The 569,588-nt window shown below is 35.2% G+C and overlaps 7 protein-coding genes and 2 long non-coding RNA genes across 16 annotated transcripts; 3 read left to right on the forward strand and 6 right to left on the reverse strand.

Moving 5' to 3' along the window:
• Nucleotides 1-2,787: 2,787 nt before the first annotated feature.
• LOC128990912 (nucleolar transcription factor 1-like) lies at nt 2,788-151,218 on the reverse strand. 6 transcript variants are annotated; one of them, XM_054413563.1, is made up of 19 exons: nt 151,090-151,161; nt 150,216-150,370; nt 143,852-144,049; nt 141,164-141,294; nt 140,170-140,322; nt 138,324-138,425; nt 129,738-129,859; nt 126,690-126,762; nt 123,325-123,480; nt 104,817-104,911; nt 98,788-98,971; nt 85,776-85,910; nt 72,431-72,501; nt 46,031-46,214; nt 40,764-40,901; nt 33,874-33,941; nt 28,045-28,228; nt 24,525-24,641; nt 2,788-3,598 (listed from the first exon to the last, which is right to left on the reverse strand). In XM_054413563.1, exons 3-19 carry the CDS (start codon nt 144,021-144,023, stop codon nt 3,521-3,523), a joined length of 2,163 nt encoding a protein of 720 aa, XP_054269538.1. In that variant the 5' UTR covers nt 144,024-144,049; nt 150,216-150,370; nt 151,090-151,161; the 3' UTR covers nt 2,788-3,520. The 6 variants fall into 6 exon arrangements, with proteins under 6 accessions (XP_054269538.1, XP_054269537.1, XP_054269539.1 ...); XM_054413562.1 differs by lacking the exon at nt 150,216-150,370 and having other exon boundaries at nt 151,090-151,218; XM_054413564.1 differs by lacking the exon at nt 150,216-150,370 and having other exon boundaries at nt 151,086-151,104.
• Nucleotides 151,219-170,295: 19,077 nt separating this feature from the next.
• LOC128988342 (uncharacterized) lies at nt 170,296-179,482 on the forward strand. Of its 2 annotated transcripts, none has more exons than XR_008490361.1 (2): nt 170,296-170,461; nt 178,828-179,482. It is a non-coding gene; the product is annotated as an uncharacterized LOC128988342 (long non-coding RNA). The 2 variants fall into 2 exon arrangements; XR_008490362.1 differs by lacking the exon at nt 170,296-170,461 and adding an exon at nt 177,597-177,764.
• A 194-nt stretch (nt 179,483-179,676) lies between these two features.
• On the reverse strand, nt 179,677-249,941 carry LOC128988341 (EF-hand domain-containing protein D2 homolog). The gene is made up of 4 exons (XM_054409546.1): nt 249,742-249,941; nt 202,973-203,120; nt 198,315-198,449; nt 179,677-180,807 (listed from the first exon to the last, which is right to left on the reverse strand). Exons 1-4 carry the CDS (start codon nt 249,915-249,917, stop codon nt 180,667-180,669), a joined length of 600 nt encoding a protein of 199 aa, XP_054265521.1. The 5' UTR covers nt 249,918-249,941; the 3' UTR covers nt 179,677-180,666.
• A 12,614-nt stretch (nt 249,942-262,555) lies between these two features.
• Nucleotides 262,556-265,367, reverse strand: LOC128988429 (uncharacterized). Its single transcript, XR_008490382.1, has 2 exons — nt 265,272-265,367; nt 262,556-262,772 (listed from the first exon to the last, which is right to left on the reverse strand). It is a non-coding gene; the product is annotated as an uncharacterized LOC128988429 (long non-coding RNA).
• A 13,809-nt stretch (nt 265,368-279,176) lies between these two features.
• LOC128988560 (uncharacterized) lies at nt 279,177-354,584 on the reverse strand. 2 transcript variants are annotated; one of them, XM_054409951.1, is made up of 9 exons: nt 354,552-354,584; nt 344,473-344,702; nt 328,486-328,557; nt 326,328-326,567; nt 325,516-325,636; nt 312,403-312,514; nt 287,825-287,887; nt 285,889-286,764; nt 279,177-279,450 (listed from the first exon to the last, which is right to left on the reverse strand). In XM_054409951.1, the coding sequence occupies exons 1-9, from the start codon at nt 354,568-354,570 to the stop codon at nt 279,306-279,308; spliced, it is 1,878 nt and encodes a 625-aa protein (XP_054265926.1). In that variant the 5' UTR covers nt 354,571-354,584; the 3' UTR covers nt 279,177-279,305. The 2 variants fall into 2 exon arrangements, with proteins under 2 accessions (XP_054265926.1, XP_054265927.1); XM_054409952.1 differs by lacking the exon at nt 287,825-287,887.
• Nucleotides 354,585-370,813: 16,229 nt separating this feature from the next.
• On the forward strand, nt 370,814-389,496 carry LOC128988451 (uncharacterized). Its single transcript, XM_054409744.1, has 3 exons — nt 370,814-370,825; nt 371,784-371,885; nt 389,076-389,496. The coding sequence occupies exons 1-3, from the start codon at nt 370,814-370,816 to the stop codon at nt 389,460-389,462; spliced, it is 501 nt and encodes a 166-aa protein (XP_054265719.1). The 3' UTR covers nt 389,463-389,496.
• A 62,184-nt stretch (nt 389,497-451,680) lies between these two features.
• LOC128990978 (Parkinson disease protein 7 homolog) lies at nt 451,681-458,161 on the reverse strand. The gene is made up of 5 exons (XM_054413667.1): nt 457,872-458,161; nt 453,569-453,730; nt 453,058-453,127; nt 452,575-452,697; nt 451,681-451,903 (listed from the first exon to the last, which is right to left on the reverse strand). Exons 1-5 carry the CDS (start codon nt 458,052-458,054, stop codon nt 451,770-451,772), a joined length of 672 nt encoding a protein of 223 aa, XP_054269642.1. The 5' UTR covers nt 458,055-458,161; the 3' UTR covers nt 451,681-451,769.
• A 1,526-nt stretch (nt 458,162-459,687) lies between these two features.
• Nucleotides 459,688-474,249, forward strand: LOC128990132 (protein dj-1beta-like). Its single transcript, XM_054412395.1, has 5 exons — nt 459,688-460,001; nt 464,521-464,679; nt 466,483-466,552; nt 473,486-473,605; nt 474,074-474,249. Exons 1-5 carry the CDS (start codon nt 459,729-459,731, stop codon nt 474,187-474,189), a joined length of 738 nt encoding a protein of 245 aa, XP_054268370.1. The 5' UTR covers nt 459,688-459,728; the 3' UTR covers nt 474,190-474,249.
• Nucleotides 474,250-475,641: 1,392 nt separating this feature from the next.
• On the reverse strand, nt 475,642-520,114 carry LOC128988452 (sensory neuron membrane protein 2-like). Its single transcript, XM_054409745.1, has 10 exons — nt 520,059-520,114; nt 519,214-519,346; nt 513,666-513,826; nt 508,896-509,037; nt 505,961-506,224; nt 502,466-502,680; nt 499,246-499,424; nt 489,185-489,303; nt 480,649-480,774; nt 475,642-476,868 (listed from the first exon to the last, which is right to left on the reverse strand). The coding sequence occupies exons 1-10, from the start codon at nt 520,112-520,114 to the stop codon at nt 476,614-476,616; spliced, it is 1,650 nt and encodes a 549-aa protein (XP_054265720.1). The 3' UTR covers nt 475,642-476,613.
• Between the last annotated feature and the right edge of the window lie 49,474 nt (nt 520,115-569,588).

A 569,588-nucleotide genomic window follows, 5' to 3' on the forward strand; every position in this document is an offset into this window, starting at 1 on the left:
AGGCGGACATACATACAGAGCCGTCTTTATAAAATGCGAGGCCTGGGGCAATACATAATTGCGAGGCCTTGTTTAACCAAGCTCACCGGGGGGTCTGGGGGGTACGGAGTATCCCGCAGTTGAGGGGGGGGTCTGGGGGTCCCCCCCCCCGGAAAATTTTTGTAAAATTATACTTGTAAAGTCGTCGTTTTAAGCACTTTGACGAAAAAAATTAATATTTTACAATCTGAAAATGGGCGTGAATATTATTGCTAATTACACATATTATTGTTCCAATTCCAAAGTGGATATCATAAATATTGCACACGAAATTCTTTACAATCATTAATAAAAAAAAAAATTAACACTTCTCCTTTACTGTGGATTGTGAATTTAATCAACACTTTGTAAATTAAACAAAGTGGCGGGATGACAATAATTAATAGTAAATGCTTATAGGCTATCTTGTTTATTTATTTTTTTGTCAAGTTAGGTTTATTGTGTTTTCGGCAACTGGTCTGTGAAGGGTGTTTTAAAGTTAAAAAAATATTACATAAATAATTGTCAATGAGATACTTGCAAATTCGTCATTTCTTTTACACTCTGTAAATGGCCGTTAATATCATAGCTAATTGCACATATTATTGTTCCAATTCCAAAGTGAATATCATAAATATTGTCCACGAAGTTCTTTACAATCATTAATAAAAAAATGAACACTTCTCTTCACTGTGGATTGTCGTCCCGTCACTTTGTAAATAGTAAACGTCATAGGCTAACTTGTTTATGCACTTTTTGTCAATATAGGTTTATTGTGTTTTCGTCAGTTGGTCTGTAATGGGGGGTTTAAAAGGTAAAAAAATATTACCTATAATTGTCAATGAGTTTTTAATAATAAATTAAAAGAGGTAGTATCATTACAGTGTAATTGATTCACAGTATTACTTTTTACTTTAATAACAAAGATTGTTATAGGTTTATGTTTATTGCGAAATGCGAGTAGTTTACAGTCAGTCTTATCCACGCTGATTATCCATTCAATCCAGTAAACATTTACATCTGTAAATAAATTGAACTTAATTAATCATGCAATAGAACTTTAATGGCACCAGTAAGAGTAAGCGTATGACTCACTCACATTCACCGGGGTGGCTCGGTGGCTGCCGCGAGGCTCGGGTTCCGTCATCGCCGCCGAGCTGTCAAACGTTGTTTGATATTCTTTTGTGTTTTAGATGTCATTCGTAGGTTTTTAATCGATACAACAATTGATATAGGCTAGTTCATATAAAATAAGACATATTTTAGGCACATGTATCTGTCTGTCCTTTATTTTTTTATTTTCATTCCAAAACATTAACTTATTTCTAGCGATAGTTAGGCCTCGCCGGGCGCGAGGCCTGGAGCGGCCGCTCCACTCGCTCCACCCTAAGGACGGCGCTGCATACATACTCGTAGTTAGTAGTCTGGCAAGAGCTAGGACTATCTTTATCTCTTTCTCACCACTGAGATAACTTCTACTCAGTTCGTGGCACACAGATGCTAACCCTCTAATCAGTTAACCAAAAGTTGCAATCTCATCTGGTGCTTATCCTCAACACTGATAATAATTTCTGTCAAACAATAACACTGGAATACAACAACTGGGTCTAAGAATGTGATTATAGAATTGATCCTTGAATTGATCATTATTGATAGCGAATGATCACTGATCATTCGGATTGTGAATTCCGAATTTGTCTGAAATTTTAGACCCAAACTAAATTTATTGGAAAAATAGGAGTGGTGAAAGGGGAGTTTGGCCCAAAATACTTTTATTTTTAAAAACTTTGATTTTTGAGCTCTAGAACAAAACCCAGCTCGAGTTATCATCCAGGCAACCTTTTTAAGACGCTGCCCTTTGCTTAAAAATCTCACTTGAGCAAAAATACGTCACACGTTAATGGCTGTTTACAGTGTTTTAATGGATTTGTTATCTGTTTTTATACTACATTGGATTAACTGTATTTTTTCATTGCCCCCCCCTCCCTATTAACTCAGGTAATCCAGTATCTACATAATAGTGTAAAGTAATGTAGCCTATGCTACTTGATTGTATTTTAACGAGCTTTATGTCAACAAAGCGTTCTGTGCTAAGTCTCGATGTAGCTTGTGTCTGTGCCACGCGTTATTATCTTTATCTCAGAAGTTGAGCCATTCCGTGCCCTCCCTCTTAGATCTCACATCTTGCTAATCTTGAATAATAACTTCCTAAACAAATCCTAAACTATCCTAAACTCCTATTTTAACTAATTGAATTCAATAATATAACTATTGTCATTAATCAACTGGCGACTTTGTAATATATTTTTGATTGTCGTCACAGGTTGAACAATATTATTACAATTAACTTTAGCCCACCCATTTGAATTTTTCAGCCCCCCTCAAGAATTTGAATGACGCAGTCTGCGTCACAGCCCCCCCTTGTAGGCACCCCTGTATATATATGAATTTGAACAGATGGGATTTTTAGCCTCTGGGTACCTCAAAACAGAAAAGTAAATCAGTCCCGGGTCTAGGTCTTACCATGAGACCTGCGTTAATAGCTTATTCCCTATATGGGAAATTCACTAATAAAAAACAGAAAAATGTATAGATTTGAATTCACTTATTTAAATTCACAGTTTAATTCTATGGCTCTTCATACAACTTTCAGCAGTTAGAATGAAATGTGTATATTAACAAAATAAACTTCAAAGAACTAACCACAAGATGCATGGTCCACTTCAATTGTTTGGTCACATTTCTTAAAGGAAAATAAAACTAAAACACTTACAAATTTATTATTTATTCAAATATTCAAACAATATTGATACAAATTGTTCATGGATAGGCTACCACAGTCGTCACTAATATTTAAACAATCTTGGTCTACGGGGTTCGATCGCCTCAGTTGTCTATGAACAGACCATTCCTTCCAAACTAATCATGCAACAGAGTTTGATAATGTAAAAGTTTTAGCACATTCTGATAAATATTTTAAAAGAGATTTTAGAAGCAATGTTATTTAGGAAACATGCTGACAATGTTCATAAAGGAAACGGAAATATTCAAATAATACAAGGAACCGTTTTTTTTATTAAACTAAAAATAGTGTGAAAAACAGTGATTCAACAGTCCCTGCTAGCCAGAGAAAGCCGAAAACATTCTAAAAACGGCCGGAGGCCGGTGAAGATAGAAAGGAGAGGAGAGTACCAAAACACCTCCACCAAACCCCCACCAAGGGGTTAAATACCCTACGAGCCCGGCCCACCCTTGCCAGTAGAATTTTGTGTGAACACTGTGATTGCTTTCACCCGCCCTGAAGATGGCCGACTATAATGTAGCCGAAACGTTGGTAGTTTCTGTAAATAGATAAATGGCTCAAACCCTCTAGACCTAGATTTTGTAAATATTGGCACAAATTCTTAAAAGTATAGTAAAATTCCTACTCGGTATTGTAAATTACATGAAAATAGTTTACAAAACAGTATAAAACACAATACTTAAGTCTCAAAAAAATAACCTACACTTCGACTTGACTGACGCCACTATCACTCTCATCAGAGGAATCATCCGAGGAATCTGAGGAGCTCTGTGCACCCTGAAATGTCAGCAGTTAGTTTAGGAACATCAGAATCATAATGGTATTTCATCACTAAGGCCTAAAAATGACTTTTCTCAACACAATTTTTGGTTTGCAATCAAGGCATGAATACATTTTGGCTTCTGGGATGGATAAGCTTTTTTTACATAATGCACGATACCTGTATTAAAAGCTTCATAAGCTGCAAGTTATTTCTTCCTGAATATTGGACGATAACTAATATACATTCACTGACTTTTTGAATCCTAGAAAACAAAACAACTACAGTTTTTTATACTGTCCACCGTTCCCAGAATAGTTTCAACTTACTTTAATGATGTCGAGCTTAGGTGGAAGTTGACAGCATTAGTGAGTTTAGTGAGAATTACATACAACATCTATTTTGGTTCTTTTTACAGAGTCAATGGTATTAGCCTATTAGTATATAGGAGAAGAGGACACTATTTTTGTTTTTAGCATTTAATTTAGTTTAATATGGGCATATCCTGTTGAAATACCTAACCTAACCTAACCCAACCCAACCTAACCAAAAACAAACAAAATTACATTGATAACATATTCATGCTACAAAGGATTATTCAGAACTATTTTATTTTGCAAAATTCAGACAAATGTTACGGCGGCTAACGCCCGATTGCGCCGATGGTCGAAGAAATGTACAATGGCCATAATCCCTCGACCACCATTTACTAGCTGACTGCCCCGAAGGTCAAAATCTGCCTCCCCTTGCGCTTCCCCCTTCAAAGATCGGTGGTAGGTTAGTGGCATGGTGGAAGTAAATAAGGTGTGCTACTCAGCCGGACGAGTTTGAGACCGTTCTGCGCATCGCGACGTGACGTCACCTTGGGGGCAAACCGCTTCGCGCGCGTATATAGCTCAGCGTGACACTGCTCTATTAACATCAACATTTTGAACTGTTAGAATTGAGGAAAAATTATGAAACTTGACATGAACATCAATTATAAGTGGACGATGCGTGTCGTGAAAAAATAGTTTGTAATTGTTAAAAACTTAAGCGTGAAATCACTCTTTATACTTGGCCTTTCTTAAAACTAAACATGCAAAAGTTAGTCGGCTACTAAATCACATACTATTTGGTTAGACGGGTTTGACCAGCGGGAAAGTTTTAGATAAAGATCCAAATTTAACTTTCCTTCAAACTATATACCGTTAGAGGCGTTATTTCCTGAGATATGCTAAGTTATATGAGCGCGTGATCGGAGCGCGTGCTGCGAGTCGAGTCAGTTGCCAAGTATTAATCACACATTGCCATCCAACAAATAATGTAGTTTCATGAATATAGTATCATTGGTATTTTTATTCCTGTATTTATATTTTTATGTGAAAAATTGTTGTTCTGTTGACTTCAGTGTGTTTTCCCCCGTTTGAATATGGGTTATTTCGTAATAGTTCACAGAGAATATATAATATTGTCTCCTCGGTGAATAGGGTTAACGTTGCCAAATTGCATTTAAAGTATTGCAAATCGTTGTTGATTAGTTAAAACCAAAGTTTGCAAATAGTGGTTTAAATAATAAATGATCTTTAACGCAAAGGAATGTATTTAACATAGTATATAAAATAAAATGTACTCTGTTAAAAATTAAGTTGGTGATTAAACATTGTATTTATAATCAGGTTAAAATATTAAATTGTTTCACTCTTGCAATACCATGATAATAAAATGTGATATTCCAGTTTAATTCGACAGCTAGGATCCTATTTCACTGGGGTTGTTATCTATGTCGCAACTTTGGTTCGGGTGCGGGGGACGATCACGTGTTGTTTGTTTTGTTTTCGTTTCTGTGTTCACCGCGAGTTGCAGTAGATGTCAGTTTTCCATAGGGCACACATCTTTCTACAAAAATGCCCCATTGTGCAGTATACGGTTGTTGTAATAGTTAGAAAAATAAGAAAACGCAACCAAACGTGCGATATTTTAGTTTTCCTCAACAAATCAACAGGAGGCTAAGACAATGCAATTTTGCTGGTGGCGAAAAAAGAAAACTTATAAAGGTTTAGAAAATCCAGAGGTGATGAAATGTTTAATTTTTTAGATGTTTACTTTCAGGTCGTAAATATTTTAATAAGATTTCAAAATGTAATAAACTATGTTTTTGGTTAAGGAAATGTTATTCATTTCCGATCCTACAAATTTTATGGCAACTGTTATCAAAGAGAGTTAATTCGTATAAAAACGAAGATTTTAATTTTAGCAACGCATTTTAATGTAAAACTTATTATAGCCTATCTGTCACATGTTAAAATTACACATTTAATTTAAAATGTAGAATACAAAGTATATCCTTATAACATGTAGCTACAGTGTTTTGGATAATAAATGCGTGGCCTTATTATCCAATAAACGGTGGCATCGGCTGAGCGCGCGCTCCGTTGCCGCTTGACAGTGTTGGGGAAGCTACTTTTAAAATGTAGCTAGCTACAACTACTGCTACATTTCCAAAAAAGTAGCTTAGCTACAGCTACAGCTACAGTTCCCAAAAAGTAGCTAGCTACAACTACAGCTACAATGAAATGTAGCTACAGCTACAATTTTAGCTACTTTTCCAAAAGACGTTACTTTTTATTCCACGCACATTAGGTAAATGTAAAATTAATTGCAACTACATTTTTATTGAACAAACATTTAAAAAAATGTCAGTATTGTATCTAACATTACTTGGAAAACAAATTATTCCTAGATTGTATTTAATTTGTTGGCATTATAAACCTAACATTACAACAACAGAACCAAATAGTTGGGTGTCCCATCATATTTAGTACTTATTTTTAAATATTGCATTATTTTTAAACATCTTAAAATGTAAATTTCATTAAGTTCAAAGGACATACAACCAAACTATATTTTAAAAGCTCATTTTATTAATCTAATATAGATTCATTTATAGATGTTTTATATCAACAATTAAGACCAATAAAACTGTAAAAAGATTATTTAAAAATACTTTTTTGTGTTACAGAGCCTAGCCTACTGAAATTGGAGTTTATTGCCTTCCTTTACTTTTAATGTTAAAAACGACATTGCTATAACTTTGAAAGTGATAAATTACTTGTTCTACGAATAACACTTTTCAATGTCAAGAAATCGTCCTTTATTGTCATTATGCATAGGGCAAATTGTGCTTCAACCTAGTTGGTAGAGAAAACAGTATTCAGTAACTTATCCTGAAATCGGCTTTTAATTTAAACATGTTTAATTTTGTAAAGTAAAAATAACATGTAGGCCTACTTGGCTATGTAACAAGTTGGCTATAGTAGGCTTGTTCTTGCAAGGACTAAACAGATATATTCATAATAATTGAACTAGGAACTTGTGTTCGTCTTATAGCCTCAGTCCTATACAAGTACAAGAGTTGTTAGCAGGAGCAAACTATGCTATTTTTTCAATGTATGTTTCATGTTATATGGAGGGAGATTTTTTCATTACAATTATCATGTAGTCTAGGCATATCTTAAATCTCATCAGGTAATTTCCTCTTTGTTAATTTAGTAAACCTTTGAAAAATCCTCGTAATCTAATCTAACCAAGGAAGGACTTGAGATGATAAACCACAATCAACAGCTGAAGCAAAGGTTGATAGACCAGCTTTCTAATTATTTCAAGGTGTGTTGGTTTCCATTAAACCCCAAGTTGAAACATTATCGATATAATAAAGAAACTAAATTGATTACTAATTCCCCTGTCCTGTCAATCACTTGCAAGCATTCAATAGCTTCTCTTGTCACCGGTACCCGGTACCGTTTAAACGTCGTCTGCATCTAGCGATTTTATTTTATCTGACAGTAATCATAGAGTAGTAAATTAAGGAAATGAGAGCCAAAAATGTGGATAACACTCATTTAATGGCCTCTATGTCCACACAACGTTGTGTTGTAATAGGGAATGAAACGGCTGCAACCAGCTGTTTGAAGCCAATAAAGTAGGCCTATTTTGTTTTTATCTCATTTTAAAAGAGGTTGTTTCACGTAAGGTTGAGGTTATGATAAAAATCACTATCTCAAACAAGTTAATGTAGCGAGAAAAGTAGCTAAAATTCCGCTACAACTACTTTAAAAATGTAGCTAGCTACAGCTAAAGCTACAAAATCTTAAAAGTAGCGTAGCTACAGCTAACGCTACAAAAAAAGTAGCGCGCTACTGTAGCGTCGCTACTTGTAGCGCGCTACTTCCCAACACTGCCGCTTGATATAATTCTTCGTAGCTAAAAAAGTGATTCTTTTATCAAAATCCAACCGATACTACAGTTAAATTAGAACCTTTACCTAAAACTTTCCCGCAGGTCTCATAAACCTGAACAAATAATACGTGATTTGGTAGCTGACTAACTTTTTTGTGTTAGTATGAACAAGTTTGAAGTTTGATCGGTGGTTGAATGGTTTTTAATTCAAATAAATTAATAAAATTTAAATCATAAGCATCCTATGTTAATAGTCCAAGACTATGCAAAGTTTCAGGAATTTTTATCGGTTCTTACTATTAAAAATTACAATTTTATTAGAGCAGCGTCACTGCTCGATATGGTAGCGCATGTTTGCCCCCAAGGTGACGTCACGATACCCCTCCCCCGCACCACCTGCAGCCGGGCACGATGCGCAGTAGCACACCTTATTTACTTCCACCATGGGTTAGTGGCGCATCTAATGACCCTAGGGCCATAAATGGGGAGGTTAGTTCCGGTTTGGAATCTGGTGGGCCCCTCAAGTAGGTAGGTTAGTTGCGCATCAAGGAACGGCCAGCAAAAAATTATAAAATGCGAAATTAAGAACGACAAGGATGCCTTAAATATTTTGACAAAAACTGGCGTTTCCAAACTAAGAACTCCATGAGGAAAGCAACGCATCTGAAGCTTCCAAAATCGATTGGCAAGGTGAGTGTTAATTGTTTACCTACAAGTATGTGTATTTAACCTTTGAAAACTAGCCGACTATTTGATGATTTGATCAATTTTTAGTACAACAATCAGTATTGCGTAAAACCATGATTTTAATAAGACTATACAGAATACAGAACCCTCGATGATTTGTAAATTTTCATTCAATTAAGTTAATGTATTGATGTCATTCAATTATATATTTACATATTTTAGCGAATTTCACTATAGGGAAGTATCTATTACCGTAGGTGGCACGGTAAGACCATCGAAGTACAGTGTGGCCGAAAAGTCCCTTTACACAATTTGTCATTACGTTTTACACTGTTATAAACGGAACGACGGCCAATACTGACACGTGTGGGGTAAGGGCGCAGTGGTGGGAGAAAGTGAAACCCCTCCCCCGCCTCCGCCCCGCCACGCGGGCTCAGTCCAAGGTCGCCGACACCCCCTCAGTCTCAGTCCAAATCTGAGTCGGACAACATGGCGGACATGAGTGTGTTTAGTGTCGAGGAGCGTTTGGTTGCTTCTGTGTGGGTGCATGAGCGTCCTCACAACTGAAAAAACAATGGAGGAAATCATGAATGACTTTGCAGTACGGTTTGGGAAACCTTCACCGTCCCGGCAAACATTAATAGCGTGGGAAAAGAAGGTGTTTGCAACGGGATCCGTTCTCGACGCGCCAAGAAGTGGACGACCGATTACTCGAGTCGAAACCTGGGCTGCTGTGGAAGCTTCCGTTGCACGTTCGCCAATGAAATCCACCAGAAAACGGCGAAAGGATTTGGATATGAAGTGCTTTCGGCCCCTGTCAGTCAACGAGTTAACAGACAATGACATGGACCTTCGTGTGCAAGCGTGCCAGGTTATGCTTCGACGCTTTCCGAGGCACAGAGACAGGAAAAACCTCATGTTTAGTGACGAATGTGCGATTTACCGCAGTTCTCGCAACCGGAATGTTTATTTCTGGTCGAAAGAAAATCCTCACTTTTATGAGGAAGTTGAAAATAACCCGCCTCATGTGATGCTTTCGGCTGGGATAACTTCCGACCACCTGCTTGGCCCCTATTTTTTCGAGGGCAATGTTAACCAAGACAGCTATCTTCGAATGATAAATGAATGGTTGGTTCCTCAACTAAGAGCACGGGGAATATTGGACACAGTTATTTTACAGCAGGATAACTGCTGTGTGTGTGCTCCGCCACACTTTGCGCTGAGTGTTCGCCGCCGCCTGAATGAACTCCTGCCAGACCGATGGATTGGACGAGGGTCTGCGAACTGTCCTTCCCCAATGCCTCCAAGGAACCCCGACCTGACGACAGCTGACAACGCACTGTGGGGTTTTTTCAAGGAAGAGGTGAGGAAACAGCGGTATGTCACAAATGACGGAGCTAAGAGAAGGAGTAAGGGCGGCGTTTGGACGAGTCACGCCTGAGATGGTGCGACGAATGAGCAAAAGAACATGGCGTCGAATCAAGCTGTGCCGAGACCTTGGAGGTATGCACACCGACGTTTTGGACTAATTTTCTTGTTCACTATTAAGTAATTGTCAATAAATTTGTGATTAGTGTAAAGGGACTTTTCGGCCACCCTGTATACAGTACTTCGATGGGTAAGACCTAGAGCCAGCCCCGATATACATTTATAGTTTGATGTCCTAGAGAGTAGAGGCCAAAATACTATTCGTTCAAATATTAAAAAAACGTATATATATATATATAAATACTAGAAATATATAATCCATAAACACAATAATTTGAATGATTTTTGTCCGATTTGAATTAAATTTGTCTTGAATATTTATGGCAGAATAAACTTTTATGAGTTCACAAACCAGAATGATCAGCAGTATGATCTTTATGGGGCAATGGGTAAGACGAGAATCATTTTTTTTTTACACTAAACGAGGTCACCTTCAGAAATATCAAAATATATTTACAAGACGGGTTTATTATAACTGTTAATAACAGTGTGGGTATTTCCATTAGTTGCATACGCTTTTAGTTGGATCTTTTAAACTCATAAAAAAATATGGCTAGGTTAGGTTAGGTTGGTTACGATTTCGAGCAACAGGTGCACTAGTTTAGTTTTATATTTTTAATTTGTCATAAGATGCTGAGAAAGTTTTAAGTTTTTCCTAAGCCAGTCTTAGTTATTAGCATTTTGTAACATATATGTGTTTGACACTCTCAGCAGCTAGAGTAGTGTGATTTCTTTTTTAGTTTGAAAATTGCGGCTTGACATGACAGGTGGCTGGCTATACATGGTTAAATGGTACATACAGGGCCGTCCGAAGGGGGGGCAACTGGGGCAAGCTGCCCCGGGCGCCACGGCTGAGGGGGCGCCGCGCAACGGCTATTGGTATTAACCCGAAATTTCGGGAAATTTTCGGGAAAAATCCCGATTATCAGGACATGATTACATTTGATTCGGGATTATTTTGGGACGAGATTTGATCCGATCATCGGCGATTTTGCCGCTTCGCGAGTGACGATGACGCCGCTATCGCGAGTGATGTTCACGGTAATTCCACGAACGCAGGAGGCGAAGTCATTTCGACGATCGCACCGTGACCGCAAGTCATTTGGACGATCGCGCCGTGATCGCGGAGTCATACCGACGATCGCATCGTGACTGCGGAGTCATACAGACAATCGCGCCGTGACCGCTAGTCATATCGACGATTCCACCGTGACCGCGAGTCATACCGACGATTCCGCCGTGACCGCGAGTCATACCGACGATAACGCCGTGACCGCTAGTCATTCCGACGATTCCGCCGTGACCGCTAGTCATACCGACGATTCCGCCGTGACCGCGAGTCATTCCGACGATTCCGCCGTGACCGCTAGTCATACCGACGATAACACCGTGATCGCTAGTCATACCGACGATAACACCGTGACCGCTAGTCATTCCAACGATTCCGCCGTGATCGCGAGTCATACCGACGATAACGCCGTGACCGCTAGTCATTCCGACAATTCCGCCGTGACCGCTAGTCATACCGACGATTCCGCTGTGACCGCTAGTCATACCGACGATTCCGCCGTGACCGCTAGTCATACCGACGATCACGCTGTGACCGCGAGACATTTCGACCGCGAGTCACAAGTTTCTATAGGCCTACCTGTAAATTTTTACCCTTTTTTGGTTTTGATAGATCAGTGCCACAAATGGTAAAAATTAATTTTGTTTGTCTTTTTTGGTAACTGCAATACTCAAGACTGTCGTTTATGCACAGGAAAAAATCCCGCCCCGAACTAAAAATTCAATCCTGTCCATCCCGTATTAACATAGTATTAAAATATGCGAATGCGACTATTACTGGCGGGGGGCACCACGACCACATTTGTCCCAGGCGCCGCTAACCCTAGGGACGGCCCTGGGTACATACTGAATTCATAATGATTTTACTGTCTAGGATTGGTGAAAAAAATATCTGCATCAGCTTTGGTATAAAACTAGAGAAATTGCTACACCTGGTACATGCTACTCTTTTAATTCATTCGGAAGTATAATTGTTTATGGATTATTTTGGTTGACTGACTTTCTCGTACGCTTCATTGCTCGTTATAATTTCAAGAGATCTATTGTTCAAACTGTCAATGTGCAACTAACCTACCGGATTATAACCCAGCCTACGGGACCCGGATTAGTGCAGATAGCAAATGCGCAACTAACCTACCCCCCAAAGAACATAACACCCTTTGCCCACTTTCCATTTGAGTTTCCATGCCACTGTCTTGTTTTTCGTCCACCTAAAAGGTACACAAGTAGATATGCTATTGGTGTTCAGCTATCTCATTGAGTATAGTACATGATTAATTTTAAAATATTTATTAGGCTACAAAAATGCAGATTATATTTAAGAAATACTGATCAAATGATCTATTCATATTTACAACGTAGTGTAAGAATATTATATTGAGCCATCTAATAGCGCCTACAATAATAAATAATGTAATATTTTAAGATTTATTAACTTTCAAATTTCATATCAACCTAAGGTCCAACTCTAAAATCAGCCTAATGTTACAAAGTCAATGTTTTTTGTGAGTATTTTTTCATAAAACGCTCACCTAAGTGAACTAAAGTACATTGTTTAAACTTCCTAGACACATGAGACACTTAATCGGTAAATCTCGTTAGTACATATTTTAAAGGCAGTGGCTATTCGCACGTCAGACGTGCGCCGCTACCCGTCTGCTCCAAATGATGTCACATTACGTTCCTAATCTAGTAACTGTAATAGCTGTTTGGGAAGAGGTTACACACAGAGATATCCTAGTATTAGGAATGGTAACGGTAGTAATAGTACCCACAGAGCATAGAATAAATATTTATTCTATGCTCTGTGGTAGTACCTCATGGTGGAAAAAAACCTCATATTAGCCGAAGTGGATGGGATCAACTTCACAAAGAGAAAGGATAAAGAGTTCAACTGAGCCAAAGAGGTTATAAGCAATCAAAAATATAGGTGTACAAATGTAGAAATACACATTAGAAGATTCAATATAGGAATCGTAAAAAACTTAAGCCTAGGCCTGATGTTTGATTGGTAAAGTAGGCTAACATCAGGCCTAGGCTTAAGTTTTTTACGATTCCTATATTGAATCTTCTAATGTGTATTTCTACATTTGTACACCTATATTTTTGATTGCTTATAACCTCTTAGGCTCAGTTAGGCTAGGCCTAATATTGGTAGGCCTAGATAGCCCAGAAGTAGGCTAGGCATTAAGATAAAATATTAATAAATCACCAGGCTGCCATCTGCTAATGCTTAACATTTTACAGTGTAAACTTACAAGTCAAATCTTGCCTACTTAAAATCTTACTTTTGAATTGGCCACTTTCCTTTTTCCTTTTCCTTTTTTGAAAAGCTAGTACTTTTCCTTTTACCACTGTGAATTAGGGGTGTGTGAATATTCAAAAGTTCGAATAGTTGAACGAATAATTTAGTATTCGATCCTGACTTGATCTGAATGAGTATATTCAAACATTCGAATAGTAAACAAACCTAGAAATAATCTCTAATTTCAACCAAATAAAACATGGTATTGTGTTGTTTTATTTCATCCCAACATTTCATGCTTCGTCGGAAACGTCAGCATATTATGACATCTTCCTTAACCCTACACACGAACACAATCATTTTCAAGGACGATAGTTTTGTTGTGTGATTGTTAAAATCACTCCGCTCAGCTGGCTAGCTTACAATGCTCCAATACGATAGGTTTACTGTAACCTACTGGCATGGAAACACAAGACTGTCAACCATTCTTATTTGATTAATTTAACAATAGTCTATATTTAGCAGCAATTAAGTTTGTATTATTTTACCAGATAGATATCTATTTGTTTAAATTTTAAATATATTCTTTTAGCTTAGTTAATATTAGGATCTACTTTTTGTAACGTGACCTTAAAAAAGAGTATGGTACTTATACCGACCTCCTGTTCACTGCAAAAACTCTCTTCCCTAAAGCTATGGTTTTCGTCAACAGCATATTAATACAACGCGATATAACATACAAGGCTCTCTTTGACTTTAATGACCAGCTCGAATTGATGTGTAACAACTTTGATGTTGTCTTCGTTGAAGCAAATGTTTGGGTGAAGAGGTATCATCTTTCCAGGGATGGTAGACATCTAAACAGTAAGGGGAATTATCATTTAGGTAATCTGTTTTCTTCAGTCGTCTCCGCTATCTTGAATCCAACACAAATCTGTGACCCCTTGACCGAAACTGCAAAGAACGACGAAAGCACTTCAATGCATGGGATCTTGTCTGAGTCTCCTGAAATGACTGAAGGACTGCAATCGCATTTTTTAGGATGAATGATATAGGTGGTATTCAATCCAGCCTTCCAACGGTTCATGGTTTCAAAGTTGTTCACCACAACATCCAGGGTCTCTCCAATAAGCTTGATAGTTTTCAAATGTTTCTTGATTCGGAAAACCCGGATATGATTTGTTTGTCCGAGCACCATTTGAGGGATTTCGAGTTTGAGGTTATGGCATTGTATGGGTTTAAAGGAGTCACGGCCTATTGTCGATCATCTTTCCAAAAGGGAGGCGTATGTATCTTTTCAAAACCTTTTTTGAGATGTGAAGTGATGGATGTCTCAAACTTTTGTGTAGAGGGTATGTGTGAGATTGCTGCGGTAAAGTTGGACTTCAATAAAAAAACATTCCAAATCATTGTCGTATACAAGCCACGACCCTTTTCCTCTTCATTGATAGAGCATCAGAATCAGAATCAGAATCAATAATCTTTATTCGGTCTGTATGTACATACATGAATAGAGTCAATACATTCAATACATAGGCTACAAATAGTTTTACAGAAATCTTAACATATATAATCAACAATTAATATCGGTTTTATACAAAAAAATAAAAACCTTAATTCTCAATAGAAACAAATCTATACATTAAGAACAGCAAGTATATGCAAAAATTCAAAATTAAGAGATATACATTACAAACTGATAGATTTAAAACTAATATTCTTGTCAGATTTAAAAGGTGAATAAAAATCAAATAAAAAATTCTTCTATAGAGTAGCAATTCTTTGTTAAAAGATAAGCTTTAACTTTATCCCTGAAACATTTTTTATCCATATGAGTTTTTAAATTCAATGGCAATTTATTTAAAAATTTTGTCCCCATGTAAGTTGCTTTTTTTTCAAAAAAGCTAAGTTTATGTTGGGGGATGTCAATTGTATTTCTATTTCTAGTATAGTAGGAATGTATATCTCTACGGAAGATGTGATTGTGGAGCTGACTTTTTGTGCAAATTATGCACTCCAAAATATATTGGTCATACACTGTTAGTATGTTTAAATTGCAAAACTTATTTTTTACCGAAGCGTCACGCTCTAGATTTAGCATTATTTGCAAAGCTCTTTTTTGAAGTATTAAGATTTTGTCTAAGTTTTGCTTTGTAGTGCCCCCATAAATTGCCAGCCCGTACGATAAATGTGAATGAATATGAGCATAATATATTGTTTTTAAAGTATCAAAATTACATAAAAATGACATCCTATATAAAATATATAGTCCTGTAGAAATTTTACTTGTTACTTTTTGAACATGATCATCCCAACTCAGATTATTATCAATCTCTATCCCTAAAAATGTTGTGACGTTTATTGTGTTTATTTCACTATTGTTAATGGTTATTCTTATGGTAGGTTTTTCTTTGTTCTGTGCCGTCGAAAAAAACATTTTATTAGTTTTATCCGTGTTTAAAAATAAACAATTTCTTGTGAAATAAGATTTGATATTTTTTATCTGTTCCCTACATGATACTTCAAGACCTTGATATGTTTTAGATGTTGATATTAGATTTGAGTCATCAGCATAGAGAATCAAATTGCTTTGCGTGTCATTAGTATTATTTATAATAGAGGGCATTCCCTGAACGTAGCACAGAAACAACAGTGGCTGCTATATTATGCCTCTCGTCCCTTATTTTTAAGGGACGAGATGATGTGTTTTATCTCTTTCTCATCGACTGGGGTGCATTGAAATCTGTATTTCATTTCATTTTGGAAAGCATCTGTGCTGGCCCAGGTGATGACTGAGAACAAGAGTTTAAGGATGTTTTTTGCACTAAATCCTCTATAGCTTCAATAAAAAATGTATTAAAAGTATTTGATATAGTTTTTGGATCCCTTACTACAGAATTTTCATGTTTTACATTAGAAATTATTTTCTTTAGACTGTCTGAATTTTTACCTGTTTCCCTATTGATTATTTCCCAAGTTTTTTTCGATACATTGTCTGAATTTTTTATTTTTTCATCATAATAAGATTTTTTTCCCTTAATAGCTTATTTTTGTAATTTTTATTCTAATTCTTACAGTGATTTAAGAGCTCCATAGTACCTGTAATCTTAGCTTCTTTAGTCAACTCCACAATGTTTTGTTGTTCAGTTATTAAATCTGTACCAATCCAGCCACACTTATTTTTATTTAAATTCCTTTTTACTCTCTTTTTAGGAAATACCAAGTTAAAATAGTATTGAAATATGTTATCAAAAGTGTAAAACTTATCCTCTACCCTAGCCATGTATAAAGGTAACCAGTCCTCATTTTGGAGTTGTCTGAGAAAAATATTCATGTTTTTTTTCTGAAAAATCCCTACTTTCAATGTATTGAAATTTAGTTTGTGAATTATGATCAGTCGGCAGTTTAAGCGTTAGTAATTGACTGTCATGATCTGAAAGATTTGTAATAAACCCTGTTACTTCTGTGAGGGATTGATCTAAATTGGTAAGAACATTATCTATGGCCGTTGCTGATGTAGGCCCTACTCTTGTGGGGAAGTCTACTAAATAACTAAAACTATAATAAGCAAGAATATTTTTGAAATCCTGAACCTCTGGTCTTAGACTTAAAACATCAATATTAAAATCCCCTACAATAATAAAATTTGTCTCATCCTTTAAAGCAACTAGAGATTCTAACATCCTATCCAATCTATTAAGAAACTCCATATTTTGCATCTGAGGCTTTCTGTATATACCTACAAGAACAAACTTAAATTTATTTATTTTACACTTTGCTATACAACATTCAAAAATCTTATCCTCCGTAAGCTCTTTTATCTTTTTTAAATTTAAAGGCCTAGCTTTCAAACCCTTCTCTGAAAATATCACCACACCTCCACCTGAAGTGGTGGTGCGGCAATACTCGGCAGTTAATGAAAATTGATTTAAAGTAAATCTTTCTAGATTACCTTTTGTCATATTATGCTCAGTCAAAACAATAATATTTGGTTTTATCTCCTCCATTACAATTTCCAAAGACTCTTTTCTAGATGAGTGGTGTTGAATATTTTGATGAAATATTTTAATTGATTTAAAAATTTGAATAGATGATAATTTTGTTTTTGAATTTTTGCCAATTTTAAATTTAAGTCAGGTTGACGAGGTGGTTCAGAGAAGAGTTTAAATTACAGTTCTGTGGAGTCAGGTGAGGCTGCGATGGTGAGGGCCGATTTACCAGGGGTGTTTCAGGCTCCAAAGAAATTCCGTCAGGTTGTGAAGCGTTACCATCCTCTTGATCTTTGTTGCATGGTGGAGGCAGTGTAGATTCATCATTTTGTGGTAAATCAGCAGTCCTGGTGCATTCCAAACCTCCAACCTTGCTTGCTGCACTTTTCAGAGCGCTTAAAAATTGTGGGTGTGATAGTCCGTTTCGTAAAACTCGGGAAGATGCTTGGTAGTAAGAAATAATATATATAGTAGCCTCTGTACTGCGCTGAAACTCCAAGAGATTTGCCATGAAGTGCTCTATTTGGATCATATCCCTCACGCATCCCATTGGTGAGCAAACCAAAGTCTTCAGCCCCCTTTTCTTGAAATCATTTGTCAACTGCTTGAAGGCGCTATTGTAGTCTTGAGAGGATGGCTTGGTGTAATATATTGGTTTTGTTACCAGACTATAAACAACAGCTCCATTCCTGATTTTCTGACACGTTAATTTCTCCGAAACATAATCTGAAGCAATGGGTTTACCCCATTTTCTCCTGAATTTTACTGCAACACCAGCTGACATGTGTCGAGGATTAGAGAAATCAGCAGATATGGTATGTGCAAAAGCAGCTGTTATCAAATGCTGCTGTTGTATTAGGCTATGATCTAAATGTAGATGTCTTATTAAATAGTGGGAAGGCATCAACACTTGTTGATTTGCTTTCAACTTTTAACTTAAAGCATGTTGTTAATGAGGTTACCAGGCCCAGTCTAAAAGGCACAGGTAAAGGTACATGTATTGATAATATTGCGACTTCACATAGAAAGGCAAAGATCTTGGGTTGAAATAATGATGGTCTCTGACCACAACGCTGTAGTAATGGAAAGTAGCCTATTTTTGGAAACAGATAGGCCTAAAGCTAGTAATCCCATGAAAATTAAACCCAGCAAGACAGAAGTTAGACCTATTCCTGACTTGAATGTTAGCTATTTCATCTCCTTGCTACGTAAGGTAAACTTGGGATTGCCCAACTCCGCGCAGTGGTCAAATTTAATCCGAGGAAAAGTTTTATGGCCCCCGAAGGGTTCAGCCTAACTCCGCGCGGTGGTCACTTGTAATATTAAGGTTAGGTACCCGTCAATTACAGACCCATCAAAAAGTGTTTGAGACAGGGTAAAAAGTGTGAAATGTTAATAGTTAAGTGTAAAATAAATGCATTTGACAATTTAATCAAAATATGTTCCTTTTACAGGAATTTACAACAGTTTACTTATTCGCCATAAGAATAACATGAGAATTTAAAAATAAGAATTCTTTGGCATTTTTTCTGTAACTATTATGGCGCTTTTACGCTTCGATATAGGTACTGAATTATTTGTTTTTAAGCTTTACAAAGTGGTTTCAAAAGAAATTTCAAACCGTTATACTTTCATAATATAACTATACATAAGCCCCCGTTCACATGGTTCAATCGTGCTGGTTTGTGAACTCGTTCGAATAAACGGTTTACACGTTCACACCAAATTTAATCAAAATCAGATCATTTTGCTCGAGTTATCGTGCTAACAGACTTACATATATCCACATAAAATATATATACCGGTATATATATATATGAATTTGAACGGATGGTGTTTTCGGCCTTTGGGAAATAAAAACGAAAAATTTAATCAGTGAGTCCAGGTCTTACCATGAGACCTACGGTAATAGCCTATTCCCTATACAGGGTGATTGATATAAGTGTGCCAGCCGTTTTATTCGAAAACCATAAGAGATATCAAAAAAAGTTAAAAGGTAAGTGCCTTGGATTTTTTATTTAAAAAATTATAGTCAAGCCAAAAAAAATATTTTAGCCACCATTTTTCCAATATGGCCGCCAACTTTGATTTTTCTTATGGAACACCCTGTATTTCATGATGTATTGTGGTAGAAAATGTAATTTTAAGACGATTTTATTCTTGTAATTATTTTCATAAACCTAACCGTTTCAAAGATAATAATGGTTTAAGTTGTGAAATTTTGAATGGTTTTAGAATAAAACAACTGGCATGCTTGCTTATAAAGGCTTATTAGGCCTTTATCGAAACTCTTTCTTATGCAGAAATTTCAAAACTTAACCATTATTATCTTTGAAACGGTTAGGTTTATGAAAAAAAATTACAAGAGTAAAATCGTCTTAAAATTACATTTTCTACCAGAATACATCATAAAATACAGGGTGTTCCATAAGAAAAATCAAAGTTGGCGGCCATATTGAAAAAATGGTGGCTAAAATAATTTTTTTGACTTGACTACCATTTTTTAAATAAAAAATCCAAGGCACTTACCTTTTAACTTTTTTTGATATCTCTTATAGTTTTCGAATAAAACGGCTGGCACACTTATATCAATCACCCTGTATATGGGAAATTCGCTAAAACGTTGGCCTGGGTCTGGATTCAATGAAAACCCTCTTCATAGACGTAAAATTTGCCAATTTTAATAAGACGTAAAAGAAATATGCTCGTAAACCAATTTCAGCCAATTTTTTCCCCAATTTGAGGTGTATAGCTAACTGTTTTATGAAACAGATATTACAGCCAATTTGTTGAAGCAATCTGTGGTTGTTTACAAGACTAACATTTTTGAATTTGGTACTCAAGTTTATCAGTAAGCTCATAAACCCAGTGCTAATTTGGAACATATAAATTTACAGTCACTCTTTCTCACGGGCTTTTTAAAACTTCTTATATTAGTGGTTTTTAAGCTTCGTCTCCTGTTTTGGGTAGGCATATACCTTTTTACTTTCCCTTTCTTATAAATGATTAAAATATATCATAATTTCAAACTTAGAGCACAAACTCTCATCCGTCAGGGCTGTGAGAGCCAAAATTGACCACTGCGCGGAGTTGGGCATGTGCCGCGAGGGACCCGAAGTGACCACTGCGCGGAGTTGGGCAGTCGGTTTTGACAGATTTCTGACCACCGCGCGGAGTTGGAGTAAGCCCGGTAAACTGGCTTTTTGTATATAATGACATGTCATTGAATGGCAAGGTCCAATGTTTCATGGATACATTCTTAGGTATTGTAAATATAGCTTTTCCTACTGTGTTTGTAAGTAATGTTAAGAATAAAAAACATTTTAAGCCTAGATGGTACAATGATCGTTTGTTAAATCTTAAAGAGCAATGTATATATATGTATAACCAATACATTTCTACTGGTGACGTAACATATCGAACTTCATATCAGAAGTTAAAATCAAAGTATAAATTTGAGACAAACCAGGCAAAGTTAGCCTACAACTGTAACCGAGTTCTGTGTGCAAAGAGTAAACCAAAAGCAATTTGGTCGATAGTTAATGAAAATAGGAACAAAAATGAGTTGCCTTCAGCAAATACATCTTTACTCTCACTCAAACCTGATGTTTTCAATGTTACTTTTATTGAGACTGTAAAATCTACTGTACACAGTGTACCTAAATCTAATAAGGATGTAAAATATTTTCTGGACAAATTACAATTAGATACTGCCCCTAGCTTTAAGATCAAACATGTCACTGTTGAACAGGTGTATCAAACTATTTTCAAACTAAGTAATAGTGTAAGTCTTGATGTTCATTGTCTTAATTCTAAAATATTGAAACTAGCTGCACCTTTTATTGTTGAAGTGCTGACATACTTGATAAATATGTGTATTGATAATTGTGTTTTTCCTCAATGTTTGAAGATCTCAAAGATTGTTCCAGTATACAAAAAGAGAGATATGTCTGATTATAACAATTATCGCCCTGTGTCGATTCTTCCAGTAATTTCCAAGGTGTTTGAATCATTGATAAATAGTCAGATAATTGAATACTTTGAAGGTAATGATCTTTTTTCAAGAAATCAATATGGCTTCAGACAAAACAGGAGCACAGGTACTGCAGTTGTTGACTTTATGAAGCAATGTATATATAGCGTTGACTCAAGGTACAGTGTCATGGGAAATTTTTATGACATGTCTAAGGCCTTTGACACTATCTCTTATAGGATATTATTAGATAAGCTTAAGTTTTATGGGTTTGATCAACATTCTTTAGATTTGGTTAGCTCTTACTTGTCAAATAGATTTCAAGCAGTTTTTTGTAATGGTAGTTACTCTTCCTTTCTGCCTGTAAATACAGGTATTCCACAGGGTTCTATATTAGGCCCTACAATGTTTATAATTTACATTAACGACTTACCAAATATTTTAAATGATAATTGCTTATTTCCTTATATGTATGCAGATGACTTTGCAGTTCAGATAGTTTGTAAAGATTCTATTGAATTAAAAAGACTAGTTTCAAAATGTAATTCTGTTGTGGATGAATGGACAGCTGCTAACATGTTGTGTTTGAATAAAAATAAAACGCAAAGCTTAGAATTTAGTCACAGTGCTAATAGAAATATTGATAGTGTAAAATTTTTAGGTATTCTTCTTCAGTCAAATATGAAATGGAATATGCACATAGATTTTGTCTGCAAGAGGGTTTCAAAAGCCATATTTTTGTTGAGAAAATTAAAATGCATTGTTACTGTAGATGTATTGATATCAGTATATTTTGCTTTTGTACACTGCCATTTGTTGTATGGTATTTTTGTTTGGGGAACTGATACTAATGTAAAAAAATTGTTAAAACTACAAAAAAGAGCAATGAGAGTTATGGCAGGAGCACATCACCGTGAACATTGCAAACCTCTGTTTAAAAAATTTAAAGTTCTTACTGTCACTTCAATGCTTGTTCTTGAAAGTATTATGTATGTTAAGTTAAACTCAAACGTTATTCCTACAAACAAAACTGTTCATAGTCATCACACAAGAAATAATAATAATTTTAGGATAAACCAATGTAATTATCAAAGCACAGTTGTTAGTTCTTTTGAGTTAGGAATAAGACTGTTCAATATGTTACCACCTCGCCTTAAAAGTTTAGAACCTGTATGTCTTAAGAAACAGTTGAAATGTATTTTGTTGCAGCTTAGTGTATATTCTTTGAATGAATTCATTGATAATTGTAAATCTATGGACTGATGCATTGATTTGTAAATAATTTGTTGTAAAGTACCTATTTTTGACGTTGTCATACATTGTAAATGTGTTGCGGCAATAAATGATTTGACTTTGACTTTGACAGCCGAGACATCCATTTTCCATTGATCCATTGCATCAAACATGTCCACCTCTACAATGTTGATCTTGCTGGTAGTATCGGTCTTTATACAATTTACAGCTTTGTCTTTTTGGTCAAAATAGTTTTTGTTAGATGTTGTTAATATGGCAGCAACTTTTTGAACAATATTAGCTTTTCCTCGCCTATTAAAATGTAGTCCATGGTCAGTGAAATAGTGTCTTGGCAACAAGTGCAAAGGCACTTGAAACGTTCAACAGTTGTTTATCAAATTGTCTGGTAAAACTTCAAAAGCCGAATGTCAGAACATTGGTCGTTGGTGATTTCAATGTAGATCTATCTGTTTCAGATGTTAAAGTTGACGGGCTAGTAAATATGATGGCATCTCATGGCCTGAGAAATAGAGTCACGTCATTCACTAGAGAATTCAAACAATCAAAAACTCTCATAGATCATGTGTATTCCGACCTCCCAGATGATAGTTTGAGTTGTTCTGTTTTGGTTACTGCCCTTTCGGATCATCATGCACAAGTAGTGGTTGTGAAGTCACGTAATGGTTTTGATGATCATCCTAAGCACACTATGAAGCGTTCCTTTTCGGAAGATAACATCCGTATTTTCAAATACTTTCTCAGTAAGGAGACCTGGCTTGACGTCTTTGAAGCATGATGCTAAGATGGACAAGTGACAATTTACAAGCCTGTCAACAGAAACTCTCTGATTACAATTTACATGTCAAAAGAAACAAATGCTCATTTTTTCAAGAAAAAATTGAGTATTTAGGACGAGTCGTAGAGTTCAACAAAATTAGTAAATCTCCAACGAAAATTCAAGCAGTCCAACAGAAGCCTCGCTCGTCCAATACTGAAGAGGTCAAATGTCTACTCGGACTTGTGTCGTACTACCCACGTTTCATCCCATCCTCGTCACAGGGTACAGGTCAAACTTTTCATCAATAATAAAAACACATGGCAGTTTGGTCAAGTAAAGAAGAAGCTTGAGAAAAGACACTATCTCGCAGGCAAATCAATCAACAACGCCCAGCACTGGTACAGAGGGCAAAAACTAAAAATGTTACATTCGGACCAACGCAGTCGTTTGATGTTCCCAGGATTCCAAGACGACCAGAAGTACATAGGAATCCAGATCCAGTTGCAGCTCCAGAGCCAAGGCAACCAGAAGAACAATCTCCCGAAAGGGCTCAAGCTGAGAATGTCATACCACATCGTGAGCAGGCTGATAATACCAACGCCAGACCACTGCGTGAGCGTCGCATGCCCTCAAGGTTTAGAGACTACCAGATCTGATTGAAAAAGATTGTTCTTAATTATTGGGGGAGACTGTCATATCCTTTAGCCTATCTTGACTACATATGGTTTAGTTAATTACAAATAAGGTCAAGACAGATGTTTATTGTTTTCAATGTTTACTTTTTACTTTTATAGTTGATCATTACAATTTATATAAAAGAGTTTACTTTTAGTTATTTCAATAAAAATAGATACATTTTATCCAGTGTAAGTACTTATCAGCATTAACAATACCAGGCCACTTGTTTGAGTCACAACAATATAATTTATGGAAGTTTTTATATTTCTTGATGATTTTTTGTTGCTATTTAACCTTTTGACTAACAAAAATTCTGTACGCTTTTATGAATTTTACGCTGTGAACAAACAAAATATTTGAATCACCTGACATAAATTATGTATGAGTATATAAATATTGTTTTTCTCATATACTTTGTCATAAATAAATCACAGTATCATAGGAAATCATCACAGAAATTTTACACCCCTAATCACGTCAGCTTGGAGATATCAAGGTCCTAATGAAGTAGAGATATTCCATATTTGAAGTGAAACTGCCCTAAGACTTAGCAGCTATTAGTAACATTTTATTTTTGCCATTTTACCTCTACGTTGTATTCTTCTTCAGAGGACTCTTCCTCTACACTTTCCTCGTTAAAGGTTTGTCCAGTTTTTGCTTTTTTCCAAGCTGAATATTCTTTCAATTCGTCTTCATTAAGCGACTAAAAAAGATAATTGATTTTATGATCAGGCTTTATTTTAGGACAAAAAGAAGAGCTTTTTAGTAAAAGAAGTAGCCTTAGAACATTTTTTAATTTGAATTTTACTTGAAGTTCAATATTTAACTAAATAAAAACAAAATATTAATCTGAGGGATGATGATAACTGATAAAACTATCACTCACACAAAGCAACACTTGCTTAATGCAAGGTGCTATTTGTGGGATACACCAGATTAGTAGGATACACAAACGTATCAGAATAAAGATAAGGTTATCCAACAAAGTAAAACCACTTGTTATTATGCAAATCACCATAGTATTACATAACAAGGTCGGGAAGTATGTGTTTATGGCACAAAAATGTTACTTACATTGCAAGGAACAGAATTTCATGCGAGTACCGTAAACACCTTCCCGGATTGTTTACTTACATTTTGCCTCACTTAAAAAAGCAAGAAATTAACAGGATAGGTAAAACACAATTCATACAATAACAACATTGATCAACATCAAGTACACTATTTTTAACCGACTTCCCCACTACCAACAAAAGGAGGAGGTTCGCAATTTTTTTTGTGGCGATGTTTTTTTTTCTATATATGTTCACCAATTTCTCTGTGATTCTTTTACCGATCAGTGTAAAATTTATATTATTATTATTATTATTATTATTTATATATATTATGTTTAAGTGTAATATTTCTTTCGGTGAAAAATGCTGAAATCCACAAATATTCAACATTTATTTTGTTTATATTTGTGCAGAGAAGGCAATAAATAATAATAACATCCCTACAGCTGTTAGTTGAGACCATTTAAATGAAGCTACAGACAATTCTTCATGAAACAGTTGCTTCATGTCAAAACTATTTCTTGCCATGGAGCCTAAATAAATTACATTGAAAAAATGCATTTTGTTTTGGTTACTATAAAATATTTATTTGTGTAACTAGTGGTGAAAGTGGCACTTTGCTGCACACGAGAGCAATGTTTACGAATGATCTCGAGTGCAGCAAATGCCTTTTTCACTCGTGTTACACATTATATTTTTCCTACAGTCACTATAAAGCATATAAATAATTAGTCTTTCAAACACTATACAACACGTTTTTAGGTTCAGCTGGCAACACAAATGGTGCCCTAGAGAAAGTAGTACCAGCGGTCCGTATCACTCTGCTATTTTTCCTCGGCAAGAAATGTGCTCTGCGTTTTGAGAATATAGTTCCGTATGTTTTTGTAATTTGAAGTGGTTTCCGCGCCAAAAAAAAATGCTTTAAAGGTATTTTCTTGTTTATTAAGATCGTAGGAATGTTTTAAAAACGTTTAAAAGAAAAGTCCAGAAAGTTCAGACATACCAAAACTATAAACACGAAATGACAGGTTAAATCGTAGTTATAAAGTCAATCAGCTGCTCATATTATTATTATCATCTTTAAGTGTTACCAACCTATTTCCAAGCGTACACGGATTACGTGCAAAATAGAACCACGCTGTTTTGTGTTGTTTCGTGGGAATCCTGATGTGCGGCAAAGTATAAACCGTAAGACAAAGTATAAATATGCAAGTATAAATGCAAAGTATAAATATGCAGCAATTAGCAGCTTTCTGTACTATAAACAGTACAAGGAAGCCAACTTTGTCGGGTGACTGTAGGAAAAAAGTATTTTAACGTTTGACCTGATTTGTGTATACAGTAATTCTGTTTTTAATATTGAATATTCTGACTTGTGGAATGTTTATTAACATTCTCTACCCAGTTACTATATCATATCAATACTATTATGCCTGCTTCGGAAAGTCCTAGAGTAAGATGATTTGCAATTTCGACTAGGCTATATCTTGAGCAAACAAAACCACCTACCCGGCTTACACCACTTTTAGCTGAACCAATCTTTCATATACATATTTTCAGGTGATAACAACCAATTTTCTACTTTTGAGAGATTTTTTAGTGCTGGTTGCTGAGGAATAACTTTCATATTGTTCCAAAAGGCTTGATACGTTACTGTATTTCTTTTTATAATGTAGAAGTACACAGATTGCAGGAAACTATGATGTCTGACATTTCAATGTCTCTAGAAAAGACATTTAGTTTTTCATTAGGCCTAATGTAATGGACAACTCTTTGTTTTTTAAGGAATATCTAAAAATGTTTATTTTTATACCCATTGATTATGTAACCTGAACAGGTGACTAAAGCAGTTTTAAAATAATGATTGTTATGTGGCACTTTTGATTGTTTCAAACAGTTTTGCTTATCAAAAAACCTTAAGTAATTAATATATAACAAATTATACATTCACTAAAAATCATGAAATAATTTATTTTGGTAAAAAAATAAAACCGACTTCAAACACTATAAAAAGAATGAAATAATTTCAATAAAGTAAACTTTTGTATTGGTCAAGCTCTCATATTTCAAGTCGGCGCAGCTCTAACTGCAAATATGATTGAAATAAAATATTGTGTGTGTATTTTGAAAATCAATAAATAGTAGCTGGATAACATAAATATAAAAAAAAAAACATACTGAGCTGTTTTGTTTATATATCAAAGGAAGTATTTTCTTGTATTTTATGTTTACTTCAGAATGAATGCATTATGAAAATAACACACACAAATGTTCTATGAATAGGAAAATAATTTATTTTGATATTATGACAGGGAAAAAGCTGGTTAAATATTAAAACGTTACTTTTCCAAGTTAGAAACATTTAAATGCTTTATAATCTTTTTAAATATACTAGTTAATACCACTATAATGCCGATCTTTGGTTACGGTAATAAAATAACACCCAACGCATAACAATGAAAAAGACATGCAGATTAACACCTTTAGTTATAGAAAGTCACCTGTAATATGGACACCCTCATTTAATTGTGTATCAAAAATCATCATAGAGCCGCACCGACTTAAAATACGTGAGCTTGACCAATACAAAAGTTTACTTTATTGAAATTATTTCATTCTTTTTAGAGCGTTTGAAGTCGGTTGTATTTTTTTACAAAAATAAATTATAACCGAATTGTTATCTGGATTTAAAAGGTATTATTTTAAAATTTTAACTTTACAAATATTTATTTGTTATTTGTGAAAGAAAAATGTGCCCAGCCAAACTACTCAAATATTTTTTGTATCTACCTTTGTTGAGAGCCTACTCTAAAAACTCATATTATTGCATTTTGAAAATGTCAGGAGCTTGTGAGTGATCAATACCGCGGTAAGTATACAGTACTCCAGCTGACTTTACCGGCCCCTTTTTGGAAACAGTATATCTAGTCTGCAAAGTGTACAGAAACAAAGTGTGGAAAAATAAAAAAAGTTACAGACCATGAAATTTATGTTACTCATTCATAGTTAAAAGGTAGGTTTAAAAGTGTAAACAATGATAAAAGTACTCACATTAAGGAATTCTTCAAAATCTGACATGTACTTGTCTTTGAGCTGCTGGTGTCGTTTTTTGTATTTCTCGGTTTCTTTCTGTGAAAGAGTTTTCCATTGTGCAGCTGCCTGCTTGAATGCCGCTTTGTTTGGCAAATTACTGTTTTTATTCAAAAATTCTGTTTTGAACAAATCCCACGCAGTTCTGTTGAGAAAAAAAAATTTACAACTTTGCTGTAGAAAATACACCCTAAATGTAAATCAGGATTGAAATAATTCAAGATACATGTAACAATACAGATATTATTACTTTATACAATATATCCAGAATAACATAAAACAAAAAACAAATATCCAAAAAATCAGACACTATCCATTAACATCCCATCTTTCAGCGCTAAAGTTGTAAGTTAGTCATGGATTCAGAAAAGGCCGCTCTACCACCACCACCCTGATGAGCCTAGTCAACGCCATCTTTGAAGCATTTGAGCAAAATGAGTCTGTGCAGCTTAGCCTCTGCGACCTAAGCAAGGCTTTTGATGTAGTACCTCACGATATTCTCCTGCTAAAACTGGGCAAGTATGGCATTGGCGGTGTTGTTCTCAAGAGCCTCTCAAACTATCTGAGGGACCGTAAGCAAGTTGTGTCTCTGCGAGGAGCCCTTTCCAGCATAGGCCATCTCTCACACGGTGTGCCACAAGGATCTATCCTAGGTCCTCTTCTTTTTACTATAATGATTAACGACCTTCATCTGAGTGGGAGATCATTATTATTTGCAGACGATACAACGCTGCTGACCAGAGGTGTCAATATTCACCAACTGCCAACAGAGGCTGAAGACCTGCTCGAGAGAGCCTAGGATTGGTTTGTTGTAAACCGCTTGAAAATCAATGATGACAAAACCCAGTCCTGGTTTGTACGCGGAAGAGGAGAGTAGAGGAAGATGGCACTGTAAAGCTTCTGGGATTCACATTAGATACCAGATAAGTTGGAGCAAACACATTGCGCGGATATGTGTCAAGTTATCTCGTGTACTCCATCTTCTAAGAAAACTTACGCCAGAAATTCCTAAATCATCTCTTCTATCTGTGTACTACGCCTTATTTCACAGTCATGTGACACGTTTTATTATAGATAGTTAACTATTTATAAGTGGCTCATATATGAGCCAATCTGGTCAGGAGTGACCACAACCCCATTGAAATGTTGTATCTGACCGATGGCTCATATGTGAGCCTTCAGAGGAAAATTAATGGTAAATAAAAAGTATAATTACACGGTAGTTTTAATTTAATTTAACCCTCTGAAAGAAATTCATAAATATTCATACAGGTTCAAACAAAAATATTAACTATAAAATATGACAATATTTTTAAAAGCAATAATTTTATTGAATTAGGCTAAAAGTTTCTTCTTTATTAGGCCCCAATCATAGCCTATAAGTACCAAATAAATCCTAAATAAAAAATAAATATATAATATAAATATAAACAATAAATAAACAACTTGTCAAAATGTAAACAACAAGGCTGCCAACTTTAGGCTTCTTGCAAAATAGCATATAATTTCCCTACCCCCAGACCATGTAACTTATACAAAACCCACTGGTACAGTTAAACCTAGTCTTTGTTCCCATTTTCAGACCTCAACAGTAAGTACTCCGTATATTTTATTTTATTTTATTTTTACTCAGTATATTTTAAATTTACTATTGTTATTATAGCTGCTTTTATTATTCCTTTTTGGTGGAAATTATAGGCTACGATAGTTCCAAGGTAAATTGGTTATAACTCTTCACAAGACTGTTAAGCATTATTGCAAGCTAAATTAGTTGTTTCTTGAGATTAAATTAATTCTTGGTGTAGACTAATTTATGTATACTATCGCATTTTCATTAAATATATTGTTACCGGACGGGCGAAACAGCTCACGTCCATCGTTATCCGATAGTATTGTTACAAGTAGGAGCCCCGCGCAACAATAGCCAGGCGCCGTCCCAAAAGGGTTGTTTGTCAACACGGGGTTCTCCGAAAGACAATAGACCCATGTCAACGGACTACGTCAATAGGGTCTTTGACATCCACCAGAAGCTTGATGATCTGTAAACAGCTTTGTTTGGGCTACTAGGGGTCTCCAGAATGTTCCACGGCAAACTTATATAAGTGACCGTCTTCCGGCACACGGCAGTTGAGTTGAGTTGAGCCTTCCGAGAATCGTCGCACCAAGCGCCCGTCGGTGTTAGTGACCAGTGCTAGTGCTAGTGGTAGTGACAGTGTAGTGACGGTGTAGAGACAGTGTAGTGACACTAGTGACAGTGTTGTAACAGAAGTAGTGATAAATCCTCCTGTAGAGGCTAGCTGTAAGTAGAAACATTGTAAACTAGAATAGGCGTTAGTGTAATAGGAGGGTCAAATATTGTAAAGAGGAAGTGTTTGGCAATGTTGTGTGAGTAGGCTGGTAGTGTTGTTAAACAATAACTTGTTGTGCTGACCTACTGAAGGCTGTTGCTTTAAGTAGGTCAGCACAACAAGTTATTGTTTAACAACACTACCAGTATATCTTGACCCTCCTATTACATTAGCTAGGTTAGATAGGGTTTAGGGGTGTGCGATGCATCGAAATTTTGATTCGATTCGATGCATCGAATCGCGATTCGATTCAGTGGTGGTCAAAAAACGATTCGATTCATGAGGGAGTCAGTATCCATATACGAAAAACGCCTGCAGAAAGTCAATGCAATACCCGCAATACAGGAGCGCGTTGCTGTTGCGTTTCCTTTACAAAGGCGTTCTTATTTAATACATTCTTTGCATTAAATATAGCTTTAACTGTTTTATATTTTTTTTGTTTTGACATTGCAAATGATGAGAGGTTTTGTTTTTTCTCTTGATGTAAGCAGTGTAAGAAATATTTTACTACTGTAAACCTAGCCAAAACAAGATAGGTTACTCCAAAATCATTTTAAAAATAAGTCTGAAAAATTGTTACTTAATACTTAACTAGTAAGATTAATGTTATAGACTGATACATTTGGTATTTTTGTTAGGGGTCTGCGGGTCCCCGAATATTTGTTCAGCAACAGAAAAAAAAGGATAATTTATTTCCAAAGAAACACTCTTATATTATTAATCTATTATTACAGAGGAATTAAAATGTTCAAATGAGAATTAAAGATTAAGTTGGCTCACGACCTTTAAGAATAAAGACGCAACAGAGCAATTGCCGCACCGCCACTAGCCAGAGCCAGTCTAGTCGTCTACTGACAAGAGTGACAAGACAAAAGCCGTGACGCAACACTAACAGTGCAAAGAAAACAAAGTCAAAAGAAAGACTATTTTATCCAGACATACTAGTTTAATCATTTATTGTTTATTCCATACCTAATTAAAAATATATTTTAGTATTTTACATAATAAATTAAATTATAAACAAAAGAAATATATCTGATATAGTGAACAGATCTGTATCTTGGTTAGATGGGTTAAAAAAAAATATATTTCTATGATCCAATACAATACAAAATTAAAAGGATGTTACCGGAAGTGTCCACCAGCCACACTAGCGGCGTATTAAGGACAAATACACCGGGTGGTGTAAGAGGGGAGGTGGGTGGGGAGGTGGGTCCTTGGTGGGGGTTGATGACCTTGAATGCACACATCGTTGCCCGGGGACGGGATGATTGGCACACATTTTTGGGTCTCATGCCCATGGCAGTATTGGCACAATGATTTGAGGGGAATAAGTAGGGTCAACTCGCCTGCTTGGAAAAGGCACCATTGGCACAACCACTCGACCAGGTAGACGCCATCGGACGAGGGAAAACGGGAAGTTTAAACTTCCCCGTCAACTCTCCTACAAAAGTTATTTGCCGGTAATATCGCGTATTTTCAAAGGTTAAGTTGTGTTAGGTTAAGTTAGGTTAAGTTAGGTTAGGTTAGGTTAAGTTGGGTTAGGTTAAGTTAGGTTAGGTTAAGTTAGATTAGGTTAGGTAAGTTAGGTTAGGTTAAGTTAAGTTAGGTTAAGTTAGGTTAGGTTAGTGTACTTTATTTGGATCCATCAGCAAAAATTTGTATTACACAAATGTGCATATAATTTTAATTATTGTTAATCCACTCAATTGACAATTATGAATAGAAAAATTTCGTATTGCTTCGAATCGAGTTTCATTGAATCGAATCGAAAATCTTTTGAATCGAATCGTTGCTTCGAATCGAAATTTGTTTGCTGCTTCGCACACCCCTAATAGGGTTAGTTTGGTGTTAGGAAATTGTAATTATTGTAAATACAGAATATTAGTGTAAATAAAATAGCTATTATAAAATCACCAAGTTTTTGTTGTAAAGAACCTGTTAAGCCCGCAACAGTATTTTAGCTCTACTCCTGTAATTCATATCCATTAAATTCTAGTTACCGTATATAGTTTTAATTAAATTGAAGTATTAGGTGACAGGCGGAACAGGGTAAAAACTAATTGTCTACAAAATTAATTAAGTATTTGACCTTAACCTTCAGTACGCTAGGATAAATTATTGTATTTTATTTACCTAATAAGTCAAGGTTACAAATTATTTGTTTTCAACTACTGACAAATCAATGCTAGTTAATTATTATCTACAACATTCATCAGTTCTGAAATGGCAGCTCAGAGCTCAATAAAATAAAATATCATGATTACATTATACTTTATTGTATTTTGTTTAGAGGTGTGCGGATAATGAAATTCCGGATAATGAAAATCTATATATTTAATAAGCAGTTGTAAGTCTGTTTTCTCAGTCACTACTAGACCGATCCAGGGGTGCCCCACAAACGCGCCACAGGAATTTTTGGGGGGGGGGGACTTATTTTGAGATGTTTTGGGGGGGCTATTTTTTTGCCAGCTGTCATAATGAATGTATAATTTTGTATAAGCAGCCCGAAAAAGTGTTTCTAAGTAGCTCACTATCACCCCCAACAACATTTTGCCGTTCGTAATTAAGATAGCTTCTAAGAATGGTAAAAACGGACCTTGCCAGACAATCCTTAATATGCCAGTGTCGAATTTTACTTGCTACTTATGTTTTGGTGGTTCTTTAACAGTCATAATACAGGGTTAGGCAAGTCTGGAACCCCCAAGTTGACTTTTTAACCCGTTGCAGTGGGAAAACCAAATTCGGCACATATTTACAACATAAAAATTGTCCTTTTCATAAAAGTTACAACTTTACCCCAGCCCCAAATTTTGAAATGTAAACACCTATCATGTGACCCCTCATTTTAAATGGTTTATTAAGAGAAATTGAATGGTGCAAACCAGAGGTCAGTATCGCACCCCTAATCAAAATGGCATCCATTTTAATTAAGATGAGCAAGCAAGATTAAAGTCTGGACACTCCCAGTTAACTTTATATCGTGTGGCAGTGGGAAAATATCAAAAAACAAACCTCTCAATATCTGATCCGAGTTGAAATTCTACCTTCTTCATACCTATACTTTACTTGTAGATAAAATGGATACTTTAATAGTTATTCATGTTATTAACACTGTAAGAGTTATAGGAAAAGGTTTGACACAGTGTTTAAAGTTTAATAGTGTTGAAAGGCAAACAAATGATTTGTTTAAAAATATATAACTTTTATAGAAGGTCAAATGTAACAAAACTTCCTTAGACCTTCTACACGGCCATCCTGTTTCCATATAACTTAAGGTTTGACACAGTATATAACTTTTATAGAAGGTCAAATGTAACAAAACTTCCTGTTTCCATATAACTTCTGCGCAAGTATACCTGTATCTGACAATCTAACTGTTGAAGCCTATAATCTAGATTAAGGTAGGGTCGATAACAACTTAATTAATTATTTTACTTACACCGGAGGCTTTTTTGGCTCATTTTTCCAGAGTTCCTCACCATCATTCTCAGGTTCTGCTGTAGCAGCCTTCAACACAAAACATTTTCAGTAAATAACATCTCTCGGACTACTTCAGATAATACATTTTTGGATTTTAATACAATTTCCTATATTGCCTTTCTATTCCAGACCAGAGTGGAATCTAAATCTAGAGTAACTGAGTAGCCATAGAACTCCTGGAAAATTGTATACATTAATTACATTATTTCATTACACATTAATACTTAGTAGTACCGGTTGCCAAAAGGGTCTGCGGGTCCCCTATATTTTTAGTTAGTTCGGGAGAACTATTGGCCCGAAGGATCAGTTTTACCTTAAACTGATCAGTTTAAGGTAAAAATGATTATCAGGTTAAGTTTGGGTGATTGTAGGAGAACTGGCGAGTCGTCTTATCTAACTCGTAAATTCAGGGGTCGTTAAAGTGTCAAGGCAAGTGGAGAAGACTACCTGGCATAAGCCTATTCTCACCAACAGTACCATACCGGTTATTTCGATTGGAGAAAGGGGTGGTCGAGTAAAGAGGGGGCGGGAGAGGGAGAGAAAGGGTGAGAACAGTGAAAATGAGCTGACAAGGGGAGAACTACACGAGAGAGAGTTGGTTGTGGTTGTATGCACTATGAGTAAATGAAAAGTAGTTTCTAAACAGAACTTCCAAGAAAGTATCTATTGCTTGCTTGGCGTATGACAGTCAATACTAATGCTAACATTTTAGAACCATTTTTTTAGTATAATTTTAAATATAAATATTTTTTAATATAATTTTAATTTTAATATAGTTTTTTTTCTTATATATAATACGTGAAGGCGATTTCTACAAAACACTACTCCTCCGTTAATAATAGACAGATTTTTACAAACGACATGTCAAAATAAAGTATTTTTTGTGTAGACGCCCCCTTTCACCAATTCCTGTAATAAAAATCCTCGGGCTTTGCCCCACAGGCCATCAAAGTTGGAGTTTCTCCCATAAGATTTATGGGGGAATCTAAATATTTAATTGCAAACTTTGTCCCAACAAATTTGAGAGAACATATTCAATTCAATTCAATTCAATTCAAAACTACTTTATTCATTTCCTGTACATAATACATTGAATAGTGTCAACAGTTGCAAGTAGGCCTAATAGTTATTAAATACATTTATAACATAATAAAATAAAAACAAAATTTTACAAACTTTCTAAACAAAAAATACATAAATTGAATTTGTTTTTGACTTCAAAGACTATTCAACTCTTCAAAAGAAAAAATAGCCTTGCTGATGAGAAATCTTTTTAATTTATTTTTAAATATTGTTTTGGAAGTCTCTGATTTAATTTCGATTGGGAGATTATTATAAAATTTTGATCCTGCATACATGGGTTTTTTCTCAAAAAGTTTTAGACTATGGTGGCCAATTGCAAGGTTTTCCCGATTTCTGGTGAAATAATTATGACTATCCCCAACTCGTTCCAAATCATGAAGTCTGTCCTTTACTGATAAAATTGTTTCATAAACGTACATTCCGTAAATTGTCATTATATTTTCAGATTTAAAATGTTCTTTATTGACAGAAGTTTCAAAATCTAAATTGCAGATAATTCTAATAGCTTTCATTTGCTTTTTTAGAATAGAATTCAAATTGTAATCACTAGTTGCACCATAAAGTGAAATCCCAAAAGATATACTTGAGTGGATATATGAAAAATATATAACTTTTAGAGTTTGTTTTTCACATAAGGGTTTCAATCTAGATAAAGCAAATAATCCTGATGTGATTTTGGCAAGTAACTTTTCAACGTGACTGTTCCATTTAAGATTTTTATCAATTACCAATCCCAAGAATTTCATGTTGTCCATACTTAGAATTTCTGTGTTCTCGAGTCTGATGAATGGTTTATTTTGATCCCCTAATTCTCGAGTTTGAAAACTAATGAAATTTGTCTTATCTGGATTAAGAAGCAAATTATTAGAATTAAAAAAATTATTTAAAACTGCTATATCGGAATTTGCCTTAAGTTCAATTTCATCATTTGATTTTGCAGTGATTTTCAAATTAGTATCATCGGCATATAGGCAAAGTTCACTCAAGTCACTGAGTTGGGGAAAGTCTCTAAAGTAACAAATGAATAATAAAGGGCCTAAGATGGACCCCTGAGGCACTCCAAATTTCACATCTCTAATAGAGGATCGGTAATGAATTTTATAGTTTTTGTTGTTTTGGTGAATTAATTCTACAAACTGTTTTCTGTTGGAAAGGTAAGACTTCAGTAACTTTAAAGCATTGTTCTTTATCCCTAATTTGCTTAGCTTTGAAAGCAACACTTATATGTTTTGCATGTTAAAACGTTTCTTCTATCATTGTTTCCCAGAGTTAGTTGAATGTATACTAAATCTTTTGTATAAGGCTTTGTCCAAAGTAAATTGTCATAGCAATAATTATTGCAATGTTTGATTATTCAATTATGAATGTTTGATGTTAACTGTAATGGGGACCCCCCGCCTTAATTAATTGGTATATTTAGGCCTATGATAGGCTTAATAGTAAAGATCTGCCACATTTTTTAGGTAAATTTTTCCTCACCTTCTCAGATTATTCCAACGCAGCCTGATTTTACTTCAAGAAAACTGCAAAAATCAGCAGAGACAAAAGAAACGCAACCTGACTGTTTTTTTTAGACAATCGAGTCAGGATGTAAACTTCAAACTCATCCTGCTGCACCAAAATACACAGGAAGTCTCAAATAAAATAAATAGACTACAGCACCTTTTAGAAGAAACCAGACCTGACATAGTAATTCTGACAGAACACGGACTGAAACCTGACACAATAAGTAGCACCGTCATAGCTACTGGATTCTGCCTCAAGGCTCACTATAGTAGAATAGAACACAGAAAGGGAGGTGTGTGCATTCTTGTAAAAGAAAGCCTTGAGAGCAGCACAGTAGCCATAGATGTTTCCAAGTACTGTAAAGAACTGTTATTTGAAGCAGCTCTTATAAAAATAAAATTCAAGAACTCAAATCTGTTTGTACTGGGAACCTACAGACCGCCAAACGGAGACCTTGAGGAATCATTAAACACCTTTACAGAACTAATTGAGGAAACAAAAATTGAAAATTCCCCTCTTATCATCATGGGAGATATTAACGTTGATTTATGTAACCCAAACAGGAAACACATTATCTTAAATGAACTCTTGCTATGCACAACATCCAGAGACTACAGCTTCCACCTACGAGAATAACAAATCTAACACAAACCTCCATTGACTGGATATGTACAAATATGGACACAAACCAACTCACTCCAGAAATCATCAATGCAGGACTTTTGGATCATACTGCTCAACTCTGTACTGTAAACTTCAACTCACACATCAACTCAAGTTATCCAGCCCAAATTGGACGCTGCCTAAAAAATAAAAACCTGCAAGACCTCAAGTATCTTCTCAGTCAAGAAAACTGGCTTAGTGTTACCTCAATAAACAATGCCGAAGAAGCTTTTAAAACTTTTAGTAACATAGTGAGAGTAGCTATGGATGCAGCCTGCCCCCAAAAGAAGATAAAAACACAAAGAAAATATAAACTAAAATTCTCTATGGACCCAGAAGCAGTGAGACTCAAAGCCGAATTTCTTAAAGCTCTACGAAAGTTTAAGGTGACGGGAAATCCAGATGACAGAAGGGTTTCTATTGAAAATAAAAAGAACTACGATAAGGTTTCTTTTCAAACTGTGCCGTGCGATGTTGTGGAAGGTTGTACTGCATGGTGTTTCTCAGGTTGTGTTGGTGCATTTCGCCACGCCTTGTAGGGTTATTTCTTACTGCAAATAACACAACTTCCTGGATGTATAGTGCTACAAGGGTAAGTACTTTTGAGTGACCTGAATGCTTCCCTGCAGCTGTCGAGTCTGTGGAGTCCTGCAGTTATTCTGACTGCCTTTTTTGTTTTCTGAGAACTCTTTGCATGTTAGTGGCAGAGGTTCCACCCCATGCTACAAGTCCATATCTCATATGCGACTCGAAAAGTGCAAAGTATGCTACTTTTGTTGTCATGTCATCTGTTGCATTTTTTATATGTTTAAGAGCATAGATGGTTGAACTTAATTTTTTACATATATTGTCCACATGAGGGGACGGAAAAAGGTTAACTCTGACCAGTTGATGAAAGCTGAAAATAAATCTAAAGCTATCTGGGAAACAATAAACACAGTGTCGTCCAAAAAGGAAACATCCCTAAATGAAATAACCCTTCAAGTAGATGGCCAACTCATAAGTAATGTGACCCATGTTGCAGAGCATTTGAATACATTTTTTACACAAGTAGGAGAAAAAACAGTAGAGAAACAAAAAAACCTAAAGAACACAGCTCAAACTCCACACGTAACTCAAACAGGTCCACCGTTTTCCTCCTTTCAAAGCACAGACGAGAAGGAAGTCAAAATGATTATAAACAAACTTAAAGCAAAAAACTCGTCTGGAATTGATGAAATCTCGTCAAAAATACCTAAGCATTGCTGCAATGAACTAGCACTACCATTGGCTGATTTGATAAATAAGTCCCTAAAACAAGGCATCTTTCCTTCACTACTTAAAATAACTAAAGTATACCCGAAATTTAAAAAAGGTAGCACATTAGAAGCAAGCGACTACAGACCAATTTCCCTCGTTTCCACCTTCTCCAAAATATATGAAAAAGTTGTTTTAAAAAGACTTTTAGACCACTGCATAAATCACAACCTACTAAACAACCTGCAACATGGATTTACAAAAGGGAAATCCACAACAACAGCAATAATTCAGATGGTTGAGTCCCTGATTGACAGCCTAGATGAAGGAAATCTAACAACAGGAATCTTTCTTGATTTCAGTAAGGCATTTGACTGCCTTGACCACCAGCTAATCCTTAAAAAGCTGGATTCCCTGGGGGTATCAGGGATAGTAAGAGAATGGTTTCAAAGCTACCTTACAGACAGGAGTCAGTTTGTAGAACTAAGGCACAGAGTTAACAGCCTAATAAGAAAAGCAAGATCAAATTTTCAACCAATAAATCGAGGAGTTCCCCAAGGGTCAGTTATGGGTCCGGTACTGTTTATTCTTTTTACCAACGATTTGCCGCAACAAATAGGAGACGCCTGCCTTACTCTTATGTATGCTGATGACACAACCTTAGTGTTTAACACATTCGATGCGGCGGGTCCACCGGTGGACCCCGCGCGTCTCAGCTGAGGAGCGGGGGGTCCACGGGTGGGGGAGCGCGCATTGCATTGTTTGCCGGATCAGTGTGGTTCAGCTATTGTTTGGGGAACGTTGTAATCTTTACCAGCCTGTAGCTTATAATGCGAGCTTTATTCTGGTGTAGGTTGGTACAAAAATTGCCCGTAAAATCCCGTCTGGCAATGCTTTTGTCCCGTTTTCGGGGATTTTCTCAGTTCGAGCCGTATTACAAAGACTCTGGTTATTGATCCAGGCAGTGCTGCTACCTTTGGGTGTTTCAGTGAACTACGTCCACTTTCGGAGTAACGCAGAACAATCACCACTGCTCTTTTGTGATTCGTCTTACTGAGATATTTCAATACCAATAGCGATCGCTGATTCAGTTAGCGCGTCGCGGCTCCGCCCGGGCCTCGCCGCCATTGGCGAGCGCCTGTTTAAAGGTTTTCAGCAGCGAATGTGTTAATGAACCACTAGCTGAAAATCTAGAAGTAAAATCCTATGTGTCACTCAGCATGGCCTACCAATACTGCTATAACAATGATCTCGTAGTAAACACATCTAAAACAACTCAAATAGCTTTTGGCCGTAAATCTCAAGAAGTGCCACGACTCCCAGATGTAGAAGTGGAAGATGAAGCTAAGTTTTTGGGCATCACACTCGACAAGAACTTAACCTGGACCCCTCATGTGGACAATATATGTAAAAAATTAAGTTCAACCATCTATGCTCTTAAACATATAAAAAATGCAACAGATGACATGACAACAAAAGTAGCATACTTTGCACTTTTCGAGTCGCATATGAGATATGGACTTGTAGCATGGGGTGGAACCTCTGCCACTAACATGCAAAGAGTTCTCAGAAAACAAAAATACCCCCGCCGCAGCAAACCTACCGACTAAGCGAATTTCCATTTGTCTGAATTGGATTTTCAGTTAAATATATTTTAATAACATTAGGTTTAACGAGTACCTAGGTTTGCTGCTACAAGGAAACTAATAAAGTGTTTTTGAGTAAAATATTGATAGCTTAGTACAAAATAAATAAATTTGCCAAGTTTGATCAAAATATATCCATAAACAAGCAAACTACAACATTTGACAATATTCTCCATAAGAATAACGTATGGGAATTTTAAATTTACAATTTTTTTTATTTTCTCCGTTACTAATAATCAAACAGAAATACTTTAATATACTAAATTATTTGTTTTTTTAAGCTCTTTAAAAAGGTCTAAAGAGAAATCGGGAAATTTTGTGTTTTGAGGGGGGAAAAGTGAGAAAAACCAATTTTTACCCCATAAAACCCCCCGTAAAGCCCCGTTCCCATGGTCCGATCGTGCTGGTTCGCGAACTCATTCAAGTTTATCCCGCTTTACACCTTTAATCCAAATTTCATCAAAATCGGACATGGTTCAAAAGTTGATGCAAACCAGCTTTGCATCAATGGCTCATTAATCAACCTTTCTATTCCTTAAAAGAATACCATCAACAGGTCTTTGACTAAACAACACCTCAACCACACATTAAAAAAAAAATTGTAAATTGACGCTACTACTATTCTTAATGAATGTGTAAATAAAGATTAATTGTCTATTGTCTATTGTAAAACTGTCTAAAGACTGTTGATAAAATTTTGTTTCTGATATTTTACCTCTCCATTTTCTTCTTCTTCTTCTTCTTCTGATTCGTCTTCAGAAGACTCTTCTTCTACACTTTCTTCATTAAATGTTTGTCCGGTTTTTGCTTTTTTCCAAGCTGAATATTCTTTCAATTCTTCCTCATTCAGCGACTTAAAAAGTGAATTTTTTATGATCAGGAATGATAATTTATAGTACAAAGCTGTGTTTGAATATTAACAAGGAGAAAGACAGTGAAAGGGTATGATATTCAGTTAAAAAGAAGGGCCAGTTGATACCAGGACTACAAACATAGAAGGGCTATCCCACTAGCGCTCAAAAAATGATTCCAGCCCCCCTCCCAGCACGGCCAGGTGTGACGTAGCCGCAGTCTCTGTCCCGTACAACAGCAGTACAGTATCTCATACTGTACCTGTGTTTGTGCTTGCTCTGTCGTGAATTTTGTTCTTATAATCCAGATTTATAGCTATATCAGTTTTTAATGGCGTATTTATTAACAGTTACCTAAATACGATGATATAATTCATTAAAAAAATTGTATACAGAAATCAATAATAGCAATAATGTAAAATAGGCGATATTCTTGAACTAGTGGAGTACAAAAAAAATTTACTAAGAAACTATAATTAAATTGATCTGCTCTTAACATTTTAACAGTAAATTGTAATTTGTAAATAAAATGCAACAACTATGGATTTTTAGCCTGAACATAATAATCTGTTTTGTTTTAACTTGGAGTGATTCAATTTCTATGCTTACACACTCACATCCGATTCTTTTGGTCAAATTAGTAATAATTAAATCACACATACAATTGATACAGAACACAAATAAAATTGTAGTATACAAATTTTTATTTAGACCTACTATTTACAGGATTTTCCACTTTACATTTTTATTTTGGTATTTCCTGTTGTAATAAATTTGCTGTTTTATCTTGAGGTGTCTAATTCTGATAAAGATTACAATCTTAAGGCTTCTTGGCACACATTGAAATTTAAATAGCAACAATTATCAGAGTTTGGTTCTTGCAACTTTCGTATTTTTGGACTTGGTTCACATGTTGAGTTTGATTGTAGATTTGTTTGGGCTTAATTCTGTGCTTAAAGTTTTAGGAGGGCTTGATTTAATTAGTTTTGCATTTTATTTCTATATTGGCTTTTTTTTTACTTGTAGCAGGGCTTGATCAAATCAAGTTTAGAAAGGCATTTGATAGGTTTGATAGAAATTTTTATCGGGCTTGTAATTGGCATATTAATTGATTTACGAGGACTAATTTTATAGGCCAAGAGATTTAAATGTTTCAAGAGCAGATTTTATAACTAATATTTTTTCTTCTCTTTTTTTCTTTCATAAAAAGAAATGATTTTGTTAAATGATTAACGTGATACACTACATCTTTATTTTTTTAGAGTGGTTCCGACAAATTGCGACACTGCAGCCAAAAGTCTTTAAAACTACACGTTATAAATGGAAGAAAACTGCGAGTGTAAAGCAAATGTTACAATGGCAGTGTCTAGCGGCAGCGCCCTATGTTATGTCACAGTGGTGCAGGGGGGAACGGTAGTGGCACGTGGAGTTAGGGGGAGCAGCATCAGGCGACACGCGATCACTTCAAAGGACTGGGCTATCCCTTCTAGTGTAGTCCTGAGTTGATACAAGGAATACTCTTCTTCAGCGCACAGTAAAAGAAATACTGAAATGAAATGGAATATTACTTTATTAACACAAAAACATTTCACAGATCCAGCGTTAGCTTGTGAAACAGGTGATATTGTCAGAGATCTTAAACACTACATAACAAAACTAAAATCCACATAGCTTTAACTAATATATATTTACTTATCATTTAAATAATCAAAAGTCTTATAATAATTTTTCTGTAAAAGGTATTGTTTGAAATCATTTTTAAATCTTGGAATACTGTAAATTTCTTTGAAATTAGTGGGTAGACTGTTGTAGAGCCTTAATCCCATATAATAAGGAGATCTTTCATATAAACATAGGCAATGTCTTGGATATTAAAAATTTTTTGAGCGTGTAGGATACAGATGATACAGATGACTGATTTGTTTATCATTGTACATTTGATAATTAATTTTAAAATTCACCATCATTTTAAATATATGAAGTGAAGGCAAAGTTAATATCTCATATTTAGCAAATAAAGCTCTGCATGAGGTTCTTTTAGGCATAAATGATCAAATCCTTATAAATTTCTTCTGAATTTCGAAAACTGCTTTAGAATAAGAAGTTGCTCCCCATAATTCAATCCTGTATTGCAAGACAGAAAAGAACATTGCATAGTACACTTTGAGTTTAGTTTTTAAATCCATTACATTTCTCAAAACATACATTCGAAAGCATGCCGTATTTAATTTACCAACTAGCATTTTTATGCGTGTTTTCCATGTTAAATTATTATCGATATCTAAGCCCAAAAATTTTGCATTTTCAGTAAAGGATATAATATTATAATCATAAGATAGTTCAACAGTTGAGTTTTGCCTATTCTGAATTGTTTGAAATAACATCATCTGTGTTTTAGAATTATTAAGTTTTAGCCCGTTGGCTGTAAACCAATTAGATAAATTAAGAATAGAAAGACTGATTTCTTGTTTAAGATTTTGCAAATTATTTAATTTAACTATTGCTGTAGTGTCATAAGCATATAAGATAAGGTTAGACGATACATTTTGAGGTAAGTCATTAATAAATATTTAAAATAGCAAGGGTCCTTGACCCTTGCGGAACCCCACATTTAGTGCTAAGCCACTATGAAATAAATTTTTTACCATTTTTTACGATTATTGTTCTTTGATGTCTGGTAACCAAATATGAATGCATCCAAGACAGAGCCATGTCAGAAAATTCATAATATTTAAGTTTACTCATTAATATATTGTAATTTACACAAATAACAACGGATCATGATCCTAATAACAACGGATCATGATCCTAATAACAACGGATCATGATCCTAATAACAACGGATCATGATCCTAATAACAACGGATCATGATCCTAATAACAACAGAATAAGAAGTTGCTACCCATAATTCAATCCCGTATCGCAAGACAGAAAAGAACATTGCATAGTACACTGTGAGTTTAGTTTTTAAATCTATTACATTTAAAAACTGGTTTCCAGTGGAAGGCTTGCAGTGCTTCCTTACCAGTGAAAGACTCCAAATATCTAATGTGACTCTCCATGTTGAGAAAGGAGCCAGTGGCCTCCAAATATCCAGTGTTTATTTTATTTTGTGTTTTCTTCTGTGTTCTGTAGTGAATGAAGTGGGATGCCTACATTTCTTAAGGTAAGCCTGCTTATAATATCCTTTCTCTTCCCTATTTAAGGGTTAATAAGGGTTAAGCCTAGATGCAGAGGGTGTGTACTGTATGTAAGGGAAGATGAAATTAATTATGATATTTTATAACTTGTTAAGTTAAAAACTGTATTATATTTTTTGTTAGTATTTTGTTGTTATTATTCGTTTTTTAGAGGTTAACTGTAAGAAAGGACCATGAGGCCCTAAGTTCACCTCAATAAAGAAGGATTTTCATTTCATTTCAATCTAAGGAATAGTGATAAGGCAATTTTGTTCAGTGAAACACAAATTTGATGTTTGATAGTAACAAGACAAGGGTTTAAAACCTTTTCTCTACAAAAATAATTAAAAAAATGCCAATGCCTGGACAGATAAATAAACACTGAATCCGCTTTTCTATACCAAAAACAAATGTAACCAAAAACTTGATTTAGTGTCTTAGGACACAACCCTGTTTGTTTAATACAGGGTGATGTTGCTGATCAGATTAGTAGGATACACTAATAATCAGATTCAAACTAAAACGTTATTTTATAAAGACAGAACACTTGTTGCTATGCAAATACTACTAGACTAAAACAAAAAAATACATTTTTATTACAATAGATGAAGTGTTATGTTATACAGGGTGGGGCAGAGTGGACTCCCTGATTTGATCGGTTAACTGTATAAAAACCATACAAGATTATTACAAAAGCTTTTTATTTCTGAAATCTAAAAACAATGCCATTTATTTTTCATTAAGTTTTAAAAATGATATCGTCCAGGTGACGACCTTGACGAGCGATGCACATATTCAGCCGTTCAATGAAGTTTTCAAAAACTCTACGCAGCATATCTGGCATTATTCCAGTGAAAACATCAACAATTGCTTCCTTAAGGGCTTCCAAGGTCCTTGGTCGAACTTTGTAAACCTCAGATTTGAGGTAACCCCAAAGAAAATAATCGCATGGGCTTAGATCGGGGGAGCGAGGGGGCCATGAAACATCCCCTCGTAATGAGATCAAGCGGCCGGGAAACCGTTCTTGCAGAAGTTGGCGAGAGCGACGGGCGGTATGAATTCTGGGGAAGAAAAAGTTCTCCAACATCTGACAATAGCGCACAGCGTTCACAGTAATGGTTGCACCTTCCGATTCAAAAACGTAGGGGCCAATTATGCCTATGGAGGACACAGCACACCACACAGTCACTTTTGGAGAATGAAGAGGTTTTTGGTGAAGAGTTCGTAGGTTTTCAGCTGCCCAGTAACAAAAATTTTGTTTATTTACTGTGCCCGAGAGGTGAAAATGTGCCTCATCACTAGACCACAGAATAGTGCAGGGTTGTAAAGAAGCCAGTATTGCATTGCAAGCATCTGTACGTTTAACAAAATCTGCTGGCATCAATTCTTGAACAACCATCATCTTATACGGGTGTAAATTAAGGTCTGAGTGTAAAATTCGCCTCACCGACATTCCAAGAGCAGCAGCAAGTTTCCGCGCAGAGCGCGATGGAGATTGTTCAATAAACGCTCTCGCCGCCATTATATTCTCTGGTGTCCTCACACTCTTTGGTTGTCCGACTGGTTCGCTAGGCAGTGCAGATCCGGTCGCCCGTACACTTGTAATCCATTTCCTTATTACAAGTGTACGGGCGACCGGATATCATCGGGAACACTATCATGACGATTCAAACCAAACAGTCTACGAAATGCACGCTGGGTCGCCACCACACTATCCTTATTTTTAAAGAACGTTTCGACTACAAAACCACGATGCTCGCCAGTCCACGGCATGGTGACTACTAACAATGGCGTCCTTCCCCCAACCACATGAAACCTCTCCCACTCCGCTAACTCGCGCTCACGCTCTTCAGTGACTGATTGAAACTAGGGAGTCCACTCTGCCCTGCCCTGTACATCCATTGTAACAACTTAAGATTCATAAAAGAATAAATAATAGTGAAGTACTCACATTCAAGAATTCTTCAAAATCTGACATGTACTTGTCTTTGAGCTGCTGGTGCCGTTTCTTGTATTTCTCGGTTTCTTTCTGTGAAAGGGTTTTCCACTGCACAGCTGCCTGCTTGAAAGCCGCTTTTTTTGGTAAATGACTGTTTTTCTTTACCAACTCTGTTTTAAACAAATCCCAGGCAGTTCTGGTGAACAAAAATTAATTACAACTTTGTAGTAGAAAATACACCTTAAATGTAAATTGTTTTCAAAATTATTCTGAATACAAGTAACAAGACAAAAACTACTTAGTACAGTGATAAAATGGCAACTCTATTAACACTCTAAGAGGTACAGTAAGATATCTCGAATCTGAAGTGGGTACGATACAAATTTGAGTTATTGAGTTTTTCAACTAAGCGAGGTTTGAGTTATGAAGATGCTATGCCGAAAATTCTAGATAGGCTACAGAGGTGACATTCTGGCAGTGATAATACGTCACGGCCTTTAACTAAACTTTTATGCACAAAACCTTAAAAAATAGAGCTCAAGCTATAGCTTCTGAAGGGCAACTGTGGAAGCAATATAAAACAATTTATCATGCAAACAAATGGTATAGCCAGGCCCGGACTGGGACCATTTGGGGCCTCAAAAATACTCATAATAAAATACTCCCCCAGTAGAGGGCCCCTTCACAGCATGTAGCTGAGGGCCCCAAATGGAGTTTAGGAAAGATGGGGACACGGGACACGGAAAGTTGGGGACACAGAGAAAGTTAGGGACAAATAGGGGTGTGGCCGGGGGGAAGGGAGAGATAAGCTCCTGTTTCAGTTCACAAAGAGCTACAATAAAGGGTTGACTTCAAAATCATAAGTTGAATAAACCTAAAAATTGTAAAAGTCAGTCAAGTACTGATTGATTCATGCCTGATCACCTAGGTTTGCTAGCTTCTTTTTACGCATATTGGATAATTTAAATATATATTACAGAAAATATAAAAGTATTCTATGCAATAATATTACTGAGTATAATGTAATGTCACTTTGGATATGCTGATGTAATAAATTAAGCGTTACAAGTTTAAAACTCGAATATGTTTGTGATTGTATAGACCTAGATAAACTTTATGACATAAATTGTATTTTGTTTGCACATTGCGTCGGATTATGGTGTTGGTTACTTTTGTATTTGGTGTGTTTGGTTAGTTATGTACCGATTGTACTGGTACTTTGAACCGAGAATACATTTTTTCAAAAACCTGTACCGACAACGAATGTGTAAAACTTTTCACTAAATTAATTGTACTGGAAGTGATTACAAAAACACGTCACTTATTGTATATAACTTATAACTTAAAGATACAAGTGAAAGTTTGTAGGAAGAACAGATTTCTAAGCAGATCGGCATTTGTTTTCAGACGAAATATTATCTCGTAACATTATTGGTATTTGGTGTGACGTTTGCAGTAAAGAATTGAATAAAACGTGTCCAGTATCATACAAACCAGTGTTTTGGATAATTTTGTATAAAAATATTTTAATGAGTATAAACTGATGATGAAGAAAATAGGCCTAAATTACCACCACTATAAAGAATTCAGGAAAAAATAGTTTTATCAACGGCTGAATCTTAGAGTTCCTCTTTTGCGATTAACACGTAAAACTAAAACAATATTTAGGTTGGAAATTAGAGGTCAATCACACTCTTGCAACTACACAAAAGTGAACTGACTCGAGTGACCCGACACCCCAATAACTGACCTGTTTGAAAGGAAAATCTAAGAAATTTCAAATTAAGTCCATTCCGAGAAACATGCGAGGGGATTAACTGGACATCACTGTATTCTATTTCCTCATATTTCCTTTACCTTTCCAAGTACTGAATGTTTATGGGTTTTTCCTTAGATTAAACAATAGGTGGAACACTTTGTACCAGATGCCTCCGACAATATTTTACAACAGGCATTTCTTTAATCTTTCTCAGTAAATGGCTAGTCACGAGAGAAATTCGCCTATATTCACGGTCATCTTACTAATATTATAAATGTGAAAGTTTGTGTGTTTGTTTGTGTGTTTGAAGTTCAATCACGCATAAACCACTGGACAGATTGGGCTGAAATTTGGCATGATGATAGCTTACATTCCCGATTAACATATAGGCATATTCTTATCTCAAAAATCTTTTCGGGCTCCGCCCCAGTGGCTCTGTAATTCCCCATGTTAACCTTATGAGTATTCATATTTAAAGGGAATTAAAGAATTTAGTCAGCTGTTTCAAATAAAAAAGTTGGTTCTATGATATGGAAAAGCATTACAAAGTTATAAGATTTACCAACAGGGCGCAGCACTATATTTTTTTGCATGTATGAAAACAGCCGATTTGAACTAAGCAGCAACAAAAAACTGTGATTCGCAATGAGAACTGTCAAAGTAGGATTGTTTACAGTTATGTTTATGTTTTTTTAATTTCATGAATAATTTGTGATATTTTGCGAATTGTTGATAATTTATTGTTTAGGTGAAGTGGTAGAACATTATGGCTATGGTAGATGTGTAATAGGTACTATAGAATATTGTAAATTTAAAAAAGCAAATTTTATCAAACTGTGTCCTCCCTTATTGCAAACGCAAAGCTTGAGTATAACTGCAATAAGCATTTTATACTTATATTCCATCCCCGTACGAAGGACGGGTACTCTGCTAGTATAAAATAAATCGGAGGCTATAATATCCACACGAAGTTGAAGCTATTGTTTTGTAAATATTCAAGTGCATTTTGATTAAATAAATGTATATTGAATAATCATTTACAACTATTATTTGACTTTACTCCGTGATTAATTAAACAACCCTACAAAAACACTTTAATGTTCTAAATCTGTTGTCGCTACACTCTACAAAAGTACATTTAACAAGGTGACAAATTGAAGGGAAGATACAACTAGATGTAAATACAACAACTCGTAGGTATAACTAGACGTAGGTAAAACTTACAATAAGAGAGAACGAGTCGATTTAAAGAGTCGTTCTCAGAGCTTAGTCAGCCTCCGTTTGCCTCCCTCTCGGCTCACAACCCTATTTGTCCCCAAGTTTCTGTGTCCCTAATTTTCCTTGTCCCCATCTTTCCGAACACCGTATTTTTATTAGGCTTTTGTAAACAAGTTTTTTTCTCACTATTTACGATTTTTTTATAAGAAGGAAGAAATTTGGCTAAGTATTTATAAAATATTCGAGTATTTACTTGGCCTATTATTTATTATTAAAATCAACTTTATTATTTACTAGCAGAGTACCCGTCCTTCGTACGGGTTTGACGTATAAGTATAAAATGCTTATTGCAGTTATACTTGGCTTTGCGTTTGCAATGGGAGAGGACACCGTTAAAGAAAATTTGGTTCTTTATCTTTTAATTTACGGTATGCTAATATAGCACATCTACCATAGCCATAATGTTCTACCACTGCACCTAAACAATAAAATACCCCTGCCGCAGCAAACCTGCCGACTAAGCGAATTTCCATTTGCCTGAATTGATTTTCAATTAAGTGTATTTAATTAACATTAGGTTTTATGAGTACCTAGGCTTGCTGCTACAGGGAGAGTAAAAAAGTTGTTTTTTTTTAGTAAAATATTAATAACATAAAATAAAATAAATTATAAATTTACCAAGTTTGATCAAAATACATCCATAAACAAGCAAACTACAACATTTTACAATATTTTCCATAAGAATAGCATGAGAATTTTAAAACAACAAGTTTTTGAATTTTCTCCGTAACCAATAATTGTACAAAAACACTTTGATATACTAAATTATTTGTTTTTTTTAAGCTCTTTAAAAAGGTCTGGAGAGAAATTGAGAAATTTTGTGTTAAGAGAGTCGAAAATTTGAAAAACTAATTTTTACCCATAAAACCCTTTGTAAAACCCCGTTCTCATGGTTCGATCATGCTGGTTCGCGAACTCATTCAAAATTATCCCGCCTTACCACCTTCAAACCAAATTTCATCAAAATCGGACAAAAATTATTCAAGTTATCGTGTTCACATACACACATTTTATATACATATATGTATATATATATATAAGTAGATAGTAGTGTGCCGATGTTAGACCCAAAAAGTACAAATTCAATAATTAATTAAATTTCCTATTTTCTAATACAATTTTGCACAATTTTTGACAAGTTAATCAAGTTTCTATAAAATTCCCAGTTTTTATCCAAAAACACTTTATTCATTTATTCATTCATTTATTCATTTATCGTTTCAACGGCTGACAGCGATACATATGATGATTAAGATTGTGATACAATTTAAAGCGATTAACAAGATGCAAATGTAATACAATTCAGAACAGAAACAAGCTACGAGATAACAATAAAATACAAAAACAACAATAAATAGCAACAATAAATACAAGTTGACAAACAGATGAAATTAACAATAATAATCTACTAATTTAAGAAAATTATTTGATAATAGCATTTGAGTGCAAAAACAGAAACAATAATTAAGCATGAACCAAACCAAGCAAAGCAACAACCCAAACATAACAGAAAATATGTGAACCATACTGCCGTGAAATTAAACAAAACCAGAAAAGGGCAGTAGAAAAATTTGCGTACACAGAGAGGCACAGGCACAAAACACAGAAAGATCTTCACTTCACCACTTCGAAATCACCACACATTTCTTGAAAGTAGCCAGCGACATATTAAAAAGGTCAATATCATCAGGTAGAGCATTTACGAGACGTTGGGCTCTGGGCAGTGGGCTGACGAGATGATAGTTGGTGCTGACATGCTCACAAGAGAAGAGGTCCTTGGAGACTTCTTGGATGGGTACCTCTCTGTAGTTGTAGCCCAACCTCACACCGACCACTCTCAAGAAGTGATTAACAACCATTTGAAGTTCGGTCTTGAGATAGTCTTGGTGAGGTGACCAAACACAACAGCCAAACTCTAGGTGTGGCAATACGAAGGCCAGGAACAGGGTTTTGAGTAGAGTAATGTCTTGGAAATATTTGGAGCTTCGAAGAACAAAACCCAGGGCTTGAAGGGTTTTTCCGCAACTAGAGGTAATGTGACGTTCCCATGACAGGGAGGAGGTTAAGGTCACGCCTAAATCCCTCACTTCATTAACCCTTGCAAGATTAGATTGACCCAGGCTATATACGAACTGAGACTGAGACTTCTTCTTGCTAAACGATATGGCTACACACTTTTTAATATTTAGATCCATGTGGTTTGAGACACACCAGTTCTGGACGGCATCGAGACTACGTTGGAGGAGAAGGCAGTCTTCGTGGCTTCTAATGGTAGGGTACATCTTCAGGTCGTCAAGAAGGCAATGGTTACCAACTTGGGTCACCAGGTCATTTATGAAGATGTTGAAAAGTGGTGGACCAAGGTGTGAGCCCTGGGGAACACCAGATGTGGGGAAAAATTTGTGAGATAAAGAACCAAGAAACTTAACTTGGACCGGGCATTTTGCAAGGTAGGACTTGAACCAAGATAGCATTTTCCCAGTTACACCAGCAGCTTGGAGCTTGGTGAGGAGGGGCGGATGGTTTACCCTGTCGAACACCTTAGCAAAGTCAAGATAAATGGCGTCCACTTGCAAGCGATCTTGAAAGGCATTAAGGATGTCAGCTTGCATTACCAAAAGATTGGTGGTAATTGAGCGTCAGGTAGAAAATCAATGCTGCAGTGGATAGAGATACGGCTTGATGGCAAAATTCAGTCGTTTGAGGATCAACTTTTCAAAGATTTTGGAGAGTGTATTCATTTCATTTCAAACAATCTTTATTCTTTTAGTACATATTTACAGTACATTGAACAGTGTCGAAAAGTGGTTCTTTATTATAACTTAAAACTGTTTTCTGACTTATTTCTACCATTTTTTACCATAAAAATAAGGCTATTTATACTATTTGTGACGGGTAGTCACCAAAAATTATTTTCTAAATCTTGGGATTATATTTCAAAAATAAAAGACCTGGTAAATGGATTTTACAATGCATATACCAGTGTCAGAACATTGGCATTTAGTAGACAGAATTCTTGATGACACGTACCTTGCTCAATCGACCAACCCACAAAAACCGTAGACTTAGCATTGTACTTTGGAGAGACTGAGGTTGGAGTTGACCGAAAGGAAGACACTTGGCCCCAGTAATCTCACGGGGACACTTCGCCGGTCTCCGGGTTTTTGGTAAGGCGATTACTTTATTAATATTTCAACTTTATAATTTTTGTGATTGTCCAGGCTAACTTAACTTTTTAAAGTCAGTGATTGATTGATACTAATCGTAATCAATTTTATAATAATTGATTTCATTTATAATTTGTGTGAATAAATATAGTGACTATTAAATTCCTGTTTGAATATAATAACGTGTCAAAAAGAATCTATCTATATATATCTATCTATCTATATCTATCTATCTATATATATAATAGGCTAAGCCGTTTTTTGTTAATCGAACTCCTCCGTTATTATTTGCCCAATTTTGACGTTAGAGGTCTCAAAATAAAGGTTAAAACGTGTAGTTGTGCCCAACGGTATTGGATTTTTGATAAAGTCGTTGGTAAGGGCGTCAGAGGCCCTTAAAGTCAGTTTTTTCTTTATAAGGATAACATGGGAGATATTTTTAATTTATAAAAACATATGTTTTTAGTTGAAAATAGTCAAAGTCTACTACATAAAAAATTAGTGTTTATTATGACTGTTAATGTATATTAAATGTTATCACGTTTGGTAACCAATGTATATTAAAGTATACTAATAATGGATCATACTACTTTATTTTAAAGCTGGGAATAGTAAAATTTAGTTGAGAAAAAGTTACCATGATTTACAAAACCGTAGGCTACTGTAATACCTATTTAAAATCACAAATCTTTGACATTCATTAATTTGACACGAAACAGCTGATCTACCAGACAATTTATTTATAAATCAAAACAAAACAAATCCTATACTACTAATTCATGTTTGTTGCTATAAAATTTTTTTAAAATTATTTGTTGTGTACCTATCCTAAAAATGGGACCCCAGAAGATTTGGCTGCACATTGTTCAGGTCTTGATACAATAGCCTATCCCTTGCTTTTCCCTTATGGAGGGATCGACTCGACAACTACACACCGGAGGCCCACAGGCTATCTGTTAGGCTTCAGTATTCTGCTGTGGTGGTAAGGTTAAACTTCAATATATAGTTTTATAATTTTTACAAAAATTGAAGGTGAACGTCTCGGTTTCATTCATAGGGAACAGTCAAAACTTCGAGCAGAGCTATATATGAAACTTCATGACGCAATACGTACACGAGCAGGAAATTAAAGAGTTCAAATAGGCTAAAGCTGATAGGAAGCTGATGGATTCCCCATTTTGCCAGCAAAAATGCTTGGAGTTGGATGTGCTGATGATTTCATCCAACCAAACGTCGTTGAAAGTATACAAAATGGTCAAAATGAAAGACAAAGCCATAGCTCCAAAAACAGTGACTGTGATTTGATCAACAAAAAAGTCTTGAAAAAATTGCCAGCTGAGCCCAAGGTGTTCGAAATCATTTATAGTTTGCTTGGAGATAATTTAAACGCCCATCTAGAATGCCCAGCAGAGTTTTTAAACAATATGAAGGTCGGTGGATTGCCAAGACACAGATTGATTTAAAAAACGGGGCAATGGTTTTGATGAGGAATATCAATACACCAAGAAGGGCCTCATTAATGGAACAAGACTCCAAGTGGCCAAAATGGTTAACAATTTAATAGAATGTAAAAGTCCTAACTGGAACAAGTGAGAGGGGACATATTTTGATTCCGAGGATAAAAATGTGCCCGTTGGAAACAAACTTACCATTTAAAATGGAAAGCTGCCAATTTCTGTTAGCTTTATCATTTGCAATGATAATCAATAAAGCACAAGGGCAATCACTTAAAAGAGTAGCACTGCTCTTACCCAGACCAGTTTTCAGTCATGGGCTTTATGTTGCTTTAAGTAGGGCTACATATTTTGATGGTGTACCCATATTCATCGCGGAAAATTCTGACCAGGGTAATTTTCCTGAAGGTGATTGATTTCACAACTAAAAACTTAGTAAGTTATTCAAGGAAGTACTTTTGTAAATAAAATAGGATAGAAAATGGATTCTCTACTTTCCATCTAAGGCTTCATTCATTACTGTATTCAATTCAATTCAATTCAATTCAAAACATCTTTATTCATTGCTAATTCATTCCAGTATCTTTACTTAAAGATACTGGAAATGTGAACAATACTGAACTAAGGTATAAATATTTAAAACTGAAATGTCAATATAAAAACTCTTTAAATGAAGCAAAGCTAGAAAACAATGCTAAATACATAGAAGAAAGTAATAACAGATGTAAAGCCGCATGGGAGGTAATAAAGAATAACTGTGAAATAAAAAACACAGCTGATTTGCAAATTGAGCCAAATACTTTCAATAGGTTTTTTGTTGACAGTGTAGACAAGATCAAACAAATTATTAAAATTCCAGGTATAATCACTTCTTGTAATGATTTTTTGAAAAAATATGAAATTGATAGTTGTAATAAATTTTGTTGGTCAGCCATCACACCTAGTGATATTCTTAGTGCCACTAAAAGGATGAAAAGATCAGCTAGTGTGGATGTGTACAATATGTCAAACAATCTGTTAAAAGTTATTATTGACTGTTTGGCTAACCCCTTGGCAATATGCATAAATAACCTTTTATCAGAAGGGGTTTTTCCTGACTTGCTCAAAGTCTCTCGAGTCTGTCCTATTTACAAAAAAGGTCCTAAAGACCAACCTCAGAGCTACAGACCAGTTTCAATTATACCTGTATTGGGAAAACTAATAGAAATACTTATTTACGATCAAATCAGAAATTATTTAGAAAAAAACAACATCTTGAACAACAACCAATACGGTTTTAGAAAGGGAAAATCCACTATCAATGCATTGGACGATCTAGTCAGGCAAGTTCATCTCTCTTTCGAAAATAAAACTTATGCTCAGGCCACCTTCTGTGACCTCAGTAAAGCTTTTGACTCTGTTGACAGTAATATTCTCATCTCTAAATTACAGTACTATGGATTTGATGGCCCTCCATTATCTTTTTTAAGAAGCTACTTGCAAAATCGCAAACAAGCAGTTTGTATAAAAGGAAGATGGTCAGATGAAGTGTCAGTCGAGTGGGGAGTGCCACAGGGTTCAGTCCTTGGTCCCCTTCTTTTCTTAATCTATATAAATGATCTACCCTCTTCTGTTGATTGTAAAACCATTCTGTACGCAGATGACTCTACCTTTTTATCTACTAGTAAAAACTATAAAGAACTTGAAAAATTGGCTGATGAAACATTAAATAATGCACAAAATTGGTTTCATAGTAATGGACTTTTGCTTAACAAAGAAAAATCACAAAAATTGGTATTTTCCTTAAATTATAATTCAAGAGAGTTTTTTGAGAACAGTGATAAGGGTAGTAAAGTTTTTTCAGCAAAGTTTTTGGGAATATATGTAGATAGTCAGCTAACTTGGGATTCTCATATAGACTATTTAAATACCAGACTTTCTCGTGTAATATTTTTACTAGGTTGTCTGAAAAAATGCATTCCATTAAATTATGTCCGAACAGCATATTTTTCATATTTTCAATCCATTTTCAGGTATGGTCTAATTTTTTGGGGCAATTGTGCTAGGGTAGAGGAAATTCTTGTTTGGCAAAAGAAAGCGGTTAGAGTTATCTCTAATAAAGGCTCAAGAGACCACAGCAAACCACTTTTTAGAAATCTTCAAATCCCTACTATTATTAACGTTTATATTTATGACTTAATAGTTTATATCTTGGAAAATCAACATCTTTTAAAATTTAGAAACCATACTCATGATCATAATACCAGAAATAAGAACCATACCACAATAGAATTCCATCGTTTAAGTAAAACTCTAAATAGTCACATAGTTTTATCACTTAAAGTGTACAACTTTCTTGAATCCATAATTAAATTACACAATATAAAGGATTTCAAAAGTAAATTTTATTGTTGGCTGACCAATAACCCATTTTAAAGTTTGGAAGATTTTTTTAAGAATAAGATTCTTCAGTTGTAATTATTCATTTAGAATATGTATTATAATATGTCTCCCTTTGTTAAGTTAGCTATAAGTATTTTATTAATTAATTACCTGACTATGCTATAATTTTAGCTGTATCTTGACATTGTCGATGATTTGTACAAATTCAAAAGACAATAAAGCATATTTCATTTCATTTCATTAGTATATATTGTATATACAAGAATGGTGTCAAATTCATCGTTACATAAAATATGAACACAAATAAAAGACAAATACAATACACAAGAACAAAAACAACAAAACAATACAGTCCTCTCTCAAGTAGGTATAAAACAAAAGTATACTACAGTGAAAACAAAAAACAAAAATATAGTTCAGTGAAACAGCAATAGGCCTAAAACATTTTAAGTCAATGCTGTTATTGCTTAGCCCAGAAATCTTTGAATTTATACAGAGCATTTTGTGTCAAATGTAATTTTAGAGCGTTTTTAAATCTGTTGTCATCTGTTTCATTTTTTATTTTTATTGGTAATTGATTAAAAAATTGTATTCCAATGTATGATGGTTTTTGTTTAAATATTTCTTTTTTATGCTTATTAATTTGGAAATTATATCGGTTTCTTGTGTTGTAATTATGATTATCGACGTTTCTAGTAAATGTTGAAATATTACGTTTAACATGAAGAACAGTCTTGTAAATATAAAGGCTATAAACTGTCATGATACCCAATCCAATAAAATGTTTTTTACAGTGTGCATCAAAATCCAATTTAAGCATTGATCTTATTGCATCTTTTTGAAGATGTAAAATCTTTTTGAGGTTAAAATTTGATGTTGCTCCATATACTTCAAGACCATACCCAATATGGGTATGGACCATTGAAAAATACATTGATTGCAATGTTTTGATGTCACAAAAAGAGGACAATCTCTTCAGAGCAAAGACTCCTGAACTAACTTTTGAACAGACCTCATTTACATGTTCTGACCAAGACAGTTTTCTATCCAGTAAAATACCAAGGAACTTTGACTTTTCAGCAAGGTCAACAGTATTAAGGCAGTCTGTTAGTTCTGTGTTATTCCTTGAATTACCATTTTTACAAGAGAATTTAATTATTGTTGTTTTATTTTTATTAGTTAAAAGGTTCAAGTTATTTAGTCTTTCGTTAACTTTGTTTGTTGCTAGGGATAATTGATCAAAAACATTACTTCTATTGCTACTAGCTATCGTTAGATTAATATCATCTGCAAAAATACAAAATTTATTATTTAATGTTAGGTTCAAAAGACATTCTGGTAACTTTCCTAAGTACACAAGGAATAGGAATGGTCCCAGGACTGATCCCTGGGGAACGGAATATTTAATTAATCTAGTTTTTGACTTTATTTTAAATAATCTATTGCCATTGAGGTGTTTAGTTTCCACATATTGCCTTCGACCTATTAGGTATGATTTTAATAAAGCTAAATCTTTGCCAATTATACCATTAAAAGTTAGTTTTTCTAGTAAAATAGAATGGGATACACTGTCAAACGCTTTAGTCAGATCTAGAAATGCAGAAACAGTATGGTCACCTTTGTCTAATTTATCCACAATACAGGGTGATTGATATAAGTGTGCCAGCCGTTTTATTCGAAAACTATAAGAGATATCAAAAAAAGTTAAACAGTAAGTGCCTTGGATTTTTTATTTAAAAAATCGTAGTCAAGTCAAAAAAATTATTTTAGCCACCATTTTTCCAATATGGCCGCCAACTTTGATTTTTCTTATGGAACACCCTGTATTTTATGGTGTATTCTGGTAGAAAATGTAATTTTAAGACGATTTTATTCTTGTGATTTTTTTCATAAACCGAACCGTTTCAAAGATAATAATGGTTTAAGTTGTGAAATTTTGAATGGTTTTAGAATAAAACAGCTGGCATGCTTGCTTAGGCCTTTATCGAGACTCTTTCTCATGCAGAAATTTCAAAACTTTAACCATTATTATCTTTGAAACGGTTAGGTTTATGAAAAAAATCACAAGAATAAAATCGTCTTAAAATTACATTTTCTACCAGAATACATCATAACATACAGGGTGTTCCGTTAGAAAAATCAAAGTTGGCGGCCATATTGGAAAAATGGTGGCTAAAATAATTTTTTCGACTTTACTAAAATTTTTAAAATAAAAAATCCAAGGCACTTACCATTTAACTTTTTTTGATATCTCTTATAGTTTCCGAATAAAACGGCTGGCACACTTATATCAATCACCCTGTATGTTCAACAAGAGCTATGACTGCAGTAATAGTTGATTTATTTTGTCTAAAACCATGCTGTTCCGAATCTAATAAGCTATTTTTTTCAAAATAATCAGTTAGTTGCATCAACATACACTTTTCAAAAAACTTTGATAATGATGGTAGGATTGAAATAGGTCTGTAGTTGGCAGGATCCTTCTTGTCACCCTTTTTAAATATTGGAATAATTTTTGATACTTTTAATTCTGTGGGAAATACTCTAGATATCATAGAAGCATTAATAACATGCAGTAGAGGCTTAAGAATTGCTCTTTTTGAAGCCTTAATGAGTTTTGTTGGGATGTCATCATATCCAGATGACCACTTGTTCTTTACTGAATTAATTATTTTATCTAACTGTTCCTCAGATATAGTATGAAACTTAAATCTAGACTTATCAGCAATAACAGCATTGGACTGCTTGGGGCTATCCCCAAAGGAATCTTTATTATTCAAATTTGGAATTATTGTGCTATCAACTAAGTCAGCATAGTAATCATTCATTATGTTGACAACTTCCACAGGGTTAGTAACAGAATTTCCATTATATTTTAAAATAATCTGGGATGGTAAATTAGAAGAATTTCTTCCAAGTTCAGTATTGATTAAATTCCAAGTAGTTTTTGCTACATTTTCAGATAAAGTGATTTTATTGTGAAAGTATTGTTTCTTCTTTTCAATTATGAGTTTTTTTAACCTTCTTTTTTGCTGCTTTATGTTCAATTTAACTGTCATATTTTTATTTGTCCTTTTGTTTTTACAAGCATTTAATAAGTTTTGCCTTTCTTCTTTGATCTCTCTATCTATCCAATTCTTAAATCCGTGTTTTGTACGAACATTAGTCACAGGAAAATTCTTATCAAAGTAAAACCTTAGAATATTGTAAAAAAATGTAAATTTTTTATCAATAGGGGTTTGGTAAAGTTGTGTCCAGTTCTCAAATTCTAAATCTTTTATAAAACCATTAATGTTATTTTTGCTAAAAACCCTTTTTGATTCCAATAATATTTTAGGGTTATTGGATTTTTCTTTACTCATAGTATTTATTGTGAGCAATTGCCCATCATGATCTGAGAGTGCAGTTACTAAACACAGCACTTTAATACAGGGTGAGTTTTAAATGAGTTCCCCCCCTACTTTTTTCTACATTTCTTAAGATATCATCTCCGGACCACATCAGATCATTGTAGAGTAGTAAGTACTTCATTTTGACTGGGTATACATTTTTGGCCGCCATCTTGGATCCGCCACATTGATATATATAATACTATAATAATAATATAATACTATAATAATATAATAATAATAATACTATAATAATAATATTGATATATATATATAATACGCTAAGCCGATTTTTGTGAACAGAACTCCTCCCTCAATTTTGGACCGATTTTGATGATTAAAATGTCAAAAGAATTGCCCTGATCTGTAGTTTTGCAAAGTGTTTTTCGTTTTTTGATATCTTTATTAGTTTGGGCAGGATCTTCCATCAAAGTTGGATTTTCTCCCATAAGATTAACATGGGGGAATCTAAAAATTTAATTGGAAACTTTGTCTCCACTAATTTGAGAGAACGGCTGGGCGTAGAAACTTGGTAGGGGTGTCAAAAGAAAGGTCTTGGTCTGTAGATGGGTTATCAAAAGAAAAACGAAGTAAATTCCCTTAGGGCTCTGCCCCAGAAGCCTTTAAAGATCCCTCTACAGATTTGTTTACATTTTGGCCATGTGGATAATACTTTTTAATGAAACAGCTGTTAATTTGTAAATTGTATTTTAAACAAGACACATTAATTGGAGTTACTGAATTGTCCAAAAGAAGCATTTGCAATGTTATTTTCTGATTTTAAAATTAATTTGTTTCTGTATCATGTTATGTTTTGCAATATATACCATGACGAAATCAGTGGAAAATCCTTTTATCACAGTAACTCTTAAAGTTATTTCTTATTGACCTTATATCTATTTTACGGGTTGGTGACTGCCCTTTTCACCATTTTGTCTTTATTTTTATCATATTGTTCTAGACAGATCATCATAGGTTCATGAGATTATTGTCATACATGTTTTCAATCATTGGAAAAATATTAAATTGTGTAATACAATACAAAATAATAGCCTACAAGTGCAGAAGGGCACGGTGCCTATTTGAGCCGTGTCCATATTTTGTTAAATTAAAAGTAGTTTACAGCAACTGGATAAAACATTTTACAATATTTATGTAGAAATATTTGCATGATAAAGTCATTAAGCTGGAAAACTGCAATATACTGCAGACTTTTCAGAGAGGTTACTTCGATGTATTCATTCCGCTTAGTGAAAACATAAAATAGATATGTACCTATACAAATAAGAACTTGAATTCTTAGAGAGCCTTTGAATGTTATTAGACTAACGAAAAGGGTTGTGCATGTTTACTAGCGCTACTCTGCAACAAAAACCATTTAATTTATCTCCAAAATATATATTTTTAAAGTGCACTGATCAGCAGCAAAAAAATCTATGTAACTTACCCATATTATGTTATTGAAAATAACACAACATTTTGGCTGTAAATATGGCCCAATGAGTAAATAATATTTAAGCAGCTACTGTCATGACAGAAAGGTCATATTCCTTTTAAACTAGATCACATCATCCTTTATAAGATGTGTTGATTAACAATGCATGTAAACGTAACATGTGTATTTAGGTAACAGCAAATTTACAGTATTTTTGCTTTTTGGAAATGTCCCATTGCTATGTCATTTGCATTATTTGTTGTCAATGAAGCCGCATATAAATGAGGAGGCCCCTAACAGTTTAAGAATAAAAGCCAACTTCACTTCAAGTATATTCCACTACACCTCACATTCCGTAGAGAGATTATATTGACAACTTTATGTAATTGATATGGCTGAGACAACTAACTGACATCCCCCATGTCAAGGAATTCCAGCTTTAACAGTAACCCCACAACAAATTTCTCAAAACTGTGAACTGACGCGACGAGACGAAGGAAAAATCAAACTTACACTGTAATGGATATCTCCCTTTGAAGTTAGAACGTGTCTTCCCAACAGATATTTTTTTCAAATAAAATCATAGATTAATCTGCATTACACTGATGAAATCACGGAAGTGTTTAACTACAAAAGATCCACCAATACGATTTTAATACTATTTAAAGTTTAATCCAAACGATGAGATACCAGATAATATACTAATAACTCCGATGACGTACAGTATGGGAGATATTTTATTCATTGAATGATCAACCATATTTGGTAACTATCATTATTGTTTTTACACTTATTAATCTTTAAACAATGCTAAATGCTCAAAATATGTACAATTTCACTCAATTTATCGCAGTTAGATGAATTAGCGTAATCCTTGAAAATAACCGTCGATTTCGACGGGTTTCACCTAGTTATAATTATTAGAGTTTTATATATAAATTTCATTTGCTTAGGCCTACTTAAATAAAAGGAGCCTGTAATTATTTTATCATCAATTTTTATTATTGTCTTTATTATTATCTTTATCATATTGTCCATCCACTTTATTTGAATAATGATTAAACATTCTTTTACCTCTCACTAAAGTATTCTTATTATTTTAAATCGATCCCGGTTACGCCCCCGGTCACAATTACAATCGTGGCATATTACATAGAGATTCTCAACAAAACAAATAACAATCATAAATAAAATAAGAAAGCAGTAAAATATTCTAAACATCCAAAAGCCCTTCAAGTCTCAGAAGGTTTTGAATTAAACTCTGGGTCAAGAAATTCTTGTGTATTATACAATGCTTTAGTCGTTATAAAATCTTTAAGTTTCCTTTTTAATATTCTTGGATTCTTTGGATACACTGATGGGTCTTTGGACCCCACCAAACCAAAATCTGGAGCCGGCTATTTCACAGAACACTCCAACACCTCCTTTTTTGTTCCAACAAATTCATGCTCAAGCACCGAAACCGAGCTTCTAGCCATCAACGCAGCAGCTGCCCACTGCATAAGTTTGGAGAGTGAGAACATATGCATCCTCAGCGATTCAAAAAGCGCACTACAGCTTCTAAAACAATACAAGCCTTCAAACTATTATCATATAACAGAAGAAATATTTTATCTCCTGGATCTAGCTTCAGGCAAAAATATTTGTTTACAATGGATACCGGGTCACTGCGGACTGCATGGAAATGAAGAAGCTGATAAAATAGCAAAAGCAGCCTCCAACATGCATCCAATACCACCGAAGCAACCAACTCTCTCCAGTTGCATAGCCACAGCTCACAGAACTCTGAGACACAGGTGGGTAGAGAGATGGAACGATGAACCTACTGGCCCCCATCTTTATAGCCTCCTCAAAGAACCCAACAACATCGATGTCTTCAAACACCTTCCCAGATCAGTAGCATCGTTTGCCTCAAGAGCAAGAATAGGACATATAATTACACAATCCTATCTCTTCCGATTTAACCTGGCAGATTCACCCCTGTGTCTTGTTTGTCAATTGGAAGAAGAGACTCTAGAACACATCCTCCTGCATTGTCCAAGCAAGTCAGACGGGAGAGATGAGCTAAAGAGAAAACTTCAACCTGACTGTTCCCTCAAAAGAATCCTGACTGAGCCTAACTGTTGGAGATTAGCAAGCTATGTATACGAGAGACACCGTGTGGTCGGCATCACTTGAAGCTGGAAGCACGCACCAAGAAGAAGTAAGTAATATTCTTGGATTCGGCTCTTGTCTTAAGGTTAATGGTAATTTGGAAAAAAACAGTGCTCCAGCATAAGTAGGTTTCTTTTTAAATAGTTCCAAATTATGTATGGGTATTGCAATATTGTTCCTATTTCTAGTATTATATTCATGAGTACTTCCTAATGGTTTTAGAGTATGTTCCCTTTCCTTGAAGTGGACGCATTGTTCAAGATAGCTATAGGTCTGTAGTTGCGGATGTCTAGAGTAGGACCAGATTTGTGAATGGGTAAGATGTAATTCTTCAGGTCATCAGGAAACACACCCGAGTAGTTGTAAATTTGAGTTGTAAATTTTGAACAATATTACCTAATTTTAGCATGATTTATACAAAATACATAATTTGTTTAATAACTACTAACAAATCTTATTTTAAACAGAAAATGTATACACTAAAAGATCTATCAAAAGATCTATCTAAGTCAACTATAAGCATCATTCATTTCACTGTTAAATTAACTAAAATAAATTATTGGTAAACATTTAGTGTTTTTAGTTGGTAGCACTGCAAATAACATAGTGAAGGCCATTACATAGCAGTTCTCTAAGTGATCAACATTTAGTGTTTTTAGTTGGTAGCACTGCAAATAACATAGTGAAGGCCATTACATAGCAGTTCTCTAAGTGATCAACATTTAGTGTTTTTAGTTGGTAGCACTGCAAATAACATAGTGAAGGCCATTACATAGCAGTTCTCTAAGTGATCAACATGTAGTTCCGTGGTGGCACTGCAAATAACATAGTAAAGGCCATTACATAGCAGTTCTCTAAGTGATCAACATGTAGTTCCGTGGTGGCACTGCAAATAACATAGTGAAGGCCATTACATAGCAGTTCTCTAAGTGATCAACATGTAGTTCCGTGGTGGCACTGCAAATAACATAGTGAAGGCCATTACATAGCAGTTCTCTAAGTGATCAACATGTAGTTCCGTGGTGGCACTGCAAATAACATAGTGAAGGCCATTACATAGCAGTTCTCTAAGTGATCAACATGTAGTTCCGTGGTAGCACTGCAAATAACATAGTGAAGGCCATTACATAGCAGTTCTCTAAGTGATCAACATGTAGTTCCGTGGTAGCACTGCAAATAACATAGTGAAGGCCATTACATAGCAGTTCTCTAAGTGATCAACATGTAGTTCCGTGGTGGCACTGCAAATAACATAGTGAAGGCCATTACATAGCAGTTCTCTAAGTGATCAACATGTAGTTCCGTGGTGGTTCTGCAAATAACATAGTGAAGGCCATTACATAGCAGTTCTCTAAGTGATCAACATGTAGTTCCGTGGTGGCACTGCAAATAACATAGTGAAGGCCATTACATAGCAGTTCTCTAAGTGATCAACATGTAGTTCCGTGGTGGCACTGCAAATAACATAGTGAAGGCCATTACATAGCAGTTCTCTAAGTGATCAACATGTAGTTCCGTGGTAGCACTGCAAATAACATAGTGAAGGCCATTACATAGCAGTTCTCTAAGTGATCAACATGTAGTTCCGTGGTAGCACTGCAAATAACATAGTGAAGGCCATTACATAGCAGTTCTCTAAGTGATCAACATGTAGTTCCGTGGTGGCACTGCAAATAACATAGTGAAGGCCATTACATAGCAGTTCTCTAAGTGATCAACATGTAGTTCCGTGGTAGCACTGCAAATAACATAGTGAAGGCCATTACATAGCAGTTCTCTAAGTGATCAACATGTAGTTCCGTGGTGGCACTGCAAATAACATAGTGAAGGCCATTACATAGCAGTTCTCTAAGTGATCAACATGTAGTTCCGTGGTGGCACTGCAAATAACATAGTGAAGGCCATTACATAGCAGTTCTCTAAGTGATCAACATGTAGTTCCGTGGTGGTTCATCTAGAATAACATAGTGAAGGCCATTACATAGCAGTTCTCTAAGTGATCAACATGTAGTTCCGTGGTGGTTCATCTAGAATAACGTAGTGAAGGCCATTACATAGCAGTTCTCTAAGTGATCAACATGTAGTTCCGTGGTGGTTCATCTAGAATTATTTAAATATTCTTTTTCTCTTTAGTCTTCCGTCAAATCAGTGCAGAACTTTCCATAAGACATTTCTACATAATTTCAAGATAGTTAGCAGCCTTCTAGATATTTTTATATAGTTTAACTACCTCAAGTGAAAACCATTATAAGGTTACATCATCCTCCAAGACATTTCTACACACCATACAGTTAACCTACGTGTTGTTTAAATGTCATCATCTACAAGAACTACATAGTTCATCTATTTTGTCCTTATCTACAAGACTCTTTAAGCCTATACAATTCAACTTTTTAAAATATTCTTCAAGATTACATCATCCGTCAAGACTCTCTACGTACTATATAGCTAACTCATTTCAAGTGTTTTTTATTTTAAATTTCTTCATCTACAAGACTAATTATATAGTTCATCCATATCTCAACTGTTTTATTCTAAATTATTTAATCTAGGCCTACAACACTTTCTTGAAGTACGCAGATCAACTACTGTAAGTGTTCATCTAGCTAATTTTATTAGCCTATTGTGACGGGGGCCCCAGTCTTCCCCCGTCATTGGGACAAACATAATGTGATTTACCGGTAGTTGGTACACTGCTCCCGGAACTGGTGGGGAAGTCGACGGAGGTGTCGCTCGAGTCAGTGTGTGGAGAGACCCCGGACCAAGTCGGTGTTGTGGTGCGAGTTCAGGCGGGGTGTAGGACCGCGAGAGGAGGACGTCGGAGACGGGACAAGAGGATGACCAGGCAGGGGCGTTAGGTACAGGACCAGTCGTCTTCGTTTCTTGTATTTTTGTACGCGTAGGGTTCAGGGCAGTAAGTGTGTTGTAGGGACGGTAGGTCAAGGTCTTGCCATCTACAGACTGAGAGGTTAACTTGTTCAATAAATGCTCTACCATCTGGGTAAGTCACTTTTGGATTTTTATTTAGTCTACTTTCCCTTTCCCCCCTGTCACTCGAGGGAATACGTGACACTATTAACAGAAGCACAGCTAAGTAATATAACGTTGATATAGTAGCAGTAGTAGTAGTAGCAGTAGGGTTATTATTGATTAATCATTTAAATATTTTAATTTAACCTGAACAGCTTGTTTAGTAATCCAACACGTTATCTTGGTAGCTTGGATAGCGGAGTACCGGCTATCAGATAATATATTTATCTAGTGTTTGGAACGTATTTAATATTTATTTCTCTGCTACTACTTACTTGAATACTTGTTGTTTTAATCTTTGACCGAAGTATATCGGATAGATTGCGTCGTTATACTAATATTTACAAAATTATTATATACAAAACTTGCTTTACAAATATCATAAAACTTAAAACTTGAAACTTAGGCTGTGGTAAGCGTGTCTAAGTAGCTCAATAATTTAATAGTAGTGCAATTGACATTTAGTTTTGCTTGTTTGGCTTGGTATTTTATTGAGACCAGCTACTAGAGGTGTAGTCACTCTGCCTATAGTATACGTGTAATATTATATGGTATTGTTATTGAGTGAACTGTCTGATAGTTAGCTTAGGCATTAGAGTCGTGTATTGGATTATAGTGGCGGAGTAGACCCGCCTGGCAATAACTCACATTGTGGTTTTTACTGGCAAATCATCGTGTAACTCACTTTGTTTTAGGCACTCTGGGCTTAACTATTGGATAGTTAGGATGAAGCCCGAGTTGCGTAGTCAGCAACGACCCCCTAGGAGAGTGGAGAATCGGCGTAGGCCTGGTGGTGATTATTACACGTTTATTTTGGTGACTTGTTTTTTACTTGTTCACAGTGCCCTTGTATGAGCCAGTCCTATACCGGTTAGACCCGGCTTTTGGCGTAGTGGTTTCCCTCATCGCAGACCCTAGAATTTCACCCAGCCATTGTAGGCTGAGTTATCCTCGGCAAACGTTTGCGACTGCATTTTTTTCAGTGCGAGAAAAGTGTGTCGCAACTTTAAGTATAGAGAACTTTTTAAACTGTTGTTGGACAACTTTAAAACAAAAAAAATCACTACCATGGAAAGTGTCAAGTTTTTTCACTACGTCAGAACTGCGAGAGTCTGATGGAGTTTGCCAATGTTTTGAGGCATAAAGTAAATGATTGTCAATTCAATTCCCCATTGAATTTTTCCAACAAGCACTTGTTAACACTTTTGTAATGGGAATATGTGATACCAATATAAGGTCCAAACTTATAGAAAAGGATTATGAAACGTTCCCAGAAGTCATTAACGTAGCTAATTCTCTTTTCTCAGTAAAAGGTGCTTCATTAAACAGTTTTCCTCAGAAGGAAAATTTTAATGTTATATCTCTAAGACCATGCTTTATATGTGGTGGTAAACATCTTAAAAGGAATTGTAACATTAAAAATCTAATTTGTTACAAATGCGGGAGTAAGAATCACATAAGGAGAATATGTAAAACAGGGCAAGTAAAGAAACAACACCTTAGTAGTGACAGTGTTGAGAATGGTGCGACCATCAATAATAAGTCAAAGGAATACGGTAGTAACGCTGTCGATAATGCTGCAGATAGCTATAGTGGGCGAAACAAGTGGAAAGTTGAAGGTAACAATGGAAGTCTTTAAAAAACACGCCAACCAACTAAAGCATAAAAAAACTTCTTGAAGACAAGGACAGTAGTTCAATCTCAGCAAAATGGAAGGTGAAGTGTTTGTGCTTTTTGTCTGTATCAAATTCACAACATTTATTGCCATCTGTTATAAATAACCAGATTTTTTTGTTATCAGTTAGTTTTTACATGATTTAAGTCAAGTTTCGTTTTACTACATGTTGTACTTTTTAATTGTATAGTGAATATACGTTACTCATTTGGATCATCCTAATGGGACGATGACGAAGTTGGACAACGATAAACGTGAACAGCGATGAAAACAGACAACGATAAATCTGGACACATTCAAATGTGTCCAAGTTTAACATACAGGCAAACGACGAACCCGGACACTCCTATTTCTTAAACAGACTGTACACCAGGCTAAATGAAATTCTCAGTCTCACTCGGTTGTCTTTGTAAGGTTCCAAATGAGATTCCTAAAACAGAAATGCCGTGAATACGCCTTATTGTAACAAGGCTATATACTGTGTTGTGACTCACAGTTCAGCGAAAAACATTGCACATTATAAATTCAGGATTTTAATTGCATGCTTATTAGGTTGGTGTAAAGTTTTGCTCAATATTATAATAATATCTATGTATCGTGTATAGCGGAGTAGGAGAAAAGTTGTCCGCTGGAGTATGTGTGTGTGTGTGTGTGTGTGTGTGTGTGTTCGCACCTAAAACTCAAGAACCGTTGCACTTATAGCGTTCAAATTTTGCACAAATAGCTATGACACCAGTGTAAAGACACCATTAAAATTCTAGACGATTCCACTCAGTAGTAATAATAAAATACTTAAAAAACATTTTTAAATTCGTCCCATAAGAATAACATTAGGAGCTACCTTCTTCTTCTTTTTATTTGTTTACGTTTTGCGACCAACAATTTTGTTGTCTACTTAAGACAGAGAGAACGACTTTTACTCTAAGCTCTTTCATTCAAGGAGTAAACAGTTTGGCGTCTATGAATATATATCATTATAATTTCACAGCTTTCAGAATAATGTTATTTAAGCTAATTAAATTTCACAACTTTTAGAATAATAAATTGAACTTAACAATATTAGTCGGCAGTTATATACCGTTTATTTTCAGTATTAAAATTCACCTTTAAATTAAAAGTAATAGGTATGTATGTATTTAGAACAAAGCAGCTTTTTACATTATTCAATTTAATGTTGGCATTAAATATTAAATATTCAAAGATGTTGGTATATTTTTATACTAAAATGCTATGCGAAGGGGGGGGGGGAAAGGTCCCCGACGTAGAGAGTGGTAAAGGAAGCGGAAAGGTGAGCAGTGAAAAGAAAGGAGTACGGAAACCCTTTATGACTGTTAAATTAACGTATCTGTAATACTTAAATGCTATGGAAAAATAGAGAAACAGGACTACGATGTACGAAGTAGTGAAGGTAATAGTGAAGGAAGTAGTCAATGCGAGCGCTGCGGAGTGTGGGGGGGCCTTTATGACAGTTGGAATAATGTATCTGCAATTCTAAAAATGCTATGGGAAGGGAGAGAAACAGGTCCACGATGTAGGAAGTGGTGAAGGAAGTAGTCAAGGTGAGCAGTCCGGAGTGTGGGAAGCCTTTGTGACAATTAGAATAATGTATCTGCAATTCTAAAAATGCTATGGGAAGGGAGGGAAACAGGTCCACAACACTTAGGAAGTGGTGAAGGAAGTAGTCGAGGCGAGCAGTCCGGAGTGTGGGAACCCTTTGTGGCAGTTAGATTAATGTATCTGCCATAATAAAATGCTATAGGAAGGGAGGGAAGCAGGTCCACGACGTAGGAAGCGGTAAAGAAAGTAGTCAAGGCGAGCAGTCCGGAGTGTAGAAACCCTTTGTGACAGTTAGATAAATATACCTGCAATACTAAAATGATATAGGAAGGGAGGGAAACAGGTCCACGACGTAGGAAGTGGTAATGGAAGTAGTCGAGGCGAGCATTCTGGAGTGTAGAAACCCTTTTCGACAGTTAGATTAGTGTAACTGCAATTCTAAAATGCTATGGGAAGGGAGGGAAACAGGTCCACGACGTAGGAAGTGGTGATGGAAGTAGTCTAGGCGAGCAGTCCGGAGTGTAGAAACCCTTTGTGACAGTTAGATTAATATACCTTCAATACTAAAATGCTATAGGAAGGGAGGGAAACAGGTCCACGAGGTAGGAAGTGGTGAAGGATGTAGTCAAGGTGAGCAGTCCGGAGTGTGGGAACCCTTTGTGAAAGTTAAATTAATCTATTTGAAATTCTAAAATGCTATAGGAAGGGAGGGAAACAGGTCCACGACGTAGGAAGCGGTGAAGGATGTAGTCAAGGTGAACAGTCCGGAGTGTGGGAACCCTTTGTGAAAGTTAAATTAATCTATTCGAAATTCTAAAATGCTATAGGAAGGGAGGGAAACAGGTCTACGACGTAGGAAGAAGTGAAGGAAGTAGTCGAGGCGAGCATTCCGGAGTGTAGAAACCCTTTGTGATAATTAGAATAATGTACAGTATCGAGCATGAGGCGAGCAGTGCGGAGTGAGGGAACCGTTGGTGGCAGTTAGATAAATGCATCTGCAATTCTAAAAATGCTATGGGAAGGGAGGGAAACAGGTCCACGACGTAGGAAGTGGTGAAGGGAGTAGTCGAGGCGAGCAGTCCGGAGTGTGGGAACCCTTTGTGGCAGTTAGATTAATGTATCTGCCATAATAAAATGCTATAGGAAGGGAGGGAAGCAGGTCCACGACGTAGGAAGCGGTAAAGAAAGTAGTCAAGGCGAGCAGTCCGGAGTGTAGAAACCCTTTGTGACAGTTAGATAAATATACCTGCAATACTAAAATGATATAGGAAGGGAGGGAAACAGGTCCACGACGTAGGAAGTGGTAATGGAAGTAGTCGAGGCGAGCATTCTGGAGTGTAGAAACCCTTTTCGACAGTTAGATTAGTGTAACTGCAATTCTAAAATGCTATGGGAAGGGAGGGAAACAGGTCCACGACGTAGGAAGTGGTGATGGAAGTAGTCTAGGCGAGCAGTCCGGAGTGTAGAAACCCTTTGTGACAGTTAGATTAATATACCTTCAATACTAAAATGCTATAGGAAGGGAGGGAAACAGGTCCACGAGGTAGGAAGTGGTGAAGGATGTAGTCAAGGTGAGCAGTCCGGAGTGTGGGAACCCTTTGTGAAAGTTAAATTAATCTATTTGAAATTCTAAAATGCTATAGGAAGGGAGGGAAACAGGTCCACGACGTAGGAAGCGGTGAAGGATGTAGTCAAGGTGAACAGTCCGGAGTGTGGGAACCCTTTGTGAAAGTTAAATTAATCTATTCGAAATTCTAAAATGCTATAGGAAGGGAGGGAAACAGGTCTACGACGTAGGAAGAAGTGAAGGAAGTAGTCGAGGCGAGCATTCCGGAGTGTAGAAACCCTTTGTGATAATTAGAATAATGTACAGTATCGAGCATGAGGCGAGCAGTGCGGAGTGAGGGAACCGTTGGTGGCAGTTAGATAAATGCATCTGCAATTCTAAAAATGCTATGGGAAGGGAGGGAAACAGGTCCACGACGTAGGAAGTGGTGAAGGGAGTAGTCGAGGCGAGGAGTCCGGAGTGTGGGAACCCTTTGTGACAGTTAGATTAATGTATCTGCAATAATAAAATGCTATGAGAAGAGAGGGAAACAGCTCCACGACGTAGGAAGTGGTGAAGGAAGTAGTCAAGGTGAACAGTTCAGAGTGTGGGAACTCTTTGTGACAGTTAGATTAATGTATCTGCAATAATAAAATGCTATGAGAAGAGAGGGAAACAGGAAATACATTACGTATATTACCAATGACTTTGGTTAATTAATGGACGAGAAGTTAGGATTGTTGTTGACTGAGATTTGGTTTTTTTTTAACAGGTTGGCAGCCTCTTTTAACCTTGCATTTGCCCGTCCACATAGACTAAGCGCCCGTGCGTGGATCGTTTACAGCAAAGCAAGGGGTGAGCCGGTACGGTACAAAGGTGAACTGTACTGATAAAATTTAGTGGCAGTGACCAGGATCCGAACCCACGACATTGCTGCCTTGGGCCCGAAGTCCGCGTGACGCTACCGACTGAGCCACCGACTCACCATTATTTGCCCCGACTCATGGGTTGATTTGTCCATACAAATAACATTATTGTGTTCACTAGTGACACCGGTAAGTATGCTAGGTGTGGGTGGACTCTTTCATTATTGCGCTCATGTTCACTCATCCCGTTACACGCAGAATAAGCGTACTACTAGTAGTCAAAATTACAGGTCTATGGAGCCTGCATACACCGTGTCCCAAAAAGAATGAATCAATATACAGCCTAATATACGTGTTACTATGGGCGTAGACAAGTCAATTAAGGCTCATTTTATAAAAAATCATCTTTAAATATTTTTAGTGCCCTTCAATATAGTTATTAGCTGTTCCATAGTGGTTATTGGTAAGTTTGAATTTTCCTAACATGCAATTGCAATATGGAGATGTAGTTGAGAGCACAATGTATTGAATGGTTTATAAAAACAAAATATGTGGAGCGTTTTTTTGGTTTTTTTTTTGTCTGGGGGTTTGTTAAAGATTACGTGTGTCTTTGATTTGTTTATAAGGATAAGAGAAATCAAATTTTCTTTACAATCCCCTCCACATATACAATATGTCAGTAAATGTTGCCAAGATGGATTACAACTTAATTTTACTTACACTGGAGGCTTTTTCGGCTCATTTTTCCAGAGTTCCTCGCCATCTTGTACAGGTCCTTCTGCTGCAGCAGCCTTCAACACAAAACATGTACATTAGTAAATAAAATCTCTTGGACATCTTTTTCAGATAAAAAAGTTTCTTTGTCAACGTTTTGTCGACTGTCTTCTTCTTCTCTACAACAACAACCTTTGTTCCTAATGTGGAATGGCATACCCAGAACATTATTGAGTTTTAAGTATGGATGGACCTAATGGTGTGCAATGCATCGAAATTTTGATTTGATTCAACATTCATCGAAATCCCGATGCATCGGAAAACCCAGACATAGATTACGTCCTGGTGAATATATAAAACTAATTTAGGCCTCTAAAATGAGTATTAGATTGGGATATGTTAATTATCGATGCCACTGATACTTCGATATTGGGATCGGTATCAAGAATCGAATGCCAAAAGTTTATTCCGATACCGACAGGGAAAGATATTTTACTTTAACATTTATTTATATTATAGCTATAAGTTTTGTAATCACAGCTAACAACTTTAGTAGCTAACTTAGAACTAGCTCAAAACAGGTACGGTGCCTTAGTTTAGCTTCAGCTGGTCTCTATGCAGAATATGATATCGCACAACACAATCTAAATTTCAAGATGTCAGACAGACAGTCACACTCAGACAACTGGCGCGCGAATGTCCTGCCAAGAAGAAATTATGCTAAACAATTTCTGTATCAATAAGTTAGACCTTAAGATGTATTTTTTTTTTTTTAATACAAAATAACTAATCTAAACACGTTGCAATGTTCAGTTTCATCCCTGCATTACACATCATTATTAAAATTAGATTTAATTTCAACATCGTCTTAGGGTTAGGCTTGTCTTATATTGCCCCATAAAGGAGATCCATATTTTATCTGTACTATCTACCTAGTTAAAGAGTTAAGTGAAGTTTTAAGTGCTACTATAAACATAGTGTATGGATTAAAAAATATCATACGCACAGTCCATGTTGATTTTTTAATATCTTATCTTATCTTACTAATATTATTAATGTGAAAGTTTTTGTTGTTTGTTTGTTTGTTTGTGTGTATGAAGTTCAATCACGCATAAACCACTGGACGGATTGGGCTGAAATTTGGCATGATGATAGCTCACATTCCCGATTAACATATAGGCATATTCTTATATCAAAAATCCTTTCGGGCTCCGCCCCAGTGGCTCTGGAGTTCCCCATGTTAACCTTATGAGTATTCATATTTAGAGGGAATTAAAGAATTTAGTCAGCTGTTTCAACTAAAAAAGTTGGTTCTATGATATGGAAAAGCATTACAAAGTTATAAGATTTACCAACAGGGTGCAGCACTATATTTTTTTTTTTGCATTTATTTATGAAAACAGCTAATTTGGACCAAGCAGCAACAAAAAACTGTGATTCGCAATGAGAACTGTCAAAGTAGGATTGTTTACAGTTAGCCTATGTTTATGTTTTTCCTTTCATGAATAATTTTTGATATTTTGCGAATTGTTGATAATTTATTTTTCTCTATTGTTTAGGTGAAGTGGTAGAACATTATGGCTATGGTAGATGTGTAATACTATAGAATATTGTAAATTTAAAAAAGCAAATGTTATCAAACTGTGTCCTCCCTTATTGCAAACGCAAAGCTTGAGTATAACTGCAATAAGCATTTTATACTTATATTCCAACCCCGTACGAAGGACGGGTACTCTGCTAGTCTATATATAAAGACAAAAGTACCCATGAACTTTTGAAAAAACTACAAATCACACCCCGATAAACCATATACTTAAAATGTTCGTCATGACGAGAAACCTTGCGTAAAACTATCCATTATGTCATAAATTGCCCTTTAAGGTTGTAATTCCTTTCTAAAGAGAACTTTTCATATACCTAATGTTAAAAATACCTCAGCTGTACTTATTTGTTTGTTATTCTTTCAATGTATTACCTTATTAAAATCAGGTGTGATTATTTGTTTCTTTTACTGTATTTTGTTTATTTCAGGTTAACTTAACCGATTAATAGTTTTATTAATACCTTGAAGTCAAACGGGGTAAAGCCCGTGGGTTACAGCTAGTTTAAATAAATCATATATATTAAAACGTGACAGGGTTTTTTTTACGATTCTGAATTAACCACTTGACGGATTTTTATGATTTTTGTGTAGAAAGAAAGATAATTTTGAGAACTAGGGAATGTCGAAGCCATACTTTTAGTTTAAGGTTTCAGTTTCTTATAAATTAAGTTTTAAATTTTAAAAAGTCTAGCAGCCGACGCTAACATTCTAATTTAGCTTTTGGTATAATACCATTTGCTTAACTTAACAGCTGTAAACATTCAGTTTTTTTGACACAAATTCAGCATTTGGATGAAAATGAAATGACATACGTTGGGTTGACTTATTTATACTATGTGTAATACTATAATCATTGATACGTTCATTTATTCGGTAAAGAGGCTGAGAGATTATTTAAATATACATTGTAAAACCTCCCGCAAAACTATCCATCATTTCATAAATTGTCCTTTAAGGTCGTAATTCCTTTCTAAAGAGAACTTTTCAATTTTCATATACCTAATGTTAAGAGTGGGTCCCAGTAAAACAAAATCCCGAAATGGCCGAAATTGGCACACTAGCGCGCGTGGAGTGGAGCGGACATTTGTTGAACTACGTGCGTGGCAGTCTCCTCGACGTCACAGGCATGTATCGATCGATAAGTGACTCACGGCGCGGGCGCGGTGTTGCCGAACCCTCGCCAGGCGCTAAGCAATGTAAGGCAACGCCGCATTAGCACTGGCGATGAACGAACTGTGTCAGTGGACTCGACTCGACGGCGATTCAACCCTGCTCCTGCTCGGAGTGACAGAGTGCACTTAAGTCACTTCCATCGCTTATTTACTTAGAACACTCGTTTTTGCTCACTGCTCTTCGTTGTTAGTGGGTTTATCTAGGGTGGTTATTTAGCCTGTTACAATTTTATATAATAGAGAATGCTATGGGAAAATAATCAGCTTTGAAACAAAAGTTTTGAAGTGGAACAAGGATCATACAACATTTTCTAAAGCAATAATTGAAATTTCTTATTAAAACCCTATAGTTTATCATGTTTTCGGATAGAACATGCAATTTAAAAACTTTTTTATTCGTGATATTTATTCCATAAACCCACTAGTTTAGGAGATACAGCCTGTGAAAAAATGACTTCCGGTCTACTTTTTGTATCATGCAGCTCCTAAACGAGAAAGTTTAGCGCAAAAATGCGAAGAGTAAAAAAGTGTTGTACGAAAGAAAAATAGTGGAACAATGCTCATGAAAAATAAGCAAAAACAGGGTGAATAATATTTAATTAAATTGATCTGTTATATGTACATGGTGTAACATTATCAATCCTGAGATTACTCAAAAATGAAACAAGTTAAGTAATTACATTAATGAATGGTGAATCGGATCCAACACATGTTAGAAACATTAGTTGAAGATCAAGTTTTCTAAATAACTTACCAACATAAATACTGTTCAACTTTACAATCATGGTGGATGGCATATGCCTAACCAAAACCAACACTTGACAAACATACAATTTGTGAAACACTTACACTAGGCTTGTAGAACATCACAAAATGAAGTTATTTGCAATCTGTTTAATGCATAAGTTACAGATTTTTGTGATAAGTTACCGATGACGTTAATTGTGATAGTTGTGATACTAGATACAGTGATGGAACACTGCTTAACATATAATAACAATGCAAATATTTATTTTTTAGTTATTTGAGCAATTTTTTTTGTAGTTGAACAATTTAAGGGGGGAAGATGAATTAATCTCAATAATTATAATAACATTAGCAATGTTAATTAATTCATCTACATTCAAATACCGGTATCCTCCTCAACTCCCAGAAAATCAATTCAACAACTTGAGGCCTAAACATAATCATAGTATCAAAAGTATTTATTGCAACCATTGCAACTGTCCGCTCCTCTTTAACCGATTGAAAACAAATTATCAACAACCACAGATAGTTCAGTGCTAAGGTAAGGAATTCACAGCCTGGAGGTCCTGGGTTCAAGACCCGCTTACTTACTTACTCCTGTGGCCATTGGAAACCTAGGTGGTTTTTGGCCTCGCCAACCATGTGCCTCCAAGCTCTTCTATCCTCTGCCAGCTCCAAGTCTGCTCCCATTCCTCTCAAGTCCTATACCTCTAGGTATACCTCTGAGTACCATCTTTACCATCTCTCTCTCACTTCTACGGTTAATATGGCCCATCCATCTCAACCTCCTACTCTTAACTATTCCCACAATATCTGGTTCACCATATAATTCTTTTAACTCTATATTTTTCCTTATCCTCCATGCATTTCCTTCTTTTACTGGTCCAAAAATTCTTCTCAAAATTTTGTTTTCAAAAGTAATAAGGCGTTTCTGGGATTTTTTGGTAAAAGACCAAGTTTCTGACCCGTATAGCAATACAGGTTGCACTATAGTTTTATACATTCTTATTTTAGTGGTTTTTGATAGCAGTTTGCCTTTGAATAATTTTATTAAACTCCAGTATGATCTTTCTGCTGCTGAGTCTGCTCTGAATTTCTATTTCTTCTCTATTATTGTTTGTGATCATCACTCCCAAATACTTATACTAGTTTTCTGGAACCTATAGTTTAATACTTCTAAGTGGTCTTCCTCGTCATCTTGCCTACTTATTTTCATGTAGTTGGTTTTGTTTTCATTTATTTGTAAACCCACTTTTCTTGCTTCTTTAATTAGTACTTCTGTTAGCACTGGTCTTGGTCTTATCAGCCCCCGGTTGGTTCCAGGCGGTCTCAGCTATAACGAAGTTGTTAAGTCAAAACCATCGAGTGTTGTGAAAAAGCAGAGCAAATGTGTGGTGTCAAGTGTTGAGGGTGATCCATCAGTGTTAGAGTTAGATTCCTGTTTAGATGATAGTTCTCCTTTAATTTTAAACTGATTCATTCTGACAATGACCTTGTACCTGCTAAATTAAGTAACTTAGATAATTCTTTGCACAAAACAAATTCACTGGCTCAAAATAACGAACTAAAAGGTTTATGTAATCAATCTTTTTATTCAACTAACTGTGATTTAATAATGCATTACAATTGTCAAGGTTTAAATTTAACAAAAATTTCAGCTCTCAATTTATTTTTATCTGCGGCCAATTTGAATATTAAAGCTATATCTTTTAATGAACATTGGTTAGATCATAATTCAGCCTCTCTGTTAAATACAATAAATAATTTTAAATTGGCTAGTTCTTATATAAGAGAAAGTGGCTGTAGGGGCGGATCCTGCATATTAGTGGATAAGAACTGTAAATATGTAACAATAACACAGTTTTCCAATTTAAATGAAGACTTTATTTTTGAATGTTCTGCTATTAAACTTGTGGATTTTAATTCAATTTTAATTTCTATTTATACAGTACCAAATTTCAACATAAGTTAACATTTTTTAGATAGACTTGAAATTCTCTTTTTGATAATACAGAAAAAATTCAAAAAAAATACTGTTTTTGTAACTGGAGATTTTAACATAGACATTTTAACGAATGACACATTCACAAGTAGATTTAAAGAAATTGTCGAATGTAATGGTTTTTGTTTTCAATTTGAGGAGCCAACTAGAATAACAAATACTTCATTTACTTGTTTGGATAATTTTATCACACCCAAAACGTTTAGTTGCCATTACAGGTTAAACACTGAGTTAGGTCTTTCTGATCACAATGCTATATTTATAAACCTCCCTAAGCTAGCCAAGTGTAAAACCATCAAGAATACTTCTAGTTCTTTTAAGAAAAGAATCATCTCTGATAGAAATACAGATGAATTTTGCAAATATCTACAGAGCACTAATAATAATTTTGTATTTAACCCCGCTTTAAACCCCAATGAAAATTACAATAGTTTTTTGAGAAATTTTTTATTATCTTTCAATCATATATTTCCTGTTAAATCACTAAAAAAGAATGCTAAAACTAATAAATCTACTCTGAATTGGGTGACCCAAGGTATAAGAATTTCCAGTAAGAGGAAACGAGAATTGCACTTGGAAGCCAAGTTTAGTAGAAACCAAGAGTTTTTATCCTATGTAAAGCAATACAAAAAAATATTTAATAAAGTTGTAAAAAATTCAAAAATTATCTCAAATAATAACCTAATTAGAAAATCTGAAAACAAGTCTAAGGCAGCTTGGCAAATTGTTAACAATGAACTGGGTTTAAACCGTACTCAGAGATACAAAATTATTTTAAAAGATGATACAAACCAAACCACTGTTGATAATCCTGATGATGTAGCTAAGCTTTTTAACAGTTTTTTCTGTAATACAGTTATTAATCTGAATGTAAAAAAGGCTTCTGTCAATGGTGTTCATTCGTCTGTAAAATCATACTGCAGTGATGGTGGGGTTACATTGTGCAATCTTAGCCCCACTAATAAAGATGAAATAAAAAAGATCATCCTTTCTCTAAAGAACAAAATTTCAGTAGGCTGGGACGAAATCCCAATTAAATTGATCAAATCTGCTGCTGACATTATCTCCGCACCCTTATCTCTTATTATAAATCAGTGTTTAGAGAATGGTATTTTTCCGGATCAACTCAAGTACTCCCAAATTTCTCCCGTTTTTAAGAAAGGTTCAAAATCAGATATTAATAACTACCGTCCAGTATCAATATTAAGTAATTTTTCTAAAATATTTGAAAAAGTAATAAGCTATAGACTAGTTAATTATTTTGAAAGTAATAATTTATTTTACAATAAACAATTTGGTTTCCGAAGAAACTTAAGCACAGTTTCTGCTCTTACTCAGTTTGTTAATGAGATTGCAGAGGCCTTGGACAGGTCTCAGGCCACAGCAGGTGTTTTCTGTGACCTGTCTAAGGCTTTTGATTGTGTGGATCACTCACTCCTGTTGCTAAAACTTATTGATTATGGGATTGGGGGAAGTTGCTTTTCTTTAATACAATCTTACCTTTCTGAAAGAAAACAAAGAACTTTAATTTTAGAAGATAACAACAAACATTATTCACCATGGGAAATTATATCCACAGGTGTTCCCCAAGGCTCAGTATTGGGCCCACTTTTTTTTCTTATTTACATTAATGATCTTCCAAAAGCTATTAATAAAGAACTAATTCTTTTTGCCGATGACACTACTGCTTTGATCAAAAATAATAATACAGCTGAAATGTTTTCTTCTCTGCAAAGTGTGGTAAAGGACATGGAGCAATGGTTTTTAGAAAATGGGTTAGAACTTAATGTTGGAAAAACAAATATTATTAAATTTTCTACTAGACACAAAAATATGGAAAACTGTTCCTTTAATTTAGTTGAAGCTCATAAATTCTTAGGGGTTTACGTAGATGACGCAGTTAAATGGGATTCACATTTGAATTATTTACGTAACAAAATTAGGTCGATATCATCTTTATTCATACATTTAAGGGACTGTGTTTCTATTGAGACACTTAAAGTAGTTTATCATGCTTATGTGGAGTCAGTGTTAAGATATGGCATAATTTTATGGGGTCAAGCTACTGGTATTAAAACTTTATTCAGGTTACAAAAACGTATTATTCGTATTATTACCAACTCTCATCCACGCAGTTCTTGTAAGAAACATTTTCAAAATTTAAGAATTCATACATTAACGGGGTTGTATATTCTAGAATTATTAAACTACATACATTCAGTTAAAAATGAGCTACCAGAAACAATACATTTTAATCACAGGTATGAAACCCGAAATGAAAATATATTTAAACTCCCCAGACATCGTTTGACCCTATATGAAAAATCTCCATTGTACGCTGGGCTGAGATTGTACAATGTGCTTCCGCCATGCTATAAGTCATTAAGCAAAACCAAATTTAAAGATACAATAGATAATTTTCTTATTGACAAGGCTTTTTACTTAATTGAAGATTTTTACAGAACTACAATTTAGAAATTTTTTTTTTTTTAAGTGTTTAATTTTAAGTTAAAAGTTTTAATGTTAAATATTTTATGTATGGATTTAATTTTGACAATGCACCTATTCTAAATGTTATGACATGTATGGAATGTTTTGTGCAAATAAAGTCTATGTCTATGTCTATGTCACTTTGAGATTACAGTAAAACGCCGATTATCCGAACGCCGATTAACCGAATCGCCAATTATCCGAATCGGCTCCAAGCTTAATATTAAAAATTAAAACTAAGTGCAAAAATTTGACCGACTGCCGCGTAGACACAATGACGTCGCCACCCCGCGCGGCGGTGTAGTGAATTGACATCGAGACAGCGTTTAGATGCGCAGAATGTACAGCGCATGCACCTGCAGCCACTCCCCCTACCCAATGACACGCGAACTATCGATTTTTGGCGGATTTTAGGTCAGTTAGCTCCTCCCTCTTCTATTGTGCGGATCGCTGATTTTTTATAGAGTTGTGAGATTGTCAAACTTGTGATCTTCATTACTGTATGGTTACGTGTGTTAAATAACCAAGTAAAATGAGTGCAAAACGAAAACGTGTTGTCCTATCGCTAAAGAACAAAGTGGAAATAATCAACCAACTAAAAAAAGGAGTGGCGGGAAAGGTATTGGCGGAGAGATTTGGTGTCGGGGCGGCTACGATTACTGACATAAAAAATAACAGTGAAAAGATTTTAAGTTTTGTGACTACGTTGGAAAGTGATGATGGATGTTCGTCACGAAAAGTGATGAAAAAGGCTAAAGATGAACAGCTGGAAAATGCAGTTTTTACTTGGTTTTTGCAACAAAGATCTATTGGACAACCGATTTCAGGACCTATTTTGTGTGAAAAGGCGCGAATGTTCAGTGAAAAAATGGTTGTAGCTGATTTTAAGGCAAGCACGGGATGGATACGCAATTTCAAGAATCGGCACGGCATTCGAGAATTGGATATTGCCGGTGAAAAACTTTCTGCTGATAGTGAAGCTGCTAATAAATTTATGGAGACATTTAAAAAAGAAACAGAAATGTACGACCCTGATCTTGTGTATAATGCTGACAAGACTGGTTTGAATTGGAAAGCTTTGCCAAGAAAAACCCTAGCATCTAAAAGAGAACAAAGTGCTCCCGGACACAAAGTCAGTAAAGATCGCGTCACTATAATGGTCTGGGCTAACTCTACTGGTACCCATCGCCTTCTTTTATTATTGATCGGCAAAGCAAAGAAGCCACGGGCTTTTAAGAACGTAGCCAACTTACCAGTGACTTACACCAACCAGAAGAATGCTTGGATGGAGAGCACTATTTTTTTGGAGTGGTACGACAAAACCTTTATTCCTCAAGTGAAAAAATTTAAACAAGAAACAGGAAAAAAGGGAAAGGTTCTACTTATCATGGACAATGCGCCAACGCATCCTTCACTAGATCTTCTCGTGAGAGAAAAGGGGAGATTTAAGTGTCTCTTTTTACCTCCTAACGTGACAAGTCTGCTCCAGCCCATGGATCAGGGTGTGATTGAGTGCACAAAACGTCTTTACAGACAACAGATGCTTCGTAAATTGCTCCTAGCTGAAGAGAACGACGAGGAACAAGTTTTGGATTCGTACAAAAAAATAAACTTAAAAGACTGTTGCTACATGATTGCAGACTCCTGGAACATGGTTAAAAGTGTTTCACTTAAACGGGCGTGGAACAAAATAAACGGTACGTCGACAAAAGAGCAACTCGAGTTTGAAAAGCAAGCTAAAGAACGAGAACTAACTGCTGAAGCTGCTGGCGTTGATGAAGACGAACCGGAATTGCCGTCAGTTGGGGAGTTAGTAAACATGGCTAAGGAGATTGCGGGTTGTTCGGAGTGTGATGTCGATGATATGGAAGAGTGGTTGGAATGTGATAGGAACGATCAAGGATACCAGATAATGACTGATGATGAAATCGCTGTGAGTGTCATGGATGAACAGGACAATGGAGATGAAAGCAATGAGACCGGGGGAGACGAAGATGCAGGAGACGAAAGTGTACCATCACATAGTGAGGCGTTTACGTGCTTTGACAACGCCCTCAAATGGATGGAGCGGCAACCAGAGTGCGTGATTTAGCTGCGCGGAAACGAGCTACAAGGTCACGGCAACTTACGCTGATCGAGATGTACAAGTAAGCGTTGTAAAAGAACTTTTTGTAAAGAACTTTATATTGTACTGTAGTTTTGTTTTTATAAATATCAGCATTTGTTTCTCTACTTGTACTTAAATTCAATTTAACATCTCTATTATGTCTTAGTTATCCACTCAATAAAGTTCATTCGTTGTGTAACACTTTCTTTTTCTTTATTACCATTCTGTGTCTGATTATCCGAATTTTTGATTATCCGAATCGACCCCGGTCCCAATTAATTCGGATAATTGGCGTTTTACTGTATTTTTGTTTTCAGCTACAATGGCTACATCATCTGCGAATGCTAGAAGGTTTATTTTATCAGTAAGTCTTGCCCCTCCTTCACTATTTCTTGTTTTCTTGAGAGCTTCTTCTAGTGCTATATTGAATAATAATGGCGATAGACCATCACCTTGTCTCACTCCGGTATTTATATTAAATGTATCTGTATATTCTTTCCCTATTTTTACTTTCCCTTTGGATTTGTTTATACACATTTTTTCCAACTGAATTTTATTAGGTAATCCATACTTTTTCATCATCTTCCACAGTTTATGTCTGTTTATTGAGTCGTAAGCTTTGCTAAAATCAACAAACATTACATATATATCTTTGTTGTATTCCCAATACTTTGAGGTTATTTGTTTTAGAATAAATATTTAGTCTGTTGTTGATCTCCCTTTCATAAAACCTGCTTGGTGGTCTCCAAGTCTGTTTAAGATAAGTTTAGATAGTATTTTGTATTTTGTATTTATAAGGGACTAGCTGTAACCCGCGGGCTTTGCCCCGTTTAACTTCTTCATTTTCAAGATTATCTCGTTCGCATGGCTCAATCACGTCCTGGTTGAAGTTTGTTCGCTACGCTCACTTGCCTTCAGGTTAGCTCGTTCGCTACGCTAACTCGCCTCCAGGTTGAAGTTCGTTCGCTACGCTCACTCACCTTTTGGTTGCAAATTAGCTGTTGTCATAAATGTAAAAGAAATAATAGTGCTGCACCCTGTTGGTAATCCTTGTAACTTTAATGCTATTGAACATCACAGAACATAACCAACTTGTTTAATTGAAACAGCTGTTAAGATTCAATAATTCCATTTCTCATAAGGTTAACATGGGAAACTCCAGAGCCACTGGGGCGGAGCCCGAAAGGATTTTTGAAATAAAAATATGCCTATATGTTAATCGGGAATGTGAGCTATCACCATGCCAAATTTCAGCCCAATCCGACCAGTATTTTTCACGTTCACTTGTCACAAACATACATCCATACATCTAAACTTTCTCATTCATAATATTAGTAGGATATACCTCTATAATTTTTGCATTCTAGTTTGTCCCCTTTTTTGTGCAGTGGGACTATTACTGCTTCAGTCCACTCTTTTGGCATTTTCTCGCTTTTCCATACTTGTAGAATCAGTTTGTGTAGATGGATGAAAAGTTCTTCGGTTCCATTTTTCATTAATTCTATTGGGATCGCATCTTCACCAGGAGCTTTGCCATTTTTGAATGTTTTTAAAACGTCCTTTATTTCTTGTATTGTGGGCTTCAAGACCCGCTTGGGAAGATAATTTTGATTCTAGTTTTTTCTCAAAATTTGTTTTTATGAACTATTTAATCAAAATGCTCAACTGATATATATGCATTTCACACAAAATCGTTATCATTTCGTGTTTAGGATATGCCCATGGGATGGCTGGTCCTATGTGAAAACAATTTTCAACTTGTTGCAAAGTCAATTTTAAAATTATTGTCAAAACAGTTTTTAAATTGTTGTAAAACTGTTGCAATATGGTTGTAAAACAATTTTTGAAATATTTTAAATTTTGCCGGTTGTCAACTATACTCATATTAATAATATTTAAATAGATTCAATACTAGGGCCTATAATCCTTATATATAATTCTGTAAGACAAAATCTTTACCAGAAAATTTTGGACGTCTGGTAAGTCGCAGAAAAGTGGGAGGGGTCTTAAATTAAAGATCTTGACCCCAGGGACTCGGGAAAAATAGCAGAGTTTCCATAAAGTTACCAGAAAACGTGATATAACGTAAAATGTTATCCATAAGAATAGCATTAGAAGCCATTTTCTGCTAATTTTGTTTACTTCATACAGCTGATCGTGATTTATCATCAAGCCAGTACGCAATGTTAACATTTGGATTATACTTATTTGCCAGTAAGTCCAGCAATGTACTATATAAAACCAGGGATAACGTTACCTATAATAATTAAGACTTTTTAGTTACGTTATATAGAATATGGAAATATATAATTTTACCGTGAAACTTTTCAAACTTGTGTTTAACAAGAAATAACCACATTGAATAAATAATTAACGAGCTACCTTAATAAACCAGTATTTATTCACAACCAATTATATGTTTGCTGCCTTTATAGTGTGGCCTTGCTTCAGCAGAGTTAAATCTATGTAGTGATTCGAATGATTTATTGAAAATAACATCAACAAAGACAAACAACAAACTGTTTTTTACACAAAAGATATGGCATATATACAGGGATATCTATTCTGACACATAGATAATATATTTCTTTGTTTGTTTAAATATTAGAATAATTTGTTTTATATTATTGAGCATTTTGGGGACTTATGTCCCTACACGCCACTAGTACTATATTAATTTGGTCTCTTCCTTATTCTAGATTTAGGGTTTTACAGTAGTGAGACAAAAATCCGAACCAATTGGTAGGTAGTTCACATTACTGATTTGTTCGGATTTTCAAACATAGCCTAGAAATGCCTAATAGACACATAATTAAACCTTCAGTAATAAAAATAACAGTTCTAGGATACAGTGAATGAAATAAAAACAATGAGTTTTGTGCTTAGGTATTTTTGTTACATTACTGTAATTCGTTTCTTGAAAAAATATGTAAACTTTGACTTTATACATTGGAATCGAACAAAACACAGACTGGCTCGGCACATTCACTCATTTCCCTGCCAGGCGCTGACTCTTTGGCCCGTGAAATTGTAAAACATCTGTTGTCTCCGTGCTAATTTCCAATATTTTCAAACCCTCAGGAGCAGTTAAGATTTTTGACGTTTCAGATTTTTGACGTTTGGATTTTCGACTCTCTACTTTATCTGATATCACTGCAAGTACAAGAATTGAAGGGTACACTGTTCAAACTTCATACCATGGGAATGGTTAAACAGCACCATCTACTTACCTTTTTAGCAACTTTCTGTCGCACTTTAGCTATTCTCTTCTTTTTAGGCTGTAGTTTGGCTACCTCTTCAATTCTTTTCGCCTCAGGAAGTGTGTCTAGGTAGTTTGCCATCTCTAACTTGTAATGTTCATGCATCTACAAAACAAACAAACCTTATTGCTTCAGCTAAGACTATAAATCCCTTTTTAGTTTAAGGGTATCATTTGGCTTTATAATCTATAAGTATTAAGTATAAAAGAGGATGTTTGTATATTTGTTTGGCAGTGATAAACTCAGACACCGCTGAACCGATTGCCACAAAACTTGGTACATACGTGTAGAATTTCCTGGAATAGGTTTATACACCATCAATTTCGTGATCCGTCCAATCGGCTCCGCCCCAGTGTCTCTGGAGTTTCCCATGTTAACCTTATGAGAAATGGAATTAATGAATCTTAACAGCTGTTTCAATTAAACAAGTTGGTTCTGTTCTATGATGTTCAATAGCATTAAAGTTACAAGGATTACCAACAGGGTGCAGCACTATTATTTCTTTTACATTTATGACAACAGCTAATTTGAAACCAAAAGGTGAGTGAGCATAGCGAACGAACTTCAACCTGGAGGCGAGTTAGCGTAGCGAACGAGCTAACCTTAAGGCAAGTGAGCGCAGCGAACGAACTCCTACCTAAAGCCGCGGTCACACTAGGCTGTTTAGTAACCGCTTCTAACCAGCCGCTGGTAATATTGCTGAATATTGCCAGCAAGCAGCCTAGTCTGACCCAGAACCAGCGGCCGGTGAATGCCAGCGCGATAGTGTTTACTAGCCACAATCAGAAGTTGAACAGGTTTAACTTTTGAGTGCTGCCTACCCTCCGCTGGCAGTCACGTGATCTCAACGATCACATAAGGCCAATAGATGGAGCATGTTGGCCGCGACGTGAAGCCAGTATTTTTCACTAATCTACAACAAGATGGCGGCTGCCGGCTGTGATGACCCCTACTAGCGAGCGCAAATTAGTTAATATCAATGATATTCGTGACAATACGCCTTTGTGATATAAATATATCTATTACTAACACAATGACCTTCAAAATACGCTTTTAATTTTTTTTCTAGCGTTTACCGTTTCTTAGAAAAAGTTAGTTTACATAATTAACAACAAAAACTTTTTGGGCGTTACAAAAATTCTGAAAACCTACAAATTAATTAATAATATATGTATCTATATTGTATTAAAGTTTGATAAAGTTCTGACGTCTGGTTTACAGCGTATGAAGTTTCAAAGTCACATGATATTTTTTGAAACTCTTAAAACAACACTCTTTTATATTCTGACTATCATATACATTTTTATTATAGAGCAAAAAATATTCATTTTTAGACAAATAGATAGAATAAAACGATGAACAGATGAATGTACACCATGTTTATCTGAGTAGATAAGAGACCCGTCTGTTTATACCGTTTATTCTAATGTTTACTGCGACACGCACACACCCTCGTGGCGAGCGCGAGCTTAAGCCTAATGTCCTTGATCGTCGCCAGTTGATTACGGTCTTACAGTGGTCAATGTTGCTGTGAGTTGTGTTATGGTTAAATATTTTATTTTATCATAGTTTTCAATGTTTTATTCTTAACTCTAGCATGCCTACTTCGTGTGTTGCCTACGGGTGTTTCAACAAAGGGAAAATAGAGGGGATTACTTATCACTCGTGAGTATATTTGACTTTACTATTATATGAAGTTGTATAATATTACATAGAATGGCTGAATGAAAATTGAGGCTGAATTCACGATAAGTATGGTTAAGTTAGATGTCTTACTGACATTTTTTAAAACTTTAATGGTGATTTTTCATTTGCTGCTCTAGTGTGTTCACTGTTTTTAATTTATGGATAGCAGTGTTTTTCTGAAAATAGCATAAAGTTGTCACGATAATGAATATGCAAAATGAACAGAACAATCTTTATCTTTAAACTAAAAAAAGGGCTCTAACATGTATACTTCCATATCTGTTATTGGTGTTCCATTTACAAACTGCTCGAGATTATAATTTAGTAACACCACTTTCAAATCACCCTGTGATTGTTTTAAACGATACCCTGATGTCTGGCACTTTTACTAACCCACACTCTTGTTTACAATAATTCTGTTAATTCTTTGGTAACATAATTGATTGAAGCATTCTCACCATATTAAAGAATCTGCCATTTTAGTAGCGCAACATCACGTTTTTTTTTCTCTTCCAGATTTCCGAAAGATTACGATACTAAACAAAAATGGATAAACGCAATCAAAAGGAAAGATTGGCAGCCGAAATCGCATAGCAGGGTATGCTCTGAACATTTTCGGGAAGAAGACATTGACCGTACTTCACTGTGTTATGTGCGTATTCGAGAAGGGGCAGTACCTGCAATTTTTAAAGCTTTTCCGGAGGAGACGCAGGTAAAAGAACGTCGTCCTTTAAAAAGGAAATATGTGCCTGAAGCAAGTACAAGTACATCTGGTACCAGTTTCTCACCAACCAAGAAATTAAAAAAGCAGCTAGAATTGACCAGGTCAAGACTCTTAGATAGCAAAAAAAAAGTAAAGACATTGCAGCAGAGTAAGAGAAGGTTGATTAAAAGGGTGGCAAATCTGGAAGCCATACTAGAGTCTTTAAAAAGTAAACAAAACTTTTCATCAGATGACTGTTCATTCTTAATGTCGCTTTCTAAAAATTCCGAATGCTTAATTAAAAGAGCTATTGGAAAGACACAAAATCCTCATTTGAAGAAAGTTTATGATGACAGACTTAAATCTTTCGCAATTACATTGCACTTTCTGTCCCCAAAAGCCTACTTGTTTGTTAGAAAAACGTTTAACACGGCTTTACCCCACCCCAAAACTCTAGGACGTTGGTATTCGAGTGTTAACGCCGATCCTGGATTTTCTAAGGAGGTATTCAGAGCGCTAAAAGAGCATGCTAGTAATGCACCCAAACAGCCAGTTTGCTCGTTGATCTTTGACTGTATGGCCATCAGGAAAAAGTTGGAATGGGATGGCAACCGGTTCCATGGTACCGTAAACGTTGGTGACACAGATATTGATGTTGACACAGCCCCAGTTGCTGCAGAAGCACTCGTTTTTCACTTGGTCGCCATTAACTCTTCTTGGAAAGTACCACTTGGGCACTTTTTTGTCGCATCGACAAAAGGCGAACAGCTCAGTGGCTTGGTAAAACAATGCCTTTGCCTTCTACACGAAACAGGAATCAAAGTTGCTTCGTTGACTTGCGATGGAACGGGGTGCAATATAACGATGGCCAACAAATTAGGATGTTCTTTTGAAGCTAATAATTTAATGCATTGCTTCCCCCACCCTAACACGGAAGAATGTGTCTATTTTTTCCCTGATCCTTCCCACATGCTCAAGTTGGTGAGGAATACTCTTGGCGATTATAAAGTTTTGTTTGATAATGAAAATCGGCGTATTGAATGGCAGCATATTCAGAAGCTACATGACCTCCAGCAAAAAGAAGGACTTTGCCTCGGGAACAAGATCACAACAAGTCATGTTATGTATGCCAAACAAAAGATGAAAACAAAATTGGCTGCACAACTTCTAAGTGCATCTGTCGCTGACTCACTGGAATACCTATTTGTAAATAAAGTCGAAGGGTTCGAAAATTGTTCTGGTACGATTGAATTCTTAAGGACGTTCGATATGCTATTTGACATTTTGAATTCTAGAAACATTGCAGCTAAATACAGTAAACAAGCGCTCTACCCAGGGAATTATAAGAAACACTGTAACTTCCTTCTTAAGGCAAAAGAGTACATTTCAAACCTAAAGTATGGAACCACTCAAGCAATAGTTTCGTCACCAAGAAGAACTGGATTTCTCGGCTTTATAACTTGCATAACAAGTACTCTGGCAATGTATAGTGAATATGTCGAGTCTGTTGAAGGTAAAACTCCCTTGCTAAATTATTTGCCACTTTACAAATTGAGTCAAGACCACTTAGAACGTCTTTTTGGGTACCTTGGGTGCTCGTGGCGGCTATAATAATAATCCTTCATCAAGAGAGTTCACAGGATCATTCAAACGAATCCTGCTGCACAGAGAACTACAGGAATCAAATACTGGGAATGCTCTTATTTTAAATAGGACGTACATTCTTCCTCTGACAAAGAAGAGGAATGAAGTAGTAGAGATAAATTGCTCAACTCCTGGATGGAGGTCTCTAGAAGATTGTGATATAAGCAATGAAGATGAAAGCGATGAAGTTTTTCTAACTCTTGTGGGAAACACTTCAAATGTGCATGTCGACATCGTTGAATACATTGGAGGCTTTGTCGTTAGATCATTAAGAAAGGAAATTATTTGCAAGAGTTGTATCGATCTACTGCTGGCAAATGCGACAAACAAACTTAGTTTGATTCATGCCAAAGACAGAGGTGGACTGCTGCAGCCCTCCGAAGGGGTAGTGAAACTTTGTTTGATAGCAGACACTGTTGTTAAATACCACATTCAAAGGGGAGACATTAGCAGTGTAAAAAACCTTGTTGAAGTAATGTTAGTTTCAGTTATGAGAAAGTGTGTTGAGGTGAATTTTTTCCCCGGAGAACATTGTTTTGAACAGGAGCCAGAACAAAATCACATCATTCTTTTGATGAAGGCAATATGTAAGAAATATTTCAAAGTGAGGTTGCATCATTATTCAAAAACACTAAGCGACACCTTACATAAGGCGAAAATAAGACGGCATCTATTGAAAACAGTCACATTTATGGGCCAGTAAAAGAAGTAATCTTGTATGTCAATCTATGTTCCTCTATGTCTTATTGATCTCATGTGATCGTTGGTCTCATTCTATGTAGTTGTATATTATAATTTGTTGTTACGTGCTTAAGTGTTTTAGTCTATTTTGTTTTATTTCCATGATTTTTATTCAGTGTAATTTTATATTCATGCCAGAATATGTCAAACTGTTTGAGAAGGTTATTATTCAATTTTATAAAAGTAACATCAAACTGTTTATTGATTTATTGTTAATTCTCAATATTTTCTATTACAATTTATCTCTTCCGTACCGCGGTTACTAGGTATGTTACTTTCCATTACTTTGTTTCACAAACGTAGTTGTTTTTCTTCTTTGAGCTATTGTAATTCAGATAGTGCCTTAACATAATGTACAATTTTATGACTCATTACCAACCAATTTTGTAGCTGTGATTTTATGATTTCCGTATTAAACCCAGTTCAAAATCAATTTGTTCTTTTCAGTTAGACAATAATCGCCTTACTGAGTGCACATCTTTGCAAGTTCGTTTATTAATTCAGTGGTAAAAAACTGTTAGGTACTAATAAAGAGTATTCGGATCGTTTATTTCAAAGAATACTTTAATGAATTTCTATATCATATAAAATCAAATCTAGCGTATAAGGCATATTTTGAATTCCAGGGCATAATCCTAGTGTTTTGGTTTGAAGTAATCTGATTTCTATAAAATATTATTCATAAGTATGAGTATTTTTACACAAGTGTTTTCAGTGCAAACAGTTATGATATAATTTCCACTAATAGCTATTAATGTTTAATCATTGTACGCACAATGCCAAATGTTATAACCACAGTAGTATCATAATTGTGGATTCTAGTAGGCCTGCCCGAAGCGACACGAAGCGCCGCGGCGGGTATCGAGTATGGTATAACCAAAATTACAACCAAACTATAGCAGCAAAAAATTTAAAAAAATATTATCAAAAAAATTCAAATCTTTAGCTACAAAATCCACCGTTTCATAACTTACCTGACCAAAAAATAAAAATAGTAGCCGACGAACTATTTCATGTCATATCTCAAAACTCTTTTAAAAGTTTAGACTTTATATGAATATTTAAAATAGAAAATACTAACTTTTAAGCTTTTATTTAAAACCAATAGTGTCACAGACTTATTGACTTCACTCATACGAAGTTTCAACCATATAACTCAAGTCTAAGTAGGCTAAATGTCGAGTTATTTTGAAGCGGAACATTGAGTTTTCGTGCCGTTTTTATCGACATCTAGCGCTTCTTTCCTACAACAAGATGGCGGACCTGGCTTCACCTGCTTCAATGTTAGTTAGATAGGCGTGCTCCATCTATTGGTCTTATGTGATCGTTGCGTGATCTCCTCGCTGGCACTAGCCAGCCAATGTGAACCCCTAGTAGCTAACAAGCGGCTGGTTAATTAACACGTATATAGTTTGTTTTGCAGTTTTGGTTTCGTTTACTGTTTTTCCTATTTATTTTTGTGATTAACAGTGAATATAGTTGACAGCAACAAGTGGACAGGTAAAGACATAATTACATTCCTAGATATATTTCGAAATTATCCTTGCCTGTGGGACCCTTCGACTGCAGACTACATCAACAGAAATGCCAAAACTAAGCTTACAAGGAGTTACTGGAAAAACTTGAAGAACAAGGACTTAAAGCAGCATTGAAGAAAAAAAAAAAGTTTACGCGATACGTATCGAAATGAAGTTTATAAAAAATACCAAAGAAGAGTGGTGTCAATAGATGATATGGTGAAAACACATACACAACATAATGTTTTCAAGTCATAAGGAGCAACTGTACTAGCGGCTAGTAGTTGTATAATGTGAACCCTTCAGATCCAGCTGGCTGCTGGTGATATTACCAGCGGCTGGTTAGCAGCTAAACAGCCTAGTGTGACCGCGACTTAAAGGTGAGTGAGCGTAGCGAACAAGCTCCAACCTAAAGGTGAGTGAGCGTAGCGAACGAACTTCAACCAGGACGTGATTGAGCCATGCAAACGAGATCATCTTGAAAATTAAGAAGTTAAACGGGGCAAAGCCCGCGGGTTACAGCTAGTTTAATTTAAAAAGTTAAGAGAGACAAATATTTCACCTGAATGAAACCTCAGGCAGTAAAAAGACACAAAAATATATTTTAGTAATACTGAGAACAATTCCTACTGTTATAGGGACATCATCGTTTTTTTTTTTGTTTTTTTTGTGACCGCCGTAAAATCCTGTTTGCTTCCCGGGGTTATAGAAATATAATCATCATCCTCAACAATTTTAGCAAAATATTGAGCATCTCCCACGTTCACAGAAACATCATCATCGTACACCGCATGTGTGGCATAATAATGGAAAGTAAATAAACGAAACGTCTTATAACACTTAAAACTAGGGATGGACGGGTCCCGAAATTTCGGGAATTTTTCGGGAAAAAAATATTCCCGATTATCGGGACGGGATTACATTTAACTCGGGAATTTTTCGGGACGGGATTTGGTCCGATCGTCGGCTATTTTTCCGCTTCGCGAGTGCCGATAACGCCGTTATTGCGAGCGATAGGTCCGCAAACGCAAGAGACGAAGTCATACCAACGATCGTGCCGTGACCGCGAGTCATGACGACGATCGCGCCGTGACCGCGAGTCATACCGACGAGCGGAGTCATGCTGACGATCGAGCCGTGATCGTGAGTCATACTGACGATCGCGCCGTGACCGCGAGTCATACCGACGATAACCCCGTGACCGCGGAGTCATACCGACGATCGCGCCGTGACCGCGAGTCATACCGACGATCGCGCCGTGTCGTGCAATCAATCAATCAATCAATAAAATCTTTATTCAATATTAGTACTCTGTACATAGAATGGTGTCAATATTAATTAATACTAAGATACATTATAACTAAGATTGGTTAATACTAAGGCTGTTAAAACAAAAGATATAGTTATCGGCATGAAAAGAAAAACAGAACTAAAAACTTTCCTTACACATCATTTTTACATGGGAATTCGGAGAAAGAATATAATGTTAAATCAATAAGATATTTTTTTAGTTGATTTTTGAATTTATTAATATTTTTCTCAGATTTAATGGCTTTTGGTAACATATTATAAAATTTTGACCCCATATACATTGGCTTTTTTTTCATAAAATCCAAGTTTATGTTTGTCAATGCCAATTCTATTCCTGAATCTTGTATTATAATTATGAGTATCTCCAACAAAATGAAGTTGGTCCTGACGGTTTTTCACAGAAATTATAGTTTCATAAATGTACATTGCATATACAGTCATGATACCAATTTTAGAAAAAAAGAGTTTTACTGATTCATTATAATTTAATTTTAATATAATCTGAATTGATTGTTCCTGAATTTTTAGTATTTTGTTCAAATTTTGAATGGAAGTTGCCCCATATAATGAAAGACCAAAGGCGATATTTGAATGAATATAGGCGAAATACACTATTTTCAGAGTCTCTGTTGAACGAATTTTTGAGAGCCTCCTTAGTGCATATACCCCAGAGTTTAATTTAGAAACTAGATTATTGACATGGCTGTTCCAAGACAAGTTGCTGTCTATAGTTAATCCTAAAAATTTAGATTCATACACCTTCTCTAATTCAGTTTCATTTAGAATGATGGTAGGTGACAGCATATTTTTATTATTTTGATAAGTTTTGAATTCAATGAAATTTGTTTTAGCAGAGTTTAGTACTAAACTATTATTTTGGAAAAACTGATTTAAAAGAGCCAGGTTTGAAAATGATGACAACTCAACCTCCTCAATAGAGTGCCTATTTATTTGAAGATTAGCGTCATCAGCATAAAGACATAAGCTATAATTATTATGTAATTTTGGCATGTCTTTTATGTAGCATGTGAATAACAAAGGTCCTAATATGGACCCTTGAGGAACACCTCTTATTACCTGTTTAAGAGTGGATTTGTATTTGAGCAATCTATTGTTATTTAAATTTAAAATTTCTACAAACTGTTGTCGGTTACATAAATATGTACTAAGCCAATTATATTCTTTCCCTTCAATCCCAAACAATTTCAATTTATGTAATAAAGTCCCATGATTAATGCTATCAAAGGCTTTACTCAAGTCCATAAATATGCCTACAACTTTCTTGCCTTTATCAACTGAGTCGATCACAGATTCAATAAACTCTGTTGCTGCAGTTACCACTGACCTTCCTTTACGATAACCATGCTGGCAACAATCAAACAACTTGTTAGTTTCAAGGTACTCAATCAGCTGGTTCGCAACAACTCTTTCAAAAATTTTTGAAAATATAGTGATTAGAGCAATTGGTCTAAAATTATCAACTTCTGATGACTTCCCTTTTTTAAAAATTGGTTTAATTTTTGTTATTTTCAATATTTGTGGAAAAATTCCAGTTATCAATGATGAATTGATCAAAAATGTAATGGGTTTAATCAATACTTCTTTTGCTTTTTTAATTATTGGTCCAGGAACTTCATCATACCCTTCATCATGCCGTGACCGCGAGTCATGACGACGATCGCGCTGTGACCGCAGAGTCATGCTGACGATCGAGCCGTGATCACGAGTCATTCCGACGATCATGCCGTGACCGCGAGTCATGACGACGATCGCGCCGTGACCGCGGAGTCATACCGATGATCGTGCAGTGACCGCGAGTCATACCGACGATCGCGCCGTGATCGCGAGTCGTGACGACGATTGCCCCGTGACCGTGAGTCATACAGACGATCACCCCGTGACCCGCGAGTCACAAGTTACTATAGGTACCTTTAAATTGTTACCCATTTTTTTGTTTTTATAGATCAGTGCCACAAATTGTAAAAATTGATTTTGTATGTCTTTTAGCGAATTTCCCTATAGGGAAGTAGCTATTACCATAGGTGTCATGGTAAGACCTAAGCCTGGGACTGATTTACTTTTTCATTTTGATGTCCCCAGAGGCCAAACACACCATTCGTTCAAATTTTTATATATCAATATATACAGGTTTGCTGCGGCGGGGGTATTTTTGGTAACTGCAATACAGTACTTTCTTTTTATGCACAGAAAAAAATCCCGTCCCGTCCCGTCTCGAAAATCGGGAAGGAAATAAAAATCCCGTCCCGAACTAAAAATTCAATTCCGTCCATCCCTACTTAAAACATATATTTACGCTTATACTGTTACTCACAAGATGGTAATATACAAAATACCCCCGCGGCAGCAAACCTGCAGACTAAGTGAATTTCCATTTGCCTCATTGGATTTACACTAAAATGTCTACTTAAAAATATAACATTTATTTCCTATTTGAATAGAATTAGTTTAACTAGTACTTAGGTTTGCTGCATCAGGGAGGGTAAAACAGTTTTTTTTTTTTTTTTTTTTTTTTTTTTTTTTATGTTAATAGTTAGTAAGAAATAAAAACATTTTCCAACTGTGATCAATGTGTTCATAAACAAGCAAACTACAACAGTTTACTTGTTCTCCATAAGAATAATATGGGAATTTTAAATTTACAATTTTTTTTATTTTCTCCGTAACCATTAGGCGCATAATAACGCTTCAATATACTAAATTATTTGTTTTTTTAAGCTCTACAAAATGGTTTGGAAAGAAATTGCTAAATTTTATGTTTTTTGGGTCAAAAATGGGAAAACCTATTTTTACCCCATAAAACCCCCTGTAAACCCCCGTTCCCATAGTCCGATCATGCTGGTTCGCGAACTCGTTCGAATAAATGTAGGTTTACACGTTTATACCAAATTTAATCAAAATCGGACCATTTTTGCTAGAGTTATCGTGCTAACGGACACATATATATATATGAATTTGAACGGATGGTGTTTTTGCCTCTAGGGACCTCAAAACGAAAAAAAAATCTAACCCGCGTCCATGTCTTACCATGAGTACTACGGTAATAGCTTATTCCCTATTGGGAAATTCGCTAAAAAATGGTAAGTGGTGATCGATTTCGATCGGACACTCTAATCATCATCAGACCCAATAGGCGAACTCCATACAATGGTTGTCTCCACCAACATGTTTATTCAGTCAAGTTGTCTTTGTGTTTTAGTATTAATTTAAACGACTTTGTTCCTTAACAGTCTATCTATGATTCTCATCACTTGACCATATATAAATCTCTATTGTTGCATTCATTCATTGTGAATCACCTAACACAAACATGTTCTCATTTTCTCTTTTGTAAAATAATCCTCATTTATATAAAAACTAGGGATGGACGGGTCCCGAAATTTTGGGAATTTTTCGGGAAAAAAATATTCCCGATTATCGGGACGGGATTACATTTAACTCGGGAATTTTTCGGGACGGGAATTGGTCCGATCGTCGGCGATTTTTCCGCTTCGCGAGTGCCGATAACGCCGTTATTGCGAGCAATAGGTCCGCAAACGCAAGAGACGCAGTCATAGCGACCGCCGTGACCGTGAGTCATACAGACTATCACCCCGTGATCGCGAGTCATACCGACGATCGGGCCGTGACCGTGAGTCATACAGACGATCACCCCGTGACCCGCGAGTCACAAGTTACTATAGGTACCTTTAAATTGTTACCCATTTTTTTGTTTTTATATTAGCGAATTTCCCTATAGGGAAGTAGCTATTACCGTAGGTCTCATGGTAAGACCTAGGCCCGGGACCGATTTACTTTTTCATTTTGATATCCCCAGAGGCCAAAAACACCATTCGTTCAAATTTTTATATATCTATATATAGAGATATATATATATATATATATATATATATATATATATATATATATATATATGTGTCCATCCGCACGATAACTTGAGTAATTTTTGTCCAATTTCGATAAAATTTGGTTTGAAGGTGTAAGTCGGGATAAACTTGAATGAGTTCGCGAACCAGCATGATCGGACTATGTTTACGGGGGTTTATGGGGGGTTTTATGGGGTAAAAATAGGTTTTTCCCATTTTTGACCCTAAAAACGCAAAATTTCACAATTTCTTTCTAAACCATTTTGTAGAGCTTAAAAAAACAAATAATTTAGTATATTGAAGCGTTATTATGCGCCTAATTGTTACGGAGAAAATTCAAAAAATGTTAATTTTAAATTCCCATGTTATTCTTATGGAGAATAAGTCAACTGTTGTAGTTTGCTTGTTTATGGACATATTTTGATCAAATTTGGAAAATACATTAATTTCTTACTAAACTACAGTACCTTTTAACATTTTACATTTAAAAAAAACTTTTTTACCCTCCCTGTTGCAGCAAACCTAAGAACTCATTTAACTAATTCTGTTTAAATAGGGAATAAATGTGATATTTTTAAGGAGACATTTTAGTGTAAATCCAATCAGGCAAATGGAAATTCGCTAAGTCTGCAGGTTTGCTGCGGCGGGGGTATTTATAGATCAATGCCACAAATTGTAAAAATTGATTTTGTATGTCTTTTAGCGAATTTCCCTATAGGGAAGTAGCTATTACCATAGGTGTCATGGTAAGACCTAAGCCTGGGACTGATTTACTTTTTCATTTTGATGTCCCCAGAGGCCAAAAACACCATTCGTTCAAATTTTTATATATCAATATATACAGGTTTGCTGCGGAGGGGGTTTTTTTGGTTACTGCAATACAGTACTTTCTTTTTATGCACAGAAAAAAATCCCGTCCCGTCCCATCCCGTCCCATCCCGTCTCGAAAATCGGGAAGGAAATAAAAATCCCGTCCCGCCCCGTCCCAAACTAAAAATTCAATCCCATCCATCCCTAAAAAAAACCCTCAATTTTTCATCTCTTATAATTAACTACACCGCACAATGTTAATGAAAATATATATTTTTTTAATTAATATAAATTACATATGGAGATTGGGCTCGATCAGTCTGAGACACTTATCGGTTCAGTATACAATACCTAACAATAATTATACACAGGTACACCAAACAATATTTAGCGTACATATATCAGTAACTGCAACTCCATTCACTCGACTACCTTTTATTTAGCATTAACTGTTCCTGTAGCTGTCTCATAGCTTAGTTGTAAATATTATTTTGATTAATTTAGTTTTAATTTTTAAGAATATTTCTAATTTGTAATAGAGCTCGTCCCGCGCACAGGTCTTTTACGGCCTATGCGGGACTATTGTTCGTTTTTTTGTATATGTATATATTGTAAACATTTTTTGGAAATAAAGCAGATTTGAATACAAGATATACTTTAAAAAATTAGATACACAATATACGTACATGCTGAACTCTTTCTGCGTACATCTTTTTTTGATCATCCGGCAATTCTTTCCACATGGAAGCAACTTCCTTCATCCTGTTTTTTGGTTCTCCATCAACAAAGTGTTTGTCTTTGTCTTGGAGCATCAGTCTTGAAAAAAGGCTATAAGCTGAGTTTGGAGGCTTCTCAGGCTTTCCTGCTAACCTATATGTAGTGAGTGTAAACATTAGTAATTCATTGTTATTTGATTGATAGTAAAGTAAGTCATAAACAGTTTACAGTTAACAGTTACTGTTAAAATAAAAAGCTAAATATATGGCTTAATCTTTATTTATGTACTGTGGAATGCAAGTATGATGTTTTTTATGAAATATTTATGCATTATTTTAATACATTCTTTCCATCAACTCTCTCAAGACAACATACTAACTGTAAGTGGATTTCTAATGAATGTGATAAATGTGATAAATTTAGTTTTATTTGGATTTAACAAAAGACTATTATTATTGAAGTACAGTAGACTCCCTCTTATCCGGACTCCTTGGGACCGAGGCCAGTCCGGATAACGGGTTTTCCGGTTAAACAGACGTCCCCAAAAACTCGTTAAAACGGACTGTTTACTGTGATATTCGACTTAAATTTATGAGAGCATTGTATTTAGACACGTGATCACTGGTCTCAAATCTTTCCCACGAGAACAGTCGTTTCAGTACCACTCACTTCCTGCCGATCTAGTCCGGTTAAACCAATGTGCTGATAAAAATTGTCCGGTTAAAGAGAAGTCATTTCCGCCGAGTGTAGTCTGGTTAAACCGATGTCCGGTTAAAAGGTGTCCGGATAAGAGGGAGTCTACTGTATTGCTTTATATTAGCTAGTTCTATAAAACTTTAATATTGAATTTCATTTTGGTTCTTTGCTGAGATTTTTAAATTTGCGTCGTCTGCATATAAACATAAATTACTATAGGGAACAGTCTGTAGCACATCAGGAAGTCCGGTTATGTAACATAAGAACAGCAAAGGACCCAGAATCGATCCGTGTGGGACGCCACATGAGACCAAACATAAGTCCGATGCTGCGCCCGGACTTCACTTCATAATAGCATAATCCTGGAAACTCTTAGACAAGAAATGTTGACAAGAATACACACAGGTCACCTAGGAATTACTAAATGTCGACTTAGGGCCAACAATAGTATGTGGTGGCCGGGAATGTCACTCCCGTCCTTGGGAAAAGGCAGCGATTGATCTCTTCAAACTCGAAGGAACATGGTTCGTAGTAATCACTGACTGTTTTTCCCGTTATTTCGAAATAGCTACATTAAAAAACCTGTCAACTGCTGAAATAATCGAGAAATGCAAATCTGTTTTTTGCCGTCACGGTATAACAATTGAGCTGCGGTCAGATTGTGGCACACAGTTTGCTTCCAGATACACTGGTCTTGAAAACACTGAATTAAAAAAGTTCGCTCAAAGCTATAACTTTAAACTTGTGACGAGCAGCCCAAGCTACCACTAAAGTAACGGTACAGCTGAAGCTGCAGTCAAAATAGCAAAAAGTGTACTAAAGAAAAAATACCCCCGCCGCAGCAAACCTGACGCCTAAGCGAATTTCCATTTGGCTGAATTGATTTTCAATTGATCTATTTAAATAACATTAGGTTTAACGAGTACCTAGGTTTGCTGCTACAAGGAAACTAATAAAGTGTGTGTTTTAAGTAAAATAATTATTGCTTAGTATAAAATGAATATATTTGCCAAGTTTGATCAAAAGATATCCATAAACAAGCAAACTACAACATTTTACAATATTCTCCATAAGAATAACATGGGAATTTTAAATTTACCATTTTTTTATTTTTCTCCGTAACCAATAACTGTACAAAAATACTTTGATATACTGAATTGTTTGTTTTTTTAAGCTCTTTAAGAAGGTTAGAGAAAAATTGGGAATTTTTGTGTTTTGAGGGTCAAAAGTGAGAAAAACCTATTTTTACCCCATAAAACCCCCCATAAAACCCTGTTCCCATGGTCCGATCATGCTAGATCGCGAACTCATTCAAGTTTATCCCGCCTTACACCTTCAAACCAAATTTCATCAAAATCGGATAAAAATTACTCAAGTTATCGTGTTCACGGACACATATATATATATATATATACATATATAAAAATTTGAACGAGTGGTGTTTTTGGCCTCTGGGGACATCAAAATGAAAAAGTAAATCGGTCCCGGGCCTAAGTCTTACCATGAGACCTACGGTAATAGCTACTTCCCTATAGGGAAATTCGCTAAAAGAAGATCCATATTTAGCTCTCCTGACTTATCGCAATACACCCTTATCCACAAATGGATACAGTCCTGCTCAACTAATCTTACTAATATTATAAATGTGAAAGTTTGTGTGTTTGTTTGTTTGTTTGTTTGTTTGAAGTTCAATCACGCATAAACCACTGGACGGATTGGGCTGAAATTTGGCATGATGATAGCTTACATTCCCGATTAACATATAGGCATATTCTTATCTCAAAAATCCTTTCGGGCTCCGCCCCAGTGGCTCTGTAATTCCCCATGTTAACCTTATGAGTATTCATATTTAAAGGGAATTAAAGAATTTAGTCAGCTGTTTCAACTAAAAAAGTTGGTTCTATGATATGGAAAAGCATTAAAAAGTTATAAGATTTACCAACAGGGCGCAGCACTATATTTTTTTGCATTTATGAAAAAGCTAATTTGAACTAAGCAGCAACAAAAAACTGTGATTCGCAATGAGAACTGTCAAAGTAGAATTATTTACAGTTATGTTTATGTTTTTCATTTCATGAATAATTTGTGATATTTTGCGAATTGTTGATAATTTATTTTTCTCTATTGTTAAGGTTAAGTGGTAGAACAATGGCTATGGTAGATGTGTAATACTATAGAATACTGTAAATTTAAAAAAACAAATTTTATCAATCTGTGTCCTCCCTTATTGCAAATGCAAAGCTTGAGTATAACTGCAATAAGCATTTTATACTTATATTCCAACCCCGTACGAAGGACGGGTACTCTGCTAGTATACAATAGATCATTACGAGATAACCTGCCTGTTTTACCTAAACAACTTGAAATCAAACCCGATCTCTCTCAACTAAAGGAAAAAGATACAGAGCATCTTACAAGAGAAACTACAATAGACGCTACGCTACAAGAGAACTTCCATCGCTGCATGTAGGTCAAAAAGTATATATCCAAGACTTAAAAAGAGAGGGGATTATTATCAGCTTAGGACAAGAACCAAGGTCATACTGGGTTAAGACAGGAAACACTACGTTGAGAAGGAATCGACACCACCTTTTGACTTACAAAGGTAATACAAGCAAACAGAGCAATCCTATTCATCCATCAAAGATACAATGCCAGCTACTCTGCCATTTACTACTGTTACTCAAACCAACTCATCCCTATCAAATACTACTGAAAAAGCAACTACTACTCCATCTAGAACAACCCAAGATTACAGTAAATCTTTTTCACAATCAACAACTCCCAATCAAGAAGCTGCAATTAAAAAATCATCAAGAGGCAGAATTATAAGACCAACCAAACGATTTCCTGAATAAACTTTGAAAAAAAAAACTCAAAGGGAAAGATGTTCAACCTCTATGGTTATCTATATATTAATTTGAAACTGTTTTTCTTTGTGACAGCTATTTTGAGAGAACGGCTGGGCGTAGAAACTCGGTAGAGGTGTCTAAAGAAAGGTCCTGGTCTGTAGATGAGCCATAAAAAGAGAAACATGGAGAATTCCCTCGGAGCTCTGCCCCAGTGGCCTTTAAATTCCCATCCCATGTTATTCTTATGGAGGAAAACGAGGTTTTTGTCACAGCTAATTTGAGAGAACAGCTGGGCGTAGAAACTTGGTAGGGGTGTCTAAAGAAAGGTATTGGTCTGTAGGTGAGCCCTCAAAAGAGAAACGATGTAAATTTCCTTGGGGCTCTGCCCCAGATGCCTTTAAAGTTCACTCTGCAATTTTGTTTACAATTCGACCATATGGATAATTTTACACTACTTTTAATGGACCAGCTGTTAACATTAAAATTGTATTCAAAGGTCTACTGAAACTGTAAAAATTAAATGTTTACATTATTATTTATGATTTTAAATGGATTCTCCACTGCATGGCAAGTTTTTTATAGTTTCAACAAAATGATGAATTTATGATACGTTTGAAATGTTTTGTTCAAAAATCTATGCTTTATTGCTCTTAGAAAATTTTAAATTATGAAATAAGTGTGACTTATCAATTTCAAAGGAACATATAACTATTCCTTATTGGGTTAGCTTATACATATTGTAAGGTTGGCACTTGCCTTTTTTTCCTACTTTCAATCACCATTTATTTTTAAATTCCAGAAAGAACACCTGAGATTCATTTATTATAACAGTTTTTGATAATCGGGTTGTCATAGATGAGTACCTTGAGGATGAGAGCTGTGTTCAAGTTTTGGAATAGACTAACTACGGAGTCTATGGTTTTGGTAAAGTAGGTGAACTAATGTCAATTCAGGTATTTAAAAAAGATGTGTACACAGTTTACTTTGATTTTTTACTTGCAGTTTTTTACTTTGATGTACACATGTAGCTAGGTTGAACAACGCATCTAAACCTCACTACATACAAAACATTCGGAAACACAACAGTGTCATCACATCTCATCGCATTTGCATAATTTGTTACCAATGCTGGACTAGGTTATGGATTTGGTTCCGCAAATGTTCAAGATTTGTGATAAAATTTCCTACAATTATGGTTCATTCCAATCCACGAAATACATGCACAGCTTTATGTGATCTATATGGCCAAGGCAAAACTACCCCATAAGTTAATGAATTATCAAGTAAGAACAGGATGATTAAATACATGGGTCGATGTGGCAAGAGAAGGATTTAAAATTGCTGAGATCAAAGTAAGAATGTTACTGCTTTCTGGAGAATCAGATATTTTTATAAAAAAAAGATGAAGATTTACTTATAAATCCGGATACAATCTGAATGATTTTCCTAAAGCAGATGGAATTAGTGGTTAGTAATAAATATTGACTCTTTCCGTAACATGATAGACTAATTATATGAACTCATTCTCCCATATAGTGAAAGTGGCTTTGGTATGAAACAAACTCATGAACAAACAATTATAAGACTCCTAAAAAACCTTTTGGGCAACCTAAAGCGGATAAAAAGAAAGGTAGGAAATATTGTGTTAAACGAATTCATCAATCATGTTTTTTAGGGAACACAATCGTCGTACTTATTATTGCTTATCCTCCTTTCATATAACTAAGATTTTAATGACTTCACTCTATCGAACGCAGTTAGCTGAATTTACATAAAACCTCAAGATTAACCGTCGATTTCGACGGGGTTCCACTAGTTTAATTATTATTTCACCATATGTTTTTATTTACTTTCTTTAATAATATTGTCTTGTATTTGTGTCTTGATTAAAAACAGTTTAGTTTCTTTTGATCTTTTAATTTTTATCTAAATAAGAAATAGAACAGGTTTGTTTACTACGAACTCTTTGAGTTTCTTCTTAAATTTTTCAATATTCTTTTCAGACTATATTTTTTAGGTAAATGCATAAAGAATTTATTTCCCGAATATGTTGGTTTTTTCTCGTTTTAAAATTTTATCGACCAATTCAGGAATTGGCTTATCACTAACATTAAAGCTATCAACATTTCAATAAAAAAAAACACACCTCAATACCTTCCCTGTAGCAGGAAACCTAGGTACTCATTAAAATTAATGTTATTTAAATAGGAAAAAGATATGACCATTTTCAGGGAATATTCTGTAGAAATCCAGCCAGGTAAATTGAAATTCGCTTAGTCTGCAGGTTTGCTGCGGCGGGGGTATTATAGCTTCTTTTAGTAAATTCAATTACACTCAATTAAAAGTTATACCACCAGAGTTGTTTCTTCAATTATCAATTATCAATTCTTGCGCCTGAATAATTGACCAAAAAACCTACATAGATGTTTTAACTGTTAACAGTACATCACCTGTCTAGTATGGACTGTTCTTCTTTAGAGATGACAGTTTTGTAGATCAATGCAGGTTTGTTCTCTTCATCTCCCTCTTCATCGTGCAAATGTTCCTGATTTGTAACAAAATCATTTAAAACACAATGATACATTGTTTCAATAGGCTACACACATTATAATTCTGCTATTTTGTGTGTTTTTATCAACGATATAAACAACTCATGGATCGCTGGCTCAGTGTTGGCCGCGCGGTCCGGCGTTCCCCCACTCTCTACTGGAAGAAGCCGGTGCAGCCCATGCACTCGCCGTATTAAACACACCTTTTTAGATGTAGATGCTGCTCTGTTTAAATATGTAGGGATGAAAAATTACTAATGCATGCCAAACTCTTTCTACAATTAAAAACTTAATGTATGTTTTCTTTCTTGCATAGAATAACCCACTTGAACTCTTTAAAACTACAAATTAACGATACTTGATTTTAGATGTTTTTCGCACAACTGATATGACTAGTTCAAAACTAAACATGGTAAAATAATAAGTAATTGCAAAGAATGGATATTAAGTACAACATTTAGAGGTAATATTCGATGTATGAATGAAAAAAACATTAAATATTTTTGAATAAAATAATTTTGGTGAGTTTCTGTCGGAGACCTATGTTAGGCTTAAACGTGATACTTTTTTGTTTAGCTGAGTGGTGGCAATATATTTTGATAAAAAAGGACACAAATAAACTTAATCAATTGCAATTCATGGGTGTCTTCCTCAAAAGAAATATTCTCGACGTATCCCTTAAAAAATAGTGCCCACAAGGCCACAAAATAGGAACACGCGGCTACAAATTGTCTTTTTGTGTTAAAGTTTACTTTATGTTGAAGCTGACTAATACATTGTAAACGTACTTAACTACCTTAAAACATCTTCGTGTGCCTTAATGAGCTTACCTTTAGTTACATAATCAGTTAGTTGAGTATAATAACTCAAATTGCCCTTTTCTTTTTTTAGTTGGGATTTATTGCACAAGATGTGAATAGTACATTATGTCTAATGAATATCAACCCAACCTACTATCATAACCCATGGTGTTGACTGCCCTCTAAGAAAATAAGCCCGGACGCATTTATTTCATTGTGCATGTTTTACAATGTACAGTTTTAGTTTAACCCTATCAACAAAATAAAAACAAATACATATTTCAGTTAAGTTAAACATGCTGTAACGAGTTAATGAATCACTTACTCGGACAAGACACCTTGTTTATAAACTATTAGATTAAGTACTTTACACGTGAAACGAAATACCACTGCCTTTCTGTACTATGTTGGTGCTGTTGTAAGCGAAACAAGACCATTTTAAACACATACTTAGCGTACAATTAAAGATATTGATTCATTTTAATCACAGTTTTAAAAAAACCACACACTGTTGTTACATCAAACAATTGTTGAAATGGGTGACAGCTAGCATGCACGTGAGGTACGCCGCCGCTATCTTGCCAGTAGAGAGTGGGGGAAGCAAGACCGAAAACAGCGCCCGCTACGCCACTGAGAGCGCAATCCAGTAGTTCTTTACATCGTTGGTTTTTATACATCTCTTTAACCCTTTGAAGCCCAGCATCCGATATCTTGGATGTCATGAGTCTGTCACTTCATAATTTCCTATCATCCAATATTGGCTTATCATTAATTAAAGACTTTTTAGATGGCAGGAATCTCCTTCTAATTTCAGAAAAGTCCAATTTTGTATCATTTTTAACAAAAAAAACTATGAACGAAATAAAGCCTACAATCTACAATATTTGTTGATAATAATCAACAATGAAGACAATGAACAACAATGAAGACGCAAGAAACTATGTTAGACATGTCATTGATAAGAAAATTAAATCAACTCTGAATGTCAAAAATCATAAAAACGGTTTTGATAATGGAATTAAAATCATAAAAAGCATTAAAGAAAAATTAATTAGTAACCAATGCATCATCACTAAAGCAGACAAAGGTCAGTCAATAGTAATTTTGAAACTAAGTGATTACAAAGAGAAGGTTTTTGATTTTTAAAATAAAAATGACATCCAAGAAATTAATTCTGATCCAACTGACAAATTCCAGACTATATTAAAAACAACTCTAAACAGGACCAAACACATCTTCGATGGCAAAAAGTCCAACCACCTTAAAATGATTAAGCCACGAGCACCGGTACTAAGAGGACTGCCAAAAATCCACAAAGACAGTATGCCCTTTAGACCCCTAGTTAATTTTACATCTGCACCTTCCTACAAGTTAGCTAAAGTTTTGGATAAATTACTCCGCACTCATATAAGGCCCTTATTAGACGAGGCAGCCAACTTGCGCAGCCAGCCGGGCAGCCAGTCGGCCAGTTAGTCACTGGGCATTGGTTCTTATGGAGCTTATTACACGAGGGCAGCCAGTTGCACAGCCACTGTTTGGCTGCCGGCTGGTTGCCAAGCCCGGCGACCGCACAGGCAACCACTGCCTGCTCGGTCTGGTCGCGCTCCTGTGTAGCTTACGGATCTTATTACACTGGGCAGCCAGTCGCCTGCTGCCACACATCAGTAGTATAATATCATCACTCGTGGAAGTGCGTTCATCTCTGCCGGTCACATCATTGTGTGTTGTTTTCCTCAGTATTCTTTTGGTGAACAATGTCGTCTGATTGTAAAGTGAGAGTGAATGTTGTAGCAAACAACGAGAATAGTGAAGTGAGTGTGGTTGGAAGTTTCAATAAATCTAAAAAGAAGAAACAGGGAGATGGCTCTAAAACTACTGCACCAAAAAGGCGTCTCTCCCCAACAGAACTGTTCCACCAACACTGTTCCACTGTCAACAAGAGGAAGAGACTGGCCTAGTTTGTAATTTTGTGGTGGCTGCCCTGTGGTTGCTCTACTGGTTGCTACGCTAGGCAGCCAGGCAGGCGACTGGCTGCCCGGCTGGTTGCGCAACTTGGCTGCCTCGTCTAATAAGAGCCTAAGATTTAACAACAACCACAGCCTCAAAAACAGTCTAGAATTAATAGATTTTACAAGAAACATGAAAGTGGAAACCAGACACACAATTGCTTCGTTCGACATTATTAATTTATATACTAATGTCCCGATTCCAGAAACCCTCGACATAACCATGAATAATTTGTTGCATAATTCAGAACTTAGCCCTGAAGCCATAAATGAAGTAATAACCCTTCTTAAGACGGTCCTAGAGCAGAATTACTTCACTTTTGATGATAAATACTTTCTACAGAATGACGGCTTGGCCATGGGTTCACCCTTATCAAGCATTCTCTCCGAGATATATTTGAACCATTTCGAAAATGAACATATTTTTTCTCATAACAACAAATTTGCCAACAAGATATTGTTCTACAAAAGATATGTGGACGACACAATTGTACTATTCAACGGTAATGCAAGACAACTTAATTTATTCAACAACTATCTCAACAGTATTTCCCATAACCTCAAATTCACATTGGAGATCGAACAGAACGATTCTATTAATTTCTTAGATTTGACCTTATTAAAAGACAATAACAGCTTCAAATACAAAATTTACAGGAAACCCACGGCAACTGATCATACGATACACGCCACTTCTAACCATCCCCAATCCCACAAAATGGCTGCCTACAATAGTTTTGTAAACCGACTATTGAAAGTTCCATTAACGAAAAATGATTATGACAACGAATACATCATTTTAAAACACATTGCAGTCACAAATGGTTATCAAAGTAATATCATAGATAAAATAATCAGTAAACAGAAATCCAGAACCGTTAAACGAGAAATTGATAAGTCTGATCATAAGTTTGTATCAATTGAATACGGCAATGTCCTCCACTTCACTATTAAAAATGAACTTAGGAAACAAAATATCACCCTGGCATGCAAAACCTCAAGCAAGATAGAACGTCATTTGAAAACGAATCGGCGTAATAATATCGATAACAACTTGGACAACACGGGTGTCTATAAAATAAATTGCAATGATTGCCCAAGAATGTACATAGGGCAAACTGGTCGTTCCTTTAGAACAAGGTTTAATGAACATCTCCCTAAACCTAAATTGCATTCACAGCGTTCTAAGATTGCCGAACACCTGCAAAAAGAAAACCATTCCATAAAAAGTTCCAATGGAGGATTAGAAATTTTACATAAATGCAATAAAGGCCCCGTGATGAACGTCCTAGAAAGCTATGAAATTTATAAAGCTTTCAAAAAATCGCCAAACGATGTGTTAAACGAAAAACTAACTTTCAATTCCAACATTCTGTTCGATCGCATCGATTCATTGAACAATAGAAATAGTGACAAACAGCTGATCACCCCCCTCCCCCAAGGCCAAGGTCAACGTCTCCAGGGTATCGGCTAACATGAATCAGTCAGTCAGTCAGTGTACCGGTCCGCACAATGATGTAATCACTTTTGTTTAGGCCGGCCAAAAAACATAATTTTTCAATGTTACGTGTAAATATAAATGTTTCGTGTGTCAGTGTATGTGTATATATGTACTTCAACGGTGACCAATGCTATAAACAGTAATTAACAAGACAGAAAATTTGACAATGGGGCTGTTGGCCCCGAAACTATAGTCATTTTAAAAGACGACTTGGATTGAGGACGTATACAAGGTATTTAACCTATTATTATTATTATTATTCAATCCAGGAGGCAAACATGGATAAATTGATAATAATGTATTGGCCCAATTAGACCACTCAAAATTTTTTAGGTTTAATCATAGATGAAAATCTCTGGCATGGGATAATCATAAACAATCTTATTAGAATAACATTCAGCAGCCTTTGACTTATTGTGCACTTTGACAAGTTTATTAGGTTTGTTTGAATAAGGTTCAAGCAGCGACATGAAATGTGCTTGATTTAGCGGTGGATGGTAGAAAATATATTGGGCCCAGGTATCTTAATAAACATTCATACAACCCCATTTCACCATATATAGGTAGCAGAGCTTTAAAAAAATCAAAAATTAAAATTAAATATAAAAAGGGGATTAGGACGTGTCTCAAACCGGCAAACACTTTGTTCAAACAGGAAACCAACCGGCAATCAGGAAGGCCACATGTGGCGGCCGGAGCACTGAGCATGCATAACTAGATACGTTAGGAAATGGAAATTAATAAGATTCAATTTACAACAGCATAAAATGAAATTTTAAATTCAATTTTGCACAGAATATTTTATTTTCAAACTAGAATAAAGAAAACTTTATTTTTTTAGGGGAAATTATACAGCAATTTGCGGCATTATATTCTGCTAGTAAAGACCTTTAATTTGATGTACATGTCAACCTATGCTTCTATTTAAGATTTCCTTCTGACTCCTTACGGGACGTCCCCATGATGTGACAGAAAATTGATATTTCCTTGAAAAAGTAGATTTTTAGGTGTGGTGTTGATGTACCAAATTTTATTGATTTATCTGTTGTCGTTTAGTTAAACCGGTCCGGGACTTTTGGGACAGTCTGTATATCACATTTTACATTTTACAATATTAACCCATTTGCACAGTTTTATTTATTTACCAAAATTACCAGTATCACTGAAACATAAAAAATAAAAAAAATATACACTTAACTATTTTTTATGATGATTATATGATAGTATTTTAAAGCTGAAAATAATAATAAAAAATTATATTTTTATATTATTTTGAATTTTGTATGTATATTTATATGTATTTAGGATTAGGATATGATTACACTATTTTATATATTTCTCAAAAAAATAGTTGCATACCTGCCTGAAAAAATATTAGACTATTTATTATTATGTTTTATAGTATTTTATAGCTGAAAATAATATAAAACATATAATGTACACAAAATTATGTATTTTATGTGTATATGTATATGTATTTAGGACACGTTTTTACTAATTTTCATACTTTTCATAAAAATAGTTAAATAGCAGCCTGTATTACGCAAATATGAAATCATTCAAGGAATGTAATATTTTAATGGACAAATTTAAATATTATATGTATATATTGTAAGTATAAATGGTTCATATTAAAAAAAAAACCCCTAATTTTCCAATTTAATAGCTGACGTACTAATACGTCAGCCGTGATACTGAACATCACTAAATTGACGTACTGGTACGTCATCCGATGCAAATGGGTTAAAAGGTGAACACATTTATTTCATTTTAAATCACTCACAAGTTCGACATCAAACCCAAAAAGCAGTTTATTATTATTATTATTATTATTTTATTATTTTATTATTTTATGGCCAGCATTGGACCACTTAAGTCAATATAATGGTCAGGTTCTTTTTAAATTCTGTCTCTTCTTCTTGTCCGCCCAATACTTCTTCATTCTTTCCGACCGTTGTTAAATAAAAATACACCTTTAAGCCGAATGAGTTAAAACGATTTTGAACCAAAACTAAATATGGTAGGATTGTAGAGTTCTAAACTAAACAAAACTAAACTTTTTGTAGAGTTCAAAATTCCTACAGTATTCAATCTATACATCTTTCAAGTTCTGGTTTATGCTAAAAATAACTTAAATATGTTTCATACTAGGCAAAATATTCATAATCATTATACCAGGGGGAGGGGGAACTTGGATATACAGTAGACTCCCTCTCGTTCGGCCTCGGATGGTTCGGCCGGCCGCCTGGATAGAATTTTTTTTTTTTTTATTGAGGTTATCTTATCTGACTTCCGTTTTAGCTCTAGTTCACTGCACACGTGTTCACTGTTCAGTACAGTACCGGACGTTCGTGTGTGTACATTTACAGTAGTTGTTGTGACTTTGCTTAGTGAACTGATTTGGTTGTGTTGTGTTTACTGAACTTTACTTTATAAGTGACTGTACGTACTTTACATTATTATGAGTGCTAAACGAAAACGTACATTTTTGACAATGCAACAGCGGTTGCAAGCTCTAGAGAGAATAGACAAAGGTGAATCGGTCCAAAGTATTTGTACAGATTTGGGGGTCGGTAAAAGCACCGACCAATGACTGGTGTCGAAACCGAAAATCGATCGAGGATTTTTGTACGCAGATTGAATCGGAAAAAGCTCTTTCATCACGTTGCACTGTAAAAAAACCTAAAAATGAATTGGTGAACGATGCTCTTTGGGTGTGGTTTATGCAGGGACGAAGAAGTGGTTTATGCGGGAACGCCGATCAGTGACCCTATTTTAAAGGAAAAGGCTGTTATCTTACATGGTAAACTTGGAGAGGAGGGGGAATTTGTGGCAAGTGAAGGATGGCTTTCCCTTTGGAAAAAGAGACACGGTGTACATCTTCTTGGAGTGTGTGGTGAAAAGCTGTCGGCAGACCCTGATGGTGCAGCTGAATTTTCAAAAAAATTTGAGCAAATTATTGATGACAAAAGCCTAAGCCCGGAACAGGTTTATAATATCGATGAAACGGGGCTGTCCTATAAACTCTTGCCATGGAAAGCAACAGAAATGTCTGCCCCTGGGTTTAAGGTCAGTAAAGATAGGATCACAGGGGCACTTTGCTCCAATGCTTCGGGGACGCATAAATTGCCCCTTTTTGTAATCGGAAAATCAGCAAAACCGAGAGCATTAAAAAACTTGGACATATCAAAAATACCAGTGTACTACCGGGCTCAGAAGTCTGCTTGGATGGACTCGTATTTGTTTAAAGAGGTTTATTAGTGAGTTCGTGCCTAAAGTAAAAAGTCGTTTGTTTAGTTTAAAACTCCCTGTAAACCCACTTCTTGTTCTTGACAATGCGCCTACCCATCCGGATGAGTTAGAATGTGATAGTGAGTCTGGAATAAAACTAGGGGTCTGCGGGTCCCCGATTTTTTCGGGTCGGGTCGGGCCAGCGGAAGGCCCGAGAGACCGGGTCGGGTCAGAGATTTTTTCGGGCCAAGATCGGGTCGGGCCAAAAAAAAAATTATTATTTTCAAAGTTATAATAAATAAATAAATATAGGATGGAGAGGACACAGCTAACTCACCTGATGAAAGGTTGCAGACGAGTCAAAGAACACATAAAATCACACACATAATATACTTAATATTTCGCCTCTTTCAGAGGCTTAATATTTCAGCCTCTGAAAGAGGCGAAATAGTAAGTATATTATGTGTGTGATTTTATGTGTTCTTTGACTCGTCTGCAACCTTTCATCAGGTGAGTTAGCTGTGTCCTCTCCATCCTATATTTATTTATTTAATCCAAGCTAAATGCTTTTTCCTAAAAACATAACCTCAAAGTTATAATAAGTAATTTTCAAAGAAACACTCTTATATATATTATTACAGAGGAATTAAAACGTTAAAATTATAATTAAATATTAAGTTTGCTCACGTTTAAGAACAAAGACACAACAGAGCAAATGCCGTACTGTCACTAGCCAGAGCCAGTCGTCTACTGACAAAACAAAAGCCGTGACGCAACAGTGCAAAGAAAACGAAGTCAAAAGAAAGACTATTTATCCAGAGGTACCAGTTTAATTATTTATTGTTTATTCCATACCTAGTTTAAAATATATTTTAGTATTTTATTTACATAATAAATTATAAACAAAAGAAATATCTGATATAGTGTACAGATCTGTATCTTGTTCTTTTATTTTCCTGTGTCCTTTTTTGTCATTCAGTAACAAAACAAAACAACACTTCTGATCGTCTGGTTCGGCATTGTATGGTCACCATTTAATTTTTTTTTTAAGTATCAAGTATCAGCAAGTCTACAAAGAGGTTAGGCCTAAATATTTTATAATTTTATGAAAGTTTTTATCAGTAAAATTATTTTTTTCTTAAGTTAGATTGAGTTTCAAAAAAGATATTTCTAAGATCCAATACAATATTTACAAGACACAAACTACCATGAATTAATTTCTTTGGAAATTATCTGTAACAGTTTTATATTTTTGAATAAAGAAAATATATCTTTTTGTCTCTACTTCCTTGTTTCGTTACTTGCATTTTGTCAGCAATTGGAACAATCGGGTGGTGTAATAGGGGTGGGGGAGGGGGAGGGTCTATGACCTTGAGTGTCCCCGGGCCTGGCTTTGGTTGTGTAAGAGTGGCGGGGAGGGGAGGGGGAGGGTCTGTAACCTTGAGTGTCTCCGGGCCCGGCTGTGAGAGTGATTCATGGTTTTTTGTTTACATTCTACTACCCTTCCCCCTTCCTTCCGAGAAAAAGACCCTACAGTTTCAAAACCATCGACTTACAGTATAAAAACATTGAGTTGTGTTGCTAATTAGGACACTATAATGTCTCTGCTGTCTGCTTATGTTGCCAAATTAGCATTTAACTTTCTTTTCTCTTGATTTAATATAATTTTCTATATATTAAGAGTTCCTTTTCAGGTACCTAATAATTGTGATATTGTTTGACTTGAGTTTATGGATTTTTAATTCTTTTCATTTATTAGCTAAAATCAGTTGTTTTAGGATTTTAATCTCTTGCAATACCGTAGGTCTATAACTGTGTGTGACATGATATATGCAATTTTTACCGTCTTTACTATAACTAACTATACCATAAACAATGTATGTGTGTTATTTACTGTTTTAGAGTTTTAAAAGTGAATTAGTTTACACACAATCTTTTCTTCAATGAGTTCTCCACTTGTCATGTTGCTTAGTCTATTACTATTTTAGGCGACGATTTGCCGCAACAAATAGGAGACGCCTGCCTTACTCTTATGTATGCTGATGACACAACCTTAGTGTTTAATGAACCACTAGCTGAAAATCTAGAAGTAAAATCCTATGTGTCACTCAGTATGGCCTACCAATACTGCTATAACAATGATCTCGCAGTAAACACGTCTAAAACAACTCAAATAGCTTTTGGCCGTAAATCTCAAGAAGTGCCACGACTCCCAGATGTAGAAGTGGAAGATGAAGCTAAGTTTTTGGGCATCACACTCGACAAGAATTTAACCTGGACCCCTCATGTGGACAATATATGTAAAAAATTAAGTTCAACCATCTATGCTCTTAAACATATAAAAAATGCAACAGATGACATGACAACAAAAGTAGCATACTTTGCACTTTTCGAGTCGCATATGAGATATGGACTTGTAGCATGGGGTGGAACCTCTGCCACTAACATGCAAAGAGTTCTCAGAAAACAAAAAAAGGCAGTCAGAATAACTGCAGGACTCCACAGACTCGACAGCTGCAGGGAAGCATTCAGGTCACTCAAAGTACTTACCCTTGTAGCACTCTACATCCAGGAAGTTGTGTTATTTGCAGTATAAGAAATAATCCTACAAGGCGTGGCGAAATGCACCAACACAACCTGAGAAACACCATGCAGTACAACCTTCCACAACATCGCACGACACAGTTTGAAAAGAAACCTTCATACGCAGGAATGAAAATCTACAACAGGCTACCTCCAGATCTAAGAAGCAAGTCAGAAGATGACCTCAAACCAGCTTTGCATCAATGGCTCATTAATCGACCTTTCTATTCCTTAGAAGAATACCGTCAACAGGTCTTTGACTAAACAACACCTCAACCAAACATTTAGAAAAAATTGTAAATTGACGCTACTACTATTCTTAATGAATGTGTAAATAAAGATTATTTGTCTATTGTCTATTGTCTATTGTCTATAGGCCCTATAAAAAATAATTCCTATGTAAAGCTGTAGGCCTAGTAATGCCAATAATAAATAATTCTTTATTTATGATGATGTAACTAATAATGCTATTGTAAGTGTGAGGTTTTTATACTTAGGAGGTTAGGAGGCAGGGAATGAATGATTCATATTGCATGGTGGAAACATAGAATTTTTATTTTCTTCTTGCTTGCAGTCTTTAAGCCAGTCCACAGGCCCTAAACTTGAGATAAGGTTAATTGATTTGTTTATGATCCTTTTATATTAAGTTCCATTACAAACTTGTTGTAATATAGCTGTTTAGATATTTCAACAGTTATGAAAATGGGAAAGAATGGCTTGATAAAAAAAATTATTTTCTTCTTTCTTGCAGTTGAGGCAACTCCTAAGCTGTAAATAAGTTATGAACATGAAATAATATACATAAATACAATCGTTTTTCATATGTTATTTTTAAGTAATATTATAAACACAGATAGGAGTTAAAAAAAGAAAAAAAATCTGGTAATTAATAATTTTTGGCCCGACCCGATTTTGGCCCGAAACCCGAGGACCAAAATTATCGGCCCGACCCGACCCGACCCGAACCAAAAAAGTCTGACCCGCAGACCCCTAAATAAAACTGTACTATCTGCGCCCTAACGTAACAAGCCTCCAACAACAGCCAATGGACCAAGGGGTAATAGAGTGTTTCAAGAGAAATTATCGTCGAAAGCTTCTTCCAGAAGTTTTGTACAAACTAGAGAGCGATGAAAACACCGATCTTATCCAAGTGTTAAAGACAATCAACATGAAGGACGTGATTTTCATGGTAGCAAAGGCCTATGACGAAGTACAACCTTCAACATTAGTAAAGTCGTGGAGAAAGGTATGGCCGAATGTTGAAGAAGTTGTTGCAAGTGAAGGCAATGTTGTTGATGTGCACAGCCTTGAATGTGAAGCAGACGACCAAGCTTATATCCTAAATAATCTACAGCAATTGCCTCACAGTGAAAATGTTGAGCTTGAAGATGTTTTGGAGTGGGTAACTGTTGAAAAGGAGGTTGACAATGAAATTTTGAATGACGAAGAAATCGCTCAATCAGTTTTACAGTGTCAAGAAACCCAAGAAGGAGAAGAAGAAGGTGGCGACGGTGATGAGGACGACGAGTGTAAAATGAGTCACGCAGAGGGAATGGCAGCCCTGCAACTGGCCACAACCTACATCGAACAGCAGACGAGTTCTACAGCAGTTGACTTAATGCTTTTTAGAAAATGGCGTGACTATGCTAGAAAGAAAACAACTGAATAAAGGTTTTTTTCTAACAAGCAGTTTGGGTTTAGAAAGGGTTTAGGTACCATGAGGGCGCTCTCAGACTTGGTTGAGGAGGTGTCATGGGCCTTGGATGGGTCACATAGCACAATGGGTGTGTTTTGTGACTTATCCAAGGCGTTTGACTGTGTCAATGATATACTCATTAAAAAACTAGAATTATATCCCTTTTCTGTAAATTCAGTATCATGGCTAAAATCCTACCTAAATAATCGCCAGAGAACAGTAATTTGAAGGATAATTTAAAAGCAAAATCAAAATGGCAAAAAATTAAAAAGGGTTTGCCTCAAGGTTCGATTTTGGGGCCACTTCTATTTCTTATATATATTAATGATCTTCCAAAAAATGTCACAAATAATCTAATTCTCTATGCAGATGATACTACAGCAGTAGTTAAAACAAAAAACAATGATGAATTAATACATAAAATTGAAGAAAGTCTAACTGAATTGGGAAAGTAGTTTGAGATCAATGGTTTGAAAATGAATGAAGAGAAAACCAAATTTGTAAGATTTTGTACACCTCAATCAGTTGCAATCATTGATCAATCCCAACCAACTGATGATAATGTAAAATTTTTAGGGCTGTATATTGATAAACATTTGACCTGGAGTAAGTGCATTCAGTCAGTAATTGGAAAATTAAATTCAGCTTGTTTTCAAATATTGTGCTTAAGAAATTCCATAGATTTAAAAACTTCTATCATGCTATATTATGCATACTTTTACTCAATAGCACAATATGGAATTGAATTTTGGGGATTTTCCTCTGAAATTGAAAGAGTTTTTAAAATTCAAAAGAAAATTATAAGAATCATGACCTTTTTACCATGGAAATCTTCATGCAAGACAGTTTTTAGAAAATTGAATATTATGACCATTCCAAATTTAATAATTTACAAAACATTGTTAGCGGTGCAGTCAAATTTTGATGACTATAGTAGTGAAAACTTTGACCACATTTATAACACCAGATTTAAGAATAATTTTCAATACCCGAGACACCTTTTGAAGCTTGTAGAAAGAACTCCTAAATATATGGGGAAAAAGCTTTTTAATAACCTACCCACAACTCTAAAAACTTTAATTCATAATAAATCTTTTAAAAGCAGCCTTGCTGATTTTCTGACTAGTAAAACATATTACAGTGTAAATGAATACCTAAACAAAACCAATGAAACAATATGACGTTATTTTGTATAAAGTTTCTTATATGTCTTATTCTTACTATTCAAAGAAATTCATTTTTTAATTTTATTGTTCAGCAAATTTTTACATCTTGTTTAAAGGTATTTTAGTGCATAAGACATATTATTGTATATTTTAGGTGAGTTTTTAATCTTGACAATGTCATCTGTTTTTTAGCAATGCTAAGATTTAAAACGTCATGTGACAATAAAGAATTATTTATTTATTTATTTATTTAGGTACAGCAAAAAATTACTGATTTCTTTTAAACTTTGTCATTACAGTGCAGTACTGTAGTTTAAACATCATTCCAGTAAAATTTCAGTGTTGTATGGATTCTTTTTTTAGCGAATTTCCCTATAGGGAAGTAGCTATTACCGTAGGTCTCATGGTAAGACTTAGGCCCGGGACCGATTTACTTTTTCATTTTGATGTCCCCAGAGGCCAAAAACACCATTCGTTCAAATTTTTATATATGTATATATATAGATATATATATATATATATAGATTTATATATATATGTGTCCGTGAACACGATAACTTGAGTAATTTTTATCCGATTTTGATGAAATTTGGTTTGAAGGTGTAAGGCGGGATAAACTTGAATGAGTTCGCGATCCAGCATGATCGGACCATGGGAACAGGGTTTTATGGGGGGTTTTATGAGGTAAAAATTGGTTTTTCTCACTTTTGACCCTCAAAACACAAAATTTCCCAATTTTTCTCTAAACCTTCTTAAAGAGCTTAAAAAAACAAACAATTCAGTATATCAAAGTGTTTTTGTACGGTTATTGGTTACGGAGAAAACTAAAAAATTGTAAATTTAAAATTCCCATGTTATTCTTATGGAGAATATTGTAAAATGTTGTAGTTTGCTTGTTTATGGATATCTTTTGTTCAAACTTGGCAAATATATTCATTTTCTACTAAGCAATAATTATTTTACTTAAAACACAAACTTTATCAGTTTCCTTGTAGCAGCAAACCTAGGTACTTGTTAAACCTAATGTTATTTAAATAGCTCGATTGAAAATCAATTCAGCCAAATGGAAATTCGCTTAGACGGCAGGTTTGCTGCGGCGGGGGTATTTTATTGTATTTAGGCCTACATTATTTATGTTTTTTGTTGTGTGTGTTCCTTAGTGTTTAATGAACCACTAGCTGAAAATCTAGAAGTAAAATCCTATGTGTCACTCAGTATGGCCTACCAATACTGCTATAACAATGATCTCGCAGTAAACACGTCTAAAACAACTCAAATAGCTTTTGGCCGTAAATCTCAAGAAGTGCCACGACTCCCAGATGTAGAAGTGGAAGATGAAGCTAAGTTTTTGGGCATCACACTCGACAAGAATTTAACCTGGACCCCTTATGCGGACAATATATGTAAAAAATTAAGTTCAACCATCTATGCTCTTAAACATATAAAAAATGCAACAGATGATATGACAACAAAAGTAGCATACTTTGCACTTTTCGAGTCGCATATGAGATATGGACTTGTAGCATGGGGTGGAACTTCTGCCACTAACATGCAAAGAGTTCTCAGAAAACAAATACCCCCGCCGCAGCAAACCTGCCGACTAAGCGAATTTCCATTTGTCTGAATTGATTTTCAGTTAAATATATTTTAATAACATTAGGTTTAACGAGTACCTAGGTTTGCTGCTACAAGGAAACTAATAAAGTGTGTTTTTGAGTAAAATATTGATAGCTTAGTACAAAATAAATAAATTTGCCAAGTTTGATCAAAATATATCCACAAACAAGCAAACTACAACATTTGACAATATTTTCCATAAGAATAACATGGGAATTTTAAATTTACAATTTTTTTAATTTTCTCCGTTACTAATAATCGAACAAAAATACTTTTATATACTAAATTATTTGTTTTTTAAGCTCTTTAATAAGGTCTAAAGAGAAATCGGGAAATTTTGTGTTTTGAGGGTCAAAAGTGAGAAAAACCAATTTTTACCCCATAAAACCCCCCGTAAAGCCCCGTTCCCATGGTCCGATCGTGCTGGTTCGCGAACTCATTCAAGTTTATCCCGCTGTACACCTTTAAACCAAATTTCATCAAAATCGGACAAAAATTACCCAAGTTATCGCGTTCACGGACGTATATATATATATATATAAGTTTTTAGGGTACTGTCGTATTTTGATTTGCTTAGTAATATATAAGTCTATATATATCCATACTATTATAAAGAAGAGGTGGTGTCTGTGTGTGTGTTTGTATGAGCTAATCTCAAAAACTACTGGTCGGATCGGGCTGAAATTTGGCATGATGATAGCTCACATTCCTGATTAACATATAGGCATATTTTTATCCCAAAAAATCCTTCGGGGCTCCGCCCCAGTGGCTCTGGAGTTTCCCATGTTAACCTTATGAGAAATGGAATTAATGAATCTTAACAGCTGTTTCAATTAAACAAGTTGGTTATGTTCTATGATGTTCAATAGCATTAAAAGTTACAAGGATTACCAACAGGGTGCAACACTAGCACTATTATTTCTTTTACATTTATGACAACAGCAAAAGGTGAGTGAGCGTAGCGAACGAACTTCAACCTGGAGGCGAGTGAGCGTAGCGAACGAGCTAACCTGAAGGCAAGTGAGCGTAGCGAACGAGCTAACCTGAAGGAAAGTGAGCGCAGCGAACGAGCTCCAACCTAAAGGTGAGTGAGCGTAGCGAACGAACTTCAAAAAGAACCGAAATTTCTTAAACCATGTCCTCACTCATAACTGCTATAAGCATTTGATACTTATATGCCAACCCCGTACGAAGGACGGGTACTCTGCTAGTATATATATATATATACATATATAAAAATTTGAACGAATGGTGTTTTTGGCCTCTGGGGACATCAAAATGAAAAAGTAAATCGGTCCCGGGTCTAGGTCTTACCGTGCCACCTACGGTAATAGCTACTTCCCTATAGGGAAATTCGCTAAAAAAGGCAGTCAGAATAACTGCAGGACTCCACAGACTCGACAGCTGCAGGGAAGCATTCAGGTCACTCAAAGTACTTACCCTTGTAGCACTCTACATCCAGGAAGTTGTGTTATTTGCAGTAAGAAATAACCCTACAAGGCGTGGCGAAATGCACCAACACAACCTGAGAAACACCATGCAGTACAACCCTCCACAACATCGCACGGCACAGTTTGAAAAGAAACCTTCATACGCAGGAATGAAAATCTACAACAGGCTACCTCCAGATCTAAGAAGCAAGTCAGAAGATGACCTCAAACCAGCTTTGCATCAATGGCTCATTAATCGACCTTTCTATTCCTTAGAAGAATACCATCAACAGGTCTTTGACTAAACAACACCTCAACCACACATTTAGAAAAAATTGTAAATTGACGCTACTACTATTCTTAATGAATGTGTAAATAAAGATTAATTGTCTATTGTTTATTGTCTATTGTCTATTGTGTGAAATAAATTAATAATGTCAGTACAGTGTCAAGTGTTCAGTACGTGTTTTTTTAGGTCAAGTCTTGAAATTTCGGGAAATTTTCGGGAAATTTTAAATCTCGTTACACGAGACAAGATTTCTTTTTGGCCGAGATTTTTATCGAGACAAGAATAAAAAAAAAAAAAATTTAAAACGCCTGCAGAAAGTCAATGCAATACCCGCAATACAGGAGCGTGTTGTAGTTGCGTTTCCTTTGCGAAGGCGTTCTTATTTAATTAATTCTATAAATGAAAATATTACTATAATTATTTTAATAATATTATTTTATTAACATTTGAGATGTTTTGTCAAGTGTAAGCAGTGTGAGGAATGTTTTATTACTATAAAAAGTCAAAACAAGTAACTATTTTATAAAAATTAATATTGCTTTTATTTTATGATTTATTTTATTTTAGGATAAGTTGAACTCTCCTAACTGATATCACTATGATTCCTGATCGTAGGCATTTTTAATAAGTTAGGCGTGATTAATAAAAAAATGTTATGCTGATGTTTTTTAATAAAAGATTGTAAATATTCTTGCCTATTATCATTATTTTTGTATTTAAACAGTCATCTAACAATGTTACAAAATCAGGTACAAATTTTGAACGTGCATTTCCCATTGTGTTTGAGAAGGGAAATCCCGTCTCGATCTCGTCTCGAAATTTTATGAGAAATAAAAAATCTCGTCTCGTCTCGTCTCGAACTAAAAATTCAATCTCGTCCATCCCTAGTTTTTATTAAACAATACCAACATTTCTGAGGGTAAGTTTAAAATCTACACTTAGCCTAAGTCTATTCTTAATTATTTTTGTTTAGTGTATATATATCCTTTATACTGTACAGTAAGTCCATTTACGGCAGTAAAAGTAGTCTTCTTTATATATCATCGGTTAGTTCGGCCATTTTTTAGTTCGGGCGGTGGTTCGGTCCCGAGATGGCCGAACGAGAGGGAGTCTACTGTAGTACCACATAGGCTTACTAAAACTAAAACTTCTTTTAAACTAAATTGCATTTACTTTTTCAATAAGCCGCCTGAGAATGCAAGAGAGGTTAGTTTAAACAGGTTTAAATCTGTATTGTACAGCTGGCTGGTAGAAAATCCCTTTTATAAACTTGAGGATTTTTGTGAAACACAAGTTTGTATTTATTTTGAATACATTAATGTCTTGTTTTATTTTTATTTGTTATATTTTACATTTGTATGACAAATTTACTTGTCCTATTTCTGTACAAACAGATCAATGGAAATAAAATATTCTTATTCTTATTCTTATTGTCAAAGTGCACTTTTTACTTTAGGATTGGTTACCGGCCATGAATGGCAAATCAAAATTTCAAAATTTAGAGGGAAATTTTATTCAACGGTATGTCATCCTCCCACCCCAAAAAAGCCACTATTCATCCCCAAAATGTTTGATATCACATTCAATTGTTTCAGTCAATTATACAGCAAGAGTAAATAAATGTAGAATTTAATCAACATTTTAGGATTTAGTCTGACACATTTTAGTTGTAGCTTGTAATTTTAATTTTAGTAGTACTTTATATCTTCAAGAAGAACTGGTAATATTGGAATTAATATAAATTTGACTTATAAGATAGCTGGAATGTTAGATAAAAGAGGTTCAAGGATAAAGTGACGATTTAAAGCCTGATTTGATTTTTTGATTTTTTGTTAATACCTAGCAGACATACACGATTTAGCTATACAGAATTATTACAGGCTCGCCCTTAATAAAATTGTACGACGTAAATACAAATAAAATTAAAAAAATACTACATAAATGTATTATTGATTGATTAGTATAAATACATAAACAAAATTGTATTTGGCCTGCAAAAAAACAAAATTAAGTTTAAGTAGTAGTGGGGGGGGGGGTATTGAGTTGATGCTATTTCGTTCAAGTCAGTGTAGAAGAAAATCAGAACCTACCAAGAATTTATCTTCTTCTTCCTTTGCTAATCTGATCCAATATGCTTTCTTTTTGAAACTTAACGATTTCCACAAATCTTTGTACTTTTCAGTAAAGTCTTGTCGGTTGAAATTCTCATCATTTTCGTGCTTAAGCAGCTTTTCTCTCAAGTAGAGCTGAAATAAAAAAAAAATTGTTGAATAAAGCACACCTAACAACAATCCAGCAAACTAGGGGTAAAAAGTCGAGTGTTATTCCAAGTTACAAATTAAAAATTTACCGATCGAAACTTACTCATGGGAAAAATAACTAATTATTTGTACTTGTACAAAAAAAATCTTAAAGAAACCTATAAAATATTTTAAAATAATGATAATTAAAGCATTATTATTTCTTGTGAGAGAATAAATTGTCAATTTAAAAAAAAATAAAAAAGGGCCAAATATATATTATTTCATACACCCTGGAGTATACAGCAGGACAAAACTGAAAAACATGTAACAACGTTGCATTTTGGGGAGATTCTGTTGATTTTGTGTAAATACAGATATATTAGTTTTATCTATTAGTTTTAAGTCTTTATTTAACCATTGACAATATGTCCTGTTATTATGAAGTACTGACATGTAACTCAATAAATAAATCCCGCCCCGAAAAATTCCTGAATCAAATGTAATCCCGTCCTAAAAATTGAGAATATTTTCCCTGAAAATTTCTCAAAATTTCAGGACCCATCCATCCCCCTAGTATTATGCCTATGTTATATCTCAATAATATGTTGTACTGTCTCAAGTTAAATATATTCTGTTCCAAAATTAATTGGTTAATATTTTTTATTGGATCTTTCTAACCTCAATAGCAACACACTTTAGGAAAATTGAACACTTGTGTACCCATGACGAAGCTATTCAAGTGGAATCTATAGGCCCTATCTTTAATACGCGACATGAAACTTTGTGAACAATAAGGCTTTTTTGTTTTAAGATTTAACCCCACGTATTATATACCAAAATGTTCGTGTAGGTGTGTAGATGTGCAAACAAGCTTTAGATTTTCGAAATATATCTTTTTAAGGGCATGGGCTGCCCTCAAAGTTCCTTCCATAAGGATAACATTGAGATTGATTTGAATCTATATAATTAATACGCTACACGAAAGTTTGTCGGTTGAACTCCTCCGCCATTTCTTAACCGATTTTATCCATTGACGTCTCATTGGAAAGAGCGTGTCGCGTAGATTTGCAAACTGACCTTACATTTTTGAAAAAGTCCCTTGGGCTCTGCCCCAGTGGCTTTAAAAGTTCCCATGTTATCCTTATGAAGAACATAATTGTTTACATTTTGATCAGCTGTATAATTTTATTGCTGTTATTTACTTTTCAATTCAATGAAACACATTGAGTACATTTATTTACTATTTGAGTTTGTGTAAACATAACCCCCAAGACGGATCGTGTTAGTATGGTTGTATCTTAAATTTGTGTATTTATCGTTGTTTTGTGTCGCTATGATGGATTGTGTTAGCATGATTGTAACTTAAATTTGTGCATTTATCGTCGTTTTGTGTAGCTATAATTTGTTTATTATTTGTTGTTTATTTCTTTTAAATGTCTCCGACGCAACGACAACGAAACATTGACAGGAGGCGCAATCGTGATAACGACCGCAACTACAGAACAGTGGCGCGTAATAGGCTTAACTCATCAGCTTAACAGTCTGAACATGAACCTGGACAACTTCAACTATTTGGTTACAAATGCGCCCTTACACTACCCCAAAACGACTTTTCGTTCTCAATTGGCCCTCTATTAATGACCTGTGTTGCCTGTACAGCGAGGCATTTTGAGAAGGAGAGAACCGTCCGGAATGCTTTAGGTTTAGCAATAACGAAGATAAACAGGGTCTGAGTTACACAACGGTAATATTTGAGTTGACTCTTTTAAATTCATTGTAAATATGACTGTTATTCAATCTGAAATAACTCCTGTAATACTTTGTAATTGCTCGAATTCGAGCAACATGTACACTAGTGTTATTTTATTCTGAAACAGATGTCAATAAATTAGTTTAAAGAAAAATAAATCCCAGCTGCTATGTTTGGTTTTGAAATGTAAACAGTTTGCATGTTTTTAAAAATAATTATAAACCCTGCAAAGAAATTTTACCTATTATACAGGGTGATTGATATAAGTGTGCCAGCCATTTTATTTGAAAACCATAAGAGATATCAAAAAAAGTTAAATGATAAGTGCCTTGGATTTTTTATTAAAAAAATAATAGTCAAGTCAAAAAAATTATTTTAGCCGCCACTTTTCCAATATGGCCGCCAACTTTGATTTTTCTTATGGAACACCCTGTATTTCATGATGTATTCTGGTAGAAATTGTAATTTTAAGACAGTTTTATTCTTGTAATTTTTTTCATAAACCTAACCGTTTCAAAGATAATATAATGGTTTAAGTTGTGAAATTTTGAATGGTTTTTCGAATAAAACAGCTGGCATGCTTGCTTAGGCCTTTATCGAAACTCTTTCTCATGCAGAAATTTCAAAACTCTAACCATTATTATCTTTGAAACGGTTAGGTTTATGAAAAAATTACAAGGATAAAATCGTCTTAAAATTACATTTTCTACCAGAATACATCATAAAATACAGGATGTTCCATAACAAAAATCAAAGTTGGCGACCATATTGGAAAAATGGCGGATAAAATAATTTTTTTGACTTGACTACAATTTTTAAAATAAAAAATCCAAGGCATTTACCATTTAACTTTTTTTGATATCTCTTAGTTTTTGAATAAAACGGCTGGCACACTTATATCAATCACCCTGTATAGGACACAACGGGAGAAATGTTTTATATTATAGTTTCTATTATACATGTCAAGGAGCCGACGGAAAAGAAATATTGCCGGTCGGACACGGCGAGTCAACGGGAGTAGCCCGACTGCCCCCGATGGTCAGGGATTAGTCCCACCCTACACTATACGATTGCGTCGACAGCCCTTACTGCTCTTTTTTTGGATTGCCCGATTGCACCGATGGTCAGTTTCATTTGTTAAACGCGAGTTGGCTTTTTCAGCAGGGAACAAGCAAAATAAAACTTTATATAAACCTGCTAGTAAATGTATATTCTTGTAGGCCTAATGAAAAGTGTTTGTTAATGGCAGCTCGCCGAAACATGTAACACTTTGACGAGGTTACTATTTGGAACTGAAAAATGGTAATGTAGGCCTAAAATCAAATATTATATATTACAGTTCCGGGGTTCAACAATGATTTTTATGATCTCTTGTGCAAAAGCGAAAGTACAATAACAATTCTTTTATTGATTGAACTAAGTACATATATAGTTTTTAAAGAGATTATAAAAGTCATACAACCTTGAATGGAGGCAGTGGTTTTTTGGTTTGGGCCACGGGCTTCTTGATTTTCATCAGCTCCGGATGTTTCTCACTGTTAAGCAAATTCTAAGATTAATGATGACAATTAAAAAGGAAATGAAAAATAAAATAATTGTTCACTAAGCATTCACAGTCAAAATACATCATCATAATATGGTTATATTCTTATTTGTGCGTTATTTTAATTCAAAATTTCAATCTCAACGCTTATTTTGAGTGGCTGTGATGATCACTTGTTGAAGATAAGCTAATATAGTTATTAGCATTGTTGTAATTATATTCCAAGTCTGAGTCAATAAACTCGAAACAACAATTAATTAACCAACACAATAGAATTCTGGAATCTATCTCATTGTAGGCTAGGCTATCTCTACAAATCTTAAGGTGTGACTAATTTCAGGTGAGACGACTCTTGCGCATTATTTCACAAAACCCCATATTAAAACCTTATTTTGTCTCTCTAACCAAAACTTTGTCATAATTTAAACAAAACAAAGAACACAAAGATAAATAGCCATCAAAAAAGGTGGAGTAGACTGGAACTGTATTAATCATTTAGTTAGAAACCGAAACCCCAATTTGGAAAAGACTCTAAACCCCAATTTTGAAAACCCTTAACATTGTCTTACCTGGACCCAAGGCTGAACAGTGCGCTGCATAAAATAGATCGGGATTTTTGCCGCATGCTGTATTTTCAGCTAACTTTTGCTATTTTAATTTATTTGGAAGTATTCCTGATACAAATGAGGAATTTATGAGATGATTTAAAACTTCACTTAGGTGATGTTTAGCACTTTTACAGGGATTTTGTCATGGCCAGTAGAGTAGTGGAGTAAATAGCTACCCCGCATGCCGAGGTCCAGGGAGCACCAAAATCCGACTGTCACTGCTCACCGCAATCACGGAAATATTTCTTTCCATGACCTTGAGAGATGTTGATGATATCTTCAAGCGCGAAGAAGATATTAAAGATTTTACAAAAAAGGCGGAAAATTATGTCGCCGTTCCGAAACCGCGGGAGATGAACATGATGTCTACAAGACCAAAAAAATATTCATAAATTTGCCGCGATTGTGTAAAAAAGTTTACATCGTTATAGTGACCGCGTGAGACGAACAAAATGTCTACTGGACCAAAGACAAAATTCATGAATTTGCTGCAATTGCGTAAAAACCATGACGATGTTTCCATGACCGAGGGAGACGCTAAAAAAACTTCCGTGAGAGATTTTGGATTTTGCCGCAATCACGGCTTTTGCTGAGATAAAAGAATAAAACATAAGTGGTGATGCTATCTCGTAGGGGGTGGCGCCATCTTCATGTGGTGCAGGGGGGGGGGGCGAAATTCGATGAAATAATTACGCCACTGCAGTAACCACTGCCAGTGCTGTTTTAGTGAATTTCCCATATAGGGAATGTTAGCGAATTTCCCATATAGGGAATAAGCTATTACCGTAGTACTCATGGTAAGACCTGGACCCGGGACAGTTTTACTTTTATTGAGGTTCATAGAGGCCAAAAACACTATCCGTTCAAATTCATATGAATTCATATATATATATGAATTTCATTAATCTAAATACTATACAATCCGATGTGTAACTGACTGGGGATACAAATTCTAGACCACTTCTAGATGAGCTAGAGACTTGAAATTTTCGGTGGTTGTAGGTCTAGTGCCCAAACCACCCATAAAATTCCAAAAAGTCGCATTTTCAAATTTTAACCCCCCCGAAAATTCGAATTCCCTGCTGGGTCGTTCCACCAGGGAGCAAATAATTGCAAATATGGTTCCGACGTTTCCTGGCCTCCTCGTGGCGGAACTGGATATGCCATAAAGTTTATGGCTAACCGACAGGGAAACAAACCTTACTTAATCTATTTTCGTAATTATATACTTGAATATCTACTATAATCTATTTACTTCATATAATACTTTACTATTATCAACTTATTAACTTATCAATCTCCTCTAATAAATTCATGAAATCGTTATTACTTTAATGTCGATTTTTACTATAACGAACCCTTCTCTCCTCATATTATTACTTCCTTTGACCAAAAACTCAATTGTAAAAATACTTGACTAACATACTCACTTACCGCAACTTAAAAAATGATTTTTTTATGAGGTGTTCCTTAAGCTAGAAGTTATCTTACTCAAAGTTAACTTATATAACTTAATATTGACGGTTTCACTTCTTGCTTTGTTACAACTTAACTCTAATCTACTAATGACGACTAACAGCTAGGGGGCCTGGGGGCGGAGCCCCCAGCGAGCCAAAGGCGAGTTATTTATATATATATGTCCGTTAGCACGATAACTCAAGCAAAAATGATCCGATTTTATGAAGTTTGGTACAAACATTTAAACCTACATTTATTCGAACGAGTTTGCGAACCAGCATGATCGGACCACGGGAACGGGGGTTTATGGGGGGTTCTATGGGGGTCAAAAATTAAAAACATAAAATTTTGCAATTTATTTCAAAACCATTTTGTAGAGCTAAAAAAAAAACAATCAATTTAGTATATTGAAGCGTTGTTATGTGCCTAACAATTACAGAGAAAAATCAAAAAAAATTTTAAATTTAAAATTCCCTCGTTGTTCTTATGGAGAATAAGTAAACTTGTTGTAGTTTGCTTGTTTATGAACATATTTTGATCAAATTTGGAAAATGCATTTATTTCATACTAAACTATTAACATTTTGCTAAAAACTCTTTTTTTACCCTTCTTGTTGCAGCAAACCCAAGTACAACGTTAAACTAATGCTATTTAAATAGGTAATAAAAATGTGATATTTTTAATGAGATATTTTAGTGTAAATCCAATCAGGCAAACGGAAATTCGCTTATTCTGCAGGTTTGCTATGGCTGGGGTATTTAATTTTTATTGAGCTCACCACCTTTTCTACCTCCTCTGGAATTATCTGGAGGTTTAGGAGTTTTCAATTACGGACAAGCCATTATGACTATTGATACAAACAACCACAAACCACCACCAAACAACCACCATATAGACTTACTAAAACTTGGCCAAGTTTAATTTATATTCTTCTTGCATGCCTCTAGCCTTTTCCTTGTAGTAATTTTTCATTTCATCAGTGAGTGCCTTGTACTTCTCTCCAATTATTCGTGATATTTCAGTCTGCAACAAGTATGGGTAGCTTTGTTAGGTCATCTTACCATCAGATTCGACGGTGATCTGTACCCCATTTTTCATAACTAAGATTTTGTATCCAAGCATACTATGCATACATATTAAATGTTAATTACAGTAGACTCCCTCTTATACGGACACCTTTTAACCGGACATCGGTTTAACCGGACTACACTCGACGGAAATTACATCTCTTTAACCGGACAATTTTTATCAGCGCATTGGTTTAACCGGACTATATCGGCAGGAAGTGGGCGGTACTGAAACTACTGTTCTCATGGGAAAGATATGAGACCAGTGGTCACATGTCTAAATACAATGCTCTCCTAAATTTAAGTCGAATAACACCATAAACGGTCCGTTTTAACGAGTTTTTGGGGACATCAGTTTATCCGGACTGGCCTTGGTCCCGAGGAGTCCGGATAAGAGGGAGTCTACTGTACCATCAAACATTTCAAAAAATAACAAAGACTTTCATAACAAGATCTGGTTATGGAGCATTATTAACCCTGAATGGTCGGTAGGCCACTATGTGTGGCCACCAGCGGCGGATTTATCATAAAGCTACGTTTCCATTCCTACAAGTCGCAGATACAAGTTACGGCACATGTCGAGGCCATGTCGTGGCACATGTCGCGCGTAGTTTGTCGTGCCATTTCCATTCCAGGCACAAGTCCCGCGACTACAACTGGGAGACAAGGTAGTTGCTCTCTTATTGTGATGTGGTGAGGTTCGGTGGCTGATTTTGATTATATTGTGTTCTACAAATCACCATGGATGACGTAACATCCACTAGTATTTGACATGAACAGCATGTGATTTTGTGCTCCCTTGTTTTTTCGATATATCAGTGGTAAAACTCTATCTTTTTCAAATATTTTTAGCTACAAACATGGAGCTAATGTTTATGTTTATGAAAATGTAAGTATAGTATGTTTTAAAAAGAATTTTTACTATCATAATCTATAACAAAAGATAAAGGATTTTTATGATTTTTCATGAACTACTTTTACAAAGTTGATAAGGCCTGCTGATAAGGAGGGACCAGCTCAAGGTGCAAGCTACTGACCTTTGTACTGCGAGATAAGAGCACCTGTTGCTCTAACTCAATTACTTTGTTTACAAACAATAAACATTGCTATCTTAAGACTGGACTTTTAATTTGTTTCTTTATAATAGTTTGTTGATTTTTGTTTGTTTTGATTTGGTATTTTAAAAATATATTTTCTTAAAATCTGATAATGGCTGTAAATAAAAATACTTTTTCTGCCATGCCAAAAGGTTGGATTAGAGAAGAACATGTTAGGAAAAATGGTCTAAGCAAAGGAAAGACGGATATATATGTCAAATCCCCAAATGGGAAACTTTTCAGGTCAAAAACTGAGCTTGTAAAATACATAAAAGAGAATAATTTAAACTTGAAAATAGAAGATTTCAACTTTTCCACTTCAAAAAAATCTGGTAGTAAAATTAATCTATCACTCAATAGCTCAACAAGTTCTTTGAGTGAATTAAGTTTCTCAAATAGTTGTAAACTGAATGATGTATCACTGAGTACAAGTCAGAAAATCCAATTTATTTCAACTGAAACACAGACAGAAAATATCTACAACAACACTTTGGTAACAGATGAGCTACTCAGCAACCAATGGCTCTCTGACTTAACTTTGCAGCGATACTTTGACCTTATAAATTCTAGATTTTTTTGTACATAAATGTTTGATCATCAATCCACTAATATGCCATACCGTGAAAAATATGGATGATTACACACACTTCTTTGACTCCCTTAAAGTAAAGGACTTTAAAACTTTGATCATGCCAATAAATGATTCAAAGCAACTGGACGGTGTGAGTGGCTCTCACTGGAGTGTTCTTGTGTAAACACAGACAAACAACTGCTTCCTCTACTATGACTCATTGGGTGAACATAACTTGAAAGATGCTAAAGTCGTAGCAAATAAAGTGTCACAGTATTTAGATGTGCCTGGCTTCCATTTTCAAATTGTCGATGGACCTAAGCAGATCAACTCTTATGATTGCGGAATATATGTCTGTATGTTTGTTGAACTCCTAGTCTTTGGATCAAAACCTATTAATCACAGTACATTAAATTTGAATGAACTCTTTACCTACAGTCTACCTACAGTGTCCCTGACTGATCTCATTAAAAAAACATCCCTCTTAGCCTACATATTAAAAAACAGCGTAATGCTGTCAAATGATGAAATACGCCTACTTACAACCGAACAAGATTTCTCAGCCAGTAACAACTCTACCGCATCTTCAAAGCCTCTTACATGTGATGTAACCACACAAACACAAAGCACAAATAAAAACAATGAAGACTGGATTAAGGTGAGATTTGATAAGTCAAACAAGTTAGGCCTACCTGTCACACAACACAACAGTACATCTATTACTACAATCAACAGATTCACCATGTTGAACCATGCTGATCAAGAAGACCATGATGAGACGTTGGTGAGCAAAAACAATAGACAAAGCAAAATTCTAGGATGGAAAAGAAATCTGGCAAAAAAATAAAGAAAAGAAACCATTTAGTTCGGAATTGTCTAACTCGACTTCCGACCGATTCGAAGGGCCTAACAAATGGTAAAGTCCTTATACTCGCTGACAGCCATGGTAAAGAAATTAACAGATACGTTCAAGAACAGACTTTCCTTTCTGTATCAACAACTGCAAGACCTAACGCAACTTTTGACCAAGTCACACATGATGTGGAAATAGCAACAAAAGGTTTTACCAAGAATGACTTTGTCGTGGTAATTGGAGGTACAAATGATGTTTAAACAAAAAGTGCATATAAATTACCTAAAAAAATTGGTAATCTGGCAAAGGTCTCAGAACACACCAACCTAATCATTGCAACATTGTCTCTTCGTCATGACAACCCAGACCTGGATGATAAAATAACTAATATAAACTGTCAAATAGAGAGAATAATAGAAACATTACCACACAAACCTTCAATACTTCCACTTCATTGTTTACCCAGACATTTTTACACAAACCATGGTCTTCACTTTAACCACTTAGGGAAAAATAGAATTGGTAAACAAATAGTTAGTATTGTAAGGCAAACTATGAAAATAAATTCAACAACTAAACATGCTAAACCCGATAATAATGAAAACCAATCCACAGCTGGAAAAAGTAATAACCTTGAAACCAACAAGTCTTTACATGAATGGGAAGGTATACAAATACTAGAAGGAAATATGTCTGACGTTATCAGCCGTTTTAAGAACAACAACTCAGTTGCTTTTGCGCATTGTATATCCAGTGATTTCCATGAAGAAAGAAATATGAGCGCAGGCGTGGCTGGAGTTTTTAAGAAGATTTTTGGAAGACCACAGACCTCTGACCTTCTCAACAAATATTTATCCTTCCAGCAAACCAATAATGGAGCAGGGATTTACGGACTGATAACAAAATCAAAATTCTCAGCAAAACCTGGAAGACTATAATTTGTGTTTTTCACACCTTATTAGAAGTATCAACTCAAACCACTTCAAAAGCTTGGTATGCTCTCCAATGGGTTGTGTGAGGGACCGCATCTCCATTGAAAAGTTTGCCAAGAATATAGTGAAACTCCATATTAATACAGGAGCAGCAGTTTGTGTAGTTGCAAAGCAAGAACATTCATCCAGACAACTTTATAACGGAGTAAACTTTCCCGATTTCATAAACAAGCTTCGTCAAGAAATTCAAGTGGCAGAAATAATGGTAAAGGAGTCTGCAGTGAGATCTTCCAATCAGCTTCCATGTGGAAGTGACGGAGCCGAGCCAGTTGTGGAGCACAGCCATGCAGAGTCTAGAGACGACCTACCTCAACCCATCCCAGCAGTGTGTAGTGCTAGTGATGAGTGCCTATCTGTGTCCTCCAACGAGTCAAGTGTTTGTGATCAATTAGAGGGAAATTTTAATTGTACAACTCAAATTATTGATATTTCATCACAGAGTACCACAAATTTTGACATTGTAAATGACAAAGCAATTCTAAATTTAAACTAATCAAGAATGACAAGAAACATAATTTCGCAACAATTTATCTATCTTTTGGTTTTAATGATTCTAATAAAACTTCAGGAAAATCAATGACCCAAGAAGATTACAACATTGAGTACACAATTCTAACATACATAGCAGTAAATAATGGTTACTCAAGCAGCATTTAAGATCAAATAATTAATAAACAGAAGAACAAAAAGTCTCCAGATGAACCTAATTCTAAATTCGTATCCATTGAGTTTGGCAATAATCTACATTTCACCTTGAAAAATGAATTGAAAAAACAAAACATCATTCTTGCATGTAAGACTACCAATAAACTAGAACAACAATTGAACACACCCCCTCCTGATAATAGTAACAGCCTTGAAACATCCGGCGTGTACAGATTATCATGCAACGATTGTCCCAAGGTATATATAGGTCAATCAGGTCGTTCATTTCGTAAAAGGTATGTAGAACATCTCCCCAAGCCTAAATTGCAAACACAAAAATCTAAGTTTGCAGAACACCTAATGAACGAAAATCACAATGTCAACAGTTGCATAGATAATTTAGAGATGTTACACAAATGTAATAAAGGTAACAAAATGAACGCTCTTGAAACCTTTGAAATTTACAAGGCAATCAAAAATTCCCCAAATGATGTTTTGAACGAGAAGTTAAATTTTGGATCAAACATTTTATTTGACAGAGTGACAAACCTACAAAACAATAGACGAGATAAACAGCTGATTCCCCTCCCCCAAGGTCAACACCATCAAGTAGGCATCGGCTAACCTACAGTCTAATCAAACCCCGCAGTCTGGTTTTGTCCTTGGCTGGCCACACGCGAATGTACATGTCTTTGTATTGTATTATAAACGTTTTCGTATTTGTGTTATGTTTATGTGTGAAATAACTTTGACGACAGCTTGTGCAAGAAGATATGTTTGACATATGACGACTGAACGAGAAGATTTGAAAATAGGGTTTTAGCCCCGAAACTAGTCATCAACGACAATATAGGACTGATTGACGACAGGTTAGTAACCTCATTTTAAGTGAGTTAGTTAGTTAGACCACTGGAGGTTAGTTGCAGCGCATGCTGAAAGCGGTCACGTATCACTAAAACTTCCATATCTCAGTTAATACTTGTCCAATCTTCAAAATTAAGGTGTCAATCGATTTGTAATAAAATTGCCTTAAAAAAGTTATTCTTGTAAAATGTTTGTAAAATCAACGGTTTTCGAGTTATTAAAGAAACAAAATTTAAAATGGCTGCCATTTTGTTTTATGAATTTCAAAAATCGTCATAATTTTTAGGTAGCTTTGTCTAGTTGTCATAAATTTTTGTGCAAAGTTTCAATTTCATATGTTTCACCATTCCTTAGAAAAAAATTAATGACTTAAAAAAAACAAAATGGCGGCTGTGTGAGTGACTAAGGACTTCCGGACAATTTAAATATGATATTTAGCAGGGTGTCCACAAAAGATTTGTCATTAATTTCCATGACTTTCCATGACTATCCATGACCATTTACCATTGATTTCCATGACTCACGATCTTTATACGCAAATTATAATATAACATACACACACAAATAATACTGCCTGGACATGTTATTTTGCAGAAAATACTGAAATATGTAATAACACATAACAATGGAGTACAATAGGTACAAAAATGAACTAAAACAAACCGAAAACTCATAAAATAATACAACTGTAATAAATTGAATTGTCGAACATTTGTGAAAAATCCTGAAAAATGCTACAACAGTCCGGGTTACGGCTGACTAGAGCATTGAATGGTCCCCTCAAATCCATCCATAATTGGAAATTTCCATGACTTTCCATGACTTCTTGCCTATTTCCCTGACTTTCAATGACCAAAATTTTTTTCCATGACTTTCCATGACTATCCCTGACTTTCCAGAATGTGGACACCCTGTTTAGGTATGTTAACTACCCAGGAACAATGCCCTAAAATATTGGTAGAGAGTTCCGGGACACCCTGTAGATGTAATAATTTCACAAGAAAAACTGCAATGGCTAAATTGTTACAGAGCAATAATTGTACCAAGCAAAGATTCCAAAAATGCCTTTTTGTGAAAAATACACCTTTTGTTATTTTTTTTTTATTATATCTTTATTTATGAATATTTCTTCTTAGAACTGTTGTTGTGGTCTCATAACATAAGTATGTTTCCGAAAATTTATAGTTTATGCATCAAAAAGTTATAAAAAATTATAAACGTTTTAAAATATTAAAATTTAAATTTTATAGTATACTAGCTGTACCCGCGGGCTTTGCCCCGTTTAACTTCATATGTGAGCTCGTTTGCATGGCTCAATCACGTCCTGGTCGAACTTCGTTCGCTACGCTCACTCACCTTTAGGTTGGAGCTCGTTTGCTGCGCTCACACGTCCTGGTTGAAGTTCGTTCGCTACACTCACTCACCTTTACGGTTGGAGCTCGTTCGCTACGCTGCCTCGCCTACGGGTTGAAGTTCTTTCGCTACGCTCACTCACCTACATTAGTCTTATGGGTTGCTAAGTAACCATCTTGGCTGAATTAAACAACAAGGAAAAAGTAAACAAAAGACTTGTAAGTTAGTTGTCTATCCACAGTATACTAGCATATTACAAATACAGTACAAAAGGAAAAACATCAGTTGCTACTATTGAGCATAAGATTATACTGAAGATTACTCGATACATTGTAGCAGGACTTTTTTATCTATGATTGTAGTAAAGGCTTGCAGTGTGGAGTGTGGGAACTGTTTATGACGATTAGATTAAGGTATCTGCAATCCTAAAATGCTATTGGAAGGGAGGGAAACAGGTCCGCGACGTAGGATGTGGTGAAGGAAGTAGTAAAGGCAAGCAGTCCGGAGTGTGGGAAATGTTAATGCCAATTAGATTAAGGTATCTGCAATCCTAAAATGCAGTGGGAAAGGAGGAAAACAGGTCCGCGAAGTAGGATGGGGTGAAGGAAGTAGTAAAGGCAAGCAGTCCGGAGTGTGGGAAATGTTAATGCCAATTAGATTAAGGTATCTACAATCCTAAAATGCTATGGGTAGGGAGGGAAACAGGTCCGCGACGTAGGAAGTGGTGAAGGAAGTAGTAAATGCGAGCAGTCCGGAGTGTGGGAACTTCAATTCAATGTGGCCGGCCTATCGTAAATGTATTTGTAACTTTTATTTTTGTAAAACGTGTAAATTTTATGTGTCGTCAACCTGCATGTATACATTGATGAAGACTTACGTCGGATATTTGACCATATTCAATATGATGTTTTAAATAAGGATTTGATAATGGGACTTTGTTCCCAAAACTAGTCATCCATTGACTAAGTTAAGACTGAAGACGGAACAAGGTACTATTATACTATTATCAGTCTTGGTGGCAAAGATGTTTAAATTTAAAAGTTTGGGAACTGTATATGACGATTAGATTAAGGTATCTGCAATCTTAAAATGCAATGGGAAGGGAGGAAAACAGGTCTGTGACGTATGTAGTTGTGACGGAAGTAGTCAAGGTGAGCTGTCCGGAGTGTGGGAACTCTTTATAACAATTAGAGTAAGGTATCTGCAATCCTAAAGATGCTATGGGAAGGGAGGGAAACAGGTCCGCGACGTAGGAAGTTGTGAAGGAAATAGTAAAGGCGAGCAGTCCGGAGTTTGGGAACTGTAGGCTATATGCCTATTAGATTAAGGTATCTGCAATCTTAAAATGCAATGGGAAGGAAACAGGTGCGTGACGTAGGAAGTCGTGAAGGAAGTAGTAAATGCGAGCAGTCCGGAGTGTGGGAACTGTAAATGAGGATTAGATTAAAGTATCTGCAATCTGCAACTAAGCTCAATCTGCACAAGAATACTGCCAAACCACAATGTATGCAGATGACACTGTCATCACACTAACTAAGGCTTGCTACACTTGCCACGGGTCAGAACGGAATTAGGGAAGAAAGCCTTTTCTTACTTTGGGCCCCAAGCCTACAATGCCCTTCCAACTGACCTCAAATTAGTAAACCTCTCTAAGTTTAAAAGGGGTTTGAAAGGTTTATTTTTTACCAACAAATTACCCAGTTGATCTAAAATGTATTGTTGCAATAAGTCTAGTATAAGCTGATTAATTAAGTTTAGTTTGACAACAGTTGTATTGAAAAACAAAGAACTGTTCTTTGAATAACGCTGGCTAAATAAAGACATTTTTCATTTCATTTCATTTCAAAATGGAGAGGGCCACTAAGTGTGGCCTTCCCGATCTATAGAAAAGGAAAAGAGAAAGATAAATGCGACAGCAAAGGGTTAAGATTAAAATATGAAATACATTTTTAACTAGATTGTTACATATATGTTTGAACATTAATCTGGCAATGATGTAATTGAAAAAAAAAACAATATAAAATTTATATTGAAAAGCAACTTACCAGCTTGAGTTCTGGATTTTTTTTTATGATTTTACTTTTTTTCTCCATGTAAAACAACATGAATGAAGACAAAGGACGAGGAGGCTGATCTGGATGACGAACCTGAAAGTGTTTGATATTATTAATACTATGTTTCTCACTAGAGTCCCGCTGATCTGAATGTTCAGCTGTGTTGAGGGTAAAAGGTTAGTTGAAAACAAAGCTATGATTTTGTTCTTAAGTACTAATGAGGGTGTCCAGCTGATTAAGAGACCAAAGAAACCAGGAATCATATGTTGATTTAGGCTGGAAAACATATGTTTAACTTTATGTGAATTTTGAATAGAACCAGGGCCGTATTCCCCTAATGCGGTTGCCAGGGGGCCTCACTTTGGGTCTCAAATATTTTTCTTGATAAATTTAGCTAACCGATAAAGGCGATAATCTGTTTTGCGGGAGATGTTGATGAAATCAGAAGATGTCTAGGATTTTATCACGACCCTGGGAATCAAAGATCATATCCCAAAAAACTTGGATGATCTTTACGATTTCAATATCATCAAAAGAGACGAGGATGACGTCTCCGCACTCGCACAAGACATCAACTTTTTCTCCGCGGCCACAGAACACTTTCATGATTTTGCCACGATTAGAGGAGACAGAGATGACGTTGCCACATTCGCGCAAGATGTTGACTATTACTTTATGGCCAAAGGAGTCGTTCATGATTTTGCCACGATTTGGAGGTTTTAGGTAAGGAAAGGTTAAACTAGAAAACACCATATTTACAAGATGTATCAGTGTGGTTCCATAATGTAAGGGGCATTTAATTTTACAACTTTGTTTGAAAGACCGTAACCATCTTTACTGTTTGATGGATTAAGGGATCTTATTATTTTTGTCATATCATTATCCAGTTACCAATTTGGAAGAAAATTTATTTTGAGAAGGATTAGCATTATTTTGAAAATTAAAGAAATCTAATCTCCTACCTTGCTCAACGGTTGATGCGATTGAGGAGGTGAAGCAAGCCGTGATGAGAGCTGAGGATTTTAACCATCTACTCTCGTAGGGTTGTGCTGCTTGTAACACTGGATGTGCAAAATGCATTTAATTCCGCGAGGTGCATTTAATTCACGTTCCGGCATACCTCATGCGCATCATAGAGGATTATCTCCGGTTCCGCCTCCTCACGTATGACACTACAGAGGGCCAGCGGACGATGAGTGTCACTTCTGGTGCTGCCAAAGGTTCCATAATCGGCCCAGACTGTAACGCTCGTTTCTGGCCACTTGACAGATGTGGTTAGACTGATCACCTAAACCATAGATTATTAGTTTTTATGGAGCGCGCCCTACAAACCTGTCCACCACCTGAGCGTCCAAACCTGAGCGTACAAGTATCGCCTGCCAAGGGGTGGTTAAGAACTTCAATCCAAATCGTTGTAGAATGGACTGGAGCGGTTGACCTAGTTTCAAGCCGCTAACCGGCAACAGGCTCTTGAACGCTGATATAAGGACAATGAGTGTCACTTCATGAGGACAATGAGTGACGCTGTTTCATAATTTGGACAATGATAAGGCCTTTTTGGGTGTTCAGTTCCTAAGAATCAAGATGTGCCTGCGTTATGACCCTCTTCTGCTCAGTTGGAGGATTTAAATTCGAAGTTAATGTATTACGATGAGTGCTTTGTAGGGTTTACCCAGGATTTGACCTTGGGGCGAGCCCAGAACCAGACTCGGAGGATCAGCCTTGAGGCACCTGACCATTGCTGCTAGATAACCGTTTTAGCATTTCACTGTTATATGCAAGGCAATCAAAATTTTGAATTTTAAAATAAAAAAGTATAATGAAAAATTGTTGTTACCTTTTTCTTGCTTAGTGGGGCTGACCAAGGCTGTTCAGCCCAAACTTTGGCATCTTGTAATATTTCGCTAAGCAATCTGAAGTGACGAACCTTTGATTTGATTAATTTCCATTTGCCGTAGCACTCATCTATTGAATGATTACCGAATTTGATCTGAAAAAAATATTAAGTCTATTATCATCAATATCGAAAAAGTTTTATGTAAGATTTGTTTGTTTGTTTGTTTGTTGACCTTAAAACGGACAAATATGATATTGAAATATTATTTGTGAGAATAGTTAATTTTGGTATCACCTGTGTTCTGTACAAGTTAGTTGTCACTGATACCAAATGTTGTTTTGTGGAAAGTTATGTTGTGTTTTTGTATTAAGTAAAACTTTGTACCTAATACACCTTTCTCTTTATTATTCTACACAATTTAAGTCCTTTTACAACAGGTTATGGGCCCAGGATATTTTATTCAGTGCTCCATTTAATGAATACCGACTTCATAAGTTTGTAACAGCAATATAACTCAAAATTTATTACCAATTGAACGATTAAAGGTCGTGAGAATTTTGGTACATGGAAATTTGCAGTACAAGCTTACCTGGAAGATTTGGATTTGTGGAACTGTGTATCTGGTGTGCTGATACCAAATGTTGTTTTGTGGAAAGTTATGTTGTGTTTTTGTATTAAGTAAAACCTTTGTACCTAATATACCTTTCTCTTTATCATTCTACACAATTTAAGTCCTTTTACAACAAAGAGCAGTGGAAAAATTACTAGTTAATTTTTACTTGATCCTTTATAATTATGAGAAAGAGAAACCCCATTTGTTTATTTACTATTGATTTAAAACTAATTTCCTTTGCTCCAAAATAAATTACACATTTACAAAATGGTAGGATGTGACAAAGGTGATTGAAACTAAAAGTCACAATTATCATGAGGCTCAGAGACAGAGAATTTATATTAAGTCCTTGCTTAAACAATATTTGGTATAATTTATTACCTGTTCCCAGTTCAGCTTTTCTGATCTACTCCCAAAGCTCAATGAATCATGTTTGGGTATTTGTGCCTCCATCCTTTTTATCAATTCTTTATAATCATCTGAGGTCCAAGTGTCTCCATTTTCATTGACTCCTGCAAAATTAGTACTGTAGGCCTGCGGTAAAATTAGTATTGAGTGCACAATAATTTGCTTGCTAAAGAGTTTGACCTATGCAGAACTGAATTTTTACCCTTCACGAGCGGCGGCTACTGGGCGAAGCCTATGCACTCAAAAACTGTGCAATCAATAATTTGGTACGAGTTAAAAAATTGATGTTTAGATTTTTATGTTTTTCCACTTCTATCTGATGTTTAAAGTTGATTATAGCCCGGACGTTCCAGCGATGAATCATACATACCACGCGAGATTATCTGCCTACAAACCACCCTTACTCGTACCACTGAGTCATACTTTACTTAGTAGTTATCTACATTCCATCCCTACAATGTTATTATTTTGGTCTGAACATATTTCCCTCAGTCTGTCTGCGTTGTTCGTTATAATCACACCAGTCAAGATGCCTAAAGTGCCACATTTATCCGAAGGTGAAATTGCTATGATTTTAAGTGCAATATGGTTTTTTTCAAGAACGAAGGTGTTAAATGTAATGAAAAGAGATACCCAGTTTAAGAAAAGATATGGTTTAGGGGTAGGGTACTATTGTGGTGATGAGGTTTGGCGGTCTGGTCCGGGCCGCCGAAAACCGGTCCCGGGCTCCCTGCCTGCGAATCGATAACGGTACAAATTTCACGCACTACTGCGTTTCAAATCTGCTTTGATTATACGTACATTTTAATTATTCAATGCCATTTAGCAAATCTGTAAATTAACTTTTCATTTATATCTTTTTATGAGCTTTAATTCAAGCTTTCGTCGTAGTTTCTTACTTGTTCCGTACCTGAAATAAAATGCCTTTACAAAAACCACAAGAGAATTTTTTTTAATGGATGAAAAATTCTGTAACTTACAGATATCCATTATAAGTATATGTTCTAAAGGCTGTCAAAGTTTCATGACGATTAGATCAGTAGTTTTTTTGTTATAAAATTTTAAAGTCGCCCGTTGTTAGAAAAGTGCCGAAAAACGTGTACTTTTTTTATTCAACCCGCTGAAAGGATGAGTTGAAACTGCATTAAAAATTTTTAAACTACACACATAAACGTGGAAATAAATTTGTAAAATTATGATGTAACTTGTATTTTTCTAAGTCTACTGGTTACGTTGCAATAAAAGCTCAAACTCGAGTATCTATACTTTTTGACCCGACAGTAGTCAAATTCATTATGTCTTTTATTCCGTCATTTATTATTGATTATTAATTCAAATGTAGTTCACGTTGTGTCCAGTTGACTTATATGCTAAATATTCACTAAGTTGAACAATCCACGTATTTCAGTGTTATAATGCCTTAATTAATCAAACTCTCATCAAAGCTGGCTCTTAGGGCCTGTGAATTGCGGTAAATTGTCTCCTCTGTGTTAAATAATGTGTTTAGTTAACCTTTCCAACAAGAACGATTTGGTCAGGATCTTGAATCGCCTGACCTGATCGCCAAGGTGTGGCATAAAGTATGCCACATCATTTACTAAAATGGATATAGAGGCCATGGTTCCCTTTGCTGGCCAAAAGTTTGGCTTATATTTCCTTAGTTTTAAATAAGTTATTTGCCTTATTGTAACAGTTATTATCAGTACCGACCATAACACAAAAACTTAACGCTTACAAAACAGATTTTAAATAAAGACTTTCCGAATAAACTGGAAAGCCTGGCATGACATAACGCCTAACCTACTTCACCCACAGCAACAATGAACTGAGAAAGGCCGAAATATCGATCCGCCCGTAGTCGATAGGGTTGAAAGACCTGACGAGAACTGATTTCGACCCTCAAACCCAGCATTACATTCACGGCCAGGGACGTGACTTTTAATGATCGTTATTGCCAGTATAATTTCATTAAAAAGCCTGTTTGGTAATTTTTGTCAATATTTTAACATTATAAATTAATTCAAACCAACTATTTAAAATGTATTGCCTTAATATTACTGAAAATATAAGCTTATGTATCCAACTTCTAACCTAGGGGACAGGGTTTTTCACTAAATATACCCATTTTGGAACTTTTCAAACACACTTTTCTTTACTACATAGTATTAAAATCGAGAAACATAAACATTTATATTCAAAGGAAGGTATAATAAATTATTTTAAAGCTATTTGGAGCAGGAATAGATACCGGAAGAGGTATAAATAGCTGGGGACAGCAATAATTGTCCTGTTTTCAAGTTTTTACTCTTTGATGTGTACTGACGCATGGTTTAAGTCTCAATTCTTTTTTAGATTTTCTTAAGCAGGATTTAAGTCAAAACCAAATAACCCCCTTAACAAATAACATAAATAAACCAGTATTATGACACTTTTGTTATGGTAAAGAAGAAAGAGATTGAACAATGAGGCATAAATGTATGCGACAAATATAATTAAAAAAAAATTTTTGAGATTTATTTCATAAGTCTTTTTATAAGTGAGGGATGACTAGTTTAATGGTTAAAGCACCAAAATTGTTCAAATCCCATCAATAAACCAATGGGATTTGCTTATAAATTAATCTGAAATTAATATTGACTTACTTAAAACAAAAATACTTACCAATGGCTAGGTCCTCGACCTTTTCATCAATTGGATTATTATCAACAATCATATCAAGGTTATCTATCTCTTCTTCAACCATTCTCTTACTTTTCTTCTTCGGAACTTTATCCTCCAGTGATACATAATTTTTCTTCTTTTTAGACTTTTTTGCATCATCCATTTTTAACATTTCTGATAATCAGTACTTCACAATACCTTAAAGGCAAAATATCTGAAGTTAACCTTCATTATTATTTATATTACCCTATTACTTGTGAGCTAGTGCTCACATAATAGGCAATGTCCTGTGTAGCTAAAGCTTTACTTTAATACAGATATAAAAGATTAAATTTAGGCCTATTAATCAAAAGCTTATTAGTAGGAAACTTAATTTCAGTCACCTTATTAATATTGACGTTCTAAACGTTGTCTGAGATAAATATATCAACATCAACATAGAATATCTAAACTAACACACACACTACTGGCTGTCTGGGCAGCTTTGTGATAAACCGGGATGTGACTACAGTAGACTCCCTCTTATCCAGACAACTTTAAACCGGACACCGGTTTACCCAGACTACACTCGGCGGAAATGACATCTCTAGGTTTATAACCGGACAATTTTTATCAGTACATTGGTTTAACCGGACAAGATCGGCAGGAAGTGGCGGTACTGAAACGACAGTTCTCATGAGAAAGATTAGAGACCAGTGATCACTTGTCTAAATACAATGCTTTCCTAAATTTAAGTCGAATACCTACTTATATAGTCCAGTATGCATTTAAATTGTCCGTTTTAACGAGTTTTTGGGAATGTTAGCTTAACCAGACTGGCCTCGGTCCCGAGGAGTCCAGATAAGAGGGAGTCTACAGTACAGCTCAAACCTAAAAAATAAATAGAGGGAGCGTGCTGGTGTAGTGGTTAGAGTGCAGGACTTCAGTCCCTGAGGTGCTGGGTTAAGAACCCGCCAAGTCACCAATGGATTGTATTTAGGCCTAAGTGATAATGCAGCAACCCCTAGGTCTAGCCTGAAGAAATATGAAAAACAATTCTGGACTTGTGCCTAGCGTTATATAGGCTCATCCATCCACCATATTCAAACACACTAATGACATTTTTGAAAGGAGTTAACACACAAAAACAGATCCATACATGCAAACCTTAGAAAAATCTTTGTAATCCAACCAAGGAAGGGCTTATGATGATTAAACACAATCAACAGCTGAAGCAAAGGTGGATAGACCAGCTATCTGATTATTTTAAGGTTTAGTGTTGGTTTCCATTAAAACCCAAATTGAAACTATCGATAAAATAAAGAAACAAAATTGATTACTAAATGTCTCTGTCAATCACTTGCAAGCATTCAATAGGTTCTCTTGTCACCAGTAACGTTTAAACGTTGTCTGCATCTGGCGATTTTATTTTATCTGACAGGAATCATAGAGTAGCAAATGGAGGAAATGAGAGCCAAAAATGTGGATAACACTGAGATAATGGCCTCTATGTCCACAAAAAATTGTAATCGGTATTAATGCAACGGCTGCAACCAGCTGTATGAAGCCAAGAAAGTAGTTTGGCCAAATTTTCTTGAAAATTTCAGTTTGAAAGAGGACGTGATGTTGTGATAAAAATCACAATATCAATCAATGTTTATGTAGCGAGAAAAGTAGCTAAATATCTGCAACAACCACTTCAAAAATGTAGCTAGCTACAGCTAAAGCTACAAAATCTTAAAACTACCTAGCGTAGCTAATTATCACGCTACAAAAAAAGTATCTCGCTACTTCCCAACACTGAGTGTAGGCTACCCTATTGAGTTATGGCATTGTACTTTGGGGGCAACAGCAGTGAAGCAAACAGAGCCTTTCTTCTACAAAAGAGAACTATTAGCATAATAGGTAAAACCCATTTTTTAGAACTTTGCAGGCCAATTTTCATTAAACTGTAACCTTGAAGTTCCCACCCTTACCTCCGTTTAAATATTGGAATTAGTTAGGCCTAACTTATGATGATATGGAAATTTCCTGAAGTCTTCAAACGCAACCACGAAATACATAATTATAACACCAGGCAATAAAACTGGCCTACATTAGAATTGTCACCGAAAATCATTGGTAACTTATCTTAATACTGGGAACACATCACACAGCAAGTAAAATATTTAATAAACTGCTAGAAGACAAAAGAAGCTGCCAAGATAAAACATATTCAAGAAAAGGCTAAACAATTAACTAACTGAATAGAAATGGCCTAAGTAGGCCTACTACAAATTCGACGGATTTTTTGAGGATTAAGAGAAGACAGGCCCTATCTGAAATACCTTTGACGACCGCGGCTGGGGAGCTTCTAGTGGGATCATCACAAGTACTATACAAGTACTGTAACTTAAGTATTATGGTTAGGCCTAACTTAGGCTACCAGTACTAACTTTAAATTAGATACTTGTTTATAACTTGACATAACTTAAGTTGCGGCTACTGAAATATCAAACCTTATTACCAAAGCTGCGTTGTTGACCAGCATCATTGACTATAAGTCAATGCCAGCATAGCTGAATAAACTACGTCAATTTTTAAATATAAATATAAATTATTTACAACAACAAAATAAGACTTGTATCTTTACAGAAGAGAGAATCTTTACAGAGAAGAAGTAAGTTAACGGAACCTTTACTCCATATAATCAATAGGCCTCACTCAACAAAAATCAAATAGGCTACCTAAAAACTTAAAAATCTCAAAGATTCACCCAAAATTTAAAAAAGGAGACAAAGAAAATCCTGGAAATTTTAGGCCCATATCTAACCTACCAACAATATCCAAACTATTAGAAAGAGAAATTTACGACCAAATCATTAATCACCTAGAAACAAACAACCTACTCACAAACTGTCAACATGGCTTCCGGAAGAAACGAGGAACAAATACCGCAATTGCAGAACTCTGCGAAGACATAAACAAGTATTTGGGTAGACAGAAAAAATGCAGCGGGCCTTAGACCTTCAAAAAGCGTTTGACTCATTGGACTGGGATATACTTCTACAAAAGCTAAAAAATTACATATTGAAGGAGAAGCATTGGCGCTAATAAAAAACTATCTTGACCATAGGTACCAATATGTTGAAACCGATCAGCAAGTGAACAACATAATAATAGCATCCAAATCACCACTTAAACAGAATACAAAAGGCATCCTCAAGGCTCCATACTTGGCCCACTTTTCTTCCTGATAAATGATGTAGGCCTACCGGAAAAATTATCAAAAGAATTCAAATGTATTTTATTTGCAGATGATACCACCACAATAATACCTACAGATAGAAATAAAAATAACCAACAACTCATAACCACAGCAGTAGAACAAGCAACAACAATATGCAATAACCTAAATCTAAAACTTAATACCAGTAAAACTACACACATCAATTTCAAACCAAGCAACAACCTAGAAGATCAAAGTGACTGGACCAACATCAGTATCACAACGCAAGAAACCACTAAATTCCTGGGAATAATTGTTGATAAAAATGTATCCTGGCAGCAGCACATCGAACATCTGTGTAAAAAACTGGCCTCTGCACACTATGGCATCAAACGAATTCGCACCATAACCGACGAAGAAACCTCCAGAATAGCCTACTTCTCGCTTTTTGCTTCTCACCTGAGTTACGGAATTGCAACATGGGGATCATAGTCTACAAACAATATGGACAAGCTACTTATCCTACAAAAGAAAGTACTACGGACGATATGCAGGACACACTCTGGAACATTGTAGATCCCTTTTCATCCAGCTCAAAATCCCCACCGTTTTCTCACAATACATCCTAGAAACCATAATCCTAGCAAAAAAATCCAATCCAACACTCCGGTCACATTATCACAATCACAATACATAAGTTAAGTAAATCTTCTGCCAGAAAAAATTAAAACTATTTCAAATCATACCACATTTGTAAAGACACTAAAAAACTACCTTATAAACAAACCATATTACTCAACAAAGAAATACATACAAGAACACACTTATACACACTTACACCCAGCTGAAAGGCTGCCAAGAAGATGGATAAGGAGAAATTTTGACGACTCCCCGATCTGAGGATTGTGGCGAAGAAAGAAGAGGTAAAAAGTAAAAGGTAAAAAGCACCCCTAACCACAACCTGATTCCTACCTCTCAAGTAAAACTTAAAGGTCTCCAGTACGACACTAGTTGCTCCACAACATTCAAGCTTTCTTAAAAGGACATAATGTAAAACAATGTCGAAAGCCTTACACAGATCTAGGAGTGTCAGACTAATTGGCTCTTGGTAGTTACCGATGACACAAGGGTGACTGACACCACTGCCAAACAAATTGACTATATTGCAGTCAACGAGGACATAAAGTTCACAGACCACGGAGTAATGGCAACACCTATGTCTGATCACCGGTGGCTTTTTGTAGATTTGACCTTAGATATTAAGAAGAATGTTAACTTAAAAATAGAAAAGCATAAATTTAACAAATCAAACATGGAGGAGTTTATTTTTAGATTGAACCAAGAAGAATGGATCAAGGAAAATGATGATAGGCCTAATAATTGTGACTTAGCTTTTAAGGATTTTTACGATAGTTTTATGTACTGCTTTATGGTTAGCTTCCCCAAAAAGGTAGTTAGGTTAAAAAATGAAAAGGACACAGCTTGGATAGATGATGAAGTGGTTGATTCCCGAGAGAATCTTGTAAATATTTATTGGCAAAGTAGGATAACACAGGATAATACAGTAAAAATGGAATATAGTAAAGCTAAGAAATTGCACACTCAACTTGTAGCAAATAGCAAGAAAAAGTTTTTTAATAATAAAATAATTAATTCATCCAATGTGAGTAAAGAATCCTGGAAAATTGTACATAGCCTAACAAAAGAAGTTGTAACTCATGATAACCTAACAATTAAATCCAATAACTTAGTTCAAGAAAACCCTATTGTGGTAGCTAACCTGTTTAATAATTATTTTTACGAAGAAGTAGATAAATTGGTTGGAGCCAATTCAGGTGGGCCTATATCCTCGGACCTTCCAAACTTCAATTTGGTAGATTTACCCAATCATGAAATATTAGAACTAAAACATACAAATGAAAAAGAAATAGTGGAAATTGTACAAAAAGTATGTCGTAAATCTAGTTCAGGTGTGGATGGGGTTCCGTGCAAGGTACTGTTGGCTTGCGTTGATGTAATCGCAAAACCATTATCTGTGATCATTAATAAGTCTTTTGACGAAGGAAAATTTCCAGACATAATCAAAACTTCAAAAATCGTTCCTATACACAAGAAGAATAGTAAAGAGGAGGTAAGCAATTATAGGCCAGTGGCCATACAGTCAGTTTTTTCAAAAATTTTTGAAGTGGCATATTTAAATAGATTAATACTATACTTGGAAAAAAATGACATTTTAAATTCTAATCAATATGGATTCCGTAAAAATAAGTCAACAATTGATGCTGTGTTCTCGCTGATTAACCATGTACATGAAAAGGTAGATTGCTCGGAAGAAGTACTTGGACTATTTTATGATATGACTAAGGCTTTTGATTGCCTAAATCACTCGATCCTAAGATTAAAACTACAAAAATTGGGTATAGTAAATGCACCTTTAAATTGTATTATGTCATTTCTTGGAAATAGATCTCAGTTAGTAGCCGTAAATAACTTAGGTGCTGATAATGTCATAAGGCAATACAGATCAAAAATTCAGAATAACATCAACACTGGAGTCCCGCAGGGCTCAAATATGGGACCTGTGCTGTATTTGCTATATGTCAATGATTTACAAGAGACAATACAAGAGGGAGCTCTTTGGCTTTTTGCGGATGATGTTTGCCATATAGTTAATAATAAAAACTCTGAGGAAACAATACGCAAGTCCCAGATAGGCGTTCATCAGATGGAAGAATGGTGCAACGACAACAAATTTGTACTAAATGAAAACAAAACATCAGTTTTAAATTTTTTCAACACAAAGGCACCTGACCATAGCCCTCTCTTAAAATTAAAAAATCAAAACTTAAAAATAAATGATAACGTAAACTATCTTGGAATCAAAATAAGCAATAACCTTAGATGGAATATCCACATTGATCATATAACCTCAAGACTTGTGGTAGTATGTTGTCTTATGCGCAGACTACAAAACATAGTGGATCATCATATCCTGATGAAAGTTTATTATGGCTGCTTTCATAGCGTATTGAGTTATGGCATCGTACTTTGGGGCAACAGCAGTGAAGCAAACAGAGTCTTTCTACTACAGAAGAGAATTATTAGAATAATTTGTAAAACCCATTTTTTAGAACATTGCAGACCACTTTTTATTAATCTTAAAGTTCCCACCCTTACCTCCATTTATATTTTGGAATCAGCTATGATGATATGGAAATTTCCGGAAGTCTTCAAACGCAACCACGAAGTACATAATTACAACACCAGGCAACAAAACCATATACACCTGAATTGTCACCGAACATCATTAGTGACAGCTGGACCACATCACACTGCAAGTAAGATATATAATAAATTGCCGGAAGAAATAAGAAGCTGCCAAGACAAAAATGTATTCAAGAAAAACCTCAAAAATTATTTAATAGAAAAGGCCTATTACAAGCTGGAAGAATTTTTGGAGGATTGAGAGAAGATAGGCCCTACCTGAAAATTAAACAATTTTGACGACCACGGCTGGAAAGCTACTAGTGGGATCAACACAAGTATACAAGTAAGTAGCGTAGGCCTAGATTGTCCCTCTAGCCGAGGCTATTATTATTTTTTAGATGTTCCAAATTATCTAGATTTTCGGTTTCATAATTGGATAGGCCTAAGGTAACAATAACTTTACTTAAACTTACCCTATGCAGTTTTCAGTAATTTAACTTAGGCTATGATAAAATAAGTTGCTATGATTAGGTATTTACCCTGCCAAAACAGAGCAATTTAAACTGAATGATATAGAGTTTGGTTTGGTTTTTTTTTAAAGCCAATTACATGTTAACAACACTGTTTAGGCATAAGAGTTTTAACCTAGCAATCAATAGGCCTTATACCACAGAAAACATATTACTATAACCTAGTATGTTTTCTGTGCTTATACTAATAAAGTTAGAAGTAAGTTAGGCCTACATGTTCATGTTGTAAAATTTAATTCTTACAAATTTACAAATTCTTAATAAAATACTTATGTAGTACTCTAAATAGTGAGAGAGAGAGAAAGTTTACTTACGATTTGAAGTGTAAAATATGGAAAGAAATTAAGTCACAATAGTGAGGGTTATGGTTTTACATCCATTGTTGAGCTAGCAGAGCAGTAAAAATTTAGTAAAGTAAAGTAGGCCTACAGTACTAGGGTAGACCACCGTCGTGTCGTGAAGTTAGCGGCTCTTTTCATCGGCGCTTTTTCGGATTATAATAGGGTGGGCAGATTTTCCCATCCTTGTTAGTCAGTCGTGACGTCACGTTGATTCGATCGATTCGGGAAGTCGATGTAGTTCTAAATATCGTCTATCGATATTTCAAATCAAAATCAAATCAAATCAAATCATTTATTATCATGGACATTTGATCGTTATTCGCGTCGAATTCGTTAACATAACATCATGGTTGATGGTTATGGTTGTAGGTTGTTATTAATGTAGGTTTAGGTTGTTTCTCTACAATCTATGAATATGAAGTATGATTGTGATAGTCACAGTAGAAAACGCTTTTAAACTAAAGTTATAGAACGGTCTGTAAATTAAATTTACCTCTCATATGCAAATCTAATTGTATTATCGGTAATAAGGAGCTTATAACCAAGTTGGACTTGGCTTGTGACCAAGTAAAAGATAAACAAGAACTTGAAGCTATTATAGTATTATACAGGTTATGGCCAAAATCCTGCTTACAAGCAGGCCTGCAAACAAATTTGCTATACGTAGATACTTCGGTTTCTTGCAATTTTAATAGAAAATTGGTCGTATGTATTAACAAAGTGTAATTTCGATTCCACTTGATCACCATCATTATTATCTTCTGTTGCCTCCATTTAAAATCCTCTTAAGCTGGGTTTTCCTAGACGCGGAGTCGGCCAACGGAGAGCGGAATTGAAATTAACATGGCTTTCCGCTCCGCTGCTAGGAAAACAGTAACATTAAATTGCCAAAGACCAGCTGAGTCCGCTCTCCGCGTTCCTCTCTCCGCTGGCCGACTCCGCTGCTAGGAAAACCCAGCTTAATAGGCCTAGGCCTAAGTTAATACTTAAGTCATATAAATATAAAAATGTATAATTTAAGTTAAACTAGGCCTAGGCCTATCCAGAAAACAACTTCTCGTAAGTTAAGTACGGGTATAAATTAAAAATTAAACTAGTGATGTTATATCTGAAAACACGATTAACAACTTTTCTTTCGTTACGCTTGTCGACATTACATGCAATCCAACCAAACAAAAACAAAGAAAGAACCAAAGAACGAGAATCTAGAGTCCTGAACCTAACCAAGCAAGATTCGAGAAAGAAGATGGAAGCGTTTCGTTTCAGCGATTCTCAAGTAAAGTAAATTAGGGGTATTCGATATCGACTATTGACTTGTGGAGCTATGCGATACCAGTACCATAACTGCATCGCATCAACGATGACGTGACGACTGACTAACAAGGATGGGAAAATCTGCCCACCTTATAATAGATATGGGTTGGTACGCCTGCGGGCGCCACGAACGTGTTTTGCAGGGATGTCGGAAATCAATTCAACGACAATACGGTGCGAAATGATGTTTTTACATTTATATAATGTCAATTACACCTTGATAAAACGTGTATACACGTTAAAACTAATTAATTGGCGTATTTTAAAAGGCATATTTGAGACCGTACTGTACATTACACGTAGCTATGGCTTAACATAACGCGATCAATTAAAACTCCGAAATTAAAAAAGTATATAATCTTTTTCCTAAGCCCATCACACCAACTTTGAGCTATTCCAATGGTAATATACAATGTGTAGAATACTCAGTATAAATACTAGTAGTACCATAGATTAAACATACTCGGTAGTACGCTTATTCTGCGCGTAACGGGATGAGTGAACATGAGCGCAGTAATGAAAGAGTCCACCCACACCTAGCCTACTTACCGGTGTCACTGGTGAACACAATGTTATTTGTATGGGCAAATCAACCAAATCTTAGTCAACAACAATCCTAACTTCTCATCTATTAATTAACCAAAGTCATTGGTAATATACGTAATAGATTTCCAACAGTTATCGATAGGAGGTAAATCCATCGTACCTGTACAACATGTCTTTTAATTAAATGAAGCCTATTTCCATATTTCCCCATCATAAACAAAACTAAGCCGAACTGAACTAATCTAACTTAACCTAATTGCCAAAGCACGATGTAAGGAATCTCCTAAAAATACCGTATGGCTTACAATGATGATTTAAAACGATATCGTAATTATATCATCTAAAAATGATTAAAAATCCAATATATGTTTATCTAACAATGAAGGGTTCCCACACTCCGGACTGCCCGACTCAACTAATTCCACCACCACTTCCTACGTCGTAAACATGTTTCCCTCCCTTCCTATGGCATTTTAGTATTGCAGGTACATTACCTAACTGTCACAGAGGGTCACCACACTCCGGACTGCTGGCCTCAACTACTTCCACCACCACTTCCTACGTCGTAAACATGTTTCCCTCCCTTCCTATGGCATTTTAGTATTGCAGATACATTAACCTAACTGTCACATAGGGTCATCACACTCCGGACTGCTGGCCCCAACTACTTCCACCACCACTTCCTAAGTCGTAAACACATGTTTCCCTCCCTTCCTATGGCATTTTAGTATTGCAGGTACATTAACCTAACTGTCACATAGGGTCATCACACTCCGGACTGCTGGCCTCAACTACTTCCACCACCACTTCCTACGTCGTAAACATGTTTCCCTCCCTACCTATGGCATTTTAGTATTGCAGATACATTAACCTAACTGTCACAAAGGGTCCACGAAGTTATATGGCAAAATGTATATGGTTGATAGGGAACTCGCATACGGAAAAAGTGCACAATCTTTTTCCTAAGCCCATCACATCAACTTTGAGGTATTCTAATGGTAGTATACAATGTGTAGAATAATCAGTATGAGTGTGATTGAGGCAGTCCAGTAAATTACGAAGCTATAAGGCAAAATCTATATGGTTGATAGGAACTCGTCGCATCAGGAAAAAGTGCACAATCTTTTTCCTAAGTCCATCACGTCAACTTTGATGTATTCTAATGGAAATATACAATGTGTAGAATAACCAGTATGAGTATGATTGAGGCAGCCCCCAAATCACGAAGTTATATTGCAAAATGTATATGGTTGATAGGGAACTCGCACAAGGAAAAAGTGCACAATCTTTTTCCTAAGCCCATCACATCAACTTTGATGTATTCTAATGGAAATATACAATGTGTAGAATAATCAGTATGAGTATGATTGAGGCAGTCCAGTAAATTACGACGCTAAGGCAAAATCTATATGGTTGATAGAAACTCGTCGCATCAGGAAAAAGTGCACAATCTTTTTCCTAAGTCCATCACATCAACTTTGATGTATTCTAATGGAAATATACAATGTGTAGAATAACCAGTATGAGTATGATTGAGGCAGCCCCCAAATCACGAAGTTATATGGCAAAATGTATATATGGTTGATAGGGAACTCGCACAAGGAAAAAGTGCACAATCTTTTTCCTAAGCCCATCACATCAACTTTGAGGTATTCTAATGGTAGTATACAATGTGTAGAATAACCAGTATGAGTATGATTGAGGCAGCCCCCAAATCACGAAGTTATATGGCAAAATGTATATGGTTGATAGGGAACTCGCACAAGGAAAAAATGTGCACAATCTTTTTCCTAAGTCCATCACATCAACTTTGATGTATTCTAATGGAAATATACAATGTGTATTATAATCATTATGAGTATGATTGAGGCAGTCCCCTAAATTATGAAGTTATATGGCAAAATGTGTATGGTTGATAGGAACTCGCATCAGGAAAAAGTGCACAATCTTTTTCCTAAGCCCATCACATCAACTTTGAGGTATTCTAATGGTAGTATACAATGTGTATAATAATCAGTATGAGTATATGATTGAGGCAGTCCAGTAAATTACCAGGTTATATGGCAAAATGTATATGGTTGATAGGAACTCGCATCAGGAAAAAGTGCACAATCTTTTTACTAAGCCCATCACATCAACTTTGAGGTATTCTAATGGTAGTATACGTATACAATGTGTAGAATAATCAGTATGAGTATGATTGAGGCAGTCCCCCAATTCACGAAGTTATATGGCAAAATGTATATGGCTGATAGGGAACTCGCATAAGGAAAAATGCACAATCTTTTTCCTAAGCCCATCACATCAACTTTGAGGTATTCTAATGGTAGTATACAATGTGTAGAATAATCAGTATGAGTATGATTGAGGCAGTCCAGTAAATTACGAAGCTATAAGGCAAAATCTATATGGTTGATAGGAACTCGTCGCATCAGGAAAAAGTGCACAATCTTTTTCCTAAGCCCATCACATAAACTTTGATGTACCGTATTCTAATGGTAATATACAATGTGTAGAATACTCAGTATAAATATGATTGAGGCAGTCTAGTAAATTACGAAGCTATAAGGCAAAATCTATATGGTTGATAGGAACTCGCATCAGGAAAAAGTGCACAATCTTTTTCCTAAGTCCATCACATCAATATAGCCCCTTTCGGCCAATACATAGAGACAACCATAAATGGAAAGGCACTTTTACAACCTAGTTTTTTTTCCTGACGCAAATTTCTATCAACCATATAGATTTTGCATTATAGCTTCGAAATTTACTGGACTGCCTCAATCATATTTATACTGAGTATTCTACACATTGTATATGACCATTAGAATACCTCATATTTGATGTGATGGGCTTAGGGTCAACATTGTGCACTTTTTCCTGATACAAGTTCCTATCCACCATATACATTTTGCCATATAACTTCGTAATTTAGGGGACTTCCTCAATCATACTTATACTGATTATTCTACACATTGTATATTACCATTAGAATACTTCAAAATTGATGTGATGGGCTTAGGAAAAAGAGTGTGCACTTTTTCCTGACGCAAATTCCTATCAGCCATATAGATTTTGCCTTATAGCTTCGTAATTTACTGTACTGCCTTAATCATATTTATACTGAGTATTCTACACATTGTACATTACCATTACAATACATCAAAGTTGATTTGATGGACTTAGGAAAAAGATTGTGCACTTTTTCCTGATACAAGTTCCTATCCACCATATACATTTTGCCATATAACTTCGTAATTTAGGGGACTTCCTCAATCATACTCATACTGATTATTCTACACATTGGGTGGTGTGAATAAAAACTAGTATTTGCTTAAACTAAGCTGATTTCAAGTATATTCTAAGTTTTAGGTGAATAAAAGTAGTCAGAATATACTACCCCTAGTAAATTCTAAGATCATCAAATGACTAGAATATTCTAACCTTTGTAGGTGAATAAACGTTAGTTTTTACTAGCCAGGGCTAGTATATTCTTAAAGATTTTTAAGCTAGGGGTAGGCAGGCTAGCATTCTGGTGACGGAGGCCAAAAAAGGGTTATCAGTCATCCTGGCTATGTTTATGCATGTACGGAACAGAAAAACGTACTCTGTCAGGCGTGAGTTAGATGTAGATAAGTGCAAGCAGTACATTGACCAGTACATTTACTGGAGTAGAAGCATGTGCACTTGTAAAGTCCCCCATACAGTGCTTGCTTCTATGAACAAAAATTTAAGTTTTTTTTATGTTTTTTTTTAAATATTTTTTTTATTTATTACAAATCCTAGACAAATCCTAGATATGGGGTAGGAAATAGAAGTTGGGAGACTTTGACTTTAACAATGTTTATAAAACAATGTATTTATTTCCAAAGAAGCCGTCAGTGCCATCAATGTTGTCGCCCATAATCATGTCACTTCCACTAGAGTTCTTAGGGTGTTTAAGTAGTTCCAAGTTCCAACTGTAACGTTTCCTTTTTAATTTGAATTTTGATCAGTTTGATCTGCTGTAGCAGTACCAAACGTTGAAGTTCCGGAAGTGAGAAATCTTTGGTTTCTTCTGTTTCATTTTTGTTTATAGTTTCTTTTGTTTTCATCATCTTACACTTGAAAGTTTGCGTCATCTTAGTATTTTCTAGGCCTAGTTTGTTCTAACCTGTTAGAATATACTAGGAATTGCCAAAATGATCCAAGTATATTCTAACTAGTCTTAGCAAATTCTTATTCACCTCGTTTTGAGAATTAGCTAAAAGTAGTTAGAAAATACTAATAAGAATTTACTATTTTTATTCACTTCACTGATTGTGTACTACCATTAGAATACATCAAAGTTGATGTGATGGACTTAGGAAAAAGATTGTGCACTTTTTCCTGACGCACATTCCTATCAACCATATAGATTTTGCCTTATAGCTTCGTAATTTACTGGACTGCTTCAATCATATTTATACTGAGTATTCTACACATTGTATATTACCATTAGAATAGCTCAAAGTTGGTGTGATGGGCTTAGGAAAAAGATTATACACTTTTTTATGTTCGGAGTTTTAATTGATCGCGTTATGTTAAGCCATAGCTACGTATAATGTACAGTACGGTCTCACATATGCCTTTTAAAATACGCCAATTAATTACTTTCAACGTGTATACACGTTTTATAAAGGTGTAATTGGCATTATATAAATGTAAAAACGTCATTTCGCACCGTATTGTCATTGAATTGCGTTTCCGACATCCCTGCAAAACACGTTCATGGCGCCCGCAGGCGTACCAACCCATATCTATTATAATCCGAAAAAGCGTCGATGAAAAGAGCCGCTAACTTCACGACGGTCTCAGCTCAGACTCAGACCAGACCCAGTAGAGGAGTAGAGAGTAGAGGTAGTGTTAGTGAGTTAGTGTCTCCTCGTGTCAAAGTCACCCTCTACACATATACTAACCTCTTAATCTAATTATGCATTTAACAACATAGTTTTTCTTTTACTGTAGTGTTCAAAAATATTGTTCAGTTCAGTATTTATACCATTTAAATTAGACTAGGGCCTAGCTTTTCATGGCTTCTCCTAAATTTGCCCTGGAAGAAATAGTTTTTGCAAAACTCAGAGGCTGGCCTGCTTGGCCAGCCAAAGTAGAATTTTTCGAAAATATTGGTAGCAGTAGCAATAAGATTAAGTACAGTGTATATTTTTATGGAACAAATCAAATTGCACAGTGCAGAGAAGAAGATTTGTTTCCCTACACCAAATATAGGAACAAGTTTGGCAGACCCAAAAAGAATTTTAGGTTAAATAAAGCAATTGCTCAGGCGGATGCAGAGCTTGAAAACCATACGTCCAACAATATTAATCATTCAAAACTACCAGGCTTAAATTACTTGCAAGCTGAGTTGAAAGTGCTGAAAATTGATAGAGACATCAAAAGTAGTTTGAGTGTTGATCAGCCAGTGCTGGATACGTGCTTGGAGCTATTGCAAGAGTATTCGGAATTAACAATTTCTCCTCTGATGTTCAAGAAACATCCACTACTCATTGACACTCTGTTAAAACTTCAAGTGTACACTATTGATAAAACACGTGAAAATGAAACAAATTTTGCTGAACTAAAAAAAAAAATTGATCTGATAAGGAAAGAATCAAGGACAGTTTATTATAAAGTACAATCGAGTTTTGATGTACCACAAGGGCTAACATTTTTAGAGTATTATCTAGAAACCCTTGACAAAATGCAGAAACATGTGGCTAGTATGTCAGAAATTGAAATCCTGCAGTTAAGTTATCCAATGATTTTATGAGTGACTCCCAAAGTTGGTGAGTACTGGTAACTTACACCTTGATTTACTGTAATGTAGCGTATGCCTAAATAGGTCCTATGCCCAGATACAAGTTATTTAGTAGTTTTGGTAGGCCTAGGCCTAGTTTTTACAGTTATAAGTTTTGTGTGGTTTTATTTACCACCAACTAGCCTAAGTTTAGCATGTGTCACATAGGCGTATTATTCAACCGTAAGTAACAATGGACCCTACTAACTTAGGAAATGATAATCATTAGAGTAGGGTAGCTAATACGAAAAATTATGAAATGAATAGGTACCTAATACAGCAACTTAGACTCCCTCTTATCCGGACTCCTCAGGACCGAGGCCAGTCCGGATAACTTAACGGTTTCTCCGGTTAAACCGACGTCCCCAAAAACTTGTTAAAACTTACCATTTAACCCTAGCAATGGCCAACCGTCGTCTGGTTACGGTATGACGTTGATGCTTAGAATGGCCAAAGTCGTCTGGTTACGGTATGGGCCGAAATTTTTTTAACGGTAAAAAACCACTTACAATCAACTCAGATGAGAATAATATATATACCATTCGAAAGATCACAATCTGAACTTTCATTTGATTACATAAACAAACCCTGTAGCAGGTATATAACAATGTCACGACGATTAGAAATCAAATGAAATTTTGGCGCGGTACGACTTTTGCAGCCGACACTTGGGAACTGGCAAAACACGTCTTGTTTGGCATTACCCTGCTCGGGTAATTTTCGTCTTTGGATGTTGCGGGTGGTACCACGGGATAGCCATTGATTTTATCTTCATTGTGGTAGTGATATTTATAACTAAATATTGATTGCACAATCGGTACGATTTTATGAAAACAGCTGTTTTTGAAATTTCTAACAAATGGCCAACAGTCGTCTGGTGACAGTAGGCCTATGGAAAATACGAATTATATGCAGTGAAAGTTATTATTACTAGTCATATAGTATATCATTTTGAAGGGGAAGAAATTTAGATTCAGAGAGTGGCAGCCCTGCACTCAGGGTTATTTCTGTATGCTCACATGTAGACGACGGAAGTGAGTCATTACTGCTACAGTCTGTCAGCTGTCTTGTATTGCCATTGTTTGTTTGTGTTGTTGCCGGTAATAGTTTTATCCGCGATTTATTACTAAATATGTTATTAGTTCGTAGTGTTAGTGTTAGTGAAGTGTTGTGTGTGTGTATAACAGTAATCTTCATGCATAAATATTACTGAATTGTGTGAAATAGTGTTCATAAAAGGTTGTATTTTGTTAGCATCATGTCCTAAAATGACGATTCTGACATTCAGAGATTGTTGTATCTATATAATGATATACCACAGCCACCTCTAATAGGCCTACAAGGCCGCGGCGAGTGAAAAGCGGCAACGTCGCATCAGTGTCTTGGCGTTCGGTCGTTTTACCATTACAGTGAATGGAGGAGTCGCGTACTCTACGTACATAATCGTGTTTCTACAACCTTTAATCATTAGTAATGACATTAAATTTCTTACTACAGCATGCCAGATAGATGTGATGTGCCTGGATGCAAGAATTAATACGATAGCTCAATTAAAAAATTAATAATACATACAGTGTTCTAAGATTCTACTTGATCCACCGCGTTTAAGCAACAATTGCTTTATGCTATTCTTCGATCAAATTAGACATCTTAAAAAGAAAAATTTTTCACGAATATGAGCTTAGATTAGGTAAATTTGTAAAAAATGTAAGAATAAGACAATGACGCGTATAAATATAGACGTGAGAAGCAAGTTTTAGGTAGTAATACCGTACTATTTCCTTATTTATTTGTCTATCTTATTGATAAATGCTGTTGTTAAGTGATTATAATAACTTAAATAAATGCCACTTCAAAGAAATAAGCCGTTTTTCTGTTAAGTAGGCCTACTAGTAAAAAAATATGTAGCCTACTGCACCATCTAACAATAAAAGCATCATAGTCTCCGAATCCAGTCTGAATGTTGATGTGATAGAAATTCTATTAATATTGTGGAAAGCCATATGGAGACCTAGCTTCTGAAATCGTTTACTAAATGGCAAACGTTTTTCTTAGTAATTATTCAAAGAAAATAAATTTTGAGTCAGTATGCCTTCAAAATGAAAACTTGAAATTTTGTTGTCGCTAACTTATGGTTTCCTGAGGTACCTAGACTAAAACATAATATTCCTATTAAAAATTAAAAATTAATTTTATTTGAACAAATTGTTAGATGTTAGTCTCTACAAATCCCAAAGTCTCTACAAATATTGAAGTGGCAATAAGTTAGTCCTACTATATAACCATTCTTGGTATAGAAGCTTTATTTTGTAAAATTTAAGCACAGTATGTCTAGTAGTTTTTACTATGTTGAATAACACACATATATACAGACACCATGAGATTGTTATATAAAAGTGTAGATTATCAAATTAACAAAGGAAATATTTAAAGTTAATCTATTTCCACATTCATCGTACTTACAATACGATAAATGCAACCAAAAACATTATGTTTGTATATTTTTAGTTTTAGACATATTGCGGTATGTTGCAATTATTTACTAAATAAACAACCTAGATTACAATTTTGCCTATTTTACTATACCTTAAAATCTACTAAAATATGTTATTACGTATTTAAATACTTTCATTCATTGATACAGAGCAGCAATACTCTCATTGATGTTCATAGCCTAGCGCGTGTGAAGACGGACGCAGAGGGGGTGTGATTGCGGCGTTGCCAGTTCGAACGTCGCGGCCTTGTATTAGAGGTGGCTGTGGATATACCCAAGGTGTTATACATTTTTATAAAGGTAGGCCTAAATGAATACACTACAACATGTTTATAATGGTTTGGGGGTAAAAAATTTTGTAAAAAAGTTATAGCCTATACTAAATAGGCCTACTACTGTATTTTGTTAGCATCATGTCCAAAAATGACGATTCTGACATTCAGAGGTGCTTATAATGATTTACCCAAGGTGTTATACATTTTTATAAAGGTAAATGAATACACTACAACATGTTTATATTGGTTTGGGTGTACAAAATTTGGTAAAAAAATTATATAGGCTACTAAATACTGTACACTCCATTTTCTCGAAATGCGCAAAAAATTCAAAACATTCTCAAATTGATACATAATCATAGGTGAAAATAACTTTTTACCATCATACTTATGACTTTTTTGGATTCCTTACTTCATTGGCTTTACAAATATGTAGGCTACATATCATCAGCCTACATAATGTTTCACAACACAAGCAAACACTGTAGGCTATAGTTTACACTTATTTGCGGTTTTGCGGTTATTGTATTGTTATGTCCCTATTACGTACCTACAAAAAAAACATTTCTAACATGTTATACATTTTTATGTAGGTAATTGAATACACTACAAGATTATTATGTTGGTTTGAAGTAAAAAAAATTGGTACAAAAGTTGTATACTAAGTACTGTGAATTTTTTTTCTCGAGAAATCGCTAAAATATAAAAACATTATTTTATATACGTATGTTTATAGGTAAAAAATTATTTTTACCAAAAACTTTATGACTTTTTTTGATTCCTTACTTCATTAGCTTTACAAACATGTATATATCATTATTAGTATACACATATATATATTATATATAACTTTTTACAACATAAACTAACACTGTACGGTTTTCAATTTTTTCGGTTCTCCGTTTGTCATTATATTTCACCCCAAAAACTTATAAAAAAAAATATTTTCCTAACATGTTATATATTTCTATGTAGGGAATTAGATTGTCTACAAAATGTATATAATGAATTTCCCATAAAAAAATCCGTAGAAAAAAAATGCCGAGGCCGCTTTTGATATTTCAAAAAAAAAATTCATTTTTTTTTTTTTTTTCACTTTACCGATAAAATACACTGTCTAAATCATTATGATATTACTATTTCTGGATTCTCCTGTTCTTTCCAAACAAAATGAATATGAGGTTGGCTAGGTTTACTTGTACAGTTGAATTTTTACGAATTTTCAAAAAGAGGTCTGCAAAATCGCCAAAATGGGTTGGCCATTCCCCGCATCTAACATTGGCCACTCCTAGGGTTAAATTGTATTTATATTGTGTAGAACGAGCCAATCTGTCCATATTCATATTTGTTTGATCATGTTTCTTGCAGGGGGACGCGCCAAGGTCCGCGGCCAACAAGGTCTACGACCACCAACCTGACCTACGATTGGTGGTGCGAAATGTCCGAGCTGAACCAGTTCCGTGACGGGTTAAGGGGATGTAGTCGTGTTTGCTGCCGGTAGACCTTGTTGCCAGTGGCCAACGCATCTGTTAGGCTGGTGCGGTCAGGACAAAGTCTCCTTTACATAACTAATATGCATTTGTTTATTGATACTATCATTATTATAGTATTTAAATGGGATAAGAGTAAGACTAATACAAAAGTAACCCGTGCTATATATTTGTATAGCATTTTTGCTACTAAGATAAATAAATCTGGTTTCTGCTTATTTTTTTAGAATAAAAAAATCCTTTTGTATTTTTTGAAGTTAATTACCCTTTTCGAAACCCTCCTATAGTAGGTGAATAATTTACTTTAAACTTTGCAATGTTAAATAAATATTTTAAAATCAGAACGATAATTAAACTTTTGGCCAGAAGATATCATAATAAGTTTTATTTTAAAAAAGGCAACTTAAATTTTTGGGGAATGCTATTATTGTATTAATTGTAATAATAGATGAGTGAACGAATCTTCTTACTCCAATCAATCAATCAATCAAATACCCTTTATTCAAGTTTAGACAATATGTCTTAAATAGCGTCATTAAACTAACATAAAGAAAAAATCATAAACTAAATAATTAAAGTAATTCATTACAAAGGATCTATAGAGTAAAACTAAAAATGAGTGTTAGGCCTACTACTTAAACAAATTATAAAATCGATTACGATTAAATTATTAAATCGATCCACTTATATTAACAATTGAGTTATTTGATTTTACAAGGAAATCAATGTAAAAATAAAGCTTGTTATACATAGCCGGCACTTATTGTATATGTATGGCTGAGTACCATACGAAACAACGCCTGCAAAAACTAGTATACCTTTTGCAAACTCCGCCGTATTGTGGGATGACAGGAACGCCTTTTCCATTCATTTAATCAATGGATTGTTAATCTTTGTTGCTTTTAATAATATTTTATTTATGCGCTGCTATGTTGTAGTTTTGTAAAATTTCTCAAAATGACATCATATTTTCAATTATTGTATAGTACTAGAGAACCCGTGAGGCTCAATGAGCCGCATATGAAACATAACGCCAAGAAAAACATTAAGCTTAAATTCGAATAGTTTTAGTTACATCTTAGAGTTGTTTGAAAACTTATTAGAAACTAATTTTAAATATCTCTATTTGCGTCGTCAAGGCTCACTTACATTACCGGTATTTCTGCTCTCAGTTTTAACTGATGACTTCTAATGAATGCTAAACGATCTGCTTCAATTCGAGGTAACATGCTGCAACAAAGTGTTTCCAGAATCGAGAACTTAAGAAAACCTTATATGCCTTACTGATAACCTGTGTTAAGTAATTTAAGTCGAGTCATTTTATTTCTTTGATTTGAGACATACACCAACCTACTCAAACGAATTTTCTCCGTAGAGAATCCTGAAAAATGGGGTGATATCAACCATTTCATGTGCTACATGTTTTAACACAGAATACAGTACCTAATACAAAAAAATCACACTTATTTTAATAAGGAAATAAATTGAAAGAATAACAAACAAATAAGTACAGCTAAGGTATTTTTAACATTAGGTATATGGAAAGTTCGCTTTAGAAATAAATTATGACCTTAAAGGGCAATTTACGAAATAATGGATAGTTTGGATAGTAATGGAAGTTTGACAGTTTAACAGTTTGCTACAAACACTTGGTTGAAATGAAACATTTACTACAAGTGTACATGTTGCTCGAAATCAAGCAATTGCGAAGAAGTAAAGTACGGTAGTTGTTTAAAAACAAATAACTTATTTAAAACCTAATAAAAGTCATAATTTCCGATGAGTTTAAAAGACTCAACTCATAGATCACGTACCTAACAGTTCCATATAATCAACATTTCTTGTAAATATTTTATAATTTTTCAAAAGCTGATCTAGTTTTTTAGTGTATTCTACAAATATTTCCCACTTATAGCCGCATTAGGTTGTCCATGTTGATCTTCGTCAATGATAATGTAGTCTGCATGGTACTACCCATTGTTGCCGGTACGTTTACAAATTTCTGTAATTTCTTTACAACGATAACATTTTGTTTACATTACTTAAGAACTGCCTGATTTTCTGCATAACCTCTCTATCACAATTGTATTTGCTTCAATTGGCAATAATTTGGCTAGTTACTGTTATAACGTATGTTATATAATTGAGTACACGTATATTCAATTACATACGTGTATACTCAATGGATAAATTTACCTGAAAAAATGCAGGATTGAAAGGCCTAACATTGTTTAGATGGTTTTTTTGTTTCCCTTAAATGTGAATAATGCAAATCCTTCAATGAAAGTTTTATTAAAGTTTTTTGGATGTAGTCATATTATTTTAAATCTCTTGACTTTTAACAAAACATATATTTAATGTCCTTGCCGTAACAGTTTAATTCAGCCTTAGAGTGTTTTCCTTTGCCAATAATCATAAAGTTAAGTCCGTGTTTCCTACAAAATAGTAACACTTCGACTAACATCCTTGTTCATTTTTTGTGGGAATATTCATACTGTAGGTGTTCTTCATTATATAGGAGGTAAAATATATCAAATTGCCAAGGCTTTCTCGATTATTTAAATTGTAAATTAAAGTAGTACATTTATTTCATTTCTATTCAGCCAAAATCAGTAAATGAACCCAATGCGTTTCGTTGAATTGAAAGATAAATAACAGCAATTAAATTATACAGCTGATCAAAATGTAAACAATTATGTTCTTCATAAGGAAAACATGGGAACCTTTAAAGCCACTGGGGGACTTTTTCATAAATGTAAGGCCAGTTTGCAGATCTACTCGACACGCTCTTTCTAATGAGACGTCAATGGATAAAATCGGTTAAGAAATGGCGGAGGAGTTCAACCGACAAAGTTTCATGTAGCGTATTAATTATAAAGATTTGAATTTGGGTTGGCGCAAATATTACAATAGAAAAGAGAGAGAGAGAGCCTGGATGAATTGATATACTAAAAAGAAAACAGCAACAGGGACACTATAACAGTATATCTATCTATTACTTATTTAATACGCAAGCAGGTTTTTTGTGACAATTACTCCTCCGAAACTACTGAACCGATTGGCATGTTTTTGGTATCATTGGAAAGAGCGTAACGTGAAGTTGTGCAGGAAACCTTCTGCTTAGGGAAATAATTAGAGAGTGAGGCCCAGAGGTCCTTTAAAGTTTCGTATTTCTCCATAAGATTAACATGGGAAACAAACACTGTTATGAAATTCCAACCACTGTTGGCAGAAACTAAAAGTGAGAAGAAGAACATATGTTAATTGTAAACAGTCAATACGTTTGCTAAGAAACTATTGATTTCCTATAGGGAAATTTGCTAAAAAAACCAAGTGTTGCACGTGGTAGGGACTTAAACGTGAAATCTGTCCATAAAGCACATTTGTCTGATATAAGGTTTTTGCGTAAAATTAAGCACTTAATTAGGACATTGAACTATGATAATTATTATAATTCATTTTTATTTTAACAATATCTATCCAGCACCGTCAATGCGTCGATGATATTATTTAGCTACAACTGCAGCGACTCTTGTCGCAGCTGTAGCTACCAGCTACCTGCCCTGCCGCCGAGAGAAAGCTCGCACCCCAACACATCAGTCTTTGTTTGGGTTTCAAGGAACGCAAACTCTTTGTTCTCTTGCTCGCAAAACTGGACCCTCTGGTCATCGAACCGCCGCGCCGCTCCGCTTCTGCGGTGTTATGCAGCCCACGAGGCTTTGCACCCCCTGTGGCCACCCCGTGTTTTGTAGTAGGTGTTTGAGGGCATTTGTCTCTAACAGTTATTCTCTATTAATGGAGATGGTACTCAAGTAAGAGTACCGATAACGTGCCCGGCATGTCATTCCATTGTGGACCGAATAATTAGGGGTTGTTATTTAAATTAAATGAATTGTTGTTTTTACATATTTTATTTTACCCAATCTGGCTGCTTCCATAATTTATGTTACTTCAACTATACATACACTCACTCACATTTACGTACGGAAAACACTTTAATCTGTCATATTATTCGTTATTATAATATGTCGTATTATTATTATATTAAGAATCTACACGCTGAAGAAACACTCTTTTCCATTTTGAAATTCATAATCTCATATGTAATAATTTATTTATCTTAGGAAGGTGGATAAGGGATGAATGCGTCCTAAAAATAGCCTACTATTATGGAGGGCCCACCACGAAAAGCAGTTTTCTTTTAATTAAAAAAAGTTTGCTTATTGACACTGGGGACATTGGGTCACTTATTCTTGCACCATAAGGAAGCCAATGGGCCCCATTTTTAGGTATAATCTTCTTCTAATTAAATAACAAATACTTATCATTCTATTTTCACTCACAATTAAATAACTCTTTATAGGTGTATTTAATCTTTTAACCGTGATTGAAGGGGTATACTGTAAGACATAATAAGTGGGCCTACAACGTATGAAATCACTTTATAATGCAATGTAATCATTTTCGAATTAAATAATGCCAGAGAGGAGATAGGATTATCAAAAAACTAGCTGAAGCCGGCAGACGTTGTCTTGCCTTTGGCTATTTATATAATTTAAGTATCGAGTAATAACAACCCAAACTAATTCCAGGAATATTACAAAAATGTGTACGTTATCTTATATATTAAAACGTAACAGGTTTTTTTATTTCACGATTCTGAATCAACCACTTGACAGATTTTCATCATTTTTGCGTTGAAAGAAAGATTTGAAAGAAGCCAATTTTGGGAACTAGGGAATGTCGAAGCCACAATTTTAGTTTAGGGTTTCAGTTTTTTTTTAATTAAGTTTAAAATCTTAAAAAGTCCAGCAGCCGACGCTATCATTCTACTCTAGGTTTTGGTATAATACAATTTGCTTAACGTAACAGCTGTAAACAATCAGCGTTTTCGACACAAATTCAGCATTTGGATGAAAATGTAACGTAGGGTTGACTTTCTATGCTATGTGTAATGCTTTAATAATTGATACGTTTATTTATTCGGTTAGAGGACGAGAGATAATTTAAATATACAAAGTAAAATTAAAATAATAGATGTTCTAATTGTTTTTTTCAACAGTCTATAAAATCTTTAGTTTGTTTTAGTGCAATATAATTTGTTATAACTAACAGCTGGTTGAATATACAAATATTCTAAGAACTATGAGGTTAGTTTATTTACTCTGTGATTTTGTCATTGATTATAGAAATTAAGTAAGATTCTATAACCATTGCTTTATACGAATCGAAGCTCACGAGACTTCAAAAGAAAGCTTATGAAAATTGTTTTACCACCCGAATTTTTGAGGACAGGTTGGGAAAGTAACAACGACCAGAAGTTTTAATTAATCTTGGTAGATTTTTCTTTACAATAAACTTTGAACTGCTTAAACTAAGCTTGAATTAGGAATAGACATATTGATATAACTATATACAATTTTAATGGACTGCTCGATTCCCGTACGTAGGACGGGCCAACAGCTCGTTTTAAAATAAAACTATTTATTCCCGAAACATACCATTAATTTACATAGCATGTTTTAAATTATACTTCATCCATATATTTTGTTAGAAAAACAAATCTATTTAAAAATCATAAAATTTAAAATTCCTGCCGGACCGATTTTGTTACTTAATCGTTGGAAAGCCTAATTCGTGTAGATTTGCAAATAGTTATAAAAGTGTGATCTTATTACTTTTTGAGGAGAAAAAATGAAAATAAACAATAATACATTTAAAACGCCTTTTTCCAAGTTTATATTTGTAGCCAACTTTAGACTGTCTTTATTGAGTATTTTCAGGAAATACATGATAGTAATTTGTAGGAAATTTTATTCTCTATCAAGAATATCACCGTCCACTTTGGTCGATTTCCTCACCATTTAAAAGTTACTCTATTTTCAAAAACGTTAAGCAACCTCCCAATTTATAGTGGTGAGAAAATACTGAATGAAAGATGTTGTTGTTAAACTTTGTACACTTAAATCTACAGTTCTACTGAACCGATTTTATTAATTAATAGGTCATTGGTAAGCCTAATTTGTGTAGATTTGCAAATAATTATGAAAGTTATATTTTTTAAAGATTGACTAGATGAAACCCGTCAAAGTCGACAGTTACTGTTGAGGTTGCAAGCAAGATCGTTTGACTATAAATCGATGATAAATAACTCTATTTTTTGAACAATTTGTGTTGTTCGTGATTTAGCTGTGTCCTTTAGGTACGTCCGATCTTAATAATCAATAAATCAAATGGAAGCTGGTATTTCACTGAAGGTTCTGAGGTCAAAACAAATAGAATAACGTAATTTGAATTGAGTAAAAATATCACAAACTAAATTCCACATCCAAGATATAATCAAATTTATGTTTTCTGATTGAGCGATACGAAGTTAACTGATTAAAACAGTGCTTTAGGTACGATTATTAAGATCGGAATCTTAATAATTAATAGCTCAAATGAAAGCTGGCATTTCACTAAAGGTTCTTAGACCAAAACATATAGGGTAATTTAGTAAGAGCTGCTGAAATACATCTTTAATTGAAGTAAAAAAAAAATTTCATTGGGTAATACATTAGAAAAATTAATGATTATGTTTGATCAGAAATATTTGCTTGCATAACTTTATTTTAAGACCAAAATTAAGAAAATGGGATGGGCAGAAGAGCCAAACGAACTTGAAAAAAAAACTAATTTAACTCCCATAAGAAATGTGCAGGGACACATTTTGTGCATAACTCGAAATATACGTCAATAAAAATGAATGCCGATTCTTGATTGCAAATCGTGCGTCCATACCTTTAGTTTTGAGGCCAAAATTATGAAAATCGGTCGAGTAGAAGAGCTAACCCGACTCGGAAAAGAAAACCCAAATATTATTATAGATGGCCATAGGTGGTTTATCAGTATGCATAATCTAATCATACGAAACCTTTTGTGTTAATAATTAAACGGCTTATTGTTATTTGATTGATTTGTCTTTAATTAAATGTTGTCGTTAACAATTTGCATTTGTTTTTAAAGTGAATTATCATTCTAATGTTATGTGCTTAATCTGTACCATTAATATTAGTGAGTAAAGTGGTGTATGGATTTCAAAACCATTAATAATCGTGGAATAGATATGACAATTGAATAATTATTTTTCGTAGCCAAGCAAGTGTACGGTAATTTGTACAGTTACTACTTTACAGAAAACGGTCTCATTAGTCAGCCCGCAATACAGCAGTGCTTTGGTAAAGTATCCTACACTTTGCAGGTGTAGTTACGAGTGAAGTAGTCTCCAGTTGTCCGCCGCACCGTTTGGTTAGGTCGGCCAAACCAAACTGTGCGACTCAGAGGCAAGTGGGAGGGATTGTTGGTCTCATGCTCCGCCGGCCGCAGACCTTGCGGAAACTAGCGCGGGGGAGATTGACCGCGGTGGACCTAGGTATGACTCCTTCTTGCAGGTTTCATGTCCTAGTACGTAATTCAGTCACATTGTCTCAAAGTTAACTTAGTGCTATTTACTTATTTTAAATATACTGTGATGCATTTGTAGTTATTACTAAAGTAGATTATTTAATAATTTGGGTAAACTTTCACATCGATCAAAATTGTATTGTAATTTTTGTATTTAACTTCAATTTATAACATCATCAACTGTCTGTCACGTAAACCTGTTACAACTTTGTTCTTACTTAAGTACATGGATTTAAATCACTTCTAAAGTATATAGGCCTATATAGAGATCTGAGAGTGGTTGATTGTATATCAACTCAGTTTTTGAACCAGAGCATTGTCCCGGTTGAAGGGTAGGATTCAATACAGGCTATAAGGATGGGCTTCCATTAACGCCATGAAAATCATTTTATTAACCTAAATTAAAACAAGCGACTCAGTAGTCGATTTGGCCCAGTTTGCCACTGAGCAATAAAGTGTGTCATACACAGAACTACGAATAGTCCCTTTGCATATTAAAGTCAGCTGGCCAGTTGTTAATAAATACTCTTGTTTGGGAAGCCTGATAGCCTAAAAATAGATTAAATAACTCAAACCTAGGTTCCCGAGGCTCTGCTATCAATACCTTAGAAAACAAAAGAAGGTCCTAAAAACACAATCAATACTCTCCCTGGTTCAATAGAAGTGTCAGTAGAGCAAAACCCTTGAATAAAATATTGATACTTGTAACAGATGTAAACAAATTTGAGTGACAATATACAAAGCTTATTCTTTTAACAATTTTATTAATTCTCCTGTGTTGGTCTTGTCTAGGTAATCGGCTTAACCGAACAATTGCAAAAAAATACAATAGGTATCAGTCAGTTGTATATTATTATACAAATTCCCTATTACATATTGGTTTTTTAATCAGTATTTGGTATTACTATTTCAGTACTACAGAATCATTGCCATAATTTAATAGAATTTCAACAAAGAGTGCATTTTGCATTCAGAGTATTGATTCACATTCTATTACATTTTAAGAGGTGTTACATTATAAGATCATTGAAGGTATTTTCAGGAGGACATATGTAAAGAAAAATAAAAAGAAGTTCTTTTTACTTATTTATTTTGGTAAGGAAATGTAACTACTTTATTTCCTTACTTAATTGATCATTCCATCAAGTAAAACCACCTCACACCTTTATGTAATACAATTTAGGTATTCCATACAGGTGTGAGTATTATAAAAAGTTGCCCCCTGGTGGGGTTTGAAAATTAAATTTAATTTAATTTAATTGAACTGCTGAGGACATACAATCACAGAGCAGTGCGCAGTGGAATTAAAGATGTTAGGTGAGCCCTGTGATTAAATATCCCAGAAGTCCGATTTATGGACCGTGAGAGGTCTGATATGTCCTCCTGAAAATACCTTCAATGATCTTAAATGTAACACTTCTTAAGATATACTAAAATGTGTACCAATACTCTGAATGCAAAATGTACTCTTTGTTGAAATTCTATTAAAATATGGCAATGATTCTGTAGTACTGAAATATCAATACCAAACACTGATTAAACCAATATGTAATAATTTGTATAATAATATTCAATTTACTGATATTATATTTTACTAGCATTAATATAAGAGCAATATTAAAGAATCGGTTATCCTTTGTACTATATGTGTTTCATTAGTTGTCGTACGTATTTTAATTTAGTTATAAGCACTTCATATACAATAAGACAATTAAACGTTACGGTACTTAAATTATAAATAGTCAAAGGCAAGACAACGTCTGCCGGGTTCAGCTAGTTATTTTTAAAAACATACAAACTGTTTACATTTCAAAACCAAACAAAACAGCTGGGATTTAATTTTTGTTTAAACTAATGTATTGACATCTGTTTCAGAATATAATAACATTTAAATCAATCACAATGTTATCCTTATGGAAGGAACTTTGAGGGCAGCCCACGCCCTTAAAAAGACATATTTCGAAAATCTAAAGCCAGTTTGCACATCTACACGAACATTTTGGTATATCATATGTGGGGTTAAATCTTAACACAAAAAAGCCTTATTGTTCACAAAGTTTCATGTCGCGTATTAAATATATAGATTGCAATTGTTCGGTTAAGCCGATTACTCTTATGAATTCACCAACTTTATATTAAAAATGTAATATGAACTTGTAATGTCAAAACATATCTATAGAATGTGATCATCAATATTCTTTGTGTATACTTTGTATACTTCTTTCAGTTAAGCCAATCTATTATATTATTAAAGTGATACAATCAAATTTTATGTAAACGGTTAAGGCCATTTACCAAATAAAAATATAGGCATATGTCACATCAAAATGAAGCTTAGAATGTGTAGATTTGCCGAAAAGTATTGATATGGACGAATTTCCTAAGGGCTCTGCCCCACAGGCTGATTTCCAAAGGGCTACGCCTGGCATGCTTCCAAAGTTTAATTTAGTTTATTTTAGTTAATGAAACAGCTGTTCAGTACAATGAACTGGTGTTTGTTTATTTACTCGAAAAAGATGTTTGTGATGCTTTATGTAGATTTAGGAGGGTTATGTTTGGTTTTAAAGAAAGGTTGTATACGTTTTGTAAAGTATTGCTCAAAGTTTCATTTTGTAATTCATATAGTAAGCTACATGTAAAGAGGTTTGACTTAAGTTGAAGAATTATGGTAAAACATGTCATTCGAGAAGCATCAATTAGAAAAATTGATGCTGTTGCTACACTAAGGTATGTTGTCCTATACTTTTGAATCTATTAACATAAAAAGTAGGAGTTTGAAAGTAAGTAGGTTTACACTTTTAAATCAGTTTATATTTTCAAACTAAGAGTTGCCGTATTTTAAAATACACATCAGAATTACTTTAATGGCTCTCTAGGTCACATTTTCTTGCCGTTGCAAAGCACGGGTATAGCAGCTTGTACCTCTTAAATTACACCAGTTTGATATTAATAATACTATCTGAAACACAGGCAAATAAAAAGATGTTGATTTGTAAAAATACCGTATAATGAATTTGAAATTGAGCTGTGACATGAATTGAACATAACTACTACTATTGCCTATTGTACACAACGTTTAATATTTTGAGAACGAGAGAGTGAGAGAGTTGATTGTTTGTTGAAAGTTCAAATTGGCGGTTTTTCATCTTTTTTAAAACTACAAAGTCTCGGGATGATCTAGCCTTGACAACTTTATTTATTTATTTTAGGTCACCAGACTCCCCAAAGATGTTCGTGTTTATCAAACTGGCCAGATTACAATTTAATCAAACAGGGACTATTATGTAGGTTTGTGATCTACATCACTCCTTGCTGATCAATGCAACGGGGCCAATCGACTACTGAGTCGATTAATTGATAACTTTTATTTAGTATTTAATGTTTATGAATTTAATGGGAGTCTATCCTCATGACCTTTTATCAACCCTAGCCTTCGACCGAGCACTCTGTTACCCCCATTTACGTTACACAATCAAACTCTCCCTATTAAAAAATGTAATACTCTGTTCAAAATTATTTCCATACATGAAATACAAAACGTTATAAATAATAATACTGATGATGATAGAATTTGACCCTTACATAAAAATAATAATATCACAGATAATCATTGTTCTTAAAATTAATAGACCATTTCAATTTTATTTAATAAATAATTTTTAATTGACTATAATTACTAATGTAACTTAAATTCTTTGCATAACATGATAAAATTCAATTAAATATTCTTCATCCTGAATTGTGACCATGTACTCAAGGTATACCAAATGAAACATGAAATATTCAAACCAAACAGGACACGATTATAACTTGTAAAGCTAGTGGAACATGTGAAAAAAATGGCAGATTGGCAGGACTACAATAATACTAAAACACAAATAACACAATACATTTACTTACGTACACATGTCGACACATTCACATTCATTCCGACGAAGATTCACGCGTACCGAACATTTAAAAACTGACTCGTGGTAATTTGTGACTTTTTGTCTGACCGAGCGGAATATCACGACACGGTTTTTTCTGGTGTATGACTTATTAATTCTTGTTTTTTCGAGCTGGCGTTTAATGATTCAATTGAAAATACCGTCACGACGACCCGCGATTCGCTAGAAACTGACATTTGCTATCGATATGATGCATGTACGAATTTTCATTACGAACGCGAACAATCAATCTGGCATCTCAACTGTCTCGACTTAATACTAATAAAACACACCCCCAAATGCAATTCGGCGAAATTTTGACAATTGTGATCATTTGATGCACGTACAATTTCCGCCCGAATGCGAATTTCCGAGCTACGAATGAAGATATTAATAAATTCGTCCTACACCAGCGACAAAACGCGACTTTACATGTTGTCTGTGCGAGTGCTAAACCACGAGTGAGGACTCCGAGGCGCTTTGCAGACGACGCGGTTCTCAACGGTCTTCGTATCCTTCCGCGTTACGTCATGGTTGGACTGACTTGTCCATTGCCTGTCGCGGATTTTTAATCTTTTCATTTAAAAATCGGCACACATATCAGGTCTCTCACGGTCCATAAATCGGATTTCTGGGGTATAAAATTACCAGGGCTCAATACAGCATCTTAGGTACTTCCACTGCCAGTTTTGTGATTAATCCTCAGTTGTCTGATTAAATTAATTAAATTTCATTTTCAAACCCCACCAAGGGGCAACTTTTTATAATAGGCCTACTCACACCTGTATGGAATACCTAAATTGTATTACATAAAGGTGTGAGGTGATTTTACTTGATGGAATGATCAATTAAGTAAGGAAATAAAGTAGTTATATTTCCTTACCAAAGAAATAAGTAAAGAGCTTTTATTTTTCTTTACAACGTCACAGAAAACGTACTACTATAACCCAGAATGCCAACCGCATGGTAAAAAGCATTAAGCGGTTTGAGAGAGCTTTGCCTGTCAATCCATAGGCAGCGCCACCAGCGTTGCCATGCAATAGCATAGCAACGCTGGTGGTGCTGCCTACGGATTGACAGGCAAAGCTCTCTCAAACCGCTTAATGCTTTTTACCTTGCGGTTGGCATTCTGGGTTATAGTAGTACGTTTTCTGTGACAACGTAGACGACACAATGTTATTCAATGGAAACAATAGACAACTGAACCTCCTCCACAACTACCTCAACAAAATAGCTCCAAAACTGAAATTCACCATTGAAATAGAATATAATAACCAACTCAACTTTCTCGATTTAACCATGAAAAAGAAGGACACTAAACTTGAATTCAGCATTTACAGAAAACCGACCACAACTGATCAAACAATTCATGCCAGCTCATCATCCACATTCACAAAAAATGGGTGCATACAACTCAATGATACATCGTTTACTAAGTATACCATTAAATAAATCCGATTTTGATTCAGAGGTAGCTATAAATCAAACACATCGCTAGGGCAAATGGTTATGTTGACAGTTTAGTGGACAGACTTATCACCAAACATAAGAACAAACGAAAAACTAACATTGAAACTTGCCAACTAAACCGTGAAAATAAGGCTAAATATGTATGTATCGAATACAGTAACACCATACAACACACATTGAAAAAATCTATGAGAGATAACAACTTAAGCCTAGTCTTCAACACGAAGAATAAAACAATAAACTTGCTGAATTACAAAACGCCAAATGCAAAAATGAACAATAATAACAAAACTGGTGTCTATAAACTAAAATGTGCTGACTGCCCGAGCATATATATTGGCCAAACTGGTCGCGGGTTTAACACACGATTTAAAGAACATAGACCAAACCCTAGGACGAACAAACAGAAATCAGCATTCAGCCAACATATAATCGACAATAACCACTCATTCGGAACAATAGAAGACAGTCTAGAAATACTCCACATTTGTGAAAAGGGCAGAAAATTGGACTTGTTGGAGGAATACAAAATATACAGAGCTCATAAAAATAACGACGAAAATGAATTTGTTCTGAATAAAAACTAAATTTTAGCTCCAACTCGATATTCAATTCTATCATTCCTACCAAAGAAACAGCTGTCCACTGCCTCCGTGATAACAATGATAAGCCTGGATAAACAAATAGTCAGTCTGTCCCCGACCCGCGGCATGACCGTGTGTTTTGTTCGAGCAGGCCTGCATGTCTTAAAGCTTTACGTGTTGTAAATGTATATGTTCCGTGTCGTGTCGTATTTGTGTTACGTGTTGCGAGTTTATTTAATTGAACATTGACAAACCATATGGCGAATAAAAACTTCACTAGTACTCAGCTGATGATGACAATGTGTCGAAACATGTACTGAAACATGAAGTGAAATTCAAGATTCAATGAGCTATTGACGTAAGTAATCTAGTCTTACAACAATATCTACATCTCAGGGGCTTAACAATGAATTTAAAAAAGTCTATTTACAATGGGGTTTTTACAACTGATCCTCTGTCATTTTGTATTATTCTTATTCAAAATTTAAAGTAGAACACAAAAATGACATTACCTACTCAAATCCATATACACGTAATTGAAAAATCGCTGTATTAAGTTTAAAAGCATGGTTATTTTTGAAAAATATAAAATAATCTTTTGGGAAGCTAATTGTTAGACTTGGAACATTTTATATGCATCATCACACATCATTTACTTTGTACTTACACCAAAAAAATTTTGTCACACTGAGTACCAATCACCCTGTATAATTAATTCTTTATTTGTCAACTCTTTGTTTGGAATTAATATTTGTTTTTTCTTATTTAATACACACGGTATGGTCTTAAGTATAATCCTCCTCCTTTTTTTGACCATATTGTTGGTTTCTTGTTTTTTTTTTATTTTATTAGTCCTTCTTTTTCTTTTAATACTACCTCCTTGCTTTTTGGCCGTTTGTTTTTGGCCTCTTCTCTTTCCTCCTCCTACTCTTCTTGTAGTGTTGGAATTGATGTAGGGTTTCAGCCAGCAAGATTGAGAAAATTCCAAAACTCTTTGTACTTTGGTTAGACGAAGTCCTAATTCAAGTGCTTGTTGTACAGTCCAAAAGTGTGCTACATATCTTTGCTTGATATTTAAATTCATCATTAATTTAGGATGTTTTCCAGTTACTTACTTTCCGTGTCCGGAAATCAGACTTAGCTTTTCAAAAATCAGCTACCGATATGGCTTTGTCATTTGCATGTAAAAGATCATCTAATGTGCAAGACTGGTCTAGGCGTGGGCAGATCAGCATATGGCCAGGATCCTGAAGAGCACCACACGCGCACAAGATGTTTTCTTCGTTTGGTAAGAGACCCCATTTCTGCATGTTTGTCTTGCATTTTGGTACCTTGACCCTAATTCGATTTAGGGTCTTCCACACCGTGTAATGAAGGCCTGCACCAGGAGCCAGTTCCTCCCTGGCTGGTATATGGGAGTGTTAGTCAACGTGGCCTCCCACCTTGCCACCCGATTGCTTGAGAGTGATCCATCCAGGACTCGTGTCTGTGATAAAAAGCTCTTTCTAGACCGAAGCCATCGCTCTGCAGGTTGGTGGCCGTGTAATGGGTGACGAGGGTCTGTCTCTTGCTTAGTCCTTTCTGCGTCGGCAGCGACATCACGTCGGATTGATGGAGGGGCGATCCCTATGATACAATAGAGTTTGTGTACTGGGGTTGGTTTCAAACACCCAGTTACAATTCGAGCCATGTCATTGACTGCAATGTCAACCTTTTTTGCATGTGACGATGCGTTCCATACTGGTGCAGCGTACTCCGCAGCCGACACACTGAGCGCTATAGCTGAGGTTCTGAGGACATTAGGGTTAGCACCCAAGCATCTGCTGGTGAGCTTCCTGATTATATTATTCCTCGCTGAGACTTTACCTCTAGTCGCAATACAATGCGCCTTAAATGTCAGTGTGCGGTCCAGTATGACACCAAGATATTTGGGTGTAGGACAATGCTGAAGACGGTCTCCCCGCCACCTCACATTCAACTCACGGCCTGCTTCTCTATTGTTTGGGTGAAAGGCACAAACTTGGGTCTTAGCAGGGTTCGGCTTGAGGTGATTTGCGTCATAGTACTGGGAAAGTTCATTTAGAGTCATAGTCAGCTTCTGCCACCTCTTCAAAACTCCTACCTTGTGCCGCCACCATATATATATCATCGGCATATATATATGTATACTGACGTTTTAGAATGTGTTTGTCTCCAGAAATAATATCAAAATGCCCTTGGTGAATAAATGCTGTAAAAGATAAAAGCTGTAAGCTCTTATGAAAATGTCCTATTCACAGGTATATTTGTAGATTTATTATTAAAAATACGATGTTTGGATTTTTTTGTCATTATTTGTGATTTATTTTTAGAAGCAGTCAACCATGCAAGCGGAAGTTTTGGTGGTCTTCTTTTCAAGTATACCAAGTGAAATTTGCAAAACTTGCATTTATCTAACAGGATGGAAATTGGTAATTATTGAACAAGTGTGTTATAATTTAAAGTGTTTTGTGTAATATGCCTAATCATACGAAATGTGAGATCTTTTTCCCCAGAAAATTGCATTTTCTCACTCTAACATGTTATTCAGTAGACTATAGCCTCCTTAAGTAGACCCCTTTAAGTTGTATCTCTGGATATCCCATACTGATTTGCAATAAACAAACGGAAAAATAGATTGTGAAATATGCATTTTTGTAGTGCTATAGCTTTATTCAAGTTTTGCATAATCAAACAGTAAGTTAACCATGTTCAAACAGTTTTTACTTAACTGAGCGCAGCATGCAAGGTGAATCATTGTCAATGTTATTGTCTATTGCAATGTGTAAGTATTAAAAGTGTTTAAAATCACGCAGACAGTTGTTCAAAATTTGGCTGAAAGCGAGAGAAGTGTGTTACTGTATGTAGTTGCATTGTGTAGCAGTCTACACACAGCCTTAAGCCCAAACCCTGTACTACTCTTAATTCGGCTCCTTTGTTTTCTCTTCTTTTATTGAATATACATTTTGGAGTTATTATTTCTTTTAACCCGTTCTATGTTATTTGTGTGAAAAATTGTTTGGTTAAGAAAGGTTCTATGGTTTATTCTTGGGATGGATAATGTGTAAAAAACTAATAATTATTGTCAATTTCTTTGCAAACAGTAAAAATGGTTATAAAATAAATCTCAAGAAATTACCATAAAATTTTATTACATCAAAAACATGGTGACAAAGTTACAAAAATATTTACATCTATATCTGACTAATTTCTACTATTTGATCTCATGTAAATAAATAAATTATAATCTATATAAGGCAATGATACATCTTAAAACAAAACCAGTAGATAAAATAAGATAGTACAACTACAAATTGCTATACCTGAAAGCGAAGTTATAATAGGTTAGAAAGTTGTTTATAGACCATTCATTTTTTATTATTGGAAAGTGGTCTAAAGTTAAATTGATGACATTTTTTTAAAATAAAACCCTCAATGGGTACAATGATATGATTGGCCTTATCATATTTTCTTCTGTTAAAGAGTTAAATTGTTAAATGCCATATTTTTAATGACAAGTTATATGAAATGAATATAAAAGAGAGAGTATTTAAAAAACTTTACACTTGTTATTAAATGTATTACAGTAGGCTAGTACATTGTAACAGTTTAGGACAATTGAACAGGATTTGTTGATAAATCAGAAACACCTATTCTTATTTTTATTGTTTAAGCTGTTAGTTATTTGATTCAATGTTACTATTATTTTGAGTATTTCTTTATAAAACTAAATATGTCACTGTAATTTTAAGTGTACCGTACCAATATTGTAAAGAAATAAATATAATTTTTTATCTTGTCTACTTAAAATTTATCAAACAACCAACAGATCTCCTACAACGTCCATCCATTTATATACAATTTACATAAACTTAATCTACATTACAATAATAACTACTTATTACTAATTTAGTGAACGGTAAAATGAAAAATCAGTTTTCAGATTCATTAATTTTGTACAGAAGGCTTTTAAAATTAATATGAACCCATTTTGTAAGTGACAGAACTAAATGTTGCATTCTCGAGAAATGTGTATTAGTACATAAATACTATTTGTTTTTTTTTCAAAACTGGAATTCTCCTGTTTAGTAATTCGTGATTGCAATATTATTTTGGACCAAACATGTAACTATGAAAAAAAGGGACATTAAAACAACAAACACAATTTTGTGCTAGTGGCCATTCTGGAATAAGGCCGCTTTTTCTTTGAACGCTATTCTCCTCTGGACTTTCTCTTCTTCTTCTCTCCTCCGTTCCTCCTGTTCCCGTCTTATTTCATCTTCAAACTTGCTACCTCGACTTAGTTCTTCTATCTGAAAAAGAAAAATCTGTTATGTTTTTAGTGACGCTTTGTTTGCTATTTTAATGAGGTTATAGTGATAAAAAAGTTATTGGTTACATGTGTTATAATGAGAACAATTTGCCCTTGTTTCTTGTATTTACATCTGTTTCATGTTGCGGAAAGTTACACTGTTTAGTTTACCAAAATGATCAAATTCTTTGTGGGGGTTTTCCTTTTTTTTGAAGGAGTGGAGGGAAAATACTTTTATTTTGCACACAGCGAATCCTCTAGTGTGAAAGTAAGTCCTGGATTGGTCAAACAACTCTCTGAACAAAATCTCTGTTGGATACAGCTATAAGATCGTTTGTCCAATTTCATTAGGTCAGGTCAATGTGACCTAAGTACTCAGGGCTTGCACAGCTTCTGACATTAATTTATTTTGTGACTTAGACCAAAATCTCGTTCAAGTTGAAGCTTCTTGGTGCGGAGAATACCCTGAATAAACTGAGACTTAATGGTGACCAGGTCAGATTATCCTCACTTTCTTTCATCATCAAAATGACCGAGTCCTCTGCAAGCAGTCCTCCAAGGAGCCTTTTCTTACACGGGTAGCGGATATAGGATGTTCCCCATCATAGGGAGTGCCCGGGCAATAGTGCAATTGCATGACATGGCCTTGCTCATCAAGAATAGAATAGGTAAGACCTGAACAGTTAAACATTTTGCAGGATCCAAAAACATCAAACTTCTTGTCAACCGATAACCAAGAACATAAAGCGCTTAGAGACAGACCTCTGGAGAAAGCTTAGAATCTAACGAAAAGAACGATACCTAACTCGATCCAGTTCAATCCGATTCAGTCAGTCATAGAGCCTTTGCCGTAAACGATATTCGTGTGTCGAAAAATCGACGCGTGACACTACACAAAGTGTATCGTGAGTCGATTTTTCGACGAGTGACGCTCGGAGGGTTAATACCTAGCATCACATTTTTCTAGGGGATTGTATTTCAGTTGCGGACACTGCTCCCATGTTGGTTAGTTTGTAGATTTAGTGACCTGTTCCGCATCCTCACAAAGTATAGCCTACTTCCTTGAATACTACGTTTTTAGTCGTAAAGTCACCTTTAGGAAGATTACCCTGGTCAGAATTTTCCGTAACCAGAATTTTTGTCTAGGTAAGAACAGTGCTGCTCTTTTAGCGATTGTCCTTGTGCTTAACTGAAGTTGCCAATTGCAAAATACAAAGCTAACGGAAATTGGCACTTTTCCATTTTAAATGGCAAGTTTATTTATATATATATATATATATAATAATATAAAATAAATATAAATATAGATATAAATGGTTAGGCATATTTTTATCCTCGGAATCAAAGCATGTCCCACCTCACCTCACTTGTTCTAGTTAGGACTTTACGTTCTTAGTAAAGTTAACTAGTAAGTTCTAAGTAAGGTTAACTTAGTAAAGTTGTTACCTAACCGTTCTGGTCACTTGGAGCCTTGTGCTATAATGAGGCCTTTGGTGTATTAATATTCCTCATCAATAAACCACTCCACCTTCCTCTGTTTTCAAGGCCTACTCTTCTTCCCCGTGGGGTACTGACAATTACATATCTTGTCAAGTTCTTTTACTAATTCATCAATACTATTAGTTTATAACAAAAATATTACATAACAGTTTTTATGGATTGGTTATATCCAGTGTTGGGTAGTAGCATGCTACAAGTAGCAACGCTACTGTAGCACGCTACATTTATTGTAGCAGTAAATGTAGCGTTGCTACATTTTTTAAACTGAAGCAAAGACGGTAGCACGCTACATTTGTAGTAGCAGTAAATGTAGCATTCTCTACATTTATATGCTAGGTGCGATACCAGGGGCTCCCGACGATGCAGACTCCCGACGACACAGACTTCCGAACTGTGACGTCACGGCCGTCTATCCCTCTCTCCGGGCAAAGTGGGGAAATGTGAGTTTTCGTCCGTGATTTTGATGTTGTTGATTTCCACTAAATTAACGATATAATTGTTTTAAACCAGATTTGTAAAGCATGGCATGGACATATTTTTTTTATATTGTTCATTCCCACTAAATTAGCAATATATTTTAATCAGATTTGAACATAACTTTTAACGCAATTTGGACATTATTGGGAAAGTGTTGAGGTTTGTGAGTTAGTATGACATCCACATAAATCACTAAACTGATTAAAGTGAATGTTGGCTTTTGAATGTAATTATTGTACATTGTATTCATGAAAGCAATAAGAAGACAATGGGCTGGATTTACTCTAAATTTAATGTAAACCTGTAGAAGTTTCAACAGCACATTGGGATATACAACGTCACACAGCTGATTTAAACCAATAATTTAATTCAGAATAATTTTGTTTCGTTTGTTTAAACCATCGATCTCTAGAGATCGATGGTTTAAACTAATTGGTGGGTTTATTAATTATAATACTGTGTTATTTACTGTAGGACATGGGATTCTAAAATGGTAGGTAAAACAGACCAATGCTGTATTATTCAAGAGTATTTATGTTTAATCTATATAATTAATACGTTACACGAAAGTTTGTCGGTTGAACTCCTCCGCCATTTCTTAACCGATTTTATCCATTGACGTCTCATTGGAAAGAGCGTGTCGCGTAGATTTGCAAACTGACCTTACATTTTTGAAAAAGTCCCTTGGGCTCTGCCCCAGTGGCTTTAAAAGTTCCCATGTTATCCTTATGAAGAACATAATTGTTTACATTTTGATCAGCTGTATAATTTTATTGCTGTTATTTACTTTTCAATTAATGAAACACATTGAGTACATTTATTTACTATTTGAGTTTGTGTAAACATAACCCCCAAGATGGATCGTGTTAGTATGGTTGTATCTTAAATTTGTGTATTTATCGTTGTTTTGTGTCGCTATGATGGATTGTGTTAGCATGATTGTAACTTAAATTTGTGCATTTATCGTTGTTTTGTGTAGCTATAATTTGTTTATTATTTGTTGTTTATTTCTTTTAAATGTCTCCGACGCAACGACAACGAAACATAGACAGGAGGCGCAATCGTGATAACGACCGCAGCTACAGAACAGTGGCGCGTAATAGGCTTAACCATAGCCATCTCTAACTCATCAGCTTAACAGTCTGAACATGAACCTGGACAACTTCAACTATTTGGTTACAAATGCGCCCTTACACTACCCCAAAACGACTTTTCGTTCTCAATTGGCCCTCTATTGACCTGTGTTGCCTGTACAGCGAGGCATTTTGAGAAGGAGAGAACCGTCCGGAATGCTTTAGGTTTATCAATAACGAAGATAAACAGGGTCTGAGTTACACAACGGTAATATTTGAGTTGACTCTTTTAAATTCATTGTAAATATGACTGTTATTCAATCTGAAATAACTCCTGTAATACTTTGTAATTGCTCGAATTCGAGCAACATGTACACTAGTAAATTATTATTGCGTCACACTTCACTGTTTTGACGAACTTCCCACGCAAGGATTTAGTCCAGAAAACAGCTCTTTGCCGTCAGCTTAATAAAATGGGGTTTCATTACGAACACTGTACTTTGGATTTGGAATGTCCAAATTAGGGGGAAATGAGAACGATTAAGTGTTAAAAGCCTTACCTGTGGATACAATAGATATGGAAAGTTTTCAAATGAACACCCTGTATATAAAATCAGCTGATTAAAGAAAAGATTTGTTCAGCAAATATTCAATGAAATGTCCATATGTGTCTATTTAGTAACGTTAAATCAGTAGTATAAGGCAGTGTTTCACAGCAAGAAGCTGCATTGTTTATATTTTGATTCGATACTAAGATTTTCCCATAACTAATTTTAGTGGACCAGTATTTTTTTCTGACGCCTCAATTATTTTAACCTCAATTTTAATATTGCTTGAAAATAAACCTGAACTATTACGTGGTGTATTTTTATTATTCTCCGGATGACCATACATGACTACCCAAATATATAATTACTAAATAGGAAACATTATATTATTTTGCAATCTTTTATCAATAATACTCAAATTAATTGGTAACTTCCATATTTAGTTTATGGGGTTTCCAATAATTCAATCCCCCCTTATTCAATCAGATGCTCTCGGGTCAAACACCTATTCGGGGAACCGAAATGTTTTGGAATTTGAGTGACGCATACAGTACTGTACAGTACTTATTTTCGCCCCTCCTCCTACTTTAGAGCGAATCAGATCGTTTTTCAATATAAGCACAACCCACATTACCCTAAAGCCACTTAAAGTTTTAGTTGTTGAAATGTTTAAAGGAGAGTGATCGGGATTCGGGAAGCAGAACGGCGTGTGGTGGGTAACGGGATATTAAGCATCGAAGTCACTAAGTTTTGGACAGGGCATCTCTGAACAAGGAAAAGGCTACCTACCTACCTCTGCCATTGTGGGGTGGTCCGCCTGGCTGACCCTAATTAATTTCGCTTGACTGCGCTCAAGAAAAACAACTACTATACCCAATACCAAAAAGTAAGTTATCTATACAAAATATTAACATTCATTATCATATTATATTTTGCTTTTCATGTCCATTATTTTGTTACTAAATTTGATGTACTGTAATGAATAATAGTTTAACCATATTATCCTGTTGTTGTAATATTTTGCCAAATCTATTATGTTGAAACACAGTGTTGAAAAAATACAATAAATCGCAAATAAATCATTGCATTAGAGATTACAGCATATAGATTTTTAAAACTGTGTGAAACCCCCTCTTTTGCACTTAATAGCCCTTGGCAATTCCCTTAGAAAAGCCTTTAATTCCAGGAGTATTTTAAGACAAAGACAAATAAAATAACCGAAATAAAAATGAATTACGTATCATTGATTTCAGATAAGTCCTAAAACAATCTTATATATAAAAAAAATGGTTTTTCTTTTCCGAGTTCGTTTGGCTCTTCTACCCGACCGATTTTCATGATTAAGGTCTCAAATTGATAGGCACGCACATATTTGCCATAAAGCTTCGGCATACATTTACCTACTGTATTACTTGACCAAAAAACATAATTTGATTCATTTTTTAATTGTTACTTCAATTTAAGATGTATGTCACCAGTTATAATTATCTAACAAAAAACCACTAAGTGGTAACACTTCCCCCGCCAAGTCAGCAACCCAAAAAAGACAATAAATCACCACTTTTCCGCCAAGTAAAAGAATGTAATGTATGTAAGTTTGGCAACTTGGCGGCAGACTTTTGCTTGGTTTTTTTCATTGAAGTTACATTCGTGGATAATTTCACAAATCAACTTCTCTAATTAATTAGTCCAACTAAGTATAATAATTTCGAGGTAATCAGTAAATATAAAACCATCACTATTATGATTTTATGAAATGTGACACAAATAAGGTCAAATTTTGTAAAATAAGCTCTCATCTAGCAATGTACTATTGGGAGAGATACTTGCTCAATGAAACTAATTTTATGGTATTTTTTAAAGTGATCAAGCAAAAGTCTGCCGCCAAGTGGCCAAACTTACATAAATTACATTGTTTTACTTGGCGGAAAAGTGGTGATTTATTGTCTTTTTTGGGTTGCTGACTTGGCGGGGGAAGTGTTACCACTTAGTGGTTTTTTATTAGATTGTATTTATTTTTGTAGAAAATTAACAGTTAAAATAAAAATCCTCTTTTCTCTTATATATAGACCAGGGCACAACTACATATAAAATGCATTGGTGTTACATAAGTGTTCCGATAATTAAACCCGTATATCTAAAGACTAGTGTAAATTGAGCCCTTATTAGAGAAGTAAAAATGTAATCAAACAGATTAGGTTTGTTAGAAATAGCATAAGGCAAAACAAATATTGAAAAACTCATTTTTATCCTAAATTTACATATCACTTTTTACATTCACTTTTTTGCTTGTTTAACATACGTAGACGGATTTTCCCGATTGTTTTATTTGTTTTAGTGTATCAAAACATAAAACTAACCTTATTTAGTTAAATAAATTTTGGCAATATTATGAAGAAACAATGTTAAAACTAACCTTAGTACTAGTACTAAGTTTCAAGTTCCTAGGTTTCATATGTTTTGATAAGTAGTATTAAACTGTTAAAAATGACGAGCTGCTGTACCAGTGTACCATCGGTACACTGCATTTTTCAATGGAAAGTATCGGGGAATATCACTGCTCTAAGTAATTTTATATAGTAAGTAGCTCAAATCATTCGGTATACCTGAAAAAAATACTTTATAAAAGTTTTAAAATAATTTTTCAGCTGATCCTATGAATTTCTCTAACATTTTAAATTAATTGAGATTTAATCGCAGCTGATCCTTCTTTTGTTTTGATTTTAATCCCATGTTATTTAAATGGGCCAAAATCGTACTTTGAGGGCTTGCCAAGGGTTTATGGGTCAACGCACCGACTTGTGACCCTCAAAAGGCACATCTACACGCTAAGGGCTTTCAAACAACATAAAAAACATTAAAATTGAGCCAGTGGTTTGGGCTGTAGGTCCGTCAACATTTAAGGAGAAGAAGGAGAACACGGAAAATTTGTGAATTTTCAAACCAGTTTTTCTTGGCTCAAACACAACCTTTTTTTAAATTCTTTTTTTTATTTTGCCAAGAATGATTGCCCCTATCCAGTGGATGAACAATTATTTTAATAGCTTTTGTTTCTTCAGAGCTATAGACGAGTAAAAAAGCCACTTTGTCACGTCATGTATATATACACTGCAGCAGCTGTGTACCGCTGGGGGACTTGGCGGGGTGGAACGCTGCCGCGTTCCTTAATATAATCTTATATATTTTGGCCTAAGAACCTTCAGTGAAGTACCAACTTAGTGATTGATGATATTCTTTAATTTAATTTAAGCATAGGTTTAGCAAAACACAGTAACTAAATATATAAAGGGTTTCCCAATAAGAACGCCGGATTTGAAATGTTAACAAACTACATATTTTCTCACTAAATTTACAATATGAAACATGAATCTTAAAGCATAGTATCTCCGATTAGTAATTGAGTATTATGTCTTGTAAGTGCCAACCTGCTGAATACTGACAGGCCCGACATCTCTTGACAAAGTTTTCCATCACTTTTTCACACACTTCCTGTTGAATTCCATTAATGGCACGAATCATTTCCTCCTTCAAGTCTTGGATTGTTTGAGGATTATTGGCAAAAATAAGCGACTTTAAATATCCCCAAAATAGAATTGAGCCAATTTATTCGAACTTATAAATCAATCTTCGGACAGATGATGGATCATTTGGTGCATTGTCCCGGCCGTAAATAGCGCGCAGCTTCCGTACTTGTAGTGGACTTTAACTATGACCACGCGTTGTTCCGTCGTGTAGCGATTCATGACTACAAATGGGAACCTAATACTGATAACATCGCTGATAATTTGGGAATTCCTATTGAAATACAGATAAGGATAAGACGCTCCTCAAATCCGGCGTTCTTACTGGGACACCCTTTACAACCTTAATATAAATATTTAAAAAAACAATGTGACGTGCAAGTTATGTTAAGTTAATCCAACACATGTTAAGCAGTTAGAATTTATTTTAAGTAGCCTCCAAATTCATACAAAACATCTATACATACAATTGTCTAAACCTGCGTTTATTCGAACGAGTTAGCGAACCAAAATGATCGGATCATGTGAACGGGTATTTGTTTTATGGGGGGATATATGGAAGAAAATTTCCCAAATTTTCTCTAGACAATTTTGAAGAGCTTAAAAAACAATTTAGTATATTAAAGTGTTTCTGTATGATTATTGGTTACGGAGAAAATTCTAAGTAAAAAATTCTCATGTTATTCTTAAGGAAAATAAGTAAACAGTAGTTTGCTTGTTTATGGATATATTTGGATCAAACCTCTCAAATCTAAAAATTTATGTTAAGCTATTAAAATTTTATTAAAAACACACTTTATCACCCTCCCTGTAGTCAGCAAAACCTAGATATTTGTTTAACCTAATTATATTTGAATAGATTTCATTGAAAATTACATCAGGCAAATGGAAATTCGCTTAGTCTGCAGGTTTGCTGTAGCGGGGGTATATTAATTTGTTTGTTTGATATATTAACGGACATCTCCAATTTTATAACTTTTATGACTTATGGTTCAGCTTTTACAAATGACAATACTGTAATAAATTATTCTAGCGAGCTTATTTAGGCCTACAATTGTTTTTAGTGACGCGAGACCACAGGGTAGTGAACAAAATGTTGTGCAATTTGCACCAATACGTGAGCATGGTAAGAAGTTATTATGGAAAATCTGTGAAGGCATTAGTCCAATATCGCACAAAAACTGTGACTTTGATCGTGATGCGTTAAGTTAATAAATCATAAGCAATTTACTGATTTAAGTATAACGACTTGCATTAACAGCATTACACTAGTTTCATGAGTGTTATATTTTGCTAAGGATTATCTCTTTAGGTATTACCACGTAAAATCAAAACAAATTTAAGGATGGGAATTATAGGTCAAATCCTAAATGTCCGACCTCGGAATTCTACCCCCGTAAATCTACCCTCCGTGGTTGGCTACGCTACGTAAAGGTCACTATTCGTTGTTGTTGTATTTGATTTTATTAATTGGTTTATGTAAACCAACGGCTCTTCGGGTAATCATTACCTTCTAATATCCAGTAGTGCATGCGATGGGTCGTTGTCTTGTTTAACATTATCTATCTTCCAAATTCAATAACAATCATAGCATGTTAAAATCAAGCCACAACCTAAACACAGTACAAAAGGGAAAAATACAAATGATGATAACTGATCAAATAATACAGAGAAAGTCTTAAGTTGACATTTAAATCAAAATTTGGAAACGACCACTGATTGAATGGGTACAGTATTTTACGGATTTGAATAACGTCGTTTTTATATTTAAATTGAATATCACATGGCCAATATAATCGAGTTTTGGCAATGAACGACATAAAGATTTCGGACGACTATTTTAATCATTCTAATAATTTATTCTAATCTTTCTAAGCGGAAATATATGTGTAAGGCATGGTGTGTGTCAAAACTGAATAAAAATATATTGCTAATTCAGCGGCAATTACGTGCCATCGGCCGGGGGCGATGCCGCAGGGAATTACGTGTGGAGGTTAAGCCGTTGGCTGGACCGGGGGGGGTTGCTACAGAGAATTACGTTTGAGGGTAAGCCTTCGGCTGAACCGGGGGGAGTTGCCACAACGACTCTCCCCCACTCCAAGCAGATAGAGAGAGGGGTTGTCGGCCGTGACGTCACAGTTCGGAAGTCTGTGTCGTCGGGAGTCTCGTCGGGAGCCCGTGGCGCGTTCCCATATGCTACTTTTTTACCACGATATCTCCATATGTTATACTTAGTTCGACTATGTACGAAACCAAAACCAACCCTTCCGGTTCTTTGTTGTGCACGATGAGTCACAAGCACGAAGCACCTGTTGCCAGTCACGTGGCGTACCGTTAGGTCAGCGCCACCCTACTCGCCTCACTAGTCAGTCTCAGTCACTAGCACTGCTAGTGCCATTTTGTGAAGCGCGTTCATCACTTGCAGCACTCTGTGAATTCGTTCTCGTTTTGTGGTTTTTGTTTTTAGTGACGACAATGATATTTATTTATGTCTTTGTTGTTACGTTCTACTATTGTGCAGGGCCGATTTACCGAATAGGCACGGTAGGCACGTGCCTAGGGCGCTAGGCAATTGGTTTTTTTAGGGGCGCCAAAAATTGGAAAATAAAAAAATATGTTGTAATTGTATTTACATGCGATCGCGGTAAACCTCTGATAATCCCTCATGGCCTTGTTGACATCATTATCGTCTCCCGTGGCTGTATAGACATCATCATCGTCTTCTGCGGTCGCGGCAAAATTCTGACTGTTTCCCGCGGTAGTCTAGAAATTATCATCGTCTTCTGCAATCGCGGTAATATTCTGATCATCCCTCTCGGCCGTGTGTAGACATATTATCGTCTCCCGCGGTCATGTAAAGGTCACTGTTGTCATACGCGATCGTGGTAAATTGACAATTCCAGGTAGAAATACAACATTCATGCATAATTCCCGGATTACCCGACGTTGGTCACCCTTTTATATGGGTGTCCCGTAAGTAAACAGCCAAACTCTATGGGTCTTCCAAAATGGTTCTATGGGTCAATATAAAAATAAATTCAAGAATAGCATTTTCTTTTTCTAAAATCGCTTCATTAACCAGATATTCGCCATTTCATTTTTTTCACTAACATTTTTACCTTTAAAGTTTTTCAACCGCTCTTTATGAAACTTGGTATAGATAATATAGAGACATGTTAGAAAAAAAAATCTCAGACCCATGTTAGAAAAAAAATAACCTTGACTTATCATACAATTTCAAAATGGCGGCCATTTATTTTAATTTTTTAAACCCAAATTCCTAAAAAATTGCAGATTTTATGAAAAAAATGACTAAAACACTTTTATTTGGAATTTTTAATTCCCTATCAAACGATACCAAGTTCAAAAAGATCGAATAAGAAATAGCTGAAATATTACGATTTTTAGCTGTAAAATGGGGTAGAAAAAGGCTAAGCTAGTCAGGTTTGTCCCATTTTGCAACTAAAAATCGTGATACTTCAGCTATCTCTTATTAAATCTTTTTGAGCTTGGTATCGTTTGATAGGGAATTTAAAATTCCAAATAAAAATGTTCTTGTCGTTTTCTCATAAAATCTGCCATTTTTTTTGTAATTTAAGCTTAAAAAAATTAAAATGGCCTCCATTTTGAAGTTTTATGATGAATCAAAATTATTTTTTTCTAACATGGGTGTCTGTTACCTTAACATACATACCAAGTTTCATAATGATCGCTTGAAAAATTTTAAAGATAAAAATTTTATGTGAAAAAACCCAAATGGCGAATATCTGGTTCACGAAGCCATTTTGGAAAAAATGTTATTCTTGATTTTTTGTTTTTTTACCCATAGAACCATTTCGTGGAGTTTGGCTGTTTACTTACGGGACACCCTGTATATTTCAAAGGGGCACTACTATCAGTTGTGCCTAGGGCGCTGACATTGTCAAAAACGGGCCTGCTATTGTGTGATTACGCTTATTAACATGGGAGATTTTGACCATGAAATGGCTGGCGATGTCGCAATTCTACCGTGGGACGCCTATAATAAATATTTTAAGCTCGTAAAAGTCAATGAAAAAGGAAACTTTATCGTGAGTTGTAAGTTTTGTGTGAAAAAGCAAATATCAGTTTTTAAAAGAAGTGCATACAACATGAAACTACATATGGATGTAAGTTTATCGTTATTACATTATATTCCTCATGTACTTCAGTATAAATATTATGGCTATGGCACATAAAACTTTGTGTGTATCCGAACAATCTTCATAGATAATTAAAATGATGTAACTTGTTTATTAGAGTAAATCGGTTTTTTGTATATGATTCTAGGTCTACCAGAGATCTCTAATATTGTTAGAGATCGATGGATCCTACAATATATGTTTTACCTTTGCATACCTACTCCTCTGTACTGTAGGTACCTACTTGCGATCGACTACTGTCGGGGAAATACATATGTGCACTTGCACTTGAGTTTGAGCTTAAATATCTCTGATATGGATTATCTGATTTTGTTGAAACAGAATTAAATATAATCTAGTTTAAGGAAATTTTGCGTAGTGAGAGTGAAAAAATTATCTGTTTAGCAGAAATTTGTTATTATTGAGGAATAGTAAAAAGTACATGTTTTTAAGAAACTGCACCAACACTTTAGTTTGAAAATTAATGGTAAGCCAACCACCAAACCAATGTTTCTGAAATTGTTATGGCTTATTGGTAGACTTATTTTTATTAAAAAGGTTTAAATACCTGCTATCAAGCAATCCATTTAATTGCAGTTGCAACTAGTTTCGACTCCTATGTGGAGTCATCATCAGGCGGTACAAGGACATCTTCTTTCTTCATATGAAGAGCGTCATATTTAACACGTAAAAATAAATAAACATTTACACACGACACAAAACACGTTACGGACACGAAACATTTACTGATCAGTTACGACAACAGACGACGCTAACCCGACGGAGTTTTAGCGTCGTCTGTTGTCGTAACTGATCAGTAAATGTTTCGTGTCCGTAACGTGTTTTGTGTCGTGTGTAAATGTTTATTTATTTTTACGTGTTAAATATGACGCTCTTCATATGAAGAAAGAAGATGTCCTTGTACCGCCTGATGATGACTCCACATAGGAGTCGAAACTAGTTGCAACTGCAATTAAATGGATTGCTTGATAGCAGGTATTTAAACCTTTTTAATATTATTTGGCAATCCGGAGGCTACATCCACAATGAACTTATTTTTATCATTTTCACGCATTCACAAAATTGTATTCAAAATATTTGTTATGCTGCTGTTAATTTTTAAAACGTATGCTAAAATCGTTGATAAGACGCTACAGACGTCGTTCAAAATACACCATCGTGTTTGTCGTGACCCAAGAAATAACAGCGATAAGTCAGATTTATAATGCGAATAAAGATGTTTTTAAACATATTTATATTTGTAAACAAAAATTTATTCCGTGACTGGCAGCGGGCCGCATTGTATTTGTACGTTATTTCCCAGCCGGGCGGGAGCTCGCACGACACTGCGACGTTGCCGATGTAGGATTTGGCTACAACACTGACATTTCTTCTTCATTATCCATAAATTTACAGAAATATGCCAATAAAATGTTCTAATAATCTAATTAATACACTATGATTTTATGATAGCACAAAAACATTATGATATTTACTATGGTGGTAGGAAAATTCAGTTTTGTATTACATGCACCAAGACAATCTTTTCGTTTTTTGTTGATTGATGTAAAGTAGTTAAAAGATAATACCAGCTGACTGTAAAGTAGACATTGACATTTTCTACTTTTTTGGTATTCAGTTAATGGTTTACTTAATTTGCCACTTTTAAACTACGTAACTGAGAGTAGAAATCTGAGAGGTCATTGCCATCCCCGGCAAGAGTTATGTTCCCTGGAATTTTCGATGACTAATGGAATTCACAGCATCAGCTCCCCCCTTACTTGAACTATATGGTCGTTATGAGGGATTACTAATCTAGCTAGCTAGTTTGTCTTAGATATTTTGATATTTACACTGGTAAAATCTATTCAAAGTATAGAGAAAATGATGTTCACAGTAATTATCCGTGAGTAAATTAGTGAATAGTTTAGAAAAATATGTCAGTTTTGTAGCCAGGTAGGCATCGGCAACGTCGCAAATTCGCACGCGACCCCGCTCGTCTGGGAAATAACGTACAAATACAATGCGGCCCGCTTCCAGTCACGGAATAAATTTTTGTTTACAAATATAAATATGTTAAAAACATCTATGTTCTCATTATAAATCTGACTTATCGCTGTTATTTCTTGGGTCACGACAAACACGATGGTATTTTGAACGAGGTTTTAGCATTTTAGCATGCGTTTTAAGAATAAACATAGCAGCATAAAATATGGCATATAAATAAAATTTTGAAAATGCGTGAAAAAATAACAATAAACCTACCGAAATAATAAGCACTACAAATTTCCGAAATATTGGTTTAGTGGTTTGACTACAGTTAATTTTTAACCTTCAGCGTTAGGTAGTGCAGAGTTTCTTAAAAACCGGTACCTTTTGTACTTTTCATCTTTTTAAGATTATTCAATATTTTTCTGCTAGGTGGATAATTTTTTTATTACCACCACGTAAAATTTATTTAGACTAGCTTATATTAAACATTTGTTTAATCAAAATCAGATAATCTATCTCAGAGATATTTAAGCTCAAACTCGAGCGCATATATTTATTTCCCCGACAGTAGACCTAGTATTAGAAATTTATTAAGAGATTATTTAAAATTTGAATTGGACTTTTTTGCAAAATTCGTTAGACTTCATATTTACGACATAGGCTTATTAAATGTTCATAATTGTTGTGTAGCTTTTGTGAATAAATCAATTAATGTTTCCCATTTAGACACGCAAATACTCTACTACTACAACTGCCGTGGAAATCTGAAACAGTATTTTGTTTTGAAAAACTAAAAAATCTATTTTTAATTTTACTTCCATGTTTCATAACACAATTAATTTCGTCTCCAAACTGAGCATTCTAATGCAAACTTATGGGGAGAGGTCTGTGACCTTGAATAGGTCCGGCAGGAGGCGAGTGATTTATGGTTTGTTTAAGTATACTTACTGCCTGGCCCTTTCCTTCTGGTGGGCAGATTTTCCCATCCTTGTTAGTCAGTCGTGACGTCACGTTGATTCGATCGATTCGGGAAGTCGATGTAGTTCTAAATATCGTCTATCGATATTTGATCGTTATTCGCGTCGAATTTGTTAACATAACATCATGGTTGATGGTTATGGTTGTAGGTTGTTATTAATGTAGGTTTAGGTTGTTTCTCTACAATCTATGAATATGAAGTATGATTGTGATAGTCACAGTAGAAAACGCTTTTAAACTAAAGTTATAGAACGGTCTGTAAATTAAATTTACCGCTCATATGCAAATCTAATTGTATTATCGGTAATAAGGAGCTTATAACCAAGTTGGACTTGGCTTGTGACCAAGTAAAAGATAAACAAGAACTTGAAGCTATTTTAGTATTATACAGGTTATGGCCAAAATCCTGCTTACAAGCACGCCTGCAAACAAATTTGCTATACGTAGATACTTCGGTTTCTTGCAATTTTAATAGAAAATTGGTCGTATGTATTAACAAAGTGTAATTTTGATTCCACTTGATCACCATCATTATTATCTTCTGTTGCCTCCATTTAAAATCCTCTAATAGGCCTAGGCCTAAGTTAATACTTAAGTCATATAAATATAAAAATGTATAATTTAAGTTAAACTAGGCCTAGGCCTATCCAGAAAACAACTTCTCGTAAGTTAAGTACGGGTATAAATTAAAAATTAAACTAGTGAGTTATATCTGAAAACACGATTAACAACTTTTCTTTCGTTACGCTTGTCGACATTACATGCAATCCAACCAAACAAAAACAAAGAAAGAACCAAAGAACGAGAATCTAGAGTCCTGAACCTAACCAAGCAAGATTCGAGAAAGAAGATGGAAGCGTTTCGTTTCAGCGATTCTCAAGTAAAGTAAATTAGGGGTATTCGATATCGACTATTGACTTGTGGAGCTATGCGATACCAGTACGATAACTGCATCGCATCAACGATGACGTCACGACTGACTAACAAGGATGGGAAAATCTGCCCACCTTTCCTTCTGCCTTTCTGAGAAAGGACACAGTAGTTAAAAAAAAACATTGATCTAGAGATTGATACGAAAACATTGACTTGTGTATTTTTAAGAAATAAGTTATAGATTAAATAAAACGTTTTTGTTGATTTAAATTATTCTTTGACACAAAAAAAAATTGGTTTGATATAAAATAAATATTTAAGGACTTTTAGCTATTGATTTGGAGTAGGCCTACCTACCTATGAATGAATAATAAAAATTGGATTTTGACTTTATCTTCACACTAATGAGGATTGCATCTGTTAGGTTAGGCTCAGTTTGTAGTCCTGGGTTATGATAGTACTGAATTAGTTTATCATTAAAATTTGTAATTCTTACTGAATATATTTTTATGTAAAGTTAGGTTTTTAATATATTTTAAGTTATACAACATTTAAGTGACACTTGACACTTTTGTCAATATAAGTATATCTGCCATGGTAATAAGAGAGTGTAAGATTTGTTTTAATGTTGTTTATAGGATGTTGAGGATCACAGCTAGCTCACCTGTTTAGAAATAGATGGTTAGAGCAAATCAAATCCATTACATTTCATAACCCATTAGAATTACAAATTTCAATGAATAACTAATTCAGTACTATCATACTGTATATTCTGAAAAGTAATGTCTTTATTGTCAAAAATGAAATGTAGCAAAAATGTAGCAAAAAAGTAGTTTGCTACATTTTGATTGTAGTTGTAGTTGTAGCAAGCTACATTTTGTAAAATTGTAGTTGTAGCAGTAGCAAACTACATTTAAAGAATTGTAGTTGTAGCAGTAGCAAGCTACATTTTAAAAGTAGTTTACCCAACACTGGTTATATCATACAGTAGCTGCAATCTCAAAACAAATTCACAAAGTATAAAAGAATCACGTTATTAGTGTGTAACACATGAAGTAGATGATTTGTTTGATATACAAATACATTTTTCTGATCGATCAGCTGTTTCGTGTCAAATTAATTAATGTCAAAGATTTGTGATTTTAAATATTATAGTTAAGTTTTCTTAATCATGGTAGTATTCTCAACAAAATTTTACTATTCCCAGCATTAAAATAAAGTAGTGGGATCCATTATGAGTAATCTTTAAGGTACACAAACCTTATTACAATTTTGTCTATATTAACAGTCATAGTACACAGCAATTGTTATGTAGTAGACTTTGACTATTTTCAACCTACAAACATATGTTTCTGTCAATATAAATTATCTCCCTTGTTATTCTTATGAAGAAAAAAAAACGGACTTAAAGGCTGTTCACACCCTTAACAACCACTTTATCAAAAATCTAATACCCTTGGGCACAACTACACGTTCAACCCTTTATTTTGAGACTTCATACTTTAAAATCAGGCGAATAATAACGGAGGAGTTCAATTAACAAAAAACGGCTTAGCCTATTATATCTATATATATATATATATAATACGTATATACATATAGGGTGTTTTTAAAAGAATGCCGGGATTTTAAATGATAATTGCTTGGGCACTAATCAAGGTAACTAAACGTTTTATACGTCAAATTGAAGCTAAAATATGTTTTGTTTCCTGTGTAGCATTAAGGGAGGAAATTTTGACCTTGGCATGTACAAAGCAGGTGCGCTGAGATAGGCCGCTATTGTGGCTCATACGCTTGACGCCAGTTGCCACTACGACGTTTTCGGCGCAACAGAAGACACAGATTGTAATCTGTGGTTCGCAGAGTTTATATCCATTGCTAAATAAAAAAACATCAAATCTACTTGATAATAAAGAAACTTGAAGCTGGTTTAATGAGTTTTATGGCACCGTAGTGTTTTGAAAAGACATTCAACTGGCCGTCTAAAAACAAGCGATGTCACAGTCAAAGAAATCAGACAATTCTGCTTCAAAAGCCCGAAAAAATCAATTGCCCGACGAAGTCTTCAGTTGAACAGACCTAAATTGGCCACTTAATGATGTTGTCTGTAAAATATAGAGTCTTTTTGCCTAAAAGATTCAGTTAAGACATCTGATAAACACACCATCCGCCCTAAGCGTTAAGACATTGCCAGTTTTACGCTCATATAAGATTGATGAAAATCTGAATTTTATTAAATCACTCCGAATTGTATCAAAGAATGAGAAAAAAACGTTGTTCCTTTCCCTTCAATTTGACATTTAAATTGTTTAATTATCTTAAATAGTCCCCGGGCAACAACCCCGGCATTCTTTTAAAAACACCCTGTATATAGATATAGATTTACCTTGGCTTCAAAGAAGCTCTTTGCTCCTCCCACTCCAACCTCCTCTACGCTGATCTCAGTCAGTTGAGCCAACTTGCTGAGGCCACTCTCCTCTACAAGCTCTCCCGCTTTGGCTTTGCGGAAGATCAGCAGAAACTGAACAAATAAACATCCAAATCACTAACTGCATAATAATGGATTTATTTTTTGTTTTAGGTTGTATCCGATAACAAAATAATTATTGACATTATTACTTAAGCAGTTTTTTGTCACGTCTATAAATCTTTTGTAAACAAATCAAAGGTAGATACTACTACATTGTAGTTGGGTTTAAAGAATTGAAAGCTAAGCAAAATAAATACGTTTTGAGTTAGATAACCACTTACAGTACGGTCCACAAGAGTCTGCAATTAAGGGAGAAGCCTATTTACCACGTGACTTCAAAGGAGCCAATGAGGACAGTGCAGTGTTGCCAAATCTAATAATACCAGTTGATTTGAAAATAATGTTTAGTATATTTTTATTAGGGTCGAAAGTTAGAGATTAGGCAATGTTGCAACGTTGCGCTAATCCAGTCTTTCTATTGGCTGCCACCAACTGCAGACTCTCTTGGCCCCTAGTATAGTAACTAACATCACAGAGAATGTATACAGCAATAATATAACAAATTTTAGCCAGACTTCTCGACAAAACTGGCTCCTAGATTCCCTCTTTAAATTTGTTCAGATAAATGTTAAAAGTTGATATCATGAAAAAATTCCTAAGGGCCGAACAGCTTCACATCCCACATCTCCATGCAGAGCCGGTCCGAGGCACGTACGATAAGTTAGGCCACACAGGACCCCGCCCTTGGTACAAAATTGAAAGATATTGAAAAAAGTCTGAGGTTTTTATTAAAGTCAATTACAAAAATACCCCAGCCGCAGCAAACCTGCAGATCAAAAGAATTTCCCTCTACAGTACCTGGCTGAAATTCCACTAAATCATTCCCTTAAAATTGTCAGATTTATTTCCTATTTAAATTTTAGTAAATTAAATTTAAACTTAGTAGTCTGGTCATCCCACTCTAATCCACATAACCATGTGCTCTGCATGATAATATGTTTGGCGTAAAACGAAGTGGATGTTATCCATCCTAAAATATCATAAATTTTAGCAATCTCAGAAAGCATTGAGCGCTTGGTACACACTACAGGGTTCAGTTTAATTACATAGAAAAATACATTTTCAGCGAGATCAAACAGTAATCCAAGTACTTTAACAGCAGGGTCGTCTCCAGAGCGTAGGGCGAGGGGATTTTCTTGATCCACTTAAGCAACACAAAAAGCATATTACAAAAGGGCTTAGGAAAATAACAGTTGATCACTTATCACAAAAAAAAAGAATATTGACAGTATTTCACTAGTTCCTGGCAAGTCCCTCTGCCCAACTGGTTAGTCAAAACATTTTTTATTATAAAAGACCCAGAAACCACTGGCCTGATCAATGTTACAGATTTTGCTGAATCAACAGAGGTTCTCAGTAAGATTGACTCAGCATGTTCTATATTAGGACTTTCTCCAGCTAGTAAATTACGAAAACTGAGCACAGACAAAAGAGGCCCCACTCTAAAAAAGATGCATATCCTTCACATTGATATTTAAGTAAAAAATTTAAACTGTCATTTGAGCAAGATATTCCCAATCCGTCGACCAGCAATGAATCGTCCACTCCAAAATATGTTAAGTATGAACATTAGATTGAGAAATTAAAAGACAAATTTAAATTTTCTGACAAATAAACTAAAGTGAAGATCCTTAGTCTTGTTCCTGAATCATGGAGTAGAGAGAAAGTGAGTATATAGTTAAATGTGTTTGAACCGTTGGTTCGAGTAGCTAGATGTTTGACAAAAGAACAGGGGGTTTTACCAGAACTTCAGAATCAACTGTTATTTTCCTAAGCCCTTTTGTAATATGCTTTTTGTGTCGCTTAAGTGGATCACAACACTCCCGGAACAATATGTGGTTGTACAAATTTGCACACAACATACTGTTTTATAAAAGGTATGTGGTTGACACCATTGTACTATTCAATGGTAATGCAAGACAACTTAATTTATTCAACAATTATCTCAACAGTATTTCCCATAACCTCAAATAGACATTAGAGATCGAACAGAATGATTCCATTAATTTTCTTGGATTTGACCTTATTAAAAGACAATAACAGCTTCAAATACAAAATATACAGGAAACCACAGCAACTGATCATTCGATACACGTCACATCTAACCATCCTCAGTCCCACAACATGGCTGCCTACAATAGTTTTGTAAACCGACTATTGAAGGTTCTTTTAACAAAAAATGATTATGACAACAAATATTACATCTTAAAACCCATTGCAGGAAAAATTGGTTATCCCAGTACTATCATAGATAAACTAATCAGTAAACAGAAATCCAAAACCGTTTAACAAGAAACTGATAAGTCTGATCAAAAGTTCATATCAATCAAATATGGCAATGTCCTCCCCTTCACTATTAAAAATGAACTTAGGAAACAAAATATCACCATGTCATGCAAAACCTCAAGCAAGATAGAACGTCATTTGAAAACGAATCGGCGTAATAATATCGATAACAACTTGGACAACACGGGTGTCTATAAAATAAATTGCAATGATTGCCCAAGAATGTACATAGGGCAAACAGGTAGTTCCTTTAGAAAAAGGTTTAATGAACATCTCCCTAAACCTAAATTGTATTCACAGCGTTCTAAGATTGCTGAACACCTGCAAAAAGAAAACTATTCTATAAAAAGTTCCAACGGAGAATAAATGCAATAAAGGCCCTATGATGAACGTTCTAGAAAGCTACAAAACTTATAAAGCTTAAAAAAAATCGCTAAACGATGTGTTAAATGAAAAACTAACTTTTAACTCCAACATTCTGTTCAATCGCATTGAATCATTGAACAATAGAAATAGTGATAAACAGTTGATCTCCCCCCTCCCTTAAGGCCAAGGTCAACGTCTCCAGGGTATCGGCTAACATGCATCAGTCGGTGTACTGGTCCAAACAATGCTAGTTAATTTTTGTTTAGGCTGGCCAAAAGTATTAAATTTCAAATGTTTTGTGTGTCAGTGTGTGCATGTACTACATGTGGAATTCAACGATGACCAAATGCTTTTAACAGCAATTAATAAGACAGAAGATATGACAATGTAGCTGTTTGGCCCGAAACTATACTAATAAAAAAGACGAATTGGATTGAAGACGTAAATAAGGTATTTGACCTATTATTAGTACCTACTCTTTATCAATCCTTTATTTTAATTCAAAGTGGGATTCTGCACATCTACAGGAAAACATCGTTCTAACAATATGCGTAGATTTTCTCTGCGATGCATACAAGCTGAGAAAAAAGGTTTTAAAGAAACATGCTTGCCTATTTATATATAGACACTCTTGGTTAACATGGAAAGCCACTGGAGCCCAAAAGGATTTTAAAGATAACAATACACATATTGTTAATTGAGAATGTAAGCTATCATCAAGCCAAATTTCAGCCCAATCCCACCAGTAGTTAATGCGTGATTGAACTTCAAACAAGCAAACAAACAAACAAACTTTCATATTAAATAATAATATTATTATAGTGTGATGCAGGTTAACACGTTTGCTACTGCAATAGTACGAAATTTTCCATTCATATGGACCAGCGACGCACATATGCGATGGCCGGTTCCACTCATAAACTGTCGTCGCGTATATGCAACGGCTAGTCACATTAAAACAGACTGCCGTCGCATATTTGCGTCGGGGTTCTAATGTTATTAAAATGCTTATATCTTTGTAACGGTCTATTTGAAGGCACTGAATTCCCTGCAGTGGTCTACAGTGATGTCTGACGCACAACTGCGTCGCTCGGTCTGTGGATATGATGATTGGTGACGTCATAATGATAGTTGAAAAAACTGATCTTTACTTTTCTGCATTACTGTATGTATGTATGCTGCATTATCCTATGTAAGTTTAGCTTTTATATTTGTTCAGTAATCAACTGTTCTTGAATAATCTGTTTTGTTTACTTACTTTCACCTCAAAACACAAACAAAAATGGACTTTCGCATATATGCGACGTTTGGTCTATTTCAATAAAACTCTGATAATTTTCACTATTGTCTTTGCTGTAGACCGGGTGTCGCAAATATGCAACATTACAAAAGGTTATACAAAATACTAAAAAACAAGAATAAATTATTTACAAACACGATTGTAGCGTATTACAATGTAAATGATCGCTGTTTTACAGGTTTTCGCCCGTGGTTTGTTGTACTGTTAACCAAGTGACACCAAGTAACTTTGCCTGTTGAATTAAAGGATTTTCATTTCATCCTAGTCATTAACAAAGCTACACAGATCATCTCACTCCATTCTACACTCATCCTTCACCCTTATTTGGGTTAAAACATGTACATACTTCCCATCTCAACTGATACTGACGATAAGTATAGTGACATTCCATTGAATTGTTTTATTTTTGTCAACAATATTGTCCAATCTGCACTGCCTGATGTTTCCTCTAGCTGCAAAGTGGCTATGCTGAACCTAAAGGACTACGGGTGTCTTTTTAGCCAAGACACTGACCTAGACAACCTTGTATTAAGTTTGAGCACTCAAGTATAAGAAGACCCACCTCTCTAAAGCTGATTCTGTTGTCGTCGTCCTCATCCACCTCTTTGATCATAGCCTTGAGGCCGAGGTGGGTCTGAGGGGCTCCAAGCTTCTCCATCATCCATTTGAGCTCTTGTAAGTCTAGGAACCCGTCTCTACCCTCGTCAAATCTGAAATAAATACATTATCTATATCAACTTCTTTTAGGTTTACCTTCATCATTGGTGATGTTGAGTTTGTGTTTATCAAAAGACTATTATAAAGCTATTATTAAGACTAGCCAACCCGTACGAAGCACTCCGTATGAAGCATTTGCACTCTATCCTCCTCAAATTCCACTTAATTGAAGCACTCAACATACTAATACTGTGTAGTTGATTAAGGTATGGGTCCTTACTTCAGGAAGGGAAACGGGCACTCTGCCAACACTGCTTCCTATTGTTTGTTGTGGAGGGTATGTTTTTATGAGGTGGCACGTCTACCCGGCTCCAAATCTGACCCCCACTGTAAGGTTAATCAGACGTTACTAATTTCACAACTTAACCCGGCTCCAAGGCAGTTTTGAGGTAGGCGAGCTGGGTCCCCACTCCACAAAATCCAACATACGCCCCTCATTTTCTTCTTTCCCTCCTCCGAATCCTAGGCACAACACCCTTCTCCCCTTCTCTACAACACTTAACCCTCTTTCTTCTTTTGCTCCCTGCAACCCAAGGCATCTCTTCGCCCTAACTCCTTTGGCTGGTAAAGCGACGTAGTACTGAAATTGACCTGGGCCAGCCTGAACCCCCTGGGGCAGTCATGTGGCATTTTCTAAGGGTGCGACATTAGGACTAAATGGAATTTCCCCGTTGTCGGGTCCCTGCCTAACTTCCATCACCATACCCCCGGACACATAGTGATCTAGTGGGGTAGTGTAGGGCTTATGGAATCATTCACGGTATTTACTCCATGTAAATTTGTTAGCACTTGTCTTTATTACACGATTGTTAAAAGACTCCTTAAAGATTTTTTTTAATTAAAAGTAAGTAATACCAGTTAAAATGAATTGAATTAGAACATTTATTGGCGTATAAAAACAGTATAAGGTATTAAGGCTTTAGTAAATAAATATTTAAAAACATACCCTAAATTAAAATTTGTTACAAATGACAACACATTAACGGCACGAATAAAATATAACGTCGGTGTTTTTTTTTAATATTTTTTATTATTTGGATTATAATAAATAGCATGGGCTTTGCTACATTTTAACTTTAGAGTAAAAGAGGAAAGTTTTAATAAGTTGTTTAGTAAATCTTTTTCTGGAAACAACGCTGAGAGTTTTTAAAGTAGTAACACAAAGATATGTGATTATCTAAGAAATTAACAGTTTGCAGTACAATATTTTCCATTGCATTATACAGTGGAGGGGGGAGCACAGGAAAGATCAACAATTCACTTTGTGTTAATTGTTTTCAAACTGAAAAATTTGGTCACTTTGCAGTATCTTGTCGTCATCTATCACTCCCTGTTCCATACACACATCTCCTATGGACTGCTTTTGTGGGGGCACTCTGCAGCATGTGAGAGAGTCCTCCTGTACCAGAAGATGGTTTTGAGGATTATGACAGGGGCTGAGTATAGGCAACACTGCAAACCTTTATTTCAAGAGCTTGGCATCCTGACAGTCTATGGGAACTACGTGTTGAGCTCCCTCCTCTACGTAAAAGAGAATTTAGCTGATTTTCAAATAAGAGGGCAGCTTCACGGTCACAATCTGAGAAACAACAACCTGATCTCTATTCTCAGATGCCGCACTTCTAAAGTGAAGGACAGTTTCCCACTACTGGCTTGTAAAATGTTTAATAGACTGCCTGAGAACATTAAAAACCTGGAGCCGAAACTGTTCAAAAAGAAGTTAAAGTCGCGGTGTTGCCAACAGAGCTTTTATTTCTTAGAGGATTACTTCAAACGGGGCGCCCTTACTGCGCCAGAGGGTCTAGGTAGAAGGCCCTCACTGCGCCAGCACTTAAATCTACCCCCTAAAATCAGAACTGTACTGCGCCAGAGCGGTGTTTTCTTTGTAATAATAGTTCTGAGAGAAACTGTCGTAATAATGAGTCTGAGAGTTCATTCAGTGTGATACCGTATACCTAAATTCAGTGTGTTAATCAAATCAAACTTTTTTATCCACTTATTTATAAACACTCTGTGACTTATACAATGATAATACCTACTGTATTTTGTGCTAAACCTTATTACTACAATACTCAATCTACTTTATGAAATAAAAACTTGAGTAACAATGCTGATCCAAATATTAATATCTGCTTCTAGTTGTTGGTATGATAAAATATAATTGAATAAAATTTAAATTATGATTTTTGAAGTGAATAATTTTGTCACAATCATAATAGAAATAATATGTCGAAATTCAGTTTGTATTTTCTATAAGTATACTATAGGCTAACATAAATGGGAAGGCGAATGATATTCCAAAATACATTTAAACATTAAAAAAGTTTATTAGTTCCCAATATACAATTTTCAAAAAAAAAATTATAATAAAACAAAATACAAGCTTACGACATAAAAACAACTAAAAGTAAAAACAAATCAACTGATAGAGAAAAGAATTATTGTTGACGAAAGTATGAACTGAGTAATTACATATTTGACATGTGTAATTTACAGTGCATGTTTTCCATCCTGGAAAAGGACTTACTTTTGTGTAGTATGATGTAAAGGTAATTCGGCAGTAGTCTAGCGAAAAAATTAATGTTTTTTGCCTAAATGGGTGCGAAATTGATTTCCACACACTTCAAGAAACACAGTAAGTCCAAGTCACCGGCTCTTAATTGGTTAATTTTTGTTAAATTGCCAATTTTTCAGAACTTTTGTTAATCTCTGCAGCAACTATTTCATTTCAACATAACAAACCACCCCGCAAAATTAATGTAAATGTCCCTGACTTTAAACTAATTTCAACAATTTTTCCTGACTTAAGAGCATTAAAAACATTTTCTTAACTTTGCTTGTATATGGTTACTTGAAATAAATAACTACAAAAACTAACAAAGAGCTCGGCAAGTATAAAGAAAATACAATAAGTTGTTATTAAAAAATAAGTATACTTACGTTTATTTGAACATCTCCACCGTTCCTCTAAGCGCGATCTTTGACGTAACTATATTTCAATAAGTATATCCGTCCAACACTATCAAAGTTTTTCCCCGTTCACTCAAAATTTTCTTCATGATTACAAACTAAACACTTTAGTTCAAATAAATAAATAAAACGCTAACAAAACGAAACCCAACACATTGAAACAAAATAACAACTACAACTCCTCGCGTTGACAACTAACAAACAACTGAAATTTCAGGAGGAGGATCAAATACGACAATGTAGGCCTAAAAATATGTTACCAATAATAAGTGGGGAAAACAAAATTGAAAATATGAATTCCAAATAACGAAAGCTGTGATGTTTTTTTACATTTGGAATACCAATGGTGCGTAAGGGTGTGTGGTTTGTTTACATCCCAAATCCCAATGGGTAGATTAACCAGAAGGCGCCCCCTCGCCTACCTGGACTAGTGCTGGCGCAGTAAGGGAGTTTGCTAGAGAGGGATTATTTAGTCCTGGCGCAGTACGTGTCTACCCACTTCAAAGCTCAGTTAGTTTTTTAATATTTTTTATGCCGCCTGACACTCAAGTTAATTAATAATAATTATATGTTGAAGTATTTTTTATTTGTAAGTTTTATGATATTTGTAACATTACTGACGCGACCTATCCAGAAATGGTCAACGGTCAAGAGGATGGTAATTATGACATTATAATACAACACTTAAAGTCTGCCTAGTGTTATACAAAATTGAAAGTGCATATTTGATGTTAAATTGAAAAGTAAAAAATTATTAGTTGCCGGTGTTCACTATATCCAGAACTTAAGATTGAACTTCCTATTTAGTATTATTCAGTTGGCTCCTTCATACCGACTAACTTAATTGCTGTATTCAGCATTACCCTTTGAATGTTGCATCTTCCTAGCTGAACGTACGAATAAATTTTATTTGTGTCACTCATTGATTTACTATATCAATGGTCTCTAAAAAAATTGGACACATTAATTTTATTTAGGCTAAAACCTAAAAATATATATATAGGCCACGTCGCTATTTATTTACTTCCTAGATACATAACGCTGTTCAAAGTGAATAGGTACCTAATAAAAGATACTTATAACCAAACAGTTAACGGTTATAGGCCTGAGCAAATCTAGGTTACAGGTTACAGTAAGAGGGTGGGGCGTCAGTAGCCTAGCAACTAGCATTATTTGTGACCTTGGACGTTGGACAATCGATTGTGGCGTCACCTGTATTTTGTATTCAGTCATCTGCACGTGTATTGTAATGTATTGCACTTGCACATTTGTACTGCATTATACTAGGACACAAGGGGCATATTGATGGTTTTTGTTTTTCAAGTTACAGTATATATTTATCATGGTATTTTGGATGGGAAGTTATTAGTTGTGTCACCAGTAATTTGGTGTTTAAAATCCAGGTGTTTATTGATTCCTTATTTTACTGCAATGTCGAGTTTTCGTTAACGTTGTGTATAACCATTTACAACATTTTCGATTCGGTTCACATAGTACTGCAAAAGCTATAATAGTAATCGTTAAGGAGATTTTATGTTAATGTTTAGTTATTTGATCTAAAAGTGTTTTTAATACGGTAATTTAACATTTAACGCATGTCTGTACATCTGTCCTTTGAGCGAATTTCCCAAATAGTGAATAAGCTATTACCGTAGTACCGGTACTCGGCACTCATGGTAAGACCTAGACCCGGGACTCCGTTAGCACGATAACTCGAGGAAAAAAATTGTAAATATAAAATTTCCATGTTGTTTTTATGGAGGACTAGCAGAGTACCCGTCCTTCGTACGGGGTTGGAATATAAGTATAAAATGCTTATTGCAGTTATACTCAAGCTTTGCGTTTGCAATAAGGGAGGACACAGTTTGATAAAATTTGTTTTTTGTTAAATTTACAGTATTCTATAGTATTACGCATCTACCATAGCCATAATGTTCTACCACTTCACCTAAACAATAGAGAAAAAAAATTATCAAAAATTCGCAAAATATCACAAATTATTCATGAAATGAAAAACATAAACATAACCGTAAACAATCCTACTTTGACAGTTCTAATTGCGAATCACAGTTTTTTGTTGCTGCTTAGTTCAAATTAGCTGTTTTCATAAATGCAAAAAAATACAGTGCTGCACCCTGTTGGTAAATCTTATAAAAAATGTTTGTCTTGACTAACAGGGACATAAATAATATATTTTCCTTATGTTGTCACAAGGTGAAGGTAAAATTAGCTCCTTATCAACATTCTGAGATCATGGAAATCTTATCAATGGGGCTACATGGACTATAAATAAAGTAACAAAAAATAACTATTTGAATAATATAAGATCATACAACTGTACATTTGCTATGGCGAGTTTATAAGTCTCAGATTAATCAACATTATTCTGGTAGTCTATATATAATTTTAAGATCCGGTACTCCTTTTACCATCGGATTGGACCGTTAATAATACCCTCTAAAATTGAACCAAAGTATGCCCAACTTTATACGACGTAAACACAGCTGTTACTCACAGAATGGGTCAAATATCCGTGAAATGCGACCAACTGCTGATGTGTGATTTAAGTGACTATCTTTATTCCACACAACGAATGTTTATTCCACACAACGAATGTAATGAACAAAAAAACAACAAATGTAGGAATATACTTGAACAAATTATCTCCATAGCATAAGTAGCTTATTAGGTTACCAGCATTGCGCAGTTCGTACACTATTACGAACGAAACTCGAATTAATATAAAACATTCACTTGGCTAAACTATTATATCGGTTTTATTAACATAAATATTTTATACAGGCCAACTACCAGTTCTATTTCATGTAAAAAAATCAAGCAGTACCTAAATAAAATACAAAGATAATAAACACTATTTGTTAATTATTATGTCTTTTATTGCTGACAATACAGTATTCCTGTGGCGGAGCACGGGCGGTTGACTAGTATTATTAAAGTGATAAGTTACAATGAAATTGTATGTAACGGTAAAGGCAATTTACTAAATAAAAATATAGGCATATGGCATATCCCAATGAAGCTTAGAGTGTGTAGATTTGCCGAAGAACTCCCAAAGGGCTCTGCCCCACAGGCTGATTTCCAAAGGGCTACGCCATACATATTTTGGAAGTTAACGTTATTCGATTAATTTAGTGAACAACAGCTGGCCAATGCAATTGACAATATAGTTTGTTTGTTTACATTTTTGTTTACTTATTTTATTATTTACTTTTATGTTCTTAAAATAGGTGCGGTGAATGGACAGTGAAGCTATTTCTAGCTGTACAAGTGAGGGGTTAAAGGTGTTAAAAAACACGATGAATATGAGATTAACAAACCATGTATGTTGTTCGTTCCAAGAGGTTGTCACCAATCTTAAACAGGTCGCCATTAAAGTATTAAAGACGTAGTGAAAAAGAGCGGCGAGTTCAGATACAACTGTACCCACCTCGGCCACATAAGGACGTAATGTATGAAGGTTCCATTGCTTTTAACATCCTTTCAGATGACAATTTCATGAACTTGGGCCCTTTAAATGAAATATAAAGTCAAAGTTGGTTAAACTAATTTAATGGTGGCTTTTGTACGCCCGTGAATTCGCGGGTAGAACCTCTTGTAATCACATAATATGACATATGATTATAAACAGATCAAGGAATACTTTTAACCAAACACTGTCTACACCTGCGAAGTTCACCCAGACATACTCGTCTACCCCAAGACATCTACCCCTGGACATTTACCCCCAGATATCTATCCCCAGACATCTACCCCCAGTGGTCAAATCATAAATGTCCGACGCAGGTATTCTACCTCCGGAAATCTACCCCCGTGGCCGTGGGTAAAATTATTGTTGTAATTGATTTTATAAATTATTGGTTTATGTAAATAATCAACTGCTCTTCGATTAATCTTTACCCTCTAACATCTAGTATTAAGTATGTGATATGCCGTTGTCTTGTATAATATTATCTATCTCCCTAATTCAATAAGCTGTAACATCCATTTTTCACCCGAACTACTTCACCAATTTTTATGATTGAGGTGTCATTTTAAAGCTTAAAAGAAGCATTGGATTTTTTGTTTGGAACATGTAGTTTTTGTTTGAAAAAGATGATTTTCCCTATTAAAACTGTCAGAATGTTTGTTGATGAGTGTAAACTAGCTTTCTGAATTATATTCAGTTTTAATCGACTACTTGATTTCCGTAGGCCTACGTAGGACGGGCCAACAGCTAGTTATTTTGTAAATTGAAACCACGCCAATACTGTAAGAAAGCATTTAAAAATTGCCAGTTACTGGCCTTTGACTCAATATATTTACGAAATATTACTATTTTTAAAGACATTTTTTTAGGAATTCTGTAAAAATGATTAACTATGTGTAAAGAATTATAATTTGAGAACTTTACAAATATTTTCTTCCTCTTTCCACAAAACAAAGTTTTATGATAAATATATTTTAATACAATGAAAGAAAATTATTTAAATAATTACCAATTATTATCCAAAACTTAAAATTAAAAGCATACAAAATAAAACAAATCCTCACTGAAAATCCAATCCATTCTATTGAAGATTTTTATGAGTTTCTAATTGTAATGTCGATACAATTTATATCGTCAAGACAATAACGTATTTTTATTATTATTTTATCATCGAACGATTCGCCTGAACAGCACCGAAAATCTGTCGCTGATAGCGTGGGAGCAGAGGCAAACAAAAAGTCTTTATAATCGAATTTCAGACATTCAAGTAATCCTTTCACAAAATGTTGTCATCAGGTCCTATAAACCCCCTTCTGTATCAGGTTGGAGGAAACACCCTACTTTATTGGTAGATGAATTTACACTTTTCACCGGCACTCAATTTATTTATTGAATTTGAGAATATAGACTAATAAAAGATATAGGATTGCGATTAGCTGAATCTAAACTTTATACCTAGAATGGTTTTAGAAATAATGAATTGAACATACTAATATACTTCCTCCCCCTAGATCAGTCAACGTCAACTTTATGGAACACATGAACTATCTGAATACCATCACTGCCTTAAACTATACTGCTATACAACACACCATATATTTCAAATTGATTGTAAGACTAACACCTTACTGAGATGTAAACTTGATGGTAACTTGCTACTGGTGAATGCATTACATGACCAATAAGTCCATTCACTTTAGAGATAATGATAAGACAATATTTTGAGATCCGAATCGAAAGCAATTGTGTGGAGGAAAGCTTCGCCAGTCTATGTGAGAGGTGCATCGTTCTAGAATAACCCGATCATTGCGGGTGGGAGGACTCGGGAGGCACAGTAGGACCAAGAACCCCACATAGCCAGATTTATACCTTGAACTACTTGACTGAAGTCCCGCTCTATAGCTACTAGACCAGCCGTGTTTTATATGTACTTGCTGATCAATCAACCCCCTTCAATTGGACTTAACAGTGTCGTTGATATTGTAATCTAACTACTGTAACTATAGTCAATGTTAGGACTCTGTAGACGGAAGGCAGTCGAGGAAGGGTCAATGAGTGTGGAGGGCAGTAAATTGAAGGGCGCCTCTCAGTCCATGTGTCGATCTCGCTGCTGACATTGTTACCTTGCCACAACCATAGTACCGCTATGGGAAGGGCTAATTTAAGTACGTGCACTATTTGATGGCTTGGGATAGTTTATTAACTACTTTGATGGCAAATTTAATGTCTTGAACCTTTATTTAGGATAGGAAAACAATCTTGTTACTCAGGAGGTTGTGTCCTAACTGCGAACAGTCGGGAGGTATATGTATGATTCAACATGAACTCTTTAGGGGGTTGTCGTATTTAGGATGGGCAAACCGCATATATTAGATTGGCCATCTACTGAATACAGTGATATCTTCTATATAAATAAAATTAGAGTTTTGTCTGTACATTGCTCAGGATTATATATTTTTAAGTTAATTTTAAGTTGTATACATTAAAGAAGCAGAAACGAGTCTTATATCTATTTCTGTCTGTCTTTCTGTCTGTCTTTCCCTCTGTCTGTAACACTCAAGATGGCATTTTACGCTATCTTCTCCAGGAAAACGAGAGTACCTATCAAGATCCAAGTCATTTTAATGTATTCACTGGATTAGCGAGAGTGTCTTTAGCCATTGAAATATGGCCTCACTAATTTGTAAATAAAATTACGGACGTTCAAAAATGCAGTTTTGTGTGATTTTTGTTAAGTTTTGTCCAATTTTTTACCATATAATCATCTATGAAATAACGAACAGCTGTTCGGATCAAGATTATTTTTTCTAGCTGTCACTGATATGTTTACAAATGTTGTTTACAAATACTGCAAACATTTTCGATTACGTTTTGAAAGCAAATCCCAACCTAGTAAAAAACGTGTTTTCTTACATAACGGATTTAATTAATCGCAAGTGCAATAATACTGTATAGTGTAACCGTAAATGAAATTAAATAACTAGGCATCATAGAGGTCAGGAACCAAAGATTATTTATGTATAAAATTGTTCTTGAGTTTTGATAACCAGAAAGAAGACCTTGAATCAGTGTTGTTTACGGCTGGGAAACTTAAATTTATTAATGATCGTCGCCAATAGCTTAGAAACAAGGTTTCCACTCATTGACGGCGCTTCAATGGCGGTCGTGTAAAGTGTAAAGTATAAAATCATAACTGCAGTGTATGATTGTAACAGAGGTTTACGGATGATGCTAAACTTGCGCCACTCATCGACACTCATCTCCATTCATACTAGGCTTAAAATACCTAATATGTATGGTCGCCATTTCATCGAACAGTATCAACAGTAACAGTAACTTGCTTTTCCGATGCGTCACTTTCTGTTCCTACTATTGACTATATATATAGTCAATAGTCAAATCGTCTATAGTACTTCATTTCATATAGTAAGCCGTCATTTCAACAGCATTTTGGGTCATCTTTGGTCCAAGCAAATATAAATTGTTATGATAAAATTTGATGACATTAACAAATATTTCAAATACTAATTTTATATGTACTTTGTTATGCTTAAAGCGTAGCGAATTTCCTAATTAAGTTCTGCATTTTTGTGTGTATGTCTGTTGGTAACGCATTAATGTCCTTATTTCTCAGTGTTTCACGAAATGGACAAGAGTACCTTGATAATGAAAATGCCAACCCGAATAAAGTGTTAAATTGTGAGGTTGTACCTTAAATACTTTTCTTAAGGTACTTTCCATTGTGGAAAGTAACTTCCAACTATAGGCCTACCTTAGGGCTATGCCTCATAAATATATAAAGCATTTTTTATTTTAATCATTGGATTTAACATATGGACCAACACGATCCGGGGGACATTTAATTGCGAAGCATTTGTTTTGGCTTGAAACGGTCAGATACTGTATTTGCGAAGGTTTATATATATTAGTTGACGGTAAATATACAAAACAGATGGTAAGTGGTTACCATCTGTTTTGTATATTTACCGTCTTGTGAGTAACAGCATAAGCGTAAATATATGTTTTAAGTGTTATAAGACGTTTCTTTTATTCACTTTCCGTAAATTTAATAACACGTACAATGCTGATCAAGAGGTTTATTTTAACAATTTATAATGTTAAAGACATCTTTCTCTCTTGTTTCCGGGAGGTTTCGCAAAATGTGATGATAAATCTTTAAGGTAGTATGTTTATCTATGACATGATTTTAATAGTGGGTCAATCATACCAGGGTGGAACGAAGTTAGTGTTAAAAAATGTTATCTGTTAAACTACTAAGTATTGGTGACAAAATGGCACCAATTTAAGTTTCCATACCCTCACAGGTAGGGAATAACGGACAATTTAAGATTTTTTCAAAATATTTGTGTTTGCTTACATAAAATGGCCATAAGTGCACTAAATATTGTTTTTATTCCAAATTCATTGTCATTTTTAGAATCCTTGTTAAATTTCCTATATTAATAGTACAAATTCGTAGAGAGATGAAACATCTGCATAAGCCCTTATTTGGCAATGGAAGTGAATTGGTGATTTTTAGAAAAAAGTAATAACCTTTTCCAAAGTTTTTCTATACTACACTGGACTTTAGAGAGTGTCAAATATTACTAAAAACTTCGGCAGTTAATAACCTTTAAAATTATGTATAAGCATCTACTGTTCGTTTGATTTGTCGTTCTCAAATTTAAGAGTTTCTTTTGAAAAACACGGAATGGCCAAAATCGCCTCCCTTTAAAATAACATGTATTTGCTTAAATAATATGGCAATAGCTTCAATAACAATTATATTTGAATAGGGTTTATTGTAATTTTTAGAATCCTTGTGAGATTTATTATAAGAATATTAAAGATCTATTAGGATTGACATCCATATAAACGTAGGTTTTGTGAAAACATGTTAAACTTTTATTTATTTTAATTTTTTGAATACAATGAATATTGTTTAAAGTCACACATGGTACATTTAACTTAAGATTATTTTCTAAAGATAAGCAAATACTTCCAATGAAGTAACCTCTAAAATTATATGTAGATACTACACTTTACAATGTTGTCAATTTGTTTACCGAAAACCCAAAATTAACCTAAGTAAATTATAGCAATTAGATTGTAGTGCTTAGACACATGCTACTGAAAATCAGCCAAGTGATATATTTCTTTACTAAAATAATTGTTAAAACCTCAGAAATACGTAGTTTAACTTATTTACACAAAAAATAAAAGTTAATTCTAAAACACACAATATTCGAAACTTAAATAACTGTTCCTTACTTCCTTAACGTTTTAATAGTTGCCTTCTATTTGATGCTAACTACTTGAGTTTTATTTTTTTTTTTTCAAAATCTCCTTTATTTTCCCTGATATACAGACAAGTTTTTTTGCAAGTGGCACCAACAGTAACATTAAAATACAACGTTCCTCTGACTAGAACATCTGCATTCATTATCCAGTTTTAAATTTCCTTATTATCTTCCGCTAAAGATAAGGAGTCCAAGTACTCCACATAGCCACACAAAACAAGTCCAGTGGACTAGAGGTCTGGCGACTTGGCATGCCAGCAAATCACACCATATGACCCATCTTTATCATTGTTATCATTGTTCAAGTTGTGTATTTTGCATTAATTCAATCTCGCACATCGGTTGAGTGTACCATAGAACTAACACCGTAAACGATATTTAAGTTATGCCAGTAAAAAAGAAAAAACCCTAAAAGAAGGTACATCACAAAACCTAAGTTCATGAGGTTTTAATCCGAACAATTCCTCAATATATTAGGAATTTTACAAGGATTCTGAAAATTGCAATATTACCCATTTAAACATGATTTTTAAAGCAGCTGCTGCCATATCATTGAATCCAATACATGTTTTTTTTGCAGGAAATTAAACATTAGCCATTCCGTGTTTTTAAAGAAAAACTCTTAAATTTGAGAACGACAAACGAACAGTAGATGTTTATACATCATTTTTAAGGTTATTAACTGCCGAAGTTTTTAGTAATAATTGACACTCTCTAGAGTCCAGTGTAGTATAGAAAAACATTGGAAAAGGTTATTATTTTTTTCTAAAAAATCACAAATTCAAACTTCCATTGCCAAATAAGGGCTTATACAGAAGTTTCATCCCAATGAATTTGTATTATTAAAATAGGAAATTTAACGAGAATTCTAAAAATGACAATAAATTTGGAATAAAAACAATGTTTAGTGCACTTATGGCCATTTTATGTAAGCAAATACAAATATTTTGAAAAAAATCATAGATTGTCCGTTATTCCCTACCTGTGAGGGTATGGAAACTTAAATTGGTGCCAATTTGTCACCAATACTTAGTAGTTTAACAGATAAAACTTTTTAACACTAACTTCATTCCACCCTGTATAATGTGTTTATTAATGTTATCGATAGTAAATCCCTGACTGCATCGCATACATACACAGACGAAATGCCAATCGCATAAGGTACCAAGTTAAAAAGTAAAATAGCAAACTCGATTTAAATCTAAAATTAAAAAATGAGAGTACAATAGGCCTAATTGTCGGAGGTTGACTGAGCCGACGTCATCAGCTCCTAGGCGTGACCTTGTAGCTGGTATCATGTTGTACTGCGCATCCATACAACAGTATTACGTAGATTCAATGTACGCTATTTATCATCTTGAAAATCTGGTAGGATTTAGAATATAATGTTACAATTTGTCACCTTTAATAGGATGATACGAATTTTACAGCTTTGCTAATCCAGAAAAGCACGTATGGAAACATTTACGGCTCCTTTGAAAACCTCGGCGTCTTAGTGTTTGGTTGGATTGTGTTAGCAAATTATTTAATAACCTGATTCAAAGTCATAAATAAATCGCTTAACCTGATGCACACCTTTGGGGGGGGGGATTGAGTTTTGTGAAATAAAAGCTAAACTTGGTGGCGTTCGCAGATGCATCCACAAAATTGAGCGAAGTCATCAAGGGTTCATATTATATTGTTTTTGTCATACTGCATACGAAGTAGTACTTTTGAAATTATTAACTACAGTACTATTGACGAGTCAATGGTACTACAGAGAAAGCGGCCCACGTTTGGGGTTTTCTCATCAGCTATAAGACTTTCTTTTCACAAAAAGTAAAACGTGATAACTTTTTTGTATATACAGGGTGATTGATATAAGTGTGCCAGCCGTTTTATTCGAAAACTATAAGAGATATCAAAAAAAGTTAAATGGTAAGTGGCTTGGATTTTTTATTTAAAAAATTGTAGTAAAGTCGAAAAAATTATTTTAGCCGCCATTTTTCCAATAAGGCCACCAACTTTGATTTTTCTTATGGAACATCCTGTATTTTATGATGTATTCTGGTAGAAAATGTAATTTTAAGGCGATTTTATTCTTGGGATTTTTTTCATAAACCTAACCGTTTCAAAGATAATAATGGTTTAAGTTGTGAAATTTTGAATGGTTTTCGAATAAAACAGCTGGCATGCTTGCATAGGCCTTATAGCCCAGTCAATAAATGTTTTTTATCGCAACTAAATGGTGGAAAGCTGGATTTTTTATATGTGATAGAACCACATGAGAGGTGTATTTTCCCAAAAGTCCCCACTTCTACCCCTTGAGCTTTCCCCCCCACCCCCCTCCAAACATAGAAATTGCAGTGTTTTACTTAATCGGTCATAATTCAAATGCTATGTAAGCTATCGAGCTGAAATTTGTTTTGTTTTATTTCTGATTAGTTTTCCTACAACTTTTGTATTCACAAAATTTTTCTAAAACCAATACTTAGGGAGATATAAAATTTAAACTTCGTAAAAAGCTTTGTTTCAGAGTGCAAAATTTTGTTTTTCTCTATGTATACTTTTAATTAGAAATAATACGCAAATATGGTTCAAACAAAAGTTTTAGTACGTTTTTCAAGGTTTACAAATATATTATTGGTTAGTCATCAAGGTGACCGGGTGAAGAGCTGGGCGTCAGCAAAGAGAGCGCGTGCGGGCTAGTTGAACACTTCTGCGCTGCGTCATCGCATCTAGCCCAGCCAATAAACGCACAAACTGCCTTTTTTCGTAGCTAAATAGTGGAAAGCTGAGTTTGTTATATGTGATGAAACCTCTTAGGCCGGTGCTCCACTAAGCTGTTTGGCCGCGGGCGGTAACCGCGCGCGGTGCTGCCGCCCTATGACAGCAGATGCATTTGAATCGGACCGGCTCCATCATGCGCGGCGTCGCCGCAGTCGCGGCGCCACATTCAGTCTTGTGAGGTGAGCTCCACTGTGCGGTTGTGCCGTGGCCTGTCTACTCCAAATTAGTTCATCAAGTAGTTCATTAAATGATTTGATCGACATTCTGTAGTACTGAAAAAACTTGTCCTCATGCTTCCGGATTTCTTCATAAAATTTAAAGAAAATTTTTCCTTGTCTGCGTTCCGCAGTGAAGGGGTGAACCCAGTACCGCTTCTTTTTCGGTTCCAGCATACCACAGGCTTCGAGAGCACACACAACTTTTACTAACGACATCACTCTGCACTACAAAAAAACACGCGTCATCACTGTACCAGGTGAGTCAACAAAGTAGCGAGCGCGGTCCGCAATTGGCGTTAAAACCGCTCAATGGAGCATCAAATCATAGTCGCGGCCACGCCGCGCGAGGTTCTGCCGCGCGCGGCCAAACAGCTTAGTGGAGCACTGGCCTCCACCAACGGAAGCTTGATAGATTGAGGTATAGAACACTAGGCCTAATAAACACTTTAAAAATCACTATAAACATACTCTTTGCTCTTCCTTACGTTACAATGTGCTTTCCATTATCTACCACCAATTGGACTCGCTTTGTTCCATAAGATTTATACTAACTGCGCCTCGCGGTCAGTAAAGATCAAAACAGTAAACCGCAAAAAAATTAGATGAAACCTAATCATTTGTACATTTCTTAAATTTATTGTTAGTCTTAACTCGTTTCTCATTTGAAATAATAATTTATTTAATTATTTCTGTCAACGGCTACACCTATTGTCAATAATATACATGGATACATACAGGGTGTCTTTTTTCAAGTTTGCCACCATTTTGGAAAATGGTCGCCATTTTTGAAATAATAGAATTAATATTTTTAACGAATTTTATGATCTTTTTGGAATGTGGATGCAATTTTAAGACTTATTTGACTTATTTACTCTTGGTGTTCTCTAGGGTGTTCCATAAGAAATTTCAAAGTTGACCGCCATATTGGAGAATGGCGGCCATTTACAAATATTTCATTTAATTATTTTTGAACCTCTTTAAAAACAAGAGAATGTTCCCCATTTAAAGTTTGCTGTAAAAGCATTAGTTACTGAGATCCCAATGGTGGCACACTTAAAAAAAAACCCTGTATATTACATTACATAAAGCTGGGTAAGAAACATACTGAACCCAATGATGAGATGACCCTATTCGCCTATGGGTCTGAGGCGATTGCAGTGTCGAATCGAAATCTACCACCACTTACCATCTTTTATGCATATTTACAGTAAGTGTAAATTTATGTTTTAAGTGTTAGGCTATTAGACGTATTTTCTTTTATCTACTTTCCAATTAATTAATGTAATAAGGCATATATCCAAAAGTTATAAATTAATAAGTAAGTAATAACACTGTATTTGTGTCCCCATACATGCAGGAAAGACTATTTACGGGATAAATACAGGCAAATTATTCAAATTTCCTTTCCTAACATATTGTGAAGATGTGTCAATCAAATTGGGTTTTTTTCATAATCTTGGCGACGTTCCGTCTCTAATATTTGATTGTTTTCATGTTATCTGAAAAATGAGTCATCATAATAGTTCTTTATTGGTTAGTGGTAGACATTATGCAAACGTTTAATATCGCTAATAAAGATGAAGGCGCTTATTAAGTGTTTTAAAATCTCCTCTATATAGACTTAATAAAAAAGTTAGTTTTAACATTGACTGGTTTTAATTTGTATTCATTATCTTATCATGATTAAAAATAGCTTATAAATATTACCGACAGTTTTCTACGTTGTTCGTGATATTATTTTAACACAGGCTTACAACTCATGGCAGAGCAGAAAGCTAACCCTTGCTAGTGGGAAGCGTGAAAAGAGGGACATATCAATAATAGGACGCAGTTTGTATCAAGGATTAGTGGGTTGACGACAACTTTTTACTGACAGCGAGATGCTTAATTTAGTCACGGTTTAGCTTGGAAACAGATTCTTTTGGTAGTGAATTAGGCTACAAATTAGGAAGTGTTAGGATTTGTATGAAACAGTTGAGAACTTAGTGGTGCCGGTCCTTATGCAACGACGGGAGGGCCTGCGCGGATGCTTTAAGAAGCCTGCACGCGCTGTCTTTGCAGACGCCCACATTACATCAGTTATTTCAGATGACTAACTAAATACATATATTTATAAACCGTAAGAAACATACACAAAATTTTTGTTTGAAACATTTTGCGCATTTTATTTGGAAAAAATATATAGAGGGTAAAACAAAATTTTGTACTCTAAAACATAAACATTATAAAAAGAGTTAAACTGCTATACATCTCTTTGGATATAGTTTTATAAGAAAACCTTTAGTACAAAAGTTGAAGATAAACTAATTACAAATAATTCAAATCAAATTTCACTACGATGGCATGCGTAGAATTTGAATTATATCCAGTAAAGTGAACGACTGTAATTTCCAGGTTTGGAGGGGGTGGGGGGAAAAAGCTCAAGGTGGAGAATCGTAAACTTTTTGAAAATACACGTCTTAAGAGGTTTCATCACATATAACAAACTCAGCTTTCCACTATTTAGCTACGAAAAAAGGCAGTTTGTGCGTTTATTGGCTGGGCTAGATGCGATGACGCAGCGCAGAAGTGTTCAACTAGCCCGCACGCGCTCTCTTTGCTGACGCCCAGCTCTTCACCCGGTCACCTTGATGACTAACCAATAATATGTTTGTAAACCTTGAAAAACGTACTAAAACTTTTGTTTGAACCATATTTGCGTATTATTTCTAATTAAAAGTATACATAGAGAAAAACAAAATTTTGCACTCTGAAACAAAGCTTTTTACGAAGTTTAAATTTTATATCTCCCTAAGTATTGGTTTTAGAAAAATTTTGTAAATACAAAAGTTGTATGAAAACTAATCAGAAATAAAACAAAACAAATTGCAGCTCGGTAGCTTACATAGCATTCGAATTATGACCGATTAAGTAAAACACTGCAATTTCTATGTTTGGAGGGGGGTGGGGGGGAAAGCTCAAGGGGTAGAAGTGGGGACTTTTGGGAAAATACACCTCTCATGTGGTTCTATCACATATAAAAAATCCAGCTTTCCACCATTTAGTTGCGAAAAAGGGTGTTTTATTGCATTCATTGACTGGGCTATTAGTCGAAACTCTTTCTCATGCAGAAATTTCAAAACTTTAACCATTATTATCTTTGAAACGGTTAGGTTTATGAAAAAAATTACAAGAATAAAATCGTCTTAAAATTACAATTTCTACCAGAATACATCATAAAATACAGGGTGTTCCATAAGAAAAATCAAAGTTGGTGGCCATATTGGAAAAATGGCGGCTAAAATAATTTTTTTGACCTGACTACAAATTATTAAATAAAAAATCCAAGGCACTTACCATTTAACTTTTTTTGATATCTCTTATAGTTTTCGAATAAAACGGCTGGCACACTTATATCAATCACCCTGTATTTGTATCAATAATTAAGAATTGTTTCCTTCCTTTAATGCACCAGCAAATGTGTATAGCGACGAGTTTTTGGCTGTTTTTTTGTTTTTTTTTTAGAAAACTAGTTATTATTTTACAAAAAAATATTATTTTTTTCTACTGCAATTTTTTACGGTGAGAGATAGAAAGAAAACTTAAATACGTAAAATGTTTGTTTGAAAAGGACCTCCCAAATGACATTACATTTAATATACCTTGCTATTTAAGCATTTTGAGTTTTCATCTTTCTTTTCAAATTTGAGATTTTTGAATTGGAAAATAACACGGAAAATGCCCTTACTACAAGTTATCTTTAAGAGTAACTCAAGAAGGAGCTTGGAAAAAATTCTGCGCTGTTCCGTTCAGTAGTTAGGGTAATGCAGTACTTAACTTCAAAGTCCTTTTTTAAAACGTTTTAAACCAACCTGTAAATACGGCTTAAGATAATAATTTTTTTGTGTCAAAATGATGGGGGTGATTAGACCTTTAAATTGATGTATCACACAACTCATGTTTACATTTGAAAATTTCTCAAAAAACACCCTACTCCCCAAATGGGGCATTTTTCAACATTTAAAATAATTTTAATGGATTCGGCGTGTCCAAATGAGGGGGAAACGAGAACGAAGAAGTGTTATACGCCTTACCTTTGTACACATCAAATATGGAAAGTTTTCAAATTAATACCCTGTATATGAAGTTGATTTTGTTCAGTCATATAAGCTTCAAAACAAAGATTGTTTTAAGTTCCACACAATTTCTAGTCTTTTACAGGAACACATTGTCATATTTGGACTCAAAACGTGACCTAATGACAAAACTACGCCCTCGTAACAGTGAATGTCATCATGCGCATCAGAACTGTATACAGTATCTATCTCGTCCTGGCGGCCTTCGTTTGATTACTATAAATTATACGAAAAGATTAGGCCTCGTCTGCTCTCACGAGGCATTGTTGGATCAGCTGATCAAATCTTAACCAAGCCTTCCAACTGCGGGAAATCATAAACAAATAAATCCCTGCCTTTGTCAAGTGAAATCACCGCGACACGACTGCGACAACTACATTTTGATGGTGTTTTACTTTTAGATTACCTGTGAGTGGTTTCATGGGAATCAAACCGAGATGATCTACCTCTACCACATTCTGCTTGTTGGCTGCACGGCAGTTCTCAGTGCAAAATCGCTGATGTAAGTTCATTCGTTGGATCAGCATCTAAAACCGATCGCGTCTATTGTAAACGGATTAGCAAAAACCTACTTATGTATATTCACACGCTGCGCAATTTGATATTTTTATATTTGTTATGATACTTTCAAAATATACAGTAGGCTAATATTTATCTTATAGGCTAGTTACTCTTTTCATTATTACTATTATTTAGGATAAAACATTGCATAAAGGGTTTTCCGATTTTTTTGTGATGCATGCATTGACAAGCAATTTTTCAATTTTATGTCTACACACATTAAACAATCTAAATAGAGCAAAATTTCGATCTGCTTAATGAAGATAAATCTGAAATTGAATTACAGTATTTCAACCGACACGCTACGTTTATATGAATTCATTACGTAAATCCAATAGAAAAAATTGAATTGTTTAGTAATACCTCGTCCCAAAATTTATATGGCGTGTTTTCGCAAATGTTGTGACAATTTAAAATGTTTACTCACTTAAGTGAGAGTTACATTGTGAAGACGAACAATACAATACAACAAATAATAGAGACATTTACATTAAATAAATATGATAAACTCGTGACTACGAATTTAGATTATTATTCATAAGACTAAAAATGCTACGACAAAAAGCAACCATTTCCCCGGTTTTTGAAGGTTAATTTATTTCCAACAGACCAATGCAAAGAAGCTGCAGCGTTTGATAGAGGATTAATGGTAGCCGTCGACAAAAGCGTCTACAGCCTGACTGATCACTTATTGCAAACGGCCAATGGCAACTTAAAAATGGCCAATGGCCAGAGGCCACTAATAAAGAACTAGTTTTTCTTGATGACGTATGCGATCTGTCGTTTGTTTTGCTTAGCTCGTCCACTGCTGGGTGGGCAGATTTTCACATCGATGTTAGCAGGTCGTGACGTCATCATTTATTCGATCGATTCGGGAAGTCGATTGTGTTTTGCTACATATAGTTACTTCGATTATGTAAGTCTATCGGTATTTGGCCATTATAGCAACGGGTATATAAAGTTTAGGATTTACTTTTTATCCCTTCAATAATGTTCGTTCACATAGTTTCTCCAAGAAAGAGAGGAAATAGAAAATGAAATATTGTACTGTTTTTAGGTAGACCATCAACAGGCAACATATTTTTTTCTTACTTTAAATGACCAAAAAATGATAACTTAAAATTTGTACCGTAGTCAGAGTTATAGCTGAAGGAGAGATATTGTAGAACAAGGCTTAACCTTAAAACCTAAAACTAATTCTGTGACCTTTGAGGAATTCCAAGTAGGCTGTATTTGGAAATGGGTATTATAGAATCAAATAACTTAGATCTATGTTAATTGATTTGGAAGCTTACTTTTGGGTTTCAGAAATCTTCTTAACCACTGCCTTAAGCCCTTAAGGGTACAGTCCAGCCTATTTAAACTGTGTAAATTATTAGAGGCTGGGGCCCTCCATAGTCATTTTGATGTTGGCATGAGTTTACATTATAAAGGGTGTTTACAAAAATAATAGGACCTATAGGACTTTCAAAAAGTATGCTACATATAAAATCCTCTTGGTGTTCAATTAGGTAATGACTGCTTTGTAATTTTAAGCCTACGTCTAAATTACCAAATGTCTGACTTATTAGTTAACAGGCAATAGTTTTTATATATACCTAATTTTATTAGGTTCATAAAGCTTAAGAGTCCAAACTTAAAATAACTATATAAATTAAAATTCTAGGGGTAAACAATGAGAACTAACGTAAATAAATTTTTATAGCTTGAATAGTCCTAAATATTTGAATAAAAAATCAGTAAAATAAAGTCCAATCTTGTATTTTTTATAGTCAACCATGGTTATAAGCTCCTTATTGCCGATAATACAATTATATTTACATGTGAGCGGCATTGAAGACCGTTCCATAAGTTTAAAAGGTTGTTCTAGTGTGACTATCGGATTCATAGAAACGAGAAACGATTATAATGAGTGACTATGTTGCTAAACAACATCGACTTCTCAAATCGATGGAATCAACGATGACGTCATTACCTGCTAATGGGGATGTGAAAATGTGCCCACTGATCAGTAGACACTTGTGCCGTCGACCTGTCACTTGAAATTGACGAACTCGTTCACAACTCGCCAAATAGTGAAATAAACTCACTAATTGATCTAACGGCTAGACATGGCTATTTGTAGTGAGTCTTGTTTTCAACTTTCTAACAACACAATAATTGAGTTAGGCTGACTTCTGTAAAACTGAGGGGAGATTTCAAAAAAACTTTTCAAACACTCGTAAGAGGATTAGGACGAGGATTAGGATTATGTATCTGCATACATCCTACAATAAAAAAATTAGTAAAATTAATCTGATTTGACAGTGACGAACAATCATCGAGAGAGAGAGAGAGAGAGGGGGGGGGGAGAGAGAGAGAGATGAATATTCCGTTGCTCATACTCCTAATATCCGACTTACAAAACACCTGATGGATGCCTAAAAATGTCGTACAAGAATATATTTGAATCAATATTCAATGTCCGTTATCTACAAATAGCATTATAGTGTTAGGATTATTTGATTTCGGGTTTAATATATTAGGCTTTGTTTCAGGAAATAATTATTTTCATTAATGTACGATTAACGTTCATTTTAGTTTTGTTTGCTTATGAAAAATTTTTAATTAGGCACAATTAACAAATTGGTTTTTACATAGCTTTTTATCCAGTCAGTATCCGATCGTGGTAAAGCCACAGCCGGTCTACTGGGGTCGCCGTCAACTTGTGCGTACCGGCGTCTCGTTATTCCTGCTGCATTTTGGCAAAAGGCGTCTAGTTGAACCTACGTCTAGTTGTCTCTACGACTAGTTGAACCTCTTAAGAATCTGCAGATACAACTTTTCAGGTATGCCACCATCCAGTTGTACCTCTACTTCTGCGTCTAGTTGTACCTACGACTGGTTGTACCTATGACTAATTGTACCGTCGACAAATTGTACCCTACGGCCAGTTATATATATGATCTTTTTCATGAATTAGTTACACTTCAGTACGACGAAGTGAGCTGTTGGTCGGGTCAGTTGTCGACCAAGTGGATTCTCGTATTAAATAATTTAATTTTAAAAGCTGGTCTGGTCAATGGGACTGACGATCAAATAACTAGTCGCCTATGTTGATTTTAACTATTTGATTCAATTTGCTTATTATATTTTGCAGGACAGATTCCATTAAACAGTTTGCAGAGCTCGAGGTTAATTTAACAACTTAAAAACAAAAACATTCAACGATAGTTTTCAGGAAAACTATTTTACTAATATTTGTATTACGATTTGATATATTTACAACAAAACTTGTAAGATAGTTGAAGTAAACTTGCACTACAAATGTACAAGTTTACAACCATATTAACAGATGGTTGGGACGAAAGTACCTATGAAATTACATTATAATTTTTATTATATAATATTTAGTAATCACCAATTCTAAGTTTAAAACAATATTTTTCAATGCTACTCAATTGGCACTAATCACGCAGTTTCTAAATTAAATAAGGATATAATTAAAACTAGGTACTCATTCAGTAACAGCAACCATTTAAAAAGGTGACAAATCGAAGGGGAGATACAACTAGACATAGTAGGCACAAGTAGACGTAGGGACAACTAGACGCAGGTACAACTAGATGCATCCGTAAAAGCTGGGCGATACAACTTGACAGTGGAACACCTTCTACATATGTCTAGTTGTACCTACTATGAGGTTGTCCGAGGTACAACGAGACGCGGTCCCGTCTACTGCAGTCGCAGTGCGCGTGCGTGTGTGTGACGACCTTTCCAACACCTTTCGCTAGGGTCAAGGCGAGAGTGACTGAGTGAGACAGCATTGTGTGACTTTCCATCTCTATCTACTGAGCAGTTCACTCGATTACTACACGTACGAGGATATGACCAAATTACAATTCTATACAAACACAATCATCAGTGAAAATGATATTTTCTAGATGTATTTTGATAACAATCTAAAAGTTTATATGACCTATTTCTTGTACATACATGTTGTAGGTGGAACCACAAATGAACCGATGTCATTTTAGCTTCTGCATCACGTTAATATTCGAGTAAAATAAAATTGTTAAATGCCCGCGTCATTGTCAAGTGAGCAAATTGAATTGTAGAGATGGGTCCGCATCTGGCCAAATTTGTGTTGTTAGGTCTAAATATTTTCGTGGCCGCTTGATTGAATGTTCTTATGACGACCCTTCACAACCCCAGGGATGAAAAGGACTCCAACAGCTTGGTATTAAGTATTAAATTGGAAAATGAACCTTTTTGATTCGATACCAGTGGCCGTCTATTGACAATAGGATTATTCGACAATACTAAATACCCCCGCCGCAGCAAACCTGCAGACTAAGCGAATTTCAACTTGACTGATTACAATATTACTAAAATATTTCCATGAATAAGACATGTGGATTCCCAATTTAAATAACATTGGATCTGACGAGTGCTTAGCTTTGCTGCTACGGGGTGGGTAAAAATTGTTTTTTGACCATAAGTCAATAGTATAGAATGAAATAAATAAATTGCCAAATTTTATCAACATATATCCATAAACAAGTAAACTACAATAGTTTTCATTTTATCCATAAGAATAACATGAGAATTTTAAATTACACGATTTTTGAATTTTCTCTCCGTGACCGTTAGGCATACAACAGCGCTTCACTATACTTAATTATTTCTTTTTTAAGCTCTACAAAACGGTTTAAAAAGAAATTGCAAATTATTTTGTTTTTAGGGTCAAATATGGGAAAAACTCATTTTTACCCCATAAAACCCCCAATAAACCCATATTCCCATGGTCCGATTATGCTGGTTCGTGAACTCGTTCGAACACGTTTGTACCAAATTTCATCAAAATCGGATCAATTTTGCTCAAATTATCGCGCTAACGGACATATATATATATATATATATATATGAATTCGAACGGATGTTGTTTTTGGCCTCTGGGGACCTCAAAACGAATAGTAAATCGGTCCCGGGTCTAGGTCTTACCATGAGACCTACGGTAATGGTAATAGCTTATTCCCTATATGGGAAATTTGCTAAAAGGAATTTCAACCGTTTATTCGACATTCAAAGTTAATATAGTACATCTACAGATCGCTACCCACATGACCGCATTTGACATGTCTTGTGAAGCTGCTCCAAAATTATAGACCTCATTAAATACTGAGTGATCGAAATTTTTAAATAAAAAATCACACATACTACCGCATATTGCTGTTTATTCTACTCGTAACAAAAAGGGGAAGATAGGTATACTGCGTTTCATTATATATCCTATCCTATCCTATAATCTAAATCAATCGCGTGTACGGACGAACTTTTATTCTTTGTGGCTCTTTTAAAATCATTGTAAATATGACTGTTTTTCGTTTTGAAATAACTTATATAATACTTTGCAATTGCTCGAATTCGAGCAACATGTACAAGAGTAATAGTATGTTTCGTACCTAGGGCCGAAAATGAGGGTTTGTCGACTCAAGATAGTTTTTTAATTTCAAAGACAAAGTCAAGAACTTGATTGATCGAGAGCTTCAAAACCATTTCGGAACGCTATTTTTCACCACACTATACCCTATTACCACTATTCACCAGTGCACGATTTAGGGTACTTGCGGCCCTAGGCCAAATTACTTTAGCAGCCCTCCCCCTGTGGTGGAAATTCCTTGCGATCGCGGAAGTAATCGTTAATATCTCCTATGCATCAAGGGGACATCATCATCGACACCCGTGATCATGGATGAAATCGTGGGCATCTCTCCTAAATCATGTCAAAACCATCATAGGTATCCGTGACCGCGGCAAAATCATATCATTTCCCACGGGCTGCAACAAAGGTGCATCATCCTTGACACTCGCGACCGCGGCGAAATCGTGATCATATCCCGTGAGCTGTAACCTTGAGGTCATCATCATCGTCACCCACGACAGCAGTGAAATCGTGAACACCTCCCGCGGGCCGCAATCACGGGGACATCACCATCACCAGCGGCCGTGACAAAGTCGTGTTAAATAATCTCCCGTGGACTGCGATAATGAGGACATCATCATTGTCACCCGCGGCCGTGGCGAAATCGCAAAAATCTCCCTCGGGAAGCCATCACGGGGACATAATCATTGACACTCCCAGCCCCCGGCGAAATCGCAAAAATCTCCCTCGGGAAGCCATCACGGGGACATAATCATTGACACTCCCAGCCCCCGGCGAAATCGCAAAAATCTCCCGCGTGCCGCAATCACGGGGGCATCATCTGCGTCACCCGCAGCTGCGGCGAAATCGTGAACATCTCCCTCGGTCCACAATCACAGAGACGTCATTATCGTCACCTGCAATCGCGGCAAACTGATGGTTTAAACAAATGTTTTTTATTTGAAAAAATATTTTTTCGATCCTCTGCTTTAGATTTTGCTTGTGGTAAATCGGGCAATGCTATTCACCACAATAATAATGCACTGATAGTCAACACCACTACGACTAGGTTATGTGAAGAAATAATTTGAAGAATCAGCAAAAATAATAATAAATAGTTGCTAGGTGCAGTGACAATTTGTGGTAACAATGTTTTTAGCAGGATAAAGAGTCACCGAATAAAGAGCTTGCGGTGCAACGTAGCGCTGTCGTCGCTTATCGAGACGTGTTTACAATGTTTATGAGCGCTATAAACACATTCTCACACAGTTTAAATTTGTTATGCAACCAAAGATAAGCCTAATGCTCTAGATACCAGTTCCAACTGTGCTTCTCGTTATATTTTATACTCCATGGCGACTGTTCGTTCCACTGACTTTGGATACTATAGTTCGGCCGCTTAGAAAACGACCTGCGCGCTAATGCTAAACCAATGCTGGAGGAGGTCGCTTTCTAAGCGGCCGAACTATAAAAGCAAACTTCTCGTCCTATTGTGAAATCTGATCTGAGCTGATGTCGACTTCATGCCATTTTCTTTGTTTATGGTCCAAATGGCAATTTACAGTGTTCGCCTTCTAGGTTATAATGTCAGGATGAGCAATAGGTTAATGTATCATTTGGTCAAACAGTTTAAAAAAGTTGATGATATAACTGTAAATAAATTGTAAAGATCTTAACGCACTCTTCATATACCTGACAGAAAAATACCTGCATTAAGTTGCCTTCTGTCAGTCTATCCATAATGATAAAAAATCTATGACGGACGGTTTTCTCTCCCTTGTGATTTCCAAAGCCTTGTGGGACTTTTGCGGTTTGAAACCAAGCACGAATTGTCTGTTTCAGCACTTTCAACTTAACCTCAAAAAGTTTTACATAATTGACAATGCAAATGAGAGTGAGGTATTGCTAATTAGTCACGCATTTTATATTACAACCGGCAACCGCAATGGATATAAATTTCATCATAGACAAACAATATGTTAAGTTTAGATACATAACTTTGTTAAAGAAAACTGTAAATTTAATTGGTTAGGTTAGGTTCGCTTCCCATGTACATAATTGCATAGCAAAAATATTAGTGTGTTCTATTAATTCAATGCCCAGAGAACCAAGAAATGATCAAACATGCCTACTGTCAGTATCTTCCCTTCTATCTGCCCACAATAAATGACAAAATACCCCCGCCCCCGCTGTAGCAGCGAACCTGCAGACTAAGCGAATTTCCATATGCCAGTCTGGATTTACACTAAAATATCTCCTTAAAAATATCATATTTATTCCCTATTTTAAATAGCATAAGTTTAAAGTGTACTTAGCTTTGATGCATCTGGGAGGGTAAGAATAACATGGGAATTTTAAGTTTACAATTTTTTGAGTTTTCTCCGTAACTATTACGCGCATATCAACGGTTCGATATTCTTAATTATTTGTTTTTTTAGCCCTACAAAATGGTTAGGAAGGAAATTGCGAAATGTTATGTTTTTAGGGTCAAAAATGGGAGAACACAATTTTTACCCCATAAACCCCCCATAACCCCCTATTCCCGTAGTCCGATCATGCTGGTTCGCGAACTCGTTCGAATAAATGTAGGTATACACATTTGTACCAAATTTAATCAAAATCTGATCATTTTTGCTCGAGTTATCGTGCTAACGGACATATATATAAATAGTATATGAATTCGAACGGATGGTGTTTTTGGCTTCTACGAACCACAAAACGAAAAGTAAATGGGTCCTGGGTCCAAGTCTTACCATAAGTACTAAGGTAATAGCTTATTCCCTTTATGGGAAATTCCCTAAAAGGACTTAAGTGCAAGAGTTACTGTACTCCCCTTCTAAGAATGTTCAACTACACCATGTTTTACCAGGTGACACTTACAATTCGCCCTCGCCTTAAGTTTAATACGAATTTTATCGCAAATAACGACCGGTTTTGTAGAGCAAGAGATGTTAAATCAAGGGTTGTCATAATTCAGGATTGAGTCAGCTGATTGAAATCTTTAGAAATCAGAAATAACTTGCAATTTTATCTTCAACTAGTGTACCTGTTACTCGAATTCGATCAATTGCGAAGCATTACAGGCGACTCAAAGATTATGGAAATACTCACGATCCACACAAAAGTTAGATATACTCAAAATCTTTTGTAAATATTTTATCTTTTTTCAATTAGCTGACCTTGTTTTTTTAGTGTTTTTAGTGTAAAAAACATTATTTCTATTTCTTCTACTTGGTTCTGTTCTATGACTTTTTCTATGTTTCCATTGTTTGCAAATCGGTTATTTAAATGATTCCTCAAGAAATGTAGCACAGTGTTAATTCAGTTTTATTTTTAGCCAATATCAAATTGTCCAGGATTTCTCGCTCTTTTCCATTGTAATAATTACATTAACCGAAGTTTCGTCTACAGATGCAATATGCCAAAGAATATCACCTACGTACAATCGTACAATCTCCATGAAGTGGTAAAAAAGGCAGAAACCAACCAAAACAATAGATATTAGTTAACTCCATAAGAAATAATTGTTAAAGTTACTGTGATATTAGGATTTTCCACTGATTTGGTAATAGAACATTATATTGCAAAACATGACACGATGCAGAAGAAAATCAATTTTAAAATCAGAAAAATCCATTGCAAATACTGAACTTCATTTTGACAAATTCAATAAATCACAATTTAAATGTTAACAGCTGTTGCATTAAAAAGTAGTGTAGAATTATGCGGTCGTAATGTAAACAATCAATTATCAATTATTTAAGATGGGGACGCCACTATGTGCGTATTTTAACCCAAATATGAGTGAAGGATGAGTGTAGGATGAGTGGCGCGATCTTGTAGTCTTGTTAGTGACTAAGGCCGACATGTTCCTTAGACACAGCTGTTAATTAATAGCCCATACAGCTAATGGCAACTAAGGGACCTACAGTTTATAGTGGAATCCGAACCACATTTTCCTTGTAATTTACGAATTGGTCTAATTATCAGGATAGTACTGCGGATAGTCGTAGTACTCACTAGTGCGGACGTTAATCCACACCAGTGAGCATCGCATCCACAGTGCATCTCTATAAATATCCACAATTCGTGACCTCCTAGTAGCTGGATTACAGGACGACGCCACCCGTCCCAGTCGGCAACAAACAAATCTGAAGAGGCAACTTTAAAGGCTTCTGGGGCAGAGCCCCAAGGGAATTTACCTCTTTCCTCTTTTGATGGCTCATCTACAGACCAAGACCTTTCTTTAGAGACCCCTACCAAGTTTCTACGCCCAGCCGTTCTCTCAAAAAAGCTGTGACAAAGAAAAACAGTTTCAAATTAATATATAGATTGGCTGCCATATTTAAAATTTAACTCCGTTAGCAGTTCAATCGCTTCAGTCGCTGAAGCGTTCGATGAGCGTTATAAATGTGCATCTTGTATCGTAGCCACCACCGCCACTCACGTGCCGCTCAGGTTGCCGCTCGCCGCTCGCCGCTCGTATCGTACCCTAGGCCCACCTCTGCGCTGGAGACACACCTCCTACAGCGAAACATTTGTGGGTGTGTTTAGTACGTGTTGTTTATAACTTCACTTTTAAACACGTGCTACTTTTTTCATATAACACACGGCGATACATAAAACTGTTTTTTTTATTTTTATTTATTGCTCATTATTTTTTAAAGATGGATCTACACTACAGTGGTAAAATTAACGTACATATTTTAGGGTTGAAAAAGCTCTCCTTGAACGAAGGATCCATCTTTAACCAGGCCACGACATTAATAACACGTTACGGCGTTTGGCTGGATTAGAACCAGAGCAGAGGGCTCCAGGCTCCAGTACAACAGTGTCGTGATCCAGCCACACAATACCAGGGCAGAGGGCTCCAGTACAACAGTGTCGTGATCCAGCCACACAATACCAGGGCAGAGGGCTCCAGTACAACAGTGTCGTGATCCAGCCACACAATACCAGGGCAGAGGGCTCCAGTACAACAGTGTCGTGATCCAGCCACACAATACCAGGGCAGAGGGCTCCAGTACAACAGTGTCGTGATCCAGCCACACAATACCAGGGCAGAGGGCTCCAGTACAACAGTGTCGTGATCCAGCCACACAATACCAGGGCAGAGGGCTCCAGTACAACAGTGTCGTGATCCAGCCACACAATACCAGGGCAGAGGGCTCCAGTACAACAGTGTCGTGATCCAGCCACACAATACCAGAGCAGAGGGCTCCAGGCTCCAGTACAACAGTGTCGTGATCCAGCCACACAATACCAGGGCAGAGGGCTCCAGTACAACAGTGTCGTGATCCAGCCACACAATACCAGGGCAGAGGGCTCCAGTACAACAGTGTCGTGATCCAGCCACGCAATACCAGGTGCGCTCTAGCTACAGTAAATTATGGATTCGATCATTCGATTCTAAAGATGAAATTGTACACATTTAATGCAATAAAAATCAGCTATTAGCTAACTCTAGCTAAATTTTTTATATGATGCCATACATGGAAAAATTTTAAAAGGCTCTTGATATATAATGAAAATGCTTCAACTCTGACTTTGCAAACAATGTATAGCAAGTTGGTTCAGTACTTTAGTGTTAACATTATGAATGTCACGCGCCAATGTAAAACGGAAGTTAAGTTTTGTGCCAGCATTTCCGTTTGGCGCAGGCTCTATCGCTCGCCGCGTGTGGAATATACGCCCTTTGCTTTCATCGACTATGGATACAACAGTACATACCACAGAAAAACGCTTCTGTGATTCTACTAAATACATGAGAATAATATAGGCTACTGAAACTTTGGAGCATGTAGGATTAGTGGCGTACTGGGGGGCCTGGGGTGGCTAAGATGAGGGGGGCCTTTTTACATACAGGGTTAGGCAAAGGTCTGGAACCCCCCCAGTTAACTTTTTAACGCATTGCAGTAGGAAAACCAAACTCGGCACATATTTACAACATAAGAAATTGCACTTTTTCATCAAAGTAACGACTTTTCCCCAGCCCCCAAAGTGGAGTATTTTGGGGGCAGCCCCAAATTTTCAAATGTAAACACCTATCATGTGTCCCCTCATTTTAAAGGGTTCATCAAGAGAAATTAAATGACGCAGACCAGAGGTCAATATCGCACCCTTAATCAAAATGGCAGCCATTTTGAAATATCCCTCATTGACTTTTTAACAGGTTATAGCAGGAAAACTATAAACTCAGCATAGGGTACCTTTATAAAAAAAAGAGAATTTGCATTGTGGTCAATAATAAATGTCAAATTTTTAAATTTAACTGGGGGTGTCCAGACTTTATCTTGAGTGCTCATCTTAAATAATTAAAATGGCTGTTAATTTGATTAGGGGTGCTATATTGGGTTAACTGTATAATGTAGATTTTGTTATACAACTTTGTACCCAACAATATTTTCTATTGGCCATATTTTTTTATTAAAACAACGTTCTAACCGATGTCCCATCTCGTACCGTTATCGAGATATAGTCGTTTCAATGCATAGCGCGTTCCACCATCTTTGCCCCTCTCCAAACAAGTTCTAGACCACCTGAAAGATAGGCGACATGCGTATTTTTTATCACCATAGTCTATATTACAACTATCAGCATGCGACACTCACAAATTAAGTCTACTTTCGGTAAAAAAAAAAAAAATAAAAAAAAAACTACACGAATAGTCTAATTTTACATATCCTATACAATAACTTGTTTATTTATAGAGATACAACCTCGGACCTCATAATCATTATTGTAGTCCACATTTTTAGAATTACAACGACGTTTTAACCGATGTTCTATTTTATACAGTTAGTTTTCGAAATATGTATCAGCGGTTTAACGCATAGCGCGCCCCGCCATGTTTGCCCCCTCCCCCAGGTTTTGTCAATATTATTTTAAAATTTCTCAATGACCGTATAGGTATAGTTTCTCATTTGCCGTGACAGGGCAAATGTCGTAATAGTCTGAGGGGCGGGGGCAAACTGTATTCCGTGGGATTTCGTCCTACACATGAGGTTTGTCCTACATGGGAAATTCGTTGAAACATGTTTCATTTTACAAACAAGTCTACTTGCATTATTAAAAGTTTATGGGTGTATCTATATAAACGCGGGATTAACAAGTCGGTAATACGAACCTCCGTTCGAAAGATACTCGTAGTAATGGACAACTGCAATTAATTTACAATTGATTTGCGACCATACAATTTAAACACACTATTACAATTTATGTTACTAAAGTTTTGCACGATGAAAGTCTATTTTACACAACGACTTAAGGTTAGAGAACATAAATATCCACATTGAAATGTTTGGAACAAAGTAATTTTTTCAGTCAGTATATTTAGCCAAGTAACTCCGAGATACAATTGTATGGCGCCTTCCAATCAGTTGCCGTTAAGTAGATTGGGTTAAGAGACAGGTTTACCTTGGCATAGCTTGTAGTATATTGATAAATCAAGCGTTAGATAGCAATTCATATAGCTTGCAATTTTGGATTTCATCTTTAGATTGATTCCATAATATTAATCGCAGAATCGAGTTTTCGATAACGGATGCAACATCATAGCTCAGTTATGCAAGTAAGCGATTATGCAGTGTTTTGACCTACATTGTGCTCCAATACTGCAAACACTGCCTATATATTCTTGAACTATCATTACAAGTATACTGGTTCTTGGATGGACAATTTTTACTTTCACAAACAAATCACTAAAGTTTACCACATTTGGGATAATCCAATGTGTCATTGAGGCGTTGTTCAAACCAGTGTCTTCTTCTAGTTAGTTTAGTCTAGTTAGTGCCACTACTATATGAGTGACATGTAACTTCATGGCCCCCACAAGGGTGGGGCTGGCGCAACTCTAGTCACAGGGCCCGGGCCCTCAGGGGGCCCGGGCCTACCCATTTGTTTTTTATTTTTTTCCCCATTGAAGATCACTTTACAGCTCATAAATTGAAGATAAAAAAATAATATTTAAATATTTTACAAAAAACAAAGTTAAATAATTAAAAATGTATTAATTCTTGATTCTAAGGAAGTTTATATTTAAATTCTATAGGTGCGTAGGTGCGTATGTACTATACAACAGCAGAACAGCCAGCTCGGGCCCCAGTGGCCGGCTCCACAAACTCCCTCTACCCCTTCCTCCCGCCAGGCGCCTAGCCACTCCTACCTCATTCCCCCCATAATAAACAAAGTTTGGTTTTATAATTGAACTGATAGTTTCAAGAATGAATCCTTATAGTTATAAGTTAAAATAAAATTTGTAAAGCATTGAAAAATTGACATGTACTATGTACCATAGCTAAGGTGACCAGACGTCCCGTTTTAGGGGGACTGGTCCGTCCCGACAAATCCTCTCGGGACGCTTATTTGTCCTGTTTTATCAACATTTGGTCCCGGTTGCACTTTTATGTATGGAATATTTCAATTAATAATTATTGCAATCTAGGTTATTTGACACAAACTTAAAAATTCTTTACTTTTGGAGTTTTAAAAATATGAAAGATTGTAGGCCTAATAATTTTGACCTAAGTTTTCTTCCCAATTTGCTCGGTATAATACTGTACTAAAGCATGGATTGGATAGCATCGGTCATTCTCGGCATTACTCGTGCACATTTGTTTTTCTCCGTGACGACTCGGCGCAAGTTCGGCAGCTCAGGCATCCACTCCCAAAAAATGTAGTATTGTTAAAATTCTTGATGAAAATTGTCACTGAATAAAATATGATTTCATTGGTGTAAGCTGTTAAACTCAATTTACGTAAGTTTTTTCCTACTCCATATTACAAAGTACAATTATAGCAGTTAAGATAGCCAAACCCTCTTACAGGGAAATAAAAAGGACAAAATATTAATAGGCATGGAGCTTTTGTGTATTGATATAATAGTTTTAATTGCTGAATTCCTGTAATTTTAAGTCTTATAACACTCATTGAAGAACTCTTTTCTTCCTTAAAAAAGGCTGCAAAAGTGCCATTTACCACTCACAAATTTAATACCTAGATTGCCTTAAAAACTCACTAAAATACATGACATTTTCAAAATTTTCCCGGGGGGGGACCCCCGGACCCCCCCTCTACGCTGGGGGGTATTCCATACCCCCCCGACCCCCCGGTTGGTAGGGGGGCCCGAGCCAGATCCTGGTAACAGGGCCCACAATTAAATGTGGGGGCCATGTGTAACTTCCATAAAGGTTTTTATGGAAAAGCGGCCAAACCCCTTTCATTTTCAGCACTCGAGCAAAAATCACTACAGCTCGATGAAATTGTTTACAAACGTGTAACCCTACATTTATTTGAACGAGTTCACGAACCAGCATGATCGCAGTATGATAAGGAGTTTTACGAAGTAAAATTTGGTTTTCCCCATTTTGACCCTCAAAACATAAAATCTCCCAATTTATCTCTATAGCATTTTGAAGAGCTTAAACAACAAATAATTAATTTAGTTTATTGATGTGTTTTTGCACGGTTATTGGTTACGAGAAAAATTAAAAAAATTGTAAATATAAAATTCCTTTGTTATTCATACGGAGAAAAAATAAGTTAACTGGTGTAGTTGCTTGTTTATGGATATATTGTGATCAAACTTGGCAAATTGATTAATTTTACTCTAAGCTATAAATACTTTTCTGGAAAACACTTTATTATCCTCCTATTAGCAGCAAACCTTGGTACTCGTTAAATTAATGTTATTCGAAGTTACAATCCAATTAGGAAATTTGAAATTTGCTTGGTATACAGGTTTGCTGTGTCGGGAGCATTTTAATTATCAATTGTACAGTACAATTATTTGTTGAAATTAAGCTGAAAACTAATTTTTAGTATCCTTACGGTGGTTTACAAATTTAGAAGACATAATATTATCTAGATAACTGTTTTTAACAACTTAAAACTTAATTACACGAGTTCCATGTCCCGCAAACGCCATCTCTCACAACCCGCGAGGTCCCCCATTAAATAACTCCTTTCGCGCCATTTCCAAGCTCCACTTTCGCCTCGCACGCGCTACGCGGCAAAATAACAGCTGACGCTGACTGTTCGTCACCGACCAGCGGAGAGAGCGATGCGGGAGACATTCCGGTGGCATCAAACTGTTGTTGCGTCACAACAAGCACTTTGTTTTGACGACGGTTTCACTTGTTGGAGGATGTCAATCCGGGCCTAGGAAATGGATTGTGTAAGAGTTAGACAATCCTTTTTGATCTCAGATGTAGTGATGATTGGGTTTTGAAGCGTGAAATCGGTAATGGTTGTGGGGAACTTGTCAATTGTCAACCTACATTGTTAAAGGTTTAATAATGTACTGGGCAAAAATTCGAAACTGCCTACTCTAGCTAACCATTGAGCGATTGAGCACGTAGTGTCCATTTAGAAGTAATTTGAAGAATTGTGTACGTACTGGACATGGTTTGTTAATCTTTGCCCCATATAAAATTGGTGGTCTGGTTGCTTCGAAGAAAATATTTTTATATATATATATATGCTTGATTCACATTTGACTAGACAGACCAATTTGCCTGACCTCAGTCTGTACCTTTCTTTAAGCCATTATTATGTCTGTCTGGCTGAAAATGTTGTCTAGAACAACCTCGGAGATCGCTACTTTGTTTTGATCTTACAGTTCCTTAATTTGGAATAATATCCAGCTCGTGCGCAGCAAAAAACTCAACAACTCAAGGTTTTTTTTCGTGTGGCACTACTTTGAACCGAAATGACGCATGATTAAATTAATCGTAACGTTATCCAGCTCCCTAAGCGGTTCGTTCACGGTTTACAATTGTAAATAAGATAAGAACAAATGCTAATCCTTGATCGGAAATGGAATTATACGTCACCGGATAAGTTAGTAGGCCTACCAGAACTTTAGTGATAACGGACGTTTATCGACGAATACGCGAAGTTTGCGTACAGCGAAATTTGCGTACAGTTGGAATTTAGCGAAGACTGCGTACAACCCGCCAGGTTGATGTTTGACGAGGGTGAGACAAGGCCTGACCTTTGAGGAAGTGTAATATTAGGGCGCACATGAAAAGAGCCCAAAAACTCAGGCAGACGCTTGAAAAGCGCCCGGACCTCCAAGGTCCCAACCAGGATGATGCGAAAAGAGCCCGGTCTCTTTTTAGAACTTTCACAACGGGTCTTCAAAATATAAAGAACAAATAACACAGTTGAATTACATGAAATTATTTACAATATTAAAAGATACACTTTTAAAAGATACATTAATAAAATATATATTATTCAAAGATATTTACATTACTAAGATATAGTCTGTTTACCTAACCTAACCTAACCTAACCTAACCCAACCTAACCCAACCTAACCTAACCTAACTTAACCTAACCTAACCCAACCAAACACAACACTATTTACTAAAACACTACATCCGTAATATTACATGCGAAGTTTGCGTACACCACCAAGTACCTCGGCTAGGTGTTGACTATAAACATTTGACTTAAGTAACAAATAAGTTCTTACCGATTACATAAAACTGATAAAAAGTATCGAGCTTTAAAATTACTATGTAGATAAATAAGTATGTGTAGATATAACAGCCTCTCATACATTGCTCAGTAATATCAGTAAATCTGTATGTAAATGTAAATATCCATCTCCCTTTTACAATGTATGAGAGGCTGTTATATCTACACATACTTATTTATCTACATAGTATTTTCAAAGCTCGATACTTTTTTATCAGTTTTATGTAATCGGTAAGAACTTATTTGTTACTTAAGTTAAATGTTTATAGTCAACACCTAGCCGAGGTTCTTGGTGGTGTACGCAAACTTCGAATGTAATATTACACTTCCTCAAAGGTCAGGCCTTGTCTCACCCTCGTCAAACATCAACCTGGCGGGTTGTACGCAGTCTTCGCTAAATTCCAACTGTACGCAAATTTCGCTGTACGCAAACTTAGCGACACCTTATCGACCGATAGAATCATCTGGCGCAACATCTTTTTTCCACAAACCGGATGGCAATTATAAAATTCCTAGGTATAGTTGAGGGAGCTGCAGATAAAAAGGACTTTGCATCTACTAAAAGTCCAGCAAGTCTCAAATTTTCATTTTCAAAGTTAGTTTCTCTCCATTAAATTGCTTACACCCATTCTTGCCCTATACCCGGTCTTCCTAGATCCAATTTACTGAACAAGACACCCCCTCACTTTCGCGTGGTATCAATTAAATTAGGTGCACTCTTTTAGACAGGTGTGCTACTTGAGACCTAAATGTGAAAGGCTAGTCCGACAGCGACTCAGGTCTGACCAGAGTAAATAAACTGGCTTTCCTCTAGGAAGTATAGGCCTACACTAGGAAAATAACTCAATGCAATTATTACTTACGTGTCAATGGCCAGAACAATGAAACAGCTGTGACTTAATGATCAAGAACAACAAATTATGAGAAGTAAAGTGTTAATTTTTTTCTTCGGGAAAATCACAAATAAAATTCCATCAGTTCGACTGAAGCTGTTCGGCTGTTTGGCCGACATCATTAACAAATCACCACAGTTGTTAAAAGACAATTAAAATGATCGCAGAGCAGTATTTTATGACTTTCAACATTAAAAAGCCAGTTTGGTAAGGCTATATCAATAAAATATGCATTTTGATTTATTCCGCTAATCTATCTAAGCTTGCATAATGCAACTGCAACTGTTTAACAATGTTATAAACTCTGTATTAATTTTGCATTCAGCGATAAATTACAATTAAATGAGTCCTTCGGAAATATGGGGAAGTAGACAATTCATTCCCATGTTAAGTAGTTGCCAATTTTTGAGAATTCGTAACAGAGAACTTAATTTGATTAAGAACCAACAAAACATGTTCAAATATTGTTTAGCTTTTTATACCGAAAGCTTTTATTCATGTGAAATTGAAAGTACAACCACAGACCGCAGAGTAAACTATAGCATACTTTATGTCCTCATCAACAGCAATAGCATTAGAAGATAAAATATAACTGAAATAATAATGCACTGTACTCAATTAAAGGATCTCTTTGGCTGAAGCTCGTTCATATACATAGGATGACTACTTCAGGTACACATGAAGAATATAGGTGATTCAGACATTCAAAAACTGCTGGAAACGATTGACTCTGGAATTAGATTATGCTAAGCCTCGTAGATTCGCTATGCACTGATTGTTGTGATCATGTTCACCCGCTCAATGAAAACTCTTCTCAACAAGCTAGAAAATGACGATACGGAAATCGTTATTATAGCGTTTTAAATTAACTATTGCTGTCGAGGTAAGTATCCAAATGCTATCGTCAAAATTATCTATGTGTTCCGCGTTTGTAGCTCATTCTATCTTACTAGTATTATAAATCTGAAAGTTTGTGAGTTTGTGTGTTGCTCAATCACGCATAAACTACTGGACGGATTGGGCTGAGATTTGGCATGGTGATAGCTCACATTCCCGATTAACATTTAGGCATATTCTTATCTCAAACATCCTTTCGGGCTCCGCCCCATTGGCTCTGTTGTTCCCCATGTTAACCTTATGAGTATTCATATTAAAAGGGAATTAAAGAATTTAGTCAGCTGTTTTAACTTTACAAGTTGGTTCTATAATATGCAATAGCATTAAAAAGTCATAAGGTTTCCCAGCAGGGGTGCAGCACTATTATTATTTTGTTTTTGCATATGACAACAGCTAATTTGAACTAAGCAGCAACAAAAAGCTGATACAAAATGAGAACTGTCAAAGTAGGATTGTTTACAGTTAGGTTTGAGTTTTTAATTTAACGAATAATTTGTGATGTTTTGCAAATGTTTGATATTTTATTTTCTTCTATTGTTTAGGTGCAATGGTCGATGTGTTATACTATTTCATGCCGTAAACTTATGAACCAAATTTTATCAAGCTGTGTCCTCCCCCATTGCAAACGCAAAACTTGATTATAACTGCAATAAGCATTTTATACTTATATGCCAACCCCGTACGAAGGACGGGTGCTCTGCTAGTTGGTTCTATATTGCAATAAAGCTAGTCCGCTGTCAATGTTAAAACGGCCATAGTCTTCAAATGTTTAGTTGAAAAACTATGACATGAAATTAGCTGAAAATACATTTTTTGTTCAAAAGAGAGAAGATAAAAATGTTTTTACGGATACAGGCAGCGTGGGCTTTTTGCCAAGTAGACTACAGACTACTCTGAAAAAACCTCAAATGCTCTGTTGAACTAAAGCCTTTGTCTGTGGTTAAACCAGGGATTGTTTAGACTTCAGGTAAAAAAAAATATAATCTAAACTTTAACCTCAAGGCTGGCACCGTACCTTGCAGTGACGACCAATCTAACCATATACACTCAAAGCATGCTATCACGTTAGTGCCAGTGCCAAACAGCGATTCCACCATGAAAAAAATTCTTGATCTTACAGTACATTTTGCCAGGGAATCGCTGCCTAAAAACGCTACCCATACACGGTCGAACATTTTGGCCGAGCGGTTGGGTTCGACGTTGGGTTGGAGGTTGGGAGGCGTCCAACGGCCGAACCGCAGATCGAGCCTGCTTGTGTAGTAGTGGAAGTCGTCAGCTTAGCACGATGGATTTTGACTCGGCTTTGGCAGTTTGTGGTGGTTTATTATGTATTGCAAAGAAAACAGCGACGCTCGTAGTCTAGGTTATATAATCCTATATATTTTGGTCTAAGAACCTTCAGTGACAAAACCAGCTTTCACGCTATCAAATCGGAGTTGTTCATTAGTTATTCAAATCGGACGATTTTCAAGAAGTGTCTTTTGGACATAAATAAGTTTAGTCACATGCTGTTACTGTCTGAACTTGCATCCAGTTATTCAGAATACTTGAACAGCTATTTGCGAATGGATCAAGACACTTTTGAAGAGCTTCTTTGGCGTATTTCACAACGTATACAAAGGAAGATACAGGGATGAGACAATCAATTTTTCCTAAAGAGCGTCTCGTTGCTACAATACAGTTTCTAGTCAGTGGTAAAAGCCATGAAAACTTGAAGAATATTGCTCCAGGCTGGACAGACTGAGGCCATGGTCGTCAAGCCGCTCGACATCACCCAAAACCATACACGACCCAAAACGTTGGACGCTCGGTTCGTGTTGGACTGTCCTGTCGAGTCGAGCGTCGAGTAGGATGGTGCCCGTAACGGTCGAACATGTCGGTCGAGCGTGTTGGGATCGAGCGGCTCGGCCAACATGTTCGACCGTGTATGGGTAGCTTAACAGTTAATCGTCATACGGACGCAATTGATTCGGTGTGTTTAAATCTCTGAAAACCTATGTGGGAATCTCTTAACACTTCAACATCAGTCACGAATCCTCGTCTAATCTCCAACTGACAGATGACATTGCAGAATCACTCCATGAAGAAACTCACGGAAGTAGAGTGCTGCAATTACAAGAATTAAGTGCCGGAGTCAGCGGGGGCGGCAAAACATGCAAAAACTGCCCCAGAGGCGGCACTAATCGGGCGCTGAACTGTCCTATAAAACATCACGGCGGGGAAATTTGATAACGAAAATTCTCTTATTGAATGTTCACCTGAGAGGTATGTCTTTACTTATCAATAGGGAAGTTGATGCAAAAGATATTCCGGAGATCTTAATGACAGCTTTGAGAAACTTTTATACAAATGTTCATGCACTCTGTACTTTTAACAAATTACCCAAAGTGAAAAAAAGATTCCTTACCAACTATGCAGAAAGAGAACATGTAAAAATATTGTTGAATATACTTGAACGGGATCAAATTTTATATTATGCTTTAAAAATGGCATGTGATCTACCGCCCCTGTGCTCTCACAGACCTCACGCGCGGCATGTGATGGCCCCTGTGCTCTCACAGACCTCACGCGCGGCATGTGATGGCCCCTGTGCTCTCACAGACTTCACGCGCGGCATGTGATGGCCCCTGTGCTCTCACAGACCTCACGCGCGGCATGTGTTGGCCCCTGTGCTCTCACAGACCTCACGCGCGGCATGTGATGGCCCCTGTGCTCTCACAGACCTCACGCGCGGCATGTGATGGCCCCTGTGCTCTCACAGACCTCACGCGCGGCATGTGATGGCCCCTGTGCTCTCACAGACCTCACGCGCGGCATGTGATGGCCCCTGTGCTCTCACAGACCTCACGCGCGGCATGTGATGGCCCCTGTGCTCCCACAGACCTCACGCGCGGCATGTGATGGCCCCTGTGCTCTCACAGACCTCACGCGCGGCATGTGATGGCCCCTGTGCTCTCACAGACCTCACGCGCGGCATGTGATGGCCCCTGTGCTCTCACAGACTTCACGCGCGGCATGTGATGGCCCCTGTGCTCTCACAGACTTCACGCGCGGCATGTGATGGCCCCTGTGCTCTCACAGACTTCACGCGCGGCATGTGATCTACCGCCCCTGTGCTCTCACAGACTTCACGCGCGCATGTGATGGCCCCTGTGCTCTCACAGACTTCACGCGCGGCATGTGATGGCCCCTGTGCTCTCACAGACCTCACGCGCGGCATGTGATGGCCCCTGTGCTCTTACAGACCTCACGCGCGGCATGTGATGGCCCCTGTGCTCTCACAGACCTCACGCGCGGCATGTGATGGCCCCCTGTGCTCTCACAGACTTCACGCGCGGCATGTGATGGCCCCTGTGCTCTCACAGACCTCACGCGCGGCATGTGATGGCCCCTGTGCTCTCACAGACCTCACGCGCGGCATGTGATGGCCCCTGTGCTCTCACAGACCTCACGCGCGGCATGTGATGGCCCCTGTGCTCTCACAGACCTCACGCGCGGCATGTGATGGCCCCTGTGCTCTCACAGACTTCACGCGCGGCATGTGATGGCCCCTGTGCTCTCACAGACCTCACGCGCGGCATGTGTTGGCCCCTGTGCTCTCACAGACCTCACGCGCGGCATGTGATGGCCCCTGTGCTCTCACAGACCTCACGCGCGGCATGTGATGGCCCCTGTGCTCTCACAGACCTCACGCGCGGCATGTGATGGCCCCTGTGCTCTCACAGACCTCACGCGCGGCATGTGATGGCCCCTGTGCTCTCACAGACCTCACGCGCGGCATGTGATGGCCCCTGTGCTCTCACAGACCTCACGCGCACATCGCTTGTTCTTGCCATATTCCAAATCATGCTTACTGTAAAAGACTGCAAGTCCTCTTTTTAATTTCACTCCTTAAAACATCAAAGTAGTAAAGTAAAGTTATTTTTCACTTAATAAAACAAAAGCACATTATATTTCGTGTATGGGAACTTGGGCGTAAATAAACTAGTCACTGGTAGGTTTCGCTCTTGGCCTTCAATTTTGGGAAGTTGATTGATCTACGTACTTCAACCTTTTTTAGGTATTCTACACCATAAGGTGATGGTGATTGCACAAAATGGATTCTGGCTCCAGAATTTATCCGTTTGGAATCGAACGAGGAATCAGGTTTAGAAGATGACCACCATGACCATTAAACTACCCACACAATTATTGAACATAAAATGAATTATTATTCGTTGTCTAGAAAATAATATTTCTATGTATAAGGTGATCCCTCTTGAAAACACATCAATGACACTAAAGGAGAGTAACTTACGTCTGCCGGTGAATGCGGTTGTATTTACGTCATCACGATCATGTTAATAACTTTTCCAAAAGGTTTTATGTCATGTAACGATTAACCAAACCTCTTGTTTCATAACATAGATTCCATACACAATCGCAATATCTCTCCCTGTCATACTGTATAACTCATCACAGAACGTTCCTTATCGAGCCGATAACTGTTGTAAACAAATACTCATTTTATACCCCAAACTATGACTCATCGGCATCACTCAGTAGGTATGACTCATTCAACGACTCATAAAGAGAAAGTTACGTAAATCAAAAGTAATCTAGGACGAGTCAGAAGTACAGTAGCCAGTGGTCGAGTCAAAGGCTGAATACATAACAAAGACGTATTTGTGACTTCAAACTGAGTCAGAACTGTGGGTGTCCTTCCTTGTCCGTGGCTCCGGTAGACCATGGGTGGGGGTGGTTGGCCTTGTATGAATCGTGTGGTGGTGGTTACGTTGTAGAGGTAAAACCAGTAGTGATCGGTTTCCATTGCAGTTTCTGTAGTGAACTGTGCAGTATAAAAATACCCCCGCTGCAGCAAACCTGCAGACTAAGCGAACTTTCATTTGCCTGATGGATCTACATTAACATGTCTACTTATTCCCTACTTAAATAGTATTAAGCAGAGTTTAACGAGTTAAAACACTGGGGCTGGAAATAAACTGTTGCGTCATTTGAACTTACGGTACCAATAAAACAAAAACGTATGGGTTGTCAGAGAAGAAAAGTGAACCCAATTTCATGGGGATTATAGAAAAATGGGTATTGACATACATTACCTACCAGTTTTTAGGTGCGAGTTTGTGAAAAAGTATTTTAGAATGCTCAGTATACGGCAATGAAATTAAAAAAGGACTACGGACAAAAAGTATCACTTATCGCGTGTGTCACTTTTGTTCCGCGGCTGAAGGCTAATTTCTTCACATAACTTTTGTTCCCGTGTGCTCCCGTTATCTCCGCGTTCCGAAAATGGCAAACTGTGCTTACCCGCAACTACAGTATTATTGTTGCTATCTAACAATTATTCTCCTTTAAAGAAAATCTTAGTTTTTAGAAAAAACTAGAATAAAACACGCCGCTCGCCGCTCAGACGTATTGTGGCCACCCTCGACAAATTTACACGCATTTAGGCATACACCTCACCTCGCACACGCAACGCTTTGGCTGCAATGAGTTTCTAATTAATTTAATTTCCAATTTTGACGCTGTAGAATTGAAAATGAGTACATGATTGTGTTCAAACGAATTACGATTGAGTTGGGGTTTCCACAGATTTTACAAGGACTGATAAAATCTTGTATTAGATTTATCGACACGTATTTTAAGGCAAACTTGAGTGATCTGGGTGCATAAGAGTTGAATAAATGGCTATAGCTTTGTTACTAACCAATATTAGTAGTATCACAGAATTGACAGGACCATTTATTTACGGCCCTTTTATACAATTTACAATGTGTTTTATACAATGTGTGTGTGTTATGTGTATGTTATGTATGTTGTTTTATACCCAATGGCAATGTACTTTAGACCTACCATAATTTTGTTAATATAAGCATTGTATATAGGCTATAAAAAATTAACATTACATTTTTGTATAGTTTCCAATTAGCTGATAAGTCAAATAAGACATAACATTTCTTAAAAATCCTATTACTTTAGTTTTACCAACCTCTCAATATCCACTAACCTCTCATCTCATTGTGCATTAGACCTTTTGGCGGAATCTGAATCGTTTCACAAGTGTTGTGCAGCGTATGAAAAATTCCAAAAGTAAAGATATCTATGGCCTCTCTAATTTTTTGATTAAATACCTAGGATCAATAGTATTACCGTTAACCTTTTGTATCAATATGTGTTTGTCTGAAGGTGTTTTTCCTACTGTCCTAAAATTATCCATAGTTATTCCTCTACACAAAAGTGGTAGTCGGCTGTTGCCTCAGAATTTCAGGCCGATATAGTTAGTTCCTACTAAAGGTAAGGTTTTTGAATCAATCGTAAAATCCCAATTATGTAAGTTTTTGGACGGTCATGATCTTTTATGCAATTCACAGTTTGGTTATCGAACAGGAAGGTCATCAACCGATGCTGTTGGTGTGCTTATTCGAAATGTTATTTATGTATTTGAGGTTGGTGGTTTAGCTCGAGTTACAGTCTGTGATTTGAGTAAGACCTTTGACCGTGTAGATCATGGCATTCTTTTGGGAAAACTTAATCATTTTGGTTTCAGGCAGGGCTAGAGATATTCCCTGTGTTTCAGGGGTGCGTTTCTTTGAATCTTACTTAGAGGAACGTAGACAGGTTAACCAAATTAGAGGTAAAATGTCACTTGAATTGGTTTTGCAAGCTGGGGTTCCGCAAGGCTCGGTCCTTGGACCGATTCTGTTTTTAATCATGGTTAATGACCTTCCACATAATATTGTAAATTCTGATACAATAATGTTTGCAGATGACACTACCTTTATTACTAAGGCTTTGGATTTGATATCTGTTGACATGATGTCAGATGAGACATTGCAAAGTGCCATCACTTGGTTTAAATTGAATAAATTCACAGTTAATGAAACCAAAACTCAAAATGTTACTTTCATTTTGAATAAATATCCCCCAGATGAGTCCGAAGAGAAATGTATTAAACTTTTCTTGAAAATAGATCACAACCTAACCTGGAGTAACCAAATAAACCACGTTATGTTCAAAACTGTACAGAGTTATATTTTTGTTAGATTTCATGTTCCTTCAACCTATGTTACCAATGTCTATTATGCTTTGTTTCACAGTGTCATCAGTTTTGGTTTAATTATATGGGGTAATAGCTCAAGAATTGATGAAGTACTGATTTTGCAGAAAAAGGCTATTAGAATAATGACAGGCTCAGAATTGAACGCTCATTGTAAACCTCTTTTTGCTGAACTTAAAATAATGACTATGATAAATCTATATATTTTCATGTTATGTGTCTATAGTAAAAAAATAGAATGTACTTTCAACAGAGATGTTCACAAGTATAACACCAGAGCACAACATAAGGTCCATGTTCCTAGAGTTAGGTTAAGTAAAACTCAAAAGAGCCATGTAGTTATAGGTTTAAAAATGTTGAATCACCTTCCTTATAAGTTAACTTGTCTACCCTTAAAAAGTTTTAAATGTAAATTGAATTCTCTTTCAACAGCAAAACCTTTTTACAGCATTAAAGATTCCTTTTCCTACAGTTACCTAACAATGTACATGTTCTGTCACTGATTTGAGAGAGCAAAGTGGCCAATTCGCTCATCAGTGAGACAATGTTAACATTGTCTCACTCTAATTACTTTGTCTCACTCCAGATTTGCAACGTGAAGGCACGAAATAGCCAAATACGTTGGCAGCACTGGCTGTAAATCAGCTGGTCAGCTGTTGTACTGTTGTTGATCGCGTTGATCATTAATGTCATATTAAAAGTTCACTTCTGTGTAAAAATGTCACGTTTCTTTACTAATTTATTTGTTTTATTGTAACTGTAGGAAAAATATAATGTGCAACTCGAGTGCAAAAAGAGTGCTTTGCTCACTAGTTGCACAAATAACTATTGAAAACAAGTTCAATTAATTAGTTTTTTATTGTTAATGTCAGATGTGCTGTTTGTTTTTTGTTGTCTAATGTTAAATGTATGCTTCTATTGTTGAATCTCCTGTTACCGCCCATAGCAATTTTAACAATTTTTTGTACTATATATTGTTGAGTCTTATTTTGTTATTGTGACTTTTTTTAACTGTTAAAAAAATTTATGTATTGTTGACATTTGTTTATATACTTATATATTTTTTTCAATCAACTTCTATGATAGAAATCTAAAGACGATTTAAAGACTGCTTCTTATAATGGTTGTTTTTTAAGACAAACAATTCATGTTTTTGCTATAAATTGTACCTGACGATGGCCTATACATTTTTGTAATGTTTTCGGCAATAAATGTTTCTAATTTCTGATCTGATTTCTGTTAACCTATTCCTCAATTGTTATAATGTTGTAAGGATTCTCCGAAATTATATAAAAAACTGCAGTTATAAGAATATTCTCAGGTACATTAACAGCACCAATTTATAATAACTTGCTTATCATAATTCACAAATGTAACCACATATGGTAAGAATATCTCTAAAGCCACACCACACCACATACTGTGGAAATATTTTGCGAATAACAATTGTGTTTACTTACTTGTTAAATGTGTTCTCATAGTCTTTGACCTGTCTTCGGCTGAACTCGTGGAACTCAGCGTAGATACTACGAGGAACCTGTCTGAAGGTTGGTTTAACTTCCTTGCCTTCTCCCAGGGCTTCGTTGATAGCCTGTCGTCTGCTGAGGAGCGTGCTGAGCTCTGAGTCTGCCGACATGCTGACGTACTGTTGCTACAAGGAGCGCACAACACAGACTGACACTGACACTTGACAGCTGACAGCTCTCTTCTTCTTCTCTCTCTTTCTCTCAGCGCTCGCTCAGCTGACTGGAGAGAAGAAGTCGACTCTACCCCCACCACCGATCTATGACAAGCTTACCACTCTTACCAGTTTGATTGTTGTCTTTTCTGCAATACCATCCCTAGATGCTAGGATGTCGGGCGATGTTTACCTTGTTCTATATGTGATGTTAAGGGATAAAACAATGCCTGAAAACTTATCAAGTTATTTCTCAAATATTTGTTGTGTTTTTATAAAGCAAAAATATTATTGATAAATAAATAAATAAAAGTTACAGGAAAACTCTTGTCAATTTACTAATACTAAATAAAACTAATAACAGAAAGTATAATCTTATCAGAAAGTATATATACAAACGCAAAATTCTATTTACATACATTTTAAAATTCTATTTACATTTCTATTTTGATTAACCGTTATATTTCTTAAAGAGCAAACATAAATCTGTGAACAAAATATAAAAAAAATACTAAAAATAAAAATTTTAAAAACAGATTTTATGTTTTTCGTAGGATACAACTGACAATTTCCATTACCGTTTGAAGATTTACCTTGTGGGTTTATATTAAGTAATTAACCACCCCAGTACACAGTTGGCAGGCAAATACTGACTGTAAAGCAATAACTATCCAAGAGTTTTGTTTGATTGGGTGATGCATGCCTAATAAAATAAGATACATACCCAACCAACCAAAAAGGTATTCACTGTATATAGAATTAAGGTTTATATATTTTTTAAGTTTACAATTTTATTCATCCATTGAAAATTTGAAATCTAGAAATTAGTTAAAATTTCTAGATAGCTATATGTGTGTTTGTTAAGTGAAAATTCTAAACATATATTTTTATTAGAATTAATTTATTTTTATACTAACGTGCACAGTGCTAGTTAATTCAAACTTAATTTCATTTAACTGTGTAGGACTATGCTTTTGTGGAACTTGGAACGTTACTATTATTTGAATTGGTATTATTATTATTATTATTATTATTATTGGCCTTGTCATAAAAATCTTCATGAGCACCTAAGCAGTTCGTCAACAACAAATTAATACGTTTATAGAAACAAGATTAAGTGTTTATTTATCATAGAATGTTAGTAACACAAATATAGAAACTAATTATTTGTAAAAAGATTTGATTATACTCAGGCTTAAGGTACATTGAAACTAAAGAATTACACTTTCATTATTATTTTTTAGCGAATTTCCCATATAGGGAATAAGCTATTACCGTAGTACTCATGGTAAGACCTGGACCCGGGACCGATTTTTTTTTCGAACACCATCCGTTCAAATTCATATATATATATATATATGTGTGTGTGTGTCCGTAAGCGCGATAACTCGAGCAAAAATGATCCGATTTTGATGAAATTTGGTACAAACGTGTAAAACTACGTTTATTCGAACGAGTTCGCAAACCAGCATGATCGGACCATGGATACGGGGGTTTATGGGGTAAAAATGGGGTTTTCCCATTTTTGACCCAAAAAACATAAAATTTTGCAATTTCTTTCCAAACAATTTTGTAGAGCTTAAAAAAACAAATAATTTAGTATATTGAAGCGTTATAATGCGCCTAATGGTTACGGAGAAAATTCCAAAAAATTGTAAATCTAAAATTCTCATGTTATTCTTATGGAGAATAAGTAAACTGTTGTAGTTTGCTTGTTTATTAACATATGTTGCCCAAATTTGGAAAATGTTTTTATTTCTTACTAACTATTAACATTTTACATAAAAAAAAACACTTTTACCCTCCCTGTCACAGCAAACCTAAGTATGTGTTAAACTGATTCTATTTAAATAGGGAATAAATGTGATATTTTTAAGGAGACAATTTTGTGTAAATCCAATGAGGCAAATTGAAATTTTCTTAGTCTGCAGGTTTGCTGCGGCGGGGGTATTCGGTTTTTAGCTACTACTGATATTTTAATCTCATCAGGTTCATCAACCAAGTAATGTTTTATGGAGCCTTTTAAAAATAGAACTCTTTTGGAATGTTTAACATGGTAATCATAATGTTTTGCTTGGAAAAAAATAACTCTACAGAGAGGTCAAATGATGTATTTACAGTATTTTGTAGGCTACTAATAATTAAAGAAAAATACTGAATAATTCCCAACAATAAAACTATTTTCAAATATCAATCATCATCGTTGTCCTTTTTCTTGTCATCTTTAATAATTCCCAAAACTTCTAAGAACCTCACTACAAAATATTTTATCCTATCTAGAAATTCCCAAAAACATCCTGGGAATTGTATTTCAATCATTTTCTGCAACAAAAGTATCAACTTAAGGACTGTTTTACAAAAATTAACTTAGCAATCCAACACATTAATTTATGTTAATCTTACACCTTATTTCTTATGTTGTAAATAAATAAAATAAATGTTATAGCTATTTACCTTACAAGTGTAGTAAGAGCGTTTTACATCACGCAGGTGAATAAGTGCACGCAATTTACCTAAGTGATGTAAACACGCTCTTGCGTAACGTGTAACGTACAAGATTTTACCTGACCCGAAAATATACAGGAGGTTACGATCAATATTTTTCATTATCCATTTCACTCATCTTATAACAGTAACGTTCATTTACAAACAAAAGCTAGGTTAGGAAAATTCTTCAAAACATAACAATAAAATTTAAGAGCACAGCTGATTTCTAGCGTTGAACCGTTGGCTCCATAGAGGTATATTTTTTAAGTTAATCACTCAATGTTATTTAAATGGGTTTCATTACCTCAACGAGTGAGTTTTTTCAACTTTACATCACTTGAGAAGTAAAGAAGTTGTATACATCACGCTTGGGATAGGGAAGTTTAACATGACGGGTTTGGGTAAAATAATAAATACAGTAGTATATTTCATAAGAGTCATTACATATTTGAGACCATGTTAGAAGTGTGAGATATTTAACGAACACTTTAAATGGTCCCACTTTCACTCGTGTTTTGAACGTTACTTTTTATAATACGATGCACACGAGCTGAGAAATAAGGTTTTAAAGAAACATGCTTGCCTATTAATATATGGACTAGTGGTCCAGTGGTCGAAAACTCGACCAAAAATATGTAACTTACAAGCATTGACTATTGGATACTGAAGTAGACATTCCATCTATATGGACCTGTTGTCGCCATTTTTTTTATTTTAAAAACCTGTAGTTGTGTGAGCCAGTCACAAAATGTGTATATAAAATTCAATTTTCTACCTTATTTTTGTTGCTGACAAAGTAGATGGATCATAACAGTTCAACAGTTGCTTTAGCTTATAATGAGTCATTCCAAAAGTTTGATTTGGTGAAAAGCATCGTGTATTTGACAAACATTATTCATTTAGATCAGGGCAATCTCTTGGTGGCTCACATCAACTACGACAAATTTAATTTAACTGGGGCAACTTTAACATGGGGATGGAATGTGTTGTTGTAAGTAAAAGGTAGCCTACAGGCTTCTCTATTTTCACCTCACGCTGTATATAAAACATCTATATATCTAATTCCGTAAGCCCAAAATTTTACAATGAAATTGTGAGTGAACGGGAGGCCGTAGGAAGCTGGGAGAGGTCTCATTTTAAGGTCTGTGCATGAAATTTTTGGGAAAATTATTCATTTTTCTTAGTCATGCACCAAAATGTTGGTAATAATAAAATAATTCACATTTAAATAGCATAGTAATCCAGGTAATTTCTGCTTTGTTTACTTTAAAACATGTGGTTTAACTTTTTTTAAAGCATATGGTAATATGTAATATTAGCTGTACCCGCGGGCTTTGCCCCGTTTAACTTCATAAGTGAGCTCGTTCTCATGGCTCAATCACGTTCTGGTTGAAGTTCGTTCGCTACGCTCACTCACCTTTAGGTTGCAGGTCGTTCGCTGCGCTCACTTGCCTTCAGGTTAGCTCGTTCGCTACGCTAACTCGCCTCCAGGTTGAAGTTCGTTCGCTACGCTCACTCACCTTTTGGTTGCAAATTAGCTGTTGTCATAAATAAAAAAATAACTAGGTGGGGTTCGCAGAGGCATCCACAAAATTGAGCGGAGTCATCAAGGGTTCATATTATATTGTTTTTGTCATACTCCAGTAAAAACAGTCGTTTTTAATGCATGCGTTGCGGGTCTAAAGTAGCATTTTTACTCTTTAGGGAGGAAAAATCGTTTTTACCCTCTATGGATTAAAAATCAGCTGTTGTCAACTCAGTTTTAAATTTCTATTGTAAACGATAGTATGTATCGAAATATGTACCGATTCGTGCTTCGTAATCGTTTTAACCTACAGTCAACAGTCTCTTCCCATAGCATTTTAGCATTGCAGATACATTAATCCATTCCCACACTCAACACTGCTCACCTTTACTACTACCTTCACCACCCCCTACGGCGTGGACCAGTTTCCCTCTCCTCCCATAGCATTTTAGGATTGCAGATACATTAATGTAATTGCCAAAGACACTTCCCACTAGTGATGTGTCAAAACCAAATCTCAAATCTCAAAACCATCAAAACTTTGGAAAAGTTTCGGTTTCGAGATTCGATCACCGATTTTCGAGATTCAAAAGTTTCGAAATAGGAAGTTTTGGCATTTACATTTTTGAAAATTATTACATTTTTTGTGTCATTATTATTAACATTGTTTACACCCAAGCCAGTAGGAATCGAGCAAACACATCTCCATTAACACTAGTGAAACATGTAAATTGTATTCTGAACTGCAAAAGGCATCTTAAATACTGGAACAGCATAGAATTCAGTTTCATATCAATATTCAATATTTATTAAACCCAAAGAAATATTGTCCACTAAATGTTCTAATTCATGTAATATTTATGTTTATTTCAATGTCAAGAGTTGCATTTATTTTAATGTTAGTTGTTTATCAAAAATATGTTATTTGGGTTTGAAGTTTATCTGTCACATCAGGAGTCAATCTCTTTCAGTTTTGATTGCATAATCATAATGAAAATGTAATAATTACTTGTATTTTTATTTTTTAGCAACCTTTACCAGGGTAACTAAAAAGTTTTGCGTTCAAGTTTTGAAATTTGAGATTCGGGATTCGATTATTTAAGTTTCGGTTTTGGTTTCGAGATTCAAAATTTCTGGTTTTGACCATCACTACTTCCCACATTATTAGATATTTCTTGTTTCAAGAACAGGTAATATATATATATCTTACTAATATTATAAATGTGAAAGTTTGTGTGTTTGTTTGTTTGTGGAAAGTAAATAAAAGAATAGAAACGTCTTATAACACTTAAAACATATTTTTACGCTTGTACTGTTACTCACAAGATGGTAAATATACAAAAAAGATGGTAAGTGGTGATCGATTTCGATTGGACACTCCAATCATCATCAGACCCAATAGGCGAATGGAATGATCAAGAAGTTATTTTCGTTTCTTTTTTTGTTTGAAGTTCAATCACGCTCACGCATTAACTACTAGACGGATTGGTTCTATGATATGCAAAAGCATTAAAAGGTTATAAGATTTACCAACAGGGTGCAGCACTATTATTTTTTGCATTTATGAAAACAGCTAATTTGAACTTAGCAGCAACAAAAAAACTGTGATACGCAATGAGAACTATCAAAGTAGGATTGTTAAGTTAAGTTTATGTTTTTAATTTGATGAATAATTTGTTATATTTAGAATTTTCTTTTTACTCTGTTGTTTAGGTGAAGTGGTAGAACATTATGGCTATGGTAGATGTGTAATACAATTTTTATCAAACTGTGTTCCCCCCATTGCAAACGCAAAGCTTGAGTGTATAACTGCAATAAGGATTTTATGCTAATATGCCAACCCCGTACGTAGGACAGGTACTCTGCTAGTATATATATATAAATGCCAAATTCCGATCAACGCACAGGCCAAACCGTAGTACCTAGAATCATAAGATTTTTCATACATATTGCTCTCATAGCGTAGGCAGACGTATAAGAAGAAAGCGTATAGGAAGAATAATAATTAGTTTTGGGTTTTGATTACATTTGTCTGCAATTTATTTAATCATCAGCTGTTATATTAGAATACAAATTAAGTTTACTAAGGTTATTTCAGACCATATAAACATCATAGTTGTGTGTCAGTGCAGTTAACCTAATTTATTGGGCTTTTTTATTTTTATCTTTTATATTACTACGCGAGGGCTGTTTTTGTGAACAAAACTCCTCCATTATTTCTGGACCGGTTTAACGTCAAATAATTTGTCTCAATTCGTAGTTTTGCATAAAGGTTTTAGAATTTAAAAACCCTTACCCTTAAGGGCACGAGGGCACGAGACGCGCTCAAAGGTCGCATTTTCCCCATAAGAATTACATTGAAAACAAATTTAAAAACAGAAACAGCTGTATATAAAAAGAAACTCACCAGCTGTTTGGAAGTAAATATTGATGTTTGTAATATTTAGGAGGTTATAGACAGATCTAAACAGACAATCAGTTTTGTTGGAAGACAGGAGGAGGAGACAATTAATAGGAAATCTTATATGTATGGGAAGAGTAGAGGAGAGGCCTGGTCTCACAGTAAGGAATTCAGGCACACAATCACTTGGGGAGATGAATCATTTTTCCAGTTATATGCTAAGCAACTTATTTTGGAAGAAAAAAAAACATGAAGAATATACACATCATGTTGTAACAGTGGTAAAGTAAACCTACCTAAAGTCAGATAAAACAAATACATACTAGAAATGTTTACTTGTAACTTGTACTGTCTTGATACATTTGTAGAAAACACTAAAAATTAAGGCCGGGTCCAAAAAATGCTAAAATATTTTTACCAGAACCGTTTATTATTTCAGTGCTATTAAATAGCGTAAGTATTTCAATTATTTACAGAAGTACGGTATTTAGTCGGGTCTTTAAAGCTCATCGAAAATTGTGACTGTTATTACTGTAGTTTTAAAATAACTTCTTTATACTATCGGTACTTGACAGTTGCTCGATTTCGAGTAACAGGTACACTAGTCCATCGCTGTCTAGCGAGTACTTCAATGTTTTAAATAACTTCTTGATCAGCATTGTACGTGTTATTAAACAATGTTTTAAAGCCACATAAAGAGCCCCTTTCTCCCAATTATCAGCCAATCCCGGAATCTCAACGAACTCAATTTCACTTTTATTTGTAGAAAAATATACATTTTATAAGACAAACAATAATAAGTCAACAAATCTTTATTTTTCAGTAGCAAAACTGAATGAGCTAAAATATCTTCCAACAAACACAGCTTTCAATCTCCATTGCAAGGTGAAGTTGCTTTGGTGGTTGATCTATGAACTAGTTTCATTAGCTTACCTATACAGCCTCTAGATTTCACTATATGACTGGTGGTAAAGGTACAAGATGGTCAAAGGTACAACACTCTCCCCTACAATTGAAATATTACCAATTAGCATCACTTTAATAATATTTAACAATCTATAGACATCATTATTTTGAACTGTACTCAAAGCTTTACAAATAACAGGGCTCAGTAAAATAATTTTCAACATTTAATCAATAATAATTGATTTTCTCTGTAAGCAAGCACGGTCTGCCATCATTGCCCAGTTAAAGTACTGTAGGCCTACCTATAGATTTGCAGGAGACTTCTTTATCAATTCAACAATACAGCTTTATGCTACAGTCCAACCTCTGTATAACGAATCTGAAGGGACCGAACTGAATATTCGTTATATCAAGGGTTTCGTTAAAACGAGGTTCGTTATATAGAGGTTATGTTTACAGGAATTTCGCTAAGTCGAGGTTCAGAACCAGCGTCGGTCAATATAGGTCGGGATTAGACGTCATTAAAACACAATTAAAGTAGCATAGGCTACAATACTTTACAGTACAGTGTTTACATTGTACAGTAGAACCTAAATTATCCGGCACAATAAAAGGGAGGGATCTTGAATATTGCGCAATCATGACAATGGCATTGACCTTGGTACAGGTAAAAAAACTGTAAGTTTAAAATCACAGCTTGTTCTAACCCTCCCAAAACCTAGCCAAACACTGTATTGCGTAGTCATAAACCATGTAAAGAACAAAACAAAACAGTAGTAGAAAGTTTTGTAAGCTACTGCTCGTGATAGGCCGGTAGGCTACTTACAGTACAGTACTGATTTATCACAACAGAGGAATGTCAATAGTAATCATTTATAGCATTGGTGTTGCTAGTTGAAACAAATCGTATTGAAAACAATACAGTCAATTATTAGATAAGACATTATAAAAGTGTATAATCATAGCCAACTTAAAGATAATAAAAACACTCGAAAAGGAATGTTAAAATAACGATGTTGCTATTCTTTCTCTTTGGTTTTGTTTTTATATTCTTTCTTAGGTTTCTCTTCATCCAAAAACTGTACAATTCACCATAGTTATCCCATATCGCCCAATCACAGATTACTAAACATTACGTCATCATCAGTCCTCATTGAATGAAATCAGTTCTCAGTTGCAACATAGCGCGCGCAGCGAAAGCAGACAGAGATGTGTAAAACCACGTAAAACGGAGCAGACAAATGTTAGCGCAAGCGATGACGTCACCTTTCCATTTCATTTGATAAAGAGACAGATTTTTCAAAAACAATAAAGGGGTGGGGGATTTGTTATATCGAGCGAAAGACGTAGACAATTCGTTATGCAGAGGTTAAATTCGCAATGTAGAGGTTCTGACAATGATAAATTCGCTATATTGAGGTGTGTTATTTTAGCCGAAATCACGAAAAATTCGTTAAATCAAGGTCGTCGTTATGGTTTGTTCGTTATGTAGAGGTAAAATATACATTGTGTCTTATGGATAGTTCTAGGGGATTTAAAAAAATTCGTTATATCAAGGAATTCATTGTATCGAGGTTCGTTATATCAAGGTTAGACTGTACATTGAAAAAATGGTTAAATTTCCCTGTTTTTTAGTAGTGATTTCTATATACTGTACCCCAATGCATGTATAGGGTATCATGATTTAATTCTAGGGTTAATTAGTTTAGTTTTTATATTAAAATTATTCTTTATTTATAAAAAATTTTAGTTAGGTTTTTTATTTTTTTTGGGAGAAAGCTTTATTTTTGCCATGTAAATATATGTTTGTTTGTTTGTCCTTTATGGACTCCGAAACCGCTCGACAATTTGTAATGAAACTTTCAGGCATTATTAAGCATTACTCAAGGATGGTTTTTGTGAAATTTGGTGCAGATCCTTCAAAAGGGCTCCGCCCCAGTGGCTCTGGAGTTTCCTATGTTAACCTTATGAGTACTCAGATTTAAATGTAATTAAAGAATCTTGACAGCTGGTTCAACTAAACAATATGATTCTGTGATGTTCAATAGCATTAAAAAGTTAATAGCCTAGGTTTACCAACAGGGTGGAGCACGAACTTCAACCTGGAGGCGAGTTAGCGTAGCGAACGAGCTAACCTGAAGGTAAGTGAGCGCAGCGAACGAGCTCCAACCTAAAGGTGAGTGAGCGTAGCGAACGAACTTCAACCAGGACAAGATTGAGCCTTGCAAACGAGCACCGGGTGGCGTCGTCGTCCTGTAATCGAGCTACTAGGAAGTCACGAATTGTGGATATTTATAGTCATGCACTGTGGATGCAATACTCCCTGCGATTAACGTCCGCACAAGTGAGGACTAGGACTATCCGCAGTACTATCCTGATAATTAGACCAATTCACATAGGAAGAATGTGGTTCGGATTCCACTGTAGGTCCCTTAGTTGCCATTAGCTGCATGGACATTAATTAACAGCTGTGTCTAAAGGTATATGTCGCCTTAGTCATTAACAAGGCTACAAGATCGCGCCACTCATCCTACACTCATCTCCATTCATACTTGGCAATACTTATCCATTCAATACCTAATTTGTATGGTCGCCATTTCATTAAAAAGTATCCCAGTCTGTATAATATTCTTAAGAAAAAGAATTTTCAATAAAAACGCAAAAAGAATTACAGTATTTTATTAATGTAGAAAAATCTGGTCTTACATAACAAATTAACTAGCAAAAAAGTACTGTATTATGCTGTATTTGCTATGGATTACCTTATTTTGATACTTTCTTATTTAAAATATATTATAACCAATGATCAGCCTCTACCTATAGCCTTTGCAGCATAAAAAAGTAACAAATTCATCTATGTTGTTTTATAACTAGCAACAAAAACATTAGATAGGCTCAGTATTCATATTTTTCATTAAAATTTCAAAATTCAGCAAGAGGTAAATTTGATATTCATCACTGCCTAGTTTCAAAATATTAAATGTTAAAAGGTGCATCTAAAGTAGGCCTACCTATTATTACACACTTTGGAATTTTCTTGGTAAACTATCTCAATTTGCTAACAAATATTCTGTTCAATTGATATTATTTATAAGTGATCTTATGTCCCCTTTTTTTAAACACTACATAGTTAATTTTTGTTATGTTTTTCAGGTGGACAGTGAATGAATAAATTGGTACCAGCAGGTTGTACTAAACAAAAGGAGTTCTTTTGGAAGTAAAAAACAATTATCCATAAAAATATTAGAAAACATACTCTTGATACTTACTACTCTAGGTCTAGTATCCTTTTACCAATTCGATAGGAATTTAACAGAATATTATTTAAACTCAGTTAAATAAGTTATCAACTAGAATTTAAAAACATTACTGATATGTTTAGCTTTTATCTATCTTCTTTTACTAAATTTATCAACTAATATATTACCAAAGATGATAAATAAACTAACTATGAAGTGTTAACAAATCAAGATTGAAATAGTTATTGAAATTTTAACAGTTAGAAGTGTAAAGAAAATCAGTGTCCTATATGTAATCTTAAGGTAGATTATAAAAACCTTTGAGGTAAAATAATTATCCTATGGACCTATATAATATATCAAAATTAGGTCTACAAATTGCTATCAAGTCCAAATCAATGATGCTATAAATTTAAACTTAGTATTAAAACACTGTAATTAATTATTTAATTACAAACTTTGTGAATATAGTTTGAGCTGAATGTGGATGAAATTTTTGAGAATATAATTTTGTAATATCTAGTCTGTAGCTTAGTTAAATTTTCCAGTTGTTATTTCTCTAAACAGACATCAAAAATAAAATATCAATAATTAGAAGGACTTTGGGAATTGGGGTCTTTACTTTCACAAAATTTAGGCAGATTTAGGGGAAGAAATCTATGCTCTCCACTTGATCCTACCTTTAAAACAGTAGATCAACAGTTGCGGTTTGCTAAAAAATCAATCAGCTGCAGCACACATTAAACAAATAAACGGTATCAACATTCTGACACATACTTTCTCCCATAAGTTTGTCAACGACCTTTATCATGTGTAAGCGGCGAGAGTAAATATACGGAAATGGGATTTGTACAATTTTGTTCAGAATTTAAAGGACATACTAAAGTTTAATCAAAATCTATCGGGCCATTTTTGGGAAAATCAGATTTTTCCATTATTTTATGGGGTTTTATGGGAAAATGATATATTTACAATAACTTTTAACCCATAATTTTTACAGAAATGGGATTTGTACCATTTTGTTCAGAATATAAAGGACTGTAACTTACTAAAGTTTAATCAAAATCGTTCAGGCCATTTTTGGGACAATCCTATTTTTCCATTATTTTATGGGGTTTTATGGGAAAATCCCCATTAAAAATCAAAATTTTTTAAAAATGAAAAAAAAACTATTAAAATTGTGAGGACCATAACATAGGCTACTATGTAAAATCAAAACGGGATTTTTTTCTAAAATCCAATTTTTTGTTATTTTATGGGGTTTTTACGGGAAAATAACATAATTTACAATAACTTTTGAACCGTAATTTTTTACAGAAATGAGATTTGTACCATTTTATTCAGAATTTAAAGGGCTACAACATACTAAATTTTTGAATTTTTCGGGCCAATTTTGAGAAAATCCGATTTTTCTGGTTTATTATGAGAAAATCCCCATTAAAAATCAAAATTTCAAAAAAATAAAAAAAAACGCCTGGAGATACCATGGATTAGAACCTACACACCAAATTTCATCGAAATCGGACCAGAGGTGTAGTCCCTAGCTCTGTACACATCCAGACACACATACATCACTTCGAAAACCACTTTTTTGGGTCCAGGGGGACCCAAAACGAATATATCCACTCAAAACTCAAACTCGAAAATTTTAACGTAAACAATACTTTCTCCATATACATGGTATAGGGGGAGAAAATAAAAATTAGTGGGGGGAACTTCCCCTCAAACTGCCAAAAGTGTGAAAGATTACAGTTTCAGATTTACTCTATTCTCATCAACCTAGTTTGTGGGATTCATATAAAACTATAGTTAGCTAAGGTGCTTTATTTCAATAAATTCTATATTGGCCAACATAAAAACTACAGTGGTAAATCCTAAACAGTGGATTGGGGTTTTGGTTGTATGTTGTTGCTTGATGATCCAAAATTAATCCTTTGCATTTTTAACACCGAAACTAGCATTCAACTTCAGGATCAGGTAAAATATAGTTTTTGATTGTTATTAGGGATACCAAACACGAAAACTCTAAAACCACCAGTTCTCATTTTACAGAAGATTATTTATTTATGATTATTATTTTGATTTGATACCCACCTATTTACATTGGAATACTACCTTTACACCACTAATATTCCAGGAACAATCACATTATGCGTCTTCTAGTTGCTCTTGAGACCCACAATGTGTAGTATTCTATCAAATATGCTCATGATGAAATCCCAGATGCTGCTGAATATTTCACAAATATGCATCCTCTGTATTCAACAAACACAGTTAGAATTTAGAACTAGTCAAGTGTTAGAATTGAAACAATAATTAATAGTGTAATGTAATTTTCATCACTCCTTAACGAAAGTAACTATTTTCGATAACAGCTGACATCAATGAAAGTAGTCGTTTCCCAAGCTCTAATTTAGGGCGAGGGAAAATCGATCAGCTGATTTTCCCTCGCTCTAAATTTACTTTCCCTCGCTCTCAATTAGTTCTCCATTTATTCACTACGCGCGCTAGTGTTTTGTTACGGTTTAACTTAATGATTTTAATCAGCTGTATGTATTTTTAAAAGTTGTGTTATTCTTTTATTTTGATGTTTAAACAAAATTTATTGAGAAATATACGTTGGTTTCTTTTTAGAAGATTTTATTTTATTTTGATGTTCAATCAAATTAATTGAGAAATAAAATAGTTTTAATATTACTGAGGTCTGCTATTCTGTGTTTGTGTATTTTTGCGTCGTTATGAAAAGTATCGTTCATAACTCGTACCGAAAGTTATTATCCGGCACTTGCTCCATTATTCCCGTCCTCGGCTTCGCCTCGTACGTGAAAATAGCTCTCACATACTCGGCTTCGCCTCGCACGTGAAATTGGGGTTCCCTGTGTTCGGCTTCGCCTCACACAAAAACTTGAGCGTGCAACGGAAAATGCCACTTTCTGTCCTAGTAATGAAATATACTATTTCCTCCTTAAGAAATAATAGAACAAATCAATATGTTTTAGAACCTAACCTTGACTAGACATTGATATAAATCATACCCCCATGTCAATAATTCTACCTATGTTTTACCATTTAATAAGAAGAAAATTTGACTTTATGTTATGTGAGTGTTAACATACCTCTACTATTGAAACTTTTCATAGTTAAAACTGCAAAACAAATTATGGCCAGGGGAGGATTTAAGGCTATATCTTGGTGGGGGGGGGGGGTGAATCACGGGGGGCGGGGTTATGGAATAACCCCCAGGGAAAGGAAGGAGGTCCCTGGGGGGCCTCCCCTGGGGAAAATGTTAAATAGGCCTGATTAGAAGTAAAAAAGTGAAAATCTATGCTCTAAAACCGAATGTGTTTCACCATGACAGTTTTTAACAACATTATGCATTTTGCCAATGTAAAATTAAAATATAAAAATAATTAAAGTCATTGTGAGATGAACGAATTTTGAAATTTTGAAACACCCACTCTAATAGAAAGAATTAACTAAAAAAAATCTAAATGCGAAAAATGTTTGTGCCATAATTTATTTAGTAGAAGACTACTGTATAACCAATTAACACTACATCTTGCCCCCCCCCTTAAATGCGACCCTGATTATGGCTGTCCTATGAATTTCAAAAACTTTTTAAATATGTTGAACTGCTCATGAACTTGCTTGACTTTCTCAAACAATCCTTTTAATATCAGGACTATCAATAATGCACCTGTTTTGTAATTGAAAAACATAGTTATATTCCTTGACTATGGTGGATCAAATCTCAATTTGATTAATTAATCAAACTTTGGTGAAATTAATAAATAGATCAACCAGCGAGCTAGTAGGCATATGTGCCAACAGAAACAAAATAATCACTCTACTACTAGCAAGTGGAGTTGCTAACTTAAATATATAAAAAATCATTGTAGTTTTGTACTGAAGAAATACACTGACATATTTCTCTGTGATTTAATTTAACAGAAAAGGAGCAAAAAAAGAGTACCTTACATGGAATTAAACTGATATTACTTACAAGAAAGAGTCTGAGCTAGGAGTATATTTTACAGCGTAATTAGAAGTAAAAATGAACCTGCTATATCAAAATGCTACCAGCTAGGAACTAAATATGAACCTTTATTAATTAATTCCTACAATCCATTATGAAAGAAGTAAAAATAAAAAAAAACCTTTTATAGAAGGAATGTAGTAACAATGTAATCTTCATCATATTTTACACACTATTTAAATTAGATTTTAGTTTGAAAAGCAATTTGATACAAAGGAAAATATATTTGATATCTAATAGCGTAAGGCATTGAAAAATATCCGTAACTCTTAAAAAAGTTATTTACTTTGTTTTACAAACAACTAAAAACTGTAAGTTATGTTGCATCATAATCATAGGTACTAAAAATTACGTTGGCATCAAGGTATTTAACCTCTATATTAGTAATTGTTAAGTAATCCGCAAGCCAACACCCAGAAATAGGTAATAATAAGTTTTTCCATTTTGTGGCAGACAATTAAACACTTATTAAATCTATACGGTATACAACTTTGTTTAAAATTTGCAATACATCCTTCTACTTCACACCATCATTTATGCACATAATTATTTCTTTAAATAAGCTTTTTAATTCTTTTCATTACAAAAATGCCACTGGTGTAGGCACTACAAAAATTTTGTCTTTGGTTAAAATTTTCTTCAAAAAAGTGTTATTTAATGGACTTATTTACAAACGTTTCGATTGTGTACATTACCATTACCTACTGTATATACTTACAGCTGATTTCAGTTAACTGTGCATCCAATATGTTTTCCACAATGTTGGGTGGCTTATATTGAATAAAAAAATAGGATGATTAAGCGTTTAAAAAGATTAAACTGTGCTTACATAATACAAATTATTGTGATTTCATAAGTTACAAATTATAATAATTTATGATCATTCACTCTTGCTATTGGAATTAATTATCTGCAGTTGAAGATTCTTATCATCCAACTAGCAGACTTAAACTATTTATAAAAATTAATGTTTTTTATTTAGTTAGTTGATCTATTTTGTCTGTTGTTGTTGTGAATAACTGAACCTTTTTAGAAAATAAGGTTTTAATTGTAGGGGAGAGTGTTGTATCTTTGACCATCTTGTACCTTTGACCACCAGTCATATAGTGAAATCTAAAGGCTGTATAGGGAAGCTAATGAGACTAGTTCATCAGCCACCAGAGGACTACTTCACCTTGCATTGGAGATTGTAAACCCTGTTTGTTGGAAGATATTTCAGTTTATTCATTTTTGCTACTGAAAAGTAAAGATTTGTTGACTTATTATTGTTTGTCTTATAAAATGTATATTTTTCCACAAATAAAAGTGAAAGTGAGGAGGTATTAATGTTTATCCTCTAACTACTCTCAGGCCTGCTTTTATAAACGGGCAGACTGGTTATATGCCCAGGAGCGCCGGTGGTTGAGGGGCGCCTGGCGGGCGCCGTACAACTACTGCCCTCCCGTCCTAGGAAAAAAAAAGGGGGCACTGCTTTTGAGTTTGCCCAGGGCTTCACTGACCCTTAACGCGGCCCTGACTACTCTTGGATGTTTGAAACTGATATTATCACATATCTTTTGAGAATATAATGGCGGGAAGCGCTAGTGTTGTACCTTTGACCACTTAATAGTGGTGTTTTTTTGACCAGGTCAAAGATACAACATCATCTGTATTCAGTGTAGTTATTACTGGTTTTTATTGAAATATGTTAATGTATTAATATTAAGCCATTGTTTTGTGGAACCTACAGGAGGTTGTCGCGAAGCTCCCCAACACTGCCAAATAAAGTGGATAAGCACGTCAAAGAGAATTTTTCAATTTTGCAGTGGACTTTTTATCCTAAAAAGTAGAATAAGCCATTTTTTAATCTTGATGAAATGAATAATAAGTTCAACTTTGTGTATCTGGTTTTATATTTTAAAAACTATCATGAAAGATATGTATTTGTTTTTTTCTACCTGTTTTGGGCTGAAATCGATATGTTGGTCAAAGGTACAACACCCACTGGTCAAAGGTACAACTGCATGTTGAACCTTTGACCACTATGTAGCAAATTGTCTTTATTACTAAAAATAGGTTAAAACTCATAACAAGGAACTGGAAAAAATATTTATTCTATGGATGAAACAGTTAAGTATCATCGTTGATTTTTTTTAAATAATTGGAGCTTTCCTGTTCCTACAAAAAATTGTTAAGTGAAAACTGGTCAAAGGTACAACACTCTCCCCTACTATTTTACTAAGAATTAAGTGGATGCACTGTTTTATGTCATAACTCAAACTCAACTAACTTTATTTACCTTTTTACAAACATAGAATAACAAATAAACATGTGATTATAATTAATTAAAATAATCTAGTCTCACAACATCCTCCCTTTTAAGTTTGAAAGTTCTTCAACTAGCTTGGTTTGTGTATATTTCTCTTTGGACGGTTGTATGGTTCTGTATTCTGTATTGTATGTGTATTCTCCAGACAAATTTTAAATATTTTAAATATTGTTAGTCTAGGTTTAGGTACATAGACATTGTTTTTACTTCTTAGTCTAGTATGTCTTGGATTTGTTCTATCAGTACCACATCTATATTGAAATATATTTTCAGAATTTTGTAGACATATAGATTCCTGATAGGTAATATTTCAATAATTTTGAAAAGTGGGTATGAAGGTTCAGTTTTGGTTTTATTTAGCACTAGCAGAGTACCCGTCCTTCGTACGGGGTTGGCATATAAGTATAAAATGCTTATTGCAGTTATACTCGAGCTTTGCGTTTGCAATGAGGGAGGACAAATAGTTTGATAACATTTGCTTCTTTAAATTTACAGTATTCTATAGTATTACACATCTACCATAACCATAGTGTTCTACCACTTCACCTAAACAATAGAGAAGAATAAATTATCAAAAATTCGCAAAATATCACAAATTATTCATGAAATTAAAAACATAAACATAACTGTAAACAATCATACTTTGACAGCTAGTTCTCATTGCTTATCACAGTTTTGTATTGCTGCTTGGTTCAAATTAGCTGTTTTCATAAATGCAAAAAAATATAGTGCTGCACCCTGATGGTAAATCTTATAACTTTTTAATGCTTTTGCATATCATAGAACCAACTTTTGAAGTTGAAACAGCTGACTAAATTCTTTAATTCCCTTTAAATATGAATACTCATAAGGTTAACATAAGGAATTACAGAGCCACTGGGGCGGAGCCCGAAAGGATTTTTGAGATAAGAATATGCCTATATGTTAATCGGGAATGTGAGCTATCATCATGCCAAATTTCAGACCAATCTGTCCAGTAGTTAATGCGTGATTGAACTTCAAACAAACAAACAAACACACAAACTTTCACATTTATAATATTAGTAAGATTATCCTGATGAAAGATTTTTGAACTTAAATTGTTACATAGCTGGAAAGGTAAACAAATCTCTAATACAAACAACAAGTAAATAAATACTTCAGCTGATTACTAAGAACAGTAATTCATAACAGTTGAATTCTCTTAGCTGTTCTTCAGTGGAAATAAACTTATCAATAGTGCGCTGAAAAGCAGACACACCATTTGTCACACCAAATGGAACCCTACAGAACTGATAAGGTTTTCCTGCTGCCTCAAATGCTGTGAAGCATTTTTCATGTTCCGATATTGGTATTTGATGGTAAGCCTCCTTTAAATCTATAGTATTTGAAAACATCAACTTGAAAATAAATTCTCAAAAAACAAATTTCATCCGTTTTTACAGGCACGGTGAACCAAGTGAGACTGAAAATAACTAAGTTTCTGAGTCAGATATAAAATTTTCAAGTGTCCTGAACCAGTTTTTGAATGCTCTACTTGCAGAAGGATTTTCAGGATTAATATGTTTGTTTGTTTGTTTTCAGATTAATTTCTCATGTTTGTGCATCAAAACAATTAAGGCAGTTATTCCTCCCATTTAACCACAATAGTTACCAAACCTTCTATTTAATTATAAATCATTATATTTTACACTAGCTGGCCCGACAGACGTCGTCCTGTCCTAATGTGGTTTTATGTAAAATGCTCGTTTATTTTCAAGATGACCTCGTTCGCATGGCTCAATCATGTCCTGGTAGAAGTTCGTTCGCATGGCTCAATGATGTCCTGGTTGAAGTTTGTTTGCTACGCTCACTCACCTTTTGGTTGCAAATTAGCTGTTGTCATAAATTAAAAAAATATAGTGCTGCACCCTGTTGGTAAACCTATTAACTTTTTAATGCTATTGAATATCACAGAATCAAATTAACAGCTGTTAAGATTCTTTAATCTATAAGTATAAAAGAGGATGTTTGTATAATATATACGAGTATATATTTGGCAGTGATAAACTCAGACACCGCTGAACCGATTGCCACGAAACTTGGTACATACGTGTAGAATTTCATGGAATAGGTTTATACACCATAAATTTTGTGATCCGTCCAATCGGCTCCGCCCCAGTGGAGTTTCCCATGTTAACCTTATGAGAAATGGAATTAATGAATCTTAACAGCTGTTTCAATTAAACAAGTTGGCTCTGTTCTATGATGTTCAATAGCATTAAAGTTACAAGGATTACCATCAGGGTGCAGCACTATTATTTCTTTTACATTTATGACAACAGCTAATTTGCAACCAAAAGTTGAGTGAGTATAGCGAACGAACTTCAACCTGGAGGCGAGTTAGCGTAGTGAACAAGCTAACCTGAAGGCAAAGTGAACGCAGCGAACGAACTTCAACCAGGACGTGATTGAGCCGAATAGAAAGACATTAATATAAGAGCAATAATAAAGAATCGGTTATCCTTTGTACAGCACGGATAACCGATGGATGGATTGTGAGAACACAATCCATCGACAGTCCTTCAAAACAATTCAAAACGTGGACAGCGATCGGATGTCTAATTATCCCAGTTGTGAAACCGTGAGGTCCACAACAAGGGGCCAAGACCACAACCACTAAACCAATCTTTGCTACCATCTGAACCACGCTCTCGCACCTGCACCCAGGCAAACAACTTGGAAGCGTGATTCCAATTAAGTGCAGGGACGAGGAGCGGCTTTCAAATCTACCAAAGAACAAGAAAAACCATGGAGGAAGGTCCAAGAACAACGTGCCATTTGAGAGAAATCAGCTGTAACAAACAATAAACAACAACAAACAAAACATTAACGATAATACATGTAATAATACATCGTTCTCCTTTTAAAAAGAGACGAGCTGCCATACTTGTGCTTTACAACAGAAAGAAAATGTGACCTAAGCATCCATTACCATAAGTGGTGCTGATGTGACTTTAAAAACACAGCAAATACCTACATGACATAATTTTAAAAGATAAACTGATTTAAAGTGTAAACCTACTTACTTTCAAAACCCTACTTTTGATGTCATGTCAATAGATCTAAAAGAATATGTATGACAACATACCTTTAGCGTAGCAATATAATCAATTACTTGAAACTGATGCTTCATGGATGATATATGTTTGACCACAATTCTTCAATTTTAGTTAAACCTCTTTACATGTAGCTAACTACATGAACAAATTAGAAATGAAACTGTGAGCAATAATCTACATAACCCTCTAATAATACACATATTTCCTCAATCTAAATAAATCCATATATAAATTCCCAAGTACCCATAAACGTTTGAGAAAACTACAAGTCACACCCCCATAAACCATATAGGTACTTAATATGTTCGTCATGACGAGAAACCTTGAAACTATCCATTATTTCATAGATTAATTGCCCTTTAATTCCTTTCTAAAGGGAACTTTCCATATAACTTACCTAATGTTAAAAATACCTCAGCAGAACTTATTTGTTTGTTATTCTTTCAATTTATTAACTTATTAAAATCAGGTATGATTATTTTTTTGGTCTACTGAATTCTGTTTTGTTTATTTCATTTTAACTTAACCAATCAATAGTTTTATGGTATCTACTCAAGGGAGGTATAAAAGAGCCTTCGATGATGTCAGCTGTTGATCTGTTCTCTTGAGGGAACACCATTACCGCCACGATACGGTATAGAGCCATCAGCCTCGGTGGTGTAATGGAAGCGTTCTTGGCTGATGAACTGAAGGTAGCCGGACCGTATCCCACCGGAGCCGTTAATTTTTTGTCAAAGATTTAGCTTAGAATACTTCTTAACTGTATATCTTTTGTTAGAATTTAAGGCATTTATAATTTTATTTTCTGAACAGAATTATTTTCGATAACTAAATCTTCATTATATTTTTTCATTATCAGCAAGTTTGATCAAAAAGAGTTACAAAAATGATCCATAATACAGTAGAACTCCAATTATCCGAACTCCAATTAACCGAATCTCCAATTATCCGAATCGCTTATTTCAACAATTTTAAAAACGCAAAGCTACAGTAATAAGTTTTGCAAACTATCAAAGAATTGTTATTAAACACATTTAGCCAATTTTTGACTTTGATGGAACGCTATTGACTTAATAACATGTATAGAACACTTGTACTATGAGCATTGTAAACTGTAAAAATTATTATTAATTAAAAGTTCACTTAGAACCGAAAATGAGGATTTTTCTTTAAAATTCCCGGAATTCCGGTAAAACTCCGATTATCCGAATGGGGTCTGGTCCCTATTGATTCGGATAATCGGAGTTCTACTGTACAGATAACACAAAATACAGATTTTCTATAAATACTCGCCGAACAATGAAAAAAGAAATTTGATACTGTTAATAGAAAAATGCTTTTTTCAGCTGGGATAAAAGAGTGGCTCACGATCGACAATCTTCAACACAATCACTGATCACATACCTAGAGATATGCCTTTACTAAAAACCTTGAGGGGTGACAGATAACCTTAAGAAAAAGGCAAAACGTTTTGATCATATCTAGTTATAAAATTATTTTTTTTAAATTTATTGAAATAATTAACCTTTTCTCTTGGCCACCTAGTTCGGCCAACAACATACTCTTCATCACTATCACTTTCAAAAGCTGATTCGTATCGTATACTCTTCTAGCATTTGGCCTTTCCATATAAACTTAAAACTTGAAGCCAGCTGATATTTACTTAACGGAAGATTAAAGAAGTTGAAAATTGGGCAGTTAGCTCTAACAGCGAGTGTTGAAATCCGATTTTGTCAGTTAAGAGCATTGACTATATAGGTATGTTAAGAGTTAACTGCAGTTAGAGCATGGTTTAACAGCGGTTTAAGTGTATGGTGAAATGGGGCCTAAAACTGTCTGAAGCTGGTCAATTTAGATGGGATGTTTACCTGATTGAGTAAATGGAAGTTTAAAATAGATTCATACAAATTCTCTGAATTACCTCTTTGTGAATTCTAGAAGTGTATCTTGAAATTAATCATGACCTGCATTTCAATATTCCAGCAGGCCACTATAAAATTTCTAACCATTATTTTTGGCGATTTTTTATGATGAAATTTTTCTCGTGTTTTGGTTTTTATTATCTGATTAGACAGACATCAATCCCTCTACAAAACTTATTCTAAAGGGACATAGATAAGGGATGAATTTATTTTTACACACATTATTGTTACTAAAGTTTTAATAAAAATCAGTTCACAATTACCTAATTAGTAATAAAATTAATGCTACCTATGTAAAATGTCTGTTAGAACTTATTATTAAATATTACCATAGACAAATAGAATAAATAATAGACCGACAGCAGTGCTGTGGTTAGCATATGTTCTGGAGTACACCACTAGGAGTGCTGTGTAGTTACGGCGAGGAGCCGACGGCGACAGCGAATCCAACTCTGAACACACTCTAGCGACACATAACGGAATCTTGCTTTGACATCTATATTTATTCCATTTGTCTATGATATTACACAAGTCAATGCAAAATCCTACCATCCTACCAACTACAATTATGTTCTAATGGTTTAATCTGACTAGAAATTAACACACAAAAATCCTACATTATACCACTAGGCATGTTGTGCTCAAGTCAGTTTAACATCTTAAAACAAAAATAACAACACAATAATATTAACAAAAATTAAATCATTCATCATGAATATATTAGTCTTTTATTACTAGATTACCTATGTATTTTCATTAAAACTAAAAGTTATATTTGCAAGTAGTAAAACATATCTTCGCACTTCATAGGAATAAAGTTGTTAAAATTTTTACATCATTCAAAAGAGTTTAATGCTAATAAATTTGCTAATTTAATTTGAACTATTTTACTATGGTGTGTCAACTAGGTAAAATCTAAGGCACATTTGCAAATAGGACGGAAATAATCATGAAAACCTGCCTGGTTTTGATATCAAAGTTTCATACGATTTCTAAAAACAAGTCTTTATAGTTTATGTATATGACTAAAGAACATATTAGTTAAAACCTGATGAAAATGGTCTTATGAGAATCTATAGCCTACGATCAGACACAATTCAATGGAAGTTACAAACAGATGTTATTTATCTGACCATTTTCATGAGGTCTACTTCAGTCTATAAACTACTTATTCCTTACTAATTGCACTTATTTACCCTAAAGTATTTAATTACTTAAAGGTTAGCAAACTTGTCAAAAAAAATATTATTGCATTTTCATGATTTGTAGAATATTGGCTGAATATATATTTAAAACAATATTAGCGCCATGGTGAGGTATGAGTAGGCATACTTAGTGAGTTAAAAATAATCACATAAAAAACACTTCAATAGTAAGTAGTAAGTACGATTAGATAGTAAAGATCTTAAAATGTGGTAAGCATAAGTATGAAAATACTGACAAGTATTAGAAAGGGTTGTGATTTCCCTGGTAACTTAACTAATACTTAAGCAATAATGTACAATAAAATTAAATGTATCGCTAATATTCAAAACGTCCTGGGACAGTAGAATATATTTTTAAACCGTTGTTCATATATTTGTGAAGGTTTGATTTGATTGATCCTCTAATTATTAGCTTGACCTATGAAAAGTTGTTTTAAAAATCAATAAAATTAAAAAATATTCTATTATTCTCTGGGACTTATCAGAATAACCGTAGGATCATGTTAACCTTACTTAACTTCACACACCAAATATAAAAAAATATGGTTATCTTAAATTAATTTCATAGCAGTCTTTATTTTTTGAATTGTTTATCTTGTAAACACAAGCATCTTCTTAAAATACATACATGACTACAGTACAACCCCGCTAATCTGTCACATTCAGGACCTGGACTATGGCCGGAACAGTGAAAATGTCGGATTATCCGAGGAGCAGCATGTTCCGGATTTTTCCTCTGTCATGGAATACATGAGGTTTTTTGCCATTAGCGTAGAAGATATTCAGGATTTTGCCGTGATTACAAAAGTCAATGATAATGTTTCCGTGACCGCGCAAGACATTTAATATTTTGGGAGACGATGATGGTTTTGTTACTGCAGGAGGTATTCAGAAGTTTGCTGCAATTAAAGGAGATGATGGTCATCACAACTTCGGGAGATGTTAACCATTTTGCTAGGATCGTCAAAGACGATGATGTTTCCATAACCACAGGATTTGCCGATGATTTTATGTGATTGCAGTAGATGATGATAAAAATCTATTGCCGCAGGAGATGTCCTAGATTTGGCCACGATCGTGTGGGATGACGATAACGTTTTCCTGATCGCAAAAGACAATGATGATGTCTCCGTAACTTGGGGAGAAACAAGATTTTTGCCGGGATTGCGGGAGATGTTGATGATGTCCACACAACCAGAGGAAATGGTCACAATATTACCAGGATAACATTGAAACCGATAGGTGATGGCACGGTCGTATTCAGCGAAAAGTCGGACTAGCCGAGGTCGATTAGGGGAGTTATTCTGTACAAGCATCTCTTCCATGCATAGTCTGTATTATAAACTCTTCCATTGATCATTGATTGGTGAGTCTAAGTTAGCTTATACGCAAAACTAAAAATGAAAATAATATGAAAACTATAAATAAGAAGTAAAATCTATTTTTATACAGTTTTTATCGTCCAGTTAAAAACCATACAGGTAAATTTTTTTGTAGTGTTAAGAAAGCATTTATGTGAAATGCTTCCTTAACAATGCTTTCTTAAACGTTTCTGCCGATGGCAGAGAACCGTGTTGTCATGCAGTGGTCCATGACGAATGGTCCACTACCCTTGGTTGTCGTGCCATGGCCACGCGTCAATGGCACATGTTGTAAGTAACATGAGAGCTTGCAAATCGCATGGTTTTTAGTAGGACGGTAGCGAACCAGCCCTGCTTTTTAATTGGCCACTGTTTATGTGTTTTATGACTTATGTGTGTATTAGTTTACCATTTTCAGTGTGTTTCAGTATATTTTGATATTGTTAGTTATGGACAAGAATTTAAAAAAAATAAATATATATATGGAAAAATATATTTCCAGAATATCACTAAAACTTTTTTGGAAGGCCAAGAAATAAATGGATGTCCCAAGGTTAAACAAGCTTAAGGTCAGCCTATCCTATTGTTTAACATTTGGACTGGAATAGAAGACAATACTGTAATGAATATTGTTATAATATACATGCAGGCAAAATTTAAAATTTGACCTTAATTTGTGTTTTAATTTACCTAAAAAATTTGGAAATTACCCGGGGAGTCTGACACGAAATTTTCAAAAATTTTAAAATTTTAAGATTATTTTAAATAATGATTCTACTACTCATTCTGAGTAATTTGACATATAAAACATATATATTTGAAGGTTATTTAGTATAATAAAAAATAATTATCCTAAACGATGCACCTCTTTTTTGAGGTCCAAAATCCTCGTTTGGAACTAACATTTTGTTACATACTACTAACCAATTTACCCAGGATTTTATTTAAAGGATTACTTGTGTTGGCTAACCTGCAAGTTGATCTCTATGCTTCCAAAATACTAAATATCATCAGCTGTCAGCTGTGTTTCTGATGTAAATAGTAAACAGAATGTTTGTTTACATTTGTTGATTTGAGATTGTGGTTATTCTGGTTCTTGTGATTTTATTGTGTTTGTGCTGTGAAATTGGATTAGGAATATGCCTCGTATCAAGAAATTCAATAAAAGGAAATACCTTGGAAACCAATATACACCAACACCAAAACAAAATAATCAAACTCCAGGTAACCAAGGGAACAATGATTGTTTTGAAACTAGACCTATGCCTGATGACAATGTCAAACAGTCAACATCAAGAAGGAAATTGATCTATTTATCAATGATGGGTAAGAAGACTGATTATTTGCCTGATAAAAGCCAGAAGGGAAACATAATTATTGATCTATCAGTTCTAAATGATATTGTGAAGCAGCTCTGCTGCAAAAAATGTAACTCGAGTTCGGTTGAAATATTCGAACTTACTGAATTTCGTAAAGGGTTAGCATCTAAGTTAGAAATGTCCTGCAGTACTTGTGGGTATCATAGCAATTTCAATACAAGTAGGCCTACAAATATCAATATTGAGGGAAGGTCTAGGCCTATGATAGCCCATGAGGTCAATGTTAGGCTAGCCTACGGAATGCGTACAATCGGCAAGGGCCAAACAGCTGCCGAAGCCCTGTGTGCAATTATGAATTTACCGAGGCCCCCAAAAAGGTTTCAGATCTACAACAAACCTCTGGCTCAAGCCACAAAGAAAGTAGCTATTGAATCCATGCAGATTGCTGCTCGTGAGGCCATAACAGACAATGATGGGGATATAAACATTACTGCGGCTTTTGATGGAAGCTGGCAAAAACGCGGGCATATATCTAAGAATGGCATTGTTTCTGTTACTAACATGGTGACTGGAAAGGTGATGGATGTAGAATGCCTAAGCAAATATTGCCCTAAATGTCACTTGAGAGAGAAAAATGAACATGTCTGCATATCAAATTATTCTGGATCAAGTGGAGGGATGGAGATAGTCGGTGTGCATAATATTTTTCTACGATCGTTGGAACAAAACGGAGTGCGCTATACCACTTACCTAGGAGATGGAGACAGTAAAAGTTTTCAAAGTGTTACTGAATTGAAACCTTATGGTGAAATTGAAATTGTGAAGCAGGAGTGTGTAGGCCATATACAAAAGCGCATGGGAACGCGGCTGAGAAAAATGCGAAGAGAAACCAAAGGGGATTTGGTAGACGGAAAACGACTAACCGGTAAGAATCGGCTTACATTAAACGTAATTGACGAACTGCAGACATATTATGGCCTAGCCATAAGGCGTAACACTGATAACATTGACAATATGTACAGATCTGTTTGGGCTACGTACTATCACAGATTATCAACTGACGAAAACCCAGACCACGGCCTGTGTCCGCCTGGGAAAGATTCATGGTGTGGTTTTCAAAGGTCGTTGGTTACCAAAGAACCATACAGGCATATCAAAAGCATCCCACAAGCAGTCATGGAGTGTATAAAACCTGTATATAGGGATCTCTCAAACAAAAACCTGCTGAGAAAGTGCCTTCATGGCAAAACACAAAACCCGAACGAATCATTCAACAACGTAGTATGGTCTCGGCTTCCAAAACGGGTTTTTGTGGGACTGGAGACTTTGCAAGTAGGAGTGTGGGATGCTGTGGTAACCTACAATACAGGATACCTAGGTAGGGTGAAGGTTCTCCAAGAACTGTTCAGTGATGCTGGTGCTAACTCCGTTCTCGGCCTCAAGATACTCGACGAAGTTAGGCGCAGAAAAGCCGACAAAAGTACAGAGGAAATGGAGAAAAAAGCCAGACAAGCTAACAGAAATCTTAAAAGGAAACTAGAGGAGGAGGAAGAAGAGGAGGAAGTATATGGACCTGGGATAGCTGATATTTAATGGGTATGTGGTACTTTTCTTACCTAGTTCTTACCTAGCTTAGACTTTAACTTAAATTTCCCGAGAACTCAATTTTTTAACATTTAGGTACACTTTTCTCGAAAACTATTTGAGATAGAGTATTCAAATTTTTACCATAGTTTATTGTTGTTATAATGAACATTGTGAACCTTTTTTAACTCTGTAATTAACATTAATTAATATTTTAAAAAGAAAAATATGTTTTAAAAAAGTGCTTTTTTTAAACAATATTAAAAAAATTAATTTCTGTAGAACCAAGGGGAATAAAAAATAACGGAGAGGTTCACAATATAGACAAATATGTGTATAATACATGTAAAAATTTTCAAGTCCCTAGATGTAACAGTTTTCTAGTAAAGTGTACCTAAAAATAGCAAAATTAACATTGCGTTAAATGGCACGTCAGACTCCCCTTAAAAAATAATACTTTAATTGGCAATACTTATAGAGGTTGATCCTGAAATAGTAGCATTCTTAACAATTTAGTGATACCTACAAAACGCTAAAACTCGAAACCTTCGTATTTAGGGAGACACATAAATGTTAAGTAAGGCTTAGAAAGTAAGACACAGAAAATGTTTATAAAAAAAGGATAAATAAAGTCGTCAAAAATTTGTATTGTTATTGACAAAACACAACCTTTTCCAACAAAAAATATGAATTATTTGTTGTGAACAAACAGGAATGACTGTAAGAGATCATACAAGTTAAATGGTCCTGAAGTTGGTCCTTAAACTTAAACATACGCTGACTGTGATTCGCGGATAATTCTGGTTGTTTCAGCTTAAAAATAAATTGACTTATTTCATAGGACAAATAGTGTTGGATAGAAGTGGTTAAGAAACCCAAAAACAAGGAAAGATTGCTCATTAGAACTTATTCAAGCACTTCTATAAAACATAATGGCAAAATAGCAAGAAATCTCATTTCCAACAACGCTAAAATAAAATAAACAGCATTTGAATATATTAATGTGTAAAAAACTACAAATCACCAAAGTTTTCAAACTATGAAATATTGCACAATAATTTAACCATGGGACACATTACTCATTTGTTACATTAAAAAGTAACACTTCAAAGTTTGCTATTGTTAACTAACTACTATAGTTCGGCCGCTTAGAAAACGACCTGCACGCTAATGCTAAACCAATGCTGGAGGAGGTCGCTTTCTAAGCGGCCGAACTATAGCACTACCATAAAAAAAAACTGTAGTTTTAGCTTAGAACAATAAATTTTCCAAGAATTTTGAAAAATCTATAAAAACATGTTTGGGAAAAACAATAAGTTAAATTAAGCAATAAAAAAATAGTTACAAAACATGTTTGCTTATTATAGTATATAATATTTATTTAGCAATCATTCCATAATGAACAAAAAGAGGATATGGCCAAAAATGGTTTTACATTCAAAATATCTGCGTGATTAATCCTTAAGTAAATGGAAACCAGCACGATTTTCTGTTATACAAATTAATTCTATTAGCCTATCTCAACTGTTTCAACTAATAGCATATTAATCATGCAGTCTTACAAAAACAACTACGTTCTCTTCTCAGTGACTCATAACAGTAATACTACTTAACCACGCTCTAAATTATACATATATTAGGTCTTTAAAATACTATAATAAGACAAGGAAGCTGAAATATAACTGCTCAGAATTAATATATAAAAGTTTACTGTTTCCAATGCATGCATGAAGTAATAAAAAATTAAAAAATACAACTCAACCAATAGGGCAATAAAAAATACAATAGTTTTGTTAAAACAATCGTTGCACTAAATCACAGTAAAGTAATAAAAATATCCTGAATATTTAAACCAAATGAAAACATTTAATGGCACATAATGGATGTAAAATAAAAGTGTGTAGTGTACATTATGGAATTTTCTCAATGTAGAGTCGTATCTGTGCTGATGTGGAATGATAGGTTAGGTTAGGCTAGATGACTAGTCGTCTTACTCCACATTGGCAGCAGAACTTGGCGGCCAAGACAGGATACTTAGCTCCACACTCGTGACAGAACCTTGCCACTTCTTGCTCCTTAGTCTCCTGCTCTCCTCCCACTGGCGACTTGCGGTTCAGGCTGTGGGGAAAACCACTGTGACCAGTTATATGATAAAACTATATTTAATCTCCGAATTATTGGAAGAATTTGTGATGACAAGACAGTGATATTAGTATACCATGGTTATTTCTTATCAATTATGTCTTACAGTTTTTTGTGCTGGGCAAATTCATCTTCTATTAAATCTATATATACTATAATACGAGTAACGTTTGCACAAAATGATTTCAAAAACGGCTCCTTTGATTTCCTCTAAATTGTTAGGAATATCTTCGTTTCAGGCTAAAAAATAACCCTATACTAGCCACTGTTCTAGGAAAATTCGTTTATCGTTAAAAACTTTAAATGAAATTTCAATATTCTTAACATTGGTCTTATGGAAAGCTAGGTAGCCATGACAGTTTTACAAAAATGTAAATAAATGAATTGTAACATAAAATGCTTATAACAAAACATCTACAGTACAGTGGAAAATTACTAAATACAGTACTAAAGAAAAGGAAATCCCAAAGTATCCATGAACTTAAAAAAAAAAAAAAAAACTACAAGAACACCTCCATAAACCATATACTTAAAATGTTCGTCACAACGAGAAACCTTGTGCAAAACTATCCATTATTTCATAAATTGCTCTTTAAGGTGGTAATTCCTTTCTAAAGGGAATTTTCCATATTATGTTACAAATACCCCAGCTGTACTTATTTGTTTGTTATTCTTTCAATTTATTACCTTATTAAAAAATCAGGTGTGATTATTTGTTTGTATTACTGTATTCTGTTTTGTTTATTTCAGCTTAACTTAACCAATCAAAAGTTTTATTAATACTTATGAAGTCAAACGGGGTGAAGCCCGTGGGTAAAATCGTAGAATACTTTACCGCACAAGATTATACACCAATGCTGAACAAAGAGTATTGAGGAAACCGCAAGGGCGTTCTGTAATGTTTGACGATGCGCTTCCGGTATGGGCCACGATCCTACGGATTATAAAATAGAAACGATATGGACACAAACAAACAAATGATCCAAAAATAAACATGTTTGTATTATTTCAATGCAACTGTCAAAAGACTTCCAAAACGAATGTAGAGATTATTGATAATAGATTCCATTCAGTGACGTCATTCTTTTATGTTTTTCATCCATACAGTTTCTGTTCTAATATCTGTGGATAAGTGCAGGGCCGAGTGCTGTTTGCCTAAACACTTTGATGAGGGTCATTTTATAGCCTGAGGCTTGGCGGGGCGAGTGCTGGCCAGGTATCGTATGGGGGTGGAAAGATCGACCAGAGAGGATGAGCAAAATTTGTTTTAGAGATAAAATGAAACTGCTACAATCTAACCTTTACCTAACCTAACCAAACTTGCTGATTATGAAAAAAAAAAAATGAATGAAGGTTTACTAATAGAATCGATATTTGGGTAGCCCATTTAAAAAATTGTACCCGGTCTCCGTTACATCGTGCCCACTACACCCCCTTCAACTAATACCCCTCCCCTGAAAAACTCTTACGCTCTGGGGAGACCAACGGCACTCGAGCCTATCTGATGGTTTTGACAGTTTATAACCCCTTCGGTAAAGAATAGAACGGCATTCGCTCCGTTTCCTTCCGAGGATGGTCCCATTGTTGCTACGTTCCGTGATCCGAATGACTAAGTCGCTACCAGAGAGCGCATAATATTCGCAACTCGCAACAATTCTAGTCAACAGCACATTAGCTGATAATATGTTAAATATTATCACGAGTTTGTTATTGAACTTGATTGTAGATATTTTCAACCTCCTTCAATCATTTCCATACAGAAGAACAATCAATTTGTTCTTCTGTATGGAAATGATTGTTAATTAAATTAGGAATGAAGAGGGAACATCTACTGAAGAGAAATTGGCTTAAAATTTAACTAAATGTGGCAATATTTAACCCTCAATGCATCAAGCAAAAACGCCTTAGCGTTAAGCAGTTTTTAGTGAATTTCCCTATAGGGAAGTAGCTATTACCGTAGGTGGCACGGTAAGACCTAGGCTCAGGACCGATTTACTTTTTCATTTTGATATCCCCAGAGGCCAAAAACACCATTCGTTAAAGTTTTTATATATGTATATATTTATATATAATATACAGGGTGTCCTGTAATTAAACATCCAAACTCCAGGAAATGGTTCTATGGGTCAAAATAAAGAGAAAATCAATAACATTTTTTCTAAAATCGCTTCGTTAACCAGATATCCACCATTTTGTATTTTTTACATAAACATTTTTAGTTTTGAATTTTTTCAACCGATCTTTATAGTTACTACTTGTGATGTAGATTGAGGTAGAAAAGACCAATGTTAGAAAAACAATTCATCTAGATTCAACTTAAAATTTCAAAATAGCGGCCATTTTAATTTTTAAACCTAAATTACTTAAAAACGGCTAATTTTATGAAAAAATGTCAAGAACACTTTTATTTAGCGTTTTTAATTCCCTATCAAACGATACCAAGTTCAAAAAGATCGAATAAGAAATAGCTGAAATATTACGATTTTTAGTTGTAAAATGGGGCAAACCTGACTAGCTTTTGCCTTATTGTAACCCATTTTACAACTAAAAATCGTTTTCAAAGATTTCAAATTTTTATCACGATCAATTAATTGCAGGCCTACCTTAGAGCTATGCCTCATAGATCTATGAAGCAATTTCTTTTATCATTAGATATAAAATATGGACTAACACGATAGGGTGACATTTCATTGTGAAGCATTAGTTTTGGCTTGAAACTGTCAGATATTGTATTTGCGAAGGTTTATATGTATTCCTATACAGTAATAGTTTTACTAGCATATCTGAAAAAATGCACATTAAATATGCAAACCAACTCCTGTTCTGAATATAAGAAGGTTTCAACTTACTACAAGATTCCCGAACGTAGAACGGGCACACAGCTAGTAAATAAATGAATCTTTATTGTCACATAATGTTTTCATAATATAGCAATGCTATAAAACAAGTGACATAGTCAAAATACAAATACTTTAAGATTAAGGAGTTATGAAAGACTAAAAATACCGGTAACTATAAAAATAAAAGTAGTATAAACAAAATGTATCAGTTAAAAAATTTAGTTTTCAAAACAAATTTATTCTTACACAACCTGATCATTTAAGAACTCATCTATACTGTAATAGGGTTTTCTTAAAAGAAAATTAGCAAGGCTGCTTTTGAAATGCTTGGACTGTATTTTGTTCTTTAATTCTTGAGACAGTTTATTAAATAGTTTTTTGTCCATGTACAGTGGCGTAACAGAAGGGCCCGCAATGCGGGGGGGCCCGGGATCTGATGGTGCCCGCGAACCGCTGTCCGGTTTTCTTTAGATGTCGTGTTTTGTTTACAATTTGTTTCTATTATTTTAGGGTTAGTTTCTCATTATTTGTGTCTCACTGTTTGGTTATATAGCTAGTGGACGAGGTTTATTATGATTTGATAGTTTTATTTGGTTAAACAAGGTTTTAAATTAATGCTGTTGGAGCAAACCTAAGTACTCGTTAAACTAGTGCTAATTAAATAGGGAATAATAAATAACTAGTGTACATGTTCGAATTCGAGCAATTGCGAAGAATTACAGGCGTTATTTTAAAACGAATAACGGTCATAATTTCAGATGACTTTATAAAAATCAACTCAAAGATTATGGAAATACTCACGATGTACACAACAGTTAGACATAATTGTTTGTAAATATCTTATCTTTTTTCAAAAGCTGATCTTGTTTTTTAGAGTTTTCTACAAATGTTTCCCACTCATAGCCGCATTAGGTTCTCTATAATAACGATTATAAATGAAGAAAAAAAACATTATTTCTATTTCTTCTAATTCAGTTTTATTTTTAGTAGGCCTATATCAAATTGTCCAAGATTTCTCGCTTTTTTCCATTGTAATAATTACACCAACCCAAGTATCGTCTACAGATGCAATACGCCAAAGAATGTCATCTACGTGCAACACGCCTACGTACAATCTCCAAGAAGTGGTAAAGAAGGCAGAAACCGACCCATACAATAGACATAAGTTAACTCGATAAGAAATAATTTTAAGAGTTACTGTGATATTAGGATTTTCCACTGATTTGGATTACACATTATAACATTACAACATTATATTGCTAAACATGACACGATGCAGAAGAAAATCAATTTTAAAATCAGAAAAAACCTTTGCAAATACTTCATTTTGACAAATTAAGTAAATCACAATTTAAATATTAACAGCTGTTTCATTAAAAAGTATTGTAAAATTATACATACTAGAGGTCGTCCAGTGGTCGAAACTCGACCAAAAATATGTAATGTACAGATTTCTCTATTTTAACCTCACACTGTAAATAAAACATGTGATTGGAGTTTCTTCCATTTGTTTTGATTTTCTGTTTATATTTCGTTGTTATTTCGTCACCAGCATAGCAACCCATATGATCCATATTAATTTTTTCAAATTTTTAAACTCATTTTTTGTGCTTATCTTTGAGCCTATTTTAATTTATAAAGGGATTCTGCACACCTACAGGAAAATAGCTTTCTAACGGTATGCGTAGATTTTCCCTACGATGCACACGAGCTGAGAAAAAAGGTTTTAAAGAAACATGCTTGCCTATTAATATATAGATTATGGTCATCCTAAACAAATCTGCTGAGGGGACTCTAGAGGCCTCTGGGGCAGAGCCCCAAGGGAATTTACCTCGTTTCTCTTTTGATGGCTCATCTACAGACCAAGACCTTTCTTTAGAGACCCTTACCAAGTTTCTATGCCCAGCCGTTCTCTGAAATTAGCTGTGACAAAAACCCGTTTTTCCCCCATAAGAATAACATGAGATGGGAATTTAAAGGCCACTGGGACAGAGCCCCAAGGGAATTTACCACATTTCTCTTTTGATGGCTCATCTAAAGACCAAGCCCTTTCTTTAGACACCTCTTCCGAGTTTCTACGCCCAGCCGTTCTCTCAAATTAGCTGTCACAAAGAAAAACAGTTTCAAATTAATATATAGATAATAAATAAAATATCACATAATAATTTCAATGTGATATTTTTAAGGAGACATTTAATGTAAATCCAATCAGGCAGATGGAAATTCGCTTAGTCTGCAGGTTAGCTGCGGCCCAGGTTGAGGTATTTTTTTCATTTATTACTGCCTCTACCATCCCCATAGCCGCTCTTTTTTTTTGTCTCAGGATGCTAGGCGTGAGACCGGGATTGTTTTCACAATACTTCAGGCTAGACCTAGGGGTTGGGGCATAATCACTCAGATAAAATCCTTTGGTGATTTGGCGGGATTTGAACCCGGGACCTCTTGGACCGAAGTCCTGTGCTCTAACCACTAAACCAGCTCGCTCCCCCGCCATAGCCTCCCTTACACCTCCTTTTAGAGAATTTCCTATTTAGGGAATAAGTTTTTACCGCAGGTCTCATAGTAAAACCTAGACCCGGGACCGATTTACTTTTTTATTTTTTGTTTTGGCAAATTTGATTATTTCATACTAAGCTATCAAGATTTCAATAAAAAACACTCCTTTTACATTAACTGTAGTAGCAGACCTAATTACTTATTAAAGTTAATGTTATTTGAATAGGAAATAAATATGGCGAACTAAAGAAATCCAGCCAGGAAAATTGGGAATTTGCTGTCTGCAGGTTTGCTGCAGTGGGGGTAACTATTAATACAGTACCAAAAAGAAATCAAATTCTAAATACTTAAAGCTCTAATTGGAACAAAGATTGGCAATAAAAATTACATACACCACAGATATTTCAGAACTTAAGAAATATTTTCAGCAACTATCTCATTTCAACATAACTTAGTATCCAAAAAACTAACGTGATCATTTAGTAGAGTTAATTTAAAATTTAGTGTAGTAAATGTTTAGTAGATTTCCCTGACTTAAAACTATCTTGAAAACTTCCCCTGACTCTCAGTCTTTTTTAAAACCTTTCTCTGTCCTTATACATCCTTCCCAGACTTTCTTAGATCCGTGGGAACCCTGTAATTCTTAATCTCGTGATCATTTTCATTATCATTTAATGTCACAAAAACATCGTCTTCCGCGATAGCGACAAAATCCTTAATATCTCAAAATTTTTCGCAGAAACATTATGGCTAGGCTTCTGGTGGCATAATCCTGTGACACATTTTACAAACACGATCGTAAAAGCTCGGCTTGAGCTTGATTTTCCTAGAATGGCTAAAAACCCCAGTTTTCAAATTTAAGGTTTTTTCCCAGTTTTCCCGGTTGGTATACACCCTGTTAAAATACCTAATCATAGAATAAAAAATTATTTCCTCCTGATAGTAATTTAAATTATTTTAAAGCCCTTATCAAGATTTATAGCCTAAGGTTGACCATCTGTCATTTTGGCAATAAGCTGAATGACCAAATTTAAATAAATTCCAAGAGAACATTTAATTACTCTACATCATAACATACCTGCTATAAGCGGAGTCTGGTCCACCAGTGTGACTCATTGAGAAGTCCCTATCTTGTACGTCCATCAGGTCCGCCGGGAAACTAGAAACCAAGGAAGGAAAAAGTTTAAGAGGAGGAGAGGAAGGAGAGGGGGAAGAGGATGAAGAGGAAGAGAAAATCTTCTCAAACTCTGACATAGACTTAAGTAGCTCCTGCTCTGCGTTTAGAGTCTCGGTGTCGGACACCGCTTTGTGTAAAGAACCAGAAGAACTGTGGAAGTTATCATTTTTCTCAGTCTGTCGTGTAATAATTGGTGAACCGAAATATCTTTCCCCCTCAATGACGGTTTTTGAACCGTACAGCAAATCTTCCATTTTTAGTAGACCCTTGAGGGGATCCCTACTCCTACGGGGTTCGCTTGGTTTGCGAGACTCCACGGCAGAAACTGTCCTCCTCAGAGGCAACGGAGTCTTCTTCTCAGGTACTCTGGCGCTGTTACTGTGTCCCATTTTGTAACTATTTTTGTTACTATCGACCGACTCTATGCTGATGGTTGAGCATAGACTCAAAGTACTCAGGTTGATAGTGTTTTGGTTGGAGTCTTTAGAAAAATTGTCCAGCGGAGAAGTAATGGTGAGGGGAGGGGTTGATTTTTCACTTGAAGCATGGGATTTGGTTTCCACTTTTGACATGGTATCGTTGTCGTTTTCTGAAATGAAGAGCGGCTCGGGGGTTAGACTAGAGGTAAATTTGCTAAAAGCTGAGGTAGGCGAGGAAACTAGAGAGGGTGATTTGGAAATGGGGGTTAGTTTCTGCGGCTGTGGCTGAGGATGTGGCTCCATGAGTTCCAGCATTTGCTGCTCGGCTGACTTGTACGGGTCGTAGTCGTTTGATCCACTACAACGCAAGACACAAAAAACATGTATCAGAAAACTTTTGATGAATTATTATCTTAGCCTATTATTAAAAATTGTAAGAAAATGGCAAATTGATATTACTTGGATGTGACATTTGAAAATTACTGAAACTAGTTAAGAGACAGGAAATCATAATACAAAACCTTGATTATAAAATATCAAAGAGTAGTGCCATTGATTGAAACGGAAAAACAGTGCTGGATTCTTAGAATGACAATTAATTTATCAAAATGAATGTAAAAATTACTTCTAGCAAGATTTAGGAAGATCTGAAAATTTGCATTAAATTAACACAAAGAGAAAAGGCAAAAACAAAGATTTTCCACTGGAAAGGTAAAGGGATTTCTAACAAACAGTTACAACCAAACAGAAGCCAACCATACTTTGTGAAAAGGGAAGTAGCTGTTAGCAGGAAGAAACATATAATAAAACATAAGTTGAGTTTATATCTTTATTGTTTTTTTATATTCAATGAGAGTATCATGGTAATTGATGGACAACTACTATCATGCATTGAACTTCATTGAAGACATTTTGATTTATTTACATTTTTATTTCAAACCAAAACTGCTTTTAAGTTGTGCCTACAGTGCTGCTAATTCAAGTCTGTGGAAGAACAAATTTGAATTTAATAATCTTTAACGCTTTAATAAAATATCATAAGCATTAAAAGTATGGAATAGGAGACACATTGCTGTTTAAAATAGTTTTGTATACAAACAAACTTTTAAATTACAAAATTATTTAATTTTTTTTTGTTTTTTAACAATAAATCAGGTATTTTATCAAGTTCATGCAAATTTAGATCCTTGTAGTTGAAATTTGTGTATACAAAAAATGCCCAATTATTAAAATCTACCATGCATGAACCATATGATTGATGACATGGGATTGTAGAGCTTTCAAGGCTAATTTTTCATATTAATAGAATGAAAGATGAAAATTATAAGATAAGTATACGTGCTGAACAGATTTCATGGTGCACAACTACTTAGTGAAACAAGATTAATTTTTGGTAAGTGAGTCAAAATTGAACTCACGGGCCCACACGTTTCTTAGTTATCTGTGTAACTACTTTTTTGACAGCATTTGGAAATCTCATTCTGTAAACAGCAACAATAAAACACATATAGTATAGAGATTAGTTCTAGATTTTAGAACATTTATTGAGCGGAGCGACATTGGGATCAACTTCAATGCAATCTTTCTAACACATTAACTCAATAATGGCTGAAAATATTTTAGCCGAACTTACCAAGGTTGTTTTGTTAAATGTTTGGAAGGTTTAGACGAAACCAATTAAAATGTTTGATTATGCCTATATAATTAAAAAGTAACTCAAAGTTTTAAAATTTTTACATTGATTGACCTTATGGATTGGAGAGCACTTCTTCGTCCAAAAAATGCTATTATAAAAGGCTTAAATACCTGCTATTAAGCAATCCAATTTTGTTGTTGACACAACTAGTTTCGGTGTCTGTGTGACACCATCATCAGGCTGCACAAGGACAGTTTTCTTTCTTCATACGAAGAGCGTCATATTTACGTTATCTTAAGATAACGGACGTACACCACTGCATTGACCACCCGCAGTCTGGACTCAAACTCCGTCGGGTTAGCGTCGTCTGTTTTCTTAACTGATCAGTTACCATAAATGTCTCGTATTCGTGTTTGTGTAGTGTTTAAATGTTTATTTATTATTTTCGTGTAAATATGACGCTCTTCGTATGAAGAAAGAAAACTGTCCTTGTGCAGCCTGATGATGGTGTCACACAGACACCGAAACTAGTTGTGTCAACAACAAAATTGGATTGCTTAATAGCAGGTATTTAAACCTTTTATAATATTATTTGGCAATCCGGAGGCTAACAACTACAACAAAAAATGCTGTCCGATTTTGCAACTATCGTTTGTTACTCTATCGAATCTGGACATCATCTATACTATCAATTCAATTGTAGTTGTAGTTGTTGTTTGTCACATATCTGTCAGAAGCTATTGTGATACGGACAAAATTAGAGCATTCTATTATAAAATTAAACTGTCATAACCTAGCCAAACTTATCAAACTTGCTGATGATAAAAAAAACGAATGAAGGTTTACTAATAGAAAAAAAAATAGTTCTGTCCATAAAGTAAAATTATAAATGCCTCAAATTCTAACAAAAGATGTACAGTTAAGAAGCAATCACATTCTAAGCAAAATCTTTGACTAAAAGTTAGTGTCACCGGTGGGATTCGATCTGGTTACCTCTTGGACGTGAGCCGAGTTCTCTATCCACTACACCACAAACACCAATGACAGCACTTTCTATCGTTGCGGTAATGGTGTTCATTATATTCATTCAACCATAAACAATTGAATCGAACCCATTTGGTCCGAAATAATATTGATACTTAGTATTTCCATATTGAACCGATAGTAGACGGTGTTTTGTATGAACATTTGATCACCTTATGTGTTGCCATGATGGTAAAAAAATAACGATGTAAATGTAAAAAAAACAAAGAATCATAGCATATGTTAAAATCAAGCCATGACCTAAACACAGTACAAAGGAAACAAATTCAGATGATGACCACTGATCAAATAATACGGAGAAAGTCTTAAGTTTATATTAAAGTCGCAATTTGGAAACGACCACTGATAGAATAGATACAGTATTTTACAGATTTGATTTACGTAGCTAAATAAGGTTAAGTATAACAAATAAAATTTATCTTATGTTATTGGGAATTAAAACAACTACATGATTCTGCAGTTTAAATAACTAGGTATTCTCAAATCAATATTTTTTATCTAAATAGGCTATTATAAACATGCTTTCTTATTATTTGCATTGAAATATTTTTGATGATATTATCGCGTTGGCAACACACTAGTTGTATTGATTGTTGTGTTGGCAACGACTTGGGGTATATTATTGCCCAAGAAGGATTAAGGATTTTTTGCGTTTTCGTTTTACAAGAAAATACATAATTCGCATAAGAGTGTCATATGAAGGAAGACTTCAGAATACATTTTCAAAAACTGCCTGATATTTGTAGGAAAGGAAGACGAGCATTAACGCCGGAAACGCACGAACAACTACTTCTGGCAATGTTTGGAGAAAGTTTTATGTAGAACACTTGCTTTGAAAACAATGCTTTTCATAATTATCTTAAATCTACAAAATTTAAGAAAACAAACCTCATAAGGTATGGTGATAACTATTTGTGCAATTCTCTCCAAGCAAGCAAGTCTTTAAAAAGTTACATCTGCTAATCGTATGGATCCATGCAGGATTATTTCTGCCTGAATTGCAAAATCTGGCTAAGATTGAGAAAATGTCTATTGGTTTAGGTTCAAGGTCGGGTTCAACCAGAACTGTGGGTTCACCAGATGACATTAGCAAGCAAACACAGGAAAAATCTTGATACAAAGGATATGTAATGTCCACATCTTTACTTATGAAACTTGTTATAGATGTTGATAGTTCTGAGCGAAACTGATAAGTTAAATTGGTGAAATAGTTGTATTTTGTATTATACTATTAAAAACCATGAAATGTGATCGCTCTGCTCAACTGGCTTTCACTGCTATGAAAGCAATCTTAGTACTTCAGTTATCTACTTTGGTCATTCTAGCTGTGTCACTTGTACTTACCATGATGAATCCTTTGTTAATTTTGGTAACATATTTTTTTTTAGGGAGTATGTTTTATCTATGATAAAAGGTAGCATACAAGGTTCTGTGAAACTAATACCTTTTCAATGTCACAACCTGTTTTTTGTTACAACTTGAATTATCGCTGGTGGCTGGCTGAAAAATTCAAAATATACAGGGTGGAATGAAGTTAGTGTTAACAATTTGTAAACTACTTAGTTTTAGTGATAAAATGGCACTAATTTAGATTTCCATAGCCTCATAGGTAGGGAAAAACAGACAAAATAAGCTTTTCTCAAAATATTTGTATTTTCTTACATAAAATGGCCATAAGTGCATTAAAAATGGTTTTAATTTAGAATGTAAAGTCATTTTCAGAATCCTCATAAATTTCCAATAGTAATAGTACAGAGTTACTGAGATGAAACATCTGTATAAGCATTTATTCTGCAATGGAAGTTTAAATTTGGGATTTTTTAGAAAAATGCAATAACCTTTACATAAGCTTTTATACGTTAAACTTGACTATAGAGAGTGTCAAGTATTACTAACTTCTTTAATTTATAATCTTTAAAATGATGTATAAAAATTTACTGTTTCTTTGCGTTTTCATTCTTAAATTTAAGAGTTTCTTTTGAAAAACATGGAACGGCTAAGTCAAATTTTGTTTATGAAAACATGTATTTGCTTAAATGATATGGCAACAGCTGCACTAAAAATAATGTTAAAATAGAGTTTATTGTAGTTTTTAGAATCCTTGTACATTCTTTTGTTGTGTTTTTCTTTATATCCAATATGGCGGATCCAAGATTGCGGCCAAAAATGAGTTCCCTATGTAAATGAAGTACTAACCACCAAATAAACTTTGGGGGTCATCCCAAGTCAATATCTCAAAAAATTTTGAATAAAATATGCATGTGGTATATTTTTTTCAAATTTGTCCAATGTTGGGAAAAGCCGCCATTTTTAATCGTGATTTTAGGAGGTTTCCTGTAGACTGATTTTTGGCAACTTTTAGTATGTCACTCTGCAGACCCAACACTACAAAATAAACCATAAAACGTTTTCTTACAATTGTTTTTAACGTTCCCTGTGTCAGTTTTTTTAGTTTGCTTGGACTAATAGAGATTTGGCAAAATAAAAAAATTTACGTTTTATTGTTAAAAAATTTAAATATTTTCGTATCCATGTCTTAGAACCAAATTGTTATACTTATATTATAGGAAATTTAATTGTCTACAGCACTGACATTACATATCTTTCGCTAAAACGCATCAAAACGGATATATAGGCAAAAATCTCTAGAAAGTACAGATTTTTTCGATCTTTCAAAATGGCAGCGGGCGCGGAGGGGGGAGAATTGTGCATTTTTCATTTTAAACACCTACTTACCATCTTAGACAACATATAAAAAATTTAGACTTACCGGACCGTTTGTAAGTTAACATGCCTCTATTCACTGGACTAGTATCTATTCTGTTAACTTGAGTGTACTTAAGTGCTACGATTCGTCCATGAGGTGTGAAGTGCGTATGTGTAGATTTGGTGTGAGAGAGAAGCACGTTTCGATAAACTGTAAACCGTTGTGATTAAGACTCGTTAACCATTTTGAATAAAATGTTAGGTTAAATGTACCATGTAACTAACACCTTAAACAATATTCAATGTATTCAAAAATAAAAACACTAGTTTATTATTGTATTACAAAACATAGCATAACATGGATGTTAATCCTAATAGATTTTTAATATCTTCTATACTATTATATAAAAATCTAATGGTGTATGTCTGTATGTGTGTTACTAATAGGTGCAAAAACTACTGAACCAACTGGGCTTAAATTTTAAAAAAATATAGCTACCATACCAAGGACCATTATAGGACTATTCACATTTCGATACTGACCGTAGGCTTTGCCCCTTTGGCTTTAAAAGTTCTAAGGTGAACATTTTAAAAGTTAATATTGATTGGTCTCCATGGCTGCGATGAGAACACTAACAATTTTGTTTACATTTGCTTTGACATTTAAATGTAAACAAGAAGAACTGCTTAACTGCATATTTCACAATTTCAGACAGCTGATACAAAGAAATTGAATATAATATTTTCCATAACTATGAGGTAGGTTTATTTTAATGTAACCTTTTATCATGGATTATTTATTCTAACTAAAACTATGTCAATGATTATAGAAAAAAATGATTCTATAACCGTTGCTGTATCAACTCCGGCTCTTGCTTTGGATTTTTTAAAGCGTCTAAGTTATGAAAATAATGTTATTGATATGTTTTCATGGAAACAGTATGAAAATTACAATGAATAGATGTTTTGTATGAATTTGGAGGCTACTTTAAATAAATGCTAACTGCTTAACATGTGTTAGATTAACTTAATATAACGGGATCACATCATTTGTCCGAGTTTTCAACTGTCAGAGTTTGTTAAAAATTACAAAATATTTGAAAAATCAGTTGTCCGAGTTTTCACTTGTCTGAGTTTTAATAAATAACTAATAATAATTAAATAAATCAACTGTCCGAGTTTTCATTTGTCCGAGTTTATTAAATTATTTTAAAAAATATCGAAATGTCAACTGTCCGAGTTTTCAACTGTCCGAGTAGGGTCAACATCAAATGTGACACTGCGCGCCGAGACTAGCGTGTCTAAGGCGCCTGGTCAGAAGCCGATGTAAACCTCTTCTGCGAAGGAGTCAGGCATTGTGCGAGCCGCGAGAGCCCCTCACGTCGACTTAAGAAAAATTAATTATATTATTTTTATTATAAGACTAATTTTACAATTTTTAATTATAAAATTAAACTGTCATCACCTAACACAACCAACCAAACTGGCTGATAATATAAAATACCCCCGCCGTAGCAAACCTGCAGACGAAGCGAATTTCAACTTGTCTGATTACATATTTACTAAAATATTTCCATAAATAAGCGAGTGCTTAGGTGGATTGCTTACCAATCAAACTGATCCACATGTTTATTTTAAAGTGGGCCTGACTGCGTGATTCTCAAGGAAGATGTGGGTTTTCAATTTCATAAAAATGTTCATTGTGGTAGTTAAACACACCAACTTTCATGAAAGAGGACTCATCGGTCCACAAAATTCTTTTTAAAAAATCACCATGGTCATTCTGCTGGATCCATCGACAAAACTGCAGTCTCTGAGGGAGGTCCCTTGGCTCTAGAGTTTGTGAAACTTTTGAAATGGTATGGATGCAGTCCTTCTTTGCGCAAAAGTTTTGACACAAAACTTTGACTAACACCAAATTCACTAGCAACATTTCTTGTACTACTCCTCGGATTTCTTTCTATACAGTCCAACACAGCTTCTTCTAAGCGAACATCCTGCACCACATTGCCAACTGTGCGCTTTTTGCTAGGAAAGCTTCCATTTTCGGTCAAACATCGATGAACACAAATAAAAGTGCTTGCAACACTAATAATAATTGTCGTGGGTAATCGTCTGTTAGGAAAACGTCTACTATACTTACGACGGCTTTCCGCCGCATTACCGGAACAGTAATCATATACAAAGTGTATATCAGCATACTCTTGATTGGTAAAAGGTTCCATATTGTAATGAATGTTGAAAAACTCTTACAGTAATTGACTTGAAACACAAAATGAAAACAACATATTACTCAACAATGTATGTTCAAACAGCTGAGTTATCTAGCTATAGATGACAAATCAATAACAGCTGACTTAAAGCAAGTATAAGGAAAAACTAATTATACAGCATTTAAGAATCAAACAAACTACATCTTTAAAAATGCAAAATATCTTTAGTTTATACATTTTATGAATTTAGTTAATTTTAATAAATATTTAAAAGATAAAATAATGTACAACTTGTTTCAATATAATATGTTTCAATATAATACAACATTGAGTAATACAGTAATTATTATTAACAGTAAAAACTCTGCAAAAACAAAATCTGTAGACCGTGTTTTATTGTAGTTTATTAGTAATTTCTCACTGGTTTATATCAATAATAATAATGAATAGCATATCATTTGAAAGAATATTAAATGGCCAAGTTTTTTATGCATTTCAAAATTGCATAGATGTAGGTTTATGTATCAAAGTGGGGTCATAAAAAATAACGTAATTAATAAATTTAATGTTATTTTTACTTAATTTTTTATTTAAACCGGAATAAACATTGGTATAATTGTTGCATGAAACCTTTGATTCATAGCAAATTTAATACTCTTTCCAATGATTTTAACTATAATTCTCTAGAGTAATTGGTTATGTTTTTATTTAATAAATTGTGGGGCAAAGTCTAATATAATAAGAAAAACACAAAACCCCCTATTTCAGCCAAACGGTTGAAAATCGGACATATGTTTATATGAACTTTTTTGTTCCTTTTAGTTGGTAGAACCTACTAGCGAAGTTAACACACTCAGTAGAAACTCACCCTGTATAGTCTAGTTTAACATAGAAAAACTTATGTAAAATATTTTTCCTACAGTCACCCGACAAAGTTGGCTTCCTTGTACTGTTTATAGTACAGAAAGCTGCTAATTGCTGCATATTTATACTTTGCCGTACGGTTTATACTTTGTCGTACGGTTTATACTTTGCCGCACATCAGGATTCCAACGAAACAACACAAAACAGCGTGGTTCTATTATGCACGTAATCCGTGTACGCTTGGAAATAGGTTGGCAACACTTAAAGATAATAATACTATGAGCAGCTGATTGACTATAACTACGATTTAACCGGTCATTTTGTGTTTATAGTTTCTATTAGGTATTTCTGAACTTTCTGGACTTTTCTTTTAAACGTTTTTAAAACATTCCTACGATCTTAATAAACAAGAAAATAATTTTTTTAGGCGCGGAAGCCACTTCAAATTACAAAAACATACGGAACTATATTGTCAAAACGCGGAGCACATTTCTTGCCGAGGAAAAATAGCGGAGTGATACGGACCGCGGGTACTACTTTCTCTAGGGCACTATTTGTGTTGCCAGCTGAACCTAAAAACGTGTTGTATAGTGTTTGAAAGACTAATTATTTATATGCTTTATAGTGACTGTAGGAAAAATATAATGTGTAACACGAGTGAAAAAGGCCTTTGCTGCACTCGAGATCATTCCGCACGAGCCGCAGGCGATGTAAACATTGCTCTCGTGTGCAGCAAAGTGCCACTTTCACCACTAGTTACACAAATAACTACCTATTTCATTTTTCTCAAAAATCACAAATTCAAACTTCCGTTGCAGAATAAAGGCTTATACAGATGTTTCATCTCAATGAGTCTGTTCTATTACTATTGAAAATTTAATGAGAATTTTGAAAATGACAATTAAGTCTAAATAAAAATAAAACAATTTTTAGTGCACTTATGGCCATTTTATGTAAGCAAATTCAAATATTTTGGAAAAATATTAATTTGTCTGCTATTCCCTACATGTGAGGGTATGGAAACCTAAATTAGTGCCATTTTGTCCCCAATACTAAGTAGTTTAACACATAAAACTTTTTAACACGAACTTTGTTCCACCCTGTATATTTTAAAAGGCAAACATTCTGCAAGTATTCAATACACCTACTTAAAGTTATAATAACAGTTTTGCTTCGTCATCATAAATACAAGGTGAATTCAAGTGTTTCAATTCAACTGACTCCTACAATATTGAACAATTGGAAATAAAACCAGATAGTATGATGAATTTATAATATTTATGTAATCTTAGGTAGTAATCTAAATATTTATGGTGCTTGATTAGTAAAAAAAGTTGATAAAGTATTTCCTACTACTTTTAAATATAGCTTTTTCGTTTTTGGAATATCCATTTGGGTTCAAATGGCATGATTTAAATTTGAATCTATAAAGTGCTACTATTGTGGGAACATGTACAGTAACAATGTAACTTGTTAACACCTAGAATTTTTTCCACTTGTCAAAATTGTTAAGGTTATTAATGCACAAAGCAATTATTTCTATATTATACCTTTGCAACCTAGGCGGTCTTCTGCAGCTAGACTTTCTGTCTTGGCCCCAAGGCTCTGATTGTTTGACACAGTTAACATGGCATTTTTTAACTTTATCATTTAGTGGTTGAAGATGTCTTCTATGAAAATACAATGTCAAAGAATCTGAATGACTAGTACTGCACATGTTTTTTGTTCTGAAACTTTTCTTTGGTTGCAATTCATGTAAAGCTTCTTTTGATGTTTCAACTATGTCGGAAACAACATTACAACTACTAGAATAGATTGAAATGTCTGATTCTTCTGAACTCGATACTGAAGCAATAGGTGTAAGGATGTTATGTCTCCTAAAAGCCGAAATATTTTCAAGTGGATTTGGGTTTTCATTCCCTAAATTGTTTGACAATTGATACATTTGATCATACATTTTATTTTTTTGCTCATGAGAAATGTTGTGAGTGTTAAATTTCCTGTATTTTTCAGAATCATATTTTTGATTATATTTTTCAGTCCAATGGCTCTTTTTTGGCCTCTCTAAAGGCTGAGATTTTCTTTGTATGAGGACTGGAAGTTTTGAGGACTTTTGTAAAACATCACTCTTTTGAGGATTGTAAGATTGTGAGTTTTTATAACTGTCATCAACATCATCAACCATTGTATTAGTTTTATGATATATTGTTCTTACACTGGAAGAGCTAAATGTTTGACTTCTAGACTTTTTTATTTTTGGAACCCTACTATTCTTAATTTTAGAGCTTTCTAAACAAAAAAAACTGTCAATATTGGTTTCTACAGTCATGTGCTTATACTTGTTATATTTTTCTCTGGAGTTTGAACTTCTTATCTTACATCTTTGTGAATCTTCAAATGTAAATAATTCTTCTGAATTAATATCCTTCGAGGAGGAAGTTTCAAAAATGCTTTGACTCCGTTCAACAATGCCAGATCTTAGATAGCTGCCTTCCTCAATAGTAGTGGATTTAAAACATTTCTTTGAGTAGAGAGAGTTTTCGTTTACATACAAGTTTGATAAATCATAAACAGTTGTTTCTTCACATTCAAATTCCCTATAAAATATATTTATTTTTAAAATCATTTAAGATAGCAAAAACATGGATTTTAACTAGGGATGGGCAGATTCCGATACTTCCCTTCATTGTACTGATACCGATTATGAAAAGTGAGGTCAATTTTATGATGCTAAACTCAACTGACATTTGAAGGTTGTAAAGAGTGGCGCATCATAGTTTATTTTTTAATACTCTGAAGTCAGCTAATATAAATAATTCCAAGTTCATTATCTCACATTCGTAATAGTTTTATAATCCAAAGCTTGCCTTTGTTTTTCACAAAGAGTGCCATTGCATTTCACAAGGAATGACGTGTTGTGTTCAACAAACTGACTGACATCAGTAACAACTAGTAGAACAGAACAAAGAACAACAGAACTATAGTTGCCGCCACGTTGTCAGATCGAGGGCAATGTTGCCAGATGGTTTTTTTTTTTTTTTTTTTTTTTTAGGGAGAGGAGGGAAAATGCTTTTACGCACACAGGTAGCCAGCCTGTAGTGTGAGACTCCTGAGTTTATCACAGACTACTCACTAAAAAACCCCCTCTACTCTGTTGGACACAGACCTGGAATTGTTTGTCACATTACTTCAAGTCAGGCCAACATGTGACCTAAGCCCACAGGGCTCGCACCGTTTCTGGCATTATTTATTTTTTGACCTACACCGCATCCCGGTCGAGGTCAAGCTTCTTGGCGCGGAGAACACCCTGGATGTAAAGTGACACACAGGTCCAATTGTCCTCACCCTCCATCATCATCGGTATGACCGTGTCCACCGACAGCAGTCCTACGAACTGTTGAGCCTCTAGGCGGGGCCTTTCCCAATGCTGGCAGTAAGTGTGTTCCACGTCATCGGGAACGCCTGGGCAGTATATGCAATCGGGTGACACGGCTTTGCCCATCCTGAACAAGTACGACCGGAAAAAGCCGTGACCCGTCAGAAATTGGGTGAGGTAGAAGTTCACCTCTCCGCACCGCCGATTAACCCAAGGTTGGACCTGTTGTATCAGTCGCCTGGTCCAGAGCCCCCTTGTCTCCTGTTCCCAGCTCTCCTGCCACAGCTGGAAGGTCCGGGTGTGTTCCTCAATACTTGCCTGGTCCTCCCCACGGCGCTGATAAATTGCCTTCCTCTCCGCCGCCAAAAATTTGACGGGGATGACTCCAGCAACCACCAGGACGGCGGGTTCGGACACTGTTCGATAGGCAGATGCTACCCTTAGTGCTGCCTGACGCTGCACTCGGGCGAGCCGCATCCTATATACCTCCTTATTGAGAGCGTCTGCCCAGACCTCCGCACCGTACAGGAGCACTGACTGGACCGCAGACATCAACAGCCTTCTGCGGCTGGACCGTGGACCTCCGACATTGGCCATTAACCGACTAAGGGAAGAAACCATTTTAGCGGCCTTGTCCGCCGTACGGGTGATCTGGTCTCGCCAGCTGAGCTTGCTGTCCACCATGACCCCAAGGTACTTTGCGGCACGAGTGGTTTGGACTTCAACGTTCCCCACCATCAAAGGCACGATGGTGTCAATCCTCTTTTTAGTCAGAATGACAATCTCAGTTTTGCTCAGAGCGAGCGAGAGACCATGTTCTGCCATCCATGCGTTAATGGTTCGCATGACTCGATTTAGTTTCAGCTGGGCAAGCTCAATGCTACGTGCAGCTATTAAAGCCGCAACGTCATCTGCATACCCAACTAGGACAGTTTCCTCAGGCATCTCGGATCTCAAGAGGCTGTCGTAGGCGACGTTCCAGAGGTCCGGGCCCAGTATGGATCCTTGAGCAGCACCAGAAGTTACATCCATCGTCCTGGAGCCTTCTGTAGTGTCGTAAATGATGAGGCGGTACCGGAGGTAGTCCTCTATCATGCGCATGAGGTATGCCGGGACGTGGAAAGTGTTCTCCAGTGCGTCGAGCATATCGCACCACCTCGCGGAATTAAATGCGTTTCGCACATCAAGTGTTACAAGCAGCACAACCCGACGAGAATAGTTGTTAAACTCCTCAGCTCTCATTACGGCTCGCTTTACCTCCTCAATAGCGTCAACCGTTGACCGTCCCTTCCTGAAACCGTACTGACGAGGGGATAGATTCCCTGCAGCAACCACGGCTGAATTCAGTCGGGAACGGATCAACTTTTCCAAGACTTTCCCAGCAGTGTCCAACATACAGAGAGGTCTGTAAGAGGAGGGTAGGTCTGGGTTTCCTTTTCCCTTCCCCACGAGCACAAGCCTAGCTGTTTTCCAGCAGAAGGGAAACTTCCCCTCGGCCAGACAGGCATTGTACGTGCTCAAAAGGATTTGTGGGTTTATTGAAAAGACTTTCTTCAGGGCCTCACCAGGTACCCCATCCGGTCCAGGAGCCTTGTTGTTCTTCAGGGACAGAACGGCCGCCTCCAACTCCTCGAGACTGAAAAGCGGTACGTCGTCCACCCTTCCGAACTCCCGCAATGGGCGCAGTGTGTGAGTCGGGAAAAGGGAATTTACGATCCTCTCCATAGAGGCCCCGTCCATAACGGAAGGTGGAGAGCGGGTGCCAAGCTTCTTGGTTACTATCTTGTAGCCAAGGCCCCACGGATCGGAATCGACATCGTCCCTTAATTTCTCCCAGCAACTACGTTTGCTCCGGTTAATGGCCCGGCGAAGAGACTTCCTAGCCACCTTGTAAGCGTCAGACTTAAGACGTCTCTCTTCAGGTTCTCTGGCCCTGGTAGCAAGACGTCTGGCTCTCAATGCTGCCCGTCGTAGTTCTGCGATCTCGGTTGTCCACCAGTACACAGGTCGCTTATCGCACCGGGATCTCCTGCGAGGCATTGACTCTTCGCAGGCCGAGACTATCAGCCTCATCAATGATGTAACTGATGTCTCTGCGTGAGCCACGCCAGATGCCGCAGGTACCACTGGCTCTCCCCGTAGTATGACTTCGGTGAATTTGGCCACGTCCAGCTTTTTGGTGTTCCACCGAACGGGCACCTGCCGAGACACGGTAGCTTGTCTCTGATGACTATCCATGACATCAAAAATGATGTACTGGTGGTCACTGGCCGTATAATCCTCTAGGACTCTCCAGGCTCGTATCCTCGGCAAGAGGGACTCAGATGCAAGCGTGATGTCTGGGATCGTTCCCCTCATTCCGGGACGCTGGAAAGTTGGCGTGTTGCCCTCGTTTATGACAACAAGCCCAGCCTGGCAGCAAAGTCCAGGATGTACTTCCCCCGGGAATTAGTGAGAGTCATTCCCCACTCGACAGCCCTAGCATTGAAATCCCCGCCACGACAACGTGCCCGGCGGTATCGCGCACGCTCTCTTCCAGGCGGTCTATCTTTCCACGAAAGTCACGGATAGCCTCGTTGGGGGTGAGGTATACACTAAAGTAAGTGACATCCCCGCACCGGACCCAAACGAATCCTCGGCCCTTCGCGTGACTCCTTACCTGCACTTTAGCTGTATTACGAACCCAGAACGCAGCAGTTGCCAGATTGCCAGTTGCCAGATGGTACAAGCATTGAATATATAAATATAATACACACAAAGTGTATATAGCCAAAGATACTAGATTAACTCACGTTTTTTAACTCGTGATAGGGTTTATGTACATTTCATTAGCCCCTTAAGAGCTTGATAACTTGCTGATCATAGTGTATAATATCATTAACTATAAACACACTTCGTGAAAATATAATCAATGGTTGATCCTTTAACCCTCTAAGAATCGCCCACCCCATATAGGGCAGGTTTTCTGATGCGTATGAGTGTCGCCCACCCGAAATTGGGCGAGTTTGTACACTAAGCTAAGGTTTGTTCGCTATTTTTATATATACGTGAACAATGCCCTAGTTTACTTGTACTAACTCTTCAGCTAATTCAGGTCTTCATAATGACTATTGGAGATGGCCGTTTAGTGATGTATTTTTTTATCGTTATACACTATGTTTTCTTGATTTCAGTAAGGCATTTGACTGCCTTGACCACCAGACCAGCTAATCATTAAAAAGCTGGATTCCCTGGGGGTATCAGGGATAGCAAGAGAATGGTTTCAAAGCTACCTTACAGACAGGAGTCAGTTTGTAGAACTAAGGCACAGAGATAACAGCCTAATAAGAAAAACAAGATCAAATTTTCAACCAATAAATCGAGGAGTTCCCCAAGGTTCAGTTATGGGTCCGGTACTGTTTATTCTTTTTACCAACGATTTGCCGCAACAAATAGGAGACGCCTGCCTTACTCTTATGTATGCTGATGACACAACCTTAGTGTTTAATGAACCACTAGCTGAAAATCTAGAAGTAAAATCCTATGTGTCACTCAGTATGGCCTACCAATACTGCTATAACAATGATCTCGCAGTAAACACGTCTAAAACAACTCAAATAGCTTTTGGCCGTAAATCTCAAGAAGTGCCACGACTCCCAGATGTAGAAGTGGAAGATGAAGCTAAGTTTTTGGGCATCACACTCGACAAGAATTTAACCTGGACCCTTCATGTGGACAATATATGTAAAAAATTAAGTTCAACCATCTATGCTCTTAAACATATAAAAAATGCAACAGATGACATGACAACAAAAGTAGCATACTTTGCACTTTTCGAGTCGCATATGAGATATGGACTTGTAGCATGGGGTGGAACCTCTGCCACTAACATGCAAAGAGTTCTCAGAAAACAAAAAAAGGCAGTCAGAATAACTACAGGACTCCACAGACTCAACAGCTGCAGGGAAGCATTCAGGTCACTCAAAGTACTTACCCTTGTAGCACTCTACATTGTAACGGTCGTATCCTCTTGGAATACGTACTGTTACTTTGGGTGACGTAGCTCAGGAATGAAACTCAGCACTCGCTTACAAAACCCAACTTTATTAATTACTCAAAACAACACAAAGAACACAGAGATAACTAACAATCAAAAAGGTAGAGTAGACTGGAACTGTATAAATAAGTTAGGAACTTAAACCCCAATTTGGAAAAAGACTCTAAACCCCAATTTTGAAAACCCTTAACATTTTCTTACCTGGACCCAAGGCCAAGGGCCTTGGGCTCCAGCTCCCCCAGCAGGACCCCGTCCTCAGGTGCACCACACAAACACTACACACCAAAACTGACCCCTTGATCAAGTGCACTGGCCTACTTAAAGCAACAGCCTTCAGTAGGTCAGCACAACAAGTTATTGTTTAACAACACTACCAGCCTACTCACACAACATTGCCAAACACTTCCTCTTTACAATATTCGACCCCTTCCATTACATCCCCCCATTCCCTCCAGACGATGTCCCCAGCGTCTCAACTACATAGATACATCCACTCAGAGAGAGAGAAAAAAAAATTAATAACAAAAACTGATTAAAAATCTTTTAAAATTGTACCTAAACAAAATCAAAATAAGGTTTAGGAGGGGAAGAACTGACCAACTGTTTGCTGACTTCCTCAGCAGTTGCGTTGATAAAGCCTCCTCGAACAGTCGTTGGTCTTCAGATGTTTGACCACAGCCATGTCTTCTGCGATGTCTCCCACTTCGGTGTCTATAGTCTGTAGTCCATCCAGCGTTCCTTGACAGCATTGATGATGAATCGACTTTGGTTGACAATGATGTTGGACTGCTTTTGCCATTGATTGAGTGTACTGCAGCCTGAAGTTCTCCTCTTCTTAAAAGCCCTTGCCCCCAGCTGCGTTTCCCCAGTTTTCATTGAGTTTGACAAAGTCTCTTCCTCCGATCACAATGTTGAAGATAACAGGGCAAATCATGAAGTTCTTGTAGCCTTGTCTACAGTTGGTCAGTGGGGATGGGTAAATAGGAAGCCTACACAAACATATAACTCACAACAAATACAACATATAATTTATAAAAAAAACCCTAGACTTTTAAAGAAATTCTCAAACTCACATTAAGAACAAAACAAAACAACCAACATTGAAACAAAAATTATTGAAACTAAGGGAAGTGTTTGGAATATGTTACCTTAACAAATCATTGGCCTCTATGATTAAACAACAAAACATTATAAATAATTTCAGATTGATTTACTTTAAATTCTTCAAATATAACCTTTTTCAAAGCATTTAAAACAATAAATGATGGAACAGTCTTTCATTTCTAGTATAATTTAATTTAATTCTGAATAAACAAAAATATTCAATTTGTCTCCCATTTAAGTCCCTGATAATTAAAAATCTAAACAACAAAATATATCTTAATAAAATATTCTTTTAATACATAATCCGTCTTTGTCTTTAAATTTTGTGAGACTATTAAATTCACTAAAGGACACTATTGCAACATTTAAAACATTATTTCCCAATACAGTTATTTTCGGGGAGTCATGCGATTTATCTCTTACCTAACAAAACAAAATCATCTCCCGAATCAAATTCAATTTCCCTTAGTATCTTTAAAAACACAACTAAAATTTATTACTATAAAAAATAATAGTTAAACAAACATTTCAAATCACTCCCTACTTTGCTTTGGTGTTAAAACAAGTGAAACATTTTACTTCAGTAGGCTACATTTTTAAATCACATACTTCAAAAACTTAAAAAGCAATACATAAATTCAGAAAATGAACTTGAAAAATTGCATGTGTAATTCTCTGATAAAAATTCAAAAACATGATTGCTGAAAAAAAAAATGATTTGGGCCCAAATCGTTACAAACTAACCCGTAAGCAAAACCAATTTCCCTTTTAAAATTTCTCCAACAATCTATCACCTGTAAAAACAAAAATTTGTTCCCAAAATAAAACATTCATGCATTGCTGATTTCCCAAAGCAAACTCTAGAGCATCAGTATTAAAAGGTAAACATTGTAACAAAACACGGTCAGCACTCAGCAAGGTCAGGTCACAGAGAGGCCATTTACACCACGCTCAGCATTCCTCAGCCTACAAACATGCTGACTTCTGCCACTGCAACTAAGCTTGTGCAATACCCTGAAATATCAACATGAACACCTACTCTAATCATTAACAGTATTAACCATTCGTAAAAATCCCCATCTGAAAAAAAAATATATTACTATCAAATTAAAGTTTAAACTCAAATATATTTCTAAAACAATACACCATAATACACTATGAATAATTAACTATCCCTCATACTACTTCTATAAAATATAATATATTGATCCACCATTCACTGCATCTACTGCGCATAAAGAGCTGAAACAGAATAGTTTGACAACATGTGTCCGCCACATTATTCGCACAATATACACTCTAGAGTAGAAATAGCAGGTCTGCAACCACAGAATCACATCTTCGAGAAACCTGGGAACTACAAGATCCCAGATACAACATATATTTAACCAGGCAAATACACACACTTGTGCACAGCAAACAACATCTGAAACACACATTACACATGTGCACCCAGCACAGAACAAATAAAAACCTTTTGCAGCTAGCACTTAGCATACAGCACAAAAATACCTCGTGCACTCAGCACATAACAAAAATTCACCTTGTGCTCCCAGCACGTAAAAAAATGAAAACCCTGTGCAGCCAGCACAACACATAATACCTCGTGCATCCAGCACGCAATGCTTAACAACCATGTGCACTTAGCACATAACGCAAAAACTCTCGTGCTTCCAAACACGATACACAATAAACTCAAAGAACACATATCGATCTCACGTGCAACCCGCACATGACGCATAGAACACTCGTGTAACCCAACACGAACACATATCGAACTCACGTGCAACCCGCACATGACGCATAGAACACTCGTGTAACCCAACACGAACACATATCGAACTCACGTGCAACCCGCACATGACGCATAGAACACTCGTGTAACCCAACACGAACACATATCGAACACACGTGCAACCCGCACATGACGCATAGAACACTCGTGTAACCGAACACATATCGAACTCACGTGCAACCCGCACATGACGCTTAGAACACTCGTGTAACCCAACACGAACACATATCAAACTCACGTGCAACCCGCACATGACGCATAGAACACTCGTGTAACCCAACACGAACACATATCGAACTCACGTGCAACCCGCACATGACGCTTAGAACACTCGTGTAACCCAACACGAACACATATCGAACACACGTGCAACCCGCACATGACGCATAGAACACTCGTGTAACCCAACACGAACACATATCGAACTCACGTGCAACCCGCACATGACACATAAACTCGCACAAAATAACACTGGAAAACTTCACCTTAACGACATTTCAGCCCTTCACTGCTGTCCCAAAACACACTGAACTCCCAAAAAAACTGCACCAAAGTGGTGTTTACAAATAATAAAAAAAAATATATTCAAAAACCAAAATTTTCACATTACTAGAACCCCAAAAATTAAAGCCAATTATCTTTTCTAAGAGGTACCAAGATCGAAGTTTTGTAAAAAATTACAAAACTCCCGGCGCTTCCATCACCTTGTAACGGTCGTATCCTCTTGGAATACGTACTGTTACTTTGGGTGACGTAGCTCAGGAATGAAACTCAGCACTCGCTTACAAAACCCAACTTTATTAATTACTCAAAACAACACAAAGAACACAGAGATAACTAACAATCAAAAAGGTAGAGTAGACTGGAACTGTATAAATAAGTTAGGAACTTAAACCCCAATTTGGAAAAAGACTCTAAACCCCAATTTTGAAAACCCTTAACATTTTCTTACCTGGACCCAAGGCCAAGGGCCTTGGGCTCCAGCTCCCCCAGCAGGACCCCGTCCTCAGGTGCACCACACAAACACTACACACCAAAACTGACCCCTTGATCAAGTGCACTGGCCTACTTAAAGCAACAGCCTTCAGTAGGTCAGCACAACAAGTTATTGTTTAACAACACTACCAGCCTACTCACACAACATTGCCAAACACTTCCTCTTTACAATATTCGACCCCTTCCATTACAACATCCAGGAAGTTGTGTTATTTGCAGTAAGAAATAACCCTACAAGGCGTGGCGAAATGCACCAACACAACCTGAGAAACACCATGCAGTACAACCTTCCACAACATCGCACGGCACAGTTTGAAAAGAAACCTTCATACGCAGGAATGAAAATCTACAACAGGCTACCTCCAGATCTAAGAAGCAAGTCAGAAGATGACCTCAAACCAGCTTTGCATCAATGGCTCATTAATCGACCTTTCTATTCCTTAGAAGAATACCATCAACAGGTCTTTGACTAAACAACACCTCAACCAAACATTTAGAAAAAATTGTAAATTGACGCTACTACTATTCTTAATGAATGTGTAAATAAAGATTATTTGTCTATTGTCTATTGTCTATTGTCTATGTTGTTTCTCTCTGACAGAACTGAAACAGCCATCATGAGTTTGCAAAAATAGCAAATTGTTGTTTAACCTATGTTTTGGTTTTGTTGTTTGTTTGCTGTGTGTGCGTAGTGAGTTGTTCAAAGTGGATTATGATCTCCGTTCTAGTGATATGACGAACTCCATGACTTTCATGTGATTCTTTAAGTAATATTGTGATATTGATAAGTGATATTGATTGTGATAAAGTGATATTGATGATGACAATATTGAAGATGACCTTGATATTGACTTTGAGTTTATAACTCAAGCAATATTGAACATTCATTGTAGGCCTAGATGTACAAAATCTTATGAAAAAAAACTCAGTGAACATTTTAGGCCTACCTAAACCGGTGATTGTCTCAATTTAATTTAATAAAATATGTTAAAATGCATGTCTTTTTGAAGGAGCCTATCTTATTTTTCTTATAGGCTAACCTAATCTATGTAGGTAACCTTAATCAATAGAAATGCAGTTATCTTATTGTATAAAGATTAAATAAAAATATTATGCTCCTTTATTTATAGGGTTAGCTAGAAACAAACATAAGCTATACGTGTTATTCAATGAATTTTCAACAGGTATCGGTATAGAGTGCGGAATCGAGAATCAAAACCAAAGTTGTAGAATCGAAATCGGCATCGGAATCGACCAATTCAGGAATCAGCCCATCACTAATTTAACAATACACAATTAACAATAAAACCTGTGTAATGTCAATATTTTAGTAATATCAGCTACTTAGCAGTTTTATGACACTTAAATTATGAAAATAAATAACAAATTAAACATTACAAACACAGGAAATAATGCAAAAAGGAGGATTCTACAAATAAACCTTTTGATGAAGTTAACCTCTTTATTATTCCCAAGCTACATTAATTAATCAAAGAGGTAGAGTAGACAGTTGAGAGATTTCACTGTCCTCAGGGAAAAACCAACAAATAGACTGTAGCTATAAATATTAGAAATTTACAGCAAACTGCCTGGTACATAACGTTTAATCAAATTGAAGAGTTCTTTACTATAAAACTGACTGAAAACGATTGTTGATTACACTTATAAATAATAAAATGGGAGAATTCCACATACACACACCTGGTAGATGTATGAAATTGTCTGCTAACTGCAGACATTCTACAATTCAAGCCTGAGTTTACAATCTTTGCTAATGGCTGTTTACCAAAACATTTTTTTTGCTCACTATCCAAACTGTCTTTTGACGTTGATGAGATCAAACTGTGTTCACTAGAATATTGTGCATGGTTTACATTGAGCGAATCCAAATTCAATTCACTTGGACTTTCTAAAAATTCAGTTCCTTCCATACTTTTACAATGGCTTGGCAAAGGCTTGTCATTTTCTCCATTATTCTTCATTATTGAAGTTTTTTTAATGCTGGGAAGACATTTAGCATTATCATGACAGCTAAAAGGATCAGTGATTCCAGGACTATGAATGTTTCCTTTAGATGTTTTAAGGCACAAATCTTCAGAACCCATATTACTTGTGTCATAATAGTCGGGGTATAATTCACTATCAGTATCATATTCACACAAAAAAGAATCAGTAACTTTCTCTTTTTCCACATTATTCTTGCTTTCTTTGGCAGGTATGGGAGAAAATTCATCATTAATTTCTTGGTTTTTTGTTATCATCCCTAGCAGCTGAGGTAAACTTTTACTTCCTCTCACCATCCTTCTTTTATCAAGTATACTCATTTCTCCTGCACCACTGTTAAACACAAAAACTAAACTATCCTCCGATTTACTTATTTGCTTTAACTTGATACTAGAAGAAATTTTGTTTAAATATTTAGTAATCATATTTGAATAATTATGATAAGAAAAATCTTGAATATTAGTATTTGTACAGGAAAGTTCAATCAGAGATAATTTATTTTCTTTAATAGTTGCTAACTTTTCAATATTTCCCATCTGGTTTTCATCAGTAATTTCATTTAAACACAATTTTCTGTTACTTGTTTTACATATCTTTTGCTTGGATTGTGTACTATTTAATGAAGGCATATTATCTTCATTCGTATCTGTTTTATCCAACATTTTTGACTGATTACTCGAGTATTTATCTTCTTCAACCAATTCAAGATTACTTTCTTTCGTAAAGCCTTCCTGATTGCCCAATTTGTTAGCTCTTTGTGGTTCATTAGTTTCAAAGGAATTTGATTCATGTTCATTTAGAATGTTAATATCCTGTTCTGAATGTGACTCAACTTCTATTAAAGGTACTTGACTTTTTTGATCTACAAAGATATTTTTTGGGTCATCCAAAGGTTCTAAAAAAGAAAAACTATCAATTGAATAATCATCACAATATTCCTCTTGACTAACTGAACTCACTACCTCAAGTTTCCACGGTTCAACTTTTACATCAGATAGAGAACGACTTTTCATCACTTTTGGTGTTTTCCTCTTACGAGGGTGTTGAATTACACCACTGCATTCCAGAAGTTCTTGCAAATCCTCCATAGAGTATGTTCTGTTCAGGTCAACTGAACACTCTTCTCTACGACCGGGTGATTTTTCATCAACCAAATCTTTTGAAGGAAATCCTTCACAAGGAAAATTATCCAGGCAATCTTCTACTTTCTCTTTTGCAGAATGTGGAGTCACTGATGCTACAATATTACCAGATATATCAATTTCATAGGTACTTATCACTTGAAGGTCTGCAGAATCACTGTCTTCTCTTAGGTTTAAGTTAGCCTCGTCTGGACTTCCATAGCCTGTTATTGTCATCTCAGGGACTTGTTCATTCACGACTTCAGGATTAAGTTTGGGAGAGGAATTGGGGTGAGGGGTCTTGGAATGCCTGGCAACACCATCACTTCTTTGTTAGAAACATTTAAATGTAAAGGTTTTTTTAATATGCCAACTAGTTAAAGGCCATAAACATATATTTTGAAACCTAAAGAATGAATGGTAAATTTTAAAATCTTGAACACTGGTAAGATTTACAATACAGTAGAAACATAATATAATCATAAGCATACCAATAAAATTATTTAAAAAGTTATATTAAAGTACAGCTAGAATGACCACTAAATGGTTTATTAACTGATTAAATGGTAATTAATGAGGGAATTTAAACATTCAGCACACAATCAACAATATTATAAAGCACCAGCAAAGAAATTAAATCTATTATATTATTAAAGTGATACGATCAAATTTTATATAAACAATTAAGGCCATTTACCAAATGAAAATATAGGCATATGGCATATCAAAATGAAGCTTAGAGTGTGTAGATTTGCCGAAAAGTATTGATATGGACAAACTCCCAAAGGGATCCGCCCCACAGGCTAATTTCCAAAGGGCTACGCCTTGCATGTTTTGGAAGTTAACGTTATTCGATTAATTTAGTGAACAACAGCTGGTCAATGCAATGTTGTTTGTTCTAAGAGGTTGTCACGGATCTTTAATAGGTCGCCAGTTCATTGAAAAGTATTAAAGTAAAGTTTTAAAGTAGCCTATTAAAGACGTCGTGAAAGAGAGCGGCGAGTTCAGGTACAACCGCACCCACCTCGGCCACCTTAGGACGTAAGGTATGAAGGTTCCACTGCTTTTAACATCCTTGTTGATGACAATTTCTCGAACTTCTTTCTTAAATGAAATAGGGAAAGTCAAAGTTGATTAAATTAATTTAACGGTGGCTTCTGTACACCTGTGAATTCACGGGTAGAACCTCTTGTTCTAATAGTAGTAGGCTACATAATTTAAGTTAAAATTCACACAAAACCAGTAGACACATACAAAAAAATCCTTTTGCCACACTGGATTAAACAGACAGACAAAAATAACACGCTACAAGTTCATTATTAAGACAAAAGGGGTCTCCTAAGTAGAACAAGGATGTTTAAGATATGTCACAATGTACATTATGAAAAAAAATAAAAATACATCTATCAACAGAGATACAAAAACGTAGATATTATGGAGAATTAAATAAATGCTTGAAAGAAATGTTTATTTATGAAGAAAATGTCAATATAAAGATAGATAAAGAAAATAGAATAATAGGGCTACTATATATAAATGAAGATTAAACATCAATAATAAACTTAGTACCCAAGTAAAAATTATTTATTAAAAGATAGATTAATAAATTACCAAGTTGAATTCGATTCACGACATAATTAGTTTTTACAAACTTTCTGTGACCAATAGTATTAGCAGAGCCATTGTCATTGTTTCAGTTTCTGATATGGTTTGGCTATGATTGGTGTAGTCAAAATCGACAACCAATTCAACACGTTGACTGCTAACGCCGACTCTAGTCGGCATCGCTAGCACTTCAATGTGGCGCGCGCCGACAAAAGTCGGCACCAGACCAACAGAAATATATTGAGTCAGAGTGAGCTTAGCCTCAGACGGAGACGTTATAATCGTTGCCAGCCTGCCAGCTTAGAATGCGAGCTTTACTTTGGTGTAGGTCGGTACTAAAATTTCCCGTAAAATCCTGTCTGGCAATGCTTTTGTCCCGGTTTCGGGGATTTTTTCTCTTCAACCCACATTACAAAGACACTGGATACGGATCCGTGCAGTGCTGCTTCCTTTGGGTGTTTCAGTGAACTACATCCACTCTCGGGGTAATGCAGCACAGTCACCACTGCTCTTTTGTGGTTCGTCAGACTGAAATATTTGAATGCCAATTGCGTTCGCTGATTCGGTTGCGGCTTTGCCCGCCACTGGGGAGCGCCTGTACGTTGTTTTCAGCAGTCATCGTGTTAACATTGTTTACTGCCAAGCGGTTATTATTTCTAAACTCCAATAGCTATTATGTAATAACTTTTTCACCACACTATGATGTTTTTGGCTGTATTACATACGTTAATTGGTGGCTGAAAGTTACGTTTTGCTGGCCATGCCAGCTATCATCGTAATTTGGGGACTGAACAGGTTTTTACATCCCGGGGCCGCAAAATCAGCTGGCTGTCCACTTACTTTCTTAAAACTTTAACGCATATTAAATACACAGGCAGTAACCATAGAATTGTTTTATTATCACCGGTTGCCTAGCAACTATTTATTATTATTTTTGCTGATGCCTCAAATTATTTCTTCACATAACCTTATAGTTGTAGTTGTGTTGACTATCAGTGTGCTTTATCATTGTGGTGAATAGTGGGAATAGGGTATAGTGTGGTGAAAAATAGCGTTCGTACCACGGGCCGAAATGGTTTTGCAGCTCTCGATCGATTTAAGTTCTCGACTTCGTCTCGAACTTAAAAACTTTCTCGAGCCAGCAAAACCTCATTTTCGGCCCTAGGTACGAAATATACTATTGCTGTGACTGGTTTTTATTACCAATTTATTTGAGACTAGTTTTTATTACCAGTTTATTTTCAAGTCATGACTTTAAACTGTTTAAAAATGTAATTCAGTTTTGTTAAGTTTGTTGAGAAGACAAGTTCAAATTATGTTGGATTACTAACATTGTCTGTGATATCACTAAAAGTTAAATCGCAAAGTTTGGAGGACGACGACATACGTACTGAAGTGTATACATTTGCAGTATTAGTAAGACTAGAAGATGTTTTAATCAAATCCATACAATAGCACCAACTTGTGTAATACTAATCAACAAGTTATTTACTTACCTAGATGCTTGGGTAGTCCTGGTAACACTGGTGCCTCTAGTGCTTTTTCTCAAAGATGTGTCTTTCGTCAAGTTGCGGTTTATGTTGGGAACACTGCTACTCTCCATCACATCTGTAATCAGTCACAGGCTTACCAACATGCTCTGGATGTTGCTGAAAAGATTTTTCAAGAAATGTACCATTTCCACACAAAATTCAACACAAGTAAACAGGAAATATCAGGTTCGGAATCAGTTTAAAATGTTACCTTACCTAAAAACTAGAGAAAAGTCGATACTAAAATTTATCAATACTCCATAGCCTACCGATAACTGAAAAATCTATTGTCAATACCTCCGAGTAATAATAATACATAACAGAGGGGCAGCCATACGGGTGATTCCCTGCCCGAAACTCGCGCCTAGTACGGTGCTCCCTCTAAAGTCGACATTGGGAACTAGTCTCTTGAACTGTACCTATTGCATTATCGTAGATGTGCGGATCAGCGGCTGAAGAACCGCTGTATTTCGCTCACCTAAACTCAACCTGTGTTTATTTCACTCAAGGGGTCGTTAGTAAAGAACATTTTCAATCAATTTAGGATTAACTATTCACTTTTTTATTTTCAAATACGCTATATTTTTATCCGATAAGGTTTACCATACAATACATATATATACATGTATATAACTTCGTTCAGGCACAACCAGTAAAGATCAATAATAGGTTTAAATTTCCCCAATAACGGTAGTCTGCTAAGACCGAGCAGGGAAGATATGATGACATAAGACATTTTAGCAGTTTCAATTTTTTATTATCCATCTAGCTAGGACGGGGACTAAACCGTCTAAACTGACCGCGTTATGGCGCAGGAACACGTTACAGTACACTGTCGTGTGGGTTTATTATTGCATCCATATATAAATAGGCAAGCATGTTTCTTTAAAACTTTTTTTCTCAGCTCGTGTGCATTGCAGGGAAAATCTACGCATACTGTAAGAAATATATTTGCCTGCAGATGTGCAGAACCCCTTTATAAATTAAAATAGGCTGAAAAATAAGCACAAAAAATGAATTAAAAAAAATTAACATGGGCCTTATGGGTTGCCATGCTGGTTATGAAATAACAACAAATTATAAACAGATAATCAAAACTAATGGAATAAATTCTAATCGCATGTTTTATATACAGCGTGGGATGAAAATAGAGAAGTCTGTACATTCAATATTTTTGGTCGAGTTTTCGACCACTGGACGACCTCTGTTTTATTTAATAGGCATTTTATTGCATATGTTAACTCCGCCTTCAAAAATAAGCATCTTTGATTGCAAAACTATAATTCGGCCGCTTAGAAAACAACCTGCGCGCTAATGCTAAACCAATGCTGGAGGAGGTCGCTTTCTAAGCGGACGAACTATAGTAATGTTGTCTTATAACATTAGGCATTTAAAATTATTTTCATAAAATGTTTACAAAACTTCTCATTCACAAATAAAACGGCTCATCTCAACAAAACCCAACATTTTACAGAAGAGCGTTTCAAAGTTTCCACCAATTTAAATTGTTTGTAATCAGTTAATCATTGGAAAACAATCACGTATGAGGCAATTATCTACTATAGGCCTATCTAAAACAATAACACCAATTTTTTTCAGATGTGTATCATAACATTCTTAACGTATTTCATCAGAGCACGGCGTAGCACAACAAAACTTGCAAAACACGTGGGTAGAAAATTACTCACTTATTGGAGGCTTCTCAAGGAAATCCCATGTCAAAGGAGGAGTGGTCGCTTATGTAAGAAGTGGCTGGGAAAAGCATGTATCACTCATATGCACAAGTAGCGAGGAAACAGAACTAATTTGCGAAACTGTGCTCTTTGAACTGAAGCTAAACAGGAATCCACTGCTGGTCCTCGGAGTATACAGGCCACCAAGTGCAAACCTAGACCAAGCCATCGATATACTCTCTGAACAACTGGAAACAGTATTCACTACGGATAAACAAATATTAATAATGGGAGAGATCAATGTAAACAACCTAGTTGATGACAATGAAAACGACAAAATTGAAGAACTCCTAACCTCCTTCAATATCTCAAGACTGAGGCTACCTCCCACTCAAATTACAAATGACTCAGAAACATCAATAGACTGGATATGCTCAAACATTGATAATCAACAAATAGAAACCTCAGTTATAACATCAGGACTATCTGACCATACCGCACAAATCGCAAAAATCATCACTAGAAAACCGATCATCAACAACATCAAAGAAAATAAACGAATCTTCAACAGAACAATAATAGATAACTTTAAGACACAGCTACAAGAACAAGACTGGGAAACTATAATACAAACTCATGACGTAGATGAAGCCTACAACAATTTCAGCAACATCATCCAGACAACACTAAACCACGCCTACCCTCTTAAAACGTCAAGAGTTAAACAACATAAAAGGAGACCGTGTTGGAATCAAGAATCGGCTAGACTTAAAAATGAATATATAAAGGCCTTAGAAAAGGAGCAAACAACCGGACTTATGGAAGACAAAGCCAGAACAACTATTAAAAAAAGGGAGTACGACAAGCATTTGAAAATGCTTCGGAAAGAAAACAACACAGCTCACATAAACCAGGCTGAAAACAAGTCTAAAGCACTGTGGCAAACAATAAACCGAGAAAGGGAAGCGAGATCAAATACTGAAAACCAAATCCATCTTCAAGTTAACAATAAAACAATAGACGACCCAAAAGAAGTTTCAAACTGTTTTAATGATTTTTTCTCATCAATAGCCGACCGAACACTCCAAAATAACAATAACTCTAGAACCAATGCCTTAACAGACCACTTACCAGCAACACATCACACACTCCAGTTCAGACGGGTCACACAAGAAGAAGTGCAAAAGGCCATTCAATCTCTAAAGATGAAAAATTCATCCGGAACTGATGAGGTATCAGCTAAACTTCTAAAAAACTGTAAAAATGAAATAGTAATACCCCTGACAGACCTCATAAATAAATCACTCTCACAAGGAAAATTCCCAGATAAATTAAAAATAGCTAAAGTCTACCCAAAATACAAAAATGGACCAACGATAGAAAGAAACAGCTACAGGCCAATCTCCCTAATATCAACATTTTCAAAAATAATCGAAAAGATAGTACTAGCCCAACTCCTACACCATCTTCAAGAACACAACCTTCTCAATAGTCAACAGCATGGATTTATCAAAGGCAGATCGACAGCCACAGCCTTAATACAACTGACGGAGCACATACTAGACCAACCACTAGAAGAAGGCAGCACTTCAACAAGCCTCTTCCTAGATTTTAGTAAAGCTTTCGACTGCCTAAACCACGAACTTCTTCTACTCAAGCTGGAAACACTAGGCGTGAGAGGAAGAGCAGCAGAATGGTTTAAAAGCTACATTAGTAACCGGAAACAGCTTGTGGAAATAGCCTACATAAAGAACAACAAAAAGTATAAGGCCCAATCCAAAGCTGTAGACGTGCAAAGAGGAGTACCCAAAGGATCAGTACTTGGCCCAGTCCTTTTCCTCCTTCTCACGAATGACCTACCTAGTTGGATTGGGGAAGATGGACACACCACCATGTACGCAGATGACACGGTTCTCACATTTGCGGACAAAACAATGGAAAATCTGGAAGAGAAAACCAACACACAACTCCAGAGAACAAAGCAATACTGTACCTCCAACGACCTAGTTCTAAACGAAAGCAAAACCGTTCAAATGACTTTCACCACCAAACGCAACAACACAGACATTACAATACCGGGACTACAAACACAAAATACCACAAAATACCTAGGCATCATAATTGACTCCAAGCTATCATGGAAACCCCACATAGACCAGCTCTGCAAAAAGCTAAGTTCAAGTCTCTACGTTATATGTAGGATCAAGCAAGCTTGCAGCCCAGAAGTAGCCAAAGTTGCATATTTTGCTCTATTCGAGTCCCACCTCAGATATGGCATTGCGACTTGGGGTGGAACATCAAAAGGCAACCTGGAAAGAGTACTCCTAAAGCAAAAAAGAGCAATTAGATGCCTTGCCGACCTGAACTACAGAGACAGTTGCCGAGAAGCCTTCAAGAACCTTAAAATTCTCACATCAATTTCACTCTACATAAGAGAAGTCATTATCCACACCACTAAAACAGCCCAGCCAAGACACAGAGACATACACCAGCACAACACACGACATGCCGCCAATTTTTCTCTCCCACAACACCATCTGAGTCTGTACGAGAAGAAACCATCCTACAAAGGTGCTCTGTACTTTAACAACCTACCAGAGTACCTCAAGAGAGAACAACCCAATCTGCTCAAGAAGCACCTGACAACATGGCTTTTGGACCGGCCGTTCTACTCTGAGGATGAATTCTTAAACAATAATAAGCTACCATGAAAAAAAGAAGAAAAAGAAAAAAAAATTCTAATTGTAATTGCAAATTACTGTAATAGTTTACGTACATACTGTACATTTTATGTACCTGACGCATGAATGTTCTCTAGGAATATTTCAATAAAGATTTTGTCTATTGTCTATTGTCAGAGTAAACATTTCTTTATTGATCAATATAAAGGACAAACAATATTTTGAAAGAATAAAAAAATAATCCAAAAACATGTAATTCCAACTGTAAATAAAAGTTGCAGAATATTTACATTCCATGGCAGTTGTTATAATAATGTTTATCGTGATATTTGACAAATATGTATTTAAAAAGATACTATTGAAGATGTATCCAAGCATTTTTAATAAGCTGAGTATGCAGTTGTCTAGGATATTCATTTACCTATTAACATTTCATAAACGACAACTGTAATGTAGCAATCATAGTGACGGTTTGGTGTTTTTTGTGATCTTATGGTCATGTGACAATCTATTTTATATGTAGGCTGTGTGTTTGTGTGTTTATTACAATGTTCTGGCTCCAGAAGTATTATTTCTTTAAGTTTTTGATTTAACCTTTTATGTTATGTTTTAAAGAATAGGGTTGTATTGTTTAGTGACTTATCAACATGTTTTTCTTTTAAATAACTGTTCCTCCAGTTTTCATTCATTAAAGTACAACTATCTTACTAAATGAGTAATCCAAGTTATTTGAATACCCTTTGCGTATAATTATTTTAAATTTAGGATAAGTTTTTTAATGAAGTTCTCTTCCATTTATATATATAATTGTTCTTACAGTTTCTTAAAGGTTAATTATCATGTTTCATGTTTGTAAGGAGGAAGAAAAGGTAAGCATAAATAAAACACTCTATAACTCATGATATGTATATTTAATGCAGCAGCCTACAAGTAGGCAAACATTTAATAACAATGTTTTAGTGTATACTTAAATGAATGAAGCCATTAAAAACTAACCTCATCAGGCCTAAGCCCATATTACGTGCAACTACTCGACTCGACTCGATACTCAATTTTTTACTCAAATACTCAACTCGACTCGACTCGAATTGAAAAATCACTACTCGCCCACCCCTAATTATAAGTGATAATCTTGATTAAAAATAAGTGAAAAACTGTTGACATTTTCAAGGAAGAAAAGTTAATAAATAAAAGTGTTAAAAATAAAAAGGTTGTTTGATTAGTTATTCTGTATTTCAAAAATATCCTCATTTATGAATGTGTTGTGTTTTCAGCTAGACTTGGTGACTTTTTCATAGTTAAACCAATTTTGAAGATATATAGCCTAAACTGTTTTTCATACAACTAGTGAGAAACTGTCATTATATAGGAAGTTCGTTTTTACTCTCATAGGGAAAAAACTTACAAAGTATTTGTAGGCCAAGATGTACGTATTTTTTTTATTTATTTATAGTTTAATGAGTTAACTAAAACAATTGATGCAATTTAAAATAAATACAAAAACTGACAAATGACAGATAAATACTTATATAAGCCTATTAAAAATTAGAGGAAACTTTATTAGATCTCATGCACTAGTCAAATTCAAACATTTACTGTAGGCTAGGGGTGTGCGAATAGTGATTTTCAACCTCGAGCCGAGCCGAGCCGAGCTTTTTAAAAAATGTTCGAGCTCGAGCTTTTTCGAGCCGAGCTTTTCCTAGCGTAACCTTATCTTAATTATTAAACTTTTTTCTTAAAAAAGTGCATAATAATAGCCTAATAATGTTCAGTCAATTTTTAAATAAACACAATGTTATTTTAATATGTTTAAAAACATTGAGAATTGTCAAGACATCAAATAGTAGATAATCACGATAAGAACTGAACTGAACTAAATGAAGATGCAAGAAATAAAAGGATATCGATTGAAGGCCTGAAGAGATATGCAGTGCAGACTGAGGCAATCAGATTGTCTTTCATAACAGAACAGCAACGCGACCTTGAATGACGACAAAACAACTAGCAAGTCGATTACATATGTATATTGTAACTACTATGAATATTTAATTCTATTTTGTATAAATAAATACAAAATAAATTTAAAAAAACACGTGATTATTCTTGTTGTTTTCCATGCACAAAATATTTTTGTTTTATGAATCCTATTAATCAAAAAAGAACATGGTTGGTTTGGATCCAAAAAGGTGGAGAGACAAGTTTTACTTATATATTAAAAAATATATAATTGACATATAGAGGAAATAGACCAAAGCACTAGAATTAATAGAATAACACACAAAGTAAACAAGAAATGAAATGCAGAACACGATGATTTAACACTGTCACTCAATTTTGTTATCTAGAAGGGTCGGCGAACTAATCAATAAATAGCCAAAACCAGTTTCCTCCCCTTCACACAGTCTCACCGCCCCCTCCCCCCCCCCCCAGCTGAGGTTCGTGCTTATCAAGACACAATTATGAAACGGAGGAGAGTAAATTTAAATAAAAGTTAGTTCCTTATTTATTAATTTAATTTTTTTTTGCTAGTTCAATAAGTATTCGGCTCGAACATTTCGAACTTTTTGAAATGTTCGAGCCGAGCCGAATAGCGTCCTATTCGGCTCGAAAAAGCTCGATGTTCGAATACTCGCACACCCCTACTGTAGGCCTATTTTAAAATAAACACTTAGTTCCATTTTTTTCCAATTGTTTTTTGCACTTAATAATAAACCTTTAACACCAAAATATAAGTTTGATACACATACATATTGTGTTTTTTTTTTATGGTATAACAGTTTATAATATTATTAGTGGAAGAAACTGTGCAAAAAAGATAGGTATCGGAAGTATCGGTATCGATAGGTATCGAGAGTACTTTGGTGGTATCGGTATCGACAATTTTTGGTATCGGCCCATCTCTAATATATATATATGAATTTGAACGGATGCGTTATTGGCCTCTGGAGATGTTTTAAAATCTTTTCTAATTGAAGGTGCATTTTATAGTTTTAATGAATTCCATACAAAAACTAAGCAACACTATGTTAGTCTTTAAGTTTAGTAATAGTTTTATATTGACGCCATTTATGTATACATATTGTATTATAAAAATGAATAAAGATGATTTTGATTTGATTTGATTTGATTTGACCTCAAAACAAAAATAAATCGGTCCCAGGTCCAGGTCTTACCATGAGACCTACAATAATAGCTTATTCCCTATATGGGAAATTCGCTAAAAGATAAACCAGTTAACATAGGAACAATAACTACTATCACGGACAGTATAAGAAATATGTTATTCATTGAATGATCAACCATATTTTGTAACTAACGCAATAGTCATTATTGTTTCTACACCTATTTATTACTCATTAAACAATGCTAAATGCTCTCATTTTTTATAACCGAACTTCACTCTTTTTGTCGCAGTTAGAAGAATTGTCGCAAGCCTTTGAAGCAACCATCGATTTCGACAGGTTTCACCTATTAGTTTAACAAAAAGTTTTAGATAATTTTTAGAACTTCATTTTATTAACTGAAAATATTTCCCTCCGATGCACCGTTTTCGAGATATAAGCGAAAACCCCAAAATTCATACCTAGCAATTTCTTTTCAAACCATTTTGTAGAGCTTAAAAAAAAACAAATCTAATATATAAAATTCTCGTGTCACAGTGTTTGTCTGCAAACTCCTCCGGAACGACTTCACCGATCGTTATGAAATTTGGTGTGTAAATTCTGTAGGTATGCGAATAGGAAGTAAACTATTTCCCGTTTCGAAATTCTTAAAAGGGCTCCGCCCCAGTGGCTCTGGAGTTTCCCATGTTAACCTTATGAGAAATGGAATTAATGAATCTTAACAGCTGTTTCAATTAAACAAGTTGGTTCTGTTCTATGATGTTCAATAGCATTAAAGTTACAAGGATTACCAACAGGGTGCAGCACTATTATTTCTTTTACATTTATCACAACAGCAAATTTGCAACCAAAAGGTGAGTGAGCGTAGCGAACGAACTTCAACCTGGAGGCGAGTTAGCGTAGCGAACGAACTTCAACCTGGAGGCGAGTTAGCGTAGCGAACGAGCTAACCTGAAGGCAAGTGAGCGCAGCGAACGAGCTCCAACCTAAAGGTGAGTGAGCGTAGCGAACGAGCTCCAACCTGGAGGCGAGTTAGCGTAGCGAACGAGCTAACCTGAAGGCAAGTGAGCGCAGCGAATGAGCTCCAACCTAAAGGTGAGTGAGCGTAGCGAACGAGCTCCAACCCAAAGGTGAGTGAGCGTAGCGAACGAACTTCAACCAGGACGTGATTGAGCGATGCGAACGAGATCATCTTGAAAATTAAACGTAACGGTACTTAAATTATAAATAGTCAAAGGCAAGACAACGTCTGCCGGGTCGGTCTGTCTTAGGGGAAACCTATAACCATTGACTATATAACACTACCAGTAGTGTGTCAGTAGTGTTATATAGTCAATGCTATAACTTAGGCGATACGAAGTTCGCCGGGTCAGCTAGTTTATTTATATATTGAAGCGTTATTATGCACCTAATGGTTAAGGAGAAAATTCAAAAAATCTGTAAATTTAAAATTCCAATATTATTCTTATGGAGAATAAGTAAACTGTTGTACTTTGCTTGTTTATGAACATATTTTGATCAAATTTGGAAAATGCATTAATTTTGTACTAAACTATTATTATTTTACAAAAAAACACCTTTTTACCCTCCCTGTTGCAGCAAACCTAAGTACTTTAAACTAATGTTATTTAAAAAGGGAATAAATGTGATATTTTTAAGGAGACATTTTAGTGTAAATCCAATCAGGCAAATGGAAATTCGCTTAGTCTGCAGGTTTGCTGCGGCGGGGGTATTTATTTTTTCAAATATTGAATTTTTTTTGTTGTTCATGGTATTAAGTAAATTTTGAGGAAATCTTTTGTAATTTGTGTATGAAAATCTTCTTTGACATTTAATTTAATTTAATTTTTTTCATATTCTAGAATTTCTAGTTTTTTTATTTTTTTATTCACGTTTTGATTAGGTGCTCTGCAAAATTTGATTTCATTGTCGTTTTGTATCCTGATTTTAATGCTTGTATGTGTTCCTGGAACCTTTTCTTTGTGACGCTTGCGTCAGAGCGGCGACGCATCAGACAGTAAAGATCAGCTGATCGCTGGAGAACTGGGGAAGGGGTAGGAAGCGCAGAGACAGAGTAGAGTCGTGTTTCGGATTCAAGAGGGTATGGACGGACTTCGATGGTCAAGGCTGGACTCCATCGCCGAATTGATAAGTTATCCTTAGTCTAAGAGATTTACGAATATGTTCTAACTTTTCAGAAAAAGGGGGATTAAGGGGTTAGGGAACTATAAATTATTTCAGATTAATATGTAAATTGTACTTTTGAGCACAAGTTTTCAGTGTTCTTTTCCTTATTATATTAATAATTAGATGCATTAGTAATATTAGACCATCAAAATGGCTGTGATATGGATGTGGTTTGGCTTAGTAATTAATTTAAGATCATTATTATTCAACTCACAATGTCGCTCGCAACACTAGATTGATTATATTGAGCCTTAACGATCCTATGAGTCCTGTACCGTTACTATAAATTATAGTAACACGTTACATTTATTATTATTCTGACTCAACTGTTGTTCTTTCTTGGATCAATTCCCCATCATCTCATTACAGTACATTTGTTGCAAAAAGAATCTCAACAATTCAATCCCTAACAAACATAAGCCATTGGAATCATGTTGTTGGCACTGAAAATCCTGCTGACCTAATATCTCGTGGCTCTTTAATCTCTCTGGTGGAATGGACCACAATGGTTATCTGGAGAACATCAATTTTGGAAGGAAGGCTCAAACTTTCGACTTGATACAAGTGTCAACTTACTCCTAGAATTGCGTAAGGCAAATAATGTAACAGCCGTCTCTCATGGTCATTATATATTTAGCAAGTATTCATCATTTCAGAAACTTTTACGAGTTGTAGTATATTATCTAAGGTTTTATAAAAACACTAAATCCGAAGATTGTCTCACAGGTTCCCTTACATGTTCAGAAATAAATGATTCAAGACTTTCTCTTTTAAAACTAGCTCCATCTCAATCATTCTCCCATGAACTGAAAACATTGAAGGAAAACAATTCTGTTGATAAACCAAGCAAACTCTTACAGCTAAATCCTTTTTCTTGATGACTAAGGGCTGATCAGAGTAGGTGGTCAACTAAAACATTCATCTTTAAGTGTTGATAATAAATATCCGATTATTCTCGATCACAAACATAGGCTAACACGGTTGATTGCAGAAGATCTACATGTTCAAATATAACATGCAGGACCACAACTTTTATTAAGTTCCCTTCGAGAAACTTACTGGCCATTAAATGGCAGAAGTTTAGTCAGAAGTGTGGTTCACAAATGCCTGAAAAAATGCTTTAAGACTAAACCTAAGGCTACCAATCAACTAAAGGGTCAACTACCTCAAAACAGAGTTCTACCTTCAAGGCCATTCTCCCATTGTGGATTAGATTATTTTGGACCTGTATATATACATGCAAGCAACAACAAAAGGACTAAGGTTACAAAAGCATACGTTTCTCTGTTTGTGTGTTTTACCACAAAGGCCATTCACCTTAAACTAGTTGAGGATTTAACGACAAATTCGTTCCTTGCTGCCTTAAGGCGGTTTGTATCTCGCAGAGGTCAACCATACAAAATTTACTCGGATAATGCTAAAACATTTGTTGGTGCGGACAAGGAACTACAAGAGTTTAAACATTTGTGGTGTTCAGATGATCACAACAGCCAAGTTCTGTCAAGTTTGGCTGCACAAGGGATCACTTGGAGTTTCATCCCCCCTCATTCACCAAATTTCGGAGGGCTTTGGGAAGCTGGAGTGTGTTTAGTGAAATACCACCTTAAGCGAGTAGTTCAAAATACAAAATTAACCTTCAATGAAATGTACACTTTATTAGTACAAATAGAAGCTTGTGTCAATTCACGCCCTTTGACACCTTTATCCAGCGATCCAAATGATTTTACGCCCTTTACACCTGCTCATTTCCTTATTGGAACTTCTTTCACCAGTGTTCCGGAACCTAATCTTAAAGATCTGAAATTAAATAGACTTTTTCGATGGCAACATGTTCAACAACTCTCACAGCATTTTTGGAACAGATGGTGCAAGGAATATCTGAACCAACTGCAGAAAAAGTCAAGGTGGAATACATCAAGACCTAACATAAAAATTGACGATATAATGCTTATTCAAGACGACAATTTACCACCTTGTACTTGGAAAATTGGACGAGTGATCGCAGTGCACCCAGGAAAAGACAATTTTGTGCGAGTTGCGACCCTAAAAACAAAGGATGGACTTATTAAGAGGTCTATTTCAAAACTGTTCCCTTTACCAACTCAAGAAATTAATTGAAATAAACCAGGTTTAGTATTTCAAAGGGGCCGGAATGTGTAAAAACACATCATTTATACAGGGTGAATAAAAAGTCAAGACCCCCCCTCTATTATTTTTCCAAGTAAATATACAGAGATATCCTTTTGGTGGTCGAGCAATCTTAGCAGGAAGTTTCATTTTATCATTTTGAAATTTTTGAATGTCCCCCCAAAAGGGGGGATTTGGGGGGCAACTCAAATATTTTAAATGTAAATCCCCTTTAAGTGACACCTCATTTTGAAGTGTTTACAAAAACTTAAAGAATGGTGAAAACTAGAGGTCGCCATCTCTTCTCTACCCAAAATGGTAGCCCGTCAAATGTTGTGGAAAATCGATGGTAAAATTGTTAATATTGGCTGCCATTTTGGATAGAGAAGAGATCGCGAGCTCTGGTTTTCACCATTCTTTAAGTTTTTGTAAACACTTCAAAATGAGGTGTCACTTGAAGGGGGTTTACATTCAAAATTTTTGAGTGTCCCCCCAAAATGGGGGATTCGGGGGACAACTAAAAATGTTTCAATAGAAACCTCCTATCAAGTGACACCTCATTTTGAAGTGTTAAAAAAACTTGAAGAATGGTGAAAACCAGAGCTCGCTATCTCTTCCCTATCCAAAATGGCAGCCAATATTAACAATTTTACCATCGATTTTCCACAACATTTGACGGGCTACCATTTTGGATAGAGAAGAGATGGCGACCTCTAGTTTTCACCATTCTTTAAGTTTTTGTAAAACTTCCTGCTAAGATTGCTCGACCACCAAAAGGATATATCTGTATATTTACTTGGAAAAATATTAGAAGGGGGGGTCTTGACTTTTTATTCACCCTGTATATATGCATTTAACACTTAAAGTGCCGTTGACATGTTTGAACATGAAAATTGCATTTATTTCAATGTTAAGCAATGGCGGGAATTCCCGTCATCAGCACCCAATGTGTTAATTATCAAAAAGACTATATTTCTATGTCATTCAAATCATATGTTTTGTTTGTTTATACATATTTAAAAAACAACATTATAATTATTACAATCCACTGTTACCTTCAATAAACATGTACTAGACATTTTCAATCTTATATTTTACAATTCATATCAATTTCACTTTACAAATTTATTCAACCAAATTTTACCAAACTGTGTCCTCCCCCATTGCAAACGCAAAGCTTGAATATAACTGCAATAAGCATTTTATACTTATATGCCAACCCCGTACGAAGGATGGGTACTCTGCTAGTATATATATATATATATATATATATATTCAGATACTAACTTGTTTTGTTGTAGGTTTTCCTCTGAGTAAGGGGAGTGTGAATCACATGGGGAGAAGTTTCAGGTTGTATTTTGTCTCTTGATGCTGAACGCTTGGCTTTGCCAACTGGAGGGGCTCGATACTGTGAACAATGTGCAGATAAATTGTTAATATTATTTACCATAAAATAAGAGACCTGACTAAATGATTTCTCTCTCTCTCTCTTTTCTTTTGCTACAGATCATTCTTATCTCTACAGAATGAAGACCCAAAGTATTCAAATTATCCAACAATTGATATATTTGATGTTCAAAGAAACAACTGAACACTTTAAGATTTCATGGTTAGAATACAAACTGACAAATTGTACCAGGATGTGTACTAAATATGGTTTAAAAAGTTCAAGGAGTCTTCCAGGAGAATTCAAGACCTGAATAATAAGAACAGATCAAAATTTTTTTGTATCATTTTGGTTTTTACAGCACAAAAAGTTAGACTTGTGTTTATCCTAAATTACCATTGCTGCATAATTAATACTGTACTGTTTATGCATTAAAAATGGTTTGATCATGATAGTAAAGTTATCCTTCAGTATGTATAAATAACTTAAGAGCTCGAGTTATAAATGTTAAACATGGGAAAGTAGAGTTATGAAGGTCATGACATAACATAATTAACTGTCAGAATGAATTTAACACCTTAGTATATACAATTTTCAGTTTGACACCTTGATAACTCAACCTTGCCTACTTGAAAACCTGATAGCTCAAATTTTGTTCCTCTTGAGTTTAAGATATTGAGGTCCAAACGTACTTGTCGCCATGTTGCTTTACCTTAGTTCTGGCCTCTAGCCGCTCCTTGGCTCTCTGACTAGCAGGACTCTTAGGTTGTATCCTGGTCATCTTCTCTTTACACCACTCCAGATGTCTGTCGTAGGCCTTAGGCCCGAAGGACCTTTCACAGTACGGGCAGGCCTCCTGGTCAGACAGCTTGATGACAGGAGCCTGCCCCGGTGGCATCCGAGCTGCTTTTATTGTCTGCACCAATTCATTGTGTTTTTCCCTCCATTTTGTCTAGAGCATAAGTAATAATTTACACAACACAATCTTGTAGAATTCTATTGGTTGTAAGTGGTTTTTAAGACGCCTAAAAATGATTTTAAACTAGGCAAGTTCTACAGCACATTTTAGGTTCGAAGAAAGATACTTTAGTATTATTTCATGAAGGCATAGTGAATTTCTCTACTTTAGAAAAAGCTGTGGCAGTTTATACTGGCTAATAAATAACACACTGTGGTGAAATAAAACCTCTATAAATAATTGCTTGTCACCTTTCACCCTGCATACAAATAAATCTTTAATCATAAAATGCATTGCTTAGCCCACTCATTTTTAGCTGAACTCAATTAGAGTTTGGACAACAAATATCTATTAAATAAAAGAGGTTCAGATTTACAACGGTGGTGGGAAATATATTTTTTGACGATAATTTGTATATATTGTTGTATGGAGTACATGCAACTTAGCCTATAAGAAACTGAATGTGCATGACCTTTCAGCCAGAGCCAACTATGTGAATATGAAGCATGCACAAACTTAGCCAGTGGAGTTATACCAACAGCATGGAGGACCTCAAGGGTGGTATTCATACCGAAGCCTGGAAGGGACACATATGCTGTGCCTAAGGCTTTTAGACCAATCAGCCTTACATCGTTTCTCCTGAAGACCATGGAGAAATTAGTGGATGGACGAATAAAGGATAGGGTCCTTGTAAGCCGTCCTTTACACCCGAACCAACACACCTATCAGAAAGGAAAGTCATGCGAAACAGCCCTGCAATGCGCTGGTTTGCAAGATTGAAAATTCTATCTCGAACAAGGAAATAGCGGTAGCTGCATTTCTTGATATAGAAGGAGCTTTTGACAACACTAGTACTCGCTCGATTGTATCAAAGCTGGTATCAAGAAATGTAGAAAGCACTGTTGTGAGGTGGGTGGCAACATGCTCGAAAGTAGGAGAGCGCAAGCTTCTCTGTGTGGGACGGTGAGAGAGGTCAAGGACCAAAGAGGGTGTCGACAGGGTGGCGTCTTGTCACCAAATCTATGGAACCTGGTGGTCGACGATCTCCTGTCCAAGATCAATGCACAGGGTATGTACGCTCAAGGATATGCTGACGACATTGTTGTCCTAATAAGAGGAAACACTTGCCTGGAACTCATGCAGAGGGCATTGCCGATAGTGGAAAGGTGGTGCAACCAGGAAGGTCTAAGGTCAATCCAATGAATAAAGAAAGAAAGAAAGAAATCTGTTTATTTTCCATGTATAAGACCGTAAGAGTATTGTTTACAAGGAAGAGAAATGTTGATATCGCTAGAGTACCAACTCTCTTCGGTAATCAGATCCAGGTTAACACTAATAACGAAACCCTACCCAGGCTAGTTTTGTTGTAAATAAAATCAAAATCGACGCTAACCGAAACCCCCGGTCTGTAAATAAATTCAACTATTACAAACAATTTTTGTTTGGTCTTGCTAGGTCACTCTTTAGTTTAACACATGTTTAAATAAAAATATAAAACTCCGGCTTTGCTCTGGAAGTAATAAGTCCTGCAGTCTGTGGTTAACCTTAAAACTATTTCAAACTACGTCCATATGTTATTTGTAAACAAAGGGAAATGAGTTTGATAAAATGTCAACAGAGAGCGCCGCCTTCCAAACTTTAGCCCATAAATGTACTTAAGTGGTGCCCTTTCTAAATATTCTGAGACGTATTTGCACATCTACGTTAAAATACCTTTAATTTGACACATCAAACTTTAAAATCCATCAAGCCGTTATTGAGTTATGACTGTGAAAAGAAAACCGATTGCGTATTAATATATAGATTAATTCTTGGTTAATACCACAAAGCAGAATTGAAGGTACTGTTATTAGCCTAGTGTAAAAACAACAAACACAACTTATTTATACAACTAGTTCCAACAAATTCTTACATTTTCTTGCTTAGGTGATTTCAGGGAAGACTTGCTACTGGATTGAAGCTGTGAAGTGCTGCTGACTTGTGTCTATAAAACAATACAAGAAGAACATTGTGCAAACATTACTTTTACTGTGTTTTATGCGTGCAAACTGACAACTACCAACCAAACACTATGTACTAACTTAATAAACATTTTAAGCGGAGATGAAAGCACTAATGAAAGGTCTATAACAATAGTTTGGATGCACGAGACAACAATATTCGAGTCCATTCATTCTTATTTACCACAACAGACAGGAAGTGCTGTTGAAGAGAGCTCTAAATTGAGAAATCTATTTTTAACACAGATTTGTTTGGTTGTCACCAACATTGGCTGAGATCTGTTAAATGATTTATGTTTACCTTTTTAAAAAATATATTAAATAGCCAAATTAAAAGTTTTGTAATCGGTATTAAAAAAATCTACAAAGCTTGTTAGGCTATTGTTATAACACATAATTTCGCTTAGTTACTTTATAACTTTTATACTATGAAACTTACAGAGCTATAAATAACACATCAAATGAAAAAGCAACTCAAACTTTTATGCCTTACAATGACACGTTATTTAACAAAATCCATCCAGTAGAACTGTAGATTTAATTGTGCAAAGTTAAAAAGGAATCTCCAACTGTTTTCACCACTATGTAAATATTTCATTATGTTTTTGACGTAACTAATGCATTTTATGTTAATTTTGCTGAATAACACGTTCGCTGCTACGGACGTTCCGGAACGTCAAACGGGCCACGGTGCCAGGAGCTAGGAACGTTCCGGAACGTCGCCGTTCATTGTTGTTTAACGTTACCATGGATCAGCCAGCTCGTCACGAGCGTCCTATATTTCTTTGCAGCTTGTGGGGATGTACTTTTCTTACAATAAAAAAATATATTTTCCCAAAATCACCACCAGGGTCATTTAGAACAGGGCTTTGTACCACCTCTTTCCTGCTAGAGCGACACTACTTTGCCGACTGCAACCTGGGTGGTGCTGCTATCTATGAGAATCACTTAGTACTATGTCCAAAGCCAGTTTGATTGCAGAACATTGCCATCCAGTATAACTACTGTTGTTTTTACTGTAATTCAGTGAATCGGCAGCAATGTTTACGCAGCGGCGAGCGTTAGTTAAACTCCTTTTTTTTTTCTTTTTTTTTTTTTTTTTTAGTCCTATCACTGAGCATGAAGTTGCAAAATTAATTATTACTCTTTCCCCTCACAAAAGTACAGGTGATGAGTTAATTTCTGCAGCTATTATTCAAAATATATGTGACGAGATCACTCCAGTTTTAACAGAATTGTTCAATTTAAGTATTGCTAGCGGTTGTTTCCCTGATATCTTAAAAATTGCCACAGTAGTTCCCATATTTAAGAAAGGAGATAAGTGTAACGAAGAGAACTACCGCCCAATATCACTGCTTCCTGTGCTTTCAAAATTACTAGAAAAATTTATTAAAAATAGACTCACTGGATTTTTAGATAACAATAAATTTTTTTCACCAAATCAGTTTGGATTTAGAGAAGGCCTTAGTACAGAGTTAGCACTTCAACACTTTTTGACAAATATTTACGGAAACTTAAATAGCACAACTCATAATAAAACAGCTGGTTTGTTCTTAGATATTAGTAAGGCATTTGATACTATCGATCATGTTTTGCTCTTGAACAAACTAGAATCAGCAGGGATAAGAGGTGTACCACTTTCATGGTTTAGGTCATATCTTTCTGGGAGGCAGCTGGTTAAAATTAAGAAGAGCAAAAGTAGTATCCAAAGTATTAACTTCGGTGTTCCCCAAGGATCAGTCCTTGGTCCTATTTTATTTTTAATTTTTGTCAACGACTTGTGCAGTGGTCTTTAGAATGGACGCCTAACAGCGTTTGCTGATGATACAGCATTGTCATACTGTGCAAGCACTTTAGATGAGCTTCATCACATAATGCAGGATGATCTACATAAAATATCACTTTGGTTCAGTTGCAACAAACTTTGTCTAAATGTTTCTAAAACAATCTTTATCAATTTTTCTTTATCCCAGTCAAATGTTTTTAATCCACCTTTAATTTTCCATAAAACAGATTGTAATAAAACTAGTTGCTTATGTGATTCTATAAAACAATGTAATGTTACCAAATATCTAGGTGTACTTTTGGATGAAAATCTATCATGGAAGATGCATGTAAATAATTTAAAAAATTCATTACGTTACTCACTTAGATCTTGTTTCCACCTCAAATATTGCTGTCCTCTTCCCATCTTAAAACAGGTTTACCACTCTTTAATCAATTCTAAGCTTGAATATGGAATTTCTTTGTATGGAGGTGCCTATGTGTCGAATTTAAAATCTTTAATAACTTTACAGAAGAAATTTGTCAGATTAATATGTAATGTAAATTTTTATTCTCATTCTCTACCTTTATTTGTAATTCATAATATCCTTCCCTTCAGATATTTATACAGGGTGATTGATATAAGTGTGCCAGCCGTTTTATTCAAAAACTATAAGAGATATCAAAAAAGTTAAATGGTAAGTGCCTTGGATTTTTTATTTAAAAAAACAAAAAAATTATTTTAGCCACCATTTTTCCAATATGGCCGCCAACTTTGATTTTTCTTACGGAACATCCTGTATTTTATGATGTATTCTGGTAGAAAAAGTAATTTTAAGACGATTTTATTCTTGTGATTTTTTTCATAAACCTAACCGTTTTGAAGATAATAATGGTTAAAGTTTTGAAATTTCTGCATGAGAAAGAGTTTCGATAAAGGCCTAAGCAAGCATGCCACCCGTTTTGCTCGAAAACCATTCAAAATTGCACAACTTAAACCATTATTATCATTGAAACGGTTAGGTTTATGAAAAAAATCACAAGAATAAAATCGTCTTAAAATTACTTTTTCTATCAGAATACATCATAAAATACAGGGTGTTCCATAAGAAAAATCAAAGTTGGCGGCCATATTGGAAAAATGGCGGCTAAAATAATTTTTTTGACTTGACTATAATTTTTTTAATAAAAAATCCAAGGCACTTACCTTTTAACTTTTTTTGATATCTCTTATAGTTTTCGAATAAAACGGCTGGCACACTTATATCAATCACCCTGTATATTTTTAAAGTATTGACTATATTTTTCAAATAGTGGTAATGCAGGACCAACAGTTGATAACATTCACAATTATTCAACTAGACAAACTGCGCAAAACATTCTACGTTTACCCAAACCAAACTGTACCCTGTTTAAGAAGTGTTTTATTTATTTATCAATTAAAATTTTTAATGTCATTCCTGAATCTGTAAAGCAGAGTAGGTCATTTAGTGTTTTTAAGAAATCTTTGAAAAAGTGGCTATTAACCAAGTCATATGATGAAATAGAACAGTTGTATTCTTAATAAAATTAGCAAGTCATGTCTAGCTCAGAGTATTTGCTTTATCTTTGTAAGTATCTGTATTTCAGAGTCTGGGTTTTCATTGTTTTCTTCAATTTCTTAAAATGTTCTCATTATTATAGTTACATAATTTTCGTTTTACTTCCTAGATATTGGTGAATTATGTTTTCTTTGTTGTCTTTTCCACAAAAGCTATTGGACTAAAGGTAAATTAAATTTATAATTCATTTTGTTACCCTTTTCAGAGAATCTTTTGATATTGTTAAGTATTAGTTGAGACTCCCGCCCACACACAGAAGTTTTAATCTTCTTTGGGTGTGTATATTTCTTCGCAAGTTAAAGCAAACTGTTTTTATTTAATTAATTAACAATAAGTTTTGATTACATTGTAAAATAATTTGTTTTTATAGATCTTTGTAATTTTATTGTATTACTTGTGGAGAAATAAAGATTTATTATTATTTATTATTATTATTATCCTGGCGCCGTCCCGGCATCTAGCGGTCAGCAGCGAACAAGATAAACGACGTATGACTTATGACTATAAATTCGGAGAATCCTTAATGTTTTTGCAAACAACTATTAAATGGTGAGGAAATCAAGACTCCAGGTTACATTTTGGTCTATGTTTATGCTCAAAAGACTTGTGGCTTTTATAAGTGACAAAACAACTCCATCATAGGGTAAATCAAACGAGACAAGTGTTTTATTTTGCATTGTTTGAAAGTTTATTATTTGTGTCTTTGAACTATTTAGTTTCAAGCTGTTAGCACTAAAACCATCTTGACAGTTCAAATACCTCCCAATTTGTCACTAACCCACCATATTATTGTCATTAAAAGAAGGAACTCCAATAATACTAATGCAAAACTTGAATCCGCCCAAGCTGTGCGACGGAACCAGACTGACGATTAAAAAAATGGCACCAAACTTGATCGAAGCAACAATCATCAGTGGTAAGGTTAAAGGAGAAATAGTCTTATACCCAAGAATACCGATGATTTCATCCAAATTACCCTTTGAATTCAAGTGACTACAATTTCCTTTGTGTCTTGCTTTCGCAATCACCAATATTAGGCACAAGGCCAATCCCTAATTATCGCCGGCTTAAATTTAGGAAATGCATGCTTTTCACACGGACAGCTGTATATTGTTTTGTGCTCACGTGGTGGTAGGTACGCCTAAAAACTTTTATATTTATAGGCGTGAACGTTATTTATTCTGTTTATCTATATAAATAAAATTAGAGTTTTGTCTGTACATTGCTCAGAATTATATATTTTTAGGTTATTTTTACGTCTTATACATTAAATAAGCAGAAACGAGTCTTATCTCAATTTCTGTCTGTCTGTCTGTCTTTCCCTTTGTCTGTAACACTCAAGATGGCATTTTACGCTATCTTCTCCTGGAAAACGAGAGTACCTATCAAGATCCAAGTCATTTTAATGTATTCACTGGATTGGCAAGATTGTCTTTAGCCATTAAAATATGGCCTCACTACTTTGTAAATAATATTACAAACGTTCAAAAATGTAGTTTTGTGCGATTTATGTCAAGTTTTCGTCCAATTTTTATTGCATAATCATCTATGAAATAACGAACAGCTGTTCGGATCAAGATTATTTTTCCTAGCTGTCACTGATATGTTTACAAATGTTGTTTACAAATACCGCAACCTTTTTCAATCACGTTTTGAATGTAAATCCCAAGTGATTAAAAACGTTTTTCTTACATAACGGATTTAATTAATCGAAAGTGCAATAATATAGTGTAATAGTGTAACCGTGTAAATGAAATTAAATAACTAGGCATCATCCAGTTCAGGAACCAGAAATTCTTTGTGTATAAATTGTTCTTGAGTTTTGATAACCAGAAAGAAGACCTTGAATCAGTGTTGTATACGGCTGGGAAACTTTAAATTTAATAATGATCGTCGCCAATGGCTTAGAAATATGGTTTCCACTCAATGACACGGCGCTTCAATGGCGGTTGTGTAAAGTGATAAGTAAAAAATCACAACTGCAGTGGTTGATTGTAACAGAGGTTTACGGATGATGCTAAACTCGCTTTTCTAATGTGTTATTTTCTGTTCCTACCATTGACTATATACAGGGTGTCTCGGAACTCTCTACCAATATTTTAGGGCATTGTTCCTGGGTAAGAAACATATCTAAATATCATATTTAAATTGTCCGGAAGTCCTTATTTACTCAGATAGCCGCCATTTTGTTTTTTTCACTTATTAATTTTTTTCTGAAGATTGGTTAAACATACGAAGTTGAAACTTTGCACAAACATTTATGACAACTAGACAAAACTACAAAAAAATTATGACGATTTTTCAAATTCATAAAACAAAATGGCGGCTGTTTAAAATTTTGTTTCTTAAATTACTCGAAAACCGTTGATTTTACAAAAATTTTAGAAGAATAACTTTTTTAAGGCAATTTTATTACAAATCGATCGACACCTTAATCTTTAAGATCGGACGAGTATTAACTGAGATATGGCAGTTTTAGTGATACGTGACCGCCGGATATTAGTTGCAGCGCATGCTGAAAGCGGTCACGTATCACTAAAACTGCCATATGTTTGTGCAAAGTTTCAACTTCGTATGTTTAACCAATTTTCAGAAAAAAATTAATAAGTGAAAAAAACAAAATGGCGGCTATCTGAGTAACTAAGGACTTCCGGACAATTTAAATATGATATTTAGATATGTTTCTTACCCAGGAACAATGCCCTAAAATATTGGTAGAGAGTTCCGGGACACCCTGTATATATAGTCAATAGTACCTACTCACCGTGTGATGCAATCGCTGGACCATACAGCCATGCTCTTGGGTACGTACGCCTACCCAATTATTCATAACAAACTGTTCGACGACGATCCTTGATACCGGTACTTTTCCCTAGAATACACGGCCTACCTACTTAAGAAATAAAATTACAAACATCCAAAAACCCAACGTTGTGTGATTTTTGTCACATTTCCTTCTAATGTTATTAGATAGCCTTTACCAATCATTGTTTCGAGAATAGGTACGTAGGGCCTAACCTATTAAATAATAGTTGTTTGTATGAGGTTGTTTTTTTTAAAAACTGACACCGATAAGTTTACATTAAAAGTTGTTTACAAATAAAGCAATTATTGGGAAATAACTTTGATTGCCGTTTTAAAACGTTTTACGAGAAAATAAAAAACCAATGAGATCAATAACCTCGGGACTTGATAAACTCATATAATTGGTCGGCTGTACTATAGTTCTCAACTGTGAACGTTGGTTTTTGGTACCGGTTCTATTCCTTAGAACCGTTGGTACTGTTGGTAGTAGCAAGAATCATTTTTAAGTACCAACACATCACTGTACTTTACAAATTAGTTATCGTTGGTGTTGCACCTTATTTATTATTACAGGCGTATTCAATTTAATTGATGTCTTAACTGTACAATTTTTGCTTTTTCTTTCTTGATTCCAAAATGTTAGTTTATGCTAAGAAAACGATAACGCACTTTAGTAAAACATTTATTCAGCTAACCATAATGAATTGTTTAAACGCTTTACGTTGTTTATGTATCAATAGTTCGTGGCCTATTTTGGTAATATTTACTATACATAAATTACCAATCGTCTATACCAGGGTGGCTGGACCACCCTGGACCAGTCGTCTTCATTTCATATAGTAAGCCGTCATTTCGGGTCATCATCGGTCCAAGCAAATATACATTGTTATGATGAAATTTGATGACATTAACAAAATATTTTAGATACTAATTTTACAAGTACTTTGTTATGCTTAAAGCGTAGCAAACCCCCTAATTAAGTTCTGTATTTTTGTGTGTATGTCTGTTAGTAAAGCATTAATGTCCTTATTTCTCAGTGTTTCACGGAAAGGACAAAAGTACCTTTATAATGAAAATGTCAACACGAATAAAGTGTTAAATTGGGAGGTTGAAGTAGTGCCCTAAATACTTTTAACCATTGTGGAAGGTAACTTTCAATTATAGGCCTACATTAGGGCTATGCCTCATAGATCTATAAAGCATTTTTTAGTTTAATCATTGGATTTAACATATGGACCAACACGACCCAGGTTACATTTAATTTCGAAGCATTTGTTTTGGCTTGAAACTGTCAGATACTGTATTTGCGAAGGTTTATATACTGTATAATAGTTTTGCCAGCATATCTGAAAATATGCAAACCAAATTCTGTTCTTAATAAAAAGGTTTCAATAACTGACTACAATAAGATCCCCGTGCGTAGAACGGGCACACAGCTAGTTCTAAATGAAATTAAATGACATTTATTTTCCTTTAAGCATTGTACTAAATGCAATGGGCATCGTCAAAAAATACACTTGTCAATATATACAATCATTATGCAAAACAAACTTAACCTAAGAATAACCAAGCAAACACAGCACGCAAAATTTCCATTGGTACCATTGGTTTGATCCTTTGTTACTGTGTTCCATCCCGTTTGGTTGTCATGTCCTATTCTTGTTGCATTTTCAACTTCATCCGGATGCAGCATCAATGATTATAATAGGTGAGTATTTACAGAGCCATTGTCCAGAACAAAATAAACAATCTGTGTCCTTTTAGTTAGAATTGCTCCATTCAAAGGAGGGGAAGATAAGATTTTCCAAAGAGATATTGGTGTTTGAGGGTTGTTGAAGTATGTAGGTAAAATTATTTCAGTGACAGCAATAGTGAAAACTCCACAGTCGTAAGTATTCTCCTGCTGCGGTGAATGAGTAACAGAGATTAAGTTTGAAACTCCAAGTTTGTCCTCGTTTAAGAAAAAGAATATTTTTTCAGTAAGTTTTAGTGAATTTCCCATTAAGGGAATGAGCTATTACTGTAGGTCTCATGGTAAGATCTGGACCCAGGGCCGATTTACTTTTTCGTTTTGAGGTCCCCAGAAGCCAAAAAAAAACACCACCCGTTCAAATTCATATATATATGAGACACATTTATATATGTGTCCGTTGGCGCGATAACTCGAGCAAAAATCATCCGATTTTGATGAAATTTGGTACAAACATGTAAACCTACGTTTATTCGAACGAGTTTGCGAACCAGCATGATCGGACTATGGGAACAGGGGTTTATGGGGGGTTTTATGGGGTAAAAATTGGTTTTTCCCATTTTTGACCCTAAAAACTTAAAATTTAGCAATTTATTTTCAAACCATTTTGTAGAGCTTAAAAAAACAAATAATTTAGTATATTACAGCGTTCAGAGGTGCCCATCCCCCCTAAACCCAGAGGCGCAATCCCCCCCCCCCCAAGCCAAATGAGTAGTTCCCCCCCCCCAATTTATGTTGTCGTTTATTTAAACCTACCCTCCCCCCACCAATTTATCTGACAATTTTCCCTTTACCTCATAAAACGAGTATTTAAAGTATTTAGTAAACTCGAGGTACAAAAAACAAACTTGCTGATTGAGAATCAAAATTAAATGTTTAATAGGAAACGTCATTTAACAATACATATCTAACTAATCATTGAATTAGAAGTTTTTCAATTTACAAAATTCCGAATTTGTATTGTCAGCCAACATGTGCTCACTATTGCTATAGACAACGTCTTCAACACGTTCAACAATATACTCGGTGAATTACTCTACTCCAACACAGTACTGTAACTGTACAATATATTAGGTGGCGTTAATGTTTAGAGGGCTTAAGAAATCAAACAGCTTTAAGTGTATTAATAATACTTTGGCATAAAGTATCTTAATTGTTTAAAAATTATAGGCAGAGTCACGAAATAAGTCAGACTTGTTGCTCGCCACATCCAGGCTGCCTTCTACAAAAATAGCCGGGCAAAATACCATGCCACCAGAACAAAAGGTTTTTGTGACGAAGTAATCTTATAATTCATTTTTATAGCCCCAGGATTGCCTTTAATGCTATTAAAAAGAAAAAGAGGTTGCCTCAGTCGCGCGTATGACGTCACCTGCCGACCCGGATCTGTTTACAAATAAATAAATGAAAAACAAACAACAATAACAAAGTACTTGACAGGTGACAGCTGTGTGAATTAAAAGCAGCACCGTCCGGGTCGGCGGGTGACGTCATACGTGCGACTGAGGCAACCTCTTTTTCTTTTTAATAGCCTTGTTCTGACGACACCTCCAGAAGGGGATCTTTTTTAAATCCTGACTATGGTGGAGTTAAAGAACCAACAAAACATAACATGTAAAATTCGACACTGGCATGTTAAGGATTGTCTGACAAGGTGCTTTACCATTCTTAGAAGCAATCTTAATTACGAACGGCAAAATGTTGATGGTGTTTATAGTGAGCTACTTTTAGTGAGAAACACTTTTTCGGACTGCTTGTACAAAATTATACAGCCATTATGACAGCTAGCAAAAATTAAAAATCCCCCCTAAATCTCTTAAAAAAAGTCCCCCCCAAAAATTCCTGTGGCGCAAACGCGCCACAGTACCCCCCTCTGGGCACCCCTGACAGCGTTGTTATGCGCCTAATGGTTACGGAAAAAATTCCAAAAATCTGTAAATTAAAAATTCCCATGTTATTCTTATGGAGAACTAGCTGGCTCGACAGACGTCGTCCTGTCCTATTGTGGTTTTATGTCACATGCTCGTTCATTTTCAAGATGAGCTCGTTCGCATGGCTCAATCACGTCCTGGTTGAAGTTCGTTCGCTACGCTCACTCACCTTTAGGTTGGAGCTCGTTCGCTGCGCTCACTTGCCTTCAGGTTAGCTCGTTCGCTACGCTAACTCGCCTCCAGGTTGAAGTTCGTTCGCTACGGTCACTCACCTTTTGGTTGCAAATTAGCTGTTCTCATAAATTAAAAATAAATATAGTGCTGCACCCTGTTGGTAAACCTATTAACTTTTTAATGCTATTGAACATCACAGAATAAAATTGTTTAGTTGCACCAGCTGTTAAGATTCTTTAATTCCATTTAAATATGAGTACTCATAAGGTTAACATGGGAAACTCCAGAGCCACTGTAGACACCACTGATCACAACAATACCTATTATCTATATATAAAGCCCAAAGTACCCATGAACTTTTGAGAAAACTACAAGTCACACCCCAATAAACCATATACTTAAAATGTTCGTCATGACGAGAAACCTTGCGCAAAACTTTCCAAAGGGAACTTTCCATATACTTAATGTTAAAAATAACTCAGCTGTTCTTATTTGTATGTTATTCTTTCAATTTATTACCTTACAAGAGGTTCTACCCACAAATTCACGGGTGTACAGAAGCCACCATTAAATTAATTTAATCAACTTCGACTTTATATTTCATTTAAAGGGCCCAAGCTCGAGAAATTGTCGTTTTAAAGGATGTTAAAAGCAGTAGAACCTTCATACCTTACGTCCTAAGGTGGCCGAGGTGGGTACGGTTGTACCTCAACTCGCCGCTCTCCTCCACGACGTCTGTAATACTTTAATACTTTTCAATGAAATGGCAACCTGTAAAAGATCGGTGACAACCTCTTGGAACAAACAACATACATGGTTTGTTAATCTCATATTCATCGTGTTTCGATCATCTTTAATCACTCACTTGTATCAAACAGCTAGAAATAGCTTCACTGTCCACTCACCGCACCTCTTTTAAGAACACAAAACTAAATCTATAAGTATAAAAGAGGATGTTTGTATATATATATATATTTGTTTGGCAGTGATAAACTCAGACGCCGCTGAACCAATTGCCACGAAACTTGGTACATACGTTTAGAATTTCATGGAATAGGTTTATACACCATCAATTTCGTGATCCGTCCAATCGGCTCCGCCCCAGTGGCTCTAGAGTTTCCCATGTTAAACTTATGAGAAATGGAATTAATGAATCTTAACAGCTGTTTCAATTAAACAAGTTGGTTTTGTTCTATGATGTTCAATAGCATTAAAGTTACAAGGATTACAAACAGGGTGCATCACTATTATTTCTTTTACATTTATGACAACAGCTAATTTGCAACCAAAAGGTGAGTGAGCATAGCGAACGAACTTCAACCTGGAGGCGAGTTAGCGTAGTGAACGAGCTAACCTGAAGGCAAGTGAGCGTAGCGAACGAGCTAACCTGAAGGCAAGTGAGCGCAGCGAACGAGCTCCAACCTAAAGGTGAGTGAGCGTAGCAAACGAACTTCAACCAGGACGTGATTGAGGCATGCAAGTGAGCGCAGCGAACGAGCTCCAACCTAAAGGTAAGTGAGCGTAGCGAACGAGCTCCAACCTAAAGGTGAGCGCAGCGAACGAACTTCAACCAGGACGTGATTGAGCCATGCGAACGAGATCATCTTGAAAATACTGTCATTAATAACCATGAATGAAAATAACCATTAATAATTAAGCTAGCATAACCTAGCATTAATATAAGAGCAATAATAAAGAATCGGTTATCCTTTGTACTATATGTGTTTCATTAGTTGTTGTACGTATTTTAATTTAGTTATAAGCACTTTATATACAATAAGACAATTAAACGTTACGGTAATTAAATTATAAATAGTCAAAGGCAAGACAACGTCTGCCGGGTTCAGCTGGTCTATATAAATAAATACCCCCGCCGCAGCAAACCTGCAGACTAAGCGAATTTCCATTTGACTGATTGGATTTACACTGAAATGTCTACTTAAAAATATAACATTATTATTCTTGATTTAAATAGAATTAGTTTAACAAGTACTTAGGTTTGCTGCATCAGGGAGGGTAAAACTTTTTTTTTGTAAAATGTGAATAGGTAGTGAGAAATAAAAACATTTTCCAAATTTGATCAAAATATGTTCACAAACAAGCAAACTACAACAGTTTACTTATTCTCCATAAGAATAACATGGGAATTTTAAATTTAAAATTTTTTGGAATTTTCTCCGTAACTATTAGGCGCATAATAACACTTCAATATACTAAATTATTTGTTTTTTTAAGCTCTACAAAATGGTTTGGAAAGAAATTGCTAAATTTTATGTTTTTTGGGTCAAAAATAGGAAAAACCTATTTTTACCCCATAAAACCCCCCGTAAACCCCCGTTCCCATGGTCCGATCATGCTGGATCGCGAACTCGTTCGAATAAACGTACGTTTACACGTTTGTACCAAATTTCATCCAAATCGGATAATTTTTGCTCGAGTTATCGTGCTGACGGACACATATATATATATATATATATATATAAATATATAAATATATATATATATATATATATGAATTTGAACGGATGGTGTTTTTGGCCTCTAGGGACCTCAAAACGAAAAAAAAAATCGGTCCCGCGTCCAGGTCTTACCATGAGTACTACGGTAATAGCTTATTCCCTATATGGGAAATTCGCTAAAATTACAGTTTTGTCTTTACATTGCTAAGAATCATGCAGTTTTTGGTCATTTTTATGTTTCATAGCCTAAGAAAGCCGAAACGAGTCTTATCTCAATTTCTGCCTGTATGTCTGTTTGTCTGTTTGTTTGTCCATTCTGTGACTCCGTCTGTAACGCCAAAATGTCATTTTACGCGGCCTACTCCTAGAAAACTAGAGTACCGATCAAGGTTCTAATAATTTTTCTGTATTTACTGGATTGGTGAGAGTGTCTTTGGCTATAAAAACAAAAACATGTCCTCGCTTCTTTGAAAACAAAATAACAAACCACCAAAAACCCAATTTTGTTTGATTTTTGTCAAATTTTCTCCCAATGTTTACTATTACATTTGATGAAATATTGATCAGCTGTTTGGATTAGTTCTCACTTCTAGTTGTCACTGATATGTTTACATTCAAATTTGTTTACAAATACCGCAACCATTTCCGATCAAGTTTTGTCAGCACATCCAAACCAAGAGAGATTAAAAACGTTGTGCCTTACTTAACCGCTTTAATTAATCGCAAGTGCAACGATTGTTCTTGAGTTTTGATAACCGGGGAAAATACTGTGAATCAGTGTTGTATTAGTGCAAGCAAACTTACATTAACAGAATAAATTACGTTCATCAACCACCTACACAGACTTAACAAGCAATAAACACCAGGAATCCAATTCTGTTTTCACTAAAGATATCGCAAAAGAAATTACAAACCAAGACGCAACTTCAACTAATCTTAAATCAAACATGCCGAGGCAAAGGCTTTAAATTTTAGCTGATAGTCATGGAAAAAATTTAAGTTCATTAATAGAACCAATAACAAAAATGACAATGTTTGTTCATATGTAAGGCCTGGGCCAAAGTTTGATAGAGTCACAGAAGAAATAAAAAGTTTTAGCAAAGATTTGGGTAAAGAGGATTACCTTTTAGTACTAGCAGGAACTATCAAAATAGAATCCACCGGGATAAAACGACTCACTGAAGATGTGAAAAAACTTATTAACAAAGAGCACACTAATCTAATTATTGCGGCCAAACCAATGAGACATGACAATCTTAACCTAGACTATAAACGTGTAAACCTACATTTATTTGGACGAGTTCGTGAACCAGCATGATCGGACAAATAAGCTCAAAAAAACAAATAATTTAGTATATTGAAGCTTTGTTGTATGTTTAACGGTTACAGGAAAAATCCCAAAAAAGTGTAGATTTAAAATTACCTAGCCTACCATGTTATTCTCATGGAGAATAAATAAACTGTTGTAGCTTGCTTGCCTATGGACATATTTTAATGACATTTTTTGTTTACTTCATACTAAGCTATCAATATTTCAATAAAAAAACCCCTATTTCCTTCTCTGTAGCAGCAAACCTAAGTACTCATCAAAATTAGCGATATTTAAATAGGAAATAAATCTGAAAATTTTAAGGGAATAATTTAGTGGAATTCCAGCCAGGTAGATGGAAACTCGCTTAGTCCAGGTTTGCTGCGGCGGGGGTATTTTAACATTAGTAGCTCCTAAGTAGTAAGTAGGTGCATGCATACTACATGCATAATATTTGCTGCTACAGGGAAGAAAATCAAACCTAAGTACTCATCAAAATTAACAATATTTAAATAGGAAATAAATCTGAAAGTTTTAAGGAAATAATTTAGTGGAATTCCAGCCAGGTAGATGGACATTCGCTTAGTTTGCAGGTTTTCTGCGGCGGGGTATTTTAGCATTAGTAGCACCTAAGTAGTACGTAGCATTGGTTACTCCTTATTCATTAAATAGCATACTATTATTAAGCTTGTACAATGGATCTCAAGCCACAACAAAAACAAGTTAAATGAATCTTAACTTTAAATGTTCAACACTCATCCAAAAATTATCATTAGTCCTGGATTGATTGATGAGTCAAAGGCTCAAATTATATTAGAAAGGGTTAGGTACACACTTTATTCTAATTCTAATGCATGTAAAAAAAGGTGTATCAGTGCATTCAAAATCAGGGACCTTTTCCATTAAATGACTACAACTATAGCCTAAATTTTGATTTTAACAATACACGATCTCTTATTATAACTTATATATTAACCCTGTTAACACTATAAGCCTAATACATGTTTTCTGTTATACAACCACTTAGGTACCTAGGCTATAGTTGTTCTGACCGAACAAAAATGTTCTAAAAATATAGCACAAGGGTGTTTGTAGGCCTACATAACATTTTTTTTACAACCAAAGATTGTGTTTTACTAAAGGTTAAACAGCTTTCTGCCAAAAAGTTCAATGAAGTTTCTGTTTTATGAAACAAAAGTTGTATGTAACATGTTTGACATGGTGGCTTTACACGTAGGCTTAAGTACTAAGACATTCCATCCCCATGTTAAAGTTGTAGCCAGGTTTTTAATCAAAAATTTGTCTTATTTGATGTGAGCCACCTACAGATTTCGCTGATCTAAATTACTGATTTCTGCCGATTACACGATGGTTTTCACTAAGTTAAACTGATGGAATGACTTATTATGAGCTAAAGCAACTGTTGTGACCCAGCAACTATGTCAGTAACAAAAAATAAGGTACAAAAATAGAGTTTTAGATACTAGCGCAATCTGTGACTGGCTCACACAACTACGTTCTTTTTTAGTAAAAAATTGGCTACAGCTGATCCATATAGATGGGATGTCTTCGTACTACCCAGGAATTGTTTTAGAGAGTGATTTTTAAAATTATTTTGTCTGGATTTGATAGGTAAATCTGGCTTATCAAACTGTACTGATGAGAGGCACGCCTGGTGGTCAAACAAGTAGTAGTGCTCTGCTACAAGTAAATTAAAAAAATATTTTTTGGCTGTTGCTAGTGAATGCAAAACTAAGGAACGGGCCATGCAAGTCTTGCAACAAATGGGTTTATTGCAAAATGGTGTGTTTTTTCCCGTTAAATTTCATTGAATATAACATATAACTTACAGGTTGTGTTTATGTTTAAACCTTTCAACTTGAGTTTAGTAAAACATTGTTTTAGGTTAAGATTATGTCTTGGTTCTAGCCTGACCTAACTCTAAACCGGATTGATTTCAATCAAACGGAAAAGTTCCAAAACAAGTTTAAAGGTGAAAGTTGTCAGTAGGCCTATATTGTACAGCAACAATTGCACAGAGTTTTAAATCACTCAAAAACAACCAACCAACTCAGAAACTACCAAATCTGTAAACTATCTTCTTACCTGGGTTTTTCTTATTGGTGATCTGTCTGTTTTTTTAATAAATGTTGGCAAGATTGGAAGAAACTCAGCTAAATCAGTCCCTTGGATTCTTTGTTTGGAAGAGTCAAATTTTTTTCTTTTCTTCATCAACGTTTTCTCGCACACTTTAGAATGTTTTGAGAGTGCCTCAGGACGGAAAGTTCGGTTGCAGGAACCACAAGGTAGTAAAATGGACGGAGTATCTATGTTATCTGTGGAAAGAAGTGTAATTATTGTATATTAAATTGTGGCCAAGATGTCATTTGTCATGGCTGGCAAACTTATTCAAATCCAAAATCTCTTTATTCATGCGCAGTACAAGTTATTATACAATGAATAGCGTGAAATAAATATAAAGATACATTATGCCATACTTATCCATAGAGAATTATCATTGTTACAAAACTAATACTAAGCTTAAGAAGAATAAACAAAACAAAAGTAAATCATCATTTTAAATTATAATTTATGTTATATCTCCTAAATTCCAAAATGCATCCAAAGAATACAAAAACAATGAAAGGAGATAATTCTTCAGTTTGTTTTTTAACATCAAAACTAAGTTACTTTATTTTTATTTTAGGTAGGCTAAATTAATTAAGAATTTTATCCAAATGAAACTACATTTCTTCTAAAAACTTTAATTTATGTTGTTCAGCCTGCCTAGTATACCTTAATTGAATATATTTGTACTATCAGTTCATTTGAACCAAAATTTAGTTTTTAATTCAAGACGTCTTCAGGGGATCTTTTAATAGCTTTATAAATTTTAAGACTCTCTAAGATGTTCATGAGGGGGCTTTTACTGCATTTCAAATATTTTATTTTATAGAATCAAAAGCATTGACATCAGAGCTACTACAAGTCTTTATCAGCTGACGTATCCCCTCCCCCAAGACCAATGTCACCAACGGGGCATTGGATAGTTCTGTCGTGTCCGCCGTGAAATCTGCGTCGGTTTGTCCCGTGTTCAATGTGGCCGGCCTATAGTCTTAAATGTTTTGTAATTTGTGTTTTTTTAATTGTAAACTTTATGTGTCGACCTGTATTTATATATTGATGAAGACTTCTGTCGGACTTTTGACAAAATTCAACATGATGTTTTAAAGGATTTGATTATGGGTCTTTGTACCCAAAACTAGTCATCCATAGACTAAGATAAGACTGAACACAGACCAAGGTACGTAACCTATTATATATTCGAATATCAGGACTCTTGGTGGCAGAGATGTTTAAATTTGTATGTTCAACAAAAGGTAAAGTATCGCTTTGATAGTGTAATTCAAAATTTTGATTCTCTCTATTTTGGATTATCCCATGCCAGATTTTCATCCATGATTAAACCTAAAAATGTTGAGTGGTCTAATTGGGTCAATACATGATTATCAACAAATATTGTAGGCTTTATTTTGTTCCTAGTTTGTTTTGTTGAAAATGATACAAAATTGGATTTTTCTGAATTTAGAAGGAGATTCTTGCTATCTAAAAAGTCTTTAATTAATGATAAGCCAATATGGGATGATATTTCAATATTATTTTCAGTGTCAGCAGAGACAACCACATTTGTGTCATTTGCATAAAGACATATTTTTGTATCTCTGCCCCAAGTGACTTCTGGTAGACCCTTCAGGTAACAAAGGAACATTAAGGGACCTAAAATCGATTCCTGAGGGACTCCATATTGCACTGTTAATGGGCGAGAGGTACAAGTTTCTTTATACTTAAACTTTAAAGTTTCACGATAGTAATTAATTTCCACAAATTGTTTTCTGCCGGTAAGATATGATTTTAAAACCATGCTAATTCAGTGTTTTTTACTCCGAGTGAGCAGAGCATATCTAATAGTTTAGAATGCTCTACACTATCAAAAGCTCTTGTCAGATCTAGAAAAATTCCAATTACCTTCTCCCCCCTGTCAATAGAGTCAATGATCGACTCTACAAACTCGATACCAGCTGTTATAGTAGACTTTTTAGATCTGAAACCATGTTGTTGTTTGTCAAGAAGATTATTTGTTTCCAGATAATTTGAAAACTGAATAAACACAACTTGTTCTAAGATTTTAGAGAATACCGGAAGCAATGATATTGGTCTATAGCATCTAATGTCTTCTGGATCTCCCTTTTTGAGAACAGGAATAACTCTGGCTGTTTTAAGACTCTCAGGGAATACTCCTGATATGAGGGAATGGTTGATTACATGAGTTAGAGGACCAACAATGTAGGGCAGGGCAGCCTTAATGATTGTAATGGGAATTTCATCCTTACCCGTGGATAATTTGTTATCAAAGGATAATATAATTTTTTTAATACACTGTTTCCTTACGGTTTTAAAACTGAAGGTGATATCTGGATGTTCATTGCCAATATTATAGTTTGTAGAATTTGTTGCAGTGTTAGGAGTTACCAATTCTTTTACTGCACGGACAAAAAAGTCATTAAAAGTTTCACATATGACTTCTGGATCTGTCAAGTAGATTCCATTGTGTAATAATTTAATATTTGCATTTGAATGGGACCTAGAAGTTTTACCAACTTCTGATCTAATCAAGTTCCAAGTGGTTTTGCTTTTATTTTTAGATTTAAGGATTTTATTATCAAAATACTGTCTTTTGCTGTTTATTACATTATTTTTAAGTTCTTTTTTCTCAGACTTTATCAACATTTTTAGATTTTCATCTTTGTTTAATCTAAACTGAGACTCTAAGTTAATTATTTCTGCCTGTTTATTTTTATTTCCTCACTGATTTGGTCCATGTTCCCTTTCAGTTGTATACAATTTTGGGAAGTTTATGTCAAATTGGTGTTTGAAATTATTAAAAAATGTATTATATTTAAGATCGACAGTGGATTGAAAAACCTGAAACCAGGACTCGGAACCCAAACCCCTACAGAATGATTCTGTGTTACAAAGATTGAACTTGCGCACTTGTTTCCTAGTTAACCTATTTTTTTTTAATTTACATTGTTCAACTCTAACAGCTGGCCATCATGATCAGAGATATGTGTGATTAGACCAGTTACTCTGTGATCCATCCAGGCCAGGCGATACTTGATTTATGAACTCTGAGACAGCGATTGTTGTGTTTTTTCCAGATCTAGATCCAAATTGGCATTTGCACAGCACTCAATCGCTAGGACCTCTGATTGAAATACTGTTGCTGTGCTTCCCAGGGATGAGGAAATGTTGGTTTTGTTGCCATACACCCCCAACCCCGATCTCTCATCCTTTCGGCTTCCATCTGTGTAGTACACCAAGCATGCTCTGTCCCTCTTAAAGTTGCACTATTGCCAGTTATATCTTTCTCCTACTCGGACAACTTGGTAAGGAATCTTGAAGTCATATTCCTTTGTGATGAGGTCTGGCATTATTTAATTCCATGTCCTTACTTGGGAAGTCCCTTAGAATGGACAGGTGACCAGTCAGCCTCTGAAGATTCAACTCACCTCTGCTTCCCATTTTGAGGGCAGCAGTGGCTGAACGTTTCTTAACTTCCAGCCCTAGTGGAAGCATGTGGAGTATTGCCTCCATTGTAGCTATGGGACAGGATTTCATCGTCCCGCAGATCCCCGTACACGCAAGCCTTTGCAGCTGCTGCAGTTTCCTGACAGCTACTGTCTGCTCTGCCTTTAGCCACCACACTAAAGCTGCGTATTGGTTTGACTATGGCCTCATAGGTCCAACGTATCAGTCTGGGACTTAGTCCCCATTTCTTGCCAAAGGTTCTTCTGCATGCTCCAAAACCTCCTGTGCCTTTTGCAAGAACATAAAGTGCTCCAGGTAAGTTTCTGGTCCAGGTAAACTTCAAGGTATTTTGTTTCCTTCACTAACTTCACTCTTTTCCCCTGAATTTTGGGGGGAGTTAGATTTGCTTTCCTTCTTGTAAAGGAGATTAGCCTAGCTCCGTTTTGTCCGGGTAAATAGTGAGGCCCTCTTTTGAGCACCATCCCACGATGAAGCTCACAGCTGTCTGGGTGAGGTTTTCCACAGTGTTGTCTGCAAAGGCTTGGAGGTCCATGTCTCTCCAGTCTGCCTCTCTCAAAAGATCATTCACCACTAAAGCCCACAACAATGGTGAGATGACTCCTCCTTGGGGGCAACCTTGGCGTGTTACGATTGCTGAAGAGTAGCTGCCTAAATCAGCTGTCACTTCCCTACTGTTGAATAGAGCCATAATCCAAGCTGCTATGTCGGGGGGATGCCCCTGCTTCTGACTGCTGCATCTATGGAGTTATAGCTCACATTATCAAAGGCACCCTGTGTGTCCATGGAAACCTGCTAGGAATTCCTGGTGCCCTTGGGTATCTTCAACCTTTGCCACTAGGGTGCTAAGGGCCGTTGTTGTTGATTTGCCCTTCACAAACGCATGTTGACTCGCACTAAGGGGACTAATTTCTAAGTAAATGTCCCTTATGTGGCGGTTGATTACTTTTTCCATAGTCTTTAACATGAAAGAGGACAGGCATATAGGCCTGTAGGACTTTGGCTGGGCTGGGTCTCTACCTTTTTTCAGGAGAAATACCGCCCTTGATTCCCTCCAACAAAATCTTGCCATCCTAGGCAAGAACCTGAGGAGGGGAAAAATAGAAATCCTCTCAGATAGCCAAGCTGCATTAAAGGCGCTGGGGTCATGTGTGACAGAGGCACTTAAACAGTAAAGGGGTGCAAAAACACCCTCAAAAAGCTAGCTAAGTGGAACCTAGTCAAACTAGCTTAGGTCCCTGGACACTTGGCCTTTTTGTAGCAAACGTAGGCTCGGAACCAACTTTCTTAAGCAGGATAGGTCAATCAGTAATCGATCTTACCCTGTGTTCAGCGGGTTCAACAGGATTATTGACTGGTCACTGGTCAGTGTCTCTTGAGCCATCCCTGTCTGATCATAGGCATATTGTCTTCAGGTTGGGGAATTTTTCCATATAACGCAGTACGAAAGGCTAAAAGGCTTTCATGGACATGGAATAATTTTTGTGGTAATTTAGAAGGTATTAAAGACACTTCTAGAATACATAAGGTTCTTGTTAGAGACAGGAATGTTACTCTTGGTGCCGTTGAAGGACTGGGTGGTGCAACGGCTTTTGAACCTACTGAAATAGGCCTACTTAAGGTTATGGCAAAAACTCATTTCCCTGGTTGTATTGTTTTTGAAGTGCAGCAGGAGGAGGTGAGTTCTGAGCGGCCAAATCTGGGCGGTCATACCACCCATTCTATGTGGAGCACTGCTTGCCGCATAGTCACCTTCAGCAAGGTAAGATGGGCTAATATATTACGACCCTTCAAATCGCCGGGTCCTGATGAGGTAAGACCTGTTTGCTTACAGGAAGGTATAGAAACCCACTCTGTAAACTTTTCAGAGCAAGCTTAGCCTTGTAGGACACATTCCCTCAGGGTGGTGTAATTCTCACATTGCATTTATTCCAAAACCAAGGGGAGGGGTTGGTTACACTGATATAAGGGAGTATTATAGGGGAGTAGTTACACTGATCCTAAGTCATTTAGACCCATTTTTCTATCTTCTTTCTTTCTCAAGATCCTAGAAAAATTGATCTTAAGATATATGATGGATACAGCTCTCAGGACAAATCCTATTCATAACAATCAGCATGCGTACGTCGCAGGAAGATCATGTGAGACTGCGCTGCACCAACTTGTAAGCAAGATTGAGAAGGCTCTAGAGAGAAGTGAGAGGTCCTGGGTGCCTTTCTCGATATTCAGGGTGCTTTTGATAACACTGGCACCCCAGCAATTCTTAATGCGGTGAGAGCTAGAGGATTTTACGGTATCGTATGTACGTGGACTGAATCCTTGCTTCACAGTAGGAAGGTCGGGCTCTCACTCCATAATGACACGATCTAGGCAAGAATACCTCGAGGTTGCCCCCAGGGTGGGGTTCTCTCTCCCCTCCTTTGGAATTTGGTAGCAGACGACCTTATAAGGACCCTCAATGAAAGCGGGGTTTTCGCCTTAGGTTACGCTGATGATGTTGCAATCCTTGTGGTTGGAAAGTTCCAAGGAACCATAACTGGTCTTATGAATTCAAATTCAAATTATCTTTATTTATAGTAGGCCTATGTACAAAACGTACAATAGTGTCAAGCTTATTATTACTATGTAAAAATACTTTAAAACCTAAACAAAAAATACAGAAAATAAAATTATAGCTATAATATACATTCATAAAAAGTTCATCTAGCCTATTGAGTAGATGGGTTTTTCTATCAAAAATTCTTTAAGTTTTTGTCTAAAGGTTTTATTATCCTTAATATCTTTTATTTAATTTGGTATCTTTAAAAACTTTACACCGGCATATGAGGGCTTATTTTTATACATTTATAAGTTGTGTTTCGGTAGAACTATATTATTTTTGTTTCTAGTGTTGTATTGATGGGTTTCACAATGTGTTTTAAATTTTTCCTGGTTATTTTTTACATGTACGATACATTCCAGTGTACAAACTAAAGACAGTTAATAGTTTCAAATAGACAAAATGTTGATTTACAGACTCATTATAATCTAGATTTAACATTATTCTTATTGCCTTTTTCTGTAAAACAAGTATCTTATCTAAATTTTTCTGGGAAGTGCCTCCATACACTACTATTGCGTAAGATATATGTGATTGGATATGGGAATGAAAAACTATTTTTAATGTTGCTAGGTCACTTAAATAAAACATTCTTTTCAAGGCATAGATCCCAGAATTTACCTTAAGCACAATGCTTCCTACATGATTATCCCACCTAAGACATTCATCAATATGGATAACCTAAAAATTTTGTACAAACAATTTGATTTATTGTGTTGTTGTCAATAAAAATATGAGGGCTACACTTGTTTCGGTTCTGCTTGGTGCTGAAAGAAATAAAATTAGTTTTTTGTGAATTTAGCATTAATCGATTGTTTACTAAAAATTCTTGGATTTGTGATAATTCTATATGAGCTGCTACTTCCAAATCAATCTGACAATTAGCAGTATACAATAAGATTAGAATCGTCAGCATACTGCACGAGTTTAGAATTAATGAACAGAGCTTTAAGGGTGGTGGACCGTTGGTGTCAGGAAGTTGGGCTTTCCATTAATCCCATTAAAGTTGTAATCGTACCCTTCACAAGAAGGAGGAAACTGGATGGGATCGGCCCACTAATACTGCAGGGCACTGAAATAGAGCTGCAGAATCAGGTGAAGTATCTAGGTGTAATTTTGGACAGATCACTTTACTGGGGACCTCATCTTCAAAAAGTTATTGAACGTGATAAGTGGTCCCTTATGGCATGCAGGCGGATGGTAGGTGGAACATGGGAGTTACAGCCCAGACTTTTGCACTGGCTGTATGTATCTGTTGTCCGACCCGCCCTTACATATGGTCTGCTTGTGTGGTGGCCAAAGATGGAATCTACTGCAGCTGTCAAAGCTTTAGCAGGAGTTCAGAGGCTTGCTCTTATAATGATAACTGGGGCAGTAAGTAGCGCTGTCCTGGAGCAGCTCTAGAGTGTCTGCTTGATATGCTACCCATCGACATTTTCATCAAGGCGGTACCGGTAGCAAGAAAAACAGCCCAACGCCTCAGATGCAAAAACTTATGGATAACCACAGGAAACAATAAAGGGCACTTCAAAATTGTTTGAGGTGGTACACAATGATGAAATGGACCTTCCTTCAGATCACATGTCCAAAAAATACTCCTTTGGAAAGCCTTTCAAAGTACTAATACCAGATAGGAAGGATTGGTCTGGCGGAAAAGGGCCCATCTTATCTTACCTTACAGGGGCAGGTCGAGACCTTTAAGCACATCATCCAAAATCGAATTATTGCGCACCCCAGTTAATTGTTTTCTTGTTGACCTTACAAGTTAAAACTAGGCCTACAATGAATGCCTGTAGTTTCCCAATAAGTTCATCCTCGGGAAGATATCTTCCTCTAGCCAGATTCCCACGAGTTAAAATGATTCTAGCATCAGAGAGCTCGTTACAATCAAAGAGTAGGTGATCGGCTGTCTCTTCTGACCTATCACAGTGCCTACAGATCGGTTCACCATCATATAAGTCCTAACCTAACACAACCTCACACTTAATTTTCAAAAATTCCATTTCATGACAGAAAAGACATGTGAGGAAGATAGGTCGGACTTTAAATGCGGATTCGTATCTGTATTAAGTCCTTTGAAGATAGGTTAGATTAGGTAAGTTAAAGTTTAGGTTATAATGAAACGACTCATTAATTTACGCTAGGTACCTCCGGACTGTTTTGGCACAATTGAAATAGTGGGTGAAACTCAATGAAATAACAATATCAAAAATTCAATGCAAAAACAGTCTGCAGGTAACGTCAATTAATGAGTTGGTTCATTATAACCTATTGGTACTTTACCTTCCTAATCTAACCTAACTTCAAAACAATTAATACAGTAACAAATCACGGCCGCATTTAACTCCCAGGCCGCGGCCTGGTAGAATTGGCAACATCGCGAGTAGCCTAGTGTTGATTAGTGTTAGACGTCTCGAATAACATAATATGGCAGATAGGTGATATCAGCCCATTAACTTGCATTTTGTTAATTTAAATTTAAATTAATGAACATAGGCCTAAATATATTAATATATTGAAAATTACAGAATTGAAAACCAAAACAATATGAATTGAAAATCTATATCTGTAGGCTACATTAAAAGCAGAGTCAATATTTTCATAGTCCAGTAACCAAGCTTTCGTAAATACACAAATATCATTAGCTTCTTCCAAATAAAACAGCTGTTACAACCCTACTTGCGACGTTGCCACTTCGAAGGCCGCCTGGAGTTAAAGGTGGCCGTGCACGAATTTGCATAAAACCCGACCTACCTTCACCAAATGCCTAAATAAGAGCTGATTATTAAGTTTCAAAACAAATTGATTTCATTCCGCATTAAGTCGAGTACAAACAGCTGTTTGCTCTCCTTACCCAGTCCTCAGCCTACATACGGACCCGTCCAGACCACGCCATATTACCATAGTACCGCTAAATGAACCTTAGATTCGTAATTTTAACCGATTAGATTGTAACGTTTTACAGCCACTTAGGAATCTCTCAGACAAAAACTGATTGCATGTTTGGATTCAGCGTGAAAAAAATTGTATGTAGACATCTAAAAATTACATCATATCCCAATGTAGACATATTAAATAATTGCCAAGAAACCTTGTGGAATCAATGGGTGCAAACTATCACGTACCATCGCCTTCTGCATACTGACAGTGCCTTGAAAAAAGCCCAAGAGATCAGCCAGGACAGAGTAGGCCTACAGAAAACTTTCAGGCAAGAAGGTACCAATCATAAGGCCAATGTTAATTTTTTTTAATTTTCAAATGAGTTGTGTAGCGAAATATGAGTTTTCCAGAGATAGTGATTTTCACCAATCACGTTTTTAGGGTTTTAACTTAACTTAAGTCCCTTATTCCAAAATTTAGTCAAAAATATTTTTACCACACTCAATGTGTTAAGGCATGTTAACTTAGCCTACTAGGCCTAATAATAAGCTTATACTTTTAATACTTTTCAATGAAATGGCACCAAGGTAGGTACACCTACTGTAAGCAAGGCTGAATCAAATTTCTGCACAAAAATTTAAGGTACAAGGCTGAACCTGAGTAATTATGAAAGCTCTTGGCCAAGATTCCTTTTTTAGAGGTTAATGTTATGCCAATATGAGTAGGATGGATTGAACCTCATCCCACCTCATCTCCCACGACATAAAATAGCTTGCTTAGTAGTGAATCACTTCAAAACTATTCAAAAATTTGTATGGTTATTAATATAATGTGTATAATGACTTAAGAGAGTAAGATTATCAACATAACTGGGATTAAGCAATTTAAAAACTAAATGTCAAAAATAACAAGTACACCAAGGCCAGCAACCCACACTGATCCGATCTAGTTTGTTTGTACAGTAAAATATAAATTTCTTTCAAAGCTTTTATTGAAGAATTATTGAGATAAATGCCGCAACTTGTTTTGAAGAAATAGGCTAACAATCTTATGGAGATTAACAACCTTAAAATTTATTAAAATAGTACAATTTACTCACCTTCCAGCACGTCAGCCATTTCTGTTGTTATTGGCAACGACGACGAAGCAGGCTGGCTGGTCACCATTCACATTCACCAATCATCTGTAGTTGATGCGGTAAAATTCCCTTTACAGTGAGGATAAAACTAGATTTCCCTCTTTATCAAGATGTGTATATCTGTAAGTACTAGGTGTACAATGCAGTTGTTGAAACACAAAATGCAGTAGACTTTGATATGCCCGATGTCGTCCAAACAGATTTATGAAATGACAATATAAAATAGGTTACGTACCTTTACGTCGTCAATCCTAGGTTAGTCTTTTTAGCGACTAGTTTCGAAACTGACGTTTCATTTTCAAGCCTTGTCAAACATAAAATTACTTGAACATAATGTCGTCGTCAAAGTACACAAATATAAGTATGTTTGACAAGGCTTGAAAATGAAACGTCAGTTTCGAAACTAGTCGCTAAAAAGACTAACCTAGGATTGACGACGTAAAGGTACGTAACCTATTTTATATTGTCTTAAATCAATCCTGGAGGCAATGCTGAATAAATTTATGAAATGCTACCCATGGTATGCTATTACGATTTTTAAAACGCTTCCTAACACTGTAAGTGTAAGAGACTTTTTTTTGCTCGTATCTACGCCAGTGGCATTTTTGTAATGAGGTAATTTCAAACACTTTTAAGGGAAAGCGGTCCAAACCCATTAAAGTTTTGTTGACTTGAAGAGTAAGCCTTTCAAAAAGACCATCCTTAGCGCATTGGTGAAAAGGCCGTTGTACTCGTTGGCCGAGCTTGAAGAGCCACTCTTTCCATCCTGATGAATATTCAAACTATAGTCAGGTTGGGTAGCAGGAAAATATTTCAGTTCTGGCGGAGAGGCTGCAATTTTAGGTGGTTATATGGTTATAACTTTGTGGCATGGCGGTTTGGATTAATTAGGGCTAATTTACCTTATTACCTTATTACCGTAGTAGTGGGGTCGTATAGCTGCATATAATGGCAGAATATTTCAGTTCTGGCGGAGAGGCTGCAATTTTAGGTGGTTATAGTATACAAGTTTCTGAACCTAAAACCGCCCAGACCCCAAGTTTTAAGGACCTTGGTCGTCCGTAATGACGTCATCAAAATGGTGGCCGTAAGAGGATGCTGGGTCCCCATGAATTGGCTATAACGACCGAATGCCTGAACCGATTTCCATGAAGTTTGGCACACAAGTGCTTGAATACATTATCTCGGCCTGGGTTGAAAATGGCCAAGTTTCATCAAGTCATTTCAAAATGGCGGCTGTTCAAAACTAAAAAGATTAAGAGGAAAATAATTGTGAATTGTTTTATACAGGGTGAGTTTTAAATGAGTTTTCCCCCTACTTTTTTATTCATTTCTTAAGATATAAACTTTGAACCATGTCAGATCATTGTAGAGTAGCAAGTACTTCATTTTGACTGGGTTTAAATTTTTGGCCGCCATCTTGGATTCGCCATTTTATATACAAAGTTATTTTTTCAAATGTAAAGCTAGGGTTGTGACCCACCATTTCAAACAAGACTTTTACGCTGAATACGATGCTGCAATCCGTTTAAAAAATTTTGATCCATTCTAAAGTTATGAGAACTTTTTATAACTTTATTTTTAGTCCATTATTAACATTGTGCATTTACAAACTAAGGCCATAATCTCAAAATAGTGCTAGATAAAATCAAGACAAAATAAGTGGACATCACCATTCATTGTTGACCTATTTTCACTCGGTTTAGACGGATGTATTTTTTTCAGCCGCCATCTTGGATCCACCATTTTGAAATGTGATAAATTATTTTAAATATGAAGGTGGTGTTGTGACCCATCATTTTGAACTACTTTTAGCGAATTTTCCCATATAGGGAATAAGCTATTACCGTAGTACTCATGGTAAGACCTGGACGCGGGACCGATTTTTTTTTCGTTTTGAGGTCCCTAGAGGCCAAAAACACCATCCGTTCAAATTCATATATATATATATATATATATTTATATATATATATATATATATGTGTGTCCGTCAGCACGATAACTCGAGCAAAAATGATCCGATTTTGATGAAATTTGGTAAAAACGTGTAAACATACGTTTATTCGAACGAGTTCGCGATCCAGCATGATCGGACCATGGGAACGGGGGTTTACGGGGGGTTTTATGGGGTAAAAATAGGTTTTTCCCATTTTTGACCCAAAAAACATAAAATTTAGCAATTTCTTTCCAAACCATTTTGTAGAGCTTAAAAAAACAAATAATTTAGTATATTGAAGCGTTATTATGCGCCTAATGGTTACGGAGAAAATACCAAAAAATTGTACATTTAAAATTCCCATGTTATTCTTATGGAGAATAAGTAAACTGTTGTAGTTTGCTTGTTTGTGAACATATTTTGATCAAATTTGGAAAATGTTTTTATTTCTTACTAACTATTCACATTTTACAAAAAAAAACAGTTTTACCCTCCCTGATGCAGCAAACCTAAGTACTTGTTAAACAGGGGTGCCCATCCCCCCCTAGACTCATGACGCACCCCCCCCCCCCCCAATTGAGCAACAGCCCCCCCCCCCATAAATGATGTACACAACAAATGAGAAACATTAACCCAGCACTAGCACTATTTGTAAAACTATAAAAGAAGTTTTATAATTTTTTTTAGATATTTAAAATTCAAACCCAGCTAATCTATCAATAAAAGTATAGTTTTGTCTGTGCATTGCTCAGAATTATACATATTTTGGGTTATTTATGTTTTATACATTGAAGAAGTTGATACATGTCTTATCTGATCTCCATTTATGTCCGTCTGTCACGGCCCAGAAGGCATTTTATGCAGCCTACTCTAAAGAAAACTAGAGTACCGATTATGATTCTAATGGTTTAATTGTATCCACAGGATTGGCGAGAGAGTCCTTATAGCCATTAAAATATGGCCTCACTATTTTGGAAATAAAATAACGGACGATTAAAAATACAATTTTGTGTGATTTTTCTAGTTTATTTTCTCCATGTTTACTACATACGTAATTAATTTATGAAATACTAATAATCTGTTAAGAGAACACGTCATATATGAAATTACGAACAGCCGTTTTGATAAAGATTCCTTTCCTAGCTGTCACTGATATGTTTACATAAATGTTCTTTAAGAATACTGTGTAGGCCCTAACCATTTCCGATAACGTTTGTAAGCAAATCCAAAACCAAGTGAGATTAATAACCGTGTGGCTTTGGCTTACATAACGGGTTTGATTTATCACGAGTACTAATATGTAACTGTAAATTAAATTAAATAACTAGCCATCATCCAGGTCGGGAACCGGAGATTCTGTGTGTATCAAGTTGTACTTGAATTTTGATTACAGGGAAAAGACCGTGAATCAGTGTTGTACAGGACTGGAAAACTTATCTTTCTATATAAATAAAATTAGAGTTTTATAAGTCACCTCAATTTAAGGATTTTCTTATTGCCAGAATATCCATAACGAATTGTCAGCGTCTTTCTCGATATAACGATCCCCTCTCCCTCCCTTTAGAAACATCACAGCTCCTTTGATGAAAATGAAATGGAAACAACGCTTGCGCCAACAATCGTCTGCTCCGTTATACACTTCTGTCTGCTGTGCGCTATGTTACAACAGATTTCAGATACAACAGCTGGGGAATGATGACGATATAAAGCTCAGTACACTGTGATTGAGTGATAACCATGGTAACTTTAGTAAGGCTGTGATTGGCCAATGAGTAGGCCTAAATATGGCGACTTGTTGAATTTGTGTATGAATTGAGAAACCTATTAATGAACAGAAGAACAAAGAAAGAGAATAACAAGATTGTTCTCGTTCCATTCTTTTTTAAGAGTGTTTTAATTATCTCTAAATATAATTTTACATTGTTTTATTACTTATCTATCAATTCCTATGCTAGCACCTATCGGTAGCCTATCTGTCTATCATGAGCAGTACCTTATAACACTTTCTAAAGGTTCCTTTAATATTTACGTTATTTATAGCAATGTAATGTTTGGCTAGTGATTAGTTGAGTTTGAGTTAGCTACAATTTTAAACGTTGCCGTTTGTACAACTGAACCAAGAAAAATGATTTGAAATTTACAATAATAATGATTGTGCAATATTGAATTTCGTTTATAAAAATGTAAATCGTGACTTAATGTCTGTTTACAGCGTTTTAATGAGTTTGTCATCTGTTTTTATATTATATTGGATTAACCGGATTTTTCATCCCCCCCCTCTCCCTATTAACTCAGGTAATCGAGTATACACAATAGTGTAAAGTATTGTAGCCTATGCTACTTGCTACTTGATTGTATTTTAACGAGCTTTATGTCAACAAAGCGTTCTGCTGTGCTTAAGTCGCGGTGTAGCTGGAAGTGTCTGTACCACGCGTTATCTTTTATCTATTATAGCAGTTGAGCAATCCAGTGCGCTCCCTCTCATAGATCTCACGTCTTGCTAATCTTAAATAATAACTTTCTACACGAATCCTAAACTATCCGAAAATCCTATTTGAACCAATTTAATTCAATAATATAACTATTGTCATTAAGTATCCACTTTCTATCTGGCGATTTCGTAATGTATTTTGGATTGTCGTCACGTTGAACACTGTTGCAATTAACTTTAGCCCCCCCCCCCATTTGAATTTTTTGAGCCCCCCCCCATAAATTTCAATGACGCAGTCTGCGTCACGGCCCCCCCTTGTGGGCACCCCTGTGTTAAACTAATTCTATTTAAATCAAGAATAAATGTTATATTTTTAAGTAGACATTTCAGTGTCAATCCAATCAGTCAAATGGAAATTCGCTTAGTCTGCAGGTTTGCTGCGGCGGGGGTATTTTATGTTGAATTCAATGCCGCAATCTGTTTTTTCATTGTCATATTTGGTTTTTGAAATATTGACATTTTAAATCAAAATAATTGTTATATTTTATTAAAGAAACCTTAATAACAAAAAAACGGATAAAATAAAACCCAGTCAAAATGAAGTACTAGCTACTCTACAATTATCTGACGTGGTTCGGAGTTGATATCTTAAGAAATGTATAAAAAAGTAGGGGGGAACTCATTTAAAACTCACCCTGTATAAAACAATTCACAATTATTTTCCTCATATTTTTTTAGTTTTGAACAGCCGCAATTTTGAAATGACTTGATGAAACTTTTGACCATTTTCAACCCAGGCCGAGATAATGTATTCAAGCACTTGTGTGCCAAATTTCATGAAAATCGGTTCAGGCATTCGGTCATTATAGCCAATTCATGGGGACCCAGCATCCTCTTACGGCTGCCATTTTGATGACGTCATTACGGACGACCGAGGTCCTTAAATATTGGGGTCTGGGCGGTTTTAGGTTTAGAAACTTGTATACTATAACCACCTAAAATTGCAGCCTCTCCGCCAGAACTGAAATATTCTGCCATTATATGCAGCTATACGACCCCACTACTACGGTAATAAGGTAATAAGGTAAATTAGCCCTAATTAATCCAAACCGCCATGCCACAAAGTTGTTGTAGTGTTTGTAAATGTTAGTTTTGTAAAAATTGTATATAGTAATTAAATTGACGCAATCTATCCGATAATGCCGGTCAAAGATGAAGTCATCGAGTATCAAGTAAGTATCAAGTACGGAAAAAATGAAAGTTAAAATTTGAAAGATTATAAAATTATTTTTTTTATTATAAAATTAAACTGTCATGACCTAACCTAAAGCCGGGGTTTCCTAGGCGCGGAAGAGGAGCTCGGAGAGCGGACAACGGACAACGGAAAAGAGATTAATATGGTGTTCCGCTCTGCTTCTAGGAAAACAGTAACTAACAGTACACAATAACAATAACTAAACAGTAAACAGTAACATTAAATTGCCTAAGACAAGTGGAGTCCGCTATCTGCGTTACGGTACGCGTTCCGCGGTCCACTTCCGCGCTTAGGAAAACCCAAGTTAACTAACCAAACTTGCTGATAATATAAAAAAGATGTAGGATAAAAATCGAATGACGGTATTTACTCAGGGGAGGTATAGAAGAGGCTACGATGACAGCTGAGGGCTTCTTATTAGCTGAGGGAACGCCATTACCGTAACAAAACTTTCGACAGCTATCGGGCCTCGGTGGTCTAATGGTTAGCGTGCCGGGCTGATATACTGTAGGTCCCGGGTTCGAATCCCGCTGATAGCATTAACTTTTTGTCCAAGATTTTTTTTATTATCAGCAAGTTTGGTTGGTTTGGTTTGGTTATTACAGTTTAATTTTATAATTAAGTCACTATAAAATTTTAATTGAGCAATTTCTAGTTTCATTTAATAAACAGAATTATTTTTCCGACTACTTAACTCTTGTTATATTATTTCTTTATCAGCAAGTTTGGTTAGTTCGGTTAGGTTATGATAGTTTAATTTTATAATTAAAAAATAGTAAAATTGAATTTGAGGCATTTATAATTTTATTTTATGAGCAGAACTATTTTTGCGATTAGTAAACCTTCATTGCCAAAGTGCTCTCTACTACAGCGCTGTTCACGGAGGAATTTTGAACTAAATGCCTCATTTGTACCTCCCCTAAGTCAGACCCTCGAATGACTAATACAGAATGTTGTGTTCATTCAAACCTACAAAAAAGTTGGTGAAAGTTAACATCTGCTTTTAAATTAGATTTATTTGTAAACATTGTAGTTCCAAAATTCTGACATTGATAAGCGTCTAGGCAGCCATTGCAACTCCGAGGATCGTGGATCAGATCGGAAAACCCCCCACCCCCACCACCGCTCCATGCCGATGCGTAACGTCAACCATTACCATTACCGCAACAATACGGGGCTGAGGCTGAGTCATAAGCCTTTGTGGTGTAGTGGATAGCGTGCCGGGCAATCTTTATTTGAAGGTGCCGGGTTCGAATCCCGCTGGTAGTCTTGACAGCAACAGTGATAGAGATAACAATTTTCCGCGAACAGTTAGGCTATGCTGATGCGCCGGTATGATTCGGAAGCGTACGACATGGTGCGGTAGTGGGGGGTGTTCTGTTCCACGATCCTCGGAGTTGCAGTGTTGCAGATAGTTGCACTGGATGCCTAGTCGACGCCAGTCGACGCTTGTCTGACATTGGACCCCTTAAAACCCTCTGGGGCGGAGACCACGTCCATGGCACTGGCCCGGCAGGGGGTAGCGTATTTTTATCCCCCTGCAATTTTACCCCCTGGGCAAACGTGACGTCACAAACCAGGGGGTAAAATTCCGGCCGCGTTTTGAGTTTCGCGACATCAACTTGATGGATTAAACGTGGAATTAAACTAAACATATATTTTCACGGTTGTGAATTTAATCAGAACACATCAAATTATAAAAACCTAGAGTGTACGGCCCGGATTTTTACCCCCGGAATTTTACCCCCTGGCCAGATATATAAATTTAGTGAGAATGATTAATTATCTTCATTCAGTTTTAATTTAATAGTAAACATTTTTTTTATCAAGTAGCCTATCTTAATTTATTTGTAACATAAACTAATCAAACAGGTTTTTGATTTTAATTTTGAGATTATCCGGCCCGTACATCTTCAGTTGTGTAAACGCAAGTTATATGGACAAAAGGTAAAATTCCGGGTTTTATTGCTAATCTAATAAATCACGCTATGTCTATTTTCATAAGACTTCCAAATCCGCGGAGGTAAAATTCCGCCCGCGAACAAACTTTTGAGCACTCAGGTTACTACGTCATAGTGACGTCAGCTTTGGCCAGGGGGTAAAATTCCAGAGGGATAAAATTTTGGCGACCCCAATCAATGGATTTTTTATCTCCCTGGAATTTTACCCCTGAGCAAAACTGACGTCACAAACCAGGCGGTAAAATTCCGGCCGCGGACTTTTAAGTTGCACAACATCAGTTCGATGGATTAAAGCTGGAATTAAACGTATTCACAGTTGTGAATTTAATCAGATCACATCAAATTATAAAAAAATAGAGTGTACGGCCCGGAATTTTACCCCCGGAATTTTACTAGATATAGAAATAAGTGAGAATGATTAATTTTCCTCTCTCAGTTTTCATTTAGGCTAATAATAAAAAAAAATATTATTAAGTTGCTTATCTTAACTTATTTGTAACCTTAACTAATCAAACAGGTTTTGAATTTTAATTTTAATTTTTCGATTTTCGGGATTAGATTTTTGGGGCCAACTGTTTATACATTTGGGTTTCCTTGCATCAGGCAACACAACAATTAATTGTTCGAGTACTTTTTACCGGATGCCTACAACTACATTTTATAACATTTATTTCGATGCCCTTCTCAGTACAAACCATAAATAGTTCATGGTTTGTGCCTGAAGAAACAAAAAGACATATTGTCTTATTTTATAATCACTATGAGAGTCTTGTTATCAAGTTTCTACTGTATGTATCATTGTGGGAGGCCTGGCACCTGGTAGTGGGGAGGGGGTAGATGCTCTAGTGCCCCCCCCCCCGCCGCCACCAGGTGTATCAACTGGTGTTGGTGTAGTGTAGAGTTGTGGCGCAGGCGCACAGGCACTTCGTCGTCGACCATCCAAGGAGTAACATCTTCTAAGGATCACTTTCCGAGTCGTATCGGTATATTGTTTGTTTATCAGTGACTGTGCTACCTCAGTGAAGATGGCCCCTTGTGCGTTGACTGAAAGCAGTGTTTTACCAGCTGAAGTAAGTGATTCATCTTATTATACATTGACTAGTGTATGTGTTAGCACGCGTTATTGTTGTATGGTTCTCGGAAAAAAATAACAGAGTTTAACATTTTTTGAAAGTAAATGTTACAGATAAGGGCTTACCAAATTGTTTCGTGTGTGTTTTATATGATACATGTGACGGTAACTCGATTGTTAATGCAAATTTATATCATTGTTCATAATTAAACCAATAGGGTTTCAAGCAGTTTTTATGGTCTGACTATTTTACTTAATGCAGATATAAATCTAACATAGGCTGTTCAAACCAATACAAAGTTAAATTGAAAATATTCCACTTTTATGATGACTTCTATACCAAGTTACAACATTCAATGATTTCGAATACATCAAGTATTTACTATACCTTTAAAAATGTTACGCTTAGTTCAATGTTGTGATTTAAGCGTAGAATTGCCTACTACGTTCAAACGACTTCGGAGACTTCAACGCACGCAGTTGCAGAAGTCTTGGTCGTGATGTTTGCTAGGGACTTGACATGCCGTGACCGGCGCTGATGTCATTCACATACATTTATATGCCGGGCCGGGGGATTCGTGGATTCGTGTTTTATGCGAGAAAATATAACTAGACTGTATACATGGCTTATTGTTACGCGTGTTGTTTGTATCGTAGCACAATTGTCTGTGATTGTATCTACAGTATAAGTAACGTTGTCATAGGGATACACTTGGAATAGTTCAATTGCTGGAGTTTGTAGTTTGAAAGTGTATTGACACAAACATATTATTTTATTAAATACAATGTCAGTTGAAGTTTTATTTTTATTAGTTTTGTTATCTTTAATTTTAATACCTCTTTGGTTTTATTCCACCAAATTTAGAGATAAAATAAGTCTAGGAATTGAGATAAAATGAGCTTAGTAATTTGGCATGGCAAAAATACACTTAAAAAAGAAAATGGGAGCAGTAAATCTCTTCTATGTTTTCTTCAGATGTACATACCAGTCCATTTATAAAGAGTCTTGGACCAGTTTAAACTGATTAAAAAATCTATATCGTTTCTTCCCATATAAAAAAATGGAAACAAATTTGTCATATTGCGAAAAAGATTTACGTAACATTTTCAGATAAATAATATAGACATAAGATATCACCTCAATTCACCTTCCTGTAATAACGACATATCAATTTCTAAATACAGTAGTTTATTTTTCTTATGTAAAATTAGTTCTATATCACAGCAGTTGCTTATGATGATAAGGGCAGTCCGTTAATGTTTCAGATAATTATATGTTCTAAGGGACCTTCTTAGAACAAGTTTCATATTTGATATTCTCAATCAATCCCATTTTGGAATATCAGTTTTAAATTAATTAAAATACATATTACATACTTTTGCTGGATTTAAACACCACGTGAAATTAAATATAGTTATAACTGTTGTATCAAGCAAATTTTAGTTAATCCATATATAAATCCCAAAGTACCCATGGACGTTTGAGAAAACTAAAGTCACACCCCCATGAACCATATACTTAAAATGTTCGTAATGACGAGAAACATTGCGCAAAACTATCCATAATTTCATAAATTGCCCTTTAAGGTCGTAATTTCTTTCTAAACAAAGTCAATGGTAATACTTATGAAGTCAAACGGGGTGAAGCCCGTGGGTAACAGCTAGTTTATGGTAAAACATACTGCTGTGGTAAAATGAACTAAATTAATTTGAAAAGTAAAATTAATAGTACTTTTGTGTGTTGCAGCTTCCTCCTGAATCTCAAGATTCAGAGTTGGCGGATCATGTACATGGTGAGTGACGAACCTTACAAAATAATGTTCAAATCTCTGTCGCAGCAATTCCTTATTAAAAACCAAGTCCACAACCAAGCACTTAATAGCCATCAAATCTACGTTTTTGTATGGACCGAACCAAAATATACTATCTAGTAAGATACTGATACAATAAAAGTAAGGCTTAGTTTGACTTTTAAGTTGAGCATATCTTATACAGGAGATACAGATTTGTAAATGACTATCAAATTTTACAACATTGAACATTGAATAATCTGATGTCTGATTTTATTTTATGTTTTTCATTGTTTTTGTGCATTGATGTATTTTACATATTTGCTTTGATACTAAACTATCATTGAAATACCGACCAAATAAAACATGATGATTTTAAAATAATACTTAACTTTTTTGCTTTTGCCCACGGTATTATAATAAAATAATAAGCCGGGCTCTGTAATATTCAACTTGCAAAAAAGAAACACGGCTGTAAGTTGTTTGATGAACAATCTTGTATGAAAAAATCTTACAGATTCTATTCAAAGAAAACCCTTAAATTTCTAAAATTTGAAAATACTTATTACTGTCATAGATTTGCACAACCTATTTTTGTAGGATTTTTACATTGAATATAAGCCATTGGCTATATAAAGGGCACACCTAAAGTGCGTGAGGTTAAAATGTCACAATTATTGTTGACATGTAACATTTAATATGCTTGCCAAATACTTTTGTCTATGCAATAAAAACGTAACATTTACATATTGAATGTTTGGATCGAAAAATACGAAAGTCTTGTCTTTATTAATTGCATCGCTTTCCTGCCAGAAGGACCAACATTAGTATTAACAGTCAAACTCACTTTAAATTAAGCTGAGCTAAAAGCCTCTCAAAGAAACTGTTTACGCAAAACTCGAAGGTGCAATTGCATCCTACCCGCCAAAACACTTGAGAGTCTAGTTTTTTAGAGGGGAGATGGGGTGAACTCATCCAACAGGTTCTCAGATCATCCACTGATATTTTTTGTCAAGAAATACTTAATCGGAACAGGTGGAAATAGTCTAGAGATCCTATTGAAATCGAAATACAAATAATCACAAAATAACCTCGCCATCTTTGAGGACCAATGAAAGAGTGGCAACTGATTAAATATTTGTGAAAGTTTCGATTTATTAGTTTTAAAAATAAATTCTTTAAATCTCTAAAATTGCTATTTTTATAAATTTATGATGATTTCAAACCCTGGCCTACTGGTTTATTTTGGCGTCAATAGAACTGATAACTGTGTGTTCCATTAAGCAACATTATTTCACATTTACTTAGACCATTACGTGTTTTATCTCCCTATTCACAGTATGGAATTAAACAGCTTTAATGGAGCCAAATCCTACTGTAAATATGGTTGATGGTATTCGGTTTGATACTGAGAAAAGTCAGTTGCTCTTTGATGGTTCGAAATTGGACCCAGCTGTTCCTCATAATTGGGCTTTAAATAAATGATCGTGACTGATGAAACGGCTGATCTTATCTAAACTTGTTTTAAAAAATATACGCAGATCATCTCACACCATTCCATCAAGGACAGGCCATTATGCATGATCCATGACGTCACATTAGTGGATAGATTCACTGCCATAACCCATATGTTTTAAGTAAATAAGCTGGTTGTTTGTCAGATTTAATGGTAAGACTTAAGTACTACCACGAATACTAGAAAAATACCAGTATGGATCATAAATAAACATAAACAAATGACGTTTTTGCCCCGAAAGTGAACAAAACCATTATACTAATAGCATTAATTAACATATGTTTTTGTTTACTTTTGGGCCAAAAACGTCATTTGTTTATGTTTATGACCCATGCCGGGTCTTTTCTAGTATTCGTGAGTACGACTATCCACCACTGCCGTAGTGTTGTGCTGCGCGCGCTGCAGCATGGCCTGTTTTTCTAGTGGGACCTCCCTTCCATACCCATCCTTCTCTCATATTGGAATTAAAATACGCAGCTAGGTGGCGTCCCCTTCTCAAATAAAATTGATTATGATTGCAATTTGCATATTTACAACTGTAGTAATCACACATATCTTTTTTTATACTTTTATTAAGTAGGCCTACGTTGTCAATTTTGGTATTTAATACTGTACAATGATGCCAAAGCGAAAAATAACTGTACTTAGTAAACATTACCATCTGCAAAAAAATGCATTTTTAAGTTAACTAGCTTTGTAAAACGAGTCAATATTCAATTAATGTGAATAGCCTAAACATTAGCTGGATTCCGAATACATAATCAAACAGGCCAACTACATGATCCATTGTTCACAGTTTCAATAAATGTTTACAAAAATACTATTCCTGGAAAAAGTAGTTGATAAAATACATTAATCAAAGTTGCTTTAATGCAACCTATTAATCAATTAAACATTGCGCTCAATAATTAATCGAGCATCACTAAAATTGCCAACAAAACACAAGCTAATCAATTAGTTTAATGTCCTTCACATTCCTATGCAGTTATCTTGCAAATTCGGAGAGTAGAATTACATTAATCCGCTAAAAAGTCCTGCCATTATAATATACCCTTGATTAAACAAGAATGCCGCCGCCTCTTTCCCGCCGAACCAATTACATGTTCTTCTTCTTAATCAGATCAGTTAAAGTTTGATGTTTCGCGACTTAATACGTAATTAGCGAAAATGCATAATTAAGTGGCGTCATTTGCATTGATAATTTCTATCTCAACGTCTGTCTTTTATCGATTGATCGAGCATGTGGATAGCGGAAAATGACACATTTGATGCGAGTTGATGATGGATAGTGTAATAAATTTAAAATGCTCTACTCATTTATTTTTGTCATCTTTTAGGATCAGTCGAGACAGTTCATATGTACGTTTTCTTTTCAATATTTGTAGAGGGTGTTTTACTACATATTGATTTATTTATTCTTTTTCGCAATTTTTCAATAAAATGCAACAATACCCGTAAACTATTATTCTCTTATTGTAGCCAAAGAGTACAGAATATGTTTCAAAATGTACCTTTTAATAAGAGAGGGACATGTAATTTCTGAAACGCACTCTAGACTTACTGGATGTTAAACAGATAAAAACATGTTTAAAATTTAGATTTTACAAAATGTCGAGGAGTACATCAGCTTAATTCAAAGTCAATTATCAATACCTGTCTCGCGGTGGATTGCTGGATGCTTGACATATCAGAACCACTTTCACTTTGGTCATAAATAGATGAAGATTGAGACTTGAGACGTACTTAGTTTGCAATCAGTGTTCATATTTCGCCTCTTACATTGTGTCGACACGCATGTCATGCAAATATAGGTTTTTTGCAACTGAATTTCAGTTATATTTTGATGGTCATCTCCAATGTATTCAGTGTTTTACTGGAGTACAAGATATATTTGCAAATTCACTAGTTTGACATTTTTTAGAAATCAAATCAAATCTCAACTTTATCGTTGCAGTATAAGCTGCTCTAGCCAGCTTTTTCATGCTAAGTTTGTTCCTTTAACTGTTAGGTTGTTAAATCACTTTCTCTAACAAAACCAATAATAATTATTGTAAAAACTAACTATGATAATATATGTATAAAATACCCCCGCCGCAGCAAACCTGCAGACTAAGCGAATTTCCATTTGCCTGATTGCATTTACACTAAAATGCCTCCTTAAAAATGTATTCCTTATTTAAATAGAATTATTTCAACAAGTAATTAGGTTTGCTGCAACAGGGAGGGTAAAAAAGGGTTTTTTGTTGTAAAATGTTAATAGTTTAGTAAGAAATTAATGTATTTTCCAAATTTGACCAAAACATGTTCATAAAAAAGCAAACTACAACAGTTGACTTATTCTCCATAAGAATATTATGGGAATTTTAAATTTACAATTTTTTTGAATTTTCTCCATAACTATTAGGCACACAATAACGCTTTAATATACTAAATTATTTGTTTTTTAAGCTCTACAAAATGGTATGGAAAGAAATTTTGAAATTTTGGGTTTTTAGGGTCAAAGATTGGAAAAACCTATTTTTACCCCATAAAATTCCCTATAAACCCCTGTTCCCATAGCCCGATCATGCTGGTTCGCGAACTCGTTTGAATAAATGTTGGTTTACACGTTTATACCAAATTTCATCAAAATCTGATCATGTTTGCTTGAGTTATCGCGCTAACGGACACACACACACACACACACACACACACACACATATATATACATATATATATATATGAATTTGAACGGATGGTGTTTTTGGCCTCTAGGGACTTCAAAACGAAAAAGTAAATCGGTCCAGATCTTACCATGAGTACTACGGTAATAGCTTGAAAATATAATGAAAGCAGTTAGTCTACGAGAACTAATACATCAAATATAACAACCTATGTCTCCTGTTCCAGAGATGGTAGGTTATCTGGACTGTATGGAGGAGGCCCTCAGGTACCTGGTGGAGCAAGAGAGATACCCAGACACTCACCCTGCTGTCCAGGGACTACGGAGACATCTGGCCGAGTACCAGCAGTGGCTCATGTCCAGGGTACTGGACAAACAGACTCCAGAAACTGCAGCGAGACACTCGAGCTAATAATCAGCCAGAAACTCCAGTTTGAGTTACAACAGAAGCTCCAGCTACAAGCTTCAATCAGAAACCCTTGCTTGGAACTCCAGGAAGATACACCATCTACAAACTCCTTCCAGGTAAAAACTTCAGCTGAGAGCTTCAACTAGTAACTCCTTTAGGAAACCTCAACTATAAAATAGTCCAGCTAAAACATCTTCTATATTAAACTCTATTTTGAACGTCCAGCCAGTGAAGTAAAACATCGAAACCACCACGAAATATTGAAAAACATACTTGAAACATGTATATAAAATTAAAAGCTCTTGTATTAATATAGACATCACTATACATAAAGTTACAGAATATTTTAACTAAACCCATGCTCCAATATACCTTATACTTCGTTATAATTATTTAAATTAAACATAACCAAATCCAATTCACTGACATACATTGTTTTACAACTCGTTTTCAAATCAATTTAAATCACATAGCTGTGACATAAAGTTTCAGTGACATCTCCAAAGACTTTCAAGGTACTTAAGTAAACTGAAACTATTTAGATACGAATGTTATTCGTGTAGAAATGCCGCAAGGTATATTGTTCTAGTCCAACAATTGTGTTAGTGTTGTAGGTATTTAGTTATCGTTAGTTAAGGTTCTTACATATAGTATAAAACAGCTTTAGGCAAAATTATAGGTTAATTTACATCATAATTGTTTGCGCTGCCCTAACGTACAATAATTTCTGTATTGATTTTTTATTTTAGAATAATTTACGAATTTGGAATGCATTCATACTGCAAGCTTAAAGTAACGTATAAGGTCCTAAAGTAAAAATGTCAATGAGAAACTTGCTTATAAACCTTTCATTTAAATGTTGTGAAAATATAATTTATTTATAACACCAACACAGTATTTTGTAAAATTACTTGGTATTACTGTACGGATAGGCTGGTTGTAAATAGTAGTAAAATAATTTGTTTATACGTGCCTTAGCTTTAAAAAGTAGAATAAGGCGATTTGTTGTTAAGATTTGTTTTGTATGTTTATGTTTATCGTATTTTTATTAAATCAATTTTAATAAACAGTTAATTTTTATTAACCTTCGTTTATCACGATTTAAAATAAATGATTGTCACAGTTTGAGACAGGTGAATTTCTCATAGTTAATTATCTTTTAGCAAAGTTGTAAATCTGTGTCTTGCGGATATGCTACATATGGTAAACTATGTCCCCATATTGTACTTAATTTAGGCATAGAACAAATATTTGAATTTTCATTTGAACTATTTCAACCATGGCTGAAATAACTCAAACCTTAAATATAACTGAAATAACAAAAAGTGGTATTTTCTTGTTATAACATTTTTTGAATGTTATTTTTATAGTTTGTTTTTTATATGTATTTTTTATATGTTATACATGTTTTTATATGTTGCATTGCCTATTGCTGAGGTCCATAAAGTGCTCGAAAATATAGTAACTAATGTTTATAAGTACTGTATTTAATTTTTAAATTTAATTATCAGGGTTATTTTCATAATTTAACATTTCTCCTTTTATAATTTAAAAGTAATTTTAAAATATTACATTCCACGTTCAAAGTAGGGCTGTTTAGTGTCAGCCGTCCCTTAAGATAACATGACAGACAGAAGACATCAGCTCATTAATTCGCACTTTATTGATTCAAATTTAAATGTATAAACAAAAATTTAAAGTACTGAAAATAAAACATACATAATTGAAAACTCAAACAATATGAATTGAAAATCTATACTGTGTCTGTACATTTAAAGCGGAGACAATATTTCCATAGTCCAGTAACCAAGCTTTCGTAAATACAAAAAATACCTTAAGCTGCTTCCAAACAAAACAGCTATTACAACCCTACTTGCGACGTTGCCACTTCGAAGGCCGCGGCCTTGTAACAGTCATTATACATCGATGGTAACAACATGGTATTATTGCTAAGATCCCATCATTCTTATCTATTGCCAAAGGAATGCCGTAAGCGGGGGAACTGGAATCGTCCTATATACTTGTCGAATGTCGACGCTATTGCGGTGGCAGTGGCAGAATTCGTTAGAACATGTGTTTGTGTCTGGGCGAGTTTTTTCTGCTAGCATTATTCAGCTGTCTGGTGGGGGTACATTGACCTATTAATACTCTCCCCTCACAGCTGCAAGCTGCAACCCTACAACAGTCTCACCCACCCCTCTATCCCTACAGCCCGTGCCATATCGCTCACCAAGCTGTAGGCAGCAAACAGCAAGTAAAAGAGGTAAGCTTTTCACCTACATAGCCTATTTTAAAACTGATTTTTGAACTTGATTTAAGTGTTTGGTAGTATTTTTATTTTTGCTTAATGCTTTCTCATACCCTATTTTAATTGATTGAAAAGGTTGATTTATTTTAATTTTCGATGGTTGTTTGATTTTGGAAATTATATTTGTATCGTATTGGCGGCAATTTAGGCTATATTTTGCTTAAGTTCTGCCCTGGTTTATTTCTTCCCGAACACTCACGGATGAGTAATAATTCTATTCAGTCTATGTAAACTTAGCAGTAGAGAGTAGTGTAGTATTTAGGTTATGTTATGTTTTGTTTACTCTCTTGTTAATTACAGATAGGCTATGTCTATTCCTGTGCGGAAGTGTCAAGTTTTTTTTTGCGTTTCGAATAATGCTAGTGTATTTAGAATTAAAAACCTTTTAAAAACATGTAGCCCGCTGTAAATTTAGTAGTATAGAAGTAGAGAAATGATTCGTAATATTATAAATTTCTGTAAACCGCTTCAAATCTATTTTTAGGACTGATTTTTGTTTAATGTTTTGAAGTAAATGATTTTCTAGACTCAATCTTATCCCGACTGAAAAAAATTATTGTCAATATACAAAGACGCCAAACATGAATGATGTCCAAAGTCTTACGACACATGTACAGTGCAAATAATTTCATTTTAGACTTGGACATTGGTTACACCAGGGAATGTTTCTAATTTAGAAACAGAGTTTTTAGTCTACTGAGATTGTTTAGAAAAACAAATTTATTAATAAACAAGCAGGCATATTTAGAGGCAAGCAGGAGGTATACCTTAGTGTGTTAGAACAAAAAGATAGCATTTCAAAATAATATTATAGATTGTATTAATCACGCTAAGGATGGGAAAACATTGTGGACTGCCATAAACAAATTTTGAGTATCGGAAAAATACGCTTGCAAGGATTGAACCTGAACAGTGGGTGCAACATTTCCAAACTTTATTGAATCCTCCAATAATGTTGGGAACAATAAGTTATGCTACGCCTTTTGACAATCAATAATATCTGGTATAAATTCTTTGTCAGTAGCAGAATATCGTTGGAAAGAAAGTTTAGTTGCTTTAATGCGGTAGTTAAATCAATTTTGTGTTATGGCTGTCAGGGTTGAAACTCATTGTAAATATGACTGTTATTCGTTTTGAAATAATTTATGTAATACTTACTGAAGTGCTAACTTAAGGATACGAGCAATATGTACACTAGTTATCATTATTTCTTTAGATACTTTCATATGGAATGGCAACCATACGAAGTAGGTATTTTATGCCAAGGATGAATGGGGATGAGTGTAAGATGAGTGGCGCGATCTTGTATTCTTGTAAGTGACCACGAATACTACAAAAAATACAGTGACTAAGGCCGACATATTCCTTAGATACAGCCGTTAAAGAATATCCCATACAACCAATGACAACTAAGGGGTTTATAGTGGAATCCGAACCCCATTTTTTCCTTGTAATGAACGAATTTGTCTAATTATCGTGATAGTACTGCGGATCGCCGTAGTACTCACTAGTGCGGACGTTGGTTAATCAACACCAGGGAGTATCGCACCCACAGTGCATGCCTATAAATATCCGGAATTCATGAAATCCAAGTTGCTGGATTACAGGACGACGCCACCGTCCCAGTCACATCTTATGCAGGTATGAACGGGATTGTACTTATCAACAATTTATTATCTTCTTTATGGAACACCCATTATAAAAAACCAGATGACCTGTTGCTCGAAATCGAGTAAAACTGCAACTTGTAATAAAAGAATAATCAACAAAAAGATAAACAGCAAAACCTCAATCAAAGAGTCACTCTAAAGTAATTTCTATGACTGATTATAAAAATATTATCTATACTATTACATCTATACTATTATATAAAAATCTAGTGGCGTATGTCTGTATGTTTGTTACTAATAGGCGCATAAACTACTGAACTGACTGGGCTTAAATTATACAAAAATATAGCTACCATACCAAGGACCTTTATAGGACTATTCACACTTCGATACTGACCGTGGGCTTCGCCCCTTTGACTTTAAAAGTTCTGAGATGAGGATTTTAAAAGTAAATATTGATTGGTCTCCATGGCTGCCATGAGAACTCATACAATGTTTGCAATTTGCTATGCCACCCAAATGTAAACAAGCTGAACTGTAAAACCATATTAATTCACAATTCCACAGCTGGTTTATAAATAGGCATATAATATTCTCTACAATCATGTGACATGTTTATTTATTCTTATATTTGATGGTTCATTGATTATTGATTTTATGAAATAAGTGAGATTGTATATCTGTTGCTGTATCCAACCCTAATTAATTATTTAAAATTTCGCTGATGTGAATAATTGTATTGAAAGATTTTGGTGTAAAAAAAAGTGAAATTATAAAGTTCACATTTACTAGAATCATTTTAACATTTTTGAACAATTAACATGTGTTTAGAGTTGGCCACACACCTTAAAAATTGAAACTTTTTTCTTAAGGAGATAATTAATTGTATATTTTTGCCATTTTGAGAGAAATATTGTTCACACCATTGTTTGCCTTTTCACAATTTTTTAAATCATAATTTCATATTACTACCCATAGATTGGTGATTGGTTATGATGTTTCCTAATCCGGAGGTAGCTACTACCTGTACTACTATCTGTATTATAACTTTAGACACTTCCTGTAGATTTCACATTCTATTCTAATGAATAACTTTTTACGAGCGTTTCATGGTCATTACAACCAAGTTCCTCTTAACTTAACCTACCCTCGACATAAACAATGTTTGAATGACGTTAAATTTCCTAATTCTAAGCTGATATACAAATATTTCAATTTAAAAACAACAATTAAAAAAACTAAGTTGTATATGCATTTGCCTTTAGTGCATAAATAGTAGGGGCTATAAATAGTAGGTTTATAAGTATATTTCTGTTTGTTTTATTAGTAAGAAAGTTAATGTTTTTGTTTGTTCACATAGTATACAGGGTGTCCAATCATAAGTGTTAAATAAAAATTTGCTTTAAACTACATGGTAATAGTGATTTGAGGTTCCCAACTTTAACAGTTAGCGAATAACACGATAGACGGATAACAATCATCTTGAACTGCAGTTAGTAGCAAAGATATTTAGAAGGCCGGTGACAGCTGTTTTAGGATCACAGCTGACAAGCAGATGGCTTTACCGAGTCAGCTGTTGTATGATGCTTCATAGCAACGTCAAATAAGTATAATATAGGCTAATTATAACTGATAAATAAAGTCTATGGCCATTTCATCTGTGTCTCAGATTATTGACTACAATGGTATGTAGTGTATAGTATTTCAAGGCTGTGACTTCAACCTGGAGGCTCGAATCCCACTATACTATCTCAGGAAGTGGTCTGTCTCTGTCCATTACTATATATAGTCTGAATGTGTTGTGAAGTAAACTGATTCCGGGCTGATTATGTGAGCGTGTCTGATAATGAGTTAATTTGTGATAATTGGTTAATTTACTGTTATCTCTGTCTGGGATGTGACCACCCAACGTCGAGATGAGGAAAAAAACTTAACTTAGACCTTTTTCTTAACTCAGTTTTTACATTGTTGCTTGTACCATAGAATAACGAATAGGCATAGGCCTCACCAGCGTCTCGCTCTATATTCCGGAGTGGGTTGCCGGAAGACTGCCCCCCCCCCCCCAGAAAACTACTCTCCGAAGTAGGTTCCTACGTCATGTTGACGTCAGTGATCGGGGGTGACAGTTTTCAATTAACGGACACTCAAGTTTCGTTGTCACACTGCTCTAAACTAACCTAGCCTAACCAACCAATATTGCTGTAACATTTCAAAATTCTGTATAATATTCCCCACATACCTTTTCTGTTATCAAACGGAATTACTTGAATTAAAATTACAATTACATAGCATCACGTTGTGCTAAGGGGGTAGTATTCCAGTCGTGGACACGGCTCCCATATTGGTTAGTTGGCAGATTTCGTGACGTCACGTTTCACCTAGGGGGTGGTTATCTGGGGGGTAGTATTCCGCATCCCCTTCTAGGTTGTCTACTGCTTCCTCCAGAAGGCTGAGGTGGCGTTGGATCTTCGTTCATCCGAGATTCACATATGATCGGAAAAGCGTTTGTTGGGAAGTAAATGTATTTATACAAATTCGTAGATTTAATAAATGTTTCACCAAATTATCGTGCGAATACCACGATTCCTTGATTTATATATATAGTTCAGAAAGTATCTACTAAGCAAAATATGCAGTATGTCCGTAATTCTACATAAGTCATAAACACAACCGCGCCACGTCAAAACACCTTTTAAAATAAAACATTTCCAATCCCATATATTTCACGATGAAATAGGTTCTAGACATTTTGCCCTCCCAAACTACCGAGGGGCAACAATCAGATAGCAATAAGGGGAACCGCCCAACAATCAAGTGTGTTTTAGATCGGACTCGCTCGTAAATAAGAGAAACAACACAGCTGATCAGCGGAGAAAAGTAAACAAAGGGATTTATATGTCAATAAATCGTATTGTAGCGCCAAGTGGGTGTTCCTGGGGATAATGAAGTTGTTAGGTTGTACAGTTGAGAGGAGGAGGGTATCGGACACATTCGAGGATTACACTTGTTTATTTTATGGAGGTCCGGCGTTGGGGATTATTGCTCGTAGCAGTGTTGTTATCGGTGGGAACATTCTCGTGTCTTGAGAGTCTTGGATTACACCTTAATCTGAATTCCTCCCTAATTATTGGTTTCAATAGGCGTGTGATATTTTGTATTTATCGTTTCTTTCAAGAGGTGTATTTTCGTTTTGCCAGGTCTTTACGAGACTTTTAACTGGTAATATACGCCTTATACACTTAATAAATTCAACTACAGTATTATTTATCCTTTGGTGTATACTGCACATCATTAGTGTTTTCAGTACGAGAATAGATGTTGAGTTAAACCTTTCAATTATATGAGTGAATATTTCAGTTTTAAGTAGCACGTGATGTTTTGTATACTGTACCGGTCTGGTAGTCCATTTTGAATCAAAGAGTGGATGATATTTTGATTTTGTCTAATATGTAAATCGTCTTGTTTTACGCAGCGTGCACTAGTGTGGAGAAAAGTTCTTTGGATTTTCACCTTCATTTGTTACGTGCATTGTGCCGGGTTTTATTAGGCAACATGCCATCAATTGCATGCTCGTGTCTCTAATTTCTTTTAAATAATAGATGATATTTTCAACTACCATTTACAATCTAGCCTTTAAAGTAAATACTTGTGTTTTAGGCAAAATATTTCAATTTTGTGGTATTTCTCTTTCCTTACGAACAAGAGAAGAGAATTTTAATTGCATACTAGACGACTTTATTTGAATAGTTGTGATTTATGCAGCAAGTGATATTATGTATGCTAGGGATTTTTTTTCTACACTTAAGTTTGTTATGTAAATAGTCGTGTTTCAAATACCTTTTAAATCAATGCATCTTATTAGTCGCAAACACAAGCACAGTGCTCTTTTGCTATTATTATTTGTTGATGTCTATGTCTTAAAATCAATTATGTCTGGAGGAAAATTGCAGGAAATGTTAGCAAAAGTCCACATCATGTATGTATGACACATTTCAATTAACGTCTGGGCACATTTACATATGATAAGTGTACTCTACGCTGGTACCATTAGTAGTTTCATGCATGTATCATTTTAAAACAAGAATGTTCAAATCATATATCTAATTAAAAATACTCGTTCCCTCATAATATGCATCTTTAAAACGTGCCTATGTCTGCTACATTACATCACCCGAATAGACTTACAACAGGCTCAACCCACAGCCTATAGAGTAAACCTTTAACTTTATAGAATAACAGAATTCTATAGTCTGTGCTCAACCTCTCCAGCCCACTAATCAATTTCATATTCATGCCTACAACCATTCATTAGTCATATTCATATGTATTCATTCAATTGAATATTTTTCTTTGCATTTTAATTGAGATATACAAAACATCGAAACCAGTTTTTTCTTCGCATCTAAATCCCTGGAGTTACTGATTACCATACGATCCTGGGTGAAGAAACGATCAAGACATAGTTCTGGTAGAAAGGCAGCGCTAAACACAACAATTAACCTTTTCCACTTTTAGACAGCTGACCATAGAGTAGCGCCTACTGTAGGTTTTTGTCACCCGCAGGTTGTGAGATAGAAGAGCCTCAGGCGCTATTCCTAGGCACCCATTACACTCCCAAAGTTTGTTTTAGACATGATAATTCCCCAAGCCTGCGGTCATTCGTGATTTTGGGATAATTTACACGGTGACCCCAGTAATTAATCGATAGATGTAATTATAGGCCTTTACGAAATTGAAGTAATAAGTGTTGTGAATGTGTCGTTAACGGTTGCTGTATGCTACAGTTTTATTTAATGATTATCTATTAATGCATTTATGAGCGTTTAACATTGACAATTAAATGAGAATATTTTGCAACTAGAGCTCGCCCCGTGGTCTAAAACTTGACCAAAAGTATGTATAGTGCAAACTTCTCTATTTTTACCCCACGCTGTACATAAAACACGTGATTGTAGTTTCTTCCATTTATTTAGATTTTCTGTTTATATTTTGTTCTTATTTCATCACCAACATGGCAACCCATAAGACCCATGTTATTTTTGTAAAATGTTAAATTAATTTTTAGTACTGATTTTTGAGCATATTTTAAAGGGATTTTGCACATCTGCAGGCAAAAATATTTCTAACAGTATGCGTAGATTTTCCCTGCGATGCACAGGAGCTGAGAAAATGGTTTTCAATAAATATGCTTGTCTATTAATATATAGAACTAGCAACAGAGCCCGTTGTGGTTAAATACAACGGTCTCTAGTGATATGAAATATCCATATGATATCCATAGTGATATGATATGAAATCCATACACTACTTCAATCACTAATATTAATGCTACAGATTAATCACATAACACTAGAATCACACACTTAACATAAGGAACACACTTTAAACACAAATGCAACAATAACATTTAATCAAAGAATAGTCAGTTAAATAACAATACGCCGTTCACTTAATACCGTCACTGCTAACACTGAAGTGCTACTCAACAACTATGGACGAGTCTTTAGACAGCTCTTGGAGTTCCAAATTTCCTGGAAAAAGATAGTGTTCACACTTTCCTTTGGTCGGATTATTCTCCTCTGAGATGTTGATACGATCGCCGGAACAGCCGCCGCACGTCTTGGCGTTTGTTTACGGCATGATTGGACACCGTCCTGCAGGACTTGCTATCAGCCACACAGGAGTTGTTTATTGGGACTTAAATCACCTCCCCAGGCTCTGTAACGACGTGCAGCTTCAGGTGCAAGGCAAATTTAACTGAATCTTGGAAAGCGACCGTGATTTACAATCACTTGCAAACCTGATTGATGTCAGTTGTAATTCAGCACCAGTAACCGGCGTCTTGATCGTACACTTCGCCGTTGAAAAGAGAAGAGACATAAGCTATTATAAAATGCAATCGTGGAAACGAGATTCACTTTAGAAAGTTAGGAAGATATGTAGCAGACTATAACAAAAACGTGTCTATATTACATAGATATTTGATCTTTCTAAGGCAAAAATAAAATATATTGATAATGAAATTTCAGATTATATTAAACTGTATTATATTAAATTATATAGATTATATTAAAATTTCTTTTAATAACAGAAAGGGCATATGGGTAAAGAAATGTTACAGCAAGTTTGGTTAGGTTAGGTTAGTTTTGAGTCACTGATATTATTGAATTGTTTGTTGATACTGAACAATATTTATCGTAATTTTCAGCCAATAGAATATGTTTCAATTTGTCAAAATTGATACATCGGATCAAAAATAAAATATCGACATATCGAAAAAATCAACGATAATCATGAATGTTCCCTCAGGAAAGTACCTGTATAGTTAATTAATGGATTAATTGAGAATTAATTTGTACCCGTGCACAAAGCATTGCTGCCTCGAGCGTCTTTGAACACTAGAAGGCCTAAGGTAAAGGAATATTTTCAGTTTTGCAGAGTTCATTTAATATACAGAGTTCTCCCATTAGGCTAGACAATTCTAAGTTTGATGTCTTCAGCCTCTCGTTGACGCGCGTGTACATTTTACGGCTTCCTTCGACTCGTCCACCTTACCTCGGGCGACAGTAATGGTAATAGTAAAGCACAGGACATCTCAATTTACCGTTTACGAGGTCCAGGTTATGCTTGGCTGCCGGCAGCGGACAATGGCTGATTGATTCCCTGCAACAACTCCTTTACCTTGGCTTGACGGGTTTATCTATCAGAAGAGTTATGACTGAGCGAGTCAACTGGACAATGTGTTAAGTTGTACGGTTCAGTACCCGAGGCGACAACGGAGATTGCTCAATGGATGATGTGGTGGCCGAGCTTTGCTTGGAGAATACCTCGATCAGAGGTATAGGCGTTTTTTGCTAATCGTCACCGGCAAGTCCTCTTGACATTATGTAGGATTCACAATTTCGGTAATCGGTTACGTGCTGACTATTTTGGGTTCAGCACAGAATACCCAAGTGGTTAATCTGAAATACGCTAAAGTCAAACGAGTGTGTAAAATTAAAACTGAGCAATTAAATAATCAAATTCAAATTGAGTGCGGTAAGTTAAACAAGTACGGAAAATTATAAATGATAGCTAAAAAAAAAAAAAAAAAAAAACGGTAGCGGGAAATAGCTATTTTAATTGTCAAGATCAGTGCATGAATATAGACTTTGACTATTAATCCAATAGTCAATGATATAGATGAAGACACAGGTAAACTGAAGGAATAATCTATTTAGTAAGTCAACTAATATATCTCTGTGAAGAGTACCTTTTGTCTTCAAAAGACAAAAGACAAACGGTAATCTTCACAGGGATATATTAGTTGACCTACTAAATAAATTATTCCTTCAGTTTACCTGCGCCTATTCCATATACTTAAAAACTATTATGCTATTATCGACCTTTAGTTACCGGTATGCATGGACATTTAAGACTACGTAAGTGTTGCTGGTCAAGTTTTCTTAGTTACCAAGATTTCGATATAGCTCATAAAACAAACTACTATTGTGCTGTGTTTATATTAAAGGCACGTACGAGGTATCACAATAGTTAATATGATTAACCCAAAATAGAAATGCAGTGAACTAGCAACATTGAAGTTGTAACAGAGTATAGGTAATGACAATCCTGCATAAATCTTTTACAAACTGGACGCGATGTAAGCCAATTATTAATTTAGAGTAAGTGCCAAGCTGTACGGTGAGCCGGCGGCGGACATTCCCGCTATAACCATAATCCTCGCGTGTAAATCATCAGACATGCGCAGAGCACCCTGCAGTGTAAATGCGCACGTAAATACAGCTAAGTGCGCTGCGCAGACTTTACACACATCCCAGACCTGGCTCCAGGCTTTAGGCCTTTCCGTTTTTAAACTGTGAGGACATTTGTTGTTCATAACCCACGTAAATTCCAAACATTTCACTCATTAATTATGTGTAATGATTATCATTACAATTGTATTAACAATTGAGGTAGGGACACGATTAGCCGTATTTGAAGGATGAACTTGGATGCCTTGTGTACCTTTTTTTACTGACCTAGACAGGTTATTTCTTTAGTCAGGGCCCCTAGATAGTTATGAATATACAATTGAGGTTTAATGTATGGTGAGAAGTTTAGTTCTACTCATGGTGGAAGGAAAATAGGCCTACATTCCTTCCGCTATGATTTACACTAACACCAAAATGTGATAGGGACGCTATTAAGGTACATTTAAACCCAAATGTGAAGGATAAGTGACCCGTGTGACTTTGTACTGATCAGAAAGAGGTATTTCTTTGGCAAGGACAATTCATTTTGCTCAATCATCAAGGAGCAGCTAGGTCCAGTTTCGAAGGGTCATCAGGAAGCTTCCTGTACTCAGGATAGGAGTTCCTTTAAACATTATTACAAACGAGGTGTTAGCCCGTCCTACGTACGGTAATTCAGTAGTCAGTTAAAACCGTGTACAATTCAGATCAGCTAGTTTACACATATAAAGACAAAGTTTCTTGCAGTTTTAATGTGAAAAATAATCTTGTAAACAAATTTTGTGTGACCAAATATGTGTTTATTCCATCATAGGCCTATACGATATGCATTTTAAATCCGATAATTTTACAATAAAACAGCAATTCTGCAATTTTTACGATGTGAAAAGCGTTGAAGTGAGATTTGCAGCCGATTCGCACAGACGCACACTGATTATAAGTAGCCTACAGTAGAGAGAGTAATAGTCACTTGAGAAGTGTATAGACCTAGTTAACGATACCACCTTCCATAGCATACCTGCCTCTTCCATAATTATTATCACCACAATACAACTAACTTACTATACACAATTTCCAGTAGGTCTGAATAGAAACGACCTAAAATAAAACGATAATATCCAATAAAATTCACAGTACACATAATTTAACTTTGGTGTCCTAACATCAAAACTAATCGTCACACCTATCCTTTATCAATTTCACTGCATTAATTGCTAAATAAATAAGTGCAAACAAAGAAAAAAAACAATAACAGTTTGTTTTGAAACAGCTGTTTGGTTCAAATAAAATTCATTTGAAAAAAAGAACTGGTCACATGTAGCAGGAATATAAAAATTAAACACGCTAGTAAAGCTAATGACGTAATTGTCAATGTTTATTATCCATACCGTTATCAGTTCTATCCTTGATAATTACCCACCCTCATTGAATAAATGTACATCGTAATTTCCCATATTAGTTAATTTAAACTTCAATATTATTCATAGTTGAAATAAAAGTTATATTTTCACGTTTGGGGGCGCAGATATAGGCACCCCCAAACGTAACCACAACTGAACACGATTTCATTAAAAGATGGTTTGTCTAATTGCAGTATCCTAGGTCAATGTTGACGTTGTGTTTAATCTATGTCATCCATCTGTTTATCATTGTATAAAACCCGGCTGAGGTTGTGGTGGTAATTTAAAATCGTGATTCCTGATTATTCTTGATCTTCTTTTTATGACATCAATATTTCCGGGCCTAATCCAAACAAAGTTGAAGCAGACAAACATTAATTGTAAACAAAAAGCTACCATGAAGAATTAAAACATGTAAACATTGTTATTTTTCTATTCTTTTCTTGAAAAGTGAAGTAGTAAAATAATTTGCATTTATCCTTTTTTAAGACTCGTGTACAGAGCCTCGATTTGTACTGTGGTTTAATTAATTTTGGTCTAAACTATTTAACTGTGGTCTAATTATCTCTACTAATCTTACTTATTTCCTATAATCAATGACAAAATAAGAGTAAATAAAATAACCTCATACTTCCATAGTTTATATTTAACCAGCTGTTAGTTAAAACAAATTATATTGCTCTAAAACAAATCGAAGATTACAAAGCTTGCTTTAAAGAATAATTTGAACATCCTGGTATTTTACTATGTACATTTAATTAATCTGCCATCCTCTTACAGAGGAATTGAACTTATCAATGATTAGCATTACACATAGTATAAATAGTCAACCCGAAGTATGTCTTTACATTTTTATCCAAATGCTGAATTTGTGACACAAAAGCTGAATGTTTACAGCTGTTATGTTAAGCAAATTATTTTATGCCAAAAGCTAGTTTAGAATCTTAGCGTCGGCTGCTAGACTTTTTAAAAATTAAAACTTAATTTCTAAAAAACTGGGACCCTAAACTAAAATTATGGCTTCGACATTCCCTAGCTTTTAAAATTATCTTTCTTTCAACACAAAAATCATGAAAATCCGTCGCGTGGTTGATTCAGAATCGTGAAATAAAAAAACACTGTTTCGTTTTAATATTATATATGTATATATATATACATTTGTAATAATGTAAGCTCGGATGATATATCTGTTTTTCATTATTACAACTCGAACTACCAGCTGAGTTCCAGTTTCTACCAGTTGCATCCCAACAATCGACACAAACGTAACAAGATTTCAAGTTTGTCACAAAGGTGGACGGTTGTTTCGTGGTTTGCCCGCAATCGTATCAGATGTCCCGTGAGCGCCTCGCTGCCCTTGTAGGCGATTTTCGAGCTGTTGTTCCCCGCGGGGCAGCCCCACAATTATTTTCGACTTGATCCTTTTCTTCGACCGATCGTATTTTGAGCTTAGCTCCTAAGCCCGCGCGAGACAGTTTGTTTATTTGCAGACAGTTTGATTGTGATTTAACCGTGCGGACAGTCGGGAGTTGGGATTGTCAAGAGGAATAGTGTTTGTGGTAAAGGTAGATCGGTAAACATGGACATTGGGGTGAAGGCTCAAAGGCTATAAGACTTTCTACTTGAATTTAACTGTTGAATGTACAATGCAGTTGGTGATATAACCAATAACTTAATACTAGTAACTTAATAACTTTAGTAGAAAAGGTTATGTGGAACTAGGCTTGTTACTAGCCTACCTAGAAAAAAGAGCTGAGCTTACAACTGAAACAACAGCAAATATTCTCTATAACCAATTACACGCTATTAAATATCTGCAGTTAGTTATGATTCTTAAATTAACCTGCAATGTTTAACTTCCCTATCCCAAGCGTGATGTATAGATCTTCTTTACTTCACGCGTGAAGTAAAGTTTAAAAAACTCACTCGGTGAGGTAATGACACCCATTTAAATAACACTAGCTGTGTGCCTGATCTTCGCAAGGAGATCTTATAGTAGTCAGTTGAATGTGACAAAAATCACACAATGTTGGGTTTTTGGACATTTGTAATTTTATTTCTTAAGTAGGTAGGCCATGTATTCTATGGAAAAGTACCGGTATCAAGGATCGTCGTCGAAAAGGTTGTTATGAATAAATAGGTAGGCATACGTACCCAAGAGATGGGCTATGGGCCTATTGGCTGTATGGTCCAGCGATTGCATCACACGGTGAGTAGAAACAGAAAGTGGCACACTGGAAAAGCGAGTTTAGCATCATCCGTAAACCTTTGTTACAATCACCCACTGCAGTTGTGATTTTTTTACTTTACACTATACACAATCGCCATTGAAGCGCCGTCAATGAGTGGAAACCTTGTTTGTAAGCTATTGGTGACGATCATTAAAGTGTCCCAGCCCTATACAACACTGATTCAAGGTCTTTTTTCTGGTTATCAAAACTCAAGAACAATTTTATACACAAAGAATTTCTGGTTCCTGACCTGGATGATGCCTAGTTATTTAATTTCATTTACGGTTACACTATAATATTACACTCGTGATTAATTAAATCCGTTTTGTAAGAAAAAAGTTTTTAATCTCACTTGGTTGGGATTTGCTTTCAAAACGTGATCAGAAATGGTTGCGGTATTTGTAAACAACATTTGTAAACATATCACTGACAGCTAGAAAGAATAATCTTGATCCCAACAGCTGTTCGTTATTTCATAGATGATTTTGTGATAAAAATTGTTCGTAAATTTGACAAAAATCGCACAAAACTGCATTTTTGAATGTCTATAATTTTATTTACAAAGTAGTGAGGCCATATTTTAATTGCTAAAGACACTCTCGCCAATCCAGTGAATACATTAAAATGACTTGGATATTGATAGGTACTCTCGTTTTCATGGAGAAGATTGCGGAAAATGCCATCTTGAGTATTACAGACAGACAGACAGACGGACAGACAGACAGACAGAAATAGAGATAAGACTTGTTTCTGCTTCTGTAATGTATAAAACGTAAAAATAACCTTAATATATATAATTCTGAGCAATGTACAGACAAAACTCTAATTTTATTTATATAGAAGATTAAGTGCTCAACTTAAAAAAAATATACCTCTATGGAGCCGACGACGTTGAACGCTAGAAACCAGCTGTGCGCTTGAATGTTATTGTTATGCTTTAAGGAATTTTCCTAACCTAGCTTTTGTTTTTAAATGAACGTTACTGTTAGAAGATAAGTGAAATGGATAATGAAAAATATTGTACGTAACCCCCTGCACATTGTCGGGTCAGGTAAAATCTTGTACGTTACACGTTACGCAAGAGCGTGTTTACATCACTTAAGTGAATTATGCTACTCGCTTCCGCTCGTTGCACAACATTCACCTGCATGATGTAAAAACGCCCTTACTACACTTGTAAGGTGTAAGCTATAGTTGTGGTCATTGTATTTATCTTTTGTTAAAGAGACACGTTACATTGTGTCGTTTAATATTGAGGATTGTGTCAAACATTGTTGTAGATTTCAATAAATAGTTTTTCGGAACAAAAACACAGCATCCTGGGTCAGGATATGAGTAAGGAGAACGGATGAGGTGGCATCATTCATACTAATAAAATAAATTGACCTGGAGGCCCCTATGTTTTTCTTTAACATCATGTAATTGTATGTAAACACAAAATACATTTAAGTAACAAATTGCTAAAAAAAACTTCTACCCTCCGTAGCTGCCACCATACTATATAACGGCTCTTTATTCCACTGCCACTGTGTGTCCACTACTTCATTGCCTTCTACTGAAGTGCTACTGTAATAGTTTTGGTAAAATTTCACGTGTGGTAATAATAGAAAACGTTACTCTATTTATTTAATAATAGATGTATCCTGTACCTAAAATCGAAGACTTCTGATCTGGATTATCAAGAAAATGAAAGAGTTCTAATACAGTATGATACTTTCCACTTTATTACAATCATAAATCAATGTATATTTTACTACCAGTTCCGAAAGTGACCCATTTCGGCACAAGATAGTGGAATGTGGCGAAAACGACCCCCTAAAATGTATAATTCGAATAGTCACCAATACTTTTCATCACGATGCAAACAAATCATACGAAGCTTCTTGTTTTTAAATAATAAAATACTATTCTATAGTCTAGTGATTCTGTTTAAGGTTGCCATAACATACGTTGGCAATATATTTTAAAGTCGGCTGTTGATAACTATTTCTAGTAATAAAATAATTCAAACGTTGTTCTTGTTAACCTAAACATAAACTTGGCCTGTTTGGGAAAGGCAAAATCCTTTTCCTACAGTCACCCGACAAAGTTGGCTTCCTTGTACTGTTTATAGTACAGAAAGCTGCTAATTGCTGCATATTTATACTTTGTCGTAAGGTTTATACTTTGTCGTACGGTTTATACTTTGTCGCACATCAGGATTCCAACGAAACAACACAAAACAGCGTGGTTCTATTACGCACGTAATCCGTGTACGCTTGGAAATAGGTTGGCAACACTTAAAGGATAATAATACTATGAGCAGCTGATTGACTATTATAACTACGATTTAACCTGTCATTTCGTGTTTATAGTTTATCTTTAACACGACGTGTTTTTTTTAATGTCTTTTCGGTATTTCTGAACTTTCTGGAATTTTCATTAAAACGTGTTTAAAACATTCCTATGATAATAATAAACAATAAAATACCTTTAAAGCATTTTTTAGGCGCGGAAACCACTGCAAATTACTAAAATATACGGAACTATTTTCTCAAGTCGCGGAGCACATTGCTTGCCGAGGAAAAATGGCGGAGTGATACGGACCGGGGACTACTTTCTCTAGGGCACCTATTTGTGTTGCCAGCTGAACCTAAAAACGTGTTGTATAGTGTTTGAAGGACTAATTATTTATATGCTTTATAGTGACTGTAGGAAAAATATAATGTGTAACACGAGTGCAAACTGCCTTTGCTGCACTCGAGAAACTACTACAGTAGTTACACAAATAACTAATGTTTTGCTAGGCTGGAAATCGACGATTTTCGAATAGCTCGGCTGTATGGAGATTAGCTTTTTCCTTATACATAATAATGGAAATATTGTTTAATGTATACTTTGTAATAGTCCCATGTCACTTTCTGTCAATATTAAGCTAAATATTGAGGCGAACATTCAGGTAATTTTAGTGTTATTTTATCAAAGTTGTAAACCTGTTAAACTTTGATGGTTGGCGTCACCTTTAAATGATATTCAAAGAGTAACTCCAAATTCCAACACCAGTTTCTCTGAACTTAAATTTCTCTGATCTATTCTCCTTTCGCAAGATTGATACGTTCGCTCCATAGTAAATGACCTTCTCCAGACAATTGCAGTTCAGCGCAGGGGTCCTGCCTCAGGGGGTCCCCGGCCGTATTGACCAAGACCAATACGCCCACATTGGGTCTGTTGTAATTATTGTAGAATGTGGAAAGTGATTTTGAATTCCAAGCAAAGTATAAGTATTTGTTTCTAAGTTATTTTATGCGGGTTTTCGAAATGATTTAACTTAAAAAAAAGGTTTATTCGGACTTCTTTCAAAATGGATTTACTTATATACCACACAATCTGTTTTATTCTGTGTGGCGACTCGACCGATCTATTAAGTGTTGACGAACTGAGCAATGCTTCTCAGTAAATGCTCTTTGTTCCCTAGTTGTACAGTACATTATTGAAGCAGGCGGACTTCCTTTTCCTGCTGATGAGCCCTTCTCGCGTGAACTCTTCCTAATTTAACCAATAAGTCGGTTTGCACAATCAGCCAACATAGACGGTGATCCAATAGGCTACTCGTAAACTAATCATATATTACTAAGTTCAAATGCCCCTTAAGGGACTAAATACTATACCGTTGCCACTAAAATAGTTTAAATATGCAATTTCATTTTTATGGTATAGCCTCTGGATCACTGATTTTAACAATAGAAGGTTTAAATTACCTGTATCCGTCAAGTGGTCCTGGTTTGTAGTTGGTTGACTACAGCTGTTTCATGTTAATATTAACACATCTTCAGGTCAAATAGTTGCATTGATTTATTCCATAGAATGGTCGTCATGAGGTTTAAAGTTCACCAAAAATAACACATATACATGTACACGAAACATTTAACACTGATTGGCCAAAACACAAAACGAAAAAGCGCGTAATAAACATCGGACACGTACGGCGCCGGTAGAAGGTCCAGGTGTAGATGACACAGTCATGAAGTTGAGTCAACCTACCTTCTACCGGCGCCGTACGTGACGCTCCAGTGGACGAAGAACTTCTGCGACGCACGGCCCGTGACCTTAGTTCTGTACAAAGTTGTTAATATTTTTGTAGCGTTTTGCAATATCCATGTTCATTTTACACTTATATTTTTTTCTTTTTCAGATGAGTTCCCCCAAAGACGACCATGACCTGTTGTTCCAGGGGTATCATGAACGGGTAAGAGCCATCTTAAAGCACCTAGTTTTCGACATGCAACTTAATCCTCTCCACCCGCTCGTTATCAGCTTCAGCCACCACTTGGAGATGACGACGGCCTACGACGAGTACCTCAGGGCTCTGGAGGTGAGCCCCCCGAACCCTCAGACCCTGAAGATGGTTTGCTATCGTGGGGTGGACCTTCAGTACAGATACAGTGACAAAGTAGCAACTTCCTTGTATGAAGAGGAACACAGCCCAAGGGACAATGGATGGGAAAGAGAACAGGGGAAGAGTGAGTATGAACATCAGAATGGAAAGAGTTGGGAGACAGATGGGAGGGATAGACAGTAATTGTCTTGATTTAAAACTCTAAGATGCTGTTTTTGCCATGTTGTTTTCATTGGTTTGTTAAAATTTGTTTCCAAGTTTAATCGTTTGGGATCTGAATATAAAGTTTAACAATGTAAAATAATAGCGGGTTTTAAACCATAGATAAGAATAATCCTCGGTATCTTTCATCCCAAAAACCTCGCTCGGCAAGATACATCGACAAAGCGGTTTTAGTAATATTGACTATTAATATCGTTTGGGTGATAATTACATTGCCAAACCTGTAAACAGTAAGCAAAATAACTAATTTTCGCTTATTCGTTCTCACTAGCTAAATCAGATGATTTCACTGTTGGCATTTCTATAAAACACTAACATAGTAAGCAAATAAAAAATAAAACAACCTAAAAAGCAAACACAACCTTGAAAACATTTTACATTCAACCAAAAAGTTCATCTGTGTGTTATGATAATGGTAATAATTGTGTTAAGAAACATCTTGTGTATTACAAGAACAGTCATTTCCGCTCTCCGATCTACAGTTTTCGAGTGGCAATGATGTCCTTTGCTCTTTTTACACTATTGAAGACTGTTATACCATTGTTGGTTGTTATGATAGTATTGTATTGTTTTGGTGGATCGTTTTTTTCCAAACCCAAGTACCTTATATTACTACATGCATTTTTACATACGTTATGTGCCTTTTTAAGGAAACTTCCATTGTAATTGTTTGGTAAATTAATTACCAACTTATTGTACACAATTGTAGTATTTTTAAACAATCTTGAGCTGGTGCGTTTGATTTAACATATTAGTTTTGTTATTAATAATGAACCAAGCATATTGTTGAAATGATATGACTTATGGCGACAGGTATGCCAATGCAGAGCTTTGACAAGACATTGATATTATACTTGATATTAATCATGGTACTTCAGTATTGTGTTTTGTGTTTATATGATTTTCAATATACTATTTTGATATTAGGTTAGTACCATAAAATCATTATGATATTTTCTTATATTAAGAGAAACATATTTATTTAAATTATTAATAGTTAACTTATGATATTGCTGTTGAATTAATGACTAAAATATTATTATTTATTAACCAAGGCGTTTTATTTGTTTTTGTTTCTTTTGTAGTAGTGCTGTGCTAATATTTTACTGCACGATAAAATAATAAATTTTCCCCTTTTGGGGTATGTGTGTGTATATAAATCTTTGTGTGTACTGTAGATCTAGTCTGTTGTTACAGTATTTTATTTATTGAAATGTAATTATTTATTCTATCAACTGATTTTAATATACCTTATCCTCAATGAAAATTTTTTGAATTTGTTAATCGAGTTATTTTATTAACATTAAATAGGTATACCTTTGGCTATCAATACATTAATATGTACACGTTCCTTGCAATATTAAACATGGATGCCGAACTGGTGATTCCGGTGTAGTTTAAAAACTTAATTGAATCGAACAGACACTGGCAAATACTGGTTTCATTCTTGTACACTTTTTAAATCCTTCCTAATAGAAAGAATAATCAATCAGCCGTACTATATTTTATGATGACCCTACCTACTCACTGTCATACTATGGTAAGTAATTCAAAGAGAAAATATATAGTTGCAATAGTAGCTCTTTGAAATCTTAATTTAACCACAGACAATGAAGTACTCTTTTGTCTCTGGTTGAACTTGTTTGTTTTTTTTAATTTTTATATAAATCTGAAACGGCTAAATTAGTATTTTATATTAAATTTGCCAGTTTGGACTATTGTCAAATTAATTTGCCTGTTATTATTATATCAAGCAAAGACAGTATGGCTACGGCCACGCGTGCGTTTTTTCACGCAAGAACGCAGCGTGAGAAAACGCGAGAAATATGAGCAGCATTAACTACAAAATCGCACACCGCGGGCCCGCTGGAGAATGAGCTGGGGTGCATTTTTGAAGCTTGTTTTCATGCTCTGTCCCTGGGATCAAAATGGAGAGTGGTCGGCACATAATAAATAAATAATGTACATTGATTTGTGTCAAATAAAAATTTATCTAGTTTCTAAAAAGAACAAACTTGCTTTCCCAAATGTAAGCAACAAAAACAAAAATAATATATTTTCATAAGAAATTAAATACAAATCGAAAAAAATTATTCCAAGAGGTCCAATAAAAAGTCTACGGTGGGGGGGGGGGTGTAAAATACATCGTTATAGGAATAAATGGATTTTTTTAACCAGATAATCTTATAGGCTAAAAAAATTGCAAAACTTATGGGAGCTAACCTGACCATACTACCGGACCAAATTACACGCGGGTTATACCAAAAGAAAGGTTATTGGTCCTACATGTGCAGGTTTTATTTGTATTTTGAGAATATTTATGTTAATTGGGTAAAAAAAAGATAAATTCAACTTTTCTTATGGAGATTTAACATGGAGGTAATTCTATAGACAAGCATGTTTATTGAAAACCTTTTTTCTCAGCCCCTGTGGCATCACAGGGAAAATCTACGCATGTGCAGAATCCCTTTATAAATTAAAATAGGCTGAAAAAAAACACAAAAAATGAATGTAAAACTTTAAAATTTAACTTGGGCCTTATTTGTTACCATGTTGGCGACAAAATAACAACACAATATTATAGCCCAGTCAATGAAGGGGTTTATTCGCAACTTATTAGGGGAAAGCTAGATTTTTTAAATGTGATAGAACCACATGAAAGGTGTATTATCCCAAAAGTCCCCACTTCACCTCCCACCACCTCCAAACCTAGAAATTGCAGTATTTCTCTTAACTGACCGTCGAATACTATCTATGTATACATAAATATATTGTGTTGCAATTTGTTTTGTCTTATTTTTAATTGGTTTTCCAACAACCTTTGTATTTAACATTTTTCTTTATAAAACCAGTATTTAGGGAGATATAAATTTAAACTTCGTTGAACGCTTTGTTTCAGAGTACACCATTTTGTTTTTCTCTATATATATATACTTTTAAATAGACATAATACGCAAATAAGGTTCAACCAAAGTTTTAGTACGTTTTTCAAGGTATACAAATATATTATTGGTTAGTCATCTAGGACACCGGGTGAAGAGCTGGGTGTCGGCAAAGAGAGCGCATGCGGGCCAGTTGATCACCCTGCGCCGCGTCGCTGTTATCTAGCTCAGTCAATAAACACACAAACTGTTTTTTTTGTAGCTAAATAGTGGACAGCTGGATTTGTTACGTGTTATAGATCCACCTAAGCCTTGTCATTCCCTTGCTAAGCACAAAATTCTACTAGTTAATTAAGGAACAACCAACATTAAATTTATATCAATATATCAGTATTATCAGTATCCCATTTTATGTTTTTCAGTCGTAAACTAACAAATCTGTTATCACAATTGAGCACGCCAAATGGAATGGAAATCGTGAGGAGCAGCTCCTCAAAGATAATTTCTTCATTAAAGCTCAAGCAGAATTGTGGCCAATTCAAAGGTTACAGATAGATATTGGTTTTTTAGACTTGGCTATAATTCAAACCAAATTGCAAATCGGGCTTCCTGGCGATGGAGGGGCGGTTCTCGCTAGTAATGAGCAGAGTAGGTAGTCAGAGTGGAAGCAGTAGACATAACTACGAACGGTTTGGTTTCTGAGTTTTCAATGTCCAGTTGAAGGATGTAGAATTGGTTGCCAAACCTGATTGAGTTGACTGCGTTTATTACCATCAATATAACTAGGATTACCACCGCAAGATAATGAGTATGGAAATCACAGTTGTTGAGAAACTGTGTGTGATGGTGTAGGATGTGTTTTACAAAGAACTTACAATCTCATAATAATCCTGTGAGTTGCATACTATACTTAAGCCATAAAGCTTGTATCAATGGTGTGACTTTCATTCTTAAAAAGCGAACTATAAAGACTAGTTAAACTTAAATATTTTTATGGGGTAATACATCAAAATCAAATGTATGTCAGATTGTTCCATCCGACTATATGACTATAATCTTATTTACCTAAACGTCTACCCGACCATCGTGAAACTCCGTGATTTGGTTCTATATATATTCCAATCTATTCCAATTATAACATCTCTTGGTGCCCCGGTTTTGAACTTTCAGTTGTTTGGCTGATTGGTTTCATCTGAAAAAGTAAGTGAATTACAATGTCTACATTTATCAATACAGTAGCTTTTTGTATTACACTTTCACACAACTAACTGGTTGAAAAAAGCAAATAAAACATTTGAAGTCTTAGTGGTAATGTACCAAAAGATTAAGTCAAGTATTCGGTGGTGGTGTGTCCTATTAATATTATCGTTATTGTATTATGAACAGCAATGCTAGACTTATTTAGAAGCAGATCTAAAAGCCTTTTTTTTACTTTTTCTTCATATACATAGTAGGCATAGAGCGTTAAGCAAAAGTATAGACACTCCCTATTAACTTTTTAATGGGTTACACCAGAAAAAACAAACTTTGCACACCTCTATATACCTATACCTCTGCTTAAAGCCCCATCAAGTGACACCTGATTTTAAAGGCTTTTAATGTAAAAGAATATCGGTAAAACTAGAGGGATATATCTCACCGTTACAGAATGGCGGACGTTTTTCTTTTGTATCAGCCTCAGAGCCCCATGTAAAAATATGCATGGGACTCACATGGTAATACCGTACTCTACTTCGTCTCGCACTAGAACGACCCCACTCGTCCGGTAAATACCTATTTTCAGGACTAGTAACGTAATATACTATTATGTGTTGAAGCAGGAAAGCTAAATTCAATAGTACCGTACTAAGAAACTAAAAACTACTTTTTAATAGTTAAGACAATTTTGTCCAGGACTCCAAAATGGGTTTATTTGGGGGCAGCTCAAAGTTTTTAAATATAAAGCCCAATAAAGTGACACCTCATTTTAAAGACCATTATTAATCGTTAATAATATGTCTATACTTTTGCCCAACTATTGATATAGAGAAAGAATAGTAACCGACAAAACTTTCGAGTGTGAGTTTTGGTCCACCCTGATCCTGGTTTTCGGAGTGATGTCTGTGACGTGCAGAGCTACAGATTACACCTGCGATTATGATGATATTGGCATTCGAGTACTAATCAGTGGGTCTTTTAGTTTTAGGCAATTTTATTTTATTGTGAATAATTGTTATTTTCCCGCATAAAATAACAGAAAAATCAGATGGATTTTGATAAAATTGTCGTATTGTATAGTCCTTTTAACTCTAAACAATTAATAGCCTACACGCCCATTTTATGATTTTTCCTAAAATAAAAAAAATAAAATATCCTGGTTACTACCACGACCTATCTACCTATAATGTATAAGGCTTGATGATAAGTTAATGGGGAAATTATGTGTCATATTATTGATACCGCTTATTTATTTGTGTTTTTCTATGAAACTGGCATTTTTTACGCGTTTTGTAAGGTAACGGTTCGTTTCATACGTTGCAAAGCACGGGTTAAACTGGTTGGTGTAATTTAGTTCCACCGTTTGTCAAATGTATCTCAGGATTGCAGCTTGGTGCAAATGATGGCAGCAGCTCAGCAGCTGGCTGTAGACAGAAGACAGCTGACAGGCGAGCGAGGTGTGAACAGCGTTGTTGCCTCTGAAACAAAACTAAAGTGTCAAATTATTCGCCTTCGTAATTACCTTGAAGACCTACCAGCCTGGTAGGGGGAATTCGCAAACTAAATTTACAGAATCGTCACACTTTACTATTAATCTTTTTATTTTTCAATGGCACAGAATAAAGTGATTCCGTGTGTGGGTTTCTGATGAAGGCAATTTAAGAGATTCTAAAAACCATAACTTTTACGGAAATGTTGTTTGTTTCATTCGGTTTAAAACTGGTACCGGGGGACCGAACATTGCTCGTAGAGTTTGATTTGTGGAAAAGGTAAAAAATAAAACCTATTAGCCTACAAATATTATCAGTTTTGCTACGATTAATTAAGTTGTTAAGTCAATTTATTTACGCTAGACATTCTCTCTTTCTTAATTTACCTAACAAACTTTTTCATGTGGACGAGCAATCTATATTGAAAATTTCTTCAATAAACTTCAATATAAAAGCTCATGATACATAAAATCTGTTGACCGTTATTCCGTTAGTTACTGGTATCGCGGTTGGTTAGTGACAATCTCTTTGGTTAGTAATACATCATACAACCCAAATTTATTTTATAATCAATGCTCAATAGCATTCATAGCAGTCATAATACATTTGTTTGAAAAAAAAAATGTTAAAAACTAAATCCCTTTACAATTCAATAGTTAGATAATTCGATAAACACAATAAGATTCATCCAACTTAACTTGCAATAAAATATTTTCCAACACAACCCGCTGTAAAGTTCATCCCAGCTGTTTTAAATCACATAATTAATCCAGAGGAATACAACGGAACTTATTCGCCCCTGGTCCCTACTGTGGGGGCTTTACCCCCTGAGGAGCGGCAAATTGCTTCACACCTCCCTCTTCACAACAACCAGACACGTCATATATAAATTAACACCCGCATTGTTCACATTATATATTCAACTGTTTTTTTAGAAACGACAATTCCCGTAAGATGGTGTAGATAGCGATTGTTTGGGGTATCGTGACGTTCTCAGAAATGTGGTGGGTTTCTGCTATTGACCACGAGTTAGAGTATTTAATTTTAAAACATAAATGCACACTTAGAAAAAACTTCTATTGTAGAAGAAATCGTACAATTTGTTTGACACCTGTAATAATCCATTCATGGTTAGTTAGACTTACTCAAACGTTCACGGTTCTTCATTGAATTTATTTATGTCACAAAATTGTATTTCATCCGATTGCATAATTAATTTGTGAGACACGTACCATTAATGATTTTTCCCTTACAGGTTAAACTAATTACCAATCATACCAATTACCAATTAAGCTTACACCAATAATTGTTATAGATTTCTTTAGAAATACAAAAAATGAATTACGAGCTAAATAATTGTTTGATTTGACGATTGGTTACGTATACTCAATAAAGTATATGAATAAATTATATCAATATTTGACTTTTCTGAAAGAAACTAGATCGAATAAAACCAATCAAATGCTAATAGTAGTGTATTGGAAGTCTGTAGCATTTTTAATAAAATGATTTACATGCACTGACATCAAACATAATTCCCTTTTTTAGTTGGTTAAGAGACAGTCAATGCCCCAAGAAAGCGACATGCCTGTCTGTAGTTGAGAACTATAAGCTGAGTAATAGTTTGATTTGTGTTTACGCTTTGGATTTTTTTGTCATGGCGAATAATTGTTTTTGTAGAGTTTGATGGTTTTTACGTAGAGAAAGAAGGTTAGTTTTTTATGTCGTTGCTATTGTTGAGATTTCGATGTAAATGTAGAAAGCACTGAAGAGTTTGATTTTCCTTCACTTTCAATTCTAAAAAAAAATGTTAAGCCTATAAAAATAACATCTGAGCCTATCGAATAATTGGGCAAATTGATTGTACCAATGAATAATCAATTGCATTTTTACTCCATACTAGCTTGAAACATTAGAATAAAACGGTAATCAATACGAGTATTCTTGAGGATAGGAAATCTCAAAGCCAATTAATTTGAAATTACTCCTGGCGAGTTCTCTTCGTTGCTGTTTTGTAATTGCTATAAACACGATTATAGAGTACTAGCTGTACCCACGGGCTTTGCCCCGTTTAACTTCATAAGTATTCGCATGGCTCAATCACGTCCTGGTTGAAGTTCGCTCGCTACGCTAACTCGCCTCTAGGTTGAAGTTCGTTCGCTACGCTCACTCACCTTTTGGTTGCAAATTAGCTGTTGTCCTAAATTTAAAAAAGTCATCCCTTTTATTGTTTATAATACTTTAATAAAAGTTTTTATGTTTTAATATTTAACATTGGACAATTTAAACGTTGTTAAGTGCACAGGTGTGCTGCGATTGGGGTTTAATACATTTGGACTTATTCCAAAGTAAAATAGTTTTCTGTGCTGCACTCTGTAGAAACACTGTGGCACTATTTCAAATCATGACTAATGCTAATACAGAATGTTGTAATTATTCAAACCTACAAAACAGTTGGTGAAAGTAAACATCTGCTTTTAAATCTATTATATTACTAGCTCTTGTACCCGTGCTTTGCAACGGGAAGAGGACACAAAATAGAAACATTTTAATCTTTACATCTGTTGCATATAATAGTTACACATCCGCCAACGCTTTTAGAAACAAAAATTCAACTTTTATGGCCTTAATAGAAACGTTTAAGTTATGACTTTTAAATCTGGCAAGTAGTTGATACCACCATTTTGGTTTTGATTAATTTTAAATCTTGTGTAGGCTGATATGAGAAAAACTGACCAAATCTTCGAATAACTTTGACATACATGATTTACCCTCATCTCCCTAATTACATATCTTTTAATTTATTATTTACATTTTAAATTTCAATTTTGAAGTTGCAAAAATAATAATTATTAAATTTAAATGAACATTTAATTTCACTCTTCTTTATATTAAATCACAATTCCTTCCATCTTCAGTTTTTTCACTCACAATAAATCATTAGCAAAACTAAGTCAGCTGTTATAGAATGTTAGAAATATTGATGTGCCTTATCAATACAGTCTTTTGAAATATTAAAGAAACTATATCTATAGGTACTATAAAAAATTTCAAACAAATAATTTAGCATTAAAGACAGCAGACAAAACTAATATGATTATCAAAGCATCAAGGACTAAAAATGTAATAGCAAATACAGTATATGTTTCATTGCATCTCTGATTCTACTATAGAAAAATATCAACAAACAACTTAATATACAAACCAGTTCTTTTAATCAGTTCCATCGTCCATTGCCTTTACATTTTCACACTTACCATAAAGAAAACATAGTAACAGATTTTTCATAGATTTTAGAAACAAAAGAACACTGTGTACTGCTTAGTTTTATGATAATTTCCTTGGTGCTGAAAGCTATGTTAAGATAAAATAAGAGTATTTTGTATTACCATTTGATAATTAAATATAGTTACACATATACAACAGATTTTAGAAAACAAAAATCAACGACAATTTAGTTATTGATGATATTCTTTAGTTTAATTTAAGCATAGGTTTAGCAAAACACAATAACTTAATTTACCTAAATATACATATAAAAAACAATGTGATGTGCAAGTTATGTTAAGTTAATCTAACACATGTGAAGCAGTTAGAATTTATTTAAAGTAGCCTCCAAGTTCATACAAAACATCTATACATTGTAATTTTCATACTGTTTCCATGAAAACATATCAAAAACATTATTTTCACTTAAGATTATTAACTTAAGACGCTTTAAAAAATCCAAAGCAGAGCCGGAGTTGATACAGCACCGGTTATAAAATCTTTTTTTCTATAATCATTGACATAGTTTTAGAATAAATAATCCATGACAAAACGTTAGATTAAAATAAACCTACCTCATATTTATGAAAAATATTATATTTAATTTCTTTGTATCAGCTGTCTGAAATTGTGAAATATGCAGTATATCAGTTATTCTTGTTTATATTTAAATGTCAAAGCAAATGTAAACAAACATTGTTAGTATTCTCATCACAGCCATAGAGACCAATCAATATTTACTTTTAAAATGTTAACCTCAGAACTTTTAAAGCCAAAGGGGCAAAGCCTACGGTCAGTATCGAAATGTGGATAGTCCTATAATGGTCCTTGGTATGGTAGCTATATTTTTGTAAAATTTAAGCCCAGTTGGTTCAGTAGTTTTTGCACCTATTAGTAATACACATACAGACAGACACCATTAGATTTTTATATAATAGTATAGATTAAAGTGGTACAATCAAATTTTATGTAAATGGTTAAGGCCATTTACCAAATAAAAATATAGGCATATGGCACATCAAAATGAAGCTTAGAGTGTCTAGATTTTCCGAAAAGTATTGATATGGACGAACTTCCTAGGGGCTCTGCCCCACAGGCTGATTTCCATAGGGCTACGCCTGGCACGCTTCCAAAGTTTACATGTTTTCATTTAATTCAATTAATAAAACAGCTGGTCAGTACAATGAAGTGGTGTTTGTTTATTTACTGGAAAAAGATTTTTGTGACGCTTTATGTAGATTTAGGAGGGTTATGTTTGGTTTTAAAGAAAGGTTGTATCCGTTTTGTAAAGTATTGCTCAAAGTTTCATTTTGTAATTTATATAGTAAGCTACATGTAAAGAGGCTTGACTAAAGTTGAAGAATACATTATGTTAAAACATGTCATTCCTGAAGCATCAATATGAAGCAATTCATGTTATTGCTACACTAAGGTATGTTGTCATATTATTTTGGATATATTAACATAAAAAGTAGGGGTTGAAAGTAAGTAGGTTTACACTTTTAAATCAGTTTATATTTTCAAACATCATAGAGTTGCCGTATTTTAGAACACATCAGAATTACTTTAATAGCTCTCTAGGTCACATTTTCTTCCCGTTGCAAAGCACGGGTATAGCTAACTTGTCTATATATTAATTTGAAACTGTTTTTCTTTGTCATAGCTATTTTGAGAGAACGGCTGGTCGTAGAAACTCGGTAGGGGTGTCTAAAGAAAGGTCTTGGTCTGTAGATGAGCCCTCAAAAGAGAAACATGGAGAATTCCCTCGGAGCTCTGCCCCAGTGGCCTTTAAGTTCCCATCCCATGTTATTCTTATGGAGGAAAACGGGGTTTTTGTCACAGCTAATTTGAGAGAACGGCTGGGTGTAGAAACTTGGTAGGGGTGTCTAAAGAAAGGTATTGGTCTGTAGGTGAGCCCTCAAAAGAGAAACTAGGTAAATTTCCTTGGGGCTCTGCCCCAGAGGCCTTTAAAGTTCACTCAGCAATTGTATTTACATTATGACCATATGGATAATTTTACACTACCAGCTATTAATGAACCAGCTGTTAATATTAAAATTGTATTCAAAGGTCTACTGAAACTGTCAAAATTAAATGTTTACATTATTATTTATGATTTTAAATTGATTCTCCACTGCATGGCAAGTTTTTTATAGTTTCTACAAAATGATGAATTTATGATTAGTTTTAAATGTTTTGTTCAAAAATCTATGCTTTATTGCTCTTATAAAATTTTAAATTATGAAATAAGTGTGACATATCATTTTCAAAGGAACATATTATTATTCCTTATTGGGTTATCTGATATATATTGTAAGGTTGAAATTCAAGAAAGAACACCAGAAATTCATTTATTGGTATGAAAGTTTTCGATAATCGTGTTGAAAATTGTGTCATAGATGAGTAACTTACGTTGAGGATGAGAGCTGTGTTCAAGTTTTGGAATAGACTAACTACGGAGTATGTTTCATCTATGGTTTTGGTGAAGTAGGTGAACTAATGTCAATTCAGGTATTTAAAAAAAGTGTAGGCCTACAGGGTTTTTACTTTGATGTACACATGTAGCTTGGTCGAACAATGCATCTAAACCTCACTACATACAAAACATTCGGAAACACAACAGTGTCATCACATCTCATCGCAATTGCATGATTTGTTATCAAGGCTGGACTAGGTTATGGATTTGGTTCTGCAAATGTTCAAGATTTGTGATCAAATTTCCTACAATTATGGTTGATTCCATCCACGAAAAACATGCACAGCTTTATGTGGTCGATATGGCCAGGCAAAACTACCCCATAAGTTAATGAATTATCAAGTAAGAACAGGATGATTAAATACATGGGTCGATGTGGCAAGAGAAGGAATTAAAATTGCTTATATCGAAGTAAGAATGTTACTGCTATCTGGAGAATCAGATATTTTTATCAAATACAAAAAAAAAAACTTATTTAAATGGTGATAAAATTCTGTATTTTTATGACCAAAGATGAAGATTTCCTGATAAATCTGGATACAATCTGAATGATTTTTCTAAAGCAGATGGAATTAGTTGTTAGTAATAAATATTGACTCTTTCTGTAACATGATAGACTAATTATATGAACTCATTCTCCCATATAGTGAAAGTGGCTTTGACATGAAACAAACTCATGAAAAACAATTATAAGACTCCTAAAAAACCTTTTGGGCAACCTAAAGCCGATAAAAAGGTAGGAAATATTGTGTTAAACGAATTCAACAATCACGTTTTTTAGGGAACACAATCGTCATACTTATTATTATGCTTATCCTCCCTTCATTTAAATAAGATTTTAATGACTTCACTCTATCTATCGCAGTTAGCTGAATTTACATAAAACCTCAAGATTAACCGTCGATTTCGACGGGGTTCCGCTAGTTATATTTATTTGTAAACATTTTAGATCAAAAATTCTGACATTGGCCCACTTAAACCCCTCTGGGGCAGAGCCCTTTTGACAGATCTGCACCAAACTTCACTCGAACCATCCTTGAAAGATGCTTAATAATGCCTGAAAATGTTATTACAATCTGTCGAGTGGTTTCGGAGTCCATAACGTATATACATATATATATATATATATATATATATATATATATATACACACACACACACAAATACATAGTTCCTCTTTTACAGATATAGATAATTATTGAGTGTGTTATTATCTGAATAATAACTAAACGTATACAAGAAAGAGTTATGAATGTTTCTTACACAAACACAGTCGACTACGATCAGGCGTCCTATGATGACAAGGCGTGCACATCAAAACACACAATACAATATAAAATATTGTATTTTAATAGAAATTCTTAAAAGTTGGCAAAGGAACATAAAATACATGTAATTAAACGACTCCTTCTTTAATCAATAATTTTCTTTGTAACAGAGTAGTTAGTGCTCGCCTTTATTGGTAGCTGGTTCCATTCCATTTTTCATCTGGCATCAATCAATTAATGATGCTAACAATAGGTCAAACAAGACCAATGTTTGAACTGTTCCTTTAAAAAACCTTCAAATTCCCAATTGCGTAAAACATACAAATTAAGCTTACAGTTGCATAAAAGTTTTACTTGGTATGTTCAAGGACAATAAACTAATGTACCACTTCATAGCTTCCAACATTTCCAGACCAACTAGAAGAAGCAGAGCTAATCCTTTAACGAACCTGAGTAATATATTAGGTCGCTCGGCCACGAAATGGATTACACTAAAGTAAAGTAATTAACACGATCCGACAAGCAACACGAATATACAACTCTCATTACAAGTACAAATCATGAACCTGCATAATGTTATGGTAAAGTGTTTTGTGTTTGTGTGGGTTCGGTGCCATATGTTCCTGAGGCTAGCCCTTGATTGTGTTTGATTTAAACACCTCCTTTCCCTCCCCGTTGTTAGATTTTATTATCTTGTTAGTTCACGGTGTGGGTGTTATTATGGGCACGTTGTTTTGGGAAACAGTTGATTTTAGTGGATGTCTCTGGTGTGTGAAATATTTTTGGAAATAGTAATAGGCTTAGGGACAAAAATATAAATTACTTTATACGACACTTTACAAACTAGGAAACTAGGAATGTCCTAGTTTTTTTCGACAATAACACAATAAATATGTTTGATTCGTTTAAGATTGAAATAAACTATTCAATTGCTCGGATGAATAATTAAAAAATTAGTTTGTCTGCAAAGTAGTACTTTTTAGGAGTATTTGGATTTAAATCCAATTTGAAGCATGACAGGTTACACAAACAGAATTTTTGTCTGATAAATTACAGCCAAACAAGAGTTATTGAGGCACTGGGAAACTCGCAGGTCTTTGGTGTAGTTTCATAATAGTTCTCATTTGAAGGACGAGGGAGAGTGTGTACACGTCTAACAAGCACAAGTATGTGAACCTAAGTACAGTACAGGACAGGGATGCGTCCCTCAAGGGTGATATTTGGTAAATGTATAAGTTGACAATACTCGAGGCTGCTGCCCTTTCATATAAATCGTCCATGATCACTACCTAACTACACGATGTTGTCCACAACGGAGGGACACTGATTATCTTCTACTGGAGTCCTGATTCCAAGACAAGGCAAAATGTTGCAGTAAAACTCGGGTGCGACTTTTTAAAGGCAAATTAGCATGACAGCGGATAAACTTTTCACTGGTTTGACGAAGGCGCAGATAATCAGTGAGAAGCAGCTCCCAGCGACCCTCTTCAAGGGAATTTCTCAGAGGGGTTTGGTTGCAATAGCACTGAAAGAAGAGGGGAAGAGGGTTAAGAACATCGGCTATCTTTTTATAAACATAGCTGATAACGAATTCTTAAAAATGCTCAAATCATTGTAGACAATTATAAATTATGCAAGCTCGCCTAAAGCATCTGACATATCGTTATTATGCACATATTAAAAAAGAAGAACCTACGGTCAGGTCATTATACAAACAGAAAATTGAAAAGTAGATCCAAATTCGGTCAGGCATTGTCTTGGGGGCACTATTTGATTTGGCTCAGTCCCAAACTAATGGGCCGGCTCATGGCTGTTGAAATCAATTAGGATTATTTCTTTATGCTCTTTTAGACTGGCTGCCCAAAGGTTATACAACTCGGACGGAGCAAACTCGTTTAAAATGTTGCTTAGATGTAAAAGGTCTTATATTTTAACAGGTAGAATTGATTCTAAACCTACCTAAATGTGTGTATTATGTGTGTGTGTATTTTAAAGCAGAAATTACTATGAGATACACTAGAGTCATGCTGCAAACTAAATCATTATTTATTTTAAACAAAACTCTAATTTTATTTCTATCGATAATTATTATTGATTCCTTAATCCAATTAATTTTCAGGGGTAAAAAACAACTAGTGTTACCAGTTGGCAGTTACCATACAATTTTAAGTTTAAACAACGGACACGTCATATAATAGACAAAATAACTCATATAAATGTACAATATTCTATTTGGTTTGTTTGGATCAAAAGTTAAGCCAATGAAAACATTGAATTAATATATAGATGTTGTCATTGGGACCAGTAAGTATTTACTGTTTAGCCCCCAAAACGCCATCTTTTAAACTAAAAAAACCGTTTGCAAAACTTATGACAGCTAGCCTGACCATACCAGTGGACCGAATTATACGGGGTTGGTACCAAATGAAAGATATTTACCTGTAGATGTGCAGGATCGCTTTACAATTTGAGTTAGGCTCACAAATAAGCACGAAAAATGAATTTGACAATTAAAAAAAACTAGGGGAAACCCGTTGAAATCGACGGTTACTATTGAGGTTTCATGTAGCTTCAGCTAACAATTGTAATTGTATTGGATTTACAATTTAACTGTGGTGATAGAGTGAATATCTTATTTAAATTAAGGGAGGATATTAAGCATAATAATGAATATGAGATTGCGTAACTACCTTCAAAAACGTAGGCTTTAGGAGCTGTTTCATTAAAAGTAGTGTAAAATTATACATATTATGGTCATAATGTAAACATATCTGCTGAGGGGAATTTGAAGGCCTCTGGGGCAGAGCCCCAACGGTTGTTGCGTTGCTGAACGTTGGTGGAGAGTTCATCTTGTTGCTCTCGTAGATTCGCCAATTGAGCTTCGATTTCTTCTAGCGACATTGGTAATATTGAGGAAGGAATGCCGTACTTCTTGTTGTCGTTGTTCGGGGTCACCAATATATAGCGATGTTTAATCTGTATGAAATAATATCACCACTATATGATCGAATATTTTAATAAAGTTTTTATTTGCAAACGAATAACAGCTGTTACATAATAAATATTACAATACAGTGTAGACCAAAGGCATCACACTGTGGCTAAGTTGACGCCACATAGTGATCATGTTGTAATCTGAAGTCCTAGAAGATGTAGCGAAGCTACACTTTGCAACTCACTCCAAACCTCAATCATCTTTCTTAAACACGCACCTAAGTGACGTTGCTATCTCAAAAATGATTATAATGATAATGAATACAATTCCGGTTACATTTATGTTTCAAGTAATCGGTAGTTGTTCAATTTTTCACTTTGTAGATCATAGTAATCAGATGGTCTTCGGTGGAACCATGTAAAACGGAGTCGTGTTTTAATAGCTTCCATTGGCTTCCAATGAATGGTTCTAACCAAATAAGTAGCTGAACTATTTACACAAGTCATCTTATTTAATTCTAAATCCTGCTTTATTTTTTCACATTTGGGTAAAAACGCTCAGTTGCACCACCGTCTTTGTGATTTAATTTCAGTTGACTAAAGACACCTCTCGACCTGCACAATTAAAATGAACAGTAGAGTACGTAGCAAATACAATGCCTGCTGGACCATGTAGAGTATCGACCGGAACGTTCTCACGGATGCAATCTACGAAAAACTAACAACCAATCTGGGTAAGCTGCATTAGGTTAACTCGATTAGGCATGGTTTAGGGTGATGCGGTGACCATGTCGTAGTCTTAGGTAGGTTTAAAATAAGGAAGAGTTCTGAACTAAAGGAAATCTCTTAATGCGATGGATCATATCTGTTGAATATTATACTTTATAAAATGCTCAAAAGAGCTTATGCCATAAAGCAGTCTCAATGGAATCGGCATCCACTAATACGCAACAAAGCCTACTACATACGTCTATTTTCATTTTACTTTCGCTACTCAATAGACCTCCAAATCGAGGAAAGTATAGAAGGGTTATTTTTTTAGAAGGCCTCATATTAGAAAGATAGTATTTAGAAGGGTCTCATATTTTAGAAACCTGGAGTAATATAATTATTCTCTACGGCTGGTAGTCGTGATCGTAGAAGAAGAAAAGTTTAAACTCCTTGTTTTCAACGAATAAAGGTTAAGAATTATAATTGCTTGTTTATATACAGGACTAGGTTTATAACTCCGGGAAATAAAGAGAAAATCACACATACATTTTCCCCGAAACGCTTAGTTTACCATATAATTACCATTTCATATTTGATGTATCACATATCCTACCTTTTTGCTTAATAGACACTCCTTGTGAAACTCTAAATAAGCATTGATGTATTAGTGACATATTTAAGAAAGACAATTATCTTGATTAACCTTAAAATAGTGTAAACATACTAGTTTGCAGATACCAGCCCAACCAAATGTTGCTGTGATTTAACTACATTATTAAAGAGTGTTTTCTATATATTGACATAATGTATGGAATCATTTACCTAAGGTCCTGACTTAATTAAACACGCGTTAGCGTTATGCAACGATTTACATTACTTTTATACGAGGGCATACCTTGTTGTTACGTTTAAATGAAAATTAAGTAAGCGAGTAAAATTAGTGCAAATTTAACAAAGCAGTGTTTAGGTTCAGGCTGTACAGATGTGCAGGTACGTGGCACCTGCCAGATCTTCCGGCAGCTGTTTAGGTCAGGCAAGATCTGACACAAGACTACGGCCTGCAAGGAAGTTTTGTTAGGTTAGGAAGCGTTTTACATCGTACGAAGGTTACCAAACAATATGAAGCAAAGATACTTAATTATGTTCCAACTATTGGAGTTGTAGACGTCTCCATACACAATGGGATGATAGAGATAGAACATCATCAGGTTAGACAAGGACTCGTCTGGCTTTATGTGATCGTTTGGTCGGATCTCTACCAGAAAGCGTGGTCAGGCTATGCCGTCTATTTAACTGCCTTGGACTTCCAAAAATAAGAAACTAATCGTCTTAAATTTGAATAAACACTTACAAAGAGAAATACTTCGTAGACTATGTGAGATTGATTATAGAAAGTCTACGTTGACTTCTTATTTTTCTAAGTAAGTTTTTATTTAGCTTCGGTAATGTGGACTAGGTTTGATAGATTCTGTGTTCAGTATTTTACATAAGGATTGAGCATAATTTTAAATCAGTCATATAAATATATTTCAAGGGCCAAATCACACAATAATGCGTTTCTGCAGACAAATAATCATTCCCTCATTCGCGAGATAAGTTTGCTGCGAATAACATCTTAGCAAATACAATACATACGACAACCTCTTAAGACACGTGTTCCGACGATTTGCATTTACGTACTATTAAAGCCATCCACGCAAATCATACATAAACACCTCATTAAACCACATTTTTGACAACATCGCAATTTACACATCTTAAGACGTGATTTTCCAAATTTCCATCCCATTAACCCTCGGTGGGGTTGCGGCAGCGACTTCACACATTAAACCGTAATAATTCAAAATAATCCCCTTAATGATATAATTTTTCAAAAGTTGGAGAGCAATAATTCAAACCGATATAATCAGGCCGGCTGTCTACTGGTTAGTGCTATTATGGTGAAATCGCCGCTATCAAGACGTCTACCTCCCAAACCGGAGGCATTTTAGACATTTGCATCAACTTTGCAGTACGAAGCTGATGCTTAACTGATCGGGTTTGATTATATCTCGAGTCTTGAGGTGTCAAGATCAATTAGATGTTGCAGGTTTGATCAACTGATCAATATCACATGTCGCCAGTTTCAGTGGCAGAGAACGCGGTAAATTAGTTATGACGAAGTGTCAGTTGTTTTAAGGATTGAGAATGGTTTAACCTTTGTACTTTTTGTAATCTTCTCGATTTGTGTGTTTTATTTCTCGCGTCTGATCGCTAAATGTCTAATCTCATGACTAAATTGTGTTCCTATTTTATGCTGTAATCTCCTGTGGTTAGAACGCATTATAAGGGTGGATTGAAAAGATCCGTTAACCCCCTCCCCCCCCCCAAAAAAAACCCAAAATAACAGTAATTTATGCAAAGAACACTCCACTTTCGGAGGTTATGTTTTTTGTTTTTGAGGATTTATGATCCTCTTGGATAATCTTAATATACGTTTAAGGGGTTTTATTTGCTGTGTTTTGGTATAGTACTTGCTTGTTATTTCACTAACTTAACAATTGATTAGCGTTTGTAGTCCATTAAAACTACTGAATAAAAAATAGTTTGTAATTTGTACGAAATACATTTTTACAGTTGTTCTCTAGTAATGTAACAAATCAATATAGCCTACAACCGTAAAATATTCCATAAATGAATTATTGACATTTATACGATATCATCGTGATCTTAACGTTATCAACATGCTCAGGCATTAACAACTCTAATTTTATATATATACATATAATTATAATTATTAATTATATATATATTTTATATATATATATATATATTTAACAATTGAATGAGATTCCTACTTGTCCTATTTAAATCTAGTGGTTATACATACACATACTTCGTTTGGCATTATTTTCCTTTTAGGTTCAGCTACTTAACATCTGAAGAGCCTGTTTCTGTCTGTTACATGTATAGTACGGTGTGATTTTCTAAGTATTTCATCCACTTTTGAACTAATTCAACCAGAGAGAAGTTCCATTTAGCCCAACAGTGCATGAAAACGTAACCAGGCGTCTAATAATATAATAATACAAACGTAGAAATAAGCTGAGAATTTCGAATAGGATAAAGAAGTCAACTTGCTATATGCAGTATCCGATAAAATACTTAATTGCAAATTTCCCAGTAAAATAACTGATTTTAACACTCAAAGACGAAAAAGTATTAATTTTTGGTAACATGATCCCTGGTTTTATACAGTATACGATACAGTACATTGCAGATTTGACTGACAAATAAGTAATCAAACTAGAGCTGGCCCCGTGGTCAAGAACTCAACCAAAAGTACGTACTATGCAAACTTCTCTATTTTCAACCCACGCTGTAAATGAAATGTGAGAGGAATTTCTTATATTTTGTTTTGATTTTCTGTTTATATATATTTTTTTTATTTCGTCACCAACATGGCAACCCATTTACAAGGCCCATGTTAATTTTGTTTTAATTTTAAATTGATATTTTGTGCTAATTGTAATTTAAAACGGGATTCAGCACATCTACAGACCAATATCTTTCTAACGGTATGCGTAGATTTTCCCTGCGATGCACAGGAGCTAAGAAAAAAGGTTTTCAATAAACATGCTTGCCTATTAATATATAGATAACTAGCCCCATTTTAAATATCCGTAAGAAAAGTTGAATTTCCATTTTTGGCCCAATTAAATTAAATAACTTCAAAATACGAATAATACCTGCACATATAGGACCAATAATCATAGAACCAACTTTTTTAGTTGAAACAGCTGACAAAATTCTTTAATTCCCTTTAAATATGAATACTCATAAGGTTAACATGGGGAACTGCAGAACCACTAGGGCAGAGCCCGAAAGGATTTTTGAGATAAGAATATGCCTATTAATCGGGAATGTGAGGTATCATCTTGCCAAATTTCAGCCCAATCCGTCCAGTAGTTTATGCATGATTGAACTTCAAACAAACTAACAAATACACAAACTTTCACATTCAAGATAAGATGAGATGTTAATATTGCGTACTGGCTTATTGCTAAATCACGATCAGCTGTATTGAAGTAAACACAAATCAACCGTAAATTGCTTCTAATGCTATTCATATGGAGAGAATTTAACGTAACTAGTGAACCTGTGCGGCTCAATGCCCCGCAAAATAACATATGAATTTAGAATAATAATAAAGCCTTAGAAGGGAAGCAGTCCAGCCATTTTCTAGCTGTATGTGTATTACATTTAGTAAATTAATAAGTGTTCAAGTTCAAGTGTGTTCCTAGTTATTTTTTAAAGATTTTTAAAACACATTTAACAAAACATTTGATCATATCAAACCAATAGGCCTATGAAGCATATTTTGAGGGTCTTACAATGCTGTTTGAAGAATATACTTTAAAAATAAACACTAAAAAAACAATATGTTAATCACAAAAGCACTTCCACGAATACTACGATTTTAGTCTTAAAGTTGCCTTCAGGAAGATTACCCTGGTCAGAATTTTCCGTAATGAATATGTTTTTGCCAAAGATAACATAAATTAGCATTTTTCCATTTTAAAAGGTAACTTAAGTTTGTTTCAGACGGGCACATTTTTATCCTCGAAATCAAAATATGTCCCCACTTACTTGTCCCAGTTAAGACTTTACATTCTATTAAGTTGTTAACCATTCTGATCACATGAAGCCTTGTGCCATTAAAATGAGGACCTTTTTTATGTATTAATATTCCACATCAATAAAACCACTGCCCCATTTTATAAGTCTAATCTGTGTCTTGGCAATCCACTGACCTCTATATTTAGTTGGATTTCTAGATGGGTGTCTCCGCCTTCGTCTGTTTTCGAGGACCCACTCTTCTTTCTCTTGGCATACTGACAAATTACCTAACTTGTCAAGTTCATGTACTAATTCATTAATACTGTTAGTTTATAAAGAAAATTAGATAAAAGTTACTTGGCTCGGTGCTTTCATAACTGCAAACTCAAAATACACCCAGAAGTAAAAAAGACTCAAGTTATTGGTTAAAAAAACTATGTTTGTGTAACAACATTATTCACATGAAGTAGATGATTTTTTTATTTGTCAATCAGCTGTTTTGTTTAAAATGATTTAATAATGTCAAAGATTTGTGATTTTAAATATATAAATTATTATAGTAAAGCTTTCTAAATCATGGTAACTTATTCTCAACTAAATTTGACTATTCCCAGCATTAAAATAAAGTAGGGCATATTAAGACCCATTATGGGTAAACTTTTAAGGTACACAATCCTTGATTGAAATGTAGTATACATTAACAGTCATAACACACAGCAATTATTTTAGTAGACTTTGACTATTTTCAAGTAACAAACATATGTTTCTGTAAATAAAAATCATCTTCCATGTTATCCTTATGGAGAAATATGAAACTTTAAAGGGCCCCAGGGCCTCACTCTCTAATTATTTCCTTAAAAAAAGAGTTTCCTGCACAACTTCACGTTACGCTCTTTCCAATGACACCAAAAACATGACAATCGGTTCAGTAGTTTCGGAGGAGTAATTGTCACAAAAAATCTGCTTGCGTATTAAATAAGTATACTAGTGGTCGTCCTGTGGTCGAAACTCGACCAAAAATAATTAATGTACAGACTTCTCTATTTTCTCCCCACACTGTAAATAAAACATGTGATTGGGATTTCTTCCATTTGTTTTGATTTTCTGTTTACATTTTGTTGTTATTTCGTCACCATCATGGCAACCCAGTTGGTCCATGTTAATTTTTTGAAGTTTTCAAATTCGTTTTTTGTGCTTATTTTTTAGCCTATTTTAATTTATAAAGGGATTCTGCACATCTACAGGCAAATATCTTTCTAACAGTATGCGTAGATTTCCCCTGCGATGCACACGAGCTGAGAAAAAAGGTTTTAAAGAAACATGCTTGCCTATTAATATATAGATAGATAGATATCATTGACTGTTGGATACTGAAGGTAATATCTTTGGTAATATCTAATTTTGTGTTAACAATTTGAAAATGTCACTATTTTTACCGTCGTTCTACGACTTTCCAGTCGCCCACAATTTTGATGCAAAGAATCTGCTTACGTAATTAAATATATAGATTTCTCCGAGGTCGATTTCTAAAACTCTCCATTATGATATTAATCGATATTAATATTGACTTTAAATTGAGATATCAAATTTATCACACTAATCTTATTTTATAGTATTTTATACGGTTACTAAACTAGAAGCAATTACAACAACGTCGTATTCAATATTACTCATGGATCCAATTAGGTATAGTCAATGGTAATAGCGTGAATGTAAATTGAAAAGCCGCCATTTTGGTAATGGACTCGCTTAATTTGCTGTCTTAGCTGTTTTAATATTCACTATATTATCTGCGTTAAGAGCAGAGGTGGATTAGATACTTATCTATAAACATATATTTTGTTCCCCTGCTATTGTATATACACGATTAGAAACAACTCCTATTAAAATATGAATTACCATTGTTTGCGGTTTTTTAAAGTCTGAAACATGTAGCCTTGAATTGAGAAGGCAGGTAAAGCTTTCCGCACAAAAAACTACATGTGTAAAGTTGCTGTGTATTATTTATTTATTGAATCGTTTCTCATTAGAACAACATCGAGCTGTTAATGTGATCTCAATACATGTAACACGTAGCAAGGTGTAAAACCTGTACAAAAACTATATATTTATTGCCGAGGTGTGAACTGCCCCCGGTTATCGTCCAATTTATCGACAGTAATGAGGGAGCGGCAGTCAAATTACACTTCACAGGTGTCAACACTAGCTCCTCTACTCGCTTTGTTATTGGCTGCGGTTACTGGACTCACCGACTCCAACCCGTTTACGGACTACGGAGCGGTTCCGTTTCACAACTTTTAATACGCGACAAAAAAGAACTTTTGGTTGGGTTTGTTACGGTCATTCGTAGAAGGATAGTTTCGAAGGTAAACGAGTGGTTGATTAGTAGTGCGGAGTGATTTTGAGAACTATAATCTTTTATGTGGTTTTACTACGGTTAAATATACCGTTTGACCACAACTATAGTGTAGCTTTCCTTGGGTGTGTGAGGATCTAGTTGTGACAAAAAGGACAAGGTTGAACAAACTTTATTTATTTCTTAAAATGTTCTCGGATTGACCCAATTGATCGTAATTGCAAGAAACAGTTTATCCTCGCTTGTTCGTTTTGTTATATTTTGAATTACAGTTGGAATAATAAGATATACTAGATAACCTGTTGCTCGAAATCAAGCAAAACTGAAACTTGAATAAAAAATAAACCAAAAACATAAACAGCAAGACCTTAATCAAAGAGTCACTCTAAAATAATTTATATGACTGATTACAGAAATATAAAAACATTATGATGTAAAAAAATATAAAAGCAATCTACAATATTTAAATTTACATTCACTCTCATACTGCTTTGGTTATCTCTTATGTATAGTAGGGGGTGCCCTATATGAGCACGTAGATGTCAACCACACACTGTAAAGTGAGCTTTTGACCTTAAGTAGCTCAATTCCTCTCTTGACACCAACCATAGCTCCTCTTATTCTAGCATTGTTAAATTATTTCTTTGATGTGTTCTGTTTTAGGCGTATTTAAATTAGGGGCCCCAACCCAAGTCTCCGGTTGCGAACATAAGAGGGTAAGCAAGTGGATCTAACGACAGATCTATAGATCTATAATGGATACGCGTTTAACATTATTAGTGTTGGAAAAAGCTATACGATTTATTTGGCCAGGTGGTGCTTTGTTTGTAGCTTTAAAAATTGCTGCGAAATCTACACAGGTAGCACCATTGTAGCCAGGGAAGACACTTCTTCTGTCTCTTATTATGTACATAAGAATCTCACTTGACTCCTCGGAGCTCTCGTCCCTACATAATGTCTGCCACTGCCACAGTCTTCAAAGATTTGCAAATGGGTTGGCATTGTGACCCTATTTCCCGCATATTTTTTAATTGCATTTTTTTTTTTTTTATTGCGCTTAGTTCCCCTTTGGGTTCTAGTGACATTGTCGTACTTACTTATATCTTTATTCAGGATCATCACCTTCTTGAGGAATTAGAGGACCCACTTGGTGGTAAAACGTGTCACGGATCTTAAAATTGTAGATCCCCTGTGGAACTTTATCATCTTAATGAGCTTTGGAGCTGACCATACAGTAAAGGCAGAACTGAATTGACGAACTTTATCCAAATGATTTCTGGATATGTCTCACAGTCCTATTTTCAGATTGGGAGTTTCCAATAAGAACCCGTAGTTTATTGTGGTGAATTGCACAAATGAGGCAAACGAACATTTAATTTATGGCAACAAAGAGTACAAACTTAATTGTCTCGGCCAGTCTTTTCTTGCATAAAAATATGTAAGCCACTACAATGTAAACATTTAACGTTCATTTGTCCGAGATTGGACTATCACAAGGGTGGTACTACCACTATGTACCCATCACATGTTCAATTGAGAGGTTGATGCAAGCGGTCATGTTCGCGTTCCCTCCAGCCACTCACAGTTCTTCGTCGTACTGGCGGCATTTGATTTTAAATTGAAATGAAATAAGAAAGTTAACCAAACAACAGAAACACTATAAAGGAATTGGAATTTTGATACACATTGTAAATAACATGATAATATGGTAATATGTAACGGATAACTACCCTGTGAATAATCACTTTTAAACATTCACTTCATCACATCGAACTGTAACTACATGATAATCATTAAAATACGATGTAAGGTTTATCAATTTAACCATAGACAAAAAGAATTAAATATTTATTCTTAAACACTTTGTTGTCTAGTATTGATAGGAAACTCTTCATTATGAACCAGACTTAGTTATAAAAATTCCAGCCTTGCTCTGGAAGTTTTAAGTCCTGCTGTCTGTGGTTAACCTTAAAAACTATTTCGAACTACGTCCATATGTTATTTGTAAACAAAGGGAAATGAGTTTGATCAAATGTCAACAGATAGCACCGTCTTCCAAACTTTAGCCCTTAAGTGTACTTAAGTGGTGCCCTTTCTAAATATTCTGAGACGTATTTGCACATCTACGTGAAAATACCTTTAATTTGACACCTCAAACGTTAAAATCCATCAAGCCGTTATCGAGTTATGACTGTGAATAGAAAACTGTTTGCGTATTAATATATAGATAAGAAGATATATAAGAATGTGAACAGGGAGAAAACCCCGTTAAATAGGAACAAAACTGATTAAATAACAATTTAAAGACCACATAGAAACAAACATTGCGTTCATCGCAGAATACGGACAATAAGTAGAAAAACACAAGTTGATGGCTAAGGTTAGAGAAACCTAGAATCATGTTTGAGGAAAGTTTTTAGGAACATTTTAGCCAACATTCATGGGAAAACAGACTTAACATTTTAAGAGATGATTATGATTTAAAACCTAGTTCCTACTAGGACTAGAATCCCCCTTATGTTGAAAAATGAAACCTCGTACAACTGAGCGATCTGAAATGGTTCGTCTAACTGAACTAATGGTTTTGTAAAAAATACTATAGGCTATCCTTTGATTCCATGATTAGAATAGAGTTTTAGAGTCTTGTCTTCAAATCTGAAGGTTGTTAGTTCGATTCCAAGTGGATCACATTTTGTCATTGGTCTGACAATCTATCCAACAAAATATGGACGTTAGATTGTAAGACCAGGAATTGGACTGTTCCCTAACGAAAACGTAAATAGCCAATTGATAAACACAAACTAAAAATAAATAGAAAATAAACTTGAGTACATTCTGCTCATTATAACTACATCCTTTTTAGTAAAAAAAATACTATAACGGTTCCATGTAGATAGAATAATGTAAACTCTAGTGTCCAACGTTCAGTGGTACAGTACTATGTTAGCATCCTCTAGAAACTTATTAATAGTTTATTTATTTAATTTATTAATAAATTATGATTTTCCACATAAATTTATTTTTAATAAACTACGTTTTATCCATTAATTACTTGTTGTCATTTATGGGTCAAGTGGTTTTCTCTCGAAGGTCTAGTATTAATTAGGTTGTGATATTTTTCATGTAATGTTAACGCATTATTTCTAGTTGAGTATTTCCTTTTTTTATTATAGATTTCAACTGCTGATACTGTTATAATTAATTCTAGTATTATGAGAAATTTCATACATACGTCTATGTAAAAATGGTGTAACCGGTCAAATAAATAAACACAGGATGCACGTGATGTTTCTACATATCTGTTCAATTAACAAAAAATTTAAACACGTGCAAATATCCGCATTCCTTTGCAACACAATATTGGTATTATTATCCTTTAATAACGCTACATTTCGCATCCTAAACCCAGCCAACCTGCGCACCGTTACTGAAGCTGTAAACCTTCTCGAATTATCCGTGCAACACCTCGCAAATTTGCCAGAACATGTGTTAAATTGTTTTTCAGTCGGTGGAAACATTGGGTTCGAGTGGGATAAGCACAAAAACTGGCGTCAAAGTTACTTTCTTCTGTTCAACTGTCATAATTTGTTCGGAAACAAAAAGGTGACGGAGAACTCGTTACGCTAACACCTCGGCCTCGGTTGTCGGTTTACAAGGTAATTGACACCTGAGTGTAAACGAATGGTGTTGGGCACTTGAGGGTTTATTGGACAAAAACCGTCCGAGTGATACTGACGTAAAAATTAAGTATTTCTTTATTAGCTAGTCACATGTTATTTTGATTTGGGTGCAAATAAAACCTACAGTGTTGGCTTACTACACACAACATATACTCGTACGATGTCGTATATATTTATACTTCAACACAATATGTTGTTTAAAAGCCCTTGTAGCCTAAAAGTATATTTATATTAGGCCTACACGAATCCCAAGTCTATACTATAATACAATAAATGTTTGCGCACAATGATAAAAAAAAACTGATTCTATGATTTCCTCTAAATTGTTAGGAATATTTTAGTTTCATGCTTAAAACAATATCCATGCTAATCGCTGTTCTAGGGAAATTCGTTTTTCGTTAAAAACTTTAAATGAAATTTCAATATATTTAACATTAGTCTTATCAATGAATACAAAAACTAGTTTTTGTATTTATTGGTCTTATGGACAGCTTCGTAACCATAACAGTTTTACGAACGTAAATAAATGAATTGAAAAATATGCTTGTGATAAACCATCCAAAGTACAGTGGCAAATCACTATATACAGTGCAAAGGAAAGGGGCTTCTAATATATATAATATATAAATATAAATATATATATATATGTAAATATATGTAAGAAAATATATATATGTGTATATATATATATATATATATATATAATAAGTATGATTGTGATTAGGGCTACTACTATATAAATAATTGAAAACATAAAAACATTAGTACCCTTTTTAAATTCATTTTTAATTAATAAACGACATGTTTCGACACTTAGGTCATAGTCATGTTTACATTTACAAATACAATAACAAAAATAATGAAAGGAATAAATAGTCATATGTTAAGTTAACTTAGAATTAAATGTCAAAGAAGATTTTCATATATACACAAATTACAAAAAATACCCTCAAAATTTATTGAATACCATGAACATAAATAAAACAAATCCGATATTTGAAAAAATCCTACAATTGCAATAAAAATGAAACATTATATAATATACACAAAATTAAACAAAGATTAAATCAAGATCCTCTAAATTCTAAGTTAACTTAACATATGACTATTTATTCCTTTCATTATTTTTGTTATTGTATTTGTAAATGTAAACATGACTATGACCTAAGTGTCGAAACATGTCGTTTATTAATTAAAAATGAATTTAAAAAGGGTACTAATGTTTTTATAATGTTTTCAATTAATTATATATATATATATATATATATATATATATATATATATATATATATATATATATATATACATTTGGGATGTTTACTAACCAAAGGGATAGTTACTAACTTACCGTGATACCAGTGACTAACGCAATAACGGTCAACCGATGTTATGTATCATGAGTGAAGTACCATATTGAAGTTTATTGTAGAAAATTTCAATGTATATTGCTCGTCCACATGAAAAAGTGTGTTAGTAAATTAACGAATTGTGGATATGTATGGGAATGCTCTGTGGATGCGATACTCCCTGGTGTGGATTAATATCCGTACTAGTGAGTACTACCATTGACTATATAACACTACGTTTTATACATTAAAGAAGCAGAAGCGAGTCTTATCTCTATTTCTGTCTGTCTGTCTATCTGTCTGTCTGTAACACTCAAGATGACATTTTACGCAATCTTCTCCAGGGAGTTTGAGTGTAACATAGGAGATTATATATATATAATAGAGATTATATATCTAATAGAGATAATATAATGGTATCCATATACAAACCCCAAAGTACCCATAACTTTTGAGAAAACTAAAAGTTACACCCCCACAAACCATATACTTAAAATCTTGGTCTAGAAACCTTGCGCAAAACTATAGATTATTTCATAAATTGCCCTTTATGATCGTAATTCCTTTATAAAGTGAACTTTCCATATACCGGTACCTAATGTTAATAATACCTCAGCTGTACTTATTTGTTTGCTATTTATTCTTTCAATTTATAAACTAATTAAAATGTCTGATTATTTGTTTGTACTGTATTACTGTATTACTGCTTCGTTTATTTCAGCCTAACTTAACCAATTCAATAGTCTTGCTAATACTTATGAAGTAAAACGGGGTTAAGCCCGTGGGTAACAGCTAGTAAAATTTAAAGAACATTTTCTTAAAAATTTGCATCACACGGAGTTTAAAAAGAGGTTTTATCGAAAATTCATTTAATCCAAATGTTGTATAGTCTTTATTAAACTGCTGGATGGGGTTCCAGAGAAAACTGCCAGCTAAATCAGCGGGTTTACACGGAGAACAGCTTAGCTTCGTCCCCGAGATTGAATCATAACACATAACCTGAGTTATGAGTGACCGTGAAGTCTAACAGGATTAAGCGTTACAATATATCTTTATATCAGGCGGCGAGCTTGGCGTCGGGATTCCTTCGTTGTCATAAATTAAAAAGGGACGTAAGCCATCAAGGTGTTTACATTTTAGATTTACATTGGGTTTCTTTTCAGTTGATTTGCAAATACCATTTGAAATTTTTGGCTCCCTTTATAATTACCGCCATTTTAAAGGAGGCAAAAGCGAATGTTTCATATAAATTCACATGATTTCATTTAGTCTATTGAATTCAAAGAAATAAATGTTTCTTTAGCTTAGTGGCAACTTATCTGAGCAACAAGATGGACTAAAAATAGTGCAAGTAGACTTGTAGTTTTGCTGTAAAATTTGCAGCCCATTTGTATTTAATATGATTTATGCTATACTGTTTTATTATAATTTCAGAGGAGAAGCTATTTTTATTACAGTAATTATATCACTTTTGGCGAATTGTCCATATAGGGAATAAGCTATTAGCGTAGGTCAAATTGCAAGATCTAGGCCCGGGACTGATTTACTTTTTTTGAGCCCAAAACCACTCTCTATTCAAATTCATATATTGTTTTACGTCATATATACTGTACAATATATATAACAACAATATATATATTGTTCTTGAAGATTTCTTGAGAGAATTATAAAAAATCGATAATGATACGGTGCGAATTTTTGTTTAATACAAACGTTTTCAAGCAGAGAGAAATTAATTAAAAATATAAAAATGAACTAAATAATAAAATATGAAAAGTTTACAAATAGTTCAATTTTGAGAACGTATGATTGAGTACATATCAAATAAAAATAAATACCCCCGCCGCAGGAAACCTGCAGGCTAAGCGAATTTCCAGGCTCGATTTCTACTAAAATATTCCCTAAAAATTGTCAGATTTATTTTTTATTTAAATAACTTTAATTTTAGGATGTACTTAGATTTGCTGCTACAGGGAAGATATTGAGTTGTATTTTGTATTGCAATGCTGATAGCTTAGTATGAAATAAATCAAATTTGGTTAATATATATTCATAAACAAGCAAACTACAACAGTTTATTTATCCTCCAGAAAAGTAACATGGGAATTTTAATTTTTTTTATTACCTACGTAACCTTATCTACGTAATACAACAACGCTTCAATATACAAAATGATTTCTTTTTTAAGCTCTACAAAATGGTTTGGAGAGAAATTAGGAAACCCTGTGTTTTTAGAGTCAAAGACTAGAAAATAGAAACTAAATCTGAAAATTGTAAGGGAATATTTTAGTAGAAATCTAGCCAGATAAATGGAAATTCGCTTATTCTGTAGCTATGCTGCAGTTGGGGTATTATCAATTACTTAATTACTTTCTTAATATAGTTTTTTTAAAAGTTAAATAACAAAAACTGGTAGTAATCAACGAACATTAAAATTTTTTTCAGAAATGTACAGGGGAACATCTTTATCTATCGAACACATGCTATCAATTACTTTTTTTTAACAGAGCTTGTCTGTACAACAAACTTACAATGTTACAGATGTATTGTTAGAGTGAGGAATATACTTAAAGCAAGCTATGTCGATATTAGCTCAAATTATATACATCACTAGCTGGCCCGACAGACGTGGTCCTGTCCTATGTGGTTTTTTGACAAATGCTAGTTCATTTTCAAGATGAGCTCGACCGCATGGACCAATCACGTCCTGGTCGAAGTTCGTTCGCTACGCTCACTCACCTTTTGGTTGCAAATTAGCAATAATTGTCATAAAAAAAAATAATAGTGCTGCACCCTGTTGGTAAAACTATTAACTTTTTAATGCTATTGAACATCACAGAATCAAATTGTTTAGTTGAACCAGCTGTTAAGATTCTTTAATTCCATTTAAATATGAGTACTCATAAGGTTAACATGGGAAACTCCAGAGCCACTGGGGCGGAGCCCTTTTGACGGATCTGCACCAAACATCACACAAACCATCCTTGAATAATGCTTAATAATGTCTGAAAGTTTCATTACAATCTGTCGAGCGGTTTCGGAGTCCATAAAGGACAAACAAACAAACATACATACAAACAAACATTCTTTGGATTTTATATATATAGATAAAAATTCTTTAGAACATGTATACACGTGAGGTGTTTGATTTAAACGCAAATGAATCTTCCCCGACCTCGCTAACCGAATTCAACCTAACCTAAGCTGACTGGTTGACTGGTTGTGCATCAACGGTTGAAAGGCCTTACTTTTGTTTTGGAGTCAGTCGTCAACGTATTATATCATCTTCTGCATCAGGCTTTATATTCCATCGTAAAGGTCGCGGAGGTCCAATTTAGATCGGGATAGCCAGAGCTGTCCGGAGTGATGAGCACTTGGACATCTCGGACTGCGAGACGGGCAATCAATGCGCGGATGTGTGTGACAGTTAGACAACTTTGTATTCGCATTCGTAAATCTGATTAGATTTTATTACTAGCCGGGGTGGTCTGTTGAGAACGTTGAGAAAGATGTAACATATTGTGATGTTTGCAGATTTAGTATATAGCTATATTTAGATTACGAAGTGTTAGTGAATTTAGTTTCATAATGGCAGCCATTTATATGAAAGATATTGATATATTGAAATACTGTATCTCACAAAGAAGACCTCTGTACCACTCTTGACTATTGATACAGCACGTGACTATACAAGAAAACTACTGTTGATTTTATATCTATATTTATAAAAGAGGAAGTTTGTATATATATATATATATATTTATATATATATAATATACTATTAACTATTATATATATATATAATAAGTAGGGTTTAAGAATAAGGTTTGAAACTTTTGCAGCATTAGACCAGGCCAACCAAGGACAGTTGAAATGAAATACTTTTAGATTTCAAAATCCAAAGAGAAATTTTACCTACTTACAGACTTTAAAACAACCTACCAGCTAGAATATTTATTCTAGAATCAAAATCAATGAACAACCCTTTCAACAACCGTTCACCTACATTCCTCGGTTGAATCTTAACGCCCTTGATTCACCCTCGAACCTTAAACGTCAACGCCAACCATGAATGGACAAAGTAAAAAAGAAAATGAAAGTAAGATTTAGTGACCCTCTAACTCATCGCACGACAGCCAAGCGGTAGCCTCCAACACAGTATATCACATCCTCAGCACATTCATCACATCCTCCTTTGTTCTACTCATTATGCGGCTCCTTTGACCCATTTTTGTGCGCCTTTGATTTACTCACTCCAAGGTGTGAGGATTCCGGACACGGCGGAACAAATGCTGCGCGGATTACAGCCATAATTCGCCTGATAAAATCCACGTGCTTATCAGATGTTATCAACGCCATCTTGTGCCGACTCCTGGTATCTAAATTATACCAGTTTACCGGACTGGGATAAATTATGGATCTGGTTTGCATCGGTTTCTCACAATGTTATAACTTTGAGATCATTTTGTAAAAATGTGTATTTTCAAAGTTTGTTTGTAAACTCAACGCAATAAAGTACTTCTGTGTCAAACAAAAGTTCAATCTACACCTGGGACCATACATATAGTTTTATTTCGTGATTAAGGACAATTAAACTTACTTTGACTTTATAAAATGTATGTGTTAATTTACCCGTGTACGGAAAGATGGGGACAAGGAAACTTAGGGACACGGAAACTTGGGGACAAATAAAGCTATGAGCCGAGGGGGAGGCAAACCGAGGCTTACTGAGTTTGAGAACGACTCTTTAAATCGACTGATCGATAATAATAAAATATCACATAAAATATAATATATAAATAGTAAATATCCCCTATTAACTCTTATCGTAGTTGTACCTACGTCTAGTTGTACCTACGATTTGTTGTACATCTAGTTGTATCTCCCCTTCAATTTCTCACCTTGTTTAAATGAATCCCTGCATACACCAGAGCGACACTCCGTGCAATACTAGAGTGAGCGCGATACTTGTTCATGGAAGTTCTCTTAAGATACCATCGAGCGCCGCGGCTAAATTAGTGGTGCGAGCGCCGAAGCCATAATCTTGTAAGGGTATGCTCAATGAAGCAGAAGTGACGAGGTTAACATGAGCCTCTGTGGTAGGGCTTATTCTAACTCCGCGCGGTGGTCACTTCAGGTTCCCCGCGGCACATGTCCATGTTCGGAGAGCCAGCTGTTATGTTAGGTTTGGTTACGTTAGGTTAGGTTAATAGCATAGCAAACGTTTATGCTATTATAATTAGGTATAAGAACGCTCTAAAAACACAAAGTTTTAAAAAAGGGTTTAAAAGCTCGCATATACGGACACAATTTATCTACAACATTGATAATTTGACGATTATAAGTGTACAGTATATACTTGATTAGCGCTGTCAAATCTGTCACAGCGTAGCAGGTAGTCCGCGCCACGTGACCGGGTCCCTTGGGTAATTTATCTTATGTGTAGTTGCGGGAGTTTGATTGACCTTCAACTTTCAACTTGAGATAAAATATTGAGATGAAATTCGAGTCCATCAGACATAAAAATAACCAAATACACCATAATCTGACGCAATGTGCTAACAAAAATAAAATTATTTATTTCATAGAGTTTATTGTAGGCATACACAAGCACATGTATATTCAAATGTTAAACTTGTAACGCTTAATTACGTCAGAATATGTTAACAATGAGTCATTACATTATATCATTGACTATATATAATATATCTGCATATAATAGTCTACTTTTTTAAATTTCTGTAATATACATTTAACTTATCCAAAATACTAAAAAGAAGGTAGCAAACCTAGGTGATTAGGCCTGAATCAATCAGTACTTGATTGACTTACTTGAGTAACTTTGACATTTTTTAATTTACCGTTTGGAAATAGTCAAATTATGATTTTGAAGGCAATGCCGTTATTGTAGCTCTCTGTGAACTGAAACAGAAGAACGATTCGTTTTTATACAGTAGTTTTAGAGCCTAGTTCAGCTCATCTCCCCCCCCCCCCCCCCCGACAATAACCCCTACTCGTCCCTAAATTTCCGTGTCTTCAACTTTCCTTGTTCGCATCTTTCTCAAACTAAATTTTTCAATATTTTTTTTGTTTTAAAAGTTTAATAAACTTTGAGATGCATTTTTACAGTGAATAGTGTTGGTATTCCGTTTGAATTATAGTTGGAAACCTACAAAAAGCAAAAAATTATCAATTTTAGCCAATTTGTATCCATAGATAAAGCAAACTTTGCAACTGTAGACACAACAAACTTTGCCCTTCATAATCATTAATATACAAAGCAGTACCGGTAGTAAAATGTGGGCTAAATATTCATGTTATCTGAATCTGAGTGGTTATGATGATTGCACATTGTGCTTGCAAAAAATAGTCCTGGCTAAAGGCGGTGACACACTATCGATCTTTTCCCCGATCAAGACCCCGAACCGAGCAGGGAGAAGGGAGAAGGGAGATAAATATCAGCAAAATTTTACTCCGAACATTTCCCCGAACATGACCAAGACCAGACAAATTCTACCGAGCGCGGCAAAAGGAAGTTTGAGAGAGATAGAGAGTGTGTGCGAGTGAGAGCGCGGAACTATCAATGCTAGCGCAGGCGGCCGCTCGGTGCGGCGCTCGCGACGATGTACGGGGCAAAAATGTACCGTGACACACTATCGTACATCGGACCGTACATCGGACCGATCTTTTCTTTGATCTTTCGCCAAAAAACCGCCTCCAGAGCGCTCGTCTCCCTGCTCGGCCTGATGTCTTGTTCGGCGTCTTGATCGGTGTACGGACTCGTGACACACTATCGAACATCCTCCCTTCGACCTCCCTTCTCCCTTCTCCCTGCTCGGTTCGGGGTCTTGTTCGGGGAAAAGATCGATAGTGTGTCACCGTCTTAAGGAACCGGCTAATCCTACTCAGTAACGATTATAACATCCCATTCATCAACCGCCCGACGATTTAAATAAATATGCAGCGCAACTTATGCCATAACAAGTCTCAACTGATCACGACTTGTGTTACGAACTACACCTAAACGAGCACATAGGCCTAAATACCATCTATCACCACCATTAACGCTTGCAAATGGTAGAATTATTTATAAATACTCAAATAAACAAAGAAAGTGTCTCGCAGACAAGCGAAAATCAACATCCAAGAAACATTCTTGGCAGAATGTCAACTCGTAATGTTATCACGCCAAACTCATGTTCACCAGTTCACCTGCTGACGAACCTGTCCACCTACCGATCTGCAACCAGTTCCATTAACTCTCTAATTTATGCTACAAATTTGAATAATTTAATCAATGATAGTTGGGCCGTGTATGAAGCTATAAATCCCTCAGCTAATGCGCTCCGTCAGTTGGCTGTCGGATCTACATCGTGTCTCTGATCCTGGGAGTTGTAGATCCTGCAGGATGTTTAGTGCTTTGAATATTCCATTGGTAAATAGTTTTACTGCAAAGGTTTGTTATTTTTCACCATTTTACCTCTTGGCGGGAAGATTTATGTTTTCAGTTTTCCATTGGTTAAGAGTTTCGTCGGGAAGATGGTGATCATGATGGGAAGATCATGCTGCACTTCACAGCTTTACAGAAATTTAAATCCTTTAAAATTTGCACTAATGTACTGTATAATTTGGAGCACCTTATAACTTAACAGGGAAGGTGGTCTTTTGTTTAACAAAATCGCTCTAAGGTTTTATTAATACTTTATTTTTATTTTAGATGTTTGGTTTAGATGCTTTATTCGTTTTTAGTTTTACAGGAAATGGTATAGTACCATTTTACCGGTGTGAATGATCGTACTATTATTATTACTTTGGTTCAGATGGGTAGACAATTATTACTTTTAATGCTACTCCACAGCTCTGTCTAATGGTTAGTGCTTAGAATATTTAAATTTTTAACAAAGTAGTAATATTTGCTCCATTTCTTCGATCTGCAGGATCACATTATTTAATAAAATATTTGATTAGTAAACAAGTTTTACTGAAGTCTCCGCAGTTAGAATTGATTGCGTACTTTATTTGTTCACTCATTTCTTACGTTGCATTGTGTCTATTGAGTAACAGTTTCTGGGCCTAGAAAGGATCGAACTAGAAAGGTCTATTGTCACACATAATGTATCTCAGAACAATACTCAACGGTGGCATATCGGCGTGGGTGGCGAGTCTGTTGTGACTGATATATTCAACCACGGCTAGCCACAATAAGGGTACTTCACCACCGACTTTGAAAAGTCAATTTAGCTGCGGTCCGTGTCCCCCGGACTGCGGCTTTGTGTCCGCACCTGGGCGAAAATGAATCTCCTCGCTTCGATATCTTCTCAAGACGATGGAGGCATTTACAGTAGGAATCCTAAACATCGATTGAGTCAAGACTGATTGTCTCCACTTGGGAGGGTTGGTAATTTAATTAATCATCACATTTCAAAAACTTCCTCGACGAGGGATTTGTTCTGTTGACTACTACATTATACAGGGTGTCCGGGCTAGAGGTATCAAGAAGTGACTATCTTGTCTGTTATTAAAATGTAATTTAATTTTAAAATAACTATGCTAACATCTCATAAATACAACCAATATTGGCATCGTATTCAGTCAAGTTCAATATGGTTGCCATAATTCGTTCTCAGGTTCAGACCGGTAATCGTTCTCTCCCCGTTTAGCATTTCTGGAGCTTATCCCAACTCCGCTGTGGTCAGAAATCTGTCAAAACCGACTGTCCAACTCAGCACGGTGGTCACTTCGGGTCCCTTGCGGCACATGTCCAACTCCGCGCGGGGGTCAATTTTGGTTCTTACAGCCCTGACGGCTGAGAGTTTGTATTTGAAGTTTGAAATTGTTATACATGTTCATAATTTATAGGAAAGGGAAAGGGTAAAGGTGTGCCCAAAATAGGAGATGAAGCTTAAAACCCACTAATATAAGACGTTTTAAAAGTTCGTGAGAAAGAGTGACCGTGAATTTATGTGTTCAAAAGTCTACATTAATCAATCATTCATATTTTAACTGGGTTTATGAGCTTGCTGATAAACTTGAGTACCGAGTTCAAAAATGTTAATTTTTGTAAACAACCACAGAGTGCTACAACAAATTAGCTGTAATCTCTGTTTCATAAAACAGTCAGCTACACACCTCAAATTGGGAAAATATTGCTGAAATACTTCTATGTTTTTATGATTTGCTATACAAAATTAAATCAATACTTAAAACAGTATGGGAATATTAATAAAATTTCATATTTCAACATTGACTTTATTTCCCATATAGGGAATAAGCGATTACCGTAGGTCTCACGATAAGACCTGGACCCACTGATTCAATTTTTCGTTTTTATGTCCCAAAGGCCGAAAACGCCATCCGTTCAAATTCATATATATATGTCCGTAGCACGATAACTCGAGCAAAAATGATCTGATTTTGATTAAATTAGGTATGAACGTGTAAACCTACATATATCCGAACGAGTTCACGAACCAACACGATCGGACCATGGGAACGGGGGTTTGTGGGGAATGGGGGTAGTGGGGGGGGGGTTGTGGGGGGGGGTTGTGGGGGGGGGGGTTTATGAGGTAAAAATTGGGTTTTCTCAATTTTGACCCTAAAAGCATGAAGTTTTGCAATTTCTTTTGAAACCATATTTTAAAGCTTAAAGACAAACAATTTAGAGTATCGATCGAAGCACCTTACTAGTTACAGAAAAATTTTAAAAAGTGATTCATTCTAAAAAAGTTATTCTTATAAGGATAAGTAAACTGTTGTAATTTCCTGTTTATGAACATATTTTGATTAAATTTGAAAAATGCATTTATTTTCCACTTAACTATTGACATAAAAAACACTGTTTACCCTGCCTCTTGCAGCAAACCTATGTACTCGTTAATTTTATGCTATTTAAATAGGAAATAAATGTTATTTTTAAAGTTATATTTTACTGGCAATTCAATAAGGCAAATTGAAATTCGCTTAGTCTGCAGTTTTGCTAAGGGGTATTATTGTAATAACGGCAGTAAACATTTTGAAAACTTCAACGCATGTCCATGCAAATGTCCTATTGCCTTTGGTTTAGTAAAACGTTAGCTACACAACTACGGATGGCTACAATTAAATAGGTTGCTCAATGACTTGGAACAAAACGCCAGTTTCATTGGTCATTTTATATACTTCATATCTCATACGAAAGCAAAACAAGTACAAGTTGATGGGTCTCTAATTGACATGTAGCGTAGATATTAGAAGTGGCTACCGCGCGGAGTTGTGCTGAACCCTGCGCGGAGTTCGGGATATCCTCCGTTTCGGGCATTATCCTCTCAACTGCAGTCACAGTTCTGTGCGTAAAGTCCCCGTAAACTGTGCACTCTTACTTGGTACTTATTATCTGGTGTTTTAAACAGCTGACTTCTCAGTAAAGGTGATGTTTACATTGTTGGCTAGGTTGTTCTTATGCCCAGTAATGATTCAGCCTGGTCACATGGAAAGACTACAGTTTCCTTAACTTGTAGTTTTAGGCGTTGTGTTTGACATAAGACTGTTAAACGTTGTTCACACAATCTTGGTTGTTTTATGACTTGTTAGCATAGTTATTTTTAAATAGAATTACATTTTAATATCATACGAGATGGTTACTTCTTGATACCTCTAGCTTGGACTCCCTGTATATCAATCTCTCTATAAAATACGAGTATATAAATTTGTATGAAATATAATGTCCAAATCAAAGATTAAAATGTATGCAGACATTCTTGTAGGATATAAACTCTCTTTTCAAAAGGAAATTTTAACGATGGATTGAATTTATAGATGTATGTAGCCTAATTATCTTTATTTAAGCTAAAGGTTTTATACATTTTTGGCACTATATTACTGAAAACAAAAAATAACTTTAAAACCCCACAGTTAATTTACGGAGGAAAAATATATTGTTAAATCGAGCTCCTGATGATACTTAGTAAATTTTACTTCCATGTACATTTGTGTCTTACTTCAACTAAACAAAACTTTAGGAGAACTTGTCTCAGAAGTCAAAAATCCTTCAACGATTTTGTCGATGAGCTTGTTGATTAATTTTATGGTTATATTTTTAGGTGTTTTAGAAACTTACTATTTTTTACATATAAATCAATAGGTAAATTCAAGATTGCTACTCAAACCTGTGTGTATCACACAAAATCTAGTCAAAATTAGTTACAACGAAACAAAAATGTATAAGTATGAAAGAACACGCATTCTACAACAATTCACATGATATATTAAGACATTTTCAATTATTGTATACTGGTCCGAAACGAATCGTGTCATTTTCTTCAGCTGGTCAATAGTGAGTCGGTGGCTCAGTCGGTAGTGTCGCGGACTTCGGGCCCAAAACAGCGATGTCGTGGGTTCGGATCCTGGTCACTGCCGATAACATTTTATCAGTACAGTTCACCTTTGTACTGTACCGGCTCACTCCTTGCTTTGCTGTTAACGATCCACGCACGGGCGCTTCCCCTATAAAAAAGTAATTTCTGGCCATATATGGCCATATCAAAATTCCATATATGTTTTTATAAAGTCATATATGGTTTTTGATGACCGTATATGGAAGCATATATGGCCAGATATGGTTGTATCCATATATGGTGGTGTCCATATATGGTCATATATGTAGTCTATATATGGAATTATTGGCCATATATGGCCATACATATTTTCTATATATAAAACTATTGTCCATATATGGCCATACATGTTTTCTATATATGAAATTATTGCCCATATATGGCCATAAATATCCTCCATATATGGAATTATGGTCTATATATGGCCATATATGACTCCCAGGTATGGAATTAAATTACTCATATATGGAATAATAATTTTCCATTTTTGCTCATGTATAAATGAGTTTTTGACAATAACTGGAATTATTATAAGGAATTGTTGCCACATATGGATTATGTAACTGGACTCCCAAACACTTCTTATTATATTATAAATCTTGAAGTTTGTGAGTTTGTGTATTTTCTTGTTGTTCTCGCAAGCACAAACTACTGAACTGATTGAGTTGAAATGTGGTACAGTAGATAATATAGGTATTTCTCCTTTAAAGTAATTAGTAGTAAAGTAATTAAAGTATCCAGATTTGAACCCGGATGACAAAATCCTGTACATACATCTATTGTACAATTTTATTATAACGCAACAAAATCTTAAAACTGACGTATAATTTTAAAATTGTAAGTTTAGTAGGCCTAAATAAGGAGAATATTATATTAATAATTAATTAATTGTACCTTTGCTATAAATAAACAGCCGCAAATATCAATGTCACGTAGTTAGGCTATATTAATAATAACATTCTTCAAATGACATAAAATGTCTAAGAAACATCTTGTTTTACGAGACCAAATACAGCTTCTATCATTCGTAATAGGTTTTGTTAAGCTAACTGATATGAAGCGGTTGTGGTGTAGTGGCTAAAGGGGCGGACTTTCACGCTGGAGTCCCGGGTTCGAATCCCAGTCAGATGATTGAAAATTTTGTTTTGAATTTTTTGAATTTAAAATTTTTATTATAATTTTAATGCATAGTTTATATCATTTAATTTGCAAATATGTTTAATTGTTATTTTTTTATTTATTTATATATTTTTTATTTAAAAATTTCCATATATGGGGGATTCCATATATGATCATATCTGGTTATATTTGGTCCAAAACCAAATATAACCGGATAAAAAAAAATTTATATGGCCATATATAATCTTTTTCATAAGGGTTAGTCTATGTGGACGGGCAAATGCAAGGTTAAAAGAGGCCGCCAACCTCTTTTTTAAATAAAAAAAAAAAAATAAAATAGTTGAGGCAACATAAGGAACGATGTTTTATCCATTGTTTGACTGTTTCTGCTTGAAAATAAAGCTATATTCATCACAAGTTCTCACGAGAAGGCGACAGCATGGACCTTGCACATAGTACGTTGCTCACGTGCATGCTACATGCTACTTAACGCATACGTGTACTTAATGATAAGAAATTCTCACCCACTAGACCGTCACTGTTACCCCCAAATTTAACCGTTCTTAGGTTAGTAAACGTTGATCTTATCTTTTTACCATCATCATTGCAATAAATATAAATTTGGACCGGTAAAGATGATTAAAATTCCAACTTGTTCGTAAAACTTTGACCGTCCTTAAATTAAGCGGTTAGTACACCTAAACTCTTAAATGTCCGCAAGTGTTTCTTAACAATTTGCATTCCGAAACAGGTTTATCGTCAATTACTTATTACCAATTAGTAGGCATGCGGTCGCGACCTCTTTTTCGATTTGAGAAATTCCTCGAGTGGCATTTCGAACCCATGAGCCGTCTGCGTTACTATCAATTAACTGTGGATTTTGAGATGAAATGTGCTTCTGGCGATGGGATCATAGACCACCTGATGCCTAGATTGTTGATAGCGGGAGAGGTCTTAGAATAGCAGCGGGACAGGCTACCTGTGCTGTCACGGTCTGGCAATTGATTTGTTATACAAAGGATACTAAACATAACGACGTTGAATTTTGTTCTTTTGAATTACTTTTTCTCTGATTATTTTATAAGAGACAGGGTCTTGGTTCAAACCACCTAGGAAGGTGTGCCTGTTTGTTTGAGTTGATTGGAAGAAAGGAAGACGAAACCGAAATAAATGTATATTATTTCCAGAGTGTGTACCTTTACGATTGCAGGTAATTTGGCTGTAGAGCATAATAAATGAGTTGGAGGTCAGGTAGGTTATAGAGATGATAGTCAATCTACGACTGGAAATGCAATGGTTGCTGGCTATAAGTGCCAGTCACGTGTCATGAAGCTGAACTCAGTCATGTAAAAGCTGTTACACTTTACCTGCTTACCAAGTGGGTTCACTCGACTCCGAGCGTAAAACAGCAGCAAAAAGCAATGAAACAACGCTAGGCCTATACAAAATCAAATATTTCACAAATCTGACACATTTTCGGGTGCGGGGACAAAGGTTTGGCCCGCGCATTAGCAGGATAAAGAATCTTTATAAAAAGCGTCCTCCAGAAGAAAAGTCTACCACTTGACTTGGTCGGGTGGAATGTCCAGTATAGGAAGGCGTCGGACCATGACGGACCAGAGGGTGGGAGTGTAGAGGGTTGTCGGACTGTGAAATCACCCAAGCACCTGGACGAAGAACACACCACATCTAGTCTTTTATCAGGATCTGCGACAAAGGATTTACTCGAGGAGGTGCCAAAACATATATTTTGTTTATTTAGAGGCGTGTCAGAGAATATGTTGAAGGTTGAATGTTTCCAGACTTTTGATTGATGACCTAACGAAATAAAATCTTTTCATCATATGATTGGATACCTTTTATCATTTCTTCCGACACTTAGAGATTAGTCAACAATTTTGAAAACAAAAGCATGTTTGAGTTCATTTTAAGTATTTGTGTGAGGATTAAATCAAAAATGTTACTTTGTTTTGGAAAACTCACCCTTAAAATAAAGCTATTTAAGGTCTAGGAAAACCATTTATTTCATACTAACCAAATCTCCTGGCTTGGCATGTCCCTGACAATATTTTTCCTGTTCCTAGTTGAGCTTTTTCGGTTTGCTCAGAAGGAGCATCAATGGATGTATAATCATAACAACTGTATAACACTGTAATCTTAGATTCTAATTTTTCAATCAATTCTTCGACATAGCATGTTTACTCAAAATAATTGATGTCTCAAGGTTGTTTAGTTTTTATATCGTGGTGGAAAGTATCTTTTACTCAAGTATTACTCGAAAGGGGTTTCGAATTCGTCAAGTATCAAACCTTTGTCTTATCCCGAAATGAATTTTCATGACTAGTAGAATACATCGATATTTGCATCACTCTTTATCGGAATTGGCTTCTTTCCAAATAAGCTGCAGTTTGGAAAGTGATCATTATTGGTCGCAATACAGTGATAATGGTCCGATGTTGTAACAGGGGTTTTGATCACATCATTTTATATGAAACATCATATAAGCCGTGTATGTTTGTATTGTAATGGATATTTGTATTAAAAAAATTAATGCTACTTTTGAAAGCTTAAGGTCAGTTTAATGTAAGTGGTGAATCAAATAATAGTATATTTCATCACTAAGGCATAATGTGATCCTTTTCGACCCGAGCCCAAGTTATACGATCGAGGCGAAGCCCGGTCGGAAAATGAGCGAGGGAAAGACACTTTTTGCTTGTGTGATTAATTAATTTGTTTGTCATACTCCATCATTAAACTAAGCTAGAAAACAAAAATGCTTTTCATGTACAGATAACCTCTCAAAATGACTTCCAGTTTGTTTTCAAATCTGTTAAAGTAAATACGCAGCTTTTATCTCACTTTTGGCTAGACAATTTGGTAATGTATCGAAATAAATAAGCAGGTGTTAATAAGTGATTCAATAATTTCGTCTATTACTATTTGGTAACTCGATCCATCCGATGTGATTGCTACAGACTAAATTTACAACTAACTGTTTACAGCGTCTGTAGGTGCTACTTTAGACCCGCTGATGATTATACATAGCTTCAGCATGACGAAGGTTTTACTCCAAGGGTTTACATAACGGAGGTTTACAGCCTCCAATATGGTATACTAAATTTTCATTAAATTATTATCTAGAAGTTAATTTTCGTATACAGTAGTTATATTTTTTTAACTTTCTCACAAGTGAACTTATAACTTTTTTTGGCAATAACTGCTGAACGTATTATTTTATTTTGTAATAAAATAGCGCCATAATTACCTTTGATAATAAAACGTTAGGTTAGAGTTCTAAAAGTTTTAAAGGGAAATATAACAAACTCTAACTTCATTATAACCAACAGACATTACAATTTTGGCTTAACTGTCACTTTTGTTGTTGAATGAGGACTTGAAATATTGATGAGGTCGCTGATGAGTGAATATACCACCCAAACAGCAATTTAGGTTAATTGAAATAATGAACGTGCTCCAAGGAAGAATCCCTCCTTAATTAATGATACCCTCAACTCAGAAAGGGGTTTAACTTGTGTAATTAACATTATTTAAAAGATGACGAGCAACGTGAATGCCCTCCCAGCGCATGACGGTGTAGTTCTTTAAATCTATTACCTGCGCAAGGACCAGGGCCGTTCTTATAAATGGGAACGGTGGGCCTGGGCCCAGGGGCGCAAGAAGTTTTAAGATTGTTGGGGTTGCAAGTATTCCCTATGGGAAGGGAGGGAAACAGATCCGTGACGTAGGAAGTAGTGATGAAAGTAGTAATGGCAAGCAGTTCAGAGTGTGGAAACTATTTATAACGATTACATTAAGGTATCTGCAATCGAAAAATGCCATTGTAAGGGAGGGAAACGGGTCCGCGACGTAGGAAGAGGTGATGGAAGTAGTAAAGATGGTCCGGAGTGTGCGAACTGTTTAAGACGATTAGATTAAGGTATCTGCAATCCAAAAACGACCTTCAATTAAAATGAGCTGTTTGTCGGATTTATAAGTTATGTAACTTATTTATTATATTGATCATTAATTCTTATACACATTATGGTCTTAAGTTATTATATTCAGTTATTTATCGTTTGGTTAACACCCGAGTCCTATGCTGGCGAGTTAAAAAAAACGGTGGTCACTAGTTCAAAACCAAACCATTGGTTATAGATTCATTCCATTTACATTTTCTCTGTTAACGACCCGGTAAAATCAATTTGGTATATGAACTAACTCACTGTAGTCTTTTGTAAGTTGGTTTTCAGGTGCACATAAATCATAAAGTTCTTGGTGTAACTGGGGCGTAAGAGCGTTGATTAAAGTTCAACAAATACATCAAACATGTTGTACAGATGACTTGGTATCGAATGCTGAAGTGGTATAATTCTTATCAACATACATTTCAGAGAACATTCATTCCCATTCAGTTTCGAAGCACGGATAACTAAGTAATGGCAAGGTATTCTTAGCATTCGGAGCTTTTGTAACAACTATAACGTTGATTAAATTTTGAAACACAATTAATTATACAGGAAATTATGAACGCCTTTGGTGTCATTACTCAAGCAAATATTTAAAAAATGTATTGAACAATCTGCGACATTGTGGGTAGATAACTCTTTTGGCGTACCGACTAAGAAGCCGCGGTGACAAAACATCTGTAACTCGACAAAAACAGCTGATCCAATTATTACAAATTGGCCAGTCTGTAAGTCTAAGATAGCGCCAGCCGCTTTGATCTATAACCAATTATAAATCGACCCCAGTAATGGAGAGCGGGATATTTGTTTGCCCAATTAGTTTAGGTAGACTGTGGTTAATTTTTTAATGGTGGATACCAGTAATTAACAGATTGATTTGTTTGGGAGAAGGAATTTAACTCCAGCGGCCAGGCAGGTCGGCGATCACAAGGAGATGCTGGAAGCTGTTCTGAATCAATTACTGATGTAGAATCGGATCTCGTCTCGATCTAAATTACGGAGATACTTTTAAATAGTGTTTATAAAATGACGCTAAATTGGTAGGTATTAGGAGGAACACCGGAGAATCGTTTACGAACAAATTTACTCGTACATAATGTGAGGCTTAATCGAGCAATCGCGAAATCACTGATTGCTACCTACTGTGGAATTTCCGTTCCATCAGGCACATAAAGATTACGTAATAATGAGTACGAAAAACACTTTGGTAGAATTATTCTGGAAACAGAGGTTTATGAGAAGTGATTTTCAATAAAATATTGTCATGGGTGTCTTTATATTGGGGGCCTTTGAATTGAGCCACTTTCAATGTTCACTTTTCATTCCATTTCTTCGGCAAGATTCCTAAAGTACTATTCTGAGGAGGGAATATATTGTAATCATTATAACTAAAAACATCGTCAAATATGTGCTTATTGTGTTTTCATTGACGATTGTGTAAATACCTGCTTATGGTAATTTATTACTGGTCAACTAGTCCATCCTCAAAAGAGATGCCATCCTCAGCCGGTAGTAAGATTCAAGATTCGAGATTTTTTAAAAATTAAATCTTAGGACTAAAACTGAATTAAATTATTTACTATAACAAAACAAAAATACAATTCAAACAAATAAGAAAAAATATGTGGTTAGGTATCTCATGAAATTAATCGTGTTGAGATACCATCTCACTCAAAGACAGTAGTGCTGCCACTCCCTAACTAACAAAATATGACTATTAGATCAAACAATTGATTTAATTTTATGAAAACACAAGCTGCTATACCCGTGCTTTGCAACGGGAAGAAAATGTGACCTAGAGAGCTATTAAAGTAATTTTGATGTGTGTTTTAAAATACGGCAAGTCTATGATTTAGTTTGAAAATATAAATAGTGTAAACCTACTTACTTTCAAACTCCTACTTTTTATGTTAATAGATTCAAAAGTATATGACAACATACCTTTTTGTAGCAACAGCATCAATTTCTTCATATTGATGCTTCACGAATGACATGTTTTACCATATTTCTTCAACTTTAGTCAAGCCTCTTTACCTTAAGAGTAGCTTAAAGCTAGCTTAGCTTGTCAGTAGGTAAAATGTAGCTTAATAAAATGAAACTTTGAGCAATACTTTACAAAACGTATACAACCTTTCTTTAAAACCAAACATAACCCTCCTAAATCTACATAAAGCATTACACTTTGTCGAGTAAATAAACAAACACCAGTTCATTGTACTGAACAGCTGTTTCATTAACTAAATTAAATTAAACTTTTGAAGCATGCCAGGCGTAGCCCTTTGGAAATCAGCCTGTGGGGCAGAGCCCTTAGGAAATTCGTCCATATCAATACTTTTCGGAAAATCTACACACTCTAAGCTTCATTTTGATGTGACATATGCCTATATTTTTATTTGGTGGTATATTTTTATTTGGTATTGTTTACATAAAATTGGATCGTATCACTTTAATAATATAATAGATATTTGAGTGCTTTGTAATACTCGCTTAATATTTAAATAAAAAACAACTAATAAGGGTACCTAATTATTTAACAAAAATTAAACCTTGAGTAAAATTACAAAAACAAAAACTCCACATCCTCATGGGAAAAGAGCCATATTCTTAAATTAGTTAAAAATTTAGTTACACTTTTACAAAGGGTTTCTTTGAGTGACAATAGGTTATAAAATTTCAATGAACAAAATGTTATAAATCTACGATAAGCTTCGTTATTTGCTTTTAATAGTACAACTCGATTTTGCAACCTAAGTCTATTGGAATAAATATTTATCTTGCCACATGTATGACCACCTCTTATAAAAAACCCTTAGAACTCTATATACATACAAATATCTTAAGGTAAAATATCTAATTGCTTAAAATATAAAAATGTGTGGTCAGTCCTACTAAGTCCAATTATTATTCTGACAACTTTCTTTTGAGCTACTAATAATGAATTAATATTTGAAAAATAGCTTCCACCCCAACAAGTATTGAAATTCACTGAGTACAATTGAAAAATAAATTATTCTCATGACTTTTACTGGACACATATTTCTTAAGTAATAGAAAGTTCGTATAGCTGTTATCATGTATTTATTTAGGTGTTTAATATGTTCACTCCAGCTACAGCTTTTATATATAAAAATACCCAAATACTTAATATTATCTACGCGTTCTATATACATACATCTATCACAAGGAAGAGTGACAGACATTAAGCAGGGAACTCATTTATAAGAAATGCGATCAAAGCCTACATTTTTGTCCTTTAGCGAAAATATTATGAATTTGGTTTTATTACTTAGTGTTAATTTGTTGTAAGTAAACAAAATCTTCATCAAATCCAAATCATACTGCATATCAAGTTCCAACAAAATTTGAGAAGGTGAGTTATAACATAGTGCTGTGTCATCAGCAAAACTAGTAAGTGAACCCTTAAATGGACCACAACAAAGACTGTTGATAAAAACCAAAAAGAGGATTGGACCCAAAACAGACCCTTGTGGTAACACATACGTAATTTTTTATGTTTTGCTAAAGATGGTAATTTTTAAGCGCCATAATGGTGTACACACCACGACACGAAAAAGTTGTAGGCCTACATCTCTACATAAGGGTGTAAATAGCAGAAGATTTTGCAAAAAAATACAGTTTCTACAACCAACGGGTGTTCTTACAGTTACTTACCAATTACATGAAATAGTGATTGTTTTATTATTTCATGTTCCAAAAAACAAAACCTCGGTAGCTTTTAGAGGTGGAGTATAAGAAAAGATTACATGAAATCGGATTGCCAGCCTTTATAGAACCATCCATATTTGCCCTCAATTGGTACTAATCCAGGCCGTTTCGAAAACTGAGATCAAATACATTCATCAGACATTGAGATATCCCAGTCTCCAGCCCGGTGGTCTGAGGTGTATTTACACCGCTCTGCAGGACCTTCGTCTTGTCCCATCCCCTCAATAGACCTTTTCTCACTTCCTGTAAATATTTACTCTTATTTTTTCGATTGCGTCTCACAGACGTTTTTGTCAAGAGATCTGCCACCTTGTGATATTAGCAGTGCTTCAAAATCTGGTTTGAGTCCGTTAAGAAAGTCCGTAGTTGGTTCGGTTAATGTGTATTTTATTTTTTGGGAACATACGGTAAAAGCTATTTAAGATTTGTAAATATGAGAGTACCTATATAATCTTTAGACATTTAAGATACAATAGCTTGTATCATAGATAAAACATACTCCCTTAGTAGATTTCTCATCCTTATGGAACAGCTGAAGACAATTTTATTGTTAGTTCATGTACGGTTTATGTAGAGGTCGTGTTTTGTTTACAATTTGTTTCCCGTTATTATTACAGCCATTTAAAACCTCGTTTAACCAAATAATACGATCTAATCATAAACAATAACTTGTCCCCTAGTTATATAACCAAACAGTAAAGCACAAATCAAGAAATTAACCCTAAAATAATGGAAACAAAATTTCATCGACACTAGCGCCTTTGTGTCACGTACATGAACTAGACACGAAAAACGTGCTTCAAAATTTACAATGGGATGAGAAGTCTACTTGTGTTGGTTAGTCTATGCTTGTATGAAGTAATTTTATTTCTAAATTATTAAATACAAATTAATAAATTCATACTAAGAAAGCACTTGTGGCGTCAACTTAGCCACATCTGTGATGCCTTTGGTCTATACTTTATTTAATATTTATTTAATTATGTAACAGCTGTTGCTAGTTTTGTTAAACATTTAGTTTTGACAATGTTATGATTTAGCACATTTCTTTATTCGTTTTTAAATAAAACTTTATCAAATAATATTATTTCATGCAGATTACTCACACCATAAACGTAATAAATGCGTCAATTTCCAGTACCTTAAAAATATGTTGAGCGTGTGACCGTCGTCGGTATGTTAATGATTTTATAGGGATTTAACTAACTTTGGTAAAATACAACCGCAGGACTAAAAAAAGATAACACCCAATAGTGTATAAATACCCCCGCCGATGCAAACCTGCAGACTAAGCGAATTTCTACTTGTCTGATTACATTTTTACAAAATTCTTTCCATAAATAAGACATATTATTCCCAATTTAAATAACATTAGATTGAACGAGTGCTTAAAATTGCTACTACGGGGAAGGTAAAACGTGTTTTTTGACCACACGTCAATAATAGGCCTTAGGATGAAATAAATAGATTTGCAAAATTTTATCAACATTGAGTATTATCTTTATTGATTTATTCCTCAAGGGGTACATTAAAAAATTAATACATTACCAAAATACAATTGCATGAAAAAAAATAATATTTTAGTATAAATATGCCAATTTTATCCGCGACCATTAGGCATACAACAGCGCTTCAATATACTGTACTAAATTATTAATTTTTACTCTCTACAAATTGGTTCAGAAAGAAATTGCAATTTTTTGTTTTCAGGGTCTAAAATGTGAAAAACCTATTTTTACCCCATAAACCTCCGTTCCCATGGTCCGATTATGCTGGTTCGCAAACTCGTTCGAATAAACAAATTTCATCAAAATCGGATATTTTTTTTATTGAGTTATCGCGCCAACGGACATGTAGCGTGTCACCGTCCCTAAATTAAGTGTAATATTTAGTTTCTTTTTCTTTTTGTATTTAAGTTAAGTTGTAACAGTTTGCTTAGTTCTTTTCGGTCTTTTAGGCTTATCTAATGGCAAATCACGTGATTTCAATGCAAGTGTAAGAACAAAGAGACACATTGAAGATACTTGACCCCGTATTGGAATAGGGAGGGGGTCACGTGGACATTGTCATCTAGAGGTATTAATCGCGCTTCACCCATCGTACTGTATACATCATTGCTCTTGCTCAAAATTAATACACACACACATTCACATCTAATAGTTCAAATTGTTATCTTCCCATCCTCATTAGGGCCTACTCTCCCTTAATTAGAGTAGTGGTGGCAGCGATACCTCCTAAAGATCCTTGACTTTACTCGCGACCGGTACAGACATATATTTATATGAATTTGAACGGATGGCATTTTTGACCTCTGGTGACCTCAAAACGAGAAAAAGTAAATCGGTCCCGGGTCCAGGTCTTACCATGATGCCTACAGTAATAGCTTATTCCCTATATGGGAAATTCGCTAAAAGGACGCAAGGAATGAGCAGAATAACAAAATTTCAAGTCGGCCTAAAAATAAAATTCAAGCCTTAAATTGTATGGTATAAGAAACTTTGGTGAGACCTTTTCCTGTCCTAAAACAAAGGAAATAATGTTAACCACTTTTTCTCGTGAATCAATTAAATCCTGGTCGAAATGTTCTAAACAAACATTTAAAAAATGAAAGTAAAAAAAATGAAAACCTTATGTGAGTCGGTGGCTCAGCTTCGGGCCCAAGTCACCGATGTCGTGGGTTCGGACTAAAATTTATCAGTACAGTTACCTTTGTACTATACCGGCTAATTCCTTGCTTTGCTGTAAACGTTACACGCACGGGCGGTGGACGGGCAAATGCAAGGTTAAAAGTAAGTGGGTTTTGTTGCCAACCTCTTAACCCAATACGATTGATATTTTTCATATGAATCCACAAAAAATATTTATTTCCACATTAGAACAAGGTTTGTAGGATGGACACAAAAGAAAGTCTATGATTGTCTTTGATAAAGGCACTCCAGTAAATAACGCAAGACAATGCAGGTGAATCAGATCCTCGACTTAATCAAACGCGCCGCTCATAGTCTGATCAAATCTACCTACAACCTAATACTACCAATTAACCTGCCCAGGGCCGGCAACGTATCGCGGGCGTTTTGTCAAAATGTCATTCACATCATTAGAAGTCCAACGGGCCGAAACGTTGGCAAAAATCATCAGGGTAATCAATCTCATTAATTTTGGAATCTCGACGGATTCGGTTTATTGAAACCAGTTTCTATGAGAGTTTTCGTTGGGTCTTGGTAATGCTGGATTTATACACCATTACCACGGTATGTTGGGATATATTACCTGCATCACAAGCATTGTGATGTTACATGTAAGTAACCTAAGTATCGTTTTTATTAACTAAAATTTAATGGCAAAACTGAAAAATTATTTGTGAATTTTAGATTAAGGTGAAGTCACAAAAGCTAAAAAAGACCCATTGTTTTAATTAGTTTTGTTTGTTTTCTGTTTTTTTAGCCCCGCTTCCAACGGTTGGTAAAGAAAAATAGAAGCATTAGTAGGTAATAAAACTTTCTTCAAATTTGATTGTGGTAATTGTTTTGCTAGAATAGTTCATTACTGAATCACAACAATATAAGGATAACATTTTGGAAAGTTCGGTTAAATTTTATTTTTCCCTTTTTTTGTTGATTAAATATTTTCTTAGCCATAAGTAGTTAAAACAAGATTTTCACGTATTTTATAGGGAAATTTAATAGTGAACAACATCTTAAAAACGCACAAAAACGGAGCTATATGAGGAAATCTCAAGAAAGTGCCGATTTTTTTTCAAGATATATGGTGGTGGGCGTGGAGGGGGGGGGAAATTGTGCATTTTGCATATTAAACACCTATATACCATCCTAGTCAAAATATACAAAATTTAGAACCACCCGAACCGTTTACATGCCTCTATTTACTGGATTAAATTTCAAACCATTTATCCTCAGTAGGTTTACAATTAGGACTCGGCATTATGGCCTTTGTGTAGTTGATAGGTTTAAGAAATAAAGATGCTTGGTTCAGTGTAAGACTCTTCTGGTAGCAGGTAAAAAATACAATTACTAAATCTAGATACTACGTTTTATTCACGTTTTTACATAAAAAGAGGGAGTATGGTGTAATACAGTTTATTTGATAAGTAAAAGTAAGTATGTTTTCCGTAACAGAATATTTTTTATACATTTAAATCAAGTAGATCAGGTGGAAGGTGATGGGGGTCATATTTGGGGAGGGTGGGTACCTAGGAGGCGGGGCTTCGCAAATGATTTGTAATGGTAATGGTAATTTGTAAATGGTTTGTAATGATTACAGGTAATCATAAACCATGGGGGTTTTAAAGAAGAATATTTAGGCCTATATCTAAAGAAAGGCGTACTCATTTTCGTGGACATTAGGTTCTTGGTATTTTAATGGTTTCAATAGTTCAATTTGTGGTAAATATCTATGGTAGAAAGTAGTTCAAGTTGGCATACCACAATGGAGTATAAAAACAAAACTTAAAAGTAAAATAGATCTACTAAACAGTATAGCACAGCAACGGGAAAAATTATGAAAGCGGACTTCATGTGTGATATCACGAAGGGCATTGCTTGTTTCTGATTGGTCACTATCGTAAAGACAGTTTTTACATTTCACCATCGCATTTATAGTTGTAGTTGTTCGCTTCAAAAGACATATTTAACTTGTTAAACCAATTTCAATTTTCGGTTTTTGCATTTGAGTATGCATACCATACGTTTTAGTTACTGAGCAAGTTGACGTCTTCAACTTATTTTGTCTCATCTTGACAGGATTTGCTTCTAAAGCCCCTAATTTCTTAAAAAAATTACCAAAATTAAAACCGAACTCATACTGGCATTCGTTTCTACCTGCCTTTTTACACCTCGTCCAACGAACTCTTAATTAAAAGCTAGATGGCGACAGACTTATCTCGATCAAGGCAGAAAACTTGTCATTAGCTCTCATATTTATCTCGCCTAAACGAAGTGAGATAGGAAGGGTGAAGTGATCAGCATCAGGTAGCTTTGATCATGCAAGAAGAATCAATTACGGAAAGCCTTTAAAAGCGACCCGTCATTGATAAAACGTCTCTCGCCGGTTATCATCTGAGAGCAGCTGCACAAAAACCGCCCAGCTTCGCCGACTTTGATCCATTTCGATTAAGCAGGGTTTTAAGCAATTAAAACTGCACATTTCAAATCAATTTAATCTTGGGCGAACGTGGCCTGGGTTCAATAAGTGGTCACCCAGGCTGCACTCCATTTTATCAATGACGGTATAATTGAATAAGATTTTTTACAGCTCTCGAGAGTGTGTTACTTAGGACAAGTGGTTTGGAAAACAACAAGACTATTATGATCGTGAACTTATTTTTCTGCAGTCTGGTGATTCTCAAGTGTCACTGTCTTGAACCACGATTTTGGGTTAATGATCATTATCTTGGTCCGATGTCCGTTTCAGAGTCAACATTTAAAATAGTCCCACCACAGCAAACCTGCAGACTAAGTGACTTTCCATTTACATGGCGGTATTGCTTCTAAAATATTCATTTAAGTGGTCATATTTTATATTTAAATTAAAAGTATAAAATAAAAAAATTGCCAAATTTGACTAAAATATATACAGAAACAAACAAACTACAACAGTTTTGTTTAATCTCCATAAGAATAACATGAGAATTTTAAATTTAAAATTGTTTGAATCATCTTTTTTACCGCTAGGCATACACAACGCTTCAATATACAATCTTTCTTTAAGCTCTACAAAATCGTTTGAAAAGAAATTGTGAAATTTTATGTTTTTAGAGTCAAAAATGTAGAAAATCTATTTTTACCACATAAATCCCGTTCCCTTTGTCTGATCATGCTGGTTCGCGAACTCGTTCGAATAAACGTAGGTTTACACGTTTGTACAAAAATGAAAATGTTTTATGGTTGATTCCAATTTGCTTGCGAATACCCAGAAGTTTTTGGTTCATGTTCTTTATCATGAGTGCTTGATTGACCTTTTCAAAGTTGATTCACTAATGTTAGCAAATACCCAGAATGTTGCTTCATGTTCTCTATCATCCTTAGCCTATTGTCCGTTTCAGAGTGCAGAGTAGACGTATTTTAAGTTGCTTAAAAATACCTACAGGTAGTATTTCGGTTCATATTCTTTTTATATATCCTTTGATCGTTTCACAGTTGTTTTATTTTAAATGTATACGTGTACTGGTGAAGTTACCTGCTGTGAAGTGATCCTTGTGGCCTTGAAAGGCTATCTAAGTATATAAAAGGCAAAGCCCTCACTGACTGACTGACTCACTCATCACTAATTCCCTTACTTCCCATTTACCTAGGAGGCTGAAATTTGGTACACTGATTCTTTAGGCATTAAATAGGACAACTAAGCTGTTTTTGTTCTGATCGGACTCTCGGGCTTCGCCCCAGTGGCTCTGGAGTTTCCCATGTTAACCTTATGAGTACTCATATTTAAATAGAATTAATGAATCTTAACAGCTGTTTCAATTAAACAAGTTGGTTCTGTTCTATGATGTTCAATAGCATTAAAGTTACAAGGATTACCAACAGGGTGCAGCACTATTATTTCTTTTACATTTATGACAACAGCTAATTTGCAACCAAAAGGTGAGTGAGCGTAGCGAACGAACTTCAACCTGGAGGCGAGTTAGCGTAGCGAACGAGCTAACCTGAAGGCAAGTGTGTGCAGCGAACGAGCTTCAATCTAAAGGTGAGTGAGCGTAGCGAACGAACTTCAACCAGGCCGTGATTGAGCCATGCGAACGAGCTCACTTATGAAGTTAAACGGGGCAAAGCCCGCGGGTACAGCTAGTTTCATTATAAATTTATAGCAAATACCCAGGATTTCGGTCTAGACTCTCTGTTCAACCAGAAGGTCTGAGGTCTGATCTTTGGTCAACCACAAAGACATTTTAAGGGTTGTACAGCTGAAAATCACTATTCCAGTAAAAATTGAGTTGATAAAATCTAAATAAATGTGTTGTCAACACCAATAATGGAGTTTTCAGTAATTTTGTTTAAATCTTCTACAACTATTCCACTATTCCTGACTATTACCTACAATTTTAAGGGTTTGGGATTAAGTTCCCTTTAGGTAAAATACTGCATATGACCACATGTCATTTACGGGTTTATTAGCACCATTAGGAAACTGCAAGGAAATAATTGTACCTCGTAATTCGTGGCTGCTATCTTGGGCTGTACTTTACAATACCTGTATGGCTTATCACACAGTACATCTAGTTTGCCAACTCCACAGTCTGGGGGCCAATTTGGGGCCGTATCGCCTCACGACCCTCGCCCTTGTTTGTTCGGTCAATTGAAAACCAACGCCTCTGGACCTCCGAGGCTCACGACCTGGTAATGATACATGACATAACTGTGATATATAGAAACTGGAGATTAAAACATAGCCGCCTCCGGCCCGACCCTCGTTATATTGAAATGTTCCCATCGCCGCAAACGGAACACGCTCAGCGAACACTATAATTCATCCGATAGTTGAAATGTTTGGGTAGAGGTTTTGTTTGAACTGTGAATAAGCAATTGTATGTATTGTCGTGGAAGTTCAAAAACATAGAAAATTCTCCTTGCCCGAGAGAACAGGAATTGGGAAGTTTTATCTATTGTATCGTTTTAACTATCAGTGGAGTTTAAAAAGTTGTAAAGTTTTCCTCGTCATAAAGTGAAAGACCTGAGACCTGTATAGACATTTTTGTTTCCTAAATAGAATTACGGCACTAGCATGACCTTCCTTTAGACCAATAAGATATTGCACGTAGCTTGATCCATTTACTTTTTTGTTCATACATTGAGATAAAACTGAAAGACTATTTTTGTTTCGTATTAATTTGTAGCGTCACAATTGTTCTACGAACACCAAAAAGGAAAATTATAGGCCTACATTTTTCAGTGATGACTAAACAAATGGATAAATGAACCATTGTGTATTTGTGGTCACCACTACTATCTCAGCCACATTATTTAGAACGGTTTCTTGAATGACCCAGTTTTACCTAATGAGAAAAGAATGGGAGAAAAGGTTTTGTCGGGGAAGAAGAAGAGCTGATGTCGGTTTCAGATGTTTGGCAGCTGCTTTATTTGTTCAATTTCGATACTTACCCTCCTCCCTTCGTCTAAGTACAAGGACGCTTACCACGGAAAAAGCTAATTATTATAAATCCATTTGTTTACTATTAGTCCGTTGAAACATGTGCAAAACGCTGAGTTTAAAAAATGAATATTTGTGAAAGATTAGTGTAGAATGGACAGAAATTACCATCAGGCCACTCTTAAAGCCCGCTTAGCCTTAATCCTAGCATTAATACTATAAAATCCACTTATTCGTTTTATCCATTTATTTTTCCTGACATATGCCCTATCCGTTCATTTTTTTGTATTTATTTATTCAATGCCCAAAAATTCCAATTCCTAGACGAGGACCATAACCGTTGAGCCATCCAAATGTATTTCTCTTAATTGTATTTTAATTACTAACTTTACGATGTGGGGAGGATGGGGAAACACCCGGGGGACTTTTGGAGAAATGTACATTTAAAATGTGTATTACCAGGGGTATATAGTTTTGGCCAGCCTGTCACTAATTTCTTCGGAAACAACACCTTTATTGATTAGGCTAAATCAGGGTCTGACTTACGGGAGCTATAAATGAGGCAACGATGGCATCATAGTTTAGTTCAAAATTCCTCCATGAACAGCGCTGTAGTAGAGAGCACAGTGAGTAATTTTTATTTCACTATTATAAAATGATAAATTATAATTATAAATTATAAAATTAAGACAAATTATAAAATTAATCTTATAATTTTTTTCATTATAAAATTAAATTGTCTTAACCTAACCAAACTTGCTGATGATGAAAAAAATCGAATGAAGTTTACCAATCGAAAAAATAGTTCTGTTCATAAAATATAATTATAAATACCTCAAATTCTAACAAAAGATGTAACAGTAATGGCTTCTATGGTAGGCTTTTTGGATTGGTAAGCTAGCGGATTTAATTCAGGGTGCAAAGCATAGAAAAATAGTGCACCTATGTGGTTTGTGTCAAAAATATTTTTCGTATGCTTACAGAATATACAGTAATATCAAAATGCAATCAGCCGCTTTTCTTTGTCTAAAAAAATTCTTGCAATTTTATCATCTATCAACATTTTATCCTACACACACGTACTGTAGGAGAGTCCTCCGTACCGAAGCCCTTTTGCGCTTCAGTTAATTTGAGAGGATAGGAAAGTCTCTAGTTCTAGGTGCCATTGCATATTTGTTGACTTTTGTATCTCACACCAAACAATCATCCATGTGCCTAACTAATCACCATATCCTGATAGTGGCAATTCTTTGTAGTCGAATATTTTCAAATCCTCAACTCAAACAACTGATACATTCCCGTTGTGAAACCAAGAATATCAGACAAGATATGCACCTGTTTATCCACAATGCTGAATGAAAAACGCTTATAGATTTGTTCCATCTGCTAGCCGTCTGCGCCTAGCTCCAGCTGCCGCACCGCGCTGTGACGGCCGGCGGGAGTCGTGTGGCAGGCGCACGCCGGAACCAGCTGACGGAAACAGTGCTGCCATCGGAAGTGTCAGGTGCCCTTCCCTCTGCGCACGACCGGCGTGTGCAAACACCCCCCGAACCAAGTACTCGCAATTCCGGTAATTAAGAGAAAAGGCAAGACTGTTCAGCTAAGCGGAATCCGTAAATGGCTCCCTTCTTTACCTGCTTGAGGGCCTTCGGTCACTGGAACTTTGCGGTTTCGGTGTTTAGCCACGTCTTTTTAGTCTAAGGAATGAAGGAGTGTGCTACTATGGAAGAACTTTAGTTGTAGATAATAAACCAGGTCATTTGTCTTTCGTGTATTCTAGCCTAGTTAATTGGCTACGGGGGAAAAGGGATGAGTGACAGCCTATTTTTTTTTTGCCGTGGGCCATAACAAACTGTCAAAACCACCAGGTAGGCCCGAGAGCCAGTTGACTCCCTACAGTATAAGAGTTATTCAGGGGAGATTAATCTGTCTGTATGGGGGTGTAGTCGGCAAGATGTAACGGAGGCCGGGTTCAGTTGCTTAACTGGGCTACCTTGATATCAATTATTGAAAATATTGATTCGATCAGTAAACCTTCATTAGATTGTATCATAATCAGAAAGTTTGGCTATGTTAGGTTAGGATTTAACAGTTTCATTTCATCCAAACACGTTCCATTTCCATTTCAATCCATACGTTCAAGGTGTATAAAACTTTAAAGCTTACTGATTTCGCTGACAAACAATACACAAAACTATTAAATAATATCAACACCCACCCTCATCTTCTTCCTGCTTTTAGCAAACTGGAAGACTAAAGACTGAAAACGATGTCTTCATTACCATCTTATTATCAGTGAGTGGTTATTAATGGTCATCGGAATAGAAGCCATGGGGCCAACTGACGGTAGTTGATGCGCCGATCAGATGAGACAAGGTGCTATCATTATAGGCAATCAGTGAACAAGAAACCCCACTTGGATCGGTGAAATATGGCAACACTGTTCACAGTGCTCCAGCGGCTATCTACCGAACAATCTGATAAACTCAGACAACTCGCTAATTAGAACGCCATCTCGACAAACAACTGTGAATCTGAGTAAATTGTTCCCACGTGGTTGGTCAAAGTAGTGGATTTCTTATCAAGCACGTATTTTGTCCGCTTGTCAAATTAAAAGTAAAATGGGAGTTCGGCTCTAACAAATGGCTATCAATTTGAGTCAGGTAAGATAAAAAGGTTATTGTTCTTGCTTGAATCTTGCTGTATTCTTATTAAGTGGGTTCACGGATGGAAAGCGATTGTTTAAATAAATTGAAATTGTCAATTCTGAATGTAATGTTCATAATAACGAATAACGATGATGATGGTTTGATATCCCAGTTAATTGTCTCATGTGTCTTGAAGATTAGACCATAGTGTAGGGGAGGATGTCATAGGAGTATTTGTTGTCTGTCTCAAGGCTAGCTAGCTATGTGTCTGATAGTTGACGGTCTAGACCATAGTGTAGGGGAGGATGTCATAGGAGTATTTGTTGTCTGTCTCAAGGCTAGCTAGCTATGTGTCTGATAGTTGACGGTCTAGCTAGACCATAGTGTAGGGGAGGATGTCATAGGAGTATTTGTTGTCTGTCTCAAGGCTAGCTAGCTATGTGTCTGATAGTTGACGGTCTAGACCATAGTGTAGGGGAGGATGTCATAGGAGTATTTGTTGTCTGTCTCAAGGCTAGCTAGCTATGTGTCTGATAGTTGACGGTCTAGACCATAGTGTAGGGGAGGATGTCACAGGAGTATTTGTTGTCTGTCTCAAGGCTAGCTAGCTATGTGTCTGATAGTTGACGGTCTAGACAATAGTGTAGGGGAGGATGTCATAGGAGTATTTGTTGTCTGTCTCAAGGCTAGCCAGCTATGTGTCTGATAGTTGACGGTCTAGACCATAGTGTAGGGGAGGATGTCATAGGAGTATTTGTTGTCTGTCTCAAGGCTAGCTAGCTATGTGTCTGATAGTTGACGGTCTAGACCATAGTGTAGGGGAGGATGTCATAGGAGTATTTGTTGTCTGTCTCAAGGCTAGCTAGCTATGTGTCTGATAGTTGACGGTCTAGCTAGACCATAGTGTAGGGGAGGATGTCATAGGAGTATTTGTTGTCTGTCTCAAGGCTAGCCAGCTATGTGTCTGATAGTTGACGGTCTAGACCATAGTGTAGGGGAGGATGTCATAGGAGTATTTGTTGTCTGTCTCAAGACTAGCCAGCTATGTGTCTGATAGTTGACGGTCTAGACCATAGTGTAGGGGAGGATGTCATAGGAGTATTTGTTGTCTGTCTCAAGACTAGCCAGCTATGTGTCTGATAGTTGACGGTCTAGACCATAGTGTAGGGGAGGATGTCATAGGAGTATTTGTTGTCTGTCTCAAGGCTAGCTAGCTATGTGTCTGGTAGTTGACGGTCTAGACCATAGTGTAGGGGAGGATGTCATAGGAGTATTTGTTGTCTGTCTCAAGGCTAGCCAGCTATGTGTCTGATAGTTGACGGTCTAGACCATAGTGTAGGGGAGGATGTCACAGGAGTATTTGTTGTCTGTCTCAAGGCTAGCTAGCTATGTGTCTGATAGTTGACGGTCTAGACCATAGTGTAGGGGAGGATGTCATAGGAGTATTTGTTGTCTGTCTCAAGGCTAGCTAGCTATGTGTCTGATAGTTGACGGTCTAGACCATAGTGTAGGGGAGGATGTCACAGGAGTATTTGTTGTCTGTCTCAAGGCTAGCTAGCTATGTGTCTGATAGTTGACGGTCTAGACCATAGTGTAGGGGAGGATGTCATAGGAGTATTTGTTGTCTGTCTCAAGGCTAGCCAGCTATGTGTCTGATAGTTGACGGTCTAGACCATAGTGTAGGGGAGGATGTCACAGGAGTATTTGTTGTCTGTCTCAAGGCTAGCTAGCTATGTGTCTGATAGTTGACGGTCTAGACCATAGTGTAGGGGAGGATGTCATAGGAGTATTTGTTGTCAGTCTCAAGGCTAGCTAGCTATGTGTATGATAGTTGACGGTCTAGACCATAGTGTAGGGGAGGATGTCATAGGAGTATTTGTTGTCTGTCTCAAGGCTAGCTAGCTATGTGTCTGATAGTTGACGGTCTAGACCATAGTGTAGGGGAGGATGTCATATGAGTATTTGTTGTCTGTCTCAAGGCTAGTTAGCTATGTGTCTGATAGTTGACGGTCTAGACCATAGTGTAGGGGAGGATGTCATATGAGTATTTGTTGTCTGTCTCAAGGCTAGCTAGCTATGTGTCTGATAGTTGACGGTCTAGACCATAGTGTAGGGGAGGATGTCATAGGAGTATTTGTTGTCTGTCTCAAGGCTAGCTAGCTATGTGTCTGATAGTTGACGGTCTAGACCATAGTGTAGGGGAGGATGTCATAGGAGTATTTGTTGTCTGTCTCAAGGCTAGCTAGCTATGTGTCTGATAGTTGACGGTCTAGACCATAGTGTAGGGGAGGATGTCATAGGAGTAGTTGCTGTCTGTCTCAAGGCTAGCTAGCTATGTGTCTGATAGTTGACGGTCTAGACCATAGTGTAGGGGAGGATGTCATAGGAGTATTTGTTGTCTGTCTCAAGGCTAGCTAGCTATGTGTCTGATAGTTGACGGTCTAGACCATAGTGTAGGGGAGGATGTCATAGGAGTATTTGTTGTCTGTCTCAAGGCTAGCTAGCTATGTGTCTGATAGTTGACGGTCTAGACCATAGTGTAGGGGAGGATGTCATAGGAGTATTTGTTGTCTGTCTCAAGGCTAGCTAGCTATGTGTCTGATAGTTGACGGTCTAGACCATAGTGTAGGGGAGGATGTCATAGGAGTATTTGTTGTCTGTCTCAAGGCTAGCTAGCTATGTGTCTGATAGTTGACGGTCTAGACCATAGTGTAGGGGAGGATGTCATATGAGTATTTGTTGTCTGTCTCAAGGCTAGCTAGCTATGTGTCTGATAGTTGACGGTCTAGACCATAGTGTAGGGGAGGATGTCATAGGAGTATTTGTTGTCTGTCTCAAGGCTAGCTAGCTATGTGTCTGATAGTTGACGGTCTAGACCATAGTGTAGGGGAGGATGTCATAGGAGTATTTGTTGTCTGTCTCAAGGCTAGCTAGCTATGTGTCTGATAGTTGACGGTCTAGACCATAGTGTAGGGGAGGATGTCATAGGAGTATTTGTTGTCTGTCTCAAGGCTAGCTAGCTATGTGTCTGATAGTTGACGGTCTAGACCATAGTGTAGGGGAGGATGTCATAGGAGTATTTGTTGTCTGTCTCAAGGCTAGCTAGCTATGTGTCTGATAGTTGACGGTCTAGACCATAGTGTAGGGGAGGATGTCATAGGAGACTTTGTTGGCTGTCTCAAGGTCAGCCACGTGGTTGATAAGAGATAAGACGAACTCGAAGGCTCTCCCAGGGTAGCGACCCGTCACTACTCGCGCTGACACTGGAACAAGAATAACAAGAGCAAATTAGAAATTATTCTTCTTTGATAGAAATGTCAGAACCTTCCAGAAACTGAATCAAGACACAACAATTCAGAACTTCTAAAATACGTTATTTTTGAATATCAAACTGTCACCTTCCCAACATAGAATATAAACGTATATAAATAAAAAAATTACAAAATCCTACAAAGAAATAGAGTACTATGACAATATACAAAGTGGCCCAAAAAGCTACTCTACAATTCACGGCAATTAATTATTATGTAGCTGTACAAACTTACTCTATCTTCAAACTATGTGCTCTACATGTTTTCCACCATTGTTTATTACGTATTCCATTCGTCTTTGCATGTTTTCAACCTTTCCTGAACATTGTTGTGGAGTGATGTCCTTTAAAATAGAAGTTAAGTTAAAGCAGCAGTTTAGATGAGAGCCTTTTTTGGATCAACCTGTATATTTTATAATAGCAATCAAACTAAACAAAAAAGGAACTTTAGTTTCTAATAATGCTAAGATTACAATTATAATCCTACTGTGCGTATACATATCTCCCCTTATTCAACTTTAATTTAAAAACCAGTAGACATAATTGAAAATAGTCATCTTGTCGTACAATCAGATGAAGGATACTAACTTAATGACGCTGTAGGATATGGGTTTCCTTGCCTACCGTCAACAATAGTGTCTTCATGGCTATAGTATGAGTAGTGTGTATGTAGCTTCTCCATGTACTCCGGGGCTGAGGTCAGTCTACACAGGTATTTGATGTTGTGAGCATTCAACACTAGTGGTCCTGTAACAGTTCATTATTTAGTCTATATAAGCACATCAACTTGCAAATCTTAACAAAAACAATATCGTAACGAACAACAATAAGTGTTGTTTTAATAATTATTGACTGGCAAAGTAGGTGAAAATAAATCATAAGTTTACGTGTGAGTGACATTTAAATACCCGCAGGTAGAGCTCTAAAATAGCATTTTCCTTTTTCCACTAATAATTTAGAGTAGATAAAAATAATAATAAGTTTACGTGTAAGTGACATTTAAATACACGCAGACAGAGCTCTAAAATAGCATCCTATTTTTTCCACTAACAATTTAGAGTAGATGAAAATATATCATAAGTTTACGTGTGAGTGACATTTAGATACCCGCAGACAGAGCTCCAAAATAGCATTCTTCTTTTTCGTGATTCAAAAGTAGTTGACCAACTTCTTCAGACTGAAAAACAAACAAAATCATAATAAGTAATTTAAATCAAAACATTCTGCAGTCCAAACAATTTGATAGTTCACGTCATAATTGATTCTGATACCGTAAGTAAACATACAAATGGTATTGTAAAATATTAAGTACATTTTGGGAAATAGAAAATACTATTTATTGGTCCAGATCAGTGTACTCAAACGTTGCCAACACAAAACGAATATGAAAACCTCGCGCTTCAGATGTCCTCTTAGGATTTGGTAGATATTCGAAGTAAATAAATAAAAATAAATATGAATAGTTTCAAGGATCAGTACTTACCCTGAGGAGTCGTCCCTAAATCATACTCTACTCCTCTACTCCGTGGACCTTCTTTAGAGCTTAGACGATAAGTCTCAGTACTTGAACTTAAGGTAATGACTCTATATGTGCTCTAGTCTAGACTCTCTATCGTACCTGAGACATGTAGTTAGCCGCTTCCTCGCCCCCAGGGATGACGACGGCGTCGTAGAGACCTCTGGTGAGAGCCTCGGCGAGACTACAGTCAGGAGTCAGCACCATGCCGTACTTGCATGTAACCGGATCCGCTCCAGCTACACCGGCGACTGTCGTCCTGATCTATAAAACTTCTGTAAATTGCGTATCTAATCTATATATTTAATACGCTAGGCATATTTTTGTCATAATTGTTTTGAAGCTGCTACCAAGTTTGAGGTGTCGTTGGAGAGGGTGTAGCACGTAGATTTGCCATCTATCAAAAAATCTTTGAAATTCCATCAGGGCTCTGCCCCAGTGGCCTTCAAAGTTACCATGTTATCCTTATGGAGAAAATGTTTGTTTACATTTGAACAGATGAATACTTTGAAATTTACACTAATATTTGAAACAGCTGGTTATACTCAAATTGAAATTAATGGAAACATGACAAAGATTTTGATGAGATAAAAATGTACACTGTTATTTTTTACAATTAATTGGTGTTTCACTGCAAAACACGTTATTAACGTTATTATAGGGTTCAGTGAATTTACACGTAATGAACACGTAATTTTTGTGATTTTTAAGATCTCTTGTTTTACTGAAACTAAAAATAAAATGATTATATTTAATGAGTGGAGAATATCAATATCCAAGGAACAATATATTTTATGTAATTTTATCTATTGTAAGAGATGGCATATACATTCTTCTGTATTTATGATAAGTGTACAAGAATAATGATCTGAAGTTATTGATATTAGTTTTAAACATGTCTTTCACCTCCAAAAAGAATATTTGATTATATCTGAAGTTAGGAAGGGTGGGTCCCAAAGATTCTGGAAAACACAATTCATTATTGTGTTAAACAGGAATCTTGATTTGTCGTAAGGCTTGATTAAGGAAGGTAAAGAAATCAATTTTAAAAACATGTGGAGGAAATGTACAAAAAAATGAAAGGAGTCTTCATAAAATTATCAGGTCATGCCAGAGAAAATAGAAGCATGAATGGGAAGCATTTGATGGACGCTGTACAAAGGGTGTTAAGCTAGCAATGCTTTACGGATGCAAGTTCTAGGGTAAGGATGTTAGGATTGAAAGATTTTAAAGTAAACATTTGAGTATGCAGAGAAGAGTTTTCACGGAAAATAAGTCCCAGACTTCAGCCAGAGGTGGTGGTGGGAACGAGGGGGGTTTGGTTTATTATTTAGGTTATCATCAATTAATCAAAAGAGAATCTTTTACTGACTTTCACAAAACAAACTGCAAAAAACGGCAGGTAAACTGCGAACTCAATTAGGCCTTTTACCATCACCAGCTTTAGCAACAAAACCAAGAAACGAGAAAACACCAAATAAAAAAAATTAATACAAATCCTTCTTCTCCTCTGTCTAAATTGCGCACGATTTCGTGCGCCAGGTTCTCTAGTTGTAGTTAAACTTTCTAGTAATCGATACCAAAAATTACAGACCTCACAAGGCTAATATAGTTGTTATATAGAATGTGTAGTCCTCCATAGAAAATAGTATATTTCGTACCTAGGGGTTTTGTTGGCTAGAGATAGTTTTTTAAGTTCGAGACGAAGTCGAGAACTTAAATCGATCGAGAGCCTGCAAAACCATTCCGGTCCGCGGTACGAACGCTATTTTTCACCACACTATATCCTATTACCACTATTCACCACTATAATAATGCACACTGATAGTCAACACAACTACGAATTTAAGGTTGTGTGAAGAAATAATTTGAGGAATCATCAAAAATAAAAATAAATAGTTGCTAGGCAACGGTGACAATAGCACAATTCTATTGTTTTAAAATGCTTATATCTCGAAAACGGCTTGAGATATGGCAAAACGGTTGAAATTTTGGCACACATAGCGGGTGTCAACTTTTGATTACAAACAATATTACAACATAAAAAATCAAAAATTCCCAAAAATTTAACATTATTTTATATGGGTACAAATAACAGTTATCACGAAAATTTTCAAAGTCCAGACTTTTTGATATTTTTGCACACCTTGACATTTTTAAAGTCCATAATATTGTTTTAAAATACTTATCTCGAAAACTATTTGAGATATGGCAAAATGGTTAAAAATCTGGCAATAAATATATTTTAACTTTAATAGATACATTTTCTAAAAAAGTTTATGCTGCTCCACTAAAGAATAAGACAGGGTTGGTGGTTACAGAAGCCATTAAAACCATTCTACCAAAGGGGGTTAAAAACATTCAATCTGACAATGGAAAATAATTTTGTAATCAATATTTTAGCAAACTAATGAAAAAATTAAATATTAATCACTATCACACTTTTTCTACAACTAATTGTGGAGAGGTTTCAGAGAACTTTAAAGAAATGGTTATACAGGGTGAATAAAAAGTCAAGACCCCCCCCCCTCTAATATTTTTCCTAGTAAATATACAGAGATATCCTTTTGGTAGTCGAGCAATCTTAGCAGGAAGTTTCATTTTATCATTTTGAAATTTTTGAGGGTCCCCCCAAAAGGGGGGATTTGGGGGGCAACTCAAATATTTTAAATGTAAACCCCCTTCAAGTGACACCTCATTTTGAAGTAATTACAAAAACTTAAAGAATGGAGAAAACTAGAGGTCGCTATCTCTCCTCTATCCAAAATGGCAGCCAATATTAACAATTTTACCATTGATTTTCCACAACATTTGACGGGCTACCATTTTGGATAGAGAAGAGATAGCGACCTCTAGTTTTCACCATTCTTTAAGTTTTTGTAAACACTTCAAAATGAGGTGTCACTTGAAGGGGTTTACATTTAAAATATTTGAGTTGCCCCCCAAATCCCCCCTTTTGGGGGACCCTCAAAAATTTCAAAATGATAAAATGAAACTTCCTGCTAAGATTGCTCGACTACCAAAAGGATATCTCTGTATATTTACTAGGAAAAATATTAGAGGGGGGGGGTCTTGACTTTTTATTCACCCTGTATAGAGAATTTAGTTCTCAGGGGAGTTATAAATTGTTGGGTTTACTTCCAAAGTTAATTGGAAAATATAATAATAAGGTGCATAGATCTATAGGAATGAAGCCTAACCAAGTGTTAAGAACAGTAAATATGTGCATGAGCGGTTGACTTTTAAAGTGCAAGTTAAAAAGCCAAGATATAAGGTGGGTGATAGCGTAAGAATTTCCAAGTATAAACATGTGTTTAGTAAAGGATATACCCCGAACTGGACAGGGAAGCTATTTACAATAGCAGAAGTTAAGAATACAAATCATTTAAAAACTAACTTATAACTAACTAGATAACTAACTATTTATATTTAAATGTTATACTCTGTGACATACCAGAAATAAATAATACGTGTTACTGTTCTGGGCAATAGGCGATACATTTTTCATTCCAATCTAATAACTTCATCCCGTAAATCATGAAAATATTTTGAGAATCTAATAAGTTTTAGGAATAAGAAATTGCGGGCTATAAAAAAAAAATACCTTATCTAGCTTTTCTTTTTTTTTACTTTTCTTCTTGTAACATTTTTACAAAATGCAACACATTGTTCAGCCCTCAGACACGTCTTTATTAATACTTATGAATTGGGTTTAAGTGTTGAGTTCAGGTAAACCATTAGCTAATAACATCGAGGTTCATGAGTGAATTCACAGGTAACATGATGAGTAACGATGGATTTTATTGTGTGTGACACTTTTCACCAAATAAATGTCTTATAGAATCCGTTATTAGTTAACTAACTAACTAATCCAGTCTCACTCAAACCATTTCAAGACCCTTCAAACCTGTTTACACAAATATATACTTTCAAGGTCAATTACACACAACCGATTCATTTTGCAATATGTATTCACTGTTCAGTCAATTAAAATATCAGCTGATCGGGCCAGTCATATTGCCCTTAACCCATCTCTTAGAGCGGTACTAGTCCTGACATTTGTGTAGGCTATGGAGGGGCTCGACCCATCTCACCAGGTAAAAAAGTTTCGTTAGTTTTCCTATTCGAACACTATCAATCTACTACTTTATAAAAAACATTTTTATTATTTACCTTATCAATTATTCTTTCTTATTAAAATACTTTCAGAACTTGAGCCCTTTCATTCACTTTCATACATTGGGTATTTTTAAACCGATTATGTCCATAACAATAAATAATCGTCTAAGGTCAATCACCCACAACTGCGATACTTCAATCATTTCACAGATCAGCTGATCGGACCAGTCATATTGCCCTTGACCCATTTCTTATAGTCCTGATATTTGATTACGGAAGAACTCACCCCAGCCCTCCGAAGAAGCTCTACGACAGAAACCGCTTCCAGTTCCTCGGACCCATCAGCCACCAGAACCACCGCCGTGAGGTTATCCCGGGCTTTTGGGTAGCGAGGGAAAGGGTACTTCAGGGAGTCAACTAGTGGGACGGTACACAGACTGAAGATCAGGGGGCACAAACTCCAGACCATTCTGCTTTAGTCTATATGAAAGGTTTATGGTTTACATGCGAGAACGTTAAATAATAGTTTTACAAAATATAGTTTGGCGCGAACGACTTTGATGCGTTTGACTCCGGTCAGAGATAACATAGCGATATAGCTGAGATATAGCGGTGTTATCGCTCCATCTTAATTATTGTAGTTAGCACAGAGACAATATTGTCAAATTAAAATCAGGTTTAGTCTTAAAATTGACGAACAACACACTAATAGTCAGTTATACTAAAGCTTTGCGTTTGCAATGAGGGAGGACACAGTTTGATAGAATTTGCTTCTTTGAATTTACAGTATTTTATAATAGTACACATCTACCATAGCCATAATGTGCTACCACTTCACCTAAACAATAGAGAAAAATAAATTATCAAAAATTCCCAAATTATCACAAGTTATTCATGAAATTAAAAACATAAACTGTTAACAATCCTACTTTGACAGTTAGTTCCCATTGCGTATCACAGTTTCATACACACAGCTGTACAGCTGTTTTCATAAATGCAAAAAAATATAGTGCTGCACCCTGTTGGTAAATCTTATAACTTTAATTTTAATGCTTTTGCATATCATAGAACCAACTTTTTTAGTTGTAACAGCTGACTAAATTCTTTAATTCCCTTTAAATATGAATACTCATAAGGTTAACATGGGGAACTACAGAGCCACTCCATGGGGTCACCATAGTCACCTATCTTCCCCAACATCTTTATGGAGGAGTTTGAGCAAAAAGTTTTGGCTTCAGCTCGACTAAAACCGAAGATATGGTGGAGGTATGTCAATTACACTTTCGTGGTTTTCCCTCATGGAGATGATAAATTGAATGAGTTTTTAGAGCACCTTAATAGCACTTCATCTTCCATAAAACTAACCATGGAGGTGGAATCACAAAACAAACTCCCCTTTTTGGACATTTGCGTAAAAAGCATTTGAACAGTCTTAGAACATCTGTTTATCGAAAGACACACAGGACACACTTAATTTTGGATAGCTGGAATATGGGGAACGAGACCAGGCCCTTGCAAACTTGACGACATTGAACCCAATCTTGTTGTATTGAGTTACCGTTTCATTTTTGGTTCTCTCGTACTTAAAATCCCAACATTTCTAGAATTAGAGTGATTTACAGCACTGAGTTTACAACACTTCTTGAAGGAGTACCATCTAGGATGTCCTACAATCATTTCTATATGACTCCTGGAGAGGAGGGGTGTTAGAGCCTTCTGTTATTCATATTAGTTGTACCATTAACTGAATGGTAACCGTTTGTGTAAATTTAAGAACACGCACAAACAATCTTGGTACGTTTGGCTAAAATATGTTCAGCCATCATTGAGATTAAATGCTGTAAAGCATTGCAAGCAAAGCATTGCAAGTAATTGCATTGAAGTAGATCCCAAAGGACCTAAAGAGCTTAGCTTCGCTCTGCTAAAAAACACAAATAGCATTAGCTCTAGTTGACAACAAACAAAACAGCTGATACAACCCTACTTACTTGCGATGTTGCCCCTTCGAAGGCCGTGGCCTGAAGTTAAAGGTGGCCGTGTTTAAAACCAATGCCTTTGGGAGCTTAAGAGTTTTTATTAGAGGTTGTGTTGGTTGCAGCTGTATTGTTCAAAGTTCGAAGCCAAGTAAAAGACCTGAACGATCATGACCTTGATAAGGAGATTTTTTAACTTCAACAAACTCAAACTAGTCAAACTCCTTAATATCAGTTCTGTTTCAGGTTTCAGTTCAATTTTACTATCAAGCCGGCTTATCTTTAGACCTTGTAGTAAGAGTCAGAGTAGTATCAGTTGTGTTCCAACATCAAATAATTTCTCAACTGCACCTAGAATGGCAAAATCTGCTCTTGTATTAATTGTAGAAGGAACTGAGGAGATGGAATTTACCATAACAGCAGATGTACTTCGTCGTGCTGGGGTAAGAAAGTTTGTTTGCTTCTAGCCTAGTAATGACAATATCCTAAACTTAGTCATTACCCAAGTAGGCCTAACTTAACTTCTAGATGCTCGATTGATTGATTCTTAAAGATTTGAGTTAGTTTTCACAACGGCCTCATCATTTGCCAAGGAGCAGTGTGATGCACACTGCACTGTGGGGTGAAACTTTGATATCCGACTTTGAAAATTATTGGTTAGGGCCTAGATGGGAAGTTTACGCTCCACTAACTTAGGGTCGAGCATCGATAAACTTAGTCGATGCTGTTTCTGAAGTTCTATGTTTTTTACATCGATGTAAGTTAAGATGTTAGGTTAAACTACTGATGTTTTTAGCCAAGTATCGGGGTAGACTTTCGTAGGCTATCTGTTGGCACAAACAACCAAATGAAAATATCGATTAGCCTATTTAATTGTTTCATTGGATAGGTAACTGTTGTATCTCTATGTTTCAAATGCTATGCATTTTTAATCATATGTTATTTTCAAATACCGTGATTCAATTAATGTAAATAAGTTAAACCAGTGACAAAATAAGGCTCGTTTTCAACTTACATTTATTTAACTATTTTTTTCAATACCTATATAAACTTACAAAACACAACAGAAATGGCAACGAGGATGGGATGAGGCTTCATGTTTTAGAAGAGCTTCATGCAACACACATAGGAATGGTAAGAATGAAACGACTCTCAAGACTCCACTGTTATTGGCCCGGAATCGACAAAGACATTGAAAATAAAGTTCGATCATGTGCAGCTTGCGCTTTGCAGTCAAAACAACCAACAAAAGTTTTTCACCCTTGGGAAATCCCTAAGGAAAACTTTGAAAGAGTTCACATGGACTATTGCAGGACCATTTAATGGACACCATTTCCTAGTAGTGATTGATGCTAAATCTAAATGGCTTGAAGTTCGAATAACCAAAAACGCACCATCCACGGATATGACAATAGAATTTCTAAATGATATATTCTCTACACATGGATATCCTGCTGTAGGCCTACTAGTTTCTGATAATGCCACAATTTTTACTAGTCAAGAATTTACAGATTTTTGCCGACAAAGCTAGGCATATTTAAAAAATTTATCGCCTCAGGACACCCAGAAACCAATGGGTTAGCGGAACGCTATGTGCAAACGTTAAAGACATCTTTGAATAATTGTGCTGAAGATCCTCTAAAGAATATTAAATCACAAATTCAATACACTGTTTTGCTACCGAGCTGTACCTCTACAATGCGGACAATCACCGGCTGAACTGTATTTGAATCGAAAGATCAGAACAAAACTAGATGCTCTCAAACCTCCTAAGAAAAACACATCATTACATCCAGGCTTTCAACAAGTAAGCTGTTCATTTAAAGTGGGGGAGAGAATATTAGTACGTTCCTTAGACGGCTGGAAGTTCGGAAAAGTTATTTTTCAACTTGGAGCTCTGCACTACAAAGTCAAACTGGACAAAGGTTACTTTGGCAAGAGACACATCGATCAGTTGAAGAGAACATCAGTGCCAGAAACAGCAGACAAAACACACTCCAGCTCATCTCCTAAAGAAAATACCAGTTCGCAACAACAGAACGTGACATTCAAGGACAATGATCTGGAAAATATAGAAATCAGGCTTCAACGCAGAGAAGATAACAATGATCAACTTGAAAATGCAGAAATCAGGCTTCAACCCAGTGAACATAACTTAATAATCCTCAAACAGATGACAATGCTTCAACAGATGTTCCTCGCAAATCAGCCAGAACGAGAAAGCAACGGAAAAGACTGGACTTTTGAATCAAATTTAGTGGGGAAGAAACTGTTGTATCTCTATGTTTCAAATGCTATGCATTTAATAATTTAATCATAGGCCTATGTTATTTTCAAAAATGTGATTCAATTAATGTAAATAAACCAGTGACAAAATAAAGCTCATTTTCAACTTACATTTATTTAACTATTTATTTCAATATAAACTTACAATACACAACAGTAACTATATCGTTTGGTTAGTTAGGTTAGGTTAACCTTACCTCATCAAACCAAACGATATCTATGTAAATAAAATTAGGCCTAGGCCTATAGTTTTGTCTGAATATTGCTCAGGATTAAGTTATATATTTTTAGGTTATTTTTACGTTTTATAAATTAGAGAAGCAGAACGAGTCTTATCTCTATTTCTGTCTGTCTGTCGTTCTGTCCGTCTGTAACACTCAAGATGGCATTTTACTCTATCTTCTCCAGGAAAACGAGAGTACCTATCAAGAGTCAAGTCATTTTAATGTATTCACTGGATTGGCGAGAGTGTCTTTAGCCATTAAAATATGGCCTCACTACTTTTTTAAATAAAATTAGGCTACGGACGTTCAAAAATGCAGTTTGGTGCGATTTTTGTCAAGTTTTGTCCAATTTTGTTATCACATAGGCCTAACTTAATCACATATGAAATAACGAACAGCTGTTAGGATCAAGATTATTTTTTCTAGCTGTCACTGATATGTTTATAAACAAATAGTTTTTTACAAATACCTACCGCAAACATTTTCGATCACGTTTTGAAAGCAAATCCCGACCAAGTGAGATTAAAAACGTTTATCTTACATAATGGATTTAATTAATCGTAAGTGCAATAATAGGCCTATAGTTGAATTTATTTACCTTACCGTACATGGTATTTTACTGAATTATCATGTAGTGTTGGTTACATTCGGTGTGATGAAATGAATGTTTAAAAGTGATTATCTATATAGGCCTATTATTAATACGCTACATGATTGTATTTTTCAAAATTATAAATATTTTTGAAAAAGTCCCTTGGGCTTTGTCGCAGTGGCTTTTAAGTTCCCATGTTATCCAATGAAGAATATATTTGTTTACCGGGTACATTATTATCAACTGGATAATTTAGTTGCTGTTAAAATATTTTAGTTTGCAGTTTAAGGAAACGTGTGTTACAAACATTTACTGACTTGGTTGAAATGAAATATTTACTATTTGAATTTGTGTTGGTCGTAAATATTACAATGGAAAGAAGCGAGAAAGCCTGGACAATTTGATACACTAAAAAGAAAACTGAATTAGCACTGTGCTGCATTTCTTGAGAATTCATTGAAAGAGGCGTATTTGCAAACTATGGAAACATAGGTAACTCATAGAACACCACCAAGTAGAAGAAATAGAAATAATGTTTATTTTAGAATTTATAATCGTTATTATGGACAACCTAATGCTGTTATGAGTGGGAAAAATTTTTAGAAAACACTAAAATCAAGATCAGCTTTTGAAAAATTATAAGATATTTTTGTAAGAAATGTTGATTATATCGAACTGTTATGTACATCTAAGTATTTCCATAATCTTTGAGTCGACTCTTTTTAGTCATCAGAAATTATTAATTAACTGTTATTAGTTTTAAAATAACTCCTGTAATACTTCGCAATTGCTCGAATCCGAGCAACAGGTACACTAGTAGTCTTAAAAATCGATCCAACATATGTCACTTTTTAGAAGGCATTCACTACGATTTCATTTTAATAACAGGCCTACCACTTAAGTTTATTGAAAGACGTTTGAAGATGTTGCTTATGGGGGGGGGGGGGGGGCGTACAATTCCCAGCCCGTACACTACCTGTCCAAGAGGGTGGTACAATTCCACACTGTACATAAATAATTTGATGTTGGCAGGGGGTACAATTCCAGGCCCTACATCTCCTGCTCTTTTTAATTTTTTATATAATCACCCGGTTCACTGATCACTTGCCCACATTAAGTAGATTAGATTCCGTTAAAATCAAAGTGTACGGGGTGTACGAGTTTGAGATCCAGCATAATCGGATTTTCCCATTTTTGACCCTATAAATAATATTTTTGCAATTTATTTTCAAAACCAGTTTGTAGAGCTTAAAAAAATAAATAATTTAGTATATTTAAGCGCTGTTGTATGCCTAACGGTCACAGAAAAAATTTAAAAAAATGTAATTTAAAATTCCCATGTTATTCATATGGAGGAAATGAAAATTGTTGTATTTTACTTGTTTATGGATAATATATATTAACTAAGAACGGAACTTTAGTTCCGTCGTGTCCGCCGTGCTACCTGCGTCAGTGTGTCTCTTATAAAATGTAGCCGGCTACTTTCATTTAATGTGCTTTGTGTCTTAAATGTGTGAACTTTATGTGTCGACATGTGTTTGTACCTCATAACGAAGACTTCTGTCAGATTTTGGACCAATCAATTTGATGAAAATGGGTCATTTCTGACCCGAAACTAGTCACCCTTTGACTATTTTAGGACTGACGACGGAATAAAAAAGGTACGTAACCTATCATATCATTCTACATCAGTCCTGGTGGCAATAATGTTTAAAAAAAATTGCTCTTTTTAGGCTTCAACCAAACAACACATAGTTCTTTCTTTTTACCGTTTAGTTTTTGTGTCCAGGTAAATAAATTTTTAAGTAGGCCTAGGCTAAATATTATGATGAGATGGTATGACAAAATTGGATGGTCCAGGTCAAGGTGGTTGTGGCTGGAGTTGAAGGTTCGAACCCAGTGAAGTGTAGCCGGGATGTGGTCATCGTGCCGGACACAAGTCTGGCTGAGGCTGTCAAGAAAGGCCCCTACGATGCTGTCGTGCTCCCAGGCGGTATGGGGTATAAGAAGTTTGCCACAGTGAGTTTTAATGAATTTTAACTTGTTAAGACCACTAAACTTAGCCACTGTTAAAAAAAATGTATTTTTAAAACAATATTTTGAACTTTCACAGAATTACCCCAAAAAAAAAAAATAAATTTCCAATTTACATACTTGACAGGTTGTCTGTTTATAACATGCTCGTCTCAGAAGCCCAGCGTTAGTGTTTTTTTAAAGCGGAGTCTCACAGGCCCAGGGTTTCGGTTTGTGTGCTTCTAAGCGGGGCCCATAATTTTCAAATGGGGTCTCATAGACCGGGAGTTTCGGTTCTTAGTGTCAGTATAGGCAGGGTTTCCGTATTACTGTTAACTCTATAGTGGTGTCTTCGGTCTGTGAGTCCGATGACGTAATATTTTCAAGTTCCTTTTCCCCCCGCTAGGGGCCACACTGGTGTCTCCCAGGGGTGACCATAAGGGGGTTTGATGTTGCAACTTGGGACATCAATTTAGTTTACTTTGAGAATTGAATTAAGCTTTTTCAAAGGCTTTGTGTTTACGTTAACTTTGAGAATGGAAAAAAACATGAAGTATTAAGTTTATTTAGGTAAATATCTCAAAATTTTTGAAATAACTTTTACTGTCACTCCCTACAAGTTAATATGATAAAAGATTTGTCTATGTAAAAATTTTCCAGTTTGAGTTTTGGGTGGATATATATCCGTTTTGGGCCCCCTGATAAAAAAAGTTGTTTTAAAAGTGATTTCTGTGTGAGCAGAGAGCACAGAATAGAAATAGAGGGGCTACATATATCCAGCAAGCATTGCGGGCAGTGAAGCCAATCCCCCACTACTTATACGGGCAAGTGACGGCAACTGCTGCATATAGCAGTAGATCACCTTTTCCAAATGTATGATGATAAGACACACTTGGAGAAGACTTAAAATTACCAAATTTGACACAGCTACTATAAATTAGTGCATCTCACTGACAGTAAGGTTGGAATACAACAAATAATTTTATTGTAAGTTTAACAGCCGCCAAAACCCAAAGAAATTATAAAATTAAGAATTAGAACATGAAAAAGTAAGCGACCTAGAATTTTTTTTTTATTTTTTGGTCAGGAAAGTTTCGTCAGCGGCAAAGTTTGAGAGCTTGAGTTGAATCATAACATATATTTTTTGGAAAAATTAATGATGAATAGTTTTGGAAATAAATTAGGTAGAAGAGGATGCAAAATTTGAGACCCGCCGACGCTCGGGGCCTGCCTTGCCACTAACACGTCTCTCCCTACTACGCACACAGTGATTGATGCATACAATATTCATTTTTAATTTATACATTTATAATATAAGCACGGTAACGTTTGTATAGGTAGAGATTATTATTTATGACTCTTGTGTATTATGACTACTTATTGTTTAAACTTGACGAAGTCTATTGTAATTATAGTGTAATTACTGAATGACCAATAAATCTATTCTATTCTATTCTATACATAAAATTGCTATTGATATTAATTTAATTATTACTTTGTGTAATAAATGACGACTAAATCGGTCCTATATTGAACAATACATTGAAGCCTGTTTACAAAATTTCAATAAGGATATTAAAGCAAATTTATTTTGCTGGGTGAGTTTCACTTTGCTCAAACAACTACAAATCATGTATAAATGGCAATAAATCAATTACACATAGCGATAACACATAAATTTGTTAAGGCTCTAAATGTGAGATAAAAATCAAGACACTACTCTAGGGTTAAGTTTTGGCATTTTGTCAGTCTCAATAGGTACTTAACTAGAGTTGGACCACATTGAAATGAATGTTCTCTGTTTTTAAGTCTACTGAAGTTGGATCAGTGCTCTCAAAACAAGAGGAGACCGGAGGAATAATTGCTGCTATTTGTGCAGGTACTATAAATAAAGCACAAGAATTAGTTTCATTGATTATTTTTAAGTTTAATATCTCTAATATTATGGGTTTCCTTCTAAAAAAGGAAATGTACAGTACTGTAGAACCTTACTAACTCGACAGTCAACCGATGACAGTGCGCACATCTTTCTGACTTTGTCCACAGATAATATAACCCGTTATATTATCTGTGCTTTGTCTTAATTAGACTTAAGAATTAGGATTAGACGTTTTAAGAATTTTTTTTAACTTTCAGTTTAAATTGTTGGATAATTGACATTTCTTTGTTGTTTACTCAAGATTGTTTACTTAGTATGTAAAAATACTCATGTAAGCCTGTCATGTACAGAAAACTTCCTATGATCCGGCACGCTTAGTAATCCGCCAAGCTTAGTAATCCGCCAAAACCTTCGGAAAAGATTTGGAAAAGTAATACAGTAGGACCTCGATTAACCCGGGCAAATCAACCGTACTTAATAGATACTTCTAAAATTATGTTTTATAACCTCACTATCCAAGAAAAATGCCAAGACAGTTTTATAAATTGTGTTTCTTTGGTCTCTAATGTGTTGAAATGCATTGTCTATTCAACTATTTCTGTTCGTTATATGTAGTTAGGGTTTTTACATTATTGTTTTGAAACATTACAGTTTATTTTTTCAATTATAATTCATTTTTATAGCCCCAGGATTGCGTAATATGACTAATAATGGTTAAAAACGTACCTTGTCAGACAATCCTTGACATGTTTTATAGTGTCGAAAATAAACTTGCCAGGGACAACACACAAATTTTGAATGAAAAACTCAATTATGAATCCCATTATATTTTCAACACTCTACTCCGTCACTACAATAGTCCTATATCAGCTGTTATAACGCAGACGACAATCCAGAGTCCACGTCTTTCCTCAATAACCTGGTTCTGTCTACTTCCAGTCCTGCCCGCGGCAATGTACGTGCATAAGTTGATAGGCCTATCTGTTACCGTGTATTTAATCGTTTCGTGTTTTGTGTTTGTGTTAAATGTATGTAACAACTCTGACGACACCTCAAGAAGTGGTTCCTTTTGTGTGCCTGACGATGATGGAATTTAATAACCACCGAAACATGTAGCAAGTTTATTTTCGACACTATAAAACATGTCAAGGATTGTCTGACAAGGTACGTTTTTAACCATTATTAGTTATTTTTTCACTAAACATTCTAGGGGGAGGAGGGGAATGAACTTGTAGTCACAAAATCAGGCTAGGCCTACCCTTAAAATCAGCCACACTCGAGTTTCTTCCCTCGAGCGCTCAAAAAAAGCCAAGCCAAAATCCAGGGGTCGATACGAAGCTGTTCACTGTTTTGACTGATTATTAACTTAATTTAATCGAAGGCTCATGGCTCTAGAAATGCTCAGGTAATCCTGCAGACGCTCAGGGGGAGCTATATAACTCATATATATAAAATCATTATTAAAATGTTTTCACAATTTTGATTAACTTTTGGAAACAGTTCTGTATAACCAATGAGTATTTTATCCTAGCCAATCTGATAAAACTACTCTTATTGAATTTTAAACTATTTGACGAAAGACATGGGTATAACAAAGCAATTTACTAATCAAAAATATAATATAAGAAATCCTACAGAGAGTCTTCAGGGCCTAATTAACCCTCCGAGTGTCCCTTGTTTTGGCCTTAATGTCTGCCCATTTTTTGCTCATTTGCAAGGTTTTATTAAAACGGATCTGAGAAGCTTGAAAACAATGTTAATTATAGGCCTACTGTTCTATATACCATTTTGTTTGGAAAATCATGGGCTTCAATATTATACATAGAACATAAGAAACATTTGTTTCAAAAAATTTTTTTAGGTAAAAAAAAATATTTTGGAAAAAAAAAATAAGTTTGCGCTCAATGAAATTGTATAAATTATAGGCCTATAAATATTTGAAAATAGCCACTTTGTTCTAAATTTTATGAGGATTACAAATATATAATAATATAAGGAAGTAGATTTGCAAATAAATAAGTTATGGGCAAAAAACAGATTTCAGTACATAGCGTTTAGCTAAGAATGCATAGCCTAACCATAGCTAGGAATCTGGCTGATAATTTACATCAATATCACTACCTACTTCTTCAGGATCATCAACCAGCCCTTCAAAATCACTTAAATCTTCTTATAATGCACCACGTATATCACTACTTTTGATTTTTAACACTAAAACAATGATAAACGTAATAAAACACATCAGTCATCGGTCCGAGGATAACCAAGCTGTTTACAAATACGCACGTCAGCTGTCTGCTACAATATTTTCGGAACTAAAGTGAATAGCGCTTAGAGACAGACCTCCGGAGAAAGCTCTGAATCTGTAAAATAAAACGATACCTAACTCGATCCAGTTCAATCCGATTTTGTCAGTCTTAGAGCCTTCGCCGTAAACAGTGTTATGTGTCGCTGCAGCGACAAATAACACTCGGAGGGTTAATATAATATCCAAACAAAGAATTTAGCGAGATAATATTTAATAAATTTAGATAACTTTTCTTTGTGGTAGTTTGATTTGGGATGCTCCCAAGACTTAATTCTTTCACCCGCAAAGAAAGGGGCTTAGAACTCTGATAGTTTTGGGTATTAAATGGTGAATAAAGGAGAAATAATTTAGACATTAAAAATATACTGTAAATTTACAAAACAAACACGACTGTTAAGGTTTCAGACTAATTAAATAAAATCCAGCTAACTTTAAATTTGTTTAAAAATACTACCCTTTCATTACGGTTCCTGCACTTAACGAAAGGGCTTTTTAAATGAACCCTTAAATATCTAAAAACAACCGAATTGGTTTTGAATTAGGCTAATTTAGAATCTGAACTGCCAACTTATCCTATACTTCTTGAAGATAATCTTCTCCTGATTTTTTTTTTGTAGTTTTGATCACAAACACACCCATAAACAAAAGAAGTTGATTGCTATATCGTCATATAAAACCTTTTACACTATAAACATGTTATATAAAAAATTACAACGTTAGCACTTTACTTTTAAGGTATGCCTATGGTTTGGTTACAGACCACGTTTGTACCGGTGCTGTGAACCGAGAGTCGAATTTTTAGAAACCAGTACTGGCACCGACTTTCTAACAGTTCAGCGGTGTGCGCCAGAACCTATGATAACCACAGCACGGCTGACAGTCTATATTTAATTATTTTTGTCTATGCCTATACTAATGACATTAACATGGTATTATAACATATGGTTTGACAGTTTAAACTAGGTGTACAATGCAGTTGTCTTCTTGCTAGGGATGGACGAGATTGGATTTTTAGTTCGAGACGAGACGAGACGAGATTTTTTATTTCTCATAAAATTTCGAGACGAGATCGAGACGGGATTTCCCTTCTCATACGCAACGGGAAATGCACGTTCAAAATTGTTACCTGATTTTGTAACATTGTTAGATGACTGTTTAAATACAAAAATAATGATAATAGGCAAGAATATTTACAATCTTTTATTAAAAAACATCAGCATAACATTTTTTTATTAATCACGCCTAACTTATTAAAAATGCCTACGATTAGGAAACATAGTGATATCAGTTAGGATAGAGTTCAACTTATCCTAAAATAAAAGCAATATTAATTTTTATAAAATAGTTACTTGTTTTGACTTTTTATAGTAATAAAACATTCCTCACACTGCTTACACTAAACAAAACTTCTCAAATGTTATTAAAGTAATATTTACATTTAAAGAATTAATTAAATAAGAACGCCTTCGCATAGGAAACGCAACTACAACACGCTCCTGTATTGCGGGTATTGCATTGACTTTCTGCAGGCGTTTTGAATTTTTTTTTTTTTTATTCTCGTCTCGATAAAAATCTCGGCCAAAAAGAAATCTCGTCTCGTGTAACGAGATTTAAAATTTCCCGAAAATTTCCCGGAATTTCGAGACTTGACCATCCCTACTTCTTGCAATATTGAGCGGAGCCAGCATATTAATTCAATGTCAATGATATATTTGGTTCGCATTTTAAAATAGAATGCCTATTTGCAGTAGGTATCCAAAGTCACTCTTGCAGTAGGTATCCAAAGTCACTCATAAGTCAGGATTAAGTGAATGAATTGTCTACTTGCAGGAACCATATTCTATGTTTCATCTAGTTCTCCTAAATTAAATGTGTTCGCATAAATGGAATGCCTATTTACAGAATCTAAAGTCAATTGTACGTCTGGTTCACGTAGACGGATTGTTTACTTGTAGTATCCAAACTCAATGGTACATGTAAATGAATAGTCTACTTTCAGTATCATAAATTAATGGTCCATTTATTTTGTTCACATAAATAAAATGCCTAATTGCAGTATCCGAAGTCAATGGTACGTTTAGGCCTACTTCTGCTTCACTTATATGGGATGTCTATGTGCAGTATTCAAAGTCAATGATACGTCGGGTTCACGTCAACGAATTGTCTAATTGCAGTATCGAAACTATGAGTGTTATATTTGGTTCACATTAATGGAATTCCTATTTGTAGACTGCAAAATTTGCAAAATTTCCTATTTATTACGAATTGCAGTAAGTTACATATTCAAAGTCTACATTAATGGCACGTCTTGCTCACATAAAATACTGTAAAAGTTATTTACAGTATCCAAACGCAATATGGTGCATCAGCCTGATTCCGGCAACCCTTATTATTGGTTATTCATTTTGTAGTAAATTATGCTCAATGCTATTAATAATCCAATTGTTCTTCCCTTTTCCTCTGTACGGTTTGTAGTCAGCTATTTCAGACGATTCGTTGACTAACATAAGTTTCGACTCTTGTTAACCTTTTTATTGTTATCTTGAAAATAATGCCATGGCAACCAACTAACCCATAAGGCCCATGTTAAATTTCTAAAAGTTTAAATTCACGTAGGGAAAAGTCCTGTGGTCTGATTATTACCATTTCAGATTCATACCTTCCTATATGGTTGGTTACTACGACTGTGCTAAATTTCGTGCAGATCGCTTCAGCCGTTCAGGAGGAGTATTTGTAAAACAAAAGCAAGAGTGTAGTATAAGAGCTTCGCTTAGCTCCGCTCAATAATTTCTATACTAGGGTGCGTACACAAAGAACGCCGGTTGCCGGCGCCGGCAAACCGGCCGCTGTAAGCGCGTCCCGGCTCGAGAAGAACTTAACATGGTTTCAAGTGTGCCCGTACACAGTAAACGCCGGTGCCGGCTCAACAAGCGCAACAAGCGCGAGCTGCCGGCGTCAACCGTCAAACAAGTATGAAGAGAACATTCTTATAAGCCGGTTCCGGCAACCGGCTCAGTCCGCGAGTGGTCTTTGTACTGTGCAGTTGGTGGGTGTCATAGCGTGATGGTTGATACAGATGATTTAATTTCCAAAGTTTATCAAAAGAAGGCGATTTTTTAACCAAACGTCCTTCAATGTTTCTTAATATGTAATCAAAAGTCGCTAGCTCCATTCTCATGTATGTGTAGAACCGTTGTGGGTCACCTTTTAATTGCAGAAACAAGTGATGGTTTTCACCAAGTTTCTTCCTATGTCTATTAATAACATGAACACCGACTTTCCTCCTTTGCAATAATTTTACATGAACACTCTCCGCCAAAAACACATCATCACTAGACGAAGACATCTTTGACACTGCTCAAAGTGAACTGACTTGTCGCGCTTGTTACCAGCTTTCTTTATGTACGGCTTCAAGCTTTTGCCGCGCTTATAAGCACGAGGAGCAAGCTGCCGGTTTGCTCCCGCCGGCAACCGGCGTTCTTTGTGTACGCACCCATACAAATCAATCATGGTAGGCCTATGCGATACCTGTATTATTAAAAGGCAATAACGATTATTATTATAATATTATTACCTCTTGTATGTAGAATTTGCTTGCTCTATTTTTCTTCAATGTCTTCTTTCTTCATTATTAAATAAAGAATCATTTGTACAGAAGACTTATTTGCATTGAACATTCATAAAACTCAAAACTCACCAATTCAATTACCTCAATAACTGTTTACCAGTATTATTGTTGTGAGGGGTTGGGGTTAGCCACTGGGATCGTGGAAATACCGTAGTTTTAACATATGTTTAAAAGCATTATTGGTTGCCACGCCAGTTACTGGGATTGCGGAACTAAAATATCGTGTCGACGCCGTTGATTAAACAGAGTTGGTGGTGTAGTGGCTAGAGTACTCGACTGACGATCGTGAGATCTCAGGTTCGAATCTCCTCGGCAGCCTTAACATTTTGCTTCTGATTTTGTTGGAATATGATTTTCTCTTAACTTCACTAATTCGTTTTTTTTTATCTGAGCCATTTATAATTTAATTTTGTGATGAGAATGCATTTTTTATAAATACATTAAATTTTTGTTTGTAATAATTTCCTAACAGCGAATAATTGAGATAGGCTAATCGATTCTTAAAATTATCAATTCGTTTAATTATAGGCATATAACTTAGGTCTAGTTTTATTTTGGCGGTTAAAAGTAAGAAATATATTGTCAACCACTTTCCAAATTTCCCTTTTGTGCAATAAAATTTATCAATATGACTATTATGTAGACTAAAAAGAATAAGTGAAAACTTTAGAAATTGGTTTACCGGTACGTTACATTACATTTATAATAACATCAAAATAAGCAGTTTGCTTAACTTGAAACCTTATTTCTCCTAGTAGCTGGAACCTATGCAGTTGATTGTTAAGACAGGTGAACATGTGAATTTGTGCTCCCTTGAATTTCATATATTTCAGTGGTAAATCCCAGTTTTCAAACCATCATTTTGGTATGTAAATGTAGATATATATATAGAGATATATATATATATATATGAAAGAGAGAGAGAGAGAGAGCTGCAGTTTATAAATTTAATAAGATCTGCAGCTTTGAATCATATTCTTATTTATAAATTTTTCAGCTCCTTCTGTTCTGAAGACACATAGTATTGCTACTGGTAAAAGCTTAACCTCTTACCCGAGTGTGAAGGGAGAACTAGTGAAAGACTACAAATACAGTGAGGACAAGGTTGTCGTTGATGGTAGGTTTCTCAATTGTGTATTATTGTTAGTAATATTGTTTAATCAAGGTCTAAATATCTTTGTTGTACATTCATTCATTAACCCTTCATTGGTGTCTTTGATTTTAAAGCACGATCGGTGACACACGGGGATTTTTTTCGGGTGTTGAAACATTAGACAAACAATATTATTTATACATTTATTAAGAGATTATAATAAAAACTACTCTGATTGATAGTAAAAACTCAGTTAAAATTAAAACAGGACTTTACTTGTGTTATATTTTTATTTGTCACTCAAATGAGATTCTGACCATTGCTGTTAAGTGTTTTTGTTTTCGCTTTACACAGAAGGGAATATTTTTGCTCTCTGTCTTCTTATACTTTTGTTTTGTATCAACAGCAATACTGATTTTTGTGAATTTTACTAGCAAATTTCCCATTTAATCCTTTTTATTAAATTTGCTTACCAAAAACGTTTCTCCACAGGTAATTTAATCACTAGCAGAGGTCCAGGGACTGCCTTTGATTTTGCCCTGGAGCTGGCCAAACAGTTGACTAACAAGACTAAAGCTGATGAAGTTAAGGCTGGATTGTTGTTGTAAACCAAATGAACCATCTGTGATAATAATATATTTATTCTTTATTAAATATCTGTTTTCAAATCTTTGAACGATTTATTAAAACCCATTTTAAGAACAAGTTTGGTTTCTTTTGATTTACATAAATATCATATTTCTTTTAGGTTATATTCTGATCTGGGTAGGCCTCTCTTTATCTTTTCCTATCTCGCTCTCTCGACATCTTTCTCACTTGATCTCCTTCCTTTCTTCTACACCTTTCATTATCTCATCCATCCACTTGCTTTGATTGGTTTAGCTGTAGCCTAAATACCCCTAACCCTGATATTCAAGTAAAACCCTTCTGCTGATTTTCTAATGTTTAACTAACAAACATACATTAATTTGTCCATAGGGGAAACGATGTTTAAAACCTTTACCAATCTGTCGAAGAAAATAGTATCTATCTATAGCACACTCTGTTGGTTGCCCAATTATACTAATTTCATTTTTTTACCTACTGGCTTAAACTTTAGTAAGGAAATGGAATGTCTACTTCACATAGTGTGTCAATCAATAGCCAAAGTGTAAAGGATTGTTTCTATATTTCAGCGTCAATATTATTGTCTATATTTCAGTGTAAAGGATTGTGTCTATATTTCAGCGTCAATATTATATCTAAGGTAATATAAAATAAAAGTATCATTAAACCTTTGGGCCATTTTTTAAGTGTGTGTGCCTCGTGTTAAGACTGACAGTAAAATGCCATTTTCTTATTTTGTAGTAGCCATTTGTTGGCAGGCTTCGTTGTACTCAACTAAGCAACTGAGACAAAACATAAACTTGTCGAAACAATATGAACATGCCCTTTCCATTGGTTTAACAATCAGCTGTTTGAAAAACAGAAATTGATTTAGGCCTACCAAATGTTTAGTTTTGCATTATTCTTCTTTAATAACCTCATATTTTACAATATAACAGAAAAGAAAAATACAAGAACAGAACAGTAAACAATTTAACACAAGTTAACCAAAAACTCTTTGATTATTAAAACTAAAAACTACGAGTAATAAAGCAATAGTTATTTTTGTAACTAATGTGCAAAGTGGCACATTGCTGCACATAAGAGAAATGTTATGCACGAAGCCGCAGGTGGGTGTGGAAAGTTTCTATAGTGCAGCAAAGGCACTTTACACTCGCCTTACACATTATACTTTGCCTACAGTTACTATAAATCATATAACTAATCAGTCTTTCAAACACTATACACCATGTTTTTAGGTTAGGTTAAATCCAAGCATTGAACGAAATCGGAAACGCTGCAACAGCTGATTGTAGTCGTAGTACCTTTAAGTTTTGCCAACTTATTTTCAAGCGTACACGTATTACATGCCTATTAAATGCACACTGTTTTGTGTTGAAATGCTGGAGTGCGGCAAAAGAAAATGAGTGCCTCAATAGTTATTTGTGTAACTATTTGTGTAACTAGTGGGCAAAGTGGCACTTTGCTGCACACAAGAGCAATGTTTGCGGCTCGTGCGGAATGATCTCGAGTGCAGCAAAGGCCTTTTGCACTCGTGTTACACATTATATTTTTCCTAAAGTCACTATAAAGCATATAAATAATTAGTCTTTCAAACACTATACAACACGTTTTTAGGTTCAGCTGGCAACACAAATAGGTGCCCTAGAGAAAGTAGTACCCGGTCCGTATCACTCCGCTATTTTTCCTCGGCAAGAAATGTACTCCGCGACTTGAGAATATAGTTCCGTATTTTTTTGTAATTTGAAGTGGTTTCCGCGTCTAAAAAATTCTTTAAAGGTATTTTCTTGTCTATTAAGATCGTAAGAATGTTTTAAAAACGTTTAAAAGAAAAGTCCAGAAAGTTCAGAAATACCGAAACTATAAACACAAAATGACAGGTTAAATCGTAGTTCAATCAGCTGCTCATAGTATATTATCTTTAAGTGTTGCCAACCTATTTCCAAGCGTACACGGATTACGTGCATAATAGAACCATGCTGTTTTATGTTGTTTCGTTGGAATCCTGATGTGCGCTAAAGTATACACCGTACGACAAAGTACCTATAAACCGTACGACAAAGTATAAATATGCAGCAATTAGCAGCTTTCTGTACTATAAACAGTACAAGGAAGCCAACTTTGTCAGGTAACCTGTGGGAAAAACTAATTTAACATTCATAATTACAATTCTAATAGATTTACTACATTTTGATGAAGGGTAGTCGGTAATAAGGGGAGTTTACCCTTTAAATCTGTAATGGTTACAATCCTATCCCGAGGAGATTAATCAATCATGAAACCATCTCTTTTGCTCTCCTCTTCAACCGAATCTCAAACTTTAGCACAAAGTCTTGAGCACAAACTTAACATGAAACAATTTTGCCCTCAATGCAAACCTTAAGCCGAAGCTTGACTCTAGTTCTGTGTTTGTATTTTTTACAAAATCACATGGTAGTTTGATCCGGCTGAGCTCTGTCAGTATCACTCGAGCTCCTAGGGTGGTAGAAGATAGCTGTGACTCTATTGCTGGAGATATTACGGAAGCAGCAAGCTCTGGTGAGATAAAGGTAGCTGAGCAACGCACAGACGAAAATCTTCACCATAAGAGAACCCACACAGACACAGATGAAGTTGACTATCCATTCGGCCATCAAGACAAACCTGACAGGCCAAAGGTGAGCCTCGTCTATTTCCACTGACTGTGAACAAAATTAGAAAACAAAGTGAACAGAAGTGTAGAGACTGTTGTAAAAACAAGGCTCAAACTACTAGCAACGTTTGGTAAGTATGCTCCTCGGCTGCACATTTATCTGATACTAGCAGAGGGGTGAGGTTCATAAAGTCCAAATTTCACAAGGTCCAACGGTTAAAATATTAATAAACAGAGCCTTTCACAAGGTCCAAATTTCATAAGGTCCAAAACTATAACATTCAAATAATCACCGTTTCACAATGTCCAAATTTCACAAGGTCCAACGGTACAGTCTCGGCCAGAAGTCGCTGCAGACGTTGCCGTGGTTCGGTATGTAGGCACTACACGATCTAGTGTTGTTGCCGCTCGTCACAAAACACCATTGTGGGTCCGTAGATACGTTGTAAAGAGTGTAAAGTAATGGTATTTACCCCCCTCTGCAGCAAACCTGCAGACTAATAGAATTGCCATTTCCCTTATTTGATTTACACTAGAATATCTCCTTAAAATTTTCATATTTATTCCCTATTTAAATAGCATTAGTTTAACAAGTGCCGTACTTAGGATTGCTGCAACAGGGAGCAAATAAAATAGGGAGCAAATAAAACAGGGAGCAATACAAAATATATTGCAGTATTTAACATCTTTCTACAAGAACAAAGGCTATAAGGTAACAAATGTTCAATAATCAAATTGCACAGTGTTTATGTTTAAGTTTGTAATCTGGGGTTATTTGTTGTAGAATTTTCAATTTATAAGCTTTCATATTCACATTTTTTTTAATATTCTATGAATGCTAGATTTTGACAAATTTAACTCACGCGCTACACAGCGACTTTCATTTTGGATTTTAGGCCTACCATTACCTTTTAAATGTTGTAAGCTTCAAGTTAACATAAGTTTGTCATACCAGGCTTAAAAGCTGTTCCGTGATGGTGGATGTCAACCATAGCGTCTTCTATAAATGTTTTTTGCAGTGCAATATCTGACTTACTTTGAATGTACCACTTTCTCTCGTGCGTTCATGGTGCCTGATTAATGACAGGGCAATATTTTGAAATTTCAAGTTTCAAGCGACAACAATGAATCAGCTGATAGTTACAATTGATATTGAACAAAACTTTAAGCTCAGTTATCATATGATCACCTTCAAAATAGACTAGGTATGCCTGGACGTATTATATAACAATTTAAAATTGTTCAGTTTATTATTTTTTTTGTTTGGACATGGTGTATTTTGACTCCATTTCAGTGATATGAATCTAGCCTAGGCTGTTTCTCAATTAAGGTACTTCTTGGCATAACCTTTAGAATAGTATCATTTACATATTTGTAATTACTAACAATTAATTATTTCGTTAAATTTAAGGGATCAATCCCCTAAAAGAGATTAATATGTTTACTCTTATTTAATAATCTGTTTCTAATTTTCGAATTATGAATTAAATTGGGGCCAAACCTAAAGCAATGCTATTATTTTTTAATACATTTATAAATCATTCTATTTTTAACAAATGTGTTTTTAAACAATTACCATAGGGTGTAAGGTAAGTTTACTGATGTTGATAAGTATAACTACTATTTAATGCAAAAGAAAAATGTATACTTTACCCATTATCGTTGGTACTTTTTTATGAATTAAGTATAAAATAATCATTTTTTAAAGTCAAGCTATGCTCGTATTATTTAGCTGTCTTAAATGTTATTAACTTTAAATGTGGGTTTCGATTGTTTTTTTTTAGGATAATACAATAGTGTATCTAAAGTAAAGAAAAATTCTTCACATTTCAACAATGATAGTATTTTGCGCCAGCACCACCTTCACCTAGACCATTCTATTGAGGGTGTGTGGGGTATTCTAATTCTAGGCCAGCATGGCCACAACCACCGGGGGGTTTGGGGGGTATGGAATACCCCTCATTGTGGGAGGGGGGTACGGGGTCCTCCCCCGGAAATTTTTGAAAAATTATACTTACAAAGTCGACATTTTAAGCACTCTGGCGAAGAAAAATGTTAATATCTTGTAATCTGAATGGAGAGTTTAAGTGCACAACTTCCTTTTTTCATTTGATAACACTTTTTCTGTTCTTACTGGCCCTGTAATTTCATATGTATATTTTTAAATGTTTTGTTTCATAATGTCGACGCACATTGTATTCCTTTTTAGTGGTGTTAAAAAACGACCATCAATCTTACTTTGCCTAAATAAACTATAACAAAATATGTTAAGGTTCAAACTAACTACACAGTAATAAGCACTGTCTTTAGAAAAAAACCATATAAATTTGAAATCTTTATGTTAAAAAATAAGTGTAGCAGAGCAGGTTGAAAGAATGTATGTTTTTGTAAAAGAGAGAGATTCATTCCGAATGGTGGGCACGGCCCGGTTTTCCACCACATACGCGCCAGTATCCAGGGGGAGTATTAGATTAAGCATAATATAATATAGATGGTTATAATGGTTATGGTTATAATATAGATGGTGTCTGTACGACATTTTTCAGCCGGATGGGTGCGCGTGCGACACTGCGACGTTGTTGATGTATACACTTGAACGCACATGTCTACATGAGTGAATACTCTGTAGAAACGTCAGTGTGGTAGTCAGGTAGACATCAGCAACGTCACACTCGTAGTACTCTAATGGCGGTTGCTCAATCTTGAGTCTAGACTAACCTAGCTTAGAAAACAGCTAAGCAAAGCTTAAGGCGGTCGACACACGGGAAGACTGAAACCCAACTAAAGTTGAACCAACTTTTTTGTGACGTGATTACGATTGCAGTTGCGTTGGTTAAATCCGCACACGGACGCGACTGTAGTTGAGTTGAGACAGTAAATGAGTTCTAATTTTGTTATAACGATACTGTGTACTGTGTATGGTGTTTGAAATGAGTGGTAGTGATTAAGAAGCCCTGGTGTTTTATAGACAATCAAGAACGTAGAAGGTATTGGGTACATCCTTATGTTAAAACAAATATTAAATGTAGGCTCTTTGTAGCTGCCGCTGCATTAAAAGAAACAGATGCAAAATTTCAGTCTATGAACAGGATGTCAAAAAGTACTTACGAAGAGTTATCGCAGTTGGTATACCCGATCTTTGAGAAGCGCAATACAAATATGCGAAAAGTTGTTCAAACCAGGCGACTGAAATCACCTAGCAACCGGCAGGTCCGGTTGCTTAACGACTGGTCGCATCGCAGTCGCACCGTGTGCACTGTCCCACCTAACTACATTGGTCGGGACGCTGGTGACTAGTTTGTCCAACTAGTTGCCGATTTCAGTTGGAAAACAGTCTTCCCGTGTGTCGACGGCCTAAGCCTTAAACGCTTCCTTTACTTACCATTATAATTTTCTCATATGCTTGTGCTTAAGTGGAGGAATGCATATAGGTCCAATCTTGTAAAACTGTGTTACTAACAAATAAACCGTAACAAAACAAATACTCAACTGACTACTGAGCCACTAGTGGGTAGTAGGAGGTACTGTATGACTGACGTGACGAAGGCATAGGATGGTGGGAAACGGGGATATGTGCGGCAATTTGTAAGACATTTTTTAAAATTAAAGCTTGAATTAAAAAAATAAAAATTCCTGATTCTCGGGGGGAGGGGGAGCCATGGCCCCTATGGCCTCCTCTCTGGAACCGCCACTGGTGAGTGGCGTGTTATAGTCAGTCAACATTTTTCCAGAGCTTTTGTTAAACCCGGTAAAGAGCAAGTGTGGCGGTTGGACTTGGCTAGCTGACAAGCTATGTAGACACTCATATGTTCCATAAAGTTGTACTAACCTCTTCAAGCCACATTAGAGGGAAGATTCCTTCGGTGACATTCTCAACAAAGCTGAAGCCCTTAATCCTCTTGAGTGGCATGTTGAACTGAATCCTCTTAGCTGCTTTTACTGGTACACCAGATCGCTGGACACACAGATTTAATTTTATCACTGAGCTACTATGTTTAGCATATACTTAAGCCTTGAATTTGGTTTAAAATATCTAATAAGAGATCCTACCAGAGTAACACCATTGTCTAAAACATGTATTGATAATATCTTTGTAAGCAATAGTTTGTACATAAGTAACCATAGTCACTGTGGTATTAGATCCAGTGTATCAGACCACTATGCAATTTCAATTAGGTACCATTATGTTAAAAACCAAAATAACAAACAGCACAAAAATTGTAAAAAAAAGAATTATTGATACCATAAATACAAACACTTTTATTTACCACTTAAACAATGAGTCATGGAATTGTGTATTAGGTAGTCAAACAGCCAATGAGATGTTTAATAGATTTTTTGCAGTTTTTTCCTACTATTATGATCTGAGTTTTCCTTTAATAACAAAGAAATTAAACATAAATAAAAACAAGAATACAAGTTATTTCTGGAAAAGTAAAAAGATTTTAAATGCAAAAAATATGTTATTTTTTTTTTAATCTGTGATAGCTAGTACATCCTGTGGTTCTGACATTAAAAGGCTTTACAACTACCACAAGTCGTGCTACAGTAATCTGCTTATCGAGGCTAGAAAAGAACATTTTAACTCTAGAATTAGAGAGTCAAACAATATTAGTAAAACCATATGGAACCTTATTAATACAGACCTTGGCAGAAAATGTAATTTGAAACCAAACATAAGTTTGAAAATAAAGGAATCAGTGATACAAAACCCTGAAATTATTGTAAACGAATTTAGTAATTTTTTTTGTTCTCAAACATGGCTAGGAGCTTTGATAAATTGAAATATAAGTTTTTAGGATCTAGAGTTTTAGAAAGTATATACCTAGAACCTAGAACCAACTAATGAGAGGGAAATCTTGAATATTGTTAAACATTTAAGAAACACTAAGAAACGCTGTAAATTAACATACTTGTAAAAGGTTTAATTTAAATTTATTTTTTTCTGTAATACACATTCTATTTGGTGCTTGAATGAAAACACAAAAGTTAAAATAACTATCATTAATTAATGGAATAAGTTGCCGTATATTTAAAAACGTGCTGTAAGTCAGACATAATGCATTTGTAAAGTTTACTTTTTATTGATTAATCAATATAAGGTTTAGAACATAGTTATTTTCCCTATGAATGTCACTTCCCACTCTGATACGTTGGCCACGTTGGCCTGGCAATTAAAACCCCCTTTTCCTACATTTCTTGGAGGCTGCACTAAAACTATAAAACCATAAACTATGACTTATGTTTATTTTCATAATGGTTTTGGTATGGAATTCTCGTTTGTATAATATGTTAAAGTCCCAGCATGAAAAGTACCATTAAGAACTTTAACAAGTTTCAGTTTTTTTCTTGACTAGTAAAATGTTAATGTTCTACACAAGTCTAATAACCAATCACAAGCTAGCCATTAACTTGGATGTTAGGACTGTACTTAACAATAAGCTGCCTGAAAGGTGGATCGGGCGCGGTGGTACGATAGACATTTCTGAACTGGCCTCTAAGATCTCTCCATTAACGATTTTTTCTTGTTTTTGTATTTTGTGTTTTGTTTTTTTTCGATTGACCTTATACACGATACCATTACCAGATAGCATACCTGGGATCCGGCAATGGACTACTAACGCTATAGAAACATTGGACACCCTTATCAAAGTATAGCAAAGGCTGGACTATAGTATTGACATCTGTCGTATCCAAAGTGGTTCTCATATCAAACATTAGTCTTGTGAATCTGGAAGGAAACTTCAAATGTTTTCATGTGATCAATAATGTTTTTCGTAACAGTTTTATGTTCATTGTTCTTGAATTATTGTGGACGGACTCATCAATTTTGATGTTTATTTGTTTTCACGTCCAGTGCCTTTGGATGACTGAAATCTGTCATCGCATGCTGATTGGTTCCTGGAATCTGGAACCCAATTTCAGCTGTCTCTAGTAGACATTTCTGAATTTCGATATGACTAATCAAAGTCATTTTAAACTTAATTGAGGTATAATTAATAAATATACATAGTCTCTGTGAAAATTTTGAAAAGTAGGGCACTCTTGACATTGTGGATTGCTAAATTCTTCCACTGTCACACAGAGTTTGTAAAAGCGAGTCGAACGCTCGTACTGCCCAGTGAATGCTGGAATCTCGTAATGAACACGTTCCACGCAAATCACATTTACTGTTGTCTCATGGTGGTCTTCGGACCTATCCATGACTGAAGAGACTAAAATAAAGTCGAAACAACAGAGCACACTTCTAATCCTGAAAGATGGATTAGTCGTATTGGACATAGCGCAGGCTCAATCAAATTTCGAATCTACAAACCACACACGAACATGGATCGTACACACCCGAGACGGTACGTGTGACAATCTCAATGCTCGGAGAGGTTGAGATTTTGGTTTTGTAATTTGAAAGAACATTCAAAAGAATGTAATTGAAAATTGGCAAGGGATTCGTCCCATTTACCTTCAAAAAGATTAACCTGTAATGAAGCGCTTGTCTTATCCCCTCACAATAACGCGTAACCGGGTTTTAGACGTAGGGCAGATGCTGATCTTAATTGCAGCTATCAACCACGAAAGCTATATGCTGTGGGAACCCTCACGATCGCCGGATAGGCAGATGCCGCCCACACGAATTGTGTAGAAGAGCCTAAACGTGCTACTGTTTGATGATATCAGTGATTCTAAATTGCAGTCTGATTGAGAAGACTGACCAGCTCCGCTGGATTTGCAACTACATCACCTGTCACAATCACTTTAACCAATTAATAATTTTGAGTGACTTGTAACATTAGGTGCAAGTGTTTGGCTTCGCAACCTTCTAAAATTCTAAATTAATTTTGCAGGTTAGATGTATTGGTCACGAAACTCGTTCTTGGGGTTATACGTGCGAAAAGACGCCCTAGTGGCGGAATCACTCTTGCAACGTAAAAGGTGCGATTATACGCATAACGATATCATCTGTTTCGGTCTCAGGGCTAGATAGCCCATACCTCATCAGGTGCACACTTTAGTGCACGACAGATTGAATTATAATGTGTTGAGGACGGATTAAATTTTTCATCGTCCAACTGAAATTTTGAATTTTGATGTTTCTAAATTTTGAAAAGATGAAATTGTCAACTTAGAGTTGACCAGGCACACCTGAGTATTTACTCATTGTTCTTGAATTATTGTGGACGGACTCATCAATTTTGATGTTTATTTGTTTTCACGTCCAGTGCCTTTGGATGACTGAAATCTGTCATCGCATGCTGATTGGTTCCTGGAATCTGGAACCCAATTTCAGCTGTCTCTAGTAGACATTTCTGAATTTCGATATGACTAATCAAAGTCATTTTAAACTTAATTGAGGTATAATTAATAAATATACATAGTCTCTGTGAAAATTTTGAAAAGTAGGGCACTCTTGACATTGTGGATTGCTAAATTCTTCCACTGTCACACAGAGTTTGTAAAAGCGAGTCGAACGCTCGTACTGCCCAGTGAATGCTGGAATCTCGTAATGAACACGTTCCACGCAAATCACATTTACTGTTGTCTCATGGTGGTCTTCGGACCTATCCATGACTGAAGAGACTAAAATAAAGTCGAAACAACAGAGCACACTTCTAATCCTGAAAGATGGATTAGTCGTATTGGACATAGCGCAGGCTCAATCAAATTTCGAATCTACAAACCACACACGAACATGGATCGTACACACCCGAGACGGTACGTGTGACAATCTCAATGCTCGGAGAGGTTGAGATTTTGGTTTTGTAATTTGAAAGAACATTCAAAAGAATGTAATTGAAAATTGGCAAGGGATTCGTCCCATTTACCTTCAAAAAGATTAACCTGTAATGAAGCGCTTGTCTTATCCCCTCACAATAACGCGTAACCGGGTTTTAGACGTAGGGCAGATGCTGATCTTAATTGCAGCTATCAACCACGAAAGCTATATGCTGTGGGAACCCTCACGATCGCCGGATAGGCAGATGCCGCCCACACGAATTGTGTAGAAGAGCCTAAACGTGCTACTGTTTGATGATATCAGTGATTCTAAATTGCAGTCTGATTGAGAAGACTGACCAGCTCCGCTGGATTTGCAACTACATCACCTGTCACAATCACTTTAACCAATTAATAATTTTGAGTGACTTGTAACATTAGGTGCAAGTGTTTGGCTTCGCAACCTTCTAAAATTCTAAATTAATTTTGCAGGTTAGATGTATTGGTCACGAAACTCGTTCTTGGGGTTATACGTGCGAAAAGACGCCCTAGTGGCGGAATCACTCTTGCAACGTAAAAGGTGCGATTATACGCATAACGATATCATCTGTTTCGGTCTCAGGGCTAGATAGCCCATACCTCATCAGGTGCACACTTTAGTGCACTAAAGTGTGCACCTGATGAGGTATGGGCTATCTAGCCCTGAGACCGAAACAGATGATATCGTTATGCGTATAATCGCACCTTTTACGTTGCAAGAGTGATTCCGCCACTAGGGCGTCTTTTCGCACGTATAACCCCAAGAACGAGTTTCGTGACCAATACATCTAACCTGCAAAATTAATTTAGAATTTTAGAAGGTTGCGAAGCCAAACACTTGCACCTAATGTTACAAGTCACTCAAAATTATTAATTGGTTAAAGTGATTGTGACAGGTGATGTAGTTGCAAATCCAGCGGAGCTGGTCAGTCTTCTCAATCAGACTGCAATTTAGAATCACTGATATCATCAAACAGTAGCACGTTTAGGCTCTTCTACACAATTCGTGTGGGCGGCATCTGCCTATCCGGCGATCGTGAGGGTTCCCACAGCATATAGCTTTCGTGGTTGATAGCTGCAATTAAGATCAGCATCTGCCCTACGTCTAAAACCCGGTTACGCGTTATTGTGAGGGGATAAGACAAGCGCTTCATTACAGGTTAATCTTTTTGAAGGTAAATGGGACGAATCCCTTGCCAATTTTCAATTACATTCTTTTGAATGTTCTTTCAAATTACAAAACCAAAATCTCAACCTCTCCGAGCATTGAGATTGTCACACGTACCGTCTCGGGTGTGTACGATCCATGTTCGTGTGTGGTTTGTAGATTCGAAATTTGATTGAGCCTGCGCTATGTCCAATACGACTAATCCATCTTTCAGGATTAGAAGTGTGCTCTGTTGTTTCGACTTTATTTTAGTCTCTTCAGTCATGGATAGGTCCGAAGACCACCATGAGACAACAGTAAATGTGATTTGCGTGGAACGTGTTCATTACGAGATTCCAGCATTCACTGGGCAGTACGAGCGTTCGACTCGCTTTTACAAACTCTGTGTGACAGTGGAAGAATTTAGCAATCCACAATGTCAAGAGTGCCCTACTTTTCAAAATTTTCACAGAGACTATGTATATTTATTAATTATACCTCAATTAAGTTTAAAATGACTTTGATTAGTCATATCGAAATTCAGAAATGTCTACTAGAGACAGCTGAAATTGGGTTCCAGATTCCAGGAACCAATCAGCATGCGATGACAGATTTCAGTCATCCAAAGGCACTGGACGTGAAAACAAATAAACATCAAAATTGATGAGTCCGTCCACAATAATTCAAGAACAATGAGTAAATACTCAGGTGTGCCTGGTCAACTCTAAGTTGACAATTTCATCTTTTCAAAATTTAGAAACATCAAAATTCAAAATTTCAGTTGGACGATGAAAAATTTAATCCGTCCTCAACACATTATAATTCAATCTGTCGTGCACTAAAGTGTGCACCTGATGAGGTATGGGCTATCTAGCCCTGAGACCGAAACAGATGATATCGTTATGCGTATAATCGCACCTTTTACGTTGCAAGAGTGATTCCGCCACTAGGGCGTCTTTTCGCACGTATAACCCCAAGAACGAGTTTCGTGACCAATACATCTAACCTGCAAAATTAATTTAGAATTTTAGAAGGTTGCGAAGCCAAACACTTGCACCTAATGTTACAAGTCACTCAAAATTATTAATTGGTTAAAGTGATTGTGACAGGTGATGTAGTTGCAAATCCAGCGGAGCTGGTCAGTCTTCTCAATCAGACTGCAATTTAGAATCACTGATATCATCAAACAGTAGCACGTTTAGGCTCTTCTACACAATTCGTGTGGGCGGCATCTGCCTATCCGGCGATCGTGAGGGTTCCCACAGCATATAGCTTTCGTGGTTGATAGCTGCAATTAAGATCAGCATCTGCCCTACGTCTAAAACCCGGTTACGCGTTATTGTGAGGGGATAAGACAAGCGCTTCATTACAGGTTAATCTTTTTGAAGGTAAATGGGACGAATCCCTTGCCAATTTTCAATTACATTCTTTTGAATGTTCTTTCAAATTACAAAACCAAAATCTCAACCTCTCCGAGCATTGAGATTGTCACACGTACCGTCTCGGGTGTGTACGATCCATGTTCGTGTGTGGTTTGTAGATTCGAAATTTGATTGAGCCTGCGCTATGTCCAATACGACTAATCCATCTTTCAGGATTAGAAGTGTGCTCTGTTGTTTCGACTTTATTTTAGTCTCTTCAGTCATGGATAGGTCCGAAGACCACCATGAGACAACAGTAAATGTGATTTGCGTGGAACGTGTTCATTACGAGATTCCAGCATTCACTGGGCAGTACGAGCGTTCGACTCGCTTTTACAAACTCTGTGTGACAGTGGAAGAATTTAGCAATCCACAATGTCAAGAGTGCCCTACTTTTCAAAATTTTCACAGAGACTATGTATATTTATTAATTATACCTCAATTAAGTTTAAAATGACTTTGATTAGTCATATCGAAATTCAGAAATGTCTACTAGAGACAGCTGAAATTGGGTTCCAGATTCCAGGAACCAATCAGCATGCGATGACAGATTTCAGTCATCCAAAGGCACTGGACGTGAAAACAAATAAACATCAAAATTGATGAGTCCGTCCACAATAATTCAAGAACAATGAGTAAATACTCAGGTGTGCCTGGTCAACTCTAAGTTGACAATTTCATCTTTTCAAAATTTAGAAACATCAAAATTCAAAATTTCAGTTGGACGATGAAAAATTTAATCCGTCCTCAACACATTATAATTCAATCTGTCGTGCACTAAAGTGTGCACCTGATGAGGTATGGGCTATCTAGCCCTGAGACCGAAACAGATGATATCGTTATGCGTATAATCGCACCTTTTACGTTGCAAGAGTGATTCCGCCACTAGGGCGTCTTTTCGCACGTATAACCCCAAGAACGAGTTTCGTGACCAATACATCTAACCTGCAAAATTAATTTAGAATTTTAGAAGGTTGCGAAGCCAAACACTTGCACCTAATGTTACAAGTCACTCAAAATTATTAATTGGTTAAAGTGATTGTGACAGGTGATGTAGTTGCAAATCCAGCGGAGCTGGTCAGTCTTCTCAATCAGACTGCAATTTAGAATCACTGATATCATCAAACAGTAGCACGTTTAGGCTCTTCTACACAATTCGTGTGGGCGGCATCTGCCTATCCGGCGATCGTGAGGGTTCCCACAGCATATAGCTTTCGTGGTTGATAGCTGCAATTAAGATCAGCATCTGCCCTACGTCTAAAACCCGGTTACGCGTTATTGTGAGGGGATAAGACAAGCGCTTCATTACAGGTTAATCTTTTTGAAGGTAAATGGGACGAATCCCTTGCCAATTTTCAATTACATTCTTTTGAATGTTCTTTCAAATTACAAAACCAAAATCTCAACCTCTCCGAGCATTGAGATTGTCACACGTACCGTCTCGGGTGTGTACGATCCATGTTCGTGTGTGGTTTGTAGATTCGAAATTTGATTGAGCCTGCGCTATGTCCAATACGACTAATCCATCTTTCAGGATTAGAAGTGTGCTCTGTTGTTTCGACTTTATTTTAGTCTCTTCAGTCATGGATAGGTCCGAAGACCACCATGAGACAACAGTAAATGTGATTTGCGTGGAACGTGTTCATTACGAGATTCCAGCATTCACTGGGCAGTACGAGCGTTCGACTCGCTTTTACAAACTCTGTGTGACAGTGGAAGAATTTAGCAATCCACAATGTCAAGAGTGCCCTACTTTTCAAAATTTTCACAGAGACTATGTATATTTATTAATTATACCTCAATTAAGTTTAAAATGACTTTGATTAGTCATATCGAAATTCAGAAATGTCTACTAGAGACAGCTGAAATTGGGTTCCAGATTCCAGGAACCAATCAGCATGCGATGACAGATTTCAGTCATCCAAAGGCACTGGACGTGAAAACAAATAAACATCAAAGTTTTATGTTTTTGTATAACAGATAAAACTGTATTTTAGGTTCGCCTGAAATCATGAACATCATTTGTAATAACCCTGTATAATACCAACCGGTTCAAGATACACCATGCTTAGATGTTTATCTGGGTCGGGTGAGCAGCCTTGTGCGTAATCTCTAAATTCAGCTTCTCCTTGGTAGAAATGAGGATGTGAGATTACTATAGGAGCGTCTGCAACCAAGAAAGCAGGAAAGTTTGTAAGAGTTCCCCTATTATTTTATAAATTAAAATCCTTATCCTTATATAAATTAAAACAACTATAAACGTCTGTATTCAGACTAAAATTCATGCATATTAATACACATATAATCTGTATTTTAATCTTTAGAGTGCTTTTCAAAGTGTATTTTCAAATTCTTTAAATGCCAACACATACCAAAACAGTCTTATAAGCTATGGACATTCTCTAATGTGCCAGGCAACCAAATAAATTAAAATGGTCTATTTATACTGTTACTGTTGATATTTGGATTGGGTTGACTAAAATTCATGCATTTTAAACTCCCAGGCATGGCCATGCCTGGTAGCAAAGTGAGTGTAGTACCTAAATCTTTAGAATTAACTTCTAAGATCAATAATGATAAGAAATCATGTAGTATATCTGTCTTCCATCAAAACATACAATGTCTAGCAACTAGAATTGACTCATTAATTATCACAATTGAAGAATTAAAGCCACATATTATAATTTTGACTGAACATAAATTAAACCAACATGAAATAACAAAACTCAAAATACCAGGGTATCAAGTTTCGACCTGGTACACTAGAACAGATTTCGGGGGAGGGGGGGTATTAATTTTGGTGTCAGAAAAAATTGAATTCAAAAATATAATACTAAGTTCATTACAGGCGCTTAATCAAGATAAAATCTTTGAATCTTGTGTAACAGAAATTAAAGCAGGCAAAGAAAAATTTTTAGTGGCTGGGGTATATAGAACACCATCACAAGACGTTGATATATATTTGGAAAAACTAAGTGAACTTTTGAAAATTTTAAGTAAAACTGACAAAAAAATTTTATTGGGGGGTGATTTTAATATTGATGTTTTGAGGGAAGACAATAAGAAAAAGAAGTTTGTTAATGTTTTGCAGATGCATGGTTTTAAATATACAATTAAAATTCCAACTAGAGTTGCTGAAAAGAGTTTATCTGCCATTGATAATTTTATTACTAATTTAGATAACAATTTTTTTGAAGTAGAATGTTTAATTACAGCATTGTCAGATCATGATGGACAACTTTTTAAAATCCTCAGTTCAAAAAGTACAAAAAACAATTTAAATCTTAAAATACATAAGTATGAAAGGAGGTATAAACAAGAGAGCATTAACCTTTTCATTTATGACCTTTCCAAAGAGGATTGGACAAAACTTTATAACTGTAATGTGGAAGACAAATTTACTTATTTCTATAACATTTTAAAATATTACTTCAATTTACATTTCCCTAAAACAAAAATAGTTTCCAGTAATGTAAATAATGGATGGATTGATGATGAAATTATCAATGAGCGTCATGAAATAATTGCAGAACATGACTTATATAGAGATGATAGAAGTAACATAGCATTGAAGAATTATATTAAGGAACACAAGAAGAGATACAAAAATATGATAGAACTTAAGAAAAAAACCCATTTTGACAATAAAATTAGAAATTCTACCAATGTTAACAAAACTGTTTGGAAAATTGTGAACACTGAAACAAAAAGTAAAAAAGAAAGATGTCATAGTAATATTTCACTCAAACATAACGGCAAAAAAATAGAAGAACCATATGCTGTCGCAAACATCTTAAATGATAATTTTGCTGAGATGGTTGACAAAAATGTTTTACCAAAATTAAAGAAAACCCAACAACATTCTGATCAAAGTATTTTAAACATAAAATTTAGGTGTCAAACCATCGATGAATCAATTTTGACATCCATAATTGATTCAATAAAACCTAAATGGTCATCCGGTTATGATGAAATTCCAATCAAAATTATTAAAGAATCAAAATCTGTTTTGTTAAAGCCACTTTTACATGTGATTAATACATCACTAATAACAGGCGTTTTTCCCGCTCAACTAAAAATATCAAAAATAATTCCAGTATATAAAAAAGGTGATAAAAAAGATCCGCAAAACTATAGACCATTGGCAATTCAACCTGCTCTATCAAAGCTATTTGAAAAAAGTTTACTTTTTCAACTAGTAGATTATTTTGAAAATAACCACTTATTAGATCAAGAACAGCATGGATATAGAAAAAATAAATCTACTACTACAGCTCTAATTTCTTATATTGAAAATGTATTACATAAGTTGGATGAGGACAATTATGTTGTTGGCGCCTTTTTAGATATGTCTAAGGCTTTTGATAGCGTGAATCATTTAAAGTTACTGCAAAAACTCAGAGCATATGGAATTAGTGGTAAAGAACTGGACTGGATAAAATCTTATTTAGAGGGCCGCCAACAGTTTGTTAACATTGGGTATTTAGATGGAAATAAGATGTACAATGTTAGATCTAATGTTAGGGAAGTTAAGTATTCTGTTCCTCAGGGATCTGTGTTGGGTCCATTCCTGTTCCTGTGCTACTTGGGAGGGATGCCAAAACATTTATCTGAACGGGTAGAAAACAATGCCCTCTGCTTGTATGCAGATGACATAAGTATGTCTATACATGAAAAGAATATTGAACTTCTTGAAATAAAAATGAAAGATTCGCTCAAAATAATTGGAGATTACCTAAATGAAAAAAACCTTTTACTTAATGAAAACAAAACAACCTTTATCAAATTTGAATGTAAAAAGTCTGGCGAAAAGATATTTGAAAATTTTGCATGTGAAACCACATTTTTAGGTCTAACCTTGGACAGTACACTAAAGTGGACCTCACATGTCAATAAAATATGTAATAAAATTAGCTCCGGTATTTTTACTTTAAGACGACTATATCCCCTTTGCAGTAAAGAAATTTTGCGTGTGGTTTATTATTCAAATATACACTCCCATATTGCTTATGGCATTGAAATTTATGGTGGAACGAATAAATATAACTTAAATGAAATTTTACATTTACAAAAAGAGGCCATAAGGTGCATCCTTAATTTAAATGAAAATGAATCATGTAAAAATCGTTTCAAAGAATTAGAATTCTTTACAGTTTACAGCCTCTACATATATAAGACTATATTATATGTTAAAAGCCGGGAGTCGCAACTGCAAAGACAGCAAGATGTACATACTTACAATACTAGACACAAACAAAATTTTATAATTAAAAAGCATAAAAAAGAAAAATTTAAAGAAAGCCCTGATTATATTGGGGTTAAATTTTTTCATTCCCTCCCTTGTAGCATCAGAAATGAGGAAAACGGAAATAAGTTCAAAAAAAGGCTTAAGAATTTTCTAATTAGTGGAGAGTTTTATAATTTTGAAGAATTTACTACACTATGTTCAAATATGTAAATAAACATGTAAATATGTAAAAAAAATCAAATGGATCAGGAAAATGGTTTTAGTATTAGTTATAGTTTAAGATTAAGACGCATTCATGTACATATTGTTGTATGTTTGAATAAAGATTTATTTGACTTGACTTGACTTGAATACACATATAATCTGTATTTTAATCTTTAGAGTGCTTTTCAAAGTGTATTTTCAAATTCTTTAAATGCCAACACATACCAAAACAGTCTTATAAGCTATGGACATTCTCTAATGTGCCAGGCAACCAAATAAATTAAAATGGTCTATTTATACTGTTACTGTTGATATTTGGATTGGGTTATTTTTTTATGAAAGATTGGAAAATACATTTTGAAATTTAGAAAGCGCTTCTACCTACCTTAAAATTTACATTCTTTTGTCTTACTAAGTTTTAATGGTATGTGGAATGTAGGACCAAGAGAATGGAATCCATGTATTTTATTAAAAGAATTTGTTGGATTTTTATATCTAGCAAATCAACCTATTAATTTTATAGACATATTAGGACATTGGGTGGGTATCAAGTTAAGCTCGTATTCTCTAGATGTGTCCTTTGGCCATTATTGTTCATTAGGCCAACTAATTTATACTTAATAGGTTTATAGCAGCATAGGTCGAGTTTGGTATCAAATTAGAGGTTTTATTTAGTAAAATACATTGCTACAAACTCTAACTCAAACGGACAACAGAGTCAAAAATGGCATCCGTTCAAATATTTCTCAAATCTGCCATTTTTTACCCAGCTGTTATTTTGAGCTCAAATTTACAGCACTGTAAAGACCTTTAATCTGATGGATATCAATAATCAACCAATGAGTGAAAATTTAAAAACGTACGTTTTCAAGAAAAGCACGTTACAATAATTTTTTCTCTTTTTCAGAACTTTTTTTATTTTTTTTATTTCATTGCCATTTGAAGTTTTATAAAATGTCTATGGTAACGCAATACCTTTGGTGGTTTTTTATTAATACAGCAAATCGGAAAAACACAAAATTTTGTCACAACCATAACGAATGTAAAAATGAATATTAAAAATAGTTAATGGAATTTTTATAAATATGTTTTGCTGTAAATAGATTTAGTTTTAGGGCTATTTTGCAATAAACAGCTCACTAAGCTGTTGGTATATTTGGTATTTCTTAAAAAAATCTAAAACTAAAAAAATCTAAAAGAAAGCTGATAAAAATCTTTTTAAGTTTGTATAGCTCCGAACAAACCTTCCCGATATATGAAAAACCTCTATGTTTTTTAAAGAGGCGTCCTTATTGTGTGCATAAAACATTGGAATATGATGATATACCGGTATCAATTTTTGAATTTTTTTTGATCCAAAATCATCAACATTGTGGTCAGGGACAAGTGTTACGGTCTGGAGTTGGTGATTAACGAGAATCACTATATTGTTTATTTAGGGTTTCCTTCCACTACTCTTATTACTATAATATTCCACAAGACTTGATAAACCATAGTTAATTTTTAAAATGTAATAGTTTTACACATAACTCCTATACATAAGCTTTAACTTATATGAGGCAATAAAGATACCTGTCTATGTAAAAATAGTTAAAAATCTAATTTTTTTAATTCTTCAATTAGGCCTAATTATACTGTTATAAGAACAGTTTGTGTTGCAATTAAACTAAACTGTGCAATTTACAAAGTTTAACATTTATTTTCACGACCATAACACAGTACAATTCATAAAGCTAATTTGGTCGTGAAAAAATCTGTGATGGTCATGATGCCCTGGTCGTGAAATCACGTATTATTTGGCTCTGTTATGGTGGCAGCCTTACACCTCATGTTTGAGGAGGCAAAGTGGATTTCTAGGTTAACGTAGCAATTAAAATATCATATCAACAAAAATTAAATTAATTAAATCTAATGTTATTTAAATGGGGAATAAATATGTCTTATTCATGGAAATATTTGAGAAAAAATGTAATGTAAAAATGTAAGCGAGTGGAAATTCGCTTAGTCTGCAGGTTTGCTGTTCCGGGGGTATTTAAATATTTGTAATATAGTAAAATTTTTCTATTTTATTTCATTGCACCTTCCAATTTAGCTTGAAAAACAATTAAGTATTTTGATTTATTTAGTATTGATTTTTGGTATTGAGAGTTCAACAAAAACAGTTTAACAATTTAACAGGTTACAACTGATTTTTGGTTTGCTAAACTATTTTTTACTATAGTGGTATTAATAATCGTGTTAAGCCTTATTTCCATTTGAAATTATAATAAAAAACGATCATAAACTGTTTAAAAATGGTGGCCATTTAAAATACTTGATGCCAAATTTCACAAAAACCGTGAATTTTTCCAAAAAATTGCAAGTGACAAAAAAGTTTTTTAAGTTTAATGCCGTTTTCAATGATACCTTATTTATTTGTGAAGAATAGATCAATAATAACAGAAAAATGTGTTCTTTTGTTATGCATGACCGCTTTTCTCCATTTAAACAATGCTAATACTCCTTTTGCATTGTCTAAATATCTTTATAATCATCTGTTATACTGGGTGGCTGAAAAGTAACTTACACCCCCCCTTAACTTTTCAACCATTTGAGATATTTGAAATCTGTTTGTGGCAAACTTCTTAGCTATGAGAGGCTACAATAGTTATGGTCGATTTTGAAAATTTTGCCCTTAGGGGGTAGCTCAACATTTTCAAACGACAAGTATAGTCGAGTTTGGTATCATTTTACAGGTCTTAATAAAACATAACAATTGACATAAAGAAAACCAAAATCGGCCCACTAATAACAAAATGGTGCCCTAAAACATTTCAAATCCAAATAAACATCCAGCAAAAAATGATGAAACTTTGTTCAAACGTGTAAACATACATTCATTCAATGAGTTAGCGAACCAGCATAATCGGACTTTGGGGACCCCCCGTCCCCAATATTTTATAATATTTATAATATTTTATAATATTTTAAAAATATTATGGGGTTAAAAATGGATTTTCTTTTTTTTTGACCCTAAAAACACAAAAAAATCATAATTTCTCTCCAAACCATTTTGTAGAGCTTAATAAAAGAAACAATTTTGTATATTGAAGCGTTTTTTATGCCCAATGGTTACGGAGATAATTTAAAAAGTTCTAAATTTAAAATTTCTATGTTATTCTTATGGAGAATAAATAAACTGATGTAGTTTGCTTGTTTAGTAATATATTTTATCCAAATTTGGAAATTTTGTTCATTTCATACTAAGCTATCAACATTGCAATATAAAACACGCCTTGATATCTTCCCGGTTGCAGCAAACCTAAGTACTCACTAAAATTAATGTAAAAATTGATGTTATTTAAATAAGAAATTAAATCTGACAAATTTTTTGGGAATATTTTAGTAGAAATCCATAAATAGAAATTCGCTCAGTCTGCAGGTTTCCTGCGGCGGGGGCATTTTGAAATTACTTATGGCAGTGCAAGAGGAGCGACGAGATTGTATGCAGAACATTATCCAAACTGGCAGTGTCCTAACCATAAGACACTAGTAAACACGTTGCTCGAAATCGAGCAATTGCAAAGGAGTAAAGTACTTATTTAAAAACAAATAAGAGTCATCATAATTTCCGAAGAGTTGAAAAGACTTTGAATCGAAATAGTTATTTGTGCAACTAGTGAGAAAAGTGAGCAATTGACTCAGTCGAGAGAAATCCTTACTCCTTACTTATAAGTGCGGGAATGGTTTCTCGAGTGAGGCAATTGTACTTTGAACTCGAGTTGCACATTATACTTTTCCTACAGTTACCATAAAACAAATAAATTTGTGAAGAAACATAACCTATTTTTACACAGAAGTGAACTTTTAATATAACATTTAATGTGAAGTGACAAATACAACAGTATAACAGCTGACCAGCTGATTTACAGCCAGTGCTGCCAACGTATTTCGCGTGCATACGACGTTGCCTGCATGTTACGCGCTCACTATTTCGTGCCTTCACGTTGCAAATCTGGAGTGAGACAAAGTAATTAGAGTGAGACAATGTTAAAATTGTCTCACTGATGAGCGAATTGGCCACTTTGCTTTCTCAAATCAGTGAGAGAACATGTACATTTTTAGGTAACTGTAGGAAAAATAAATAACAGTAATTAAATTATACAGCTGATCAAAATGTAAACAATTATGTTCTTGATAAGGATAACATGGGAACTTTCAAAGCCACTGGGGCAGAGCCCAAGCGACTTTTTCAAAAATGTAAGGCCAGTTTGCAAATGATACAAATGTCAATGGATAAAATCGGTTAAGAAATGGCGGAGGAGTTCAACTGACAAAGTTTCATGTAGCGTATTAATTATATAGATTCGGTGTTCAGATTACAATACTTTTATAAACTAGGTGAATCCCGTCAAAATCAACGGTTACTCTTGAGTTTTTAGGTAAATTCAGCTAACTGCGATGGATAGAGTGAAGTTATTAAAATCTTAGTAAAATGAAGGGAGGATGAACATAATTATCAGTAAGAGGATTGTGTACCTTAAAAAACGCGGTTAATGAATTCGTTGGAATCAATATTTTCCGTCCTTTCATCGCCTTTAGGTTACCCAAAAGGCTTTTCAGGGGTCTTACAATTGATTCTTGTTCATGACTTTAGTTCATGTTAACACCTCTTTCACTATATGGGGAAAGAAGTTCACATAATTGGTCTGTCATCTGACGGAAAGAGTCAATATTACTAAAATAACTGGTTCCATCTGCTTTAGGAAAATCATTCAGATTGTATTTGGATTGTATAAGTGAATCACCATGTTTGGTCATAAAAATATGGAATTTTATCCGCGGGAGGCATATTAAATCTGTTTTTTTTTATTTGATGAAAATATCTGATTCTCCAAAAAGCAGTAACATTCTTACTTCGATGGAGGTCCAAACAATTTTGATTCCTTCTCTTGCCACATTGACCAATGTATTTAATCTAAATGTACTTATTCGCTAATTGATTAACTTCTGGCGTAGTTTTGTGAAATTGTGCCATGAAGTTTGGACACAAATCTTGAACATTTGCGGAACCACATCCATAACCTAGTTCGGCTTTGTTGGCAACAAATTATGCAAAAGAGATGAGATGTGATGGCACTGTTTTATTTAATTAATACCTGAATTGCCTTCAATTCACCTACTTCACCAAAACCATAGATTAAACATACTCCGTGGTAAAAACTTGAACACAGCTCACATCCTCAACGTACTCATCTACACTTGCATGGCTTTTGACACAATTTTCTACCTGATTATTGAAAACTTTTATGCTAATAATCTCACAAACCTCTGATGTTCTTTCTTGAATGTAATGATAAATGGTTATTGAAAGTAGACCAAAAAAGGCAAGCACCAACCCCTACAATAAATATAAGCTAATCCAATAAGGAATAATTATCTGTTCCTTTGAAATTGATATGTCCCAGTGATTTCATAATACAACATTTTATAAGTGCATTAAAACATAGATTTTTGAAAAAAAAAAATTAAAAATAAAACGTACCTATTATAAAGATTCATCATTTTATTCAAACTATAAAAAACTTGCCATGCAGTGGAAAATCAATTTTAAAATCATAATTAATAATGTAAACATTTAATTTTGCGAATTAAGTAAATGCTCATAACAGCTGGCTCATTAAAAGTATAGTGTAAAATTATCCATATGGCCAAAATTGTAAACAAATCAGCTGAGGGAACTTTAAAAGCCTCTGGGGCGGAGCTCCAAGGGAATTTACCTAGTTTCTCTTTTGATGGCTCATCTACAGACCAAGATCATTCTTAGGACACCCCTACCAAGTTTCTACGCCCAGCCGTTCTCTGTAATTAGCTGTGACAAAAACCCCGTTTTTCCTCCATAAGAATAACATGGGATGGGAATTCAAAGGCCACTGGGGCAGAGCCTCAAGGGAATTTACCACGTTTCTTTTTTGATGGCTCATCTACAGACCAAGACCTTTCTTTAGACACCTCTACCGAGTTTCTACGCCCAGCCGTTCTCTCAAATTAGCTGTCACAAAGAAAATCAGTTTCAAATTAATATAGATAACTCGTTTACGTATAAGCCGATTGTGACTGTAGCTACATATTTGCCGATGCTTGATGTGAAATCTGTGTGTGCATACCTTCAATTTGAGACCTAAATCTTGAAAATCGGTCGGGTAGAAGAGCCAATAGAACTTGAAAAAGAAAAACCAAATTTAAGTCATATAATTCTTTTCATAAAATACATAGATTCCATTCTCTTGGTACCACATTCCACATACCATTAAAACCTATAGAAAGACAAAAGAATGTAAGAAACTCAAATCAGCACCTGAAGATGCCACACTTGTGGTGAAATGTACATCGAGCTTATGCTTTGCATGAGCAAATGCAAACATTTTCATTATTAAATAGAAAATGATGACATAAAGGATATGGGCAGTGTTTTGTATTAATTTTGTCAGACTAGTAAGATAGGCGTTTTAAATAGGTTGTAAAAAAACTAACAACAAACTTTACTTCCTGATAACTTCAAATCTGTTTCATAACACGTACTTCACAACTGACTTTCTTTTTGCACTAATTACTTTTGTGAACATTTTATTTTGTTAACCAAAGTATAATTTTGAACAGCTACGATATTTAACTTACTCATGCATTGACTTATGTCCCTAACGCCATTCTTGAAGCAATACCTCTCGTTTTCTTCCATACAGTAACATTCATTGTCAGGATTTTCATCTTTGCTGTCCAGCCAATCTGTCACTGAGAATTTGTACACTTCTATTCCATGAGTAACGGATTCTTCTTGATAGTAAATTGGCAACACTCTGGAAAATGGAAAAATATCGGTAATGATTTGTCATTGAACAGGCTGAATCTATATAAAAATCTGAGTTTCAAAACATTACACTTTATGATGATGTATCAAAGGAAATCTGACATGCTCAAATAATAGTTTTTTTCAGTATGCTTAGTCATGTTGAATGCAAGCACATAAATATATTGATATTGAGACGGTTGAGTACTGTGAAATTCTAAATCCCACACCTCCTGCAAAGCTTGTTATGAAACAAATCTACCACAAGCTGAGCACCAGACTTTTTCATATTTCATTCTATAACTGTAACTGTATGTTTGGTATTGGAGATATCACAGAGATTTAAAAACCTTAAGGGGATCCGCCACCACTAAACCTCATTTTCTTATTTAAGCTAATATTTTCATTTTTTCATTTTATACTAAGCTATGAGGGAAAAACACTTTATTACCTTCCCTCTAGAGCAAACCTATAGGTTAGGTACTCTTTATACCTTATGTTATTTAAATAGGGAATGAATCTATCCTGTTTAAGGATATGATTTAGTGAATAATATCCAATTAAGTAAACGGAAATTTGCTCAGTTTACAGGTTTGCTTCGGCCGGAGTATTTTTTCCTTTATTTTTTCCGTAGTTACTTAAGTTTAGCTTATGAACCTTTGATTTGGATTTTCAGCTCTAAACAGGAGTTTAAGAACAAGTGCAATGTGTTACGTGGATTCAAAAATGGAAATAACTATATTTTTAAATTATAAAGCTCCGTTCCGATAGTCCTATCATGACGTTTCATAACTGCATGGTTTACTTCATACACCACAGATAATTCACATTGGAACTCAATCGACGCTCATTTGTTTTTTGTCATCTTTCACACGAGTTGTGTTGAGTGTGTCTGAAAATCTGTGTCTTTACTACAAACTGAGACATGCCACGCAGCACACACATTTAGTTGCAGAGATCACAGCTGGTTAGTTGTCAAGATGGCTGAAAGTACCTACTACTCCGAGTCCGACAAGGAAATTGAGGAATTGGTTCGTCTATATTGTGTTTTGTGCTTGTACCCAAGCTGTGTCGCATGCGTCAAAAACTGTGAAATGCCGGCCCACGCATGTGTCAGACACATACACGCGTGCGTCTCAGCTTAGTCGTAAGATAACATGACGGCACAGTTTTCTGCCTTGTGCTGCGTTGAATGCGTTGCGTCGCGTGCGTCTCAGCATACGCCCGGCCTTATAGCTGTTAATCCGTTGGCAAATATATAAATAAATAAATACACAGGCCACAAAACATGTAACATGTAACGTTAACAACGTAAAGCTTTAAAAACTCACCATGGTTTGCTAAAAAAAAAACTTTCACTTGATGTGGTGTAGTACGGAAGTAAGTTTTTGAAAATCAAAGTTATTTTCCATTAATAGCATTATTTGTAAGCAACTTTTAATGTTAAAATATTAATAACAGTTTGAGGAAACCACCTTTATCCAAACAAAGATTTCTTATTTAAAAGATTACGTAATCTCTAAACGATAATTGGTACATATATCTAGCAACACTCGGAGAAAATGTGACAAAAAACGCACAAATCTGGGGTTTTGGACCTTTGTAGTTTTACTTCCTTAGGAAAAGTACTGATATCGTTGTCGAAATGTTAGTAAGTAGAAACCAAAAGTGATACATTGGAAAAGCAAGTATAGCTACATCTGTAAGTTAAACACCTCTGTTACGATCACAGCCAATTCATAAAGATCTTCCAAGATCGCAGCAACATCCATGATCACCTGCTGCAGTTGTGATTTTTTACTTTGCAGTTTACACAACTGTCCTTGAAACGCCGTCAATGAGTGGTGACGATTATTTAAAAAATGTAAGTTTACCATTACTATACACCACTGATTCACGGTCTTTTCCCCAGTTATAAAAACTCAATAACAATCGTTGCGCTTGCGATTGATTAAATCGGTTAAGTACGTTTTTAATCTCACTTGGTTTTCATGTGCTAAAACTTGATCAGAAATGGTTGCGGTATTTGTAAACACATATCAGTGACAGCTAGAAGAGAGAACTAATCCAAACAGCTGATCGTTATTTCATAAAATGTAATAGTTAACATTGGTAGAAAATTTGACAAAAATCTATCAAAATTGGGTTTTTGATGGTCCGTTATTTTGTTTTCAAAGAAGCGAGGCCATGTTTTTATAGCCAAAGACACTCTCACCAATCCATTTATACAGAAAAATGATTAGAACCTTGATCGGTACTCTAGTTTTCTAGGAGTAGTCCGCATAAAATGACATTTTGGCGTCACAGACGGAATGACATAATGGACAAACAGACAAACAGACAGACAGACAGAAATTGAGATAAGACTCGTTTCGGCTTTCTTAGGCTATGAAACGTAAAAATAACCAAAAACTGCATGATTCTAAGCAATATACAGACAAAACTAATTTTATTTATAGATTGGCATATCATATACCAGTATTTTTTGTTTCCTGTTTTTGGTTTAGTTCAAATGTTGAACATTGATGATCAGTCTCTTATTGACGTCACGTTAGTGGATAGATAAATTGATAAATTCACTGCTATTTTGCAATATCCCATATGTTTTAGGTAAATAAACTGGCTGTTTGTCAGATTGTAAATGGTAAGATTTTAGTACAATATCCACCACTGTGACGTAGTGTTGTGCTGCCCGCGCTGCAGCATGGGCTGTTTTTCTAGTGGGGCCTTGCTCTTATCCACCTATTTATTCTATAATATTGGAATTTAATTACATCAAAGAGATCTTTTTAAACAACTGTTCTCAAAATTCTTCAATAAAAATAGCTGTTTACATATGTTTATTACAGAAGCTCCAATTAATTATTGGAAGAAAATTAATGTAATTTTGAAACAGGTGTGAAAATGCATTGACAACATCTAAGGTTTTGGTTTCATAGTGCAATGAGACATAACTTAACTACATTTTTAGTTATATAACCCCTAACAAGCAGTTAAAGTTAAGTTTAATAGGTGGATAAGACTTGAGTATATACTGCAATATAACTTTACTGGCAAATGTCGGGAATGTAGATTTCGATCTTGTCAGCTTTTGATACAAAAGGGGCAAAGTTCAAGGTGTCCGTCCCCCTCAGTCGATCACACTGAGAGTTAGGTTGCCATATGTTTAGTAGGGACTGGTTCTTCAGTTTGACAAGTTGAGCAATCTGGCGAATATCTTCCACTCCCCTGATCTCTTCATAAGGCCCCATCTCTGTAGCATTTTTCTGTAAAAGATAAAAAAGATAGTATGCAAATTACCAGATGCAAAAGTGCTAGTTTAAAGATTTAAAAAGTTTGACACCTTTATTAATATTATTAATTAAATTTGATCATACTTTAGCCTCAATTCTTTGGTTGTCATCAGAATCCATTGATGATTCCAGCTTTGTTTAACTATGTTGTCAGCTGAAGATTACTGCTGGAGGGAGGTTTTGCTCTCTTCCAGACAAAAAGGCAACTTCAGTGGCTAACTCTCTATTGGTTAATTCTTTAAAGTGAATGCAAAACGTCTGGCAGCAATCTTTAATACAAAAGACGTGATTGTCGTTGAAAATCTCTTTGTGTTCTTTAATCTTTCTTTGTTCAAAAAGTTAGATCAGTATATGAGTGAAAATTTAAAAACATATGTTTTCAAGAAAAGCACTTTATAAAACTAAATTTTTTTTCAAAACTTTTTTATTTTTTTTTATTTTATTGACATTTGAAGTTTCACAAAATGTCCATGGTAACACAATCTTTGGTAGTATTTAGCCAATTTCCCACATATGGAATAAGTTATTACGGTAGTACTCATGGTAATACCTGCTGGACCCGGGACGGATTTACTTTTTAGTTTTGAGGTCCCTAGAGGCCAAAAACACCATCCTAGAGGTCGTGCGGAACGAGGTGAAGCCTGAGATTTTTGGCAGGAACGGTCTAAAGCGGGGAAATCCATGGTGGGGGTAGGAGACGAGCCGATCGTCGCCTTGAATAGCGACACTTCCCCCGCCACACCACTATTCCCCTCCAAGCTTCACCTCGTTCCGTACGACCTCTACCAATTCATAAATATAGAGTACAGTAGACTCCCTCCTATCCGGACTCCTCGGGACCGAGGCCAGTCCGGATAACGGTTTTTCCGGTTAAACCGATGTCCCCAAAAATTATAGTTATAATTATAATTATAAACTTTTGGAATCAGCTATGACCACAGAAAGTGCCACATTCTAATCAAAAAGTCCAGTTTTTACCCAGATATGGCCATGTAAACAACGTACTAAAAGGCTAATTACTGTAATAGTCAATGGAATTACTTTGGCCATGAATAACAAACTCAAATCAATTATAGAAGAGGTGAAAGATATTTTTACATTCAACCCAAAGTTATTCATAGATGATTGATATGCGCAAGAGAGAATTTAGAAAATACAGATCCCTTGACTCCATCTGTGGTCAAAGTACTGGACTCGCAGTTTGGAGGGCATCCCCCCTCCCCCCTCCCCCGAATGAATGCGGGGTCCCTGGGCCGTCCCTTAGGAAAATGTGCAAATGCAAAATGGTGATTTAAAATGAATATCATTAAAGTCAGTTATACGTCTCGTGCGATTGTGGATGAATTTTAAATCTCCCAAGATTGTGGTAAAATCGTGTGAACTTCTTCAAAGGTCGTGAATTATGATGAAAGCCTGATCACCTTCTGTGATTGTTATTCAGTTATGAGACGATGGGGATCTTTACCACACTTGAAAATTTAAAACTACAAAACTGAACTTATGATTGTTATGACTTCTCTACTATTGTTACTATCATATGTGTTTATATTGTTTAGTTGCACCATCCAGCTCCAATACCATACATCTTATATATTAAATAAATTTGGTTTTTCTTTTCCGAGTTTGTTTGGCTCTTAAATCTCCAGGACACCCAGCCACAAACGGCTTAGCAAAACGCTCTGTTCAAACATTGAAGAAGAAGAACCACCTGAAGTCCACAGCTTTAGAAAACATACCAATGGCAATAAAGGTCCAGAAGATCTTAATGCGGTACTGGGCAACTCCTCTCGCATGTGCAAATCACCAGCTGAACTTTACCCCCACAGGAAGTCAAGAATACGAATGGATGTGAGATGCGATTTTTCCTAATGTACAAAAGGCTTAATGAAGAAATGCTGTTTTAGAGAAGTAAAAAAACAGTTGGGCATTATCTAGTTTTCAAAGGGCACATTGATCAATTAATTGCGGTCTACTTTGATACCAAAACCAAAAGTTGTTAGGGCTGGACCAACCTACACATTTGATGTTCCACGAGCTTCTAAACACAGCAACAAAGAAACAGTATCTGTTACTCCTTTATAATCTATTAGCTAATCCTGGTATACTGTCAATTCTCGAAGCAAACAATTATTCAGAGGTTCCTGCAGTTCAGGAAACAGAAACAAACAATGCCGAAGTTCCTGTGTATCAAGAGAGAACAAAGTGACAAAGGCAAATGTTGTGCTGTTACAAGGACTTTGTGCTTTCATGATTTCACTGCAAGTTTAAAATAGACGGGGGGGGGGGGGGGGGGTTTGGCTGTTATGACTTCTCTAAGACTTTACAATATTTCATATAAAACTATTTTTACGATCATATGTTTTTCTATTGTTTGTTTCTATTGTTTCTGTTCATAAATTATAATTTGTGTTAAGTTAACATGCGTGCTTTTATTAATTACAGTAGAGTACTTCAAACTCAGCGTAATGTGAACTGAAAGGGTGCCGAGTTTGTGAAATGCCGTGTTATCGGGTTAAAAATAAGAACAATAACATTTTTAAGATTTTTAACCTCCTATTTATTTATATTTATATTATAAGTCAGTATTAAGTCATCAGATATAGTACAACAAATCCTTGGTACGAGTTGCGAATGATTTGACTTGAGCTGGCTTGCATACATGTTTAACTTGGACTTTTGTTGCTGCTTAGTTCAAACTGTTCTAATTAGCTGTTGTAAATAATTGCAAAAATTGTTTAGTGCTGCACCCTGTTGGTAAACCTTATAAGATTTTTATGTTATTAAATATCATAGAACTAACTTGTTTAGTAAGAACAGCTGACAGAATTCTTTAATTCCTTTTAAATACAAATACTCATAAGGTTAACATGGGAAACTCAAGAGCCACTGGGGTAGAGCCCAAAAGGATTTTCTAGATTAAAATATATATGTTAATCGGGTATGTGAGCTACCATCATGCCAAAATTCAGCCCAATTCGACCAGTAGTTGCGTAATCGAACTTCAAATAATCAAACAAACAAACACACTAAACTTTCAAATTTATGTTATATTTATGATATTTTAATAATCTACTTATTCTCATTCTATGATACTGAAACATGACCAGTGATATTATTTTGTAAATTTGAATTGCGTTGCATGCCCCTCTGTGGCGAGGGCCTCCAGGTGCATGCCTATGTGGCCTATGCTTATATTCAGCCTTGTATGTACATACATTAGTCTAATGCAAACTTAGAACTTATATGGACTCACATGGTGTAGAAATGAGTATGCGTAGTCAGAAGAGTTTGGCAGTTTCCGTATTGTTTGAGGAGCATTGTTTGGCAAAGCTCTACAGACCATCTGAGCATAAACTGAGGCTTTGTTGGAACAGTTGAGAACCACTCCATCAAACAGGTAGTCTCCAACCCTCACAGGGACAAATATAGAGTTTATCCCTGGGAACAGCGAAGGAACAGCTTTCTCAACCATGCCCATCATTGAGGGAGCCATGTTATGCACCATCACTGCAGCACCCTTAAAATGAAAAGATGTCAATTGATGAGTTAATCTAAGATCTTAATTTTTAGACTATTGCGGCGGCTGGTGTCATTAAAATTCATAGTGGTTTTTGGTACAACTTTTCTTTGGACATCGCTGTTCTCCAAGCCATACGTGGCAACAATCTCCAGCTGATAGAGCAGTTAACCACTCAGGAGTACAACTATGTCTCCTTCAGGAACGGTGGGATGGATTTCCAGCAAATTCATTGGGGGAGGGGGGAGCAGTAACCATCAATCTCTATTATTACAACTGGATTGCGTGCTGTACTGCTCTAAGATACACACGTATCGGTCCGGCGCTCCCCCCACCACCTAATGTATAAACCGCCCCACCGCTGCCATACACTTTATATGGGGAGAATGTGTTTTCATTGATATAAACTGTTGTATCTTTGTTGATACTTATTTGATTTAAATGCGGTTTCCACCATTGTACTCGTTATAAAAGTACGAAGCTGATTTGATGTAGTTTTTTGTCAATAAAACCCCGTTGTACCATTATTAAAACAAGAAAAGTGCCTGACTTTGTATTTTTTTAGTAAATTATTATTATTAAGCCTCTTAAAATACAGAGGTCTAAAGTTTCTTATTTACTAAATGGATACTACTTTATACTTACAAAAAAATTCCTTTAAACCCGATTAAAATTTATTTAATGACAAAAGCATCAGGGATATGTGAAGTTAAGTCACGATTATAGTTTTTTTAAGTTTTAAAAGTTATACAGTTTATTGCCACAAGTAATTGTAAGTCTAGAAACATATTTAGGGACATTTTAGGACATAAGGGAATTCGGTCTTCGGCAAAAGTTGCACAAATTAATACTGTTCAAAAACACATTGGTCTCAAATTGAAGGTATGTACGCACAGATTTGCCATCAAGCAACGGCATATATTTATCTGCTGTATTACTCAACCAAAAAATATAATTTGATTCAATTTGAATTCAAAAACAAATGAAATTTTATTATTTTGTTATTATTAGTATAAAAACAAACAAATTGTGCTTTTTGATTAATAATTATGTCGAAGGATTTTCTTAAAATGTTTGAAACAAGAAAAGAATTATGCAGGAAGTAACTAAGACACATTAGAGCTGTTTAATGAATCTTGTAAAGATGAACTAAGAGCTAATCTGATTGGTCCAATTCCACCAATCAGGTTAAGCAGTCAGACCAGTATAAAGGACTAGGTTTGCATGTTAGATCCCTCTTTAAGTCAGAATGTGTTGTACAGTGATGTTAAGAAAAGTTAAAGTTGTTAATATATTTTAGTGAGATTTATCCCAGGAAAACTGGTATGTAAATCAATTTCATTAAAACATTTAGTTCATCTAGTAGGTCTGTTAAAAGAACATGTTTAAACTTTGACTATATTTTAAAGCTATTCGAATTTGTTTGTTTTTAGAGCACATGATTGTTGGTAACCAAAAGCAATTTAAATTAAAGAATGATGGTGAAGAATTTGAAGTATATTATTTCCAATCATAAAACCTATTTTTCAAAATTAATTGTAATGAAGCTATAATCTAGTATGTTTTATCTATGCTATAATCAAGAATTTTAGGAAGAAATTAAATTAAAACCAAAGTTTCATTACATACAGTATATATAGATTCATTAAAAGAAATAATAAAGAAGAGTGTTGATTAGTTGAAAGTAGTAAAAAATAAAGAAATCTTAACTCTTTACAAATTTTATTGAGCAAGAATCCGAAGTCTGCTTTGCACTTGAAGTGTATATTTTACTGTGCCTACTTATAACATCAATAGATATGGGCTTATATATATATAGCCTACACGTACTAGAGTAGACACTCAATAGGTGCTACTGTCACCTGAACAGCGCTGCTGTAGAGGATCGTCAGCGGCCCGAACTACGCTACCTGAACTGACGCTGGCATGACGGTAGGTCAGTGTTGTTGTTTTTTAATATTGCTTTAATGTTTTTTTTAATATTGTTTTTTTGTTCTTTTTTTAATACCGCGTTAGTGTTATTTTTAGTAAACTATGATTAGGGTTATTTTTTTAGAACATCAATGTTTATATCCCCTCCTAAAATTATGTTAACATTTTTTTTAATGGTCAATTAACATAGGCCACTCAATATATCTAAAAATATATCACAACCTGAGCTAGATGATGACCTATATACTCCAATTGCCAAAATTTTAAATCCATTAATTATATAGCTTAAAGGCACAAAATTCAAATTGCTTATCTTCAAGTAAACTACTAGACAACCAATTTGGCACTAATGTAGCAATAGTTCAACATATCGATGGTATATATAGTAACACAATCGTAATAGCAAAATTATCGAATCACTTTACTAAACTGCTGCTTATTTTAGCATATTTGGAAACAAGCTGGAAGTCGTAAATCGACAACCGAGCCATACAACCAATTAAAACGAGCGATACCTAGTTTACTTTTGTATTTAAAAAAGCTGACTAAAAATCATTTTAAGGAGTAAAAGACCTACCTTAGACCCACAGTGCATGTGTTAAAAATGGCTGTTTTTGCTGCAGTATGACGAAAAAGTATTAAATCTAACCATGCTCAACGTACTTTAGGATTAAATTATCAATTCAAAACAATTAGATTTAACATTTATTTATGTAATATGTGTGTTTGAGGAACTTACGTAAAGAGCTGCTTGCAGTGTTATGACTATGTCATCTAGTGAACGAGGGGCCGTAAGATCTGCACGATAGTGGTACATCAAGGTCTTCATGTACACTATAGAATCTTCTCTCAACTCTAATGGTCTTTTTAAAGTGATCTGTCTGAAAAATACAATTAATATTATGTGTAGACTACTGAATCTTCCGTATATCATTGCATAGGATATGACGGTTAGATTGAGAGATTGTCATTTAGAGTTAATACTGTCAAACCATGCGGCATGATAGGCTGAACTTAAGAATCTAAAACACTTACAGGAGTAAAAACAAGTGGTTTTTTTGTTTTACTACATTCTCATGGAGAACAAGCGAGCGACCTTTGGTCTCATTTAAAGAGCTAGACATTGGACTAATTTACTTTTTTAGTTACAGAGAGGCTTGTATAATCTTCCTTCAGCATTAGGGTTGTTAGTGAATCTTATAAGATTATGTTTGGTTGTCAAAGAAAATCCATACAGTACACATGTGCTAGAGATTGGAGTTGATATTAAAAAGTCATTTTCATAGTAGCAAAAGCGCATTACTCTCATTTATGGGTATTTAAATATAGGCCAGTCAAATTGGACAGTAAAATCACAAAGCGTGATGTATTGCTGTATTTTTGATATGTTGTTGGGACCAGTTAGGGTAACTCAAAACCCAGTTAGCAGCTTCGAGATCCCTGTGCTCCCTGCGTAATAAGTAAAATATTACAAAATTAATGTATTTTTTTTTAGTTTTGGTCAAAAACTTATTAACAGTGCATTTTTCTTAATACTACTCAAATGTAATAATTAAAGTACATAAAATTTCCAACAATTTAAGCATATAGTTTCATTTATGTGTGTCAAATAGTTTTTGAGCAATGATTTTTCAAATATTAGTTTTTTTTTTAAGTAATTACCAATTTACATTTTTCCTGGTTTGGACCCTAAAAAATTGTGTAATACCCATATTAGCATATGGCAGAATTCTTAAAAACTGCTTTTGTAGTAAACTTTATTGGCTTTTGTTTTATCACAAAGCAAAGTCTGTACCTTCAACACTTTTCTGAAAACTATACAAATAATAATATATGAATATCACGATTTTTTTTATTTAATGAGTTGAAATAATGTCCCCCAACCATTAAGTGATAGAATAAAACGAAATAAGGGAAAAACATATTTATTGTTAAAAGTTATATTTAAAGATAAATTATGACAAAACATTCTTAATTAGTATTTTGGCTTTTTGGACACTGAAGGCAAGGTATTAGAAATGTTTCCTGATTCAAACTCATTGGGTATAAAGAGATATTATCGTCAGGGTCATCTTCATCCTCTTCAATAAATGGTAATGTGACATTTTGGCAGTTCTTAGCAGAGCAAGGAGTACATAATGGTGAACACTTTAGCCCGGCCTCCCGACATGTGCAAGCACCTGTGCATCCCTTTTTGCACCTACATGAAATTAGTTTCAGAAGGTTGGATGGAGCTGGACTGCATGTTATTGTCACTGGAACCAATCCTGCTGTGCTATTTGACCAACCTCACTCTGTGGGCTCCTTTTCAATCCCTAACCATTTTTCACTTGGTGGTATGCTCTAAATTAGTGGAAGGAAGCTGCATCTTGGGTGGGGGGCAAGCGTGATAAGTTTACCTTAGCACTGGCTGCTGCCTTTACAAACAGGTGGAACCGAAGGTTTTCTAATTCATCGTGGCATGTGTTGCCACCATACAAAACAATTGGGCACTTTTCTTCCGCTTCCTAGGAGGAATTGTTAGAGTGATGTTGAAGAATAAAGATTGTTTGCCTTGAATGAGTAGGCTTTATTTAACACAATTCAAGTAATGGAATTCATAAGTAAGAGTTAAATCTAGAGAATGAAATAATGATTACAAACATTCAACATAAGCAAATAAAATAACAATGTTCAACAACAGCTGGGAATAATTTCTATCACATTCTTCCACGCTAATATAATTTAAAGTCTTTAAGATGAGAAGGTAGTCTCTTCTGTCTTGAGCTTCATCTCTGTAATTGGGTTTCATCAGTCCCTAAGGTTTGTACTAGAGGATCTTGAGTTGTAGATTCTTCTATCACTTCTGCATCGGGATGAGAATATACATCTTGGGTTTCGTCTACTAAGTTTCCATCCTTACTCAGTCCTATTGTGTGATTCTCTGGTGTTGAATTATCATCAAAATCTGTTCTCTCAGCTAGTTTTCCACAAGGAGCTAAGTTACATGTAGACACTGTTGTCTCACGCCAGATGGGCCCATCTGGCAATCGTACATGAGCGTAATCAGAGTTTCCTTCCAGCAACGTCACCTCCTGCACTATTGGTTCATACTTAGAGTTTCTGATAGGACGTTTCATAAACACTTTTCCAGGAGTCATCAACCAGGTTGGAATGGAAACACCATTTTGTGATCTTCTGGGATGTCCAACATTCGTTCATGTGGCGTACAATTCGTGGCAGTACAAAGCAAGGATCGGATAGAGTGAAGAGCTTCATCCTGAACTAATTCCCACTTTGTCACGTCAAGTTGATAGTTCTTAAGGGTAAGTTCTACTGTTCTCCAGATTATACCATTATACCTCTCAACCTGGCCATTACACTGAGGGTTGTAAGTAGTAGTCCGGCTAGAAGCAATGTCGTTTAGAGTAAGAAACTCTTTTAGTTCTTTTTAAAGAAAAGAAGATCCCTGAGTGGAGTGAATGTAGCTAGGTGTACCGAACAATGAAAATAATTGTTTCAGTTTGCAAATAACAGTCGAAGAGGACATATCAGGACAGGGGTACGCAAATGGAAATCGTGAGTACCTACTCATCAATGATTTTTAGCATAGACCGATTTCTTGTAGAAGAGGGAAGAGAGGACCCTTAAAATCCAGGCTAAGAAGCTCGAACCGTGATGTTGCTTTTATTAATTTTCCATCATGTTTGAAGAATCTTGGTTTTACTTCAGAACATACCATACAGGAAGCAGTCATTCTTCTTACCTCATCAAGGGTGTATGGTAAATTTTTGCTTCTGATCCAATGATACATACGAGTTTCACCAGGATGACACATTCTTTCATGATATTGATGAAGTCTGTTCATTTTGTCGCTCATCGAGCACACTCGTGATATAGAGTCAGCAGCTACATTCGGTTTACCAGGTCTATAAACAATATCATAACTTGTTGTTGTGCACTTTCCAAACAACGGGCCTGTTCATAAGCATCTTGAAGAGGCAGCTTAAAGTTTTTTCAAGTAAGTAAGTAAGTTTCTTTTACACAAATTTAAATTATATATTTTTTTAATTAGCTAAAGCATATAGTAAATGTTTTTTATCTTACTCTTAATAACTTACACATGTTGTAAAAACAATTAAACTCGTTAAATGAAAAAATCATGATATTCATAAATTATTATTATTGTAGGCTATAGTTTTCAGAAAAGTGTTGGAGGTAGAGACTTAGCTTTGTGATAAAACAAAAGCTAATAAAATTTACTACAAAAGCAGTTTTTAAGAATTCTGCCATAATATGGGTACTAAACAATTTTTGTGGGTCAAACCTAGGAAAAATGTAAATTATGGTAATTAGGGACCTAAACAAATTTGTAATAACTTATATTGGAGATATTGGCAATGAATAATGAAATGTATAACTAAATTTAAAAGTTCAAAAAAGCCAACATATAATAAATTATTTTAATCCACAAGCGCTTTCAGAAACTATGTTTCCATCGTCAGGCTGTGTTTAATTTTTTGTATTAGTTTAAACACAGCCTGACGATGGAAACATAGTTTCTGTAAGCGCTTGTGGATAAAAATAATTTATTATATATTGACCTTTTTGAACTTTTAAATTTAGTTATACATTTCATTAAATTTGTAATATTTGAAAAATCATTGCTCAAAAACTATTTGACACACAAATATGAAACTATGCTTAAATTGTTGGAAATTTTATGTACTTTTTTATATTCTCCGTAGCCAATAACAGTACAAAAACAATTCAAAGTAAAATATTATTTGGTTTTCAAGCTCAACAAAATGGTTCAAAGAAAAATTGGGAAATTCTATGTTTTGAGGGTTAAAAATGGGAAACACCTCCTATTATCCCATAAAACCCTGTTCCCATGGTGCGATCATGCTGGTTCGCAAACTCGTTTGAATAAATGTAGGCTTACACGTTTGTACCAAAGAGCATCAAAATCGGATTATTTTTGCTTGGGCTATCATGCTAACGAACACATATATGAATCAGCGGCGGCTCGAAGAATAATCTTTTGTGCAGCCATGACAATAATGATCAAAAGGATTGATCGGAGGATGAGAGGTTTGAGGGGCTTTCCCCACAAAAAAGGGAATTTAAAATTTCAATGAAAAATAATTAGTTTAAATGCTTTCCTTTATTTACATATAATTAAATTTCTTTATTTATTTATAATTTTGAAATATCTTGGTTGAAAATTTTGGGTGGGCCAGGCCTAGCTGGCATGGTGTTATTGGCCTCTGGGGACATCAAAACAAAATATAAATCGGTCCCAGGTCAAGGTCTTACCATGAGACCTATGGTAATATGGGAAGTTCGGTAAAACTAAGGGTGAAAATTGAATATGACATTAGCAGTCTCGAAGAGACTCATTCAATTAACTTATATCATATAAAGTCGATGTTTCTTTCCTCTGCTCTTGAGCTAAGAAAGGAAACAAAACAAAAACTCCTAGATAAAAATATCTTGATTGTTTTTTGGTATTGAGAAAGTTGCTTACTCATAGACATAAGGTCCAACCTCCACCAGCTTCGGGTTGGCCATGCCTCTGCTGACTTCCTCTGGATTAGTCAGGTTCCAGAGGTAGATATTGGTTATGAAGGGAAGTGGTTGTTTTTCCCATCTCTTGAAAGACTCTGTTCCATCCCGCAGCACTCGCAACTGATACATCAAAAAAGTTCACTGTAGAAGAAGTTGAATACCTTCCAAGGTAATCCTTGGTTGTCTAAATGACAACTGGTTTTGACACACTTTTAAAATTGCTGCTATCAAGCCGTCAGAGATTTTTTGTTTTGTTAGTTTTTGGTTTATATATTTTGAAGACCTATTTTTAATAGATTAAGAACTAAGCCGACAATGACAGAGATCCTACACACTTGCATTAAAACGCGGTGGACAGATATAGCGCACCCTTAACTTCATTGAATCAGTTATCATCTCAATTAACAACAATGAAAAAGTTATTGGAATATTTTTGGATTTTTTAAAGATTTTGATACTGTGTCACATGATAAATTACTTGAAATTCTTCATGGCCTACTAAATATAAAGTCATACTCATAAAGAATATATTAGTTTAGAGCATATTTAAACATTTGGAAACAATGTGTTTAAATTCGACATACTATATCCAACTTGCAAATATTCATACTGTCAAAATGCAAAATGTCTTATCCATATATAAAAATATATTGGTTTTTCTTTTCCGAGTCGGAAAATGTTGGCTCTTCTACCAGACCGATTTTCATAATTTTGGTCTTAACACGTTAGCTGCCAAGGCTATTTTTGGGGGGGATTGTTGCATTGTCAACTATATGCTCACGTAATATTTTAGTTATATGATGTTATTTATACTTATCTAGGTTAGTTATAATGTTATCTGTCCAAATACCTAAAAGAAAATGGCGGAAAAAGTGTCATTCCGATCGGGGTGACAGTGATTGTTTTCAGTCAAACTTTGCTGGAAAAAATCACTGTCACCCCGATCGGGGTGACACTGAAATTCGACCATTTGGGATGTATTTCATTTTGTTCGGTTGGCAGTAGCGGCATTTTGGCGTGTGAAGACAACAACACCTGCTTATTAGTTATTACTCGACTGTGTTTTGTTTACTGCTTCTTGTGTTGTACTTTTTAGCTATTTATAGCCTAGTTTTCGTGTTGGTTTTCATAGTGTGTTGTGGCTTTTGTCCAATATGAGTGACAATCTTGGTGATGAAGATATCAAACGTTTTTTGGGTTTACCAATGTCAAGTGAACTAGATTTTGGAGATCTAAGTGATGGTTTTTTGGGCGGTAGTGCTAAAGACAGTGATGAGTCAGACAGGGACGACGAAATGGACATCGACCCTGACTTTCAACCTACCCTCCTGTCAATGTCAGAGAGCGAGCACAGCAACAATGGTCATGTTTTTATTCATTATTATACATATATTTAGTTTTTTTTAGCAATGTAATATTGTTTACAGTTTGACATAAAAGATTTAAAAAATATGTTTGTTTTCTTTCTTATCTGTTTTTCATCAAAATAACCCAAATACTTACTTTTATGTTTTGGTTAAGGACATAATTTCAGTCATAAGATACAAAAACCCCGTATAAAATATAAACACCAACTGAATAAGATAAACGTTACGTAATTTTATGGTACATATTTCAATAAAGAGTAGATAAAGTTGTTGAAAAAAAATAGCGTCACCCCGATCGGGGTGACAACATTTCAGTACTTTGTGACGCATGTTTGGGCATGTTATAAACATCAGAATGCAATATAACATTGATATCTAGTTAGCTTGGAGTATGTATTTATAAGCCACAATGTTTGACTGCCATTGAACATCAAAGACTGTCAAATAGCGGCAAAGAAAAAAACCCTTACAAATTACAACTGTCGCCCCGATCGGGGTGACAGTGCTCACATACGAGCCAACAGGTGGCACCCCGATCGGGGTGACGTGGCAGCTAACGTGTTAAAGTAAAGGTAAGCATTCATTGGTATAATATTAGACCAGTATTTAACTTAAAATAAGCATGTGGAACATTTAGTAAAAACATCTTCAGCAGGTCGTCATGCTTTGCGACAAATGCCAAGTGTCTCAAGCATTGAAATTTTCAAAATTATTTACTTTGCTCTATTATATTCACATATTGCTTATAGAATAGCTTTCAATGGTGGTACCACAAAAAAAACCTGGACAAAATTCTACCTCAACAGGAAAAATCTCCTAGAATTATCTTAAATATAAATAAAAGGTATCAGCAATCTGACACATACTTTCTCCCATAAGCTCGTCAACAACCTTTATCATGGGTAAGCGGTGAGAGTAATTATGTTGTTTTATAGTTAAAAAATACATAAGTTGCAATAACTTTTGAACACCGCAATTGTTACAGCAATGGGGTGTTGTACTATTTTTTTTTTATTATAAGGACCATAACATAATAATTTTGATCAAAACTAGCTTTTCTCTGAAAATCCATTTTTTTGTTATTTTATGGGTTTTTTTATGGGGAAATAACATAATTTACAATAACTTTTGAACCGTAATTTTTACAGGATCAGGATTTGTACCATTTTGCTCAGAATTTATAGGGCTACAACATACTAAATTTTTATCAAAATCTTTTGGGCCACTTTGAGGAAATTTGATTTTTCTGGTTTTTTGTGGGGTTTTATGGGAAAATCCCCATTAAAAATCCAAATTTCACAAAAATGAAAAAAATTTCTGGAGATACCATGGATTAGAACCTAAATACCAAATTTCATCGAAATCTGAACACAGGTGTAGTCCCTATAGCTCTGTACACTTCCAGACAGACAGACACACACATGCACACACACAGACATCACTTCGAAAACAAATATATCCACTCAAAACTCAAACTCAAAAATTTTGATGAAAACAATACTTTCTCCATATACTATGGTATAGGGAGAGAAAGTAAAAAACAGACAATCAGTCAGGGGATATTTTCCAAAATTGGGTATAACGACCATCTATGATTTATACATTTTTGAAATCAATCTACATGTAAAAAGTTCAGATCCTCAAACTAAGAATTTCCACAGTTACAATATAAAACACCAGGCATGTAGAACATAACAAATTGAAGTTATTTGAGGGGGAAAAACAGTTTTATTGGCAACAAATTCTTATTTAGCTTACACAAAAATATTTTCAATGACAATAGTGTGTTTATAGCGGCACTAGTCCTGAGCGGTGGCATGGTAGCTCAGTTGGCTCAGGCAGCGTTAAGGTCTTTCTACATGAGCATACATCCCATACCATGTGCAATCCATACCATCTATAATCCATACTATAATCTCAATCATGCGTGGCTTAGCTGGCAGAGAGGCCCACCTTAAATAATCGTTGTCCTGCTTGGGGGGAAATTGACAACATTATTGAGTTCAATAGGGATTGCATACAACAGAACCGCGTTCCCTTGTACCTCCGTCTAGTTCTAGTTGTCCCTACGTCTAGTTATACCTCAGAGGCTCAGACCTAGGGACAACCAGTCGTAGGTACAACTAGGGGTAGGTAAAATGCCTTAAAGAAACTGCTAAAACAATTTTCAATCTAACTTAAATCACTTTATTCAATAGAAAACTTTTAGAAAAAAAAAAAATTGAAATACATTATGTTATAATTTATGTATGTAATCTTTTATTTAGGAGACTTATATATCTAATTGTTTGTTTTTCTCTTCATTTCAGTGACACAATTTATGTATTTCCTGTAAAAATACTTTCATGCATAAAGATGATTTGTATTGTATATTGTATTGTATTGTAAGCGTGTTAAAACTGGTTGGTATTCACACGACCTACGATTACTTTGACAACCAGGTTCTTAACCTCTTGTATAGTATAGTTTAATTGTTAAGTAGTTTGGAAGGCATCACCTCAAAAATTAAGATCAAAGTTCAATTACATTTATGTTCAGATTTCTTGATAGATTTATGCTCACATTTCTTCCTATCATAAGCCTACGAGGTAGGTTTAGAAAGTAAGTTCTGCTTTGAAATAAAATAATAGCAAGTACAGATACAGGAAAAAAGTATTTAAAATAAATCTACAACTTAAACAATTTTTGACATAGGTAACTCCCTCCGAATTTGTCATAGGATGGTAGAAGTTTGAGTATACCCTCCTCGTAGAATGTTGCCACCTGTGTAGTTAACTACAGTTTGAGGTAACACGTTCTTCCAGATCTTAATCGTAGTTTAACCATTGACCGCCAAGAAAAGACTTAAGATTATAAAACAAATTTAAATCGCTTGGAACAAGGTTGGGGCTGTACGGAGGGTTGTCAATTCCCAGCCTAAGCCCTGAAGAAGTGTCTTCATCACTTTTGTGGTATGTGGTCGAGCATTATCGTGAACAAAAACCACTCCTTTTGTGAGCATTCCTTGGCGCTTATTCTGTATTGCACATGGTAGTTTCCTGAGTGTCTCGCAATAAACATCTTTATTGATTGTTTGACCTCATGGCAAAAAATCAATAAGCAAAATGCCTTTTCTGTCCCAGAAAACTGCACATGACGTTTCGAGGAGTCAAGATTTGCTTTGGTTTGACTTTTGCCAGAGTGTGCCTCCATTCCATTGATTGACGCTTAGTTTCAGGGGTATCATAAGCAACCCAAGTTTTATCTCCCGTGACTATCTGCGATAAAAATGTACGCCATCCTTGTCATAACGAGTCAAGAAATCAAGTGCACTGTCTGTTTAGCGGTTTTGGCCCGTTCAGAAAGGTTTTAGGCATCCAAGGTGTACAAAGTTTACGATAATCCAGCTTTTCAGTAACAATCTCGTAAATTACTGTTTGTGAAACTAGTGGAAATTCACGTGCAAGAGCACTTATCGTAAACTTACAGTTTTCTTAAAACTTCTCATTGTCTAACCACAGATGGACGTCCACTTTGTTTCTCATCATGCACTGTCTGTATCTCGCCCTTCATTAAATCGTCAAACCCATCCTCTCACCATTGAATAACCAATTACATTGTCTCCACAAACCTCACAGATTTGTTGGTGGATGTAAATTGTTTAAAGATTTTGCTTTAAGAAAACGAAAAATCCATCGAATCTCATAATTGGCAGGATTCTCAATTAATGCAGCCGTTATGAACAACCATTAGTTCACTACTTATCGTTATGAGTTTCTGCCTATAGTCTCATGAATTATCTGGAACCTCTGACCACTTGAATTTTCTGATGTTGCACCTATTCCTACATTGGTGGGAAATTGATACGGCACACTCCTTATTGGGAAGTTGCCTACCTACTGCTGTTGTTTGGATCGGACATTAAATAAAACCTTATGTAAATGGCTATAATGGGGTGAACTCATTTGATGAATAATACCTTTATTGGATTATTAGAAGTTTACTAGATTTTAACTGACAGAGTTCAAAACTAAATGAAAATATGTAGGATTTTGGTTTTGGTATTATTTACCCCATTAACAAGCTAGCATAACAAACAGGAATACTTTAACAAATGCATCTCTTCAATAAGATTATCCCCAAAGACAGATTCAATCTTACCCTAACAGTTGCGTAGTCAGCAACAGCTGGGATAATGACAAAGTAGACAATCACTGAGGCAATGATAGCTACGAAGCTGATTATAATTACTGACAGGACTTTACGGTGCTGAAGATTCTTCCATTTTTCCTTTCTGAAAAAATATAAACACTCAAAATTGAAAGAAACTGCTTTTTACAATTTATTATTTTTTTTGGTTTTTCAAAATCAAGTTACAATATAATAGACTTCTGGTCTGCACAGTAGTTTAAGGACAGTGAAGCACTGTTATGGTGTACATAATCATTGGCCTGTTTAAGTCACCAGCTGTAAGCATCATTTTTTCACAGCAGTCACCCTAGCCTTGAGTGCAACCATCAGCAGTGTACTATCTTAGCTCAAGATCCATCCAAACTGTGCTTGATACTTTATTCTAAGAATTTAAGTCGTTATATTGTTTTCTGGACTTGTATAAACTTTAAATGTTTGTTTCTGTTTCTGTAACATTACTGTAACTCTGTAAAACATGTAATAATTATTGACTAACAAGACTTTATTTGTACAGCTCTCTGCTGTATATGAGAGTGGTACTGGGTATATAATTAATGATAAACACTTTATGCTATACATTTTTGGTGTGTTGTGCCATAGAGAAGAATTAGACTATGTCTACTCTGTGGCTGTATAAGCCTATTTCATTCATAAAAAACATTATAGTTGTAGTTGTTAAATATAATAAAGTTATCCATATATTGTGACGGTAAGGTAAGCTAATGGTAAATAGGTCACATATATTTACAGGTCATATGAAGAGAAAAAATCCTTTTTTGGAGAAACAGAAATAGTTACCCTCTCTATTAACTTACCTTAGTCTGTATTGCTCCTGAGTCCATGACAAAATGTTAAAATCTCCAAATTTCATTTATGTGTATGATCAAAATGTTCTTCCATCCATCTGAAAGTTTATCAAGCGTGAAATGTATTCCACATTATTTTATAAAGTTTGTTCCTCTAAAAATCTCTAACGCAAAATCAAAAGAATATCAGCATAAATTCAAATTGGAAAAAAGTCGTATGAGTAAAGTAAACAGTTGTAATTGCTTTAACTAGAAAACTACTGAAACAATGTGCTGAATATTCTGGTTACCACTGTAGAAAATGTTTAGTGCCAAACATCAGATGTCTTAATATGTGTACTGCAGCTGTGTTATCAAGACTGTGTCAATATCAAAGTTACCTGATACTGCAAATGAGCAATACTTGTTCTTGAATAATCATCCAGCAAACAATAAAATTACTATAATTTGACTTCAGTAACTCATAAATGATACTAACGGTGTGAATGGTTTGATAGTTTATATTAATACGCAAGCAGTTTTCTTTTCACAGCCATAACTCGATAACGGCTTGATGGATTTTAACGTTTGAGGTGTCAAATTAAAGGTATTTCCATGTAGATGTGCAAATACGTCTCAGAATATTAAGGAAGGGCATCACTTAAGTACACTTAAGGGCTAAAGTTTGGAAGGTGGCGCTATCTGTTGACATTTGATCAAACTCAATTCCCTTTGTTTACAAATAACATATGGACGTAGTTTGAAATAGTTTTTAAGGTTAACCACAGACTGCAGGACTTAAAACTTCCAGAGCAAAAGTGGGGCCTTGGGCAAAGCTGGAATTTATATTTTGTTTCAATCTGTTAACTAAGTCTGGTTCATAATGAAGAGTTTAAGAATAAATATTTAATTTTTTTGTCTATGGTTAAATTGATTTACCTTATATCGTATTTTACTGATTATCATGTAGTTCGATGTGATGAAGTGAATGTTTAAAAGTGATTTTAAAAGAGAGCAGGGCAGTTATCCGTTACATTACCATATTATCATGTAATTTACAATGTGTATCAAAATTCCTCTATAGTGTTTTCTGTTGTTTGGTTAACTTCCTTATTTCATTTCAATTTAAAATAAAATGCTGCCAGTAAGACGAAGATCCTGAGTGGCTGGAGGGACCACAAACATGATCGCTTGCATCAAACTCTCAATTGAACATTTGATGGGTGCATAGTGGTAGTACCACCGTTGTGATAGTCCAATCTCGGACAAATGAACGTTAAATGTTTACATTGTAGTGGCTTACATATTTTTAAGCAAGAAAAGACTGGCCAAGACAGTTAAGTTTTTAATCTTTGTTGCCATAAATAAAAGGTTTGTTTACCTGATTTGCGCAATTCACCATACCTTCGGGTTCTTATTGGAAACTCCCAATCTGAAAATAGGACTGTCATACTTATATCCAGAAATTATTTGGATAAAGTTCGTCAATTCAATTCTGCCTTTACCATGGTCAGCTCCGAAGCTCATTAAGATGAGAAAGTTCCACAGGGGATCTACAATCAATTTTAAGGCCTGTGACACGTTTTACCACCGAGTGGGTCCTCTAATTCCTCAAGAAGGTGATAATCCTGAATACACAGAGATATATAAGTAAGTACAAAAATGTCACTAGAACCCAAAAGATAATTAAGCACAATTAAAAAAAAAAAAAAATTCAATGAAAAATATGCGAGAAATAAGGTCACAATGCCAACCCATTTGCAAATCTTTGGAGACTGTGGCAGACATTATGTAGGGACGAGAGCTCCAAGGAGTCAAGTGAGATTCTTATGTACATAATAAGAGACAGAAGAAGTGTCTACCCTCGCTACAATCATGCTACCTGTGTAGATGACGCAGCAATGTTTAAAGCTGAAAACAAAGCACCACCTGGCCAAATAAATCGTATAGTTTTTTCCAACACTAAAAATGTTAAACGCGTATTCTTTCTATATCTGTCGCTAGATCCACTTGCTTTACCTTCTTATGTTCCTAACCGGAGACTTGGGTTGGGACCCCTAATTTAAACACGCCTAAAACAGAACACATCAAGGAAATAATTTAACAATGCTAGAATAAGAGGAGCTATTTGGCGTCAAGAGAGGAATTGAGCTAAATTAGATCAAAAGTTCACTTTTCAGTGTGTGGTTGACATCTAGTTGCATAGCAAATGTTCGAAGCATCGGTGAAACAGTGTAACTCGATTGAGGTTGGTTCTAAACCAACATATCTTGGTATTGAAACATTAGAAATGCTGACAATATCACGTTTTATTTCTTGCCACTCCTTGCATTTGTCCTCGGTTAGGGGAACGTCCCAGTCCAAATTTTCTTCCCACAAACTTTGAATAAAAAGCTTTGCTTTCAATGTTACTGGGATAAATAGACCAGAAGGGTCAAATATTGAGGATACGAGTTTCAAAACAATCTCTCTCAACAATCTCTTTGTACAAATATCTTCTATAGGCTATAGTTAATTGGTTTTATGCTTAAAGTGTCCTCTGTAGTATCCCACTTTACACCCAAGACATTTACATTTGATTCATCTTCTTTTGTGAGCTTACCATGAGGTATGTTCTCTTTGAGCGCCTGAGAGTTGGAGCACCATCCTTGGAGGTTCATGTTTGCTTGTGAAAACAAATCAGTTACAAAGTCGTTGACTCCAGTTACCATTGTCAACATAGAATGAAGTTTTCAATTTCTTGGTGTCTTCTGTTAGTTCACTATGGGTATACTATGGGGTTAGGTGGTGCTTTATAGTAGCACTTAATAAGAAAGGACTTGAACTAACACCAAACGGAACTCTGGAAAATCTTAGTTCCTCAATTTTGTTTTGATTCACTGGCATTGACAAATCTTTTAACCATAAAAACCTAGTAACGTCTCTATCAGGTATGTTTAAGTTCAGTTGAAGGAAAGCTTTTTCTATATCAGCTATTATCCCTATAGGGTTGAGTTGAAAACGTATAAGCAATCCGCGTAAGTCCTCTAGTATTACTGGGCCACGATAAAGGCAGTCGTTCAAACTATTAGAAGATTTCTTTGACTGGGCTGAAGCATCATACACTATTCTTACCTTTGTTGTGGATTTTGCTTCGTTAATTATGGGATGATGTGGAATATAATGCTTAACAATGGCATTTCCAGTTTCCGGAACTTGTTCAATGATTCCCGCTGATCATCTGCTCCTTGATTATGTTATCATACTTTTGAAGCAAATCTGGTTGACTTGATAACCTTTTCACAAGCGATTTCAGTGGAGCTAATGAGAGAAAATAATTATCCGGCAAGTTTGGGGGGTATTCTTTCCATGGCCAAGAAACCGAATACCTATTCTCGACTAATTGGATAGTATTATTAAACTGCTTTAGAGCAATATCATCATCAATTTCAAATGGATTATCATGTATACCTAAAGTTTCAAGACTCAGAGGTCTTTGTCATTAAGTTGTTCTACAAGTTGAGAATCTGCAGAATGAAAGAAAGCTTTAGGAACAAACAAGTTAGATGGCTGGACCGTAGTTAAGAATGAAGTTGAGTAAGAGTCAGTTTCAATAGAGTTTATTAAGCTCCTTCCGCTGATGACCCAGCCTAATTTAGTGTTTAAGAGGAAAAGTCCATTGCTTACCTCAATTTTGTCGTCATTTATAAAGTCCAAGTAATGGTCATTTCCAATAAGAAGGTCAATTTCGGAGTTCAGGTGTTGACCTTGAGCCAAAGTTAATTTAGGATATATATATTGATTTTATTTGATCAATAATATCTATCATCCCGCTTGAGTGGACTTGTCCAGTTATTTGAGGCACAACATTTGCTTGTACGTTGATTGTGTCTTTATTTAAAAGCGATATACCAACACAAACAACAGGTGTCTCAAGAGTTTTACAACTTTTGTTTCCGAAAGTGAACACATTTAAAATCTGATGTTGTTCGGATTTTAATTGTAACTTAGAAGCTAATGTCTTTGACATGTATGACCTTTGACTACCTGAATCGAATAAAAGTCTAGCAGTGTGAGTTAGTTTGTTAACTTCATTTGTAACATTTACAATTGCAGTTTGTAAAATTACCTGTTCGTTAACTGCAAGAAGAGACGATAACTTAGTTGATTTTAGTTGAGTTGTGGTCAAGTGTGACGAGCCTCCAATTGGTTTTGGTACTTGTAACTCTCGTCCCGTAGGAACAGTCGGGGAATTCACAGCATCTTTGGTGATACCTGGTGGAAACTGTTTAGGGCAAAGGCTCCTGTGGTGATTTTTGCTTTGCTTACAAAAAACACAAGCCTTGAAAGTTTTACAATTTTTTAAGGCTATATCCCCTTTTTAAACAAATAAAACATAACCCCTTTATTTTGTCCTTACGCTCACTTACTGTGCTGAATGCCGTGCATTGATCACTCCAATGGTCTTTCTCACAAAATATACATCGTCTTAGATTGCAGGACCTATCACCAGTTAACAGGGTCTCGGTAGTTGAGGTAGGTTTATGAATGATATGCTCCACAGTCACATCCCTAGACTTAGTAGAAATTCCCAACAGCATCTCTGATTTCTCTCTAACGATTAGAATGTTTTGAATTGTACTACAAAGTCGATTTACGTTTAATTCTTTGCCTAAGTTTAGTTCTTCAACCTTCAGTAGAACATTGAGAGGTAACTTACTAGTAATAAGTGTGAGGAAGTAGTTTGAATTTGTATCCTCCCCTAAGGCTTGTAAGCATCTCATATTGTTTTCCAATTATGTCGAAGGTACGACGCAAGAATTTTGTGTCATTAGACTTAACAGGAGGAATTTCTATTAGCGACTTGTAGTGTGAGTTTACAATTATTGGTTTGTTAGCAAACCTACTCTTCAGTAAAGAAATTGCTGTATCATAGTTTAATGATGTTAGTGGGAGTCCGGATATACAACGCTTAGCTTCCCCCTCATGAATTCAAATAGTTAAATTTGTCAATCACAGTAAGAGCATCATTGCTATGAATGGAGGAAGAAAAGGAATCCCAAAACTCCTGCCATTTGAGGACGTCTCCATCAAAGGTTGGGATGACAAGTTTTGGTAGTTTGACCAAACAACGTTTAGATTCTGACACTACAGTTTGTTCATGGGAGTTACATAGTTTGTCTGCATATAATGGGGTGTGAAGGAATCTATTCTTACCTGTAGTTTAGCAATTACTTCTTCGTAATTGAGAACAAGTTCAAATGGATCTCCCTCTGACGTACTTGCCTCTCCATTCGTTGAGTCAGTGATTACAATGTGATCAAGTAAGCCTTCCAGACGTCTACGATATCCATCTAAAGTCATCAGTGTGCCAAGGAGGTCAGGTTTGGAAAAGTCCTCCCCTTGCAGAAGTGAACTGGCCTCGGTAATTGTAGTGCCCAATCTCTTGCTCAAGGTATCAATTTTCTTCAGTAGTCTTGAGGTCATATTTTCCAGCTCTGCTACCAATTGGCGCGGATTTATAAGTTTTGTTCTAATTTAAGTAGATATATAAATGTGGGAGCGTGAAAGAAGTTTTATTTTTGACAATTAAAGTATTTCAGTTTTAGATAACATTTATCTTTTTGCTATTAGTTCAACTAGTACCACTCACATTATTTTCTTTTTATATTCACAACATCTGGTATTAATTACATATGTTACAAACAGTCTTTTGGGAAATGTTATGGCTTTGCCACAGTTTCTGTGTTTGGATGTTATTAGAAACGGCAAGAGCACAATAAAATTTTTCTGCAGGTAAATGTTCTGTTGGAGAAATTTAAGCCGAATTATAAATGTCACAATGCGAGTTTGAGCATTTTGTAACCATATTATATGGGTAAGTTACATAGATTTTTTAGGCTGCTGCTCAGTGCACTTAAAGAATATATATTTTAGAGATAAATTAAATGGTTTTTGTTGCTGAGTAGCAATAGTAAACGTGCACAACCCTTTTCGTTAGTCTAATAACATTTAAAGGCTCTCTAAGAGTTCAAGTCCTTATTTGTATACATATCTATATTATGTTTTCACTAAGCTGAATTAATAAATCGAAGTAACCGCTCTGAAAAGTCTGCAGTATATTGCAATTTTACAGCTTAATGACTTTCTAAATCATGCACTTCTACATAAATGTTGTAAAATGTTTTATCAAGTTGCTGTAAACCACTATTAATTTAACAAAATATGAACACGGCTCAAATGAACAAGGCTCAAATGGGCACCGTGCCCTTCTCCACTAGTATTATTTTGTATTGTATTACACAATCAAAGATTTTTTCAATATTGATTGCATGTATGACAATAATCTCATTATGATCCGTCTTGAATAATATGATAAAATATAGGGAAAAGGTGTGAAAATGACAGACACCTACCCGTAAAATAGATATAAAATAGTTCAATAAGAAATAATTTTAAGAGTTACTGCGATAAAAGGATTTTCCACTGATTTCGTAATGGAACGTTATATTGCAAAACATGACATGATACAGAAGAAAATCGATTTTAAAATCAGAAAATAACATTGCAAATACTTCTTTTGGACAATTCAGTAACTCCCAATAAATGTGTATTGTTTAAAATACAATTTTAAAATCAACAGCTGTTTTCAAAATGTAAACAAATCTGTGGAGGGATCTTTAAAGGCTTATGGGGGCAGAGCCCTGAGCGAATTTACTTAATTTTTCTTTTGATAACTCATCTAGAGACCAAGATCTTTCTTTGGACACCTCTACCAAGTTTCTACGCCTAGCCGTTCTCTCAAATTAGTGGAGACAAAGTTTCCAATTAAATATTTTGATTCCCCCATGTTAATCTTATGGGAGAAAACCCAACTTGGATGGAAGATCCTGCCCGAACTAATAAAGATATAAAACAACGAAAAACACTTAGCAAAACTACAGATCAGGGCAATTCTTTTGACACTTTAATCATTAAAATCGGTCCAAAAATGAGGGAGGAGTTCTGATCACAAAAAAGGGCTCCCAAGTTTGATCAAAATGTATCCATAAATAAAAGAGGAACTATGTATGTGTGTATATATATATATGTATATACGTTATGGACTCCGAAACCGCTCGACACATTATAAGGAAACATTCAGGCATTATTAAGTATCTTTCAAGGATGGTTCGAGTGAAGTTTGGTGCAGATCCGTCTAAAGGGCTCTGCCCCAGAGGGTTTTAAGTGGGCCAATGTCAGACTTTTTGATCTACAATGTTAACAAATAAATATAATTCAAAAGCAGATGTTTACTTTTACCAACTGTTTTGTAGGTTTGAATAATCACAACATTCTGTGTATTAGCAATAGTCATGATTTGAAATAGTGCCACAGTGTTTCTACAGAGTGCAGCACAGAAAACTATTTTACTTTTGAATAAGTCCAAATGTATTAACCCCAATCACAGCACACCTGTGCACTTAACAACGTCTAAATTCTTCAATGTTAAATATTAAAACATAAAAACCTTTATCAAAGTATTAAAAACAATAAAAGGGATGACTTTTTTAAATTTATGACAACAGCTAATTTGCAACCTAAAGGTGAGTGAGTGTAGCGAACGAACATCAACCTGGAGGCGAGTTAGCGTAGCGAACGAGCTAACCTGAAAACAAGTGAGCGCAGCGAACGAGCTCTAACCTAAAGGTGAGTGAGCGTAGCGAACGAACTTCAACCAGGACCTGATTGAGCCATGCGAATACTTATGAAGTTAAACTGGGCAAAGCCCGCGGGTACAGCTAGTATATCCATAAACAAGCAAACTACACAACATTTTACAATATTCTTTATAAGAATAACCATGAGTATTTAAAATTTACAATTTTTGGAATTTTATCCGTTACCAAAAACCTCACAAAAACATTTAAATATACTAAGGTGTTTGTCTTTTTAAGCTCTTTAAAATGGTTTAGAGACAAATTGGGAAAATTTGTGTTTTAAGGGTCAAAAAATGTGAAAAACCAGTTTTGACCCCATAAAATCCCGTTCCCATCATCCAATCATGCTGGTTTGCGGAACTCATTCAATTTTATCCCACCTTATACCTTCAAACCCAATTTCATCAAAATTGGACAAAAATTACTTAAGTTATTGCGTTTACGGACACACACACACACACACACACATATATATATGTAAATATATATATATATATATATATATACATATATAAAAATTTGAACGAATAGTGTTTTTGGCTTTTGGGGACATCAAAACGAAAAAGTAAATCGGTCCCGGGCTAAAGTCTTACCATAAGACCTACGGTAATACATTTGTAGAAAACACTAAAAAACAATATCAGATTTTGAAAAATTATAAGATACTAGCTGTTGTACCCGTGCTTTGCAACGGGAAGAGGACACAAAATAGAAACATTTTAATCTTTACATCTGTTGCATATAATAGTTACACATCCGCCAACGCTTTTAGAAACAAAATTCAACTTTTATAGCCTTAATAGAAACGTTTAAGTTATATGACTTTTAAATCTGGTAAGTAGGGGATACCACTATTTTGGTTTTGATTAATTTTAAATCTTGTGTAGGCTGATATGAGAAAAAATTACCAAATCTTTGAATAAAACATTGACATAGGCCTACATGATTTACCTTCATCTTACATATCTTTTGATTTATTATTGCCATTTTAAATTTCAATTTTGAAGTTGCAAAAATACTAATTATTAAATTTAAATGAACATTTTTTTTTAAATTTCACTCTTCTTTATATTAAATCACAAATCCTTCCATCTTCAGTTTCTTCACTCACAATAAATCATTAGCAAAACTAAGTCAGCTGTTATAAACTTTAGAAATATTGCTGTGCCTTATCAATACTGTTTTTTTGAAATATTAAAGAGACTATATCTATAGGTACTACACAAAAATTTTAACAAATAATTTAGCATTAAAGACAGCAGACAAAACTAATATGATTATCAAAGCATCAAGGACTAAAAAATGTAATAGCAAATACAGTATATGTTTCATTGCATCTCCTGATTCTACTCTACAAAAATATCAACAAACAACTTAATATACAAACTCGTTCTTTTAATCAGTTCCATCGTCCATTGCCTTTACATTTTCACAATTACCATTAAGTAAACATAGTATCAGATATTTCATTGATTTTAGAAACAAAAGAACACTGTGTACCTACTGATTAGTTTTATGATATTTTCCTTGGTTTAATTTAATCAGTGGTTTGGCAAAACACAAATAATAAATGTATCAAATAAGAAATTTTGATTATATCGAACTATTATGAACATCGTGAGTATATCCATAATCTGTGATTCGACTCTTTTATCGGGAATTATGATTGTTTTTTGTTTAAAAATAACTTCTGCAATGCTTCGCAATTGCTCGAATTTGAGCACCACATACACTAGTTGTATATATTACACTAAAATTTAACTAATTAAAAACCAAATGAAATACAGAAAAATAGACTCACTACAGTAATATAGTACCAGTACTGTTGGTTTAACAATGACACTCTATTGTAGGGTTCATACCTGCGTGCTTGATACCAATGCCATGCAACCCATGTCGATTGTTATCTTTTATCATTAGGTATCTAAATAATTATCACAACTATTGCATCAGTACATGTAAATATCACACAATTTATTCATGCATTTTCAAAATAACAATGGACACACTTATTAATTAATCTGAGATATTTCAATTTGCAACAGTTTTATTTGTATAATTATTAAAAAAACTAGCTGTAACCCGCGGGCTTTGCCCCGTTTAACTTCTTAATTTTCAAGATGATCTCGTTTGCATGGCTCAATCACGTCCTGGTTGAAGTTCGTTCGCTACGCTCACTCACCTTTAGGTTGGAGCTCGTTCGCTACGCTCACTCACCTTTAGGTTGGGGCTCGTTCGCTGCGCTCACTTTCCTTCAGGTTAGCTCGTTCGCTACGCTCACTTTCCTTCAGGTTAGCTCGTTTGCTACGCTCACTCGCCTCCAGGTTGAAGTTCGTTCGCTAAGCTCACTCACCTTTTGGTTGCAAATTAGCTGTTGTCATAAATGTAAAAGAAATAATAGTGCTGCACCCTGTTGGTAATCCTTGTAACTTTAATGCTATTGAACATCATAGAACAGAACCAACTTGTTTAATTGAAACAGCTGTTAAGATTCATTAATGTCATTTCTCATAAGGTTAACATGGGAAACTCCAGAGCCACTGGGGCGGAGCCCGGAAGGATTTTTGGGATAAAAATATGCCTATATGTTAATCGGGAATATGAGCTATCATCATGCCGAATTTCAGCCCGATCCGACCAGTATTTTTTGCGTTCACTTGTCACAAACATACATCCATACATCCATACATCTAAACTTTCACATTTATAATATTAGTAAGATTTATCCAGTTGCTGTAAACCACTATTAATTTAACAAAATATGGACACGGATCATATGGGCAACGTGCCCTTCTACACTTGTATTATTTTGTATTGTATTACACAGTCGAAATCATTTCCAATAATTGAAAACATGTATGGAAATAATCTCATGAACCTATGATAATCTGTCTTGAATAATATGACATAATATCGGCAAAAGTGGTCAATAAGGCAGACACTAACCCGTACAATTAGATATAAGATAATTCGATAAGAAATCATTTTAAGAGTTACTGTACTATTATGATTTTCAAATTATTTCGCAATTGAACGTTATATTGCAAAACATGACATGATGCAGAACAAAATAAATTTTAAAATAAAAAAATTTCATTGAAAATACTTATTTTTGACAAACTCAGTAACTCCCTATAATACAGGGTTATTACAAATGATGTTCATGATTTCATACATACATAAAATATAGTTTTATTTGTTATATAAAGAAATAAAATGAAAATTTGAAAAACTCAAAAAGTTTCGACACAGATACACAGATCTGTAAATGCTCAATACGGGAACCCCTTGTGGTACGACAGATGTCAATAATGTAGTCAAGCTCTTGCTAGACTTTGAAAAGTGTGTCTTGGTCTATTGTTTCGGTAGCATTGGTAATCCGTTGCTGGATCTCAAGTATGCTATCTGATAATGGTGGTGTGTATGCCTTATCTTTGATATATCCCCACAAGAAAAAAATCAGGGAGTGATGTCCGGAGATCTTGTAGGCCAGTTCAGGGGTGTGTCATTATTCGGACCACCGAGCTCGTTCCATATCTCAGGCAGCACATTGTTAAGTTCAGCCCTACTACAAATAACATACAAATGCAGCCATTTCTCTTAAATTTCAAGTGTCACTTGCCAATATAGTGGTTACTAGGAGGATAATCGTTAAACCTGGTTCTAAAGTGTCGTTGCACACTAATAACAGATTGGTTAATGTAATATTCCAACTGGCAAAAAGCTTTCCTGCCTTCAAATTCAGCCATTACACAACACTTACAACAATTGACTTGACAAACAGCTGATATGCACCCAAACCAATGTAAATAAAACTTTGTGAGTTTTTCTTTCCAATGGTACCAACTAAAATAGTCTCGAAACAAATTAACCCAGTAATATTTATAATCGAAATCAGGAACATCATTTGTAATAACCCTGTATGTGTTGTTTAAATACAATTTAAATATTAACAGCGGTTTCATTAAAAAGTATTGAAAAATTATCCATATGACGATAATGTAAACAAATCTGGGAAGGGAACTTTAAAGGCTTCTGGGGAAGAGCCCTAAGGGAATTTACTTCGTTTTTATTTTGATTGCTCATCTACAGACCGAGACCTTTCTTTGGACACCTCTACCAAGTTTCTACAACCAGCTGTTCTCTCAAATTAGTGGAGACAATGTTTCCAATTAAATGTTTAGATTCCCCCATGTTAATCTTACGGGAGGAAACCCAACTTCAATGGAAGATCCTGCCTAAACTAATAAAGATTTCAAAAAATGAAAAATCTTTGCGACTGTAGTTTCGCAAGGCCATTCTTTTGACACTTTGATCATTAAAATTGGCCCAAAAATGAAGGTAAGAGTTCTGTTTACAAATATCGGCTTAGCGTATTATATGTATATACAAGCTGCTATACCCGTGCGTTGCAACGGGAAGAAAATGTGACCCAGCGAGCTAAATAAAGTGGTGCTGATGTGTGTTTAAAAATACAACAACTCTGTGATTTAGTATGAAAATATAAACTGATTTGAAAGTGTAAACTTCTTACTTTCAAACCCTTACTTTTAATGTTATTGAATCCAAAAGAATATGACAACATACCTTAGTGTAGCAATAGTATCAATTGCTTCATTGATGCTTCATGAATGACATGTTTTACCATAATTCTTCAATTATTTTAGTCAAGCCTTTTTATACGTAGCTTACTACATAAATTACAAAATGAAACTTTGAGCAATACTTTACAAAACGTATACAACCTTTCTTTAAAACCAAACATAACCCTCCTCAATCTACATAAAGCACCACAAACATCTTTTTCGAGTAAATAAACAAACACCAGTTCATTGTACTGACCAGCTGTTTCATTAACTAAATGGAATTAAATAATCTAAACTTTAGAAGTGTACCAGGCGTAGCCCTTTGGAAATCAGCCTGTGGGGCAGAGCCCTTAGGAAATTCATTCATATCAATACTTTTCTTCAAATCTACATACTCTAAGCTTCATTTTGATGAGCCATATGCCTATATTTGTATTTGGTAAATGGCTTTAACCGTTTACATAAAATTTTATTGTATCACTTTAATAATATAATAGATATATATAGATTGATGGCTTACCGAATGTACTCCACTGTTATTTGTTTCATTTTCCATGAAAAATCTTGAAGTAAGTGATTTTTCCAATCTGATATCAGACAATGAACAAACACTGGTTGTTATCAGGTTGCGTTTATGAAAACAATTCCGTTCCAGATACTTCGACTGTTATAGTATTCCACGGTAGGCTATCTACAATATGTGTGGTCCATTCTTGTGTTGTGAGCCTGTTAACTGTTTTTTACATTCATGTTTGTATTGCGGTTTCACATTATCATTTTTAGCCTGTACCCTCCAGAAACTCCATATATTTCTCTACAAATATGTTCGCAGATTTGTTAGATACACTACCTCACTCTCGTTAAAGTGTGACATTAAACTATTGATTCTGCAAATTGAGACATTCATCAGGACTTTGTTTAGAAGTGTTTAGGACTGTGAACTGGCATATGCTGTGTCATATGAAAAGAAAGTGTGTAATATAAACAACAGATTACATTTTGAGGTTGAACACATTATTTGTACCTGGAAAAAAGTAATAAGCTACAATGGTTTGTAACATTTTGTTTTCTCTATAAGCAAACAGATTTTTACTTTTGATAAAAAAAATTCTAAAAAAATATCAAACAAAAGGGGTCACGGTGAAAAAGTAAAATTGTGCTGACGACGAAAATCAGATATTGAAAACCTGTATGATTATGATGACCTCTTAGGATCTATTAGCAGGATAAATTATTAATAAACATGTAGTATACAATCAACGTTTACAACAGTTTAACAGTGTATAAACAACATTATTCAAGGAGGGAATTTCGAAGACTTTGTTTAATTATCTGTAACAATATTAAAAACACTTCCTGAAAAATATGTTTAGAACTACTTTTTGGCCCTATGGTATCAATCTGCTACTACACACATGTACTTATGTGAAGTATAATTTAAATTCCTTTCCTCACCTTTCCTGGTGGTGTGACAACAGGACTGAATTTGACGGTGTCCTCCTGATTGCGAACAGTCCTGATTGCGAACAGTCCAGACTGCGAACATGTTTGGGTCTACGAGGTGGAGGGGGTCGTCCGTGGGGTGGGGAGGATTCCTGATTGCGAACACATTTTGAGTGGTTGGGGTTTTCAACCCTTTCATATAACCCTTTCATAAACCCTTAACAGAATGATTTAGCCTAAATCACAACTTAAGACTGGTAATATACATAATGGAAAGGATGAATGTTCTTGAAGACACATATCTTTATGAGACGTAGTATAATTAGGTGGTAAAGCCCCTTATTAACAGACAGATTCTTCCAGACTCACAAATTCGTTCTGATAATAGGTATTTAAATTGGCTGTTTATTTAAAATTAATTATAATATGTTTGACTTGAACAAGCAACTACTAAACAATCTCAGAGTAAAGGAAATAAAACAATCATTTCATATGAACTAGGGTACCTGTTGCTCGAAATCGAGCAACTGTCAAGTGCAGGTATTATAGGTACAGAAGTTATTTTAAAACTACAGTAATAACAGTAATAATTTTCGATGAGTTTAAAAGACCCGACTAAATGCTTATGTGACTAATTGTAATACCCACGCTATTAAATAGCTCTTTGATATAATAAAGGCTTCTTGTATTTTAGAATTTTTTGGACCCGGCCTTATTTTTTAGTGTTTTCTACAAATGTTTCCCGACTTAAAGCTTTTAACCAGTAAACATTTCTTGCATGTATTTATTTGTTCGGACTTTAGGTAGGTTTACTTTATCACTGTGACAACATCTGTTGTATATTCTTCATGTTTTTAAGTTGCTTAGCATAACTGACAAAAATGATTCATCTCCCCAAGTGAGTGTGTACCTGGATTCCTTACTGTGAGACCAGGCCTCTCCTCTACTCTTCTTATTCGTATAAGATTTCCTATTAATTGTCTCCTCCTCCTGTTTTCAACATTTCTCCTTTAAACTCAAGAAATTGTCTGTTCTTCCAACAAAACTGATTGACTGTTTAGATTTGTCTATTACCTCATAAATATTACAAACATCGATATTTACTCCCAAAAAGCTGGTGAGTTTCTTTTTATATACAGTTGTTTTTGTTTTTAAATTTGCTTTCAATGTAATTCTTATGGGGAAGATGCGACCTTTGATAGCGTCTCGTGCCCTTAAGGGTAAGAGTTTTTTAAGTTCTAAAACGTTTATGCAATACTACAAATTGAGACGAATTATTTGACACCTCAAACGTTAAAATCGGTCCAGAAATAACGGAGGAGTTTTGTTCACAAAAATAGCCTCCCATATTAATATAAGAGAAACTGACTATAATTAGCCGAAATATCATGCATTTGCCAATATCACATTCCAAACTCAATTATTACCTAAAAAAACATCGTCAACGAGCAATTTAAATAGCAACTAAAATAAATACCATACTTACATACATCTTACATCCGAAATAACATGTATATGCATTACACATTACAACATAAATCATTCAATCACATTCCCAACTCAACAAGCAATTAAATCTCACGTTCAACAACAGCTACTAAACCATCTTTACAGATTCAAAAATATTTGTTCGCAGTCTGGACGACTCATGTTCAGGTAGTCCACAGCATTTTTGAGGTGTTCGCAGTCTGGACGATTTTACCCTTGTTCGCAATCTGGACTGTTCGCAATCAGGACACAACCAATTTGACCTGGTCCGGCCTGGGTCCGCAGGGGCAGCCATGCGAACAATTTCCGGGGTGAGACAACAGGACTGAGGGAAATCTCCCTCGCCACGTCGGGTTTTTCTCGTTCTCCCATGGTTCTCCTGCGGCCAGCTTCCTTCTCCCTATCTACACACACACACAGGCAAGAGAACTGATCACCTGATGGAATTGTTCACCAAATTGCTGCGTCGTGTTTTCGAATAGATAAAACATAACTGTGCGGCAATAATTTTTCAGATCAAGACAGAAATGTCCTATGTTAGTAGGATATTTTAGCTATATTAGCCTAACCTATACTAACTTAACCTAACCTAACCTCATACCATAAAAATATTTACTACAATATTATCTATCTATCTATCTATCTATGTATTAATAGGCAAGCATGTTTCTTTAAAACTTTTTTTCTCAGCTCGTGTGCATCGCAGGGAAAATCTACGCATACCTTTAGAAAGATATTTTCCTGTAGAAGTGCAGAATCCCTTTAAAAATTAAAATAGGCTCAAATATAGGCACAAAAAATGGATTTGAAATTAAAAAAAAATTAACATGGGCTTTATGGGTTGCCATGTTGGCGACGAAATAACAAAAAAATATAAACAGAAAATCAAAACAAATGGAAGAAATTACAATCTAATGTTTTATTTACAGCGTGGGGTGAAAATAGAGAAGCCTGTACATTGGATATTTTAGGTCGAGTTTCGACCACTGGGCGACCACTAGTTATTATATAAAAGGCAACTACTATACCTGTTTAAATAATTTTAATAAAGACATGTGTGTAATAAAGACAAGTGCTGGCAAATTTACAAGGAGTAAATATTCCCGTGAACGATTCCATGAGCCGATCTGTTCACTATCCCACCCATTACAGTAGTTCACTATGTGTACGGGAATAGGTTGATAGGAATTAGGCAGGGTGAACGGGAAAATCCAATTCAGTCCTAATGTCGCCCCCTCGGAAAATGCCGCATGACTGCCCCAGGGGACTCAGGTTGACCCAGGTCAGATTCAGTCCTGTCATTGCTTTACCCCTTTCCCATTCCCAAGTTAAAGCTCTTGGTACATCTCTTACGTTTCTGTTTAAATTGCAAATGATTAAATTACAAATTAAACATAACAATATACCTGTTGATTTGCTTCAACACAGTTCAGAGAAACAAGAATTTCTCCTTCATATATTCATAGATCTGAATTAGCTCCTCAAAAATGCCCAGGTCTTCGGTAGGATACTGAAGTAGATATCATATAAACTCTAAATTGGAGAGGTGGCACGAAAGCTTGAAAAAACCGGTATGGATCATAAACATAAACAAATGACGTTTTTGGCCCGAAAGTAAACAAAACCTCTATACTAATAGCATTAATTAAAATATGGTTTTGTTTGCTTTTAGACCAAAAACGTAATTTGTTCATGTTTATGATCCTTACCGGGTCTTTTCTTGTATACGTGCTAGGTATAAAGTTTTTTTTGCTGGTACTCTGTACTGTTAAAGCTGTGTATAGTCTATTTCAGTTGTTAATCCTTTGAGAGTTAGTAGCGATGAAATAATGATACATTGATCCACATTATATTTTGTTTTATGTTTCAATGCTACTGGAATTTTTTTACGTTTTTATGAGAGCCTTGTCCAAAACGTGTTACTATTTTTTATTAAATGTTTCACTACTTCTGTTGCTTTATCAGGTGACAAAATTAAAAAAATATAACATTTAAATTTCGCTAAAAGCATAGATGAAAGGAGTATAGTATGTCTACTCCTATAATGAATGAACGAACGAATGAATATACTAATTTATTGAAGCGAACAATTAGGACCACATGGCCTTTCTTACAGTTAACCTCGTAAATCTAAATATAAACTAAACAACGATTTTCTTAACAATTATTATTCGAAACCAAATATAACTATAAACTGAAATAAAAGAAACGTAATCCCTAAACATCACATTCATTCACACACATTCACTCTCTGCCACACCTAGGCCTAACGCACGCCATCCCGCCAAGCCACGGTCATCCGATCAAGTTAGTATGCTTTCAGCGCCGCCGTCAGTCTGGAACGGGACTATATGTACCTGATGGAGTAAACGTACTGGTGAAAACGGGTAGTACTGTGCAGACTACATTATCATTGACGAAGATCAACATGGACAACCTAATGCGGCTATACGTGGGAAAGAATAGACTAAAAAACCAGATCAGCTTTTGAAAAATTATAAAATATTTACAAGAAATGTTGATTATATGGAACTGTTAGGTACGTAATCTATGAGTTGAGTCTTTTAAACTCATCGGAAATTATGACTTTTATTCGTTTTTAAATAAGTTATTTGTTTTTAAATACTATATATACTTTACTTCTTTGCAATTGCTCGATTTCGAGCAACATGTACACTTGTGAATATAATACGGTGTGACGTGATCATCTCGTCGAAGATCATATAAAAATATATAACAATAGTTTTGAGCTCGTTGCAATTAATCTATGCAAAATAATAATTGATTTTTTAAAATTTAAAAATGTTATCTATGCTAAAAGCAGACATGACCTAGATTCCCATGCTATTTAAATGTGAATTATTTTATTCCGTAACAACCTTTTGATGCATTATCAAGAAAAAATGAATAATTCCCCCTAAAATTTCACGCCCAGGCCTTCAAAATGAGACCTCTCCCAGCTTTCTACGGCCTCCCGTTCGCTCACACTTTCATTGTAAAATTTTGGGCTTACGGAATTAGATATATAGATACCCATAATGTTAACATGGGACACTTAAGAGCCACTAGGGAGGAACACGAAAGGGTTTTTGAGATAAGAATATGTCTATAATATGTTAATCGGTAATGTGAGCTATCATCATACGAAATGTCAGCCTAATCCAACCAGCAGTTAATGCGTGATTGAACTTCAAACAAACAAACACACAAACTTTCATATTTATAACATAGTATATAGCCTATACAGGGTGACAAGAGTCTGTAAACGCCTTAGTATCTTTTTAACCAAATCCGTTAGAAAATTCAAACCTTTCACATCAACCTATATCTATGAAAACTACTTTTTGCAAGCATTACCATTTTGTTTGACCTTCATCAGGGGACGGCCCATGAGGAGTAGGTACCTACATAATCTTTAATGTAAGCATAGGTTGATATGCACATCATTTTAAAGGGCTGGTCAATCACTCGTTAACTGCTGGTATATATATATACATATATACTATATATATATCATAGATATATGATTAATGCAGTGAAATTGATATAAAAAAGGTGAAATTGATAGGTATGGATGATTTACTAAACAATGTCAGAACTATGTCATCATACCAATTTTATGGTTAGTAAAGCAAATGACAATTGATGTGGCAAGTCCCCAGAAAACTGACCAACAATCTGCAGAGTATTGGTATAAACCGAATTCAATTCATATCATACCATACCATATTACACCAGTTTAGTACTTCATGGTTCATAACTTGGACCCAGACCAAAGAACTGAAAACCCCTATTAATTGCTGGGTTTGAGAATAGAGTTCTGAGAAAATATACGGGGAATACGAGAAAATATAATGATGACGGCGGATGTGATACGAAAGAAAAGAGAGCTAAGAGGAACGTTTAAACACGGCAAATATGGGTGCTTTGCAGAAATAAGTGGCTCGGATGGACCGTGTTTGCGTGGAGGAGAGAAGATTCATCAACTTTTAAAAATATATTCCAAAGAGGACCACAACTAACACGACCACTTGTAGGACCAAGCAATGAGACTTCTCCAAACTGGGATCAACATTTGAAGAGGCAAGGGATAGAAGAGAATGGGAGGCCAAAGTGGCCACTGAGGTAAAAAAAAATATTTTTTAAAGAATAGTATGCAATGGAAAGTGATATGTAGCTACTGTACTTCAAACCAATGCGTGTGTATGAATCGACCACTAATCCCACCTCAAGGCTTTTTAAATCAACACAATCGCTGTTTTATCGTAAAACTATCGGATTTAACTTGCATATCGTATAGACCTATAATTGTCTTTAGGAAATAGGTGGTCACGTTATTTACAAGATGATTTTTCCTATTAAAACTGCCAGAATTTTATTCTTTATACGTGTGACCTATCTCTTATGAATTATATTAAGTTTTAATCGACTACTTGATTCCTGTTCGATGGGCAAACAGGTAGCTCAAACTAAATTTTTTAAAGAACTAAAACCCTAAACTAAAATTATGGCTTTGACATTCCCTAGTTATCAAAATTATCTTTCTTTCAACACAAAAATCATGAAAATCCATCAAGTGGTTTCAGAAACGTGAAATTAAAAAATAACCCATTTAAGTAAGATAAATAAAAGTGTTTTGCTATTAAATTTAACATCACTAAGCAGATCTTTAATAACAGCAGTATTCTATTTTACTTAACGTGTAATGATTTTTTATAAAGTTTTATTCTGTAGCACCTGTTGCTACTGCAATGTCTGTAGCGGCAGCTGTGATTTGTTTTTGTTTCTTAATTTTTCCAAGAATGAAAAAATAACAAATATTGTTAACTTGAAACATAACAATTGAAATTTACTTTCATTGTATTAGTAAAATAATTATCAATCTACACCTCAATTGTGGTTCAAGAAGGTAAGCTAAACAACATTTATTTATACATATTACCCAACTAATTCACTACATGCGAGCAGAGCGTTCCTTTTTTAAATTTTTTGTCCACTTTCAAACTCAATACGGACTTTACTCGTGCTGGAGCCGACTTTTAAGAAAACCATTCTTTGCACACTCAAAAGTTCTTTTAAACATTATTCTCCAAGCATCCTCGACCCGGAACTCGCTACGATTCGTACACAGCATTGCTGGCTCAACACATCCTTTGAAAACGTTATCAAGCTTCCCTTTTATTCTTCAATTGGCTCTGGTCATGCTATTGCCTCTGGCCTGTCTAATTTCAGGTAATCTTCTTTAACCTTTTGTACATTTCCTCCACAAAATTTTCAAAAGTCATGATTTTACTTACAGTCACTACGTACTAAATACCTTATCTCGCTCTTCTAATGTATTCTCCTTCTACTTCCAATCTGGAGAGTCTTACTAAATTCATCTTTAACATCGGAGATACTTTCTTGGATTCATGAAAAATCAGTTTCCTCTCTCGTCCCCATTCAAACATCCCTTTCTCAGATCTGCTCCCTCTGTCTGAGATTACTTCGTGTCTACCAAGTCCTGTGTAATCTTTCCTCTTACAAAGTGCGTCATCGGCGAATGCGGTTATCGCAACCCTTTCTCTAGTGGTAATCTCAAAATACTTTCTAAGATGACGTTTTATAATACTCGTACTCAACCTGATTCTTGAGAGCATCCACGACTCATCCTCTTTCTCACTTTTCCGTTTTCTACCATTCCTTTAAAGAAACTCTGATCAGACAATACAAACTCGTGGAGTAATTCCATATCCCAAGAACTCTCTCGAAAGATTTCTGGCAATGCTGAATCGAAGGCTCCTGATATGTCCAATGATACAGTCAGCACGTATGTCTCTACAGTTTTATGAACGTATTTCTTTACCTTCATGAATGCGTCTACTGTTCCTCTTTTTTCTCTAAATTCAAACTGATTTTCGCTCAAGAGATCCTCCTCATTCATCTATATTGTAATTCTTCTGACGATTAGCTTCGCTCTGACATAGTGCCATAGTGACATAGTGACATAGTGTCACCGGTCTGTATGACTTCATGACACTGGGGTCGTCGTCCTTGCTCTTCAAGAAAGGTCTTACCCGCATCATTTTCCTAACAGGAAAATCTCACTTCTGACAACATCCGGTTAAACATGGCGAGTATAGATACCCTTTTTTTCTCCCATATATCCTTTTAATGATCTCGATCTTGATTCAAGCGTACTATGGGGCTTTTCTGATTTTCATTTGTTTGACTGTCTCATCCAGATTTTCTTTACTAAATATCGGATCCTCTGTTGATCACTCACTGTTGATTTCTATTTGTACTCTGACCACCTTTTGATTATCGATATATTCCTCCTGGTTATAGAAAAAAGATTTAGTATTTTTTACTGTTATTAGTTACGGAGGAATCTCAAAATATAGTAAATTAAAATTTCCACGTTATTCTTACGGAGAATAAGTAAACTGTTGTAGTTTGCTTGTTTATGGATATATTTTGATCAAACTTACGAAATATATTGATTTAATACTAAGCTAAAGTATTATTTACTAAATAAAAAACACTTTAATACCCTCCCTGCAGCAGCAAACCTAGGTACTCGTTAAACCTAATGTTATTAAATAAGATTAAATTGAAAAATCAAATCAGGCAAATGGAAATTCGCTTAGTCTTCAGGTTTGCTGTGACAGGAATATTTTTACTTTCTCTCAGTAAAATTCTTGTACCTTTGTATAACAACAATGGTTTGCCATGTTTACTTAATATACGTTCCATCTTCTTTAGATGGATCCTGAAAATTCACAATGCGGTGAAATAAGTATTCGACGAAAACTTCGCCCAAAGACGAAGACGAATCCATCGATTAAGGTAAATATTACCGGTATTCAAAGTTGTTCTTGAAACTGGGCGTAATGATACATGTTACAAAAGATGCCGGTTTTTGCCGGTTGCCTAAGGTCCAGCTTTTCTAATTACTGGCCTCTCAATTATGCGTCAGTTTAAGGTCTTCGTTAGGAGCAATGTGGCTAGAAAAATTACCGGGTCGCCGAAATTGTACCCCCCCTGGAATTGTACTCCCACCGATCGTCGACGCCTAAGGGGGTACAATTCCATCACTTAACGAAATCTGTGATCAGTGAACTGGATGATTATATTAAAAATTAAAAAGAGCAGATGTATGGCCCTGAATTGTACCCCCCCCCCTGGTGATTAAACTATTTTTTATTAAAGGAATAAAGCTTTTAGTTAAAGATTTGACAGACTACATAGGCCTACTTTGGAAATAGGCCTTATTTTATTTTTAGTTGAGTTCGTTATATTATAAAGGAATTGCAATCAAGTCCATTATCATTTCAGTGCATGAAGAGGTCTGAATCAAATAGTGGGGGGTAGGGTACAATTCCAGGGGGTACGATTCCGGGCCGTACACTTTCTTCTGGGGACACGAGTGGGTACAATGCCAGGGGGGGTACAATTTCGGCCCTAGAAGAAAGACTAGACTGACGGGGGGTACAATTCCGGCCAGTTTAGTACAGTTTTAGATGCCAGGGGATTTAATCGAATTACTCTTGCATAACAATATAGTTTTATGAGGGGGGTACAATTCCAGCCCGTACACTCCGTTTGGTGGAGATAATGGGACGTCATCGTGACGTCACTAACCTGCGGGGATATGGTTCAAGGGGGTACAATTCCGCCACCCCAAAGTACCCTATTGAACTAAATGTAATATAATTAAATTATTATTATTGTATTATTATTATTTTATTGTATAAAACATAAAACCGCAATAAAAGCCTCGAACTATTCATAAATTATTTACGAATAGTACTCGAATGTTAGAACTAAAATTAAAACATACTAGTTGTTTCCAGTTAATAATATTAACTTTATTTCAATGTCATTAAATAACCTTTTAACTTATCACTACTAAAAAAGGAAAAACTTTTAAGAGCTTAACTTTTAATTATCAATAAGTAAAAAAAATAAGCTCAATACTGTTTTAATAAAGGTTCTAACAGAGTAGGCTTAGAATACTGACTGACAGATCAGTTAAAATGTTCATCTTACTTTTAAAATGTTAAATAAGAAACTCTTCCCAAACTATGTTTCTTTTAAACACTCTAACGTCTTTGGCCAGATGACCTTGGTTTCGTTGTTCTTTAACCATTATTTTTAGATCATCAAAAGCGCGGCATCTTGACATTGCTACGTACAAAGCCCCATGCTGAAAGCAGGGCTCTGGCAGTTAAAGACCAACTTTTCCAAGTGTCTGTCCTTGACTTTTTTAATGGTCATGGCATAAGCGATTCAACATGGGAACTGTCGACATTTGAATTTTAAGAGGAAATTTCCTTCTAATGGTTCTAAACTGAATTGGGGCAGTAACACTCGTTTTCTGCCGAACTTCCATAAATAATTTCAAGATTTAGGACTTTGTCATTCATCTCTTTCACCATCAATCTAGTTCCATTAAGTGTGGCTACGTGGTTATTTTGAACCAAGCCAGCTTTTTAAAAGCGAACTAGAAAGAAGAAGAAGAAGAAGAACCAGTTCTTTTTGTGGATTTAAGTTTCTTAGTAAAATTACAAATTTTAAGTCTTGTGAGGAGGTAAACCACTTGTTGCTAAAGTGTGAAGAAATTCATCAGGTACATGTAACTGGTCTCCCTCTTCTTGAATCAAAGTGTCCACTGAGTAGTAAACTGTCATCATTTAGTTGCTCAACTATTTTATTATTTATTTCGTCACAATGTTCATTCTTTGGTAAAAGTATTGCATGATTTTTTGTCTTTTTAAAGCATCTTCAGAGAATCCTTCACTGAAGATTTTGTCAATGATATTTTCATTCACAATAGATTGTGGTGGAATAGAATGACTCGTTATCGTAGCTCTCTTGGCCATTCCCTATTCGTAAATGATATTCAGCAAATATTGATTCGCTGGGATTGGCCCTCATGTTTTAGCAAGTGAAATCTTTTAAACATTGGCCATAAAGGTGATTTAATTATTGATTTTTTTACTATGGCACAGCGACTCGCACCAGGGACTGTGGGAGGACATTGCCGGAAATCACCTCCCAAAGCAATCACCTTTCCACCAAAAGGCTTTTCTTGGTCTTTTATTCTGGCAATATCTCGCAGTAATCTTTCTAAAGAAGATAAAAGCTTACACTTATTTGACATTAGAGATTCATCCCATAATATTACTTTACAATTCCTGATACATTTAGCTTCGTTAACTATTGGGTTTTATTCCAGATACTGAGGACTCATTTAATTGTATGCTGAGCAATTCTTGCATTGTTAGATTTTGTCTTGCAGATAGTGGTTTGATCTGATTTGTAACAGGAAGAGATTGGTACCAGCCATGTTCACCGCTTGGAAACAGGAGTGGTTACACACATGGGTCAGTGTGTTGGCTTGTGATTGGCAAAGACTGGGGAGAATTTGGGTTGTTTATGTCTCCTCTTCCTCTTTTGTAATCTTGAATACTGCGATTGGTCGGTGTTGCACCTGACACACGTGCAGGATTGTAGCGTCTCAAATCAGCTCCAGAGACGTCCGTCGTGGAAAACCATGCGAAGATTAGAAATGTCATCGCCATTTTCTTGTAGCTCTTCTTCAACTTCCCTTATTTGTTTAAATGAATGTAAATAAGGGTTATTAAAATTATATAGTGCCTGGTTAAGTAATTCTAACACTCCAATTCTTAGTTCTCTGTTAGCAGAATGATTCATACTAAACATATTGGCTTCTGTAGTGTCCATTATATATACGCTTGTATACTACCAGGATCTGAATCTAAAGCACTCATTCGATGGTAAACTGCACCATGTATTCTGAAGCAGTAAGGACCTTGCCCAGGTGGAAGCCATGTTTGCTCTAAAGGAAGCGAAAGACATAACACTGTTGTAGCTTCTTAATATTGTCTATGTAATGTTGGTTCACACATTCACAATCAGGTTCTCTAAATTAGGATGACAATGTGGTGTTTCAATACACTTCCGTTATGGCAATACAGGGATGTTTTATTAGTTTCACAAATAAATAGATTGGAATTGCAGTAAGCATACTCCTCGGTAGGATTTTCCAAGTCAAAATAGTCTGTTGTGACAGTATCTGTCCATGTAATATTTGAATGTCAAAAACCGGCAAAGGGAAATTTTCACGAGTTCTTGTCATGTTTTGCCTGTAAAAGATTTATTTTGACTTATTATTGTTTCCTTAGTCTGAATTTAATAAATATACATTGCTCATCATCAAAGTCATATGATTTCTGTTGTTAATACGTCGCCGATTCGCAAACGCTGGATTGTTTCTTCTGATGGGTGGCATGTTATGATAGCCTAATTCAAAATTCAAAATTGAAAACCCAACAAATAAAAATACCTATAAAAACGCTAAACACACCATATCTGAAAAATAAAATCACATAAAATAAATACAATCACATAATTAAGAAAACAGATTTTTACTCGCTAAAACTCTGAATGAAACTGCCCAAATAAACTATCCCATTTGCATTTTATCAGTCATCATTGTATTTGAAAGTAAACTGATAAATAAACAGAAAAAGTAAATTTTAAAATGACATAAGGGAAAAAGGTTATTTTTATGAAGACAGATGCTTTTTTTTATGAATCATATGTTTGATAAACCTAAATTTTAACTTGTATTTTAAAAATACATGGAAACTCTAAAGTCCAATGGGACGAAGCCCATTAAACTGAGCGTGACAAAAATTATTCCATGACTTCTGCAGATAATTCCCTTTAATTTGACACATCAATAATCAAAATCGGTTGATAAATAAAAGAGTTTTGGTGTGCACAAGAAATTCCTTACGGAATTAGAATAATAGATGTTTACACAAATGCTTACACATTACATGATGATACGTCATCCATGTTTGCTTAAATGTTTATGTTAAAACTGTATTAATAAAGAACTAGTGAACCTGTGCGGCTCAATGCCCCGCAAAATTACATATTATGAATTTAGAAAACAAATTCATCGTGTTATAGGCTATATTGGCTCAACGTCAAAAATTAAATACAGTAGGCTAATAATAAATCCTTCGAAGCAGGAAAAAAAGAAGAGAAGCAGTCCGGCCATTTTCTAGCTGTATGTTTATTTTATTAGGGAATTAATAAGTGTTCAAGTATGTTAAAGGGTAGTTATTCACAAAATTTTAAAAAATTTTAAAACACATTTAACAAAACTTTTTGTCATATCTAACCAATAGGCCTATGTAGCATAGTTTGAGGGTCATAAAATGCTGCTTGAAGAAAACACTTTGAAAAATAAAAACACAAAAAATATTTTAACCACAAAAGCACTTCCATGAATACTACGATTTTAGTCTTGAAGTTACCTTCAGGAAGATAACCCTCGTCAAAATTTCCCTTAATGAATATGTGTAACCTATTAAAAGATGTAGCCTTACTTGAAACAACATATAATATAGTTGCTCATGACTGAAATTGGTCTGGGAAAGTACAGTGCTGCTCTTAAATTTTTTTTTTTTTTTTTGAAATGAAATGAAAAATACTTTATTCCATCAAAAAACACAAACACAATTGTTACATAGCGTTGTACAGATGGATTATTCCCCACATAGGCACAGCCTGTGTGTGGGGAAAGAGCTTTACCAGTAGTCAAACATACAATGATACAATTAAATAGAAAAATGAATTAATAACTAAAATTATTATTTTACAAACTTTTGGAATAAGGAGAAAGATTGCACATTGAGCTAACACAAATGAAATTTTAAAAACTATTGGAACCACAAGAGGAAGTAAAGACGAAAACAAAACTACACATACGTAACAACCGCGTACGTATCAACTGAGACTCGGAAACCACACACACACACACGCAGACATACACACCCTGCGTGTATCCGCTGTTTTAATTCAATTGAAAACCTTGTCCTTCAATTGAAACAGTGTATATAATTAAAGTGCTTAAGTTACTTGGCTTGGTGCTTTCATAACTGCATAACTCAAAATACACCCACAAGTAAAAAAGAGTCAAGTTATTGGTTGTGTAACCTATTTTTGTGTAAAAACATTATTCACATGAAGTAGATGATTTGTTTGATTTGTCGATCAGCTGTTTTGTTTCAAATGAATTAGGCCTAATAATGTCAAAGATTTGTGATTTTACATACATAAATAATTATAGTAAAGTTTTCTAAATCGTGGTAACTTAATCTCAACTAAATTTTACTATTCCCAGAATTAAAATAAAGTAGTAAGATCCATTATGAGTAAACTTTAAGGTATACAATCCTTGATTGAAATGTAGTATACATTAACAGTCATAATACACAGCAATTATTATGTAGTAGACTTTGACTATGTTCAAGTAACAAACATATGTTTCTGTAAATAAAAATTATCTCCTATATTATCCTTATGGAGAAATACGAAACTTTAAAAGGCGCCAGGGCCTCACTCTCTAATTATTTCCCTAAAAAGAAAGTTTCCTGCATAACATCACGTTACGCTCTTTCCAATGACACCAAAAACATGCCAATCGGTTCAGTAGTTTCGGAGGAGTAATTGTCACAAAAAACCTGCTTGCGTATTAAATAAGTACTAGTGTCCCTGTTGCTCGAATTCGAGCAATTGCTAAGTAAAATATTTGTAGCAAACTGTTATAATACTATATTAGCAAACTTATTGACTGTTTAGGATTAACCTATGCTCTTCTTTTCACTTTTGATTTCTGACAACAGCTGAAGTTTCATAACAATTTTCGTTTCCAATGTTAATCTAATGGAGAAATACGAAACTTTAAAGGGCTCCAGGGCCTCAATCTCTCATTATTTCCCTAAAGAGAAAGTTTCCTGCACAACTTCACGCTACGCTCTCTCTAATGACACCAAAAACATGACAATCGGTTCAGTAGTTTCGGAGGAGTAATTGTCACAAAAATCCTGCTTGCGTATTAAATAAGTACTAGTGTACATTTTGCTCGAAATCGAGCAATTTCAAATAAGTACATGAGTTGAGGAGTTACAAATAAACAAATGACTTGTTTAAAAACTAATAACAGTCATAATTTCCGATGATTTTAAAAGAGTCAACTAAAAGATTATTAACTGATAAAAATACTCACAATTTACATAATAGTCCTATTCCAGTTTAAAGGGTTAATGCTGTCCATGGACGGGAAAAGGTAAGCTTACAATTTAAGTCAAAGTAAAAAGGCTGTCAGCTTTTATAATGTACCGTAGGCCTACCTAAGTTATTTAGCCAATTTGTAGGTGAGGGTGTAGGCTACTTTAAACTCTACAGAACAGAGTTAGGCAAAAACTGGCAGAACTCTGAAATGTAGTTATTTATCATAGACATACTCATATGTCAAATCCTTAAAATAAAAATGCAATAATTAATAACTTATATCATTAAACACAAACCAACATCCAAAACTATACACATTTTTAATACAACATAGATAATTTACACATTGACTGTTTACAATTAACAACATGTGTTCTTCTTCAGGCATTTGACAGTTCTGGTTGTTAACATTTAAATGTCAAAGCAAATGTAATATTTAATTTCTGACAACAGCTGGAGTTTCAAAACAATGTTTGTTTCCCATGTTAATCTTATGGGGAAATACGAAACTTTAAAGGGCCCCAGGGACTCTCTCTCTAATTATTTACCTAAAAAGAAAGTTTCCTGCACAACTTCACGTTACGCTCTTTCCAATGACACCAAAAACATGTCAATCGGTTCAGTAGTTTCGGAGGAGTAATTGTCACAAAAATCCTGCTTGCGTATTAAATAAGTATAGATAGATTACCCTAGTCCTAGTAATTTCCGCGATTTAAATTGTGGGGTTAAGATACTGCGGTATAAGTTTGACGAATTCATAAATTAAAATAATGTTAATGTCTTTGAGCATAGTTTTTACTGTGCTATGACATAAAACTTATGTTTTTTAACCAGTGTTTTCGGACCCACAGTTTCAACGCGCAGCTATAAATACTTTTTTTCATACGACAAGTTTTCCGTTGAAGACTTGTGTGCGAGTTTTATACAAATTTTCATGTTTCAGAGAACAAAGAGTGAAATGAAGACGGCTGGAAGACAGTCGAGTACTGATGGTGCGGGAATGATAACGACGAAAAAGAAAATAAACAAAAATAACACTGAGGAAAAGTCAGAGGTAGTCTGCCGGGGTTCGGCGTCTACCCAAAAAGCGTTAAAAGAAGAAACTAAAACCGGTGCATTAAAACCTTGCCCTTTCTGTGGAATAAGAAGAAGGTCGCACCTTAAAAAACATCTCATGTGCGTACACAAACAAGAGATTGGTGGCAGTGAGAAAAATGCGTGCCTAATTCAGCAAAAAGTTACGAAATTGTTCACAAGCCACGGAATTTCCAGGTATCCTGAATCGTATATAAAGGAAAAATTCGGGGTGATTGCTAAGAAATACTGGTGAGTAATGAGCAATATTTATTTAAAATAACTAGTGTACCTGTTGCTCGAAATCGAGCAATTGTCAAGTACCGGTATTAAAACTACAGTAATAACAGTCATAATTTTCGATGAGTTTAAAAGACCCGACTAAATGCTTATGTGACTAATTGAAATACTGACGCTATCTATTAGCGCTTTGAAATAATAAACGGTTCTTGTAAAAATATCTAACCATTTTTTGGATCCGGCCTTACTTTTTAGTGTTTTCTACAAATGTTTCCCGACTTAAAGCTGTTACCAGTAAACATGTCTTGCATGTGTTTATTTGATCTGACTTTAGGTAGGTTTACTTTACCACTGTGACAACATTATGTGTATATTCTTCATGGTTTCTTTTTACTTCCAAAATAAGTTGCTTAGCATAACTGGCAAGCAAGTGATTGGGTACCTGGATTCCTCACTGTGAGACTAGGCCTCTCCTCTACTCTTGTCATGCGTATTAATATTTCCTATTAATTGTCTCCTCCTCCTGTTTTCAATATTTCTCCTTTAAACTCAAGAAATTGCCTGTTCTTCCAACAACACTCATTGACTGTTTAGATTTGTCTATAACCTCCTAAATATTACAAACATCAATATTTACTCCCACAAAGCTGGTGAGTTTATTTTTATATACAGCTGTTTTTGTTTTTAAATTTGTTTTCAATGTAATACTTATGGGGAAAATGCTACCTTTGAGAGTGTCTTGTGCCCTTTTAAAATTCTAAAACCTTTATGCAAAACTACGAATTGAGACGAATTATTTGACACCTCAAACGTTAAAATTGGTCTAGAAATAACGGAGGAGTTTCGTTCACAAAAAACAGCCCTCACGTATTAATATAAGAGATTCCAACAGTCATAATCTTTATTGAGTCTTTATTTTCAAATGCATATACATTCGGGAATATGAGATGCGAGATAAAAAATTATGCTTGAGTTCAAAGAAAATGTCAATAGAGTGCTGTTAATAGACTGTGTCTTAACCAACAATGTTAGGTGATTTACAGTAGGCCTAACAATAATTAGTTGTTTAATTGGTTGTTAGTTGGTTTTAATTAATATATTTATTAATATATATATTATATAGTATACTAGCAGTTACCCGGCGCGCGTTGCTGCGCTTAACAACTATTATTTTCCATCCCTTTTATTGTTCATAATACTTTTATAAAGGTGTTTATGTTTACATATATAACATTGGAGAAAATGTTGTTGAGTGCACAGGTGTGCTGCAATTGGGGTTAAGTATATTTGTACTTATCCAAAAGTAAAATCGTTTTCTGTGCTGCTTTCTGTGGAAACATTGTGGCACTTAACTAATACAGCATGTTGTGATTATTCAAACCTACAAAACAGTTGCCTGGTAACAGGTGTCATATTTATTTGTAAACATTGTAGTTCAAAAAGTCTGACTTGGCGCACTTAAAACCCGCTGGGGCGGAACCCTTTAGACGGATCTGCGCCAAACTTCACACAAACCATCCTTGAAAGATGCTTAATAATGCCTGAAAGTTTCATTACAATCTGGTAAGCGGTTTCGGAGTCCATAACGTATATATATATTCATATATATATATACATACATAGTTTTTCTTTTATAGATATAGATATTAAATTTAGTTCCAATAATAATGTAGCAAAGACAGCCGATTTTAATACATACGTTGCGCGACTAAAGTAGAATATTTACTCCCTAGGGAGTAAAAATCTTTTTATTCCATGGGAAGTAAAAGCCGGATGTTGTAAACAGTTGTAAAAGCCAATTACAAGAAATCGTATGGATTGAAATTATTTATCGACAGATGTATGAGGTTAGGTTTTAAATTATCGTTGCATTCTTGTAACATATCGATCGAATAATGACCAGTAACCCAATCGTGATAGACGAAATCTACATGGAACCTATGTTCTCTTTAAGGCTTTTTTTTAAACTAACTCATCCCCTCATATTATACATAAAACATGCATCTGTGTGAGCTGATTTGCAAACTAACAATAGATTCTCGATACTATCCATAACACTCGAAAGAAGCACGAAATCGAGTTTTACGATCAAGGTAAAACCGAGGTCGGAAAATGAGCGAGGGTAGAAATAGTATATTTGGAGCTATACCGAAACTGCCTCGACGTTTTATGATCATAATCCATACCGAAACTGCCACAGCAATTAGTGAGGATTATAAGGGTGTTTTTGAGAGGGCTAGAAACACTGAAACTGCCACGGCGGATTCCTCAGGTAGAGGAGGTCGGTTTGGCAACGTGCAGGGAGAAACGGGAATGAGAATATCCCTCACTCATCATAGTGACGATTTTGAAGCACAACACTTTACTTTGCTCATAACTTAGTTAAATGTTTTTCGTGTCGCTACTTAAAAAGATGCCATACTAACTTTGTACTGATTTAAAAATTATTATATTTATTATTATAAATATACTAGCAGAGTACTCGTCCTTCGTCCGGGGTTGATGTATGTTTAAATGGCGCTTTTTGAAATCTGATATGAAAAACAGTGTAAAATAAGATTCAATTCCAATAAATGTACCTATCAAAAATTTTTAACTTACTAATTGCATAAAAACCATTTTAAAATAATAAAACAAATAACAAACTCAAAGCTTTTACTTACTTTTAAATGATCAAATCAAACATATACAAGCAATAATTTACAACATCTGGTTAACATTACGGTTTGAATGAAAAGAAACATGTGATCTTGCTTCTAAAAAGCATTGCTCACTTTGACATTGATTATAAAAATATCTCATTATATACTATGTGAACAAACAAAAACATTAACAAACATAAATATACTTAGCCCTACTATTTATAGCTCCTACTATTCATGTACCAAAGGCAAGTGCATAAACAACTTAGTTTTTTATTGTTGTTTTTTAATTGAAATATTTGTATATCAGCTTAGAATTAGGAAATTTAACGTCATTCAAACAATGTTTATGTCGAGGGTAGGTTAAGTTAAGAGGAACTTGGTTGCAAATATACTGGTAATGACCATGAAACGCTCTTAAAAAGTTATTCATTATTAGAATAAAATGTGAAATCTACAGGAATTGTCAAAAGTTATAATATAGATAGGTTGTAGCTACCTCTGGGTTAGAAAACATCATAACTAATCCATGGGTAGTAATATGCAATTAAAATTTTAAACTTTGTGAAAAGGCAAATGGTGTGAACAATATTTCTCTCAAAATGGCAAAAATATACAATTAATTATCTGCTTGAGAAAAAAGTTTCAATTTTTAAGGTGTGTGCTCTACTCCAAACACATGTTAATTGTTCAAAAATGTTAAAATGATTCAAGCAAATGTGAACTTTATAATTTCACTATTTTTTACACCAAAATCTTTCAATGCAATTATTCACATTTTAAATAATTAATTAGGGTTAGATACAGTAACAGATATACAATCTCACTTATTTCATAAAATCAATAATCAATGAACCATCAAATATAAGAATAAATAAACATGTCACATGATTGAAGAAAATATTATATGCCTAGAAAATATTATTAACCAGCTGTGGAATTGTGAATTAATGTTGTTTGACAGTTCAGCTTGTTTACATTTGGGTGGCATCTATACAGGGTGAATAAAAAGTCAAGACCCCCACATCTAATATTTTTCCAAGTAAATATACAGAGATATCCTTTTGGGGGTCGTGCAATCTTAGCAGGAAGTTTCTTTTTATGATTTTGACATTTTTGAGTGTTCCCCCAAAAGGGGGAATTTGGGGGGTAACTCAAATATTTTAAATGTAAACCCCCTTCAAGTGACACCTCATTTTAAAGTGTTTACAAAAACTTAAAGAATGGTGAAAACTAGAGGTCGCTATCTCTTCTCTGACCAAAATGGTAGCCCGTCAAATGTTGTGGAAAATCAATGGTAAAATTGGTTCGTAGTTGTAATATTGGCTACCATTTTGGATAGAGAAGAGATAGCGAACTCTGGTTTTCACCATTCTTTAAGTTTTTGTAAACACTTCAAAATGAGGTGTCACCAAATGGGGGTTTACGTTTAAAATTTTTGAGTGTCCCCCCAAAAGGGGGGATTGGGTGGGCAACTAAAAACGTTTTAATGTAAAACCCCATCAAGTGACACCTCATTTTGAAGTGTTTACAAAAACTTAAAGAATGGTGAAAACCAGAGTTTGCTATCTCTTCTCTATCCAAAATGGTAGCCAATATTACAATTACGAACCAATTTTACCATTGATTTTCCACAACATTTGACGGGCTACCATTTTGGTCAGAGAAAAGATAGCGACCTCTAATTTTCACCATTCTTTAAGTTTTTGTAAACACTTTAAAATGAGGTGTCACTTGAAGGGGGTTTACATTTAAAATATTTGAGTTACCCCCCAAATCCCCCCTTTTGGGGGGAGACTCAAAAATTTCAAAATCATAAAATGAAACTTCCTGCTAAGATTGCACGACCCCCAAATATCTCTGTATATTTACTTGGAAAAATATTAGATGGGGGGGTCTTGACTTTTTATTCACCCTGTATAATACGCAAGCAGTTTTCTTTTCACAGTCATAACTCGATAACGGCTTGACAGATTTTGACGTTTGAGGTGCCAAATTAATAGTATATTTCGTACCTAGGGCCGAAAATGAGGTTTTGCCGGCTCGAGATAGTTTTTAAGTTTGAGACGAAGTCAAGAACTTAAATCGATCGAGAGCTGCAAAACCATTTCGGTCCGTGGTACGAACGCTATTTTTCACCACACTATACCATATTACCACTATTCACTACTATAATAATGCACACCGATAGTCAACACAACTATAACTTTATAGTACAGTAATAATATGTTTTGACCCAAAAAAAATTAGCACAACCGGGGAATTTGGTACAGATGTGGGTTGTACCTTCCTTTTGAACATACTAAAAGTCCCCTAAAATTGAAGCTGTGCTACGGCCGCCATATTGGAAAATGGCAGCATATTTCTGTATTTTTTGCTATAGTGACTTTATTATTAGAGATACAGGAAAAGCTAAATGTACAAAATGTAGGTCATCTAAAAATACACATTTTTTGTATTTACCATATTTCTCTAAACCCAACGGTTTTTGAGTTATTTGTTATTAAGTATATTTAGTTTTTTCTATTTATCAAAAATAGGTGAAACACATGGAAATTGACCGTAACTTTCAAGGATTATGATAATTTATCCTATTAAGTTAAATAGTGTGATACTATAAAATCTTCAATTTTAAGCTTATTTTATGAGTAAAACATCTCCGCCACAGCAAACCTGCAGACTCAGCAAATTTCCATTTGATTGGATGTTTTATTAAAAAATGTATATAAATAAAATTAGGTTCAACAGGTACCTAGGTTTGCTGCTACAGGTAGGTTATTATAGTGTGTTTTTTTAAGTAAAATATCTTAACGTAAAACAATACCTTACTATAAAATAACTAATTTTCCAAGTTTGATCAAAACATATCTATAAACAAGCAAACTGCAACAGTTAACTAATTCATAAGAATAGCATGGGATTTTTAAATTTACAATAAACAAATTTGAATACACAAATTTTTGTTGTGTTTACTAAAAAGATGGCGATTATTCGTCACGATTAGAATATTAACCAAATGAATTGTCAAAAGGAGATGTAGTCCGTTATTTAAGTAATATTAATTTGTACCAAGCACAGAAAATATTGTATGCAGTAAGGTAATCTACCATATTTTGTAAAGTACGCAATAGTCATATTAATATTTTATCTTAATTTTTTATCCATTTAATAGTTAACATTTTAGTATTTTGATGGCACCACCACACTAACTAACTATACTTGACATCCCATTGTAAATTTGGATGGGTGTTTTTCGTGTCTAGTTCATGTTGGTGACTAATTAAGTATGGTATAGTATAGTTAGTTTTATTTATCAAAAATCGGTGAAACCCATCGCAATCGACGGTTACTTTCAAGGTTTACGACAATTATTCATCCCACTCAGTTGATATCAGAGTGATAGTGGTAGTGCCATCAAAATATTAAAATGTTAATTTATTAAATGGGTAAAAATGAGTATAAAATATTAATATGACTATTGCGTAGTTTACGAAATATGGTTGATTTCCTCACTGCATACAATATTTCCGATACTTGGTACGAGCTAATATTACAGTACTTAAATAACTTGCTTCATCTCCTTTTGAAAACCCCTTCGGTTAGTATTCGAATCGTGACAAATAATCGCCATATTTTTAGTAAACACAACCAAAATGTGTATATTTAAATTTGTAAATTGTAAATCTTAAGCTACCATGCTATTATTATGAATTAGTTAACTGTTGCAGTTTTTTTGTTTATAGATTTATTATGATCAAACTTGGAAAATTAATTATTTTATACTAAGTTATTGATATTTTACTTAAAAAACACACTATAATAACCTACCTGTAGCAGCAAACCTAGGTACCTTATTTATTATATATATATGTTGTCATGAGAGCCGAAGCCCCCTGACTGCTTACCCGGTACCTATCCTTCAGGACATACCCGGGCCCCATGATGTAGGCCGAAGCTTACGCATCAACCTTTAGCACATCATGGGTGGATGACTTAAGGTCATCAGGCTCGCCGGCTGCCGAAGCAGACCCTTCGGAACGAGGGTTGCCCCTCAATCCTAACCAGGGATTCCGGCTGCTTGTTTAAGCGTCACTCTACCTGGGTTCCACTAGGTCGGAACCTAGAGGTCCAGAGTAGAGCGCCCCGACGCATTTAGTGCAAGCAACACTCGGGACCTATCTAATCCCTGACAGGCAGAACCCGCCATCAATAGCCAGGAGGAAGGGGACCATCAGCACGCTGACGGGGGGAACCCCAACCTCCCATTTACACCGCTGCCCGATCGAGGCCTTACCCATTGCTGGGAAACCAGAGATAACCAGAGCGATAGATCCCCAGATACCCCTGGCGGGCTCGGACCCAGCACCCGATCTACTTCGTTTGCCCGTCAGACCCAACATCACTGCCAGGCCATCAGGGTTTCCCAAAAGGAGGCAGGTATAGAAGTGGGACCCACCCGGATGAACCTATCCACCAGAGGTGGCGACACCCTTGACTCAATTGAGGTTCCGGGAAGAACCCCCCACACTCAAGATAACCATACCGTCCGTGCTCAGAGACAAACCTAGGTACCTGTTGAACCTAATTTTATTTATATACATTTTTAATAAAACATCCAATCAAATGGAAATTTGCTGAGTCTGCAGGTTTGCTGTGGCAGAGTTGTTTTACTCATAAAATAAGCTTAAATTTTAAGATTTTATAGTATCACACTATTTAACTAAATGGGATAAATTATCATAATCCTTTAAAGTAACGGTCAATTTCCATGTGTTTCACCTATTTTTGATAAATAGGAAAAACTAAATATACTTAATAACAAATAACTCAAAAACCGTTGGGTTTAGGGAAAGATGGTAAACACAAAAAATTTGTATTTTTAGATGACCTACATTTTGTACATTTAGCTTTTTCCTGTATCTCTAATAATAAAGTCACTATAGCGAAAAATACAGAAATATGCCGCCATTTTCCAATATGGCGGCCGTAGCACAGCTTCAATTTTAGGGGACTTTTAGTATGTTCAAAAGGAAGAAACACCCAACATCTGTACCAAATTCCCCGGTTGTGCTAATTTTTTTTAGGTTTATGGAATTTTTCTCTTATTTTTACTGCACTATTAAGGTTATGTGAAGAAATAATTTGAGGAATCAGCAAAAATAAAAATAAATAGTTGCTAGGCAACGGTGACAATAGCACAATTCTATTGCAATGCTATGGATTTTGATTGTGTACTTAAATTGCAATCATGTTTTAAGTAAGTAAGCGGACAGCTGATACAACCAAGTATAACCAAGTGATACAGTATAAGTGACCGGACAAAACCGCCTCTTCGATTTTTAGAACATAAGAAAGTGTATAAATCCACCAACATAGGTTTTTAACCTAAGGTGGTTATTGTTTTTTTCTTTTTTCATGTGTAAATGTATTTTTGTGTTTGTTTGTTGTATGGAAAAAACAATAAAGATTTCGTAAAAAAAAAATCAAATGCCAGTGGGAGAGGCCCTGAAGAAATGTCCTTTGTAGTTACCATTTGTCACTCCACTGGATCAAAAGCTTTACACAATAACTATAACACAGAATGTATATAGTCTGTGTATAGTCAATGCTTTACATGACACCTCAGTTGTAAAAATTATCCCCTTTCTATGGGAAACTCGCTAAAAATTGGTATTTTGAAAATTATAATGAATAACAAAGTGGTTCCTGTTGTAAATGGTGCTTTATATTTAAGCAGTCGAAACAAAATAATTAACGATGCTATTGAAGTAATCAGTTTATGCATAGTTGAACTGTGTTTTCAGGAAGGAACTGCTGGTTGGGCTCGATAGCTGCTCGGTTCAGGTTATTCCTCGCGATACTCCCTTCGAGCTGATAATACAGCCAAACATGCCGGTGTATGAGGTGGACGACGTAGAAAACATGGACGACTCAAAATCTGTGAGCTTGAGTTACTTTGGATTAACTTTAGTCGTTTTGGTTGATGGTTATGTATTTTAAAGAGGTTATCAAAATAAAGTAACTTGAGTTAACTCGGGAAACTAGTTTGACGAGTTTTCAGTTTAAATTTAAAATACAGTTCAGATTAAATTGAACTCTAGATCACTGAAATCTTTTGAACTACAGTTAGTTGGTCAAGGTGTGACTAATCATCACAGTTGCCGTATCTTAAGTAACTTCATAAGTGATAAGTGATAATTGTTCAACATTATTTACTTTACAATTTAATTTATTAAACCATTTGCATACTTGAAATTATAACACAAGCACAACCCATGGATATATGATACAACAGCATGTAATTTTATTTGTAGGCTGCCAGGGGCCCATAGCAGCAATTGCTGCTTTATAGTTATGTATACAAATTTATAAGAAATGCAAACTTTTTTACATATTTAGTCGCAGTCTTGTCCCAAAACGATACATTTAAACACCGCAATACCATTCCAACCCCAAAACAGAACACTAAAATCAATAAACAAACAAATAAATACGCAATGTTTAAATCATCTGGTATATTTAAGTAGAGATGTATAGTTTAGTTTATATACCCTATAGAGTTTAGGTTAATATAGAGCCTTGACATCTAAGTAGAGAAATACTATCAAACTGATTTCCATATAAATACAGTTATATAATATCATACTAATCCATGCGTTTACGTTTCAGAAGAAACAGCAGGAGAAACCCCTGAGGATAGAGCCACTGACCACTCCTTCCCAGGTCACACCTACGTCATCAGCAGAAAATCGACAACAAAATTTACCGTCACCAGGCCCTTGTTCTTCGACTTTCAATAAACCGACGAAGACTGCACGCGAAGCACTGAAATCTTTTAATTTAGGCGAAACAGGACCATTCCAAGAGAAACACGATTTTATTTCTAAACTTAAACGTAAATGGTCAGCGCTGACCTGTGAACGCGGAACGGGAAGTAGTGTCGAAATTCAGCAAATTAGACGAATGTTGTGCTACGCGCATAAACGTGCTAACGGACAGCACAGCGATCCTCGCGGCCTAGAATGGAGGCAATATTTGCAGGACGTCGATTCTCACGTCGCGTATTGCAATGACTTAAAACTTAAAGCGAAATTCAGTGCCGAAACTATTAAAAACTATATCAGGACACTAGAGAAGGCGCTTGAGGTCGGGCTGGAGGAAAGTCTAATGAGTGGTTCTATAACAGATAGTGAAAGATTTCGAGGCGCACAGCTTTCCCTCAAACGCTATCAAACGAATAACCGCAGGGAAATATCCAGAGAGATTTTGAGTCGAAAGTATAGGCGGGAAATATCTTTTTTTAAAGAAACCCACGACGTTAGTAAATACATTCAAACCGTTGTTGCTCTTGCAAAATCAGGCGTCGGCAAAGTAGAGAACAATCTAGAATTTTTAGAAAGTTCCGTTAAAGAAACAAGCACCCTCGACACTAAACCAAAAAAAATAAAAAATCGTGACGGTACATACTCAAAAATTCCGGTAACGCTCAAGATACAGAACGCGTGGTTAAAAGTGACTCACTGTCTTTCTGCTCTTTTAATGGTCTTGAACGGCCATCGCCCGAGTGTTATATCCGGTATGACGATCGAAGAGTTTGACGACGGGTTCGTAAATAAAGATGAAACGTGTTTTACCTTCACCGTTAAAGACCACAAAACTGGTGGAGTGACTTTGGCAGACGTGGCAATCCCAATCGAATATTTATCAATTTACCGACGATACAGAAAACTCCGAGAAGTAGTTATTAATGACAAGACAGTGGGTAGACGGTTTTTTATAAACTCGGAGGGAAATAAATTGAAGGGATCCTCTGACCCACTCAAAGTTCTAAACTACGAAATACGTAAAGCCAATATAAGCCCGCCGATGACACCTACCATTTTAAGAATGTGCTACTCCACAGTGGCAAGTACCACAAACGTCGAAGTAGTCAAGCGGAATGTAGCCCGTCACCTATGTCACTCGGAATCAACTGCAGACTTGTGTTATCGACACGGATCCGCTGAAAGGGCGGTTGCACGGTTCGAAACCCTAAAGTCCCTAGTAGCAAACGACAAAGGTCCCTTTGTGGAGGGGGAATAGGAAGTCGATAAAAGGAAGAACTACGTCGTTATGTAAACAAACATTTAGACTATTCCAACACGACCACAACACCCAAGCTACCGGGCTGTAGTGGTGTTGATGGTGTAGGTAATGGTATTAACTTTTCAATAAGATAGGTGGCACAGTAATATAAATTAGCCTGTATATACGGGCTATTATTATGATTTAATATTTTTAATTATTATTTAATTTAATTTTTACAAATATAATACTGTAATCAAAGATACTTTAAGTTATGTTTCAGATGCTACAACCATCCCAAGAACAAAACAACCTGCGCAGAAACGAAACACGGTAGGTGTGGCGTACCCTACCATTCAAACCTGCGCGGCTCGAAACGGCCCAGGGTTCTTGGGTTTCTGGTAGTAGGCCTCCTATACAGGTAAATGTAACTTTGGTAAAATCCCGCTGAAGCACATAATGCAGAGGGCAGCTCAAAAGCATTAAACAAAATTAAAAACACAAAAAATCAATCCAATTGGTTGTATGTTAACCAATCTCTATCATTTTGTTAAAATAAAATCTAAATTGATAAATGTTATGAAAAATGCTTTTGGGCTGTAATGCAGGGTTCTGTTGCATTGGAAACACTATATGCAGCATAACGTGGTCCCCACCCCGCAGTGTAGCAGCATTATTTATTTATTTATAAACAGTTTACTATATTTTTAAGAGAATTGGTTGGATTTTTGTGTGCAGCAAATCAACACTTCCCTTTTCACGCTTAGTGTGTATAAACACACAGAACTTGGCATGATGCAATACAGCGCATAGAATGCACAACAGCGTGCCTAATTCCCTCCTATTCCCATTTGATTAGGCTACCTATCACAAATTGTAAAAGAATTGGTGTTATAAGAATACAAAAACCAAGCAATGTAAATAAATTAATTAACAAAGTAACATTTTTTCTAACGTTAAAGAGTCAGTTATAAAAAACTTAGACAACTGAGAAGATTTCAGATTTTGACGTAATTGTTGAAAAAGTTAAACGTAGCCAAGGTTGAGGTAGTGAAACATGCTCTCAATCACTTTAATTATTCTAGATAGGAATTGGTAATAGGAATAAATAAAGTTAGATGGAATAAATTTGATAAAGAAGTTATTAAGTTAATAAGTCAAGGTTTATTAAGTATTGCCCTGGGTAAGTTACCTTAAGGATTTTATTTTCATCCAACCTGGCATAAGCCAAGAAAATTGTTTTATGAAATCAACTACCGTATCCTTCAAGGGTGTTAACTTAGGTCTAGAGAAATCAAGTTGTGCGTATTTACATATTTACTGTCTTGCTCCAACTTCTAATCTAGGCTTTGACCAAGGCTGTCTTCGATTGGTTTAAGAAAATTATTGTAGCTTAGTAGGTAGGCTACAGAAAGTTGCAGATTTAAACTGTGGTCAAGGAAATTAGGAATAAGGTGAAAAAGTGATTCTTCATTACAGTAGGACTCCGTTCAAGTAAAACCAAACCTGAAAAAAACCCTATACAGTAAGCTATATCTCCTACGGGACCGCGTCTCGTTGTCCCTCCGTCTCGTTGTCCCTCCGTCTACTTGTACCTCGAGGCCTAGGGACAACTAGTCGTAGGTACAACTAGACGTAGGTACAAGTAGACGGTGGCTCACCCGACTAGTTGTACCTGCAGATTTTTAGGAGGTACAACTAGACGTAGGTACAAGTAGACGTAGGTACAACTAGACGTGTATCCCACCGACAAGTAGTATCACCTAGCTTGTACGGATGCGACCAGTTGTCCCTACGACTAGTAGTCCCTACGACTAGTAGTCCCTACGACTAGTAGTCCCTACGACTAGTGGTCCCTCCGTCTAGTAGTCCCTACGTATAGTTGTACCTACGCGTATTTTGCGTCCTTATAGTCTAGTTGTATCTATCCTTCAATTCGTTACCCTGTTTAATTGATTACTGCACGAGTACTTTTTAATAATACCCTTAACTAAATCAGGAACTGCAGTGTTCCGAGTCGATTGAGTATGATTGGCAAATATTTTTCACCGCAATACGATGTTTTAGTAGTTTTACAGACGTTAATTGGAGGCTGAAAGCTACGCATTGCTGTCCAGGGTCGAAATGGCAGCTATAGTTGTGATTAAAATTTTCCAGCCCTAGTACCGAAAATCGCTTATTTAATTAAAACATTTATATATATCATCATTAAATATACAAGCAGTATATCCCTAATGAATTGCAATAGACCGCTGCCCAGCATTTATGTTTTACTATTTTTGCTGATTCCTTTAAATATTTTTTCACATAACCTTAAAGTATTTGCATTGATTAGTGTGCATATCTTATAGTTTACAATGGATTTCCCAGTGATCAATGAACAATGAAGTGTACAATAAAGTTGAGGTCCAGCGGTTGAAAACTCGACAAAAACTATGCAATGTACTACACATACTTCTCCATTTAACATACACTGTAAATAATAAATGTGATTGGAATATGTTCCATTTGTTTTGATTTTATTTTCATAATTAGTTGTTATTTCGTCACCAGCATAGCAACCCGTTAAATCCATGTTAGTTTTAAACATTTGTAATTCTTTTTTTATGTCTTTTTAGCCTATTTTAATTTATAAAGGCATTCTATAGATCGACAGGAAAATACATTTCCACCGATATGCGGATATTTTCTCTGTGATGTTCACGAGCTGATAAAAAGGTTGTAAAGAAACATGCTTGCCTACATTATTGATATATTTTCTCAGTTTTGTATAGTTTGGTGAAAAACAGCAATCGTACCACGGACCGATTTCATCTTCGTCTCGAACTTAAAAATGATCCCGAGCTGAAAAAAAGTCATTTTCGGCATCGTAGGATCGGTGAATACTAAACTCTATCTTGGAATTGCATACACTCGCTCCTATCTTTAAGTTTACGTTGTTGCCATACAATAAATGTATAATTAAACACAAAAATTCACAAGTTTTGTTGTAAGTACTATATCATGTATAAATAAAAACATACAATAGCATCATGTGTAAGTGTATTCTGTAAAACTTTAAACAAATATTAGTAAAATAGTTTTCAGGCAAACTATTGTTGAATTAATTAGTTTTAAGTTGTTAAATAAACCTCGACCCGTGCTATATGTTTAATGGAGTTTGTCCGGAAAAATACCATAGTAAAATTAAATCAAATAAATAAAATCAAAAGCGATTCATAACAAAAGAATAATAGATACAGAATGAACGTAATTTCTGAAAATCGACAGGGCCCACATATGCGAAGCCTGTGCGTGGGGACCAAGTTGACTCAATAATTGGCAATTTGTCATAGTCTTGTAACATAATTAACTACCACTACTATAATTATCAATACATTTTCTAAGGAGAAACAAACGTCCGATTATTTCTAGGCAGCCACAACAGATAACTTTAGAAAACTACGTTATAAGAATTAGAACAACTCAAAAATTAAATTGTTTACATGATTTGTTTAGCCTAACGAAGAAAATCATGAAAACCAAATTTAACTCCCATAAGAAAAACATGGGGAGCAATTTCGTTTACGTATAAGCCGAGTGAGATAATAGAAAAATATACGCCGATGCTTGATGGCAAATCTGTGCTTGCATACCTTTAATTTGAGACCTCAATAATAAAAGGGTCGGGTAGCAGAGCCAAACGAATAACCCATTTTCTTAAATTTATAAGATTATTTATTATTTATTTATTTTAATTATTTATTTATTTTACTTGACTGTTAATACCAAAGCAAAAGCTCCAACTTCGTGTAGATATTATGCGTCCGGATTACGAATAAACATAAAACAATCTTACACCAATTTACCAATAAGTTTAATAAACCAAAATTGCACATACTCGGGACAGATTTCTTATAAAGAGATGCTATGACAATATGATCAAATCTCTAGTTAATATCGTTTAGGTTGTGTATTCATTAGTCAGGACATTGATTGAATAAATAAATATTTAAACAGTATATTTATATACTAAAACATAAATACAGCACAAAACAAACATATAAAACATAAATGTAAAACATAAATGTACAGTAAATAAATAGCCTAATTGTTACAATAAATTAACAATGATCATTTGTTAAATTAATCAGTTCAATGTTATTTATATAATACGACCATAAAGATAGGCGAATGTCTCTCGTGTTTATTAGGACAATAACACAATATACCTTTTTGTTGATTCAGGAACACGCCATGAACAGCTATTTCTGAGAAAGGTGAACGGAATACCTGTTGTAAAATGCAGCTAAAGACATCTGCTACAAAGTATTTGACTTACTGTTTAATATAAGCAAAACCATATAGATTCAGTACTTGGAAAGGCAAAGGAAATATTTTGTAAACAGCGTACAGAATGTCCCGTTAATCCCCACACGTTACTCAGAATGGACTTCATTTGCAAATTCTTAGAGTTTCCTTTCACAACAATCCATTCCAGTTATTGGGGTGTTGGGTCAGCCCTCTATCGCGTAGTTGCGAGAAAGTGATTGACCTCCAATCAACCTAAATATTGTTTTGATTTTACGTAGTACTGTGGTAGTTGCTAAAAAAAAAAAACTCTTTCACTCACAGTATTAAACATTTTCAAAAAAATTTTGATTATATCAAACTGTTATGAACAGTGTGATTTTTTTATTAATAACATAAGCTTTTAGTTGATTATTTTAAACTCCTTGAATGACAAAAGTTTTAATGTAAAACAGATCTATAATCTGATGTACGCTGCCCAACAAAGACGTTATTTATTTATTAGTTTTGAAATAATTCCTGGTAATACACATAGCTTAAAAATTAGTCGATTTCGAGAAACAGGTACACTACATTATAATGCAAACAAAACGTAAATAACACTTAGATTTTCAACCCATTACTGATTTTATACTGATTTTAAGTCTAAATCTACACAGGCAACGTAACTTATGAAATACTCTTAGTTTATGAAGGCTTGGTATAAAAAGTCTTGTAAAGTGCCATTCTTGTGTGTTCTCTGGTTAGGAAACTAGCCTTAATATTTAGTTGTTTATGATATAAGCGGTCTGATTCATACCTACAGTGTATTCAGGTTTTGGACTGGCTAGGCCTATATAAAAAATATGCATGAGTGTTCGATGTCATCATGAGCGTTGGAATGTTTGCCTAAAAAAATGTCGTAGTTGAGGGTGATAGTGTAAATCATAGCTGTTCCCTGGTCCATCGGCCGGTGCCTCGAGGAGTAATGACCGACGAACTAGGGTTAGAGCTGATGACTCATCCGGTCATGTGAACATCGATATATTAACTAATACTATTTAATAGTAACTAGGTGAAACCCGTCGAAATCGACGGTTACTTTCAAGGATTACGTTAATTCACCTAACTGCGATAAATTGGATGAAATATAGGCTACATATTTTGAGCATTTAGCATTGTTTAAAGAATAATAAGTGTAAAACCAATATTGATATTAATTGCGTTAGTCGCCAAATTCGGTTGATCATTCAGTGAATAAAATATTCCCCTTACCGTACGTCATCGGAGTTATTATTAGTATGTTATCTGGTATCTCTTCCTTTGGAAGAACCTTTAAATAGTATTAAAATCGTATTGGTGGATCTTTTGTAGTTAAACACTTCCGTGATTTCATCAGTGTACATAATATGATTTTATTTGAAAAGAAAACTTTTTTTGGGAAGACATATTCAAAGGGAGGTATATCCGTTACAGTGTAAGTTTGATTTTTCCTTCGTCACGTCGCGTCAGTTCATATCTTACTTCTGTGCCAACGAATGCACCCTCTAGCTTACTTTTGAGAAATTTATTTTGAGGTTACTGTTGAAGCTGGAATTTCTTGACATGGGGGATGTCAGTTAGTTGTCTCAGCCTTATCAATAACATAAAGTTGTCAATATAATCTCTCTACAGAATGTTAGGTGTAGTGTAATACTTGAAGTGAAGTTGGATTTTATTCTTGAACTGTTAGGGGCCTCCTAGTTCATACGGCCTTTTGACTTTATTGGCAGCAAATAATGCAAATGACATAGCAATGGGACATTTCCAAAAACAAAAAACACTGTAAATTGGCTGTTACGTATACATTGACGTTTAAATATTGTTAATCAACGTATTTTATAAAGGATTATGTGATCTAGTTTAAATGGAATATGACCTTTCTGTCATGACAGTAGCTGCATAAATAGTATTTTCTCTCTGTACCATATCTTACAGCCAACATGTCGTGTTATTTTCAATAATGTTACCAACCCAGTGCGCCAAAGTTCGTAATATAGACAGGTGCAAATAATTTGTCAAGATAGGTACCATTTTAGGCAATGTTTCTATGTTTGGATTTTATTGGACATGATAAGAGCAGATATTTGTACATAAATATTTGATATGTGTAGAATAATATGATAAAATGTAGGCAAAAGTGGTGAAAAAAGCAGACACCATCCAGTACAATAGATATAAGATAGTTCAATAAGAAATAATTTATGAATTGCTGTGATAAAAGGATTTTGCACTGATTTCGTAATGGAATGTTACATTGCAAAACATGGCTGAAAAATAAGAAAAACAATTTTAAAATTAGAAAATAACATTAACTCCATTGTTTGAAATACAATTTAAAAATAAACAGCTGTTTCATTAAAAAGTATTATTCACATGGCCAAAATGTAAACAACTCTGTGGAGGGATCTTTAAAGGCTTCTAGGGCAGAGTCCTAAGGGATTTTGCTTAGTTTTTTTTTTTGATAACTCATCTACAGACCAATACATACCTTTCTTTGGACACATCTACCAAGTAGTGACGCGAAATTTGCGTACAGCTGGAATTTAGCGAAGACTGCGTACGACCCGCCAGGTTGATGTTTGACGAGGGTGAGACAAGGCTTGACCCTTGTGTCAGTGGAATTTGACAAGCGAAGTTTGCGTACACCAACAAGAACCACGGCTAGGTATTGACTATATATTTGACTAACATTTGACTAAAGCAACCAATCAGTTCTCACTGATTAAATAAAACTTACTAACTATATTTTTATTTAAGTGTTTGATAGAGTTCATTCAATTGTATTTTCCTTATACTGTATATTTCTAACAATATATTTTATTTTTATTTTTATAATAAGTCTGTTTTTAATCTTGAAATTATTACCAGAAATGATAAAATAATTATATCCCAAACGGATTAGTAAGCTTCTTTATTTATCCTTAAGTTTTAACTGAACCTTTTAATAGCTATTACGTAGGAAGGGCCAACAGCTCGTAGTGATTAAACTTAACTGAATTTTAATTTCTATTATAGTATATTTTTCCCTTTGAATACATGTTCTTGTTAAATTCAATTATATGTAAATTATTTTTTACATTCATAATTATTTTGTTCTTTTTATATATTTCTTCATTACATTTAAACTATATAAACTAAATTTTATACTGAGCTAGGTATGTGTACACTGGCTATGTAGTCTGCAACTAAACCAAGATTAGTTTTACTAAGAACTAATAAGCGCGCGCAAAAAAAGTCATATCTGGGTTATTTTTCAATGGTATTTCAATACTGAGCTTTAATTACGTTTTCGTAGAAGGTAATTAAGATGTTTTTTTTATAGAAAAGTTAGTAGTTAAGTGTGAAATAAACTAATTTGTCAAAGTATATGCATCAACTACCAAACTACGCCAGTTTACGTAATATCCATAAGAATAACATATACATTTTTAATTTGAACTTATTGTAATATTCTCCGTGACTAATACCATACAAAACACTTTATTATACTCAATTACTTGTTTTTGTAAACTCTGAATTTATTTATTTAAGATAATTGTTTAAAGTTGTTGTTTAAGCTAGTTAATGTTAGTTTTCTATAGAAAGGTAGAGTTTAAGTGGAAAAAACAATGATAGCAGATCTTGACAAGAAATAAGGAAAACCAAAGTGTAATATGGATCAGGACTGACCAAGGGACACAAAGTACGTCGTTGTCAAGAACAGGGGTTTCTCAATGAGCTGCAGACAAGCCAAATTTTCCTGGCTTTTGTAGCAAATTGTTTATAATAAATTGTTGTAAGATTGTATGATTTTTTTTTTAAGAAATAAAATAAATCCCTTAAACTGGTGACAAGTTGAAGGGGAGACACAACTAGCCGCAGGTACAACTAGACGTAGGTACAAGTAGGCGTAGGTACAACTAGTCGTAGGTACAAGTAGTCGTAGGTACAAGTAGTCGTAGGTACAAGTAGTCGTAGGTACAAGTAGTCGTAGGTACAAGTAGACGCAGACGTATGAGGTACAAGTAGACGGTGACGTTCCCGACTAGTTGTACCTGTAGATTTTTAAGAGGTACAACTAGACGTAGAGACAACTAGACGTAGGTACAACTAGACGTCCGCACCATCGTCAAGTTGTCTCTACAGCTTTGGACGGGGTACAACTAGACGCCTGTCACCAAAATGCAGCAGGTACAACTAGACGCCGGTACAAGTAGACATCGCCCCTCTCCTACTAACTAATGTGCTAGGCCTAAATCCGATGCAACTTTCTTGAATAAATGAAGTTATAACTGCAGGCATAAGCCTAGGCTGATTTGGTTAAGTTTAGTTGTCAATAAAGGACGCCTATATAATAACAATTAATATTCTTTGGTGACAGATGACTCAAAAACTAAATGCTGCCTACCAAAATAAAACTCAAACAACTACCGGTACTGGACACAATAAGTAAACTAATACATTTTAATGGTGAATGGTTTAAGAACATATTTACTATAGATAATAATCTACTTACGTATGCCAGTAGGTGTCAATTGTAGTTGATTATGCTGTACATGTTTCAAGCCTTGACACGGCTCATCTTCAGCAGCATTTTTGTATGTAAAATTTTCACATCGAGAGATGATTGTTACAGGAATCACATATATACACATATAGAAATAAACACCGAACATTTTAGCATGCTATTTACACGTATTTGCGTAGCGTACGCTCGTTTAGATAAAACGGATAAAACTCGACCGGACGACATTTGTAGGCCTACTGAGGAACACGACACGGGAGAGTGACGTAATGGTATCAGCTGACTGGCGGTACTCATTCCCAGTTTTGTTATCTAAATCGTAATACAGCGGTGATCTTGTCCGAACTGGTAAATAAATAATTCCTCCCATATCCCATGGTCGCTTTGTTTTTCTGGCTACAACTTCTCAAAATACTTAAAGGTTAATGATTTTT

The sequence above is a fragment of the Macrosteles quadrilineatus genome, unplaced genomic scaffold (assembly GCF_028750875.1).
Source record: "Macrosteles quadrilineatus isolate MER2022 unplaced genomic scaffold, UCM_ALF_1.0 Scaffold_3__2_contigs__length_128488019, whole genome shotgun sequence".
NCBI lineage: Eukaryota > Metazoa > Arthropoda > Insecta > Hemiptera > Cicadellidae > Macrosteles > Macrosteles quadrilineatus.

Bases quoted from the DNA above. Each gene is read 5' to 3' on its own strand.
- LOC128990912 (XM_054413562.1), bottom strand. From the start codon at position 144,023: ATGTTAAAAATGGATGATGCAAAAAAGTCTAAAAAGAAGAAAAATTAT. The intron at 46,215-72,430 runs GTAAGTAAAATT...TTTGTTCACCAG, and splicing joins GAGCCGAAAAAGCCTCCAGT to AACTGCCTGGGATTTGTTTA. The intron at 28,229-33,873 runs GTAAGTAAAATA...TTTTCTCAACAG, and splicing joins GAGCCAAAAAAGCCTCCGGT to AACTGCGTGGGATTTGTTCA.
- LOC128990132 (XM_054412395.1), top strand. From the start codon at position 459,729: ATGACCTTGATAAGGAGATTTTTTAACTTCAACAAACTCAAACTAGTC. The intron at 464,680-466,482 runs GTGAGTTTTAAT...TCTGTTTTTAAG, and splicing joins GGTATAAGAAGTTTGCCACA to TCTACTGAAGTTGGATCAGT. The intron at 466,553-473,485 runs GTACTATAAATA...TAAATTTTTCAG, and splicing joins AATTGCTGCTATTTGTGCAG to CTCCTTCTGTTCTGAAGACA.
- LOC128988341 (XM_054409546.1), bottom strand. From the start codon at position 249,917: ATGTCGGCAGACTCAGAGCTCAGCACGCTCCTCAGCAGACGACAGGCT. The intron at 203,121-249,741 runs GTAAGTAAACAC...TATTTATTTCAG, and splicing joins TATGAGAACACATTTAACAA to ATTTGACGAGGGTAGAGACG. The intron at 198,450-202,972 runs GTGGGTCTTCTT...TTATTTGTTCAG, and splicing joins ACAGAATCAGCTTTAGAGAG to TTTCTGCTGATCTTCCGCAA.
- LOC128988451 (XM_054409744.1), top strand. The intron at 371,886-389,075 runs GTAAGCTTTTCA...TTTCTTTTTCAG, and splicing joins GCAAACAGCAAGTAAAAGAG to ATGAGTTCCCCCAAAGACGA.
- LOC128988560 (XM_054409951.1), bottom strand. The intron at 328,558-344,472 runs GTAAGAAGATAG...ATTGTTTTATAG, and splicing joins CACCAATAAGAAAAACCCAG to ACACAAGTCAGCAGCACTTC. The intron at 287,888-312,402 runs GTAAGTAAATAA...TGCTGTTTACAG, and splicing joins AGGACTACCCAAGCATCTAG to AATGAGATTTCCAAATGCTG.
- LOC128990978 (XM_054413667.1), bottom strand. From the start codon at position 458,054: ATGGTCTGGAGTTTGTGCCCCCTGATCTTCAGTCTGTGTACCGTCCCA. The intron at 453,731-457,871 runs GTGAGTTCTTCC...GAAGTTTTATAG, and splicing joins AGCTTCTTCGGAGGGCTGGG to ATCAGGACGACAGTCGCCGG. The intron at 451,904-452,574 runs GTAGGCAAGGAA...TTCTTGTTCCAG, and splicing joins TGAAGACACTATTGTTGACG to TGTCAGCGCGAGTAGTGACG.
- LOC128988452 (XM_054409745.1), bottom strand. From the start codon at position 520,114: ATGAAATTTGGAGATTTTAACATTTTGTCATGGACTCAGGAGCAATAC. The intron at 513,827-519,213 runs GTAAGATTGAAT...TTGATGTATCAG, and splicing joins CTGACTACGCAACTGTTAGG to TTGCGAGTGCTGCGGGATGG. The intron at 509,038-513,665 runs GTAAGCAACTTT...TGTATTTTTCAG, and splicing joins GTTGGACCTTATGTCTATGA to ACAGATCACTTTAAAAAGAC.